General features: G+C 45.9%; 1 protein-coding gene and 2 long non-coding RNA genes across 22 annotated transcripts; 2 read left to right on the forward strand and 1 right to left on the reverse strand.

Annotated features, from left to right (window-relative positions):
• Window positions 1–22,425: 22,425 nt before the first annotated feature.
• LOC121824031 (uncharacterized) lies at window positions 22,426–39,810 on the reverse strand. The gene is made up of 4 exons (XR_006065767.2): window positions 39,183–39,810; window positions 37,082–37,217; window positions 26,007–26,151; window positions 22,426–25,198 (listed from the first exon to the last, which is right to left on the reverse strand). It is a non-coding gene; the product is annotated as an uncharacterized LOC121824031 (long non-coding RNA).
• Window positions 39,811–66,776: 26,966 nt separating this feature from the next.
• Nedd4l (NEDD4 like E3 ubiquitin protein ligase) lies at window positions 66,777–404,122 on the forward strand. Of its 19 annotated transcripts, XM_042263778.2 has the most exons (32): window positions 66,815–67,145; window positions 183,929–184,002; window positions 271,910–271,991; window positions 274,725–274,763; window positions 277,339–277,392; window positions 336,531–336,581; window positions 347,875–347,936; window positions 348,074–348,176; window positions 350,200–350,366; window positions 355,533–355,668; window positions 356,745–356,921; window positions 359,309–359,383; window positions 360,983–361,042; window positions 365,687–365,818; window positions 366,336–366,455; window positions 367,505–367,702; window positions 370,725–370,802; window positions 372,943–372,997; window positions 373,099–373,152; window positions 378,274–378,332; window positions 382,879–382,944; window positions 384,613–384,842; window positions 386,680–386,801; window positions 389,513–389,583; window positions 391,895–391,990; window positions 393,798–393,871; window positions 394,353–394,413; window positions 396,712–396,771; window positions 398,109–398,216; window positions 400,799–400,895; window positions 401,492–401,564; window positions 403,702–404,122. In XM_042263778.2, exons 1-32 carry the CDS (start codon window positions 67,098–67,100, stop codon window positions 403,802–403,804), a joined length of 2,985 nt encoding a protein of 994 aa, XP_042119712.1. In that variant the 5' UTR covers window positions 66,815–67,097; the 3' UTR covers window positions 403,805–404,122. The 19 variants fall into 19 exon arrangements, with proteins under 19 accessions (XP_076411484.1, XP_076411492.1, XP_076411482.1 ...); XM_076555367.1 differs by lacking the exon at window positions 373,099–373,152 and having other exon boundaries at window positions 66,814–67,145; XM_076555368.1 differs by lacking the exon at window positions 360,983–361,042.
• Window positions 404,123–433,424: 29,302 nt separating this feature from the next.
• Window positions 433,425–439,380, forward strand: LOC107402238 (uncharacterized). 2 transcript variants are annotated; one of them, XR_013046153.1, is made up of 2 exons: window positions 433,425–434,200; window positions 434,637–439,380. It is a non-coding gene; the product is annotated as an uncharacterized LOC107402238 (long non-coding RNA). The 2 variants fall into 2 exon arrangements; XR_001579316.3 differs by having other exon boundaries at window positions 439,012–439,380.
• Window positions 439,381–452,716: the final 13,336 nt, after the last annotated feature.

A 452,716-nucleotide genomic window follows, 5' to 3' on the forward strand; every position in this document is an offset into this window, starting at 1 on the left:
GCAGCCTTCCGTACCAGCTCAGTGATTAGCTCAAAGCTGCACAGAACAGTTGAGACTTTACTGCAGGCGTCATCATGCATCCCACCCCCACACTTGATATAAAAGGAAAAAAGAACCAGACATTTAAATAATCGCAAGTCTTAAAACCATAAACCAGAACAGACGGGTTTTATTTCAGACCTCTAGGGAAGACACAGTAGCGTCTTCCTTCGAATGTATGGAGCCAAGACTTTGCAGTGAGTTGCTGCCCTGGGGCCTGGTGTGGAAGCCAGCTTGTTCTTGAATCTGATATCTGTATTGTCATCCTTTCTTTTCTCCTCCTGTCGTGACTGTGGGGCCAACTTTCCTTGCCTGCTGCTAGATTCCACAACCGAGAAGCGTGACTGTCTTGATGTCCCTCCTGGGAAGCACTTGTTCTGTGTGTGATGTTCCCAGTACCCAGTGCTTGCTCATTCCCTGTTCCTGACTTCACCACAGCCTGGCCCTTTGCTCTAAGGTCAGTACCAGAGGCTTTCCTTCCTTAGGTCCATCCACATTTTTTAAAACAAGATTTTGACCCAAGAGACTAAAAGGCAACTATTCTGAAATATATCCAACTATAAAAGTGATGAGTTGATACGAAAACCAGAGTTCAAGGAAAGCAGAAAGATCTCACATTAAAGAGAAATGCTTGCTTTAAAGTTCCGCTCCTGGATGGGCATCGAAGGGGGACTTTTGGCCATTTTCTCTTTGTAAATCAGAGAAAAGTACCCTCCCCCAACACACACACACACCTCTAATACTTTCTATTTCTTGATTTGTCTCTTTAAACAGTTTCTATTGACTTTGGCCACAAAATTGAAAGAGTTGGTTTATCTCTCTCCTCTGAAGTTTTACTTATTATATTTTTAACTTGGGGTGATTCTATGAGCCAAATGTGAAACAAATGAAGACCCAGCCAGATGAGACAGGTGAAGACTCTTTTTAAAAATCATTTTTAAAAGATTTTTGTTTAAATGTGTATGAGTGTTTGCCTGTGTGTATGTATGTACCACATGCGTACTCAGTGCCTGCAGAGACCAGGACAGGGCATCGGATCTCCCTGACTGGGGTTACAGATGATTATGAGATACCATGGCAGTGCTGGAAACTGAACCTGGGTCCTCTGCAAGAGCTGCAAGTGTTCTTAACCCCTGAGACATCTCTTCTACCCTGCAGAGTCTCTGTCTTTGAAGCATGCTATGGCAAAGGAGTCCACAACCCACTGTCACTGCATTTTGGCTGAGACTCAAGGGTGGGCAGAGGAGTGAGAACTCTCTAGAGAGGAAACTGGAAAGGCTTCCTGCTTGGTCTGGCTGAAGGATAATAGTGGCACCCAGAGCTGCAAGTGGGCTAGCCAGAAGAGGGTCTCCTATGGGACTGGTTATGGTAGATAACTGGCCTCCTCTGGTTGGGGTTAAGTTGTAAGTGAGGACAAAAAAAAACTAAGAAAGGTACCAGATTGTAGCTGAGGTTTTTCTGGTCTCTCCTGGATCCCGCAGCAGCCGCTCAGACCCAAGTAAATACACAGAGGCTTATATTAATTAAAACTGCTCAGCCATTAGCTCAGGCTAACTACTGACTAGCTCTTACACTTAAACTCAGCCCATTTCTGTTCATCTGTATGCCGTCACATTTTCTGTGGCTTTGCCTGTGTGCCGTTACATGCTGCTCCCTGGACAGTGGTCTGGCATCTCCTGACTCAGTCTTCCTCTTCCCAGAATTCTCCTTGTCTGCTTATCCCGCCTATACTTCCTGTCCTGCTACTGGCCAATCAGCATTTTATTAAACCAGTGAACAAAAGCATTATCCCACAGCATTTCCCCTTTTCTGCTTAATTAAAAAGGAAAGTTTTAACTTTAACATAGTAAAATTATATATAACAATACAGTTATCAAGCAAGAATAACAGTTACAATATCTAGTCTATTTGTATTTGGCAAAATTAAAGAAAATATTCTATCTATCCTATATTTGTGAGTCTAAAGTTGTATATCTAATTTATCTTTTATCATAACCAAGGAAAATTTATAACTATCTAGTCTTTAACTACATCAAAGACCCCAGAAGGATATAATATTATCTAAGTAAACAGGAAATGCATTGTAAACAACTTCCAAAAATCTAGAATGACAGAGATAGCTGCCTGCCTGGACAATTACCCAAAATTCCTCTGTAATGTTGGGGCATCCATCTTCAGCCCACAGGCCTGGTCTTTCAATTGCTTCTCTCTGTGTCCTGTAGAAAGTCTGGCAGTTTCTTCTGCAAAGCAAGAACTTGAAGGACCATTTTGCCTTGCAAAGTTCAGTGGTCACCTTCCTATGGGTCCTGCATGTCCAGTTGATACAACATTTTGTCAAATAGTCCAGGAAAGAACAGTTTCTTGCCCAAATGGCTATTTTAGCCAAGAAGATAAACTCTATGTAGAATATTCTCAATGCCCATCCTCTCTGAAGTAAATCGGTCCTGCTAGGAGCAGATGTGTCTCACTGTCCAGAAAGTCCAAGTTTTTAAAACATTTTAAATACCATATTTTGTAGGTCGTTGAAGTGTTTGAAGATTACCCACCTAATTGAATTATATCTATGTATAACTAGAAAACTTAACATGAATGTAAGTTTGACTATCATAGAAGAGTAATTATTAATCTGTATTTCCTAATTATCCATTACAATTTAAATAAGCTGCACAAACATAATACCTTAAATGAGATTAGAAATATATATACAGTATAACAAAATTAACTTTAAATTTGTATCAATAAACTAAAATCCATCACATTGTAAAACATTTCAAGCAAGTTGTTGCTCTTTAAAAATAGGTTTATTAATAAGGGTAATTAATTACCCTTTTATCCTGTCATATCTATATCCTATATTTCTATATCACCAGATACTAACTAATTTGTGCTTTTTGAGGTGGACTGTTTCAGAGGTCATTGTTTAGCTTCCTGGATTTTTACTAGAGATACCAATTTAGCCTATCTACAACCTGACTTCCAGTGATGCTTCTGATTGTTAATCATAGAGGAGTAGGAGGGTTTTCACAGCAAGATGCTATAGTTTGTGGATTCAAGTTCTCTTCAGGTATATAGTATGGCCATTATCTTTGCATATTAGTTCTCTCATAACCTAATCACTTTTTGGGAGGTGTGTGTGCATGTACATGTGCATAGGTGTGGAGATCTAAGGACAAGTTGATCTTCAGCATTGATCTTCAGGTGCTGTCTACCTTTCTCTCCCTCCCTCCCTCCCTCCCTCCCTCCCTCCCTCCCTCCCTCCCTCCCTCCCTCCCTCCCTTTCTTCCTTCTTTCCTTATTTCTTCTCCTTTTTTTTTTCTTTTAAAGACACTGGCCTGGAGCTCACCAAGTTGGCTAGCTAAGCTCCAAGGATCTGCCCATCTCCACCTGTCCAGCACCAGAATTGCAAACAGGCATCACCATGAGTGTGTGTGTGTGTGTGTGTGTGTGTGTGTGTGTGTGTGTGTGTGTGTTTAAAGTGGGTTCTGGCACTTAAACTCAAGCCCTCTTTCTTGTGAGGCAGACTCTTTGCCTACTGAACTGTCTCTCCAAGCCCTGACTTATTTCTTCACATACTGGAATTAAACTCCTGTCCCTTCCCCTTCCCACTGTAAACAACGCCCCTCCCCATTCTGTGATACCCCTGCCACCGCTTCTCAGCCTCCCTTCCCTCCTACCCAGCTGCTTGTGGCTGCATGGTGACTTTTAGGACACAAAGGTTTATCTGTAACTACCCCTTTGCAGAAAGATCCTATAACTTGTCTCTAGGTCAGTTTTGAAAGGTCCATCCAATAAACAATATGTGTAGTGTTACCATTACACAAGATAAATAATGAACTTAAATAATATCAGTTTTATTCAGTATTTGAAAAATATAAATGAGATTCTGTTTACTGAGAAGGAGCAGGGAAGCCGTGGTTCCATGTCCTTATAAGTTTCCACCTCTAGAAATGTAATTTTTTTCCAGAACTGGAAACTGAACCCAGGCCTTCAGGCATGCCGGGTTAGCGCTCTACCACTGAACTATATTCTCTGATAGAAATGCAGTATTTTTTTTTTTTTTTTTTTCGAGACAGGGTTTCTCTGTGTAGCTTTGCGCCTTTCCTGGAGCTCACTTGGTAGCCCAGGCTGGCCTCGAACTCACAGAGATCCGCCTGGCTCTGCCTCCCGAGTGCTGGGATTAAAGGCGTGCGCCACCACCGCCCGGCAGAAATGCAGTATTTTAAGCAACCACATAAAATTGAGTCTTGGGGGGTGGAGGTGATGCAGGAGTTTTCCATGTAGCCCTGGCTGTCCAGAAATTCGCTCCGTAGACCAGGCTGGCCTCAAACTCAGAGATCTGCCTCTCTCTGCCTCCTGAGTAGTGGGATTAAAGGCCTGCACCACCACCCAGCAAAATTGTATCTTATTATGCATAGTGTTTTTTTCAAAATGATGTGTGCCAAGTTTTTGGTCTTTAGTGTCTGAAAAATATCATTTCTCCCATTTCCTGTCAGATTTTGACAGTCTAACCTGGATATTCAATTTTAACCTGAGCTTGGAAACTTGGAAAGTCTTTCTCTCCTCACATCTGCAACCCACTCTTGTGGGTCAAAGGATCTGTTACAAATCTGATTCTTGGATTTGATGTGTTTTGTTTTTTTTTAAATAAGCAATTTATTTGTTTTGTTTGTTAGGTCAGTTGGTTCATTTTGTTAAGACAGGGTTTTGCTCTATAGACCAGTCTGGCCTGGAACTTAGTAGAGCCCAGGCTGCCATGGAATTTCTGAGCCTCACATCCCAGCATCCCAAATGGGATCTAGAATTGCAGGCATGCACCACCATGCCTGGCTTAATAATGTTCTGTTTTTTTCCTCCTGGAAGCCCTTAGGGTTTAGCTCTATTTCCTTATTGCTCTAGGGTTACATAAGGATATACACTGTGGACCGAATATGTCTCCCAAGGCTCACATGTCAAAATCTTGTTCTTTAAGTGGCAGGATTTAGACATGGGGCCTTTGGGAAGCAATTAAGTGATGAGAGTGGAGCCCAGGTGATGGGACTAATTCTCTCATAGGAAGAAGCATGAGAAAGCGTATTTTTCTCTGCTCTCTGCTCTCTGGTGCTACAATAAGAAGACAATTATCTTTGATCAAAAGGAGGGGCCTTTGCCCAGAGTTCTACCATGCTGATGTCCTGATCTCACCTTCCACCCTCAGAACTACGAAAAGAAATGTTATTAGGACCATCTGACCTCATTTTACCCTAATTACCTCTGGAAAAGTCATATGCCCAAATCTGGTTGCATTCTGAGGCACTGTGTGTTGCAACGTCGATGTACAGATTTGAATGAGGCATAGTTTAGCACACAATATTATAACAAAAGTCCACAGAGAAGGAGCCTAACACTTCTGTAACTCAGAAGTACAGAAAGGATGTCACTGTGCTGAATTCCTTCTCTAGACTTCAGCAAAGGTTTCCTTTTCTCACAGCTTGTGAAGATCTCCTGGCATTCCTTAGGTATGGGGCATTCCTCCACATTTAGAATCCCCAGCAATGGGTCAAATTTGTCTCATTCTGCGTCTCTCTACCATTCCTACAATTGCTGTTGTTGTTGATCTGAGACGTGGTCTCACGATTCCTAGGCTACCTTAGAACTCTAGATTCTCCTGCCTCATCCCCCACAGTGCTGAGATTACAGGCCTGTGCTACCAGGCCTAGCCTAACGTTCCCATTCTGTGGTTAAATCTCCCTCTGCAGTGACACATGATTATATTTAAGACTTACTATCTTAATTGCTCTTCTGTTGCTGTGGGAAAAAATACAACAACAAAAGAACTTAAGGGGGAAGGGAGACCACTCTGGCTCATAGTTCAAAGGCGCAGTCCACCATGTTGAGGAAGGCAAAGCAGCAGGAGCTTGAAGCAGCTGGTCCCATCACATCCACAATCAGATGAGAGAGAAGAATGTATGCTCTGGGCTAAGACCTTGAGGACTGACCTTGAAGATGACCTTTGGTATGTGGCAGCCAGTGAGACCACATTTAAAGTACAGAGGCAACGGTTCCAATCGAATTAGTTAATTTTCTTGGGGTTGTAACAAAATGTCTGTTAAGAAGCACCTTATAGGTGAAAAAGATTACTGTGGCTTGCAGTTTGGTGGGACATAGTCCACCATGATGGGAAAGGCGGAGTTATAGGGGTGTGAGGCAGCAACTCACTTTGCATCCACGTCAGGAAACAGAGGGAAATGATGCTGGTGGCCCTTCAGTTTCTCCTTTTATTAAAGTTTGGGTTTTGGTTTTGTTTTTTTTTTCACATTTTACTTAATAGGATCAGGGGCTACACACCAGGGCATGTGGAGATCAGAGAACAAGTTGTGGGAGGTGGTTCTCTCGTTCCACCGTGTAGATCTTGGGAATCGAACTCAGACCTCCAGACTTGGCAGCAGGATCCTTTACCACGGAGAATCCTGTCACCCCTCCATGTTCCCCTTTGTCTTCAGGACAGGACACCAGCCCCACAAAGTGGTTCTACTGACATCCGAGGTGTGTCTTCCCTCCTCAGTTCAAGTTCTCTAGAAACACCTTCACACACAGCCAGAGGTACGCCTCTTAGATGACTAAATTACATTACGTTGACAGTCAAGATTAATCATCACTCAGTGATGCTGGCAATATTATGGCACCAAGTTTTTGCAAAAAGAAAAAGGTTTTCACTGAGGGACTGTGGGAGCCCGTTCTGGGGTTCCTCGTGGCTTTACCCAGCAGGTCCGAATAGAGGATGATCAGGACCATGGGCCTGAGTGCAGGTGTCTGAGATGGTCTGCACTTGGCTGTGCTGGGGGAGGAGGTCTTTTGCTCCACCCCTTGGCGTCTCTATAAAAACCCTGGACCAGAGACAGTCCGGGCCCATTGGAATAGGTTCCAGGCCCTCTCGAGGCTATCCTTTATTTTCTATCTGTTTATCTCCACAAGAATCTCCGCTATAAATCCTTCTATCTAATATTTCCTGCTGCTCGCACTCAAGAAAACTCTGGGAAGCTGTGGGGGTGGTGGGTAAACGCCCCACAAGGGACAATCACCAAAGAGGAAACAGAAATCTCAAATCTATCTCCTCAATCAGTTGTTATCAGGGAATATATAGGAAGGGACTCTCCACAGTGAGGGCTTTCTGTGATCAAGGCTTGTGGGGTGTGGGATGGGGTGTGAAGGCTCTCCCACCTGTGTTTGTCACTGGGAGGCACCTTCCTGGTTGTGTCTGTCAGGAGACAAATTCTGCAGTGCTCCTATTGTGATTCACCCAAACAGTGATAGACATGTTGCGTTCTCCATCAGCAGTTTCCTCTGGAGATGCACAGAGAACCCCAGCTTCAGGCTCCTGTGAGACACTGCTGCTTCCTTTACCACAGTCTGCTGGGCTGTGCTCCAATCATCTCACTGAGCATGCAGTGTCCAGCCTCCAGTTGCATCTCTGCAGCCTGGACAATCTCTGCTCTTAGAGGCATCTATGTCCCTGATGTGAGAGCATTTTTCTGGCAGTTCCCACCAACCCCAGCCCTTCCTGAGCAATGTAGCAGCACTGGGACCAGCCTTGATTGCTCCTTTGTGGAGGAAAAACTTCATACAGGTTTATTCCCTTGTTCTTCAGCTCATTCTATCCAAGGAGTAGGGCAGTTCTTTGGTTTTTGTTTTTTAAATCCCAATTCTTCTCTTTGATGCTGTGGAACAATCTTCTCACACTGTAAATATGTATTGCTCTCATTGTTTATAAAAAAAAGCTAATTGGCCAATAGTGAGGCAGGATTTTGGGGGCAGAGAGAATGCTGGGAAGAAGGAGGGTGGTCTGAGAGGTCACCAGGAGATACTGAGGGAACAAGACATGCTGGAGGACAGGTAAAACCATGAGCTACATGGCAATACATAGATTAATAGAAATGGGTTAATTTAAGTTTTAAGAGCTAGTCAGTAATAAACCTGAGCTATTGGGAGAGCATTTATAATTTATGTTAAATCTCTGTGTCAGTTATTTGGGTACTGGTGGGTGGGAAAGAAAAGTCCACCTATACTTTTATCCATTGGCATGGAAGTAGCTTCTGATTCAGAGATTCTCAACTTTCTCAATGCTGCAAACCTTTAATACAGTTTCTCATGTGTGGTGACCCTCAACCATAAAATTATTTTTGTTACTATTTCATAACTGTAATTTTGCTACTGTTATGAATCATAATGTAAATATCTGATATGCAGGATATCTGATATGCAACCTCTGTGGGGTCACCACTCACAGGTTGAGAACCAATAATCCATCATCTTACCTTGGAAGACCAGATTGCTCTTCTTTGTGATAAGCGAAGCACAACTGAAGGTGTTCAGAGTAGTGAAGTTATTCTGTGTGATGCTGTAATGGTGGATGGATGCACACTATAGTGTATTTGTCAAAACCCATGTGATGGCCACACACATCCCAAACAAACTGTGGACCTGAATCTGATGACAAGGATCATGAGTGGAATCAGGTGGAATCAGATACAGATCAGCTGTGCAGAGGTGGCTCAGAGGTACATGGGAACTTCTGTGACGTCTACTTTTTCTGTGAACCTAAAACTACTCTAAAACAGTTTGCTTAATAAAATTATATCTACACATATGATCACAGAAGTAAAGTCCTATATGGCTTTTGTGATGCCATATCTAATTGCAGTTTTGAATTTAAAGCTCATTATTCCCAAATATGTCTTTATAATCTTATCTCATGAGTAAGTGTCTGTAAAGAATTAATAATATATACAGTGTGGCCTATTTTCTAATTTTGTTCTAGTGATATATTCTATGTATTCTCCTGAAACTTCACTATTTAAAATTTTAAATTTACCCAAATTGATCCATAAGGCTCTAATTCATTTCCTTTAATAGTAACTATTTCATTATATAAAAAACAATCACAACGTGTGTGTGTGTGTGTGTGTGTGTGTGTGTGTGTGTGTGTGTATGCGCGCGTATACATGTGTATATCCATTTCCCTGCTAAGGAACCTAGATGGTTTCCTGTTTTTGAGTCCCAGCCAAGAATGTTTCAAAAGAGTGCCATGGTACATTTTCCCTCTACATTTTATTTATTTATTGCATGTGAGTTCCGCAGTACACTCATAGAAATCAGAAGACAACTTATAGAGTTGGTTCTCACCTTCCATCTTAAGAGTTCCTGGAATAGAACTGAGCACCTCGGGCTTAGCAGCGTGTGTCTATACCCACTGTGCCATCTCCCTATGGTACATTGCTCTTTGTGCTATTGAGTTCTGTTTTCTGTCACATAGATATCTGGATGTGAACACCCAGGGTGGTAGGAAGTGCACATCTTCAACATTAAAGGAGTTGAAAAATTCCCTTCCAGTGTCATTCTGACAGTTTGCAATACCAATATATGACACTCACTAGTGTGCTACTGAGTCACCAACACGATATTGGCAATCATTTTAATCTTCATCAGTCTGTTAAAAATAGTATGGCAAGCTATACTACACATCTATAATCCCAATACTGGAAGCTGGCGCCAAGAGGATGTTGAGTTTGAGAACAGCCTGAGCTACACAATGAGATCCTGTCTGGGGTGGGATATCTTTCTGTATGCTGTGAATATGTGTTATCTGATTGGTTGACAAATAAAGCTGCATTGGCCTATGGCAGGGCAGGATGGAGCCAGGTGGGAAGATCCAAGAGAGATAGGGAAAGGAGAAAGGAGAAGCAGAGAGGAGACACCAGTCTGCTGCCCAAGGAACAACATGCCAGCAGACCAGTAAGCCACAGAACATGTGGCAAAACATTATAAATAGAAATGGGTTAATTTAAGTTATAAGAGCTAGCTAGCATGCCATATGCCATGCAATTAGTAATTAATATAAGCCTCTGAGTAATTATTTTTATAAGTGGCTGTGGGACCTCGGGCTGGGTGGAATCGGAGAAACCTTCTGACTACACCTGCTCAAAAAAACAAAACAAAACAAAACAAAAAACCAACAGTCAAATGGTAGTTCCTTGAAGATATCACTATGAGGTTGGTTGTCTGACTGCTTGGTTATGCAGGACTCATTCTGTTGCCTAGTCTGGACTGATCCTGTCAATCCCACTACCTTTGCCTGATGAGGGCTGAGATTACAAGTGTGTGTCTCTATGTCCTGTGGTTCCTTTAAGGTTTTCATTATTTTTGGAGAATTTTGTACATGAGCATACTAGATTAAATCATATCTACCCATGTTCTCCCCTCAATTCCTCTCATCCCACCCTCCACATCTCACCCTTTCCTTTAATTAGTGTTACCCATATGTACATGAATATAGGACTGACCGCTTGCATGGACAACCTATCAGGACCTTCTCCCTGAAGAAAACCGACTCCCCTTCTCTCAGCAGCCACTGACTGTCTAGAGCTCTTTGGCTAGGGTGGGGCCTTGTAGAATTTGACCCCCATCCAGGTCAGTATGTCAGCTGTCACCTGGGCAGGTCTGTTGGGAGTTCCTGGATACAATATCCCAGTTGTGTCTAGAAGATACTGTTTCAAATCAATCCTCCTATTTTTCTGGCTCTACAGTCTTTCTGGCCCCTGTTCCACAATGTTCCTTGAACCTCCAGTATAGGAGTTTTGTTATATATGTCTCATTTGGGGATGGGCAAGGCCTGATCAATTGTTTTCCCCACTTTGACCAATTGTGGGTCTCTAGAATAGCCTTTGTCTGCTGCAAAAGGAAGCTTCTCTAATAAGGGGGTGAGAGCTAAATTTATCTAGAAACTATATAAATGCCAGTTCTTTGGAATTTTAACAAGCTTGTGTTAGTAGTGAGACTGAACATCTTTGCATAACTTATTGACTATCTATACATTTTCTTCTGTGAATTGCTTGTTCCTGTCCTTTGGCCATTGTTTTCCTATTGGGTTTTCTTCCTTTTGTTGTTTTGTTGAAGCTCTTTATATATTCTGGATATCAACCCTGTATTAGTATATCATTTCAATTATTTTTGTCCCACTTCAAGACTATTCTTCTAACTGTATTGTTTCACCAAGATTTTATTCATTTGTTTTCTTGTTGTTTTTACATTAAGATGTCACCATATAATCCAGGATAGTCTCAAAGTCACTACCCTTCTGCATTAGACTTCCAGTGTGCTAGGATCACAGGCACACAGCACCATGCCTATAGTCACAGAAGTTTTATCTTTTTTTATTTAATTGGGATTTTAACCATGTTTATCCTGTGTGCATGATTTTTCAAAGCTAAAGAAAGCCTTTCTTAATGTAATGTCTTTTAAAAATTCTTACTTTTACGCCGGTAAGCCACGAGCCACGTGGCAAGGTATAGATTTATAAAAATGGGTTAATTTAAGATAAAAAAAAAAACCAAAACAAAACAGTTAGCAAGAAGCCTGCCATGGCCATACAGTTTATAAGTAAAAAAAAAATTCTTACTTTTAAAGAATTTTTTCATTTAGATCCTATTTTCTTTAGAATTGGTTTTGTATACACTATATGTGTAGGGTTCCAATTTTATTATTTCCCATACATTTCTCCAATGTCATCAACCCCACTTTCTATTTAAAACTGCTTTCCTGATAGGCTTCACCTTACAGGAACAGGAAAAGACTTTCTGAATGGGACTCCAATACTGCAAGAACTAAGATCAACAACTGTGCCCAAGGGAACCTTGTGAAACTAGAAGACTTCTGTACAGCAAAGGACACCATCATTTGAATGAAAAGGCAGCCTACAGAATGGGGGTGGGGGAAAGCATTACCAGCAGTACATTGACAGAGAGTTAGTGTCTAAAATATACAAATAATTAAAAAAAAAACCTATACACCAAGAAAACAACAACCCAGCTAAAAATGGGGCATGGAACTAAACAGAATTCTTAAAAAAAGAAATGCAAGTGACTGAGAATATATATATTGGATATTTAAATATCCAATATCCTTAGACATCAGGGAGATGTAAATTAAAACTACTTTGAAATTTCATTTACCTCAGTCAAAATAGCTAAGATCCAAAACACAAATGCTGGCCTGACAGGGATGTGGGGAAAGGGAAAGACTTAGCCACTGCTGAGGGGAATGCAAACTGATACAACCACTATGGAAATCAGTGTGAAGGTGCCTCAACAATGCTAGGAATAGATCCACCATGTGATCCAGCTATATAGCCTCTGGATGTATACCCAAAGGATTCTATAGCCTACTCCAGAGACACTGGCTCATCCATGTCCATTGCTGTTCTATCCACAATTGTCAGGAAACAGTAGTGTATTTACACAATGGAATATTTTTCATCTGTAAAGAAAAGTGAAATTCTAAAATTTGCATATAAATGGATCTTTTGGGGTAAGGTAATCCAGGCCCAAAAAGACAAATATCACATGTTCTTTCTCATGGGGATGCTAGCTTTCAATCTTTAGATGTGTGTGTTTAGTTTACATTACACATAGGTGTTTCCCCGAGGCATGATCAATAGTCTTATGCAGCTGCAAGCTCTGCAAGCTGTAATAACCGGCCTGGCAAGACTGGTACAGTAGTGGCATGAACACTGTGGAGTAACCAACCACTTTTTGGTTGGATTTAACACCTGCTCCACAGGATGAAACCTGTCTTAGTTAGATTTCTATTGCTGTGACAAAACACCATGATCAAAAACAACCTGTAGAGGAAAGAGTTTATTTCCAGTTAAAACTCTCAAGTCACATTTCATCACCAAGGGAAGTCAGGGCAGAAAACTGGAAGCAGAAACTGAAGCAGAAAACATGGATGAACCCTGCTTAGTGCCTTGCTCCTCCTGGCTTGTTCAGTCTGCTTCCTTATACAACCCAAGACTATGCCTGGGGGTGGCACCACCCACCCACATAAATCATTAATCCGGAAAATGCCCCCACAGATCTGCCTACCAGCAATCTGATACAGAAATATTCTCAATTGAAGTTATCTTCTGAAGTAATTCTAGCTTGTATCAAGTTGATGGAAAGCACTAACCGGGAGAGAACCCATGCCTAGTATTTTTAGCTAGGCTAAGACATAACATGGCTGGGTATGTCATCGGCCCTACTGGAGAACCTACTGCTGTTATTCTGATAAATGGACATACTATTAAACTGCTCCCTAAGTACTTCTCTTTATTTTCATAGTTTAGTGAGTCTCCCAACCCTCAACATAGAAGCTTCTTTTTGTGGTTGATGGCAATTAATACAGAGACACACAACTCACAGTGTCTGAGATTACATGCATGAGACCTGAACAAGAGCAAACCATCTAAACTCACGGCATAAATAGTGGAGAGGCGCATGAGGTCCTACCTCTAGTTGAGAACCTATTGGCAACTGATGGCATCTGGTAGAGAGTTAGTTTTCTTCAGGGATGGAGACCCTGAGGGACTAGCCCCCTTCTAGTAGAATGCCCAACCCCCAGGAACATACTGGCAGCACCAAGTGGACTCAATGAGATTTTACATGGAACAAGTGAAGCTGGGAAGGAAAGGTGTGCGAAGGCTCTCTGCCAACCTGATACAAGCCTAGCTGTATCTAGGAAGAGGACATCTTAAATGGAGAAAATGCCTTCATAAGATTGGCCAGTAGGCAAGTCTGTGGGGTATTTTCTTAATGACTGATGTGAAAGGGCCCTCCCCACCCACTGAGCAGTGCCATTCCTGGGCAGGTAGTCTTGAACCATAAAAGAAGGCAGGCTGCAAGCCATAAGGGACACATCAGTAAGCAGCATTCCCTCACAGCTTCTGCCCTCATGTCTGCTTTGAGTTCCTGCCTCAAGTTCCTGCCCCGGCTTTGTTTGATGATGGACTGTGATATGGACCGGTCACCTGAAATAAACCTTTTCTTCCCCAAGTTGCTCTCAGTCATGGCGCTGTATCCTAGCAACAGAAACTCTAAGATGGGGGCGAGGGAGGAAGTTGAAGGCTCCTGCACCATTTTGTAAAAGTTTCCCAATGCTTTGATTACCACCTCCACCGTTGATCACATGGCCACGGTGAGCCTGATTCTGAGACTATGGCTCTAGTCCGTTTGCCTGCCTGTGTCTGCTGTCCCTCTCTTTATTGCTCTGCTATTTTAGTAAGTCTCGATTGTATGATAGGGCAAATGCCTCCCTCCAATTGGGTCTTCTAAATTTACCTTTAAAAAGAAACTTGATCTTACAAATAAAATTTATAATTAATCTGTAAAGTTCTAGAGAGAGGGGAAAAATCTCTGTTGCAATTAAAAATTTATTAATGGTGGAAATCTATCATTTGGTTAGTGGGAAAGTGACACCATGACAGTACCCCATTGTTGGCATCACTGTCTTGCTCTTAGTTTTTTTTTTTTAAATAATTTACTTAATTTTATTACATGTGCATTGGTGTGAGGGTGTCAGATGCCCTAGAACTGGAGTTATAGACAGTTCTGAGCTGCCATGTTGGTGCTGGAAATTGAACCCGGGTCCTCTGGAAGAACAGTTAGTGCTCTTAACCACTGAGCCATCTCTCCAGCCCCTTGCTCTTAGTTTTTGGAGTTTATTTCTACCAACATGTGTCCAGTCCACAATCCTTTATCTGAAACTCTTAGAGTAAGCCTGCTTCAGAATTCATAGACCTTCAGATTTAAAACCATGGTAGGCACCATGATGAAAATATGTAATACGTTACTGCGTCGTTGCCTGGTAGTCAGCGATATTTACAGCTTCTCTTATTTTGGTGGAACACGACCCCATGGTGTCCAATAGACACTCTGCAGTGATGATAGTGTTGGTTTTTTTTAAATTTGCATAATACAATGTGATTCTCATTAGCCACATGTGCTTTGGGGGTATCCAAAATGTGGGTTGGATGACTAAGGATTGAAATTTAAATGTTCATACAATTGTGTCCGAGATAGTGGTACATGCTTACCATCCCAGAACTTACACGGCTGCAAGTTCAAGCCCCGCCTGTTCTAGATAGTGAATTCTATGCCAAGCAGCGCTGCCTACACCCTACATAGCAAGACCTGTCCTCAAAACAAACAAACAAACAAACAAACAAGCCGGGCAATGGTGGCGCACGCCTTTAATCCCAGCACTCGGGAGGCAGAGGCAGGTGGATCTCTGTGAGTTCTATGCCAGCCTGGTTTGCAGAGCTAGTTCTAGGACAGTCAAGGCTACACAAAGAAACCCTGTCTTGAAAACAAAAGCAAAACAAAAAGCCAGTCACAACGGATAAACCAGTTACAGTGAGTGTGAATATAAATAACTGCTGTGGCAAAGTGGCTACAATACCATACAAAGCAGCACTAATAGTTTCCAGAGAAATGGTTCAAGGGCTGTGTATGCTCCTTCACCCCTTCCGCTTAGGAAAATCTTTATTTGTTCTCATGTTTAGTTGACGATTTGGCTAAGAACATAATTCTGAGTTTTAAAAAAAAAAATATTTTTTTTAACCTAAAAATTGTCTATTACTGGCGCACATCACCTTGACTTCCAGGGCTGCTTTCAAGAACTATGGTGACATCAGAATGCAGAGTCTTGTCACAATGATCAGCTTTTGTCCTTTTAACCCAGTGATTCTCAACCTTCCTAAGGCTGCAACCCTTGAATACAGTTCCTCATGTTGTGGTAATTCCCAGCCACAAAATTATTGTGTTGCTACTTCATAACTGTAATTTTGTTTCTGGTATGAATTGCAATGTAATATCTGATGGGTAGGATATCTGATATGCGACCCCTGTGAAAGGGGCATCAGAGTCCCCTAAAAGGGTCACAACCCACAGGTTGAGAACCACTGTTTTTACCCAAAGTGCTTTTCTATTCCCTGACTCTGTGCCTTTGTGCTGGGTTTGTTTTCATTCATTACCTTCTTTTAGACACTTAACGAGCCCTTTTGAGCAGGAAATTCATATCCCATAGTTCTGTGAAATTTCCTTGATTTATTTCATTCATGATTTCTTGGTTGCCTTTCTTCCTGTTTATCTGTCTCGCTGGGGATGAACCCCTGGCTTTCTGCATGCCAAGCAAGCATTTACCATTGAGTAATAGCTTCAACTCAATAATCTCCTCCCTTTGTTTTTTGTGGGTTTTTTTTTTTTAACCCCTGAGAACTTTTATTACTCAGACAATGGCATCTTGCACTTCTGGTTTTCCTGTATTTTTCTCCCCTTTACGTCTATTTCTTTTTAAGCCAGCTTTTCTGGGAATTTTTTCAGCTCTATTGCATTTTTTATTTATGATCTCATATTTTTAATTTCTAACAGGTGTTTCTCTTTTCATCACAGTTGGTTCTCGTTTATGGTGTGACTTCTTTATCTCTGAGAATATTTCGCTAGAAGTTTGTCCTTGGTTTTACTTTTTTTTTTTAGTTCCGTCGTTCCTGTTGCCTACAAATCACGCTTTCCTGTTTCTTTGCTCTCTTCTTTGTCTTGTTGAAGGCTTCTCTTGGCAGCCGATCACCCATGGCCGTCAATTCACATGTAAGATCCGGGGCATAAAATGTTCTTCAAAAGCTTTGGCCAGGTGCCTGGAGTCTGTCAACAATCCACCTTACCATGAAATGGCCTGGCTGAATCATTTAATGGGGAACCCTGATCTTACCTGTGTTCCAAGGTATTGCCTCTTTGCTTAGTGGCCTGGCTGCTGCCCCATGGCTGTCTCACAGAAGACAGGAACAAAGGGATTAGCATCTCATCCAGATGAGGTCACTCAGTGCCCCTCCTCTTCCAACTCCAGGGCTTGCACACTTAATGCAGAGACTAACATCAAGAAAACACCATGAATCTTCAGCTCAAGAGAAGGAATCATGGGGAAGATCTATAAACCTACTTTCAAACTGGATTCCAAGTGAGTCTCCCCTGGTTAGCAGCGCCTTTTTGTCTCCCAAGTTTCCAGCTACCTAGAGTCCTTAGCTTTGAGCCTTTGAGACCTTGGTCCCATGTTATTTATCAGACTAGGTCTCTATTCCCTCATTCCCCTTAGAATTCAGCCTTTATGGCTCTGCTAACTCATTTAACTATTTCTCGAATTCACTAAATATGCTTGCTACCTGCTCCTTTCCTCCGGTCCCTGTTCCTATGGGTTTACGTCTTAAAAATTCTTCTACTGTCTTTTTTTGTGAGATCTTTGAGAAGCAAAAAGAGTAGATGCACCAGGCAGTGGTAGCACATGCCTTTAATCCCAGCATTCGGGAGGCAGAGCCAGGCAGATCCCTGTGGGTTCAAGGCCAGACTGGGCTACAGAGTGAGTTCCAGGAAAGGTGCAAAGCTACACAGAGAAACTCTGTCTCAAAAAAAAAAGTGGGTGCAATTTTGGTGTTTTGAGACAGGGTTTCTCTGTGTAACAGCCCTGGAACATGATTTGTAGACCAAGGCTGGCCTTGAACTCACAAAGGTTCCTCATCCTTTTTTAATGTCAGATGGTAAAATAGCTTTCTGTCTTCTCTCCTCCTTCAAAAGTGGTTGATTCCAGTGTACATGGCCCTTAGTTGTCCAAACACTTATTAGACATTTGACGTGGCTTAGCCTGTTTCTGTCACTAACATGAGACCAGATGAGTGGGTGCTGAGTGAAAATGTGCAGAACAACACTGAAGCTCCAGGAGCAGCTACACTGAATTCTTTATTTTATAATGATAAATAATTTTATTGGCATAACAAAAATATTTATCATTTCACATATGCATTACAATGTTTCTATCTAAAACAAATTTACTATCCAAACTTGGGATATTATAATTTACACTTTAGAATGAATATCTAGCATTTTTTTTACTATGTATTCTTTTTTGTCTATACTAAAATTTTTATCTCTTCCTTTCTATATGTATAATGTTTTAACACATAGATAGTGATTTCTTATACCTGAATTTGTATCACATGGACACAAATCCCAAGAAGATGAAAATTACTAATAGTAGTTTTACATAAAGAAACAAATTCAGGAATATTAATGGATATTTTATATATATGTAAGTATATATTGTTACATATATTATATGCATATATATAACATATTCTCTCTATATGAGTTCAATACAGAGCCCATATAGTCTAGTTAATGGCAGCAGCATAATCCTATGTGGCTCATTCTTATCATCTATTAGTTGTCTTTCTTCACCTCCACTCTTCCCACTTATAATGCATGTGAGCTGAATTGTACCATGTATTAACCATTGCAGGTGACATAAAAGTGTTCTCTTTTCTTTTCTATAGAATTAAAAAACTACATACAATACAATATTTTGACCACATATCCCCCCTACCTCCCTACCCACGTATTATGTTCTCTCTATGTATTTAAAAACTACTAACCAAGCAGCTACACTGAATTCTAAAGGACCCGTGAGCTGACAGCCCAGGCCCCCAGCCTCTGGGGCAATCCCTTTCCTCTTAACCCTTCAGTGGCTATGATTGGCATGTTCTGGGCTTAGAACACGCAGATACATTTGACCCAATCCTTGTGAGTCCTCTGTTCTCAGCAAACATCAAAATGGAAAGGAATCAACTTTGAATTCTTGCTTTCTAAGAACATCTTTCAATATACAAACAAAACAAAAAACAAAAACAAACAAACAAACAAAAAACACCAGAAGCAAAATCCAATCAAGATAGACCCATTGAGTCGTCCTCACAGCTACCTGGTTCCGTTTTATTTCTAACATTGAGATGGAACCAGGGCATCCTTAGCCAAAGTAGCTCATATAGTACTAAAGAACTAGTATGTGTAATTAACAAACTATTAGTGATTTGCTTGTTTAAACAGCATATTCAGTGCAGCATAAAACAAACCCATCTGAAACTAGAGATAAGGTGGTAAATCTCAGGCCACGCTAAGAGAGGTATGACTTGTCTAAAGTTTATTTTTACATATGTATTAAGTGTCAGGTACTTTATTAAGTACTTTGAAAATACTGTATTGCCTCAGCCAATCTCTTATAACAGTGCTAGGAGAGGAGTATATGCCCCTCATTTTCACCTATGAAGCAATAGGCCCAGAAAGGTCCCACAGTTGGTGGTAGAAACCTCACCAAAGGCAGGCAGCTAGGAAGGCACCAACTCGTCTACGAATCACCCTATGCCAATGGTCTTCCCCTGGGGGCTATTTGTCCTCTCTCCTCCAGGGGACCTTTGGGAACACCTGCTGTGAGGTGGTCTGTATGTCAAATTACTCTGATTGGTCAATAAAAAAAACATTGATTGGCCAGTGGCTAGGCAGGAAGTATAGGCGGGACTAACAGAGAGTAGAAAAGAAAGAACAGGAAGGCAGAAGGAGTCACTGCTAGCCGCCACCATGACAAGCAGCATGTGAAGATGCCGGTAAGCCATGAGCCACGTGGCAAGGTATAGATTTATGGAAATGGATTAATTTAAGCTATAAGAACAGTTAGCAAGAAGCTTGCCACGGCCATACAGTTTGTAAGCAATATAAGTCTCTGTGTTTACTTGGTTGGGTCTGACCAGCTGTGGGACTGGCGGGTGACAAAGATTTGTCCTGACTGTGGGCCAGGCAGGAAAACTCTAGCTACAAACACCTGGAAGTAGTTTTTTTTGTCACAGCTTGGAAATGTATTTGGGAAGCCAGCTACTGATACAGTGGGCAGATCTAGTCAAAGATGCTGCAAAATATTCTACAACATCGACGATGGCTCTCCATGAAAAGAAATTTATAGCCCCAGGGTCATTGTCCTAAGGATGAGCAAGGACACTCTAGAACACAGTGACTGCTAGTCGCTGATGTTCCTGCTCAGTTTTTCAAGTCTTAAAGTAGTTATTGTTATATATCTCTCTTTCTTTAGTTATTGTTATACATCTCTCTTTGGCCAGTGTGATGTCTTTGGCAGTGACATGTATCACTTCTAGGCAAAGTCTAAAGCCTGTGCGTGCCACTGTATTTCCTGCTTTCTTCTTTGGTTCTTTTGGAAATCTCGGAAAGATAGAGTTGGACTCCTTCCACCTGGCTGTGTCCTCATTTGAGGATAAATCAGAACATGCCCTTTGAATGACCCTTGACTAGAACCCTAGCCAGAGCCACACATCCTCTCTGTGGCTTTAAGCTGATGAGCTCTGGAGTCACTTGTGCATCCTTAGCACAGACTCTCATGATTGATGAGGTGGCCTCCCATTTCCCTGACTCAGGAACTGGACACCGGGCTTCCACAGTTCCCCATCTGTCCCTTAGATGAACAATGTCCCGTCCCCATAGGATGATGCCGGTGCGGCAAAGCCGTGCACAAACTAAAAGTCTGATTTCGTTGCCCCACTAACCATTCCTAGATTCGTGTTGTTTCATGTCGTGGAAAATCTCCAGAAGAAGTTGCACAGTATTTGTTGCCATAACAACCAGGCAACTCAGCTTTTCCCAGTTAATATAAATACACTTTCTAGTCTCAGTATTCCTCAACCAGTTCTGGTGAGGTCAGAATCATTATCATCACAATACCTAGGATTACATGAACCTCAAATCCAAGGAAGTGTGAACAGCTTTTAGTCAGAGTGCTCAACTTTATTCCCAGGGCTTCTGAAAGCTTAAGAAGCCTAAGCCTGTGGCTTTACAGTTTGTAGATCTTATTTCATATGTCAAATTAATCTACCTAGTGATGAATTGGAATTTCACTTCAGTACACCTACTATGGATCAAAATGGGGTGCCTTTATGGCAATTTGCCAACATAGATTAATAAATAATCCATATAATTCTTATGGTTTCAACTCATGAAAAAAAAATCTGGATACTCAAAACATGATCTAGATTGAAGAACTGGAGCAGAGCAGATAAGCAAGAATTTTTGTAACCCAGTGGTTATATAAAGTCAGAGATGAAACCGATCATTGCTTCTCCGTGGAGAAACACCTCTTCCCAGAGCATCTCCATCCTTCAAATGCCAGGCTTCTTTCTCTGCACACTGTATAACTTTATCATGCTGTACGTATGTGCAAAACGCCCTCCTTCCTCTTTTCACTAACCCAAATACAACATATCCCTCTGTAATATCAAGTTCAAGGTTCTCTCCTATGAAAACGCTCAAGGAGATGTTTCCTCCTAAAACTAGAATTCCTAATCTGGGCTATTTGGTACTGGGAGGATGTATTCTTTAAGGGCAAATGTGTTACCATAGCAAAAGGATGCCACTATTCAGGAAACTCGGTGTTGATATCTTGAGGGAAACCCTGAATTATAGAGGTACATGACATGAAAGCATCCGTGATCTGATAGAACTACTGGAAGGGGAAATACATAAACACATGACAGTTTAACTTTTACCTATGCTCTGGGGATGGGTTTGTTAGTTATGGTAAATTAGAATGCAAGCTATAGGGTATGCAGGGAAGACTAGCAAATAGGCCCCAAATCCTGAGGCTGGAAGCAAAGAGCTGAGAGAGGGTGCCATACAAACTTCCAAAATAGGAACCCATAGTCCTACCTAGTTATGATGCCTATGAACCACAACATCAACCAGCAAAGTATGACAACCCCAAGGATACAATAATGACACAGATACCTTGGCAGTAACCAACAGCTCTTTAATTGGACTTAAGGCCTACTCAACAAGAGGGGAGACATTATTCCTGGTGCTGGAAACCTAGACAATCAACTGCCTGGGGCTGGTGAAGTCATGGATATTAGAGGAGAATTTACAACCTCTACTTTATTAAACCAGCACGATCCTGAGCTACTTTCTAATTATTTATAAACAGATGTAGTTCCCATGTTTCATCAAGAAAATTTCTCTTTGTGACAGATGGAAACCATTACAGAAAACTACACCTCATCAAAATGTAAAAAGAATGGCTGGCCATGCGCTACCAAGTCCAAACGGACACATCCACAGCACAAATCCAGGTCCTATGGTTCAAGAATCATCATAGGAAAAAGGGTAGAAAGTCTGTAAAAGCAAGAGGAACAGGAAGTTTACTGTAAGGCTGTGTCTCCTAAAAACATCAGAGAAACTACAACTATGATGTTTCATCAATATGGCCACCTAAACAAGACCTGAACAAGGACGATACAAACAGACATGCTGGCATGGAAGAGGAAATCTCGTGTGGCTCCACTCCCAGACAACTAAGGGATGCTGAGAGTGGGAGGAATAGTCTTCCCCAGAGAAAAGACCCCCAACTGGTTACCCAACACTAGTGGTCAATTCTGAGATCACATACATACAAGTAGCATTATATGGATTAAGCAGGTTGTATTTATATAATTAGGAATATATATGAAGATAGATAAATAGAGATAGATAAATAGATAGATAGATAGAGAAATAGATAGATAGATAGATAGATAGATAGATAGATAGATAGATAGATAGATAGATAGATAGATAGATAAGGATAGATAGATAGATGATAGATAGATAGATAGATAGATAGATAGATAGATAGATAGATAGATAGATAGAGATTAAACAACAATTAAAGAAAGGTGGGCCAGCCGGGTGGTGGTGGTGCACTCGGGAGGCAGAGCCAGGAGGATCTCTGTGAGTTCAAGGCCAGCCTGGTCTATAAAGTGAGTTCCAGGAAAGGCACAAAACTATATAGAGAAACCCTGTCTCAAAAAACCAAAAAAAGAAAAAAAAAGGGGGGGCATGAATTTGAAAGAGAACAAGAGGTAGGGTATATTGGGAGATACTTTAGGGATGAAAGGGAAGAGGAAAAATAATATAATTATGTGTGTACATTATATGTATTATATATACATTATATATAATACATTGTTTTATATATATAGTTCATTTTGTTTTTGTTTTTGTTTGTTTTGAGACAAGTTTCTCTATTATGTATCTCTGGCTGTCCTGGAACTTGGTGTATAGACCAGGTTGGCCTTGAATTCACAGAGATCCACCTGCCTCTGTCTTGCAAGTACTGGGATTAAAGGCACGTGCCACCATACCTGACAATATAATTGTGTTTTGATTTCAAAAAAATTAAAAGCTCTTATAAAAAAGAGCTGAGTGAGATCAGTGCCAAGAAGCTATATGCCACCATTAAAAGTCATCAAATGTCAAGGAAACACCCCAAGAAAGCAAGTCAAAATATGAGGAAGATTGCCTATATCTGATCTAATTATAGCTATAAAAATTACCTTCAAAATGTAATACTTTCGAGCCATAACTTTAATTGTTCTTAAAAATGTCTAATTTGGGCATGGCTGGCAGGCATGGTTGTTTGCAGTAGACATGACCTGGGGAATCCTACAGGCTGGGAATTGGAACCCTCAAAAGGTGCCTGGGATGGTTAACCTCAACTGTCAATTTGATGAGATCTAGACTTTCCTGGGTGTGCCTGTAGGGGATTATCTTATCATTTAGATTTGCCTGTTGGGGATTATCTTAACTGGGTTAATGGAGCTGGAAAGATCTGCTCACTGTGAGTGGCGGCATCCCCTGAGCAGAAATCTGGACCACAGAAAGAAAAGAGAAAGTGAGCAGAGCACAAGCTTCCATCCCTTTCCCCATCTTAATTATGGATGCCATGCTACCAGCTACCTCAAGCTTCTGTTGCTCGGACTCCTCTACCATGTGTTGTGGGGTAATGATTCTGTACACTGGTTTAATAAAACACTGACTGGCCAGTAGCCAGTCCAGGGAGCAGCATGTAATGGCACACAGGTAAAGCCACAGAAAACGTGGCGATACATAGATTAACAGAAATGGGCTGAGTTTAAGTGCAAGAGCTAGTCAGTAGGAAGCTTGAGCTAATGGCCTAGCAGTTTTAATTCATAGAAGCCTCTGTGTGTTCATTTGGGTCTGAGCAGCTGCAGGACCATGAGGCCATGGGAGCCAGGCAGGCACAGGAAAACTTTCTACTACAACTATGGTGGACTGTCACCTCAAATTGTGAGCTGAAATAAGCCCCTTCTCCCTTATGTTGCTTTTCTTGGAGTATTTTATCACAGGAAAGAAACATATGACAGCCCCTTTTACCTGTTGGAAGTGGTTGTGCGAAAGACTCAGATACCCAGGAGTTGACTGGGCCTTCCTGAACTGTTATCTTGTTATTGCCACATGACCTTGGGAGCATAGAGACTCCAAGGTGGCCGGATATGTTGGTTTCCTATTGCAACAAAGCAAATTTCTACAATCTTAGTTGCTTAAAGAGTGCATATCTAGGTCACAGTGTTCTTAGATCAGGCTTAAGACATGTGTGTTGATTCACTGGATCATCTAGTAAGATCTTCCAGGACTTCACCTAAAATGATAATTAGGCTAGAGACTGAACTGTTGGGGAATATTATTTTAAGGTTAATATTATTTTTGTTTATGTTACATTTGTTTAACTCTGTGAAGCTGTGTTACTGTGCCTATCTAAAACACCTGATGGTCTGATAAAGAACTAAACAGCTAATAGCAAGGCAGGAGAAAGGATAGGTGGGGCTGGCAGGCAGAAAGAATAAATAGAAGAAGAAATCTGAGAGGAGAAGGAACCAGAGAAGGAGGAGGAGGACTCCAGGGGCATCAAGGAGGAGCCAGCCATCCAGGAACACAACAAGCCATGGAGTAAGAGTAAGATTTACAGAAGTAAGAAAACAGGAAAAGCCCAGAGGCAAAAGGTAGACAGGATAAAGTTAAGGAAAGCTGACAAGAAACAAGCCAAGCTAAGGCTGGGTATTCATAATTAAGAATAAGCCTCTGTGTGTGATTTATTTGGGAGCTGGGTCTCAGGCCCCCCAAAAGAGCAAAAACAAACAACAACACTGAACTGGGCGTACCTTGCCCTGAGGTTTAGTAGAGCTTGTCCCTGGCGCTACAAGGTTCAACTTTTGGCTGGGTGTCTGCCGGCTCTCATTCTTAGCCCCTGACCATCTTCCGAGAAACGGAATAGAGACCCCCACTTCTTAGAAGAATGCATATGCATCACCTTAGGAGGAAAACATGTTGGAATGGGACTCTCCGCTCCTGTTTGAGTTCTGGTCATAATTAAGTATGTGCACATGCAGAATACATTATTTCCTTTCCCCCGGGGATGGATTTGTTTACTGAGATGTGGCACAAGGGAGCCAAGTGGAAGGGAAACCATGCAGTCTGGAGAAAACATTTTCAAAGATAAGTGTTGTCATCCAAGCTGATTTGAGAGAAGGAAATCTGTTGGTGCTCCAAGGGAGTTTGTTAGAAGAATGATATTCACTTTTGCAACATAGACAAAGGGCCTGCTATTGTTTCCTCCTGTAGCTCTGTGGGTTTCAGCTCCTGGACAAGAGTGTGAGCTTTAAGAAAATAGAAACATTGGGTTTTGTTGTTGTTGTTGTTGTTGTTTTAATCTTCTGTATTCTTTGAGTAGTGCTAGTCCTGGGGGAGAGACCCAGATCATTTGGACTGAAGACAGGAATTCTTCACTTCCCATGAGAACTCAGCGTGCAAACTACATCTTAGAAAAGTATTGATGGAAACAATGTTTATCCTCTCTACCACCTCCACAGCCCTTGGCATCAAGAAACAGTGTGAGCTGAGCACGGAGGCATCTTCCAATAATCGGAGCACTTGATAGGCTGAAGCAGGGCGATCTTGAATTCGAGACAAGCCTGAGTTACCTAAGTGAGTGCGAGCCAGCCTGAGCTACACAGGATGACCTTGTCTTGAAGAAGGAGGAAGAGAAGGAGAAAAAGAAGAGAGGGGGCATGAGAAAGAGTAACAGTAGCAGCAGAGGCACAACATGGTTTTATGAAGGCAGCTGGCTATCCAAGGACATTTCTTCCTCTTTGGAATCTATCGCCACATGACTGAAAGGCAAAGGAAAGATAAACATGCAGAGGCATTTGGCTGTGCTCACAGACACATGCGTAGGTCACAGGAAGGTCTTTGGAAGGTCTGGTCATGGAAAATGTCTCCAAGTGCCTTCCTCTTCCCACCTCCCTCCCCACCCCCCAGTGGAATGGAACTAGAGAGCAGGCTCAAAGGACAGTTCCGTCTCCTTGCTATATAGAAAGACTTCACGGGAGCTGCTTTGATTCTGTGCTCTCTTCTAAAATTGTGTAAACTCCAAGCTTACCCTGAGCAGAGAGCTCAGATACAAACCTTTCTGGCCACAGCATCTTTTCTTCTCATTTGTGACTTTTTTTTTTTTTTTTAATTCAAATTCAGTCTCTCCAGAACCATTACAAAATACCCTCCTGTGTTTAATCACGGGGTCTCCTCCTCCTTTGGCTTAGAAACATACCGTCTGTGATAAGGAAAGAAACCGAAATTTATTCAGGTGCAAGTGGAAATGACTGCCAATTGCTCAGGGCTCCATTCTCAAGCTTAAGAGTATCTAAGGGCCACCGTGCCGATCCCTGGCCCAACCCCAGGCCCTTGTGTGAGAATGTGTCCATAAAGGGGCTCGGGAGTCTGCATCCTTCAATGCTGAATTACCCAGTGGGAGGGAGGCTCCCCTGCTCCTGGGAGCCAGCAGCAAGTCTGATGGCGGCGGCTTCCCACATTCACATAGTGAATTTTCCCTTCCCTTCTCTACACGCCAAGCTTGCCTTCAAGAACAGAAATCAGAGGGCAGGCCTCACTGATGAGGAGTCTTCCCATTTTATCAGTTATGATGCTATTAATTATGTCTGTCCACAATTCCCAGTTGGCCATAGGCTCCCTTTGAGACTGGATTTTTTCCTCTTGAAACCAAACTAAACCTTACTTATCAGTTCCAATTTCCCAAACTCTGTTCCCTGTGGTGTCACTTCTGATTACATTCAATTCCCAAGTCAAATTAAAACTTAGCATTAGGGATTGAAATGAAACCTTAAAGAGGATCCCAAGTCCATTTATGTCTTTGCTCCAAGGCTTCCAGGCACCATTGTACTTTTGCTAATAGCGTCTTTTCCTGATTTATCTTGCATTCATGGTAATCTGGGCCCCAGAGCTTGAATTCGAGACAAGCCTGAGTTGCCTAAGTGAGTTCAAAGCCAACCTGGGCTACACCATACAACCTTGTCTTGAAGAAAGAGGAGGAAAAGGAGAAAGAGAATACAAGATCCCTGGAGAGATGGCTCAGAGTTTAAGGACACTGGCTATTCTTTCAGAAGACTGGGTTCAAGCCTGTATGGTGTCTTACAACCACCTGTAACTCCAATCCTAGGGGATCCAATGCCCTCTTCTGAACTTTGAGGTCACCAAGCATACATGTAGTGCACATTCATACATGCAGATAATACCTCCATATACATGAAATAAACAAATTGTTTTTAAAAAGGAATCCGGGGCCAACCATACCTCCCACAACTCCTCCAATCAATGTCTTCTGTGCCATCAGCTTGAACCCAGGGTCATAGCTCCTAAAAGGCCTTAGCAGCAGTGACCTCAGTGTGTGTGACTGCTGCTAATGTATCCTGTAGAGACACTCTCTCATTTATTCATGGTATTAGTCAAAGAGCCACAGAAGGAAGGCTGGCATACATGAGATATCTTTGTTCAAACAAGAATTCTTGTTGTTCCATGTATAAAGACATTGGGTGTAAGCCAGGCAGTGGTGGCACATGCCTTTAATCCCAGCACTCAGGAGGCAGAGGCAGGTGGATTTCTGTGATTTCGAGGCCAGCCTGGGCTACAGAGTGAGTTCTAGGAAAGGCACAAAGATACACAGAGAAACCCTGTCTCAAAAAACAAAAACAAACAAACAAAAAAAAAAAACAATAACCAAAAAAAAAAAAGACATAAGGCATGATTAGGTACCCACTCTCTTCACCTCGTGTGGAATCGGAGAATTGCTGAGAAAGAACAACTATGTTGAAGATTTTGTAGCTGCATTTCTCGGATATGAATCGTAGAGTATTGACCCCATCGTTCTGCAGGTAATGACACAGACTTAAGGGATGCTACTTGATGACTACTATGCATCCTGTCTGTTGTCTTCTAACCCATAACTTTTCAGATCTTAGTAACAAGCAAGCCATCAGAAACAATTATGTGTTATGTTTGTTGGCATGTTTATTAAACTCTTCCTGGTTGTACAAATGGGGTTGTACAAAGGGGGGGAAAGCTTTCAGTTTCTCTGTGTGTGTTCATGTGTATATGCAGATGTGAGTGCACATGTGGGGGCTGGGGATCCGAACTCAAGGACTCATGCTTGGGTGGCTGGTAGTTTACATTCTGCTCCACACACCAGTCCCCAGTTTCTGTTTCTCTGGTAAAAAGGCATGCTTATGGAGGCCACAGGACTTCCTCAGTTGCTCTTTGGCTTATTTTTTTTGAGGCAGAACTTTTCACTGAACCTGGAGCTCATGGGTTGGGCTAGTCTGACTAGCCAATAAATAAGCCCCAGAGATCTGCTTGTTTCTACCCCTGTGGCTCTGGGGTACAGATGCATACCACTGTACGTGACCTTCATGTATCCATACTACTGTACGTGATCTTCATGTATCCATACCACTGTATGGGACCTTCATGTATCCATACCACTGTATGTGACCTTCATGCATCCATACTACTGTACATGATCTTCATGTATCCATACCACTGTATGTGGCCTTCATATATCTACTCTGAAAAACACATCTCAACCTTGGCCTCAAATGTATTTAAAAGGATTTTTCACAACCTTCCCTGGTTATTGTGTATACAAATGAGGATAACATTGTGATTTTATCTGCAATGGTCCTCAATCTGGTACATATCTCAATGGACACAGGAAAGGTGTTTAAAGGGAAAATGGTCTATGTAGGAATCTCTTGAGTGTTGTTTCAAAATGCAAGAACTTCTAGTCATGATATAAATGTCACAACCAGTGAAAATTCATATGCAATGTGACAGAAAAGGGTGCTACCAATGAAGATGATATTGGGGTGGCAGGTACATAATTTCCTTGTTATGGTTGAAATATGAACTATCCCCCATGGGTTCATATGTTTGAACACTTGGGTCTAAACTGGTGCCACTTTTTAAAAGGCTGTAGAACCCTTGGGAGGTGGGGCCCCAGCAGGGAGTAGGTCACCATGCAGCAGGGCTGAAGGTTTTGTAGCCCCACCCCACTTCCTGTCCACTCTCTGTTTCCTAGCTGTGGAAGCAATGTGACCAGCTGCCTCTCACTCTGGTCCACAGTGCTTTCCTCGCCGTGATGGACCACCTTTGCAAACCATGAGCCAAAATAAACCATCCATTAAGTTGATTTTATTGTAACAATGAGAAAAATAATTAATATACTTCTCATTTTGTATGATCATGAACCCGCAGCATTGATTGGCATCACCAGGAGTTTCTTGGGAAAGCAGAGTCTCAGTTCCGCATTAGACCTACTGAATCAAACCTTCATTTCTACATGAGCACCCAAGAAAGCACCATGCAGGTACCAGGTGAGAAGCATTATACTATAACATTTCTCCATTCACAGAGCAACAGACAGTAGTAAGATTTACAGAGCAGGGCAGATGGAAAGCTTAGCCATGCCACCTTCTACCACTGTATAACCCACACACTTGCCTCAGGTATAAGCCCAGACTCTAGCTGAGCAGGCTGGTGTAATGAGCTGCTGGCAGGGAGTTTTTCTTTTTCAGTCCACACTGGGTAGGTTGTGTGATGAGTAGCATGCATGCCACACATTCGGTATGCTTAATGAATGCTATTAATAAAAGTGTGACTAACCAGCATTACTCCCATTGGTTTCCTCTCACTGGGAAGGAACTCCACATTGCATAATTCACCAAATTGGGTAGCTCAAGTCTGTTTCCTTCTGAGAAAAAAATCGTCAAGGCAGGCCTGGATCATGTGGCTTCACCAGGAATCCTGACTCGGGTTTTACAAACAAAATGGTTGCCCCTGAAAGGCAACATTTTATTTTTTTTCCACTTCCTCATAACATTGTTTGAGTTCCTCCCTGTCTGAAGCCTCTTTAATCTGTAGGCTTTGAGTTCCACCTTGAAAGTTTTGACTCTCATTATTGATTCCAAAGTAAATACTGACTAAGGTGGTGGCAAAGTCAACATATTCTTTGAGAGGCAATTAATCTTGCTGTTGAGTGAAACCAGATGCCAGAAGTATACACCACACAGTCGAAATTGTTGTACAAATGGGCTCGTAAGAATTCCTCTCTCCGGGGAGCAGCTCCCTCATCCCAACTGTTGTGAAGAGGAAGAGCATCTTTTTCTGACGAGGCCCAAGGAATATTTGACTATATAAATCAGTAACTAGTCTCAAAGCTATTATTGACCTCTGATCCACACATCGGACAGCAAGAAGAGATTGTGGCAGTTATATGGCTGATAAAACCCAAACCTGCTGGTTAATCATTTGCCAAAAGTGTTGCTGGTGACCCCTGATTTAAAAAAAAAAAAAAAGTGAGCCTAATGTGGCCATGTGTCCCTACACTGCTGTGAGCCTAATGTGGCCATGTGTCCCCACACTGTTGTCTGTCAGACAGCAGAGGAAACAGCTATCTGACCCAACATAGCCTGGAGAAAATTTTCCCTTGGCTAAAAGGGTTGACAGATGTTCCTTTCTCTGTCTCTCTCTTCTAACAAAAGGACTCTATGCAATAGAACTCATGCCAGGGAGGCATTCTAAGTGTAGCTGAGTCTTTAGAATGTCTTGGTGAGGTTGGTTTTTAATCCCAATCCAAAGAAAGGGCTACGGTGTTTTTCTTATTTCTTTGTCATCCTCAATGCCTACAATAGTGTTTTATATACTGCAGGTACTTCATAAATATTTTAAAGTGAATCAGTGTTTGCACTGTGCTTCATCTATACACTGCACAGTCTGGATTTAGTCATGTGGTTTGTTGAAAGCAGCTATTTCCTGTTCCATGCTACAGCTTCTAAACAATGTTTCGTCTTATTGTTTCTCTATCACTTGGTACAGGACCTAAGAACTGTAGGTTCAACTCTTCTTTTTGTTGTTTCCAAGAAAGTGAGGTAGCAGATAAGACGTTACAATAACACTTCCCAGGGGGAAAGTCACACTTGATGGGGTAAATCTGGCTAACAACCTGGGAGTTCAGGCCCTGCAGGGGATTTTGCTGAATCAACATGGTATGAAACTGCCTTCTAAACACTTTCTTCTGTACTCAGAGGCTAGAGCAGTTCTCGGTCTTTATCAGAACAGTATCTTTGTGCAGAGATTCACAACTGGTCAAAGTGCAGAGAACCAGTGTCTCTGGAACATTTAGTCATGATGGCACACCTATACTCTATCTCTTCCTTCCAAGGCTCAGGGAACATTGTGGAGGAGTAGGAGACAAGTCCAAGAGCCAAAGTTGGGATGGGGTGAAATCATGTCCTCTGTACATGACAGGATGGCTGCAGTCAGGAATTCACACCACTGTGCTTGCCTGCACAAGACCTGCACAAGATCAAGCCAATCGACATTCCAGTGTTGATAGAGGAGGGGCTTATGATCCCCCACCCAACTGAGAAGTTATTGGCGGTTAATGGTGGCAGTGAAAGAGTCAGTTCACTTTAGGCATGTGGCCCTCAGTAGATGACTCCTCATCTATTCATGCATGTACAGCACTAATTGGATTCAATGAGTTGTTTTGTTGGGTTTTTTGTTTTGTTTTTTAAAGAGAACATGAAGTTGAGAGGGAACATGGAGGGTATCTGAGAGAAGCCAGAGGAGAGGAGATGAATGTGTTCCTAATATATAGTATGCATGTATGAAATTCTCAAAGAACAAATACATATATTGGTTTTTTGAGACAGGGTTTCACTATGTATCCTTGGCTGTCCTGGAACTTGCTCTGTAGACCAGGCTTTCCTCTTGGAGATCCGCCTGCCTCTGCCTCCTGAGTGCTAGGATTAAAGGCGTGCGCCACCACTTCCCGGCCAAAATATATTCTTTTTAAAGAGTAAGATAGTCCTGCTTAGAAATATCTTACTGATGGATTTGATAATCTTTAAAGACATTCTTTAAATCTAAATACCAAAAGGCATCATTCAGCTGGAAGAGTAAGATTCAGAATTTTTCCATCCAAGGTAAACTGAGAGACCTTAGTCTCTCCCTTAAGCTTTCAGCTACATGGTAAAACAAGAATTGGACTCCAGCCTTCATGGTGGTTCGATGAAAGCCTTTATTAATATTTTCTGTGTTTGCTGAAGGAAAATGAGCAGCTGAGCGCACACTAAATAAGAAAACACCAGTGATGCACCGCGCATCTTTAATTAGTGCTAATGGTGCTATGTAATTAATTCAATTTGCCCATCCCTTCTTCAGCAGACACATTCCTTCCCTGCGGTTTCCGCGGGATGCTGAAAATGTGTCCCGATTTGCTACAAATATGTTGCTTTTGTTCCTGACAGTGGCTATGGCATGCAAACACAGACTGTCTTCTGAGCTCATAAGCTGGGATCACACACATATGATCTTTTTGGGGTTTTGTTTGTGTGTGTGTGTGTGTGTGTGTGTGTGTGTGTGTGTGTGTGTGTGTGTACATGCACATGGAGACCAAATATCAATTTTAGATTATCTCCACTGTGCCCCACCTTATTCGCTTAGTTGGTTTATTTATGTGTATGAATGTGTAGTGTGTGTGCGTGTGTGTATAATCTGTTTGCCTGTGTGTGTGTGTGTGTGTGTATACACGCACATGTGTGTGGGTGTGTAGAGGCCAGAGGCTGACATAAGGTGTTTCCCTCAATTGATCTCCATCTTATATATTGAGGCAGGGTCTCTCACTTGAACTACAAGGTCATGTTCATGTAGTCTGGCTACCCAGCTTGTTTGGGGATAGTCTATCTTTCTCTCCTATGTGCTGGGATTACACATGCTATGCTACACCCCATAGCATGATAGTATATGGCTGCTTTCTCAGCAAACACTTTTCCCACTGAGCCATCTCCCCAGCCCCTGCACTTTGTGCTTGTGAGTACTGGTGCCTGTGGAGGCCAGAAGAGGAGGCTGGATCCCCGGCAGCTATAGTAACAGGGGTTTATGAGTTGCCTAGTATTGGTGATGAGTCTCAAACTTCAGACCCCTGCAAGAGCAACAAGTGTTCTTAACCCCAATGGCGGGCTTACAGACATGTACCCCACACTCAACTTTTTACATGGGTGCTGGGGATCTGAACTCGGGTCCTTGCACTTGCCTGACAGGTACTTTGCAAACTGAGCCGTCTTCCCAGCCTCACATTTCCAGTCTTTTACAGGAGAGTTCCCAGAGCATTTGGATATTTGGAGTCACTTTTCCCCTCTTGCTGGCCTAGCTCAGCAGAATCAGCTCAAGCTCTATTCTCAAGATCTATGGCTCTACCAGTGTAACTCTGTCCCTGCAAGGCTGTCGAACTGCAGAGGTCAGGAACTGCTTTTTCTGCCTCTGCTCCCACCTTCTAACCAACAACAGAGTGACTTCGACTTCCAGCTTTATTTCCCTTCAGTGTAATTAGCCCTTCACAAAAACCCTTATTTTCTGCTACTGATTCCTGTTCTGTAAGTTGCAAATGATCTCAGCGCTACCCTCTGTCATATTTCAAGGTGAGCTATTAACCACCCGTCAACCCTCATACATTGTAACTCATGTGACATTGGATTGCCTTTTTGATCGGGGACTTCAGCTAACTCACAAAGATGTGAGCAGTGACTATCCTTTGGATATGATTGTCAGAGAAAATATCTCACATACTTCAGAATGCAAAGCAAGGCCAGTATTGTATTACATACACCACTACGGCGAAACGGAAGATGAAATCCTGGAAGGATGAGAAAGAAAATAACCACAAAGCAAGACAGAAGCAAAGCAAGACAGAAGCCAACCTCTGCATACGGCACAGAGTCCAGGCCCTGGACTAAAATTGGCTATAATCAATGCCACATGAAAGAGATACAGAGGGTATGTGTTTGGTTTCTCAGCAGTGTTCCCTTTTGATGGAAAATTGACCTTTGGAAGAAAAGATGACAGTCTGGTCTGATGCCACTGTTCTCCGGGAAAGCCATTTCTATTTTATAATCCAAGAGAAAAAAGTGAAAGTCATTATGACAGATAGGGCCAGAGTTGTCACCGTTTAGTCTCCTATAGGAACTTAAAAGAAGTTTCTGTCTGCCCAGGCAGCCTCTGCCTACAACACAGGCTACTTTGGGTTCTGTCACCCTCAGCTAAGTACTTTCAAGCAGCAAAAGCAGCCCATCATCTTATGGGACAGCCTTGCCCAGGCAGCCTCTGCCTACAACACAGGCTACTTTGGGTTCTGTCACCCTCAGCTAAGTACTTTCAAGCAGCAAAAGCAGCCCATCATCTTATGGGACAGCCTTGCCCGTGCCTCACTTAAGCTCCTTCCTGGTATGTTATAATTCTCAGCATAAAATCTACATTCATATTTTAGCCCGATTTTCTTCTTCTCCTTTCTGGAACTCTGATAAGGCACGTGTGAGACTTTGATGGGGATTTTTTTTTTTTTACTTTGTTTGGTAGAGTAGCACTAGGGAGTTGAACCCGGGGCTGCACTTAGACCACACACATTCTCCACAAATGAGGCACAACCCCAGCTCCTTTTTGTCTTTCTTGACATCCTTTTTATGTTTTCCTTCACTATCTGTCCTGCATTCTGTATAATTTCTCCAAATCTATATTCCACTTCACTAATTCTCTCACTGGCCATACATAATACAATGCTGAGCAAGTCCATTGAGTCCCATGTTATAATCAGAGTTCTTTTGTAAAGTATCATTTAAAAATATATCTTCTCTCTTGTGTTTGTTTCTTATTTCTCAAACTTATCTATTTGTTTGCTGATCTGACTTTGATATAGGAGGCTTCTTTTAAAAAAATAATTTTGGGATCATTTCAGTACTGAGGGCATGGTATGTCTTGTTTTTCCTTTGTTCTTGTTCACTTTGAAAGGCCTGCTCTCCTTGAATGCCCATGTGTTGAGTCATTCTTGAGAATTATGCATTTTCCTTAGGAAATAGTTGGAGGGAATTGTGTGAGATATGGGCTGCTAAGTCCCCAAAGCAGCATTACTGCTCTGGGACAAGTTGAAATAAGTTCCTGACTTGAGATTTTTTTCTGGACTGCTCAGGATTTATATTGTGAACTTCAGCTGCAGATTTATAAGTCGATTTATTTCCAGAATGGTGTCTCTCGTCCAGGAGTTTAGTGCCCCCTGATCTGTTCAGACCCAGAAAACTCCCTTTGGTGGGGTACATGAATTTCCGGTTCATCATTAGACATTAAGGGTGGAGCTCTGTGGGGTTTCAACTTCATAGATAGATGATTTACCTTAGATTTTCGTCTAATAGTACTCCATTATCATGTCAACTTTTAAATGGTTTCAAGATGTCTTTCAGCATGTGTGTGACCTGGGCTAACTGTGGTTGTTTGGGACAAGATGGCCGAGAGCCTCTGGTTGACCTCAGCGCTCACAGCAGCCGAAGTCTCATCTGTGAGGGGATCAAGGCCAGGTGACCTATCTCAACTGTACTCAGTCTGCTTCTCTGTAAAATGGGGAAGTAGTGGTACCAAGCTCGAAGGACACTTGGGAAACAGATCCAAAACAACAAGGGAAGGATGCAGATCAATGCCCAGACCACAGGAAGCCCTCTGGAGTCAGCCCTGCTTTCTTTTGTTAAGAGAAATCTTCGGGGGTAATCCCCAATGTGATTGTTAGTTTTAAATGTCAACTTGACATGCTATAGAACCACCTGAGAGGAGAGGATCTCCAGGAGAAACTGAACAGAAATGCTTGGCCCGCAGGCGTGCTTGGGAGGGGTTTCCTTAGCTGAGATAATTAAGATAGGAAGACTCTCCCTGAACATTGATGACATACTTTCCCCGGCTGAGTCCTGGCTTTAGGAAGGGTACAGAAAGCTAGCTGAGTATTGGCGTGTGTGTGTGTGTGTGTGTGTGTGTGTGTGTGTGTGTGTGTGTGTGTGTGTTCTCTCTGCTCCTTACTGTAGAGGTGACTGGCTGTTTCAAGTCCTTACCACCTTGACTTCCCTGCCACGATAGACCGTTACCTAGCTAGAACTGGGAGCCAAATGGGCTTTTCTCCCGCCGGTTTCTTTCCATCAGAGTATTTTATCACGGCAGCAGAATATAAGCTTGGAAATCAGGCCAGGTACAAAGATCTGTACTGTCTACTCCGTTTCCTTTTTCTGTGCTGTCTGTGTGTTAGCAGTGAAGACAAAATAAGAACAGACCTGTAAAGTTCTCAGTGTCATCCATGCAGGGGTGGCGCACGCCTTTAATCCCAGCACTTGGGAGGCAGAAGCAGGTGGATCTCTGTGAGTTCAAGGCCAGCCTAGTCTACAGTTCCAGAACAGCCAGAGCTACACAGAGAAACCCTAAAAGAAAAAAAAAAAAAAGAACCTGAGTGTGAGGGGAGCTGTGATCACCAGCTGCAGACACTGGGCCACTGTTTTGGGTCAGCCATGAACCATCCACTTTAAGAATGTGGTGGCAAAGGGATCTCTGGAAAGAGAAGAATGTGATGTTGTCCTTCTGTTTCAGAGAGTATGTGTGACAAGGTGTTTAGATGGAAACCAGGAACAGGCTTCGGTGTGCCTCCAATGTTTAGCACTTAACTACACAAATGTACACAGTTACAGAAAGAGCCCCATATCCCTCTGGGCTCTGCCTTTTGATTTACACTGAGAGGAATGACTTATAAACATTTGTAGCAAGTCACCAGAGCAAAGGGGGGAAAATGTGCCCTGCAGTATGGCAGGAAGGGAATTAATCTCTTAGGCTGAGACTCCATATAGTCAGGCATCTGGGAAATAAAATCCAAATGACTCTTGAGGGCAGGTGGAAAATAACCATGATGCAGGACTTGTCCTGAGTGTCAGACTTCTGTGAGATGTCTGACACTCAGGACACAGACCTAGGTTTTGGGTGCTTTTGTGGTTGTTACTGTCACTGATTTTGGTTTTTCAAGACAGGGTTTCTCTGTGTAGCCCTGGCTGACCTGGAACTAGCTCTATAGACCTGGCTGTTTCAGAACTCACAGAGATCCACCACCTGCCTCTGCCTCCCAAGTGCTGGGATTGAAGGCGTGCACCACCACTGCCCGACTCGGGTGTTTTTTTTTTTTTTTTTTTTTTGGTTTTTGAGACAGGGTTTCTCTGTGTAGCTTTGCGCCTTTCCTGGAACTCACTTGGTAGCCCAGGCTGGCCTCGAACTCACAGAGATCCGCCTGGCTCTGCCTCCCGAGTGCTGGGATTAAAGGTGTTTATTCGTGCTGAACTTACCATAATTTCCGATGTTGTCATCACTACCCTTTGCCATCTTACAGCAGGCTGCATGTCAGGTGCCTGGTGCAGGGATGCTATGGAAGTAAGTGTAGACCTCAAGCATATATTTCAGGCCAGTGTCTCTATCTCACATCTGAAATGCAGAAGAGAGATATCACAAAAATGAGTATCATTCCCCTCCATGGAGGCTGGTGTGTGTGGGGGGGGGGTTAGATAACTGGAAATAAATTACAATAAAACCAACTGAAAACATGTTTTGTTCCTAGTGGAATAATGCCTTCACACAGTGTCAGTCAGCTTGGGGCAGCAATCCTAACTGCCAGTATGCTGTCCGTCATAGCTGAAGGGAGAAGAGGCATGCAAGCCCTCATCTGCATAATTTTTTAAAGGTTGACTTAAATCTAGCAATTACCATAGTCTAACCAAGTGAGAACTAAGAGTCCTTAAAACTGATGGACAGGCATTCGCACTGAACTGTCCATAAGAACCATGTCGTGAAAGTTTTAAAAGTCTGATGGAATTGAATATTCTGATGTCATTATTTTTGTGTTTTATTTCTTTTTCGTTGGCCCAGATTGCTGTAACATGGTTTTGACAATCGAGAACTGGTGCACTGGTCTAGCCTTCTGCTATTATGGAATCACTCTCAACAGCATTTAGGGTAAGGAAAATGTGTTCCCAGTGGGCAGTGGAAGAGATGTAACTATCTCAGGGTCACAGATAGGTAAACCAAGGCCTAAGTCATTCAAGGGTTGATTTGAGGTTTCGCTCTATCGTGGCTCAAGGATCAAAATGCAGTAGATGAGTTTGGGGAGAGCACAGTCCCTCAGCTCCCCCACTCTTCTTCAATAAACAACCACATACTATCCATTCTCAGACCTGGGAAAGACAGCAAAGTGGAATGAGAAAATGAAAGCTTTTCACTCCTATCTGTGTCCCCTGAATTTCTTAGTCCATGTCCTCCCCGCTCAAGTGTGGTGTTTGAATGAGAATGGCCCCCATAGGATCATGTGCTTCAATACTTGGTCTCCAGTTGCTGGAAGTATTTGGGAAGGATTGGGAGGTGTGGCCTTGTTGGAGAAGTCACATCGCTGAGGGCTAGCTTTGAGGTTTCAAAAAGCCCATGCCATTCCCAGTTAACCTCAGGCTTGTGGATCAAGATGTGAGCTCTCAGTTGTTGTTGTTTGAATCTTAGGTGGTCTTTTAATAAAAAATAAAAAAAATAAAAAAATAAAAAAATAAAACAAAGCCAGATATCAGGGTGAAAGCTGAAAGATCAGAGAAGCAGAGCAGCCAGCCACTAGTTCTTACCTCTATGAAATCCTCAGCCTAAAGAGAGTGAGTTCCTATTTCCTCATGCCTTATATACCTTTCTCTGCCCTGCCATATTACTTCCTGGGATTAAAGGTGTGTGTACTTTTCCAAGCAAAGACGTGAGATCTCAAGTGCTGGGTTTAAAAGTGTGTGCCACCACTGCCTGGCTCTGTTTCTCTCCTATACTGGATCAATCTCATATAACCCAGTGTGACCTTGAACTCACAGAGATCCAAACGGATCTCTGACTCCTGAGTGATAGGATTAAAGGTGTGTGCCACCACTGTCTGACCTCTATATCTAATCTAGTTGCTGGCTCTGTCCTATAGTCCTCAGGCAAGTTTATTAGGGTATGAAATATATCACCACACTCAGTTACTGCTCCAGCACCATGCCTGCCTGCTGCCACGCTTCCCCACCTTGATGGTCATGACTCTAATCCCCTGTAATATAAGGATTACAAATAAACTCTTTTTTTCTGTAGGTTGCCTTGATCATGGTTTCCTATCACGGTAATAGAAAAGTAATCAAAGTCACAAGCATCTACTACATGATGAAAAATGGAATGGCCACATTCACATACCCTCGCCCCTGGCTTCCAGGCTCTGTGCCTTATGTGGAGAGAACACATCACTTTCTATACTGAATGGCTGAGCCAAGAATTTAAACAGGCTTTCGTTTTTCTCAGAGGATGTTTATCTTTCAAGCATGTTATGTTGATTTTTCTACTCTTTGTGGCAAAGTACCCAACAATAGCAACTTCAGGGAGGAATGTTTGACTCACGGTTTACGGGGAATAGTCTTTCGTGGTGGAGAAAGCATGGCCACCAGGGCTCCATCAGAGAGAGAGCTAGGCCAGGCTCTCAAGCCTCACCCCCTACGTCTGATAGCCAGGCCTCACATTCCCAACGATCCTCTCAAACAGTGCCAGAGTTTGGGATCAAGCACAAGAGCCGGGGAGGATATCTCACGCTCAAACTCTAACTAATGATTTTTAAATTCAAAAAATCCAGGAGCTACCCTGAAGAATAGAAATATTTGTCACTGAGGCAGAGGTCCAGATTCCCCTCATCCAGACTGCTCTCTACCTCTCTGTAACTCTCCTTTCCCTCTTTCCCTTCCTCGGCCCTTCTTCCATCTCCCTTTTTGGTGGTGTGTACAGGCTCATGCTACACAGCCCAGGGGTGTACAAATTTGAACTTTTGATTGTTCTGTCTCGGCCTTACTAGGGCTGAGATCACAAGTGTGAGTCAGTCCCCATGCCTGACCTGTCAGTTTAAAAGTTTAGAAAAAGTGAGTCCGTGAAGGGCTTCATCTTACGCGGGAAGTGTGGTTTCCTTCACATTAGCCTCACGCTCTACAAAGAGCTGTGATGAGGTGGGAGTTCTCAGATGTTTATGACTTAGGTGTCTCCCCACCTTTTCACATTTTATTCACCTCCTCTCTGCCCACTCATTCCCTCCCCCCCCTTTCTTATGCTCTGGTGCAGTCTGAGGCATTGCTTCAGCCCCAGGCTCCCACAACCCACCCTCTCACTTTGTCCTAGTTTATCTCAGTTTGAAGCCGGAATGGGTGAGGCTGGGCCTGGAATTTGGGCCTGGAAACAAGGTTTTTGGAACCTGAACTGTGGGAAAACTGAGGTGGGACAAATAGACAGAAAGCAGGAGAGAGGCTGGGTCTGTGGGGTGCTACAGAGTTCAGAATGTCGGGGTTTGTTGGATCATTCTGTTGTTGCCATGGAGTGCATGCCCTTGGCTAGGGAACCATGGGGTGTGTAAATAGTCTGAAGCCAACACAGCATCAATTGAGGAAGAGCCAGCCTGTCCTGGAACCCAAAAGATGATGGGAGACTTAGTTTATGTTGACAAATCCAGGCTTGGAAGGCTATTTCAACACTAAGATGTACTACCCAGGAATATGTGTCCTGGTGGCATGTGGCTGGCTTTGGTGCCTGGCACACAGGCTCTAGGGATTGTTGGAGAATGAGTGCATCCCTGAAGCTCTACCGACTAGACACAGAGATGGACATATTCATGGTGTGGACCATACAGAATTTGGCTTGCCTGGACCCTGTTCTTGGTTGAGCTAGCTCTTTAAATTCTATGGGTCTTTGTTTTCTCACTTGTACAATACTGTCTATTGCAAAGAGTGAATATGTTTGCTATTATTGTACACCAAAAATTGATTAAGTTCCCCATGTGTGGATTTTTATACTTGGTACTGAGACTAATAAAAGATACTTATGAAAGTTTTAACAAATGACAAAGTAAGCTTTCTTTGACTACATAATCTATTAACTGGACGTTCCCAACATGGAATATAAAGGTGATTAATATTAATTATGACCCTAGAAAAGTCTTTTCTGATTATCAATAAATTGAATATAAGCAATATATTAAATATGTTTCTAGTTATATTTCTAATGAATTTTCAGTTAGGAAAATTAATATACCAAATGTGTTATATGACACCTTCCTGCTTATCTGAATATTACTAAACAGGTCGAATTTGATCACCGTACTAAAGGATTTGTAATCGCAAATGTAGTCTCATGTTCCAAATCACTGGAAAATCTGCGTGGAAGACATGAAACCTGGGCCTAGTGGTGTAGGCCTATAATCCTGGAGACCTAGCAGGCAGAGTCGGGAGTTCAAGTCCAAGACCTGCTCCACTATAGAGTAAGTTCAAAGCTAGCTTGTATAGCTCAGTGAAATCCTCTCCAAAAAAATGTCATAAGAAAACCTGATATTTAGTAAACTAATTAAAAAAAATAAAATGTGAACAGGGTTGCCCTGTGTGGGTTGACAAGGCAGACCCAGAATCATCTGTTCCAGTCTTGTTTCTGTTGTGATGATTAATATCCCCAGAAAAGCAACCTAGGGGAAAATGAGGCTCTTTGGCTTATAAGTCTAGGTTGTAGTCCATCATTGAAAGAAATTAAGGCAAGAATCCAAGGCAGCTACTCATGTCACACCCAAGATCAGAGCAAATAAATGTGCACAAGCCAAGTACTCATCTGGCTTTCTTGTAGAAAGATACAAGAGTCCTGCAGAGTCCAGAACCCAAAACTAAGTGTTGCTAAAACTCCCTCCCAGGAAGAGACAGAAGCGAGGCCTACACCCCTCCTAAGGTCCCATCAACAAACCAAGGCACAATTCCATCCAAGTTGACCCTGGGGAACTAATGCATTGATTAGGCTTCCTTACAGGGCACAGGTGAGAGGTTACAAACAATAGTTTGTTAGGAGTAAGGTGCCTCTCCTCCTAACAAACTACACATGGAAAGCCTTTCCCCAGGAGGGATGATGGCTCTCCTCATTCTTCCCCAGATCCTCTGGCCCCTCCCTGTGACACACCCCCCCATGACCACATGCAGTTAAGGCAGGATTGCATCAACTGGTCGGGCAGGGAGGCCAGATACTCCAGTGAGGCCTCTCACCACTTTCTTCCACGAAGGAACATTAACAGTCAGCAAGCCCAGCTATGATGATCTTTGGTAAGCAGATCCAGCTGGATTCCTGGAGACGGCCGCAGTTTGGCTCTGAAGATAGTCCTGTACAGTGCCAGGGAGTGATGTCACCCACTTTCATGCTGAGTCTTCCCATATCAACTAAGACAGTTAGGACAATCACTCCACAGACATGCTCACAGGCTAATCTGATCTTTTAATTGAAGATGGAAACTCTTTTTGAAACGTATTGAAACTCTCTTCTCAGGTGATTCTAGACTGTGTCAGGTTGACAAAACCAACCACCACATCATAGGTCATTAAATGAAAATCCCAGGACCAGTGGTAGATTACCTCCATAGTGTTATTGGCCAGGAAGGCACCTGAGTTCCCCAAAACAAAATAGGCAATTACCACCAAGGTTGGCTGCCCATCAGAACTAGACAGTAAGTTCCTATTGCTGGAGGTTGCAGACACGAAGAAATCAAGCTGTAAGTAGGCCAACTGACTCTTCAATTGCCAAGAGGTGTTTTTCAGACTGCTGGGGAAGGGTTGTCATCAACGGTCTAATTTAGCTTCAGACATTGTGTGCAATAAACCAACTGACTGTTCAAGATGTGCCCACCGGTGCCAATAATGGCAGATTTGCTCAGGGGTGACTAACTACTTTTTATTGGTATTGGGACCTGCTCCAGGGGAAGAAATTCACATCTAGTACTGAAAACCTGTCCAGAATCCCATGGCCAGGAAGGTCATCTACCCTGAGGGGTGGGGGTAAGTTACAGTGGCTGCTTTACTAAATGGATATTATGTGCCCAGAAAATTGTCTTCTAAGTAGTTACGTGTATGCCCATGGGTTAGTGTCACTTTTAGCCTTTGTCAGAGAAGTTCCTTTTCTTTTCTTTTCTTTTCTTTTTTTTTCCCCAGTGGACAGTGGCTGCTGCAGAGACTCAGGACTATTCAAAGTGCTGAGGAGGATAAGAAAATTTTGAATGCTCAGCCATAAATGGAACATCTGTATTACTCCACCCAAGGCTTGGAGACATTGAGGAACAGAGGAGGAACGAAGTAAGGTCTGGAGGATAGGGTGGGACTTTGTGGAATACTGACTTCCAAGTATGACACTGCCATTGTATGCCTAAACTCACAAAGGCTGTTACCATCTACACAAAGTCTGCACAAAATTGAGCTCATTGAAGTCCTGTCATGGACGAGAAAGGGGTTCATGAAACTCTACCATTTGCTGAGCATCTAGAAACAGCTGATAACTGCTGAAGAGGAAAAGATGTTTTCCTCAGTATGGAAAGCTGCTGGTGAGGTTTCCATGTTCTTGTAGACAACCTTCACCTTGCTCCTATTCATTGGGTCACAAAGAAACAAAAAGACATAAAAGCTGAAGGATTAGTTGGGAAGGGAAAGGGGATGAGTGGGAGTTAATGGGGTTGAATATAATAAACCAATTATATACATGTATGAAAATGTCCTGCCACACCCATTTTGCATAAATAATATATGCTTAATAAAAGTTATTGGAATTTTTGTTGTTGTTTGTTTTGAGACACAATTTCTCAGTGTAGTCTTGGCTGTCCTGGAACTCACTCTGTAGACCAGACTGGCCTCAAACTCAGTGATCCACCCGCCTCTGCCTCCCAAGTGCAGGAATGAAAGGCGTGTGCCACCACCACCCAGCAATAAAACATTTTTTAAAGTAATATAGGACTAGAAATAGTCCAGTGGTGGAGCCCTTGCCTAGCTTGCGCAAGACCCTGAGATCAGTACCCATCACCATGGAGAGAGAGGGAGAGAGAGAAGGGAAAAAGGAAGAGGAAGAATCCCTGCAGACTCAGGCCTGGAATTCTGGTCATGCTCCCAGGACACCCTTTGTGTACTGTGTCTTACTGATTCACAGATTGCTTGTGTATATTTCTTAAAATATGAGTCAGGAGATTCTAAAAAAGATCAAAATGATTTATAAGTACTCGATTTTAGAAGAGCCAAATCTCATATATTTCATGAACAAAGGACATGAGTTAATTTGTTTGTTTACAAAACTGAGCACATTATAAAACTTTATATTTTTCATTTACCACTTCAAAACACACTTTATGGACATGAGCTGATTAATCTTTAAAACTACCCCTATACAGCATTATTATGATGATCTTTGTTCCTTATTGAGAAAATGGAAGATTGTGTGATTAAATTATATGTTTCATTGGGTTCTAAGGGTCTTGATACTAGTGCTCAACTTTAATCATTGTAACGTGGGCTAGAAAAAAATTATTAGATAACCTTTTATGGCCAATTATTCATTTCAGAACAGTCTGGTCATAAAAATAATTTTTTCTTCTCTTACTAAACCTCTGTTGTCATGGAAATCTTTCAGTTCCCCCTGTCCTCCAATTGGCTGCCTCAGAACAGCCATAAACAAGCAGATTAGCTGTGGCCCAGGGAAGTCTCCGATGGGATGGTGGGAGTAGGGTCGCTAAGGGACTCTATTACATGCTTGGCCAAAGTCCGTCTCTCAGGCTAAGGACCACAGCATGAAAGGACTGCTACCTAGGCTCTGGGACAATGGCTGCTTATCCCAACCTGCTTAACACTCTCCCTCATTCTAAGCCACACACAATAAATCCATTACAGTTTATTGTGTAGAAATCCTATTTTATCTTGATCAGCTAAAGAGCATGAAATTCTGTTTACCAGGAATGCCACAGTATCTCTCAGAATCTACTTTCCCCTAAAACTGCAGAAACAGTCGAGGTTTGCCGTTTGCTTTTTATTTAGTCCATGGGCTTTGTTAACTAAGATGGGCATGATTTCATTCAGGCTGGGGAACCTGCCTGATGTATTTATAAGATTTTATATTTACAAGGAAAAAAATACTGTACTTGAATCACATACTAGAAGAGCTATGCATCACAGTCCATAAATGTGTTGAAACATGTAGGTTCTAGATTATAAAACTGTAAAATTTTACTCAGACGTGGTGCATTAGTTATTTGTCTTGTTGCTGCAACAGCATGCTTGACAAGATCCCTGGCTGTGTTGTGGGGTCTCCACCAGAGAAGATGCTCAGACATGGGTTTAAGCCAATAGAAAGTCTCTATTAGCCAGCCTGTGACTACCCTGGATGTTCGGATCCTAGTATAACCTCAAACCTTTCTCAGAGTGAGCTTTTATGCACAAAAACCATATCCTGGGTTGACATACAAGAAGAGTTAGCCAGAAGAGGAACTACAGAAGCCAAAAGGCAAGGTTAGTACATTTGGAGACTTTCCCAGAAATATAGACTTTGATGGATTAAGTCTTTGTTTTAGTTTTGGCAGGTGGTGCTGTCTGCACGTTGAGTTTTAAGGCCCAAATGGTATTTCCATCATGGAGTCAGTTGTGCTAAGGTCTAGGGTCCCTATCACAGAAGAAAAAGAGGGATGGAGGGAATGGGGGAGGGAGGAAGGGAGGGAGGGAGGGAGGGAGGGAGGAAGGGAGGGATGGAGGGAGGGAGGAAAAGGGCTTATTTTGGCTCAGAGTTCCAAGGTACAGCCTATTGTGGTGGGGAATCAATAGTGGCAGGAGCTTGAGGTAGCTGGTCATGTTGCACCTGTAATCAAGAAGCAGACTTCTTTGTGCTTCTTTGCCTTCAGTGTGAGAGCCCAGACCAAAAATGGCACCACCTACAATTAGGGCAGTTTGTCTATCACAGTTAACCTAATCTAAATAATCGCTTACATGCCTGCCTAGAGACTTGTTTCCTTAGTGAGACTAAATCTCATCAAGTTGACAATCAAAATTAACCCTATACATGGTGACATACACCAGAAATCCCAACACTCAGGAAATGGGAGTAGGAAACTATAATTTTGAGGCCACATAATAATAACAACAACAACAACATTTCCAAAAGATATGTTTGCATGGAATTTCCAGTGTTTCTATGAGTCTAAAACATCTTGGTTTGGACATCACAAACTGGAGGCCTCTGCTTTCTACCTTCTCAGTAACTCATTTTTTATTTTCCTCCACAAGTATACCTCCCAACACTCAGATTTTCATGTCCTACATATTTCAGACACCAGCTTTATCCTGTCCAAAGAGCACCTGTGCTAGCTAATTCCTCCTGTGTTCCCTTTCTCAAAAATGACAATTACCATCTAGGCAAAGGTGGCACACACCTTTAATCCCAGCACTCAGGAGACAGAGGCAGGAGGATCTCTGAGTTCAAGGCCAACCTGGTCTACAGAGCCAGTTCCAGGATAGCCAGGGCAACACAGAGAAATGCTGTATTAGAAAGCAAGCAAACAGCCTGCTCAGCTGGACACCTACTAAACTGGAAGCTGTCTTTAATAATTCCCTTTTCCTCCCTCTAATATCAATGGCCCCCTACTCTTGTGAACCTGACTCCCAGATTCCTTTTCAAACATAACCCTGTTTTTCTACTTCTGCTTTCTCTATCTTAGCCCAAGTCTTTACCTGGAAAGTAAAGTCTTTATTCTAAGAACTTGGGTGGTTTTTTTTTTTTGGTGGGGGGGGGAGGCAAACTTAGAAATAGCTTCATAACCCAAGCCCCTGCTTGGCTTGAGCTACATGCACATAACCTTTCCCTAACAACTTCCTTAGGAACCTAGTATGCCACCCGAACTAAATAGCACACACACACACACACACACACACACTTCTCTAAACAAAAACAATCTGGTCACTCTGGCCTACAGCTCCCTAGAAAACTTTAGTAACCCCCACCCACTTTTTGTGGCCAAACACATCCTGGAACATAGCCAGGAACTAGGAGGAGTGGGTCTGTCCACCTTTGTTTTCTGTTGTGTTGATAAACACCAACCAAAACCAACGGGGGTGAGGGGAGGGGAATGGGGGAGGGCAGAATGGTTTATTCCACCTTATGACTCTGAGGTTAAAATCTAACACAGGGACGTCAGAGCAGGGACTGAAGGCAGGAACCTGGAGGCAGGAGCTCAAGCAGAAAGCATGAAGGCGTGGTGATGTATTGTGTCCCCCAATGTATTGTGCACCCTAATAAAGTTTATCTGAGGATCAGAGGAAAAAGCCAGCCACTATATTAAATATAGAAGTCAGGCAATGGTAGCACACGCCTTTAATCCTATCACTGGGGAGGCAGGGATCTGTCTGGATCTCTGTGAGTTCAAGGCCACACTGGGAATAGAGCCAGGCATGGTGGCACACACCTTGAATCCCAACACTAGTCAACCATAAAGGTCTGGAGGTCTGTACAGACAGACAGGAAGTGACAGAGCTGGGCAGAAAGAGGAAGTGATGTAGCTGGGCAGAGAGAGGAAGTGAAATGCAGACTAGAAAAGCATACAGGCATGGGTATACAGGAAGTAGGTCTCTTTGGCGGAGGATCTCCAAGTGGTAAGAACGTGGAGGGCTTCTTTCTGCTTTTCTGTTCTCTCAGCTTTTTATCCCAGTATCTGGCTCTGGGTTTTTTATTAATAAGACCATTTAGCACTTTGTCCTACATGAAGGAATGCTGATTACTGGCTTGCTCTCTGGCTCCTAGTTAGCTACATTTCTTACATAACCTTGGCCGACCTGCTAAAGATGGCACCACAACCCCCACAGTGAGCTGGGCCTTTCTACATCATCGGTAACCAAGAAAATGCTCCCATGGGCATGCCCACAGGCCACTCTGATAGACGGAGGCAATTCTTCAGTTGAAGTTCCCTCTTCCCAAGTATGGCAAGTTGATGACAACCAAGATTAGCCAAGTTGACAACCAATCCACCCCGCACTGGTTTTGGATGCATGTGCAGTAAGGCACACTGTCTTCTGCATGAATATGTAGGGGAAAGTCCTATTCATAGTCTTATGCCTATGCATGATTGGGCTTGAATAAGATTAAACTTAGATGCATCTTCAGAAAGGAAGTGTGTGGTGGACACAGGCTTACACAACTAAAGCCCATCAATAAAAACAGAATGTCACCCATATAATACACATGACAACCAGCTCTTCCTCCTTGGCCAACAAAAGCAAGCCTTGGGCAGTCATGAGATGCTCTTGAGCCGCATGTTTCTGAAAGGTCCACCGTTCCCTTGCACTTTCAGATTGCTCCTATATAAAGGCCCCGCTGCTTTACCGTTTGTGTGCCCTTTAGTTCTTGGAACACAAAGCCAAGAACCTGGAAACACCAACCTGACTGCACCCACTGGTAGTGGTCTCCCTGTCTCCACTGATTAACGCTGCTGCATTGATTAACTTTGCTTTTCTTGTTGTTCATCAAAATCTCTGACAGTGACAACAGAGGGGAGGGAGAGTTTGTTTTGGCTGCTGGGATCAGAGAGGATCTGTTCAGTACACACAGAGGTTAGGCCGCAAGAGCGGCTCTGTCCATGGTGGTAGTCAGGACTACACCCCAGAGTCTTCTCAGATGTGGGAAAGAACAGGTGTGTATTAGTCAGGATTCTTTCCAGTCACAGAACTTATGGAATAAACTCTCTCTCTCTCTCTCTCTCTCTCTCTCTCTCTCTCTCTCTCTCTCTCATATATATATATATATATATATATGAAAATTTATTAGAATGACTTACAGGCTGCAGTCCAACAATGGCTAGTTATGAATGGAAAGTCCAAGGATCTAGGAGCTGCTCAGCCCCACGAAGCTGAGTGTCTCAGTAGGTCTGCTGGGATCATGAAGAAGGAATGGATGGGCTAACAGTGATGATGACAAGCAAGAAAACACCCTTCCTTCTTCTGTTGTCCTTATATAGTATCCAACAGAAGGTGTGGTCCAGATTAAAGGAATGCCTTCCAGCCACAAGGTCTGGATAAAGGCATGTGATATCCAGCCTCAAGATCCAGATCAAAGGCATGTTGTCTTCCTGCCTCAAAATCCAGATCACAGTGTGCCCTCCATATCTGAATTATAGTTCATTCCAGATATAGTCAAGTTGACAACCAGGAATAGCCATCACAAGGTGATGATAATCTTCAAACGCCTGTCCCCAGTGACCCACTTCAACAGTCAGTCCTCACCTCCTGTGGTAGTCAGAGATTTCTAGAGGAACAGAACTGATGGAATGAATATGTATATATTAAGAAGGGATTTATAAGAGTTGCTTACACACTGTGGTCTGGCTAGTCCAACAATGGCTATCTCCTGATGGAAAGGCCAGGAATCTGGTAGTTGTTCAGTCCATGAGACTGTATCTCATCAGTCCCAATCTGGTGCTGGAGTCCCTGAGGATTCTCAGAGAGCTGCTGGTCTTCAGTCTATGTTGGGATCCCAAAGAAGTAGGTTCTAATACCAGCAGAGGAATGATTCAGCAATAGGGTAGATGAACTTCTCAATGAGAGCATGGGCAAGAAGGCAAGAAGCAAGAGTTTCCTCTTCTAGGTCCTTCTTCCATGCCACCGGAAGGTATGACCCAGATTTAAGGCAGATCTTTCCACCTCAAATAACCGAATCAAGAAAATCCCTCACATATGTGCCCAGCTGCTTGAGTTTTAATTAATCCAGATATAATCAAGTTGACAAGTAAGATTAGCCATCTCAAGTCCACCCCTTGTCAACTTGACCCACAACCATATTGCCTTGTATCACGCTTAATTTCCAAGTGAAAACAATAACTAGGTCAAAATTCTGCCTAACATGATTTAATTGTCCCATGTAAAACTGAAAATGCTTTATATATTTTAGACTAGGTGGCAATGTCCCTTTGGGATTACTTAGTCCTTTAGTGTCTCTTAACTTAAATGATATCATCTCAATCTATGTTACATTACAAGGTAGAGAAACACCAATGGGCGTGGTCTTTTCTGAAGATACGTTACCCCTTAAGAGCCTGTGGGGGAAGAGTCGTGCTCTCTCTTGGGCTGGTCAGAGCAGTGGCAGTGAGCGACTGTGAAGTGTAGCTTACAGTTTGGTTCCCGTCTCCCTTGGGCAGAAGGGTAGGACAGGAACAGCTGGATCAGTGGCAGCATCAACCTTGTTCTGCGTTGTGAGTGTATCTTACTGATTTTACCTGTTAAGAAACCTGACCTGATCCTGGACTTCCATATCTCGCTCTAGTTAGGTTCAATCCACAACACAGTGGCAGTCTACTTTCTATAGCCGTGACTAAATAAGTGAGAAAGTCAAGTTAAAAGAAGGAAAGGTTGCTTTTGGATCACAGTTTCAAAAGTTTCAGTTTTCTTTACAAGCTGTCTTTGCTGTTTGGGGACCTGAATCAAGGCAGAGCATCATAGTAGGAAGCGAAGAAAGGGAGAGGAAAGAACCCGAGTCTTAACATTTACTCCAACTGCCTAATGCCAATGTAAACAGACATTTCCCTCCCAAACAATTGACTTGGAGGCTTAATATTATTTATAAATGATTGGCTGATAGCTCAGGCTTGTTACTAGCTAACTCTTACGTTTAAATTAACCCATATATCTATTTATGCTTTGCCATGTGGCTCATGGATGTTACCTCATTTTTTTTTACATGCCTTGCTTACTCAGTGGGTAGCTGGCTTCTCTCCTGACTCTGCCCTCCTTCTTCCCATCATTCTCAATATGGCTTTCCTGCCTAACTTCCTGCCCAGCTATGGCCTGTCAGCTTTCTACTAATGAGAGTAATACGTATTCACAGTATAGAAAAGGATTGTTCCACAGCAAATGATCTAACTCCTCTTCACTAGGCTTCATTCTTCAAGGCTCCCCTGTGTGTCAATAGTGCCACGGCTGGGAGTCAGTCTTCAGGACTGGGAATGCAGAACCGGCAGGGGACAGAGGGAAAAGACATTAGGAGTCCCTGCCAGAGAGAAGCTGAAATGTGAGACTGTGAAATTTAAGCTAAGCAAAAGGGTGATCAAGTTAAGATCAAGAGGCCTCAGAATTGGAGTTGGGAGAAATTGGAAGGAATGGAGTAAGATGGTGTCCGCAGTGTAAGAGCGTAGGGGTCAGAGAGACAGTGTCAATGTTTCTGAATTTAGAGATACAGTCGATTAGAGGGTTGATAAATGTTAGGGTGGATGCAGAGAGGAGGAGGCCATCAGAAACAAATATGTAAAGCATAGTGTTACAAGCCTGTAATGCCAGCAGCACTCAGGAGCTTGGGGCAGAGTTCATGCCAGCCTGGGTTAGATAGAGAAACCCTGTCTCAAACAAATAAGGACACAAAGAAAGAAGGGGGTAGGGAGTGGGGGACAAGGAACTGAGAAGCCAGGAGTCAGAAGGAACACCCTGATATATGTGCATTATTGTATCCCAGGAGCCAGGTGAACGGAATAGGCGTGGATCTGATACTGGTGATCACTCAGTGTGTGTGTGGTGGGGGGGAAGATGTGTTTTAAGGTGTTTAAACCCTCACCATAAATGTAAAATTAAAGAAATGCCTTTTTAATGTGTTGCAGTACCCACACAGAGCCACTGCTATCAAACACAGCAGATTCCTGATTTGTTAGAAGACCCGAGTTTACACGACTAGGGGAAATTTCCATTGTCATAATAGTAGAGGTTTGTTTGTTCCATACTAATTAGAAGTGAGGCCTCTCCCAGCAGATGCAGGGGACCCTGTGGCGTAAGTGGCCACTTGCCAGCAGGGCTGCTGGGAATTGCCTATCGCAAGGCCACTTCCGCAGGCTCGGCTTCAGCTATAGGGAGCAGATTCCTGAGCTCTGGTCAAAGATGTGTGGTTTTAGGAGCAAGGGAAAGGTGGAGAAATTGGCTTCCGTAAAAGAAAAAGGTACCAGTCAGTAGCCAGCCGGGTGTACAAATCTGTGCTAAAGCACACAGGAAGTCTACAGAGAACCCCAGTTTCCTGAGCTATCCACAGCCTTTCCAAGCATAGGAATTTCATTTTTATTTACATACTTTGTCCTATTCTTGGATATGCTAAGACTGGGAAGGCGGCGGCGGCGGCGGCGGCGGCGGCGGCGGTGTGGTGGTAGTGGTGGTGGTGGTGGTGTGTGTACAAAGCTGGCTGAAAAAAATCTCTGTGCATCCCAAAGTGCTTCCAAGGTCATTAGCTCCTTCCAGTAAGCAACACCCACTCCTTCCACGCTGGTCTCCATTACAGCCACTCCAGGGAGCTCCAGTGAGGCCACACCAGGGAACTAGGGCAGGGCTACTTGGTAGGAAGCAGAATGCCAGCCATGCTGATGTTTTTATTCCGTCATGGTAGTCCAGATTTCACCTCCGATGGAGAGGCAGAGGTCACACAACAGAAATCAGGGAAGGGCAGAGTGCGTAGAAAGTGCTAACGAAAAGCACAGTCACTATAGGAACGACGGGAGGGATGGACATGCTCGTCTGCTTCACTATGAGACCATTTCACTGTCTGTCTTACAGCATCATGCCACTAAAAATTTAATGAAATGGGAAAACCAGAAGCCAATTATCATATCATTTCCCATATTAATTAAATTTAGAACACTGAACACCGATACAGATCCATCTTAGGAGCGCTAACAGATACTTATAACCACCACCGCACAGCGGGGGTGGGGTGGGGTGGGGTGCGGGTGCACATCTTGGATCTCACACACTTTTTTGAGAATTTTGAAGATGAAAAATTGTCTTTGCCCATGGTCTCCTTTGTGTAAGTCTGAGTGTCCAGGGGCTTCTTTTCCCTCATGTGCTTCATGTCACCTGGTCCTGGGGGTGGGGCTACTAACTCCTCTACAATGCCTTCACTCCGTATCTCCTGCATAGGGGTGGACCAGTGGCTCAGGCTGGGACTTCCATATGATAGATTAGTTTGCGAAGGACCAGTTAGTTCTTCCTAGCTCCCTTGAACTTTACTAAAGTCTAACTCACAGAAACTGGCTCTTTGTCAAGAGGACAGATGGCCTCAGGTTACTTACTCTGAAAGTCCCAAGCTTTGCAAGATACCAGGGAAAACACTGCCAAGAGGCAGAGTCCTGGTTGCATCATCTCCTGTACTTCTAGACCTCGGCAAGTCTTCTCATTGACATACGAATAGTGTCCTGGTGTAAACATGGTTCTGCACGTTGATTTGCTTGTTAAACTTAACATAGCCTTGAGATTCTTCCACATCAGTATAGAGAGAATCCCCTTCTGGTTTTTATAGCTTCATGGTGCTGCTCTGAATGGATGTACCAGTAATACATGGGGCTGGCAGCTTCGCTATTGATGGACATTTGGAATTGCTTCCTGTAGCTGGAGTTTTCTCCAGTCCTGCCTGGGCCACGGTCAGGACAAATCTCTCTCACCCACCAGTCCCGCAGCCGCTCAGACGCAACCAAGTAAACACACAGAGACTTATATTGCTTACAAACTGTATGGCCGTGGCTCTGGCTTCTAGCTATCTAGTTCTTACATCTTAAATTAACCCATTTCTATAAATCTATACCTTGCCACATGGCTTGTGGCTTACCAGTATCTTACATGTTGGTACTCATGGCGGCGGCTGGCAGCATCTCCTGACTCAGCCTTCCTGCTCCAGAATTCTCTTCTCTGCTTGTCCTGCCTATACTTCCTGCCTGGCTCCTGGCCAATTAGCATTTTATTTATACAGAATGATATCCACAGCAGCTTCCAATCTTTTTGATATTGACGTGCACGTCACTTCATATTTTGCAGTGCAGATAGTCTCAGAAGTGGATTTCTGGACTAAGTAAACAGCACAGTGATTTGCTAGACATAAGGTACTCTCCACAGGGGGCAGTGCGTGAAAGCCTTGGCTTCCTTTCTGTCTTCCAGCAGGTTCCCTAGTTGTCTTAGTCACTGTTCCATTGCTGTGGAGAGACACCATGACCAAGGCAAGCCTTGTAAAAGAAAGCGTTTAACTGGAGGCTTGCTTACAGTTTCAGAGGGTCAGTCCATGATCATCACGGCAGGGATGGTGCTAGAACAATAGCTGAGAGCTACATCCTGATCTGCAAGCAGAGAGAGAGAGAGAGAGGGAGGGAGGGAGAGGGGAGAGGGAGGGAGGGAGAGGAAGGGGGAGAGAGGGAGGAGGGAGGGAGAGAGAGAGGGAGGGAGGGGGGAGGGAGGGAGAGAGAGAGGAAAGGAGGGAGAGAGAGAGGGAGGGAGAGAGAGAGAGAGAGAGAGAGACTGGGCTTGGTGTGGGCTTTAGAAACTTCAAAGCCTACCCTCAACAACCCTGCTTCCTCCAACATAATCCTAATCCCATCAAAGAGTTCCACTCCCTGGTGACCAAGCATCCAAATATCTGAGCCTCTGGGGGCCATTTTCATTCAGCCACCACAGTAGCCAAGCCTTGGTTCATTTCCTCTCCTGTGTTTGAATCCTGCCCTCCCTGGGAAGGTGGAGAAACTGCCCATCGCCGCCGTCTGCTGTGTCACCCGCCTGCCCACCGCTATGGTAGAACGACCTTGACGGGACCCAGGACCACTCACAGGGATGCAAATGAGCAGAGATGCTGCTAAGGACACCTGGGGCTATGAGGGATCATCTGCGGTGGGATTCCATCTTAGCTTCACCACCCCAATGAAAGAAAAGCTCATAGAACCAGAAGACCCCACCACTACCACCACCACCTCAAAAGGAGCAAGAGTGTGCGGCAGGCAGCGAGCACACAGGGCCGCATTTGAGGCTGGAGATGGGAAAACTCATTGAGAAACCCAGGACCCTGGTCCTCCCACTATCAGCTGGAAGGTTGCGTTGGTTTGTCCCCATGGCTGCAAAGCCCCTGGTGATCACGAAGCACTTCAAATATGTGAGTCGACTCACTCTAGTATGGCGTGCCCCCTTCGCTCTCACCCCACCTGCACAGCAGAGAGCTATTTGGCTTTGTCAGTGGCATTTAGGAACTGTTAGTTGAGTCCTTTAATTACTTTCCTGTGGTCATTCTGCATTTAATAAAAATGACGCCAGGCGGAGGTGGTGGCGCACGCCTTTAATCCCAGCACTCAGGAGGCAGAGCCAGGTGAATCTCTGTGAGTTCGAGGCCAGCCTGGGCTACAGAGTGAGTTCCAGGAAAGGCGCAAAGCTGCAGAGAGAAACCCTGTCTCGAAAAACCAAAAAGAAAAAATAAATAAATAAATAAATAAATAAATAACATATGCAGAGAGCACCCTTTGAAGTATACTTCACAATTTATCAGTGGCATATTAAGAGTCCTAAAATGAAAAAGATGTATTTTTCATGTTACTAAAGGAATTATTATATTAAAAAAAAATAATCAATGAGCTTTATCAAAATGTTCCCTAAAGCAGCTGTCTTAGAATTGTTACGACAGAGTTGAAGGAATCATTTATTTCTTTCTATGGGAAATGAAAATGCAAATGCGGTAGAGGGAAAAAAAATCCAAGTAATTCTGATCTCCCCCAAACACTAGACTGAAATCACAGAGCGCTGGGTGGCATCAGAAAAGCCAAGACTGAAGTGTATCACCATGCTTCTTGTTGTTGGCCAAAAAATGACCCCCAAAGACACTCAGACTGGAACTCAAGAACCCCTGACAGTTCCATTACTTGGTGGGAGAGTTACAGGTGTCCTCAAGAATCTTGAATCAGAGAGTGGTGTGGTAGAATATTTTAAGGTGTGTTACTTTTATGTTGCATTTGTTTAATTCTCTGAAGCTGTGTTACTGTGCCTGTCTAAAACACCTGATGGTCTAATAAAGAACTGAATGGCCATTAGCAAGGCAGGAGAAAGGATAGGCAGGGCTGGCAGACAGAGAGAATAGATAGAGGGAGAAATCTGGGGAAAGAGAGCGAGCTAGGAGCCAGAGAAGGAGGAGGACTCCAGGAGCCAGTCACCCAGCTACACAGCCAGCCATGGAGTAAGAGTAAGGTTTACAGAAGTAAGGGAATGGGAAAAGCCAAGAGGCAAAACTAGACAGGATAACTTAAGTTAAGGGCTAGAAACTAAGTCAAGCTAAGGCCAGGCATTCATAAGTAAGAATAAGCCTCCATGTGTGATTTATTTGGGAGCTGAGTGGTGGGCCCCTCCACCCCCTAAAAAAGAGTAAAAATCAAACAAGAGAGTGGTGCCACAGATTTGCAGTCCCAGACCTCAGGAGGCTGATTCAGGAGGACTAAGTTCCCGGCCAGCCTGGGCTACCTAGCAAGACCCTGTTAGAAAGAAAGAATAGGGAGAAGGGAAAAAGGAAGGAAACCCGTATGTGATAGTGAGATGGAGAGTTACACCAGATTACCTAGATGGGTCCCAACGATAATAACAAGAGTCCTTACTGAGGGAGGCAAAGCAAGTCTGACTGTGAACAGGATGCTGTTGGTGAGACTGTACCTGACAGAGGGGAACTTGAAGATGCCACTGGCTTCCAAAATGGCAGGCAGGGCTGTGAGCCAAGGAATGCAGGAATTCACCTGCAGAAGCCAGAAAAAAAAATCAGAGCACAGACGCTGCCCTACAAACCACGGGGAGGCCACAGCATCTCGGTTTGGGCCCAGATCTTTTAAACACATTTTTAAGTCATTTATTATTATTTTGTATGGATGTGTGTGTGTGTGTGTGTGTGTGTGTGTGTGTGTGCGTGCTCGTGCATGTGCCACGGTGGGAGTGGGTGGTGTGTGACATTGAACATGAGCTACAGCATTCCTGTGGAGGTCAGAGGACAATTGTTGCTAAAATTCCTTCCCGGGGGGAGATATAAACATTTGTCCCCCCTCCTCCCAAGGTCTCAAGGGCACCTCACTCTAGGAAACCAATGAGTTTAGTGGGTTTCTTACAGAGCATTGGTAAGATGTTGTCTATAAGGGTATGGGTGCTTCTCCCCCAAAAGGCTGCAGCAAAAAGTCCTTACTCAGCAGGAAGAAGAACTTTTCCATATCCACATGGATGGTGTTCCCCATTTCTGCCCTATAGACTTCAGCCCCTCCCTGAGACCACCTGTATACATCAAGTAATGGAGAGAGATTAGATAACCCAAGTAAGAATCTCACGACCTTCCCCCACCACTCTGAGAGGGAATGTCAACAGTAAAGAAGCCTGGCTGGGCTGATCTGCTGCAAGCAGACACACGTGGACACCTTGGGTTGGTGGTTAGTTGGCTTATAGGGCAGTCCTGTAGGACGCCTACTTCAGGGTCCGTTCTTTCTCTTCACCCCAGGTCGCAGAAATGGAACTCAGGACAGCATGCCCACAAAACAAGTGTTTTTGCCCAATAAGCCATCTTGCTGGCTCTCTTTGTTTTGAGACACAGTTTCATGTAGCCCAGGTCAGCCAGGAAGTGGCTGAGGCAGAGAATGACCTTGAACTGATCCGCCTGCTTCATCCTCTGGAGTGCTGGGTTTCCAGACCTGTACCAGGACTCTGTTTTACCAGGTGTGTGTGTGTGGGGGGGGGGTGCAACCCAGGGCCTCTGGAATGCTAGGCCAGTACTCTACCCACTGAGTCCCATGCCAAGCCACTTTGGCTAGGTCCAGTGCTGTATTTTAAAAACGGTGCCTGGCAGCCCCGAAAGGTGGAGTCAAGGGCAGAAAGTCACTCACACCATGTGGCAGCACTCACGTGGAAAGTTTTATTAAGGGGGGAAGGGAGGGGAGAAGAAAGAGAAAATGGGCAGGGTCTGAGGAGAGGAGAAGAGGAAGAGGAAGAAGAGGAAGAGGGGGGAAGAGCAAAGGGAAGAAAGGAAGGGAGGAGATGCCCACTACCTTGTGGCAGGAGAGAGGAAGGAAGAGAGAGATCGAGGGGGCGACCTTGTCAGGACACTAGGTGGTTCCCAAGGGGTGGGTCTGAATGCTAACACTCCCGAGATGCTGGTTCTGAGTTCCTGCCCTCCAGAACTGTAAGTGAATATATTTCTGTTGTCTTAAGCCACCAAGATTGTGGTGGTAATTTGTTACCATGGCAGATGAAATGAATTAACAGACTTTCCGGTTTCTCAGAAATAAGAACCTGGTGTTTGATTTTTGTGTCAGTTGCTTTTCTCATTGCTATGACAAAACACCTGACCAAGCAATGTAGCCTAGGAAGGGTTTCTCTAGGCTTAGAGTTTATACCATCCACTATTGGTGAAATTATTAAGGCCACTCCACATAGTTAAAAGGGAGGTTTATCTTGTGAGGTAACTTACAAGTGAAGGGACAAGTAACAGGGTCTGGGAAAGGTGTTACGAAGTCCAGCGGTGTTCTCTGGAGAACTCTGTTTGGTCTACCTCCATCATCCAGGGTCCAGGAACCAAAAGAGCCGGCACATCCAGATCCCGAGTCTTCAGAGTCCTCTCTCGGCCCCGCCTTGTAGGCCTGATCGTTACCGAAGCCTCAATGGGGGTTAGAACTTCCAGATCAAAGCTGGAATGGCTACCCACTACATCTCCCCCTTTTGTCTACATAAGAAGGTTCTAACCTAATACAAGACTATATACAAAGGAATGGTTATCAAATATTGTCCAGGAATAATGAGGGCTAATGACCTAGATAAGATGGAACTAAAACCAATGCAAACAATATCAAGCAAGAAACACCTACTAAAATGCAGAGAAGTCGAGAGCATAGGTAAATGGCATGTTACATGTTCTTTAATATTGTAACTGCAATTGCTTGATAATTATTTTGTTATATGTAATTTTGCTATGTGAAAGTTAAAACCTTCCTTTTTGAAAAAAAGAAAAGAAGTGCTGTAGCTAGAGTTTTCCGCCTTGCCCACAGTCAGGACAAATCTTTGTCACCCGCCAGTTCCACAGCCGCTCAGACCCAACCAAGTAAACACAGAGACTTATATTGCTTACAAACTGTATGGCCGTGGCAGGCTTCTTGCTAACTGTGCTTATAGCTTAAATTAGTCCATTTCCATAAATCTATACCTTGCCACGTGGCTGGTGGCCCACCGGCATCTTCACATGCTGCTGGTCATGGCGGCATCTGGCAGTCAGTCCTTCTGCCTTCCTTGTCCTTTTATTTCTCCTCCCTGTTAGTCCCGCCTATCCTTCCTGCCTAGCCACAGCCGATCAGGTTTTATTTATTGATCAATCAGAACAACTTGACATACAGACCATCCCCCAGCACAGCCAAGTGCAGACCATCTCAGACACCTGCACTCAGGCCCATGGTCCTAATCATCCTCTATGCGGACCTGCTGGGTAACGCCACAGAGAACCCAAGAAGGGCTCCCACAGGACATACAGAACATCCCACAGCAAAGTGCTGTGGGATGTTCTGTATGTTAAATGTGTTGCTCTGATTGGTTAATAAATAAAACACTGATTGGCCAGTAGCCAGGCAGGAAGTATAGGCTGGACAAGCAGAGAAGAGAATTCTGGGAGGTGGAAGGCTGAGGCGGAGAGACACTGCCAGATGCTGCCAGACGCCGCCATGAGATGTTAAGATACTGGTAAGCCACGAGCCACGTGGCAACTTTTAGGTGAATAGAAATGGGTTAATTTAAGATAGAAGACCTAGATAACAAGAAGCCTGAGCCATGGCCATGCAGTTTGTAAGCAATATAAGTCTCTGTGTGTTTACTTGGTTGGGTCCGAGCGGCTGCGGGACTGGCGGGTGAGAGAGATTTGTCCTGACCGTGGGCCAGGCAGGACCAGGGAAACTCTAGCTACAATCCATCATGGCGGAGAAAGCATGGTGGTGAGAGCAGCTCTGACTGAGGCAGCAGGAGCCTGAGGCGGCTGGCCACATACTCAGTCAGGACGCAGAGAGGTGAATGCTGGTACCCATCTTGCTTCTCCTCTCCCCCTTCTTAGCCAGTCTAGGATGGCAGCCCAGGGCATGGTGCTGCCCACACTCAGGGTGGGTCTCCTAGGCGAAACCTCTCGGAAAACCCAGAGCTATGTCCCCTGGGCGACACCTAGGTCCTATCCTGTGGCCAATGGGTTTTCAGCATCACAGTCTCAAATCTGTTTTGAAGAAAATGCGCTTCAGCACTCGGGCTGGAGGAACAGTCTCCTCTGGGCTGTGATGCCCTGATGATGAAAGGCGGGAGCTCTGAAGAGGTGGTGCAAACTTGTACAGCTAACGTCTCTGTTTCGAGTTGGCCACACTGCCATGTCTTATGGCCAAGTTCATTATCACTAGGGCACTTAGGGAAATGGAAACTAACAGAGATACAGTCTGCCATGTCCCCACGCCCTGAAAACTGTAGCTAGACTCAAGGAAGCAGGGAGTAAATGCTGCCCATACCAGGTCAAGGGTGGGACTAATCCTTCAGCTAGTAGCTGAACCTGATTCTTTTGTATTCAACTGGGACTCTCAAAAGGGGTTAGGACAGTGTCCCAGGGCTATTGTTCCCTTGTTCTTAGCAGCAACAAACCTAAATCTGCTTTTGATTTCAGGGGATTGTCATTAAATGTGATGTTGGCCAAGTGAATTTGCAAAAATCAAATACAAGATGGAGTTACTGTGAGTAGGAGTCAGCAGACACACTGAACGTACCACCCAAACCTTTAGATATTAAAATTGGCAAGCTAAACAGTAGTTAAGAAGATGGGGATGGTGACACATCCCTTTCATCCAGCATTCAGGAGGCAGAGACAGAGGCAGAAGGGCTGATATAAGTTCAAAGCCAGGCTGGTATACACAGTGAGTTCTAAGCTAACCAGGGCTACATAGAGCAAGACCCGTCTCAACAAACATAACAATACATTAAAAATTAATTATGAAACATTTAATCAAGAGGCTGGGGTTATAACTCAATAGTAGAGAGCTTGTTTGGCATGGGTGGGGCCCTAGGGTTCAATTCCCAGCATTCTGAAAGAAGGTTAATAAAGTGAACTATGGAAAGAGAAAACCAGTGACTACCAAGAATGATGAAGCTAATTTCCTCCCTAAAATAAGCAAACAGAATGATGAGATTGTTTTGAAAAACAGTTACATACAGCTTATAATTGTTCAATCAAAACTCAGTTGCTGAGTCAAAGAGAAAATTAGATACAGTGAAATAATTATTTAATGAAGGGGAAGAGAGCTGAAGAATGCCTTTGAAACTTAGCACAGACAAGAAGCTAGAATGTGTGAGGGCGGTCAAGAGACAGAGACTAGGAAGAGAAGATGTAATCAGCTGGAGTCCCAGGAGCAGAGAGCAAGGAGAATGGGGGGGGGGGGGCCTAAATGAAGACACATTCTCCAGAAGTGAGGAAGACTTAAATCCAGGTAAGTGCAAGGGGTGTGAGGCCCAGAAAGGAAAAACAGTGTTGAGAAATAGTAAGTTTAGAGCACCAAGGTCCTGAGAACAGATATGGCACACTAATTAGACCGAGAGCTGTGCATTTCACTGTTACCAACGAGAGCTGGACTTCAGAGAAACAGCTCCAACCTGCTGATGTTGAGACGCGGTCCACAAGGGCTTTGAATCCTGCATACTCTCGTCATCTGTCAAGGACTAGGGTAGTTGTTTTCAGATGGACGAAGCTTGAGTTTACCCCCGTTGACTCTTTCCAAAGTAATTTAAAAGGAAAAAAACCTCTGGATAAAGAAAAAAAAAATGACCCTGAAGGAACATATAGAAAGCAATAAGGAACCCAAACGGGGTAAGCGAGGACAAGTATATTGGAAAAGCTGTAAACGTTGGATAATAACAATGTCCAATGTTGTAGTTAAAAACAGAGAGAGGGAGGGAGGGAGGGAGGGAGGGAGGGAGGGAGGGACAGTGGGAGTGTCTCTCAGTGGTAGGTCCTTTGCTCTGCTCTTGTGAAGCTCGAGGTTTAATATCCAACATCACAAATATAAATTCAGAATGAAAGTTTATATCAATACTGTACAAGAAGTTGGAAAAAAAATTAAAACAAAGCAAAACCCAACAACAGTGTTTTACCTGGGCATGGTGGCACATACTTTTAATCCCAGCACTCACAGGCAAAGGCAGGTGGATCTCTGGTTCCAAGTCAATCTGGTCTACAGCCTGAGTTCCAGGACAGCCAGAGTGACACAGAGAAACCCTGTCTTGAAAAGATTGAAACAAATAAATAAACTAAAAGCAAACAAGCAAATGAAAACAAAGCCCGCCGGGCAGCGGCGGCGGTGGTGGCGGCGCATGCCTTTAATCCCAGCACTCCGGAGGCAGAGCCAGGCGGATCTCTGTGAGTTCGAGGCCAGCCTGGGCTACCAAGTGAGCTCCAGGAAAGGCGCAAAGCTACGCAGGGAAACCCTGTCTCGAAAAACCAAAAAAAAAAAAAAAAAAAAAAAAAAAGAAAAAGAAAAGAAAGAAAGAAAGAAAGAAAGAAAGAAAGAAAGAAAGAAAACAAAGCCTAATGTTTTAAACATGTTTGTATTTCTCAGAAGGGGGGGAGGGGCGGGTTATAACTTTGATTACAGCCTTAGGCACACGTGTACAGTGTCAAGTGCCACCTTCGAAAGAATAGAAATGCCGACTCACCTGTCAACCAGAAGGGAAGAAATGCAGTGAGAAGACAATGAAAAGAACATTTCTTAATAGAAACTCAAAAAAAGGAAAAGAGTCCTCGGTAATGTGTGGGGCAGGTGTAGGGCTTTTAGAAAGAATGATTTTGAAACAGGAAATAACTCACACAGCCAGCCAGAAGGCAGGTGTTTTGTAGGGTTGAGCAAATAAGGAATCCTACATCTCAGTCTCAGTATTTTATTATTTTAGAGTGCCAGAATCAATAGCAGCACACAGGCCTTCAAAATGCGTTTCCTAAAGCCTTAGCTATTTTTATACAAAAGTAGTTATTTGCAAGTCATTCGCTGTTATCTACATCTGTAACTGTCAAAAACTTGAATGATAGCTATTTCTTCATCTGATCACAAGCACCTTAATTTTTCAAGATTTCTCAGTGCCTCAAGGAATGTTGCCAAGTTCCATTGTGACACCAGTTTTTCTAAGTATGTAGCCATTTTCAGCATATCTGCTTCAGGAAACATAACCATTAGTAAAAAGCAGTGTTAACTGATAACCTGGCATAAACTCGCGGTATTATATACTATTCTGCTTCAAGTTAATTCCCAGATGGGATTAAGAGCCACAGGATTCTGCTAGACAACTCAATAGCCCCACAAACTGGCGGCTCACCCTTAACATGTTCCCTGTTTGTGATGACCCTCTGTATTTGAAAGTTCTCACTCATCCTCGTTTTTTGATGGTCCCAATGAAGATATCTGCCGAACACCCCGAGTCCCAAATCTAAGCTGTCAAAGACAGTGCAACCGCCTCTAGAGGAGAAACCACGACTTCTGAATCGCTGTGAAACCAATGGGAAGAAATTGGTTGTTTCAGCTAAGAGCGCTGGGTAGTTTCTCATAGCTCTCCTTGTCTGTCCACCCCACCCATAACAACCCAAGATCCCTGGGCAGTGCTGATGGAGAGTCCCCATGAAAGGACAGATGTTCACATCCTATTTTACTCTACAAATGATCTGTGTATTTGTAATACATAGTTTCTTCTAACATGAAAAAGGAGAATAGCCGGGCGGTGGTGGCGCACGCCTTTAATCCCAGCACTCGGGAGGCAGAGCCAGGCGGATCTCTGTGAGTTCGAGGCCAGCCTGGGCTACCAAGTGAGCTCCAGGAAAGGCGCAAAGCTACACAGAGAAACCCTGTCTCGAAAAACCAAAAAAAAAAAAAAAAAAAAAAAAAAAAAAAAAGGAGAATAAAAATTATGGAAACGTGAAAGTGCAGAAATATAACTTCAGTCCAGAGGTTCCTAACCCTTTGTGTATTTTAGAGTCATGTGGAGAGCTTTAAAACCAACCCCACAGGGCCCCCAGGATTAGTTACATGCCTAGGGGTGGGTGGCTCAGAGCAGTCATCAAGGGTCCCCAGGTATTTCTCTGTGTAGCATTTTGGGAGCTGTTGGCTTAGGATACAGGTGGGTCTCAGGCTAACCTGCATGTGAGGATCACCTGAGCTGCTACCATAACCAATGATGCCTGCCCTCCTCCACTGACCTTGTGAGGACAACCTGCCCTTCCTCTACTTTTAAAGCTCCCCAGATGCTCCTACCCTGCATCCGGTGTACAGGACCACCTGGATGCTTCTACCCTGCATCCAGGGTACAAAACCACCCACTGCACTGGGAGAAAGCTGGTACACAGTTGCAAAGGACACTAATATAGTTTTAAGTGAGTTCTTTTATGGCTTGGTGCTCTGTATCTCCTGGTAGCAGAAAAAAAAAAAATCTCGGTTGCCTTTAATCCCAGCACTCAGGAGGCAGAGGCAGGTGGATCTCTTTGAGTTTGAGGCCAGTGGTCTATAGAGGGAGTTCCAGGACAGGCAAGGCTACACAGATAAAACCCTGTCTCAAAAACAAAACAAAACAAAAAACAAAAAAACAACAACAACAACAACAAAATCACAATCAAGGTAAAACAATATTTTTTTTATCATCCACAGTGTCAAAACTCATCAGTTCCTTGAAAGGCAGTGAATCTCCCTTCACAGATCTCAAGTAAATGTTTTGTTTAAACCTGCTCATCTGGGACATTGATGTTACAGATCATAATTTTGTAAACTGTCCATAATGAATGATGTGTGGTAAATTTCCTATGTATATTTTTTTTTTTTTTTTTTTTTTTTTTTTTGGTTTTTCGAGACAGGGTTTCTCCGTGTAGCTTTGCGCCTTTCCTGGAGCTCACTTGGTAGCCCAGGCTGGCCTCGAACTCACAGAGATCCGCCTGGCTCTGCCTCCCGAGTGCTGGGATTAAAGGCGTGCGCCACCAACGCCCGGCTCCTATGTATATTTTAATATAAACTTTTTATTAATTCTTTGAGAATGTAATACATGCATCGCATGTATTTTCACCACAGCCGTGCCCCCACTTCTAATATCCAGCCCTCAGTGAACGTCAAGGGCATGACCCCGGCTGCAGGTGGCATGGGCTGTTGTGTTGGAGGTGGGGAGGGAGCAGGATGATGAAGGATACACGATGAAGAAGTATGACACCCTTCTACAGTATCCAGATGACTCAGCCTGTTGTCTGACTTTTCCTGGGTAGAGATGAACAGATGCATATTCATCTCTCCGAGGACACGATGAAACAGTTCCTCTAACATAGCTCACCGAACCGATGGGTTTATCGGGATCACTTAAAGGGGCTTGGTGACTCAAAGTCAGCTGCATCACGGAGAAGCCCATCTATATGATATGGGTAGCTGCTCTTGACAGCGGCATCCCTGGAGCTCCCTGCCCAGCTTCCAGGCTGTGCCACTGGAGAGCCGGTCTTCCCCTCAGCAATTTACTTTTTATGTAACCGGCTCAGGGCTTAGAAGCCTTGCAATTGTCTGAGGGAGTCTGCCTGGCTCCCGAAGAGAATGTTTCTATTTGGAGAGAATGGTTGTTTAAGTGTGGGGGACCAGCCCCCACTTTTACGACCAGGGTGCTCTTGAGCAGGGAGAAGTGGGAAATATTTAGACAGAAAGAGATACCTAGATGAGGAGAGGAAAGACAGAAACACGGGATAGCTTTGGGAGGGCCTGGGTCAAAACCCACCAGCCCAGAACTTTATTCAAAAGGGCTTTTTATAACAATGATAAGGGAGGAGGCAAAAGACCTTCCCCTTGCTAGATACAGCCAAGTGCAGACCCTTCCAAACACCTGGTACCCAGGCCCGTGGTGTCCCAATTATCCTCTTATGCAGTCCTGCTAGGTAACACCACTAGGAAACCTCGGTGGGCTCCAACATTTAAGTCAGGCTTACCGCCAGGATCAGAAATGATTATTTTTCTTAAAATTTGTTATATTTATATGTGTGTGTCTGCGTGAGTTCAAGTAGAGGCGTGTGGGACCACCTCTCCTTTTGATTTGCAGGGTGCACGCCAGGTATTTGGTCATTAAGCTGGGACAGGCAAGGAGAGTCGGTTGATCTTGTGAGTTCTCTCTTCCTTCAGTGAAAATCCTAACCTCCCAGACAAAACCAGACACCCTGGTGATTTCTTTTTAAAGGCAAATAGCATGTTCTTCCTGTTTTCTTTTCTGATCCACCACTGCACTCAACATTTTAATATAAGAGACCAACGGCTTCCTATTTATTTATTTATTTATTTATTTATTTATTTATTTATTTATTTTGAGACAGTGTCTATAGCCCTGGTTGTCTTGAACTCACTCTGCAGACCAAGCTGGTCTCAAACTCAGAGATCCGCCTGCCTCTGCCTCCCCAGTGCTGGGATTAGAAGGCATGTGCCATCACGCCTGGCTCTTAGGAAAGGCTTCTTGAAAAAAGTAACAGTGACGAATTTCTCTTAACTTATTTAAAGTAGCCTCTTGTATTCCTGTACATCGAAAGATTAAATGAAGGGTTTGCTAGAGAAATTCCCTATCTGGAAATGTGGGAAGACTCCCACGGTGGCTAATAAGACGTCTCCATCGTTTGCATATGTAAAGGACAAACTTAAACTTGAATTTGGTATTTCACGTTGTGCCTCACAAAAAAAAAAAAAAAAAAAAAAAGCTTTTATCAAAGAACCAGGCAGCCGGGTTTCAAGTGGGTGGGTGTGTACTGAGCGCGGGCGCAGAGTTGGTTTTGTTCCCAGCAGAGTTGACATCGGCAATGGCGACTCGCGGCCACACCGGGGCAGCCTCTCTTAGGCTGGCCGCCCAGCCAGGCGAATCGCTTTGGGGAGCTGAAGCGGTTAGCCAAGTCTGGCCTGCCATAGCGGCCAAGAATTTAAAGGGGGTCTAGAAACATGCATCGTCGCCCTCTTTAAACGCTCCTGGGGACTCTGGGTTAAGAAGAAAAAAAGACAGATAAAGACGGAAGCAGTGGTTTTGTTGTTGTTTGCTCGGTGTCTTCATGGTCCACCCCCCCAAGGTCCAGTCCACTGGATCCCCAAGACAGAGGGAAGCGGGGCAAGGAGGAGGGTCAGCCCGGCAGGCCCAGCCCGCCAGGGCGCGCCCCAGCTCAGCACTCTGCAGCGGGTGACCCAGGAGGCGCGGGGGTGGGGTGGGCGTGGGGCGAAACACTACCACCCCCGCGGCCCGCCCCCCAGCCCGGCCTGTGATTGGCTTGGGGGGCGCGAGTGCCCGCCCCGGCGAGCGGGAGGGTCCCCGTGGGCGCCGGGCGGCGCAGGCGGGGCGGGGAGAGCGGGGCCGGGCGGAGCAGGCGAGGGGCGGGCGCGCGGGTCCCGGGGATCGCTGAGCGGGCTCGGGGAGGCCGGGAGAGCCAGCGGCGGGGGCGGGAGCCCGGCGGGCTCAGCGCTGAGCAGAGAGGGAGAGAGAGAGCGAGCGAGCGAGTGCTCGGTCAGCCGCCGTTCGGCGCGCTCTCGGAGCCGCCAGTCCGCGCGTCCCCGCAGCCTTCCGGGAGGAAGCGGCGCCGGGGCCGGGTGCAGCCTCACCTGCCGGCCCTTCCCCGCCGGGCGGCGCAGAAGGACAGAGGGTCGCGTCTCCGCGACGCATTTGAGCCGGTCGCAGCGTCTAGGACCCCGCGCGGGGCACCGGCTCCATGGCGACCGGGCTCGGGGAGCCCGTCTACGGACTTTCGGAAGAGGAGGTGAGTTCCTGCCCAGAGCGCTGTGGGGAGGGGACGAGGCCACTCCGCTGTGTGCTTCCTCTGCCAGCAGTGGGTCCCGGAATCCGGGTGACCCAGAGCGGTCCCGAGCGGTGGGTGACTTGGTCCTCTCTCCTCACCCGGGCGGTGCGCTCCTCTGCCCGGGGCTCTCGGGGTGGGCGGAGGCCGCGTGAGCCGCTGCCCCGCGGGTCCCTTTCCTCTGCAAACGGCGTCTCTTGGGGGGCTGTTGGGCAACTTTCCTGGTCATGCCCCTGCAGCCAGGAGTCCGTGACGTGTGTCACGTCTGGGTCGCTTCAGGGGTCTCTGCGTGGCGCAGGCGATCTGGGGATTGCTGAGGATGAGGAGCCTGGTTGGTGTCTCCTCCTGGGACTTCTCTTGCTAGTGGGCGCTCGGCAGCGGATGTGTGCAGATCCCGGAGAGAGTTGGGGACGCCCGGAGAGTTGTGTGCCGTCGCCCCTGGGTCTTGCAAAGTCTGGAGCTGGGATTGTGCGTTCCCGACTCGCCTGTTTTGGTGTGTGGAGGTGATCCGAGAAGGAGGCAGGTGTTGCAGGAAACTTAGGGAAAGCTTGCAGCCCTGCCGTTTGTTCCCCGTCCAGAGGATTCTTAGCCCGCACCTCCCGGGTGGGTGGAGAGAAGAAAGCTCCATTGATCTCTTTTATTAATAAAACGAAATGAAATAAGCCACACCCCCAAACGGTCGGTGTGACTGGAGAGAGGGCTTTGTTTTTAAAAAACCTCACTCGCTCATCGCGGTCCCCACTCCCCCTTTTGAAACGATCCTGCTAAATCACAGCTCAGCCCTTGCTCGACCAGCCCTTCTCGACTCTTATTGGTGTGTGGCTCTGCCAAAAAGGGGGGTGGGAGGCCTGTCGCGGGCGCGGAGTGACAGGCAGGCTGGATGGAGCAGGTAGGAGTGGTCCGCCATCTGGCGGGGTGCGCGCCCAGGTCTGGTTCCCCTTTGGAGAGGTGAATTTACAACCCATGAAGCATTACTCAGCAGGGAGGTATTTCCTATCCTGGTTGTGCATTTCATGAAAAGTGGATGCCTGGAAATTTGGGCTTTCTCGATTTCTCTTTCTTACCCTCGCTCCTTTCTTTCTGAGGCTCCCTCTTTCTCTGGTGATGGGGGTGGGGTTTAAAGAGAGTCTATTATCTGAGACAGATTCACGCTATGGTTTTGCTTTCAGCAGCTTCCCTACTGGCATGGTGTGTGTGTGTGTGTGTGTGTGTGTGTGTGTGTGTGTGTGTGTGTGTGTGTGTGTGTCTTTCACAGCTTTCCTACTGTGGCTTGTGTGTGTGTGTGTGTGTATTCCGCCCAAGTGTGGTAGGCAGGGCCTGTAGGGGTTGATTTTATTTTTTGATAGTGCTTGCTGAATTGCTTATTTTATCAAAGAATGATCACAATGCAAATAATGTGTGATGTGTTTTTGATTATTTACCATGGTTGTGTAAAATAAATTTGTGTGTGTGTGTGTGTGTGTGTGTGTGTGTGTGTGTGTGTGTATTACCTGGGGATGGGTGAGAGTAGACTTGTTTTGTTTACCCAGGGGATTCTCCTCCCAGCTCCTTGTCTGGAGCTGGAGGGCAGTCAGAGGGAGCTCTTGGAGGTGCTGAGATACAGACGTTCCTGAACAAAGGGCTCCCTGGATGAGGTATCAAGGGGGATGAAGACAGCTGCGTTTCATCTTAGGGTCTCTTAATTTTTAAAAATAACATGTTTATTTTTAAAAGCTCCCTGAAAGAAATAGTTTAAGGCTGTTTTGGAAAATGCATCTGGCATCTGCCTAAAGGAATCCCTCCTGTCAACTGCTGTGGGTGCAAAGCTTTGTTTACGCTGGCAGCCAGTGTCAGAATCCACCTCGGCTGCATCTTGCCACTTTTGTCTTGAGAATCAGTGCTTATCCTGACTGGTGTGGAGTGTGAAAGTGAAGAACACAGACACAGAACCGAGTCTGTGGGGGCTTGCCTGTGATTGTTTGCTCCTGCACATCTTTAGAGGGGCTGTATAGGGGATAACAAGAGGTGATGGAAACACTGTATATCTATGTATTACTGCCTTGCTGTGGATGGTCTTGTTTAGTTCCCCACACATCATATATGATCCAGAATAAGCCTCATCTGCCTGCCTTTTTTTTCATTTTTCTCTCACCAGTAGAAAATGATTGCCTTCATATTTCTAAAGTATTTGTTTGGTATGGGAGGTTCCTCTCCGTTCAGGGAGGGGGCCCTTCGAAGACAGACAGAACACCTTCATCTATAGTATTCATCACAAATTGTTACATTCATTGCCGTGTCTCCCGCATTACTCTGTAAGCAAACAAATGGGAGTAATGAACAGGCTCTGAAAGTGGAATGCCCCATAAAAGGAAGAACAGCACCAGAGGCTTGTCAAATTGTGTTAAATAGGGAGCGCTAGTGGGCTGCAAGTACCATGCGAGGATACTCGTGTAGCTGTAGAGAGGAGTCTACTTGTAGACCCCAGAAAAACAGGCACCGTACCCAGGGTTTTCTTGTAAGTAGACACATGTTCATGTTTGATGGGGGCAGAAAGCTTTGTGTATTTGGAATGAACTTAGTCATGTCCCATCTTAAAAAGCTGTGGTGAGCTCTGTACTGTTACTATTGGTCAAGCATGGTGCTAACCTAGATCATAGCAGGATGCCAGAGCCAAGACACTGCTGCTTGGGGCATCCGCCTCAGGTCTGGCTAGTGTACTGAATGAGAAGGACTAAGATGTAGGTTTTGCTTCTGTGGGGGTATGTGCTATGTATGCAGTGTGGCTGAATATCCTTGGGTGATTTTGAATTCACATCCACTCTTATTTACAGCATGTCAGTATCAGGAACCAAAATCGAAGTCGCCACCAGAGGAGTTCTGGTGTTGAAGGGATTAGCTAATGAACAACAGTTCATATTCATGGCTGAGGATCAGATTTGGTTTGGAATCAGAAAGGTTTGGACTAGTTTTTGCATCTGGCTTGGGTCCTTAAGGGCTTTTTCTTGTTTGAATTTATTTGTGGCCATCTGTGGCCTATTTTGGCATGGTTTACTCATGAATATGATTGTTATTCTTTTGAAATCTTTCATGACGCCCGAGAAAGGTACCACCCCCCCTTTTGGAGATTTTCCTGTTGGATGGCGTATTAAGATTTTGAACGACGGCCTTCTGAAAAGATTGGCTGTGGTATCCCAGTACATAGGAGGCAGAGGGAGGGATGGTGAGCTTGAGGCCAGCCTGGACTAAAAGCCAGACCCTTGTCACAAAGAGACGAACTATAAAACTAAAATCCACAACCCTAAATCAAACAAAATGATGGACTGTGTCACTTAATATATTTCTGGTGGCTAGAAAGAAGCAAATGGCATAAAAATGAAGGTCAGGCTGACGTCAATAAGATGGTTCCTGGACGGACCTTTTATTCCATACAAACAAGTGTATGGCGTGAGGACTAAGCCTTAAGCCTATGTCCCCTAACTGATGCTTCCTTAAGAACTCTTGAGGTATGCTGTCATTTCTGGCTGAGGAATGGAAGCTAAGCGAGCTTAAACGAACTGGTTGAAAACATTCAACCAGTAGTGAGTAGGCCTGTTGGCCCCAGAGCCCTGGTTCTTCAAGCGTGCTTACAGCTACCTTTTTCGTCAAAGCCTCTTGAAAGGTTTTCATAGCTAGGCTATTCATGGTGGTGGAAAATGAACTAAGCATTGTGGGCCGCAGACAAACACTCCTTGACCAAAATTGACGGCTGGCTCCCATGAGTGTGGTCTCCATACTGTGTTAAAGCTTGGGTTCATAAAAAAGGGTGAGAAATGTAGCTTCTCGGGGCCCCGTTCTCACCTGGCAACAGTTAGGAGCTTTGTATGCCTCTCCTGTGTGGTAGTGAGTGTGGCTCTCTCAGCCCGCGCTCTTCTCTGTGACCTTAGGGGTCTCTACTGATTGGTGCGTAGTTCTAAACTTGCTATTGAACACTTAAGGTTCACTTGGCTGTAGATAGCGTATTGGTTTTGTTTTAAGACCCTGACCAATGTAAGATGCATCCTTGTTAGATGTGCCACTGAGGAAGAAAAACAAATATTGCTGTTCAGTTGAGACCTACTGTCAATTTTGGTAAGTATCTTCATTGCATAGATGTTAAAATACAAAACAAGGGTGTTTCAGAACTGATGAGTTCTCTTAGAAGAAACCTGGTGATTTACTCTGAGTGGTCGGCTTCAGAGTCTCCAGAAGTGGGACTTTGGTTTCCATTGTGGCTGCCATGTTCCGGCGTGAATTCATAGCTTCGCCTGTGAAGCAGATGCTTCTCCATCCGAGCTTGCCCCTGTCGGGTTAGCATTTCCAAGATTTCTGTGTCTAGATCCGTACTTGTACCTGCATCCGAGCAAGGGCTAGAGCGGGAGGAACAGCCTTTGATGGGCATTGGAGGAGAAGTCTGCCAGAGCCTCCATGGTGCTGTATCGGCAAGCTCATTTCTCAAGTGACCGGACAAACCCTGTATGCACACCATCTTGGCAGTCGTGGAAGTCATTCAGGACAAGACTGCTTTCGGAAGTCACTCTGTGGATGATGTTTGTGCCCTAAGGTGCGGCGGCAGCTAGACTGTCTTTTGGGTCCTATCCTCCCTAGAGCTGTGTTAGGGTTGTTCTGATCCCTCAGATGCTGGGTACCCAGGGCCGGGCCACTGTGTGGATTGTCTGTGGTACAGTTGCTAACCATTAAGAAACTAAAATAGAGCCTAGGCTTTACGGTGCCACTTAAAAACTGCTGGGCCATGCTAGAGCTAGAAGCCAGGGCCTCATCCCTGTGATGTGGCAAGTCCACTCCCACTTGTGAGCCTCTCTGTAATCTAAGCCCTGTTCTCAGTGGGCAGACAGGATGGTGTCTTAAATTGCGTCTTTACCAAGGATGCTGTGTTCCCAGCTGTGGTGGCACACACCTGTCACGGCTGTGCTAAGGAGGCTGGGGCAGGAGGATGGTTAGCTGGAGGCTAGCCAGGCTAACATAATAAAACCCTGGCCCAAGAAAAGAGTAACTTTGGCTTTATACAACTTTGTTTTATTGTCAGGATGTTTGAATTATTTTATTACTGAAAAACAGCTATCTTAATGGAAGGAATATGATAAATTTGTTAGAAGGGATGAGAACAGTACCAAAATGGAAATTCTGAGATGATAGCAGTTTCTTTAGCTGCCTTGGAGAATACAGACAGCCCGTGGTACTAGGGCATCTCTGAGACAGTGGGCATACCTAATCCTGGCAAACATGTTTCTGAAAGTTGATTTCAGAAATTTGGGGCGCTTCCATGGCCTTACTGTGTGTTCAAAAGAAAAAGGAATGTGTTCAAGGAAGAAATCCCCGTTACTGTAGTAGACGTCATTGAGTTATAGGCTATAAATTGATGACGTGTTTTGCATGGGAATTACATGTTACCAAAACTGTTTAAAAGTTATGGATCATTTTAGAATGTAACATTATTGCAACAACACTTGATTTCCTGGTAAATGAGAGGAACCTGTGTTCATTACTCATTTTATCACCTTTCTGTCCTGTGTAGTGTTTCATATTTTTAAAAAAACAGGACTTAATGTCTGAGGTCCTGGGTTGGATCCACAGCCTTGGGGAATACCAAAACCAAAATAAAAAAAAATCAACTGGCTGTATGTGACAGAATGAAAGCGTGTTACTTTACCTTAAATTTGTTGTTGTTTTAGTTAAAAGATAAGCTAAACAGACTTTGTTGTTGTCCTTAATTTTGGGATTTTGATGAGTAGCCTTGCTGGGAGGGAAGAGAGACCAGCAGAGGAGGGGGGGGGACTCTCACAGTTTTCAATTTTGCTGGTGTTTGATTAGGTGAGCTTGTTATTCTGTTGTTGTTTTTAAAGAGACAAGGACATCTTGCACTACCTTCCCCGACTTTCTGCTTCTCGGGCTTTAGCTGTTGAGCCGCCGCCACACCTGGTTTTGAAATATTTGTTTTGTTTCTCTGTGTTGTTTTGGTTCCTGTCCTGGAACTCGCTCTGTAGACCAGGCTGGCCTTGAACTCACAGAGATCCGCCTGGCTCTGCCTCCTGAGAGCAGGGATTAAAGGCGTGGGCTACCACCGCCCTGCTTGAAATATTTGTTAATATTGCCTATAGCAAACTCTTGATCCTTCACATGAAGGAGGATGCACATACTGGACTAACTAATCCAGTGTTGGGATTACTGAAGGCTGTGGGCAGGGTAAACTGAACGTTCCTTCTGTTGTTACAATGTTTCTCTTGCAGGTGGCCATGCAAACAGATTCTCTTGCTTTCTGACTATAGGTGGCAATGTTTGTACTGTTTACCGGTTAATGTTACTTTGGGCTCCGCACTTGTTGGTAGACTATGGAAATGATGCATAATTTAGAGATTAAAAAACATAGAAACTATATTTAATAACCAATATTTTCTGTAAAAAAACAAACCAGTTATTTAATCCCCCCCCCCCCCCGCCCCCCAGTGCTGATTCTCAATAGATAGAGCAGCAGGAACCATCAATTTCCTGGGAGTTTTCCAGGCCGACTTTACCCAGGGTGTGTACAACTTCGGAGTGGCAGGCTTTTAGATCTGGGGAGAGAACTTCCCACAACATCCCAGCACACAGAGGTCCTTTCTGCCCCAGGCCTTCCTTATCTGTGTCCAGATTGCCGATGCTTCTGGTTGTGCTGTGTATGCCTGTCTGTGATTTCTTGTCACCGAGAAGGAACTAGGTACCACCACTCCAATCTTAGTTGATAAAAAGACTTTTTTATTTTTCATGAAACAGGACTCCAGGGTTTCTTGTATCCCCCAGGTCTACCTTCTGACTTACTGGGGAGCCTGGAACCCCCTTGAACTTCCGATCCTCCTGGATTATAGTACTACCATGCCTGGTTTATATAGTTCTAGGGCTCAGACCCAAGGCTTTGCGTGTGCTAGGTGAAGCACTCTACCAACGGAGCCGCATCACCGCCCAGCTAAAGAGATCCTCAGCCGGGCGGTGGTGGCGCACGCCTTTAATCCCAGCACCCGGGAGGCAGAGCCAGGTGGATCTCTGTGAGTTCGAGGCCAGCCTGGTCTACAGAGCGAGATCCAGGAAAGGCGCAAAGCTACACAGAGAAACTCTGTCTCGAAAAACCAAAAAAAAAAAAAAAAAAAAAAAAAAGAGATCCTTCATCGCAGCACAAGTCTGTCGCTCTGATCCCAGCTGAAGCTGGTGGATATACCTGTCTAGACTTCAATGCAGTTATACAGGTTTGCTCTGAATTCAAATGGTCCAGATGCTGACTATTGCTATATGCCCGTAAGTGAGAAAGGCCATTTGCCCGACGTGCATCTGAGTAACTAGTTTGAATTTGACACTTGAGTTGACTTTTTGTCCCTGACTGTAGAGCCGTGCATTGATTCGAAACTCACCCAGTCTAATGTCAAACCTCTCAGATTTCCCTGGCTCTCACCACATTCAGTGTTTGGTGACTTCTTGGCAGGCAGGCACCCTCAGAGACTTCAGATTCTCTTTATATCGTCTATTCTCCAAGAGAAAAGGGCCATTCAGGGATGAGTTTTCTTTTGTTTGAAAGAGGCTGTGATGTGCTGTCCATCTGGACTTGGACCATGAAAGGGCTCATTGGGACAGTGGTCCCACCAAGAAGGACATATACACTGTGGGAAGTGTCCTGCTGTGGGTATGAGTGGGCATCCAGCCCTGTGTCATTTGGTCAGGGCTCTAGGTACCGGAGGCTCTCAGCGGGCTGAAGTCAGGTGGTTCTGGCATGTTTCTGCTTCCTGTCTCCCAGGCAGAGGGCATGTGCCCTGTGTGGCGGGGATCTGGGCTGCAGTAACAAGACCCTGAGTTGTACCCCAGCTTTTTATTGTGTTTGTTGTGTGTATAAACAGCTTTTACCTTATAATTACATTTCCACTTCCGGTATGACTGAGGGCTGGTTTTGGGTCCTTAGGCTAGTTCTGGGTCGTATTCTGTGTGTGTGTATGTGTGTGTGTCTATGTATGTGTGTGTGTATGTAGCGCGCATGCTGAAGGGGGGTTGATACAGGGTCTTACTATATAGCTGAGGCTAGAATTGAACCCCAGGTCTTCCTGCCTCAGCTGTCTGAGTGCTGGGATTGCATGGATGCACCGCCATGCCTGGCTTACAGTGTGTTTTTACAAACACATTATAAAGTTACCCTATTGTAGGTAAAAGGTTGAGATTGTTTTATTAGTGATAACTGTAACTGGAAACAGGGACCAGCAGGTTCCTACTGGAGGAGGATACAGTGAGTTGGCCCAGTTGCACTTCGGTTACAAGTGAGAGTTTTAAAATAACGAAGTTAGGCAGATTTTTAAGCAGCTTTAAAATTTTAGATTAATTAATTAATTTATGTGTATGGGTGTTTTGCCTGTGGGTATGTATGTGCGTCACAAGCATGCCTGGTGTCTTCAGAGGCCAGAAGAGGGCATCCAATGGGATTGGAGTCACAGATGGTTGTGAGCTGCCCTGTGGGTATTGGGAACTGAACCCAGGTCCCTCGGAAGAACCACCTTTCCAACCCTTAGTTTTATATTTACATTTTGGCATGCATTTGAGACATCGTCACTGAGAAGTTCGGGGAGTCTGAATTGAGTTTTTACTGACCGCATTAGCTGTATTTTTGTATGAGTTTTTGGGTCTAGGACCTGAACCCAGGGCCTTTCTAGGTAAGTTCTCCCACTGAGTTCACACCTTCCCTTCCCCCTTGTCTTCTGTAAAAAGAATTTTCCTTTGGGCCACCAGCTCACAGAAAGTGACGCAGAGACTTCTTATGAATTATGAAAGCTCGGCCTATAGCTTAGGCTTGTCCCACCAGCTCTTATAACTTGGCCCATTTCTGTTCATCGACATGTTGCCACGTGACTCGTGGCTTTTACCCTCTCCTCCTGCATGTCTGTCCCCTCTGTGTCCAGCTGGTGAGTCCGCCTTCTTCCCATCATCCTCTTCCCTGCCTGGAAATCATGCCTTAGCTATTGGCTGTTCAGCTTTTTATTAAACCAGTCAGAGTGGCATATCTTCACAGTGTACAAAAAGATTATTCCACAGTAGTCTTTCTTATTTCTTTTTCCCCTTTCTCTTCCCTCCCTTCCCCTCCCCTCCTCTCCCCTCATTCTCCCTTACCCCTCCCCTCCCCTCCATCCCCCTCCTCTCCGGCTTCCCAGTGCTTGGTCTTGGCTTGCAAGGTAGGCGCTCTCCCAGTGAGATGTTTGTGTCCAGTTCCTAACCTAGTCTTCCTAATGCTAGAGCAATGGTTCTCAACCTGTAATGTAAATATCAGATATTCACATTACGATTCACAACAGCAGCAACAGTTATGAAGTAGCATGAAATAATCTTACGGTTGGGGGTCACCACCACATGAGGAACTGTATTCAAGGGTCGCAGCATCAGGAAGGCTGAGAACCACTGCCCTAGAGGATACATGAGTGCCATGCTCTTGGAGCTGACCTCTCCATGGAGATTTTTGGGCTCTAGGGAACCTTTCTGTGGATCCTTGAGAAGCTGGTCTTTGGTGTGCCTGCCTTGCAGTCATGTCTTAGCACCCAGGGAATATTAATGAAAGAGGACATTTTGAGCCCCGGGTGAGAGCTTTTCCTGGCTTCACTTCCAGAAGGAGGTTGAGAAGAGGGTGCAGTCGGGTGTGGGTAGGAGATAGTACTGAGTAATGTTTACTAGTATGGAGATGTTGGTAATAAGACACTTAGAAAAAGAGACTTATAAAACTGGCACAATAGAATTCTGTTGTAAAAAGAGTTTGCACATGGAAAAAAATGGCTAGGGATGTCCCGGCAGGTTAGTAGCTGGACATAGCGACCTTTCAGCAAAGGAATTAACAGATAATTTATACATTTACTTTCTTTGTTACCCCACTTGTATTTTGTTCCTATAACAAATTTTCTTTTTTCTTTATAAGTTTAAAAATAAGGGAGGACTGTGGGATGACTATCGTTCGTGAGAACGTATGTATTTTATGAATGACTAAAGAGAGGAACTTGAAGTCTGAACACAAAGGCAGTGATTGGGAAATGGAAATTTTGTTTACCTAGATTTGATCAGTACCTATAATGTACATGTAGCTGTAATCACATACTGTATTTGAATAATTGTGTCCATAAATGTATATGATTATACCACAGGTTAATCTCAAATTTAATGTTTAAGGAGATAGTGATCTTTACAACACTGTATACATTCATTATTATACTGTATATACCCCATAAATATGTATAATTAAAATTAATAAATACATAAAAGGAAAGTAGAAAGAGCCCACCCCCACCCCGTGCCTGTGCTTCAAGGTTCAGGTAAAAAAACGAGAGGACTTTGGTACAATATGGATATGATATTTGCTCAGTTGGATATGTGTTTGCCTTGTACTTTTTGCCCAGGGTACCAAGGTCATCCCACTGCCGGTCAGGTGCTCCCATCAGAGTGGGAGGTGAAAGGATAAATGATTGGCTGGTAAATTGGATATTTTTACTGATGTTGTTTTATCTACTATGACACTTGTTTTTTATGTTTCCATTCTTCTGTGCGTGACAGTTGCATGAAAACCATTTAATTCTAGGAGTGTTTTATGTTCTCCGGAAGTTTTTTTTGAGTGTTCTGTAAAGATTATGGACTGGTATCTGACTTGACTCGTTCTCTATTTTAGTTTTCTTGGGTTTGGAGTTACACCTCTTAATATAAATCTATTTGATTGCATTGGCTAGCTTTATTTTGTTTTATTTGGATCTTGCTGCCCAGGCTTGCCTTGGAACTCAAAGGCCAAAGCAATCCTCCTGCTTCAACCTCCTGAATAACTGGTGCTTACATGTACCACCACATCCCGCAAAGACTTTTCCACTGTTCTAATGATGTCTGTCTAGCAGGATTCTGCTGTATCAGTTCACATAAATATCTGAGTGGCCAGAAGCTCTCTATTTTGTCTTTCAGCTAATGCCCTTTAAGTGTTGGGTGTGACCTAGCGTATGTCCCTTCCCCAACAAAAGGGTGGAGCTGACAGAACTGGGCTATTCCTAATGGAAGACAAATCAGCCCCCTACCTCAGTTGCATAGTCTTCCAGTTCATGTGTGTTCAGTCTGTCGGTGGCCTCCACCCGCTCCCCTCATGGTTCCCCAGTCTCCCGTTTACAGACCACGGTTGGCGGTGTCATACAGTTTGGGGTTTTGAGTTGGCCAGTTCCCGTTTGTATGGGGCGACACTCGAGCAGGATCACAGATGGTTGGAGCTGTCGCGGGGACGGTCACTGCACTTTCATAATCACTGCTCCTCTGTCCTTGAGGGCGCATGCTCCCAGGTCAGGTCTGCCAACCCGGTGATGTCATTAAGGAGCTGCAGGAGCTCTCTGCTCTGCCCTGCCGTCTATAATCCCGCTCTCTTCAGAGGCCTTACGTGTCGGACGGTAGTAGCCAGAGCCAGGCTCTTTGTAAACTGCGTGGAGAGGAAAGAGAGTGGCATCCCGTGGCTTTCTCTTTAGATTAAGGACCTTTCATTCTCACAGTGGTGCAGGAAGTCTCGCCGTGTGTGCCCCTCCGGTCCATAGAGGCTTCGATCTGCTCATCCCTCAGCAAAAGGCGATGGGGAAGGACCAGGGTGCCTTTTATTGCCCTTCCCCGGAGCTTCGCCCAAGTCAGCTGTGCTGCGCTACGGTCCACCTCTTTGCTTATTCCCCATTCAGAATAACCCTAGCATGGGCCTGGGAAGATGGAACACGCACGCACGGACGCACGCACGGACGCACGCACGGACCCACGCATGCATGCACGGGCCTGGGAAGATGGAACACGCACGCACGCACTCACGCACGCACGCACGCACGCACGCACGCACTGTATGGGGGTGAAAGGGGAGAGAGAGCCAGAATGAGGGTGAGAATGAATACTTTGGCTTCATGAAAAGTATATGCTTTCTTTCTTGAAGGAAGACACCCCAGACATTTGCCTCAGGAGAACAAGATCTGTGGGTGATGATACCATCACCAATACCGTATTTCTCTCGTACCAGGCAGGAATTTTTTTTTTTTTTTTAGTCTTGGTAACTCACAACAATCTTATCTTTTATGACATACAACCTGTATCCATAAAGAAAGGGCAGCTGTACACACCCCAGTGAGGGCAGGAAGAAGAGAACACGTGGTGGGTTGACTGATGAAATAGGAGGAGCCAACAGTGCTGGCCATGGGCACCTGGGTGCCAGCTTCTGGTTCTGCTGAAGTATGCCCATTCTGCCATCCCTCTTGGTCATTGTCTCACAGCTGTTTTTGGGCAGGATAGACACTGGCAGAGTTACTTTCCTTGAGTCCCGCTCGGCATGAATTTGGGGTCTTGAGATTGATCATCTGAGTTCAAAAGCACCCAATGAGGTTAAGTCTCTGGCAAAATTGGATCTGTGAGAACTTCGGTTTGGGGCGAAGTTTGGTTTTAACAGCCCATTCTTGGGCCGTGACCCCGGCCAGAGATCTCAGTTCAGGGGAAGGCTCTGCCCCTGAGAATTTCTGGGTCTTGGCATCAGCTATTTCTGCCCTGTTCTTCCTCCGTGCTTTCTGCCTTGAGACAACTTTCAGATGACTTCACATGAAGAGACAAGGTTTGGATCCGGACTGCTGCGGGGCAGTAGGAGCCCACTCTGCTTCTCTGTTGCATTTTGTGAATGTCTCCTTCTCCGGACTCTGATGGGGGGTGGGGGTGGGGGGGTGGTCTCTTCTACCCTTTGCTACGCTCAGCTGTCCTGCTTTTTAAAGGGATTTTCAAATGGTAATAAGATACAACACAAACTTGACAGTGTTGACCATATGTAAGCAGGCATGATATTGAGTACATTCACAGGGTTGTGTGGCCGTCACCCCCATCTGTCCACACACCGCGTCAGGTTGCAGAACCGAGACCCTTCGGCTCATTCATTCATCAAGAACTCTCTGTTTCCAGGCAGCTTTATTTGTAGCATCTCTTCTTTTTGATACAAAAGTCTGTGAGCTTCTTGTTGTTAAATGGTGTGTGCATAACTGTGTGTATGTGTGTGTGGTGTGGGGTGTGTGTATGTGGTGTGAAGTGTGTGTTTGTGTGTTATATGTGTTGTAGCGTATGTGTGTGGTGTGTGTGTTTGTGTGGTGTGTGTATGTGTGTGGTGTGTGTGTGTTTGTATGGTGTGTGTGGTGTGTGTGTGTGTTTGTATGGTGTGTGTGGTTTGTGCATGTGGTGTGAGGTGTGTGTGTATGTGTGTATATGTGTGTGATGTGTGTGCGTGCGTGTGCATGTGGTGTGTATGTGTGTATATGTGTGTGATGTGCGTGCGTGCGTGTGCATGTGGTGTGTGTGTGCGTGCGTGCGTGCGTGCGTGCGTGTAGGTTAGAGGAGAGCTTACCAGAGTCATCTCTGCTTTTTCATCATGTCCGTCCTAGGGGTCAGGCTGTCACATTGTCAGGCTGAGCAGCAGATACCTTGACTGAGTCATTTCCCCAGCCTGTGTGTGTGTGGTGGTGATCTGGATCATAAGCAGCAGCAATCCAGGCTAAGTAGAAAGAGAAGCCAGATGTTGTATGAATACCTGAGATTCTCCAGACTTGGGACAGCAGGATCTCGAGTTGCAGTGCGGGTTAAGTAGCAAGACCCCCGTCTCAGAAAAGCAAAAGCCGAAACAAGCATATTAAAACAGATTAGACGGGGTTGAAGGAATCTGAGGAGCACGAAGTGCCTGTGCAGCTAAGGACAAAGGGGACCACACGGGGACTTTTGAGTCTGAGCGAGACAGGTGCCCAGCTTCGAACACCGATCACTGTACGGAATTTCTAAGTAAAAATAAATTGTCCTCGCAGCTGCAGTTATGGAAACCCAGCTGTCCTGGCTGTCCTTGCTCCCTGACTGCTGCCTAGACCCATTTCCTGGATGGACAAAGATGGTTGGAAATTTGAGAACAGCTCACTGTCTTAGAGTTTCTATTGCTGTGATGAACACCATAACTAAGATGCAAGTTGGGGAGGGAAGAGGGTATTCAGCTTGCTCTTCCATATCGCTGTTCATCACCGAAGGAAGTCAGGACAGGAACCCAAGCAGGGCAGGAACATGGAGGCAGGAGGCTGATATAGAGGCCATGGAGGGGAGCTGCTTACAGGCTTGCTTCCCTTGGCTTACTCAACCTACTTTATTATAGAACCCAGGACCACCAGCCCAGGGACGGAACCACCTGTAATGGGCTGGGCCCTCCCCTATCAATCACTAATTAAGAGAACGCCTTACAGCTGGATCTCATGGAGGCATCACCTTCATTGAGGGCCCCTCCTTTCAGATAACTTGAGTCTGTGTGTCAAGTTGACACAGGATTAGCTGGCACACCCACCGTCTGCTAAAATGTCCATGTGCTAAGTGCTGATGTAATTATGTGTTACGTGTTCTGTAGTAGAGACATGAACCCACCAGTTGTCTAACATGGCAAATATAGTTGATAACAATGCCATTTTTATTTTTTGTGTGTTTGTGGGCATGTTTATGTGCAGGTGCACCCATGTGCAGGTGCATAGGCACCTGTGTGCGTAAAATATGTATTGCATTCTTGAAAGTAGTGGAGTACATTTTAAGTGTTCTTACCACAAAAGAATATGTCAGGTAAACATGTATTGGTTAGCTCAATTTAGCGTAACTTATGCATATTTCAAATCATACACAATAAATGAGATTTTTTTTTTTTTGTCCATTAAAACAGAAAAATTTTAAAGGAGACAAAATATTTACAACAGGGCTTTGAGGTAGCAACTGATATTTGCAGTGGGGGGAAACCAAGGCACAGAGAGGTTTAATAATGAAGGTAGTAGGTGTCAGGGGCAGGACTTGAACCAGCATGGTCTAGTTCCAGGAGTGGAAGCTTTAGGCTGTTCTGTGTTGGGGAGTTCTTCAGGACTGAGAGGTGGTCTGGAGTCCAGGCTGTGAAGGGCCTTGGGAAGTCACTGAAGAACCTATTGTGGTCTGAGCTTTTCTAAAGTGCAGCCTGGGGCCTGGGGATGTTGCTGAGTGGTATAGCATTTGCTTAGCTCCAGTGTTGCTGGATAAACAAACCCATACAGAAGTAAAGCTTACCATGGAGCACTAGGAAGAGTGGATTTAAGTTGGATAGCTATAGAAGGTCACAGAGCTGTCCTGGCTGAATGTAGTGACAACCGTGGAAACAAGTGAGCAGATGAGGGCAGAGGATATCTGGAGATAGACCCCATTAGATGTGGTTACTGCTCATTAGGTAAGTGTTGTGGAGTCTTTGTTGAAGATGTGTCACATTTGTTCATGCTGTGGAATATTTGTTTAATAATGCAAAGATGTGTTGCATCCTTTTACATTGCATTTAACTCTGTGAAGCTGTGTTACTGTGCCTGGCTAAGACACCTGATTGATCTAATAAAGAGCTGAATGGCCAGTAGCGAGGCCAGAGAAAGGATAGGTGGGGCTGGCGGGCCAGAGAGAATGAATAATAGAAGGGGACAAAGAAAAGAGGAAGGATCGAGGAAAGGAGAAGGAGAGGAGCACACCAGGGTTCAGCCACCCAAGTCACCCAGCCACCCAGCCACCCCGTCACCCAGCCAGCCATGGAGTAAGGAGTAAAGAAAGATATATAAAATAGAGAAAGGTAAAAGCCCAGAGGTGAAAGATACATGTGTTAATGTAAGTTAAGAAAAGCAGGCTAGAAACAAGCCAAGCTACCGCCGGGCATTTGTAGGTAAGAATAAGTCTCCATGTATTTATTTGAGAGTTGGGGGGCGGGCCCCCAAAGAGGAAAAAAATCCCAGCCGCAGGTAAGAAAGAGGAGTCTAGAGTAGTTCCCCAAGTTTCTTAACTGCAGAGGACTGGGAGGGAGGAAGGGAAAGGTGTATGTTTATTAAGTATCTACTGCAGTGGTTCTCACCGGAGGGCCTAATTGCTTCCTTCCTTCTAGGCAGTGTCTGAGAGGCGTTGGTTATTGCCACAGCCTGGAAAGTGCTCCACATCTGGTAGGTGGAGACCAGGCTTGCTGCCTGCTCAATATTTTACATGAAATTCTCTGACAGCTTTCTGTCAGTGCTACCAGCTTTCCAGTGCTAACAGGGCAAAGAGCAAAGGCCAAGAAACGCCACTCTGTTGTGTTGCCACGTTTCGTGGTTAATCTAATTAATCCACAAATGGATCATACACTATTTTCCTTAGTTTGAAAACTGAGGCATCGAGAGGATGATAGATCCCTTGGCCAAAAATCCCTCTGTGCTTAGGAAGTGCCCAGAAGCAGACTTTGAACTTGGGTCTCTGTGAAAACCTAAACCAAATCTGATAGGGTGTGCCTCCTAGATCCCTCTCCCCAAATCCCTTCTCCGCTTCCCCTGTCACCATCACCAGCCAGCCAGGAGAGCCCCGTGACCTCCTGGGCTGGTCAGGCACGAATGTCCCCATCCTTCTCTCTGCCTCACAGCCATGGAAGGAAGGCTCAAGCTGGCTTGCGGAGTGCTTTTCAGTAGTTGCTGGTTTCATCCTGGAGGTGGCAGGAAGGAGGGTGGCTGGCTATTTATAGTCAGCCGGTGCAGTGGATCGAATTTTCCGATCCGTTAAGGATTTGCAGTGGTAGTCAAAGAAATATAATTTAGTTGTCAGCCGCCTTCTGCAGGCTTGAGATGAGAGCGTGTGCTGCCTTCATCATGAAGGTGAGAGGAAATGAAAAAAAAACACACGGTGGAAGCCCTAGTTCTCCCCCGTGGCTGTGAAGTATCGCCGGTATCCACACCGGCTGTGTCTTTGAGAAGGCGTGAGGTGAAAGCGAGATCCCCCAAAACCCTCTGGGTCAAGAGGTAGTGGAACTAGTAAACAGTTTGATTTGTGAGAGGCAAGGAGCCCTTGGAGTCAGTTTGAAGCCAGCATGGAGCTTGCAGTTGCCGCTCAGTCTTAATAATTATCATCCTGTTTCTGGGCAACACTTTGGATTTGGTCCTTTCTATATGCAAGTTGCCTTCTTTGGTGACTCATCATATTAGGGCTCTAGGGACAGAGATGTTATGGTTGAACTCTGGATCTCATTATCAGTATTTTCAGTTATGTATGCCTTTTAAATTTTGTTTTTAAAAAGTTTTTTTTTTTTTGTTTTTTGTTTATAGGTGTGTGCATGCACATGTGTGCAACATACATACCAACTTTGGGAGTCAGTTCCTTCTGAGATACCGTGACCTAGGATCAAACTTGGGTCATTAGCTTGGGTAGTGTATATGAACTCATGCAGGCGCGCGCGCACGCGCACGCACGCACACACACACACACACACACACACACAGAGAGAGAGAGAGAGAGAGAGAGAGAGAGAGAGAGAGAGAGAGAGAGAGAGAGAAATTTTTGGCTTATGTTTTCAATTTACAATGTGAGTTTTGGATATAACCTGCAAGCTGAAGATCTTCTTTGTTAATATATTAAGAGCATTATTGCCACTGTTTCTTGTGCTCCATGTGATCTTGACTTTCAAGGAAGTCACACAAGCCCCCCCAAGAGGGAGGGGGCGTTTAATTGGTAGTGGAGCCTCTTTGGGTGACAGACTATTATGCCACCCTGACTTCTCAGATTATGGATTGTTACCTGGCCCCAGGCGTTTATTCCCACTGAGATTGTCATTTAGATCTAAGACATCTGGCGCACTGTTGGTTGATCTTGCCCAAACCTAGCCTTTGCTCTTTTCTTTTGGTTTTTCGAGACAGGGTTTCTCTGTGTAGCCTGCCTGTCCTGGAACTCACTCTGTAGACCAGGCTGACCTCTAAACTGCCTCTGCCTCCCAAGTGATAGCAGTAAAGGTGTGCACCACCACCACCACCGCCGCCGCCGCTGCCGCCGCCTGGCTAGCTTTTGCTTTTAAAGGCAGTTTGTACCGAAAATTCCCTCGGTGAATGAGCAGACTTCATTGACTTGCTTATTTTCTCATTCCTTAGCAACCTTTCTCTCCCTTGCCACCACTATATGACCTTAATCGTGTCCCAAGAGGTAAATACTTTTGCTGTGTTTTTTCAAGGCAAACAGCAACTAGACACCAGCTTGTTGGTGTGTCCACGTGTTAGACACCACATTTTACAACACTTTACATTGCCATAGTCTTCTGTATAGCTTTGGCATTCTTGCCTTATGGCATTTCTCTTTCTTTCTTTCTTTCTTTCTTTCTTTCTTTCTTTCTTTCTTTCTTTCTTTCTTTCTCTCTCTCTCTCTCTCTCTCTCTCTCTCTCTCTCTCTCCCTCCCCCTCCCTCCCTCCCTCCCTCTTTCTTTTCTTTCTCTCTCTCTCCCCCCCCTCCCTCTTTCTTTTCTTTTTCTTCCTTCCTTCCTTCCTTCCTTCCTTCCTTCCTTCCTTCCTTCCTTCCTTCCTTCCTTCCTTTCTTTCTTTCTTTCTTTCTTTCTCTCTCTCTCTCCTCCCTCCCTCTTTCTTTTCTTTCTTTCTTTTCTTTCCCTCCCTCTCTCCCTCCCTCCCTCCCTCCCTCCCTCCCTCCCTTCTTTCATTCTTTCTTTAATGATTTTATGTGCATCGGTGTGAAGGTGTCAGATCCCTTGGAACTGAAGTACCAGACAGTTGTGAGCTGCCAGGCAGGCACTGGGAATTGAACTTGTGTCCTCTGGAAGAACAGCCAGTGCTCTCAGCCGCTGAGCCATCTCTCCAGCTCTTCCCCCTTCCTTCTGTTTTTTTCTTAGATAAGAATGTTGATAAAATAAGGAATGCCATTTATTTTTAAAGAGATAGGCTGCACATGGCTATCCAAATGAGCACTGCTCTTCAGGAAAGCTATTGGGGGACCTTGTATTTACTCTGAATGGGGTGACCATGGGCCAGTGCGTTTCTCTGTATTTCTTTCTTAGTCTGTATTGCTAGATCAGACCCACTTCTTTACAGTAGCACCTTATTAACGTGGTCTTCCCTGAGTTTGACACTAATTAGCTTTAAAGATGTTTCCAGAAACCATATTTATCCCCTGGGATGGCACACATGCCCACTACTCACAGCAGTGGCTGTAATGGGATCCAGGCCTCCATGGTGACAGCCCCAGCTGAGAAGACCCAAGAAGGTATTGGCTGATGACCTCCCGTTGAGGAGTGCATGTGGAGTTCAGAGGCTCCGAAGAGTTCTGGTGTTTAAACACAATTCAAGAGGAGAGAGCCTATGCCTGTGGATACTCCTGTCTTTGAAAATCTGCATCAGGAGAGAAACTTGTATCTCAGGCTGTAGAAAAAGGGAAGGAGCAGAAATTATTGGTGAATTTCTACACAGTTCTTGCTTCCTTATTTTTCTCTGTTGTCATTTTCTTAGATGTCATACCATTGACGCCCCCCCCTCTCTCTCTCTCTGTGTGTGTGTGTGTGTGTGTGTGTGTGTGTGTGTGTGTGTGTGTGTATCTGTCTGTCTGTCTTGGGGGTCAACCCTTTTCTGAAGCCTCCATCTTCACAGAAGTTAACTAGGTTACCAATGATTTCAGTGCAGTAGGAAATTAAGGACTAAAATTAATCACCAAATGCAGAACTTGTTTGGAGTGGAACTTATATTTGTAAACTTGGATCTTGTGCCCATCCAGTGGAATTCAGGTTTTTTTTCTAATGTGTTTTTAAAGTGTTTATGTACTTAAATAATTTAAGGCCCTGACTCTTCAAGTAAAGTTAAATGTGATTGAGTTTTGGCCAAGAAAGAGTAATGGCTATAGAACAAATGAGAAGTATAAGAAGTGTAGCTTCCCAGGATCAAATGGGTATAGGCAGTGACGTTGCTAGCTTGTTTTAGTTTTCTTTGTAAAAATTTGTTCTTTGGGGGCTGGAGAAGTTGGCTCAGCAGAGCAAGGGCTGTTCTTCCAGGGGACCCAGGTTCAATTCCCAGCACCCACATGGTAGCTCACAACCATCTATATCTCTAGTCCCAAGGAATCTAATGTTCTCTTCTGGTCTCCAAGGGTGCTAGGCACATACATGGTGCACAGACGTACACACAGGCAAACACCCATACACTTAGACTAATAATATAGTAATAATAATTTCAACATTTTTTTCTTGTAACAAATCTTTTGCTGTCCTGACAGTCAGCTCCCAAATAATGACATGGAGACTTCTTATTAATTAAGAAAGCTCGGCCTATAACTTAGGCTTTTTCCTAACTAGCTCTTATAACTTAAATTGACACATTTATGTAGATCTGCATTCTATCACATGGCGTTACCTCGTTACCTCTCTTTCATCTTGTACCTCCTGTTTTCCCTCTGCCTCCTGGTGTCTCCCTGCACGCCTAGATTCCTCCTCCTCCTCTCTCTTTCTCTCCCTAGAAATCCCACCTCTACTCTCCTGCCTAGCTATTGGCTATTCAGCTTTTTATTAGACCAATCACAGCAATGCATCTTCACAGTGTACAGATACCCCACAACATTTTCTTTTACAGTTTCACAAATCTCGTGTGTCCAAGCATCCTCCCTTACCCTCTTCAATTCCCTCCTCTTCAGTCATTTCTCCACCTACTCTTTCTTCCTGTGACTGACTGCATTGAACTAGGGCGTGGGTTGTTTGTGCTTTCAGTCAGTTAAGCGGTGGGTAGTCCCAATGTAAACCTGTGCTGTGACTTAGAAGGTTTGTCCCCCCACCCCAGTCTCCATGTAGAAGCTAAGTTCTGCCTATGTTGTTGATATTGGGAGGTAGAAGGGAATTTTTGAGGATCCGAGCCTTGTGAAATGTTCTAGATCAGTTAGCATTGTGTCCTTGAAAGGGATTAAAATATTTCTCACTGGACCCTGGTAAGTTCTAGAAAGGTAGATGTTGGGAAAACTTGAGCCTTATCCAGTGCAGACCTGGTTTCCTGTTTAGAATGTTAGCTCCTGTTGTTTTGGTGGACAATCGCCAATGCTTGTGCCGTGCTGTTAGTGTTTTTAGCCACCCAGACTGGCAGGTAAATAAAGCTCTTCTTTATACACTTCTCTTGTCTCAGGTGCTTCAGTACAGTGATGAAAAGCTGACTAGTACAAAGGTCTGGGTGAAAGGCCGAGTTTCCATATCTTCCTTAGGGATGTTGCAATCTAGTTTTGCAGATGTTCATATAAATCTGATGCCATTGGTGACTTAGACCTGGGGAAGTGAAAAAACTCAAAGATTCAGTCTCTTCCAGTGTTCTCTGTCAGTGCTCCATATCTGCTTCTTTTCATCAGCAGATTCACAGTGAATAATCTAATTAACGTTTTTATGGCTAAAACTTTTTTTTAAGATTTATTTTTAATTATTTGTATTTGTGTGTATATGTGTGTGGATATATGTACATATATATGAGTGCAGTTGCCCACACAGGCCAGAAGAGGGCACTGGATCCCCAAGGCAGTTGTGTGCAGCCCCCGTGTAGTTACAAATAACTGAACTCACATCCTTTAGAACAGTAAACATTCTCGCAGGGCGGTGGTGGTGCACGCCTTTAATCCCAGCACTCGGGAGGCAGAGCCTGGCGGATCTTTGTGAGTTCAAGGCCAGCCTGGTCTACAGAGCGAGATCCAGGAGAGGCACAAAGCTACACAGAGAAAACCTGTCTTGAAAAACAAAAACAAAACAAAACAAAAAGATTGAAAAGAGATAAAAAGTAAACATTCTCAGTGAACTACTGCGTCATCTCTCTAGACCCCAGTTAAAGCAATTTCTGAGGCAGAGTGCATTGCCGGGGGTGGGGTAGGGTGGGATGCAGGAGCACATGTCAGTTACCAGGTACACCTAGCACACCTGGCTGGGAACTGTGCATGCACACCTGATGCACGTCCAGTTGCCTTGGATTTGGGTCTGTTAGCTAAGAAATGGGCGTTTATAGCAGGAAGTGAAATGACTTGCTCCGTGGGACTCGGCCACACTTTCTCTTGTAGCTGTCCACGTATTGTCACCTCTTACGTGGGATCTGTGTGCACTGGAGCTCTTGTGTAGTGGGACTAGAGATGGGGATGCTTTAGGTATAGCACCATGTAGGCAGGAGGTGAGCCGTGCGGTCGGGGAAGCTGGCTCCGGCATGCAAGGATCTTCGATGACGGCTGTGGCGGTGGCGGAGGAATGCAGTCTGTGTCAGGGTAGGAAGTGAGGCACAACGGGACTGCAGTGATCTTTTGTGTATGCGTGCATGTGCTTGCTTGCATAAATGCATGTGTGTGTTCAACCATGTGATAGTACAGGTTGCAAATTGGGAGTAAAATGGTTGCTTTAGTAAAATAAATCCATGTGTCTATACCTCACACGAGATCTATGCATGTAAATTGCCTTCTCATTTTTTACCTTCTGACCTTTAGAATTTGAAGATCATTAAGAAGCCACCAAGTGTGATTTCTAGCAGCAGCAGGGGAAATAAAGCATACATTTTATTAGATTCTGTTTCACGAGTTAGAAGTGTAACAAGTCACTCAACAATGTAAGGCAAAGATAAATAGATGGAAAAAAGAAAGAAAAGCCTATTAATACAGAGTTTTCTGAACTGTGGATATGAAAGCTTCAAACAGTCTCAAGGATGGTTATTCAAGGAAGACACTGGGATCTTAGTAGAGATGATAGCGCCATGGTGTTTGTGCTCAGCCCTTATTCCACCCCCCCTCCCCGCCCATGATAGCTGTGAAAACCGTCAGTCCAGCAGCCCCTCAGTGGGCCGAATAGAACTGCAGTTTCTGGTCCCCTCTTCCACTGCATGCACACACGGGTGCACACACTCATGTCCACACACATGAGCATACACATGCACTCACAGGCCTACAGATGCACTGACACACACACACACACACACACACACACACACACACACACACACACAGAGAGAGAGAGAGAGAGAGAGAGAGAGAGAGAGAGAGAGAGAGAGAGAGGGCGAGCGAGCACAGCTTTGACCTGTCTGATAGCTTGCTTCATAGCCCCTTTCTGAAGAGAGGTCTTCATTTGGTCTGACTTAGCTTACCCTGTGCAGACATCTCTGTTGAGTAGTTGTTGAGAGCAACCAGTGACCATTTAAAAATCATAGATGTTTGAAATCATACTGCTATTTGAGGTCAATCAGTGACACCACCACCACCCCAAAGAGGGAAGGAAATGTCTGTTGAGACTCTGAAAAGCACCAGTACATTTCTGAGAACCTGAATGGTCCGTGGCCGCTGGGAAAGACCTCCGAGGGCCCTGAAGTTACCCATGGCTCACCTTGAAGCTCTATAGGGGCCGGAAGTAAAAACAAAGGTAGAGTTACAAACTGGGAGTGTATTAGAAGATTGTTTCTGTACCTCCTACCCACACCACACAAGAAAGGCTAGAAAGTTCTTAGTTCAAGGTATATAAGGAAAAATCTATGTCCATTTATTAGGGAACCACAAAACTAAGTAGAAACTGAAGATGCCACATGAGACAGAACACAGGGCTTTACAGGATTAATTCAGAAACTCACTAAACAACCACAGAACTAATGGGTTGGGCAGGAGGGGAATCTGATTCCCAGAATTGGTTATATTGTACTTAACATTTCAAGTTTTTGATAAAATCAGACACTATCTAAAGAGATGGGGAATATGGCCAATATGTGGGGGGGGGGGTTGGGGGGAGGGGAAAGACAGTTAAAAACTGTCCTTGAGGAAGCTCTGATGTTGGGCAGATTATACAAAACGAGAAACAGGTATGATAGATAGGTTCAAAGAAGTATAAGAAACTGTGTCTGAAGCATTAAATGTGGGCCATCAAGATAACTTAGAAGGTAAGGACACTTGCTGCCAAGCCTGATGACCTGACTTTGGTCCTTGGAACACATACTGGAGGAAGAGAACCAACTTGTGAAAGTTTTTTCCTCCAACCTCTGCATGCACAAAACAGAATTGTTCTAGCAGGGGTTACTATTCCTATGATGAAACCCCATGACCAAGAGCAGGTTGGCGAGGAAAGGGTTTATTTGGCTTACACTTTCACATCATAGTCCATCCATCATTGAAGGAAGTCAAGGGTAGGAACTCAAAACAGGGCAGGAACCTGGAGGCAGGAGCTGATTGCAGAGGCCATGGAGGGGTGCTGCTTACTGGCTTGCTCCTCATGGCTTGCTTAGCCTGCTTTCTTTCTTTCTTTTTTTTTTAAGCATTATTTTTTTAAAGATTTATCTATCTATCTATCTATATCTATCTATCTATCTATCTATCTATCTATCTATCTATCTATCTATCTATCTATCTATCTATTTATTATGTATACAGTGTTCTGCCTGCATGCCAGTTCTTCTGCCTGCATGCCAGAAGAGGGCACCAGATCTCATTACAGATGGTTGTGAGCCACCATGTGGTTGCAGGGAATTGAACTCAGGACCTCTGGAAAGAGCAGCCAGTGCTCTTAACCTCTGAGCCATCTCTCCAGCCCTTAGCCTGCTTTCTTATAGAACCCAGACTACTAGCTCAGGATGGCCCCACCCAGAATGGACTGAGCCCTCCCCCCCCATCAATCACTGGCAGATTAAGAACATGCCCTACAGCCTGATCTTATGGAAGTATTTTCTCAGTTGAGGTTCCTTCCTCACTAATGATTTTAGCTTGTGTCAAGTTGACATAAAACTGGCCAGCATGGGTGGGTATGCATGCGCCCACGCTCACATATGAACATATGTACGTGTGCACACACACTAAATAGAGTACAAATAGCTGGAAGATCGGAATGATGTGCCTACCAAATACAAGGTGTGAATAAAGAGGTGGCGATTATCCAAGCAGGCCCCCACAAGTCCTGGAGGCGAAAAGTGTCCTAACTGAGGGGAAGAATTTACTAAAGGGTTCAATAGCAGATCGAAACTGGCAAAGACCAGTCAAGGGTGGGTGGAAAATGCAATCAAGACTTGATAAACTGGAAAGTGGTAGCGCACGCCTTTAATCCCAACACTTAGGAAGTAGGGCAGGCGGATTTTTGAGTTCGAGACCAGGCTGGTTTATAAAGTGAATTCCAGAACTTCCAGGGATATACAGAGAAACCCTGTCTCAAAAAACCCAAAACCAAAGACATGATAAAGCATATGTGAATAACAAGAGACTGGCCCATAGGGGAAGTTGGATGGGTAGTCATTGTTAAGACGTAATAATATTTAATATGCATGTGTCCTAAATGATACAATTTGTTTGTTTGTTTGTTTGTTTGCTTGTTTGGTTTTTCGAGACAGGGTTTCTCTGTGTAGCTTTGGTGCCTGTCCTGGATCTCGCTTTGTAGGCCAGGCTGGCCTCGAACTCACAGAGATCCACCTGCCTCTGCCTCTCAAGTGCTAGGATTAAAGGTGTGCGCCACCACCGCCGCCGCCCGGCCTTACTGCTGCTTTTTTTGTGTGTGTGAGCTCAGGACTGAACTTTTCTATATTTTGTGAAGTTCCGGTTTAGATAGAGTTTAAGGACCAGAGAACATCCTAGAAACAGGAACTTTCTGTCCTTGAGAGCTAAAGGGAAGTGAAGGGCCAGAGAGTTCAAGAAATGAGCATTTTTTTTTTTTTTCTGTCATGGTTGGAGGTCATGTACTGGCTTTCTTCTGGTTTAGCAGCACAGAGTACTTGTTAGGTTGGCACACAGCACCATGGAAGAGAACCATTGCTGACATTTGAGAGCTGTGATTATACTATTTGATAAACACCACAAACTAGATTACTAGAGTACTTCAATGATTGCTCGCATGGGAGGTCAGTGGCAATGGCCCCGCCCCCTTTCCCAGCCAGCGTCTGATAGGCCCATTAATAAGTCACCTGAAGTTGGTGGCTGTTGAGGCCGAGCCAGAACATTTCACTGGTGTTAGTAATTCGAGTTGTGTGGACTGAGACGGAGGCAGAGTTGGTGGCTAAGGTCACAAGAAGAACAAACCTCTAACTCATAATGCATACACGGATGCTTTTCTTTCTAAAACTGGGTACAGCGAGGGTAAACATCAGCCGAGTGGCTGGGGAAGCTCTTCCTTAGGCTTTGGACCGATAGTGGAAAACCTAGACAGACCCGGGCAGTGTTCTAAGCTGTGCTTCATTTGAATGGAATATCTGTCATAAAATAAGAGGTGGCAGGGCCCCAGAAGTGGACCCAAGACAACCGCTTTCGGGGACGGGGGCAAAATTCGGCTCCATTTTCTTTGGTTACCTTGGTAAGAGTTGGACCCATGCTACGCCAGCACTTTCCACACCCTGCTTATCCTTGCAAGTACTCCAGGCCCTGCCATCCTTCCTCCCAGGTATTGTGCGTGAGTGGGGGTCGGTAATGTGGACGTGTACAGTGGGCAAGGAAGCTGTTCTTTGTGCCATCACGTTTTTTTTTTAATTAAAAAATTCTTTTATTCGTTCTTTCTGAATTCCGTATATGTTCTGATCACATTCACTCCTTCCCCCACAACTCTCCGGATATACCTGCGTAGTTGAATGGGTTCCTGTGTTCCGCCTGGCCCGTGGTCAGGACAACTTTCTCTCATCTTCAGTCCTGCCGCAGCTTATAAAATAATCATTCAGAGGCTTAATATTAATTACTAATTGCATGGCCTGTGGCAGGCTTCTTTCTAGCTAGTTCTTATAACTTAACCCATTTGTATTAATCTGTATGTCGCCATATGGCCATTGCTTACCCGGTATTTTCACATCTTGCTTCCCCTGGAGGCAGCTGGCGTCTCTCTACACAACGCCTTTCTCTTTCTTGTCTCTCTCCGATTTCCTGCCTGCCTCTAAGCTGCCTTGCCATAGGCCAAAGCAGCTTATTTTGTAACCAATGGGAACAACATGTATTCACAGCGTACAGAAAGACATCCCCCAGCATACCTCCCTTCCTTTTGTGTTCTTATTTCTTTGCTTGTTTGTTTATTGTAGTTTTTTAAAACAGGGTTCCTCTCTGTAGCCCTGGCTGTCCTGGATCTCACTTTGTAGATCAGGCTGGCCTTGAACTCATGTAGATGTGCCCGACTCTGCTTCCCAAGTGCTGGGACTAAAGACATGGGCGTTTTTGTTTATTGTTATTAAATTCATCAAGACCAATTTGTGCTGCCCAAATGGGTGTGTGGGCTTCCGCTGGAGTATGGCTGATTTACCAGAGGCTATACTTTTTGAGAAAACTGACCATCCCTCTACCAGCTAGCAGTTGCCAATAGCTCCATGCCTAGGGGTGAGATTCTATGCCCTCTTCATGCTGGGATTTGGTCTTGGGTTTGTACGGGTCTTACACATGCTGGCACAACCACACTGAGTTTGAGTGTGCAGCTGCCCTGCTGTGTTCAGAAGACTTCCTCGGAGTCATCCTCCACCTGTGGAGCTTACACTCCTTCTGCTCCCTCTTCCACAGTGATCCCCTAGCCTTGGGAGGAGGGAGCGTGGTATGGATGTTCCGTTGAGGGCTGAGCGTTTCATTGCCTCTTATTTTATGCATGTTGGCCAGTTGTGGATCTTTGCTAAACGCCATCCATTGCAAATAGAAGCTTCTCTGATGAGGGTTGAGAGATGCATTCATTTATAACGCGAAGTCCCCAGGCCTCGATTTAATGCCGTATCCACTTAGCAGAATCACAGTCGTAGGCTCTCCTTTGGGGCCTGTGACCTGCCTGTTGGGCTTGTGGTGCCAGATGTGGATTTCAGCTTGCAGAGCAGGACTTAAATCCAAGCAGAAAGTGGTTGGTTACTCCCATGATGTTTGTGCCACTACTGTACCAGTGGGTATACCCTGTTTCACAGCTGAGTGAGATTGGTGATTACTTTTTCCCTCTGATTGTGTAGATACCACCTTCCAGCACTGTGAACGCTAGCCAGCAGGAACGAAGCTTCCGGGTTAATACCAGCTTGATTTCTCCCTGTTATTTGGTTGAAGTATGTGGTGTCTTCTGCAGTAGGGTCAGGTTCTGCAGGGTAACCAGGAGCATTGGCAATAGTCTGTAATGTTGTGGGGGGCGTGTCTTTGGGACCTCACTGGCCAACAGCTCCAAAAGAGGTAACCCATTCCTGGCAGTGGGCATTTGATAATGTAACAGGGAAGGTTAAATTAGGGTGGGCGAGGTAGGGCAGGGTAGAGGAGGGAATATGGAGAGGAATAGATAATAACACTAAAGACCTTTCGGAAAAGTCATACGGTAGCCTACTGGTATAGAAGCTTTTACACACACACACACACACACACACACACACACACACACACACAGAGAGAGAGAGACAGAGAGACAGAGAGACAGAGACAGAGACAGAGAGAGAGAAGCTAAAATGGAGTTACCAGTAATGGGGCAACCACATAAGCTCTCTGACTGGTCTGAGCTCACTACACAGACTAGGATGGCTAGCCAGGGAGCCCGGGACCCACTTGTTTTTACTTCCGCAAGGCTAGGATTACAAGTGTGAGCCACTATGCCAAACTTAAGAAAAAAAGAACAAAAACAAAAACTGAGGGTTCTGGGAATTAAACTGTGATTTTTACTGACCTAGCTCTCCACTTTTTCCCAGTATTTTATTAGGAAGCAATGATCAGACCTACAGGAAAATGGAAGGAACCCATGGGAACATCTGGACGCACACCCCCAATGTGGTTTCTACAACCATGGACATTTTAGCGTACTTGTTTGACCCAGATCCCCTCTTTACCCTTGTGTGTGCATTTGGGAGTGCATGGTAGATGTTGGGTACCCAGGCGCTGAGTGTGGGTGACATGACAGTTCTGTGTGGAGCCCTTCGGGAATTCTTCTCATGATACTCTAGATGTCATCCAGGAGCCTGCTGAGTGGAACGATGGGACTTCATCGTTTTGGGGTCCCTGCCTCCAGGAGGTCTTTTATGTTACTTCAAGACCAACCCTCACACAGAATCCATTATTCAATTAGTGCCCTTGTCTGGACCAAGAGAGCAGCAGTCTTTGGGCTTTTTGAAATCTTTTGCCCAAAACATTGGTCTCACCCAGCTTGTACCAGTTTTCTAACCCAGAGATGCTTGATGACATTTGGCACATTTTAGTTATCACTGTGTGTGTGTGGGGGGGAATTTGGGGGAGCAGGAGAGCTACTGGCAGCTACTGAGTAGAGACCAGGAATACTGCTAAGCATCCCATAATATGCCACATAACAGCATCTCCTAAGAGAAAAAGGCATCTGAGCCAAAAGAAATGTGAGTTTGACCAAGGTTAAGAGATTGACAAACTTTTTTTGACTTAGAAAAAAATTTCCTGAGAGGGGGAAAAAAATCATGCCATGAAGTGGGCTTTTAAGAGCTCGGTGGACCCTTAAGTTCTCACCTCTCCACTGTTTACCTGGTTTCTGCTAGGTTCATGTTGATGCTCCAGGAAGTGCCTTATTTAAAATAAACTGCTTTTTAAAATGTTTCAAGGTCAGTGATGTCCAGCACCAAGTGAGTTAATGTGAAAAAATAGCATTGTTCATGCCCACTGGCTTCTTGCAGTGTGTCTTAGTGTTATGTAACTCGGGAAAACAGAAGACGGTGCTTGGCGATTGCAGCAATCGGTAAAGCCGGATCCACTGGATAGCTGTGCTCCAGAGTGTGCCCTGCGGGTGGACAGAGATGTGGTGTGTGGGAGGATGCCTGTATCTTGGTAGTTGTTCTGAGTAGAATACTGCAGAGAGCCTGTAGAAAGAGGGACGTTACTCTTCACACACGTTTACGTTGGCTGTGTGATGATTGGCTTTCCTAGCTCTTATCCAAGATGGTGTGTGTGAGTGTGTGTGTGTGTGTGTGTGTGTGTGTGTGTGTGTGTATAGGTACACCTGTAAGCATGCACCTGTGGAGGCCAGAGGTCAAATGAAGGAATGTGTCCCTCTTCAGGAGCTGTCCACTTGTGTTTGAGACAGTCTCTCATTGGGACCTGTGGCTTGTTGATCAGGAGAGGCTGGCTGGCCGGTGAGCCCCAGGGATCTTCCCGTCTCTGCCACCCGAGTATTGTGATTACGAGCATGCCGCCACACCTGGATTCTTTTTTTTTTTTTTTTTTTTTTTTTTTTTTGGTTTTTCGAGACAGGGTTTCTCTGTGTAGCTTTGTGCCTTTCCTGGAACTCATTCTGTAGACCAGGCTGGCCTCGAACTCGCAGAGATCCGCCTGCCTCTGCCTCCCGAGTGCTGGGATTAAAGGCGTGTGCCGCCACCGCCACCGCCGCCGCCGCCACCACCACCACCACCACCACCCCCCGGCCACACCTGGATTCTTACCTGGGGACCTCATGCCTACCTAGCAAGCAGTTTTCCAGCTGAGCTCTCTACCCATCCTTAGGGGATGCATTTGGATTAATGCTTGATTACTTAATCTATGTTTCCCTGGTATTTAAGGAAAGGATATTTAGATTGGCGTGGAGAATGTAAATCAGGGCTGGATGGGGCCCTTGTCCTGAGGGAGAATGAAGGAAGCCAGTGGGGGAAAAGGGTCATATTGGCTAAGTCATTTCTTGTTTAGTTGATTCAGGGAGCACACGGCGGGAAAGACTGGCTGCTGGCTTGGATTGAGGAGAAGCGGGCTTAATTGCCAGATGAGTGGCTTTGTCTCATGACTGTTATTAAGGCAAAGGGATCCCCCACTTGCATTGGGAAGATTAAGAGAATGGAAGGGGGTCACAGACATTTTCTGTGCAGTGCAAATGCTGAGTGCTTCTATTCCTCTGATGGAAAAAAAACATTTGGGGCTGGGTGTGGCAGTTACCTGAGGCCCTAGTGCCCGAGGTGTGGGTGCTGGGAATCTAACCTGGCTCAGCAGGCAAAGTAGATAGTGCTCCATCCGGCTCCTCCCATCAGAAGTTTAGATATTACCCAAATAGGAAGACTTAAAAAAAATAAAAGGGGGACCTGACTCCATCTGCTTCAAAGATGCTCCCACAGTTCCCCACACATTCCAGTCATCCTTCAGCCCTGAAGAGCATAAATGCCCCCCAATTTACATATGCCCCCAAGCAGCTTTCTATAGGACCCCAGGCAAGAAAGTGGGCAAGACTTAAGGGTTCAGAGGCAGACTGCCTGCATCCTATTGGTGTTGTTGGTTGGTCTTTGGTCTTTTGAGGGGCCCCTTACCAAGCTTTCAAATAAATCAGACACAGAGGCTTATTCTTAATTATAAATGCCCGGCCTTAGCTCGGCTTGTTTCTAGCCTGCTTTTCTTAACTTGAAATTAGCTCATTTATCTTTGGCCTCTGGGCTTTCCCTTTTCTCTTCCTGTATACCTTTCTTTGTTTCTTACTCTGTGTCTGGCTGTGTAGCTGGGTGGCTGACCCCTGGAGTCCTCCTTCTCTCTCCTTTCCTTTCTCCCAGTTTTTCCTTCTACTTCTCCTCTCTGCTTGCCAGCCCTGCCTATCCTTTCTCCTGCCTCACCACTGGCTGTTCAGCTCTTTATTAGACCCTCAGGTGTTCTAGACAGGCGCAGTAACACACCTTCACAGAGTTAAACAAATGCAACATAAACAAAAGTAAGACACCTTAAAATAATATGCCCTAACATATTGAGATATATCACTTCCCAGTCATGAGCTGAGCAGATCACGAACCTTTCCAAGCCTCAGTTTATTCATCTACACAGTTGGAACGAGAGTAGTACCCATCTCCTAGGGTGTTAACATTTTTGCAATCCTGAGGTCAGGACCTGAAACACAGTTAAGCACTCTGTGTTTGCTAAACGAGGCTGTCTGTGTGTATTCTTACGACAGCTATTACCACACTCGCCGCTACCTGCATCTTGGTTCCAGAAGTCCTTTCCCCTGAAAGCTCAACACCTAAAATGCATAATATTGATGAGACTCCATGGTCCAGGTACGGCATTCTTGGTAGATACGGAAGAAATGAAGGAAACCCCATTGAGAAAGCATTAGGGGGTAGTTAGCGCCAGGATATTGGGTAATCACACCTAGAGTTGAGGCAAGTTCCCATAGCAACTGCTTGCTCAGCACCAGCTGGAACAAGGTTGGCAAGTCGTTCCTCCAGGCAGGCAGGCAGGCAAAACACCCATATGCATAAAACAGAATTAAAAGAAATCTTTACAATTCTGAAGTAAGCGTCAGTGAGCAGGAAGAAGGGTGGACAGTGAGGCAGTGTGCGGAGGGATGGGACCCAGTGTTTCTCTCGAGTCCCTTTATGTGAGGAATTGCCCTGGACAGAGTCCCAGGCTCCGGCTCTGAAGTGTGCACAGCTGATCCACACGGACCGTCCCTTATTGATGAAGGTTGAAACTCTGGGTAAAGCTTTGTGCTCGACATCGTGGCCTCTGAGGCTTTGGGCCGGCTCTTCAGTATAGCTTGTGGCTTTGATATGGCCAGTACGACGGGAGTGTTTCTGATGGATCCCTCAGCCCTGAAGACAGTTTTGGTCTGGGGAGGTGGGGAGCTGCTTGTTCTTCAGCTTGGGTCCGTTCCTGGATAACTGGTGGACCCAAATTTATTTTGAGAAACACTCCTGACTGTAGAGAACAGGACAGAGTTCTGTATTCTTGCCCCTGCTGCTTCCCAGGACCCAGTCCCAATCCTCACTCTTTATAAAGAGCACACACCCAACTGTTCTCGGTGGGGAGTCGGGTTTTGTGTGCACCACTGACTCCTAAGGAGAAAGCCGAAGAAGACTATTTCTTAGCTAGATATAAGGCACAGTGAAAGTTGGAGCGGACAGGTCAACTAAAGTGTCTGCGCTATGACAGGAAGTGGTGATGCTGGTGTGGAGCTGGGACAGCTGTTCTCCTCTTCTATTCCCCAGAGCAACCTACCAGCTGTGAAGAATAAGGCCTCCTCGGGGAGCAGGAGAGGTCAAGTTGAGATTGGAGAATGGATGACCATTGTTGGAGAATTTAAGTAACCGGAATCTCATGCACATCACTCCAGAAATAAAGGCATCACTTGGGTCTTCAAAGTGACCGTGCGTTGATTATGATTACTTTTGTTGATTTTTTTTCCCCCCATGAATTAAAAACTCCGGTGCTTCAGCTGCTGTGTGGGTGAAACAGGTGTCTGTAGACTTGCTTTGGAAATGGAGTCGCATTTGGGGAAATGCATCCCAAATTTGAAACAACTGTGCTGCTTTGGAAGGAAACCCATGCAGGAGATTTGTGGTTGTTTGCACAAAAGGATATTTGAGCAGAAGGAAATCTGGATGCGGGAATTGGATTCAGTCATAACAAAATAAAACCGAAGCCTGCGTGGCCCTGCCCTGCCGCAGAGCGTCTGTGTATGTTTGCTGTGTGTCTTTCTCTTCCTCTGAACTCTTGTGGTGCAGTATGTCCCTGGTCAGTGCACTTAACTTAATTATCATAGAAAAAAAATTAAGAGTTGACTGACGAGATATGGGGGAGGGGAACCATGATCAGAATGTAGTGTATAAAAAAAAGGGTAGTTTCTTTTCCTTTATGTCGATTTATTTCTTTTTATTTTATGTGCATCTGTGTTTTGCCTGCATGTATGTCTGTATGAGGGCGTCAGGTCCCCTGTAACCGGAGTTAGACAGTTGTGAGCTGCCATGTGGGTGCTGGGAATTGGACCCAGGTCCTCTGGAAGAGCGGTACGTTCTCTTAACCACCGAGTCACCTCTACAACCCTGAAAAATGATACCTCAAAAAGAAAAAAAAGGTCGTTTGTATGCTGAACTGTCTGGTGTCGCCAGCTGCTTCTCCATAGCCTCGGTTTCCCTGTTTTGCAGGGAATTCAGGCTATCCCCCAAGCACACCCTCCTTCTAGTTGGTTGTAACGATCCAATCTAATAATTTCTTATGATAGTTGACAGGGCTGCTATTATTTTATTTTGGAGTGAAATAAGAACATTTCTGTTACTTTAGGAAGGAATAGAACAGAAAATAATTGGAACCCAGGATTAAAGATGTAACTTGAAATCTTTAATTCCAGTTCTGTTTTCTAGTAAATAGTCTTTGCCCTATTGGGATAATTCTCTTTATGCGTTTTATGCTGCCTTTAAAGTTACAAAATCTTATGTGTAAAAAAGTTTTTAATAAACAAATAGCGCAAGCGCTTCCGTTTCGTGGGGCACATTTTTACTCTGCCTTCCTTTGAAAAGGTCCCTTGCTGTCACTTTCTCATAATGACTCAAAGGGAGGTGTATTTTTGTTAGGAACTTGGATGCTCAGTCGAAATCATTCTTTGTTCATCTTTGTCTGTGTTTGGTGTGTGTGTGTGTGTGTGTGTGTGTGTGTGTGTGTGTATGCATGGGTGTGCATGGGTGTGCACATGTGCATGTGTAGCCCTTAGAGGACAACTGTGGGTCCTGTTAGAGACAGGCTCGGGTGTTCACCCCGGTGCACACCAGGCACCTCCCATCTCACTGCAGATGAACACTGAGATGCTCATAGGTACATGCTACAGCATCAACTTTCTGTGGATGCTGGGGATCCAAACAGGCTTGAACAGCAGGGGCTTTACTCACAAAGCCACCTCTCCAGCCCTACATAGGAATCTGAATAGATAAAGCCTTATAGAGGTACGATGTGTTGTTAATGGCATATGTAGATCTAGTTTGGCACTTTAATATAACAGAGGCTTGGTAACTGTTGACTGAATGAATGAAGAGAAAGCTAGTGATTGTAGAGAAAGATATAATTAGTGTGTGTGTGTGTGTGTGTGTGTGTGTGTGTGTGTGTGCGCGCATGCGTGTGTGCACACACCCTTGCATATATACAAAGTGGTGCAGTGGGTTATACTATTGATACAATACCTACGGCTCACTGTGTGATAATGTAGCATGAGGTGTTTATCTGACTGATCATGTCTTATGGCGTTTTGAGAGTCAGCACAGTCTACCCGAAGTGCTCAAGCCTAGAGATGGAACTGTGACTTTAAACTCAGGTGGAAAGAGCCCAGCCGTTCTTTTAACTTCTGAGTATGAACAGAACTTTGTAGGACTGTACCACGGATGTTCCTGAGCCCTGAAAGGAATGAAGGGAAGCATCCAGTCATGTAAGGATGTGTGGTATATGAACCCACTGACAGAGATAGAAGTAATGGACAGCTGATGGTTCCCAGAGAAGCAGAAGGAAGACCCATGGCTGTTTAGGACGGGTGGTGGTGGTGGTAACTGAATGCTGTCAACATTCCCCCAGGTTTTGAATCTTTTTCCAAAATTATGTGGTTGTACAGCCCCGTGAGTACCCAGCTCAGTATTGTAACTTTGTAGGATAGATTTGTCTGATGTCAATTACTCTGCAGAGAGACCGCTGAGAACTGTGTGAGCATTGGCGTTGTAGATGGAAGGTAAGGACAGGTCTTAGGGTTCACTGTGGCTGCCATAGCAAAATACCACACTGGAGGCTTGAACAGCAGGGATTTGTGTTCACATAGTTCTACTAGAAGTCCAAGATCAGCGTGGCACAGGGATTGGTTTCTTTCCAGGTCTGTCTCCTTGGCTTGTAGGTGGCTGCCTTCTCCCATGTCATCAAGCGGTCTCTTTGTAGACACAGATCCCTCATGTCTTTATGTGTTCACATACTGCCAGTCAGATTGGATGGGGACCCACCTCAATGGTCTCATTTTAACCTAACCTCTTTAAAAGTTCCAGTCTGCAAATACAGTCACATTTTTGGTAGCGGGGACTAGGATTTCAATGCCTGCAAACTTTCCTTGGGTTGGGGGGCGGGGCACCATTCCATTAGTCATCCCACTATTACAGTAGTCATCTGGCTACTTGGGGACCCGATGCAGGGAAAGCTGTATGGCCCCTGGTTTGGCAGCAGTGAGGCAGGGTGGAGGGTAGCATGCCAGGCAACAGTGAGGATGTGGTACTCGAGCCATTCTGGAGCGCAGGGGGTTGGAGGCGGGTGGGACATGGGACCGAGGGTGACATCATCAAAGCAGAAGAGGCCAAATCTATGCCTGGAAGTCTGGGGAAAAGACTGATGGAAGAGGCTGGAAAGGTGGGGTCAGATGCCCGAGATGAATGGGCAAACAGGAAGTAAGAGGGTTGGAGACTTGGCGAAGTAAGCGCAAGGCTTGGGACAGGAGTGTCGGAGAGGATGTCATCGTCCGAAGCCCTCTCAGTACCTTCGCAGAGAATGGGGACGTTTGGTGAAGGGACCCGGAGCCCCATTGCTCACAGTTTCTAAGTCTCACTGGTTCGGTTTCAGGTGCTGTATTAGTTTCCAAGCAGAGCGATGTCTGTGGTTCTCTTCTGGGCAGACTCTTTGAACCAGTCATTACGTCCCATGTTAAGAGAAGAGTATTTTAGACTAATTAACCACAGAGTCTCCGAAGAGATTGTTCTTTTTTTTTTTTTTTTTTCAGGACCCTGAACCAGAGGTTAGAGAGAGACAGATGTGCTTACTCATCATTTGTGTTGGCTCAGATTGTACAGATGTTACAGCTGGCTGGCTGCTGGGCCGATGGATGGCGAGTTTCCTGATAATTATTATTTTGTGGTTTACCTTATTTAGAATCATTAGACTATGGGCGTGGGTGTTACTTTTTGGTTCCAGAAGATTTTGCTCAGATATTGAACTTAGAGTTGTGCTTCCTGCATACGTCGTTTTGACTTGTAAGCATCTAAACCCCTCGGCCGGCCAGAGCTTGCCAGAGCTTCGTTGGGAAGCTCTGTAGAATGCCTGTCACTCAGACATTGGGAAGGAATGGCCTTGGAGTGGCCTCCTCACTAACTACTGTCTAGCTTTCTCAGATACAGTGGTGAGGATGGCAGGAAGGAGGTTTTCCTATTTGCTGCTGGTATCTTCCAGAAAGACTTTGGGAGACTTCCCAAGAACCTAGCCCCCTGGGTCACTGTGGAGAATGTGTGAGTGGGTGGGAAGGGAGGGGGCGACAGAAAGGCAGGAAGGAGACCCAGAGACCAGAACAAGAGAGGGATGTTTGCATGCTGTGTCTTCTGGTGGATATTTGTGGATCATTTGAATGAATGACTCATTTAAGAAGCTGAATTCTGTATGTGTGCACACGTGTGTGTTACGCACACATGCATGTTTGTGCATTTGCAGGTTCCCCGGGTGAGCCAGAGGACATCCTCAGGTGCCTTCTACTTTATTTTCCAGAGTCTCTCATTAGCCTGGAACTCATCAAGGAGGCTGGACTGGCTGCTTAGCAAGTCCCAGGGATCCTTCTGTCTCAAATTTCCCAGCACTGGGACTACAAACCTGCACTGACTTCTTAAAGTGACTTTTATTTTAAATACGATCCCTGGGGATTAGATCCTTCTATTCTGCCCTTTAACAGTTGAGCTCACCTTCCCAGCCCCAAAACTCTTGCCTTCTGAGAACTTGACAGAGGAGTTCTTGAGCCTGGAGTTTTAGTCCCTTCCCTTTTGGAACGCACTGATGACCACACGGCCAGTGTAGTTTAAGTGTAACCCAGGCTTTGAGTTGGCTTCCGGGACTTTTCTACTGAGGAAATCATTTTTTAATCCAAGGCCATTAGGGAAGGGATAATCTTGAAAGTTCATCACATGGTCTTTTAGGGAAAGTGTATAATTAGTATATTATGTAAGGCTGTGTAGCACACAGCTCCAATGTTTGGCACTTAAGGACCACTGGCTAGGCCACATCTGTCTCATTTTCAGTGGATCTTGGACCAGCTGCGTGGCATCCATCCCAGCCTGCTTCTGACTGGTAGAACGCCACCACTGCTTCTGGTCTCGGTGCCTTTCAGCCTGAGTGGATGAGGGTGGACAGTACAGCTCTTTCAGAAAACATTGTGGGTAGCTTATGAATCTTTCCGAGGGTCACTGCATTATAAACGCCGCATCCACTGCTTACCTCAGGATAAGTCACCTGTGCTTTGGCGTTTGGCTGGTGCTGCTGAGAGCGGTACCTTGACTTCTTAGGTGCTTTTTTTGTGTGCTTGAATGGTTCCCTGAAGCATTTTAAAATTTTAGATTAAAAATTTTAAGCTCTCGCCGGGCGGTGGTGGCACACGCCTTTAATCCCAGCACTTGGGAGGCAGAGCCATGCGGATCTCTGTGAGTTCGAGGCCAGCCTGGTCTCCAAAGCGAGTTCCAGGAAAGGCGCAAAGCTACACAGAGAAACCCTGTCTCGAAAAAAAAAAAAAAAAAACCAAAAAAAAAAAAAAATTAAGCTCTCGAGGACTTTCTTTATACATTCTCGCTCTCTCTCTCTCTTTTTTAAAACAGTGTTTCTCTGTGTAGCCCTAGCTGTCCTGGAACTCACTTTGTAGACCAGGCTGGTCTTGAACTCACAGAGATCCACCTACTCCTGACTATCCAGTGCGCCATATACCCCGGCTATTTGTGCATATTTTTGAGTGTAGTGTATTCTAGTCCATGTGAGTCCATGTGTTTATTGTATGGCGATAAGGTCAGGGTGATTAAAACTCTCACCTGTGGGGCTGGAGACACTCAGTGCTTAGGAAAACTTGCTGTTCTTTCAGAGGACCCGACCCAAGCTTGGTTCCCAGAATCTGTATCGGGTGGCTCCTTGGGAATCCCCTACACACAGCAGACACTCACACAGACACATACACACATGCATATAAATAAAATAAAGCTTCACAGAAAATCCCACTTTCACTACCTCAGAGCTTTGTGAAGTGTTTTGATTCCCATGTGGTGTAGTAATTGCATGTTTATGAGCATATGGTGCGGTATTTCACTGCGTGTACACAGGGTATATGGAACAAATCGTGGCCACTGTAACGTGGGCACAGTTAGGTCATGCGACCGTGACATACTAGCATGTTATAAAACTTGTGCTAGGGGCTCACCCGAAATCACAGCGCATAGAATGTCTGCTGTGGGGGCTGGAGAGATGGCTCTTCTTCCAGAGGTCCCGAGTTCGATTCCCAGCAACCACATGGTGGCTCACAACCATCCATAATGAGATCTGGTGCCCTCTTCTGGTGTTCAGGTACATGCAAGCAAGCAGAACACTGTGTATAGATAATAAGTAAATAAATCTTTAAAGAAAAAAAAAAAAGAATGTCTGCTATGACATTTGGTCTCTATATAAAGCTTCTTCTGGAGTAAGGTCTCCCAGGTTGACAGTTAATGTTTGTGTACTTATCATCTACTGTTTTTAAAGTATGCCACTAAAAGGACTAAGAACTTTGGTCATGGTTTATGTAAATGCACTGGGGGCATTCCTTTATTATTCAGTACCTGTGCTATAAATTGTTTATAGAGAAGTGCCCTGCCCACTTTCCTGTGTAAGTAAGAACCTGGTTTCCATGGTTGCCCTGGTTGTGAGGAAGTCGCATGAAACTCAGTGGTTCGAGTGTGGTAATTACGTTGGCCTGCCTGACTGGCATTTTTTATATCCTCTTTCACGCAGTATGTCTCTGGGAGACGTTCCAGTGTTGGTGGGGGACAAAGAGTTAAGTATACACAGATTCCACAGACGCTCGTCCAGCCTGGCTTGCCTGCCTCACACCATCGCAGGTGCCTGGGGTTCAGCGGCGGTGGACAGGCTGGTGAGGTCCTGTGTGTCCCTGTAGCTGCAGCCTAGGAAGTAGAGAATACTTGAGTCTTCTCTTGGGTATCTGGAAGTTGTGCTCTCAGAGAAAGCATAAGCCTCATGCACGCATGGCCTCCCTGTCCATTTAGGGTTGGCTTCTGATTCTGTTTGTTTATGGAGGAAATGGCTGGACCAAATACAGCTCCTGAGGCTTGGGGAGTGGTTGATGGGAGTGCCTGAGATGGGGAGATAAGAGGTCTGGAGTGACAGTGGACTCTGGGAGGCCCTAGATGCAAATGGCTTTCAGTAGTAGACCTCCTAAGGGGGATGGCGGATGCAGGGCCCATCAACAGCAACTCTGGGCTAGGTCTGCCCTGTCAAGATGCCACAGCCTGGGTGGCATAAGTGACAAATTTCTATTGGCTTACAGTGCTGGAGGGTGGAACCCCAATGTCAGGGTGTGGTCCTGCTTGCTTGCTTCTGCACGTCTCTCCTTCATTTGTTGATGGCCGGCCATCTTCTCCCTTTTGCTCATGGGAGCTTTCCATTGTGTGTCTGTATCCTTAAACTCCTCGTACAAGACCTACTGGGATCCGGCCCGCTCTGGGGATGTCATTGACAACTTGATGTTAATACAGTTTGAAAGTCCCTGTCTCCCTAGTGCAGCTACATTCTCAGGTAGGAGTTTAGGGATGGACAGAGTTCAATCTCTTGGGGATGATTGTGACATTTTGGGGTGTCTCTTTTCTTGGCCTGTAACCTTGGCCATGAAAACTGTATGCGGAGAGTTTAGAGGCCCAGTAGTAGAAGACAGTATTTATTGCGAAGTGTAAATTATTTTGAGAGTTGATGTGTAGGAGATAGAGATATAGACAGTAAGCAGTATAGACTCTCACTTTGTACGTGAGATAGATGGTGGGTTGCTGGAGTCGGGTACAGGTGTAATTTCCTAGCTGTGGGTGTCGAGATTGTGTGTAGAATGAAGGAAGCTGCCGAGGAACTCTGGAATTGAGAATATAGTGGGTCTGGGGGTACACCAGATGCCATGGGTACCCAAGGGGCATAGCAGAAGTCACAAGTGTCTGACAGACAGGGAAGGAGCATAGGCCAGGAATGTCTGTCTGGCGGCACTTAAGAAGGACCAACGTTATATGAGGAATGTGTAGATCTAATGGATGCGAGTGGGAATCTTGCTTTGAGGCGAAGACTAGAAAGGTCGTGACCTAGCTCGCGGCTGCTTCTTCAGGTCTACAGTGGGTAAGGTAGGTGGGAACACGCACAGTGTAACAGATACACCTCAGAATGAGGACAGTGCTCCTGTCCCGAGGGAGCTCTTGGCCAGTAAGGACATGCCAGTCAGTTCCCTACAGACCTTGATCTAGAATATTTAAAAGTACAGAAGCCACTATGGGCCAAATCCAGTTTCTGTGCCATTTAAGAACCACAGATTTGAAGGGGAAATAAAAAATTCTGACCCTCATTCTAAAAACCAAAGACCAGTCTCTTCCCTCTTAAATGCTATTTTACTCTTATGTGTTGCACAATTTGTTAGAAGGTCTTATCAATAAAAACAAACCCAGAGCCAGGTATTGGGGTGAATGCTGAAAGATCAGAGAAACAGAACAAGCCACAGCTTCCTCACCTTACCAACTTCTCAGATGATCTTGTTTCCTCAAACTGGAAGCCTCTGAATCCTCATCCGAATGAATCTCAGCTGAACTACTGCTAAAAACTAAAAGCTTAAAAAGGCTCTAGTGCCTGGTCCTCACGCCTTATATACCTTTCTGCTTCCTGCCATCACTTCCTGGGATTAAAGGTGTGTGTCACCATGCCTGGCTGTTTCCAGTGTGGCTTTGAACTCACAGAGATCCAGACGGATCTCTGCCTCCAGAATGCTAGGATTAAAGGTGTGTGTGCCACCATTTTCTGGCCTCTATGTCTATCTAGTGGCTGTTCTGTTCTCTGACCCCAGATAAGTTTATTAGGGTACACAATATATTAGGGAATATAATATCACTACACTTACATGCACAGTTTCCCCACTAAAGTAATAATATGAATGATATTTATGCCCCCTTCCCTAAAAAAAGACATTTCAGTGAAGTGGGCAGGGTCAGTCATCAGTTTTCAGTTGTGGGGTTTTGGGAGTGTGTGTTTTGCTAAACAAAAAATTAGAAATTTTTTTCCCCTGAACACCTAATATGGAGTATTTCAAGAAGTGTTAATCTTACGGGCACCTTGAATAAATGAAAGCTGCTTGGTAAAAATGGGAAAGGTAGTTAACTACTCATTCTTATTCAGCCTTCTAGTCTGTCAAAGCCAGTCGGTAAGCTCCTCCCCAGCGAGACTCTGACCCACAGGCTGCCTGGGATTACAGGCTTGAATCAGAAATCAACGAACTTGAGTTATTTCCCGTTCAGGGTCTGTGTGGGGCGCTGTGTGTGCATGTGCGTGCGTGCGTGCGTGCATGGTCAGTATTTCACTGGAAGCTTCGTCGAGTGAAGAGGCCTGTGATACACTTGGGATGCTGCTCTGTGGCCTGGGCTTATGTATGACCTGACAATGGTGCCTTCGTTTGTGGTGGAGGAAGAGAATTCCCAGCAGTTGTCCAAACACCGTGTTCCACACTAGAAGGGAGGTGTGTAAGGTTGTGCAAGAGGGATGGGAGAAGGTCTGGAATAGACTAAAGCTGGGGGGTGGGGGGATTACAGCCCCTTTCACCATCATTGGAACCATTTAAAAAGTGTTTCTGTGGAAGGAATACTAGATGTTAGAAAAGAGCACAGGAGACTGGGAGTGTAGCTTAGTGATAGAGTATGGACCTAAAATGCGTGAGGTCCTGGGTACTCTCTCTCTCTCTCTCTCTCTCTCTCTCTCTCTCTCTCTCTCTCTCTCTCTCCCTCTCTCCCTCTCTCTCTCCCTCTCTCTCTCCACACATAAGGTGAATGGACTGAGGTAGGTAGGTAGTTGAGGCAGGCCTGGTGTTTCTTGACGCCTGAGTCCCTTCCCCCCTCAAGGTATGCTGTGACCACAGACATGAGTCCTGTCCACTGTCTGCCCAGTGAAGGCCGGCTTCCTTGCTGTAGCTTACAAAGCCCTTCTCAGGGGCCTCAGCCCCCAGCTCTTCCTTTGTAACTTTTCCTCTCCGCCTCTGGTCACCCAGGCCCGGTGGACAGCCACTCGCTCCCATCTCCTCTGATCCCCTCTCCAGCTTCCCTTGCTCACCCCTGCCCGTGGACCCCTGCTGAGGTGGTGGCTCTCTTCCTCAGTGCTGAATGAGCGTGGTGGGCTCATGACCAGGCTACACGGGGACTCTGTGTGTGTGTGTGTGTGTGTGTGCGCGTGCGCGCGCGCGTGTGCGAGTGGCTGACGGCAGGTGTTTCAGACTTTCATGAGAAAAATTGTGGGTGTTACATGCAGGTTTTTATTGTGCTCAGAGTGCCTACAAAGAACACTTAAGCCAGGTGGTGGTGGTGGCGGCGGCGGCGGCGGCGGCAGCAGCAGCAGCACATGCCTTTAACCCCAGCACTTGGAAGGCAGAGCCAGGCTGATCTCTGTGAGTTCGAGGCCAGCCTGGTCTTCAGAGAGAGATCCAGGACAGGCACCAAAATAACACAGAGAAACCCTGTCTCGAAAAAACCAAAAAAAGAAAAAAGAAAAAAAAAAACAAACCACTTAAGATAGCGACAAAGATCGGAGCCCCAGCCATGGTCTGTAAGTCTGAAAATGGATACCCCGTGTCTTTGTGGTTTTGTCACATCAGCGTGTTCTTGTCTGTTCTTGACAGGTTAGCAGGCCCCGGATGTTTGTGGGATTTCAGAGGCTGCATTAGTCAGCAGACCCTGCTCTTCTTCCAGGTGCTGGTGGTGAGATGTGGTGAAGGCCCTGTTCTGCTCCTTAAGTCTTCCCTTCTGCTGTCCCCATGCCTCTCTGGACCCTCAGCTCCTGGGGGCGGGGGTGGGCGTGGCTGCCTTGAATTCTAACCCAGCCCCATACTACGTTTACGCCTTGTGTGGAATGTCCAGGTTGTAAGAACTACCAAATAGAAATCTTTCCTCTCCAGTGCTCTACAGCTGGTGTGATGACAAGGAATAAAATCTTATCTCCCTGACCTTGTAAGATTTCTATGCAAAAGTTTTAATCCTCCCCTCCTAGTGAAACCTAACCTTTGTTTACGTGGAGGTCCATGGCTGTGTTTTAGGAATTTGATGGCCTGGAGCAGTGACCCTTTTCCTGTTGGAACAGTGACCCCTTTCCTCTTCTTTCATTTCTTACGTACCATTTCTTTTCAGCCAGCATAAACCCATGACGTCTGTAAATGTAAATGTCATGTGTTTATCAATGTGGATAGCTCTTTGGGGATGATGTATTCAGCCCTTGGGCCACAGGGCCGCAGGTTGGACATGTCTAGAACATGGCTCACCTTCATGCATACACCCCAACCCTGCACATGGCTGGCTCATTCTTATGCACAGATCCCATCCCTGCACAGATCCCTCACCTTCATGCATACACCCTACCTCTGCACAGGCTGGCTCACCTTCAGGCAGATACCCCACCCCTGCACATGGCTGGCTCATTCATATGCACAGATGTCATCCCTGCACATGGCTGGCTCACCTTCAGGCAGACACTCTTACCAGACTCCTATCATTCAAACACCTTCAAGCTCTCCCTCCACTGCAGTTGGAATCTTGTTCCTTTTCCTCTCCTGCATTTCTGCCTTTGTGGGATCTAAGCCGTCCTTTCATGGCGAGGGAACTGGAAAGTGAACAGATATGGAAGGCAACTTCAGGCATTGGTGGGAAAGGGAAGGGGATGGATTGTCATGACCAAGGAGGGTAAGTAGAGAGGCGTGGAAATGTGGGTGGCATAAGAATGCCAAGACCCCAGGGCGCATGTAATCTAAGGGAGGGAGGGGCAGGGCACAGGGATCAGCCCATCTCTGGAGTTACGTGGAGGACCAGGAGCCTGCTGGGGTCCTCAGCATTTGTTGACACCAAGCTTGCACATCACCGCCAGTCCCTTGTGGTCATTTCTTCAGTTTCTCCTATTGCATACTGGGAACACTATGTCTGCATACCTTAAATTCGGTCAGGAAATTGCCTTGCATGATCATGAGTTGTAGACTGTCGGGTTTTCAGGATGCCAAGTGCTTCACATTTTGGAGCTCTTAGGATGAACTTGCTGCTTCTTCCTGCTGAGAACTCCTTCCGTCTGTTGTCATCCGTGTAGACACTGTATAGTCAGCAGCTTTGTGCCTGGAAATGGCGGATTAATAGCCTTCGCGTCGAGACTCACTTCTTCAGACAGGTTTGATGATTTAAGGCATTCTGTGATCTGTATCTAAAACAAATCTGCTGGCTGTGGATCCACCCTGTGAGTTTCATTTGAAAGGAGGAACCTCAGCACATTCTGCAAGGAGCTCCCTGCTTCCATCACCACAATGGCTTTTTCCTTTACAGTGGAAAAATACAATTGATCCTTCCCGCAGGCCCATAAATGCCCTTAAGTAAATCAGGAATGCAGCCATGTTGGGGCGTGTTCTTTTTAGCCTTGCAAAATCTTTATCAGTGTGGCAATTGGCTAAGGAGGAAGAGCAGGTGGCCGTAATAACTTGGGAGATACTCTCTTCTTTGCAGATTACACGTTGGCCATTTAAGGTTCTGGTCTTCCGAGCATTAAAGCTGGCGCTTCCCAACATTTCAGACCCCGCCAGGGCTTCTCAAGAGGCAAACCATTTGGAACTCTGCCTTCAGTTACAAAAAAAGGAAAAGTGAACGCATGAGGGCTGTTTTGTTCCCAAGAATTATGACAGAGCCCTCCAGCTCTGTGGCCTTTTATTCTGATGGGGAAGAAATGAGCCCATTGTCAATTACTGTGTAGAATAATATTTTAGTGCCAGCTCCTCGCAGAGTGCTGTTAAGAACAGGGAGGGAGCCACAGAGTGTCCTTCGGAACTGTTGCCCAGGCCACAGGGTGTGCATTTGCAGGCGGCTGCAGGGCCTGTTCCAAGTCGGGGAGCACTGTATTCCCCCAGGAATAAACAGAGAATCTAAAATAAACCCATGCTTAGGTGAACTAATAAAGCACCAGGTGAAAAGTTCTTTTGATTGGTGAAGGGCATAGGGAACAAAAGCCCTGTCTGTCTGTCTGTCCCCTCTGCTGCTGCTTGGAGAGCTCTGCCCTCCCCTTGTCAATCATCCAGAAGGTGATATCTTATCTAAGGGTTTATCCTAACAAAGGACCTTAACGTCTGAATAGATACCTCATACCAGGTATTCCAGTGGACTGGGGGGTTTTGCACACTGAGTGCCAGAGGGGATTTAATGGAAACATTGGCTTACCAGGGGCTCCCCTGAAGATCCTAGTGTAGAGGCCGGGCTGGGCTACATAGTGAGGCAGGAAGGAATGAAGGAATGAATGAAGGATTTAGCAGAAATAAAAAAAAAAAAAAGCTGTCGCAAGAGTGGCTACCCTCTTCCTTAGTTTTATCCAGAAAATTGTCAAAATAATGACAGCCAAGTGCTAAGGCACATGAGGGAGGCGAGTGCAGGGTTAAGATGAGGTTTGCTGAGAAATGACCGATCTGGTCTCCCAGATTGGGAAGGCCAACAGCTAAGGACTGCCATGGGGTCAGGGGTCCTCCCATCGGCCAGCAGAAGTGGGAAGGGGCGAAGCGGGGGCTGTGTGTAGACTCTGGGGCTCCTAACCTCATCAGAAGTCACTCTGATGGGTCCCTCTATGAAGACATTCAGACTCTGGTTTTTTGTTTGTTTGTTTTTGTTTTTGTTTTGTTTTGGTTTTTTTTGAGACAGGGTTTCTCTATGTAGCTTTGGTGCCTGTCCTGGATCTCACTCTGTAGACCAGGTTGGCCTCGAACTCACAGCCTCCACCTGTGCTGGGATTAAAGGCGTGTATCACCACTGCCCCGCTAGACTCTGTCTTAAGAGACAAGATAAGAGCCACTGCTCCCTTCTCCATGTTTTTTTTTTTCCTGTTCCCAGCAATCCCTTAATCTGTAGACTTTTGAACACGGGCTGCGATGAATGCAGAGGAATGAATGTTCTCAGGAGCACAGTATTCCAGGGGGCAACTGTCTGGGTTCAGATCTTCCGCCGTTTTCCAGTTAATATGGACACGCCGTGCCTCAGTTTCCTCTTCTGCATAAAAGGGATAGCACCTATTTTACACTGTTGTTGAGCTGTTCCTTGACCTCTGTGTCAGTCACTGTGGCCCTCAGCAGCATCTTGTCCTCATATCTCGCCCACCCCCACCCCCCTACATTCTTTCAGCTGTTTGCAGACCTTGCAAAAGCATGCTAGGTTTCCTGTGGAGGCACGGAGAGGTTGCAGGGTACTTACTGGTTTGCAGGGATATCAAATGGCCTGTACCTCTGAGGCTCAGGTTTTCAGCATGGTAAAGGGGTGCTGACACCACCCCTCACACATTTTGTCAGCAGACCCAAGCCATAGTATGAAGAAGTGCTCACAGCGTGGAGGGAGCATCAGGTGAGCGGTGTGGGAAGGACAGAAGCAGGGCGCTGTGTAGATGCCCTGGGCGTGCTGATCCTCTAGGCTCCATGTTGCCTACAGGAGGTTCGAACCCCCTGCCTGACAAGAGCTGGTAAAAGCCTTGCCATGTCGTACTTGACACGGTGAGTTTTATATACGTCCTTATGCAACAGTTGTGAGATATATCCCACTTTCTAGTTCCAAATTAAAATTTACCAATGATAGTCATGTGGCCTTGTTTTCAGATTTTGAATCTGTGATGGGCTGACTGTCTGGTATTTGTCCAGATTCTGAATGTTTGACTTTGTTTTGTAAATCGTGGGGCCTTACGCAGAGGTTTCTTGGAAGCCGTACCCGTCTGGTTTTGTGGGTCCTTTTATTTTCCTCATGGTATCCAGCCCATGAGTTTGCAGTGATAGATGCTGGACACTGTTTGTTAAGCGCACTGGTTTAGTGTTGAACCGTGAAAGCAAGCAGGCCGGGACTCCCTTGGACATAACTGACATTTGTTGGACATCTGCTGTGTTCTAGAAAGCAACTTTCTTCTTTTAGTGTTGTTCTGTGGGAGAGGGATACTCATGCTACCCAGTGACCATTGAGGACAGTCCCAGGCTAAAGGAAACTTCATTTATGTATTAAACAAGGCCATGGCCCCGAGCACCATCAGAGGGCGCAGTCCACATCATAATCAGGAGGCCTGCCTGCTTGGATGTTGGTTAAACAGGTTCAGCATGCTGGTCATATTTCAGAATGTGTTGGATAGCAGAGGTTTGAATTAGGGATTGTTAGTGGATAGCATGCATTCCAAATATTTCTAAATCCAGACAAGTCCAAAATCTGAAATAATTCTTGTTCCAGGCATTGTAGATAAGGGGCTCTTGGCCTATATCAGAAGGGATAGAGAGTTTATCTAGGGATGGAAGGTTGGTATTGAAATTTAGGAGGTGTTTGGCAGGAACACTTGAATGGCAATATTCTGAGTGGCATGCCCGGTAGGAACATTTAAACCAGCTTCAAGCAAGATGGGTGATTCCCCATTTCTTCTTTTTTTTTTTCTTTTCCTTTTAAGTTTTAGAAATTTACTGTAGATTCGTTGGAGAGAGAGAGAGTGAGCAAGAGAAGGAGAGAGAATGTTCAGACAGATAGTGTGCAGAGCCCCTGTATTGTAGGAGAGATCCCAAGAAATTGGCTGCTGCTGAACCTCAGTGCCTTAGGAGTTAATAAGGAGGTCAGGAGCTGGATGGTGGTGGGCACGCCTTTAATCCCAGCACTGTGAAGGTAGAGGCAGGTGGATCTCTGTGAGTCCAGCCTGATCTACAGAGTGAGTTCCAGGACAGCCAAGGTGACATAGAAAAACTGTCCAAAAACCAAAACCAAACAAAGAAGGGGGCAGAGCCCAGAAGAAAGGGAGAAACAGGAGATAGAGCAGGTCCTGTTTCCCGTGCCTGAGGAAGGTACAAGGGGAAAATCAGGTAAAGCTACAGCAGGAAAAACATAGCATTGGTCCAGGTACTCACCCTGTGTGGGACTCCTGACCTGACACATGAGGCATGATGGGAATATCGGGTGTCTTTGAGAATGATGGAGCCCTTCTCAGGGAGCTAGAGTCTTAGAAACTCAGGTCCTTGTCTTGTGAATGAATTCTAATGAATGAAATTCATGGACTGCAAAGGGTACATTTTGGAGAGAAGTTTATCAAAGGTTAAGACCGGGGAGGGAGCACACAGGACTCCAGTAAAGCAGGCTGTGTCCCAGGAAGTAGGTGCTTAAGACGTCCCATCTCTGTTGCTTGCTCGGTTTCTGCCTGCTTTCACAGTGTACTCGGAGGCAGAGTCTGGTAAAAGGGCAGGCCCAATAAAAATGAGAATGATTAACGCAGGACCAGGAAGGGAGGGATAGGAAATGGATGTCCTGAGACAGATGGTAGCTCTGCGTTTCCTGGCAGCCAGGACAGAAAGGGGCCAGGATGACGTGTGCTTTCCCTGCCTTCTGCTCCGCCGCACTGGAAATGGGTGCCGAGGAGGGGTCCACTGAGCAGGACACACCCTTGGGCCACCAGTCATGAAAACCTTTTAACCTCATGAGTGAATGAAATTATCTTCTAGCTCAGTAGTTCTCAACCTTCCTAATGCTGCCACCCTTTAATACAGTTCCTCATGGGGTGGTGACCCCCCCCCCAGCCATAACATTATTTTCATTGCTACTTCATAACTGTCATTTTGCTACTTTTATGAATTGGAATATAAATATCCGCAGGATTGTCCAACCTCAAGGGGGTTGCCACCCACAGGTTGAGAACCACCACTCTAGCTGAAGATGATGATGGTAGTGTTGGGCAGTGGTCTGTGAAGATTGTAGTATTGGCAGTGGCTTGGACGAAGTCAGAATGAAGACTGTGTGTGAAGACTGGGGGCACATGCTTGTGGGAGATAATCCCCAGCTGAGGGAGCTTCTCAAGGTGGTGAATGATTGCTTCTGTGCACAGACCTGCAAGGACAGTCTCCAGACCCGTGCGTGCCCTTGCCTCCCCACCCATGACGCCGAACTCACCTGTTATGAGCAGAATTGAAACATACTTAGTCAAGTACTTACTTAGCCTGTACAAAGCCCTGGGCTCAACCCCCAGCATCAAAATGGAATCCTGTTCTCTGAGGATACTTTTTTTCATGGAAGGCTTGATTCCCCCCCCCCCCCCCCCAACATCCCAACTCTTTCTTCTGGAAGAGAAAGCAAACCCAGAACAAACAACAGACCAAACAGAAAATCCCCAACTTTTTTGGGGAGTGATGGTGCTTGCTTCTCTGTGGAACTTGAGGAAGACGTCCCCTCTCTATGCATCTCACTGTTAGAGCAGTTAATGGAGTTGGAGGGCGAAAGAAACTCCTTACAGGGGCAGAAAGGAGATAGCTGATTCTAGAAGAAGTTGGTGCGGACCCGGCCTCACAGCAGGGAGGGCACATTTCTTGTAGATGAAATTTCAGTGTGTAACTTGACACAGCCAACCGAGGGAGGGAATGGAGCAAAGAGATGGGGCTCAGCGGACCCCAACATTCTCCGTGTCAGGGGGTGTCCCAAGTGTTGTTACCACCATTCATACACTCATCCTGACCAGCTGTGTGTCACTGTGGGTGATGTCGTCCTCAGGGCCTGGGAACGGCTGGCCTGAGAACAAGGCCCTGGCAAGCTGCTGCTTCTCAATGAGGGTTTTGTTCTACGGGTTTCATTTGCATTTTGGTGTGTGGAGTGCCTGGTTATGGAAAGAGCCGCTCTTTGTTTTGGGTAACGAGGGCTGAGGTTTCCAATCAGCGTTTCTGGCTTCGTTCTGTGTCAAGTGTCATTGGAGTAGCGAGGAACCGCTGCTCTTCCTCTGCCGCCGTTTGTTCCTGGGAGCGGATCAGGGCTCTGCACACCCCTCAGGGGACAGACTGCATGCAGAAGGACAGGCAGCAGGGGAGAAAGCAGGCCATGTTCACACATGGAAATGCCATCCCCGAGCTGTGTGCCTTCACAGTCGAGGTCAGATCGAGGCGCCTTCTCCAGCGCCCTCCTTGGGGGATGGAGTGGCTTGCCCTTGTTTCCACCATGAACCAAGACCAGGAAAGGGCCTTTCTTTCTTGTTCCTTTGTGCCAGGCTAGGTGCTCACGGAAAAGTGAGTCAATTATTCATGAGAAATGAGATTTGAAAGCAATTCATATGGAAGCAGATGGTTAGAAACCATTAATTGAGCTCCTCACCTTGATCAGGTTACCCGCAAGGTTGGAAGCAAGAGCCCAGCGTTGGTAACAGCGTTCCTTGGTGGGTGTCTGTGTATCCACTTAACTTCTGGCCTATTTTAATCTTCTGGTGACATCTTCACCCACATCAGAGACTCCATTCAGCTCACTAAGGGTCAGGAGAGTCTATTTTCTGGCCTGGTTGGCAACCTAACATTCTGTTTTCCTTTCTCTAATTTTTTTTTTTAAGCTCAGATGATTAATTTTGAAATAAGATTGGGAATCTAGTTTCGTTTCGTTTCCTTCCTTCCTTCCTTCCTTCCTTCCTTCCTTCCTTCCTTCCTTCCTTCCTTCCTTCCTTCCTTCCACCCTCCCTCCCTCCCTCCCTCCCTCCCTCCATTATTGAAAGCCCATCTTAACATGTTCCTGTTACGTGAGGGGCGGTACTTATGTTTTGGAGAACTATGGTTACAGTCTGATTTAGAACACCAGTGTGCACCTTATTTTAATTACAAGCACCTCTCTGGAAGTTACTTGGCTTTGTAACCCCCACGTGGAAGACATGCCCAGAACCAGTGAGCACACACAACTGAACTTTGAACTATCTGGCAAAAACTATGTGTGATTAATAGACCACACTTTTCTCCTGGCAAATTTTGGCTCCAATTTTAACATCAAAATGTCTCCCTTCCAAAAAGTTGAAATAAATAAAATTAGGATGAAAATATAATAGTGAACGTTTTATCTGGTGGCTGTTGCTGTTTTCCTGGTGCTCAGCCTTTGTGGGCGGGCCCAAAGTCATGTGATTTAGTTTTCAAGCCACAGTGAGGTTTGAAGGTGCTGCCTCTCTCATAGAGGGCGTGCGTGCGTGCGTGCGTCCTACAGTGGCCCTGGAGTCACAAACACTGAGCACCTGCGAGGATACTTCCATGGTAAACTGAAGGCGATGGACATGAGACTGCCCCTCACATGTGTCTTTGTTGTGATGGTGGCCGATGATTGGTTGAAGTGTTAGCTCGTCTCAAGTTAATTATTAAATACTTCACATACAATGTGTGTTATACACATGTCTCAAATATGGATGCTTCTCACTTGGCTCACTTCTAATACACACAAATCTCAAATATTTAAAAAAGTAAAGGTTCCCAGGTACAACACAATTCAAATTCCACTTACATCAGTATGTGTAGTGTCGTGTGTCAGAGTGTGAAACACACCGACTTTTCTAGCACTTCATAAGTCAGAGGCACTTGGATCTGTGACCAATCACAGCGCTTCTTACAAAGCCTCTCTGGGATTGATTACTGCACGTATTCCTGGTTCACATGCAGGAAATGAAATCCATCATTGTGTGGCCCTCTCCGTCTAGCAGAGATACATCACCATGACATTTACCAAAACGGCAGGAAGTGTAGCGGACTGGTGGCTTATCCCATCCAAGACAAAGTGGAGCTTGAGGCCACAAGGCTCACCACCTCAGCCAACCCAGCTGTCTTACTCACCCCCACCTGACTTACCCCCATCTTCCACATTGCCTGGTCCTTGTGTACAAGATGAGCTTTACCAGGTGCACTCACCGCGTCTGCACAGAGCTCCTTTTCCTCCTCCTCTGGCTTGGCATCTATGTATGAGTCCTAAGGGTCCACACCTGCTTTTGTAAGGCAATTCTTTTTAACTGGTACTATGGGCATCTCACAGTGTGCGGTGGACAGTGAAGGCAGATGTGTGCCTCTCCCCCAGCCCCCACCCCCAGGCAGAAACAGACAAAGCTCAGGAAAGAGTGCCGCCAGGGAGGTCAAACTCCTGTGGAGTTCCAGAAGAAAGAGCAACTGACCATGGGCGTGTTGGCAGTGTGGCCACTGGAGAGAGTGAAGCTGGGTGGTGGTGGTGGTGGTGAAAGTTGCCATGTCTATACAAACAAGGAGAATGGCTGAGAAGGAAAGAATAAGGTGTCCTAATGGTGAAATTATTAAGGCCACTCCACGTAGTTAAAAGGGAGGTTTATTTTGTGGGGTAACTCACAAGTGAAGGGATAGGTTACAGGGTCTGGGAAAAGTGTAGCACAGTCCAGCGGTGTTCTCTGGAGAACTCTGCTCGGTCTACCTCCAGCATCCAGGGCCTAGGTAGGAACCAAGAGAGCCTGCGCATCCGGATCTCAGGTCTTCAGGGTCCTCTCTCGGCTCCGCCTTGTAGGTGTGACAGTTACTGAAGCCTCAATGGGGGTTGGAACTTCCAGGTCAAAGCTGGAATGGCTACCCACTACAGTGTCCTAGAGACTGTGGTGAAGGAACGCACAGAGTCTGTTCCCAGCATAAAAAGTACAAGGGATGAGACAGATGCCTGTTGAAAGTCATGGCAGACAGTGCTGTTCACGGCAGTTAAAAGGTGTCTGACCTCAGTGTTGTCAGTGTGGGTCCATGAAGAGATCATAACACGGCAGGACGGATGAGCAAGTAGTTGTAGCATGGCATAACTGTGTAAGTGGAGTATTAGTATACTGTAGTATGAATGGGCCTTAAAAGGATGGTACAGCGCTAAGAAACCAGGGGCTGGATTGATGGACCATGCTTAAGTGAGCTTGAGGCACAATTCTGAGTACCAGAATTCAGCATCCATGTAATAAGCTGGGCATCCCACATAAGCCTATACAGCCAGTTCCAAGTGAGGGGCAGAGGGAGGGGGATCATTGAGGTTTCCCGGCTTCCAGCCTAGCTGAGAAAGTTGAAGCCCTCAGCTTCAGGGAGGAGACCTTGCCTCCAAAGATAGGCAGGGAGAAACAGAGGAGGAACAAGTGTGTGCACAGGAGCATGTACTTGCACACATATTTTTATATATACTCTGACAGACACCTACGCCACACACACATGCATAAGTCAGTCAGCCTGTAAAAAACAGGACGAAGGGTCTGGAGATATGGCTCAGTGTTTAGGAACAGTTGTCTCTCTTGCGGAGGACCCAGGTTCAGTTCCTAGAACGCACTGGTTGGCTCACAGTCACTTATAACTTGAGTTCTGAAGGCTCCACAGGCCCTGTAGGCATGGCACACATTTGACGCACATACTCAGGTGCAGACAAAACACTCACATAAAAGAAATCTAAGAAAATTAAAGAAACAAAAACCTCACGAAACCGCACACTGAAAGGTCACACACTTTAAGGTCATTTGTATGAAATATCTAGATTGGGTACATTCATAGAGACAGAACGAAGAGTAGAGGTTGCCGAAGGCCGAGGGAGCAAAGCATAGCAGTGTATGGATGGGCACAAGGTTTCCTGCCAAGGTGATAGACCATCGGAATGAGATATAGAGGCTGTAGCACATTGGGAAAGCGCTGATCCTTTAAATTGTTCATCTTTTTTTTTTTTTAGCATGTGCTTTTAAAAAATATTTATTTATTTATTATGTATACAGTGTTCTGCCTGCATGTATACCTGCAGGCCAGAAGAGGACACCAGATCTCATAGATGGTTGTGAGCCACCATGTGGTTGCTGGGAATTGAACTCAGGACCTCTGCAAGAGTAGCCAGTGCTCTTAACCTCTGAGCCATCCCTCCAGCCCCCTAAATTGTTCATCTTAAAAGTGTTAATAAGGTTGGTGATTTTTACTCCCCCTAAAGTAGGGATATTTTCGCAAAGGTATGAAAAAGGTGCACACTTCCAGCAAGGAAGATGTCACACACTTTAAAAATTGCACACACACAGAAATATACAGTACTTCATCGTTCTCAGTGTTTTTTAGAAATTAGATGTAATGATGTGCATGTGTGTGTGCCTGTTTGGGGTGTTGGGAGGTGGTGTGTGTACATGAAACCTGGGATCTGTTGGGGCTGGAATTACAGGTGACTGTGAGCCACCTGATAGGGGTGCTCGGAGCTGATCTCAGGCCCGCTGGGAGGCCAGCAAGGGTTCTTACCCTCTGAGCCATCTCCCTAGCCCTATTCTTAGTGTTTTAAGTGATTGAGGTACTATTTTCTTTTTTTAAATTTCTGTTCATTTATAATTGACTTTTTTTCTTAAGTTTTGGCCAATTTTTACAGGTCATAGAAAGATTTTGCAGTATTTTCCCATGTGATCAATAACACTGCCTCAGATGGTTTTCCCTTTCATTTTGATGACATTAGTACTAGACAAATGGGGGACTGCCCTATACATGTGACAGTTAATACAAAACCCAGATAGCACACACTACCTTTTGCTACTGAAGATTCTGAGAGACCTCTATTATAGAAGAGACGGTATTAGATTTGCCCTTAAAAAGCAGAGGAAGTTTTATTAATAATTACATTAGCGTGACCCCCATTGCTTCTGTGATAGAGGAGAGTAGATAGAGGATGCCAGCAGGCATCAGGGCTTGGCAAAGAACCTAGACTTTAGGGTACGCACAGCATCAGAGCGTCTCACCGGGACTGGCTGGCAGCCATATGTCAGGACATGACACTTGGATATGTCTTAGCTTCAGGAAATTTGTCTACAAGGAGGACTAGGGCTGGTACCCCGGAATTTGTTAATGAGTCATGATGGTGCTGTGTGTGTCCCATTGGGCCGTGATGATGCAGTGTGGCCGAAGAGGCTATGATGACACTTGTGTCCCAGTGGGGGCCAGGACGATATCCTGTGCCACGGGAGGCTTGGGTTTACTACCGATTCACTGGATACCGCTTTTTGTTTGCTTTTGATTCAGCATCTTGTTATGTAGCCCAAGTTCGTTTTGAACCCACTGTGTCTCCAGGCTAACCTCTGTGTGATGCTGTCTTCAGTGGGGTGCGTGCGTGCGTGCGTGCGTGCGTGCGCGCGCGCGCGTCAGCTTCTCCTGCTGTCCCAGGATTCAGGCTGTGTTTGTGTTGCAGCCGGCTTGCTCGTACCTACCCAGCAGGGCCTTCGCAGGCATTAGTCACTCTGGAGGCCGGTGCCTGGAAGCATACTGCTTAATAAATACTTGTTAATGAGCATCACATAATAGGAAATCAAGATCTTAATCTACATCTTTCACATTGCCAAGGGAACCAGGTAATCTTTGCTTAGGATCATTGGTAATGTGCTCTGGCCCAAGCTGCCTCTTTCCCCCACCCAGAGTCTTTTATTTATTTATTTATTTATTTATTTATTTATTTATTTATTTATTTATTTATTTATTTATTTAATTTATTTTCCCACTTCTCTTCCTTACTTATACTCTGAAAATGATTGAGAACCATAGGCAGCACCCCCCCCCAAGGCCGGATGCCATAGGTCAGTGTGGTACTGAGGCCCCACACTGCCCAGGATGGCGCCTACCCTCTGCTTGCATCTTAGATTTTTATTAAACTAAAAATCTAATAAATCCAGGGTTTCTTCATCAGGGTCGCTCGTGTGCTCTCAGGTGGTGCTTTTTGGATGAAAGAAACACGAAAGCCAAGTTAAAAGCCTGGGATGCAGATGGAAGGGTATCTTGTCAGGCATACAACTTTCCCTCCAGGAGCCAGCCTTCCAGGGTCTTTAGATCAAGGACTGGCCCTGAGTAAAGAAACCCTAGAAATCCCCACAGCCAGATGTCCACACTCACAGTCCATGCAGGGCTGTTTTGCCCTATAGGAAGAAACAAACTCCTTCCTGGCTGGCTGTGTATCTGGTGAGAGGAGGGGAGGGGTCTTCGTCTCGTCTGAGGCCTCATCCTGGCAGAAACACAACTTTACCGCTTGCTCTTGTTTCTGCTCCACTAACTCTCTCCAGGACTGTGAGGTCAAGACCCCTGCTAAGGGAGTGGTGTCACCCACAATGGGCTGGACCCTCCTACATACATCAGCCATCAAGGCAATCCCCACAGACATGCCCACAGGCCGACCGGATGTAGATAATTCCTCAGTTAAGGCCCTTGTCTCAGGTGATTCTAAGATGTGGCAAGTTGACGTTTAAAGCTGACCTTCATGGTATTTTAAGGTAATTTTGAAAGCACTGGTCTGTGGAAAGGCACCAAAAAAAGTAGAAGCTGCCACTCATGGGGACCTTATCGCCTGGGCTTTGTAGAGTATCTACTGCTTGCCTGGCACCATGAATGAGAAGAAAGCTAGATGCAACAGCCTGTGCTGTGGAGAGGGTGAGGGCCAAGCATGTCATCAGTATAGTCCGGGACTGGGCTGCCTGGAGGGTCTCCTGCTTCTCATACTTCTCTGTGACATTTGGGCAGCTTGCTTACCTCTCGGGAGTTCTCTTTCCTCGTCTATAAAATGCTCTAATGAAGGATTCATCCCAGAAGATTAAATAATTCACTGTATGCAATGTTCTGAGAGGAGTGGCTGGCGGAGAGCGTGAACGTTTAGAAACTCCTTACTGTAGAAATATGGCACAGTAAAATGCCTGGCCACAGTTAATCCTCAGAACGTTCCCGCAGAGTGGGTGGTCTCTGTGTGCAGTGAGAAACTTAACCCGTAGCCTAAAGTCATGATGGAAGGGTGAGTTGACGCGGGAGCCAGACTCGACTCCTGACCCCTAGCAGCCTGTGTTGCTTGACTGACAAAGTAAGAAGATGGTTAAGAAATACATTCTTTGCATGGACTACCAGAAAGGACCACAGATGGGGGTGGCTTAAACAACAGACTGTCTTTTCTGGAGACTGGTAGTCCAGGATCAAAGAAAGAGTGAGCAGGCTTGGCTTCCTCTGGCCTCTGTCTTGGGCTGGCAGATGGCTGGTCCCCTCCCCGCGCCTTGTCGAGGCCTTCGCTCTGTGCTTCCAAATTTCCTGTTCCTGTAAGGAAGTCCTATTGAATTAGGACCTGCTGTAGTCACCTCATTTGAACTGGATTCCCTCTTCATAGGTCTGTCTCCAAATGCGGTCACAGTCCGGGGTTCTGAGGTGAGGTAGGACTTCAGGGTATGGATGCTTCTGACTATTCAGCCATTGGCAGGAAAGGCTGACAGGGACTGACAGCTGGAATACCTGGCTGTAGAGGGTTAGAGAAAAGACGGATGGCATCTGGAAACACAGCTGGGGGAGTCAAGAGCTTGTTCCCAGAGATGTTTGGAAAATGACCTCCAGAGAAAGGACCAGGTCCTGAAAAAGGAGGAAAAGGCCATTTGTGTGGTGAGAAGAACACCTTCAGAATCCAGATGCCAGGATTGGCGTATAGATTGCCATATGGGAAGGTGCCGTGGTGCGGGAGGGGCCGGTGATCACATGGCACCAGCTGTCAGAAAGCAGAAAGAGATGAATATAAGTGGGTGCTCAGTTGGCTTCCTTCTTTTCTTGTTTTCTCTCCAGTCCAGGACCCCATCCCATGGGATGGGACCACCTAAATTTAAAGGGTCTTCTTGCCGCCTCAGTTAAACCTCCCTGGAAACATCCTCACAGACACATCCTCACAGACACACACAGAGGTGTTTCTCCTTGGTAATTCCACATCCAGTCAGGATTGTTGACAGCGTAGATTAATCATCGTGGGTGCTTGATGGTAGCCCCAGAAATCAGTATTTCATTTTGATGTGTATTTATATGATATTGAGTTTGCTGTGCAAATAAATACGCTGCTGTTGGGACTAGGGGTGTGGCCTGGTAGAACACTTGATTAGCAGCTTGGATGAGGCCCAAGTACCATGAAAAACAAGACAATAAAGCAGAACCTCTAATGGGCCATAATACAATTCTTACCCTGGTATTAAGTGTAGGGCACAGAATTTCAGTTTCATGTTAGAGCCTTGGAAATGGCTCCTTGCTCTAAAATTGTTTTAATTTTTTTGTTTATAAATCTCTCAATATGAAGCTCCTTGCTCCTTAATTGTTGCTTTAATTTCATAATGTTATTATTTTAATGAACACATTGTGGTGTGGTAGAGATTAAAGTCTGGGATTTAAGTCTTAGCTCTTGAAACTTAGTGACTACTCACAGAACTGTCTTCAGTCTTCTCCACAGTAAAAATGGATCATACACTTCTCACTTTACTGCACGTAGCAACGCATGGAACATTCTAGCACTGCATTTTACTCAGCATAATAACCTATTGATAGAGGCAGACAGTTAAAGGAGATTTTTTTTTATTCACATATTTTTTTTTAAAGTTTTTATGCTTTAGAGACAGTACCGAGGATCCCGTGTTTACCCAGAACTCACTGTGTAGCAGAAGGAGGTAATCCTGAGCTTCTGATTCTTGTGCTTTACCTCCAGAATGCTGGGATTAAAGATATGCATCATTACATTTAGTTAATACAGTGTTGGGAATCAAACCAGGGTTTCATCTGACCTACCTCCCTAGCCCAGTTACCAAATAATGCAATATGGACAAACCAGGGAACTTTCTAAAGCATTGTTTTTAGTAGAGCAAAGGAAGTAACTCAGAACATTGGTTCACCTGTCCTTACAGGTAGTTGATGGCCACACGGGTCTGGTTGCTGTGTGAAAGAACCCTGAATGGATGAAAACTCCTCTTCAGGGCTTTGCCCATGAAGACTAGAGTCTGGAATTTGGAGTCTAGGTTGTTCACAGATAAGGACATCTATCCACATCTGTCCACAGAATTGGTAGAAGAATGTCTCATCCCGTGGAGCCCAGGTGTGGTGATATGACCACCCACCCTTTAATTAAAAAATCAAGCAGGGTGTGTGAGTAGGTGATTGTGTATCATCCACATTGGTCTCAAACTCATGATCCTTGTGTTGCTGCCTCCTATGTGCTGAGAGGTATGTGCCATGTGACCATCTCAATGTGCGGTGAACCAAGAAGCCCCTAATGATTTAGAGTTCAGCAGGTCCCTGGAGTCCCAGAGCTCTGAATTTCTCTAGCAGAGGTTCCCAGTATGTTCTAGAGGGCAGCCCTACCAGTCCCTGAGGGAGGGACCTATGCTCCAGAAGGACCCTTTGTTGAAGGATTTGGTGGATGGTGTGGGGATCTGGGAGGTACCCTCATGTATAACCTTATCCATTCTAACTCACACTTGTATGTGAGGGGCTGAACCCTGCTTACCTACCTGTTTTTGAATTGCCAAACCACACCCATTTTGAGTTTCTTGTTTGTCAGTATATACTTGCCACATACGTATACATGCAAATAGAGACGTGTAGTCAGGACAAAAGACTCACAGTATCCGTTTGCTATAGAATCTTAAAATGCTTTGACTCTCAGCAATTGTGGTTTGAAAGAAGATGGCCCCCGAGGAGAGTGGCTGTTAGGAGGTGTGGCTTTATTGGAGTAGGTGTGTGCTTGTTGGAAGAAGTGTGTCGCTATGGGGATGGACTGGGAGGTCTCATATATGCTCAAGCTTCGCTCAGTGTGATATGCAGACCACTTCCTGTTGCCTGCAAGATGAAGGACTCTCGGCTGCTTCTCCAGCACCATGTCTGTCTGCACACCACCATGCCCCACCATGATGGTAACTGCTGTGGGATGTTCTGTATGGCAAATGTGTTGCTCTGATTGGTCAATAAATAAAACACTGATTGGCCAGTGGCTAGGCAGGAAGTATAGGCGGGACTAACAGAGAGGAGAAAAGAAAGAACAGGAAGGCAGAAGGAATCACTGCCAGCCGCCGCCAGGACAAGCAGCATGTGAAGATGCCGGTAAGCCACGAGTCACGTGGCAAGGTATAGATTTATGGAAATGGATTAATTTAAGCTAAAGAACAGTTAGCAAGAAGCCTGCCACGGCCATACAGTTTGTAAGCAATGTAAGTCTCTGTGTTTACTTGGTTGGGTCTGAGCGGCTGTGGGACTGGCAGGTGACAAAGATTTGTCCTGACTCTGGGCAAGGCAGGAAAACTCTAGCTACAGTAACAGACTGAACTTCTGAACTGTAAGCGAGCCCCCTCAATTAAATGTTTTCTCTGTAAGAGTTGCCGTGGTCATGGTGTCTCTTCACAGCAATAGAAACCCTAACTAAAACAGCAGTGCACATGTTTTTGTTTTTTTAAAGCTTATTGAGAAAAAAAAATCACATGTTTTACCCATTTAAGGTATATAGTTTATCAGGGCATGGCAGCTGTAACCTTAGCACTCTGGAGATTGAGTCAGGGAGATCTAATGTTGAAGGCCAGCTTGGGCTACATAAGAAAACAAAGATGTGAAAATAAAGAATACAGTTCAGTGGTTTTATCATGGTCACATTGGCCACCCTCATTTTAATTTTGGAATATTTTTATTATCCCAGGGAGGTGCTTAGTACCACATACCCATCACTTTCTGCCTCCACCGCCTTGTCTTTATGCAGTGTCTGAGCTACACTATGTGAGGCTCTAGATTAGCCTATTCTGGTCCTTGGCAACCTCAGTCAGCATAGTGTTCTTGGGGTTGGCCACACTGTTGAAGCAAGTATCAGTTCTCAAGGTCTTTTTTTTATTCATCAAACAACATTCCACAGTATGGGCCATCGTGTATTCTAAAAGTGTGTCATTTTTGGAAATGGAAACTATATGGACACTGTAGGGTATTGTTTAGATATTTATATGTTGATGTGTCCATTGGGCAGTTTCTACTTTTTTACTATTAAAAATAGTACTACAAGGTTGTCAATCAATAAATTCGTTAGCTTATTAACTAATAATTAGTTTGAGCCAGGTCTTGATACACAAGCTGGCTTCAAACTAAGCAGTCCTTCTGCTTCAGTCTCCTGAGTGCTGAAATTGTAAGTGTGTAGCCCCAAGCTGGCTCATGCCAGGCTTCTGTATATACAAGTTTGCATCTGGCTTGGCTTTGTGTCTAGAAGTAGACATGACCTCCTTCCTTGGTCATGCGGTAGCTCCACATCTAACCATCCAAGGAGCGACCAGCTGTCCTCCAAAGTGCCTGTGTCGTTTTCCATTGCCATTGGTGATATGTAAGGGCTCCTAGATTTTCTGTGTCATTGCTGTGTGTTCCGCGCGTCTGAATAGAGCCGTCCTGGGGTGTCACAGGCTGTTGTTCATCATTTCCAGCATAGCCGAGAGACTTTCTCTTTCTGTGTTTGCTTCCTTCCATTTGCAGCTGTTTTTAACTCTGCGGCTTCAGTGTTGGGATGTTGGACCGAGAGTTGTCTGCATCATGGAGTGTTCCACAGGGCAACATTTTCTATGACCAGGCGTGCTTCCCAGTTTAAAATGAGCTTTTTTTTTTTTTTTTTTAGTATTTGACTCTTTAGCTTAATCAGTTTGCAAAACTTCTATTTTAGAGTCAGGTTTAAATCAAGATGTGTATCGTGATTCTAGTACAAAATTATATATTGCTTGTGTGTGTGCGTGTGTGCGTGCGTGCGTGCGTGAGAGAGAGAGAGAGAGAGAGAGAGAGAGAGAGAACGAGCACCTGTGTGTGGGAATGTGGTGGAGTGGGGGCGGGGGGCATGTGTGCATGTAGGCCTATGTGAAGGCCAGAGACTGTCTTTTCCTTGTGTGCCGTTCACCTTGTCTTTTGAGGCAGGGTCTCTCTCACTGGCCTAGAGCTCACCCAAGTAAGTTGAGCTGACTGGCTATTACAACTCCAGTCCTCTTCTTTCCTTAAGGCAGAAAGGATTCATTTTTGGGTCACAGTCTGAGGGTGCTGGCCATCACAGAAAGAAGACTGAGCAGCAGAATTTGAGGGGGCTTGTCAGATAGCATCTGAAGCTAGGAAGCTGCAGAGAAGGAGAGGGACGGGGAGACGGCGAGAGAGGAAAAGGCAGGGATAGAGAGAGGTAAATCTCACTCTCCACTACTCTTAAGGATTTAGGTGACAGTTTCTATTTGTCTTTTAAAAAAAATCTACTTTAGCTCGCAGTTGGTTTAAAAAAATGCTTTTTCGGTGTCTATATTCGACTCTTCATATTGTTAAGCCATATGGTTTCTGCTGTCGGCAGAATGTCTCCCCACAAACTCAAATTGAAATCCTGCCCCACAGTGTGGTGATGCTAGAAGGTGGAGCCTTTGGGAAGTGATCAGCCCGTGGGCCCTCTGGTGGGACCCTTGTCTTGATGAAAGGCACACCCCCGAGAGGCCCATTTACCTCTCCGCCATCAGAGAGCAGGTGGAAGATGGGCCTGCCAGCCAGATGTCATCCCCCACCAGGCGCCGGGACACTGAGACTTGAGGAACCTTGATCTTCACTGCATGCAGCCACGAGAAGTGAAGTCTGTTTATGAACCACCGTAAAATGGGGGTTTGCTGTCGGAACCCCCATGTCTGAGATGGTTTCTAAAGATGAGAGCCGTGCTGACCTCTCTGGGTAGCCAGTCCAGCATCTTGCCTGCTTGGCTTTCTGCGGTGACAGAACAGATGGTCCCTGGCTTCCTGGAGTAGATGGGCTAGCTGGGGACAGATGGCAAGGGAACAGATGCAAATGTGGGTAGGACTTGGACAAGGGCTCTGAGGACAGGGGCTTTCCCCCGAGTGTGAATGTAATAAATATATAATGCCTATTGAAGTAGGTATTACGATCCTTGTAGATGACGGTCGTCCTGCAGGATTGTAATGGGGCCAATAAATGCCTGTTATTTGGTGACTTTTAGGCTGACTAATACAGGCACCCCTCCTGTGTTCTGGCAGTGGAGCGGTGAGTGACTACCACACTGTCAGAAAGTCACGATACAAGAGCACCATTATATACAACGCACAGGCTAGCTGCAGAGCGACTGGTGTTGCTTTATAAATTTAATGTGTTTATACCTGTTGCCATTATGTTAGCGGGCACACCTCTTTATAAATTTTGTGTGATAGGTATGTGTGGTGTGTGTATGGTACTTATATATCTCTCTGTATGGGGGTGTGGGGGTGTGCCTTGGGGCGTGTGGAGGCCAGAGGAGGAGGTTGGGTGTCTAACTCTATCCATTCTGTCCCTTATTCCTTTGAGTCAGGGTCTCTCAGTGAAGCTGGAACTAGGTTGGCATGCAGTATGCCCCAGTGATCTGTCCCCGCCCCTTCTGTTCATTGAGTGAACATTTCAGGTTCCTTCAATGTCATGCCTTGCTTTTTATGTGAGGCTGGGGATTCGAACTCAAGTTCTCACATGTACATACCAAGCAGTTTACCCCAAGGCAGGTCCTTCCAGAGGCATTCCCGAAGAAGGCCTTGTTATTCCAGGAAGTGATCGCTCTGTGTGGGCATTACCCAATAAGGTGCAAAGGACTTCCCCATGGGGCAGGGAGAAGGATTCCGAGTCAGGTTTTCCTTTCTCTGTGGAAGCAAGGATGGGTCAGGAAATAAATACCTAATGGTAGAGAGGTGCTTGGTATAGACAACAGTGGTGGAGAGGCTTTGTGGTGGCTAATCTTGCCTGTCAATCAAGGTGGAGGGACCCACCCTAAATCTGGGCCACACCTCCTGGTGGCAGCCTGCACAAAAGGATGTGGAAGAAGGAAGCATTTGCTTTTGCCCAATTGCCCTCACCCTCTCTGGCAAGTCCGTCTGTCCTGTCGCTGGGGCATTTCTTCTCTGAAAACTTACTTCATTACGTGGGATTCCAATGTAGGCTGAAGATAAGCTGAGGCATCCAGCATCATGAATTGAACAACTACTGGATTATTAGCCTTACTGTTGAGATAACTATTGTTGGGTTAGCTAGACCACTGGTCAAAAGCCACACTAATATAGCCCCTTTGAAAACACACACACACACACACACACACACACACACTCACACACACACTCACACTCACACTCACTCACACACTCTATCAATGTCGTTTTTTTGTTTTGTTTTGTTTTTAGAGAACCCTGACTAAGATCAGTTTGTAAGGCAAGGATGCCCAGGGAGACAGGGAAACTGAGGTCCAGCCTATGTTACTGGACTTTAGAGACTGGAAAGAGAGGAGGCCTAAGACAGGCGGGAACTGCAGGGCATTGGTGGGCAGGGTACTGTTTGTGATCCAAAGAGTGGTGAGATAGATAGCCATTGAGAGACTTCGATAGAGGGAGAGGTCATCTCATTTAAAAAATACATCACCGGTGTCCAAGTGACAGATGGCTTGGGATTGGAGATGTGTGAACAGAGGCCACGATAGAAGGCCCCAGAAGGGTGGACTGCAGCTGTGGCTGTACTTGGAGCCTTGCAATCAACCTTCTTTTCCACGACATTGTGGGCTTTCAGACATTCCCGCCTGCTTGTGTTGCTGGAAGAGTTCTTCCTTCATGGGAGGCTGGGGAGGTGGTTGCCTGACTGGGTGGTACCCTTGCAAGCCTGTGAGCCTGAAATCATTCCCTAGAATCCACGCGAGACACCACATAGGATGACACACAGCTGTAGTCACAGCCTTCCTACAGCAAGGTGGCTGGCCGAGGTGGGAGAATTGCCTGGTAGCACATGGGTCAGCTAAGTGGAAATACACTGTGGAGCCACAGGAGACCCTTCTTCAACGGCAGGGAAGGCAGAAACTCATTCCCCAAAGTGGTCCACGGGACGTGGCATGCACACACGTATAGAATAATTCAATGATAAAAGCATCGTTCAGTGAACACATCTTTTGCTAAAGGCCAGACAGAAACCTTTTTTTTTTTTCTCTTTTTCTTTTTGAGTTTTCAGAGCTGTGTCTTAGACAACTGACTGAGGGAACTTCTGCAGTGAAAATCCAGCAGCTGAACTAGAAAGTGTGTTCTCACGGGTTGTTCCTGCTCGGGTACATTTGGAAACTGCAGGATGGCCCTGGGTGAAGTCTGCTGTGTATTTTATGGCATTCACAGATTGTAGGGAAAGATGTTTTCTGCTCTTGAGATCGTTGGGACGTCTTTGAACGCCTGTTTCTTTTTCTCATTAGGATTATAAAATGCAGTATGTGTTTTTGTATAGCACTTGACATAGATTAGCAGAGATCATTCTGGTTCATGGAGAAAGGTTCCCTAGACATCATGCGGACTCACAGATGGGTTCCTCAGCCTCGGGACACATGTCTGCCGATGCAATAGCTTGAAAACAACACAGATTCATTATTTTGCAGGGGTTTTTTTCTTCTCTCTCTCTCTCTCTCTCTCTCTCTCTCTCTCTCTCTCTCTCTCTCTCTCTCTCTGTGTGTGTGTGTGTGTGTGTGTGTGTGTGTGTGTGTGTGTGTTCCCTAGGCTAAAATCAAGTGCTTTGGGGGCTGCATTCCTTTCCGGGGTTCCAGGAGAGAGCTCCCTGTCCTGCCCGGCTTCTGGAGGTGTGCCTGTTTTCCGGGGTCCCTTTCTCCAGTTCAGGGGCAGTGGTGTAGTCTCTGAGCACTGTCATGGCCACAGCCTTCTCCATCCCCTTTCCTCAAAAAAAAAAATTTTTTTTTGACTTTCAAGAACTATCATGATTACATCATGCTTACCTGGCTAACCAAGGATGATCTTCCAGGTTTAAGGCCAGCTGACCAACCACTTCAGTTTCTTCTGCAGGCTGAATCTCCCCTTGCCATGTAATCCAACCGAGGCACAGAGTCGGGCTGAGGATGTGGACGTCTCTTAGGGCCAGTGTTCTGTCTCCTGCAGTGGTAGACTGCATTTTAAGCTGTCTACATTACAAATTTATTTAGCTGATTGGTCTTGGTCTATCTGTCTCTAAGACTCTCTTCCTCTTTTTCTATTCTAGTCACACAATATGAACTTAAAAGTCACAGAATTCGATTTCCTTCTGGGAATGGAGGCCTCCATGGAATTCCTGCATGCTAATGATCGTTTTTTTTTTTTTTTTTTTTTTTTGGTTTTTGTTTTGTTTTGTTTTTTAAAGCAGTCTTAGGATAGGTGTTATCAAGTTGAGAATTCTCACGAAGGCTTGTTTAGGACGTCCAGGGGACTGAGTTGTGTAGATTCTCATTAGTGCAGGATAATAAAGCACTAAGGGGTACTCGGGAGTCCTCCCAAGATGAGCTTAAAAGCATGTCATGGGATGCTCATAAGAGATACTGGATTCTTACTTTTAGTAAGATGGAGGAAGAGACTTGGTCTGGGTTGAGAAGGAGGAACTGCGATTCTTTTACTGGGCCTTTGAAGAATGACTTGCACTTTCCTTGGTCTGTTTTATATCTGCTTCAGCAGTGAAACGTCCATCTTGTCTATGTTATACAGCAAAACGGGACAGTGGGAAATAAACCAAACTGAGCCCGTCGATGGGAACACTTCCATGAACAGTATGAATAGAGAGGATTTTTGACTTCCACTTTGGGGTAAGCTTGACATTAGAGACCTTGGAATAGCATTTTCTCCCCGCTATTAATAGATTAGAAAAATCAATGCAGGACATATATTTGGCAGACTCTAGGAAGCCTTACACATGTGAGCTCTAAGTTTGAGATGGAGATGGGTGCCCAAGAAGAAATGTAGGTGTAGGCTGATGCTTTTTAGGTAACTCAGTCATACCCGGTAGTGCCAACCTTTCACCCAAATTCTGTGCTTTCTTAAGCCAGGCACACCCCATAGCATGCCTTCTGGGGCTGTGGGCAATTTAGGTCTGCATCCTGGCTAAACAGTGACCAACTGATGATTTGTTCATGATGTCTGGTCCAGAAAGCTTCTCAGAATGGCTTTCTCATTTACATTTGAGTAAACAAACATAGGGACATAAACAGACTGTTGACAGGTTTCTGTGGGTCGCTGGATTGTTCATCAAATCATCTCTTTTTATGGAACTAGAGAATCGGACTTATTATCATAATGTGATCTTTAGAGCTCAGTGGCGTGGACCTTCCTGTGCTTAGGTTGAGCTGTGATTAGTCATCCCACATACAGATTCCTGAGCACTCCCCAGACCTGCTGCAGTGTGGGTCTCAGGACCCTGTACGTGGAAGGAGCTTCTGGAGAGACTCGTACAATACTGATTTGGCGTCAAGGTAGGTGTGCCCCAGCAGGCTCTATGGCAGAGGGGACCAAAAGACAGCAATCTTTGTCAGTGCCAAAGCTTGTAACCTGGAGAAATGTAGTGTAAGTGGAGTTTGCAATGTGGAACTAAGGGGATGTGCCCCGCCCTGGTGAGTGGTGGGACTGGGCTGGGCAGACTCAGAAATGTTTGCTCCTGATCAGATCTCCGTGTACAGGAGGATGAGGACCGAGACAAGGAAAGGGCTTGAACAGCCAGCTTCCACCTGCTGTCATGCAGGACTTTTTGGTTGATGGGATGAGGGAGAGGAGGAGCTGCTGGAGGAGATGCTGGCTGGAGCTGCTTTCACCTGGATGGGAATCCCAGGCTCTACCCAGGAGAAAGGCAAGGCTGAGTACATAGCAGAGGAATGAACTGAGGCTCTCAGGATGCAGAAGCTCTTAGTCCAAAGCAAAACCAGCACTTCCTTTCCTACACATCTTGTTTTTCTTCTAGATGGACTGTAGTTCACCCAGACACTAATTGTAAATCACTATGTGCATTACTGAGAATGTAGGAACATATCCAGCCTCGGTTGTTTCGAAGCAGTAAATATCCCTTCCTTACTTCTGTTCAGGATAATTTATGTTCAAGATAATATGCAATCAATTAAATTTTTTATTGGGTTCAAATTTGATTTGGGTCCGTGTTTTAGTTTGGAAGTCAGGCGCATTTCTGCTGATCATTTGTCTTTATTTACTGGGAAGCAATCAGCCATTGTTTTTTTTTTCCTTCTTATTAGGGAGCGATATAGTAAAAAAACAATGATCAGCTAATGAGACCAGGTCTGTGCATATGAATAATCAACCTCACTACTTCCTGGATGCCTTCGACTGTTTCCCTAGGGGTGGGGAACCTTTCCCTGTGACCTGAACAGGGGAGTTCCCTTGGTGCTGTCAGTAGAAGAAGGCTTGCTTTTTAACCTCAGGGGCTTGGCTGCCTCTGCTGCATAAGCCCTCCAACCCAACCCCTGGTACACATGTGTAGTGAGTGTAAGTGGCAACCCAGCAAGAATGTGTGTGCGTGTGTGCACGTGTGCGACACAAGGATGCACAGCCTCGTTGTCTTTGACTCTGACGTGACTTAAGGGGCTCACTTACCTTTTCATTCATGAAGCAGACCCAGAAGCACACACAGAATTATATAAAAAAAAAAATTCCAGTGAACCATTCCAGGAAACTTTGTGACTCAGTAGGCCCCAGGGAGAGAGGTCAGGTGGAAAGTAGTTGCTCTGCAAGCATGAGGAGCTTCCTGAGTTTGATCCTTAGCGGGCATGGACAGAGAGAAGCTGGGCATGGCCGCATGCACTTGTAATCCCAGTGCTATAGAGCTGGAGAGAGACAGACCCTGGAGGCTTGCTGGGCAGCCCGCCGAACCTAATCACTGAGCCCCTAGGTTCAGCGTGAGACCCAGTCTCAAAACAAGGTGGGCAGCTCCTGAGGAATGACACCTGAGGGTGACCTCTGGCCTTATGCATTTTTTTTTTTTATTGGTTTTTCGAGACAGGGTTTCTCTTTGAAACAGTCATGGCTGTCCTGGAACTTAACTCTGTAGCCCAGGCTAGCCTCGAACTCACCGAGATCCGCCTGCCTCTGCCTCCCGAGTGCTGGGATTAAAGGCGTGCACCACTACCACCCGGCTGTTAGGCATGCTTATGCACACATATGTGCTGTGGATATCTTTCTGTATACTGTGAATATGTGTTGCTCTGATTGGTTGATAAATAAAGCCGTTTGGCCTATGACAAGGCAGCTTAGAGGCAGGTGGGAAATCCAAACAGAGAGGAAGAGAAAGGAGAGGCAAGGCAGATGCTGCGAGCCTCCGCCAGAAGAAGCAAGATGTAAAGGTATTGGTAAGGCACAAGCCATGTGGCAAAGTATAGATTTGTGTATAGAAATGGGTTGATTTAAGATGTAAGATCTAGCTAGCACGAGGCCTGTCATAGACCATACAGTTTGTAAGTAATATAAGCCTCTGTGTGTTTGCATGGGTCTAAGTGACTGTGGACCTGGCGGGTCATAGGAAAAACTTTCAGTTACACATATGTGTGGGCACATGCGCACACATACCCAAAGCAAAACAAAAACCTTTGGGACCCAGCAGTTGGTAAGGCCCAGGTCTGTTGGTAAGCACACCAGATTAAGAATATACCCCCGTCTCTACATCCTTGGTTTCCTGTATACCAAGCCTCACTTCTCAAGGGTCTGGGTGTCTGGGACCAAATACAGATGAAAACGGAGTTAGTGAACTTGGGGCTTTAACAGAAAACCCCTATTTCCTGATGTTATAATTAGAAGTTCTGCTTCGTGAGCAGTTTCGTCAAAATAGCTCGTCTACACAAACAAATTTCTTTCTTTTCCTTTTTGTTTGGTTTTGTTTTTCATCAGCTGTTAAGAATTGCCTTACACCCCCACCATCCCCACCCCCATCTCCACCCCCGCCCACCTTTCCCAAGGACCAGAACCACAGGGAAAGCTGAGGGAAGGTGGGGATAATTTTGTCTCTTACATGTTAAGATAGGAACCCACTCTGTTCTAATGTCCCTCCCTGTCCTCAGTCTGCTCTCATGGCTCCCCGGAATCAGGTTCAGTTTGGGGTCACTCGCTACTGTATTCCTGTGGACTCCTTCATGAATTGTTGCCATGGTACCTTTGCACCCACACTGTGTTTCTGCAAAACTCAGTCCATAATCCCGTTTGCCTGGGTGGACCAGGTAGGTTCTGAACCGGCTCCTGGGTGGACCAGGTAGGTTCTGAACTGGCTCCTAGTGGCAGAAGGTTGCTAAGGGACATCACTGTGGACTGCCCGCTTTGGCTAAATGACTAGCCAGAATTTGTATTCCCATCTGCAGCCCGTTGGTAAGGTCCGGGCTTTCTACAGCTCACACCAGAGTTCCTAACTGTCTTGGCTGTGGCAGGTGGGCACAGATGTTGGTGGGGCCTAGGTTTGTCTAAGAAGCAGGTACATTTAAGAACGGCAGCTGGTCTTCTGGTTGTTACTGTTTCCATTAATGAGGGAGACCAGCCTCCCCCCCCCTCCCCAGGGTACTGTTGAGGAGGGAGAAGTGAGAAATATGTAGATAGAAATATAGAGGAGAGAGACAGATAGAAACATAGGATAGACTCGGGAGGGCCTGGGTCAAAACCCACCAGCCCCTTCTGTCCCTACTAAAGGGCTTTTAAAGGAATGCCAAGGGGTGGAGCAAAGACCTCCCCCCAGCACAGCCAAGTGCAGACCATCCCAAACACCTGGTGACCATGCACGTGGTCAAGCCATCCCCTAATGCAGCCCTGCTGTGTAAACCAGCTCAGCTCTCACGAGGAGGCTTTTGTGGGCTCCCACACTTGAACCTTACCTTCAGCAGAGTGTCACTTTGGAGGTAGCAAGCAGGACACTTGGAAGCCCCTTTGTCCATCTGTGAAGGCCTTCCCTCCACCTGTTGACTGTTGGGGGATGAAATCTTGCCCAAGGATGTTGTTCCTCCTCATCTCTCAATGGTCCCTGCTAGATTTCCATGGGAAGTGCCTCCATAGGCTGGGGTGTGGGAACATCTGGTCTCCAGGTGTGGAGGGTTGTGGAACCCTTGACTGAGGCATAGCTAGCTGAAGAGGGTCGATGGGGGTGGGGTCTCCGTTCAGGTTACTGTTGCTGTGATGAAACACACCATGACCAAAAGCTTAGAAAGGGTTTATTTGGCTTACACTTGCACATTGTAACTCATCACTGTAGGAACTCAAACAGGGCAGGAACCCGGAGGCAGGAGCTGATGCAGAGACCGTGGCGGGGTGCTGCTTACTGGCTTGTTCCACATGGCTTGCTCAACCTGCTTTCTTTTAGAACCCAGGACCACCAGCCCAGGGGTGGCACCACCCACCATGTGCTGGGCCCTCCCACATCAGTCATTAATTAAGAAAATGTCTTACAGCTGGATCTTACGGAGGTATTTTCTCAATTGAGGTTCCCTCCTTTCAGATAGCTAGCTTGTGCCAAGTTGCCATCAAAGCAGCCAGCACAGTGGCCTTTGCGGGCGATAACTGGGTTCTGGTGTAAGGTCTTTGCTTCCGGTCCCACTAAGACGTGAAGAACTCGGCTGTGTGCTCCCACTGCCATGAGCTCTTCTATTCCTTCACCGCCACAGTGGACTGTATCTTCACCTGAAGTTCTTCTCTCGGGTATATTGTCCCAGTGATGAGCAAATAATCTAATCTCTCTCTCTGTCTCTGTCTGTCTCTGTCTCTCTCTCTCTCTCTCTCACACACACACATACACATACACACACACACCTACACACATACACACACATACACACACAGACACACACACACACACACACACACACACACCACACCCCTCTCACCTTACAGGCCCGGGAACTATTCCCCCATGTCCTTCAAGCCAGCTGGACTGGATTCTGTCAAGACAGTTGTTGGGTCAAGCAGCCGAATAGAGAGGGCCTGGGGTTGTAAGGAGAAGCCTATGTGAAGGAGGAAAGCCAGACTTTCTCCTGGGCTCTTCCTAGGACTGTGTGGGGAGAAGATGGAGGAGGCAGACTCCAGTTGGCATCACCGCACTGCCGTTTCTACCTTCGTAACAAAAGATGGAAGTTACCTCAGGGAGGGTTCTGAGATGGAATGAGGTACTTCGTACAACACCCTGAGTGTGCTGCTCAGCCCAGAGGCCTTTGCCCCTTGAGAAGTATCCCTTCCTACTAGGAAATTCAGGAAATGTCCTTTCCTTCAGTGGATGTACCTCTCTCCCTTTTGAGCTTGTTGGGGGGGGGGCAGTCATCACCGCACTTGCCTGAACCAGTTTATAAACGGCATGTATGTAGCTGGGCGTGTAGACGAGGCAGATGGTTGGTGCATGTGAAGCTTTCTGTCAAGAGGTGAAGATGCCCACAGGTAGTTGTTAGTGCTCAGTTCATCAGGAAGAAGTCGGGCTGTTGGAGTCACAAGATCTCGCCCGTGACTCCTCCCCACTTTGGGAAGGAGTCTAGAGATCAGAGAGAGTAGGATGTGATTGGCAGGTAGAGCACTGATGACCAGAATTTACATACTACGGTGCTTAGCGGAGAAGGACAGAGCCAAGACTTCCAGGATCCGAGAGTCCTGAAGGCCAGTTGGGTTTAATTTCCTTCTTTGACGGAAGCGGAAGCCAATGAGTCCTTTTATCGCTGGGGAGAGCGCCTAACAGAGGGGGTGAGGTGAGCTGGAGTCCTGTTGCTGCCGGCTGGAGATTGGACGGTACCGAGTAGTATCTTCCATTCTGTTCTCTCTGAAGTTTTGCTCCTATATACTTTAATTTTCAAGGCATTTTAAAACGATGTCAGCACGTGAAAATTCTTCGGTGGCGTGACTGTTGCCTAACATGACATTAATGCCTCGGTGGCCTTTTCAACACCCCTCTTCCTTTCCTGGAGATAAACCATAGTCTAGGAATGAAGCCTTTGAGACTCTTCTCTCTGCATGCCCGTACACACGTCTTTCTCCATATTTTAACAATTTTTCGTGCCATCTGAAAAAGACGTGAACAAAGTTTTCGAGTAGCTTGAGAGAGTTTTCAGCTTGTTTTGTTCCTTCTCAGAGCGTGGCTTGTAGTGAACCAAGGCCTGGGAGTTGCTCAGGTTTGGGCCTGTTTCGCCCTCTAGTGGTAGCAGTCACCGGCTGAAAGCTGTCGTCCTTGCCTGGGTAGGAGGAGTCCATGGCACAGAAGAAGTAGTTACAGGCTCGCTGGTCAGTTGCTGGTCAGTTGCCCAAACACAGTCAAGGGAGCTCTTCAGTTGCTGTTGTCCTGGGAACCTCCCGTTTGTCCTGTGGTAGAGACTTCAGATGGGTGCAGCCTTCCCATTGAGGCCCATTTAGACTGGGGGCATCAGCCTGCACACTGTCGCCCACCGAACCAATGTCCCCCGCTCCGATGGGGGACATTCTTGTCGCCGCCCGCTCATTCCTTGTTTCCTTGGGGTCTCCGTCTATCCCCGGCACCCTTGTCACATCCTGGGTGTCCCCTCAAGTGTTCCGACACCTTCTGCTCTCTTGGAAGCTGAGCTGGCTGTTCCTGAAGACACCCTTTGGAGAGTTCCCTTCCTGTCATGTGTAGCTCACAGCTTATCTTTTCTCTTTTTTTCTCTCTGTTTTCTTCTTCTATATGAGAGCCTCGCCTCCCTTTGGTCCTTCTGTCACTAACTGTCCCCGCTCTTGGGCCTCCTGGCCGCTGTGCCTACCTCCCGCCCCCACCCTGCTATACACACGGCTCCCTCCCTCTTGTGTGTTGCTAGCTCCACTCCTCCTGGAAGCCTCTATGTGCGCTCACACGCCACTCTGTGACCCTTGACCTCTTGGGCTCCCAACAGTCCACGTCACATGGCAGCGAGCCTCTTTCGACCTCCTCGTTCTGGTGAGTTCTAGAACATAGACCTGAGGCCTCTCAGTCCGTGGTCTTGCGTTCCTCTCCTACTTGAAATCCCCACCTGAAAGTTGGGGTTTTTGCACACCCATGAGGAGCACAGCTTCGCACTCTGCCGGACTCAAAACAGGCAGCCAGCCTCTGGGACACCTCTCTGGGGCTCACTCAGACTTCAGGAGCCCCCCTCTTAGGAAGAAGCACAAACAACCCGAGGCCCCTTGGAGAGACTCCAGCCCTGGTGAGACTGGATTGCCCTAGTATTCCAGAAACCCCGGTGGCTCCGTAGATGAACTGTCATTGCCCTGGCAAGTATTGTCTTACACTTTTCGGTGATTTTTTATCAATTTGGAGAAAACATCTCATGCCTTGTACTTTTTTTTTTTTTTTTTTTTTTTTTTTTTTTTTTGCTTTTTGAGACAGGGTTTCTCTGTGTAGTTTTGGTGCCTGCCCTGGATCTCGCTCTGTAGACCAGGCTGGCCTCGAACTCACAGAGATCTGCCTGTCTCTGCCTCCCGGGTGCTGGGATTAAAGGCGCACGCCACCACCTCCTGGTTCATGCCTTGTACTTTTTCACTCCACTCCCCTTATTGACTGATGTCTTTGCTTTTTATGACACTGAGAAAGAGAAGCATGGCATTGGCAGGAGAGCCGCGTCTTTCTAATACTAAGGTCTGTCTTTCCCTGCGAACAGCTCAGGCTGGGCCCCTTCCTATCTCCAGTTCTCGCCTCCTGAGGTGACGTCTCAACGATGTCACGCCTGCCATTGGTCCCTCTCTGTTGCCTTGTCTGAGGGAAGTCCTTAGCTTTGCTTCTTCTTTTCCCCGGGAGCCTTCCAGATGGCATAGAACAGGCCTCACAACGCTTGCGTGCTCTAAGTTTAAAAGCTCCCCAGATTCCATGTTCTGGGGCTAGAGAGAGGGCCCAGCAATTAAGAGCCCTGGTTCTCGTAGAGAACCTAGGCCCGGTCCTAGCACCCTCATGGTGGCTCACAGTTGTCTACAACTCTAGTTTCCGGTGATCTGACACTCTTCTCCAGCCCCCATGGACACTGCATGCATGTGTGTGGTGCACAGATAAGCATGTAAGCAAAACACTCGGACGCATAAAATAAAAACAATTGAAAAAAATCTTTGCTTTTAAAAATCTTTGTTTTATTTGTATGTGTGTATATGCCTGAGTGTAGATATGTGCACCACATTGTGCAGAAGCCCCCCCAGAGGTCAGAAGAGGGCATCGGACCCCTTGGAGGAGTTACAGTTGCATGTGAGCCACTATTTGGATGTTGGGAACTGAACTCAAGTCTTTTGCAATACGTGCTCACTTTGTTTGGCTCTTCACTCCGTGGCAAGTGCTGACCATTGGGCAGTAGGTCCACCCACCCACACACCTACTTACTTTCTTCCTACCCCCACCCTCACCCGTCACTCTTTTTTTGTCTCTCTTACGGCATGCTGGTTCCCACTAAGTTGACTGGGGTGACCAGCTGTCACTTCTTAGATTGCCTCAACCATATGAGTTGCAACACCAGACCCATTTATTCATCCCAGCATTCCTTGTTATGGCTGGTGGTAAAGTTCTTCTCCCAGAAAGCTGAATAGATGGGAGAACCTTCTCTTTGAAGTTGTTTTGATGGTGATAGATGTGAGTTTCCCACTTCAGATGTCTACATTGTGGCCTCTGAGTCACTGATAGAGGCATGTAGCTGGAAGTTTCTCTGGTCCTGCCTGGCCCTGCGGTCGGGATGAATCTCCCTACCGGCATCCCACAGCCACTTGGTCCCAAGTAAACACACAGAGGCTTAAATTACTTACAAACTGTATGGCCTCTGGCTAAGAATTCTTGCTAGCAAGCTCTTTCATCTTAAATTAACCCATTTCTATTAATCTGTGTATTGCCACGTGGCTGTGGCTCTACTGGTCTGCCAGCATCATGTTGCTCCTTGGGTGGCAGGCTGGCATCTCCATCTCTCTTGGAATACGCGTCTGGCTGTAAGTTTTCTTGCATTGGCCAAAGCAGCTTTATTTTTTAGCCAATGGGAGCAACACATTCCCAGCATCCAGAAAGGCATCCCACAGCATAGGCACTGTGGAAGTCCAAAACCTTTGTTAGTTTATTTTTGAGACAGGGTCTTGATAATGTAGCTCAAGCTGGTGTCAAACTGAGACTGTTGCTGTCTCTCTCTTGAGTGTTAGGATCATGGGCGCATACCATGAGGCCTGGCTCACATGAGGTTTTGAGTTCCAAGGGAACAGGTTCTGTTACATAAACGACGAAACCCTCATTCCTAAACCCTCTTCCTCTCTCCGCTCTCATTGGCTACTTTTGTTTACATTTCGTCAAATTACTGAGGGTGAGGAGGGTGGGCATGGGCGGTTTGGGGGTGAGCCTGCCTTTCCCGGCTCTGGTGGGCAGAGGTGGCTCAAGGGGACTTGTTGTTACCACTCCTCTGTGCTGGGATGTGTCACCCTTCTTTGTGTGGCGCAGTGTGGCTGAGGACACATTGAAATGCCCAGAGCGTAGGATGGAGTCTGGACCGAAGTCTGGTCAGGGGCAGTAGAGGCTTTTGTTTCTCCTGGCTGAGCTTGGCCTCCGCTCTGGATGGCCGCGAGCTCTCTCACTGTACTGTTAATGATTTCCTACCTACAGTAACAGCTCTGCTGAGTGCATGAAATACAGTGCGGTTAGTTCCACGCTGTGGAGCGCCTGTCACGCATGCATAACAGGCTGTACTTGGGGAGAGGCTGAGTTGGTCGGGGGCAGGGGGTGGTGAGATTTGCTTGCAGCATTTGTTTTCAAAACAGAATTCCAGATGACGCATATGAGATTAAAAAAAAAATAAGTAGCCGTGTGCCTTATCTTATTCAGCATGTATGTGTGTTGTGGGTTCAGCCATGTGCACTAGTAGAGGAATTCTCAAGAAAGTGCCCAGTGGGTTGCTTAGGCTGGATTAAAAGGGAAGGCAGCCTGTGCGGATACAGTTCGCAGTCAGCAACAGAAAGAGAGAAATGTAGTTTCAGTGATAGTCACGTGCCTTGGACCTCCTTGTGTGACCGTCCTGAAAGTTGAGGTTAGCTGTGTCTGTCCTGGCTTGGGATCAGATAAAAGAACAGACACACACCGTGAATTCATCCTTCCTCCCGGCTGTCTGTCTGTCTACTACCACAGAGCAGTTACCTGTGCTTCAGGTTTCTGGCCCATCCACACTGGGGAGTCGGGTGCTACAGTATTTGAAATCCTTTGCTGGGGGGGGGGGGGTGGTAAACAAGTATTTAAGACTTGTTTTAGACTCTTTAATAAGCCCATTTGTAAAACAATTTATTGTTTTTTTTTTAATCTATATGCACATGTGCATCTGTGCCACATGTATACGGGTGCCTTTAGAGGCCAAGAGCGGGAGTTGAACCCCCTGGAGCTAGAGTTACAGGCTTCTTATGAGTTGCCTGACGTAGGTTGTGGGAGCCCAACTCTGGAAGAGTGTAACCACTGAGCCATCTCTCCAGCCCCCTTTAACAGTTCTTAAGGTTTGTATCCGAATAGCCCATATATGGCTCCCTCAGCCCGTGAGTTCAGGGTTGTCTGTTGGTGGCCAGAGTGTGAACAGCCGATGGTGGAGCACACACCTCCTACTGGTCACCAGCTTGCTTTCTTTGCACGTCTGTGCTCTGCTACTCACTCCCCCCCCCCCCCAGGAATTATAGTGGAAGGGATTTCAAAGGCTCCAAGGCTCCAGAAGGAGCTTCAAGAGATGGAAAGCACAGAGTCAGCATCGACAGAGCAGTTTCTAGGGCCTCTTCACCTGTGGTGAACTTGTAGAAGCCGAGATTGCGTGTCTACGTGGAATTCCAGGGTAATATGATAGGTGATTTGGCCAAGAGGCAATTACTATAATTGTGACTGAGTAACGCTGACTGACTTTCAGAAAGGCACCTTAGCCTTTTCTCCCATCCTGACCGCTCACTGTAGGTTGAGCATCTCTAACCCCAAACCAACAAAAGCTAAAATGCCGCATCAGCGTTCCACAAGCTGGGAGATGGGAACAGTCTGGAAACGTTTTTATGCACAGAATTATTAAAATTATCGTGTAAAATTACCTTGAGGTTTTGCACATAAAGTAACATGTTCCGTGAGTGAAATTTGTGTGTAGAATAGAGTCCCATCCTCAAGATGTTGATTGTGAATGTACAGATGATATTCCAAAAAGCACAAACAAAATGATGAAATCCGAGACACTCTGGATTCGTACCTTTTGGATGAGGGTTATTCAACCTATAGTATCATTTCCCTTGACTGTTGAGTTGTTTTAGCTGGAAGTGTGACAAAGCAGTGCAGTGTTTGCTTAGTATTCATAAACCCCTAGGGCTCTTTCCTAGCAACGTGTGTAGACACACACACACACACACACACACACACACAGGGTTTGTAGTGGTCCTTTTTGACAGCCTTTGGAGAGAGAATTTGGAAGGCACCACCAGTGGACCATCTTTGGGATGACTTCCGTGAGAGGTCTGCCATCGAGGAATGGCTCCAGGGGATGTTGTAGTTAAATGATTAAAATCACTTTTGCAGGGCTACATCCAACTCAGCGTGCAGTGCTAGGAAAGAATAAACATCGCTGAGTGTGGTCAGGTACATCTGTAATCCTAGCAGTTGGGAATCGGAGCAGCAGGAGGGTATCCAGTTGAGGACCCCCACCCCCACCCCCACGCGCCTATATAGCCAGGCCCTGTCTCAAACACACAGACAAAAACAGTTTTCCTGTTTGGTTGGAATGTAGCAGAAGGCACCTAAGTGCCTTAGCCTTTGAAGCTTCTCTTGTTAGGTGGGGTGTGATTATGTTGCTCTAGAGGATTTTAGCAGGTTGATTATCCTCTCACACACCCTGAGTTCCTTGTGCAGAAGGGGCCGTGATAGCAGTCTCAGGAACGGGAAGCCTGAGGAGTTATGGAGACCAGGGTTTTCTGCAGCTGTGAGTGCCATAACCTTTGCTGGGCCTGAGCTTAGAGGCCCTTGGGCCTAAGACAGGACGTGGACTCACTACGTCAGTATTGTTTCCTGTTTGTGTTTTTCTTTGCGTTATTGTTTACTTTTTGAAAGTGAACTGAGACTCTGTGTGTGTGTGTGTGTGTGTGTGTGTGTGTGTGTGTGTGTGTGAAATTTGAGCTCACAAAAGCTGCTGAAAGGTTTTGTTTATGGAAAAATGACAAGGCAGAGTTAGAAGGCAGTGAATGGGAACTCTTCAGTATCTGGAGCTGGAGGCTTGGGCGCCCTGTGTGTGGGGACCAGAATAAATGAGCAGCTCCCTCGGTGGGAAGAAAAAAAATGGTAATTCAAACCTAGGTGATTAGTACTGGCTTGAAAAACCCTCAGGTGAGCGAGGCCCCTGATTCGGAGTGGAGAAGTGTCTTTTCCCTAAGGATTTCAGTCAACCCTAAATGGCTCTAAGAGGTGCCTGGCATCCGGGATCACTTAGGTGAACACCTGGAAGGAGCAGGCATAACAGCTGGGAATAAGGTGGTTTTTGCTGGTCTCTTTGGGGGATAACGGGATGCTGATGGTTTTCCATGCTGCAGTGAATGTTCCTGTGGATTTCATTTGTGCAGCTCTGGAGGCTTTGCTCTTCGAAAGTTTCCCTGCACCTCCTTCCTTTTTGGTATCCCTGCAGTTCCCCGTGGCCCCGACTGAACGCTGTTGCCCCCGGGAAGTAGTTACCACCTCCCTTTTGTAGAGTTGGAACTCAGGGATGTCAAGACATGAATTCTTCCTGTCCTGAATTCAGTGGCTGACGCGAGTCTTGAGCCCAGATCTCCCTAGTTTAGATCCTAGAGGGCATTAATGATGGAGCTGGGATGGCGAACATGGCTATGTATTAGATAAGTGGTTAAGCTTCCCTATCTCTTTATTTTCATTACCATTTTAGAGCGTTTCATATAGCACAGGCTGGCCTCGGTTTACTTTGAATCCGAGGCTGACCTTGCACTCCTGATCCTTCCTCCACACCTGGCCTCAGTTTTCTTGTTCACACTCACAGCGCAGTGAGCATACTTTTGTCCTTTACATGAATTAGATTACCCTTCAGGTTGCTGTCGGTAGCCATGAGCAGCAGTGTCCAGAAGCTCTTGGGTAGAACTAGGCTTCATCTCACCCTGATGGTGCTTCCTGAGGTGGGTATGAAAGCATTTCCCAAATCCTACCCCCCCCCCAATTTGGGGGTGCAGGTGTCAGATACAGAGAAGCGGGCTTTAGCTCTTATGGTTTTCATTTGTCTGTGGTTATGACCCATCAGTCCAAGCAGTTCTGTTTCCTTCAGAAAACGGCAGAATTTGGTGCTAGGGAGGTGACTCAGTGTGTAAACTGTTGCACAAACTTGAGGATTGGTGTTTGCACCCTGGCACCCACATGAAATGCCTTCACACTCCTAGTTCTCCTATGGAGCAAAAGGGGTTGGAGAGAAGGATCCTCCACAGGCCCACCCGGCCCAGTGTACACAGCGAGGAACAAGAGGCCATGTCTCAAAACAAGATGGAAGGTGACGGCCAACACATGCGCCATGGCCTCTGTACCCACATATTCCGGAACAGGAGTACACACATGTCATATGCACACAGCACACACACACATCCTACACACATAGTTTCTTTTTAAAGGTCAGGATTTCTGTCTCTCCCTTTTTAAAGGTAGGGCAGGGGGTGTGCAGGTGGGGGCAGGGGCAGGGTTTCCTGTAGCCAACGCTGGCCTTAAACTCTCCATGGAGCTGAGAATAGCCTTCAACGGATGCGCTCGCCCCGCCCCTAGCCTCCCAAGGGTCATGATCACAGGCTGTCAGCACCAGGCCAAGGTATGGAGTGCTGAGGGTCACATTTGGGGCTCTCTGCATGCTGGGCAAGCACTCTCTCAGCTGAGCTACAGCCCTTGTCCAAGTCTCCCACTCTCCAGAATTGCCTGATGACGTATTTCTGAAGGTAGGTGGTCACTCCCTTACCTGTTTACTGAAGCAGTGTGTGATGGGAAGGACAGTGTGAAGTGAAGGGATGGGGAAGAGTGAGTGCTCACCAGGGGTGTAAAGAAAGCAGTGTTAGCTCTGTTGTGAGCTCTGTGGGGCCCAGGCCTTAGAGGTACTGTCTTCCAGCCGGGAGCATTCCCTCCAAGCTGCAGCTTGTCAAAAGCTTGTTTGCGCCTCTTGGGAGCCAACAGTGTTGTGCTGCCTCTGTGTCTCCCTGTGTCTGGGTTGCCCTCCTGACCATAAAATTGATGTCAGTACCAAGGCTGTCTGACCCATACCGAGAGATTTAAAAAAAAAAAAAAAAAAAAAAAAAAAAAACACCTTGTTTCTCTAGAAGCTGTGTTCGCATAGACTGTGAGATCTCGGGTTCTATTCTCAGGCATTTTGTAGAAACTGACCTCTGGCCCAGTTGGACACAGCCAACCTCTTTCTAGTAAATTCCTCACGGCTTCTTGGCTTTTCTTGTGGCATTAACACACTGGATTTTCTTCATTGGTATTCCTTGTGCGTGGGCTGGAATATCCTTCAGCCCTTGATTGGGGGGATTGTTTTGTTTATCTTTGAGTCACACATTTAGGGAGAATGAAGTCAGAGTCAGCATGGAAAGACTGGAGTGTGTCGTGTCACATGTGGGACGCTCCCTGGTTGTTTAAACAGTCACCGCCTGCTTTTCTCAAAGGAGCCGCAGGATTGTCTTTGTACCCCTGATGCCAGTGCAGCTGGTGCTGTTTGCCAGGAAGCTGCTTCCTGCTGTGACTATGTGTAGGTAGCTCCACAGCCAGACCCAGTGGTCTGTTCTCTCCACCTAAGGAATGGTCATCCTCCTGTGACTATGTGTAGGTAGCTCCACAGCCAGACCCAGTGGTCTGTTCTGTCTGCCTAAGGAATGTAAAGAGGATTTAAGGGTAAACTTCAGGGGCTGGAGAGTTAAGAGCATTGGCTTGCTCTTTCAGAGGTCCTAAGTTCAATCCCCGGCACCCACATAGTGGCTTACAACCATGTATAATAGGACCTGATGCCCTTTTCTGGCATACAGGTATACAGGGAGAGCATTCATATATAAAATGTAAATAGATCAAATTTTTAAAAATGTAAACTCAGTTTGAAACTCTCTGACTGGAGGTAAAAGCAAAAAAAAATAAGGAAGGCTAAGGGTGGTTCTTATTTATTATTGTGGATATTAATAACTCTCTCTGGGAAGAGTTCCTTGTCTTTAGTCAGCCTGCAAATCAACTACTTCAGGGGGATTCCTTCTACCCTAGCAGAGAAAGTGAATATCCAGGAAGGTCTCTGGGCATGTTCCGCCACTGGGTGGAGATGATGTCCTCTGCATTTAGCTGCTGATAAAGTATTTATTACAGACAGTCTGCTTGCTTGGGTCCCTGAGTGTGTCTGTTGGCTGAGAGCTCCGCTCCCAGAATTGGAGTTGATTTGGGAGGGGGGCATGGAGGCATAAAGAGGTTGCAATAAATGTTGTTTTTGAGAATTTAATTTGCTCTGCTCTGTAGGAGAATGAGAAGGCAGGAGCTTGATAACTGCCAGCTGCAGTGGGTATGTGTAACCGGGAGACCTGCAGCGCAGTTCTTTAAAGGAGTGAGTGAGGAGTTATGAGGAAGCCAGGTTGGAGGAAAATTTACCAGCTTCCAGCCAACAAAAAATGAAGGGGACCATGAAGAGAGGCAGTTCTACACTGTAGTCCTGTAGTTCTCCACCTCCCTAATGGTGCGACCCTTTGATACAGCTCCTCATGTTGTGATGACTCCTAACCATAAAATTATTTTCATTGCTTCTTTATAACTGTAATTTTGCTATTGTTACAAATCATCATGTAAACATCTGGGATTTCCGATGGCCTTAGGCAACCCCTAGAGGGTCACAACCCACAGATTGAGAGCCGTTGCTCTAGTCAGACCTAGGAATTCCAAGAAAGTAAAGCATTAAGATTTGGGGACCATGAAGAGAGGCAGTTCTCGACCTGGCACTGTCTAGAACTTCCCTTAGGGCACAGTTCTTTATTTCATTCACTCATGTAACTCAGAACTGGACATGCCGCTTCACAAATGGTTCAACCAGTATTATGCATTAATTAGCAAAAATTTAGAAATAGTTACTTTGATAAACATTTAAATAATTTCTCATTTACACCTGGAAGTTTTGGTATCTGCTGTTGTATGTTTATGTAGATAAATATAAAAGGATGTTAATAATATTTATATAATACACAGTATATAAATATAGATAATAAGATGGACAACATGAGAAAATCGTGTGTGTGTGTGTGTGTGTGTGTGTGTGTGTGAACTAAACCAAAGGCCTTGTGCATGCTAGACAAACGTTCTACCAGGAAACTATACCTTTCCCTATCCTAGACTGGAAACATGATTAATATGATTTAGGAAAATAGTTATTAGATTTCAAAAAACAGCAAACACTGTCTCAGTGGTTTCAATCCCCTTACAAGTCTGGAGGTGTATTCTGATTGTCCTGTGGGGAACAATGTGCTCATGTGATTGGTGGCCCATATGACATACAGCTTCTTCACTCATTCCTGTGCCATTAGGTATCACACACCATTTTATATGTCCTATCCATGTCAAAGGGCAGAGAAGGAGTTCTGTTTGTTACCAGCAGGACTTGCTGGGGACCGTGGGGGACAGGGCACCATGAGGAGGAAGCAGACAAGCTGGGCATCAGTGCAAAATGGGTTTAGTAGCTGGGAAGAGAGACGTGTCTTAGAGAGTGGGGAAGAAAAACTCGAAGTCCTTAAGTGTATCACTTAAAGGTCACCATTTCCATCACTTTAATGGCTCTTCCTGCTATTATCTCAATCTTCAAAACATGCATTTGTTGCCTGTTCTCATTGTCAGCAGATCAACTGTGTTACCCTCTCATCTCTCTCCCTACCACATCCATACAGTTCTCCCTACCACATCTGTACAGTCCTCCCTACCACATTCTGTACAGTCCTCCCTACTATATCCATACAGTCCTCCCTACTATATCCATACAGTCCTCCCTACCACATCGGTACAGTCCTCCCTACCACATCCATACAGTCCTCCCTACCACATTCTGTACAGTCCTCCCTACTATATCCATACAGTCCTCCCTGCCACATTCCGTACAGTTCTCCTACCACATTCTGTACAGTTCTCCTACCACATTTCGTACAGTCCTCCCTACCACATCCATACAGTTCTCCCTACCACATCCCGTACAGTCCTCCCTACCACATCCATACAGTCCTCCCAACATCCCATATAGTTCTTACGCAGTACCTGTAAGTTTGATTTTCTGTGTTTGTGGTGATTGGAAATGCCCACAGCACATGGCTAGGTAGCACGGATACCCCAGGAACTTCCCTTGCCCAACTTTGCCTCCTTCAGGATTCTGTTTATTTGCTCAGCGTTCCCCAGCTCATCCCTGGTGTTACATGTTCCTGCATTTGCGAAGTCCTTTGTGGCACCTTCCACCTTTGTCTAGACAGTGACCCCTGGCTGACTACACATGTTGTAGGCTTGTCTGCTTAGTTGGAGTTTCTGCTACTGTGACAAAACATCATGACCAAAGAAACTTGGGGAAGAGTTTATAAGTCCATCATCCAGGGAATTTACGGAAGGAGCCCAAGGCAGGAACTAAAGCAGAGGCTGTAGAGTAATGCTGCTTACTTGCTTGCTCCTCCTGGCTTGCTCAGTTTGTTTTCTTTACACCCCAGGACCACCTGCCTCTGTGTGGCACTACCTACAATGGGGTGGGCCCTTCCACATCTATCAGTTAAGAAAATGTCCTACAGACTTGCCTACAGGCCAATCCTATGGGGACATTTTCTTGATTAAGAGCCCTTCTTATCAGATGATGCTACCTTGTATCAGGTTGATAAGAAAACTAGCCAGTATGTCAGCCTCTGCCCTCAACCCTCTCTTGGCCTCTCACTTACATCAAGGTCTCTTCTTGATGGTTCTGTAGGGGGCAGGAAAGGGGTGATCCCTGTCTTGGCCATTATAGAGATTGTCATGGCCAACACTCTCACAACGGAAAGATCAGTAAGATGAAAACATGGCACACATATTTGACCATGACAGAGAAACCTTCAGACTGAAACCCCAAAGGCCTACCAAAGGTGAGTTGTCTGTCTTGTGGCTCAGGCTCAGTGAAACAGGGGTAGGTGTGTAGACCAACAGGACAGAAATGGTCTGAGACAATGGCAGCAGACCCAGTGTGTCCAGATTCTTCTTGTAACATTTCTTTCTCCTGAGGACAAGGGTAGGCCTCTCTGACAAGAGGGTTTTATTTCTTGTTGGCTATTTTTTTTCACAGAAAACAGGACAAACTGGAGCTATGATTTTAGGTGTCTGGTCTGGCTTTGGGACAGGGAAGGTTTTGGCTTCTGTGGCCTTCCTTTAGGGAGGAGTTCTTGGTGCTCTGTGGAGAATGAGGGCTGGGAGAAGGGGGGAGGGCAGAAAAACTTGCCTCCAAGGCTTTCACTTTACTATCATTTTTCTGAGCCCCAATAGCTCCTTCCTGTCAGTTTTTGGTTGTGCATTACTTATTCACTCTGCTCTAATCTATTTTTATTTCATTAAGTAAATAGGATTCACTGAAATGATGTTCTAACTAGGGTTTTGTGACTTGCATTTTGGCAAGCAGTCCTCTGGACTTCCAGAGTGATGCATGGCACTATTGGTACCATCTTATTCTTTTCAGGCAGGCACACAGGGGCAGACCTGATGCTTTGCTATAAGCCATCTTCATTCTCCAATCAATTACTAAATATCACAAGGACAGATGCCTTTATCTGAACCTCCTTGTCCAAGAGACAGTCTTAGTCAGTGGGCTGCCTTTGTTATATTGCAGAACACAATAGACTGAGTGGATTAGACCAAGGGAAGTTCAAGATCAAAATGCTGGAATCCCTGGGGTCTGATGTAGCTGCTTCCTAGGTTGTAGTTAATGGGAACACTTTATATCCTCATGTAACACAGAGAAGGTAAACTCTGCCATGTCTTCTTATAAGTCCACTAATCTCATTCATGAGGGCTTCACCTTTATGACCTGCTCACTTCTATGGGCAAACGTTACCTGTATGAGTCTTTCTCTGTCCCACCAGCTCCCAAATAATGACACGGAGACTTTTTTATTAATTATGAAAGCTCAGCTTTAGCTTAGGCTTGTTTCTAACTGGCTCTTGTAGCTTAAATGAACCTGTTTCTATTAATCTACATGCTGCCACATGGCTCGTGGCTTTTACCTCTCCTCTTGTAAGTCCCGCTTCCTCTCCATCTCCTCTGGTGTCTCTCCCACGCCTAGATTCATTTCTTCTTTTCTCTCTGCCAGAAGTCACCCATAACCTCTTCCTTCCCTGTCATTGGCCATCCAGCTCTTTACCAAAACAATCAGAAGGCACTTTGGCAAAGACACATCTTCACAGTGTACAAAAAGATTGTTCCACAATTACCTGGAGAGCTTAGGATTTCAGCCTAAGAATTTCAGTCTCTCACAGACAGGATAAGGGGACCATATGGTTGCTGACATGATGCCCCACATTCTACAAGGACCATGCTGGCTGACATCACAGGTGCCTCTGAACCTGTGATGAGGTACTGAGGTCTTGGATATCTTTTTCTGTTCCCAAAGCTCTGCCTCCATGTGACTTAATCCACCCAGAGAAGCTACAGTGTTCACATTCACCTCCGTTCACTTAATGCACTTGGCCATTTAATGGTACAGTTTAGACTTGGATGAAACCTGAGAGATTTTTATTTTAAAAGATAGTATTTTATTAGACATTGTCCCTATTCTAGAAGTGAACTGGGGAAAAGAGAATAATTAGGCCGCAGTAGGATTCCTTCTTATTTGTACCAAAGGAGGCATGTAAGCACATCTGTCAGGATCTTCAGTGTATGTGTATAGTTTGGGAGCATAGAATTAATGAACTGAAACTTTGATGACACAGAGAGAGAGAAACAGTGCTGATATATTCAGAACAATCATTTTATCAGTTTTGTAAATGTAATCAGAAAATAAATATTTAAAGTAACACACATCTATGAGAAATAAGCAAAAAGAAAAAACACAGAGAAGAGGGGGCTAGGGATGTAGCTCAGTAGGTAGAGCACTTGCCTTGGATGCATAAACAACAGCTGGAGTTGGATTCCCAGCATTGCACAAACCAGTGTGGTGGCACAGGCTCATATTTGGGAGGTGGAGGCAGGAAGGTCAGAAGTCATTCTCAGCTACATCATGAGTTCAAGGCCAGCCTGAATTACATGAGACCCCATCTCAAACAAACATACCATACAGAAAGAACAAGGCCCAGAGTGAGAAACCCTAGTTCTGGTGACTCTCAGAGGCTGACGAAGGACAAGGATGGTTTCTGTTGGCATTGTGGAATGGCCAATCCAACCAGTTTGGGTCCTAGTGGAGCCTCAGATTGATAGTTGAGACACCTGGGCCCGAGGAGTCTTGCTCTAGGACAGGTGTGCGTACTCATCTGCCTTCTTGTTCCTTTCCAAAACTGGAGTAGGGGTAAGTGGGGAAGGGTGGGACTCCTGAACCCACAGCTGAACTTCTAAGGCATGGGGTGTCAGTGATGTGGGTGGGAGTGAATCCAGGTGAGGTTGGTGAGTTGTGCGGGTTTGGCCTTAAGAGTTTCCTATAAAATTTATACTTACATTTATATTCTGCCTGCCTGGATGATACATGCTGGTGTACAGTGTTCATTGTACTGGACAAGGTTAAGAGCTGAGGCAGGGACCCAGTTAGAGGGATGTCTGGGTCCTCTCTTGGGGAGAGATTCGGGCAGCCTGGGTTAGGATTGGAGCATCTGCAGGTTGCTAGAGCAGTGATAAACCAGCACTCAGTCCCACAGAGCTCTGGACCAGCTCGGGTCAGAGTGTGTGGTTTTACAGCTGCTGTGGAGAAGCTTTGGGGGAGGGAGACATATGGAAGATTCTCTTGTAAAATCAAGGACTTCTCATGTCTTGCTACTTGATTAGCATCACAATTTCTGATCCTACTGTTCACTTGCAAAGAGCCATTAGAAGAGGAAATTCATAGTCTGTTGTGTCACAAAACTGGATTGGTGCTGTCTGCTGTGAAAATTCCAATCAGATGGCTTCTTTGTGTAGAAATCAATGGATCCATTTGTTTGTTCCTTTCCATTTTTAGTGGTGTATTCTCCATGGTTCTCTCTGAGGAGGAATGTCCTGGCATAATCTATCTTTTTTTTTGCCACAGAGTTGCACTGTTCAATGCATCCTTTGTGCTAGCCTGGGCTGCTCTCAGGTCTCTACTGGAGGAAAAACCGGTATAGTGGCCCTGGCTTTGAATTGTTGCTTGCTTTTCTGAGATTACCAGTGACTTTAAAGGAAATACTGAGAATGTTGTTTGGTCCAGTTGACCATCACTTTATCAATAATGTGGCTCTGATGGGAGTGATGGGTGGAGAGTGGCTTTGTGGCTTAATGGTGGGGGGCCCAATTTCCCTGTGGCAAGCCCACCAACTTTTGACCTTTAGGTGACCTCCTTGAGCCTCAGTTTCTACAAGTTTAAGAGAATAGATTCTCTGACAAGCTCTGGGTAGAGGAGTGTACCCGAGTAGAACCAACCTATTATAGCAATCAAGTTTGTCATGGACATGGCTTTGGTTTATGCTAGTTATCGTGAGGGGGATTGGCAGTGACCCTCCCTCCTTTTGCTGATTATATTGTCTGTCACCTTGCATGGGAAGGAGAAAGTGCCTTAAAAATGGGAGAAGCAATGTAAGTTGTCCAAGTTGGAGATCTGGAGATGTAGCTCAATCGTCAGAGTGCCTGCTTAGCATGCAAGCAGCCCTCTCCGCTTGACCCCCAGCACCACATAGAACTTGGCATTTATAATCCACACCTATACTTCTGGCATTTAAGAGGCGAGAGGATCACAGAATTCCAGTGTAATCATTGACTGCAAAGCAAGTTCAAGTCCGGCATGGGCTGCTTGAGACCTTGTTTCAAAAATAAGATAACAGTAAATTATCAGATAGGGGAACATAGAATCTCTTCATTAGTAATATCACAGAAGCCAGCGTGTTAGTTGGGATGGAATTTTTTCAAAAGGCATTTTGAGTTATAAAATCAAACAGTACCAAATTCTGCTAATATATTGGCATAGGCTAACAACAACATGAAATATTGAATCTTCCTTTTAAAGGCGGTTTGGTCTTTTGAAAAGAGTAAAGTGCTAAATCATACCAGGTGGTGATGATGGATGCTGAGGGGAGTGCTCTTTCTCCGAGTAGGAGAGCAGGAGCTGATTTTCTGATTGTATGTGCAAATAGCATAGTTAGTTAGAAGAAGTTCTAGAAGCCTAGCATAGTGGCACACACCTGTAATCTTAGTATCACAGGACCCTGTTTCAAGAAACAAACAAGCAAACATATCAAAACAATTTGACACTTAAAAGCTAGTATTGTGACTATTTTGTGTATAAATGAGGTATATACTAATGTCTGTGAATATGTATGTGGTATATGTATAGTATGTCTGCATACATATTTAGATGTGTATAAAATATTTACATATATACATATGTCTAATCTAGCTACATCTCTATATATGTCTAACTTATCTAAACCATCCATTAGTTTAAATATACTAATAATATAAATATTTGAAAAATTTCCATAACCTGTTCCCAGTTTACAGACTTATAGTGAAATGTGAGATAGCCTTAGGGGAGTATCTTTGTCATCTTTTTGAGGTGTTTGGGCAGCTGACATGGACAGAGATCCCTGTGACATTTCAGAGCCTGGCATGTGGACTCACAAGAACTCCAAACCCCAGAGAGTTGCTGAATGATAGAGCTTGAAACTCAAACTGTGCAAAAGAAGTTTCTGGAATATTTGCTTCCATTGTGCTTTATAGAAACAACTATCTTTTCTATACTTCTCATTTCTGGCTTAATGATGTCTATGCATTTAGGAAAGTATCTTTTTTTTCCCCTTTTAGTAGCCATTTTTTAAGGGACACTTAAACCTCAATGGGAAGACTCTGGGAGTGAGAACTTAATTTCTTATCTCCTTAAAAATTGCAGTTGTGCCAGGCTGTGGCAGAGCCTTTAATTCTAGCACTTGGGAGTCAGAGACAGGTGGATCTCTGTGAGTTCTGGGCCAGCCTGGTCTACAGAGTGATTTCCAGGACAGCTAGAGCTGTTAAACAGAGAAACCCTGTCTTGAAAAACCAAAAAAAAAAAAAGGGGGGGGGGGGGACTTTCCATTTTTGTTGAGTTTTTTTTTTTTTTTAAGTCAGGTTAAGTAGCTTGGCATTTCTTTTTTTTTTTTTAAGATCTTTTTTTGTTTGTTTGTTTGTTTTGTTTTTAGAGATGGGGTTTCTCTATGTAGCTTTGCACCTTTCCTGGAACTAACTTGGTAGCCCAGGCTGGCCTCGAACTCACAGCCATCCGCCTGCCTCTGCCTCCCAAGTGCTGGGATTAAAGGTGTGTGCTACCACCGCCCGGCTCAAAGCTTGGCATTTCTGTGGGACTCATAACAGTAGGAGTGCGCACGCATGCATGCGTGCATGCAACTCTTTTGCCTGCTCTTGAGACTCTCCTCCTGTTGGGTTGCCTTGTCCACCCTTGATATGAGCACTTTTGCCTTGTCTTGTCTTGTATCTTGTTTTGTCCTTTTCTACTGTTGTCTCTTGGAGGCCAGCCCTTTTCTGAAGAAGAAGCAGGAAGGGAGTGGATCTGGGTGAGAGAGGATGTAGACGAGGTGGCTAGGAGGAGTGCAGGGGGGACTGTAGTTGGGATGAGAGAAGAATCTATTTTCAATTAAAAAAGAGAATCATCTCAGACACGTATGTAGGTGCTATTGGCCTACAAATGACTTTGGATCAGCATGGATACTTTTCATATGGTTGGGGACAAGGCCGTGTGCACAGTGGATGTATTCCTGGCTGGTGGTCGGGAGACCTGGCTCTTTGTCCTGAGCTGGGGAATGCTGTGTGTGTGTAGATCCCTCTGAATCCTAGGCACCGCCCAGGCCCCTAGCATCATTTGTTGGTAACCAGGATATGGCTCCTAGCATCATTTGTTGGTAACCAGGATATTTCTATATTATACTCTATTAACTCATAGGGACACTAGGACTTCATGGTGGGCCTAGAGGGTCAGACAGCTGATAAATAACTGTATACTCCTTTTAAAAAATTAACTTTAAATTTGATGTTTTATGTGTATGAGTCTATAAGTATGTGGGTGCGCACCATGTGTGTGCAGTGCTGGGGGAGACCAGAAGAGGGACTCTTGGGACTGGAGTTATAGACAGTTGTGAGCATCCATGTGGGTGCTGGGAATTGAATCTGGGTCCTCTAGAAAAACAGCTCTTAACACTGTCCCCTATAACTAAATACTCTTGACCCCATGCCATAACGTTGGAGTCAGCCTCGTTAGAGGACTTGTGATATGTCAGCCATAATACCTCTGCCTTTACCAGAAATTTGTGTCCTGCAACTAAGTATATTTGCAAAAAGGCCCCGCTAGTTTACTTTTTAGTTTCCTCTATCTGCAGTAAGGACAGCAGGCTCTAGAGCAGACTTTTCAGAGATTGGTGTCCTTTTATCTTACAAACCCAGTGTAAATAACCAAGATGTCTTGCTTTAAATTAGCAAAATATGCTAACCATAGAGAGCATTCAGCAGGAGGTACATGTCCTTGGGAAGTTGGGTGGCCCATGTCTGCCTTGTGTTCGATATCATGGAGATGGTGAGTGTAGAGGATAGTAAATGAAGGCAGGTGGCAGGAGGCGGAATACTGTCTGCTAAGTATGGCCCTGTAAAGACTTGCATGAGTGTTCAGCCCTTTATTTCATTTATGTATTTTTTAACAAAATATCGATTGTATCAAACGCAATAAATTCCTTTGGTTTGGTTTTGGTGTTGACCTTTTGATATTGCAACATGATGTTGTGATCTAGTGTTCATGCTCAAGCCCTTGCAGTCACAGTCCAAGAACAATTGCAAAAGAACTTCAGAATGTTTTAAGCACTCCAAATCCTATGACTTTGGGTTGGGCTTCAGTTTTGGCTGTCCTTGACCTCATGTGGGCTACAGGGTGTGAGCTGGACACATCTGCTGTCACTGGGCAATTGACAGACAGGCCAGAAAAAGGATACTGCTGTCCGAGGAAGAAGAGAGGGACAGAAGCTAGCCATAGGATTTTGTAGGTCTGGTCTTACGAGGTCACTAATAAAGTTCTAGATTGTTCCAACATCTGAAAAAGAAAGCACTCAGTTGTCATTCCATGGAAATAGACGTTTTCCTTATGGTCTGGATATTATTGCATCATAGTTTTGATAGACCCTAGACCCAGGGTACTACCTTCTCCGGTGGGTGACCCATGAACCCAGAGTCCGGTCCAGTTGATGCAAAAAGCAAGAAGTTTATTGATGCACCTGTACATTCGGGCTCCTCTTGTTCTGAGAGCAAGAGTTGCGTCTACTGCAGCCACATGGGTACTTTTAAAGGAAAAAAGCCACAAGATTACAATTCCTATACAATTTCGTTTTGATTGATTTATGTCTAGAGGCTAATTTCACAAGATCATGGTCTGATCACAGGGTGGGTACAATCCCGTCTGCATGCACATTCTTCCTGAAACCTCAGGGGGGGTATCAGGGTGGGAGTGAAGGTTACACAAAAGTTACAGTGGTCTTTCCTGGAACACTTGCAATTATCCCAGTCACAGTTGAGCGCATCTCTTAACAGAAATCTCTTTACATTGTTACATTGTGGCAGGGGATAGTTGAATAATGGCTGAGTCAGTTTGCCCATGGAACTAGCTTTTTAGTTCCTCATTCTCCTGGGGCTTGGGGAGGCGGTGTAAGCCTGAAGGGTTAGGGTCTTTCAGTTTTTTATTTGATAGAACTATTAGACATACTAGACAGTTCAGCCAGTAGCTTGTTGTTGCTATAAGAGTATCTCAGATCCCACTTGTTTTTGTTTCTTTGGGCAAATCCAAACCAGAAAACATTCTTCCATCAATGCTACTTCATGGCAGTGATGAGCTACTTACTGATCATAGTGAGGATGAGCATCAGCACTCCACCCCCAGCCTTTTTTAATAGGCTAATTTATTCTTGAGGGAATTGTGTTAATCTCTTGGAAGCATCATGGAGTTCTGAGAGGAGGCGGGCTCCATTGAGAAACCAGCTCGGAAGGGAGTGGGGGAAAAGTGTTTCTTGAAGTTGTAGCCCCAGGCTCACAGACAAGGGAACGCGTGGATTTGGAATTGAGAAACCATGGGAAAATGCTGCTACTCCATGTCAGCTGTATTGGTTTCTTTTCTGTTGCTGTGATAAAATGCCATGGCTAAAAGTGACTTATGGAACAAAGAGTTTATTTTGACTTCTTGGACCAGAGGATTGAGTCCATAATGTCAGGGACCACATGGCTTCAGGCAGCCAGTCCAGGAAGCTGAGAATTTATACTTTGAACTGAAATCATGAAGCAGAGAGAACAAAGCAGAAGTGGGGCTGGGCTGTGAGCTCTTAAGACATAACCCCAGTGACATACTTCCTCCAGTAAGGCTGTGCCACCTCCCCAAATGGTGCCACCATCTGGGAACTGGGTGTTCAGATTTCTGAGCCTCTGGAAGCTATTTCTTATTTACTCTACTACATCACCTGGAAGTATAAAATCTGGAGGCAAATTCCACTATGAATTCTACATCTCGGGCATTGGTGTGTGCGTTCTGCATTGTTTTAATCATAGAGCAAGTTCTAGAGTTAGGTGCTAATCATCAGTTGTATTAGTCATTTAATGACTCAGACAACATTTTCCCTTTTTGGGGGGGAAAACCTTTGGAGTTTCAAGGATTAAATGTCAAAATGTCAAAGCACCCATCACTTAGTACTACATAACAGTACCCTGGTGGTTACTGGAGTGATGTTAGTTGCTGCGGCTGATTTTTCTAATACTCTTAGATGGATAGCTGAAAAAATGAGCCTTTCCCCTTGATGAATCGCCTTATAAATTTACCTCTTCTTATTTGTCTGATGCTCTATTGAGAGGTTTGGAGAAATGATCTCTGAATCTTTCAGGGCTCTGCGTAGATTTTGCCACACTGTCTGTCTGAAATGCCACGTCAACTTTCACCCCTCCAAACAGAGTCCCTCCCTGCCCCCACATAGCCACATAGCATGGCTTTGTACTTTTTACTGGATGTCAGTCAGGTGGTTTGGGAAAACATACTTTTGTTTTTTTCATTTATTGGCGAGCTTGCTGTTCCCCACAGACACCAATGGAAACGATTCCACTTTGGGATCAAGACTGAGGAACCAAACAGTCCAATCAGAGAATGGGCTAACGAACAGACAGTTCTGAAAAGATGAACTACAAATGGCTCATTAATATAGGGGGGAAAATGACGACCATCCTTAGCCATCAGGGCCATGTAGACTAAAACCACATTGAGATTCCATCCACCCCAGTCAGAATGGCGATCATCAGAAAATAGCAGCAGATGCTGGTGAAGTTGTCAGGAGAGAAACACCCCCCCCCCACACACACACACACTGCGGTGGGAGTGTAGGTCAGTCCAGCCATTATGGAAATCAGTAGAGCGACTCCTCAAAATTCTAAAACTAGAAATACCTAATATGACCCAGACGGACCATTTCTGGCTCTGTAAGCAAAGAACGCTAAATCAGCCCATCGCAGAGATGCTTGCACATCCATGTCGTCTGCAGCTCCAGTCCCCCAAACCGAGTCATGCAGCTGGCTACTGTCTGTCAGCAGGTGAGCGCATAGAGAAAATGTGGTATCTAGTCACAATGGAGTTCTTTTCAGCCCTAAAGAAAAGTGAAATCGAGATGGGGAGATGACCCAGTGGATAAAACCCGTTGTGCAAGCATGGGCGCCTGACTTCGGATCCGCGGAGCCATCTGAAGTCAGACATGTCAGCAAGCTTCTGTAATCCTGGTATCCCTACCGTGGGGTAGGAAGCAGGGACAGGGCAATCTCTGGAAGCCTAGCCTGTTGGATGCAGCTGCACACCAGAGACCCTGTCTCGAGGTGAAAGGCAAGGACTACCCCCAGAATTTGACCTGACCTCTACCCATGGTTATTTACATATACGGGGGTGGCAGGTGGGAGGGTGTAAAAGTTTTACAAAATAAAAAATAAAAAAAAAATTTTCATTACTTATCTTATTTAAAACAAGTAGTTCCTTTTAAAAAATAGATTCCATAATCTCCCTTTTTATCTTATCATATCCATATTCTCTTTTTTCTTTTCATAATACATTCAGTAGTCTACCTTTTGTCATTTGGGGGTGATGATGAGGTGGTGTCGGAGCTGGAGAGGCAGCAGATGGGATGCTGTAGTGAGCAGCGACGTCATGGTGGACTTTTTCTGTGTAGTCTCTGGTCCCACACACCAAGGGGTCTGATACTTTGTTCTTGGCATCTCGTTATTAATAATTCTTGACCAGGGCTTGCCGTTTTATTTTTCATGCGCCTGGAAGGTTCTGTATCTGTGTTTAAAGATTGGGAAGTATGATTGGGGGGAGGCTGGTTGAGAAGGGTGCATGGTGAACACACCAGGCAAGTGTAGACTCAGGTCCGTGTGAATAGCCTGATGACCAGGAGACTGGGTTAAGTAAAGGGAAAATTGGGGCTGGAGAGATGGTTCAGAGGTTAAGAGCACTGACTGCTCTTCCAGACGTCCTGAGTTCAATTCTCAGCAACCACATGGTGGCTCACAACCATCCGTAATGAGATCTGGTGCCCTCTTCTGGCCTGCAGTCATATATGCTGTGTACAAAATAAGTAAATAAATCTTAAAAAAAAAAAAAAAATGTAAAGGGAAAATTGTTTCACATGGATGTGTGGTGGCCAGCACTGTTACCTTAGTGCTTGAGAGGCTGAGGCAGGAAGATTAAGGGTTCAAGGCCAGGCCCTGTCTAAAAATAAAAAGTAAAATCAAAGAAAGGTTGCGGTGGCGTGTGTGCGCGGCCCTTAGCTATAAATGTGAGTTCCCTGGGGTGCCTTGCTGGTGGTTCAGGTAGAACTGTTCTCTGTCAGAGAGCTGTCCTGTGCCTAGGGGTGGTATATTCACCACCGCATCCTAGCTTTTGCCGAGCAGGTGCAGGTGGCACGTCACTCCCTCGTGGTAGTAAAAACCATCTTTACACAGTGCTATGCTTTCCTTTTGGGGCGTAAACCCACCCCTACCCCCAGTTGCAAAGCCTTGCTCTAAAAAGGCCCGAGCTTGCTCTCTTCGGTCTAGCCTCAGCCTCTTGCAGCCTTTGAGCTTAGGTGGTTCTCTTCATAAGCCTCTGCCTGGTGTCTCGTTGTCCTGATAGTGAACATGCCTGCTTTGAATGTGCGTGTTAGCAGTTTTCAATCATAGGGGAGTTTAATTTGACTGTGGTGATGAAGGCCATAAGCAATTGTTTTAATGTCTATTTGCTCCTGGTATACTGCAGGACGGACTCCTCCCGCCCTCTGCCCGGTTGTCTGGTTTTGTTCTCTCTTGAGGGTCAGAATGCCTAGGACCACCTCTGGTTGTGCCTTGTCCTTGGCACCCAATTTTATCCCTCCTCTGAGAGATCCCCACTGCTGGCATCTCTGACGTATGATCCAGCGACTGTGTGCTGGCCGTGCTCCCAAGAAGGAAGAAGGGGTGGAGTTGGCTGGTCAAACTGTGCTTGGCCAAGAGTGTTGGGCCCAGGAGTTCACCTCTGCCTCCCCCCTGCCCCCCTAATCACCCTTCTGAACAGTGTTGTGACTCGGAAGAATGTTCTGTCATATAGTGTTGTGTATCTTGTGTATTAGTTTGTTGACTGTTGTAGCACTGTTCCCTTTGTGCAACAAACCAAGACCACGTGCTAGGTGACTTGTCACACAGGTGAACTTCTCAAAGTTCTGCTACCAGGTTGCCTGCTGGGCCACCTCTCTTAAGGTCTTTCTTTTTAGACGGCACATGGCTACCTCCCCCTCCCACACACACACACCCTCACTTCATCCGTGTGTGTGTGTGTGTGTGTGTGTGTGTGTGTGTGTGTGTGTGTGTGACCTTGGTGTCTCTGTCCAAATTTCCTCTGAGAATGGCACCAGTCACACTGGCTTAGTGGCCTCTAGGTAACCTCGGCCACTTCCTTAATCGCTGTACTTAGGCCCTTTAAGTATCTCCCAAGTGCAGTCAGATTGTGAATACTGGGGGTTAGCATGTTGTCGGATGAATTTTGAGAAATACTTTAGAAAATACTACCTTAAAATGTACATGTGTGGGTATGCATGTGCCACATTGCTTGTAAGTCAGAGGACAGCATGTGGAAGTTGCTTCTCTCTGTCTACCATGCTGGCTCTGACAATTGAACACTGCTTGTCCAGCTTGATGGCAAGCGCCCTTGCCTGTCAAGCTATCTTACTTATTAAATGTGAGGTGACTAATTTAGCCCACAACTTAATTTTAAACTTTTTTTTTTATGAGAATACACCTATGCACAGAAGATCCTTGAATCTTCTTAGAAGACGATGAGCCCAATGGTCTGGTTTTCTAAGATTTAGCTGCTTGATTGCTTCTTGGAGTTGTTGGAACTGAAATGTCTCTTGGCAGAAGGATGGCCTCCCACTTGAGAGGAACTTGATGTGTTTGTCCTGATGGCAACCGTGTTGACCCTTTTTTCTTCCGAGAAAGAAGCTCACAGCCAGCTTGTGTTTGTACAGGCTGAGAGTGACAGAGGAGAAACTTTGCAGAGTGAAGACGAACTATTACAAGGGTTTAAGACAGAATGTACTGTCAACATTTACCAAAGGAGGAGGGATGTGGACCGCTGATGTTATCTTCCTGGGACTGTTCTGCCTCTGCTCTCGTTGCGGTTGGAAGAGGGCGTCTTGGCAAGGCACCTGAACTCTGGTGTCCAGTTAGAAGGCTCTTTAGGCACCTGGGATGTGACATGTACAAGTCATAAGGCAGGCGTGGTTCAGAGGAGGGAACCCAGTGTGCACTGCTCTTGGGAGTAGAATTAAAATTGCGGTTCTCTGACCTTGGCATCCACTAGGGGAATGCGGCCGGGCTGTAGGCAAGGCTCGGGTAGATGCTTCAGACCACACCGATGCCCTTGACTCTCCGGCCTCCTTCACCTTCCTTGTGTAGAATGTTTTCCTGAGAGGGACATCTTACCTCCAAGAGACGACTGATGCGGGGTAAGATTCTTCTCAGTGAGAGAGAATAGCTCTCCTTCTGCAGTATTAACAACTCTATAAGCCCACCCATAGTTATAATAATTTGATATTGCCTCAAGATGCTTTTAAAAACCTTTTTAGCTGTAAGTCTGTGTGACATGTTTGTGTGTGTGCATGTTTGTGCGTGTGTTACACGTATGCCATTCCATGCGTATGAAAGTCAGAGGACAACTTTAGATGTCCATCTTCACCTTATTGTTTATTTCAGACAGAGTCTCTGGTTCACTGCTCTTGCACCAGGCTAGCCAGCCTCTGAACTCCCAGGGATTCTTCTGTCCCCATCAGTGCACTACTGTCCCCAGCTACATGGTTTACGGGGATTCGAACTCAGGCCCTCATGGTTACAGAGCAAGCACTGTACTCCCTGAGCCGCTTCCTCAGCCCTTCTAAACAGTTTTGCAGTGCCAGGGATCACACCCGGCCATTCAGGCTTGCTCAGCAGGTGCTCTGCCATTCCACCCCAGAGCCACGTCCACAGCTCTGCCTCAAGGTCTTTGCACTGTTAATTCATCCCCAAGGCAGTGTACGTAGCTTGCGTCTTTCTCCAGGGATCCTGGGCAGACCTCAAGGCAGTGAGCTTTATTCGACAGGGGCAACTCTGAAAGGGCCTGGGTGGTGTTCTAAATGCAGATGTTGTTCGGGGAAGTAAATTAAGGAAACGGACGGACTGAAAATGTACGTTCACTGTGAAGGTTGTGAATGTCTTTCCTTACTGGTGGTGAGAGGGAAGTGGGAATCTTTGCACACTTATCAGGGTCTACGTGGTTTGGACCTGGTCAGGCTCCTTTGGAGTTTTCAGTGTTGAGGCTTGCTAGGATATGTTTGAAGGAGGTGTGTGTGTGTGTGTGTGTGTGTGTGTGTGTGTGTGTGTGTGTGTGTGTTTTCATTATGTCTCATTATTTGCCTGTTAAAACAATTTAATGAACTTATTAGTGGAATTAGCCAAACAACCTCTCTCTCTGTCCCTAGGGCTAGCACCTTTTAGTTCTAGAATCAATATCTCCATTCACCTGTTTTTTTTTACTCTGCTTGCCTGGACTACCCATGGTTCTGTTTTTGATAAAGAGTTCCTTTTGGGTTGAAACTGTTGTCGCTAGTGTTTAAGCAGAAAATGAAAAGCACTCATGACTCAGGCTGACAAGAAGCCTTGTTGGCCTCAGGCAGCTGCAGGCACTGTGCATTTCTTTCCTGGGGAGCAGGGAAGGGACCGGGAACAACTCTCCAAGAGGGCTGTGGTGGCCTCTGTGGTGCTCTGGGTGGACTGTGGTAGCTGTCTTGGGGTGAGCACACTGCTTGGCTAGCTTGGGTGGCTGAGGTTAGTCCAAAATCTAGCAGGAGACGTATCTAGCCATCCTTGGAGGACCTTGATCCCATGGACGGTGTTCTAAGTGTCTTCCATTTGCCGTGACCTTGTCTCACTCTCCTTTCTGCTCCAGGTGAGTGAAAAGAATCCTGATGCCCCAGTTAGAAAAGGACTTTGAACTTTGACTTTACGGGCAGTTCAGGCCACATCTCAATGAAGCAGAGAGATTGGAATCTAACTTATTTTTAATAGGGCCTCTAAGAGATTTCATAACTTGGCTGTTACTGCCTGAAACTAACAGCCTTGACTTTTGGGAATCCTTCCTATTTCAAACATGCATTCCACGGTGCTTGCTTCAAATGATTCTTAACTTTTGCCTGTTCATGGCTCTCCCTGGCCCCATGTTTGGAGCTGGGCCGAGGGTTATTAACCTTGGACGGTGCTGCTGTTGCTACTCAGCCCTCCACAGCTTTCTCCCTTGCTCTGCCCTGCCCTCTGTTTCCTGTCTCTTTAGTGTTCGTCTGTCTTCCCATCAGTGCTTAGCATCCTTTTCTGTTTCTCCATCATGCAGCATGGCCTGCTTCAGGAATGAGTGGTAGCCCTTCGGAAAAGCACATTTCTGTTGCAAAGATGATACTTAATAGTGTTTGTTAAACAGTCAAAGAGTGAGGGTCCCAAGTCAATAGGAGTATAAGGAATTCACCATAACTGGGCAATTCACAGGATGGTTCTGAAAGATGAAGCTGTGTTGCTAGGTAAGCCAGTAAGGAAACTCAGTGTAGTGTGTGTGATATGGATATGTGCTTGTGTGCAGGGTGCCTGTGTATGCATACGTGTGTGCATGCATGCATGTGTCTCCACGCAGATGTACTTGCCTGTGTGAGCACTGTGGAGGCCAGAGATTGACCTCCTCTATAGCTTTTGGCCTTAACTTTTGAAGGAGAGTCTCTTCACTTTTAACAGGAGCTCAGCATTCTGACAAGACTGCCTTGGTCCTCTATTCAGTTCCATTGATCAATGTGTCTATTTTTATGCCAATACCATGCTGATTTTTATTATTATAGCTCTGTCTGTAGTACAGTTTGAGGTCAGGAATGCTGATACTTCTAGCAGTTCTTTTATTACTTGGGATTGTTTTAGCTATGTGTGTTTCTGTATGAAGCTGAAGACTTTCAATTTCTGTGAAGAATTGTGTTGGAATTTTGATGAGGATTGCATTGAATCTGATTGTTTTTATAAAGATGGCCATTTTTGTATTATTAGTCTTAGTCATTCATGAGCAGGGAGATCTTTCTGTCTTCTGATATTTTCTTCAGTGCCTTAATGTTTTTATCATACAGTCTTTGCCTTGCTTGTAGAGTTCTTCCCTACCCACCAATTTTTTTTTTGAGGCTATTGTGTGAAAGGCACTGTTTTCCTGTTTTGTTTTGTTTTTTTCCCCTCAGTCCATCTGTCATATAGGAAGGCTACTGAGCTATAGAAGTTAGCTGGTGTCGTCTTTAGGGACTTTCATGCATAAAATTTTATCTCAAATATACTTTGACTTCTTTCCTATAGATAGATAGATATAGATATAGATATAGATATAGATATAGATATACCCTTGATCTCCTGCAGTAGTCTGCTCTAGCTAAGACTTCAAGTCCTATATGGAATAGGTATGGAGAAAGTAGGCATCCTTGTCTTATTCAGGATTTTACTAGAAATGCTTTTGAGTTTCTCTCTATTTAATTTGATGTTAGCTCTGTGTTTGCTGTAAATCTGCTTTATTATGTTTAGGTGTGTCCCTTGTATCCCTATTCTCTCCAGGACTTTTATCATGAAGGGATATTGTGTTTTGTCAATGGTCTTTTCTTTATCTAATGAGATGATCATGTGGTTTTTGTCTTTCAGTCTGTTTATGTGGTGGATTATGTTTATTGACTGACAGATGTTGAATCATCCCTGCATCTCTGGGATGAGGCCTCCTTGATCATGGTGAATGACCTTTTTGATGTATTGGATTTGGTGTCCAAGTATTTTATTGAGAATTTTTACATCTATGTTCATAAAGAATATTAGCATATAATATTCTTTTCTGTTGTTGTTTGGTCTTTGTGGTTTTGGTATTAGGGTGATAGTGGCTTTGTAAAAAAGAAGAAGAAGAACTGTTCTTCAGTTTCTGTTTTGCAGAATAATTTGAGTTTTGTAGTTAGTTCTTTTCAAGAATTCTGTGCTGAATGTGCCCAATCCATCTGTCTCTGGGCTTGCTTTTTGGGGGGAGAGGGAGTTTAAATCACTGCTTCTATTTCACTAGAGGCTAGGGGCTGTTTAAATTGTTTATTTTATCTTGATTTAACTTTGGTAGGTCATATATATCTAGAAATTGTCCATTTCTTTTGGGTATTCTAGTTTGCTGGAATACATATTTTTAAAGTATATCCTTATGATTCTCTGAATTTCCTTAGTGTCTGTTATAAATTTACCCTTTCATCTCTAGTTTTATTCATTTGGTCACGTGCATGTGTGCATTTTAATTTAGCTAAGTTTCATTGATTTTTTTAAAAAAATGTTTTTATGTGTTTTTATTTCATTGATTTCAGCCATGACTTTGAGTATTTCTTCCCATCTATTTTTTGGGGGAATTATTTATTTCTCCTTGTTTTTCTCGACCTTTCAAGTGTGCTGTGACTCATACACACACCTCTTTGGAGGCTGTGCCTTCACACACACAGTAATAGAGATCTTGTCTTGCAGTTTGTATAAAAGCTAAATAAACAGCTTGACTTAGTTTTCACTAGAAATTAAAAAGGAGCCGTAGAGAAGATCATGGTTAAGAGTGGGCACTGCTCTTGCAGAGGACCAAAGTCAAGAGACTCACTGCTTGTAACTCCAGCTCTAGGGGGATTCTATTTTGAGCAACACACACACACACACACACACACACACACACACACCCCAAACACTGCAAATTAGAACATAGAAAAAGAAAGAAAGGAAGAGAGAAAGAGAGAAAGAAAGAAAGAGAGAGAGAGGGAAGGAAGGAAGGAAGGAAGGAAGGAAGGAAGGAAGGAAGGAAGAAAAGGGGTTGGGGATTTAGCTCAGTGGTAGAGCGCTTGCCTAGCAAACGCAAGGCCCTGGGTTTGGTCTTCAGCTCTGAAAAAAAAAAATAGAGCATAGATAAACCCTTTAATATCAGGTGTTTTATAAGGAAACTGGCTAAGCTAATCCACTTCTGCTTTACCTTTTTAAAAGCATAATTTAAAACATAAGGCAAGTTTCAGATAAGTGAGGAGGTGTAGGGGTTTTTCCAAGCCAAAGTCACCCAGTTAATGTGTTATCTTGTGTCTCTATGAGTTTGTCTCTAACAAAGTGGCATGGCTACATGCGGAGCCCTCGGACATGTCTGGTCTAGTCTGATGGCAGACACTCACATTTGAAGGAGATGAGATTGTAGAAGCATGTGTCTTGAAATCATTGTGTCACAGGCTCACCTCCTCCCTAGGGCAACACTTGTGACGGTTGAATGTGCTGTTTCCGGCTAAGAAGCAAGTCCAGGTGTCATGCATCCACCCACCTGCAGGTTTCCAACCACAGGGCTGGAGAGAGGAGGAGAGGAATTAAGGATATGTTCAAAGTCTGGGTTGGCTTTGGGAGTCTCTGGTTGCTTTAGCGATCTAGAGCATCCTTGTAGTCTGGGTCTTTGGCTGGAACCTGCAGCTCTTTTGGTCCATAGCACTGGACACCGTGGCTTTTCCACGTTTCTGATAAGTCCACTCAATTCCCTCTACAGTGCTTCCTGAGGCCAGGATTGTCATCTGGCGTTTTTCACATGGTGATTCTGCTTTCCCACGTGGGTTTATAATTTATTGCAGGGCTGGAGCTGGCTGGACCACTGAACGTCTTTTACTTTCCCAGGCAGGCTTTCTTGTAACGTTTATATCCCAAAGTGATGAAGCATGAGCGTCGGTGTCCTTCCCAAGAGGACTTGTACATCTCGGCAGAGTGGGCTCCTCACCGTAAATCATTTTTGGAATAAGAAGAGCAATAAACAGAACTCCCAAATGCTGTAGGCAGTGGGCTTGTATTTCATTTCTATGTTCATCCTAATTGGAGAGAAACTGTGAGGAAGTGTAAGTTGGGAATGACGTGTTGTACCATGAAGAAAGTGAGAAGCGTTCGTTAGTCCTGTGCTTTCTCTTGGAGATGAAGTCCCAACCCTGAGCATCAAGTGCTCTGTGATTCTGCACTTCCTGCTGAGAGGAGGGTTTGGCTTCTCCTGTTTGGGTCTGAAAATGTCAACATTCAGGAATGAGGAGGAACCCTGGAGCCCTCTGGTTCATTCCCTGCCCCTGTGGGTGTCTCTGGTAGGATGTCAGCCTTACTCTCTGGCAAAGGCAAACCGGGGCTATCACCAGTTCCTGGAGGCTACCTGTCCCCAGTGTGACTCAGCATAAGGACCCAGAGGTTCCCTCCCTGCTGAGAAGCACATCTGCTCCTGCAGTGTTCTCTGGATCCAGCTTTCTCCCCACTCCTAACAGAAACGACTTTGCTTTTGCTACTGTCCTGATCCCTTTCTGCAGAAAGAATATGCTGTGTTGTTTTGTTTTATTGTTTTTTTATTTTTCTTCCCTAAAACAAGATTAATCATTCAAATACTAACCCCCCCATGACCCTTTTTAAAGGTTATTTATTTCAAGTATATGAGAGTTTTGCCTGCATGTATGAATGTGTACCACATGCATGTCTGGTCCCAGTGTCCGAAGAAGGAGTTGGATCCCCTGGAACTGGAGTCATGGATGGTTGTGAACTACAGTGGTGGATACTGGAAACTGAACTTGGGTGCTCTGTAAGAGCAACAAGTACTCTCAACTGCAGGGCCATCTTTCCAGCCTCTCTTACACTACTGTAAATATACCTTTTGTTAGTTTGGTCATTAACTGTCTTGACAACTGAACACATGTTTGAAGTTGTTAATTTGTTGATTTAAGTTTGAAGAGTCAAGAAGGCTTGTGGGGAGAAGTCTTCTCTTTCCTGCTACGCCTCTCCCCAGAATCTGCCAGTGTCACCAGATTCTTGTGCCTTACCAAGGTTGCTTTTTTGTTTTTTGTTTGTGTGTTTTTTTGTTTTTTTTTTTTTTTTTTCCGAGACAGGGTTTTTTTGTGTAGCGTTGTGCCTTTCCTGGAACTCGCTTTGTAGACCAGGCTGGTCTCGAACTCACAGAGATCCGCCTGCCTCTGCCTCCCGAGTGCTGGGATTAAAGGTGTGTGCCACCACCGACTGGCCTTTCCAAGTTTTTATTATGAACTTACAAGCAAATATTTGTGTGCATGGACTGCTTCCTCCTCTTCTTATATAAAGGCTGTCATCCCTCACACAGTGTTCTGGGGTTTTGGTTTTTGGTTTTCGTTTTAATGTGCCAGTCTATTTTGGACTGTAGGTCACACCTGTATGTACAGAACACTGTCATCTTTTCTTAGGTCGGCTTAGTTCTATTGTATACATTTCATCCTATTTAAAAAAAAAAAGGGCACACCAGTGGTATTTACTCTTAAACCATGGCACTTTTGTTTTGAACTTCATGCTGGTCCAGGCTTTTGAAATGAAAGTCCTTGGTCTGGACTTTGAATAGTTCAAATGGGTTACCCTGTCCTATTACTCAGTCCTGTAAACCTTGAGATAAAATAAAAACCCCAAGGTTCTCCAAACCCCCCTTTTGTTTCTTCTGTCCTGCCTTTTATCCTCAAGTGAGCAGTGAAGGGCACGCACACACCACCACAAACCCAGCCTAGGCTGCTTGGCCCATTACCCAGTCTGACGAGATCCTTCTGGATCCCGATGTCGTCATCGGAGACCTTAGCCAGTTTGTAGATCCGCTGCAGACTGGGTTAGCGTGTTGTCTGTGACCCCGTCTGTGCTTTCCTGTCTCAGAGCATCGTGCTGGGTGGATCCAATCACAGAAACTTAGGAATGGCCGCAGGACCTTGCTGGCGTTCCTCATGGGTGTCATTTGGATGGGAGCTGGCGAGCGGACACAGTGGCGCTCTTGTTAACTCTACTGTAACTTCATGGGGTCTTCTGGTCCAGAGAAGGAGTGAACCTGCTGGTGGATGTCCTTTCCCCGCTATGCTTGCAGTGTGTCCGGAAGCTGTTAACCCCTTCAGAACAGGAAGTAGTTCCCAGTGTTCCCTCCTGTAGCTAGAGTTTCCTGTCTGGCCCACGGTCAGGACAAATCTCTCTCACCTGCCAGTTCTGAAGCTGCTCAGACCCAACTGAGTAAACACACAGAGACTTACATTACTTATAAACTGTATGGCTGTTGCAGGCTTCTTGTTAATCTAGTTCCTATATCTTAAATTAACCCATTTCTATTAGTCTCTAAGTTGCCACATGGCTCGTGGCTTGCTGGTACCTTATATCTTCCTTGTCATGGCGGCGGCTAGCAGTGTCTCTCTGCCTCAGCCTTCCACTTCCCAGAATTCTCCTCTCTTCCTTGTCCCGCCTATATTTCCTGCCTGGCTATTGGCCAATCAGTGTTTTATTTATTAACCAATCAGAGCAACACATTTAACATACAGATCATCCCACAGCACCCTCCTCCTCCCTTTATGTCAGTTCTTGGGATCCAACTCAGGACTTTTGTCCATGTTAGGCAGGCACTTTGCCTGATGAATTATATCCCCAGCTCTCTGTTATCTCGAGAGAGGGAGAGGGAGAGGGGTAGGGAGGGAGGGAGGGAGGGGAATATGAATGAATGAATGAATGAATGAATGCATGCATGCATGTAGGCATGCACATGCTACGGTGCCCGTTTGGAGGTCAGAGGACAGCCTGTAGGATTCAGAGTTCTCCACGCACCACATGGATGCCTGGGATTGAACTCAGACTGCCAAGCTTGACAGCATCTGTATCTGCTGACCTATCCCTGCTGCCCACTCCTCCTCTTTTCAGTGCTCACTGTTGCTCACTCTCCTGCTTTCCTTTGCATCAGTACCATTTGGTCAACGTCCCTACAATCTTAGGTTCTCTGTTCTTGGCCAGAATCTGGGAGGACCCTCTTGTGGCGAGCCAGCTGAAGGGCACCTTGGGGCTCTCTGGGCATGAGAAGTTGAATGTGTCTCATTATTCCCATGAGCCGCTCTCTAGTCTCTGCTCCTGAGGGCTTCAGGAAGAGAGTTAGCTTAGAGAGCAGTGAAAAGAAAGGACGGGGAGAGTGATAGGAAGCTGTGGGGGTCATGGAAGAGGGACTTACTCACACACAGTTGTAGCCATGCTGGCCGCCCTAGGGCAGGCAGAAGGCGGGCAAGCAGAAAGCCGGTAGTCCCGCAGAAGCAGTGGTTGTCATCAGTTGGACCTGTGTACAGTCTACAGCATCATGACGTTTTGGTTTTTTTTTGTTTTTTTCTTCAGAGTTGGGTTGTACATTTGTCTCTGTCATCCACCGGAGATGATTGGGAAGCATTTCTCTGTGACGGTGGGTATGGTTTCAGAGCTTGTGAGAAAGCCCGGGCGACAGGTACCATCCCAGGGCCTTGGGTCCTGAAACTCAGTGTCCCCACTTCCCTTCTTTCTGATCACAGCGGATCAGCACTGAATGGTTTCCAGCTGTAGCTCAGGTGTGGCTGGGTCTTTAACAAGGGGACCGCAGGTACCCCAGAACTAGGAAGCAATTACATTCTGAGTGTGAACCCAGCAGCAAATGAGGGATTGGTAGGAATAAAGTCAAGAATTATCTTATGTGGCTAAAGAAGCAGAGAACATCTGTGAGGCCAGCAGAGGTGACTTGGGTACCATCTGTAGGTGGAGGGGAACCCTTGTCAGTCATGTTGCATGGCCCCAATAGGGCCTGATCATGGATGCGGGTGGCTGTCTGGAGTTTAAAAAGTAGATGCCTACAGTGGGTCCCATGCAGTGGGGAAGTGCAATACTTGGGAAGCAGCAGCAAGGAGCTGTGGAGATGGCCTGTCAGGAAGCTAAAGCCTCGCTCTGAGCCCACGCTCACCAGGCAGCCTGTGATGAACTGCAGTCTGCCCATAGATGGAGGATGCCTGCCATTGTGTCTTCACATCTGTGCAGAGGCTTGCTCCTCAGTGTGAGAGCCACCCTTGACACTGGGTCACGGTTCTTGGGCGGTCTTCTCACATTTGCCAACATGTAACCAGAGTCATGCTTCTTGTTGAATTTTATCTCCAAGGCCTGGGGGGGCATCTTCTTGCCCCCCTCCCCGAACCTGCCCCCTTCCCATTCCTTTTTATTTAGACTACACATTCCAACCAAAACCCAGACCTCAATTTTTGTGAGAGGTCACTTACATCTGCCATGAAAAAAAATGCATAATTTTAGATGGTGAGCTAAGAGGTTTGGCCTGTAACACAGTACTGTTGTTTACTGTGGTCATTTTTAGAACTGTAAACACAAGATGATTCTCAGTGATCTCAGAGGAACTTAATAATGTTTCCTGTCTTCTGATTAGAGGGACAAAAGAACCATTGACAAGTGGATCCTTGGAAAACCACTTACAGGGAGCTTAACCAACTCTCCAGTTAAAAAGAACTTTTAATTAACCGAAGAAAGCAGCCATTGGAGTTGGTATGCTTGCCTACTTCTTCATTTCATGGGCCTCTGCTCTTCTGTCATCTCCGAGTCACCGGGGACTTCTGACATGTGACGATGTGATGTTTCTAGCTGGGATCACTGTGGAACTCCACTCCCACCCAGAAGAACTTGCTTGCTCTTTGGGGTTTCATGTATTCGGACCACACACTTGTGTATTCCAGCCATGCTCCATATATTCCGACCAAGTACCATGATTGACAGGTCCCGGAGCTCTGAGCTATATCCGAAGCCCTCTTTTTGCTTTGTAATGTTGAAGCAAGGTCTCGCTAAGGGGCCCCAACTGGTCTTGAATTTGCAATCCTCCTGCCTCAGCTTCCTAAGTAGCAGGAATTATAGGTCTGTTTCACTGGGGTTAGCCAGAACTGTCTCTTATCTGTAGCAGGCTTTTTCTTTTAGGCCACCAACCAGCTCTCAAACCATGACACAGAGACTTACTACTAGTTTTGAATGCTCGGCCTACCTTAGACACATTTCCGGCTAGCTCTTTTAACTTACATTAACCTGTTTCTCTTTATCTGCCTTTTACCTCGGGGCTTATTGCCTTTCTTCCTTCCATCCATCTTACTGTCACTGCTCCTCCAGGTCAGGCTGCCTGGCGTCTCCTGGCTTCTTGCCCTGGGAGTGCCCCTCCTCCTCTCCTCCTCCTCTGGTTCTTCTTTTCTCTCGAGCCTGACTTTCTCCTTTTATTCTCTCTGCCTGCCAGCCCCGCCTATCATTTCTCTGCCTACCTATTGGCTGCTCAGCTCTTATTTAGATCAATCAGGTGCCGTAGGCAGGCAAGGTGAAACAAATGCAACACATCTTTACATAATTGACCGCACATCCTTACACCATTAAACAAATGCAGCATAAACAAATGTAACATACCATTACATAGTTAAAGTAATATTCTGCAGCATAAACAAATTTAACACATCTTTGCCTAGTTAAAATAATTTCCACAACACCCACCCATCCATCCACCCATCCATCCATCCACCCATCCATTCATCCATCCATCCATCCATCCATCATCTATCCATCCATCTTTTTGTGTGCATGAGTTCAGGCACACATGTGCCATGGTCCTGTATGTGATCATAGGAAAACCTTGAGTACTGGCTTTTGCCTTCTCCCTTGATTGAGATGATGCGGCCTGTTGTGTGCTCCTGTGGACACCACGAGGCAAGCTGGCCTTCAAGCATCTAGGGCTTGTCTTCTCTTTGCCTCACATCTCTCCAGAGTAGCACTGGGATGGCAGACATTCACTACCACAGCTGATTTTTGCTTGAGTCCTTGAGATTCTAACTCAGATTTTCATACTTGCATGGCAAGTATTTTACATTCTGAGCAATCTGCCAGCCTTAGAACTTTTACTCTGTCTAAGACACACACACACTTGGATGGTGGCTGATGGGGTGACCTGGAAGATTGGTCAAAATTGAGAGTAGCACTGCAGGAATTTGTTGGTTATAGCCACAGAGCCTTGCTGAAGCCGATGCTGTGGCTGTGGCCAGTGCACCCTCACAGCACACCTCAGCTGATTGTAGGAGGACAGAGCCATGCACCTTGTTCAGTGGTGTGTGCCTCCCCGGTGCTAGTGTCGTGCCTTAAATACAGTAGTTGAGTGTGACTTAGAGTGGAGAACTGAGGGGAAAAAGTTATAGAGAGCTGGCAGAATGTTCCTGAAATCTGCCAGGGAAGTGAAGAGCTGAAAAGGCTTAGAGGGTAGGAATTAGGGTAGGGGAGGCAAAAAGGGACAAGAGACAGGATACAGAAGAGTTGGCTGTGACAGAAGTGTATGTGATACGGGCAGGGGATATGTAGGATTCTTATTTAAAGTGAGGTAGGGAAGGGCTGTTACTTACTTGTACACACACATTAGCTACACACTGTTCAGAATATTCTGCACGGCACTGACGTAATTTCAATGGTTTCATCAGTGGTAACAAGTGCATCACAGAAGCAGGAAGTCGATGGTGGGGGAGGCCCTACATGAGTGTCATGGGGAAGTAGGTAGCCTGTAGGAAATCTCTGTACTTTCCATCCACCTTTGCTGTGACCCTGGAACTACTCTTAAAAACAAACAAACAAACAAAAAAACCAACCCAAGTCTTCCAGAAATACATAACACAAAATCTTGTCTGAGAATTGGGGCAGGTATGCAAAGATGAATGATAACCTCTCGGGTACTGGGTGTTAAACAGGCAACTCCCATGTGCTAGCTTACTCTTTCTAAAAAGGAACAAAAGCTGCATGACATGAATGCAGTCTGTGGTTGAGAATGGCGTTGGTGGTCTCTTTTCGTCCACATGTGGCCCCGTCGTATCACAGGTACCAACTAGAATTACAAATATATTCTAGGGTAGGGGCGACATACATAAATAATTCAGAGGATAATGACCAAGATCGTGAGATCCCTGACTTAGGACTTCCTTATCCATGTGGACAGCTGGTGTATGTGAAACCTGGGCTTACACTGGTTCCCCCATGAAGGAAGAACGTGATTTCCCAGCCCAGCCATCACACTCTTTCAGGGCTAGCAGCTGCTGTTGTAGATAACGCGAGTAGATAAGGAGTCCCCGTCTAAGGGAAAGGTCATCAGGGAACAGGCAGACCCCAGCACGGGGCATTTTGAGTAGAATTCAAAGGTGTGTTTTGTTTGCCAGGAGGAGAATTTGGATAGATGTAGTATTTCAGAGACTTTGAGGGTGGACATCATCTAGTGCCACCTCCACATGGTTTAAGAGAGTTCAAGACACTTGCCGTCAGACGAGCCGTCCAAATCCCACCTGCTTCTTAGGGGCCTTCTGCTTTGTGATGTGTGGCTTGGGCATGATAGTGTGCTCCGGGTCTCGATGAAAACACTAGAGAAGTCGGTGCTCAGGAAAGTCACACAGAGAATGTATCTGGAATCGCCTCTGTTGTATAACAGCAGGTCAGCACATTAATTACAGGAAGAGACTTGGAAAGTTGTGTTTGGCCTGGCCTCTTCTCTCCCTGGTTCTTTCTGCATTGTGCAGTGCGTCTTTGAATAATATTTTTTATTGTCAAAGCCAGGCCACCTTAGTTAAATATTTGATTCCACTAAAGTCATAAACAAGGACCAAAATACCGTGCATAGATTTTATGAAAGTAATAACATGCTTCAGAAAGTACAGTCCTTCAGCCCGGGGCCCACTGCGTGTGGTAAGTTAGTCACACACCTTTCCCCTGCTCAGTGATGATGGCTGCTTATCTGTATTTAACTTTGTCATTTTGAGGAAACAAAGATAAGAAATCTTTACTGTTTAAAAAGGATTTTTATAGAGTCACACTTTTTGCTTGGACTTTAGAGAGCGAGCAATCAGCTTTCTTATGACAGCTGCTTGTCAACAGTGCTGAAGAAAAGCCCTCTTCTCTCCCCATCTCCCAGCTGCTGGCTGCATAGTGCATAAGATTTCACATCTTCCTAATAATGCAGTTCTATAGCTTTGTGAGTTGGCAGAACAGAAAAAAAAAACAAAACAAACAATCAAACAAAACCTCTTGGGTTTATTCACCTTAGAAATGCAGCAATATGGATTTGGTTCCTTTACCTGTGACTTGTGTTTTCCAATTTCCTTTTATTGTGAGTGTATTCTGAGACTTCTGTAAGAAGTCGGAGTCTCCCCCTTTTCATTCTTTGTGGTGTTGGCCATGCAAGTGCTCTGTGGAGCTACAGCCTCAGGTAAATGTTTGTTTGTTTGTTTTTGTTTTTTTTTTTTAAATATTTTATGTTTCAAAAGGAAAAAAACGACACGTAAACTAGACGACGTTACCACTGACCAGAGGTCATCAGCATTATTTGGCATCTTTTATATTGGTTGCATAGATGTGTCGTTGACTTTTTAAAATATTAAATTTTGTGTGTGCACGAGCGCCGTGCGCCTGTCGGACGGGTGTGCAGAGGTCAGAGGACAGCTCTTGTTGGTTCTCTACTGCCATCTTGTGGGGTCAGGGTTCCTCAGCTCTGAGTCCCACCTTGTTGCTAAGCCGTCCCTTCAGCCTGGTCGTTGCCTTTAAAAAACAGTCAGATGCTGTATAGAAAGGCAGACTCATGGCTGCCTCAGCCTTTGCTTTTCAGTGGGACGCTGATCTGGGAGGGGCAGCAGGTCATGTTGGGGGCCTTCTCTTTCCTCTTTTCGTGAAGTTTCCCCTCCAGCTCACCTTGTATGCTCTTCTGCATTTAGCAGAGATGGGTATGCAAACAGACCGTGTCCTATGTAGGGATGGCTTATGAATCTCTGGCAGCAGCCCTCATCATTCCTGTCCACATTCAATTGGCCAGAACTTAATCATGTGATGTGTCCCCAACCACAAGGAAGGCTGGGAAATGTAGTCTAGCTGTGTGTTGAGAAAGAGGTAAACCGTTTATTGACAACTTGCATGGCTGCTAACTCATTTTTAATTAATTAATTATTTTTGTTGTTGTTGTTATTACTAGGCTTCTCTGTGTAATTGTCCTGGCTTTGTAAGGTCACTCTGCAGACCAGGCTGGTCTTGAACTCACAGAAATTCACCTACCTCTGCCTTCCAAGTGCTGGGATTAAAGACATGTGCTACCACCACCCTGCATTTTTTTTATTCTTTTTAAACCAGACACTTTATTTTGTTTAGTTGTTTTTTAATTCATTGTTGTTTGTTTTTTGAGACAGGGTCTCAATGTAGTTCTGACTGTCCCGAAACTTACTATGTAGACCAGGCTGGTCTTGAACTTACAGAGATCCAACTGTCTCCACCTCTGGAATGCTGGGTTCGAGACTTACGCCCCACACCAGGCTGGAGTCCGACACTTCACTTTGAACTTTGGTTCTTGTGACTTTGTGCTGGTGAGACCGTGTTTGTACCATCCCTGTTGGCCTGGAACCCATGACTGACTTCCCCCGGCCTCTGAGCGCTGGGATGACAGGGCCGCAGCAGCACGCCCCACCGAACATATTTGGGGTTGCTCAGTCTGGCCACTTCCCTGTCTCCTCTCAGCTGGAAGCTTCACCAGGCTCTCTGCCTCTGTCCCCGCTCCCTTTTCCCTGTCAGTCCTGTTTGTCATCCACTTGTTATTGCTTCCAGCCATATGATTGGTAGAATGCCCACCCTCTTCCAAGGATTCCCGTCTGGTCTCTGACCCCACCACACCCCAGTGCCTTTCCGGGCACGTTCTTAACTGGCCTGTCCCTGTGTGCCCGGGTTTGCCATCAACCCCTCCTGAAACTTCCTTCTCAACTCAACACTGCTTCCCAGGTCTCCGTTCAGGCGTCTTCTCTGCCTTTCTTGAGCACTGGCCATGCTCGGTCAGTTGCCTCACTGTGGACTGTCAATCTCCAGAGCCCTCAGAAATTGTGTCGCTTGTTGGCACTCTGTATGTCCAGTCTGTCCTTCTGCCTCTTTTCGACCCTGGAGTTCTCTGAGGTGGGAACTCCGTCTTGCTTACATCTTTGTCCCCCAGTACTGTATCTGGCACGTGGTGGGTATTCAGTAAGTGCTCCTTAGGTAGAGGAACATCACAGTATACTGTGCGTGTGAGTATGCATATTTTAAAAATAGGTTTAAATTTTTTTTTTTGAGAATTACATACAATATAATTAGGTCATATTCTTTCCTCTACTCCCAGTTTCTCCCAAATCCTCCACCACCTCCCTAACCACCCAACTACCAAAACTACACACACACACACACACACACATACACACACACACATATACACACACACGCCCCTCACACACGCATATGGAGTACTTTTTGTACTGGGCAGCTACTCCTGGGCATGGCGCCTGCCCTGGAGTGTGGCTGGTATCCTGCATTGGAGAAAACTGATTTTCCCTCTCCCAGTGAGCATCATCAGTTGCAAACAGCTTCTTGGATAAGGGTGGGACTTTGTGTCCACTTTCCCTTCTCCACACTGGGATTTTCATCTGGCCCTGTGTGTGCTGCCACAGTCTCTGTGAGTTAAGAGGTGCACAGTCCTTTGTGTCTGGAAGACACCGTTTCCTTGGAGTCCTCCATCACCGTGAGGGGAGGAGTCTAAATAAAGACATCCTGCTTAGGACTGAGTGCTCCCAAGTCTCTCACTCTCTGCACATTGTATAGTTGTAGGACTCTGTTTTACTTCCCATCTGTTGCAGGAAGTGTCTCTGATAAGGGTTGAGCGACCTATTGATCCCAAGTTCTGGTTGGAACTCTGGGTTCAAACTCCAAGCAATGCCCGATCAGTGCCAAGGTGGTAGGGTTGGCAGTAGGTGAGCAGGCCAAGGAAGGCGACTGACTCTGTCGGTCTTTTGAGTCAGGTTAGGGTCAAGGTCTGCATGGTCCTGGTCCCAGGGCCCAGTGGTTAGTGAATGGACTCTGGGATTCCCTCCTTCAAGGTCTGGTTGGAACTCTAGATTCAGACTTCAAGCAGTCTTGATTACATTTGTGTGTGTGTGTGTGTGTGTGTGTGTGTGTGTGTGTGTGCAGCTACATACATTGAGGCTCCTCATTCCCCTTTTGATCAGGCATGGACCCATTCATTTGGAAGGTACATGGTTAGCTCTCCCTTTTTATACACTGGGCACTAGCAGGTCACATACTCTCGGCAACAATTCTGCAGAGGTGTGGTACCAGATTTTGATCCATGTTTAAAAAAATAGTTCCCCGTGACATCCCTCAATGGGAGAAGGCTCTGGGAGGCACCATGTGACCTGGAGCAAAGGACAGCTTCGGGGAGAAGCAGAAAAGAGCCTCCACTTGTAGAACACCGTGTGCCAGAGGAAGAATTCTTGACCCCTGGTCTGTCAGTGTACAAGGGATAGATAGTTCAGGGTGATCCCAGCAGCACTCGGGGCACTTTGGTAACTGCGTGGGAGACTGTCGTACTAAGGTACCATGGTGTCCTCGTTATCCCTGATGAGTCTAGCCTTACGTCCCTGTCCTGATCAACCCTTATGGGCTGTCCAACACTGCTGTCGCTTGGCATGCTGGGGAAGGAACCCTCTTCTAGGAAAGTACCACCGAGCTGTTACCCCCAGCACAGACATGTTGAAAGTATCTTCCTTTACATGTTTGCATTCTTCTTTGTATTTGTGTGGAAGCAGTTTCATGTCAGGGAGAGAGAGGACATGTTTGTATTCTTCTCTGTATTTGTGTGGAAGCAGTTTCATGTCAGGGAGAGAAAGAGGATGAGTGTGTGTATGTGGGAGGCGGGTGGATTTGTAATGGGGATGGAAGACTCCTGAGGTGTAAGTCATCTCAAGCACATGCTGTAGTTGGCCTGTATGTATTGTGGATCTGTGGCTAATTAGCAAAGGCTCGGTACCAGATTTGATCCGCCTTTTGTTTTTCTGTGTTTCTACTTCATTATTATGAGGTCATGTAGGTCTTCTTCCTAGGTTTTAACTTACTTGGCAGATGAATTTTGGGTTGCTTTCCTCCTGCTACTCAGAACTCATGTTCCAAGGGCTCCTTTCCTAGTCATTACCTCCTTTTATTCTTCTTGGCTAACTATCTGCAGACCATTGTCTGTCACACCAACCTCCAGCTCTGTGCTGATTAGCTCTGAAGTCTCCGACTCAGACTCAGTCTTTGTCCTGTTGGCCATCTGTTTGGTTGACGAGGCATGTTGGACACAGTCCTCCATTTCAGTTCATGTTAATAGTGACACAAGTTCAGACTTCTGTGACTTGGCTCAGTCCTCCAATGCCACCTCATCCATCCTCAGATGTTCTTAGCCTTTGGCCCTTCACCTGCTGCCAGTGTTGGTGTCTATTACTCCAGTAGACCTAGGAGCCTACTTCTGTTTTTATCTGAAGACCAAGTGCAGTGACCAGTGCAGAGAAGATACTGAAGAAATACTGGAAAGAAATGGATGACTGGATGGATGGATGGATGGATGGATGGATGGATGGATGGATGGGAAATTGACTAACCAGTTTGAGGTTACCTTTCTTTCTTCCTCCCCCCCCCCCCCCCCCAGACAGGGTTTCTCTGTGTAGCTTTGTGCCTTTCCTGGGAACTCACTCTGTAGCCCAGGCTGGCCTTGAACTCACAGAGATCCGCCTGGCTCTTCTTCCTGAGTGCTGGGATTAAAAGCGTGCGCCACCACCGCCCGGCTGAGGTTACCTTTCAGAATGAGCCTTTTCTTTGTTTTCATCAGAACTAGGAAATTATCTTTGCTCGCTAATACTGCAAATTGAAAAGAACTCAAAAACATAAAAAGAAATATTCCACTACATAAAACTTGTTTGTGTTCTATCCCTGGCCACATTTGTAAATACATGCACTTGAAAGGAAGAATTATTTATAGTGATTTTGACACCTGGTTATTAGAAGATATATCCTCAGTGGCTCCCGTGGTTGTGTGCTTGGTACAGCTGGGCAATATTTCCTCAAATATCAGAAGTAATTGATACTAATGACCTGCCTGCTTAGAATTGAACCTGTGCTTCATTAATCAGAATGCTTCCGTTTCCATGATCTTCACATCTTTTTTCATGTTGTTTGTGTATCAAATGCCATTCCTCAAAATGCCATCTACCTTGGCTTTTTGTTTGTTTATTCTGTTATTTTCTTTAAAGACGAGGCCTGTAATTCAGCAAGTCAGCTGGGTTTGCTGTTCAGTGAGGTCCAGGGATCCACCTACCGCTGCCTTCCCAACACTGTGATTCTGAACTCATACCATGCCCAGTTCTTTTATATGGGTTCTGGGGATCGAACTCAGGTCCTCATGCTTGCAAGGCTAACTCTTTACTGACTGAGCCACCCTCCCAGACTTTCATTTGGATTTTTTCCATAGAGCCCTAACGAGCCTGCACCTCACTGTATAGACTGAGATGGTCTGAAACTTGTCCTGGCTGGAGTCAGCTTTGTAGAGCGCTACAGCGTTGCCTTCCGAACTTGACCGTGAGCAGGAGTTGCCCGAGCGTGAACTGAAGTGTATTTCAGTGTTGGGCTGAGGAGAAGTTACCCACTTGAAGCTTCTAGTTGAAAGAGTTGTCTCTTAAGGATCCGTTTTAACCTCATTATTCTCCCTCCCTTTTTCTAACAGGGAGAATCCCGTATTCTCAGAGTAAAAGTTGTTTCTGGAATTGACCTCGCCAAAAAGGACATATTTGGAGCCAGGTATGTCTGCTTTTTCGTTTTCTTTTTTTCTTTTTTCTTTTTTTTTCTGTGGGCTGCTGGAGAAGTTGGTGAACTTTCAGTGAGTGGTGTTGGGGATTGAACCTAGGGCCTTGTGCATGTTAGGCAAGTGCTCGACAATTAAAGGGACCCCCAGCCCCCTTTTACTTTCTCTTTTGAGACAGGAGCTCACCATGTGGCCTAGACTGGCTTTGAACTTGTGGTCCTATTCTCTTTGCCCCTTGAATGGTGGAATTAATAGGCCTGAGCCAGAAGGCCTGGTAGGTAAATCCTTTTCGAATTTAGGTGGGCATCTGGATCACCCACAAGGCTTCTGCAGAGGCACTTGGGAGTTGGGTTTAGTGCCTAATGGTGATGCAGAGAGCCAAGGGTAGTGTTTGCATGGGTATCTGTGATCTCTGACTGTATCACCACGATAATTAGCCAGCTCCCCCATGTAGGCTGACTGCTTAAGGATAGTAGATTCTAGTGACGTTTTCTTCCTCTCTTCTGTTTGGGAATATGGCTTTGCTTATCTTTAGCACATCTACTGGTTCTGGATCCATGGATTCTGTCAACCCCAGATCAGAAATATTTGGGGGAAAAAATGATGTTGGTATTGAACATGTACAGTGTTTTATCCCCAACTGATACCATTTTCTAAACAATACAGTCCAAAAGTGATTACATAGTGTTTAGGTTAAGTATTATGAGAGATGTAAAAGTGATTTAAAGTATATGGGGAAATAGGCATTGGTTATTTGCAAATACCACAGTGTCCAATTGTATATATGTGGCGTGAGCATCTGAGATTGGGGATCTGTAACCAGTTCTCCACTGATGCTGAGGGGTGGCCTTTCTAGGTTTTGTGCTTCTAATTCCTAACTAGGGGAACATCAAAGCATATACTATTTCTTGACCTGGGTTCCCTTGACACATGTCATGTGTGTGCAGGGATGGGGTGACGTGGGTGATGCTGGCGATGGCTGTTGTCTCACTGACGCCCTGGCTGGGTGGCAGCCTGAGCCTTCTGTGTGCTTTAACGATTGTGTTTTCAGTACTGCCATGTTCTCTGCCCTTTTTGGCCACTTAGGCTCTCTGTAGGGTGTGGCAGCGTATTATGGGCAGGGTACAGGATGATGGTGTAAAACAGCTTGAAAAGATTCGAGCCAGACTTTGGGGCACAGAGCTCTTGAGCTTTGGCCCAGTTGAGACCTAGAAGCAAGCCGAGCTTCGTCATTTATCGTTGAGGTCGTTTGACCACGTGCACAAGAAGTCCAGCTGCTCCCTGGTATCACCAGGTCAGCAGTTTTAGAAGAATGAGTAGGCAGCCTACTGTCCCTTGTCCAAGGCTCCTTTTATTGTGCGGTGGGGTGAACTCGAGAGGGCGAGGGGCTGCTGAGGATTCGTGTCGTCAGGTTCTTGTTGGCCCCCGATGCTTTCGCCCTGTGGCCATCTTAGGACGGTACCTCTGCCTCTTCCCATGTCACTCCCTGTCTTCCACATACACCCCAGAGAAACCATTTCCTGCCAGTGAATGTCACACCCCTGTTGTCCGACTGCCCACATGTCACCCATCACTGAATGCTGCCTATTCAAGATAGCGAGTTTACAGAATGAAACCTAGAGAAATTATCAAAACAATAAAACCGAAGCAAATATTGGAGGATTGCTTAAAGAACTTACTTCTGTGTACTTTGGACAGTAGAAAACAAGCTCTCTGGGTGTGTCCCGGCCAGTCCGAGTGTCTGAAAGTCTGTGTCCTCCCGGCACTGAGGGTAGGTGGCCTGTGCGAGAGGCGCACATTCCATCCAAAGGGATTTTCTCCTTTGACTGTGAACTCACACTGCAGGGTTGGCTGCCTGTCTATGCACCAGCAAAGAGGAACCTGTGCCGGAGCTGGGGACAGGAAAATCCCATGTTTCCCCTCTTCCCTTCTAGGGCAACCCCGTCACTAGTTCCAGGAATCCCTACTTCTAACCAACCTGAAATGACACCATTTCCAGGAATCCTGGAGTTCTCAAATTCCATCCCTATCAAAACACCACCTTATATCCTGCTCCGCTCTGTTCAGCTCCCATGACCTTTAAAAAACTTTTTTTAATTGTGTGTGCACGCTGGCATGCTATGCTGTGCATGCGGAAGCCAGAGGGCACCTTTGTGGAATGAGTCCTCTCTTTGCACCTTTTTATGTGAGTTTGGGGGACCAACACTCAGGCTGCCAGATTTGCAAGTGTCCTATCTGCTGGGCCCTTCTACCACCTGTCTTTCCTTTCTTAACCCCTTAGCTGCCATAGACATCATAGTGCCCTTTCAGCATCCATCCATGTGTTATCTGGAGGTTTTCTGCTATACTTTTCACTTGTCTCTATTATTATTGAATTATTCAGCACAGGCATCTGAACACCTGCCGAGTTTCTTCCTTCTCAGGAGAGCTCTGCTCTTAGAAGTTGGATTTAGAAAGTCCCCTTGCCTTTAAGTTGTTGTTTTTTGTTTTGTTTTTGTTTTGTCTGGTTTTAACCTAACTCCTTTGTAAAAAATGAAACCTGGCCTGGAGAGAAGATGCAGAGGCACAGGTTGAATTTCTAGAACGCACATGATACCTCACAGCCATCCATAACCTCAATTCCAGGGTATCCACCACCCTCTTCTGAACTCGTCAATCACCAGGCATCCAGTAGCGTGTACACACGTGCGCGTGCGCGCGCGCGCGCGCGCGCGCACACACACACACACACACACACACACACACACACACGCACACTCGCACGCAAAACACTCAAATACATAAGGTTGTGGGATTTTTTGTTGTTGGTGGTTTTTTTTTTCGAGATAGGGTTTCTCTGTGTAGCTTTGCGCCTTTCCTGGGACTGTAGCCCAGGCTGGCCTCGAACTCATAGAGATCCACCTGGCTCTGCCTCCCAAGTGCTGGGATTAAAGGCGTGTGCCACCACCGTCCAGCTCAAATACATAAAGTTGAAGGTTTTTTTTTTAAAGGTTTATTTATTATGTCTAGTGTTCTGCCTGAACATATATCTGCAGGCCAGAAGAGGGCGCCATATCTCATTATAAATGGTTGTGAGCCACCATGTGGTTGCTGGGAATTGAACTCAGGACTTCTGGAGGAGCAGCCAGTGCTCTTAACCTCTGAGCCATCTCTCCAGCCCCAAGAAGTAAGTCTTAAAAGATATTTTTGAAAAATGGAATTGTGATCCCATTTTGCAATTTGTCGGTAAGATCTGAAGTTAAAACTGTAAATGTAATTGGACTCAGAATCTTAGAGTAACCCAGGAAACTTCAGCCCTAAATTTTTCATATTTGTATTAAAATAGGGACTTTTCGTAGAGAATGGATAAAAAGGAAGATGCAAATTTGAAAGACAAATAGTGTCGCCTGATGGATCAGTGCCAGAAAGGGACCCAGAAATGGAGTGCCCCTCCATTCTAGACCAGTAAATGGGAACACTCCACCGCCTTCTCCTCTTCCCTCCCTTTTTCTGTTTGCTGAATATGAAGGACGCGGTGGTAGTTCAGTCTGGGGCAGGTTGGCATCTTGTTCTGGGCTCTTCCCCTTACTCTCAGAACAGCAGGGCCCTGGGTTGGAGACCCCAGTCTGTACTGGCTCCTGCAGTGCCTGAGGAATTCTTTTCAGAACCTCCGTGCCTGTGGAGGTCAGAGGACAGCTTGGTGGGAATCTGTTCTCTCCTCCATCATCTAGGTCCTGGGCATGGAACTACCATTAGCCCTGGTGGTAGGCACCCTCTGAGCTGTCTCCTGGCCCTGGAGTCAGAGTCTGTTAGGAGGATATTTTAACTAAGAGTTAAACCTGAGGATTAACAGAAAGAGAGGTGTTCAGGAATAGGGCTTGGGCACCTTGAAGTTACTAAGCCCAAAGAGTTTCTAAGGACTCGCCCCTACTTCTGTATTTTGGGATCACAGAGTGGCTCCTGGGATGCCTTGGATAGGAGAACAGCCTGATAAAATCATGAGTACCAGGGCTGTACAGAGAGGTAAAGATACGTCGTTTTCTGTGAGTCTCTGAAAACTGTGGTTTTCAGGTGGGTGGGGATCGTGGTCATATGTGATCCTTGGTCATGTGTGCTTAGGCCTTAAGCATGGGCCGTTGCTATTTTAGCATTCTCCTCTGAAGTAGCACTGTGTACAAGGAGTATTGTCATTATCTTCTGTAGATGGCCTCCCAAGCAAACGTTAATGTACTGAAATTGCTGACTCTTCAACCAGACTCTGGGGTGCAGTGGTCTTGTCCATTATGGGGTTCCCTTATCTCCCCCACACACTTTTAATTTACTTGTTTGTTGTTGTTGGTTTGCTCTGTTGTTGTTTAATAACTTGTCTCATCACTTTGTATTTCCCTGATGGCCTTCATCCCCCCCTCCCCCCGACCTTAACAAATCTTTGAAAACCCCCCATGTCATGGCATGTCCGGGAAACAGATAACTGTACCCTGCAGTGGAAGGCTGGCGTCCAGGGAGAACCCACAGTGATCGGTCAGCGGAAGCTCTGAGGTGTCATTCGGCATGGTCACAAGCACAAGGGCAAGTTTTGCAATGTATTTCCTGCCATCCACTGTGTCCTTCAGGGCCCTGGACCAGCAGGTGTCCTCTCCTCACCCCCAGCCTGTCTCCTCAGTGTTCCCTAACCCAGGTCTCACCGGTTCCCAGTCACCTAGGCAGAAGTCAGGGTAGGAGTTGGAAGGGAAACAGCGGAAGTTCCTTGGCCTGAGGCATGACAGGGTAACCGTGTGGGAGGCCAGGGAGACCGCATGTGATGTTTGGCCTGCATGGTAACTTGGGGTAACTTGTGGAGAAGTAGAATACTTCCTCCCTCTTTGTCTTTCTAATGCGGTAATGGCAGCTGCCCAAGGCTCTAAGACCTGGTGTTGGTAGAGCTGAGCTCTGGCGGCCTAGCATCCCCTCAGCGGGAGTTGACCAGTCCTCTCTTGAGAGGCCTGTGCCGAGAGGTCCTTCTCCTTTTTGGTGCCCTGGGACACAGTCCAGCACTTAGGATGCAGGATTGTTTTCCACCTCCACTGAAGCCAAGTCCAAGTTTGTTCAAAAGAGCCCTTGTTCGGAGCAGATCCGCTGTCTGAGCAGTGGTGCGGTCTGCCCATGGGAAGAATAGCCGCAATAGAGGTGGGGATTCCCTGCCGGCCTCACCTGGAGGGGCGGAAAAGGACAGTCACGTAGTTCTTCATCTAAAATTGGGACAGTTCTGTCTGAAATCAGTCCTGCATAGAATGGGATGTCGAGGCATAAGGTAAACGTAGAGTCTTTGTCACCCTGGGTCACAGGCATCCAGTCTTTATTCTCTCTACAATCACAGAAATGTTCTGTGATTTTTTTTTTCTCCTCTTCTCCAAACTCATTGTTTGTTTGAGACAGTCTTGCTACATTCAATTGGCACGTCTAGCCTGAAGCTCTTGACTGTCCTGCCTCTGCCTCCCAGGGCCTGGGCTTACGGGCACGTACTGCCGTGCCTGGCTCCAGAACAGTGCAGAGCAAAAGCTAGTCTAGCCCTTAAGAAAGTGAGAGGACATGGGAGAGGCCCAGGAAACACTGAAGCGCTGTTCTAGCCACTGCAGGGTCAGGGTGAAGCCCGGCTGCTTCTGAGAGTCCTTTTCCCAGCTGGGGTTGCAGCTCCATCTTGGCCTCATTTAACTTTGGCTGGTGTGTGTGTGTGTGTGTGTGTGTGTGTGTGTATGTGTGTGTGTGTGTGTGTGTTACGATTCCTTTGGCCAGCAAGCCGCAGGGATCCAGCTGTGTCCCCCTCCCCAGCACTGGGATTACAAGTACATCACACTTGGCTTTTTTGACATGGGTTCTGGGAATTGACCTCAGGACCTCATGCTTGGGTGGCAGTCACTGTACTGTCTTAAGTTTTCCCCCACAGCCCTTTACCTGGCAGCTTAGCCAGCTTCGCTTCTGATGGCTGGGCACGCACTTTATTTTTCACTTTCCAGGACTTGCTACAGCCCCTAGAGACCCTAAGAAATAATTAAAGTCTGTGAACTGGGCCTGCTCCATCTCTTCCTCTACTTCCTGAACCTGTCTACTGTGTATTCGGAAATGTTCCATATTCTGAATGTGCCCTGAAGTTGCTGCTTCTTGTACTGGCTGCTGCTTTTCCAACTTGCCTGGAATCTGTTTGCATCCTCTGTGGTAACTGCTCACTTGTTTCTTCCTCACTGGCCCCTTCCAACGGCAGCATGCCTGTAGAGGTCCTGTGATGTCTCCCAAGTGGGTAGAACAGCTGTTGTCCTTGGTCTACAGTGAGTTCCCGAGTCTCCAAGCTCTCACCTTGCAAAGCCGATGTCTTTAGAGGCTGCAGCCTTGTTTCATCCCTGTCACGGGCCCAGGAATCTTGCCTGGGACCCCGGGGTCAGTACGCTGACTTGAACTCCTGAAGTGCAGTGTGATTGGAGTGTCCAGTGGGCCAGGGCTGCCAGCCTGGAAAATGGGTGTTTTCCTCCTTCCAGAGGTTCTGGGGGCTCCTTACCCTCCTCCCTTGGGCATTCAGGGGAAGTTCCTGTTCTGGTTCTCACAGGGGCTCTCTTGGGACACAGCGGAGGAAGCTCGCCAGAAGTCACATGCCAGGTGAGCGGGGAGAGAGGAAGCTAAGGGGAGCAGGCTCAACGCTGGCAGACAAAGGAACCACGGGCGAACGGGGAAGCGAGGAGTATTTGGTACTGACATTTGTGAAAACTTAACTACTTTTATACCTCACAGAGGGATGGATCCAGTCATGTCTTCGTAGATCCCAGCAGTTTCTCTTGGGATGAACAAGGCCAAATTGGGGCTGGCAATGGAGGGTCAAGGCCTTTGTACCAACCCCTTCGCATTAGGCGTCAAGAAAGAGCCAAGGACGCGAGAGGTGGATGAGGGGATCTGTGGGTCACCTTGGCCATCGTCCCCGCTCAGATGGAGCAAGTGAGTCGGGCGTTGCTTGAGAATCAAGGCAGACATGGAAGCAACCTCAGGAACTTGGTCAGCAGTTACAGGCCACTCACTTTCCCCCGGGGAGTCCTTGTAGAAGATCCTTTCTGATGGGGCAGACACAGGTCCTGCTGTGTGACCACAGTGACGTGTGCCGTCAGGGTTAGGTGAGCCATGAGGTGGGAGGGCGGTGAGTCACAGTGTCTCATGCTCATTGTACAAACAGCCCGTGAGGACACCAGCCCCACACAGGTGACACAGCAGCCTGTGATTGTCCTCATGCTGGTAGTCAAAAGCCTTTCCTGTGGTACCTTCTAGGGGCTCTGGGAGGGGTCCTGTGTGTCTTTGGGACCACCCTGAGCTGAAAATGAAGCTTCGACTTGTAGCTGAAGTCAGTATCTGGACCTCAGTTTGAGTCTTGGCGTACAGTCAGCAGAGTTCAAGACTTTGGCATTGTGGCTATGAGTACCTTACACAGCATGAAGTAGTAATGTAGACAGGTTGATCCAGCTTGCAGCTGACCCCTTTGGGGCACTTAGACTTACAAGGGTGTTGGTTAGGTGTTGGCATTTGTGACCTGGGTCACCTTGGCCTACATGTTCTACAGATCCCTGTTGGGCTTCTTGACAAAGGGTACAGTCTGAAGAATGGAGGGGGGGGGGCGCTATCCTGTTAAGAGATTAATGTCTGTGCTAGAGGTTTGCTTATGTGTGACAAGACTCTATGCATTGACCATGCACCCATTAGCCAATGCCGCATAAGTGCCTGGGACTGAAAGTTTAAGCTGTTTACACACAGTATGCACGCTTGATTTTCTTCTTTGCAGATGAAGGAACCTAGACAGGTAGGAGTCAGTAAGTCACGATGGGTGGAATGCTACTCTTGAGGGGTGAAAGTTCAGGCATGGTCTGGGTCATCAGAGTGGGTGACCGGTAGACATCCTCCACACTGAGGTGTATGTTAGGATCCTGTACTTGGTTTCACACATTCAAACTACTACCCATTGTAATCCATGGGAGCTGACAGGGGCTTTTTGAAGTGGGACTGTTCGATTTAGAATAGATGTGCTTTGCTAGTATAATCTGGAAGTTCCCCTTTTAAACTTAGAACACCTGTTCTTTTTCAGCCAAGCTTGAAGCTCTAGACATGTGACCTTTTGTCACAGGTGTGAGCAAGAACCACATAAGGTGAAGTTTTTTTATATAACTCTACCAGCTTTTCCTCCTTGGGGTCCTCTTGATTTGAAGTTTCAGAAGAGGAATCGGAGACAATGCAGCTACTCTTTAAAGAGTAAAATGAAAACAGACTAGCTCTGAGGTTTTATGTTTTCTTACTGAGCTTTGAAAGATGTTGTGTCATAGGTCAGAGTGTGTGGTGAGCCCTTACAAGATTGGGTCACTGTCATATGTGCTGAACCCTTACAAGAGTGGGCCACTGTTATGTGTGATGAGCCCTTAGTACTGACTTGTACATGACGGGGTCATTGTCATGTGTGATGAGCCCTTAGTACTGACTTGTCCATGACTGGGTCACTGTCATGTGTGATGAGCCCTTAGTACTGACTTGTCCATGACTGGGTCACTGTCATGTGTGATGAGCCCTTAGTACTGACTTGTCCATGACTGGGTCACTGTCATGTGTGATGAGCCCTTAGTACTGACTTGTCCATGACTGGGTCACTGTCATGTGTGATGATCCCTTAGTACTGAGTTGTCTGTGACTGGGTCACTATCATGTGTGATGAGCCCTTAGTACTGACTTGCCCATGACAGGGTCACTGTCATGTGTGAGGAGCCCTTAGTACTGACTTGTACATGACAGGGTCACCATTGTTTATTCCCTTGGCATCTTTTAGTTTGAATTTTGAAACAAATGAGCTGAAGGTCTTTGGAAGTATAGTATGTAGAAAATGTCCTTCGTTTTCTGATTAAGAATCATGATACCTTAATGGCCACATGCCTATGTATAATAGGCCCATATCCCTATGTAATAAAGGCCCACATGCCTATGTAATAAAGGCCCACATCCCTATGTAATAAAGGCCCACATGCCTATGTAATAAAGGCCCACATGCCTATGGCACCAGCTCACTTTGGGCTCCTTTATCTAGATCTAAGTTAGTATTTTCTTTGGTTTGCTTCATCAGTTTCCCCCAAGAGTATTCAAAGGCAAATTGCAATTAACGCCATTCTGGTCCCTAACTGCTGAAGCCTATATCTCCCAAAATCAACAAATAATGCCTATAGAACCACAGAACTGTCTTTACAAAATTAAAAATAATTGCCTCCTGGACACCATCACCTTGTCCATTAACTAAACTCCCTGTCTCTAAAGTGCCTTTTTGAGCTGGGCTGTTAAAAGTGGATTGAGATGTTCATATTGCATCTAGTCCTCAGGGCTGTTGGACTCTGGTCGAGACTAGCTCCTCTCATCCTTTGAATGACTGGCAGGTAGGTGGTCTGATTTACCACATCAAATTATTTCCTGGTGATGCCATCGATTAATGAATTAATGTGTTTGTCTTTGTTTTCTGTTGCTGTGATAAAACACCATGACCACAAAGCAACCTGGGGAAGGAATGTGTTTCTCTAAAGGCAGATTACAGTCCGTTATGGAGGGAAGCCATGACAGGAACTCAAGGTAAGAGCTTGAGGCAGAAGTCATGGAGGAACACTGCTTACAGGCTTCCTTGTCCTGGCTTGCTCAGGGATCTTTCTTCAACAGCCTGGGCCCACTTGTCTAGGGATGGCACTGCCCACCGTGGGCTGGACTCTCTTTCATCAATTAGCAATTAAGAAAATACCCTGCAGAAAAAGCTATAGGCCAGTGTGATCTAGGAAATTCCTCAGTTGAGATTTCCCCTTCCTAGTGACCCTGGGAAGTTGACAGAGGAAGCAAACAGTGACATTGCCCCCTTTCTTCTGTGTTTCCTGTATGTTAGACATGAATTTAAACACTGGGGACAGGTGATACATCATAGTTATCTGGTCATGCCATGGGCAGTGGAGCTAAGATGATTCTTGGGTTTTTTTGTTTTTTTTTTTTTAAATGGGGACAGTTTGCTCCCACCAATGTCAAGTATTTTTTTTCTCTAAAATGACAACAAGTAATTAATCAGTGAGGTGATGTATTGGATGTATTTTGTAATATTTATGCAGATTTAGAATATTTATTTGTTTTGTCCCAAAAGATGGGTGATTTGTTTGGTTTGGTTTTTTTTTGTTTGCTTGTACCGGTTTGAAAATGTCACATAAGACAACCCACCTTCTTGGATTTTGGGTGTAAGTACCTTGACGTCCCCCTTGATCAGTCACAAACACCTGTTGGATAGCATTCAGGCTAGATTGGGGACTGATGATCCCCATGGACTAGAAGAAATGGATGGGTTGATTGTGTTGTTCTAACAAAGAGTTCTGAGCCAACTTTTGGAAGATTCTGGATTACAAACCCAGATTTCCAGGTTTCTCGGAGTTTGTGGTGGTCTGGACACTCCAGACTAGGGTCGGTGTGAGGGTCCATATCTGGAGGTCAGTTCTGGATTTCCCTCTAGGTGGAACTCACTGAGGCCTTTGGGTCCCCGGGATCTCATCCTTCTTGTTTTCCATTGGCTATCCTTGGCGGCAGAGCTGAGGCTGCATTTGGTGTTTTCTCCTGTACAAGTGTCTCTTGAGTAGCCAGAGCTGACTGACATCTCCAGAGCCTGTGTGTAGGGCCTGTAGACTCTTCCTGGCCTCCATTTCCCTCTGGGGGCCCATTGGAGCAGCCTTGCTGTCCAAGGCATTGCTCAGAAGCACAGCATCTGCAAAGCTAATGACCTTTGAACCAAAATATGGTTGTCTTTGAACCTCTGCATCAGGCAGATGATTTCTGCTCTGATTCATGTGGAATCCCAAGGAACCTGTTCTTGTTCTCCGCCCCCACCCCAGGAAAACACCAAAATGACCTGAAAGGACCTTCCCTCCCAGCTATAAATACCTTTCTTACCCTTTAACAACCCTGCAATTGTTCACATTTTTATGTTCGCTTCCTGGTCTTTATTGAATGAATGCAATGTCCTTTAAAAGTATGTAACTCACAGCTTTGCATACCACCCAGCCCCGCTTGTTCCTGGAAGGTGACGGAGTGTGGCAAGTTGGTCAACACCCAGGGCAGCCTGTCTCTAGGCTGTCAGAACCCTCCACCCCCACCCCCACCCCCCACCCCCACCCCCGGCTTGCTGTAGTCAATGCCATCAGCGTAGATCTTTCCCAAGATCTTGAATCATGGAGAGAAAGCTGTGGTATGTCTGGTGTACATTCTTACAAGGCAGGGGATGTCTGTCTGGACACTTAAAAAATACGTCTTTGTGAGTTGTGGGTTTTTTTTTTTTTTTTTTTTTTTTTTTGGCGTGGGGGATCATCCCTGAAGTTGTTTATTAGTAAAAGTCCTATCCTCAGAAGTGTGTCCCCTGCTTTCCCTGCCCGCCCCATCCATGAATATATTAAGATTAATAAAAGAGCAAAAATAACAGGAAGCATTCTTTCCTTGTTTCCAAACCGCAGTGATACTGTGGTCGCTGAGAATCTGATGTGTTTTCAGGAATAGGATAAGCTTGACGCATAGTAGGTGCTTGATAGATTTTGTTGGCGTGATTGAAGTGAAGAAGCAGCAAGTTAGACTTGATCCTAGAGAAGGTGAGTGCCCTGCTGCGTGGCGCTCTCTGGAGTGCTAGGTGCCCTCTCTCCAGCCAAGAGCGCCTCTTTTTCCTCATAGTTTCATTGAGTGCCTGGCCTCTGTGAGCGCATACATAAGACGCTCAAGTATATGGAACGGGAGAACTTGAGAGGCGACTCTGAAGCAAACATTTCTCAGTGTGTATGACAAGCAGTGGCATATTATTTTGCAGAGACAGACCTAACACCCACTCCTTCAGGAGCACTGGCTGAAGGGCTTCAACCCGAGCACTTCTGTGATGAGATGGGGAAAGGGAACCTATCCTGCTCCTCCATTCACACCCACCGAGGCAGATAGCGTGCACCCTCTGCCTGTGACTGATTTCCACCGCTCTGGCCGCTCTATACCATAACTAGAGTGCAGCCCAAGAGTCCTTGGGAGGGGTGTTCCCTGGAACTGCCATGCATTTGGACTATTGAAAGTTCGGTGTTCTGTAATACCTAAAATCAGACCTCTAAAAAGGCACAGTACAGAACCCATTTTGGAAACCTGTCATTGGAATTCCAAGATGTCTGTGTGAGTGGTGTTTGCATGTGTGTGGGCTCACGTGTGTGGGCTCACGTGTGTGGATGGGTGTATATGCACATGTGCCTGAGAGCCTGAAGTTGATGTTGGGTGCCTTCCTCTTTATTTATTGAAACAAGGTCTCTTTTTGAACTCAGAGCTCACTGGTTCCAGCTTGCCCCATCTCTGTCTTCCTATTGGGATTACAGCCAGTTCCCATGCCTGCCTGGCTTTTCCGTGGGTTCTGAGAATCTGAGCTTTCGTCCTCACGCTTGTGCCAGAAATACTTGACTCACTAAGTCATCTTCCTCAGCTCCCCTGAACAATTGTGTTTCTCAGATCTCATAGATAGGTAGATGGGTACATAGATGGGTACAGAGAGGCAGACAGATTATTTTAGACTTGGGAGCTTTAATCTACCGAGAAGCATTGTCATGTACTTAACGAAATTATTTTATGATAGAATTTGAAAGATAACCATTTTTAAGACTAAAAGCCTTACGTAAAAGAATAGGTTCTTAAGTGGAGAATAGAAACTTTCCTGAGGGCTATATGCAGTTATCTAAATCTGAAGCCACTGCACTGTGTGTGTGTGTGTGTGTGTGTGTGTGTGTGTGTGTGTGTATGCATGTACATGTCTGTTTCTTTTCTTCCAATAAAGGGCCAGATTGATAGCTGAGCTTTAGCGGGATGTACAGCCTCTTGACAGCAACATAAAGTATATTTGGACAATCTGTAAACTGTGGGAAAGTACAGACTCTCCCCTTGATGATTTGAATGAAATCTATGGATCAGAGGCACCCACATTTCTTTGATCCCCGAGATTGGCAACCCAAAGGCAGGTTTGTGAAGCCAGGATGGTTTGGATTTTGGCTGGACAAGGAGAGTCTAGGTTAGAAACAGACTGATCAGGACCCCAGCAGAGTCCTGTCACTTCAGACCCTTCCCAGCCTTGACATTCCTTCTCCTTGAGCTTAGGGCACGACCCCTCTGGGCCGAGGGTCTTTGTGTCTTTTTGGCCAGTTGTTACACAGAAAAGCAGTGGAGAACGTTAGAGAAACACTGTGATGTTTTAAGGCTGGCTTTGGACAAAAGAGGTTCTAATTTGATGATCTGCCTTGAGGAGGAGAGCTCATTTCTTTCTAGCTTGCTTCATGGGTGAGAGCAATGTGGGTATGAAAGTCGTTGAAAACCTTGCTTCAGAGACTTTTCATTTGGGTCTATTGTTTCTGGAGTCCCAACTAAATAAATGGACATGGTTGTGTGCCAGTGGCCTGCAGGCCGTAGTGTGTCGTACGGGCTATTGATTTTCTATACCAGATCGATTTAGAACCAGGAGTAGGGTGTCAATACTATTTGGTCATGGTTTCCAAATTAAACTCTTTAATGGAGCTTCTGCTGGTGAATGACAAAGAGTAATTTTGCTGGTGTTGACTTTTAGAGCATGAGGGAGTTGGATTCCTAGATATTACAGCAGCTTTTATTTATTTTTCTTTTCAGGGGCAGCAAGCTTAAATATAGTTTCTGAAACTTTTTATTGTACACTACAGAATTGAAGATGCTGGATAGTGGATACATTTGCAAAGTGTTTTTATCTTAGTGAAAATAATTATTCTCACTGCTTTGTGCATAAGACACATGAATAATAACTGAAGTTGAATTCATGTTCATACAAGCAGATGCAGGTATATAACTGTATATTAAAATTAAATTATTGCCTGATTTCCTTCCTAAATATTTTTGGAGACTTATGACCTTAGTGCAAATAATGTTTAATAAGGAATCTACAATCTGTAACTGCCCAGTAAATTATTAAAGGGCTGGCATTCTTCCTGGAGGACCTCAGCACAGTTGGTAAACATATGCCTTGACTCTAGTGCGTGTTCCTGAGTGGTTCAGAGAGGCCAGGGTGGTGAAGATGCCCCCAGGGCTCTTTTCATTTCCCTGCCTCCGTGTTCTAGGTGCGTTGTTGGGCTTCCCCTATTGTACAGTTATGATCTTACATCACGGTCATTACAATGCTTACAATTGGTCATTCATGGTAAGAAAGTACAGACGTGTAAAAGAAAGACTTCCAAATGTTAGTGGTTGGGTAAGAAATCAAAATGGGCCGGGCAGCGGTGGCCCACGCCTTTAATCCCAGCACTTGGGAGGCAAAGGCAGGCGGATCTTTGTGAGTTCGAGGCCAGCCTGGTCTACAGAGCGAGATCCAGGAAAGGCGCAAAGCTACACAGAGAAACCCTGTCTCGAAAAACCGGAAAAAAAAAAAAAAAAAAGAAAGAAGTCAAAATGGGCAAAATCATTTTTAACAACACTCCCTCAGAAAGCAGTATTATTCGTTGTGTCAAGATGCCCCCTCTTAGAGTAATTTGAAAGTTCCTTGAAAACAAAGACTTAGTTGTTTATGTCTACATGTGCATGCATACGCATGATGTGTCTATATGGAAGTCAGAGGACAACTCTGTGGAGTCAGTTCTCTCCCTCTTCTTTTGTGTGGGTCCCAGGGATTGAACTCGGGCTACTGGATATGTTGGGGAAGCACCTTTTACCCACAGAGCCACCCCACCAGCTCAGATGAAGTGATTTTGAATATAGTGTATCCTAACAATGTAGAAACTGCACATTTCTCTGTTTCTAGAGCAAGCTCCCCATAGTATAACTTCATGTTCTCTTGTTATTAAGTGTATAGAGAGACCATCCTGTTCTAAAAATGAGACTTCTACTACCTAAGATACATAGTTTGGATTGTCTTTACAGTTCCTTGGCCTGGAATGTCAAAATCTTTCATGCTCTTCTTTCTCTGAAGTCATCCATCCGTCCTCACACCCACTCTGGAAACAAGTGTCCTTAGTTCACTGGTCCCTCTTGTCTCCACATCTGGTCCTCAGTGTTTGGAGAGGGGGCTTTCTCTACTAGAGTTCATCTTCTTTTTTTGGGGGGTGGGTTTCGAGACAGGGTTTCTCTGCGTAGCTTTGCGCCTTTCCTGGAGCTCACTTGGTAGCCCAGGCTGGCCTCGAACTCACAGAGATTCGCCTGGCTCTGCCTCCCGAGTGCTGGGATTAAAGGCATGCGCCACCACCGCCCGGCTAGAGTTCATCTTAATTAGGGTTACTGTTGCCCGGAAGAGACACCATGAGCAAGGCCGCTCTTATAAACAAAAGCATTTAATGGAGGGCTTGCTTACAGTTCAGATGGTGAGTCCCTGAGCATCATGGTGGGAAGTGTGATGGCAGGCAGGCAGGCATACACGCGTGACGGGCACATGCACAGCAGACAGGCAGGCAGGCACCGCGCTGGAGCAGTAGTTCAAGAACTTATATCTGATCTACAAGGAGGAAGCAGAGAGAGGGAACCAACTGGGATTAGTTTTGGCTGTTGAAACTTCAAAGCCCCGGTGACACACCTCCGCCAACAAGACCACACCTCCCAATCCTTTCCAAAACAGTTGCACCAATTAGGAACCAACCATTCTGTTTTTCCCCCCCAACACAGGGTTTCTCTGTGCAGATTTGATGCCTGTCCTGGATCTCACTCTGTAGACCAGGCTGGCCTCGAACTTGCAGAGATGCACTTGGCTCTGCCTCCCAAGTGCTGGGATTTAAGGCGTGTGCCACCGCCACCCAAGGCGGAACCATTCTAATATATATATGAACCTATGCAGACTGTTCTCATTCAAACCACTACAAGGTCCATGCTTGCTTGCTACTTTCTGCCCTTCCACTGAGCATCGGCTGCATTCCGTCCTTGGCAAGTCTTTCAGTGATGGCTGTGGTGACATTGACGCAATGCTGCTCATGAGGCCCTCCGTTGTGTTCTTCACGCCTAGCCCTCAGCTTCTCTGAAGAGCTGTAGTCAGTCCTTTGTGTCCTCAGAAGCGCCACTGATTCTCTGTCATTGTGGCCGCGCATCTCCCTTAGCTTCCCCCCTCTGCGTGACCGACCTGTCTCCTTCCTGTTTCCTGTGGTCCAGATCCCAGGTCTCTGCACCCACCTTTCTATACAGACAGGCCTTGACATTGGTCCCTCCCCGGTGGTGGCACTGAGCAACCGAGGTGAGATCTTTCTTCCCTCTCCTGGCCTTCAGGTTCATCTGAGTAGGAGACATGTCTTCTCTGTTGGTTGCATGGAGCCAGGACACCAAGTCCATGAAAACAGTTACCCACTTAGTCTCTGTATTGGTTACTTTGTCTGACAGAGGTACTTGAGAGAAGACAGGCTTATCGCAGCTCACAGTTTCAGAGGACCCGTGGCAAGGACAGCCGGGGAGCACTCACAGCTGTAGGCGGGAACAGCGTGGGCTCCTTACATCTTAGCACTACACAGGAAGCAGACAACTCCAGCCAGACCAGAGAGGATATGCCGTCAGGTGCCAGCAGCAACCCATTCCTGCTGGCCAGGTCACTCTAAGGTTTTACAACCTCCCCAAACAGTGCCACCACATGGGAACTATATTAATGGGTATTAACATTGATGTCTGTGGGGGACATTTCAGACTCAAAATCATAGCCCCATGTATCCCCTGTTTGCATTTGGCAAACTAGAGCTCCTTAAGTGGCTTGTCTCTCTTTGCGCCTGCCTCTGGGCTGTGTTTCTTTTCTGTTTTGTGCTCTCCACGCTAACCTTGCACACCCATGTTGTTACTGTCTGAATTTTCTTGTTTCTTTTTTTGTCATTCTTTAGGTATCTTTCAAATATCCTCATGCTCTAAAATAAATACATTATAAATTTTAATAATATAGAATTTTCTGTAAGTGCACATGGCATTATTTTCAACTCCTCCTTGACTTTTTTAGCACGTGCGCGTTATTTTAAAGTGAAGCCCCATTATATTCTCCGTTCCACTCCCCTCAAGTTCTTAGAAGTGGGAACTGGGAAGCATCCCTGCATGAAGGCCTCTTGCGTGGCTGTTCTATCTGCACAGGTCTGCAGTGGGAACCTACAGCTCCCCCTGGTGGCCAGACTGCTAGGTGCATTTTCATTCTCTGTGGCTCACTTTCCTTCTTTCTGGTAACAGTAGATGTGTTGATTTTCAGAGTGACCCTCAGAGGACACCGCCACCACCACCACCAGCAGCAGCAGCAGTTTTCAATTCCTAGCTCTTACAAGTTTTGCTGGTTATTTCTCTGGTATTGCTTGAGTATTATTTTCGTGCTTTGATGAAATCCTGCTGGGGACAGACAGGGTGGGGGAGACTCAGGGAGTCTTGGTGGAGGAAGTCTTGGGTACTCTGCCTGAATGGCTCTGTTTCAGCCAAGGCCTTAAAACGGGGCAGCTGTGCCCAGAACACCCACTGGTTTGTGCTAACATCCTTCCCTTCCATTGAAAGCCTTAAACACTGACGGAGCAGCTGAGAGGAAGGTCCAGGAGACAGAGAGTGGGGAGGGACGTGAGAACACAGTGCCATGTGGGATGACGGGAGAGTAGATTTTGCAAACGCTAAGTTTCGTTTTCAGAGCTGGGGGTACCGTTATTACCCCCTTTCAGTGATCTCAGAATGGGTGTGTTTTTAATACTCCTGTTTTTAATCCGAAGATGGTTCATTCTAGTCGGATAATGGCTTCAGGACAGCCCCCAAGGATGCTGAGACTGTATAAATACAAACTTGGACTATTCATTTTCTCGCCTTTGAGAAATGAGTGAACGTATAAATAAATGAAAATACTAAAGTGATCTCAGTTAAGCTGAAAAAAAAAAAAAAATGCTTCCCTGACCCCTATGCTAGCACATGAGAAATGTGCTGGGAGTCACCTGGCCGCCAAGTGGAAGTCAAGGGTCCAGAGGGTGTGGCATGTCCTTATCAATCACTCTACGGCCATCCATCACTGTGGCCGGTGGCCTCAGTCTCCAGCCTGTCTTGGCCCCCTTCCTCCTGCTTGATTTATCCTCCAGATATTCATGTCTGAAGCTTTACCAGCAGAAGCAGCTAGATAGAGCATGGTCTCGAAAACCGCGACTGGGCGGTTGGCAATGTTGATGTCCTTCGTTCAGCTGTAAGTACTGCAGGCAGGCCTGAACTCGGGCGGACACAGTAGGGATGAGAGCTAACCTTGAGGAAAGCCAAAGGAAGAAGGACATCTGTCGTTTCCTGCCTTCAGGAAAGCGTTCCAGCTGTGCCGGCAGACTGCACATCCTGTCATTTTCTGTGTTCTTCCACACAGAGACCAGCAGACATGAGATGGGCGATCTTTTCAATGTTAAGCTCACCTATTATATACAATATTGAAAGTGATGCATGCCGGGGGAAATCTCAGTAAGAAATGCATGAGGCAGGAAATAAGAGACTTCCTTAGCCTTTTCCCTCCGACTCACAGAGGCCATCCCCTTGGGCATTTCTGTGGTTTGATGTTTTCCCTCTAAAATTCAAATATTGCTAATGTTACTGGATTTCGAGACCAGGGTAGTTAAAGGTGATTAGGCCTGGGAGTTCCCTGAGGGAGTGGAATTAGAGGCCTCATAAAAAGCTTCCCGGAGGGAGCTTTCTCTCCTTGTGTGGACAGAGCGCTTAACCCAGGAGGTTGCAGCCCTGTGCAAACCCAGGGTATTCTGGCTCCCACTTGGGTCTTGTAGCCTCCAAAACTGGGAAATAAGCATCTGTCTTTATGAGTTAACCAGCCTCCAGTGTTGTTTTAAGGAAGGATGAAATGGACCAAGACAAGGGTAGCCTCCAGAATCTTTCTCTGTATGTGTTTGATAGGAGAAGTGGATGGAGGATCACACTGCCTTGTCTGATTGACTTGTTTTTATGTTTGTCTGTTTTGATGAGGGTTTGGTTTGAGTCAGAGTCTTACTCCATAGCCGAGGCTGGCCTCGAACTAAACCATTCTGGAGGTTAGCCACCCTCGACCTGTCCCCCAGCAGTCTTCCTACCTCAGCCTCCCAAGTCCTGGGATTATAGGTGAAAGCTACCATGCTCTTACTGATTTTCACCGCAGGGCTCATGGCTGAGCTGTTTGCAGCTCACTGCACACATCTGTCTTAGCATTTTCCTGTGGCTGCACAGTGTTTGTGATTGGTCATCAGCCGCCATGCTGAAAGGCAGTTGTCACACTGAGACCCCAGGCAGGCAGTACTCAGCATCAGAGTGTTCGTGACCCTCACTGTTGCTGTAGTTGGAACCTTGCCTTTTGTGCCTTAAAAATAAAAAGAGATTTTTGAGCCCATATCATGCTCTGTGTGCTGTGGATAGGAATTAGACATTAGGCAAGGTCTGTGCCTGCTCAGAACTACCTTGAAAGACCATCTCCCCTCTTCCCCCTGGATCAGCTTTCTCCTGGCAACCTGGGTTGCCTAGAGGAACCTGTCTCTGCATAGGATAGATGTTGCAAGTAGAGGTTGCTTGGACAGTGCCAGCTGGCCTGAGTGCCAGTGGTTGCCTGGAGGGTGGCACTTTAATTGGTATTTCCAATACTCTTTTTTGTAGCTCGGAGTTAATAAGCGGTGTGTCATCCTTCATTGTACACCTGGCTAGGTGGGAACACTGTCTCCTGTACTCAGCACAGTTTCCCACTTGGGATGGAGCGCTCTGGGTGTCTTGCACGCCTGGTTAGACCTTCACTTTAGAGCACGGTCCTGTACCCCTGTGGAGGCCTCTACATTTTCCTCTTTCTTACATCTTCTCGGACCGCTTTTTCACACTTGATTTACTCTGGCTTTCGTTTGATTCACTATAGCTTTGCAAAAGGAAAAAACGTAAAAGTTTCAAAGAGAAACGCTAGTTGGAGTCATCTTAAGTTCTTTAACATCCATCTTCTATCTTCATAGTCTGTTTTTATTCATTTTAGCTCCTGTAGTCAAGTTATGGGGGAAAAAACAGTTATGAAAGAAACAACTGCCTGAATGAGGTGGGTTTGGAAGGCGAGTAGCCATTAAGAGTATTGGGCTCCAGTAAAAGACGATTTTCTACAGTTAGATGGTCAGCTTGTTGAGTATGCGCTCTGTAGACCAGGATGTGGAGGTGCAGTTAGTGGCCTTGCTGTCTCAGCTTAGGTATGTCAGAATGGCCAAAGCCTGCACAGTCAGATCCAGCCTGTCCGTTCTATTTTTCTGGCAGACACACAGGCATAGTTGTCCAGTGAGAAACAGACAAGAATGCCTGTCCCTTGGTTGATGGAGGAAAAGATTAAAGACTGAAATTTTCATTAAAAAGTAGCTGATCCTGGCCCTCTGGATAAGTGAGACAGTTGATTAGCTTGAACTGTTTGGGAGGCCCCCAGGCAGTGGGACCGGGACCTGTCCTTAGTGCATGAGCTGGCTGTTTAGAACCTGGGGCCTATGCAGGGACACTTTACTCAGCCTGGGTGAAGGGAGGAGGGGACTGGACCTGCCTGGACTGAATCTACCAGGCTGAGCTGAATCCCCAGGGGAGACCTTGCCCTGGAGGAGATGGGAATGGGGGATGGGCTGGGGGGAGCGGGGCTGGCGGCGGGGGGGGGGGGGGGCCCGGAATCCGTGGCTGATATGTAAAATTAAATTAAATTATTTAAAAATAAAGTAGCTGATCGTGTGTTCAGAAATCAACATCCCTGCCCATCTCCCCTGCTGGGTTTGTATTGAGGCAAGGTTTCTGCATCAGATTCCGTGATACTGGCTGACAGTTACAAGACAGAAGTTTGAGTATGTAGATGGAACTTGAACAGTAGAGTTGCACATTGGGTTAATGATGTTCAAATCTGACTCCACAGTAGAACCCGCAGAGAGCATCAGAAATATTTCACTGGGGTCTCATCCCAGAAACTGATGTAAACAGCTTGGAGCAGGACACAGGTAGTCAGGATCGGGAACCATGTGAGCTCAGCTCTGCTGTTGGGGAAACTGAGACTCAGAAAGGCCACTTGTTACCTCAAGGCTCTGTCTAAAGTTACAGAAGTGGTGGGACCAGACTTGCACCCAGACTCCGGCATGGCCCGAGTTTAGCATAACATGACTATTGCTCTCTCAAGTAATATATTACCTTGTTCTGTTCTTGACCTTTCCCATGATACAATGTTGGTGGGTAAGGCCTGCACCATTCCAGGGCCCTCCAGTGCCATTGGAAGAATGGATATTATGCAAATGTACATTTCTTCTATGTTACAGACTGTCTCTTTGCACAAGCAATCTGTATTCGTTAGTCTTGCAAGTAGACGATTCCAGGTCTTTCTACCGAAGTCCCTCAGGTGCCTTGCACTTCCTCAGTCTGCTGTGTTGGGATGGAAGTGCAGGGGTAACTTTTTGACTTCTATTCAGTCCTGCTCTCTTGAATCAGAAACTAAGCCTTGACCTTCTCCCGCAGTCCCCTTTGTCCAGTAGGAGGACTGGGAACAAAAGGTGCTTCTTTCACCTTCCCAGGGCTCCCTCTCTGGGTTTCTAGCCCTCCCAGACAACCCAGGAAGCCTTTATCCTCTTCTGATATACAGTGAGCAGCTGACACCTCCTGGGAATCTTTAAAATCGTTCCCCAAAGAAACCACTCTGCAGCAGATGCCTATTTTTAGACTTCATAAAGCTCACATCAGATTTTTGCTGCCTTTCTCTCTCCACGCTAAGCCTGCTGTTTGAAAGACAGCAGGTTTTTTTGTCTTTAAAGTTCAGCGCTGTCTGGCTAGCTCCCACCTTGAACTCTATAGCCCTGGAATGCTCCGGGGCCTTTTCTTTCCTCATTCTGACCGAACTCCAAACCACAGGTAATAACCTTTACACCATAGAAGTAGAAACAATACAAGAGGGGTAGAAAGTCTCTTCCAAACAGTGCCACAGTCAAGTGAGCTAGAGTCTATTTTGGCATGCCTTAAGACTTGATCTGTCCCAGATGCATTTAAACTAATTCACTAGACTCCTTTGAACTCTGGCCTCTCCAAGTGGTTGCCTGAGATCAGAACACATTTGATGGTTAGTAGCATAAGGAGCTAACAAGTTCAATAACAAACTGCATGAAATAGGATTGAGGTGTTGACTTAGAATCTTGACCATTTCCTGGTCAGTCTGGAGTTCTTCTTTCTTTGGTCAGCAGCTTGGTTCTTTCTTTTATGTGCTCCCCTAGGTTGTAACTAACCACAATCCTGTGACTTTAAAGGAAGCAATAAGCCCAAGAGTGAAAGACAGTGCTAGGGTATCCGTGTATCAGAAACACCATGAATGTATCCCCCGTACTGCCTAGTTTTAAGTCAACTTGACACAGGAGGGAACCCCAGGTAAGAAAATGTACCCATGAGATTGGACTGTAGGCAAGCCTGTAGAGCATTTTTTAAATTACTGATTCGAGGGCCCAGCCCACTGTGGGTGGGTCATCCCTGGGCTGGTGGTCCTGGGTTCTGGAACAAAGCAGGCTAAACAAGCCATGAGGAGCAATCCAGTAAACAGCACTCCTCCATGGCATCTGCGTGTCTCTAGGCTCTCACTCGGCTTGAGTTCCTGTCCTGACTCCCTTCAGTGATAGACGGTCGATGTAGATGAGTAAGTCAAATAAACCCTTCCCTCCCCGAGTTACTTTTGGTCATGGTGTTTCATCCCAGCCATAGTAGCTTGAATTAAGACATCTCCTTTGTGTCCATTTCCCACCTCTACTTACTTTAACCTTTATATCCTTCATATTGGGTTACATAACAACACATCAAATCTCTTATTGAATAAAATTTTAACAGTTTATATTAAACTTAAGTTGGTGAAATATTTTGTATAGAATCCTCTCAAATTCACTTCAATAAAACTAAGCTAATTGTTCTCGTGTGTGTGTGTGTGTGTGTGTGTGTGTGTGTGTGTGTGTGTGTGTGTGTGTGTGGTGAGGGGGAGATTCAGTCTGAGCATTCCTCCATAATCTTAAACATATGAAATGTTCCATAGGCCAAGTCTGAGTGCTGATACAATGCCACAGGCATAAAGTTACCCAGTGAATCATGTAACGGGCAGTAGTCAAAACACAGGCAAACTGAAGATTGTTGTATGAAATGTTCTGCAGGCTGTGTGTACAAGCCATGTGTAAAACATAAGTGGATTTCATGTTTAGAATTGGGTTCCCACCCTTAAGATTTCTGAATAAGTCTGGAGTCCACATCACTTCTCTACCCTACGTGTGGGGATAACTGATGCTCAGCCGGTATACTTGGCTCGAAAACCGTGGAAAGGGGACAGAGCAAAAGACTGACATTAGTGCAAGCTGGCCAGAACCAGGGCTGGAATATGAGCTTCAGAAGTCCACCCCTAGTGAGCCACTGTGCCATGTGAACCCCAACTCCCGATAAAACTATAGGACAGTATAAAGCTATTAAGATGGCATTGTAGGAATGTTCAGTTCAAGGAAACATAGATACTGTACACCTACCTTCAGAGGCTCAGGGATCCACTGCAGAAAAGAGGACAGAAAGAGTGTAAGAGGTAGAAATGGTGGATGACTACAGGAAGACATTATCTTTGAGGCATAGTAGGACAGCCACATGTATGAACTTACAATGGCTATGACACCATGTACCAAACATGTGCACAAGCCCAAGCCAGACCAAATCCCAGCATGGGGAGGGGAGTTGGATATGAAGTTCACTTCTTGGCTGAGATGTTGGCCACTGTTAGGTGCTGAAAAGGGAAGGTCACTGTTCTCTAGGCGTATAGCCGCTGACAAGTCGACTGTATTCTAGTAGAAGGCCACACATCCAAGAATATTTGGGTAGCACAAATTGGCCTTGATGGGGGATAAAGCAAAAGATACAAAGTTGGGTGGGAAAGGGGGCAGAGATCTGAGTTGGGGGACGGGGAGTGAATGGGATCAGTACACATTGTACAAAATTTTCAAACAACCAATAATGAATTTTTAAAATGGTGTGGTAAAGAACTGTTGAATGATTTGGAATCATTCTGTGGCACAGAGTAAGAAGTAAGATGCATATGAGTAAGAAAAATGTAATGTTGATCTGAGTATCAGTACACAAATACCAGAGAACTGTTACCTTAGAGAAGGGGCTTCTGGGTATTTAGCTTTCATATGCACACATACACACAGAGAGATTTACTTTGAAATATATGGAAGTGTGTATGTGTATGTGTGGGCATGTACACTTGAGTGAGGTGGTTGAGGCCACAAGAGGGTGTTGGCTCCTCTGGAGCTGAAGTTACAGGTATTTCTATAGGTTTCCTCATGTGGGTCTGTAAACCAAACCCAGGTCCTCTGCAAGAGCAGTACAAACTCTTCACCACAGAGCCATCTCTCCAGCCCCCTTTCATTCAAGTATTCATGTGTGTGTATGTATAACAGTTCCTATAGCGTTGATAGCACCATACTGGATCTACCCAAAGGGCCAAGGAACAAATGTACATTGCTTTTATTGGAATTAGAAAGGGTTAGTTTAGTTTTAGGAAATAAAGTTACCCACTTGAATGAGAACCTGTGTTCTACTCATAGGAGAGTTTTTGCACTTCCCTTTTGAAATCTCATACTCTGCCTTCAAGAACAATGTGGAACACAGAGCTCATCGACTCTGATAGACTTTCGAATGGACTGGTATTTAAAGCAGCCTGTGTGGATGAATAATATCTTTGCCCGTCTCCTGCATTTGGGCTTCCACAGAAGAGGTGGTAATGGCTTTGACACTGATCTTTGCTTCTACATCAGAAGCCTACTTTTTTTTCTTTTTCTTTTTCTTTTTTTTTTTAAATCACAGGGAACTAGGTAATGGAATGTGTTCAGAATTGTGTTGAAACTCTGAGCTCCAGGGCCTGGCCTCACTGACTGCTATTTCAGAATTCAGAAACTGTGTTTATTTGGATTTCGTGGCTAAATTCCCTGGATTAGTCTGTCTGAAAGCTGGCTCCAGTATAATTAGTAAATTACCGAGGACAACTTTAAGGCTGTTCTGTAGCAGCGTAAAACTTTATTTGTGAAATGTGCTCCTTACGATCCAGTCACAAAGCTAGAACTAGATGTATTCAGAATGTTCAGCTGAATTATAGCGTAGCTCATGGCAGTTGGTGAATACTTGAGAACGTTAAGCCCGGAATGGACAGAGTGAAGCAAGCTGTGACGAGGGTTCACTGGGAAACCCCCAACAGTAGAGTGGCTGGTAAACATACGGAAGGAGCCTGACAAGTGGTTACTGAAGGGGATAGTGTTTGATTTGAGTTGGCTTTTCAAGCCTGGGCTCCTCAGTCCTAATCCTAAAACTGGAGGAGTGATATCACCCTAACACAGGGGGATCCTGGAACCTAAATGCAGTGTTCAGGATCACAGATAATTTGGTGACCCAGGCACTGTTGGTTGCCTGTAATGTGAGCCATTAGTCACCAACAGGAGAGGAAAATGGAAGGGAGTTCGTTGTGGTCAGCTTGCTGGTTTGGGTAAGGGTAAGGTGTTAAATTGTCTTAAGTAGCTGGGCATTGGGGTACACGCCTTTAATTCCAGCACTCGTGTTGTGGAATATTACTTCATGTAAAGATACGTTGCATTTGTTAAATGGTTTAAAGATGTGTTGCTTTGCCTCCCTAAAGCACCTGATTGGTCTAATAAAAAGCTGAGCGGCCAATAGGTAGGCAATGGAAGGATAGGTAGGTCTGGTGGGCAGAGAGAAAAAGTAGGAGGAATCTAGACTCTTGAGAGGAGAAAAGACGAGAGAAGAGGGAGAAAGAGAGGAAGACGTGCAGGGTCAGCCAGCCATAGAGTAGGACATACAGACAGAAAGAAAGGTAAAAAGTCCCAAGGGAAAAGGGAGCTGAAGAGAAACAGATTAAATTAATTTATAAGAGCTAGTGGGACAAGCACAAGATAAGGCCGAGCATTCATAACTAATATTAAGTCTCCATGTCATGATTGGGGAGCTGGTTGGTGGCCCAAAAGAAAGCCTGTTACACACTCGGAAGGCAGAGGCAGTGAGTTCAAGGCCAGCCTAGTCTACATAGCAAGTTCCAGAACAGCCAGTGCTACACAGAGAGACCCTGTCTCCCTACCCCACCCCTACAAAAAGGGGGCTGGGGGATCATTAGGGTTAGTTCTCGGGCCTCCTAACTCCTAGCTTATCAGGTTAGTGATTCATGCTAACCCTTGGACAGGCTACTGCTCACTCCAGTCTGTTTGCTGGCCATTTGTCTGGATCCATGGTGCTTTTGCTTCCTAGCCAACCGAACATAAGCATCGTTGCTTTTTGTCCCATTAGTGGGTGGTGATGCAGCCCACCAGGACTTGCCTCTGTCTTCTGGCGGAGTTTAGTAGTGCCCCACCCCCACCCCAGTCCATGCTGACTGACACTTTGTGAGGAGCTGTGGCCGAGATGGAGAGCAGAGGTGTGGGGGCCTTCAGAGATTAACCAGTCTTACTGAGTTCCATTCCCACTGGCCCGTGAACATAGATCCTAGATACCCAAGTGTGTTTGCTGTTGTCTTTTAAGGAATTTTCTGTGTACGGACGCATAGGCGTGTCCAATATTTTGACATTAGAGCCCAGCGTTCTCATCTGTAAATACTCCAGAACCTCTTCAGAATTCATTCTAGAGAACCATGCCCTTGAGCTGTTCCCCACCCCAATCTTACAGTGTGTTAGGCCAGTTTGGGATTTTGTATGAGGCTGTGTCCATAGCTACCCAGGGCACCCAGCAGCGTCTTCTTTCTGTTGGCTTCACGTCCAGTTGTTTTGATGGGCGTTGTCAGGCTTCGGCCGAACACTGAAGCCTGTGCTGTGGCCTTGGCCTGAGCGGTAACCTTGGGGTTGGTTGCAAGCTGTTAAAGTCCTAGAGACCATGAAGAAAGCAAAGCTATGAGAATGTGTGCATAGGAGGGGGGTAGGTGTTGGCGTTTCTCATCCCTCCTCATTCTTTCTTTCAGTGGTACCTTGTTATGTAGCCCAGTCTGATGCTCTCAATCCACCTGCCTCAAGCTCCCGAGGCATTGATGCCTCATCCTCTTAAGTGCTAAGATGATAGGTGTGTACCACCACACCTGGCTGAACCGTGATTCTTTTTTTTTCTTCTTCATTTATCCTTTTTATTTTTTTTTACCTTTTATTTTTAGAAGTTTATATATGTGTCCTATATTTACATCAGTCTCCTGCCCCCTCCAGCTCCTCTTATGTCCTTTGTACCTCCTCTTAGATTCATGGCTTCGTTTTCTTTCATTATTGTTACACAAGCATGTACATACGTATACACAAATCGATATAATGATTGAAGGAACCGAGCTGGATCTGACCAGAAGCCTCCTCCCTGAGGATTCGATTTCATGATACTAGAAATGGCTATACAAGATGCCAAGGGAGAAAGTAACCAACAGTCCTACCCAGCTGTGACACCTACGAACCACAGCCGTAGCCAGAATGGCAGGATATCCCAAAGCGCGATCGTAGCACCTGTATCCTGACTAACCAACAGCTGCCTAATTGGATTTAAGGCCCACTCAGTAGGAACGGGGAATTCACCCCTGGTACTCTAAACCTAACCAGCTGGTGAGGGCACGGGACCCAGGGGAGCATCTACTCCGTCCGCTTTCCTGAACCAGTGTGATCTACATTGTAGATCTCTAATGTGCTAATAACTACATTAATACTCACCCTTCATAGGTGTTGCTCTCACCCTTCGTCAGAGAAGCATTTTCCTGCAGACATGGAGACCATGGTTGACATGGACTTCCCAATCAAAGCGACTTTACAAATGAGCTGTTTCTTAGGGCTGCTTTATATGTATACTCTGATTAGAAGTCGGAGCTACTGAAATTTACCTCTTGATTATTCTAGTATCAAATTAAGCCTGTTATAAATGAGATTTCCAGGGCTGCTGTGGCAGTAATACACAGTCAGTACACGGTGCTGATGTGGCTCCACAGCAGGACCTCTTGACACTGTGTGACGTCGTGACAGTTCCTGTCTGCCTCACTCAACACGTCCCTCTTCTGTGACGCTCCAGACGAGGGCTGCTCCGTGTAAAGATCACGCCCATACAGCTGCCGTTCTCCTGGTCCTTCTGGCAGCTGCGTGTGAAACCTCCGTTTACTGTGTTCTCCCCCGTTACTTTCTTATAAATTACGGTATCGTTTCAGAGACTTAGCTCAGGGGCATCTCTTAAACGTGAACTTTCTAAATTTCTCCACAGTCCTCACTTCGGGTAATTTCCCTTGGTAAGACTGGTATTCCTAGTTTATAGCTTGCTGAACGTAGCCTACCTAGTCCAGATGAAGGAAGGGACGCATTGCATTTCAGAAGAGAAGTGGTGAGGAACATGGCGTCACATGATCCCCAGTTGTACAGAACAACTTATAGGAACCCCTGAACCGCCCACACCAGTGGTTCTCAACCTGTGGGTCACGACCCCCTGCGGGAGGGGTTGCATATCAGACATTTATATTATAATTCATAACGGTAGCAAAATTACAGTTACGAAGTAGCAACAAAATAATTTTATGGTTAGGGTCAGCCCAACATGAGAAATTGTATTAAACGGTTGCAATATTAGGAAGGTTGAGAATCACTACCTTACATGCATTCACGCACGCACGCACGCACGCACGCACGCACGCACGCACGCACGCTCTTAGGGCCCAGTCCCGAGGCGTTCTTTGATATTTTCAGAATCTTGGCTGCTCTCTTCAGTGTAATGTCTGGTAATGTCTTTTTCCCTTCAGTAGTGTTTCTGTCCTCTGTGTGGGGGACATACTGGCTCTCGATTCTTTTCTCTGTGTGTGCGGAGAATTTTCGTTTTATAACCGCGCTCCCAGATGTTAGATGGGGAGGGGGGGAAAAGAATTTTCTTTGTAAGTATGCGTGGTGGTGGGGATGAAGGTTGGAAATAAAATCTGATGGGAAGGAATGAAAGTTGTCCTTGAGCAGCCAGGCTGGCTGTCGGGGGCGTATTTGTCTCGGAGCAGGAATCCCATGGCTGCCTCTCTAGAGCGGAGGGAGGGTGGAGCAGGGTTCACGACTGCAGTATGCAAGGGCCACCAGCAGATGGGGGTGGCAGTCTCTTGGCCCAGGTAGGACCAAGCATCCTCTTATCCTCATCATTGAAGAGTGGTACCTCTCAAAGGGAAGCCCAATGGAAAAGACCCTGGCTCTGCTGTCAGACCACCCTCTCTGCATTCTTGGCTTTAAATGGAGCGTGTCCCTGGCTTCGAAGTGGGGATTTACACCAAGCCTTGGGCAGAGCGCCCCGCCCCCCATCCTGGGCTGCTTCTTGGTGTCCCAGGCAGAACTGAGTCTGAGGGGTCGTGGGCTCTCTATTTGACCACTGGGTTCAAAACTTAATTTAAAAGTGGTGTTCCCAGCCTGTTGGAGACGTTGGCGAAAGGGGAAACATCTTGTGTTAATAAGTGTGCACCGGGGTATGGATGTGTTTAGTTAGCCGTGCTGGGGATGAAGCCAGGGCCTCGCACCTGCTAGGCACGAGCTCTGCCAGCCCACACTTAATGCCTCTTGAGTCAGTCTCCACACTGAGGGAAGGGGAAGGAAGGAGCCAGCCAGAGACAGTAGTTCAGTGCTGAAGGGTGAGAGGATGTAGAGGGGTTTAAACGCGCCTTGATGGCAGAATGTTGTTCTCAAGAACACAAGGATCTCACTGATTCTCACCACAGGGCAGGAAGGAGGTTCTCAGGGCTTCGTTTGCCAGGCAAGGATCAGAGTGGTTCAGAAATGTGCTCAGTGTCAGTTAAGCTAAAAAGGCAGCTAGTTTTAGCTGATAGGAATAAGGGCTCATTTCATCTTTCTGGGGATGATGAGAAATATCTGTAGGGGTCTTCTTGCTTCCTTATGTATTCTTCCTAATGTTGGTGTGGACTAGTCTAGGTGGCACTCTGGAGAGGTATTCCTGTTCCCTTACGTATTCTTCCTGACGTTACTGTGAGCACTTAGAAAACACCATGTAACGTCTCATTGTAAAAGGGGCATTCCACATGGCTCAGAGACTCTGAGCTCCCAGGTCACCTGGGGCAGACTGCCCACTTCTTAACACTTGACCATCAACCTTCAAGGTGCAGTTTGGCTGCAGGACAGCATCATAGGGCTTGAGTGATTCTCTGTGTCTCTGGAATCCAAGTTCCGCCTATAGTCATTGGCTGGGGCTGCTGCTTCTGAGATGAGCTGTTTCTGTTCCCCACATGCGAATTCGCTCCTGGTTTGAGACAGGCAGGCAGCAGCAGCAGCTTCCAGCCCAGACAGCTTTCAGCTTTTCAGTTAGCTCAGCCCGGCTTCCGAGTGCCCTGCCTGGTGGAAAGCTACGTGCTGAGCCCTACCTGGGCAGTAGCAGCAGAGCCCTCCCCTCCCTCCCAGCACCTTGCTCCGCCCGCTCCAGGCTGTTGATTGCCTGTAGGGAACTGGAGAGACCAGGATTCCTCTTCCACTCTTGCTGTTGTTAGGGGAAACAGACCAGCCATCTGCATCTAGACCAGCCTTGCTCTTCCTCTCCCTTTCAAAGGAGGTTTTCCTGCCTGGAATCTGGTAAGTGTGGGCAAAGGCTTTCTCCTTCTTGATCTGGGCAGAATGCTCTCGAGTGGTGGATCCATGAACTGTAACCTGTGCTAGAATTAAGAGGAGTCTTTGACCTTACTTCTCTCTCTCTCTCTCTCTCTCTCTCTCTCTCTCTCTCTCTCTCTCTCTCTCTCTCTCTTAAATGCTCATTGGATATTTTTAGCATGCCTTGATACCTGTATCAGAAAGTATACCATAAAAAAATTTATTCCTTATGTGCTTAACCTCTGTCATTTAGCCTGAAGCTTCTTTCCAGTGTACGGCACCGAAAGTGAGATTGTGCAGCTAAATCTCTGGTGCCCTCCCCATGAATAAAATGACTGCATTTATCACTGCTGCTTTTCCTGAAATGTCAAAAATAGACACGGGGAAAGGATCTGTCACCCGGAGTTCAGAAATATGGTACCAGATTCTAGGTTGACATGAGGACAGGGTCTTTCTTTTCATTTTGTATGTGTTGCAGTTTGAAGCGTAGCCAGGCGTGCCTCTTGACCCTGGAGGTTGACTTCTTAGGACCTTTGCAGGAAACACGAGGGACAAATCATATGGTTCCTAGCTCCAGCTTTCACAGAGGTTCGCAGATTTTATCCTTTTGCTCTTATATGGATATAGGCATCCTGTCAGGAAGTTTTGAAACCGGGAAGTGGGGTGCCTGATGACGCGATCCTTCCTCACGTCCTTGCTCATACTTCTCAGTCTTCAGAATAGAAACTGCTATCCCCTTTAAGAGAAAGTGCAATGGACGTTTTCTATTTTCCTTATTCTAAGTTAAAGAGGACTTATGTAAATGCCATGGGGGGGGATTTCCTGGAGTAGGCTGTCTTTCCATGAGGTCACTTGTAATAACAGGAACAGTATGGGATTCATATTCATCCTCTCTCTCTCTCTCTCTCTCTCTCTCTCTCTCTCTCTCTCTCTCTCTCTCTCTCTCTCACACACACACACACACACACACACACACACACACACACACACACAGAGTATTGTATGGCAAACCTAGAATTTGAAGAACAATGGGCTACTGTAATGCTGAATGGAAGACCAGGGCAAGGGTACATTTGGGGGATGCACCCATAAACAGTAAGGAGCTCTTAGGCACCATACACAGGCTGGCATGAGCCTGTGTGTTCTGTGTGGTTTCATGGGTGAGGAAGGAGCAGGAAGTTAACCTTGTGGAGGGAGCTTGAATTGGTCAGAAAACAAAACATTTGTCAGGGCTCTTCAAAACCGTGGACCTTTGTAATGTGTGAAATTGAACTTCTGACCCTGCTTGCTTCATGGTGGCTTTGGTTTTCCTTGCAAATTATGTGGTATCGGGTCTTTAGATGTGGGACAAACAGAACAGTCTGATAACTATGGAGATGTACCGTTCTTTTTGTGGGTAACATGAGATTGGAGAGCCGAAGCAACCACCAAAGAGGGCATTGGAAATTGAGATGTGGAAATTGGTGAGAAAAACCTAGCCCTCCTTAGGTGTCTATAATGACTGCCCTGTTGTAGACTGCTTTGCATGTGTGGTAAAGCTCGTCCTCCATAAGTGAGTGAGAAGAGCAGACAGACCCGGGCAGCCCCAGAAGAAAGCAGTGTCCCCTCTTCCCCCAGCCCAGGGTGACCTCATGCTTCTGCTCCCGCCTGGACACTGATGTGTTCTCTTCCTGCGGTGACTCAAACTGTGTGTTTGGTAACATTCTTTCAACTTGCGAACTCTCACTTCTTGCCAAGAGGCCCTGAGTACCTGGTTAATGATCTCCAGTGTAAATGACTCTAACCTGGTTGGGACAGCTCAAGTGCAATCGCCTGCCCTCCTCTGGGGACTTCTTCCCTGCCGGCCACCTGCCCACCTGCGGGAACTGGGCAGATCCAGTTTTCTGTGCTCTTTCCTGGGTGGAACAGATGAGGCGGAACGAGAGATGCTAGAGGAGAGAGAGGCTACCAACCACCCACCAGAGGACTCACAGGTAGCTGGGGGTTGGGGCTAAGGTCCACAGGCACCCGGGAGGTGGCAGGGTGGCGGCAGATGATGATGGTGTTGGAGGATGATATCTGCCATCTGCATGTGGTCACTGCCCAGGTCTTCTTCAGACACCTTGGCCGCCGTCTGCTCCTGCTCCTCTTTGATTGACACTCTCAGTAAATGGCAGAGCTGTCTAGATGGCCTTTGAACTTGTAGGGTGAGGAGAACACACAGCAGTGTTTGCTTCGGACAGGGGTGGTGATTCTGGATGTTCACAGTGATGCCTAAGATAAGGGGGAGAATAGCTTTTATAGTAACAAGAGACGAGACTTCTTCCCCTTTGTGATTTTTTGAAAGATATCCATGACAGGTAGGTTTTGTTTGTTTGCTTTTGTTTTGTCTTGTTTTAAATAAAAGACCCCAACCTGCAGTCTCAAGTTCCTCATGGGAACATATGTGTTCATCACAGTTCCCTGTCGAATGACGAAGTACTCGTCTAAACTTCTCTCTCACGTCGCAGAAGGGCAGATATGAAATCTGAGGACATTTACATAATGCCTTTATTTTATGCATCCTCCCAAAGGCACCTTTCCCTTTCCCCTGCCTTTAATTGTGTTTTGGAGAATGGGGCCAGCGTTAACTGTGGGTGGCAAAATGATCCTTGGGCAGCGTGGTCCTCTGAGGCAGAGTGTGGGTGGGTCGGTCATGAGCCATTTTGGCCTCTTTCCCGGGTCAAGTTCTGCCTCACACAGGCTGGATTGGCTGCCGGCTGAGACGCTGATGTTTATTCTAGAATCATGGGATGGGTAGGATTAAATGTGATTTTTAACTGAATTCTTTGTTACTGGGAAATTACAAAATGTATGTTATATGCTTTTTTTTTTTTTTAAAGTACCAGTTCAGCTGGGTAAAGGGGTACATGCCTAGCGTCACGGTACTTGTGGGGTAGAAGCAGGAATACTAGGAGTTCAAGGTCATCCTTGGCTAAAAAACAAGTTCAAGGCACTGGCTTTAATGAGACATTGTATCAAAATAAACAAAACCAAGAAAGCATCATAATTCATTACAACTGAGGGCAAAACATTGACTTTGGGTCTTTGCTCTTCAGTGACTGTTTTATAGAGGAGCACTGGCTTGTACATCCTCATGAAGGGTTTTTTAACTACTTTGATTGTGTGTGGGAGTGGGGTGCAGGCGTGCACATGCATTGATGTGTTACAGCGCCCATGTGGAGGCCAGAGGACAACCTCAGGTGTCAGCTGTCCCCTTCTCCCGGGTGTGAGTCGGTTGCTCGTGTTCATGGCTGTGTTCACCAGGCTAGCCGACCTGATAGTTTCTGGGGCTGCTTCTGTCCCCACCTCCCCTCTTGGAGGAGGGCTGAGATTCCAGCTGAGCGGTCCTCACCCAGCTCCTCCTCCGTTCTGTGGATCCACACTCCAGTCCTGTGCTCGCATGGCAAGTGCTCTATTCACTGACCCATTTTCCCAGCCGGGGTTTTAAAAATAGTCACTTCATTCACATCGGACTCCGCTATGTATACTCAGCATTGATTGCTTAAAGTGGGTTCTCGACTAGTGGCGGTTCTGTCCCCTTCCTGTGGTAGCCTCTGGAGACTTCCATTGCTTGTCACAGTTTGGGGAGGGGAGATGATGGTGGGAAGTGGGCGGGGCCCTGTGGGTTGGGAAGTGGGCGGGGCCCTGTGGGTTGGGGCTTCTTGCTGGTCTAATCACTACATGTGTGCAGGAGGCACCTGTCACATGTATCCAGCCCAGCCCAGGGTGTCTACAGTGTTGGGATTAAGAGCTTGGCTTTAAAGAGTATATCTGCTGGGTGGTCTGATCACAAGGGGTAAGACTGTGTGTGTGTGTGTGTGTGTGTGTGTGTGTGTGTGTGTGTGTGTGTGTGTTTCAGTTGGGCATAGTTAGCAAATGAAAAGAGCTGTCACTGATACAGCTCTGGGGTAATGAAGTATCTTTGACAAAGCCAGGGAGATGGCTTTGGGTAAAGCTCCATGCTGCCAAGCCTGATGACCAGAGTCCCACCCCACAACCTCCTGTGATAGAAGGAGAGAACTTACTTCCACCAGTAAGTAGTCCCTTGGCCTCCACATGCTTGTGGCAAACTCCCCCATCCCCATCCCAAAAAACCCAATCAACAGATACATGTAAAAAGTTTATTTTTTAAAAATGTATCTTTCAAGTTCAAATTATTGGTAGAGTGCCTTATTTTAACATAGCCTGATAGTTAATAGCTACTTGATACTTTTTATTTATGTTGGGGGGGGGGGCAGACATGGGTTGAAAATCAGGGCTTTGCAACTTCCGGCTGAGTACTGGATCACTGAGCTGGAGGCCCTGCCACCTCAGCTTCTGGATCAGCTGTTTGGAGCTGGGAGGGGCCTTCACAGAGAGAAGCAGCACATAGACTATCTAGCTGTGGGCCTCTGTGTCTCTGGATGGGCCTGGCCTCACCTCAGCATGATGGGGATAGGGGAGGCACACACTGTGGCCCTCACTGTGAGCCTGAGGCTGACATGAAAAGGAATTGTGCCCTTCTAGAAACGGATGCCCGAGATTTTTTTTTTTTTTTTTTGGTTTTTCGAGACAGGGTTTCTCTGTGTAGCTTTGCGCCTTTCCTGGAACTCACTTGGTAGCCCAGGCTGGCCTCGAACTCACAAAGATCCGCCTGCCTCTGCCTCCCGAGTGCTGGGATGAAAGGCGTGTGCCACCAACTCCCGGCAGATGCCCGAGATCTTAGCACTAATCAGTCTAACGCGCTCCCTTTGGAGGTGAAGGAACCAGCTTGGAAAGGTTAGCTTTCCCTTTCTAACGTGTTTTTCTCCTCCTTTCAGTTCTGAGGGCAACTTTACCTGTTAATTAATTCACTTCTCAGTTAATCGTGTGCTCATTTCTGACACCTTGTATTGTCATGCCACCTGCTCTTAGAAATCTTCAAGATTAATTTTTTTTTTTATGCATGTGCTTCTTGACTCCTTAATTAGATTAAACGGCTTTGGGGAGGGGATGGATAATGGTGGAAGTACTTCTGGGTGCCTGCCTGTACCCAGAGAAGCAGTTTGTGAATTTCAGACCCAAAGAACGGATTTGATGACCTGATCAAACTGGGCCTGACCGAGCAAGTGTGAGACTTAGATCTGCCACTGATAGATGTCCTTCCTGTGAGAACTGACTTGCTTCCACACTGGTAGCTTTGCATCTATTTGAGAAGGCCAGGGGTGCCCGTGACTGCCAATCAAGGCTGACTCTCTACCAGGCAGCGGTAGTGCATGCCTTTAATCCCAGCACTTGGGAGGCAGAGGGCTGGCAAATTTCTGAGTTCAAGGCCAGCCTATCTACAGGGCAGGTTCCAGAACAGCTAGGGCTACACAAAGAAACCCTGTCTGTCTCGTGTGTGTGTGTGTGTGTGTGTGTGTGTGTGTGTGTGTGTGTGTGAGAGAGAGAGAGAGAGAGAGAGAGAGAGAGAGAGAGAGAGAGATTTGACTCTCAACAGTGAGTCCATCCAGCATTTCCTCTTTCTTTTGACCTGAAACAGCACCCTTTTGTCATGTGGATGATGCAGAAGCACATCAGCTGCCTTCCAGTAGACCTGGCTATTCGCAAGTGTGGCTGGTGTTCTGTAATAAGCAGCCTCGAGCAGGTGTTATTCTGGCATTCTCGTGGGATTTCGGAACACTCCCTGTCATCCTGGAGACAAATAGTCCGCCCGCAGCTGTATTAAGCTCTGCCCCACTCTGTAGTGCCCACAGAAGAGGCAGCTTTCTGCCCATAAAATGCTGCGGGCCGCAGAAATATATCATAAGAACTCAGCTGGTTATGGCAAAGTCACTACCTGGAAGGATCAGGGAATTCCTCCAGAGGAAGCCAAATCCCAAGGAGTTTTTGGTGTTACTTGGCTTGTTATATATCAGCTGTATTTTGTTATGAAAATCATGTGTGCCTTCATAGTTTTTCCAATTGACTTTTCCCTAAGAAGAGCTAACAGTGTGGACTGATCACTCTCTGGACATACACATTCCAGGCATTTTGAGAACAGCCTCAGGAAAGGCCTTTTCTGGAATCAGATATCTCCCCTAGCCACTTTCAAGGGCTAGGGGAGACATCACCCAGGTGGTCACCCAATTTCCGAGGATTAACAGTGATAACAGCCCACAGGCGAGTCTCCTGACTTAAAGTAAATTCCACAAGGAGACACCGCCCAAGTCAGGTAGATCATTATTGATAGCATCCAGCCAGGTCCATCACCGGATGGAGGAAAGTACCTTATCAGAGATACCTCTGTACCTTCTAAGAACAGACTTAAGCATCCAGGCCACCTGTTTGAAAAGGCCTGGTGGATGTGCTAATTAAGCTTAACTTCCTCCTTTCCCAAACCTTACCTCCAGTTCCAGATCTCCCTTTAGTTATCACCAGAGGCATCTAGCTGTACACAGGTTGCCTAGAGACTGAGCACACTTTCCCCCACCCTGCAGAAAAACGACAGACAGCTTGAACAGATAGGAGCCACAGGAAAAAAGAAGACAGTTTTATTTTTTCCCATTGACCTAGCAACTTATAGATTTTTAACATCTTTTACCAAACACATTTAAGACGCACGTAAGACCCCTCTTCTTAGATATTACCCATATTTAGCCTTTAGTTAATTCATTAGTCACTTTCCCTTTGGGTCACAAATGGTAATTAACAACTAGTGCCCTTTTTTGTAATTCTTATCAACCCTCCATTTGATCCTGATAGCGGACAATCACTGCCTGAGGAAGTTCAGGCTGAGTGTCCTGGGTGGAGGGGAGGATTGTGATTTTGGGGAGATATATAACTGTAAATAAAGCAGAGGAGAGGGAGGAGAGAGGAAAATGGAAGAACGAGATGGGTAAGAACTGGAGAGGAACGAACTGAGATGGGGAAGAAGTAGATTGAAGGGCTACAGGAGAGTACGACAGGAACGAGATGGAAGATGAGGAAGAGCCAGATGAGGGAGAAGGAGACGGGAGAGGAGATGATATGGGAAGGAACAAGATGGATGAGAACCTAGAAGGGGCAGAACTATATGAAGGAATTAAGATAGAACATAGAGGGGACAGTAGATAAATATAGAGAGAATTCAGGCAAGAAAGGAGCTAGACATAAGAACAGAACTGAAGCTGTGTATAAAGGATGTCATGCCAGAGGAATTAAAGCGAATGGATCAAAGAACTCTGCGTGCGTAGACTGATTTACCGACCCTAAAGATTCTCTGCTGGTTGATAGAGCCTTCTGCGGACCCTGGGAGGGGACTATCGAGGGGCTGGACCCCCATAGTCCTCGTTACCTGGCGCCACGAACAGACTTAACTGTTTAGGTACTCAGGGGACTCAGCATTTCAAATACTTTGTTTGCCTACTCACCCTGCCATGATGGAGGCCAAAGCTGACATACAGAGCAGGAAATGTGAGTTCTGTTTATCCAGGACTCATTCTTTGAACAGAGTTCCTCATTTTATCCATACAGATTAACTTTCAGAACTGTCAGTTATAGCTTCTTCATGGTCCCCCAATCTAATAATTGTGTGTGTGTGTATGTGTGTATGTGTGTGTGTGTGTATGTATCTTACAATAATTTTATTCCACAGTTGATGCCAAACTATGAAACTCATGAGTCTATAGAATGGCAAATAACTCTACAGGATATACTGGCACCTTTTCTTATGTCTGTCCAACAATTACAAATTCTTTCCCTATGGAAGCTCACCATGAGGCTTACTTATGATTTATGGTTATGATATAAGAAATAATACACCATTTATTTTACTGCTTTTCAATTTTAGGAATGCCTAGAACTCATATATAGACAATAGCCTTACTTATACTTCAAGAACTCTTAAGAATTGGCGCTTAGATTTTTCATATGTCCCACTACAGGCGTTCCTTATTACTCCCAGGCCAAGCCACAAAGTTACACCTAAGCCTCTGTGATCTTCTCACTGGTATTTGAAAAAGTCCTGATGTTTTCATACTGCCAGGAGGAGGATATGCCTACATGTCTCCACAGGACATTGACCTGCCTTTATGAATCCTGGATCGCCTGGTCACACCATATACTAGGCCACTGCAGGACAAAGGCACTCTAAAGCTGCCAGACTGAATACAGACTGTTATTTACCTCTAGATTCTTAAATATTGAGTGTTAAACATAAATAAATTGATACAATTCCAGATCCTTTTGATGAACTGTTCATCAATGATATAAAACTCATAGAAATATGATTAGAAATAATAATTCTCTTCTACAAAATTTACCACTGTTATATTGCTAACATATCTAAGCTTTTGTCCATTAAGAAGGTTCTTACAAACTTCAGGAGATCAAAATTTGCCAACGCTCACAAACCAAGAAGGACTGGGAGGAATGCAACCTATCTACAGTTCTTATCTCCCGCTTACAAAATTTCTTTTTCTTCTCAGGGTGGGGGAGGAGCCTTGCCTCTCCCTGGCCTGGTATCCCCTTCTCTTATCTGCTAACCATACATTTAATATCCCATAGGTACACCTAAGAGAAAAAGTTTCCTCCTTAAAGCTCCTCATCTTTAAAACTCCTCAGCTACATGTTCTACCATTAATACATATATTTACTTCCAGCAGAAACTCTAACCATTTAAAGAGTTACAGGTTGTCATCCTCTGGACCATGGACATGCTGTCTAGCTGCAGGTCTACACCCCACCCTCCAGCTCACACCGATGTGCTGTCCAGGCCAGCCCTGCGTCACGCCCTCCAGCCCACGAGACAGAAAATTCTGCTACACTGCCTGTCTCACAGAGCCTGAAACAGCCTGCGCTTCCTGGGTTTCCACTGCATCCCAGGCCTCAAGACCCCCAGCTTCGCCCCCATATCCGCAGGAAGTAACCATGAGAGATTTCTACAGCCCCATTTGTCACGTACCCCTCTTTGTGAACTGAACTCTCCAGCCCAAGGGCTGGACTGCCCTTAAAAAATGCTCTATTGTTAATTGTATAAGTTCTGCCCATGATCCTGAAATGTATGTACTACCAGATATTCTCCTCATGTACTTATGACAATTGTTCTGTATGTAACTCTTGCCATTTATACCCTGACACAGGTTATTACTGTTTTCTCATAACTAGTGGTTTAACATTGCATCGATTACAAATTTAACTAGGTAAGCTTCAGCTGCAGCCTTAGTCCCACAGGTGCCCATGACTCAGGTAACTTGTTAACTATGCCTCCTTAAAATACAGGTTAGCCAAATTAATACCACTAACCAAAGAATAATAGATAGAGTTAATGTCCCAAACTAACCATTTCTTTTTGATAAGTCACAATCATAGTATTCAGACACTTTTGACCATATCATACAATACTTGCTAAGGATAGATTTTTATGTTATTCCTCTGCTCCCTTTTTGAGACAGAGCTATTCTAACTATATATAGCTATGCCAATTAGATGGTTAAACTAATCCTCAGCCTGCCATCTATATAGACTATTGATTATAAATATATATATATCATAGGTACAATATTGATTAAATATCAATGTTAATTATTACTTATCATTTTTCAGAAATCTCCAAACTTAAGTTTATCTACATATTCACTGTCCTACAAAAAAAATTTTTTTTTAACTAAATGAAAAAAGGGGAACTGCTGCGGGCCGCAGAAATATATCATAAGAACTCAGCTGGTTATGGCAAAGTCACTACCTGGAAGGATCAGGGAATTCCTCCAGAGGAAGCCAAATCCCAAGGAGTTTTTGGTGTTACTTGGCTTGTTATATATCAGCTGTATTCTGTTATGAAAATCATGTGTGCCTTCATAGTTTTCCCAATTGACTTTTCCCTAAGAAGAGCTAACAGTGTGGACTGATCACTCTCTGGACATACACATTCCAGGCATTTTGAGAACAGCCTCAGGAAAGGCCTTCTCTGGAATCAGATATCTCCCCTAGCCACTTTCAAGGGCTAGGGGAGACATCACCCAGGTGGTCACCCAATTTCCGAGGATTAACAGTGATAACAGCCCACAGGCGAGTCTCCTGACTTAAAGTAAATTCCACAAGGAGACACCGCCCAAGTCAGGTAGATCATTATTGATAGCATCCAGCCAGGTCCATCACCGGATGGAGGAAAGTACCTTATCAGAGATACCTCTGTACCTTCTAAGAACAGACTTAAGCATCCAGGCCACCTGTTTGAAAAGGCCTGGTGGATGTGCTAATTAAGCTTAACTTCCTCCTTTCCCAAACCTTACCTCCAGTTCCAGATCTCCCTTTAGCTATCACCAGAGGCATCTAGCTGTACACAGGTTGCCTAGAGACTGAGCACACTTTCCCCCACCCTGCAGAAAAACGGCAGACAGCTTGAACAGATAGGAGCCACAGGAAAAAAGAAGACAGTTTTATTTTCTCCCATTGACCTAGCAACTTATAGATTTTTAACATCTTTTACCAAACACATTTAAGACGCACGTAAGACCCCTCTTCTTAGATATTACCCATATTTAGCCTTTAGTTAATTCATTAGTCACTTCCCCTTTGGGTCACAAATGGTAATTAACAACTAGTGCCCTTCTTTGTAATTCTTATCAACCCTCCATTTGATCCTGATAGCGGACAATCACTGCCTGAGGAAGTTCAGGCTGAGTGTCCTGGGTGGAGGGGAGGATTGTGATTTTGGGGAGATATATAACTGTAAATAAAGCAGAGGAGAGGGAGGAGAGAGGAAAATGGAAGAACGAGATGGGTAAGAACTGGAGAGGAACGAACTGAGATGGGGAAGAAGTAGATTGAAGGGCTACAGGAGAGTACGACAGGAACGAGATGGAAGATGAGGAAGAGCCAGATGAGGGAGAAGGAGACGGGAGAGGAGATGATATGGGAAGGAACAAGATGGATGAGAACCTAGAAGGGGCAGAACTATATGAAGGAATTAAGATAGAACATAGAGGGGACAGTAGATAAATATAGAGAGAATTCAGGCAAGAAAGGAGCTAGACATAAGAACAGAACTGAAGCTGTGTATAAAGGATGTCATGCCAGAGGAATTAAAGCGAATGGATCAAAGAACTCTGCGTGCGTAGACTGATTTACCGACCCTAAAGATTCTCTGCTGGTTGATAGAGCCTTCTGCGGACCCTGGGAGGGGACTATCGAGGGGCTGGACCCCCATAGTCCTCGTTAATAAAACCTGGTACCTGCCCCACGTTTAGAAAAGTAGAGGGGGCTTGTTCTTCTACACGTGATGCACGTGAGACCCAGGGTATGTCAGGACAGTATTCAGCCTGTGTCTCCTGAGCCTGCTTGCACACATACCCCACTCCCACCCTCCCCCACCACAGCCAATGTACTCTTTCTGCTCTCTTCTCCTGCCTCACCCCTGCCTGCCTTGGCTAGATTCCAGTCTAGGGAAGTACTGTTCAAAGTGCAGTCCATGGACCAGTACCAGTACAGAGCCTGATAGACAGGCAGCTGCCAGGCCCTGCCCAAGGCTTGTGGAGTTGGACTATGCTAATGATGTGGATTCCAAGGGCCCTCCTGTACAAAGGTTGAGTTTGAGGGAGCCCTGATCGGATGGCACCTTCAGGAGGGCCACCAGCAGTGGTTAGTCACCAGGGACAGGGAAAATTCCTCTTCAGCATATGGATTCTCACTTCCCCCATCCATCCTCTACCTGGCTGGCTGTGTGCAACCCAGACTTCCCCTGGAGCCGCCTCAAGCTTGGCCTCTTTGCTGTCTTTTCTAGATAGTGCCGTCTGCCATTCCTGCTTCATGCATTCATGAAGTAAGGCTCGTCCTCTCGAGCCACCCTGGAAGTCCCCCCCTTCTCTTGTTTGACAAGTGTCCTGCCTTTCTTTACTGTATGCATTTCTCATAGAATCCATATCTGTGGTTCCAGATTCATAGCTTCAAGCGGATCAGAGGCTCGGTGGAAATCTGAAAATACGTCAGTGAAAAAAACTGCGTCTATACTGAACAAGTCTAGAACCTTGTCATCCTTTCCTCAGTAATACAGGAAGACTACTTTCCATTTCACTGATAGGGCATTGAGTCTAATAAGTTATCTAGATATGGTGTGAGCTCTATGGAGGATGTACACAGATTGTATATAAATATGGTGGCATAGTATAACATGCAGGCGTCGAGCATCTTCGTGTGCGAGTGTCCTGGAGCCCACACTCAATGGACACTGAAGGAACACTATAGCCTCATCATTACCTATATACACCCGTGAGCATTGTTAGTTTACAGCTTTGCTTTATGGCCGCCATGAGGTGCATGTCTGTGCATGAGTGAGTGCAAACATGTTAAAAACGGATGTTGTGGGGCTTCCATATATACTTACATAAAAACTTAATTGGAAGTCACTTCTTACGTCATGCACAAACAGACTTGGCAGCTGAAGTGATTCAAGTAATGAAATTGTTGTCATAATACGAATCATGTCTTGGTGGATTCAGTATTTCTAGTCTGTGAATTTCAGTTTCAGGAGCCCGGCCGGTTTTGGAAAGTGGCAATTATCTAAGTTGAGAAGTGGCGTGGTGAGGTACAGCACAGTGATTGCAAGGTTTTAGTGCACCAACGTCTAATGCTGATAAAAGTACACAAATAAGGGGAGGGTTGCCTTTGGTTTTCAAAAGACAACTTTTAATACTAAGAAACAGATGATCTTTTTTCCATATGCTATGCTGGCTGCACCCAAATTAGTAAATGCTAAAATAACTGTGGCTGATTAAAAACATCTCGCAAATTCCTTTTACTTTTTATGTAATTAAAGTAAGTTCTCCATTTAGTCCTCATCCCTGAGATAAACCCAGTCTTGCCAGACTGTCTGGGAAGATGAGTGAATCAGACCCTAAACATCTGAAAAATAACAACTATGTAACTCTGTGACTTAGTCAGGATACAAAGACATTCCTCAGCGCTAAGATTTCTGTCAATGTTGTCAGTCTGATGCCAGCGAAGCCCCTTGCAGTAGTCCAAAGACAGTTGCTCTGAGCGACACAGTGACCTAAGTGAAGTCCAGCTTTTGCAAAGCACCAACTGTAGCTGGCTTTGTGACTGGGTTTGTCACCATGCCTGCCTTCCACTGCACAGGCTCAAGGTGACTTGTTTATGTTTAGTGTTTGTTTGCTCAATGGCCTGACTTTGCTTATAAGCAGGTTGGTTATATACAATGCAGAAGGATAAAACTCGTTTCTTGATTTCACGATGCTCACATCCTAATGGGCACCTTGACATTTCCACAAGGAGAGGTTTCCCCAGATGTGCCAACCAAATCGGCACACAACAGACAACTGCCGTTCTTGTTGCTTTAACAGGTATTCGTGTCTGCTGGTGACAGGCTGTGACATGGGAGAATTGCATACATTTCTGAGCTTTCGTCAGTCATTTTGAAATTAGGTGTAGAGCTTCCGTAGCCTTCCTAGCCTTAAACACATGTTATATAAGACGTGTTTGTCTTCATTGAAGGGTGTGTGTGTGCCACGTGTAGAAAGTTGGGTGTCAGTAATATGCTATGGTAAGTTCTAAAGGAGAAGTCACCTCACGTAGTCTGTGAGGTAGAAAGGGAGCTTCCCAACTTTGAAATTAGATAGAGTGCAGTGAAGCATGGGAAGGGGTAAGAACAAAAGGCAGGAAAAAGAAGAGCCCTGCATCCTACCAGTGATGGTGTAGAATGTAAATCAGATGCAAATATCCAGTGGACTGTGAGCAGCTTAACAGACAAGGCTGTGCTGAGGGGTGGAGCCCCTGCTCAGCACTCAGGAGCATGCACTGCTCCTGAGGAGGAGGGAGTTGGGTCCCTGGACCCAGGTCCAGCAGCTCACGGCCACCTCTTGTAACTGGCTTCTGGAGATCCAGCATTTTCTTCTGTCTTTCGTGGTTATCCACACAGACACACATAAACAAAAAATAAGTGTGTGTGTGTGTGTGTGTGTGTGTGTGTGTGTGTTAAAGAAAATCAGTAGAGTGAGCGTTAAAATTATTAACTATTTTATCAGCAACTACAAGGTATTCTAAGATCTGCGATGGCAATATAGAATCAGCTATAGAATATAGCTAGAGTTTTCCTGCCTTGCCCACAGTCAGGACAAATCTCTCTCACACACCAGTCCCACAGCTGCTCAGACCCGACCAAGTAAACACAGAGACTTATATTGCTTACAAACTGTATGGCCGTGGCAGGCTTCTTGCTAACTGTTCTTTAGCTTAAATTAATCCATTTCCATAAATCTATACCTTGCCACGTGGCTTGTGGCTTACTGGTGTCTTCACATGTTGCTTGTGATGGTGGCAGCTGGCAGTTTCCTTCTGCCTTCCTGTTCTTTTCTCCTCTCTGTTAGTCCCGCCTATACTTCCTGCCTTGCCACTGGCCAATCAGTGTTTTGTTTATTGACCAATCAGAGTAATTTGACATACAGACCATCCCGCAGCAATAGAACTATACCTCCTTACTATGACAAGCTTCTGTTGTCCGCTGCTTATAGCATCAGTCTCTAATTTCTAATGAACTGATGTGGTTCTCTGATCATCAGCCAGCTTGTACTTGGACAGTTGTGGGTCAGTAGGATCCTGAACAGTCAAGCCTGGATAACACTGGGAGGGAGTCGTGATTACAATTGGCTAAGAGAGGAACAGAGAATAAGGAAAGGAAATAGGGTCACCTGGCAAAAATATTTGCCCTCTCTCAACATTATGGAAGCTATATTTAGAGGAAATGTTTATGGTAATAATATTGGAAAGTTTGTTTTGTAATCCTAGGGAGCTGGGGTTATTTCATCTAGAAGGACGTGGGACGGGAGGAGGGGAGAGAGAGAGACTGGAGTGTGTCCATTGGGAGAGAAAAATGAGATGATTAACTGGTGTAGGATAAGAATAGAAAGCATGTAGGAAGCAGAATCTTGAAACTTCAAGGCTATCCATTAGTCATTAGTTGAAGACTTCGCTTTAGGAGAATTGATAGAGACCCACCCACCTCCAAAAGGAGTTTCCAGCCTTCCCTTTAAATGCAGGTAGAATAGTCTAAATATATTCTGATTTAAGCATTTTTCCTTTGCTTCTTTTTTCTGACCCTTTTGCTCCTGGTAAGCTCAGCTGCCTGCTGTCTGCCTCAGGTGTGGTTCTTGTCTTCTTTGCACTGTGTCCATGCCCCAGGATCCTCCCGTCCTGGTCCCTCTACACCCTCTGTGTGAGGGATGAGTCTTCTTACCTCCGGGGAGTACCCTTTGGGATACCAGCTTCTGTGGGAAGGCCTCCTCAGTTCCTGTATGTCCTCCGTATGTTGGTGACACTCTCCTCTGTGAGGGGCACTACCGGATGCCCTAAGCATCCAATAAGAATGTGTCTTGGTTCAGCTGAATGAAGTCAGTTTGAAGATGACCCCAGGTTTCTCAGCTAGAAACAGCCAGTCTCATTTTCGGTTTGCAGAGCTGTGTTGCACTGGGGCTCCTCCCTCTTGGCCTCATAAACAAAGCCGTGGAGGACAGCCATGCTGCCTGAAGTGCCTAGAGATACAATCTTAGAGCTGAAAATAGGTGGGAGAAGTATTGCACACACACAAAATAAAGGGACACGGAAGAGGTGAGGGGACAGATATGTTCAGGACTGACAGTCCTGTTGAGATGGGAGGTGATGCGTATGCGGATATTTGAAACGGGCATGATGGCGTGTGACTCCTGGACCTCATTTGGCCAATCCTACAGCACAGACGTGCAAGCGGGAACCAGTGACATTCCTATACACAGGTGGCACATGATAGGCTGTATTGTGGTGGAAACATGGCGTTGTCCCTGGGCACTTCAGCCTCCTACCCATCCACAAGCTTCTCGACACCCCTGTCTCCTCAGTTGTCCTGTACCCTAAAAACACACTGTAGTTCTGCCATCCCCGGCTTCCTCTTTTGCTAAGCTTTAGCACGTCCGTGTGTGCTAAGGATGGCCATAGTCAGACTAGAGCCTGATGAGAAGCTACGTCAAAGGATCAGGTGAGAAATCTGTAGGGGATAGCGAGCATAAACAGGTGATCTTGGTACCCGAACACGGAGCTGATGGCCAGGGAACTCTGGAAAACAGATCATCCTAACAATCTTTTCACAGGCGGGCAGCAGCATGCCTGGAGGAGAAGGAACCAGCGCTTCATTAGGTGTCTCGATTACAGGTTTTGTGAAAAATGGGGAAGGGCATTTGCTCAGAGTTCAGGCAGGGCCTTGATCTGGAGTGTCAGAGCTACATTTTGCTCTCTGTAAGTGGCATCCAGTCTTTGTATATATACACGGGGTGAGAGCTGTTCCAGTCATTATATATATATATGGGAGTTGTTGCAGTCGGTCTGTCTATCTATCTATCTATCTATCCACACACATGGGGGTGGGAGCTGTTCCAGTCATTATATATATATATATATGGGAGTTGTTGCAGTCTGTCCGTCTGTCTGTCTGTCTATCTATCTATCTATCTATCTATCTATCTATCTATCTATCTATCTATCTATCTATCTATCTATCTACACACATGGGGGAGGAAGCTGTTCCAGTCTTTGTATATATACACGGGGGTGGGAGTTGATTTCGGTCTATTACTGTTGTCAGTGCGGTAGAAAGGCGTGAAGGTATCTGGCTTGTCAGTCTTAGGAAGAACCAGCCAGTGGATTCTGAGATGTCTGATGGCATAGAAGCCCTGAGCCCTGGTCTACACCTTCATGGCATTTCTGGACTTGGTGACAGCAGCACCATTGCCCTTCTGCAGTGACGTTCTGGGGACTCCATCACTCCGAAACTTGCCTCTGCACTCTCTCGTGTGCCCAGCCTCTGGCTGGCGAACGGGGTGCCCACAAGTGGCATACACAGGGTGTGGCGCAGTTGTTGGGGTTCACATGAGGTAGAGAGCTGTAACTCTTTTCCCCCTAAAGTGCACCCGGCCTGAAGGAAAGAGATTGGTTCTAGAGGTTCAGAAGACCCCGAGGAACACTAGGTGGGCACCCACCCCCACCCCCAAGACTTGCTGTTACCATAGTAACATTTTTATTAGGGAAACTTGCTGGGGAGAGTGTTCAAGAACAAAGGGAAAGAAGTACAGAAGATCCTAAATTTTCCTTGGAGTTCTGGCCCTCACAGGGACTGGCTAGCCACCCAGAGAGAGGTACCGCTTTAACCCTCGGGTAGATTATTAGCATGTCAGTTGTTGTCATGAGTCAGAACCTCAAAAATGTGTTCCGCTAAGGAGGTTGAGCCTCCCTCTCCATCTCTTGTAATGGAAGCTTGTGCCCGAACTCTTTCCAGATCATAAAATGATTCTGAGTTAGTAGAGCACAGATGAACGGGCTTCTGTTTGAATTTCCAAATGCCTCCAGCCAGGTTGGGACCTTTAACACCTCAAAAATTCCCATGGGGAGGATTAAGGGAATAGCAGCAGGGTGGCTTCTCACCATAGGTGGCCTTCTTAAGTAGGTCAGAGCCTCCCACACCACCCTGGTATGCATAGACCTTGGTCCCTTCAGCATCCATTTCTGTGACTTGCTAGGGGAAGCTGAGCTGAGATCTCTTCTCCTAATGTGTATTGGCTGACCCAGGAGCATGGTGACTTCAGAAGGATCCATTCCTCTCGCTCCCTGAGTTACCAGCATGTGCCATAAATGCCTCACCCCTAAGCTTACATGGTGACCCACAAGCAGGGTTTTGTCTGTTCAGAGTCCAGAGTGACTTAATTTAGGATCACAGGTACAAGTGATTTTTTTTTTTTGTAGACTAGAACTAAACGGTCTTATTAAATAAAAAACACAGAGCCAAAAGCTCAAGAGATCCGAGCACTAGCCAAGAGCCAAGACCACCTTATCTTATTACTCGCTGCCATCCTTCCCCTGAGAGAGAGACCTTCTTCCTGTGTCTTGAGTTTTATTGCTTTCCTGTTCTGCCTACTCATTGGCTCTAAGCCCAGCCACATGACTTCCTCGTCATTGCCTATCTATACAGACCTCCTGATCTCTATGGTTGATACTGGGGTTAAAGGCTCAAGGGTCACCATATTTGGCTGTGTCCTTGACCACACAGAGACTCTGCCTGCCATGTGATTGGATTAAGGATGTGGGCTACCACCACCTGATTTCTATTCCTGACTCAATAATGACCTCTGATCTCCAGGCAAACTATTTATTAATATACAAATAAAATCACATTTCAGCACAATTAAAATATTGCTTTTTTTTCCTTTTTTCTTTTTTTTTTTTTTTTTGGTAAATGATGGTGGGGATTGAACCCAGGGCACTACGGATGCTAGCCTAGCATTGTAACACTGTGCTATGTCCTCAGTCCTACAGGATGTAGTTTTAAGACCAGGCAGAGATACCTATGGACTGCAGGATTTATTTTGGTAGTAGTTTTTCTTTTGCCGTGTTTTTTGTTTTGTTTTGTTTGGTAGTTATTTACTTATTTATTTATGACAGGTCTCACTATTTAGCCCTGGCTGACCTGGAACTAGCTGTGTAGAACAGGCTGGCTTTGAACTCACAGTGCTCTGCCTGCTTCTGCCTCTCTATTGCTGAAGTCAAAGGTATGCACCACCAGCATTTGCTACTTTTTTTAGACTTGCCCATGAACACAACCACTGTTTCTGGACTGTAAAATGCAGGCTAACAGCTACAGGGTGTGGAAGGGAGATGGAGATTTTCCTTAGATTTGGCCTGTGTGCTTGCTAGTTTTCTGTCGGCTTGACACCAGCTAGAGTCATCAGAGAGGAGGGAGCCTCCGTTGAGAGAATGCCTCCATAAGACTGGGCTGCAGGTAAGCCTGGAGGGCATTTTCTTAGTGGTTGATGGGGGAGGGCCCAGTCCATTATGGGTGGTGCCATCCTGGGGCTGGTGGTCTTGGGGGTCTAAAAGAAAGCAGGCTGTCAGCAAGCAGCACCCCTCCATGGCCTCTGCATCAGCTCCTGCCTCCAGGTTCCTGCGCTGAGTGAGTTCCTGCCCTCACTGCTTTTGATGATGAACTGTTGTATGGAACTGTGAGCAAAAGAAACCCTTTCCTCCTCGATTGCTTTTCTCCCCCCATGACAGCAACAGTAACCCTAACTAAGCAGTAACCCTGTGTCAGGAACGGAGGCCACGCCTCTTCTTGTCCTCCCTGCCCTCCCATTGGCTTGCCTTTGCTCTGCTCTGAGAATGCAGCCTGTGAGTTCGTTCACAGCATGACTTAATTGCACTGTGGCTCTTCAAACTTTCATCTGATATAAAACCTTGTGTGATGTGTAGACCGGCAATTCCAGCCCTCAGGTGGTACAGACAGGCGGGTCAGAAGTTCAGGTTTCCTTAGCTACCTAAGGAGTTCTAGGGCACGCTGGGCTAGAGACTTAAAAATTTGGTTTCCATGTGTGGTAATTTTTCTTCTGGTTCTTTGAAAAAAGTTCTTACTATTATATAATATATCATCTAGGCCAGGGAAGTAACCTTTAGTATTAAAGGTTGGGGGTACAAAGTCACTTTAAGGCGTGAAGTTTGTATTGTAAGAGTTTGGAAAGTGAACCAAATGGAAAATTGACGAAACAAAACAGAGGACCCGGGTTCAATTCCCAGCACCCATATGGCAGCTTACAACTGTATGTTACTCTAGTTCCAGGGGATCCAACACCCTCACTTAGGCATACACGTAGGCAAAACACCCACACACATAAAAAAATAAAATAAATCATTAAAATAGGAACAACCCAAAACCCTGAAAGGTTGACTAAATCGGGCAGCTGGCTAGTCAAAAGGACAAATGGTAAACTCCCATCTTTCCAAGGATGGAAGACAGGAATCCATAGAAGGGCCAGCATGGTGACTAAGTGACTGAGCCCTGCTGATACCAGGCCCAGCGAGCTGTCAGTGGTTCTGCCTAAGACTGGCAACCCAAAGGCTTAAATACATACATTCTTTTTGCACTAGAAATAACAGTGTAAACAGTGCCCTTCCCACTGTTTTTACACACACACACACACACACACACACACACACACACACACACACACGCCTATCTGCGTTGATGAATTCTCCAAGGTGGAAAGTACAGCTCCCGGACCCTTGTCAGACAGGTAAAGCCGCGCATGGATTATGAGCAAGTACTGTTTATTTCCCACAAAATCCTTTAACACAGAGCGAGAAAGATGGGGGGCAGGAGGAGCCTGAGTTTCAGTGAATCTGAGCTCTATGTGAGATCCTTTCTCAGAAAACAAACAAACAAAACAAAGTTAGGCAATGGTAATGGGAAGAGAAGAGGAACGGGGTGCATGGTGGGTGGGTAGTAGAATTTACAGGAAAGTGTCATACACAACCCCAGCCAGCACACTTAACAACATAGGGCTGATTCATTAAGAAAATACCAATGACCAAAAGTGATCCAAGAACAAAGGTCAAGCTGGCCAGACCAGTTTCCACAGAAGGGACAGCTTGGGCAGCGGAGAATTGCCATGGAAAAAGGCAGGTAGGCCACATTGATATATACATACATTTTAAAGCTATTTCAGCTAACCTTTAAAGAACATAAAGTCTGGGTGTTGCTTATACCACTCGGAGACATAGTGAAGCACAGAAAGGCTCCCAGTTCACCTCGAGAATCAGAGTAATTTTCATCTAATATCTTGGTACTCCCAGCATGGGTGGGGTGGGGGGCTCATGAAGTCCCACCCCCCCAGCTGAGAAGCTGTTGGCAATTGGTGACTGCTGGGTGTGGGGACGGGGACGATGGATTTTCTTCAGGGGTGCAGTCCTTGAGAGATGACCCATTCTCCTCCAGTGGGTGGTTCTGCGTCAATGCACACATAGGCAGCGCTAGATGGATTTGGTAGGCTTAAAAAAAAAAAAAAGCACATGAACTTCCAAGAGTGGGGGAGAGGATAGGAACGGGGAGGGGATGGGCGGTGGATTTTATAAAAATGTATTCTATGCATATACGAAATTGTCAAACAGTGAATTGCCGACACGCTTTGAAGTTTGGCTTTGTTATTAAATGAGCCACCGTACTGGGAACAGCACCCCACTTCCTTTGCCAGAGCAGTGTGACGTGCTCCTAAGTGTTGGGCCATCACTGTAGCCCCAGTGCTACATTTAAGTGGTATAGACTATTATTATCTGTGCAAGAAGTTTACAATAGCTTATTAACCAATAGATTTGTGAGAATATTAAAGGGCTAATATATTGTAGTCAGTACCTCCCCCTACCCCCAGTGAAACTGTGTTGTGTAAGGCTGGGGACACATCTCATTGTCATCATGTGTCATGTGTCGTACAAATGTATCCAAAGAGACATGTGCTTGCCAGGAAGGTAGAGACTGGAGAGGTGGCTGATAAAGTTTAGTAGATATTTCTAATGCAATCAATCTGAAAAAGCTAAACAGGAAGGAGAGATGAACAGAAGATCACCAGCACGTGTGCGTGTGCGTGTGCGTGTGCGTGTGCGTGTGCGTGTGTGTGTGTGTGTGTGTGTGTGTGTTTCACAACAGCAGATACTCAATGAATGTCAAAACCCTCAAGCTGTTTCATTTCAAATTATGGATCAGCAAGGGGGTCCCCCTTTTCAATTGTTTAATATTCTATTAAAGGCTCACTGAAATGTTTGTGGGCCTGGGATTCCAGGAGCCTCTAAGGAAAGACAGGTTCTAAACCAATAAGAAAGGTTATCAAGGGGGCTAGATTTAAAACACAGACAAACATTTTAGGAAGATGTCTGTTCTTTCAGAGACAAATGCATGGAAATGCAAGGTAACTACTGATCTTAGAGTTTCTGTTGCTGTTAGAAAGCAGCATGACCAGAAACAACTTGGCGGGGAAAGAGTACTTTTCATCTTATAGTGCCATCACTGGGGGAAGTCAAGGCAGGAACCGAAGCAGAAGCCATAGAGGAATTGCTTGGCCTACTTTCTTATACCATCCAGGACCACCTGCCCAGTGTGACACCACCCCAGTGATCTGAGCTATCCCACGTCAATCATTATTCAAGAAAAGGCGCTTCAGACTTAACCCACTGGCAAATCTTAAGGAGGCATTTTCTCAGTGGAGGTTCCCTCTTCTCAGATGACCATAGCTTGTGTCAATTGACAAAAAAAAAAAAAAAAAAAAAAAAAAAAAAACTTAACAGGCTCAATTGACCATTTGTCATTTTGACACACAAATATATCGCTATTAAAATTCCTTTCTTGTTTGTCCCCAAGATCTCACATTAATCACAGTATAAAACATAGTATGACTTTTAAAGTTCTACAGTCTTAAGAAGATTCAAATACTTTAAAAGTTCAGTCTCCTTAAAATAGCCAAAAGCTCTTTGAAAATCCAAAGTCTCTCTCTCAGTTATAGGTTCCTACAAACCAAAATCAGTTACATACTTTTTATTCCAAGAAGGCAGAACCAGGACACAGTTACAATTTTAACAAAGCAAAGCAATATGAATTAAATCCTGTTTTAATTTGTATTGTGTCCTCCGTCTGGGATACACTCACCATCTTCTGGGCTACTCTTGCGCTCTTCCATTCACAGGGCACATAGTTGGTCTCATAGGCTCAGGCCCGATCCACTCCACAGCTGTTGCTGTCCTCAGTGGTCTTCCCATGGTCCAGGCATCTCCAAAATTCTGTTTTCTGTTACAACTGGGCTGCACCTTCACCAACATCCTCCCCTGGACAATCTTGAGGGTACTCTGACCATGTCACATGGTTCCAAGCCCTTCTTCTCTGCATGACCCCTTCAATCCTGGAGCTTCTACTGCATCTGAGGCTGCAGCCACACTAGTGTCCTCTCCTGGTCTCTCACAGTGCCAATCCTCAGCTGCTGCTCCCCATGACCCCTTCATGCCTTCAAGACCAGCACCACCTGAGAAACTCGCACACATTACCAAGTGCGTCGGCTGACACTGTGTACAACCTTGGCTCCCTCTAGACCATAGCTTCTGGTTGCTGACCCTGAGGAACCACTTCTCAGAGCATTTCACCTCAATGATGCTGGCCTCTTTTTAATCCTCACTAATTCCTCAGCCTCAGTAACCAGGTTTGATTGTCCCAGCAAAGCAAAGGTTTCACCTCAGTGCTTCTGTGCCCTTTTGAAATATAGCTGATTCTTCAGCCCCAGCTGACTAGAACCACAGATTCTTAAGTCAGAATATCAAATGGTCCCAGTTGAGTCTGGAGGGGACTCTCAAAAACTTCCCTTGGATGCTTCTCAAGCCGGGCCTCCATCATTTGCACTCAGCATTCTTTATCTTTCAAGCATCCCTACAGAACATCCCATTAAGTTCTGAGCACGCGATGATGGTTTTTTTTAGTCCTAAGTCCTAAATATGTCCACAGTCCTCCCCCAAAATGGTCACATCTTTCATGGCAATGGCCCACACTCTTGGTACAGTTTCTGTCTTCATTTTCTTTCTGTTGATGTGATAACACAACATGACAGATCAACCTGGGGAGCAAAGCGTTCATTGCGGTCTCCATTACGTGTAGTCCATTACAAAGGGCAGTCAGGACAGGACTCAAGGAAGAAACTTGGGAACAAGAACTAAAGTAGAAGCCGTGGAGGAGCACTGCCTTCTGGCTTGTTCAGCCTGCTTTCTTCTACCCAGGAACACTTGCCCAGGGGTGGCATCCCCCCCCCCCCAGTGACCTGGGCCCGCCTCCATCAGCCATCAACCAAGGAAATGCCCCTACACATTTGCCTAGAAGCAATGTGATAAGACATTTTCTAAATTGAGGTTCCGCCTTCTCAGATGACCCTAGCTTGTGTCAAGTTAACAAAAAAACTAACTAGCACACTAGTCCTACATCATCCTTAGTGAAAAATATGACATAAAATCTCAAGGAGTGAAAATAGGAAACACATGAATATATTTAATACAAATTCATAAGTAAATTCATTGCAGTTCTAATTAGAATTTCAGAGGTGTTTTTTTTTAAATTGAATAAAAACAATCCTGATGTTCATATGAAAAGATAAATGCATAATTCTGGGGAAGAGCCGAGATGAACGTGATGACGGGGTAGAAAGGCAAAGTGAACACAGATTTGGCTCACAGATGATCACAGTATGCCGAGAAAACCTTCGTGGTCAAAGCCATGTGGTATGGATTCAGGGGGTCTATGGAACTAAACAGGTAATGCGTGGCTCTCTCACTGAGTAAGGGAGAATTCATACACCCGGGTGCAGAGTGTTGAGAGACACATGTCATCTCACGGACAGAACAGGCACCGCCGTCTCTTCATCTGGAGTGGGGGTGGCAGCAGTGAGGCAGGCATGACGCTGTCAGGGTTCTTCTCAGAAACAAGCCCCAGAATCTTCTAGAACCTCTGAGTACACAGACAGTTCGGTTTTTAAGGCTTGAATGTAAGAAACTGATCGTAAAGTCTTGGTGGGAGGAAGGAGTCGAGCAAATTTTAATGCAGATAAGCTATAGACACTGGAGGCCTATCTTAGTGGAAAAACCTTCTGTGGTAAAAGAGACACGATTTAAGTAGAGCGAGAGAGTAGTTACGGCAGACAGTGGGAGACTGTCCCTAGAATTCCAGTAACTTGGATGGGGATGAGAACAGCACACACAGAGGAAAAAGCAATAAGAACTATATTAATAAACAGGAGCTGAGTGTGGTGGTACGCACCTGTAATCCCAGGCTGGAAGATTACAAGTTGGCTGAGTAACAAGACTGTCCCAAAATAAAATGTGTAAACCACGGAGAATAGATGTGGACAAGCAGCAAGCCTGTTAGAAAACACAGTAAGTACCTCTTGCTAGGAAGTGCAGAATAAAACGAGACATAACTGGAACCCCATCTGACTAGGGGAGGACAATACCGGTCAGCATGATGTCGGGGACACTGTCATGATACTGATTGTGTTAGTCACGGCAACCAAAAGCGTAGCAGTCATTTCTGATATCGTCACATGTATTTGTTTGTTTAGGGTGTGTGTGTGTGTGTGTGTGTGTGTGTGTGTGTGTGTGTGTGTGTGTGTGTGTGTGTCAGTGTCAGAGGACAGCTTGTCGGAGTTAATTCTCACCTTCTCCCACGTAGCTGGGTATCACACTCTGGTTGTCAGCCCTAGCGGGAAGCCCTTTTATCTGCAGAACTAACTATGTTGGTCCTGGTCGACAGTGTTAATGGAAGAAAGGCTTGGTTCTTCGTGATTTCCGATGCTTCAGTCTGTGGGTAGCTGGCACCGTTACCTGGGGCCTGGAGTAAGTCTGCACCATGTGAAGGAGGAGGCTGTTCACCTCATGGCGGAAGGAAGTAGCGTGATGGCGTACCTGTCTGGAGCCAGCTTCCTGCTCTTCCCCTTTGGTTCCGTCCAGGGCCCAGCCCACGGTGCCCCTCATTCAGGACAGGCCCTCGCCTTAGTCAGTACTCTAAAAACTCCTTCCCAGATGGAATTACAGCTCTGCTTGTGTAACCTCCCAGTGCAGTGGAGTTATGATCAAGTTTAACCATCACACCATCATCAACATGTGGCTCACCCTTGGCTCTGTTGCAAAGCAGACTGCAGTGTATATTACAATAAAATTCATTGACCTCTCACCTGCTTCCACCCAGATCTCTTTTAGAAATTAAAGTGCACACAGTCCTATATATAAATAGATCTATTTTGCTGTCTTAGTAGCAAAATACTGCCAATCTGAACAGCCATCATTTGAAAATGGCTGGCTCATGGAAAATTCGTGCTCTTTAATATCATGCAGTCATCCTTGGGAAGAATTAGAACTGTGTCTGATTGACTTTGATCTCAGGAGACTTCAAAGTGTGAGCATGGGGAAAAGCTGGAAATGGTTCTGGTCTGAGCTGCGGGGGTGGAGCAGAGGTTGATGTGGGTGACAAGGAACAAGACAGCAGGGATTGCCAAACCTCTCCTCCCTGCCAGATTACCAGCTGAGCTGCTACCCATCTGGCTTCCGTGTCAACCACATCCCATGTTTTCTCCGTGGAGGAAGCTGCAGAGAGCTGTGGTTTGAGGTTAGAAATCCTGGCTTCGTTCTCTTAGACCATGGATTCTTTTTTCTTATTCCAGCGTGCTCTTGAGTTGGTCTCCTGATACCCTCCTGGATTTTCTGAGCGTATTAATTAAATTTCTACCTTTGGTTTTTTTTCTTTTCTTTTCTTTTTTCTTTTCTTTTCTTTTCTTTTCTTTTCTTTTCTCTTTTCTTTTCTTTTCTCTTCTCTTCTCTTCTCTCTTCTCTTCTCTTCTCTTTTTTTCTTTTCTTTTCTTTTCTTTTCTTTTCTTTCTTTTCTTAGACTCCGTCTGTGTACTGCTTTCCAGCATTTGACATGGCTTGGGTGTTTTTCAAAACCCCATTAGTATACCTGGGACGTCATCCCACATCTGCCCTATCTTGAAAACCCCAATGGTATTCATTGATACATCTGTGGTTTCTGTAAAAAAAAGAAAAGAAAAGAAAAAAGAAAAGAAAAGAAAAGAAAAGAAAATGACTAGACTTGAATCTTGGATCAAATGGGCTTTGAACATTTCCTAGTGTTGGGCTAGGCCGATAACTCAGCTGATAAATTGCTTGCAACCATAGTTTAAGAGTGCCCCCAACCCATATAAAAATAAAAGCTGGGAGTGTTGACACGGCACTTGTAATCTCGAGTGAGACGGAGACAGGAGGATCCCTGGGACCCACGGACCATCTAGCCCAGGCCAGTGAAGAGACTCTGTGCCCCTCCCCCGAAAAAACAGGTGTATGGTATCTGGGGAAGAGTGGCCAAGGCAGCACATGTATACATGCATCATCCCCTCCCCACCCCCAGTTAAAGGAGAAAGCTTAAGGAATAGGCTATTTGGGCTCATGGTTTCGGATATTTTAGTCTCTTTTGCTAGAGAAAGCATAGTGAAGTTCAGGACAATGAGACTGTTCATATAGCACAGACCAAGAAGCAGAAAAGGCAGGATGGAGCGAGAGGAGCGGTTATAACTAACCTTAAAAGCCTGGCCTGGTGACATGCTCCCAAAGCAGCCAGGCTCCACAGACTCCCCACACAGTACCGCCCTCTGAGGAGCGTTCATTCAGACGTGATCCTGGGGAGACATTTCAGAGTGGACACTGAGAAGTTGTTGCCCACTGGGTCCAACTGGGTCCAGCTGATGATGAGAGAAGCATCTCGGCAGCGGGACAGGAGAACCCATCACCTTTCTGTCTTTAAGTAGTTGAGGTACCCAGTACTCTTAGTGTTTTCTCATTTCCTCTTTTATGATTGCTCACTTGTAGCCTTGTAGCCTTTTGTCCATTTTCCTCCAGGTTGTTAATTTTTCATTGATTTGTTAAGTTCTTTGTAAAAAGAAAGCAAGTGGATTTGACTACTTGTTTATGTGACCAATGCTCACACTTGATATATATATATATATATATATATATATATATATATATATATATATACATACACATATATACACATACATACACATATATGTATACATATATATGACACTTTTAAAGTGTTTTTCAATATATCCCTTCTGAGATGACTTGGAAAGTTAACAATTATTTATAGCACTCTTTGTTCTTATTAAAGATAAGAAGGGGTTTTCCCCTCTCACTGGAAAACTTACACAAGTTTCTAAGTCTAAAAACAAACAAGGAGAAAACCATCAACCACAGCCTCACTGCATACCGGGACAGCTTATTTCTGTTTGTTTTGGGGAGGGAGCGTGGGTTTTTCTGTGATGGCCCTCATAATGTTGTCATTCATTCCAACGTGTGATACATAGGACATTCTGTTTTCAGAGTGTTCAGTGTCTTATTTTGTCACGTCTGCTGGAAGTTTTCTAGTTTCTTTACAAAAGTGGAAAAAGATGTGAATATCTAAACTTGATTTTGTTTTTGTGTTTCATCCTTGGAAATGGGATTACTAAATAAAAGAATCTGGGGATTGAAATGCTTTGTTCCATATTTTATCCATTTCCTACTTATGTTCCTGTCAGCATAAAGAGTCATTGAGCTCACTTCAAATATCAGAGACTTAGGAGACACATTCAGAAAATGTCAGGTAGAGAGGAACTTGAAAGGTTTAAGCAATACCATAGCAGAATCTTTCTCTGTCTTGCCAGCCAGCTCCTAAATAATGACATGGAGACTTCTTATTTACGAAAGCTCGGCCTTAGCTTAGGCTTGTTTCTAACTAGCCCTTATAACTTAACCCATTTCTATTCATCTCCATGCTGCCACCTGGCTTTTGGCTCTTACCTCTCTCTCTGCGTGTCTTGCTTCCTCTGTGTCTACCTGGTGACTCAGCCTTTCTTCTTCCCAGAGCTCTGTCTATCTGGAAGTCCTACCTATATCTCCTGCCTAGCTATTGGCCGTTTAGCTTTTTATTAAACCAATTACAGCGACATATCTTTGCACAGTGTCATCAAATATCTCACAAGGCCAGTAGGGCTGGGGAAAGTGGTAGAAATGAGGTTTAGGGAGTGGGTAGGAGCCTTTAAGGAGTTTGCATTTTTATGATTTCCAGAAATGGGAGTGGTTTGCTGTGGTTTTGTGTCGCTGGTGAGAGTAGCCCCAGGCCAGTTAGGAGGCTGATACGATAGCCCCTCCCTTCCAGGGGTGGGTATGTCTTCGACACCAGGGTGGTGGCATCCAGTGTGGAAATGAGGACATAGGTGAGGGCTCAGTGGGGCACTAGAGTCCTTCCAGCTGAAGGGCTGGGGATGTGAGAAAAAAGACAAGGACAGAGTACGGCTGACAGCCCCTGAGGTGAGGTGGGCGGTGGAGAGATGGAGCACATTGAGATCTTCTGTGCCTGTTAGACCTTCAAGTCAAACGAACTGGGAGATGGGCCAGTGTTGAGTGACCATCTTGGAGTTCACAGTGTGTTTGGGGTTCTGTCTAGATAACTGCCCCGAAAACTCAAGATTAGGAATGCAGTCATTCCACAAACTAGGGACTGTCTGTAAGCTGCCAAACCACAGAGGTTTGGGGGAGCAGGGGGTATACAGATGTGGGGCCCATGTGCTTTGGGCAGAGGTGTGTGCAGCCTTGTGTACTGAATGGTATTTAAAATTCAGGGGCCCTTTCCTCCTCTTGGTAAAACCATGACCTTTTTTTCAGTACTTTGGTAAATGCATGAAGATGTGATTCTGTTAACGTGTGAAGGACCTTAACCACTCATACATCCTTTTTTGAGACATTGGAACCAAAAGCTAAACCAAGGCAGGGGAGTCTGCTGGAAGACCTTGTGAAAAAGTTCAAGACCTGGTGATAGGAATCATCAGGCTCTGCCCGTGTTACATAAAGGGTTTTGCCTGCACCGCGTCAACCTTGTTTTGCTCGGTTTTCTTCCTCCCCCACCAAGTGTCCCAGTTTCTCTTCTACTGTAGCTGATTTTGAGCAAGACACAGAGAAACTCGGGCTGTTCCATCGAGCATCTGGGTTCTCTGTATTTGGTTCCTCACCCCTTAAGAAGTGACAGTACACAGTCACATCGCCATTTTTAAATACATTTTATTAATCATAGCAGATGAGATGGAATGATAAAATACAAGCCGTCTATCTATAAATCCAAGCAGCCTGGGAGATAAAATTGCTCACCGCCTTGTCTTTCTGCAAAGCCCTTTGGCTATGTTTGTAATTAGAGATAATGGGAACAGTTTGTGAATTTGACATGAACAGCATTTTATGGTAAACATTCCACGATAGCTTATATATTTTTAATAATTTTCAGAGGCTGCCTATTATAGATAAATCATGGAGGCTCTTTAGGGGAAAATCCCTGAGGATTTCACTAGTTGGCAGATCCTTTTAAGATTAAAAACAAATAAAAACACAAAACCTGAACTATCTTTAGAACACTAAGAAACACAAATTTCATGTTCTTAAGATCTTGTTTTGACTGAAGTTGCTCTTAACTTTTCATATTCCTTTTGGCTTTGTTACCTAAACGTTAATTATCTTGAAGTATCCTTTTCCATGGCTCAAGAGACAGACGGCTCGGTATTTAAGAGTACTTGCTGCTCTTGCAGAGGACCTGGGTTCAGTTCCCAGCACTCACATCAGATGGCTTCGGATTGACTGAGCCTCCAGTTCTAGGGTATCCAGTCTCCTCTTCTGGCCCCCATGGACATGTACCTGGTATGCACACATGTGTACACACACACACACACACACACACACACACACACACACACACTGATCAGTCATAAATTTACATCTTAAATTTCATTGGAACATATTGATCTAATGTCACCCACTTATAAAACCTAGGTGTGTAAGGGGTGTGTGTGTGTGTGTGTGTGTGTGTGTGTGTATGTAACAGGTTTGCCTCTTCACGTAGATAGAAGGCACTGGGATGGGATCATTTCATGAAATGCCTAATGTCTGCCCTACAAGCAGGAGGCCCTCGATTCCATCCTTCAGAACCCACATTTAAAAAGATGATTTGATTAATAATGTTGATAAGACCTAGCTTATAAATTACCCAGTTGTCTAAGAATAATAAACAGTGTTGATTTGTTGTTTGATAATAACATCAGAAGTGCCCAGGAGTCATCCAAAGCTGTGCATTTCAGTGCAAATAATAGAGAATTGTGGAAACATCATAAATACTGTATGGGCATTCCTAGGATTGAACCCAGGGCCAAGTGCATGCTGGGCAAGTCCTATTCCTCCTCCTCCTCCTCCTCCTCCTCCTCCCCCTCCTCCTCTTCCTCCTCCACTTTTATATTTGAAATAGAATCTCAGTAAGTTTCCTAGGCTAGTTTTGGTTCCCTCTGTATCTCAGGCAGGGCTTTAATTTATGATCCTACCGCTTCAGCCTCCAGAATGGCTGGGAATAGCTCTCTGTGTTTTGCTGTTATACCACCAGGCAGCCTCAGTGTGGTTTTGGGATAATAATTTGAAATGTCATTTGGAAAAGAAACGTCTCTAAGAGTTAAGCAAGAATGAAGGCTTCTGGCAGGCCCTTCCCTGGTCCTTCTCAGGTGTCCTTCCTGTGGCCTCTCCTTGATCAGTGACAGCTCCGGGCTGTGCCAGGAAGGACAGTTTCTTTGCTCCAGGTGCTGATGGTATGTTGCCCATATTGTGAAACTGAGGATCATCAGTCTGAAGACATCAGCTCCTTCCTGTTTATCAAATCAGGAGCCTTTGCTTTTCTCAGCCTGGCACGTGCCTCTGGAGTGTCCAAGGGGGAAATGCTAAAAGCCTCATTACATTCCTTTGATTCCCCCCATTCAAGGCAATACGATTATTCCTTCTCCCGTGGCTCCTCAGAGTGGCATCCAAGGCCACCACCACTGTGCTCTGCACTGGGTCCTGTCCTTTAATGGCCTCCCAGAGACATTGAGCATTATCTGTAGATGTTCTTGGTTCTCACACCTATGAAGATCTGCTACCCAGTGGATGGTGGCAAGGATGCTGATAAACATCCTACAGGGCACATGATGCCCCTCACCCACAAAGCAAAGCTAGAATGATCCCATCTCAGTATCCACAGTAAAAGGCTAAGCTTAAACTGTTTTAGACAGACTCTCTGGCCTGGCTGTGTCCCCTTGGTTATCTGAGGTCTTGTCCCTGTCACCTCTCTCTGTAGTCTTGAGTAGGGGCACTATAAATTTGGGGAAACAAAACATGGGAGGTCAGGCTGCTGGGATGGTTCTAGGTTACTCTAGTTAGTAGGAATATCGTTCTTGGATTGATTCCACTCTTGGGTATGCCACTATTGTGGATGGGCCCTAATATCCTCCTGTAGTCAAAAAGAATTGAATGTAGACTTCTGGCCACTGCTAATTAAAAACATATATATTTTAACATTGCTTAATTTAGTGCTGCGATTGTTAATGACTGGTCAGTTGGATTGCAGGATCAACACAAGCTGGTTTCAGTGGGGCTCCAGAGAAGGACTCAGTTGACCTGGGAATCCTTTTTTGATGTGTTTGACTGAAGTGGAGGGGAGCATTTGATGAGGAAAGGTCTTGCTCCTCTCTAGAATGAAGTTCTTCCACTCAGCTTTCCAAACAGATCTCTTGCTGGACAAGAAGGGAGGGAGCATGGAGAAGTGGACGGCTGTGAATCAGAAGTCCACACGGATGGCATTTTTAAATTAATACATGGCATAAGTCATCCCTTACCTAGCATACTCATTGGCTAGGTTTGCCATAACAGAGTGCCACAGCTTGTGTGGCTTTGGCATCACACATATTTTCCTTCACAGTTCTGCAGGCCTCGAGGTCTTAAAGTCAAGGTGTTTGAAATCAGGGTTGGTTTGTTCTTTCTCTCCTTGGCTGTCAGTGGCCATCTCCTTCCGGTCTTCCATCTTCCTATTTGTGTCCTGATTTACCTTTTAATAAGGACACAGTCACATTGGGTTAGGACCCACCCTACTGACCTTATTTTTAACTTTATTGCCTCTCTCAAGGCCCTATCTATGGGTAGTCATATTCTGAGGCACTGGGTTTAATGAAGACTGTAGCATATGATTTTTGAGGACGACAGTTCAACCCACCACAGGTAGCATTTAATTGGAAGTATAGGTGCTTTTTATGATTTGTGTGTGCAGGCACAGATGCTCAGATGTGTCCACATTTGTGTGGAGGTCAGAGAACAACCTCCAGTGTTGTTCCTCCTATGCTGTCTACCTTGTTTTTTGAGACAGGGTCTCACTGACCTGGAAATCTCTAAGTGGGCTAGTCTGGCTAGCCAGTGAGCCCTAGTAATCTGTTTCCACTTCCCCGTGAAGGGATTACACATGCCACATGCCCAGACTGACTGACTGACTGACTGACTGACTGACTGACTGACTGACTTCCTTCCTTCCTTCCTTCCTTCCTTCCTTCCTTCCTTCCTTCCTTCCTCCCTCCCTCCCTCCCTCCCTCCCTCCCTCCCTCCCTCCCTCCCTCCCTCTCTCTCTCTCTCTCTCTCTCTCTTTCTTTCTTTTTCTTTTTGAAATGTGGGTTCTGAAGAATGGAACTGGATTGTTTATGTGAAGAGGCAATGTGTTACACACACACACACACACACACACACCCCTTACACATCTTGTTTAGGTGTGTTTGCTTGCAGGGATTTGTGATCCCTTCATGGCTTCCTCTTCAGCTCCCTTCTGTCTCCCAGGCTCCTTCCTGGCTGGCTTCCCTCAGTGGTGGACAGCAATCAGGAAGTGTAAGGAAAATAAACCCTTTCAACCATAAGTTGCTTTTGGTCACTGTTTTATCACAACAGATGGCCAGCCAGGGACAGGTGGTCAGGCTGCCCAAATACCAAGTGAGACATTGTACATAGAGAACAAGGCAGAGATCCTCAGCTTCCTTTACCTCTGGGCCCCTGGGGTGGAGGTGGGGGCTGAGAACTGGGGTGGTGGGTTTGTAGGAAGGGCTCCTCTTTCCTGCAAGACCCAGTCTCACCTACTGTTTCTCTCCCGCCTGGTGGTCATAGGATGGGTATTTCTGTAGCAACATGAAGCTCTCTGAGAGCGAGCCAGGAAGTTGGGCTTTCTAACCTGCTTGGTGTGGGGCCCAGCAAAGAGAACAGGACAGAGGCTGAGTGAGCCTTGAATAGAGTGAATAGAGTAGAAGGGCTGATCCCCCTGCCTGTCCAAAGAACCAGTGCTCTAAGCAAGCCAGACAGCCCAGAGAAACAGACAGTTGGTCACAAGACCACATGACCTCTGCTCACATCCCATTCTGGGTTCATCAATCCTTAGAGGACCGTCATTTGGACAAAGGACACTCTAAGAACAACTGCAGGTAACTTTACTGTAGGGCATTGGGTGAGAGGATTTCAGCTAATTGCAGGACTGGGTGGGGTTACTCTATGCTCAGCTAGGGATGGGGCGGAGCTTGTCTTAACTGCTGTTCCCACCAAGAAGCATTCTGGTCTAGCTGTCATTGACGTGAATCATCAGCACCGGCAGCAAGCGCCTGGCAGGCTTTCTCAGATGTGTTAAAACTTGCTGGTGTTCCCGGAGTGTCCACAGAGGTTGTGTGTAGACACTACTTTTGAAGCCAGGAAGGCAGAAGACCAGGCAGGAAGCCCCAGGGTTGCCCAGGTAGACTTCCAGCCACACCAGTCCAGCCCAGCACTTTCCAGCCTTCACATAATGCCTTGTTCGTCTTGATTCCTGAAGACAATCACAGGTAAGAACAAAGACACCACTGTAAGTTCGTTATGTGGGTGTGTGGCATCCACTGGCACCGAGTTCGATTTTGTCATAATGCTGTTTTCATGTCAGCGGCTTTACTCGACCTCATACCAGGAGTTTCCATTGTAATAAATGCTTCTGAGGGCTAGCGAGGGCCGGCCTGTTTCTTCCTTATGTGTAAACGGTTGCTAGACAAACCTGAAAGAGGCAGTGACCTGAACCCTGTGATATGATTTTGCTTCTCTTCTCTATCTTGACAGTTTAGAAAAATGTATAGTGTTCATCGCCCAAAGCAACACAGGAAGACCGCTTTTGATATCTTTTAAATCTAAATGAAAACGGTCACCCCTTAAATTCTGTGACCATTGTCTTCTGATAGAACTCATTGCTTTGGGCAGAACACTCGAAAAAACTTCCTGTGATGTGTTGAGTCCCTATTCCTGTGGTGTTTCATTGCAGAGGAGGGAGATCCCAGCTGTCCCGGGCTTCCAGTGAAATACCATCTTAGGTCACACAGTGGTTTGCTTAGGGAAGACCCGGGGATTTTATTCCAATCGTTACATGGCGGTCCTTAACTTCCCGTCGGGACTTGGCTTATGTAATTTATGCGAACTGAACTTACCAGTTTTTTTTTGTTTTTGAGAGAATCAGAACGAAAGCCCAGAACATGTTCAACTGAAACGTCCTTCGTGTCCTGCTGTCGTTTCTCATGTGTGTTACTCATGCGTGCAGATACTCTGTGTGATTGGCATGTGATATTTGTTTCTTTACCGGCTCGTCTGGTGATTCATAAACTGTTAGTTTAGTAGTGTGTCCGTAAGCCTGGAATAAATGAGTGTGTACCACGCCTTCTATTAATGAGCCTGGTTACTTTCCATGGGTATTCGGATAGGAATGAAAAATGTCTCAAAAATGTGACGTGTTAAAAGCTACCGTCAGATCTCAGTTGATCGTCATCCCTTTATTTCCCATTGGAAAGTACATTGGTGACATGCATTTGAAGTAGATTAGATTCTGGCAAGGGGGCAGCAGATAACGGAACTATATAAAAGAAGAGGGGATTTAAAAGACAAGGTGAGCTTCTTTTCCCATGTGAAGCTGAACACAGTGATGATGATGTCAGGAAATGAGGAAGAGCAAGGCTTGTTATTTAATTAGACAAGAAAAAAGAAGCAAGAGCTAGTGCCATGGCTTTCTTAGGCTTTTTCACGAAAATTGGCTTTTCTACTCAGAAAGCCTTTGTGGAATCAAGTATTGCAACTGAATGTGGCAGGGGTTCCATGAACTTCTGCCCCTGAGGAGTGTGAGCACCTCCATAGTCCAGAGGAGCTGTGTGCTGGGATTCCTGCCTCGTGGAAGGTAGCTTTCTTGGTTATGAGGTGCTGGTTGGGAATGGAGGACTGTGTTGATTTGCTACATTGCGTTCCAGGTGTTTTGTTTTGCTTTATTTTTCATTAGTCTAAACCTGCTAGGACTTTTTCAAAGTAGTTTTCAATCATAGCTATTTACAGAGCCTTTTCTGAGCCAGGGAGAAATGGAGCTGGCTACTTACTGGTAATGTAATTTTTGTAATTCTGCAGAGGGCTTACGTACAGGTAGGCCACTGAGGGTCCCAGGTACCTGAGGTCATTCACCTTGGAGTCACACAGCTCAGCATGTGTTCTCAGCTGTTTCAGAATCTATTTGGACTGGGTCCCTGGTAGCACAGAATTCTGCAGAGGGCTATTCAGAGTGCTCTCACCTCAGTAAATATTTGTGCTTCCCTTGTACCTGGCCTGATCTGCTTCTTAGGGGGCACAGATGGGCAGTGGGTAGTCAGGTCCCAGAAGCCATCCATTCTTCAGGCCAGTGGTTCTCAACCTTCCTAATGCTACGACCCTTTAATTCAGCTTCTCATGTTGTGGTGACCCCCTAATCATAATTTTTTTTTGCTATTTCATAACTGTAATTTTGCTACTGTTATGATTCATAATTTTAAGTATCTGATATGCAGGATATCTGCTATTGGACCCCCAAAGGGGTTGTGACCTACATGTTGATAAACACCACCTAGGCACAAATGATGATCCCATCAGCGGTCCTCAAATTTAAGGAGACCCTGTTTCCCACTTTTTTTTTTTTTTTTTTTTTTTGTTGTTGTTGTTGAAATCCCGGGATCCAGTCACCACTCCTCCCTGAAGTGGTCACCAGAAATGAATCCACCCAGCTAACCATGGAATATAATCAGGTAATCACAAACTGCTTTCTCACAGCTGAGACATAGGCCAGCCGCTTTGCTCACTGTGGCTATTAGAAGAAGGCTTAGAGTCCACGTGCTAATTGACATGCCCCTGGAAAACAAAGGATTGATTTTTTTTTCTTCTAGAAAATGGAAGACCATGTGGGCATTTCTGGAAAAGCCCATGACATGGCACCGCCCCTCAGGCAGTCAGTGGGATTTCAGACCAAGTGAAAACGCAGACTTGACAGATTCAAGTTTAATCGGTGGCGGCTTCCATAGAGCTACCTAAACAGTCTGCTGCTTCCTATGATGTAAGCCGTCTGACTCACCGGCTCTTACTCACAGGGCCCGCTGCAGGCAGAGAATCACATGCGATTATAAACAGCCTCTTCTGACCCTGGTCAGTGACTAGAAACCTTGTCACAGAATTGGGAGGCACGTGACTATGAATTCCTGGGCAGAGGCCTTTCAGAATCCCAGGGATGTGATCGTTGGGGGTCTGTGCCAATGTAAGGGGTTTGAAATGCTCAGCTCAGTTAGCGGGGAAACAAGCTTCAGACTCAAGGATATCTGGTTGGGTAAGAAATCAGACGTGACAGGCTTCCAGAGTATTAGTCTATTCTGTGTCCTTTATGTTCTTGCTGCTGAGGTTTTCAGTAGAATGAGATCTGAGGTCAGTGAGTAAATGATTTATCTGAAATAGGCTTATTCTGCCTCGTATTGTGTTTAAGTAACTAACTCATTTAAGCACTTGCCTTGCTCCCTGCTTAGAAATAAATTCTCTTCTCATTCTCCCAGCACTTCAGAATGAATGGTAGCTGTCTCTTTAGCTTCTGAGGAACCTATTTCTTACACTTACTTGTCAGCTTTCATTGAACTGATTTTCTTTTTCTTTTTCTTTTTTTTTTAATTGACTGATTTTTACTTGGTTTGTTTATTTTAGAGCGTATGGATTATCAGTTCTGTAGCATTGGGCAAAGTGAAGATATTTCTCAAAGACTTGATCCGTAAGCTTAATCAGGATGGTGAACGGAGGCTGCCTAATTTGTGGTCGCTGGTTACAATTAATTAGGATGCTTCTTGATTCTTCCTTGGTGGGAAACCCTGCAGGCCAAGAGGGAGTCTCTCTGATCCTGGAGAGCTCTGCTTCTACAAAAGAAACGAACTTAGCTGCTAAGAAGAGAACAAAAGCTGGTGGGGGATGAGTGTCCTCGGAGACACGCCTAGAAAAGGGTGGAAGTGGAGGAGCAGATTCACGACAAGGCCCTGTCACCTCTTGTTTGGAAATGAGAGTCCCCAGAGATGACGCATTCATTCCTCCTTAGGAAAACTTGATTCTGAGTGTGACAGTGTGACGTGGGGCTGGGAGATTCGCTGACAGAGCTCCATATAGCGATACCCAGTTATGGAAAGAAAGCTCAAAAGCCCCACAGTGAGATTGAGCAGAGAAGAGAGGGTGAGGCGGGGTGCAGCCTCTGCCTTCTCTGTAGCCTCCTATGCTTGCCTAATCTTGGGTCCTCCCTGAGTGACAGTGAAGTTGCTGTTGGGTTGTGTGTATACACATCTATATTTAGCTTTGCTTATTTACGTTAGGGGAGGGAAGAAGTGTGATGATCAGACAATAAAATAGAAAGCATTCCCTAAGACCCTAACTGAGAATGCAGGAGTTAGAGTCTCAGTGGTCTCCTGGCTCTGAGGTGAAGCACACTCCTTTACCTGACCAGTATGTACTGAGTCCTCTGGGGGCCACTTCTTCCACAGGTGCTGGAGAGGCCGGGAGCTCATTAGGGAGGAGGGCCTGGGCCAAGGACTTGCCTCTCTGCCTGCAGGGAACCTTCAGCCTGCTGGGCCTGATTAACGATAATAATCGAGTCCACAGATCATATACTTAGGATGGGGTTAGGAGCCATGAAGAAGTGCAGTCGAGGAAGGAAATGGCAATTACTTGAGTAGGTGTGTCTGCGGTTTCTTCTGCGCCTCCTGGTGTCCAGTCTGATTGGTTGTGATTAGAATGGAAGTTGTAGCTGACACTAGGTTCATGGTAAGAAGCCCGCTTTAACAAATTTCTGAAAGCATCATGTGGTGGTGGTATTGTGTTCCCCAAAATATTGTGCACCCTAATAAACTTATCTGGGGTCAGAGAACAGGACAGCCACAATATTAAACATAGAGGATAGGCAGTGGTAGCACACACCTTTAATCCTAGCATTCCAGAGGCAGAAATCCCTCTGGATCTCTGTGAGTTCAAGGCCACATTGGAAACAACCAGGCATGGTGACACATGCCTTTAATCCCAGAAAGTGAGCCTTTAATCCCAGGGTGTGATGACAAAAACCAGAAAGATATATAAGGCGTGAAGACCAGAAACTAGAAGCTTTTGGCTGGTTAAGCTTTCAGGCTTTTGAGCAGCAGTTCAGCTGAGAGTCATTCTGGATGAGGACTCAGAGGCATCCAGTCTGAGGAAACAGGATCAGCTGAGGAATTGGCAAGGTGAGGTGGCTGTGGCCTGTTCTGTCTCTCTGATCTTCCAGCGTTCACCCCAAATACCTGGCTCAGATTTGATTTTATTAATAAGACTCTGTAAAGATTGCTGCTATAGCATCAGTCCTAGGGAAGCTGTAAAATATTGAGCTGGGGTGGGGCAGGGTGGGGGGTGGGGGGGAGAGGGCTGTGAATGCTGTTGATCTTAGAGCAGAATGGAAAGATACTGGGAAAGCAAATTCCCTGTCGCTAGGGATACTCAAGAATCCCCTGTTTGAGATGGGACACTAGAACCTCTCACCGCATCTGTGGGAAAGTCTCAGGATAGAGTCATTTTTTTTTCTGCCCTGTCAAAGGGAGCAGTAGGTCACAGAAGTAAAGGACCAAAGTTATGTCTGGTTCCTTGATGGTCAGAGTGGATGAAGAACAAGGACATAACCAGGAGCCAAGAGCATAGGACCAACAGACCATTGGGCCAGAAGTTATCTAGGAAAGAGAAGCTGAGAGAGGGGATTGAAGCCCTTGAGCTGGAGAGGTTTAGGGGGAGGAAAGGCCTGTCTTCATCCAATAGATAACTGTTAGGACTCTTCATGCACACTGGGCAGTCCCAGAAAGTTCCCCTCTGGCCAGCACTCCCTTCACATTCGAGTCTTCTCTGCTCCGCTCCCTGGGAATGCTGCTTCTGTTGATCTGTCTTGGAACCCCGTGTACACAGTTTATTCCGAATTGTCTGCTGTCTCTAATTGCCCCTTCCTGCTAGGATGCAAACTCCACAAGGTGTAGGGCGTTTCCTCTGTCTTCTTCCTCGGGGTTCTAGACAACTGACGCTCGTTGTAGGTCCCCAGTGCTTAAGGAATGAAGGGAAGGGAGGAGAGAGCTGGGCTCCCAGAGGGCCTAGGAAAGGGGAGTCTGTGTGTGGCCTTCCTGTGAGTATCCACAAGGATTTGATGATCCTGAGATGAGCTTGCTAGGGCCTGTGGTTTCTTCTGAGTCGTCAACACCGCACTAAAGGTGAGCTGTCTGTGGGTCACCTTGCTCCACCTTCAGGCATGAGTGTACTGGAATTGCCTGGGTGGCTCTCGGTGCTTGTAGGTCAAAGGTAATTGCCAGCCTTTCCTATGTGCTTTTCTGAGGGTTGCAGTTTGACACCCCCGCCACTGTTACAGGAAGAAATCCGTCTGTCACAGTAACTTGGTGAAGCTCCGTAGCTATTCCCCGGCACAGCCAGTGATTGATTCGCCGTGGGGTTTCCTACCTAATTACCAATCTGGCTTACAGTGTTCAACGTGGTGCAGTTACATGTCCTGCTGTGGTTTTATTTACCCATAATCCCTTATTGATTACTCTCTGAGGGTGAATTATCCTTCTCTTTCTGTGCATTGGATTTGTTTGTTTCAGATATCAGAAAAACAACCAAGAACTCTCCAGTGAAGGTGTTCGTGTGACTGGCTATTCAGTTCTCCTGGTTTAGAAACATTGCATCCAGAATATGAAGCTGTAGGGCTCATAATACAACTAGGAGATTTCCCTCTCCGACATCCTTATCCCAGTTTCCTATGATGCCTAATGTGCCTTAGGGCACCATACCCTCTGAAGCAGTTCATTGTTATGGACTCACTGCGTAGTCACTGGGACATGATCTACACAGATGACCAAGACATGGGCCATGTTTGCAGAGAGCTCCCACAACAAGGAAGAAGAATAAACGGTTGCTCTGCTGATCTGTTCCTGCCCATGGACGTGGGCATGGGGCTAGGACATCTCAGAAACAATGGAGTTTGTCTTCCAAGACATATGCAGGCCAGGTAGTTAGGGTAGGGCATTTCTAGCAGAGAATGAAACACGATGTGCTGAGAACTATTAGGAAGGCTGCTCCATGTGGCTGAATTTAGAGCGAAACACATGAACAATGGTGTTCAAAGGCAGGCGGCGCCAGAGCTGAGCAGATGGGACAGCAGACAGTTCTAGAACTGGGCAGATTGTGAATGCCACAGGTTTGGATTTTGTGTTGTGGGTTACAAAGCCAGTGAAGGGAATGAGCCCCACGCGTTTAGCTTCGGAGATGTGTGTCAACAATAATCGGCCTTATTCACAAGCTGTAGAAGAGGTTGGGGTTTGAGACTTGTCTTAGTTGGGTTTCTGCTGTTGGGCTAGAACACCATGGCCGAAACCAAAAGGATTTTTCTCCTCTTACACCTTGTAGTTCATCGTGAAGGACGGTCAGTGCAGGGATGCAATGCAGGAGCTGATGCAGAGGTCATGGAGGATGCTTCCTGACTTGCTCCCCATGACTTGTTCCACCTGCTGTCTTACAGGACCACCTGCGGGGGGGGGGGGGTGTGGCGCCCACAGTAGTCTGGGCCCCTCCATATCAATCATTAATCAAGAAAATGTCCCACAGGCTTGCCCATGGACCAGTCTGTTGGGGGCATTTTCTCAGTTGAGGTTCTCTCTTCCCAAACGACTCTAACTTGTGCCAGGTTGACGAAAACTAATCAGCAAGACTTTTATCCTTAAGGTGTTTAATCAGTGGGATGGCTAAGAGAGTCCTTCTAGATGCCCTAAGTCTCTGCTGGAGCATGATTAGACTTGGCTCTCACTTGATGGTTAATGATCTTCGAGGAGGAGATACGCTTTGGGGGTCAAGTGAGCCCAGCCAAGGAGACCTACAGAGTGAAAAGAGGTGGGAGATGAAGTCTACGGAGACATGGACATAGAGCTTGAAGGTTCTTAAGTCTGAGTTCTCCCCCTCCCTTCTTTATTGACTGAGGTTGGGTATCTAGCCCAGGCTAGATGACCTTGAACTTCTGAGGCTCCTCCTTCTTCCTCCAGTGTGCAGGGATTACAGGCACGTGCCACCACACCCTGATTTATGGTCTCAGTTCTAGATAAGAGCCTGTATACTCTTACAGGCCTGCCTGCACTCTTCCACAAGACAGCTGTATTCAGATTATCTTTGGAGACTCCTCACACCAGTAAAATGGCCGGCTTCAGGCCATCTCACACCGGACCAGAGGCTGCAGTTGGAGCAGGTTCCTGAGTCATTTCTGGGCATATTCAAGTACTGGCAGATGCCATGCCTCTACTATGGAATATCTTTAGTGGTCACGTAAAAGAGGAGGGTTTTTATGGTCTCCATAGAGCTGTTCAACTTTCAGAATCTCCTCAAAATGACAAGACTGTGGGATATAGGGAATGTAAGCCTAAATAGGGATTAACTGGTGTTTTACTACAGTATATAATCTTCCCTTTACATATTCCGTTTCTTACATTATGTGGCTTATGGAGGATCAGGCGTGTGCCCACTCAGAAGAGACCCAGTTCAATGCCTTTGGATCGTTGATGGATGATTCAGTATAGCTGTCAGGTGCTGTCCTACTTGATGGAAAGCAGGGCCACATGGCCTGCAGCATTCCAGAATACTGTTTGCTCCCAAATGACACTGTGGGAAGCAAGAACATGTCTCTGGTGATGCTTGCTGCTCCCACATGTAACGCAAACTTGACAGAACTGTTGTCCATGTTTAGTAGTATCTCATTTCATGTCAGCTCAGCGGACATTGGAGGTTCGTTACTTTCCCAGCTGTTGGACTTTATTGAGAGTTCGTTTTGTGTGTGAGAGCATCTACATCTGGACTGAGGTTCATGCATCTTTCTTCTGAAAAGGGATGGAAAAGAGCATAGAAAGCAGCACTGAGAACGAACGTAGCCTGGGGACCGGTGCTCTTCACACGAGCCCCTTTTCAGCTTTTAAAATGACAACCAATCGTCTAATCCCAGTTTCTGGAATGAACTGTCATTTTGTTTTCTCCGTGATTGAGGCTTCAAACAGTGGTGTTTCCCTGGGGCCTTTCCTTTGCACTGTCTGGTCATGTCTGTAACCTGAGGTTCACTGGGAAACTTTCCAACAGTGCATGCATGCATGCATGCATGCATGCATGCTTGCTTGAGTGTATTTGGACTTACATGCTATGATACTCTTGACAACCCTGAGGCCTCACATAGTAGAAAAGTGTAGGCTATGAAGCAAGTTGAAGAGAGTGAGATTTGTGTGGAAAATCAATTCTGTACTTAGTTATACATAACAGATAAGAAATAAATGTGCTGAAAATTCCACATTTTAGCAACTTAGGCAAGTTGTAATTTTTCTCAATGTAAAACTCTGGGGAGAAGTTACCTTCTCATAATGTTTGGCAAGAAGTCAGCCTTCTACAAATTACATGTCGGGAACTCATTTTCTGCAGGGTTCCATGAAGTATTTAGAAGCCTAAGATACAAACAATGGTAATTAAGATTTGTAGCCTTGAAAAGGAACGCACATGCAGAAAGGCACTCGAGCCCTGAGAAGGAGGGGCCTCAACAGGTATGACTGTAGGAATGCAGAGAATGGAGATGCCTGCTATTATGGGGTGGTTTATTTGGAAGAGCTGCTGGCTGCATGGAGCACAGACAAAGGATATCTGTAGAGGTAAGGAGAGAAGGCCCAAAATACACCTAAACCAATGAACTTGGCTGAATGCGCAGAAAGCCTGGAGAATGTTACCCTGACACCATTGGAGAACAAGGCTTTTTGGCAAATGGACTAATAAGCTAAATGCTCCGCTTACAGTCTCTTAGAAAGTCTAAAGCACAGAGCAAAAGTAAAAGAAGAAGCCTATATTCTCTTTGTTAAATACAGCAGAGGTGTGGTGGTATTGTGTTCCCCAAAATATTGTGCACCCTAATAAACTTATCTGGGGTCAGAGACAGAACAGCCATTAGATACAGAGGCTAGAAAATGGTGGCACTCACACCTTTAATCCTAGCATTCCAGAGGCAGAAATCCCTCTGGATCTCTGTGAGTTCAAGGCCACTTTGGAAACAGCCAGGCTTGGTGATACATGCCTTTAATCCCAGAAAGTGAGCCTTTAATTCCAGGGAGTGATGGCAAAAACAGAAAGATACATAAGGCGTGGAGACCAGCAACTAGAAGCATTTGGCTGGTTAAGCTTTCAGACTTTCAAGCAGCAGCTCAGCTGAGACCCATTTGGATGAGGGCTCTGCTGAGGAACTGGCAAGGTGAAGTAGCTGTGGATTGTTCTGCTTCTCTGATCTTCCAGCATTCACCCCAATACCTGGCTCAGGTTTGATTTTATTGATAAGACTTTTTTAAGATTCATGCTAGATCTGACGCCCAACGTTCGTGGTATGAATTTATGAAAAAGCTGCTTGCCTGTGACCTTTGGGGCTCTTGGTCAGACCTGAGCTGCCCTCAGCCAGTTGTGGTGGCACACTGGTTGGATTTACTGAAGAAGGCAGAAGCAGGAGGATTCCGAGTTTGAGGCCAACCTAGGAGAAGCTTCAGCCGGGGCTGAGCCACAAACAGTGGTGGGACCATGGAGGCAGTGGCTGCTATTCTGAGTTGCTGGCTTCTTCTCACCGTGTTGGTGACTGCGGTGATGTTCAGCTATTGCAGGAGAGAACTATGTTTTGTTCCCTGTAAACTCTTGGATTTTTCTGTGATTTTATACTATGACTGAGCTCTTTCTTCTTGAGGGTTCCATGGGCAGGGAGAAGTAGATTTATCCATAAAACATGGTCATCTGTCTAGTAGAAAACTTGTAATGCTCAAGCACATATATTTATGAGAGAGAATCTGAATGAGACTACAGTACATATTAATGGCTATGTAGAGTCTACACTAGGTTCTGGAGAAGTCTTTCAACATCCTCTCCCACCTAATACAATAATTTAAGGGAAGATTTTAAAAAAAAATCTGAATGCCTCTCAGATTTCTATGAGATTTAACAAGGCCAAAACCAAGACCCTACTGTCCTTTAGATGAGTTGGGTACAGTGAGCAATTCCCAGTGGATGTCCAGCCTTGTAGATGTGGCAAGAGATGCTGGTGTTCATGCTGGTGCTGGTTAATTAAGACTTTTAGTGCAAATGAGTGCTGAGTTCATGTCTTCTGTGAGCTTCTTTCTTGATAGTATGTGGGCCCAGATTTAAATGTGAGCGCTCACCATATATTAACGATCTAAATGGGAAAATATGTACCCTGGATACCCATCTCTTTAGAGATGGGGGATTTCTTATGATCTAGCCCCCTTTTCTGTTGATTACAGTGCAGTCACTTTTTTCTCCCCCCACTTCTGTTTGGAGCTCACCACAGCGCTCAAAATAATGGAGTCCTGAAGTGGTGGTGTTTTGCTTGCCTGTTAACAGACTTGAAGATAAAACTGCTTAAAAAAAAAAAGACCTAACACATGTCTTTCTGAGAGGTGGGGGGCTGCTTTTGACCCTTTGAAATATTAGAATTTCAGGGGTGGTCTTGTGGTTTTGAGTTCATAGCAGGCTGAGTGTGATTGGCAGGTAGCTTTTAGAAGCACAATCAGTGTCCTACAACTTCATTCAGGTCCTCATTCCCTTATCCGAAGTTTCAAAGGCTGTTAAAGTTCCTAAGACCAAAGTCAGTGTGTCAGAAACTTTAGAGAGGGAAAACCTATGAACAGACGCGGAAGTGTTTCCGGCCTCCATGTATAGTACTCAGCTTACATTTTTGCGTATGTATGTAGCTGTACAGGTAATTAGCATTTGGCTCTGAGCCCTTTCACAGCCTCCATTAGAGATTTTCAGTGATAACTCTTGAGTTACCAAAATGAGCAAAAGGCCTTCTGTAAGCTGTTTGTCCCTGTCAGCTTCCTGTACAGGCTGGCTTTCATGAATGCTGCTCTGCTAACCCTGCTGTGGCAAGGCACCAGGGCTGGCTGCCTGCCCAAAGGTATTCACCGCCTGACGGTCCCGGAAGCCACCTGTCTGGAGGTATGAGCAGGGCCCTCTATGACTCCTTCCTGCTTTCTGGCTGCAGGTGACAGCAGCACTTTGTGTCCCTGGCCTATAGGTGCGGCCTCCCTGTCACCAGATCATCTTCCTGTGTCTCCCCTCTATGCTTGTCAGTTTCTCCTTTTCATAAGGACAAGGTCACATGGGTCACAAGTTTAAAAAAAAAGTGCTTTGGGACAGGGTGACTCTTTCTACCTTAATTAAAGGAGTTTTCCTCCCTGGTTAGTTAGTAAAGGCTGAATTCCTCCCAAGCAGTTCTGCCCTTTAGAACATGCCCTTTTCAGGGATTTGACACAGTTGAGTGTGGACTGTGCTTTGGCATTAAGTCCAGTATGCCCGCTCAGCATACTGTCCCTCTCAATGGGGAGGTTGAGGTTAGCTTGGGACCCTCTGTGCAAGATTGTAAGAGAATAACTCATTGGTGAATCTTTTTCCACACTTGATTTTAGCACAGTTTTTTTTTTTTTAATGTGTGTTTCATGCCACTTTATTAATCAGGAACGGACAGGGTTACTTTGGAAAAGCAATGTATAGTAAACTAACCAGCATGTACCATTGAGTGTTTAGTTTATAGTTTTACTCAGTGTGATTTGGTTTTGTCTAACCAGGAAGGAAGTGGATGAGCAGGTCTGCTAACTCCACATCCCACCAGACTCCCATAACAACAAACTGACTGATGGGCTCAGAGCTCAGTTTTCCTCCTCTTGTTTCCTTTAGGATGGAGTTCTTGGAGAATGCTTCCTGTCGCAAGGTGCTCCTAACTGTTCTGGCTTTCGACCGATAATTTGTTTTTGTTTTGTTTTTTTAACTGGGCGGGTCCTGACTTGCCTTTCCTAGACACACACTCCCCTCCCACCTCCACCTCACTGAGACACACACACAGTGTGATGGCTGGTCAATTATTATTACAGGTAGTTCTTGTAGGCTGCCCTTCTGGTGACCCTAGTAAAATGTGTATAACATCAGATGACCGGGGGAAAGCTACCCAGAGGCAGAGTCCTCGCTCTCCATTAGAGATGAGGCTGTCTCTATTTCCTTCTCAGTCTTCCATCCTCCACACAGTAGAATGAGCTCTTTGTACTGGAACCTGCAAGAGGGCAAAATGGAGTCATGATGGGTCCCAGAGTGTCAGAAGCACATACTATGAGGTGTTCTTAATTGGAAGATTTAAGATGAGGTCTAGAAATCTGTGGGTTAATAAACCCTCTGGGTCAGTGGTTTTCAACCTGTGGGTAACGACCCCTTTGGGGTTTGAATGATCCTTCCACGGGGTCGCCTACAACCATAATTTGCATTATGGGTAATAACAGTAGCAAAATTACAGTTAAATAGCAACAAATAATTCTATGGTTGGGGGTCACCACAACATGAGGAGCTGTATTAAAGGGGTCACAGCATGAGGAAGGTTGAGAACCACCGCTCTAAGTGATTCTTAGGGCTGTGCAGTGTGAGACTCCTTGCGTCAGGAATTCCTCATCAACCAGACTTCCTGGGTCACCTCGACTGCTGCTAGTTCATGTGGATCTATATTGCCACTTTGTGTCTTCTAAGTGTGTGTGCAATAGAGGACCTGTGTACATCCAGAACTGCTGTAAGCTCCTGTCTCCGGAGTAGAGATCAACTTTCTAGGGAAAGTTAGCGAAGCTTAGAAATAGAGGATTTGGAGAAAGAAGGTGAGGGGGAACAACAGATTCCTTCCATGGAAAAAAATCGAATCTCACTGACGCCTCAATTTTCTGTAGGATTCATATTCTTTGTGACACGAGATTACCGGTGTGACAATTCTGTGTGTGTGACATACAGGTTGCCTTCTGTTTCCTAGTTAATCAACACCAGCAAACTTCCTTATTTTAGAGTAAAAAAATACTGCTCGAATCAGAAATTGTCCTGGTTTTCAAAGAACTTCTTGGAGGTAGTAAGCTAGCCTTTAGAGATAACAGAAGTGGTTAGGACCCTAGCCTCGGCTTCCCTGGCATCCAGGGGACCTCAGGGGAAGAACATGGCTGTCCTCTGCTGACAGCTCATGTGATGTCACCTTCTCGCCGCAGGACAGTTTCTATGGCACTTACTGCGGACGGAGCATTAAGAGCAAGTTCCCCCACAGCACTTGAGGAGCGGGCACAGCAAGGGAGTTCTGTCTTGGCAGAGTCGTGTCTATTCTCAGAAACCCATTTCTTTTTTGGTGTCTCTGAGTGGATTACTTCTGCACCTCACTTCCATTAGGCAGTAGGTTCGCCTGAAGTCGCTAAAACCTCTCAGAACGTTCTCAACATTGTTTGCGAGGATACGACCATGCTCACCCACTCCACAGTTATGTATTTTTTTATTTATTTTTTTTATAAACTTACCCTTTCAAAGTCTTGTCTAATCAGTTTGGAAGTTTTCCATTCTCCCTCACAGGTGAACAGGCGTTAATTGCGCCCACCCTTAATTTTGTGTGGAAAATACTACTTTTGCTCTCTTTGACAGAGTCAGAGTTTTGGAACCCCTAAAGAGATAATAGAGGCAGTGCTGTGTGTTGACATGGTAATTAACCAGGAGCATGAGGCCCCCAGAGAGATGCTGACCGATGATGAAGCCTGCTGCACTGATGTCTTGAAGACACTAAGAAATGGGCCTTTCTACTCTTCCTGTTTGCGTACCTTTCTTAAAGGCCCTTTCAGACTTTTTGTCCTATTTTTGTTGGTTGTTTGTTTGGGGTGGTTGTTGCTCATTTGCCTGTTTTTTGAGACAGCATCACTCTATGTAGCCCTGGCTGTCCTGGAACTTGCTATGTAGACCAGGCTGGCCCTTGCCTTCCTAGTGCTGTTCACCACCATGCCCACTTAGACTTTACTTCTTGGTCTTAATGATATAAATATCTTATTCCTTTGATACATGCATGGTGTGTGTGTGTGTGTGTGTGTGTGTGTGTGTGTGTGTGTGTGTGTGTGTGCGTGCACGCGCAGGTTGAGGGGTGGTTTCTCCATAAGTTAGAGGAGGGCGTCAGATGCCCTGGAACCGGAGTTACAGGCAGTAGTGAGCCGTCTGACTTGAGTACTGAGAGCCAAACTCAGTCCTCTGGAAGAAGAGCAAATACCATTAGCCATTGAGCTATCTCTCCAGCCCTCTCCTCCACCCCGTCTGCCGCCATGCTCCCCCCCCCACACACACACACAGGGTTTTAACTTTAAGTTTTGTAGGTGCTGCCGTTTAGGCGAAGGCACCACATGCAGCTTGACCATACGTTGGTATTCCTGGGTAGTGGCAACTTAGAAGACAGTGCAGCAAGATAACACTCTTTATGTAGTTGGATGTGTTTCTACAGTAGAGTTGTGCTTCCTTCTGCAGTGGTGATAATAGAGCGTGTTTCAGTCTTGAAGCCAAGAACAAGTGACTGTCCACCTCTTTCCTGGTGTAATCATGTAATGGCCATATACAGTATTTTGTGAACGCATGTATATGGAGCACATTGTTAAGTGTGTGTTTATTTGCGTGGTTTATAATTGTCTCCAGCGTATTTTAAATCTTTTTCCGTGTGTTTTCTTTGTTTTAAAGATTGACTTATTTTTATTTTACATGCATGGGTATTTTGCCTCCGTCTGTCTGTGCACCTTGTGTGTGCAGTGCTCACAGAAGCCAGAAGAGGGCGTCAAATCCTCCGGAACTGGAGTTACAGATGGTTGTGAGCGTGCTGGAAAAGTGAACCCAAGTCTTCTACAAGAGCAGCAAATGCTTTTGACTGCCGAACCATCTGTCCAGCCCCTTAGGCCTGTTTTTAATCTTTGGCTTTCTTGGGTAGTACTGTGGGAGATGGCACCTCACACTCAGATATACACTGGGCAAAATGTGGGTTTGGGGAGGAGAATGAAGCTCAGCATCTGGCCTCACATTTCTTCTCTTCATCTATGAATTAGACATGCTAGAATCATGTTTTTTGAAATTGTGAGGATTAGTGATAATGTAGGCCTGTGCATACTTGTGTGTGTGTGTGTGTGCGCGCGCGCGCGTGCGCGCGCTCATGTGCATGCATTTAAAACTGCTGTTTATAACTTTATGTATGTGTGTGCTTGTATGTGCGTATCTCGCTCATTTGGCTTCTCCCAGGAAGGGGACAGTGTCTGCTTCTGTTTACCTCTGTCTCCCTTCCTCCACTGTGGTATCCACCACAGGCCCTTTGCATGTGCTGAGCACTCAGTGTCTCTTTGGAATAATTTCCAAAAACAGCTAAGCTTTTGTCTCTGCTGATGGCCTCATGATTAGCTGTCTCTCTCTAGCTCCATTCATGTGTTTTAAAAAAAAAAAAAAAATTCTTAACAACAACAACAAAAAGAAATTCTACACATAGGAGAAGTACCCGACCAAGTGAGCGTCTTCTGGTAGAGGCGGCTACGCAGTCCCATTTCGCTTGACAGGGGTGGAAAACAGTAGCTTGCAGGTGCAACTTTCTCGTTCAGCTGCTTTCCTGGACAGTGTTGACCTTGAAGAGGATGAGCGGATATTGGTCTTGATCGAGTTCCCCCCAATAAGCACTCCTAACACAGATATGCTCGTGACCTACCTCATATCCTGACAGCTGGAACGAGAGGGGTCTGTACATTTGATAGACTGCCGCATGTGCAGGGGCCTCTAGCTCTCAGGAGTTTTCATGACCCAGGTTCGGGACCCCCAAGCGACTTAATTTAGATGGCAAGATTGGTGATAGGGAAGGGGGGGTAGTCACAACCTGGGGTTTCAGGACAGTGACTAGGAAGGGTCTGGAATGCACTCAGTCACTACGTGCTCCAAACAACAAAATTGTACCCAGAGTTTTCTTTTGGCATTTTGAGGGTATTTTGAGGGCAGCCTCACAGTTTATGCCCAAGGCATGAAGTTTTAATATCCCTTTACGTCTGCTAAGATCAGTGTAGGAATGACTGCAATCTAACGCACTCTTCTCATAGTTGTCAAAATCGTGTGTAAGAGTCACGTACTGCCAGTGCTGGTGGCAAGAGGCAAATTTCAATACATACTTCACCTCTGTTTGCTCAGTCCCAAGGACTGGCATGTGGGCAGCATTCTTTCCAAGTCCCTCGTGGTGTGTGTTGAAGGAGGCTGTTCTCTGAGTTTGAAGGGAAGGTGAGGGCTGCCTGGGTTAGGGAGGACTCAGGTCACTGGAGCGTGCCCTATCTGAGCCATAGGTACAACTGCACGTGGCATTTTCATGACATTTTCTGCACTGGTAAAAGGGACAGACACTTTCTCACAACAGTCAATTTAGGAAAACAAAAACAACCAGAAAGAGAGAAAGAAATATAAACCACATGCCTAGTATCTGAAGTGAATGATTATTAACATTCTTGTTAGTTTTTTTTCCTCAATTATATTTTTTTTAAATTAGGCACGTTTTTAGATCATGCTTAATCCTTAATGTTATGTTTTCTCTCATTTTAAAGTATCTTTGAAACTATGGTTTTAATTGCTTATACTATTCTGGTTTCATGATTATAACAATTTATTTAATCACTTCCCTAACTGAGTTGAGTGTGCTTCTGATATTTTCTTATTCTATATGAAGCTATAATGAGCTTCTGGGGTACATATTTGCTGATATCTTGGTGCCCTTGGGATCGGTCACCAGGGGTAGCTTTGAATCCAAGGGTGTCAGCTCTTTGAATGCTCTTGGTACATCCGCCATGCTCTGCCTCAGGAAACTTGCAATAATTTGTCTTTCTGGTAGCAGAGCATTAAAATGTTTCTATCTAAAAACGTGTTAGCTTTCTTCAGGCTTACACGACTTGTTATAAAAATTGGTGCGTTTTGTTTATTGTCACGCTTTCTAGGTATTTTCCCTTGCTCTGAAGTGTTTTCGACGTGTGATTTCCTTATTGAGACTCTAAGTGTGTAACACTGATGGGAAACGCGGGGAAGGAGGAGAAAGGGGCTTTTCTGTGGCACCATCTGGGATGGCTAACTCATGGTGTGCCAGGCAGTAAAAGTAAACGTGACACGTGGCGCCGTGGAGCCTTCTGTAGTCACCAGCACTCTGTGCTTTGTTAGTAGGGGACAGGGTTGTGCCCTTCTTACAGGTGTCCACGGTGGCATCCAGAGCCTTCCTTTCCCAGGGAGGAATGATAACTTCCTTCAAGTTACGGATCATTTTCAAGGTCCTGATACTCAGACGTGATGGGAGAAACCCCTTCCTAGCTGGCAGACAAGGTGGTCACTTGGAACCCTGTCTTCCACTCTGGATGTAATTTGTCTTGAACATGTGGCCCATGAAACATGTCAGCCCCTGCCTGCCCTGCCCTGCCTCCTGGGAAATATGTGGTCCTTGGTAAGGATTATTTATTCTGATAAAAATGAGTAAATAGCAGGTGGGAAAGAATGCAGCTCGCTGTGAGTGAGTGGAGCTGTCGAGTAATACCCACCAGCGACGTGCCATGACTAAATGTCCTTGTTCAGAGTGTCCTGGAAGATTGGGCAACAGGGTAGACCCAGGCAGGACAAGATTCAGTTCTCCGTGAGGAGTGATCTCATAAACAGGGTCTTTGCCTCTGGTGAGGGGGAGCGAAGATGAGATCCCAGGAAAGATTCACATCTCTTAATTATTTAAATCCAGCCGAGGTCTGTGCAGACACGAAGGCTCTCTCCTCGATGCCATCAACACATTGGCACAAGAGCTGGTCTCTTAGTGCCGAGGCTTAGAATTCTCAGCGCCGGGCTCCGTGTTGAGCACGAGAGATGAAAAGCCCTTCTTCAGGGAGTCTGACAAAATCAGAATAGACTGTGAGTGAGTTCTTTGATGTGCCTTCTCGTGAGTGAGCAGAAGTCCTTTTTGGTGACATCTGGTGGTTCCTGGTGGCTCTGTTCTCCATCTCAGCATCCCTGTCGGCTCACCATTGGTTTTCTGTAGCTCCTTGTGTGTCTCATGCCTGTATGATAAAGTGATTTTACCCTCCTGGTTTTTGCCTCAGGTGTCTTCTCTTGTACACAGATGAAATCAGCAAATGGCTTTGAGCCACTCAGCTGTTCACTTCTTGACCCTGTTTATTACCTCTGCAAAATGAGGAAGCACCTAACATCCTTCTAGGTGGTACCTTTTGTTGTCTTCCCAACCTAGACATTGGGTTTTAGGGTTCAGTCTGAAATTTCAGGCGTCTTAAAATTGCACTAAATCATTGGGGTTCTCTGCTGACAGTCCTGGCTTTCCTTATTTGACACTTCCTAACAAACTTACCACAGCGGCATCCCTGTGGGACAGAGAGCAGAAAGTATCCCTGTAACTAGAACTCATGTATTCCAGGCTGACCTCGAACTTGCTATGTAGTCAAGGATGATCTTGAACTTCTGATTCTCTTGCCTCCATGCTCTTGAATGCTTGGTAAGATCACAGATGTGTGCTAGCCACACCCAGTTTAAGCAGTGTTGGGGATCATATGGAGGGCTTTGTGCACACTAGACAAGCATTCTACCGTCGGAGCTCGTCCCCACCTCCTTCCTTCCTTCTGACCTTTGAGACCTCTCTGTTGAGACTATTCTCACTCTAGGTGGCAAAAGCCTCCCCAGTACCTCCTGCCTTACACCTTGTCAAAGACCTGCTCACAGATGCGAATTAAGCAACCTCCCTGTGAAGGCGGTGATGCGGCTACACATGTTCGTTGGGCACTCACATTGGTCAAGCACTGTTCTCACCTCAGTCTTCCCAGTAGCTTCCTCATAAAGTACTGCTGTAATCCCTAGTGCAGACATGGTAGCGTTAGGGTACAGAGAAGTTCTGAGAGTTCCTCAGGATTATCCAGCAACAGTAGGGGGGGGGACCAAGGTTGAAGCCCCAGGACAGATGCCTGCCTCTTCACAGTGTGAATCCACGTTGTCTGCTGTCTGTGAGCTCTTCAGATTGCAGCCAAGCCAGGCCTTTGAAAAATCCAACCCCCCAGCTCAGACCCATCACCAGCCTTTGCCTTAGATCCTTCTGCCTGGAATCCCATCCCCCTTATCTTGGCCTGTACCCCTTCAGCTTCCTCTCTGGCACTGGTACCCAGTTGAATGCATGCATGGTTATCTCCTGGGACAGTCAGTCAGTGGAGACTCCCAGTTCTAAGGTGAAGCCAGGCTCCCAAATTCCAAGTGACCTTGTCTTATATGAGGTCAGAGACAAGAACCTGGGTTCTTGGCCAACTAACTTGGTCATAGTCATCCTTTTATTTCTCTTTGCTCCAAGCAGGTGGAGCAGAGACGGGGCCTTCTGTGTCTGAGGTTTATCTCCCCACGTGACATGGAATATGCACATAGTGACTAGGAGGTGGTTTGAATCCTGGTACCAATTTGTTGGCTCCTTAGAAGGGGCTAAAAAGGAGGGAGGGTATAGTTTGCCTTTTGTCAATGAAATAGAAAGCTTCCCCGGGGGAAGGAACATCTAGCCAGATCAACCCACTTTGTTTCAAAGGTTTGTAGAATATTACTCCTCTTCCAGTTCACAGGGGCCTGCAAGGCTCGAGCCGCTTACAGAGTTCTGTTGCCAGCCCTGAGCTGTGGTAAGATCAGACACCAGAACAATAACTAGGAACCAGGAATACCGGGTTGTTTTGAATACGATGGCTAGCCTGAGCATCTCACCCAGGTGCCTGTGGGTATGAATAACAAGGAAGCATGGAATACCTGTCAAGCTGTGGTTGGCACACCCAGTTCAAACTATGTGGTAGATCAGCGTCAACTCCGTCAACAATCAGCACATGTGGGAAATAGAAGCATCTAGTGAGCCCCGAATGTCTAAGAGAGCAAGGAAAAGAAGTACCATTTACAGCAGCCATTGTGTCGGGGCATATGTACTGTTGGGCACTGTACTGACTCTCAGTGGTGGTCTGTGGTTTCTCGATAACCCTGTGAGGTAGGAATTGTCATCCCACCTCATTCATGAGTAGCCCCAAGTTGAGTGTGCCTAAGCCCCAGCAGAAAGGGAAGGGAGACACCAGAGCGGTATAGACCAGTTACTGTTTTCCCTAGCCTTGGAATTGCACCACATTCACCTTTAGCCTGCTCCAGCCCCTTGGCCTTTGGCTCTTTTGAGGCTGAATTGTGCACCCGGAAGTTCCTTGGTCAATATTTCATAGGGTCTATTGTACCTTGAGCACTCCAGTCAGTATGTGCACAGGCATACTTTCCTCGTGACAGCTGGAAGACACTGTCCCATCATCAGGGACCTCACCCACAAAGCCAAACTGGGTGGGTCATGTAGAAGTTATTTAGGGGCTATGACCCGAGGTAAATAAATCACCAGGGGGAAGAATATGGATGTTCTATTAAGGTGAGGCTTAGCTACTTGCTCGTTGTAGTTAGTTACATAGTAGCCAGCAATTGTGATAGCAGCAGGACATAAAAATCTAAAAACACAGCAAGCAGAGTATGTGGTATTCTGTGTAATTCGGGGTTACGTGTGAAAGATTGCACTCTTCTATGCTACACCAGAAGCCTGTTCTCAAGACTGAAGTCAGGCATCAGGGGCTTTCAAAGCAGTAGATTGGTAGCTCGAAAAGAAAGGAAATCAAGTTCTACTACGGGAAAATGCTCTTTTTAAATACCACTTAGACCATTGGTTTTCCAAGCACGGTTCCTGCATCAAGTGCCTCTGCATCTTGGGAATTTTCTAGAAATGTAACTTCTGGAATCTCCCCTTAGGCTATCTGAGTTTGGTTTGGGCCATGGGGCCCAGCAATCTATATTTTAAAAATCCCTCTCCTCTCAGAGAGTCCGATAGGCTAAAGCTAACTAGCATTACTGACCAGAAAGCCAAATTTGACCCACGCCTCAGACCAGAGACCCCCCCAAGAGAAGGTGTTCTTGGGGCCCTGTGCATGTGGTAGGTGATGGCTCTTGGTGGCTGTTTTTCTGAAGCTGTGTCCTGCTAAGAAGTGGATTTATGTAGTTAAATGTTCCTTCCACAAGGCAAGCTTTCTATTTTATGAACAAAGATAAGGTTAATGAGTATCTTTTTCTGTATACTGATATCTTACAGACCTTTGATTTTGTGTGTGTTGGGAGTTGGGGGTGAGGGGTATATGTGTAGGTGGGTATACAGGTTTGTGGATGCAATTATCCCCTTTGGATGTGTATAGAGACCATTGTCTTCCTCAACTGGCTATTGGTTTTTATTATTAGTATTATAATATAATACTGTTAATAGTATTAATAATATGTATCATTATTATGAGGAAGATGATGACGATGACGATGATTTGGTTAAGCTGGCTGGCCAGTGAGCTGGGAAAGGCCGGTCTCTCCCATCCAGATGTGCCTCCATCCTCGACTTTTATTTGGGCGCTGGAGATCCGAATTCAGGTCCTCACGCTTGCAGAGCAAGGGCTTTATCCACCGAAGCGTCTCCCAGCCCCGTGTTTGGTGTGTTGGGTCTTGACTGCCGTCTTTTTGCTGCTAGTCTTTCAGGAAGGGTTCATGACACACACTTATTGAGGATACCAAATAGGAAGTAATGTACTCTTAGCATCCCAAAGTATTTTCTGTATCTTGGGGAACACTCTGGAAGTTGTGAAATTGTTGTTGGGATGACTCTCTCTGTTGTGTGTGTTTGCGGGGGCGGGGTGTCTTTCTAAGAGACAGGGTCTCTCCATTCTCAGGCCTCAGACTTCTTATAAATTCTAAGGTTTTGTTAGTATGCCGCTCTGGCCAGCTGAATAACATCTCTCTCAAATTGGCTTGAAACCAGCACAAGAGAGTGATAGAAATAAATTAGCAGATATAGAAAATTAAATAAGCAAACCGGGAAGGTGAATATATAAGAGAACATCTGAGAACGTCTATGTCTTCTGGGCCCTGGAGAGGAACAGATAAAAATACCTCCATACAGGTCATCTTTTTCTGTGTGTGTGTGTGTGTGTGTGTGTGTGTGTGTGTGTGTGTGTGTGTGTGTGTGTGTTGTGTGGGGGATGCATGTGGTGATCAAAAGATAACTTCGTCGAGTCATCTTTCTCCTTCCACCCTTCTGTGGGTACCAGGGATTGAACTCAGGTCCTTACACTCACCCATCAGGGACTTTACCTGCTGAGCCCTCTGACTGTCCCCACCCCAGTTTTTCAAGAATGAAAACTTGACTAGTTTTGAGCATTTGGGTTAGAAACACTAGAGAATGAGTAGATTGGCACTCTGAGTAGATTGTCTGCAGTAGGTACACTTTCCAATACATTCCTGCTGGGAGATTCCAGCTTCTCAGGGTAAAGACTGTGTAGGATATACAAGGACTTGTCGTCGTCGTCGTCGGGAAATTGAAATTTTAATTTAGATTTTTTTTCAAGTATCTATCTTTGGGTGACATTGAATTTTTAGGCATCCGTGTTTAGTTTTGAAGTGTTGGTTGATTTTATCTGTCATGGTTTAGGTGAATAATCATTGTTTTACCTCCACTAGGAGAAAAATATTTTACCTGCATGACAGAAATGAGAATATGAATTAGTTTTTTTTATTTGTGGAAACAAATAAAATAATCTCTCCGAAAATATTAATATTATTATTATATTAATCCTAATAATCTCTCTGAAAATCTGTCAAAAGTCTGAAAGCAATAACAGTAGCTTTAATTGTTTTGAGTTGATTATTGGGAAGATCACCTTTAAAGTTAAAACGCTGGTTTCTTTGTGGTTTTGTGTTATTTAATTTGGGCTCTTTGACAGGAACGTTTATCAAAACATGCTGCTTAGTGTATGGACGTAGACATGAGCTGGGGCGTTGCCCGGTGTTTGCATTCTCACTCCATTTTGCTGCCTTTGTTTGCTTGTTTGATCTTAATGAAAAAGTATCGTACCACTAAATCTGAGCTATTGCCTTGCAGTGACCCGTATGTGAAGCTGTCCTTGTATGTAGCGGATGAGAATAGAGAACTTGCTTTGGTTCAGACAAAGACAATTAAAAAGGTAGGTTCAAACTTTTACAAAATTCATATAAGTCATAATTTAACCCAATTACCTTTTATATTTTGGCTTTGTTGAAGTTCATGTTTTAAGAATAAGATAGCAATATTTTTATTTTAAGGGCCTCTTATTACATCTAAAAATTGCCCATAGTCCAAAACTTTTCCGTGTTTTACCTGAGTTATCTGTGTAAAGTTTTTTCCCCTTACAACACATACAGCCAGACAAGTAAATTATTCTGGCTACCTTAATGTTTTTCATAAAGAAATGTAAGCTGTAATTGAAAGTTCATTAAATGAAATGGATGGGGGACTTGGTAGGTGAAGGGGATTGGTTTGACTTGTAGGGTAACTGGTACCCGAGGAAGCACAATGCTTAGTGCCGTGAAAACACACGGGGTGTAATAGTAATAAAGTTATACATGTGTCCGTGTGTCTTTTCCTGTGTATGTGTGTGTTGTGATTGTTCATGTAGAGGGAGAAATAAACATATATGTGTGGAGGCCACAGGCGAAACTCAGGTGTCTTCCCCTGTTTTTTGAGACAGGGTCTGTCACTAAACCCAGAACTTGCTGGCTTGAGTAGACGTGCAGGCCAGCGAGCCCCAGGGTCCCCTGTCCCCTGCCTCTGGCGTGACACGTGCTGAGAACTACTCCATCCACTGTTTACATGGGTGCTGGGACTCAGCTCTTCATGCTCTTACAGCAAGTTTCTTACTGACTGAGCCATCTCAGCCCCGTAATAAAAATGTCTAAATTCACTCACCTCTATGTCTGTCTCTGTCTCTCTCCATACCCACACGCACACACTCACACACATACACACACACATATATACACACATATACACACACACATATACACACACATATATACATATATATACACACATATATACGCATACATACATACATACATACATACATACATACAAACAAAAGTTCTTGAGTGGGGGTTGGGGCTGTGTTAAAGTTGCGTGTTTTCTACCAAGAATGCTAATTTTTGTTTTAGAGTACACACACACACACACACACACACACACACACACACACAGAGTTTCTGAGTCTGTTACATAGTCTGATCACTTTTGCAGAATGTCTTCTGATTCCATGCTTGCTTCAAAAGGATTGCAGCCTTCCTGCTGCTATGGAGACGCTTCGGATCTATGGCACCATCAGGTCATTTTGTGTAGGAAACAGTAAGGCAGTGTCCTTCACCTGGCATTGAAACCAGCAGTGAAATCTGTTTGCAAACAGAAGCCAGTGTAGAGATTAGTGGGAGGCTGCCTCTGAGCACGGAGGCCATTGTTCCCAGTGTTCGGAACTGGCACTTGTTCCCAGTGAAGCTGGGGCACCTCGTCGGAACAGCAGTCAGGGGGCCTGGTCCCCTGCTGGACTAGAGCCCGAGGAGCACCCAGGCCGGTGACCAGGGCATTACCATGTCTTTTATTCGGAGTGGCAGCCCTGCTTCGCCCTCCCTTCGCCAGCTGGAGGGAGTGTCTCCGTTCTGGCAGCCAGCCTCCTGGTTAGTATGTACTGTGCGGTGTTGTGCTGTGCCGTGCCTTGCTGGTGGGGGAGCTCAGGCTTCCTCTACCTGTGTCCCTGCTCCTTTGCTCTGTGGTCTCCTTTTGTCCCTTCCCCGCCTGGCAGCCCCTTCCGCTTCATTCCATGTTCATTCTTCCAGTTTGGGAGGGGAGCGTTCACCACCCCCAATTCCATCTCAGTTCTATTCATGCCCCGAAGTGCAGTCATTTAGGGTGGGGGTCTCTGGGGTTGGGGCGTGGAGAAAGTGCAGTTTGTTGTTGTTGTCGTTGTTGTTAATCAGGGTCAATTGACCGTTGTCATGGTGTTGGCATGTGTGGTATACTGTGTTGTCACGGTGTTGTTTGCATGTGTGGTATTCTATGCTGGGATTTCCTCTTTCCCCTGTTAAAAGGTAAATGTGTTGATGACCTAACTTCATTTTCAGAATTTTTTTAGAGGTTGTTTTTACCTGATGTTTATGCCTGTGCAAATGTATGTGTGTGGTGTGTACTGTGTGTGTGTGGTGTGTGTGTATGTGTTCCTACACAGACAGTGCTTCATGTTAATTTAGAAGGATGTTTTGTGCGGGCCAGGCACCAAAATTATGTTGCTGCTTTCTAGCAGGATGTGTCTTTAAGGCGAATGGTTCATGAATGAAGAAGGTCAAAGGGTATCTTTTAAATGATTGCTTTGGGAGAAAGAAAAAATTCAGTTTCCTTTGCTTACAACACATGTGGGTCTGTCTGTCTGTCTGTTAAAATCTCCTCAATATTGTTCTTTATACTAATATTCTTTAAATGTCAATGTTGAGAGCTTTCAGCCTTTCCCACTTGAATACACACTTGTAGCAGGTAGACAGGAGTCAACCGAGTTTACTTCCTTCTTGACAGAGGAAATCGTTTTGAACATCATTCTCTCAAGGGAATTTTTGTTTTCGTGGCTCTTTGTCAGTAAGTCCCAGCATTTTTTCTTTGGGTAAGCTTGAGTAATTTATGGTTTCATAGTCATGAATCATGAGTTTCATAAATATAGTCCCTCCCCATCCATTTTAGGTTTATAGACTAGTCTCAAATAATTGACTTAATGTTGCTTTTATTACCATTTTGAAGATCACTCTTATGAGGAAAATGTTTGCACAAATGTGAAGCATTTGTATTATATTAGTAACTGTCGGTTCCAACACAGCTGAAGATCACAGAATAATCTCTCTTCCAGACGCTGAACCCGAAGTGGAACGAGGAATTTTATTTTAGAGTAAGTTTTTCTCATTTTGTAATAATTATTAATATTTACATTGATAGATCAAAACAGACTTGTGGAAGGAAAACGAGATAGCATTTCAAGTAAGAAATTTCTCTTAAGATAGGAAATGTTTGGGTTAGATAGACTCAGAATGTGTCCCAAATTTTGAAAAATCTGTAGAGGTTTCCTTTGGAGCTGTAGAGGAGAAATAAAGGTCGTCAAGATACCATGTTATTTTTTTTTTCAACTCAAAGTTTTCTTTAAAAATAAGACAGTAAGTCTTTGGGGTCTGGCTAATTTCAGTTGTGGGTTTGTTTGTTTTGCAACCTTTGAAAAATAAAATTTGAAGAAAAAGGCAGAAAGACAATGCAGTTCAAAACAGTATTTGAGTGATTTCTCTGTGATATGGATTATGAATTGCTCATCCAGAGTAGAGAGATAATTGAAAGGAAGCGTTAGAAAGTCCCAGTGATAAGGCCAGGGGTAGTTCAGTGGTCGAGCACTTGCCTAGCATTCTAGAGACTCTGAGTTGGATCTCCAGCACTACCTCCCCACAAAAGACAGAAAATTACCAGTTATGTTCTGGATAGAGGGGAGAGATTCCTAATTCAGAGATCTAATGTATACAATTACTTTCTATGCCACCGAGTAGAAGAATATTTCCACAGCCTCCTGCACCCCCACCCCCACCCCGCCCCCGTTTAGAAGAGCTGGATCCCGAAGGGGATTCTGCGAATTAACAGAGCCCAATGCTTGCTGGTGTTTGCTAGCAAATATTTGGAAGTATTAAGCCTCTCAGCCATTTAACTGGAAGAGAAAAAGGAGGCCTTTCCCTTTTAAAAAATGAACACTTGAGTTGTCTGAACACCTGTGATAAAGAAAAGGAAAATAACGGAAATAAGCCAGAGAAGGAAGACAATTCAGAAAAGAAAGGGAACCCTTTGTATCTAGTATTAGAGGAATTTGCAAAACTTGATTTATCTGATAATGAATTAGATTCAGATGAGGAGGAAAATTTAGAGAAAGCCACCGCTGAATATGAGGAAGAGAGATACGGGTGGCGGCGGCGGCGGCCTCCTCCTTATGATGTTTCAAAAAAAGGCCCACCTCCACACTGCTCCAGCTTAGGCCTTCTAATGCTGAGAACCACGCAGCCGGTAGACCCCCCGGATCACAGTCCTGGCTTCTTCCTTTCAGCCATAATAGAATTTCTGTGCTACAAACTTGGATGACTTACCCTGCATCTGTTTTCTGTTATGTTCAGAGCTGAAATGTGGCTCTGAGGTCTTAACACTTGGTAGATCCCATGTTCAGCCTCTACCAGTTATATATCAGGTAACTTTGAGGAGGACTGAAAAGCTGTTGGGGGCTGAGAATCTGGATCTTTTTTAACACTCAAATACAGAAAGCAGTTTTCTTGTAAGGCTACATTGTTTGCATTCCTTCCATTTGAAACACATCGTATGAATTTTATTATACGTAAGACTTTTTCAATGAATCGGACCTGTAGGCATATTTCTGTTTCTGTTTTAATCTTTTTGAAAAGATCTTTGTCTTATTCCCTGCACAGTTTCTTACTGAATGCCTATTATGTGCCTGTTCCTACTGTAGACTATTGATGCATTTCTGCTAGGTGTGCGACCCTTTGCCAAGTTGATGAACAGACAGCCACCCATCTGCTTGCTCTGTTCCAAAGCACTCTGCAGACACAGGGCCAGGAGCTCAAATCAAGCACATGAGCTCTCTGTGCTACAATCAAATATAGTTCCATTCCATGTTCCATGAGGAGCCCACGCCTAGCATTAGTCCCAACTCTCTTGCCTGTCCTCACTGCTCCTGGCCTTTGAGAACTTGAGGACATCAAACGTTCGCAATCTCCTGGGTCCTTTTTCCCCAAAGTAAGACAGAGAAGTCCTTTCAGTGTAGGCTGTTTTTCCCTGATTGACAGGCCAGAGTGTAAATAGCAAGGCCTGGTGCCACATCTGGCAGGATTGGTAGTTAGTCAGTGGCACCTGAGTCCACATGATGAAACACAGGTTAGTTGGGTGACTTTGGATAAAGAGAAAGAAGAGAAACTGACAGTACTTAGGGCTGTGACTTTGCAAGGCCTGTTGGCTCAGCATCCTGGCTTGTGTGCTCCTGGGCAAATTGCTTCACCCACTTGGTCTCAGTGAGTTCTGTGTGAAAGTGAAGTAGTAGTTACACCCTGTTGGCTTGTTGGAGGATTAAATGAGGCCATATAGTGTTAGCAGTTCAGGAAATAATGGTTGGAGGTGGGCACATGGTATAAAGCTGTTCGCATGTTCATCATTACCATCTTCAGGCCAGTTAGCATAAGACCTTGATCTACAGATATGAGGGTACCTTTTGGGGTTCCTTTAAGACTGTTAAGAAACAACAATAAAGGTATTGCCTTTTTCTGGTATGCCTGGATATTTGGGGTAGAATAATAGCAGATATGCAGGTCAGTCATTGTTAAACAGTAGAGTTCAATGTGCTAGAAATCATTCGTAATTTTTCCTGTCTCTTAGATCAAATTCAAAATGATACCTGTTGATTTTTGAAATATAGTTTCTGTCCCTTTTAGGTAAATCCATCCAATCACAGGCTCCTGTTTGAAGTATTTGACGAGAACAGATTGGTAAGTCCTTGGTTTTGAGTTTTGCTTTCTTTCTTAAAAACTGAATTCTTGGAGTTGCGCCTCTGAGAGCCTCTGGGTCGCTCACAGCAGTGCACATGCCCCCAGAGAAGACTGTTTTTGACTCACTGTTCAAGTTCTCGATTCTGGCAAATACTCATGTATTGCTAGGACAGAAAATGTATTTGGGTATCTGTATTTTATAGTTAATAGTAATAAAAGTCACCTAAGATAGCCTCATCCAAACACCTTATTATGCTTTGTTTGGGGAACACAAATGTGAGGTGCATCTGTAAGGATGCCATCAATCTTGTAACCAAGCCTCGTGGCCGTTTAAAAACGTCCCTCAGAATACCACAGCGAGTTCACCGAGAGCTCTATGGTGATTGTCTCTGGGGAATAAAAATCTAATTAGCTGTGTTAGAGGTAAAGCAGATCTCCTTAGCAGTTGAAACAGTGGTACCTTCTCAAGAAAAAAAGCCTTAGAAAGTAATTTCAAAAGACTAGCACAGGGCTGGAGGTGTGGCTCCGTGGCAGTCCTTGTCTGGCATGTGTGAGGCCCCTCTCCTCATTCTGGAAAATCAACCAATCCATACAGGCAATAAAACCCACCAAAAGCAAAAGAAGAAATCCCAAAGACATGCTTGAAGATAGCTGATGTAACATACATTTTATACATGCATTTTTAATATATGTGTAATTGACATCGAATATATAGTGTCTCTGTGGTGGTCAGAGGGCAGCTTTGTAGAACGGATTCTGTCCTTCCACTTTTATGTAAGTTCCAGGGACACAGGTGACTCTGTGGGCTGAGACATCTAGCTAGCACAGTGTTCTGTCTTCCTAAGAAACTAGAATGTTTACATCAAATCCCCATGAGCCAAGTGTCCCAGCTTTGAGAATCAACGTGATCAAGTTATATGTAGGTCTTGAAAGCACCCTCAAAGTGGGAATAAAATTCAGGACACTTGATCGATTATATTCCTGTTTACTGCCCTGCCTCAAAAGAATGTGTGTTCATGAACTCATCTTTCTACAGAATTCAATTGAAACTCCACAGATTGTAGAATAGCTTGAGGTTGACAGAAAGTCTCATCAAGAGGATTCTTGAGACAGAGTTATGTACTCCCTGGTTGTTAGGGATGAAACAACTCCAGTTCAGAGTCTGCATGTGATCAAATGCCAGTCAGGGAACACACAGGGTCCAACACCTGGTCATCTCAATGTCAGCCTGTGCTGGGAAATAGCCAGAACTTCTGCCCGTAATAAAGGATTGGGGGTTGGATGTAGTCTGATGTGCTTGGCTTCAGTCTCCCAAATGGAGCACTAGCAGGTTGTACCTCCCAGCCTAACATCTTTCCAGTTACAAATAGGGGATCACGGTGGCTTTGTTGAAATGGAATGTGTCTTTTGGGGAGTGATCACTAGGGGCACTGAGTGTGCTTCCTGTCTCTCATTCTGTCATCTAGCAAGAGCTAGTGACTGAACTAGTGACGGTCATGTCAATAACGCAGGCGGTAAGTCTGTGCAGAGACAGGGCCTCCACAGACTAATACCCAACTCTGCTATGTGAGGGAAACTGTTTGAAAATGAAACAGTGGTCAGACTTGAGGAGAAAGTACCTCTAAATGCTCTTCTACGAAGAGCAATTTACTGCTTACAAAGAATCGGATTTGCCGTGTACGTGATCTACAATAATGATTTCAGTTGAGTGACCTTGCTGTGAGTAAGGAAGATAGCTCCAAACCAGAAGGAGGCTTTGAACACGGAGTATTTTCAGCACTGTGAGCAGTCAGGTTTTATATGTTAGGCTTCGCCTTGCCCCAGGCCGTCTGACGTGTGGCTCCCATGCATAGAATGCCAATGGCGCTGGTGCTGGCTTGTTTTCTACGTTGGCTGTTAACCCAGCAAAGACAATACGTGACTGGAGTCTACTTGGAAGTTCTGGCATTGAGCAGACTATAGAATCTAGATCTCACAGAGGTTCTTTTTTGCCATTCAAAACTCTGTGCTTTTCCGAAACAAGTCCGTGTGTGTAAACACGGGGGGTTGATCCACCACACCCTCTGCTCCAGAGCAGTTAACAAAGACATGCTTTGTAGATTTTAAAATAAGTTTTTGTCACTCTTTGTAGCCTGGTATTTTCTTCTCTCTCTCTTTTTTTTTTTTTTTTTTTTAAGTCCCACCTAAATAAATCTCTTTGTTAAGGAACTGGTGTTTCTGGATCAGAAAAAAAAAAAAGTTTATTTAAAATACAGAGAGCATTTCCAGGTTCATTACGGATCTCTGATGACAGTTTTTTTGGGCATTCACTTTTTGTTCTCAGATTTTTTTTTTTTTTTCCTGGCTTGTTGCAGACAGACAGCACGATTCTAGGTTTATGGCCCAGCTGTGGTAATCCTCCTGCCGGCTTCTCCCTGGAAAACAGCTCCAGGCATTTGTTCTGTGTGGTATTGAAGTTAAATGACTACAAAGCCCACATACACACTACTCCTCTCTCTCTCTCTCTCTTTCTCTCTCTCTCTCTCTCTCTCTCTCTCTCTCTCTCTCTCTCTCTGTGTGTGTGTGTGTGTGTGTGTGTGTGTGTGTGTGTGTGTGTGTGTGTGATGAGAGAGATTGTTTCTCCAGCTGGGTTGCTTTTTTTCCCTGTTAACTGCTGTGTCTGGCAATCATATTGTATATGACCCACACATCCCCCTCTTTAAAGGAAGAATGTTTATAGTAAGTAGCAAGAGCTGGACCCGACTCACAGCTGGCTGTGCGGTGCTGTGCCCCCAGTGCCGGCGCTTGGCTATTTTGTTACTTGTAGATCATGGTCTAATTATTTCCCATTAAAGGGACACTAATTCCGTAGGGTGTGTAATCGTATTTATAGTACATTTTATTACTTTGCATTCCCTCATGGTAGTGTGGTGATATCATAACAGAAACATAACATTTGAAGCCTGAGAAGGTTCGCCCTGCAGCCAAGCTGCATTTCCCTTGTTCTTCGGTGTGGTGGGGAGGTGGAGGACATACCTTATGCCTGCTTGTGCCTGATGCAGAGTCCCTGGCATCAGCGAGAGAGAGAGAGAGAGAGAGAGAGAGAGAGAGAGAGAGAGAGAGAGAGAGAGAGAGAGAGAGAGAGAGAGAGAGAGAGAGAGAGAGACAGACCTGGTGCTCTTGGTAGCTGGGAAAGACTCCCATTGCCCTGGGAGCGGAGCGTGATGGGTCAGATTTACAGCGGCATGGCTGTGAGTGTGTTTGCTGCCTCAGTCAGCTGCCCCAGCTCCCTGCTGGGCCGCCCCTTTCTGACAGAACAGCGGCAGCTGGGAAGGTGCTGTTTCAGGCTCTGGCTGTTCAGAGGGGGGTGAACCAGCAAGAGAGGGGAAACTTCCCTAAGTCCAGAAGCTGGCATTGGAGGGGGAGCAGGCGGTCATGTGTCTCTGGCCATCCTACCCTCTGTCACAGAGTAGATGAGAGCTTTTTGCTCTTATCCAATCATGCCTGGAATGCTGCTTGCCACTTGGGCTATTTCTGCTATCTGTCGCTCTTGGTGCTGCAGTGCTAACGGTTTGGCAGATGGGACACTTTTTCTTGGAGTTGGTGTCTTTGGGTTTTGACTTCTGGCATCGCCGGCCGGTTTGTTGCTCGCCCTCTCCCTCCCGGCCCCCCTGGTCACCATGGCCCATCGGCTTCGGTTTCATTTTGGCTCTGGCCGCAGCAATACGGCCCCCGAGTCCGAGATCCTAGACCAGGAGAGAGAAGAGGACTTTTTCATGGCATTCCACACGCTGCCACGGAGAAGCAGCCCGCACCCCTTCGCCCAGAACACAGGGGGAGACAGCGGCCTGCAGGAGGGCGTGGGTGCTCTCAAGCGCAGCTCATCCATGTTCATACCGCAGCTCCTGGCCGGGGTAGACACCAGGCCCACCCGAAGCTCCTCGGTGCAGATCTCCCTGCAGCGCAAGGCCGCAGACGGTGCCACAGACAGCTGCGGGCCACCCGAGGGCCCTGACGACAGGCCCCCGAGTGCCCAGGCTGACCTCGGAGACCAGGCCGCGGCCACAAGGGTCTCCACGCAGATCAGCTCATCGGAGCCCTCTCCAGTGGACACTCCTGGAAGCTCCCCTCCAAGGGCGGCCTGGGACCCGGGGACCCTGATCAACGGCACTTGTGAGCACCGTGGTCAGTGTCTCCGCCTGGCTGAGGATACAGAGGAGGCCACCCCAGGCCTGCGCATCCAGCACAGGGCCTCCAGTGCCGACGTGCGCCAGGTGCGGCTGCTGCCCTTCGGCCCGGATGGCCAGGCAGAACCCAGACGCTGGTCCCTCCAGCATGTTCCAGACGCTTCTGGAAACTCCGGGAAGCGCTGTTTTGTCTTTCAGCTGCAACAGCCCCAGCAAGGTGCCCTGGGGCTGGGCGGTGACTTCAACTTTGGCTTCACGGGCACTAAGGGGGACAGGTTGGTGAGGTATCCACGCATTCGGCTGGAGAGGAGCACATCGTACCCCACCCAACCCCGAGCCGGCCGGGTGAGCCCCACCGAAGATCGAGGGACCCCAGAGGCATCGCCTCGGGCCAGTAGGATGGTCCCCGAGATCCGCAGGACAAATTCCGAGAGGTCCCCGCAGAGTCCAGGGTGCATGTTCAAGATCAGGCAGGATCAAAATGCAGGGCAGCAGCATTTCCGAATTCTTGTGACTCGGGGCCCTGAAGAAGCTCCCCAGAACCAAGAGGAGACTCCCAAGAGCCCTGGACACCCTGGAGCTGGTGCTCCGGTAAGTCCGCAGGTGCACGTGTTTGAGAGGCTCAGAAGGACCGAGCCAACCCAGAAAGTGCGGTTACTTTGCAGCCCGATCCTCTAACAAGGGAATATCCCTCCCTGTTAGAGTGAGTGGATCCCAGGGTTTTAGCAGTGGCCCATGAGTGGCTGGCTAGCCTTTCAGAAGATAATCTTTTCTGTAGGTCCTTGACGTCAAAAAATTCCGTCTGTTTTGGAATTCCCAGCTTAACACACACCCTTTTTAGTTTACCTTCCGAATGAAAGAATTTTAAAAGTATATTTCTTTTTAAAAAAATGTATTTCTTAAAATCAGTCTGATAAAAAAAACAAGTCAGTGCCTAAATGTGCTGATGTTGGGAGTGATTTGAAACCTTGTCAGGTAAAGCCGCAAGGCTGTTGGGAGGGATCGGCATTTGAGCCTCTTAATCAAGTACATACTTGCTTCTTCCTAATGACAACATTAGTCTTCATTTTAAAATTCATTGTTGTTGGTTTTCATGCCATTATGTAATTCTGATAAAAAAGTAGTGTCACTTTAGGGGCAGTAGAAGATGTGTTTTGTGGGTGCAGGCTGGCAGTGCGCCAAGTTAGAGAAAGCCGTGGTGGGGACCTGTTTCACAGCAGTGTAAAGTAGCACAGCCCTCTTGAGTGCCTGAGCCAAGGATGCTGCTGTGGGCTAGTGCCGGACCTCCAGCTGCGGACACAGACTCCTTAGAGGAGATCCTGGCTACACTGCCTGTGGTTTTTTTGCTCACTCCCCTTCGGTGAAGTGTGTATAGAGAGACAGCTGCTGACCACCGGCCCGTGATAGCACTTGTCTCAGTCAGGTTTCCTTGTGCTAGCTGTCAGTCATTGAGTATTCCTTGTGCTAGCTGCCAATCATTGAGTATTTTCTCAAAGAACAACCTCCTGGTTTTAAATGGTCCCTCTCCCAGAACTTCATGTGATTGTTAGGTTTAGGATAGGATGGCGAGATGCCTGTGGGCCTTTTTAGTTGGGGTTTCAGTGTGTCTTTTTTAAAGTAGGTGACTGAGTTGGTATCCTAAAAAACTGTGGCCCTTTATTGATTGGTGTTTGGAAGTGTTTCTGGTGATTCAAGCACACTTTATCATTCCTCCATTGATTTTTTTTTTTTCACCCCTGTAAAGTATAAACATGTGAAAGGCAAATGATTTTTTTTTCTCTCTGTTGGTCAAGTCTTGTACTTTTTCTTGGTCTGAACCGATACAGTTTCTTCTACTATGATACAAGTTTTAGTGAGTTTTAACTGTAGTTTGTTTAACCGACCCCCAAAGAATCACCGTTGAAACAGTTTCAGGCTTTATTAGCACAGTTGGTATGTTGAGCCAGGTACACCCACCAGTGAGGAGTGCCTTTCCTCAGGATACGGTGGCCATTGAAAACTGCAGTTGTTGTGGTGTTTGGGTGGTGAGGACAGATGCAGTTACATGCAGTCTAGAATTTCTAATAAAGTTTTAGAAGTAGTAATAATATATCCTACAGTTATGTGGATTTTAAGAAGGGCTCTTCTAACTTACAAGAACTATGTAGAACAGTGGTTCTCAACTGCGACCCTTTAATGCATTTCCTCATGTTGTGGTGACTCCCGGCCATGAGATTATTTTTGTTGCTGCTTCACAACTGTAATTTTGCTACTGTTATGAATTATTATGTAAACATCTGATAGGCAGGAATGACTCTATGAAAGGGTCCGTCAACCCCTGGAGGCTTGTGACCCACAGGTTAAGAACTGATGATGTAGAGGAAGAACATTCTGGAAGAAAAAGCTTGCCTTGGAGACAAAGTGCTTCCTAGAGAATGGTTTTTCATAAACATGTATTTTGGATATGTAAATAATTAGCACATGGTTGGCAAGCCAAAGCTTTTCTTTAGGCAAAAGCCTTTTTCCTTAAGAGCAAGGAAGCAGGACCTGGTCATGTAATGGAACTGTCTGCCCATTCACCATTTTGTGTGTGTGTGTCATAGGGATCAAGGGTGTTAGGCTTGGCCAGCAGCTGCCTGGCCTATTGAAGGAAAACATCTACTTGGGCACATCTATAGTCTGGCTGCCACTAGCCTCTGTCAGGGTTTCAGATATCTGCTGCTTTAGTCTAAGGACTTTTTAATCATTGGTTTAAATGCAAAATTAAGTACAATTGATTACTCAGTCTGATTGTGAATGATATAGAAAATCTTTTGATTTGAAATGCCTTTTGTACAGTGTGTGCCTGCCAAACATCTGGTGTGACCAAATCTAAAAATGTTAACTAGTCAGCCACCATCCATAGAGCAAACCTTTTCTTAAATCCATCAGCTGTAGTAAGGTAAATGCCTCCAGGGTTTTAGAATTCGTCCCCTCGATCTGAGGCATTCTTAGAAGTCTCTTAATGGATTAGTTACTGTCTCAGATTAGGATTTTAGTTTCTTGACTACATTCGAGTTCTCCTGAGAAGGTTGGGCCATCTTGACTCACATACAACCACCAGAACTGCCATGCTTTTCATTTTCCAACTTTCTAGTCTCGTTGATATTATTAAGTGTTCAAGGTCTTCCATGTATGTGGGAACACTGATAGAGGCTAGTGGCAGCCAGACTGTAGATGCGCCCACGTGGATGTTTTCCTTCAATATAAATAAGGCCCAGGCAGCTGCTGGCCAAGCCTACCAACCCTTGGTCCCTATGACACACACACAAAGTGGTGAATGGGCAGACAATTCCATTTATGAAACATCACCCTAGTTATTTAGAAGGGCAGAGGATTTCTTAATTTCTTGCTAACACAAGGGGTTATAAGTAAACAGAGGGAGCAGGGCCCAGGAGCGAAAGCAGGAGTTCTTACCGCTGCCCCCCACAGTCGTTGAAGAGAGAGGCTTACCTACCCACAGGCCCTCTGAACTTCACCGGATTCTTCAGTAGCATAGTGGTTTTGGGGAATACAGACGAACTTCACAAATGACAAAGGCATATGTAAAATAGCCTTTATCTGGAGAGAATTTCAGTTTGAGTGTCCCAGAGAAGAGGCTTTTACAGAAAGAAAAAAAAAAAAAAGTTAATATTAGGTTTTTTTTTTTAACTATAAAAAAACACTTGGTCAATCAAAATTTAGCCATCTATTTAAAAAAAAAAAAAAGCATTGTAATGGATAAGGGGAAAGTTGTATTCCTATCATTGACTTTTGTTTTGTTTTTAAACGGATTCTGTAAGTTTCTGTTTTTTTCCTCTCGGGTGTGTTGATCTCTCTCTGTGACGTCATAGGTGAGAATAACCCAGCGCTATCTATGTATGACTTGATCTCACCTCTTTTCAGCAGTGTCGTAAAAGTTGTGTAGGCGGCACATGGGGCCGACACTGGCTAGTGTCTGTCATCCAAGACAGCTGGCCCTTGGCGTGGCAGCTCATGGTTTTCCACTTCCCAGTTGAAGAATCTTACTCTCACTTTACTAGGAAAGTGTGGTGTGGGGCATAGCCGTCCTGCTGGGCTTTGTCACCTGGCCTGTGGATCACGGCTGATCCACTGTTCGAGATGAAGACACAAGATGGCATCGTGTGATGGCATTAACACTACTCGTATTCTGTAGTAATTTATGTGTCTATGATGAGAATGTACACGCACACACAGCGCGTACTAAGCTAAAGGCGGTTTTAATGTTCCTTGTGATTCAACCTTCTTGATGAAAAGTTGGGTGACCACTGTGGAGCTTTTACAGCACTGTCCTCCTGGAGGTGTCGGAGGCAGCTAGGGCCCTCAGTGAGCACTTGTCTGGGGCCTGGGGCCTGGGGTGCTTAGACCTCCCCCCCTCTTCAGCATGCTCCGTCATCAGTGAACACATCCAGTACTCCCCAAGCTCCTGTAGAGTATCATTTTTGGTGTTAGTCAAGAGTTAGTAAGGCTCTTTCTGCACAGGAGCTGGACTCGGGGCCCGGGTGGTACCTGTGAGCAGTCAGTTCATGATGAACAGGGAGGGCAGCGTGTGTTGATGGCGTATGCGGTCATCGGGTCTTTCCTAGCCACTTGTACCCCGAGTGGCCCTATAATAATCGAGTTCTTAGAATGCATTGAGTAAAGGACCTTTGATTCTATTTAATGGTGATTTTTGTTTTGTTTTGTTTTAATCTTGCAAACATTTTGGCTGCTGCGGATTTACTTCCTCTGGCCGTGACGTTTTGCTGTGATGGATTTCCAGTGGGGAAGGTCGCTCCCACTATGCAGAGGCTGAGGCATCTGTGTGAGACTTTAAAATGAAGGCTCTGCTGGAGATGTGCCTCCGTAGATCCTGCCTCACAGAGTGTGTGCTGGGATGGTGCAGCTGGATAAGCCTTGGGGCAGTTTCCAGGTCTCTAAAGTCTATCTCTCATCTCCTGATACATACTAATAAATTTTACTATCTCTTCATAGGCGTTCATAAGGCCAAAAGGCATTCATTCCTTAAGAATTATCTTAAAGTGTTAGATCCCCTGCATGGTCCTGTTTGGTTGGATATTTGTATGTGATCAACACTAATCTGAATATTCATACTCCTTGTGCAAATCAAAGCCACCAACTGGGTTCTGTTAATGAAAATAATCCATATTCTCTAAAGGGGCTTAACCAAAAATCTCAAGCCACACCTTTTTCTTTAAACCCCTGGTTGTGCCACTTGAGACAGTGACGATAATAAGGGGAGGTGAAACTCACAAGTGCTGCTGACATTGTTGGTTAAGGACACAGTGACAGGAACGACATTTCTTCCGTAAATGCCGGAAGACAGGCAGTCCCAACCTGGAGGTGGCCGATGATCATTCAGACATTTGTTAGCCTGTTACAGTCTTCAGATTTAATTCACACAAGAGGTGTAGAAGGGTACAACCTGCCTAGGAGAGACAACCATAGACAAGAAGCCACCCGCCATGCATGCCCCTCTCCAGGCATAAAAAGCAGGGGGCACTAAGAAGAGAAATGGTCAAGCGTTAGTGAGATTGCCGGAAGAGTTTTACAGATACTCCTTCCTCCGATCCGTTGTGTAATTATGCATGATGTTGTCGCGGAGTTTTCCTCCTAATTCACATTAGGATAGCGCCCCATCGACTTTCCTGAGCCAGCTGAGCTACAGAGGGGATATGCTTTAAGTGAGACAGGTGGCCCAGTCTGAGTGGGCCTCAAAGAAAGTCTCTGTGTCCTGGCCAGTTTGAGGCTGTGTGTGTCCTGAATCCCAGTGTCTCTTAGCAGCACCATGTTTGAACAGGAAGTTAATTTGGGGGATAGAGGGTGGAGCAGATTGAATTTCAAAAGGCCTGCTTCTTAGATGGGGATCATTCTAGAGCTGTAGCCCTTTCTGAGACTTTGGGGTCAAATGCTCCTAGTGCTCGGCCAAGGGAGCCCAAGAGATCAAGATATAATTAAGTTGGAAGGAGCCCTGATTTCATTGATTTGATAGTTGTTGTTAAACTTCAAAGCTGAGATACTTTGTATCGCCAAGGCTGGAAATGTACTAGGGAAAGAGTTTAGAGTGTCTGAGCCCAAGGCCCTGGGCTCCTCCTTAGCTAAATTGGGGGGAGGTGGAGGGGGTGAACGATGACTTTGTAATAAATAAAGTGCTTTGTATTGGTCCCTCAAGCACAGCTGTCCTTCATTTTTTTTTTCAAAACCGTTCAGTGTTTAAGTATTAGTAAAGAGGATGAAATTCTACCACGGAGTAAGAACGTAAACGTTCCTCCGCAAATCGGCATTTCAGAAATCCTAAAGTTTGCATGGCCAGTTTTTATAGGTGAGCAAGAGTCCTGTGGCTCTCGCATGTTTATCACTTGGAGGCATCTGTGTCAACTAGCTCTTCTTTTTAAGGGCTCTCTGTGCTGGGGTTAGTTAAGTAGAGAGGTACCTTGATTCAGCTAGGTCCTGAGAGGAGGATGGTGGTTCTTTTTATTCTAGAGATTTGAGAAGTGTAGTCCTTTAAAATATATCTAATGGCCCATGCATGTTGCATTTGCCCATTTCCTTGACTTTTTAAAGTTTCATGCCCCCTTTTCTTGATTTTTTTCCCGTGTTCCTTTAGAATGTAGGGCCATATACATATATGTATCACTTACAGAGGAAGGAAAAGGCTTTGGTCCAGATTTTTATAATTGAGTTGGGTGGATTCTTGAGATATATCAGAAATATTGGAATCATTTAAATATTTTAAAATTAATCCCCCCCAAATCCCTATTACAATCCGATAAAGACCTGTTACCCCAAGGTAGCCAATTATGAAAATACAATTGAGACATTTCCCTACGAATTTTGAGACTCTATTGCCGAAGAAGACCACTGGAATGCAGCTTACTACTGCCTCTTGGCTTAGATAGTTTAAGTTAAAGAGCTATTTTAAACATTATACTTAGAGTTCAGGGGGCACAGGGCCATACTGATCCCTGGTGAATGGCTCATTATCACTATAAGAGCGGGAGGTGCACATGAATGAGAGAGATGCTAAGGTGACGTGGGTGGTCCTTGCCCATAATGGCTTTGTACTCTCTCGGAGAGTTTCTGATGCAACACAGGGGAACTGAGGAAAAGTAGATGCCACATTGGCTCAGTAGATACTGACCTAGGGACTGGGATGCCACAGAGGTCTCTGACTCTCCAGAACCCAGGAGGAGGTGTGACTGATGGACAAGTGTTAGGTCACAGTTTCCACTTGAGATTAAAACATTCCACGCTGCAAGGAAGCTCCTTCTACAAAAAGGCAAACAACTCAAAATAGCTTCAAGAAGTCCCTGAAACTGGCTGGATTCACTAGGCCCCTCCCTCCCAGAGTAAGTGATAATGAGGGCTGAGATTCACTCTCAGACAAGCAAAACTACAAAGACGACTCAGACCAGACCATCTGCCTGGAAGAGGTGTAGACCAACCGAGTCAGAAAGACTCTTCGACTTATTGAACCACCTGTGGGCTGTGCAGTGTGCTCCAGGTCCCCAGCTTTTAGGAGCTGGCACCTGTGTTGGCGTGGGCTTTGGTGTCTGAGTCATTTCTGCTCCTATAAGTAGCCCCAGTTGGTTCACCCAAGTTGGACTTTGATGGTGTCCGTACTTTAGTCTGTCATGGGTTCCTTATCGGGGGTGAGCAGATGTATGTGTAGGGTCTCCCCAGGAAGTTTTGTCACACCACAGCAAGGCAGCTTGTAAAGAAAGGTACATACAAAGAAATCGGTATTTCATCATAGGGATGAGAATACATAGTTTGTTAATCTAGAAAATACCTGAGTCTGGGGTGAATGAGGGTGAGGGTTGGAGTCCTTCTTTGGTTGGGTACTAATTGGGAAATTTTGAAAGAAGATTGCCTTATATTTACATATATATTGCAGTATATATGCATATACATTATATATGAAGGTATTTTTAAGTCAATGATAGAAAAGCCGTAGTCACACCTTTCCCACTTGCTGTTGAGAACTGATGGGTTAGCCTGCCAGGAGAAGCCCAGACAGTGGTATAGATACAGTTCTGCATGTGGCATTGGTGTCCTGGTGATGGAGAAAAAAAGTCCTGGATGACTCGAAGTTCTCTAGTTCAGTGCCTTTGTTTTGGTGGAGTATTTTAGATGTCATGGGGGAGAGAGTGACTCATGTTGTTCTGACTTGTGCAGCCATGATATTTATTCAACCCTTTTCCAAAACTTTTTTTTGGGGGGACCAGTGAGACTTTTATCTGCTGGAACACATAGGTAGGACCCCCCAGGACCCGCCTCTAAGACCAATAAGAAAGCTTAGGGAAGTCAGAAACGTTGCTTTCAAGCCAGGTACCATCCCAGATTCTGGGACCACATCAGGGAGCAGACCCAACCAAACCTGTCATCTCCTCCTGTGTGCCGCAGGGACACAGGTAAGCAGAACTAGGTGTAAGGCTCGGCAGAGGAGAGGATGATGAAGGTCACGGAAAGGGAGCCAGGGCAGGGATTCCGTGGGGCAGCCCAGGAAGGCCACCTTGGGTGATGCAGAAGCACATCAAGTTGATAACTGGGAGGAGATGCCTCAGAGGGACGAGTGTGGGCAGAGGACTCGAATGCCGCGTACGTTTAAGGAATAAAGGGAATGGCAAGGAGGGGCTCATGGTCGTGCTAGGTGCACATGTTGGTGTACAAGGAGAGGCTCGAGGGTCATTCCTGTTGCTGTGCTAAAACCCTCTGACAGAAAGCAACTTAGAGAACGAAGGATGCATTTGGCCCCCAATTCCAGTTTACAGTCCATCCCTGCAGGGAAGTTACGGCCGCACAAACTTAAAACAGCTCATCATCTCACATCCGCAGGCCGGAGCGGAGAGAAACAAATGCGTGCATGCTTCGTACGTGGCTCACACCTTCTAGTCTTAGACAATCCCGGAACTAAAGGGAGGGCCGTGTCTTCCCATTATCAGTCAGGACAAAACTACATAGATGTGCCCACAGGTCAACGTCATCTAGACAGCTCCTCATTGAGACTCTTACCGAGTCTAGATTGTGCCGTTAACAATTAGAGGTAAACTTCCTAGATGGTGTACGGAGCCCATCGTGAAGTGGCATCATCATGAGGGGCACACAGATAACGGAGCATATGGAGACGGAAGGCCATAGGAGGACTCCAGTGGGGCGGAGATGGCCGCTGCACTAAGGGTGTTCAGGGCAATAGGAGCTGAGAGCCAGCGGGAGAGACAGACTGTTGTAAGCTCATGTCCCCTTCAAGGATGGAAGGTCCTGGTCCCTGGCTTGCATTGCTATCTCCAAGCCTTCCCCCACGCCCCACCCCCACCCAGTTATTCCCCCAAGTACCAGGGCCAGTCATCAGTTCTCTGAGGAGGTCATCTCACCTCAGTATTTAGCCTGCCATTTTCGTTTTGCAGTGCCTGGAAAAATGGTGAGCTTTTATGCTCCTCCAGGGAGTGTTATTTCAAGATGTTTTCTGCTGCCGTGTCATGCCGGGATGTGGGTGGATGTATTTTTGCAGCCTTGCACCGGGGAGTCAGCTTCTGATTTGCAGACGGCACTTATTATGGGGCATATTGTCCATTGATGAATAATGCGTGGGCAGCAAAGCAGATCTATAGCTTTTAAAATAGCTCCTTTATCCTGCGAGCTTCACCCCCCGGTGTGAGGCAGGCTCGTCAGACGCAGTTTTCTGGGATCCGGGTTGGGAATGTTTTCTTCAGGTTCTGGGTCATCAGTTCATCCTCTGCCTGTCGCACATTTCCTTGGTCAGCTGAGGACGCCAGGGTGGGCAGACAGACTTGTCTGAACCCCCTGGAGAGAAGGCTTAGGGGAGGAGGAAGTTGGAGCGGCTGCAGTGGAAATAGATGCTCCTTTGAGCTACTGGAAATATTCCTTGTAAATGTATATTTACAAAAAGGGGGGAAATAGACAACATGATTTCCACGGAAGTCCCATGGGTGTCATAAAGTAACCGAAGCCAGCTGATCCTCATTTCTGTGGCTGAAGAACCAGGCCTGTGTAGGGGTTCTGTGTGGGAGGAGAAGAGGTATCTTGGGGCAGGGAGGAGCTTCCCACTAGGTATAATGGGGCTTGAGAGCATTCCTTCCGTGGTCTTGGGCACCCTGGGCTGAGAGGGGTGGAGTGATTGGTACACAGCTCCCTCCCTCACCCACCCTGCATCCATCTGCAGGTCAAGGACCTCCTGTCACAGCAGCCTGGCTGGGTGTTGTTTTCCCTTTGCACAGAGTTCTTGTTTTGCCCCGGTGTGTTGCAATCTGCAGTCAGTGGCCAGGTGACATCTGTTGGAATGCTGATGTGTGTTGCCAAGCAAAACAGATGCAGGAGGATTTGCCAGAGTGGGGAAGGAGGGACAGAGTGGGAGGTAGGGCCTCTTGGGGGCAGACAGCAATAATGGCAGTATTTAAAGACTGGAGGTCTAAGGTTTAGTACCGTGTTGCTTTAAGGCCCCTAGGAAAACTTTGTAACGTCATGCCAGTGTTTCCAAGCAAATTGAGTGGCCCATTCTGCATCCAGAATGGTGTTTAAATGGTCCAACCCAGCAGACGTGATTGCATAGTAACATTTTGTTTTCTCTAAACCACTGGCCACCAGATTTTCTTTTTCTGATCTGTGTTTTTGTTACTTTTGATACCGAGTGGAATAAAACCGAGGCTGGCGTAGAATTTAATCCATAACTGAGGCTGGCCTTGACCTTCCAGGCTTCCTGCCTCTGCCTCTAAGGACTGAGGTTACAGAAGTATGCCACTGTGACTTGATTTTGTGTTAATTTATTGATATGCTTGCCAGTTTGCTGACTCAAACTCCCAGTGGGCTAGAATCTGCTCCAAACATTGTGGACTGGATTCACAGAATTGTATTGATTATGATTATCCAGTATGAAAAAATACACTTGTGGCCAGAAGTGGGTTTGTTGGCTGTGAAGGAGTAAAGGTACATTAGTCACTGGGGTACATTAGTTACTTTTCTTGTTGCTTTGAGAATACTGGACAAGAAGCAACTGAAGGGGAGGGTTTACTTTGATAGACATTTCAAGGGGATCCAGGCTGTCATGGCAGATGTGAGTGGAGGCCTCTGGTCACATTTCAACCATGGTCTGGAACCAGAAAGTGACCAGGAAGTGAGATGGGGTTATAAAACCTCAAAGCTGCCCCTGCCGACCCACTTTCTCCATCTAGCAAGTCTCTACCTCCTAAAGGTTCTCCAATCTTCCCAAACAGCACCACCAGAGTACCAGGTATTCAAACATGTGAGCCCAGGAGAGACTTTACATACTCCAGCCGCAACAGAGTGTTATCTCCTGGGGTTATACACAGACAATTCTGATGTATAGTCAGGGCTGAGATCAGCCAGGTAAGCTGGTGCGACTGCCAGCGTAGACCTGTTGGGTTAGTAACAACCGTGGATGTGACAACACCCTTCTGTTCCTACCTGGCCTTCATCACTCACAAGCGCCTGCGTGTTATGTGGCGCCTCTTGCTGGGCTCGGGGATGTGCTCCACAAAATGAATTCAGGATACAGTGGGCGACACCTCTGCCCTCAAGGCAACAGGGTGTTCTGTGGAATGTCTTTAACGTCTGTGTAATAGAGCTTATCGCCTGGAATAGCTCAGAGGTAAAAGAGGTCAGTTTCCAACTCTAAGAAGTAAGTGAGCGAGCGTGGGGCTCTAACTAGCCCGGGCCAGGCCGGTCTGTCCTGTTGGAGCCTGTGCACGGAGGAGGCCCTTTCTCCCGGTCGCTGCGTTATCTCACTGCTGTAAATATTAGCCGAGCACATTTTTGTGGCTTCTGAAACTCCCCTTCTTGAAAGAGAAGGCCCGTTGTTAGATTTTTGTAATTTCAGACTGCGCTGGGAAGTGGTTTCTTCTTGGTTGTTGGAAGCAGAATATTAAAAGTAGAAGAGAAGGTAGAGGTTCCTTGAGCCACTTTTTTTCTGAGCAAGGTATTATGGTTCCTTGTCCAAGGACAGATATACAGGTAGCACCAGAGTTTGGGTCTTGGTGGGCCTGATGCCCAAACCACCCTCTTTCTGGTGCTTGGGGTTTAATTGTGGCCAAATCTGGGCCATCTATAGTCTTTATTGAATGAACCATGCAGGGAGCGCTTGACTTTTCAGATTGCCCAATAGCTCACATGTTTACATTGCTCTCTTGGATGCCATTCTGAGTAGGCAGTCCCATGCATGCCCCAGGGTTTTTACTCAAGGTGACCTTTGTGACATATAATCTATATGTCCTGCTTATTCTAACATCACTGAGCATATCTGTTAGCAAAGCTGGAACTAGGGAGATGACTTGGTTGGTAAAGTGTCCTGCAAAAATAAGGATCTAAATTGATTTCTAAGACTCCCCCCCTTTTTAAAAAAAAAAAAAAAAAACCTGGACATGAGGAGAAAGGAGATCCCTTTGGTCCCCAGCCTGTGAGCCTAACCTACTAAGAAAGCTCCACGCCAGCAAGAGATTCTGTTTGAGAAAAAGATGAGTGCTACCTGTTGTATACCTGAGGTTGTCCTCTGGCCTCTGTACACATATACTCCGCTGCACACATGAACTGCATGTGTGCACACGCATACACACACACACACACACACACACACACACACACACACACACACACAGACAAATGCTGGTGGTGACAGGCACACACCTGCTGCTGTTTCATGTCCTCAGGCATCTGTGATGTCAGAGATGTTCGGAGCTCTTCCCTGAGTTCTCTGCTGAGCCTGGGACCCTTCTTGCAGCTCTTGGACCAGGGGCCTCGTGTGATTTGCTGCCTCTCACCCCGCTGAGGGTTTGCACGTTGTTCAAGTAAGACAGGCAGGCTCGGAGGGAAAATGCAGTGGTTCTGAGGAAAGTGCCTTTCTTCCTCTCACTCTTCTGGTTCCCTCTTGATTTCGTTGAGCATCTCTGCAATAAGAGATTTTTTTAGAAGGTTGGATGCACAGATTCAGTGGGATCATTTGATCCCATTTACCGTGAGCTGTAGTGGCTGGCCCTTATTAATGCTTAAGAACTATAAAAATGAATATTAGCTGTTTTTGTTACTACTCCCTCTGAAAGAGGAGACAGGAATTCCTTACAGATGTTTAAGGGTTGAATTTGCAGCACATCTACCTGCTGAGCTATTATCAGCAAACAGGTCTTAATTCATATTTCTTTGTGGCCATGTAGGAAATGTCATCCTTTCAGGATTAACGAATTTTGTACCATACTATAGTGGAGAAGCCTTGGGGGAAATCAATAAAAAGTATTTTTTAAAATTTTTTGTGGCTCACTTGATGACCAGCATCAGCAACTTTTTTTTTTTATGACTTCAGGTTAAAGGACTTTGGAGAGTCAGTGGTTCATTCACTTTTATAAAGGCCACAGTAAGAGCACTCTTGGGTAATGGCTACCTTTCCTCAGACTGTGTTTCTTAAAAATTGTTCTCTCTAGTCTTCATAAAACCCAAAGAGATGCGATTTTAAGTCACTTTTTTAGACACATGCTAGAAAACAAACAGTTTTAAAATGATTTTATTTGTTATCTTTGAGACAGCGGTCTCATGTACCCCAGGTTAGACCTCTTGTTTTCCTGCCTCCGCCTCTGAGAGCTGGGGTTATAAACATGCTTGACTGTGCCCATTGTATCCAGTGATGAGGATCAAACCCACAGCTTCATCATGCTGGGCAAGCATTCCACCAACTGAGCTCCATCCTCAACCCTAAATAAATTTAAGATAACTCATACTACGGAGCCTTTTCCAAGAAGGCTGAGGTCAGTGTAAATTGTGGAGATTATAATCTAAACCAAACAGGGTCAGAGGTTGTGACCAGCTTTATGGCTAGAGTTCCCACCTCCCACGCCAGCTGTGCCTCCGCCTCTTCTGAAGCACCAGCATAAAAGTGTGACCGATGAGGGAGACCCTCTTGACCAGGTTTGTCTGTTGATAGTGTGATTATATTAGAACGTATTTCTCTTCCCTCCGTGTGATTTGCCGACAATGCTCACTGGGCTTCTCCCCAATCTCGGAGTTTCAGGAGTCTATTAATAAAGCATGTGGAGAGAATTAGTTGCTAATTTTGGATGTGCTTGAAATGAGATTGTCAGCAAATTTGAACTGCAGACCCGGGACTGCAGCTTGCTGGATGTGTGCTGGACATCATCCTTGGAATAGAAGATAAATGCAGAATCTCTGAAAAATAGAAGAAAAAAAAAAGTCAAATACTTTTCCTATCTTAGACTCTATGCTTGTCGGTGTTACTTTAGAACGTTGATACTTTTTCTTTCCAGATTTATTTGTGCTAAGATTTGACAATTTTAGTTCTATTAAGCAGAGACTACAAGTCTCTACTGGACATGAATCCCTTCACTGAAGAGTAAAACCTAAGTAAATGTTTACTTCTAAACCCTTATGAATACAGAGTAACTGCATTGTTGCTGCCAAAAGGAAATTGATATTTAATTCTGCTCCCTCCTGTCCCAACAACATAAAGAAAGAATAAACCAAGGCCAGGGCAATTGGTGACACTTCTGTTGTGGCTACCTGTATACAGGAGTCAGCCCAGCTAAGTGGCACTTCTGAATCCCTCTGACATCCTATGCTCTGGGAAGTCCATGGAGGTACAGATAATTAAATAAGACGGAAGAGCCAGATGTGGGGTACTGTGCTTGTTTCAAGTAGCAATGAGACCTTGATAAGAGAAATAGCTACCTACGTGTTTTCACATATGTGCCCAGGAAAGTGAACAGGAAGTAGAGACAGGAAATCATGTGGAGGCTCCTTGAGGAAAGGCTGCCTGTGAGCTTCCGCCTGCTGAGAAGGCTTGTCCTGGGTCTTGTGTGACATGAAGAAGAGGTGACCTGCCTGCCCAGATGTCCTAAGCCAGGAAGAGCTGGGTGTCTGGGAGGCACTGAAAGGAGTCACCCAAACAGGTGGACAGGAGTCACAGGTGAACGGACAAATCGGTGGGCCCTCTGGGATCTCTTGTAGCAGAGTGTGTTCCCTTGTCTGAGGGAAGATAAGATACAGTGTTGAGAGAGATCCAAAACCTGGGTCCTCTGAGACCTGTGGAAATAAAAGCGGCTTGTTGCTTGGGGCTTCTTTTGTTTGCATTTCTCGTTCTAAGGACTTGAGCCCAGGCCCTCACACATTCTAGGCAAGTGCTTTACCACTGAGATATGCCTCTAGCCTGGAGCTAACTATTTCTTTTAAACCATTATAGATTCATTTGTATTTTACGTGTGTGTGTGTGTGTGTGTGTGTGTGTGTGTGTGTGTGTGTATGTATGTATGTATGTAAGTGCATATTATATCCCATGTGTGTTCAGGTGCCCAGAGAGGCCAGAAGAGGGCATCGAATCCTCTGGCATGACAGGTAGTTGTGAGCTGCCACAGCTGTGGGTGCCGGGAACTGAACTCGGGTCCTTGGGAAGAGCGGCAAGTGACTGCTCCATACCTCCCCAGACGCCAAAGTTGGCTGCTTCAAAAACAGGAAGCAGACACCTTCCCAGAGGAGTGACGGAGGCTGTGACTGTGGTTCTCATCCCTCCTCCTGGATTTTAAGCACTATCCCTTTCTCATAGGTTCTTTTACAAACGGCGGGAGACAACCTTTTGTTTCCTTTCAACAGTCAGTCTGTACAGCGCGGTTTGCCCTGCTGTGACATCTGTCAGGGGCTGTCCCGGCTCCTCTGCAGTCTTTCGGATTAAATGAAACTCCTTTAGTTTGTTTACGGTTGTGTATTCTTTGAATACCAACATCCGTGTGTGTGTGTGTGTGTGTGTGTGTGTGTGTGTGTGTGTGTGTGTGTGTCTGTCTGTCTGTCTGTCTGTCTGTCTGTCTGTCCCTGGCAGCTGTAGAACAGGTATTATGGCTACATAACAAGTTGAGCAGATGTACTATCTGGTCTATAAGCCCTGATTGTACCATTTTCTTTCTCTGGGCCAAAATGATAGGTTTCCCGGCCTGTCCTTGGGATAGCCAGAAGACCGTAATTACAGATTGCATCCATGTCACCTTTGAAATTCAAAATAGGACAGTAGGCTCGAGATGCAGCTCAGCTGATGTAAATGCTTGCCTAGTACCCATGAAGCCCTGGATCCCAACCAGATGTAGTGACGCAGGCCTGTAATCCTGGTATTTGAGAGGTCAGAACAGGAGAATGAGAAATTCAAAGTCATTCTTGGCTGTGTTAGAAGTTTGATCTTGAGAGAGCTTGGGATATACAGCGCGCTGTCTCCAGAGATGAAGATGGTTTAGAAGATCAGAGACATCACACTTTCCTTCACCCCCCCCCCCCCCAGTGGAGTCTGTTTCCCTTCTGGTTGAATACTGCAGTGCTGAGCTGAGTCTTTTTCTTGGCTTACCTGTACCTGTGGCCTCCTGCCTTTGCAAATGCTTGCTTTTGTGGAGCCAGTGACTGTGGAGGCAAGCTCACGTTAGCTACTTAGACAGTTCTAGAAGCTGCAGAAATGGCTCTGTAGTTAAGAGTGCTTGCAGCTCTTCCCGAGAAACTGAATTTAGTTCCCAGCAACCATGTCTGGCAACTCACAACTGCCTGAAACTCCAGCTGCAGGGAACCTGACACCACCTTCTGGCCTCTGTGGGCATCCATGTGGACGTAAATAAAAAGTACGTTTTTCTTCAATAGAGAAATCCCAGTCTTCCAGCCATCCCTACCTATGTGACAGCTAGGTAAAGGTGCCACCTTGGGTCGAAACGATCACGCTTGAGCCCCTTCTGTCTGTCGACGGGTGAGAGGTTCCAAAGGGGCTGCCATCGTTCTTGGCCTTTACTTTTAAAAGATAGTTTGTTGATGACGGGTCATCACGCATTCCACTGTGAGAGGTCTCTCCTCGTCTTTCTCAACGGAGCCCGCTGTAGGTGAGTGAGCCCGAGTGTGGGATGGGACGTGCTTGCACAGCTGTTTTCCCGGAAGCTGGAGGAGGGGAGCCACGGACACAGGATGGGCAGACGCCATAGCTCAGGGATACACTTGGCTGAGACAGCTGAGAAACAGCTGCAGTGGCCCGTGTCAACTGAGAGAGTGGGTGTTTGGTATCAGGAATAGACTTACCCAACCGAAGGAAGACAGATACTCCAGGCTTTATTCGCCATATTTTGAGATGCGATAGGAAGACACGTGTTCTTCGCCTCGGGCTGGGAGACCCGGAGCTCTGTCAGTGTGAACTTGTAGGCTGGTAGGGAAGGACGTCTTCCAACAAAGAATGGCTTAAAGAGAGATGGCAGTGTTCATTTTCAACCTTACATGCCTTTGTAGTATAGTGCTTGGTAACTTAGGGGCGTGTGTGTGCCTGTGCGCATGTGTGCATGCTGCAGGGCTGCACACATGTATTTTTATGCACATTTATGTAGAGGCCAGAGGTCACACTCAGGTGTGGTTCTTCAGATGTCACCTACCTTTTTATCTGAGATAGGGACTTCAATTCAACTAGACAAGCTGACTGGTTGGTCCGCAATCCCCAAGGATCTATCTGCCTGTGTCTTCTGCCTCGCTTCACCCGGCATGGGGATGATGAGCCCGTGGCACCATGCCCAGCTTTTTTCAAGGGTTCTGTGGCTAGAACTCAGATTGTCATGCTTGCACAGTGGCAAGCTCTTCCCTGACAGAGCCCTCTCCACAGTCCAGCCACACAGAAGATGCTATAAGTGGATCCATGAAGTATCTAGCTTAATTACATTTACTGTAAAGTCCAGACGTGCACACGGAGTCGTGACACCATCAAGGTCACAGCATACCTACATGTCCCCTTCCTGTGTCATCTGATAGTCCACCTCTGTGTCCCTCAACCTTCCTCACCAAAGATGGGGAAACCCAACAGACACAGAATTTCCTTTTTGAGCAATTTAGAAAGATACGAAGGTCCAGGCAGATATGTGCCATCCTCAGATAGCTGGGCAGGCAAAAACAAGGTGGCCTCTGAGTCAGCCTTCATAGTGCCACCTTCAAGTTGGGGTGCTGCCCACATCCAGCTTCCTGCCACAGCAGCCCCAACAGCCTGGGGCTATATCTACCTGTTTCCTGGCTGAGACTTCTGGTCAGTGACATCCTATGTGAGATGGCGGGAATGCGTGAGGGTGGGGAAACTCCCAGGCCAGGCTGCCCAGCAGAATTGCCTGCGGGCACTGAAGTCAACAGTGGCCAGGTGGCATTTCCGGAGCTGCTCTTCGGGACGCTTAGCCTGACCATCCCCTTTCAGTCTGCTGGGGTTAATGCCAGCAGGAAGACTGGGGAGTTTAGTCTTTGACCATTTTAGGGACTTCAGTCCTCTGACGTTCATTTATTTATTGTGTGTGCATTTGTACACACGCCATGACGTGTGTGGGGGTCAGAGATCAACTTTGTGGAATTTTACTCACTAAGCATCTCACCAGCCCTGGACACCTCTTACTGCTAATACTTAACATGACACAGTAGCAAGAGAAAAATTAATACTTAAGTGTTTACATTTTGTGTGCAGTTACAAATGGCCTGTTAGGCTATCATGAAGAAAATCCTGTTTTTGAGAGCCGTTTTCTGCCACTGACCTGTTCCCATGGGTTACTGTTTCTTGACTTTCCTGAATCTACTTCCTGTTTGTAAAATGGCAATACTTGCTGGCATTTCTTTTAAGGAACAGATGAGGTAGGTTTATGATCCACGAAGATGCTAATGTTTACAATGTGGTTAATTATAGAATTAGTGAAACACTTGCTAGAAAAAGTTAAATTGCCAGACCAGTGGCTCTCAACCTGGGGACCTTCACAGGGGTTACATATCGGCTACCCTGAATATCAGATGTTTACATTATAATTCATAACAACAGCAAAATGACAGTTACGAAGTAGCAGTGAAAATAATTTTATGTTTGGGGGGTCACCACCACATGAGGCATCCAACTAGGAAGGCTGAGAACCACTGTGCCAAAGAGACCTGAGGATTAACAGTGAAGGAAGACAATATGATGTCATGAACGGTCTTCAATTTGATGCCAGCACTTCGAGGCTGTGGGCAGCCTGTTGTTGGGAGGGATAGACACTTTTGGATGCTGATGTGATGGAGGGGAGGGGGGGACCCAAGCCCTTCAGTTGATGAAGCATTGTTGAGTAGGGACCATTTGTCCCTGGGCAGTATCTCAGTGCTGGGCTCTCAGCCGCCCATGCTTCTCTTGGCTTTGTGGAGCCTGGAGAGAAAGGAACACTGATGGTATGTATGTATGGCAGTATGGGAAGGCTCTGGGATGCAAAGGGAAGTCCCAGCAGCCGTGAGATCTCTGAGCAGTTGACCCAAGAAGCTTTCAGAAAAGACGGGGGAGAGCAATCTGGTAAAAACATAAGCAATGAATGAAAGAGAGAAGGGTCGTCCTAGGATGGTCCCTGAGGCCCCAAGGAAGTCCTGATCTGCTTGAATGGCCGACCTGTTGGGAAGTGGAGGGGGAGAAGAACATGCCGCTAGGTGTTCTTTTCTGAGGTGGAAGAGTGTGAACTTAACTGTCAGGCCAGACGTCTTGCCAATGTGGTAGTTCTTCACCTGTCTGGTGACAGTCTGTCTATCCCAGATCGCGGTAAGATGTTCATGGCCATGGGTTCAAGGCCAACCTTCTTGTTCTCTGTTTGTGTCTCAGTGGCTCAAATGGGACTGTGAAACCTATAGTTTGTAGCTTCAATCCCAGGGCTACGGCCAAGGCTCTTTAGACACATTTTTCCCCCCTGGTTTTATCTGTTAATGACTGTAAAGATATGTATTGTTTAATAAACAGGCATAATATAAAATAACACACATTCAGTGTTTTGTAGTTTAGGAACTGTATGTGTGGTTTACTCTTGCTAGCTGATGTTTATCTCCTTCTAGGTTGTTGTCATATCTTAACCAGGTGGAATAGCTAGGTTATGGCTAAAAAACCTGTAGTTTTTACACACAACCCAGATGATTCCACTATGTCAGGTCCATGATTCACCTTCAGAAACCTTCATGGAATAGATACTGAACAAATGCCCCAGTAAAAACTCACAATCTCAGAAATATTGTCTTCCTAGCTTAGCTGTTTTTACCTTCAATGTTAGTGAGAAATATGGAGGAATCCTTCTTTCCCGGTGATGTGTTTGCATACCTGTGTGTATGTGTGTTCGCATGAGTGCACCCAGAGGCCAGAGGTCATCAAGTGTCTTCATCGTTTTTTGTTTTTTGTGTTTTTCCTTTTTCTTTCTCGAGACAAGGTCTTTTACTACCTCTCATTCACTGACTGGCTGAACTGGCTTACCTGAGGGCTCCCGTGATCCCCTTGTTTCTACCTCCTAGCCCTGGTGGTATGGCATGCCTCTGCCCATGGCCTTTTACATGGGTGCCCATGCTTGACTAAGCCAGATCTCCCTCCCACCCCACATTCCTGGTTATTTTTAAGTAATGATCAAGATACCACCCAGTGTCTCATTATACTTCCTGTTGCCTTCTGATCAAGATGTAACCAGCACCATGTCTGCCTGCACGCTGCCATGCTCCCCGCCATGATGATAATGGACCAAACCTCTGGACTGTAAGCACGCCACCCCAATTAAGTGTTTATAAGAGTTGCTGTGATCATGGTGTCTTTCCACAGCAATAGAAACCCTAACTAAGACAGCTTATGGGACATACCGGAGAGATTTAGGAGTCATGAAGAAAGCAGGTTTCCAGCCTTGAGCATAGGACCTTGCAATGTTTCTAGAAGGCAGGAAGCTGCCATGTGTCTATACTAGGAAGTTTCAGCAAGAGGGAAAGCCTGGGGAACAGTTTGGTGAGGAACCAGGAGAAGGACTCTGACTGAGAACTTACCTTTGCAAACCAATTTAGGCATATTTTTTTCACACAGTCATAACTTCACCGATTCGTTAAGAAAAAAAAAAAGTGAGGAAAGAAACCACATTGTTTAGTCTCCTCACTGAGAAATGTTCACCCTGCCGTCTGGGTGGTAAGAGGCATTTACGAGGTGGAGGTGGGCCGTGATTTTGGTAAAACATTAGTCTAATGCGCTGGGGAGATGGCTCAGCTCTTCGGGCTCTCACTGGGCAAGCATGAAGCTCTGAGTTGGGATCTGCAGAACCCACAGAGATGCCAGGTAGGTATGGCAGCTCATTTGTAATTCCAGCCTCAGGAAGTAGGTGATTTCCAGAGCAAGACTAGCAAGTAGAAGAGTCCAGGTTGGTTCCTGATACCACCCTCAGGCCTGCACAGGCACAAACACATGCACATCCGGACGTGAGAAATGGCGGTGGAGGCATGTCCAACAGTAGTTAACTACTTTGCACTTAGGTACTATTCTCAGATAGACATGGTGAGAATCCCAGTCCAGCACATCTGCGTTAGTGTGCTGGGCCTCTCTGGAAAGCTATAGACAGTGCTTTGGGGGTCTGGAGATGTGGCTCAGTGGATACAGTGCTTCCCTGTATCATTTATGAAGCCTAGGTTGGATCCCAGGTGCCACATAAACCTGAACAGCTACAGTCCCAGCACTTGGAAGGTGGAGGCAGGAACTACACAGCAAGGTTTTGATCTTGTCTCAGAAGAAAAGGCCTTCTGTTACTATTCTTGTGTTGTTGGGTTTTTGTTGTTGTTGTTATTATTGTTATTTTTTGTTCTGAGCTCTCTCCACTCTGAGGCACAGTGTACATTGTGGTTTTTACATCAGCCTTCGCCGACTTGTAGCTTAATCAATATGCTCTATGTCTTTTCCCTGAGCCTGACTGACAGACCCCTGAGAGAAATTGAAATGACAGTCACCTGGGGAAAAGTTGGTGACCTCCAGACATGATGGTCTCTGACATGATCTTCAGTCAAATGCAGTTTGAGCCTTCCTGTTCTGTTCTTGGTTTTGTTTCTTGAAAGCAGCTTGTAGCCAATGTCTCTCACGTGGCAGCCCCTAGAGGTGTGGAACTCATCAGAAACTCTAGCATGAAGGGGCTGAGCCAACACTGGGGGCAGTCTGGCTTTATCATACTACTCCAATGTCATCTGATGGGACGCAAAGCTTTGTGGCAGGAACTGATCGCCAGTGCTGGGAGAGAATTGTAGGCATACTGCAAGGGCCCTGTTAGTGTCTTCATCACCTGGGACAGTGTCTGGTCTTTTAAAAACTATTTTTCTTGTCAGAGAAATCCTGTTTCAAAGAAACACATACACACACACACACACACACACACACACACACACACACACACACACAATATATATATATATATATATTTTTTTCCTTATATTTTCAGCAAGAATGGCTTGTCAAACATTTAATTTTCTTTAAAAAGCTTCTTATATAACTGAAGTTTACAAGCTATAATATTTCCTAGACTGTGTCTGGATAGTCTGTTTAATTATAAACCTGTTGCTATGGAGAGGAATGGCACAGACCTTCAGGAATCTTGTGGCTGAGTCTACAAGGTGACATGGGAAGGAGAGGAGGGTAGAACAGAAGAGCCGCCGCGCAGTTGGACACCGGTACAGATGCTCTGTGCCTTTCCTGTGTGGGTTCTTGTTCACATCCTTGGACTTTCTCTCCCAGTCATAACATCCCTCTCTCCCTCCCTTCTCAGCAGCCATGCTGATGGAGTTCAAAGTCAAGAGCTTTGTGTAATTCAAAGTTCTGAGTTTGGCTTCGAGCAGAGGATTTCTTATTGAAATTGAAGATTTACTGAATTCTAGAAAGGAAGTGCTAAGTGTTTACTCCCTAGGAGATATACTTGTTTTTCCAGAAAGAATGCCTCCTACCCCTGCTCAGAACCTTGACATTTTGTGCCATTGATGTCTCCAGTAAGTGGACCCGTTCTAAGAGGCTGTGCCCCACTGGTATGTTCTGAAGCCTACAGATGTATTCTTGTTAAACTTCGTGCCTAGTTGGGGTGTGTAGGAAATCTAAAATACCAAAGTTGTGGAATTCCACACCAGCTCTATTGCTGCCGCCTGGTGTGTCAGAACTTCGTACTTACTTAACACGTTTCTGGGACTTTTTCAAAGGCTGTCACATTTCATAGTTTGCATAACTGCCGTGAGAAGTTCCTTTTCTAGAGCTACTCAACTCTGGTCCTTACAGATGCATGGATTGTTCTGAAATCTGTGGCTCCCTCCAGTGTGTAAGATCTGGTGTTGGCCAAATGGACCACTTACTTGGCATTGCTCTTCACCATTTTCCGTGTTTTCCTCCTTGCTTGGTCTTCTGTTAATGGGAGGTAGTAATAGAAATGGACCGCTTCGTCGATGGAGAATTGTAAGCAAGCACAGTGATTGCCCCTTTGAAGCTTCAGTACAAAAGTATCCCTGGGTCATGATGCTGCAGAACTGACTTCATGGCTCACTTGGATATTTGAAGTAGCAAAATGAGAGTATCAAGAATCAGCAAGGGATTTCTTTGCAATTTGGAGTCCATTTTGATCGTTTCTTTGGCGAGCTAACATGAAAGTTGACTGGCAGAGAGGTCTGCTTCCAGGTGACTTTCAACTCAAAAATCTGGCCTTCCAGACTGATGATCTCATTCTTATTCTACCACCAACTTAGTCTGCAAGCTGTGACTTGTCACTTGTCAGTAGAGAAGGCAAAACGCATAGTTTAATCCAGGGATTCGAAAACCCATTTGCTTAGAGAAATGAGGAAGTTGGTGCTTTGTTTGCCTCCTGAGGTATTTATTTCCTCAGGTTGATAGCGTGCTCTTTGGAATTTGAGATGGAAAGCGTCCTCAGCACCAGGTATGTGAACGTATACTCATTACCACCATCCTCTTGGCTAGTGAACAATGCTGATTAACTCTTCCTGACATCACAAAGCCTGTGCTTCTGCCCAATTATCCTAAACATGTCTTAGAGGAGTAATAGGAAATTTACGACTTTCTGTCCTAGATGACTGGTTTCTCATTAAGCGTCCATCCCCAGGTAGCAGTGTGCATGCTCACAGGTGTAGCACGTGGAAGCTGTGATTGATCCAGGGCTTCAGCCGTTTGAGATGCTCACCCAGGAAAGATGATGCTTTCCTGAGTCTTTCTTTACTTTTATTCTGTTTGAAAGCTTTTGTGAACTGGATATCAATATAGTAAGGAAAGCAGAATATAAAAAGCGTAGTCCGTGGGAAAAGGACCATTTGGGACACAAAGAAAGGGGTATTCTGCATATATGTTGCCTCAGTGAAGAGAGTATTGCTCTCAAATCTGATCCCAGCCCTCAGTTTAATTAAGATAATTATGAGAAGGTATTGGTTGTAGTATTAAGGCAACTCCACATAGTTAAAAGGGAGGTTTATTCTGTGGGGTAACTTACAAGTGAAGGGATAGGTTACAGGGTCCAGGAAAGGTGTAGCGCAGTCCGGCGGTGTTCTCTGGAGAACTCTGCTCGGTCTACCTCCAGTGTCCAGGATCCAGGAACCAAGAGAGCTGGCACATCCAGATCTTGGGTCTTAAGGGCTCTGGTCTCCGCCCAGCCTTGTAGGCGTGACAGTTACGGAAGCCTCAGTGGGGGGTAGTACTTCCAGGTCAAAGCTGGAACAGGTGGAACAATCCCACTACAGGAAGGATGCAGCAAATTGCCTAATAAGTTACATCTGGTTCATGTATTGTTGTCTTAGTTACTGTTCTGTTGCTGTGAAGAGACAACCATGACCAAGGCAACCGAGGAAAGAAAGCATTTAGTTGGGAGCTTGCTTATAGTTTCAGCCGGGGTTAGTTCATGATCATCATGGCTGTGAACCAGGTGGCAGGCAGACATGGTGCTGGAGAAGTAGCTGAGAGCTTATATCTTATCCAAAAGTTGGAGGCAGAGAGAGAGAGAGAGACAGAGAGACACAGAGTAGGAATGATGTGGGGTTTTGAAACCCACCCCCAGGATGTTTGTCTGGGCTCTGTTTTGATTTTACTTTCTGTGGCTGTGATAAAAATAAGACTATGGCCTTTCTTTCGGGAAAGTCAAAGTGGCAGGCGCTGGGGCAGCAGTCACGTCACAGCCAGGTAAGAGCACAGAGCAGTGAATGAATGTGGACATCAGGGTCTGGACTCCATTCCTCTACTCTTGTTCAGTCTAGCATCCCCTACACAGGTCATGACGCCAGCCACAGGGGCTGACTCCGAAATGTATATAATCAAGATAATCCCCCACAGATGTGCTCATAGCCTCTCTAGACATCCCCTCCTTCAGACCTCTTTCCTGGATGAACCTAGAAATGAATTCCATTAACAATGGAAGCTAAGCATCATGGGCTCTCTGAAATAGTCAGCTGATTTGTATAGTAGCTTCAGGTCTTTCTTGCTGTCTTACATAACTGAACTTCAAGTTATATGAAATTTCTTTATGTTTATCTTAGTTTCATATTGACCCTTAGTAGTATGTCTGTCTTGCTTTGTGTTCCTTTTTGAGAATAGGCTTTTAATTGAGATAGAACAACTTCACTTTCCCTCTCCTCCCTTTCTAGCCCCTTCCAGCTACCCTCCCTCAAGCCCGTCCCATGACCCCCTCAAGTTGATAGCCTCTTTTTCTCTAATTATCATTATACATCATATGTGTGTACGCACTTAACGCCTGTAATAAATACAACTTGTTGAGTCTGGTTTTGTTGTTTGCACATACATGGTTTCAGGAGTGACCACTCTGCATTAGACAACCAGGAAGAGGGGCTCATCCATGAGAGAGGCTAATTCTCCCTCACACAGCATTGGTTCCCTGTAGTTCTTTGTCTAGAGGTGGGACCCTATGAATTTCCCCCATTCCATGTCAACACGTTCATTGATAGTACCATTGTTCCAGTCTTGTTTATGCCGCCATTTCTAGGAGAGACTTTCATAGCAGACTCTCAGAGCCATAAATGCAAGATGTATTTGCAAGATGTTGGAGCTAGGCTTTTCTTTTCCCCTTAAGATATGTACATACATACATGTTTTTTAAAGTTATGCACTTGGGCTGACAGACAGTGTTCCCCACAAGAAACATAGACTAACAAAAATCCCATTACCAGATACAAGAAACTCTCTTTGGTCAGGAATAATCCAAGTGACTCCTAAAACATATATTATCGTTGTAGCCCTCGCTTGCCTCTCGGCAAGTTTGAAGGTGAACTCTTATTGCTACCAATACTCACACTTAGACCCAGGACTCTATGATTCGACCTGGATCTGACCCAAAAGCCTCTTTGCTGTGCTCTCACACTTCTGTGGTTCCAGATAATACTGTGTAGGCTGCCAAGGGAGGGAAGCAGTTCAGCAGTCCTACCCAGCTGCTACACTTATGAACCATCACAGCATGGCAAGATATGTCCCTTGCATAAAGGTACAATAAGTGATTGTGTGTGTGTGTGTGTGTGTGTGTATATACACATACATACATATGTGTGTGTGTGTGTGTGTGTATACACATACATACATGTGTGTGTGTGTGTGTGTGTGTGTGTGTGTGTGTGTGTGTGTGTGTGTGTGTATTTGAATGTGCCTGCTTGAGTCTCTGTAAACCATGTGTGCAAAGTGTCCTTAGTTGTTCGAGTTGGGGTCTAATCCACTGGAACTGTAGAGGGGATTGTGAGCTGATATGAATGCTGGGAACCTCACCTGGTCTTCTATAGAGCAGTAATCACTCTTAACAGTCCTCTATTTTAAAACCTCTGTAGTGGTCACATTGTTTTAAGACATGGCAGTCATTTTTATGAACTTAAAACATCTTCAAGGGTGTGTGTATGTGTGTTGGGTTTGATTTGGGGGTTTGTTTTTTGTTTTGTTTTTCTAGACAAGATATCTCTGTGTAGCCCTGGCTGTCCTGGAATGTGCTTTATAGATCAGGCTGGCCTCAACTCAGAGATTCACCTGCTTCTGCTTCCCAAGTGCTAGGATTAAAGGTGTGTGTGTGCCACCAGCGCCTGGTAAAGACAAAACATTTTTATAAGTAATTTTTATTTATTTAGTCATTTAATTTTTATGTGTGTTGGCATGCATACATGTATGTGTGTGTGAGGGAATCAAATCTACTGGAGCTGGAGTTACAGACAGCTGTGAGCCTCCGTGTGGGTGCTGGGAATTGAACCTGGGTCTTTTGGAAGAGCAGCCAGTGCTCTTAACCACTGAGCTATCTCTCCAGTCCCCTGGGGATATATTTCTAACTTTCATATGCTGCTGCATGTTTTGAAAAAAAAGTTAGAACGTATGTTTGGAAAGATACTTTGATCATTTTCTGGGTAAGATGTGTGTGCTTTCTTGTCTTGTTTGTTTGTTTGTTTGTTTGTTTGTTTTGTTCCTTGCCCTTTTCAGTCATCCAGAACTAGGTGACTTACTACCTAGTGTTATGAATAATGATGACATAATAACTACCTGTTGACTGAATGAATGTATTAAATACGCCCTCAGGGACTTACAGAGAGAAAGGGGAAAAACAAAACCAAACGGGACTTTCCATGTTGCTTGGCGATTCTGGGAACAGTGGCCTTGTGTGTTTCAAGCTTTTCTGTGAATGTGCTTGGCCATGGAGGAGAAGGAAATGGCTCCTGTGACTTGGTGTTGTATTCAGGAAGGTTAGTCAGTGACCTTCCTCAGCATGATCGTGTTCTGTCATCTGGGTTGTCCGTCACGAGTGTCCGGAGAACGCACCGAAATGCCCAGTGCAGAATTCGTGCCCTTTCCTTTTGAGAGTTTTCTTCCTTAGAGATACTTTCCATCCCTTCAGTAAGGCCTTTCCCTGAGAAGGGCTCCAGTACTAGTCAGTGCAGACAGTAAGAAATCCATGCTCCAGATCATCTAGTAAAGTCTAGGAGGAATGGTCGGCTCTTGTTCCAGATGCTTCTAACTTGTCTCCAGAGGAAGCGCTACCGTAATCCTTCTGGAACACACATACTAACACCCGTTCCCCCTCAAACTCTAGCTCCTGTGAGGGTGCTTTCAATCATGTTGTTTTGGGGGAGATGAATGTTAAGCCTCGTGTAATATTTGATGCACTGTGTTTCAGTTTCCCTCCCTTTCAGCCATTTACCGTATAAATCTCAGATGGTGTGTTCAATCAGTGGAACACCCCATACAAAGGTGCAGGTCACCCATCATTGTAGCAACTTGAACATATTTTCTAAGTAGCTCCTCACAGTTCAGATATACAAAGTCTAGAGTTGTTTGTACACATCTCAGAAATGTTGGAGCTTTTTTGGTATAGATCTACATTCTTACTCAATGTTAAGGTCTATCAGTAGTCATTCTCTATGGTTATGTGTAGGTCTAGAGTGGCAAGGAATATGAATGCTATTAAAAGCTGACCAGCAACTCTGTTGTTCATGCTAACGTAAGGATAGAATGGACACCACAAATATTTACTATCTACCTGTGGAAGTGCAATTCTGCGTGAAGTTCATTTTTATTTTTTTACTTTTGCATGTATATGTGATGTGTGCAAGTGTGTGTGCCCATCTGCAGACACAGGTGTGTTTGCATGTGCGTACCAGTACCCAAGACTGACAAGGGAAAGTCTTTATTGATTGCTCTTTATATTACTCATTGAGGCAGGGTCCTTAAATTGTACCCAGAATTCCCTGATACAGGCCAGTCTTGCTGTCCAGCTTGCTCTAGGGATCATCCCCTGGTCTCTGCTAGAGTTACAAGAGGACTGCCATACCCAGCCAGCATTTACATGGACTCTGGGCATCCAAACCAGTCCTCCTGTTCATAGGGCAAACACCTCACCCACTGAACCATTTCCCTAGACCCTGGCTTTATATAGAGTTTAAGTGGGTATCACCCCATTTCTTCCGATACTAGTCTGGTCATTATCATACCAACGTAGCTACCAACTCAAGACAGTAATTTGACATCTGCAAAACTTCGCTGTCATTTTCTGAAAGGTGAATGTTGAGAAAAGTATTTTAAAATACTTTCTAGATCCCAGCATTCAGCAGACAGAGCAGGTAGATATCTGCTGGTTTGAGGTCAGTCTGATCTGCATTGTGAGTTCCAGGATAGCCAGGGTAAAGCCCTGTTTGATCATCGTAACAGTTTAACAATAACAACAATAATACTGTTGTTTCTACCTGGCCCTGCAGGTAGAAATTAAATTTAGGATCTTATCTAGTGCCTAGTAGAGGGTCTCCTGGAGGTAAAGAATATGTGAGACATGTTGTTGTCTTTCTCATGTGGTACTATAACTCCTTGGTTTGCCTTGAATGAACAGCTGCAAAGTGACATTGTCACAGAGGGATTTCAGAGTGCTGGTGACCTTTGAGAAACTAAGAGAAGGGTTGAAAAACACTCTAACTTTTTGGCTAGACCTATACATTGATGTTGTTCAAGTTTAATTTTGCCCTTATTTAATTCTTTCCTAAGGAGCTTAAAAAAGGTCTGTCTGTTCACCCAGGCAGCTCTTCACATGGTATGAAATTCCCATCTCATTTATAACCATTTGCCCGCTGTCAAAGAATTCAAACTGCATGCTTGACGTGTAGACAAATAGAGGACATAGTGTCACTCTGTGACTTAAACTGTGGAACAGAAGTGAATTTATGTAAAACAAATGCACAAGAAGAGAGTTAGGAATGACCCATTACACTTCTAACAGATGCTTTCTTCGTGGAGCGCGCATAGCAAGGAGTCACTCACTGTAAGTGCCCTCGAGTAGAACTCCAGACCGCAAGGTGACAGTGGCCCTCATGACCATGGGTTCCCTTCTGCAAGACGTTGCAGAAGACCATGGATGGAGGAGTTACATTCAGAAAGCCCCGCCTTTGCATAGAGGAACCCTGCCCCTGTTCTCACAGTTCTTGAGGATGTCAGGCAGCCTGACATCTTCAGTATTGAAATATTTTTGCACTGTGAGATCTTTAAGAGGTTTTGTGGTATTTCCACTTGCTTCCTCATGCATCATAGGTTTTGTCAAAAAGAAAACTCCGACCTTCGTGAACAACACAGTCATTGTGTTGGGTTTTGAATTCAGGTCAGAGCCATGCCTCTTACAAGTTGCGTGTTTGCGCATGACCATTTGTCTTGCCTGAAAGAAAGGGTGGGTCCTCTTAGAACTGTTCAAGAAGAAAAATAAGGAAGGGGCAGTAATAATAATCATGTGCGTAGTTCATGTTCCAGGTTCCTTTACAGCCGAGTGTATCTTCAATGCTACAAGGAAATAACCTTTAAAAGTCGAGCTTTGCTCATTCGTGCCTGACTAATTTGCCTAGCCAGTAGTTCTCTTTGAAGTCATGCTATTCCTCAACTAACTGTCAGAGGGAAATGCAGTATGAGGCTGTGAAGGAGGCTCACATTACTGATTTCAGTGATCACTGTACCAAGTGATATCTGTCAAGATGTCATGAGCCAGTAAGAACAGAAATAGAGCCACAAATCCATGAAGAAGAGGAAAAGAGCCCAGGTAGTACTTTTATTAATATTAGAATTTTCAATTGTTGGGTGTTTGTGGTTTTGCATGGACTAGAAATGCAAGTCCTGTGAGTGGTGCCCCCTAGTTTAAGAAAGCCCGCTGTCCAATGCCAACATGTAACAGGAATAATAAGCTGTGGAGACAACTGTCTGCTTCTGTAAGACTGACCAGGAAACAAGTGGGACTCTAAAATGAACTTCATACTGTTTTTCAGACAGAATGTTGTTGTGTACAAAGGAAAAAAAAAAGTGAACGGATTAACTACACACTGTAATGTGTTGACTACTGCCAGCTTCAATTTGCTATTTGCAAAATGAAAGGAAAAGAAAGTTCGATCAATACTATTTCTAAAACCCTTATGATGGACAGCAACCAGCTGTGTCGGAATAACAGGAGGTGCTTTTTTTAATACTTGGAAAATGTGTCTCATTGTTGTTACTTTAAAATTCTGTCTTTTTTTATTTTTTTTTAAACTTTAATACATTCATTTACTGGAGATTGGACACTGTTATTGTGTACCTGAGGCAGGAATCAGTTCTCCTTCCACAGTGTAGGATTCAGGGATCCAACTCACTTTTATCAGGCTTACCAACAAGTACCTTTACACGCTGGGCCAACTCCCCAGCCCCCAAATCCGTCCTTTTTAATTGAAGGGTAGGCCCTCAGTCAGAATTTTACTTGGTGACTCTCCCAGGCCGGTCCTGAACTCACTGTCCTCCAGCCTCAGCCTCCCAAGTACTGGAATGACAAGTCTGCACACCACCCCTGGCTCCAGTGTGTTGTTTTGTTCTTCCAGAATATGGCTGTAAGCCACAGTCTCGCACATGGCCTGTGGCTAGTGTGCCTCTTGAGGTGTAAGATGAGGCGCCACACATGCTCAGGGGCCCATTCCTCAGCTACGGTAGCCGCTGCCAGGGACAGCGAGGGAAGCAAGAAATACTTCAGTAATGAGGGGAAGGAAGCCTCCACTTGGCACCTCATCACCACCAAGTATTGACTTGAGTGTCCTCGAGTATTTTCTTCAGTGTCCTGGATGGTGTTCTGTAGAATCTCCGTAACGTACTAGAGTATGAAACACTGCATTCTTATTCACACTTTACACAACCACTGATGTTTTCAAAGTCCACTTCAAGTTAACTTAATTGCACTATTGCCTTTTTATAACACTGGCACTCGCTCTTTCCATAGTAAAATCAATTGACTTGGCTTTCAGGAGTTTCGTTCCTTATCCCTCAAGATCCCAGTATCAAATAAAAGTGACATATGTAGTCACAGTGTTAGTGTTTAGTCACATATACTGTTAAGATATCTACAACTACCAACCATCCAATGATCAGACATGCATTACATTCTTATCAACCTGTGGATTGCCATTAAACTTTGTATGTTCAGAGCCTTGCGTATTGGCACAACACAGGCATTAAATGAACACATGAAAGAATTGAATGTTATTCTAACCATGGAGCCTAAGGTTCAGTAATGAGGAAGTTTAGTAAGGAAGTAAAACACACACCTTTCTTTGGCTGATCTCATTAGCATAAAGTATTTATTGTAACAGCAGACCCACATTCATTGTTTGACGGAACAGTATAAAATAGATGGGTAACCATTGTTTGGCCTGACGTCACTAACGTGAAATAACAAAGAGGGTGCTTCTGACCCTCGGCACCGCACACTGCCCCCAGTGATGAAATCCTGCTTCTGGCCAACATGAAACTGTTCTAGCACCATGCCTTGGCAGTCACTCCAGTGTATAGAAACACCAGTAGTCATCCAGAGCTGGTTGAGCATCTCAAAATAGAGAATGGTCCCTTACCTTGCTGCCTTTGAAAATAGCATCCATACAGAGTGGCGTTTCAAAGAAGTGACAGCTTAGAGGTGAACGCCTACTGTGCTTTCTGCAGTTTAGAGAGAAAATATATTCTCTCCAGTGGGACTTGGAGCAAAGGGATGATAGGATGCAGATGCTGCTGAAGGTGGCCAATGTTTGTGCTGTGCTCTTTGCTCACAAAGGTGGCATTGCAGGTATTCTAAGGTATTTTATTTGTGTGTGAACGCATGTGTACATGTGTGTGCCCTCAGAGGTCAGAAAAGGGTGTCAGATTCCCCTGAAGCCAGAGTAACAGGCAGCTGTAAGCAGTCCAGCTTGGGTGATGGGGACTGAACTTGGGTCCTCTGGAAGAGCAGCCAGTGCTCTAAACCAGTGGGCCATTTCTCCAGCCCAGGCACTCAGTTTTTAAATCCTCTGACATCTAATGAGAAAGCCACAGTGAGAATCACTCACAGAGACAGCTGTGCGAGGATACCCTAACTCTAAGTGGCTTAATGTACGAGGTGTTCCTTACTAAAGAAATTCTAGCACAGGTCACAATGGTCATGTGATCACAACAGAGACCTAGGCTAGCCAAGGTCACCAAGAAACTTGAGCACAGCCTCAGATTTTGACCTGATACTTCTGTGGTACGTGTCTCAGGTATAGTGGCCACAGTGATGTGGCCTGTCTGATGGCAAGGAGGCTGAGAAGTGTGGAAGTTGGTGGTCAGAATGTGTATATTAAAGTCTTCCGGCATGAGATGCACCAAATCCAGCCGCACAGATGCACTTTCTAAATCTAACGCTCTCATCACATGGCTGCTGGCTGTTTCCTAGGCCCTACGCATGACTGGGGGTGGCTGATTGTCCCACCACATCATTGCTGCCATAGCCATTGCCTGTGCTGGCACTTTTGCCCAAGGACAGCACCAGTCGTCACATTTCCCCTTTAACAAAAGATTCATCTGATCTGTCAAATGAAGCACCATCGGATAAAACTTAGCAAAAGAGATTGACCACTGATAACTGTTGGCAAGTAATCATGAAATGAGAGGCTCCCCTACGGCTATGGTAAACATTTGCTAATAACTTGAGAGTGGTCAAGATTTAAAAAAAAAAAAAAAGTATTTGTTTTTCCCATCCCCTTCCTCCATCCTTCCAGTCACACCCCTTTGAACATTTTTGCTCAGTGAGGAAGAATCCAGCTTGCCAGGCAGAGTGCCACACACCTGTAGTCCCAGCACTCTGGAGGCTAAAACAGGAGAGAATAGCCTGGGCTACAGAATGAGATCCTGTCTCTAAAACAACAACAGCAAACGGAAAGATTGGAGAAGCATCACCAGTGTGTGAAGTGACAGGGCTACTAACTAGTTAGCTGTCTAAGTGATGTGGCCACTGACTAGTTAGCTGTAACCCTCAAGCAGGAACAGCAGTATGAAAGAACTGAACCCAAGGCATTTACAAGAGGCAACCCACTCGCACCCTTAAGGAATAGAGATTTGATCCTCAAGTTCACAAGTGTCCTTGGGCTTCAACATGAAAGCCACAAAAATAAACCCAGTATTCACTCCAGAGTCCAAGGGACTTGCCGTTACTCCTCAGATGAACCAACCCAAGCCCAGGTGGTGTTTCTTGAGTAGCCTGTTGTCAGCACTGCCCTGTGGCTCCCTATTTCCCTTCCCTTCGCTGTTCATGAGTCTGAAGACATCCCTCCTCTTAAGGTGGACCCATCCTTGGGTGGGTCCCAAGGCCTTTGATCCTTTGGTTTTCTCCAGCTGTCCTGGGCAGAACTCTGTGCTACCTTTTCCTGGGGTTGGGGGCAGGGGCTTTCCACCACTTTCTCACCCGGCCCCATACTTCAGTTCCCTTCTTGGGCACTTGGGCCACCCGCACCCAAGTCACACTTCCTCTACTCTGGCTCTGATGTATTTTTATTCCTCCCCTCACTCATGGCTCCTGTTATATAGATATTTCTGTATCTGTCCCTTCCACACCCTTTCCTCTAAGCTCCTGTGAGTCCAGGGGTTTTAAATGTTTTCTCCTCCCTTTATGGTCCAGTGATACTTTATGTATCATTAAATTCTTGAATGAGTTTATTACATACCACCTTTTTATATAAGTACATGGCATGTAAGTGCCCTATGGTTGATGTTCCTTGAATTCTTAAAGTGACTTACAGCGTCCTAGTAAACTGAGCATAGTGAGGGAGGTGCCATCTTTTGATCTAAAATGTGTTTTATATTAAAGACAGGAGGGTGAAGGCTAGAGAGGTGGGTCAGTCTGTCGAGTCCTTGCTAAGCAAGCATGGGGATCTGAGTTTGAGTCTCCAGCACCCCCTATCTGTAATCCCAGCGCTGGGGTGGAGAGCAACAGTGGTAGGGGCCACTGGCCAGCCATCTAGACAGTCAGGTTCAAGTGCAGTAAGAAATGCTCTCTCAGAAAGTATTAGGAAACGCAGAAGGACTGAATGCAGGTGACAGACCTCAGTTATGAAAGAGGATAGAGAACTAAATGCTTTTCTAGTTCTAATTCAGTCATGGATGTTTTTGTTTAGGCGGTGGATAGATGCTTAAGACTATTTTAGACAGTGAAAGAACAGCTGCTCTAACTGTGCAGAATCTCACTGACATGGGTAGATTTGGGGGTCTGGTTAATTTTGGTGTGTGGTGTTTATCTTATTTGCAAGTTATCTTAATAATAAAGTTTTTTAAAATAAAAAATGGAGAGTGGTAGAGGTAGGCATCTGGCGCGCGCGCGCACGCGCACACACACACACACACACACATACGTGCATGCACCTACAACACATGAATTGTCAACTGTAGTTTTTCCGCTCCTTTTTAAGACTATAACTTACTGAGAGCTCAAAGTGCCTTGGATATAGGATGTACCTAAAGTAATGTTTTCCTCTAAAATCATTCCCTGGGTTTGCACTGATGATATAAAATTGTTTAAGGACCAAGAATTGAGATGAACAGTTTAGAGAAACACGTAGCAATACAAGGAAAAATTGTATTGAACTTGGCGCTTACCATTGTACCTGGACTGGCTGGTCCGTGAACCCCAGGGACCTGTCAGCCTGTCTTCACACACACCACCAGCCCAGCTCTGGGTTACATGTGTGTGATGCTCCTTCTGTGTTTTGTAGGGCTACTGAGGATCCAAACCCAGGTCCTGGTGTTTTTGCAGCAAGCACTAGATCCACTGAGCCGATCTCTCCAGCCTCCTGAATCCTTGCGTTCTTGACTACCTGGTGGACCGCGCTGTTTAATACGATTATTTCATGAAGATAAAATTAGAAATGATTTCTCTTCCTGGCCGATTCAGCGCCAGTGTAATTAATGTACCATTCTAGGTGTTGTGGGAGTTTTTTTAATGTAAAAATTAAAAGTTTTTTAGATAATGATGAATTTCCCTTCTTAATAGTAAGATGTCGCCTTATGCAGGTTCAGTCATTATTCTTCCCTGTTGTTAAAAGCTGCAGTCATTTTTGCTACCTGAGCTGGTGACAATACCACTTTTGCTCCTAAGAATGCATCACCTGTGTGTTTGGTCACATATAAATAAAATTTTTAACAATGATTTATATAACCTAGTCTTTGCAAAATACTTTACCCATATGTTTGCGGTTTATTTTCTAAGATAATCTGGTTTGCTGAGAGGGGAGATTTTAATGTCATGAGATTTCTCATGCACCGTTTGTCTTCAGCATCACAAAACCCCATTTTGCTCTGCCCCTGACATCTGCACGTGGGGACTTTTCACGTGGGGACTTTTCACGTGTGCACAAGGGACTCGGAATGAATCGATATCTTGGAAATGTGCTCTGCGCTTTCTGCTTCCTTTGTTCCTAAAATAAACCGGAGTCCCCTTCCCACCACCTTCTGGCAATACATTACTACCTGATTTAGATAGCCAAGATAAATGAAAAAGGTTTTGGTAACCCCGAATGGGACTTTTTGATGCTGTTGGGTCTTATTTGGTGTTGGCTAATTTTATAACTACGTTTTCTTGTTGTTCTAGAGAAAGTCGCCTCTCAGGCAGGAAGGGAATGCTTCCACTCAAAGCCTCCAAATCCTCTTTTATTTTTCAACCAAGCAGCTGTTCATACAGCTTAGGCTTTCTGAGGAAGTGGCTGAATAAAAGTGGAGCGGTACTGAAATGAGCAGGCACCCAAGCTGTTCCAGCCGCGAGCAGCTGTGGGTATATGATTTCTGATCCCTGGGGACTTGTTTTTCTGGCCTAATCTCATCATGTCACATTTGGCTGACACTCGAGACCCTACTGAGTTTTGTTGTCATTTGGATTTTGGAATGTGTGTTTGTTTGGTTAGTTTTGGTTTTATTTTCTTTTTACATTTTGAGGTGATAGGTGCAAGTAATTGAAATGATTTTTTTTTTTGCATCTTATATTTGTGTTTAGATTTTTTTTTCTTTGCTGTGTCTGTCAGTGGTATGTGTGCGTGAGTTCTCAAAAATGTGTGGGTGTGCGTGTTTGAGCAGGTGTGGGTACATGTGTGGAGGCCCAAGGTTGTGTTGAGCGTCTTCCTCTATTTCTGCCCATGGTATTCACTGAGGCATGAGGTCTAGATTGGACACGTAGCTTGCCAATACAGCTAGTGTAGCTAGCCAGCTTGCTCTGGAAATCCCCTGTCCCTGCCTCCTAAGGAGAACTGCAGGCAGGCCACCACACTCACCTCGCATGTGCATGCATTTTGAGAATCCAAACTTCAAGTCACCGCCAGCTTGCTGCTTGTGCGACAAGTTCTTTAACCTTCCCTGCCCTTGTGTTCTGATTTTAATTAATGATCTCAAGTATGCAGACATAGGAAAGTAAAATAACTATTGTAACAAGAATCATCCCAAAATGGATTTGGATGACAAGTGTTTTTGGTTTTAATAGAAAGTTGGGAGACAGGAGTTTTATCAGAGTCAGAACGGAAGGTACAGAAATCTCACATAAACCTTCCATCTCCACACACATGCGTAGCCTCCCCTAGTATGGTACATGTGTGACAACTAATAACGCCACATTAACACAAGTCCATCGTTGTTAGGAGTGGTGTCAGTGTGCTGGGACAGTGTGAAATCAGTCATTGTGAAATTGTAGAGGAGTCTTCACTACCTCAGAAGTTCTCTGGGCTCCGCTGATTCTGTCCTCTCATGCCACAGCCCTTGACGACCCCTGAAGTCTCTACAGTCTCTACTTTCTTGACTTTTTTCAGGCTGTCATAGAATTGAAATCCTACAACCTTCTCAGATTCTGTTGCTGATGTGCATCTCATTTCTTCGGTCATTTCTTGGGCTGACTTCCTAATTCTATTCATCATAGATGTGCTAGTTACTTACTTTCTTACTGCTTTGACCGACTGACTGCCTAACAGAACTCACTTCAGAGAGGGAGAATTTATTTTGCCTGGCGTTTTCAGATGTGTCAGTCCATTGCCATCTGGTCTCGTGCTCCTGGGCAGAACATCCCTGTGTCGGGAATGTACAACAGCAGTTCTGTTCCTCTTGGATAGGAAGTGGTGTTCAGGAAGTTGCCAGGGCCACAGTATAAAGTCCCCGAAGATACATCCCTAGTGATCTACTTCCTCTACATCTGAGTACTTTTCACTACTTCCTAATAATGATTGGTAGGTATTCCCCAAGAGACTGATCCATTGATTAGTCAGATCCCTCTAGTCATCTGGAAATTCCAACACAGATGGTTGTTCTTTTTCTCTGGCCATACCTCAGTTCACGTAGCCACTCACCTACTGAAGGCCATCTTGACTGTGTACATATTTTCATAGTTGTGATAAAGTTGCTATGAACTTCAAACAAATAAATGAAATTTTAATAATCCAGTATTGACAGTATCTCACTGATTATGTAGCATCAGCCAGTACAGTTTAAAATGAGTTCATTATCTTATTGAAGTAGTAAATACTACTTGTGTTTCCAGCTTATCTACAAGTGCTGAAGAAAGACAGATTGTATTGTACAGTCACCCACATCTGTAACTGGATCCTTGGGACACATGAATTAAAAAAAAAGAAAAGGGAAGTGTTTTGAAGAAGGAATCTACTGATGAGACAAGATTTTTTTAAATGTTTGTGTATACATAAAATACATTTGAATTCACTTATGTCATGTATGTGCTTTATAACCTTCTGTACATGGCCTGAAGTGTTTTTAGTGTACTGTATGACCTGTCATGTAAGGCCAAGTGAGGAATTTTGAACCTGTGACATCATATTGGTGCCAAGAAAGTTGGGGATATTGAAGCATTTGGATTTATGTTTTCAGATTAGGGAGATCTACCTACAGTTGTTTTAATCAGATATTCCCATCACTGCCTTTGTTTTCTAGAAGGAAAATCCTTGTGTATGAACATGGCCTATGGGATTTAGGCATGACAGCAAGGTTTCCTGTTATGTGCTCTTGACTACAGTCACTAGTCAGCCATAAGACAGTTTGGGGGCAAACCTTTAGACAGTGTAATCACTCTTGGAGAATTTGTTTTTAACCTCAGAATCACGTACTTATTTGGGGTGGTCCAGTACTGGAGGTTTCCACGGGGCCTGAAAGCTGTGGCGAGGTGTGTTGGAAGGCTGGACGCGGTTACCCCAGCAGGCAGTACAGGCTGACAAGACTTTCCTGGCTGGTCTGCGGATGCAGTCTATCACCCTGTCATCTGGTTCTTTTCCTTCCAAGCTTGTGGGCCTGTCTTTAGTGTGTGCGCTTTCTAGGGCAGTATAATAAATGTCTACCAACATGACTTAAAATCAATGTTTGATTATTTTTCAAAGTTCTGGAGTCTTGTTCAAATCACTGTCACTGAACTGACGTCAAAGCTCCCCAGCTTCTAGTGGTCACCTGCATTCTCCCCGCTTACGATTGTGGTTATTTATGTTTCTGCCTGTGGCCATGTTGCCTGCTCTTCTGTCTGAGTGAGATCTCCACCTACCTCTCTTCTAACAGAGCACTTGCCTGGCCACACGATCCAGGAAAGCTTCCACATCACAAACAACACCCCTTTTTTAAATGAAAGGATGTGTACATTAATTTTGTTTACAGTGGAGAGGGTGTAGGTGTGGCGGTCAGAATACAGCTTGTAGGAGTTGGTTCTCTCCATCTGCCGTGTGGATCCCAGGGATCGAACTCAAGGATTCAGGAATGATGGCAAGTGCCTTAACGTGTTGAGCCATCTCATCGGCCCCAAAACAGCATCCTTAATTCAGTCCCACCTGCAAATACTTTCTTCCATGTTAGGTTAACATTTACAGTAGGGCCTAACATCTTAGGTCATTACCTAGCTTCCTCCTCCTCCTCCTCCTTTTTTTTTTTTTATTTATTTATTTTTTTTTAATAACTGTGCTGTGGTTTAACAGAAAAAAAAAAAAAAAAAAAGCCACTTGTGACCTGCAGGAGTTCATTGTTTCCCCAAGGTCCAGTGAGAAAATATACTTCATTCTGGTGCAATTACTAAGTACCCAGAGAGAGAGAGAGAGATGCATAAACTCTGTCTCTTGCAACAATAACAACGTGCATACATACACACAAGAAGACACAAACATAAGCAGTGGAAACACCCCTCGGAAAGAGGAAAGTTGTTATTACTCCTTTGTATATGTCAAGGGAACCTGAGTTTCTCTTGTCATGTGGAGCATTGAAACAGTCCAGGGAACTTACGTCTGGGAACCTTAGTCATGAGCATCAGGTTGAATCCTGGGTGTTTACTACATAATTGTACCCACTCACCGTAGGACAAGCCGAATACTGATACTTGAGCAAAGCAGACCTAACGGTGATACCTGCGTCTACGGTACTGGGAGTGGTTAAGTGAAACAATGCATTTTAAATGTTTACACTGTGGCATTGTAGATTGTCACTTACTTTTCTCCCCCCTTTATTCCCTTAAACAAAGCATGTTTGTGGATTGGATGTACTTAGCACACTGCCCTAAGTAAACAAGCATTGTTCTCTCTGGCCCCTTCCCCTGAGCACATGATGGCAAATTAAATATATCATGGGATACTATTTCAACGTTGGGTTGGATACAGCCCAACGTCCTAAATTCATTTTATATGACAGTGTCTCTCTGCGTCCTCATCCCCTCGGCATCTCAGATTGCAGAATAGCATATTTCTTCATGGAAAAATAAATAAATAAATAAATAAATAAATGGTTATGTTGCTGCCTGTAGCTGGTAGCATTTAGACGCTCCATAACATGACCGAGGGTTGCTTAGCCATCTCATTGATGACAGTTGCTTTCTAAGTGTTATTTTTAATCAAATCACCTTAGTATCTGCATGTAATGTACACACAGAGATATGTCTGTGTGTGCATGCTTGTGTGTGGATATGAGAGTGAGAGGGAAGGAGAGAGGGAGAGAGGGGAGGGAGGGGTTGGAAACACCTGTATTTGACTTTGGCATTTATAATCATAGCATTAACAATTCTATTTCATTAAAATTCTCACTGTGATTTCTTCATGTGCATGTGTGCATGAATATCTGTATGACGTACTTGAGAAGGTCAAAGGTCACTATCACATATTTTCTTCTGTGACTCTCCACCTTATTTTTTGAGACAGGGTCTCACTGAATAGGTTCTCCCTGGTTCTCACTACACTAGCTGACCACTCACACTGGCACTCAGGTGACAGATGCACGCTGCCATGCCCAGTATTTTGTGGGTGCTGGGATCAGTTACTCAGGCTTCTTCACACAGCAAATGCTTTACTGATTGAGCCCTTTCCCCAGCCCCTTACATTAATCTAAGAAGGAAAAAGAGGAGGCTGGAGAGATGGCTCAGTAGAGAAGAGCAGTAGATCATCTTCCAGAGGTCTCAGGTTCAATTCCCAGCACCCACAAGACAGCCTACACTTTCTGTAACTCCAGATCCAAGGGATCTCTTCTCTTTTCTGGCCTTCGTGGGTATCTGGCATGCATGTGGTGTATGGATATACAAGCAGGCAAAACACTCTTATACACAAAATAAAAATACATAAATAAATCATGAATGAAAGAGCAGTTGACTACCTACAAGTTTCTACAAGTGCCTACAGTTACCAATTAGCCTGGTAAACTAAGACACAAAGGGAAACCATGTGAAAAATGCCTACATCATTTTTTTTTCTTCAGTCATTAATTCTGCACACCCAGTTTCCCTTTCAACATCATGGGAATGACATGAATGAAAAGACCTTCCTACTTTACCAATCCTTCCTTGAAATCAAGTCTACTAAGGTTAATGCCTCAGACCATGCCCAGCCACCAAGCATTTGTTTTGCTTTCATAAATTTTGTTTATTACGTATGCATGTGTGTAACAGTATAGGTGTGTGTGTGTATGAGATGTGTGTAGAGGTCAGAGGGCAACTTCGGAAAGAAGTTCTCTCCCTCCACTGTGGGTTCTGGGGATTGAACTCGGGTCCTCGGGCTTGTGAGGCAAAGGCTTTTTGCCCTCTGAGCCACCTTGCCCTCCCCTTTGCCTCAATGCATGTGACTGTAATGATGACCCCAACCAGAGATATGACTGACTGCTAGGACACTGGGAGATGCACTGACTATTTTATAATCAAAAGCTTAACACAAACATTCCAGCTTAATTTCTTCATTTTTAAAAACTGTCATTTTTATAGTAAAATACAGTTTACATCTAAATAGGATTAAGAACAAATCTAAAATGAGGTGTTTTAAAAGCTACTGGAATTGAGAAGATGGGGTGACTTCAAAGGACATCTTCAGTTCCGTAATTATGAGCAGTGGCCTGAACTTGGCCCACACAGTACATCAAACCCTGTGCCTGAAGTCACCTCCTGAAATGGCTCCTTTGGGCCAGTCATTCATCCACAACTGTCGTTTTTATTTTCTTGAATGTATTTGTGCATCAGGTGGTAGTAGCCCCCTCCCATTCATGTATTTGCAAGTGTATGTGTACAGAGTATGTGTGTGCCAGGGCTTGCCTGTGTTGGGGCCACACCTAAGAGGGTATGCACGTGCATGTGGGCAGAGTTGATCTCCGGTTCCTTCCCTGATTGCTCTCTCTTTCTTGAGGAAAGGTCTCCTTTTTGAATCCAAAAGTCACCTCTCGGCTCGTCTGCTGAGTCAGCTTTCTCAGGGTCTGCCGTCTGCCGACCTGGAACTGGGATTACAGCATCCACGGGGATCCAGACTCACTCTGGTCCCCTCTTGCACAATAGGTGCTTTATCCACTGAGCCATCTCCCTAGCTCCACCACCACCCCCATATCATATTTTAAAGAAAAAAAAAAAACAGGCCATTTCTAAAATCCCAAGAGAGTGCCCCTACCTTAAATTTAGACCAAGTTCTGTAGTCTTTTATCTCCGTCCTTTAATTACATGGCCTTGCTTCATTTATTTACTTTTTAAAGGATAATTAACTTTCTAACATCTCATTCCATTTTTTTTTTAAATAAACCATGTCATTTGCCCCCACGGAATAGAATAGGGTTTCTCAAATTGAACATGCTGAACTCTTTGTAGTACAAGAGAAGATCTTTGATAGGAGACCAGACGAACTCACCCACAGGGTTGCTGAAAATAGCTGTGTGCTCTCCAGTTGGCCAGCCCTGGCAGGAACTCACTGCTCATCCTATTTCCCAACAGCCAATTTAAAACATTCACCACACAGCTTCATAGCATTCGGTGTGAGCGTGCATGAGCTTTCTGCACACAGATGTACAAAAGGTCTTTAGTCCCGTTTTCCAGATGAGAAACTCGGTCGAGCGAAGGCTCAGGGCTAATGATCTTCCAGCTCATTGATTCCTGAACTAGGACCAGCACCCCAAGCTCGGAGCATGTCCTAACTCCGTAAGAGACCTTTCCCTGTACCTGGTATTGGTGCCTGTGTGTACACCTAGACTTGGTACTTACGGTGGGCAATATGTCCTTTCTTTTTTCTCGCTTTGAGGCATCAGAACAAGATACTCAGTGCAACAGAGGTGAGTTTCAGGGCTAGCACTAAGGGGAGGCATCAGGCTACAAAGTTTAAGTAGGTCCTTCCTATCATTGTTGGACAGCCCTGTTGTAGGCTCTGGTGGCCTCACCCTGGTGGGCTTTTCCAAGCAGCTGGCTGCACAGATACTTACTGCAATCAGGGGTTCATATCTGGTGGTCAGTCATGATTCTTAGAAAAATATTCACAGGGGAGTAGTTGAGCTTTTCTTTCCAGGTTTTGAGGCATAACAAGGTTAGTGCTTAGCACACTCACTCTAACTGTCTTTGGTGGCTGGATCACAGGGACATCCTTCCCCCTTGGGACTTTTATTTAAAGCATACTCCTGTCCCCTGGCCCTTGTTCTTGGGCCTTCCTGGTTTTTGATGGAAACACCACTGTGTACTTCTGATTACAGCTTGACACAGACATGGCTCCTTGTTTCCGAAACTGCTTTTGCTTGGCATCTTAAACACCTAAAGGCAAACAGGGTGCTCATCCCTTGGTCTCGGCCTCTAGGGATGTCCTTGCAGCCATGTGGTGATCTGCCTCACCCAATGTTTTACTGATACATTATGTTGTGTTGGTGTTTAAGTATTCTTGGGGCTGGGGGGAAAATCATCTGGAAGATAAATATATGTCTTTCTTCAAATAACCAGGTCAGTCAGTCTGCCTCATGGCGCAAACTAAAAACAAATGACGGTGGAGTCCCAGGGTTCAAGTGTGAGCCCTGCCACCTTCAAGTGATGGAAACACCCGTTCTCCTTCCTTCTTCCCTGGTGCTCCAAGGGATCCCTATTACAGGAAGGCGAAAACCATGGTGACCACCAGGAGTTTCCTATGGAATTGCCCCAAAGTAGAAGGGACTCCTTCTGGAGTGGGAGGGAGATGGGATGGAATGATGCCCCCATCTGCTGAAGGGACCTTTAACAGTACCCGGAGACATATTTGATTGACCAAACAGAAGAGCTGATATGGCATCTAGTAGATCAAGGAGGAGACGCTTCCAAACGTCTACAAAACGTAGACAACCCCCCCACACACACACACACAGGAGACACCGGCCCAAGTGCTAATGGGTGCCAACTGTAGAAGCCACTGCTAGAATAGCATTTACTGGACCTGGTTGTCTGATTCCTGGCGACTCCTGTGCACAGCACCAGCCATTGTCACCCTCGCTTTGTGGGTGACCTTTGGTAGTAACTAGGAGATGTGTCTTTGCTCATGAAGTTGCTTCTGGGTAGACATGGGATTTTGATGTCTGAAATCTGCTCCTGTAGGAAGAAAGCTCCCCACCAGAGTGAAGAACAACGCGTAGGGTGGGCAGGCCACTCCAGAGAGGTGGCTAGAGACACATGCATTGACTTGATGACTGGCGCTCTCTCTTAAGGATCACATCCTCTGAGTCTATTTTTAAAGCAGGATTTGTCATTTTGGCTCCTTAGCCAAGCAGATATCCCTTGGCCACAACAAGCAAAATCCCTGGGCTTTGTCTGTGCACCTGTGGGTCTCATTACTATAAATAGCTCAGCCCTATTGGGCCAGCGGGCTAGGCCTCCAAACAGGCCCCCAGAATGACACCCCTCCCTTGGCTCCTCCACATTCCTGCCCCAGAGTTATTTTTAGCCCCATGTAGAAATGGATCCACCTAGGTCCAAGAATAGCATTGGCCGGAAGGGAATAGAGGGGAAATCGAGCCTTTGTACTGTTCAGATGATAGTTTACAATCGATTTGTGAACCTCTCTCGCTCTGCACTTCCCTCGGTACTTGCCGACTCTGGCCCCAAATAATTAAAAGTAAGCCGGGGAGCTTTTGAAACATGCTAGCCTCGTCGTCTGTCCCTCAGAAAGGTAGTGCCCAGGCTGAGGCATGTGCTGTAGGCTTAGACTATTACAGCCAGTCGATATGACGCTGCTCTAGAGGAACTGGAAGGTGGCCATGGGCCATGACCCGTAACGTGTCCCCAGTAGGTTATAGAGATCCCGAAGTGGTCTTTACTCGGTGACTAAAGTGGCATCTGCTACAATCCCAGACTTTCTCTAGATCAGTAGTTCTCAGCCTGTGGGTCTTGACCCCTTTGGGGGTTGAACAACCCCTTTTCACAGGAGTCACATATAAGATATCCTGCATATCAGATATTTGCATTACAGTTCATAACAGCAGTAAATTACAGTTATAAAGTAGCAACAAAAATAACTTTATGGTTGGGGGGGTCACCACAACATAAGGACTGTATTAAAGGGTCACAGCGTTAGGAAGGTTGAGAACCACTGTTCTTGATCCTTGGAAATCCTTAGTAGAGGTCATTTTCTCTCAAGACAGAGACCAAATGAACTAATTTTCCCCAAAGCTTTGAAAATTTTACTCTACAGTCCTTTCCACTAACACTGTATGTAGAAAGGGAAGTATCTCTTTCCCGTGTTTCTTTCCTGCCTCAGGAGAAAGAAGTTTCACGTTGTCGCTGAGGTTTGAAGGAAACTTTATAATTACCTCGTTAATAGACCTGACTTGATGATGGATTTTATGCTCTTAAACAATGTTTCTGCTTAGTGGACCTCAATAAAGAATTTGAAAACTCAGTTCTTACACGTTTTCAAGTTGACGTCTGTAATTTATCAGAAGTTGGATAATTTAGTCCAGTAGTTAGAAAAGCTGTAACTTCAGACATATTTCAGAAAGTACCCATGATGCCAGGTGATTTAGTCCCGTGGTTGCAGATACAGCTCATTTTGAGGAAAATATCCATCACAGACTGAATTAGTAAAGCCGTTCTTTATGGTTAACATAATCGGCCATATTAAGCTCGTTTTCTGGCAGAAGATTCCTGATTTCACCTTTTAAATCAAAGACACAGAAGAATCAAAATTGTTATTGTCCTGTGAAATTGTCACCTCAGTCAAATGAGGCGTGACTTCTTCATGTCCGCTTAGCTTCATTGCCCTCCCAGGAGCTGTATGCTCTCCACCTGCCCCTTCATTTCGGGTTAGAGTCAAAACAGACTGTGGTAAGAATCGGAGGGATAAGGGGGGGAGCCTTCCTTGGAAAGCCCATGAACCAAGACTCCAGAAAGCAAGCATAGTCCTCTGTGACTCAGTACAGTTACAGGGAAGCTGACATGTGGAAGGATCTAGACGGTTTGTTTGGAGCTGTCCTTAGCCAAGTGCCCTGGGAAACTCTGCTTTCGATGATAGGGTTAAGAAAAATAATTTTAAATGACCCAATTTGTTTTCTTTTTTGAACTTATATTTTACTCATCTCATACTTGTATGATAATGCCGATGAAGAGGAAAGGAAGTCCTGGGGAATCTGCTTGTGGCCAATCCTCTTTTGGAATGCGTAGCCCTGATGTTGTGACTTTGAGAGGCTGTGGAATGGGTACTGTGGCGTGATGAACTAGGGTCTCCTGGGGAGGGGGTTACCTGAAGGTGATGATATACCCTCAAGATGGTGAGCTGTTGATGCCCAGCTAGCTGGGTTTCTGTTCTGGCGGCTGTCTCCTCCTAAGGAAGGCCTCTTACCCGCCTCTGGACAGTGCTGGCCCATGTGAGTGAGCTACGTGTGAGCTTACATTCCTTGCAGTCTTGAGGCTCTCCCCAGAGCTCAGCTGGAGTTTCTCCCCTACAAACTGATGGAGTCCACTGGCCAGAGATGTGATTGCAGCCAAAACATGACCGGTGGAGAAAAGAGACTAGAAGGATCTACCTAGGATGCCAAGGCTCAAATTACAAAGCTTGTTTCATGGAGCTCTGAGGAAAAAATGAACTCATGTCCTTGCATAAACCTCTGTGATTCTAACTCAGCATCCTTAGTCATTAAATATCCAAGAGTGAATGAACACCCAGCACTTAGGTTACCCTGTAATACAGTTGCTGGGTTGCAGTTCTCCATATGTCCAAACTGTTGGCGAGCCAGAAATCAAGATGGACTGTCAGTTTCTTATGCTTTGACCTGTGAGGAAGAGCTTTTAGCCTCACGTCTGGTAATGAAGTCAAAATATTAACTACATTGAACCCATAATATACTTTATTCATACTGTTTCCTGACAGTGCATTATTTATTATGGGTGTCTGATGTTAATTACCTAAAGTTATTCTATTCTTTGGTTCTGAAGAAAACAAGACCCAGACTTCCTTTTACACATCCACTGTTAAAATTAGCTACAGAATGTATTATTTTCAAACTTCCAAGAGGAGAAACGAGACATGTACCTTAAGAAAATCATCTTAAATTCTTGGGAAATGAAGACAAATAGTACCTTAAAACTCTTAAGTACAGAATTAGACGGTTGTTATGTGAACCCAGCAACACATTGTCATTTAGCTCTGAAGGTTGCTGACAGATGAGTGGCTTTGTAACAGGTAGGATGTGTGTTAGCAGACTGTTCCTTGAAGGTTTTGTTTTTTGGGTTTTTTTTTTTTGTTGTTGTTGTTGTTGTTTTGTTTGTTTTTGGTGGGACAGTCAACAATCTAATCTTCCTTTGCAAGGAGGTACTGAAGGAAGGGTGCAAGGAAGATGTTGACAGCAGGGCCTCCTGCAAAGGTGACTAGCTTTATAGAAAGTGCCTTTGCCCAGAACCAAGTGCCACTAGATGACTATGAAGCAGATGATGCCGCCAGCTACCGTGAAGCTAGACTCAGAATATAGAAAGGGACAGTGGCCTCCTCCCTTTGAAAAGATGTACATTAGTAGATTATAGTTGGTGTTCCTTGGTCTTACCTGATAAAAGACTTATCTTCACAGACAGGAAGAGAAGGGTGGTAAGGACCTTCAAGTCCTGGTTTCCTGGGTAACCAGCTGGCTTACTGTGATTGGACTGCAGGCAACTGGGAAAGAGACGCTGCCATACCTGCTTCTCGAATGGTCTTCTTCCACCAATGTCTTCCTTAGTGTGTAGGCCAGAATGAAGTTGGGAGCATTGGTCTTAGAGGATTACTCATGGGTGGGGACCAGTCTCCAGACTTCATAGACTGCCTCAACCTGCTGACCAGAGAGCCCAGGTGGGTGTGTGCCAAGCCTTCCATTCCCAGGAGACTAGACCCTCCTGTTTCCTCAGCTGGATAACCTTGAACTTTCTCAGCTGCTCTCAGCCAGCCCAACTTCCTAGCATGCTGTTCTTGACAGTCATCTTTTGTCTAATGCCCTGCCCGCCTTCTCTCGTGTTAAGCCAGCCACATGAAGCCTTTGAGACTCTTCTGGTTAGTTTTGACTGTCAACTTGACACAGCCTAGAATCACCATGGAAGAGAGTCTTGGTGAGAAATTATCTAGATCACGTTGTCTTACGGGAGCGTCTTTGGGGGGTTGTCTTGCTAACTGATGTAGGAAAACCCATCCCACTCTGGGCAGTACTATTCCCTGGAGAACACTCCAGCAAACACTCAAAGCTTGTCTTCCCTAAAGTCATTCTGGCCTTGACTGTGGCTGAACAAGGTCTGCGGCAGCAGGCCATGCATCCTGTTACAGAGAATCGGGGTTGTATGAGTCTGAGCACAGATTGGCACTGGACATGTGGGTTGTCCAACTTGAGATGTTGAGAAGTGTGTCCCATGGCATCCCTCAGAGGGATGAGGAGATGTTTTGACCTGAGAAATATTGTTCACATGAGGAGTCTGGTCGCCCAGCATTTGCACGTACCCCTCCAGTTGACTTATATATCCAGCTCTGCTTATCAGTTGCTTAGGTTGTAAAGATCATTCCTATGTTCCCCTGTTGACCCTGTGCCCGAGATACACTTAATATTTGAGGGAAAAGTGAGTGAGTGCTCTCCAGTGACCTCCAGGCCCTCGGTGAAGAGAGTATCAGGAATATAATTTCCCTGGTGTCATAGCTGAGCACTCAGAGCAACTGGGACCCCATGTGAGCCCATGAAGACCCAACCTAGTGCATGGCCTAGTTATGTCCCTGAATGATATCTAGACTGTAACAGCAGGACTCTTGTCTGCCAGCACAGTTGTCCTTGCTCCATCTACCTCTCTGTGCCTTCTGTTTATGTTTTCAAGAAAAGCATCCCTTAAAATAGATGTTCTTCCCGATGGTGCTCGAGCTGGTGCGGTGTAACCATACCACCTCCCAGACTGCTTTCACTGGAGCCTTTTCGGGTCCTGGGAGTTTGCTGTGAGATTGTGTTGACATGGAGGCCTGGTTTGTTGTTACAAATAAGAACCACTGTCTCCAGGACACACCTTACTCCGTTTCAGTGAGTGACAGATTTCAACCCTACCGGCAGGAACTAAATAACACAGGAGCCAGCAGTGTGGGGGAACCATTTAAATCTCCCCTCTTGCTCCTACTCTCTTTTTCCGTGTGTGTGTGTGTGTGTGTGTGTGTGTGTGTGTGTGTGTGTGTTCGTGTTCTCTCGTACATATGAAGTGGATTTGAATAAGAGCACAAGAATTCAGGTAATTCACCGTGGCACATTTTCTTTGATTTTAGTGGAATGCCATATGACTGTTATCCCCCATTAAGTTAATATATTTTGAAACATTTCGCTTTAAAGCCAGAAGCCCCAGGTGGTGAAACGTGGGCTTATGGGATGTGGGCATAGTATGGCGGGGTCCCTTGTAACACGGAGAGAAGTGAGATCGTTCAGCATGGGCTGTAGTGGGGATGCACTGGGGGCTGGTGCAGGGTGACGTAGGTGGGGTATGATGGGGGCTCATGTGGTGTGGGATGTGGGCAGGGGTGACGGGGACCTTGTGCAGTGCAGGCTACTCTGGGTGGAGGCGCAGTAGGGTGAAGTGCAGGGGGTTTGCACAGTGTGCCCTCGGCAGAGGTGTAGCAGGGCGTATACGGTGTAGGCCGTCGCGTGGGCCCATAACCGGTTCGTGGGCTGGGGGTGCAGCTGCAGCAGGGCTCGTGCGATGTGGCCTGCAGTGGGGGGTACAGTGGAAGCTTGAGCAGCGAGGAGGTGGGCGGAGTATGACGGGCTGGTGGGATGTGGGTGGAGGTCAAGGGGCTTGTGCGGTGCATGCTGTGGGCATCCGTGCAGCAGAGGCTCAGGACTCGTAGGCAGAAGCCAAGTGGGGGCTTGCGTCGCACAGGCTATGGGTGGAGAGACCAAGCGACTCCTGGTGTCCTCCGAGCCATAGCATTCCCCTGCCTACATGGTACAGGCTGGTGTGCCTGACAAGTGGGAGGAGAGCACACGTCTTTCCTCTTGCCTGTGATGATGACAAAGCCGGCGTCAGGCCTCACTGAGGAATGAGACGGGGTCTAAAGAAGGAATGCATCGGGTGACCTTCAGGTGGCTCTCCAGATACTGAGCTGTGGAGGAGAGACTGTATTTGACATTCGATCCAAACCCTTCTGTGGAAGTTTCTCAAGCGGTCTGTTCTTTGCATAGCCACGTGCGTGCTTCCAAATGGCTGCGGGGTAAAAGAGCTCCCCACACTATCACTGGTGCAGCAGCCTGAGGGGCTGTGGTGAGTGGTTGGATGTGTGAGAGGAGGTCATTTTTTAACTCATGAGTTAAGAAACACTAATTACATAGCTTTGCTCCGTGTGGAATCGTTGCCCCCCAAGAATTTCTGACCCTTTTTCGTGCCTTGCCTTATGGGTGTAGCGCTCGCCCTTCCTGTGAAGAGGTTGTGATGTTTACCTCAGTGTGTAATATACAAAGATGCAGCCATATTCTGTCCTGATGTTTAAATTCTAAATCTCTAGTTTACGTTGTAAATTCTGTATATACTTGGATTTGTTGTAAGAAATTTAATTTTAGAAGTTACTACTTAGAGATGTCCAGGGTAAAACTTAAGACAATACCATTGGACAGTTTTCAGTTGAGTAGCTTTCAATTTTATATATTTATTTTTGGGGATATCATATAAAAAGAAACAACTTTTCACGGTTGATAATGTTGGGGTATGTGGAGTGTATGTGTGTCCTATGCCTGTGGAGGTCAGAAGTCAACATCGAACCTGCCTCTCTCTCCTTATGCTAGGCTTACAGGTCACCCCCCACACCAGCTTTTTTAGATGGGTTCTGGAGATCCAAACTCAGGTTCTTGCACTTGCAGTAGCAAGCACTTTATTTACCCACTGCTCCATTTCTTCAGCTCCAAAAACCTCATCTGAATCACAGCTCACTCCATGTGTTCACTTACGTGTGTAACACGGTACTTGTATTTGGTATGAGGCATTGTAATTTTCAATGAAGGCTGCAGTGTCTCAAAGCTAGAGACATGCATCATATGCCTGAGGTCTTGTATTTGATCCCAACACCAGAAGGTAAAATAAAAAAAAAAATCTTACTAATCACTTCCTGAATATGTAGCAACAATAATATATCACAGCCTTTGTCTGGAAAAGAAGGGGGTAATAGGGTAGGGTTGTGGGGGTGTTTGGCGAGTTTGGATTCCACTCTTCAAGTGCTGCTGTGATCCATAGACCAGGGGTCTGTGTGGACCTTGGAGTGGGCATGTTCCTTGAGAAACTGAATCTCCTGTATCTTGAAGACAGATAAGCCTTGTGTCCACTTCAGAGTTGCCATCTCTAACCGTGTGCTCATAGGGACACCAGGGCTGCAGTATGGTTTCACTGGAGCCATGGTTACAGTCCCCAGGCATCTGCCCCCGATGATATTCAAAACCCCTGGTGATGTACCTCCGTATAAATACAGTGCACCCTCCCTGGTGATGTACCTCCATATAAATACAGTGCACCCTTGCTCCCGTGCTTGTTTCAAAGGGCAAGGCGAAAGTGGTGCACACCCATGATCCTAGAGTGCAGGAGACCAGGGCAGGAGGATAGCCTGGGATATATAAAGGAGACCCTGGATCAAAAAGGCAAAGGAGACCAGGCTGTGCTGGCGCACGCCTTTAGAGGCAGGCAGATCTCCAAGTTTGAGGCCAGCCTGATCTTCACAGAGAAACCCTGTCTCAAAGGGAAAAAAAAAAATTAAAAAGACAAAGGAGGCAGGCAGTAAGCAGAGTGGATGATGGAATGAATGAAGAGAAAAGTGGTCCTGAATTGAGTTCACTGGTGTTTAAGGAGTGAACACTAAGATCTGTGTGTTTATTCACTTTTCCAATAATGCAGTTGAGATTGTGTTTCACCTTCCATGACCGGTTTTGGAGGCTTCAGTGTGCATCCTCACTGTTGTGTACATTAAACACATGCGTTGTCATTACATCAGAGGATTATTGAATGACTCGTCAGAAGAGAACATAAGTAATGTTGTTACTAACCTGAATACCTTCACTGGGGGGGGGGGGGATGAGTAATACTGGTTGAAAATGACACTTAGTACTTACAGATAGAAGAAATGCCAAATGTGCTGTGGGTTGTAGTTTGGTCTTTGTAGCTTTGTGTGGTCATTGTGTTTGTTGGAAATGTTTCTGTATTGCACATTTCCCAGCATGCCTCAGAGAATTCAGGAAACCGTGATTTGTGGGAAGGAATAAATTGGGAGGTGGCATGAAAAGTGATGTATACCGAGTGACCACTTTAACAGAGACCCCAAAAGGTTGCTCCAGACTGTGTTATCACGGGAGTCCCCACAACTGAGACGCAACATCCGAAGAGAAGCCCCGAGTTGTTGCGTACCTACCTGCCTTGCTCTCCACACCTTACTGAGATGCAGAGTGTAGGTTGGGGTAGACTCAAGAACCATTTCCCCCTGTAGGAACTTCATCCTCCGGCTGCTCATGCCGCACTCAGGTGTAAGTGCCTGCTTCTGCAGCTTGCTACAGGCCTAACCCACAGCCAGACACACAGCCTGCGCCGGATGCTCATCTTGGCGGCGTTTGTCGCCATCACTGTCAGCGCCGGCTGGGTTCTTGGCTTTCATCATTTGGCTAGAGCCGAGCTCCCTGTCAGTTTGAAACTAATGTCTCTCCAGAAAAACAACGAGAACACATATAGATGGTTCACTGGGTTTTGGCTAAACTATATTAACGTTCACAATTCATCGAGTTGCCTTTTAGCAATCCCTGCCCCTTGATGATCACGTGCTGCGTCCTTTGAATATCAGTAGTTGAGGTAGAGGGGAGGGGGACGAAGCCTTAATCTATGCACCATTTATGGCTGATCTTGAACAGATCTATTTCTTTTGTTGTTATTTTTTATTGTATGGTTAAGTGATATTTACAGAGGTAGTATATAGCATTAATAATGTCAACCAAGTAGAAGACGAATACACTAGCCCCATAATTCCTTACACTGGTGTGAGTCAGGGTGGTTGGAGATGGGACTGCAGGCTGTATGGGGACACTGCCATTATTTTCCAGGCCTTCTGCTGAGTGCTGCTTCAACATGCAGAGTGTGTGGGCACTTCCCTTCCAACCTTTTGCTGGACAAGGATCCCCCATGTTGGGCTGTAGCAGACACAGCTAAGGAAATGCAAGAACCAAAAATTCCAAAAGAGCATTCGTAGCAGGGGAGATGACTCCTTCAATAAAATGTTTGTCGTGTACACGTGAGGACCTGAGTTCAACGTGTGAAAATCTGGGCATGGTGGTATGTGCACTGGCTGAGCAGGCACAGGTGGATCCCTAGGACTCTTGTGGGCAGCTAGCCTAGCATTTATGGTGAGCTCCAGGGCAATGAGAGACCCTCTCTCAAAGAACAAGATGAACTCTGCCTGAGGAATGGTACCCAAGGTCAGCCTCTGGCCTCCCATTCGAATGTTGTCCATGTACATGCACCCAGATGCAGAAAACGCATGCACACACAAACATACAAACACTGAGGGCACTCTCGTTCTTCATACACACCTGGCCGGTGCTGAGTTTCTAGTACCCAACGTGCATCATTTGGAGGAGACAAGCTAGCTTTCCAGTTCATCACATTTTTAACCTATCTAGAAGGAAATGCCCAAGCCTGTAGTTAAATCATTTCCATAAACCTTGTTCATGCTTACCTGATGTTTCACTAAATGGGAGAAGAAAAAGGCATGTCTGTAAATTCGGAATATTTCTCAGTAAACCAATCGGGTGCAGATGAGGATCTCTAGGTCTCGTTGCTTTTTAACAGTGGTCGTGGAAAGAGTTTGAAGGTGCAGAGAATCGTCCAGCCCCTCGCGAGTGTGTGCAGGAGGGGCAGCTGTGCACCATGGGGGAGGTAGTTGCGATCTGATTTGTGCCCAAGGTCCTCTGGACACCAGAGGCCAAGCCTCACGTGCTGTAACCACAGGACGTACCTCAGCCCAGCTGCTCTAGATCCTGAGCTCTGACTCCCAGGGTGACTCCCAGAGTCCGAGAAGGGACTAATGAGTCCCAGAACCAGTGCCACACTGGTCCCGTTCAAGTCATGAAGAAGCAGGCTGTGTGGTAGATCAAGAGAGCAAGGAACACAGCTTTTCCAAACTTACAGCCTTCTTCCCTAGATGCGGATTCCCCAGTAGCATACTTACTGGATAGAAAAAAAAATTGTTTCTTCCCTTTTTATGACCTGTAGTTTATAAGATGTATTAGTAACTAAGCCACGCATACTTCTTCAGACTCTCCGCTCTTGGGAAGCTCTTGAGTTTATAGCAGGATAAGTACATGTTGAAATGTTCCCAACATTTCTGTCCTGCCTTCTTTTTAAGCTGGGTCCAACTCTGCCCCCAAACCCTAAATGGCCTTCTGTGCTTCTTCCCTGACTGGCCACATGCTCCCAGCCCTACGAGAGGATTCTTTTGCCCTTCTTTTTGGAGGTACGCACAGATTGTCAGTCACGTAAAGGCCAGATGTTGGACCGGCGCTTCCAGGTCTCCTGGTGACAGCTTGGCACCTCACTTGGCCCTCAGCCTTCACCCTCCCCCTTCACCGCATCCATCCCAGGTCCTGGACTCCCGTCTCTTCATGCAGTGAGACAGTTTTTCAGAAATTCTGTCCCTCCACTCGGGGAACAGAGAGCAACATTAACGCTTTGCTCTTCTTCTTCTTCTTCTTCACAGACACGAGACGACTTCTTGGGTCAGGTGGACGTGCCTCTTAGTCACCTCCCGGTAAGGACTGTTCCAGGCTCTTGCATGCTGGGGGTGGGGGTTTTAGAGATTGCCAGCTGGGGTGTCTGTAGAGTATGACAGACATGACTAAGGGGTTGAAATGGGGAGTGTGTGCCTGGCCATGGCTCTTTGCTAGAAGGTGTTCCTCTGGAGGGGTCACTTGGAGGTTGACTTAGCTGCACAAATCCCCATGTCTGAATCACATGAACGCTCTTGTCAACATCTCTGCCTCACTCCTCTTGCTCCTGGCTCTTCCACCTTTAGACGCTGCCCCTTAGGTTCTCTTCTCCTGTCTTAAGCTTCGTTTTTGTTTCCATGTGGCCGTTGGGCTGGCTTGCTGCTCGCTTCCCTTTGGATAAAATAACTGCATCCGCACAGGCTGCCGTTTCCCAGGTTTTATGTTTACGGTTTTCCATCTGCTTGGAGATGGAAAAGAACTGTTGTTTCTGAGTGTGCTGGTCCACTGGAAATCCCACCCTCACCTCAGAGTGTTCCAGGTTAACCCCTGCGGCTCTGCCTCTCTTCTTCCCTGCTCAGTGAGCGAACAGTGGGGGCTGTGGACTGGGCCTGCAGTTTGGGGGTGGGGGGGATCACCTGCACACTGCATCAGCGTAAATAGGATGGGGAGACAAGAGCTGGAGGCCTCGGTGGCCGAGTTTGGTGTCTCATATACCAGCCGCCATTTCTTGGATTGTACCACCCTCCTCCTGGCCACCTTTCCCCAGACGGCTCAGGGTGTCAGAAGTAGCAGCTACGAGAGGAGAGTCGAATATTTCTGCCTTACAAGGGCATTGTGTTTTTCAGTCCTTGTGCAAGCATGTAGCATAAATAGTCTATAAACTAAAATGACTGGAGGGATCCAGGGCGAACCTGCTGTGTGGAAACCGGGGCTGTTCCAATGGTGAATGCCAGGGAAGACTCCTCCTGGGGAAGCTTTGAAGATGTGTTGAGAAGGAATAAAGTGGCAATCGACTTACTCTTTTTTTTTTTCAAAGTTTTTTTTTAACATGGGTGGGGAGGGGGTATGAGTACATGCCCACAGAGGCCAAACCATGGAGGTGTCACATCCCTTGGAGTTGGAGCTGCAGGCCTTTGTGAACCACCCCATGTGGATGCTGAGATACGGACTTTAGGCCTCTGGTAGAGCAGGAAGCTTTCTGAACCACTGACCCATCCTCTCCAGCCCCAAACCTGGTGATTCTTTGCAGTTCTCACTGAGAGGCTCTGAGTGTCTCAGAAGCTGCAAGGAAAGGTGTCAGAGTCAGGGTCACTGTTGCCACAGTGACACATCGTGACCAGAGCAGCCTGGGGAGGAAAGGGTTTATTCAGCTTATGCCTTCATATCGCTGTTCCTCAGAGGAAGACAGGACAGTTAACTCAGGCAAGGCAGGAACCTGGGCCCACTTAGAAGCGCTGCTTCCTGGCTTGTACCTTATGGCTTGCGCAGCCTGCTTCCTTATAGAACCCAGGACCACCAGCCCAGGGATGGCACCACCCACAATGGGCTGGGCCTTCCCCCATCAATCCCTAATTAAGAAAATGCCCTCCAGGCTTGCCTGCAGCCGGGTCATATGAAGGCATTTTCTCAGTTGAGGCTCCCTCCTCGCAGATAACTCTAGCCTGTGTCAAGTTGACAGAAAAGTAGCCAGTACACAAGGCTCAGGCGTCCCGACTCGGGGTTTTCCCTGTCATGTTCTTTAAGTTAAATCTGGGAAGTCATGCTTCCAGTTTTGAAAACAGTGTTGATCAGTTAGCTACTTCTCATGGCTGTCCCTAGCCACTCGTTTCCCTAAAGTAAGAACCGCGTGTTCTTCAGGGGAAAGGATTGGACTCATAAGTGAGGGTCTGGAGAGGTGGCTTAGTGGTTTAGAGCACTTACTGGGCTCTAAATTGAACCCAGAATCCAGCACCCATGTCCAGTGGCTCACTGCCACCTATAAATCCAGCTCCAAAGGTCCTGACATCCTCTGGGCTTTTCAGGCACTCACACATGTAGCTACAGACACATTACACATACACTCAAGTTTGGTGGAGTTGGTTGGTCGGTTGGTCCGTTGGTTAGTTGTAACCTTAAAAAAAGAAAGAGAGAGAGGAAAGAAAGAAAAGAAAAGAAAAGAAGGAAGGAAGGAAGGAAGGAAGGAAGGAAGGAAGGAAGGAAGGAAGGAAGGAAGGAAGGAAGGAAGGAAGGAAGGAAGGAAGGAAAGAAAGAAAGAAAGAAAGAAAGAAAGAAAGAAAGAAAGAAAGAAAGAAAGAAAGAAAGAAAGAAAGAAAGAAAGAAAAGAAATACTAACTGTAGTGGCACAAGTCTTTCATCCCAGCACTTGGGAGGCAGAGGCAGGCCATCTCTGTGAGTTTGAGGCCAGCCAGGGCTCTGTGAGATCCCTATCTCAAAGGAAAAACAGAGCCATAAGTGAAAGTTTCACCAACTTTCTCCAGGGTGCCCTCGGTGTGTGTGATTTAGGGGTGGCTGGTTATAAAGGTAGCATAGCTTCCAGTGAGTAGAGGTGGAGTCTTTAGATGACAAGTCAGTACAGGGAATAATTGGACTTTGGAGTCTTGAGTGGTGATCAGACTAAGCTTTCAAAGAAGTTGGCACTACCAAGGCCCAACACTAGAATAGAAACCAGCTGATTAAGATCATTGTGTGATTGCAGTACATGATGTGAATATATGAAAAGAGTGTAATAAAAGTCAATATTTCATATAATTAATATATACTAAGAAAAATTTAATTTTAAGACCCCATAGGTAGGACATCCTTCTGGTTATGAAAATGTCCAGAGAGAATTCTATGTTATAGCACCATAAACCCCTAGACCAGTGGTTTTCAACCTTCCTACTCCTGTGACCCTTTAGTACATACAGTTCCTCATGTGGTGGTGACCCTCCCAACCATGACATTATTTTCATTGCTACTTCATAACTATAATTTTGCTACTGTTATGAATCTTAATGTAAATATTGGTGTTTTCCAGAGGTTATAGGGTGACCTGTGTGAGGCAGTCATTCTTCCCCCCAAAGGGTCACAACCCACAGGTTGAGAACCATGGCTGTAATGCAGATGGATTAGCAGTTTGAGCTAATTACCTTCCCAGAGATGGAGCACAGTTTCTACTGAAGGGGGAAGGAGGTGAAGATCCATCCATGTCATAGTAGAAGCCAAGTGGTGTATTCTGCATGTCCTTGGGCTTGGGACCCTGGATTTGGAGTCCTGTTGCTCGTGTGTTTGGCTGCATGTCATAGGACATTTGTGGGGAAATTGCACAGATGTTCATTCGGTGTGGTCGTGAACAGTGTGAGAATGTGTTCGATCTGTTTTGTGGAGTACATGATAGATGTTGTGTTGACAGCTACGTAACCATTGTTATGGTTAGATTGAGTGTGGCCTGCAGATGCAGTATTTGTCAGAAATGTCCCATCTTAGGTGAAAGAAACAAAGAAGATGAAAAATGTTTCAGTTGTCCTTTGAATTATTAACTTTGGAGAAGGTTGGGGCTGAGAGAGAGCTCAGTGGTTAAGAGTGTTTGCTGCTCTTGGGAAGGACCAGAAGTTGGGCTCCCAGCATCCACGGCAGATGTCTCACAACAGCCTACAACTCCGGTGGGAGAGTCTCAAACCCCTTCTGGCTTCTGTGGGTGCCCACCTGCGTGGTGCGCGCGCACACACACACACGCAAGTAATTATGAAAAAAAAATCTTTAAATAATGGAGAAGATCCAGTGGAAAGCTAGAATGTGGGGAACAGTGGCCCTGCTAGCCACTCCTCCTAGCCTTTTTAAAGGTTAAGGGACCTGATGAGTGTATCTGTGTGTGTGTGTGTGTGTGTGTGTGTGTGTGTGTGTGTGTGTCTGTCTGTCTGTCTGTCTGTCTGTCTGTCTGTCTGTCTTAAGGTTTCTGTTGCTGCAACCACACACCATGACCAAAGAGCAAGTTGGGGAGGAAAGGGTTTATTTGGCTCACACTTCAGCATTACTGTTCATCACTGAAGGAAGTCAGGACAGGAACTCAAACAGGGCAGGGTCCTGGAGGTAGAAGCTGTTGCAGAGGCCATGGAGAGATGCTGCTTTACCGGTTTGCTCACATGGCTTGCCCAGTCTGCTTTCTTATAGAACCCAGGGCTACCAGCCCAGGGATGGCACCACCCACCATGGGCTCCCCCTGTCCCCATTGACCACTAATTGAGAAGATGCCTTACAGCTGGATCTCAAGAAGGGATTTCCTCAGCTGAGGCTCCTTCCTCTCTGATGACTCTAGCTTGTGTCAAGTTGACACACAAAACCACCCAGGACAATACGGTTACTCATTGATAATATACTCCCATTAGCAGCTGGAGAATTCATTCCTTGAATAGTCACTGATAGATGGAATTCTGGTCTCTGTGGATGAGTCAGTGAAGCCAGTTCCTCCTCGTGGAGCTCTGTGCTGCCATCGCTGCAGCCACGTGTGGTCCTTAAGCATTTCAAATACAGCTGCTATGATGGAAGGGCCCATTTATAATTATTTGCCATTTTCATTAAGGTTTAAACGTAAGCCACGTTGGCAAGGGACGACTATTATCGGATGACCCCTCTGAAAACTAGACCAGAATTCCATGGCTTGGGTCAGAAATGTGGTTTTCATTCTCCTTTTCCATAAATCATACTTTCAGACACTGGGCCAGCCATGGGTTGGGGATCCTGAACTCCCCAGACATCCTTGTGAGTTTCGTTCCTTTCCTCCCGCTTCATATCGTTTCTCTGTAATTCTGCATGTAATTATACAAAGTATTTCATTTGGGTAATAGTAAAAGTCTCCAAAATTAAAATTATAGAAATAAACTTTTTTCCAAATCAAAATTAACAACTTAATCACCTATTCCTCCATGTTTATGTGTGTGTGTGTGTATTCACTTTTTAAAGTATTATTATTATCTATTTTTTGTTATGCCTGGTGCTGAGTTATCCAAGGACCTTTTCATAAATTTATGGCCTTTATATTCTTCTCTCCACCCTCGTGTGTGTGTGTGTGTGTGTGTGTGTGTGTGTGTGTGTGTGTGTGTATGTGTACACGCGCATATGCTTGAGTGCGTGCCATGGCACTTGAGTGGAGGTCAGAACATCACCTACAGGAGCCAGTCTTTCTACTCTGTGGATCCCAGGGATTGAACTCAGGCTTGGCAGTTCCTTCCACCCACTGGTCCATCTTGCAGGCCCTATAAAGACATTGTTATACCCGTATGTGATGTGATAGACTTGGTGCGTACCCCTCCCCATACCCTCTGTGCTTACTTTTTTTTTCCTGTGTTGACTCCCTTTCTTCCTCGTAGACGCCACACAGTGAGAAAAAACATGCAGTTTGTCTGAGGTTTAACTTAATAGACTCCAAACCAAATTAATCAGAAAACAATAAAGTGATTTCGCACTAAATAAGGGGGTATTCCTTATTATGGTATTTCAGACTAGGAGCAAGCTGCTATCTTGTTAATTTGGATAGTCTGTCTTTATTCTTTAAGGGAGCTCCTTTCTGATGCCCAGTCTATGAGAAAGTTCTTGTGGAAATCAGGAATTCGATGGCAGGAGGACAAGAGAAGTGACCTTAGTGTAGACGGCTATGAAATTGCTAGAAATAACTTGAATGTACTCCATATGTGTGTGAGAGAAATACTGTGGCCCTCCCAACTGAAGGCCTTTTTTCATTGTTGAACGCCTGTCACAGCTGTTACTAGCAGATACTTGGATTTGCAATATTAAACTGTGCCTTCAGAGCCTCAGGCTTGCTTTCCTGAGCTGTCTCCATTTGTCGCCATGAATTCTCTGACCCAGAGAGCCCCCCTCCCATCCCTATCCTACACACACCCACACACACACACACACACACACCACCAAACAAGCCAATCAAGAGGGTTGGGGTATCCCCTGTTGGTGGGTACACACTTCAGCTCTGTAAAACCTGTGTCTTTTGCCCTTTGCCAAGAGATGGGCACCTGGATTCATTAAGCAGCTTCTGGGCCTGGTTGGTGGCTGTTACATGTTAGTCCAAATTGGCACCCTGCCAGGGGAAAACTGAGGCGAGATGGTGGTGTGGCCGCTCTGCATGGTGAGTCGTCACTGCCTACTGTCCCAACCACGGAAAGGAGACCACCGGGAGAGGGGGGACCAGCATCAAGCCCTTCACCTCCTGTGGTCAGGGATTCCTCCCGGCTTCGTGCTCAAGGGCTTCCAGTTGAAACAGTCGTTTTAGAATCCCGATTCACTTCGAATCCTGGCTGTGTGCACACTTCTCCCAGTTTTACTTGTGTGGGGCCCGGGAATGGACAGGAACTGAGGTTCGAGTTGTGTGGGGCATCTGGGACATCTGCTTCCTTTTCTCTGAATGCTGACTGTTAATCTTCAGTATTTATTTTCTACTTCATTGCACTTTGAGGAAAGGACAAGGGAACCTTTATGTAGAACAGAGCTAAGGTAGCACAGTCATGCTCTAAGACATTGCCAACGGAAAGGCTTTAAGAGATGGCAGTCTGCCTGTGAGGGGGGGGTCGACTTCCATCTGAAGATGGGTGAGTTGTCTAGGGTCCTTTCCGGGCCCCCACTTTCCTACAAGAGGGAGGGTGCCCTCAGAGACAAGACCCGGTTGCCACCTCGCTCTGTGACAGAGCATCGGGGCAGTTCCAGTGTTCCCTGAGGGGAGGCTCAGTGTCCTTGGTGACACACTCGTTACCTAGGAGACGCTGGCAGCAGGACCCAGGCCTGCAGAGGAGATGAGAGGCTGTAAATGAGGACAGTCCTGTCACCAACCAGCTGCTCACCGGTGCTGCCCTTTCAGTGAGATTCCTGCTGTCTTCCCGGGGCCACCGGGAACAGCCTCAGCTATGGCTACACATAATTGCTGATTGTTTTAAAACTTAATGTTTGCGAGCCTGTTAATGCAACATCCAGTGCATCGTTGTTGAAAGTGTATTCTGCACCTTCTGATGAAGGATAAAAATAACTCCAAGGCGTGCTCTGACGACAGAATGAAGTTCCGACAGGCGTTTTCCTATTGCACCCTGGATCCTCCTCCTGCTTCCTCCTTGTTCTGTGCCTCCCTGTCACCCCCGCATCCCCTAATGCTCCCTGCTGCTGCCAGTTCCCGATTCTCTGCACCCTTGGGCATTCATTGCAGGAGGCAGAGAGAAGCTGTTGCAGACGTGGGTCTCCATCTCAGCCAAGGTTGTCTTTGGGCAGCCTGGGCTGACTGTTTTCCTAGAACAGAGCATGTCCAGGCTGGTGAGGTGGCCTCTAAGGTCGTCTCGCGGCGGCAGGAGAGTATCACTTTCTCAGCTGTGCCCAGTTCATGACCGTCCACTCCTGGGGGGCATTTTTTAGGTGAGGAAACTTGGGCCCAGAGAGGAAGTGATTTTTTCCAGTAAGTGACATTGCTGGACCTGGTACTGGTCCCCCAGTACCGAGGTGCGCCTGCACTGTGGCCAACAGTATGGGACACAGGAGGAGCCTGGGGCTTGGGAGTAGATGTTTCAGCCGGGTTTTGCACCTGGGCCCCCAGCAGCTTCTCCCTCCGTTTGTTCTTGTGTGTTGTGTGTTCTCCATCCTGGGACTCACCACTGCCTTCTCTCTGAGGAACATGGTCTTGTCTATAAGATGGACAGTTATGTTAGAACAGGGGTCTTCAACCTTTCTAATGCTGCGACCCTTCAATACAGCTCCTCGTGTTGTTGGGGTGACCCCTCCCCCCACCATAAAACTCTTTGCATTGCTGCTTCATAGCTGTAGTTTTGCTACAGTTATGAATCATGTTACAAATACCTGTGTTTTCCAATGGTCTTAGGCCACCCCTGTGAAAGGGTCACTTGACACCCCCCCAAAGGGGTTGCAGCCCACAGGTTAAGAACTACTCGGTTAGAGGATTATTCTTTTTTCCATCAAGTGTATTTTGCACCTGCCTTTCATTGCAAAGTGTTGCTTTGGCAACACCCCCATGATGTGAAAGGATAAGACTGGATGCTGGTGACAGTGGCCAAGTTTGTGCCTGGCACCTGCTGAGGACTGTATGTAAACCACCTTCCGCTGACTGATTTAGACCTCACAACAGTACAGGAAGACCTCATTACTGTCCCATTCTATAGTCAAGGACCCCAGGGCCCCAAGAGGTAAGGACCACCCAGCTCTGGACAGTAGTAAAAACAGGACACAGACCTGGGGTCTGCCTCTTGCTCTGTGAGGTGCTGGTCGGTTCTGTTCCTTGATGTGTGGACAGATGGATGTCCAGAGCCCTCTGCTGCTCCTGAGATCCTCACTAATGCCCACTGCCAGCCCTGCGGGCCATTAGTCTTTTTCCCTACCTTCTCGAATTTGTTCTTCCTTAAGAGTCTAGAATATTGTTGCTGTGGCAACCCCTCCCATATAGTTACAACCCTCGGGGCAGGTACCCTGGATGTCACATGCCTTTTCCTTGAGATTGACTCAAATTAATTGTTTATCAAATAAATGAAAAAAGGAAGACTTGTCAGCATTAGTATTCTTTTTCAATAGCTTTTAGTGTGTGTGTGTATGTGTGTGTGTGTGTGTGTGAGAGAGAGAGAGAGAGAGAGAGAGAGAGAGAGAGAGAGAGAGAGAGAGAGAGAGAGAGAGAGAGAGAAGTTTTGAGAGGTGGTTCTCCACATCCATCAAGTGGATTCCCAGGATCTAACTAAGATCTTCAGGCTTGACAGCAAGCACGTTTGCTTGTTAGACCATGTTACTGGCCCCAACGATAATATTCCTGATTACCAAGTTGTGCATTGTAAGTGATATGTACTGAAAATTTTCATATAGAAAATATCCCCCAAATGTCAGTAAGTTTGACATGTTACCTTCCTTAGAACAGTCGAAGAGAATATAATGATTGAGCTTCTTCAGTGGAAGTTAACTTTTAGGGCTCTCTTTTTACAGACCAAGCAAATTTATCAACTGCTTGCACACATACTTCCTTTCTTGACCCCAGCACTGAGTGGTGAGGACATTCAAGCTTTGGATAGCGATAAGGAATAGGCTGGCAGAGGGCTGGGACACGGGGTGAGGATATAGTGAGTTGAAGATGGACTCTCTGAAGGCAGGATGACATCAGTAGAGCCATCCAGAGTTGCCTGTCGGGCAAGACCAGATAGTGCATGGGCTCTGTGTCAGGGTTACAAATGATCTGTTCATGCGATGGCGAAGGCTTGCAGAAAGAACCGTTGTCAGGGAGACTATTCCCAGTGAGGTTAAGGTGTAAAGCCTGATCACGTGGCCCATAGGCTATAGGCAGAAATTTTCATTTCGTTGTGGTAAGAGCAGGGCGGATTGCTGAAGAGACGGCTCAGAAGGAAAAGTGCAAACAAAATCACCTGAGTTCAGCCCCTAGAACACACGTGAAAACAGCGTCTTCCAGACCCAAGAGGACTCACGGGGTGACAATATGCACAGGGTCCGCACAAGTTCACACCAGGGAAAAAAAAACAAATTCTCAGCACACAGAAGGGGAAGTGGACACTAAGTCTCACCCCTAACCAAGAAGCTGTTTGCAGTTGACCTGCTGGGAAAGAAAAAATCAGTTTCCTCCAATGGAGTGTCACGGGTCTATCAACCGCACTCCAGGGCAGGCCCCACGCTCAAGAGTAGTTGGCCAACGCAAACAGACTCCTTGGCTTTGGCGTGCTTTTTTTTGGTTTGGTTTGGTTTACTTTGGTATTTTGTGTGTTTGAGGGTTTTTTTTGTTTGTTGTTTGTTTGTTTGATTTGGGGGGTTAAGAGAGAACATGAATTTGGGTGGGAAGGAAGTGGAAAGAATGTAGAAGGAGTTTTGGGGGGCAGGAAAGAATATGATCAAAATACAGTGTATGAGAATAAAATTTAAAGCCAATAAAATATAAAAAGGCATTGTGGGATGTCTTACAATCCCAGCGCTGAGGAAGCAGAGACAGGAAGACTCCCTGGGTTTTCTCATCAGGCACCCTAGCCTAATCAGTGAATCCTAATCAGTGAGTATCAGGCTAGTGAGAGAGAGAAAAAAAAAGGTGAATGTCCTTTGGCCCGCACACAGAAACACGCAAATGTGTTAACACACACACATAGGTGGGGGGGGGAATAAGAGAGTAGGAAGCCATTAGAAAGGAAGGATATAAACAAATAATCTTTCTAATGTAAACACGTATTTATTCTCTCTCTTCTTTCTCAGCATAATACATCATTGTATTGTGATTTGCCCCTCTTCCTAGAAAACCAGATATTTTGGAATGCATTTAATTTGACAAGTCGAGTATTTCAGGTTTGACTACATATACCATTTAAAAATAATGGCACAAATTTTCCCACTGTCCTGCTTTTTTAGTCAACCAACTTTGCACAATAAAATGAATCCCGATTTCTTAGGGAATGAGCATCCATCTGTGCCCTTGGTAGTCTCTCTGCTGCTGTGATAAACAGCATGACCAAAAGCAACTTGGAGAGGGAAAGGTTTATCATGGAGGGAAGCCAGAGCAGGAACCTGTAGGCAGGAACTGAAGGCAGAGCCCATGGAGGAAGCTTCTAAACTTGCTTTTCTGTATAACCCAGGACCACCGGCCCAGGGGTAGCACTTCTCACAGTGGCCTGGGCCCTGCCATAGCAATCATTAATCAAAGGAATATTTTTGTCAGACATGGCTGAAAAGCTAATCCAATAGAGGTGATTCCTCAGTTGGGGCTTCCTCCTTCCTGGTGACTTTAGTTTGTGTCGAGTTGACAAACTGAGGACCACATCCCAGCTTGGCTCACCAATTCAGGAGATAAGCCGGGAGGTGGGTAGAGGCTCCCTGGATGCTTTGCACGGGAGATACCTTATCAGTCCTTTTAGGCTGATGACTTGATACTTTAATGTGACAAATGAAGTTGCATTCCGAGGGTAGGCCTTCTGTTCTGTTTAACTCTGTGTTTAGGCGTCTTGAATCATAGGATAATGGGGCACCAGTGACCGCTGGTTTTCCGAAGTTAATGGACTCTGGGAGATTGAGGCCGCACCCTGCAGTTAGAAATTACACTTGGCACAGTGGTGGCTATAATTTTGTCATTTGTCTCTGGCTGGGCTTGACCATTAGAGCCTGATGGAGAGAGTGACATCTAGTGGATCTTGAGTAGACGAGCCTCCGTGGGCCTTGCAGATGTTTAATTAATCATCTAAATACCTGTTGAGGGGCCAGCTCTTTTTTTTTTTTACCCTTGGCACGTCCTAAAAATATATCCTCCATATCCCTGATGAGTGTGTCAAAAATAGGAACTTTTTATGAGTATTGCTTCTTTGCTAATTTATTTTTTTCTTCCTCTAGACAGAAGATCCAACCATGGAGAGACCCTATACATTTAAGGACTTCCTCCTTCGACCAAGAAGGTGAGGCCTGTGGGTGGGGGTGGGGGGTGAGTGTTTGCAGTGCTGGTTTCACCGAGGGCCGTTTCAGCAAACACCTTAAAACAAGAAGGATGGAAACGAGCCAGGTCCTTTATAACTGGTTTTCTTCCTGTACGCAGTCATAAATCGCGAGTCAAGGGTTTTTTGCGGTTGAAAATGGCCTACATGCCGAAAAACGGGGGTCAGGATGAAGAGAACAGCGAGCAGAGAGACGACATGGAGGTAAGAGAGACAGCTGCGGGCCCTGGCCTCTTTCCTGGCTGCCCATCTCACTCGTATTACACTCTGTCATTGACAGGAGTGGATGTTTGTGAACTTCACTACCGATGCGTGTCCGGATACCCCCTGGGTTTGTCTTTGAAAGTCCTCCAGTAGGTGAGGTCACAGCCCTTACCCTAGGAAGGGCAGCTCTTTGCACAGTTGTAGTGGTGTCCTGTCTGGCTGCTGTTAGAATACCCAGCCAGGGCCACTTGAGGGAGAAAGGCTCACATTTCAAGTCAGTGAAGTTCATCGTGGCGGGGAGGCCGTGGGGGTAAGTGGGAATGTGAAGGACCTGGTCAGAGTGTATCACAGTCCGGAGACAGAAAATGGGGTTCAGCTGTAAATCCACAAGTCCCGTCCCCCCCGCCTCAGTTGACCCCCTTCCTTCAGCAAGACTCCACCTTCTAAAGGTTCCACAACTTTTCCAAGTGCTGTCACCTGCTGAGAACCAAGTGGCAAATGCATGAGCCTAAGGAGGACATTTCAGAACAGTGTAAGACATCTGCTCTAGACGTTCCCACTGCCAGGAAAAAAAAAAATCTCAGTATTAATCTGGACTTGCAATTCGTTTTAGCTTCCTTTTAGCACTTGAACTTGCTCCAGAGTAGATGGGGGTTGACTTAGAAACTCTCTCCCCATTTCTGGCTCATTTGGTCCACAGATGATCGTCTGTCTTGCACAGCCATCCTTGGGAACTACCATTTTACCATTCGCTATCCAGAAGAGCGTTCCGCTCTGTCCTCTTCCGGGCATAGTTGCCTCTTCACTTTCTGGTCACATGTCTGTGCTGTGGGTCTCATTGTACCATCTCGGCACGCGCTGTAGACGGCACTGTTCTGTTAGCTCAATTCTCACACTCTTCCGAAGGCTCCCATTGAACAAGGCCTCCCTGGCTGTTTGTACACCTGTTTGCAGCTGTCCCACATGTGTGGTACTTGAATGATACGCGGTGGGCGCGTCGATCAAACCCCCTCCCACCAAGAGGCCACATTTCCAGGCGGCGTTTTCCCATAGGCTTCCACAGCTACCACCCCCTGACAGGGACTAAAGTGGGCGGCGGGCCAGAGTGGACTTTGAGATTTCCCAAGCAAAGCAACAGCTTGCTGTGTGAAATCCAAGGAATTTTGTATCCTCTTCTCATCTTCCAACTGCAGTCACCAGTGAATCGGTTGATTTTCCGCTGGCTTGACCAGGGGATGTTAGGAAAGCGATGGTTAATGCCGAAGGTATGTGTCGCAACAGCGCGGCTCTGATCCTGGCCCCAGGCGGTCTGTTTGGGCAGTGCCTAAGCAACAGCAGCAGTTTCTAGACAACATCTGGCTCACAACTGTAACAGATAACTAGGCACACCAACCAACCCCGGGCCATCCTCACCGGGGACCGATAACCCTGTCCCTGCACCTGTAACCTGTGCCATGCTTTCTTTTCACGCGCACAACGCACACTTCGTGGTGGTGGTGTTGAAAGGGTGTCATCTCGGGCTTGTCCCAGGTCACTGGCTTTGCGCAGCCCTAATAACTACTGGCAATGTAAAATTCAATGACGTGACTCAGACACTAAACAGGGCAGGCGCCGTGGTGCGGCACGCTGGTGCACCTTCGGTCAAATCTGGTTTGATCCGTGGAACCCACCCTGCTAGAAGGAAAGGTCTGGGACGTGCAAGTTGTCCTCTGGCCCGTACACCTGTGCCGTGTATGTATGCACACATGAACTTACATATAAACATCCACACTCAAACGAATGTTTTAAAACACGAAAGTAAATGGAGTCTCCAAACCATGATTAACTGGCCATTGCTCAGATGAGTTTTGAGACCTTGAATTGGTTTTCTCCCTTGGAGGGCAACCCTATCTCCATGTGACGCAGGAAGCCATTACAAGGCCCGGAGTGCGGCCGAGTAAGGCAGAAGGGCGTCACACTGGGATTGTCTGCTCCTGTGATCTGGAGCCCAGACTCACGGCCTCCCACTAACTTTCCTCCACAGCACGGATGGGAAGTTGTCGACTCCAACGACTCAGCTTCCCAGCACCAGGAGGAGCTCCCTCCGCCTCCGCTGCCACCAGGATGGGAAGAGAAAGTGGACAATTTAGGCCGCACTTACTATGTCAATCACAACAACAGGAGTACGCAGTGGCACCGGCCCAGCTTGATGTGAGTACTACAGGATGTCAGGGATGCCCCGGCACCCCCCGCACGGCGGAGGGTGGCAATTCCAGAGCAAGTTGGGGAACTAGTGAGTGAGTGTGTGCATGTATACATGCATGCATGCATGAGTGTGTACAGGAAGAGGCTGATGGCCTGTGCCACGTTGCCTTTTGCTGTGTGAATGGAGTTATTCTTCTGTGCCTCTTTTAGGATTACTGAGATGTGCTCTTCCTAGATCCTGATTTGGGTCGAAAATCGTCTTGCTTCCCCCTTCTTCCAGCCTCCTCTCCTGACTGACCCAGGATGCAAAACAGGAGGCAGATTGGCTTTGCCATTTTCTTTAATGTTTTGCATTCTTATTCTTTGACATTATTTGATTTAGAAAGTCATAAAGGCTTCTTTTTTATATTTATTTTATTTACTTTTCAGAAAATTTATGTATGACTGCCTTAGTATATTTAGAAATGCAAAGAAGATTTGCAAAGTCAAAATTAGTAATTACTGTTTATCTCAGCACCCTACTAGCTTAGGGGGAGAGCAAGGCAGTTGGTGCCTGCTCCCTTAGTAGTTTTTGTTCCGATGATAGCAAATAAATAAATCCTAGTTAAACCTCAATTGCTGTTTTTACAGAAAGATTTTGAAGGAGCTTTTTGTTAAATCATAGCAGCAAAACCTCGATCTATTGATGCACAGTGAGAGGCAGAGCCAGAGTATCCACAATAGAAGCAGAAGTTGCCGTAGACATTGTGAGCTTGCCAGCAGCCGAAACAGCAGCGTTAATATTGCCAAGTAGATATTACAGGTGATTGATTATCAAGATGTGCTGAAGGCAAATGATTATACTTACTCATGAGATCATGTTCTCTTCAACCCAAACAGAAAGAGAATTCCCAGTGATGCTTTTCAGGCAGGTGATATTTAGAGATACTGAAAACTGTTCTTACAAATCCTGTATCAGTAAAAATTAGGAAGGTATTCTCCGTGTGAATGGGGGAGTGGCTAGAGAGGGCAGCTAAGTCAGCTGGCTGATATTTTATTCGGTTTAGGGGTAAAGCTTGCAGAGGGTCTGGGGCAGCGAATAGGTAGGCATCCCGGGTCTTCACTGTAGGTTAGTAGATACTCACCCACGGTCTTCTCTGTAGGGTAATAGATACTCATCCCCAGTCTTCACTGTAGGTTAGTAGTTACTCATTCCCGGTCTTCTCTGTAGGGTAATCGATACTCATCCCTGGTCTTCTCTGTATGGTAATAGATACTCATCCCTGGTCTTCTCTGTAGGGTAATAGATACTCATCCCCGGTCTTCTCTGTAGGTTAGTAGTTACTCATCCCTGGTCTTCTCTGTAGGTTAGTAGTTACTCATCCCCGGTCTTCTCTGCAGGGTATTGGGTCTACCAGCTGTTCTTGGCCACTTTGCATTACCCAGCATGGCCTTAGCTTATTGCTTAGACAAGATGCACGTCACGATGTTGGGCTCGTAAAAATAATTGTTTTTGTTGATACCGTAATTTTACTGCTGTTCGTCTTTCATTAATGATCACTGCACTTAGACATTTGATAGGCCATCTAAGTACTGTCTCTCTGTGGTAGAAATGACTTAGGACTCACCTCGGGCATGGTTTCCTACTGTTAGAAAAAAACAGCACCATCCATTTAAGCTAAACAGCACAAGGGAGAAGTCCACACAAAGGGGCTGGCTGGGTGGTGATCAGAGCGCCACGGTGTGACCCCTGCCGCACAGGACCAGGAAGAAATGTTAACGGCTGACACGTAGCTAGGATTGCCCACCTTCGTTAATCGGTACCGTGCAGATGGAAGTCTTTATTTGAGGGGAAAGATGGATACAAATGCTAATGAGGTGATTCCTGAGACAGCACGGGACGTGTGTTCAAAGCACATCACCTTTGAGACTCGGTGGTAGTTCCACAGGTGGGTACGTAATCAAGATGTGTCCGTTACGTAAGTGTGAAGCACATCTCAAAAACAAGAAAACGGTTGGATCGGCAGAAGTCAGTCTCCACAGCCCCCCCCCTCTGCCCCCTGTGCGGTTTATGGATTTGGAATTATCGTTCCTTAACATGTTTGACTTGGCCAAAGCCCTAGGACCTCCAGAAGAATTATCTTTTGCTTTTAGGTTAAAAAACTTTTTTTCATAGTTCAGTTTTTTAAAAGACTGTTCCAGCACTCTTCAAAAAAAAATTGCATTGTGAGAAAATATCTTAGTTAAGAAGTTGTACCTGTGGACATTGGGTAGTGATTGGTTCTAAGTAAATGAAGACTTAACTACCTCAGTGGGCAGACATGAAGAAACAGGCATGTAATCCCAGCACTGAGTTGAGACAGAAACTTCTGGGCTACATAACTAGACCCTAATTTCGGATTGTTGCCCAGTTTGGTACAGACTCGTGTCCCAAAGTTGGACCCCCTGAACTTGGCAGGATTCATTTTGCCCGATTTCCCCTTGCACTTAGGATGCTCTGTAGGCAATTCCGCATCCCTGTCTCTTTGACAGACATCCCACACTTAAAACATGCAGTGTGCCCCGGAGTCTCATCACAGCAGCTTTCTTCTTGCCTTCTCTTGTTGCCCGCTCCTGTGGATCCTGTCCCTTCCCCTAAAAGCAAACAGGAGCCAGGAGTATAGAGCAGGCTCCTCCCCACGAGAGAATGTCTGCCGCCGGGCCCTTCTCAAGGACCACCTCAGTAGCCTGTGTTCTCTGTGTCCGGTTGGGTGTCGTTTGTTTGTTTGTTTGTTTGTTTTCTGCCAGGCTCTCACTCTATAGCCCAGGCCTCCTTCACACTTTCATTCAGCCTCTCCAGTGCTAGGGTTTCAGGATGTGAGCAGGACGAAGAGGAACATCCGGGGACTGTAACTCCTCCCTCATAGGCCCTCATGCCCCACACCAGAGTAAGAGTGCAGCAAAATACAGTTGTAGATGAATGACTGGCCGAAAGGAGCCATTTCAGGAGATGACTTCAGGCATGTGGTTTGGTGTACTGTCTGGGCCAAGTTCAGGCCTCTGCTCCTAACGACGGAACAGAAGGTGTCCCTTGAAGTCACCCCACCTTCTCAGTTCTAGTTGGTAGCTTTTAAAACACCTCCTTTTAGATTTGTTCTTAATCCGATTGAGATGTAAACTATATTCTACTATAGAAATGACAGTTTTTAAAAATGAAGAAAGGCCATTTTGTAAGATAAGTAACTTCTTAAGCTAGAATGCTTGTGTTAAGCTTTTGATTATAAAATACTCAGTACATCTCCCAGTGTCCTAGCAGTCAGTCATATCTCTTTTGGGGTCATCATTACAGTCACATGCATTGAAGCAAAGGGGAGGGCAAAAAGCCTTTGCCTCACAAGCCCGAGGACCCGAGTTCAATCCCCAGAACCCACAGTGGAGGGAGAGAACTTCTTTCCAAAGTTACCCTCTGACCTCTACACACATCTCATACACACACACACACACACACACACACACACACACACACACACCCCCATACACCCATACTGTCACACACATGCATACATAATAGTAAGAAATAAAATTTATGAAAGCAAAACAAATGCTTGGCGGCTGGGCATGGTCTGAGGCATTAACCTTAGTAGACGCTGGACTTGATTTCAAGGAAGGGTTGGTAAAGTGGGAAGGTCTTGTCGTTCATGTCATTCCCATGATGTTCAAAGGGAAACTGGGTGTGCAGAATTAACGACTGAAGAAAAAAAAATGATGTAGGCATTTCTCACATGGTTTCCCTTTGTGTCTTAGTTTACCAGGCTAACTGGTAACTGTAGACGCTTGTAGAAACTTGTAGGTAGTCAACAGCTCTTTCATTCAGTTAAATTCGGAGGAAAGACACACACACACACACACACACACACACACACACACACACACACACACACTAGTAGACACTCATATACTTTATAGAGGAAGTGGGATGCAGTCAGGGCGACAGTCCATCCAGACACTGTGACCCTTGTTTTTATGGTTTGTAGAGCCTCCGGAATCCCTCCCGAGTAACTGGGTTGAATTTCAAGAAGGGCTTTCAGTCTTGACAAAACTCACATGTTGTGAAGAATTTTCCAGTGAGGGAAATAATCATAAAGTATTAACTGTGTCCATTCTAATCATCAAGAGAGGGCCAGGTCCAGTGGTACAAGCCTTTGATCCCAGCACTCAGGAGACAGAGGCAGGTGGATCTCTGTGAGTTCAAGGCCAGGCTGGTCTAACTAGTGAGTTCCAGGCCAGCCAGGGCTACATAGAGAGACCCTGCCTAATAAAAGAGAAAAGAAAGAAAAAAGAAACTTAAAAAAAATATATTAAAGCAGGTACTTGGTAGCTTCCTTTGACCTCTTACTCTGCTGAGATCATTTATAAGTGTACTCTAATCACTTTGCATTTTTGTTTTGTAATTTATTTCATGCCCGAGAATTGAACATTTTCAAAAATGATGACAGTAAATATATCATCACAAGTACAACCTGGCATTTTCTAACAGCCAGCAGTACCATTTTTAATCATTTTAAACATTACTTATGTATTCCCTAATAATAATAATTGCATCTATGATTCCAGTTTTCTGAAGATACCTCTATTTAGTGTATAAGTTTATTCCAGTTATATTTAATATAACAATATATTTTGTAATTGTAACAAATTTGTGTGTTATATATACAAATATAAAATTCCTTTAATTCATATTTTAGTGACCCTGAGCAGTGGTCTTCGTCTTCATTACCTACACAGTGCAGGCTAGCAGTTGTTTGTAGAGTATTTTCATTGTGTGGGGCATTGTACATCATCTAGAGATGATTTCAAGTATACGGGAAGTTGTACCTGCGTTCTGTACGAACGTTGTCATTCATTGCTAGGAACTGAACTTGGGCGATTTGGGAATCTGTGGGGCTAGGGAGGGCTCTGCCGTCAATTCCCCATGGATGCCGAGGGATGGCTGTATATGTCTGAAAGATGCTGTCACTCTTGTACAGTGCACTGAAGCCGCTTTGCTGGAGTTCGAGTGAACCAGCAGTGCGGTCTAGCGAGAAGATGGTTGCATGCTCCATGTTAGTGTCTGACAACATCTCAGTCGGTGTGTGGCCCACAGGGAGGGTCGGACTGTTGAGGGGCTAGCTCTGAGCACCCTTCTCCTCTCATCCCCCCTCACCCTCCTTTCAGGGACGTGTCCTCTGAGTCAGATAACAACATCAGGCAGATCAACCAGGAGGCCGCCCACCGGCGCTTCCGCTCTCGCAGGCACATCAGTGAAGATCTGGAGCCCGAGGCCTCGGAAGGCGGTGGAGAGGGTCCTGAGGTATGTTGTCCAGAGACGCTGTACAGCTAAGCCGCTCCGTCTTCCCACAAGCCCCAGCGGGAGATGGCGCCCTGTTTTTTGTGTCCTGTTTTCTCCTCTCGGTAGACTGTGTCCTGAATGGGAAGATTATGGCCTCATAACTAATTGGTTCCCATCTGAGTATTAGTTAACATAGAAAATGCTTGTGAAAGCCATGTTCGGCCAGGTCCAGTGACTTGTATGAAATATCAAGGAGGGAGCATTTTTTCTTGTGTGAAAGAAAGTCTTACATATTTTTTGCTTAGTGACTGGTTTTCCCCAGGACCTAACGAATCTCATGAAACAACACTCAGGTTGTCATTTTTGAGGAATCAAGTGAGTTCTCTCCCTTGTTTGGGTGTCACAGACAAGTTTCTAATGAACCACTTGACATCTTAGGAGAGATGACCCAAAACTGTACTAGTTTGAGTTAATAGGAATTACTGGGAGAGGAGATGAATTAAGTAAGCAACCAATCAAATTGTCTTACCTTGACGCTGATGACTCTGATCATTGGCTTGACCTTCTGTTGGGAAGTCATTCACAGAACGTGGCCGTGGCCAGTATTAAAACAGTTAGTGATTGATTCTACAGTGGATTGATTCACTTAACATTCTTCTGCAACATCTAAGCTCTTCATTAAGAACCTTCACAACAGTTAGAAGGGGGGGGGGCATGAAAATTGCTTGTAACTTCTTGAGGCATTTCTAATTCATTCCTTACAGAGGCTGGAAAAAAGCTGCTGCAGAGGTAGTGGGTATCCTTAAGGAGTGAGGTCATGGCCCCTGGGCCTGCCTCCTTCACACTTGGGCATAACCCTCAGTTGACTGCTTAAATCAGCAATTTGCTCTCTCAGCTAAGTTTACCCCGTGTGTTAATTGGGACAGTGGTCCCCTCTTCCTTGTGTTTATCCTGAAGGTTTAGTGCCTCATGCTGAGTTAGGCGATGATTACAGTTGTCCTGATGGTAATGAATGTTGTGTTGTAAAGTGTTATTGGGAGGAAGACAGGTAAATCCCCAGTTCCTAGCACTTACCCCACTGTCTGATTCCTCCAAAGCCTTGGGAGACCATTTCAGAGGAAATGAACATGGCAGGAGATTCCCTCAGCCTGGCTCTGCCCCCACCGCCTGCCTCGCCAGGGTCTCGGACCAGCCCCCAAGAGCTGTCGGAAGAGCTGAGCAGAAGGTTACAGATCACTCCGGACTCCAATGGGGAACAGTTCAGTTCTCTGATCGTAAGTCATGGTCTTGTTAGGAGAGCTGAGCAATGGTCAGTCCTTCGTTGTTACTTTAGGAGACTCGTGTGCAGATAATAGCCCAGGGCAACCTGGGGTTGAGACCTCTTTAAGGTCAAATGATCCTTTCACAGGGTTTGCCTAAAACCTCCTTCATTTCAGATATTTACACTATGGTTCACAACAGTAGCAAAAAGACAGTTATGAAGTAGCAACGAAAATGATTTTTTGGTTGAGGTTCACCACAACATGAGGATTTATATTACAGGGTCATGGTGTTAGGAAGGCTGAGAACCACTGGCCAAGCAGGTCTTCCGTACCCAGTCAGCCCAGGTTCTCCCAAGTATCCCTTTCCCTAGGAGACCTGGCAGGTAGAAAAAAAAATCTTTTTTTTTTTTTATTTAGAAAGAAGTGGCATATCACCAGCTCTTTTTCTTGTTTATAAAAAATTCAGAGAAACAAGATTCTGTGATTTTTTTGTTTTATTTATATGTTTACTTTGTAATTTCTGGCTTTAACCTTGGAGGATTTCTTCCCATCCACAAGGTTCATGGAAGTAGTGTCTTTGTCATGAGGGCAGTCTTCCTGTTGAGAATCTGAGCCCTAGAGCCTCCCAATCAGTCTTCTAAACTCACACCCTACACACCTTTATGTTCCATTTCACAAGTAAGTAGGGCCAGATGTTAAGTGGTGTCCCTGGCAAAGCCTGAGGAGGAGGTAGGGGCATACCCAAAAACCCAGTATATGAATTCCTGAGGAGACAGTATGAAACTGTGGCCCTGACATCAGGGTAACACTTGATCCGGGGTTCTCGGCCATCAGAGAAATACTTTCTACAGGTTTCAGGTCAGTGAAGAGGAATGAAATCAGTCACAAGGAACTTTGCATTTGACGGTGCCGAACTGCAGGGAAAGCCCATGGACCATTGTTGTGTGTGTACAGAATCACAAGCCACTGGGCCTACAGATGTGCTGGAGAAATGGTGATAGTCACTCTGTTGGAAAGGGCATGCTCATATGATAGTCGTCTTTATGAGCCTACTGAACGTAAATGATAGGAGGGCCGCATAAAACATAAAAGCCACTAAGTACAAAATTATTAGCCCTTCAGTTACGGTGTTCGCCTTTTAAAAGAAACTGTTGGCCTCTGCTGCGTGAGTTGCAGTGATTTCTTCTGAATGTGCTTTCACATTAAAATTCTGTGAATGCTTTTCAGAAGGAGAAATACCACTGAGATGAGAATTTAGTACTAAGTGGATAGAAAGGAGGTTGCATATATGAGGTATTTGAATTGGTAAAGCTGTTGCTATGGAAACAGCATGAGCCACAAAGCCATGTATTTAAAATGCATGAAAGAAAGAATTGCTGAAATTATAGCAGCTATATACCATTTATATAAACCATGTGGAAAAAATTCCTAGTTTTCTATGTTGCTGTAAATTAGCATCTGTCACAATTAGAGTAGGGAGCTCTTGTATTTAGTGCTTCCAGAAGCGTGGCATAGCCCCAAGATCCAAGGATGATAGCATATCCTTAGGGATCTTCCTCCAGTTCTGATGATCAAGGCCACTCTGTATCCAAGGGCAATGGGCTGGGCTTTTGGCTAAGGAAGGGGTCCTTTACACTGCCCAGTGTGGGTAGGCGCAGGCGGTCCCTGTTTCCACCCCAGAGCTTCAGTTAGCTTTAAGTTACCATTTGTTACTGTAAAATATTAAAAGTCACGCGTGCTACAAGCTGTACCATAAGGCACCTGTGGCTCCTGCCTGTGACGTTCTCGGATCTTTGTTCTGTGAGGCTTTGTTCAAACACGTGGAATTCAGATAAGTGGGAGGAACGTTACGTGTGACCCACAAGACGGTCTTTGGATTTGCCTCACTTCACTGCTCCACTGGTGGTCTGTACTGAAGTCCCACTTGGAAGCTAAATCTGAGCCCCCAACCCTTCCTAGGGAGCAGGGGGTGATGTCTAAGTGCGGATGGCCATGCAGTTCCTCTAGCTCACTGTGCACAGTGCCGGTAGCGGCTGAAGAGCCACATGTCGCTCTTCCCTCCCTCTTCTCTGTCCTGGGCACTTGAGAATCTGTCCAGAGCTGGCATCCAGGTAGTGTACAAGACTGCTGATCTCTCGTTACTCTCAAATGTGGTGGGGACCTGTCTCTTTTCCCTTCCCGTAGTCCCGGTCTCCTTCGATCTGTAAGTCTGGTCCGCTGGAAAACACTGAGGACTGAAACAGAGTTCTGCAAGGACTACTGTCCATTGCCCTGAAAGAGAGGGCGTTTGGTTACCTCCCGAGGTCAGAGGGCAGTGCATCATGCAAAAGTGAACTGCTTCTGCGGAGATTCCTGCTAACCATGTCTGTCTGTCTGTCTGTCTTTCCCTCCCCCTGCAGCAGAGAGAGCCCTCGTCGAGGCTTCGGTCCTGCAGCGTCACCGACACGGTTGCTGAGCAGGCTCACCTACCCCCGGTAATAAACACTCATTTCCAGTCCTCAGCTGGCTTTTCAGCTTTGATTTCAAATCTCCAGGGCTGCTGAGAAAGAGTTCTTCCTGTGGAGATCCATTCACCCTGTAAAGCCAGGACATTTGAAATTTTCTGAGTACATTGATTTTTCAACCCAGAGCCCTAACTGCCAACTGAGCTTCCAAAATGCTAAAAACTTGCTTTGGTTTTTCACTCCAAGGTATGCATTTCTGACAGGCTTAGATGACTGAAACTATGTGGTCCATTCAGCCACTATAGCTGTGGTCCCGGGGTCTGAACTTGGCAAACTCACTGGTCAGGAAGAACTCTTCCAGCAAGACAATCTAATTTTTTCCACTACCGAGAGCGCCTGGGCTAACTGCAAAGGCAACTCAGTCAATGAAAAATCAGCTCCCTCCTTCCTACAGCTGTGATAAGTCTGCACGCACACGGGCGTGGTAGAGGGGTTTTTGATTCCAATAGACTAAATATCAAATTGGAGGGCAGATGAGCATTGCCTCACCAAAAAAAAAAAAAAAAAAAAAAAAAAGAATCGACAAAAATGTGTTTCTTCTCTGGGAGGTAAAAATATTGTGTGGTTTTAAATGTTCAATTTGATGTTTGACCTTGACCTTTTATTTTGTTTGGATTTTGTGGGTTTGTGGGGGAGGTGGGAATTAAGACAGAGTCTTGATATATGACCCAGGCCAGCCTGGAGCTCTTCATTATGTACTCCAGGCTAGCCTCCAGCTTGCAGCAGTCTCCTGCTTTTGCTTCCTGAGTGCTGAGATTGCAGGCAAGAACCACCATGCCCTTTTTTTAAATTGCTACAAACCCTTTTTAATGACCTGAGTCATTGCATATGAACTTGAAGACAGGCAACAGATTAGAAATTTCTGAAACCATCTTCCTCACTGTATACATATTTACTGACTTCAGAGGACGTGTTCGCTTGGTTTTAATATTTTATAGTTACAAAATGAAGTGATGGTATGCCAGCCAGAATAACAAATCGGGCTGTAGAGTCCACTCGGAGAGCTGGGTAAAGACCAAGCTGAGTTGGATTCAGTACAGACCTCCCAAAGCAGAACCATAGACTGTGATGAACTGGCGGGGACCCTTCTCTCCCTAATGATTCTCTGATTTTCCTGTAAAAATTAATGGCGCTTGCTCTCCTCTTCGAAATCAGTGTCAATTTTATTTGCCACGGAGTTTCTTTGCCTGGAAACCGTGACTCCACCTTTTCTCCTTGTCCATGAGATGCTGTACACTGACTGACCACCAGTGGCCTCTCAAAGATTGGCAGATAAAAGAATCGAAGTTTTGGACTGTGGAGCACAAACTATCCCATTTGAAGTGGCTGTTAGTTGCCCCTCATGAAGATGCAGCCTGAGTTTCCTTGGGGTGATATGGTGGTACAGAGAAAGTATGTGCTACACTCTCTTTTTGCTGCTGGTCATTGGTGTGTGTTCAGCTTCATTTGGACAAGGTGGATATTAAGGCTCCAGATCTCACGTCACCTGCCGCAGCAGTGATTCCTGATTCACTAAGCAGGGGATGGTCCTCCAAATACCTGTTACTGATGTACATTATCATTTAACAGCCCAGCACCCCGACTAGGCGAGCGCGTTCGTCAACTGTCACGGGTGGTGAGGAATCCACGGTAATGGCACAGTTATGGAACCCTAATGGTGAAGGGCTGTCGGGTAGTTGATCATTTTGATAATGGTGTATATGTTCCCTCCCGTCCTCAAAATAAGATCAGTTTCTATGTGGTACAGAGACATGTGTCTTCCTTACCTTAAACTTCTCATGTTGGGTTCTTCAAAGGCACTGGGTAAAACAGAGTCATGGTTAGTCCTTTGTAACTTCTATTAGAGCACAGTCAAGCCTGGCTAAGTGTGCTGCATCCGAGCATTTCAAATACAGTTTCCTCAGTGTCTTTGTTCCAGTGAGCTTTCTCTTGCTATTCGCATGCTTGGTGAAGCTAGAGAAGCCGTAGGAGTCGTTCAGGGCTGATCGTGTGGGTCCAGGGGTGCCCATTCCCCACACATTTTTTTTTAAACAGGACCAGATTTTCTGTATCTCCATCATAACTGATAACCTCTCTCTGCCCCAGGGAGTTTGACTTAACAGGAATGGACAAGTGTTCTTACGATTTCCCGGGCAGAGAGCAATTAGGATATTTCAATGCAAATGTCTGCTGTTGTTGCTATCATTTCCATATTTTGATTAATAGTATGTATGCTTATCTGTGACTTCAATTTGACTAGTTGTTTTCGATGTGTCCCACTTGGGCTTTGCAGTCGGGCAAGCCTGTATCTGATGACTGGAGCTTCAATGATTGTTTGAAGAGTTCTCTGTATTGTTTGACCTTGGTTGCACATGTTGTGGCTACTTATGATTTGTGAAGAACTTGACACACACAATAGCTGATTTCCTGAAGTGGTACCCAAAGGAAACTCATATGGGCAACCAGTGCAGTGAGCACGGTGTAAGATTGCTAAGCCACAGTGGCTTACCTAACAATAGTCATATACTGGAGAGCCAGGCTCCACCTCCAGCAGACTCCAAAGAAGTCCACACGGCGTAGTTGATCTCCTACTACGTGCTGGTAATTTTCTCTGAGAGTAGTGGGGCTGCAAGGCAGACCATGCCGTGGGATGGTTTTGTTTCATTATACCCATAAGCATCCTCTTAAGGTGGCATTTGTTTTTACATTTAATTGGATTTGCAACCTGCTTATAGCTTTGGAGTGTTAGGACAGCTAATGATAGCCAATAGCAGAGCAAACTGAGTTGCTGTTGAGCCAGACTGTAGTAGAATGATAACCGACAGGACAAGAGCATCCATCGGCAAGAAGACCCATGTGGCTCTGGGACTGCACTTTTCTTGCCTCCATCTGTGAATTAAAACATGGGTTGGGTTTGGTCTCTTATTTTTAAAGACTTGGCAGTGGTCGTTCTAAAGGACCCTTCCACCCTGATGATATGCCATGCTCTCTCAGTACCTAGATAAGTTTGAAAGGCCCAAGTCCACTTCCCTTCCTCTCTGTTTTCTATGCTGTCTCCTAGCATGGATTTCCCCTTTGACCTCCTCTTTGATGCATATGCCAGGGAGAAACTTCCTAGAATGTCACCTCCCTCCTCCCTGTACTCTCCGAAGCATGCATGTGCTGCGGAGACACACACACACACACACACACACACACACACACACACACACACCGGCTGTGTTTTGTTTCACTTGGGGGGCAACCAGCATGATGTTGCATACATAATGCTCAGCAAACTAATTTTAACTTACGTTGATTTTTCTTGGCTATGTTAAGAATCGTTTACTATTCAGTGATGGAAATGCACCACAGTTTATACTCTTTTCCCATGCTGAAGGGCATTCCCACCTCCACTGTGTTGTAGTAATCGTCCCTCTATGGAAAACTTCTCCCTACACTGTGGAGAAGCACTGGTCCTCGTCCAAGGACTCATGGCCCTTTGATTTATGGCAAAAGCCTGGACACAAGTGTCACTTTCTTACAGGCTGCACCAGGGCTCTCCCTTTCAAATAGAGGGAAAGAGTCCTTTGGTCTTCGCTGAAGAGATTCTAAAAATATCCTGAGATAGCCCTGTGGCAGGGTCTGGGTGAGTCATGGAGAACCCATGGTGGTCGGTATCAAAGGATGGTCAACATTTCTCAGTTTTAAACATAATCTGGTTCTTCATTGTAGTTTGTGAAACTGTAGTGAATGCCAATATGGACTTCTAAAGCTCAGCAGTATATTTGGTCTGTGGGTGAAAACAGAAATGTTAAGTTCAGCTTATGTTTGGATTGCCTGACTTGTTTCTTGAGGTGGTCTGAAGCATCCTGTTATTTACATATAGTAGTCAATGTCTAATCTTTCAGCCCCAAGCCTGGGCCTCTTGCATAGAACTGTCTGGAGAAATGTCATTGCTGGTTATGTGTCCTGGATGGCTGTGTTTTAGTCACAAATGGAATCATCAGTACAAGTTGTTCTACATGCTCATTTAGAGAGGACACTATGAAGAAATATTTTAATAGGAGCAACTTGCAAAATGTGACTGCATTACCAGTTGCCCATTCAATTCCCAGTAGAAAGAAGAAGGATCATCTTAGACAAATACGGTGTTCTCTCTGCCATCCTCTTGGCTTTGTAAACTTGTCCTGTTAACTGTGGATCTGGGCATCGAGTCTGAGTGCAGGAAGTTCTTGCAGCTGATAGTTCAGTTCTGAGATTGGGAAACATCCCAGTCGTTCAGTTTGTCAGTGGCTTCGAGAGTATCTGTTCCAGGAACGCCGTCACTATTTGTTGGCTAAAGTCTTAATGTTTCTGGAAGTGAATTTTCTGAGGACATAGCAAACTGCCTCTCCCCAAAACATAATTCATCAAGAAAGGAGAAAAGTAATAGTGCCATTTAATAGACCATGTGGTTAAATCAGTTTTGGTCATAGAAGCCATAATTTGTCAAAGCGGTTTTTGCCAAAGTATTGACTATTTGCCTAGCTGATAGTACATCAGACTTTTGGCCAGTCTAGGTGAAAGTCCTGGGAAGGGAGGTAGAGCTTTGTTGCTGCTGTCCTCCATTTAGACTGTGGACCCCTTGGTCTGTCTCTCATGCTCATAGAGCCTTACATCCCTCAGTGGGTGGTTGTCTTGCTCCTGGATACAGGATGCTGTGGAGTGAGTTTTTCTTGGAATTCCCTTCTCCTTTAGGATTCGTCTGGGAAAATGTCAAGGAGATATTTGCTGCATCTCTTTGCAGGAAGGTTCCTTCCACATGCTCTCTCCTTGCCTGATAAACATGGTTTAGAAATAACCACTGACTCAGCTGCTTCTCGGTTCATTTTCAAATTCATTTTTCTGGAGTGTACTGTTGAGTGTGGGAAGCAGACAGAGGAGCCTCCTCTGCTGCAGACCTTAGTAACTTCAGTATCCATGGTCTTGCTTCCTCTGATGTAGGGTCCCAGGTCCACTGAGGACTCTGCGGCTGTGACCTTCACCAGAGCCATTCGAAGTAAGCAGGGAAGCTAGGGCAGGCCAGAAAAAAAGGCACAGTAAGGGAAGAGTCACATGGTCAGCCTGGGGCAGGCCAGAAAAAAAGGCACAGTAAGGGAAGAGTCACATGGTCAGCCTAGGGTCAAGAAAGCAGCACCTTTGGAGGTAGTTAAAGGGCTGGTGGGAGAAGACCCCAGTGGGGGAGGCAGCAGTCAGAGCAACAGGGCTTCTGTTCCTCCGCCTCCCAGAAGTCTTGGTGGCCCTGGTAGGTACCGTCTTCCCGAGCCTCTCCCCAAAAGCACTGCTTCCCCAGCACAGATGCATGACACAGCACCGTGTGTGCAAGCATGCCGAGGCTGGTGCTGGCCCTGGGCATCCCTTTGCTGTCAGGCACTCACCCATCCTCTATGTTCTGATACCCTTTCACCCAGGCTGTATTTCTCAGGCTGCTGCGTACACAAGCCGAAGTGCCAGTGATTCTTTATTATAAAAAAGAAGAAACTCATGCTGAGTGTGGTAGCACACGCCTTTAATCCCAGCACTGGGGAGGCAGAAGCAGGCTTTCTATGAGTTCAAGGCCAGCCTGGTTGGCATAGTGAGTTCTAGGCCTCAAGGCTACATAGTGAAACCCTGTCTCAAAAAAATAAGAAGAAAGATGGAATTTGCACTATCCAATTATAGTCTAAACTGGACATCACTGGTATAAACAAAAACTCTGGTGTGAGGCTCCGTAGACATGATAGGTTCCTTGAGATTATGTCCCCATACACACGTGCAAGTCAAAAGAGGAAAGGCTCTGTGTCACATCATTTTCCCCGGAAGTTTGTGTACCTGGGACCCGAGAAGAACTACGTACTGAGTATCTGTGGGTAGCCAGCAGGGTAGAAGTGTCTAGAGCATTCCTCTTGTGGGCATAGCATGTGGGCAGCTTGAAATTCTCTCTCGAGCTCTGTGGTTTAGCAATGAGCTAGATGGACCAGGTTAGGGTACATCCTCTTTCTCTATAGACACCTTAGTGATGATTGTATTTAAGACCTCAGGGTCTGAGAGCCGGTTTTGTAAGAATATGGATTGCTGCCATCTCACAGGAGAGTTGAAGCTCTTAGAGTCTGTCTCTGACTTCCAGAGACTCTTTTATTTGTGGGTTTTGTTTTGTTTTGTTTTTTTTCCTGTACAACCAGCATTAACTTATCTTGCCCAGAGAAGTCTAATTTCTAGGTGTATGTTACTTTATTAAACTGGTCAGAAAACAAATTCTAGTTGTTAAATAATAACGATTTCTTGCACAAACAGCCATCAGTGGCCTATGTACATACCACGCCGGGCCTCCCTTCAGGCTGGGAAGAAAGAAAGGATGCTAAGGGACGTACATACTATGTCAATCATAACAATCGAACCACAACGTGGACTCGACCAATAATGCAGGTATGCAGATCACCATCCAACCCAGGCTCAAGGGCCTCAGAAGCCAAGGTGTAATGACCAGCATCCTGACCTGATGATGATGTTCATGTCCTATCGTGAGGGGGCCTGTGTTTAGAAGGCATATTCTCACCATAAAGACATGGGTTACCCCTCAGTAGAATATTTGCCTAAGGAAGACTTTGGTCCTTGGATACTTTTATTAAAATGTGACATGATGAAAGATACTTTCAGAAAGCAAGCCTCTGACTGTAGCTAGCTCCCTTCCCCGCCCCCACATCCCTTCCCCCTCCCCCCCCCAAGGCTAGTTGTATACTGGCCAGTGATTCCTTTTCTCTTGAATGTGTTTCCCCATCTTCCCCACCCTCCCACCCCGTACTAGGCTTAATTATTTCCTCCATGTTTTAAATAGACCAGACCTCTTATTATGGCTGCTGTGTGTGGTGAGGGAGTTCACGCTCCCTGATCGCACACAGGGAGATCCTCAGACAAAGCTAACTTGTTTTTGCCTCCAAAATAGCTTGCAGAAGATGGTGCCTCCGGATCAGCCACAAACAGTAACAACCACCTAGTCGAGCCTCAGATCCGCCGGCCCCGTAGCCTCAGCTCGCCGACAGTAACTTTATCTGCCCCGCTGGAGGTGAGAAGGCCGCCTCGTGCCACCAGGGTCACCTCTGTGCCATGGCTTCTCTTCATTCTCTCCTCCCGCTGCCCTGGACTTCATTTCTCAGGCAGCTCCACACGGAGCCGTCGTCCCGGGGTGGCGGTGACGGCTGCTCTGTGAGACTGCCTGCCCCACATGGCCTCTGTGTCTTGCCCGGCTGACATTCCAGACTCCGTCATCTCATCTTCCTTCTCGTGTGGCTGGCCCCCGTGTGTGGTGGCTGCTGCTCTTCTCTGCCGAACTCGTACCATTCCCGTTGTGTGTGCTTCCTCTTGCCTGTCACCTCATCCGAGCTCGTAACTCTTCCAGACAGCGACGCTTCTGTTGAGTTGTACGACCTAGTTACGGCTTCTGTTCACATTTGCTTTGAATGTAGGGTCCTTCGTGGTGTGGGTACGTGTTTCTAACGTGCATTTTCCATCTATCTCTGAAGTCATTGCTGGACATCTGCTTGTACACTCTCCCTGATTGTGTTTTAGTGGCAGCCCTGAACCTCCCAAATGGCAGACACTCCGAAAAGCTCGGGAGTGAATGGATACCTTAAAGGGCCCCGAGGCAAGCTCCTCCTACACGGTGGGAGTGGATAAGAGCGCTTCTAGGCTGGTGCCAGTGCGGGGTCACAACTGTCACTCCGGGTGGCTGCCACCATCGATGGAGGCCCCCTTCTGGACTCTAAAACTCGTCACCATGCTTGTTAGACATTTGGGCTCTTTGAGAGCCGAGGCTCCTTCCTCTTGCTTGTTCTGAAATCTCCACCCATTAAAAAAAAAAAAATGGTATTTTGGGCAGGCGTGATTGGTTGACCAAGAATGACGACTGTTCATCCTTGATATTGTTGCATCTCTAACCAATAGAAAGGCGTAGATTTCGGTTGGTGTGAAAGTAGATGGGGAAATGGGGTCTGGGGGAGCCTCTCCCTCATCGGTCTCCGAGGAAGAGCTCTCTGCGGTACCAGCTGCGCATTGTGACGTGTCGGATTGGCACGGCGGTGAAGAAGAGTTCTAACCCTCGTTATTGTCCCTTAGGGTGCCAAGGACTCCCCCATACGCCGCGCTGTGAAAGATACCCTTTCCAACCCACAGTCCCCTCAGCCGTCACCCTACAACTCCCCCAAACCACAGCACAAAGTCACACAGAGCTTCCTGCCACCAGGCTGGGAGATGCGGATAGCTCCAAACGGCCGGCCCTTCTTCATTGACCATAACACAAAGACTACAACGTGGGTAAGGCTGCTGCTTTTCTCTGGCTCCGCTTTTTTTTTTTTTTTTTTTATTCCCATGAGCTCCGGGTAATTCCTTCCTTTTCTGACTCGGTACTCACAGTTCTTGTAGAGGCGTTCCCCCACCAACTCTGAGGCCAGGGTCCTAAAAGGCTGGTGGCCGCTCTGGAGGTACTGTACCAGCTTGGCAGTCCCGGAAAGGTCTGGTTTTAATAATTGGTTCCATTTGTGGGGGGCGAAGGTGGCCTTCACCTTGCTAGTCTTTTGACTTCATCCCGTGCTATTAGGAAGTGTATTAGGAATCAGGTAACATTTAAAGCTAATGTTTTCCGTCTCTCTCTTTGCCATACACACCCCTTACAAGAGGAGTTCTTTTCGTTCTAGTGGCCATTTCAGACCAGCATTTTGTATCTCTGTGCTGCATTTTTCTTTCTTCTTTTCACGGATTACAAGAGTGCCCATATGACCGGGTTCAAACCTGACTGTTCTTCCCAGTGAACGTGTTGACAAAACTGATTTCTCTGACCGTGTTGCTCCTTTGTGTGTTCTGAATTCACATGTATGAAAGAGCCCGGGCGTTGCTCTCTTGGGTTGGGAGAAATGAGATGAAGCCAAGGTGACTGATGTCTCTGTGACCCTCTCCGACTTTGTTTCTTCAGCCGAATCAGAGCTTGCTTTTTTTAAGTCAATGTTCCTCTCTCGCACAGTCCTAGCCCTGTAATTCAGCTCAGTGCGCCTCTCTTGGTTCCACTTAGTTTGGCTGCAGCAGGAACTTCATTTTTCTGCCTGTCCAATCTGATTGTGCAGAGCGAACTCCAGGGTTCTTCTTGCTCGGAAGTGACGGGACTTTTTCCCTGGATGGCTCCTCCGTCTTGGATCAGCTGCGCACGTGCACTCTCTCAATTCCCGTTTCTGGTTGTGGTGGATGTCCAGTCGATGGGACGGCGGTGTTAGGTTAAGGAAAAGGCTTCACCCAAGGTGACCCTGGCTATCGTTTACACTCAGTCTGTGGTGTAATGTTAATTCAATCCCTTGAGAATCGGTCTAGAGGGCAATGTGCTCCCTGATGTCCTGTGGATGGAGGTGCAGTATGTCCCCACAAGGGCATTCTTGGCCGATGGGGTAGGCCTCTGTCTTCCTCTGTGGGATGTTTAACGTCCTTGGCTTCCACCACGGAATGCTAATGGCTCTCATCACCCTCCTGATACACCAGTGATCAGAAACGCACCCGAATTTCCAAGCACCCCACAGTGAGAACCATTCTCAGGGCCCTTCCCTGATTTGCTAAAAAGGAATTTACTTACCTGCCAAGAGCCTTTACCATCGAGATCTGGTGACATTCATTTGGTAAACTGATAACTACTTCTGAGGCGTAGCGTGACATGGAAGTTTGTTTGACTCACCTTTGAGTCGGAAGATAGTGTTACGGGCTTGCGGGCTGAGAAGAAGACAGCAGCTCTTTGGCAAATAAAACCGTTGGAGATTGGTTTAGGGTCTTTTTTTAATTTCTTCTTTTTGTCATCGACACAGAACCCTGGCGGTCCTTCTGGTGTTCCCACTTTCTGTGGCACTAACTGGGGTCTCATACCCTTAGCCAGAAACCGGAGCTCCAGAGATAGGGGATAAATATCATAAAAGTCAGAGGATTAAGTGAATGGAGCCACCGTGGCTTGCCAACATAAGCTATGATTTTAGTAATGTGAACTGGCTTAGTAATCAAATCCCCTAACCTTTTCACAGCCTTTCACGCCCCAACCGTAGTGGTTAAGTGCAGCTGGGCAGGTTTCATTTTAAATAGCATTGGCCTCATTTATTGCCGGCACTGGTGCCAGATGAAGCCTGCTTTTAATTACCATTTGTCTCTTTTTTACCCGGATTCTTAACTACGGACTGATTGGCTCGCTTGCACATTTCATTTATTTTGCACATTTCATCGTTGCTGCTGCCATAGAAAATTCTTGGGCAACAACTGGAAATCCCTGGTTACCTCCCTTCCTCAGCAGGCAGGTGTGCTGGCACAGCTGGGCCATCTCACCCAGGCGGAGACACCCGTACGGCATTCTCATCCTGAAAAACAGATTCAGAATTGCATGTCTGTCTTGACACAGGGATGGGAGGAGGCAGGAGCAGAAAAAGACACTTGCTGCATTCAGGCCTGTTTGCAGTAGGCATGATGAGGCTCAGTGGCATGGGTAGCACGCTCTTGTCAGGTCTGAGTGTTGGAACAGAAGGAAGAACAATGGATGAGGCAAACTGGGAACAGTGAAAATACCACTTCTTCCCCCTTCACCCTGTGCCGTGAGTCCTTGAATCTCCCTGGAAGCATGAGAAGGCTCAGGCCAGTGTCCCCTTTCTATACACTGAGAGGGTAAAAGTCCATAGAAGCCTATCTACAGGGCACAGCCTTTGTACAGTTTCCTCATCTAAGGAAACTGAGACAAGGAATGGTGCAAGATTAGATGTCTATTTTTTGCAAACCATAAACCATGACCAAAGATGCCAGAATGTATATTTTTCTTTCATTGATTTTTTTTTCCTGGCCTCTTAGGAGCATATCCTTTAAAGAAAAATTCTTACCAAGTTTTATGAATGAAAGCCTAATTATGAGAACTCAATCAAGAGTCTCATTCAGGTTGCTTGCTATCACACATATGGTTTCATATGATGAAGCAGGCTGTCCCTAGAATAGCACATGGACTGTATAATCAGACAGATTCAGAAAGATTTGGGGGCGCCCCAGTCCTAAGGAATGCTGTTCTCAAAGAGTCAGTATCTAGAGACTGAACACTCACCTCATCTCCTTCTCTGGAGGACAGCCATGCATCCTCCATTCAGCTTGCTTTCCCCTCTGTACCTTCTCTGAGTCTTAGGGAAATAGTTAACCTTTCATTGAAATGTTTGTTCTCCTTTCCTGAGATGTGGTAGCCAAGCTTCCTCTACCACACAGAAATCTGGGATCCCTCCAGGTGCCCATGAGTGCACACAGAGTCCCCCTTAACAGTTGCCATGTACATCTTTTTCTGCAGGAAGATCCACGGTTGAAATTTCCAGTACATATGCGGTCAAAAGCATCCTTAAACCCCAATGACCTGGGCCCTCTTCCTGTGAGTATACTTCAGAGGCATGAAATGGTCTAGAAATGTCTGCTTACCTTCTCAGTGTTCACGGAGAGGCCTGTGGGTCTCCTCTAGGCTCTCTGGGCCCATTGGTTGGTACTCTCTAGAAGGGCTAGATGTTAGGGCCATTTGAAAGGCACGTTAATCGTGCATGCAGTACCAGTACTTGTGAAAGGAGGCTTTTAATTACTAGCCCTCAGTGGAAGTTAGTTTTTGATCTAGGACATGTGCAAGAGGTGTACACTGCAGGTGCCAATTTAAGCAGCATGCATTTATTTTGTAACCTAGCAACTAGTGAGCCCCAGCCATACTGCTAAGTCATGGGAACAAAACCCTTAAGAATCCTGGGGAAGGAAAAGGCACAAATAACCACGGGAAGTTTCTCTAAGTCATTTAACCTGTAGGGTTTTGTTTTTTGTTTTTTTTTTTTGTTTTTGTGTTTTAAGTGTTTTTCTGTTTGTTGTAGATTCTTTACAAACCTCGGGGGGGGGGGTTGATTTTTGTTTCATTTTATTTTGCAATTTTGTTCTCTTTGGGAGCCGTGGTATGATTTGGTCTGCATTGAGTTTGGGATGAAACCTTGACTGTCTGCCTTTTTCAACAGCCCACCTTTCCTAAAAGATGCTAGAGGTGTGGAGACAGGGTTGGGTTGGGTTTGGGGGGTTCTAGCGTTTTTTTTTTTTAGACAGCCCAGGCCAACCTGGAACTCAAAACCCCCTGCTCTCACTTCCCAGGTGCTAGGATAGCGAGCATGGACCACCTCGCCCAAGCGCTAACACTGTTTTGAAGTGGCAATGGTTTGCTATTTTCCAAGGATATAAGAGCCTTTCTGTTCCTGCTGTGTGATAGACTATGACAGAACTGGGGACAGAAAAGTGCCGGGTTGGTCTTCATCCATGAGATTTGCAGTTAACCCTCACCATCCAGATGTATTTGGTTCCTGGCTTCTGAGGGAAACAATCTAAAAAGGCAATTTTTTTTTTAAGTATAAGAAAATCTCTTGGGCTGGGGAGATGGCTCAGTGTATAAGCCGCACAAGCATGAGGACCCAAGTTTGAATTCCTGGAACCCACGTGAAAAGCTAGACTTAGCCACATGCACGCCTGTAGCCCCGGGCCTACAGAAGGCAGACTAAAGGAACACTGGAGCTTGCTGACTGCTAGGCTACTTCCAGGTTCAGGAAAAGATCTTCTCGAATGAGTAAGGATACCCAGTGTCTTCCTCCGACTTCCACATACATGGGCGTGTACACCTGCACACACGTGTGCACATCTTTGTTAGGTTAGAGAGCCCTCAAGGAAGGCAGCCGACAGCAACCTCAGACTTCCACACCCGTTCCCACACCTGTGCACACACACCTTCCTCTATGTACACCCAGATACAGAAGCAGAGGAAGGAGGGGAAGCCGGTCGGTTGCCCAGAACCTTTAGTTCCTCTGTGGTGAGAGTCCTCAGCCCTGGGTTACTCAGCCTCTTAATAAAGACTAAAGCTACTGTGTGCTACATTGTTATACGAGTCCCCCCTCCTCCGTCCCTGAAGTACACAGTAGGTATTTTAACTAAGTGAACTCTCCATACTGGACTCCTTTTAAAATATATCTTAGATGTATTATTTTTTAGGTGTCTTTTTGTTTTGCCTGAATGTGTGTATATACACCATGTGTATGCCTGACACCCCACAAAAGTCAGAAGAAGGCAGAGCAGATCCACTGGACCTGGAACCATGGATGGTTTTGAGACACTGTGTGGGTGCTGGGAAACAAACCCAGGTCCCCTTCGAGAGCATCAAGTGCTTTTAATGTCTGAGCCATCTCTCCAGTCCCCGTCCCCACCCCCACCCCCACCCCGCCCCACCACTGCACTGAATTCTTGAATGGTTTACTGGGGTTCCCATGGAGCACTATTTCTGGTCTTTCCTATGGTGAAAGCTTGTGAGACACTTGAGCTGGTGTGACTTGTTAGCTGTGCCCCGGGTTAGCGTTAGTTGACACATTCTCCGTAGGAAGATGTCCCTAGCGGAGAAGAGTAACAGAAGGGTCCTGGAGTTCCCGGTGTCACCGTGGATTTGGGAACCACTAACTGATGTCTCTGTTCTCTTCCCCCCACCCCCTCCTTTTCCTGGATGCCAGCCTGGTTGGGAAGAAAGGATCCACCTGGATGGCCGAACATTTTACATTGACCATAGTAAGTAGACCCCGCTGTGCCCGCAGGTGTGACAGGGTCCTGGCAGGGGAGGGTAGCACAGATGTGACGGTGAAGCTTTTGTCGTTTTACTCCCTGTCCAGGCAGCCAGGTGTTATGTGGAGAGAATGATACCAGAGACTCAGTGCCCTCATACGGTACTGTGCCTGCCTTCCAAGTTTGCTTCCGGGCAGCCCATTGACCTTTCACCCAACCTGATCTTGTGACCTATTAACTTTTTTTTTTTTTTAATTAAAAAATTTTTTTTTTTTTTTGTTGACAGTCCCTTGATATTTGCGCTTTTAATAAATACACTCTGGAAATAGAAAATAAGATTAGACGTACTGATTTAGTTTTACAAAAAACAAATCCACATGAGCCGTGTTTTCAGCTGCCTATGCTTTCAAAACACTGCCTGGGGAGATGCCCGCTCTGACCTTATTTTCTATCATGGCATGTTTCCTCTGCACCCAGCACACTAATGACATGTGTAGCTGTTTTCCTGACACCGTAGGATTTGCTAAAGAATCTTGCTTTAGCACCTAGGACTACATGTGTGGTTTCTCGTTGCATCTAAAAGTTAAACTAATCAGTGTTTGCTTTCAGCCAGGGAGTTGGTTTTGGAGGGCCGGGGTAGGTTTTTCTTTTTTGAGATAGTTCGTTCTTCATGGAATTATATTCATGTAGCCCTAAAACGTCTGAAGAAAGAAAGGGGGGGGGGCATTAAAGAAGGCTGACGCCTTCAAAGTTCAAATCTGTGTGCAGTCGGTAGTATTTTGTTCTGTGTTTTTATTTAGTTGGTAAGCAGGAAGTGAGCGCCAGGTCTCGGGTTTTGATAACCGAACAGAGTATTGATGAGCCTTCTGTTGAGAAGCCTATTCCCAAGCAATGCTCATATGCAGGCAGGTGGCCCTTTTGGAGGGAGGGGGATTTAGCTCCTCTGAGTGTTGCTAGGGGACCCAGTCATGAGAGTTAGTGGGTGTGAAGTCAGTAAGAAGGCCCAGCCAAAACTCAGAATATTTAGGGGGCTGGGCCACCCTTGAACTTAAATCACATTTTTTCAATATATATAAACTTTGATTTTTGTCTTTGATCAGAAAAAAATACTGAGTTATGTTCTTTCCAGCACCATACTATGAGCACACAGCTGTCAACATAAACACTTGAAATGTCTGCATGCATTACCTCCCCCCAGAATACTATTTGTTCTAAATTCTGAGACTTTTCTACAATTGGAGCTACATTGGCAAGCTGTATCTCTTAATGCCACTAAAAACAGTTCTCCATAATTTACCAATTGCCCTGTGGACAGCCATAAAGGGATACATGCCAGTGAAATCATTCTTGGGCCTTTCCCTCAAAATCTAATCTGTCAAGCAGAAAATCCCCGTGTTTTCAAAGGCTTTCTCAGGTCAGTGGGTATTCCCCAAAATGGCTTTAATCGCCTGATAGATAAGATTTAGGAATTCCCTTAGCTTCAGAGTGAAGTCTCTCTTTCCAAACAGTTAGCTGACAGAAATCCGCCATCTCCCTTTGCCCTCATCATGCCCATAGGGTGGGCATGAGGCTTCGCTCCAGGCATGATGGGTATTTCCTACATTGTCAGTGGTTGACTTGAGAGGCAGACTTCCAGAAGCACGGAATGCTTACGTTTGGACTTGGTGGCTATTTATTGATGAGCTCCCTCTGTGTGAAGTGTTAGAGAAATCTCTGGAATGAAATCTCTAGCACTCACGGTGGAAAATATTTTTCTTACAGACCAGATGTGCCCCCAGAAGTCGAGTCATTGGCAAGCTGTATCTCAAACACAAAGGTTAAAAGAGAAATTCCAGTAAATTCTCGTGTTCCTCCCCACTGCCCACAGTTACCAAACCTGTGAGCAGAAGCTCCAGTGGTGGCGTTTCTCATCCTCTACTTCCTTCTTGTCATTTGATTTGAGTTTAATGTCTCAAAGGTAAAAGGCATGTTTTGATTCAGAAGCTCTTTTTTAGAACACTGGCTAACTGTTGGCCAGTTACACCTATTGGCAGTCCTTCACTGCAAATTCCCAAATTCTGTGGCCCCAGGAAAATGGGTGTGGTTCTAAGTGCTCAGACTATGTGTGAAGGACGTTGTCATTAAGTCATTGTGGAGATACTGGTGGATTTTGCTAGATAACCATTTGGAAAGAGGGCCTTCACTCTGAAGGTAAGCAAACTCCTAAATCTTCTCCAACAGACGATTGAAGCTGTTTGGGGGCACACCCACTGAAGCCCCTGTTAAATGTTGGGGCATGGTTAGTAGCGGAGAGGAATTGTGGGATTGGATATCATATAATCCTGTCCTCAAGGGCCATGTCCAGTAGAGAGTACCAGGAGGTATCTTACATATTTTGTTGGAAGGCAAACCTGTTAATATGAGTGCTCAGCTTCATGGTGGCTGAAAATGGCTTTATGAGGTGTGTTCTCTTTCTCAGACAGATTTTGAGCAGGAATCACCCTAAAGAGCTCAGTGGAAATCAACTTTAGAACAGATAGGCCAGCAGCTCCCACACTGGGAGTGGGGACTGCCCCCATGGTCTCTGTCTCTCAAAGCCATAAAGCTTTGCTCATAATGTGTATGTGAATAGACATTTACAAGAGACTGGTCATACTATACCATCCCCAAGGGCAGGACTTTTCAGCCTGTGGGCCGCAGCCCCCATGGGGTCACATATCAGATACGTACATTACAATTCATAGCAGTAGCAAAATCACAGTTATGAAGTAGCAATGAAAATAATTTTATGGTTGGGGGTCACCGCAACGTAAGGAGCTGTGTTAAAGGGTCACAGTTGAGAATCCCCGCTCAAGGGCATGCAGTCCTGTTCTGCCTGGTTAGCATGTAAAGGAGGCCGGCATGGCACCCAGGTATCTGACAGGTATGAGGACTCAGTTTCACTCTGCAAACAGTCAGAGCTTTTGAAGGTCTCTTTCCTGGAGTCGAGTAACAGTAGTCAGATGTATTCTTGAGAATAAACTTTGGGCAGACCTGTGGAGGAAATCTTGAAGAGAGGCTGGTTAGGCCGTGGCACTGGGAGTCTGGAGCATAGACTGACTACTCCAGGAAACAGATGCAAGAAGGGACGTGATGGCAGCTTGGTGGTCACCAAGGACAGGCAAGGGCGTGGGCAGGTTGCAGACTCCGGTAGTGGATTGTGATACTGCTTTGTTAATCAGGCGTGTGTCTCTGTGACAGATACCTGGCACAGACAATTTCAAGGAGGAAGAATTTCTTTGGGCTGCCAGTTTCAGAGCTCCAGCTGTCCTTTGCTCCTGATTCTGAGCCATCCGCGGGGGTATAAAGCATGGCAGAGGCTGTTCATCATGGCAGACAGGGAGAGAGTGACCGAATGCCTAGGCCGATGGGCGTTCTCGTTTCTCCCCTTTCGATCCGTCCTAGCACCCAGCCTGTGGGACGGTGCTGCCCACGTTCAGGCAGCTCTGTCCTCCACCCCCTCCGTTAATCCTCTCTGGAAAAGCCCTCACAGACACACCCAGTGGTTGGCTCCACTAATCTCAATTCAGGCAAATCAGCCATCCAGATTAATCCCTCAGGCTGCTGACTGGAGGATTGGGTTACATGGGGGCACTCCGTGGTATCGGTGAGCACCTGCTCGGGAATCTCAGGGAATCCCAGTACAGGTGTCAGGGATGCAGTCTGGCGTTCAGTCTGGTCAGAAGACTTGGAAGTCCTCGCGTGTTGGCAGTGGTCGGATTATTTTCCGTTTTGATGACAAATACCCAGTCACCACCGATCTTACCCAAGCTGCTATATAAAGGCACAGTTCTATCCAGCTGTATCCAGCTGTAACCCGCTGTCCTCTGCGACCTGTATTTGATTGGGTTGGATTTTCCATCTCAGTAGCAGCTTTTACTGTCCAAAGTCGTCTCCTTTTAGACATTAGACAACCTGAAGCACCACCTGCACCCGTCAGTGTTCCCTGAAAGTTGAACTTCTCATTCATGTCCTTTTTCTACCAACCCCCCCCCCCAAAAGCATTGTAGATGTATAGTCTTAGGGTTTTGTTTCCTAATGTAGACCACTTTTATCCCTAGTATATATTCATTACACAGAATAATGAGCTGCATCATGACATTTGCATACATGTATTAGCATCTGCTTTCATCATAATCAGCCTAGAGCATTTCTGTTAGCAATGCCTCTGCTTTTCGTGAAGTTAATGCTATCAAGGTGTATACATTAGCTGAGGTGCCTGTTAAAGCTGAGTCCGTGCGTTGCCCTCACCTCACCCGCAGGCTAAGAATGAACAGGGTGAGTTTCCAGAGAAGTAATCCCCCCTTTTTCTCTTTTCAACTTAGAAGTACTTATTGTACCCCAACCTGCCCTCGCCATATCTTTTTCATCTGAGAACCCCAGAACTTTACCTGGTGCCCCCCACATAGGCCTCTCTGAAGCCTTTTAGTCATGCGCAGGTGAAACCCCACAGGACCCAGGCAGCTGCTCTAGGCCATCACCTGGGCAAGTGATGGTGTGGCTGGAGAAAAGCAGTTTTGGTCACACCCACTCACTTGGAAGAAAGGAAACTGCCTCCTGCCCAGCCAGGTTGCAAGGGAACCCTTTCTCTGGGATCTTGCTCAGCTGCATCTAATTCTTTTTTTTTTTCTTTTTTCTTTGTGTGTGTGTGTGTGTGTGCGCGCGCTAATAGTCATCTATTGTGTTAATTATTCTTCTGCTTGATGTAGCCAGATATCTGACAAGAAGCAATTTAGTTTTTTTGTTTGAAGCAATTTAGTTTTGCTTCAGTTGCGCGTGCGTGCGTGTGAGAGGTGCATGGGGTGGATTATTCGTTTGTTCGGTGTAGAGTCCCTGCTTGAAGGCCATTTTTCAACATCCTAGGCAGATTTTAAGAAGTATTTGAAATGAGAAAAAAAATGTGTATGTGTGTTAACTTCCTAGATTACTAAAAATTCTTATGCCTTTTGGAAATCAAGATCAAGTTATAAATCCTTGCAAGTTAAGGGGTTTATAAATGCAGATTTACCAAATTGCTCTTTGCCAAAAAAAAAATGCAAAGAAATGGTTTTACTTTTGTTGTGCCTTTTTTTTATTGTTTTTGACTAATCATACATATGTTTGCCATGTACAGCAGTGTTACCTTCTAATCCCAAATACTAAATCCTCCTCCCTGGGGTCAAGGCAAAGGGGCTGGATGGACTTTGGAGAAGGAAATTCTTTCTTAAACATTCTGTTGGCAAAAGGAGTTAGAATTAATGCCCTGATGTTTTTAATGTTTTCAGATAGCAAAATTACTCAGTGGGAAGATCCAAGACTACAGAACCCAGCCATCACTGGTCCGGTCAGTATTTTCATGTTCCTCCTCTTCATACGAGCATGTGGCTGTGTATAACACACCCTTCGTGTATTACTCATTACTGTGATGTCAAGAGACTGGTGACATTGAGTGGTTTAAGATTCATCCTGTCTCTTCAGTGAGTTTTCTAGATGGGGTACAGTTGCATGGGTTTGGAACATTTTCTTCCCGGTCCTTTGTAAAGGGATGGTCTAAATGTATAATCGGGGTTTTCTCCTGTTTTTAAACAGTAAAGCAGAGTTTAGTTGAGAGTATTTTGATACAGGCTTAAGCATGAGAGTTAGGAGAAGGAGAGGCACTCAGAAGAAAGGAAACAGATGTGGGTATGGGCTCCTTAAGAGGCCCTCAGCCAGGCAGTGGTGCTGCATGCCTTTAATCACAGCACTTGGGAGGCAAAGTCAGCCTGACCTACAGAGCTAGTTCCAGGACAGCCAGGACTCTAGAGAGAAACCTTGTCTCAGAAAAAAAGAAAGAGGGAAGAGAGGCATTCCTTTTTATAGGCTGCAAAACCAAGTCCTGTATTTATTTTTTATAGGATGTTGTCACTTGTTTTGGGACAGGGATAATAAATGCATGCTAACCAACTTGAGTCTATTCCACCTTTAAAACCCTGTTGAGAAGGGTTGCAGAGCTGTGGATCTTGCATCCTCAGCTCTGCGGACTCACTGACTTTGTCCTAGTACTGCTCATACGTGCTGGCTAGGAAATGTCAAGTTAGGGGTATGATCCCCTGAAATTTCGCAGCATGCTGTATTCATGGGCAGAGGGAAAATCCTAAGCCCTGTTTGTGGGGACACACTCATCGGCATGGTGCGGTTTGCCAGTGAGCTACAAGTACTGGAGATAAGTTGGGGAGAAAGATGCAGGATATTCACTGGGACCAACAGGAGATTGCCAGTTGGGGGTTCTTATTAAAATAATTCAAGAGCACTCCTGTACAAGTTTTGGCCCATCAGTATTTCTTCATCAACAGGGGAGGTGCTCGTGAGGTCCCTCCTTTCCCCAAGGAATTATTGGCAGTTAATGGTTGCTGGGGGTTGGAAGTGATATGATTTCTTCAGTGGATAATGCATTATCCTTGTTCTAGGAAATAATTTTCTCCATGCACATGTAAAAAGTCCCATTGGTCTATGATGTTTTGTTGTTGTTGTTGTTGGCTGTTGGGGGTGGGGCAGGGGTTGCTGTCCATGAGATGCCTACTAAGGGGATGGGGAAGAAGAGCAGATCTCACCAGGAAAGGGGGATAGAATTTATTGCTATGAAGAGATAAAGGTAAAGCTAAAATGGGATTAAATGGGGAGGGGGGGTGGGATGGTGGGGGAAAGGGGGAATTATGGGGAGGGACCACTAACACTAAAGAATCTTTGAAAAACCGTATGGAAGCCTACTGCTGTGGAAGCTTCCTGAAACACACACATATATGAGAAGGATTTAAATGGGGTCACCATATGGTAGGGGAGGCCAGGCTCCAAGTCACATTCTTTTACAGAGCTGAGGAAGTTACGTAGAGGCAAGGTAACGAGTCTGTCAAAGTTGGCGTGAGGAAGTTGGGGGAGGGTCCCGCGGATTTCAGTCACAGTTGATCTTGACGGACAGTACAGCTAAATGCTTTTCCTCCTCGGGCCTTGGTGCTCTCTGTTCCCCATCTGTTTTCTCCATCTTTCTGCCGAGAGGTTCCTCAGAGCGGCCTCCCCTAGGCTCCCACGAACTAACCCCCCCCCCAAAAAACTCCATCAGTTTTCCTCTTCTTAACACCCACCTCATCCGTTCACTTCCTGTTTCCCTTTTTTTATTAGCATTTATTCAGAGTACAGAATAGTAGTAGTCCTCATAATGACATTTTCATACATACATAGATTTCATACATTATATATATGAATATATATGATGCGCTTCAATCGCACCCACCCCCAACCCCTTACTGCTGATCTTTTCCTACATAATCCCCCTTCTATTTTCATGGATTTTTTTTAAATCTAGATTCTGTCTGTAAGGGAAAATGTGATATCTGTCCTTCTGAGTCTTACTTACGTCATTTTCCATGACTTCTGACTCCACATCTCATCCTTCTTTATGGCTGGATACAACTGGATTGTGTGTGTACCCCGCGCTTTCTTTATCATTTGTTTGTTGATGGATAGCTAGGCTGATTCCCTGCCTTGACTTTCTAATGAACGGCTTCCTTACTGCTGTGGCCCTTCACCAGCATCTCCAGGAAGGAACTAGGAAAGGACTTTGTTTTGTGTTCAGTCATTCTTTTTTTTTTTTTTTTTTTTTTTTATTAAGCACTTAAAGGGCTAGGCAGAGAGAACCTCAAGAGTATTCGCTGATGGGTGAACAAGCAACCAGAGAGGTCAGCACATAAGGGATGTGAAGAAAATGATGATGCTTCTGATGGAATATAATGCTAATGGAATGAAGGCCATGATGTCATCTTAGTTTATATCAGAACACTATGTCTTTGTTCGGTGCCAGTGGCCGCCTAGGTACTAGCAAATGTCAGAACTCGTACACGATTTCATTAGATACAACTCTGCCTGAAATGTATGGGGAAATGTGGTCAGCTCTCAGGCTCAGTGGAAACCCACAGGAAGACAGGCCTGCAGACAGACAGGCAGACAGACAGACAGACAGGCAGACCATAGGCCGTGTGAATGACCTATAGAACGTTCTTGAGCAGACACAGTATAAGAATAGATGTCTTCATTGCTCTTGTATTCAAAATAAATGACATGAACTCTTCTATAAAGAATAGGGGTCTTTTTTTTTTCTTTTTTTTTTTTTTTTTTGCTGGGGGGGGGGGTGGAGGGTCCCATGCCTTAAAACAGAAGGCAAAGGACAAAGGTTTTATTCTTCATTCTGTCTCCTCATGGTCAAGACCAAGAATAATAAAAGGTGCTTGAGTCCAGGGATTCTTTGCTGAGGGTTGGTGTATGTTATCAGCCCCCAACGATACCAGCATAGATCTCACCGCCTGAGTTAATAACTTTGCTAGAATGCGGTGAGTGGCTCTGACTGATGCAGTTGCTGATACATCATTGTTCATAAAGTTAGTCCACTTTGCCTCATAAAAACAAACACAGACCTGGAGGTAGTCAGCCTCCAGGCAGTGGTCTGACTAAAATACTTTATAATGTAGCATATGAAAGTGATTAGAATAGCCACATTCAAATACTACTTTGCCACAAGGCATCCTAGATCTTTCGATGTGTTGTTTGCTTTTGAAACAGGGTCTTGCTGTGGCCCGGGCTGGTCTCAAGTTCATGATCATTGTCCTAGCCTCTCAGGTGCCCCCTGTCTAGGCTATCAAAGCTTTGGATAGTTGTATCTGACTGAGACCTTGAGCCCACCCCACCCCCACCCCACAATGGAGTCATCTGTGCTTCACAGAGAGGACGGTCAAGTGTAAGGGAATTCTTGAACCAGGCCCTACTTTGATTTCGGTTACTGTGGTAAATGACCCAAAGCCCCCTGGGGAAGCTTACAGTTCAGGTCACACAGTCTGTCAAATGAGAACTTGGAGGCCGGCCTGCTTGATGCTCCAGGCGGAGAACTTGGAGGTAGGCCTACAGCATTACTTCCAACAGTGAGGGATGCTGTTGGCCGGCTCACACAGGCCGCTCGTGCTTAGCTGGTTTTCCTATACACCCCAAAATCACCTTCCCTGTGATTGGTGTTGCCTACAGTGGGCTAGAGCCTCTTACAAAAACTGACCATCAAGACAATCCCTAGGCAGACCTAGACAGATCTGATTTCAGGCTGTTACTCGAGTGGACAGTCAAAACCAACCAGAACACCAAGGAAATGGCAAACCTTGTAACGCCTCGATTTAAATCCTTTCCAAAATGGTATTGACTCCAAATTTCCACCCCTTGACCCAGATATCAGTCTGCTGTCCTTTCTGTTGATGGTATTTCTTTAAGTTTTTTGGGTTGGTTTTGTACTACTAGGGTTGGAGCCCAGGGCCTGGCACACTCTTTGCACACTCTTTGCCACTGAGTTATGCCCCCATCGATTGATGTTTTGAGACAGCATCTTGATATATAGTTCAGGGTGGTCTTGAACTCACCATCATCCCACGAGTAATGAATTACTAATAATGAGTACCATGTATGGCTTCTCGCAAGGACTTTTTAAATGATCATATATATCGTTTGGAGTTGTATGTTAAAGTGCCATAGCCAATGATGTTTAACTCCCTGAGAGACAAATGATATGATTATAAAAGATGCTCCGTATCTGTGTATCTCTGTGTGTCACCCTGACTCATACTCTGGCAAAATTCATATAGAATACATACTGGTCTGTGCGGTGTGGTCCTGAGATTCCTTGGCCATCAGTCTGGTTGTGCTGATTAGCCCTCATCATTTCTAGGACTCACCCCCTTCCCTGTGTAGAAATTATGCAGATTTTCTGTAGAAAATGAGTATTTAAGGTTTGCAATTCATGAAACTCTGCCAGCATTGGCTCACTGTACTTAGAATTTCAGACATATGTTTACATTATCTGTGTGTATGAATCTCTCTTGCAGGCTGTTCCTTACTCCAGAGAATTTAAGCAGAAATATGACTACTTTAGGAAGAAATTAAAGAAACCTGTGAGTAATCAACTCTTCGAAAAGCTCTGCATCTTACTGTGTTCCCGTCACCAAAGTTACCTCATTGAAATTAGCCTGTTTGTGACTTGTCTATGTATGCTTACCTTTTCCACTGACCTTTGGTCCACCCAGATCTTCCATCTGAATTTTCTTAACAGAAATGGTAAGGGAAGATGAATTCAGTATCACATATCACATCACCTGAAGGGCAGTTGCGTATGCGAGACATTAAAAAGACATATGGTTCTTATGGAAGAGAAAATAAGTTGAGACCAAAGTCAAATCTGGGAAAACCAGAGTTACATCTCTGTCTCTCTGTCTCTGTCTCTGTCTCTGTCTCTGTCTCTGTCTCTGTCTCTCTCTCTCTCTCTCTCTCTCTCTCTCTCTCTCTTCTTTTCTGAGACAGGGTTTCTCTGTGTAGCTTTGGAGCCTGTCCTGGAACTCATTCTGTAGACCAGGTTGGCCTCAAACTCACAGAGATCCACCTGCCTCTGCCTCCCGAGTGCTAGGATTAAAGGCATGTGCCACCACCGCCAGCTCCAGAATTACATCTCTTTATATTCAGGGGTGCAGTTTTACAAGAGACCCTGGGGATTTTCACACTCAGTCCTAAGTTGGTGCCATGTTTTATATTGGCATGTCTTCTCGCTGCCAACTTCCTGTCTTCTGTGCCCCTTACCTCTCTGGTATGGACCTTAGTTTTGCCCTCTTTTTTCTCAGAATCTTGATGCCCCTGGGTGTGAACCCCAGCATCCTCCTTTACCTGAGGCTGCCTCCCCATCTCTGCTCCCTCTAGTTGATGTCTAGTTCTGAGCTTCGTCCTGTGGTAACGAGGTGTACTGACAGCTTCTGCCCTCAAGTCACAGAATTTATTCTCTGTCCCATGGTTGTGACTCCGCCTCTTCATTCATAACTAAAGACTCTTTGCCCTTGACGCTCACATTGGGGCATACAGTAGTGTTTCTTTGTGAGTCATCCGTGTGTCCTCCAGTGGCAAAGAGCTCCATGCTGCTGGCCATCTAGGACGAGGCTACCCTGGACTTCATCCTTCCAGAAGGCTGTTTGCACACCTCACTTAAGGGCTGGGTATCATTTAGTCAACTTTGGGTTTAGGGATGCCTCTCCCAAACTTAGTAGGTTGGGTGTCCTACTTCTCAATGACAGCACAGTGAACTTGAGGCATCATGGCCTTCATTTCCCAGCTGCAGTCCCGACCACAGATTATTTCCAGCTTGCCTGGAGGTTATTACTTAAAGGTTTAATTACCTGGGATTAGGTCTTTCTTTTGACCGAACCAATATACAGCGATGTCTGTGGGTGAAGTGCCCATGTCCACATAGTGGTATGGATGAGTTTGTGGGCTCAGCAGCTGTTCTCCTGAAAATATGTGGCTGGCTCGGCCTGAGCAGCTGTGAATGGATGCTTCTGTGTGTCCCATCTTGACACAGTGAGGTTCTCCATCTGTGTGAGGACAAAACCATAAAGGAGAGACTCTCAGTGGAGTCAGTGGTCACTGCACATTTATCTGAAACTGTCATCATTTCTGCTTTTTTCTTATTTTTCCAGGGAGGGAGGAAGGGTGTGTATGTGTGCATATGTGCATGAGTGTGTGTGTGTGTGTGTTCACACTGTATGATCATGAGCCTCTCTTTTCATCTTTTCATCTAGGCTGATATTCCAAACAGGTTTGAAATGAAACTTCACCGAAACAACATATTTGAAGAGTCCTATCGGAGGATCATGTCTGTGAAAAGACCCGATGTCCTAAAGGCTAGACTCTGGATTGAGTTTGAATCAGAGAAAGGCCTGGACTATGGGGGCGTGGCCAGGGAGTGGTTCTTCTTACTGTCCAAAGAAATGTTCAACCCCTACTACGGCCTCTTTGAGTACTCTGCCACGTAAGTACATGGATGACGTTTACGGTGTATGCCCCTCCCCCGCTGCTGTTACAGCCGCCTTCTTAATGAATGTAAACCACAGTTAAAAGACAAGTAACTCCCCCATTTGAGATTCCAGTCCCTTCCAACCCCACCACTCTTACAAGTCTAAAAACAAGATCCAACGTGGTGAGGTGCCAACACCATGAACACCCGTGAGTGGCTCTTGTCCTGTCCCTTGGGCTCACAGAATAGAAACTGAAAATGTGTTAGGTGATACAGAGGGAGCAGGGCATCTCTTATTTGTAATGCTATTCTAATTGAAGGGAGGGCTTGTCAGTGTCAGACGTCCGAGAGCTGCATGAACACGGATTCTTTCCTAAGTCTCCCTACTTCAAAGGCAAGTTATGAGGATGTTGAAAACCCGTGCTTGGGATACAAAGGATATTACCCTGGTCCCACAATAGAAGAACCAGGCTGTGCCTTACATTAGGATTTCATCATTGCCTGGCAAGGGAACTGAGGCAGATTGAGTTGTTTTCTCAGCAAACATTTGGCTCCTGTTTTCTCCAGGCTGAGAATGCTCAAGAGCTTGAGGCTGATCCTGAACTCCCAATAGAACAGTTGATCTTGGCAACAGAGATGTTTATTTAGCATTGTTCCAATACGGGCTGCAATGGGTATGGCTTCTCCTACATCTTCCTTCTGGTACCTGTATCACGTTTGGAAGGCTATCTCAGGACAATCTTCAGTTGATCTAGCCAGAAATGCCCTTGGTTGGTAGTGGTTGGTAGTGAGACTTGTGAGAGAATCCACTGTAGAAAACTGGTAACACCATTGAGGTAGAAAGCCGGGTAGGAGCCGAGGACCTTCCCTCTCCCTGTGTCTCCGAGATCATGCCTGGAAAAATCAGTCTGCACTGCCCAGTTGGAAACTCCTCGTCCTCATGATTGAGAGTCCAAAGAGGGCTGTGGGGTATGTCCTGGTGTTTGCATTGTTGAGGCAGCCATGTTCTTCTCCCAGTGCTCTTGAGATCACTTAACCGAAAGTTGGACCTGTAGGGTGTACCCCCAAATCAAAAGCCTCTCAGAGGAATCAACCTTTTTTGATCACAGAAACCATCTACAGAGCTTGTGTCCTTGAGGATCTCTGCACACCCTCTTACACTGTGAGCGTTCTTATCTTCTCAGGATGTCTGCTTGGCGTGTGTGTGTGTGTGTGTGTGTGTGTGTGTGTGTGTGTGTGTGTGTGTATTAGTGCACATGTATACATGTGTTTATGAGGGCCAAAGGACAGCCTCAGGTATCCTCGCTTTGCTTTTAAAGACCGTCTCTCACTGGCCTGGAACTTGCCAAGTAGCTAGGCAGCCAGAAAGCCCCCCAGCCTCCTGAACCCTCAGATTACAAGCATGAGTCACCACACTCATCTTTTTTAAAATGTGTATTCTGGGGATCAAAGTGAAGCCTGCATGTCTGCAAGGCAAGTACTTCATGACTGAGCTATCAGCCTGGGCTCCTGAAATCTCTATAGATAAGAAGTAGGTAACTGTCAGCAGTTTATATATGTTACCTGCTTCAGGAACCCGTAACTGCCAGTCACAGAAAGGGGTCTGTGACCAGTGGGTTACATCCCCAGCTCATATCAGTTGCCACGGTCCCAAAGGTTTGCAAGTGCACTGTAAAATGGGGTGACAGTGTTGCAGCGCACTGTAAAATGGGGTGACAGTGTTGCAATGCACTGTAAAATGGGTTGGCGGTGTTGCAGTGCACTGTAAAATGGGGTGACGGGTGGCAAAGGAAAATTCAGCCTCTTGGATTTCTTTAAGTGTGATTGGACTTCTCTCTTTTCCTCCCCAAAGGGACAACTACACGCTTCAGATCAATCCCAACTCAGGCCTCTGTAATGAAGACCATTTGTCCTATTTCACGTTCATTGGAAGAGTGGCCGGCTTGGCGGTGTTTCATGGGAAACTCTTAGATGGTGAGTTCTTCCAGTCTTGTGCTAGTAAAAGACAGACAGACCTGTTTGCTGTCCTGCAGTCCAGAGTCTCCGTCTACCTGTAGATGATGAGTAAGAGCTTCCCTGGTTCTCTGGAGCTGTTTTTTTGTTTTTTTTTTTCTCACTAGAGGTTGAACCCAGGACCTTGCACGTTCACTCAGAGCCCCAGCCGACAGTGTGTGACTTCCCGGCTTTTCTCTAACAGTGCTCTTCTGGTGCCGTCTCATGCACTGAAGACGGAGCATCTATATATACTTACTCTTTGTAACTGTTAAGTCTGAAGCACAAGCCATTCCATGCTTTTTTTTTTTTTCTTCAGGACACCTTTCCTCTAGTGAGAGCTAGATTCGGTGACAGATGGAAAATTTAATTGAAAAGTTAAATAAATGATCTAATCCATCAGCAGCCTGCGATTGCTCCATTTGTCCCCAAATCAGTTTTTAATGATTTCAAAGTGATGTTATCACTCAGCTAAAGCCTTGGCCCTAGATTGTCCTCTGCAGTAAATGGAGCAAATTAGCTGTCCTTCTTGAGAGGAAATATACAGGAACTCCAGGGCGTGAGAAGTTAGGGCTGAACGCCCCGCCTGAATATACTGAAGCCTGTCATGCAGATCTCTTATGGACTTGGTGGTCTCAAAAGTAGTCCCCTTACATAAGAGAGCACTAGAGAAATCCTTAGTGAGCCAGAAAACCATGAGAAACTTCAGACTTGGGTGTAGAATGGCCGAGAACATTTCCGTGACAGTGGAGAGGCCTGTTGGCCAGGGCATTTGGCTAATTGCCTTTATGGAGTTTGAGCTGCTCCAGTAAATAATTGATGGACCGCCAAACTTTTCTTTTAACATATTTGTACTCCTAATGGCTGGCTAATTGTGATTCTCGGGTATCAACATCTGATTTTGTGGACAGTTTCTGACTTTATCTGTCCCCTGTATGCATAAGGTACGTGCTCCTGTGTGATGCACTGTTCAAGTGTGTGTACAGCTGATACTTGTTTCTGATTTTCTGCTCATGTGTGTCTACAGTAAGTGTTCCTTTCTGACTCTGTCCATGTGTGTATGTATGCAGTAAGCGCTCCTTTCTGACTCTGTCCATGAGTATGTATACAGTAAGCACTTTTATGACTCTGCCCCTGTGTGCATACAGCTTGTCTTTTTACCTCAGGTCCTCCTTTGCTTTATGTCAACGTGTTTACCCCTCTACCTTCTGAGAAAGTCAGCTTATTCATCTTCCACCAACCAAGAAGACACTGAATTCCTGTGGTGGGGGGGGGTATAGATAAGTGTAAAACGTGCTTCTGACCCCAGTGACCTCATATTTAAGGGAGAAAAAGAAAGACAAACAGCAGTGATGGCTGCCCTGCCTCACATTGGCAGGAGGAGACACAGATCCACTCTACCGTGGGGCTGAGCGTCCTGGAAGATCAGAAGCCAGGTGCATTTCGTCGGAACCTGAGCTGGCCAGCGCTCAGCCCTGCAGAGGGAAAAATGGCGAGAGCCAAGGGTGGATGGGGACCTAAGGTGACTGGGCTGGTTCCCTCAAAGGGGATCATGCATATGTCAGGAATCCACGGGTCTTCAGTTTCTCAGCACATGAATGCCCTGTTGGCAGAGCACACTAGGCCAGCTGCCCCTGTGGTCAGTGTCAGGTTTCTACTGCACTAGACATTAAAGCGTGTCGTCTATGGCCCTGGGGGACTACACTAAGCCAAAATGAAGCTGCTTATGCCGCAGAGCCCTGGGGCCCCACATCTAGAGGCAAAGGTGCAGACATCTACCTGGCCAGGGAGTCTTCTCTGCCGTGGCTTCCTGTGCCCTCGGCAGCCCTCGTGGACCATTGCACGGCCTGCACAGGGGACCTCTGTCAACAGCAGTGTCCAGGAACTGGCACTGAGATGCAGGCAGAGCTTGCCTGGTCTCGTTGACTCAGCCCTGCCCCGGGAGAAGTCTTCTTTGGGGCCCAGCCTCCCTGAAACACTGTACTCACATGACAGCCCTCTGCCGACACCTGTTCCTCTTCCAAGCCCTGGTGGCATCGCACGCTCCTGCTCGGACCGGGGCTTGTTTGTCTGTTGCCTCCCTGGAAGCCATTTTCATTGGCTGCTTAAACCATCTCCAAGTACAGACCTCCTCCATGCCACTCCACTGTCCCAGTTCATTTCTGTTGCCATGATAGAGTATCCTTACGGAAATCAGTGTGGAGGACGAGAGGTTAATTCGGCTTAGAGTTCCAAGTAATAGTCCCATCATTTTGGGAAAGTCAAGGCGGGAACTCAAGCAGCCGGTCCCATCGCATCCCTAGTGAAGAGCAAAGAGAGAATAAGCGCATCTTTCTCTCTCAGAGTGATCAGGACCCCTTCCTAGGGAATGATGCCCTGTGCACTGGGCTAGATCTTCCTGCAGCAATCAGCCGTTGAGACAGTCACTTAACAGATGTGCCCACAGACTAAACTGATCTAGGTAATTCTTCACAGAGCTTGCCTTCCTGGGTGATTCTAGATGATCTCAGGTTAACAGTTAAAATGAACCAGTGCCCCCACCTCACTTGCTCATGGATTACTCCAGAAGGTCCTTGGTCGTTCAGTCACGACCTCCCATTTATATGGAAAGCAGTTTATTCTTTGATTTCCTTCGCAGACCGCACAGCGGTGTCCAGGGCTTAACACTTAACCAAGCTTTTGCCGTATTTCAGGATTCTTCATCCGACCGTTCTACAAGATGATGTTGGGGAAGCAGATAACTCTGAACGACATGGAGTCTGTGGTGAGTAAAAGCAGTACATTCAGGTAGCCATCACAGGCCATTCGCACCTCACAGACAGGTGTCAGAAACCATATTTGCAGTCCCAGCAGTTGTTATAGGCACAGTCGCTCCACGTGAAGTACAGGGAGGAATTGCTTGCCGGAAAGCTAATTGATCTCGCTGATTTCTATAGTAAGCAAATTATGGTTGATTTCCGAAAGCCGTGGCACTTAGGTGGGAAAAGTCGCACTTCCTGCTGCTTAACCAGCTGAAACTAGATGAGCAAATTAAACCCAAGGGACATCTGAAACCTCGTTGTAGCCTCGTTTTCCACCTGAAATGTTAGACGATCCCACCTTCTCTTTGCTGCATTCATGGAACTACGTGGTGGAGGCGAGGCCAAAACAAGAGTCATCTAGATGTGATCGTATTGACACAGAGGGCTAAGTTACAGCTGCAGAATGGGAGAGTGGGACTTGAATAGTTAAGACGGACCCTCCAGAAAGTGGTGTCCACATGGCGTGGTGCTGACTGCTTACCTAGGCTGGCCATGCTCGGTTCTTAGGCCTTACCTGGGCTGACCATCCTTGGACAGGAAAGATTTTTTCAAAAACAAAATCTGCCCCTTTTTTTTGAGAGTACATTTATATGTCTTATTTTCTCTGTTTATGTATGTTCTGCCACCTATGTGCACACAAGTAGGGGTGTGTGTATGTGTGTGTGTGTGTGTGTGTGTGTGTGTGTGTTTATTTTTGTCCTCATGGAAGAATTACAGCTCTGCTTCCATGTGATCACTCGAGTTAGAAAGCTGTGCACATGGACTGTGTTTTGTGCAGAGTTGAGAATGAGTGATACCCGTGATAGGTGAATGCTGTACTCTAGACCTGTGACATGTGCAGACTGGCTGGCATCTGTAGTCTCAGTTCAGTCCCATGTTCTCTTCCAACTTCTGCTTTAGTAATTTATGCTTCTGTTGTGCTATCCTGAGCAGGCTGGGAGCACAGAAATTACCCCCCAACCCACAGTGGGGGAAGGAGGTTTTGGCAGGATATCACTATGTATGTAGTCCAGCTTGGCTTAGAACACACAATCGCCCTGCCTCTAAACCAAGTGTGTAACACTGTCCCACTCTACAAATTGCTATTAAACACCTGAGTCTGTGGTTCCTATTGGCCATTAGTATTTGGGGGCTTGGGGTATTTGTTTTGATTTAATTATGTATATTGGATGAGTGGCACTTGCCAATGAATGCTGGTGCCCATAGAGGCCAGAGGCCTCAGATTTTCTCTGGAGCTGGAGTTACAGGTAGTTGTGAGCTACCCAGTGGGTGCTGGGACTCAAACTCAGATCCTCCACAAGAGCAGTACACACTTAGCTGCCGAGCCACCTCTACAGCCCCAGCCATTGTGTCTTAACTGGGATGTACACGTTATTGTTTGGTCTCTTTTGAGCCTGTCCTCTTCTCAGCAAGAGACTGGGCACGAGCAGAGGGGACCTGATGGTCTCACCGCTCCTATTTCCTGAAACACCGGCCCTGCTTTTTGCTTAAATTAATGGGCAAAGAACACTGAGAAAATAGGAAAGGACAGAACACAGAGCGTGTGGTGTTTAGTTAGAGCTCTGACCTGCCTGTTCATTGATATTCTCACTATTAGAAGACAGGAGGACGTCACTGTGTTAAAATCAGTGGACCCGAGCAGGTTATGGTACAACCACAAACAGTGTAGGCAGGCTGTAATCCCAGGCCCTGGGGGCTGGGTCAGGAAGAGGAGTTGGAGACCACTGTGGGACTACCAAACAAGATGGGAGTGGGGCGGGGGGGGGGGGGGGGGGGGGGGAGGTACCTGAATAGTCTCACCACGCTAACTGCCCTCCCAGGAAGGTGGCGTTAGCCATAGAGAACAGGAGGACATCACAAATACCGTCACTGTCCAGAGGTCTTGTGTTTCAAATTAGTGGGGAGATGGGGCTGGGGAGATGGCTCAGTGGTTAAGGGTGTGTGCTGCTCTTGCAGAGGACCGGAGTTCAGCTGCTAGCGTGGCTCACAACTAACTGCCTGTAACTCCAGCTCCAGAGGATCTGACCCCCTCCCTCTCCTGGCCTCCAGGGGCACCTGAACACGTGTGCATGCTCACACAGACACAGAGTAAATCTTTAAAGGGAAGGAGAAGGGGTTTGGGTAGAGCAGACCCCCTGACACTGTGGTGAGCAGTGCCACCCTTGGGCACGTATGCATGGAATTAGGCGAGGGTGAGTTTAGCAGTGAGAGAGCCAGACAGGTTTGTGTTTTGAAAATGAATGCTCTCCTCTCCTCTCGGTGTCAATCCTGTAGGACAGTGAGTACTACAACTCTTTGAAATGGATCTTAGAAAATGACCCCACGGAACTTGACCTCATGTTCTGCATAGACGAAGAGAACTTTGGGCAGGTATGTGCGGCCATCTCCCGTGGTTCTTCAACTTGTATCCTTTGCTGTGGGCTGTAGCACAGCATGGCTAGAATGCTAGACAGCCACATCGGCGTTCAGCTTATTATTAGCGGGACTGTGTGTGACCTGGAAAAGCCTTCCACCCTGCTTCCTCAGTGCGCGGCTGCCTGTGTGTCTGAGCTGCTGTGGGCTGCCAGCCCTGTGACATACAGTGCAGTGGTGTTTGAAGATAGGAAGGTTGGCGGATGGAGGGATGCAAACAGTAGGAAAGTGAAAGTATGGGAATGTCCGGGAATTACATCCACATAATACAGCTTTAGCATCCTGGGAACTTGGATGTGCCCTCTGGCACACTCCTTCAGCTGAGGCGTGTGCCCAGTTCAAAGAAGTAGCAGTGGCATCAGCATTGTGGGTCCCATGTTGGAACGGGACCCTGGGAGAGCTCTAATCTTCATCCCTGGAGACTGATAGCTCCATGAAATGGGAAGCGGGGGGGGGGGGGGGGGGTGCCAAGGCACCCACTAACTGAGACGCTGCTGCTGAGATCTGGAGGCTCCAGGAGGGGGAAGTAAAATGCCCTCCTCAGGCTACTGTGTGTGCTCTCTCTGCCACCTGACAAAAAGGACCCAGTTGGCACGGTCACCCATCCTCCACCTTAATGGCCATGGCCTCATTATTTAACATGAATACTCTAGTCTCTTCCTTTCAAAAAACAGTTCTACCAGTGTAGTTGATTCTTAGTAAAAATAAAGCCAGTATAGTAAAAACACACAAAAATATGATGCACGTGATTCCACCAGCTCAAGAAAAGTCATGTGTCTTCCTGAATTACTCTGTGCAGGCACACAGACGCAAGTTTGCTTGGGTTCGTTTCCGGAAGTAGAATTAGATACACTACAGATGCCTTCCCGTGTCAGTAAATATCCTGTGCTGTTTTAATGGCTACAGTGAATGTCATCTTTCAGATGTACATTTTTGCCCTTTGGGTGGTTGTGTAGTGTCTTTTGATTTTACTTTATAAACTGACAATCTTGGTGTGTATATAGCACCAACTGTACAACCATGGAATATATATATTTTATACATCATTCATAGAACTCCTTAAAGAGAAACTGTGACCAAAAGAAGAAAACAGATAGAGACCCCAGGGACCCACATGGTGGGAAAGTTTTCCTCTGGCTTCCTATGAAAAGAAACACAGAATCTCAGCCTGGCTTCTTAATAAGCAAGTGTGTGTGTGTGTCTTTCCGTCTGTCCTTCCTTCCTTCCTCCCTCCCTTTCTACTTGATTTTTGTTGAAGATGATGTTTGATTAGTGGAGTTTTTTTTGTTTTGTTTTTTAAGCCCCTGTTTTGCCTCTTGGAAGAAATTCCATGAATCCTTCTTTATGCAGCGTGATTTCCAGTAACAAACAGAATGCTGGAATTCACATCTCTGGGCTCGATGGTTGGTTGGCATTTGGATCTCTGTGGGCTTAATGGATGTTCTCCTTGAACATCATTAATGTCTTGATAAATGACTAGCACATGAAAATGTTGCTCTTCATTGTTGCTAATGGATGAAGAATAATTAAACTCACAAACAGCCATAAAATAATTTGCCTTTAATGATAACGTCTTTCCATGCTTAGCATCTTGGAACAGTTAAAAAGATTCACTAGACACCCTCCTGTACACGGAGCCCATTGCTGGGAAAATGTTTTTGAACAAACTTTGCTTCTCTCCCTTTTATAGTAAGATGTTATTCAATAATAATATGTCAAATAACTTCATGTCTTTGATTGCTGTGTTTCTCCTCTATAATTGCAGACCTATCAGGTGGACCTGAAGCCCAATGGGTCAGAAATAATGGTAACGAATGAAAACAAAAGAGAATATATTGAGTACGTATGCACACATTTATTACATTTACTGTGTGTGTGTGCGCGCGCGCGTGTGTGGGGTGTGTGTGTGTGTTATGTGTTCATTTGTGTGGATGCAGGTGTGCATGCATGGGGGTGGTCAGATCTTCCTCAATCAGTGTTCATCATTTTTTTTTCTTTTCTTTTCTAAGAGGGTCTCTGAGTGAACCTCGAGTTCATTGATGCATACAGGGGCACACCACCGTGCCTGGCTTTTTTTTTTTTTAACATGGGTGTTGGGGACCATGTCAGGTTCTTCAGTCTGCACAACAAGCAGTTCAACAACTGAGCCATCTCCCCAGTCCCTGTCACTTTGACCTTGAAGAAATCACATGACTTACGTGGCTCTTGTCCTTACCCAGAACTGCTCGTGCATACTACAGGCCCAAGTATAAACAGAGCAGTGACTGTAGAGTGCCAGAGGTGTCTAAGCGTGTCCCCCCCCTTTTTTTTTTCCTCACAGCTTAGTCATCCAGTGGAGATTTGTGAACAGGGTCCAGAAGCAAATGAACGCCTTCTTGGAGGTAAGCTCCGCTAATGGAGTCAGGGTGGGGACAGCATGCGGAGGGCCAGCACGGGAAGCTCACCCTGTTGGCCATTTCCCAAGATGGGAATGTCCCATAATGCTCTGCCACCTTTTTTTGTTTAATTGTCCCCTTGCTTTGCCTTTCTCCGTTTTTAAATCTGATTTGACTGCATTGTTGCTTGCTTGCTTGAGACCAAGTCCGTATGGCACATGCTGGCCTGCAGCTGACGGCCATCTTGCCTCAGCCTCCTGGGTGCTAGGATGATACCACCCGGCTTCCACCTATATTTGTTTGTTTGTTTCGAATGGATTGATCTGTACTGTGCGCACACGTGTGAGGGTTAGAGGACAACTCTGAAGGAGTTGGATGTCTCTGTCCACCATGCGGGTCCCAGGGATGGACCTCGGGTCCTCAGGAACTCGGGATGGCCAGCAGCACGTTTACTGGCTGTGCTTCGGTTATGTTTAAACAGAACTTTTTTCATACCTGGTCTGGAACCTTGAAGTTCCAGCGGTACCCAGAGAGCTGCCTGCTACTGTGCTTCCAAAAATAGTGCCCTCTCGTTCGGGCCTTACCCAACCCAGGCACGCTGCCTTTCCCTTTGTGACACTAAGCTTCCAACAGAGTCTCCCATTGTTGGTTGTTTTTTGCTCTCTCGGGGCCTGCCACCCAGCTCCCAAATAAATCACACAGGGAGGCTCACTCTTCATTATGAGTGCCTGGCCTTAGCTTGGCTTGTTGCTAGCCAGCTTTACCTAATTTTATATTATCCTGTCCATGTCTGTCTTTTGCCTCTGGGCTTTTACCTTTCTCTATTTTTGTATACCTTTCTTTCTTACTCTGTGGCTTGCTGTGTAACTGAGCGACTGGCCCCTGAAGTCCTCCTCCTTCTCTGGCTGCTTCTCCTTTTCTCCGCCCAGATTTCTTTTTCTATTTATCCTCTCTGCCTGCCAGCCCCGCCTATCCTTTCTCCTGCCTAGCTATTGGCCGTTCAATTCTTTATTAAACCATTAAGTGTTTTAGACAAAGTAAACACAGCTTCACAGAGTTAAACAAATGCAACGTAAACAAAAATAACACACCTTAAAATATTCTACAACATTTCTTCCTTTTTGTCTAAATAAAAATAAAGGTTTTAACTTTAACATAGTAAAACTACATACAACAAAAACAATTATCAAGTAGGTATTACATTTACAATATTCTGACCATTTATCATATTCAAAGAAAATAATGCATTATCTCTCCTATCTTAGTGAATCCAAAGTTTTACACCTAACTTACTTTCTATCATAACTAAGGAAAACTGAAACTCTAATTATATAGTCTTTAACTTTATTAACTTTATTAAAGACCCAGAAAGAATCTGGGCAGTGGCACGCCTTTAGTCCCAGCACTCAAGAGGCAGAGCCAGGTGGATCTCTGAGTTCAAGGCCAGCCTAGGCTACAGAGTAGTGAGTTCCAGGAAAGGAACAAAGCTACACAGAGAAACCCTGTCTCGAAACCCGCCCCCCCCCCCAAAGACCCAGAAAGATGTAATATTCTTTAACAACAGAGACATTTGGCTACCTGGGCAGGCACCCAAAGTTCCTCTGCAGTGTTGGGGCATCCTTCTTCAGCCTACAGGCCTAGAGTATCTGGCAAAGTTTTCAGTGAAGCAGGAACTTCACAGAGTTAAACAGACACAACATAAAAGAATGCAACACATCTTTGCATCATTAAACAAATGTTCCACAGCCTAAACAAATGTTAACACATCTTAAAGTGATATTCTACAACAAGCCCCGCCCAGCCCTCAGGAACCACAGCATCTAGAATCTCTTCCTGCCTGGGTCACCCCCTAATTAATGACAGCCCAGGACAGAGCCTGGCTGCTGTTCCGTCCGTTCTCTGTGCGAGCTTCTGCTGCCTCCTCCACTCCTCCACCCATGGCTACAGCTATTTTTAAATGTGTCTCTTCCACATTTGTGGTCTGTGCATTTTAGGACACACTGACTCACAAAAGTGTCATAAATTGCTTTTGCAATCCACCTGCCTACAGTATCCCTAGTGTCACAGGGTTGCAAAAAGTGGGTAAGTGCTAGAAACTTCTAGACTGTACGCATTTTCGAGCTCCTGTCCATGACTTGCTGTTACTGGAATTGTGGTCACCGGGCGCTGTCACTGCCGCATGAGCCAGCGGTAAAGAGTGAGTCTCCTCTGGCTGACCACGAGCTTATTCAACCCTTGGAAATTGTTCTTTTTTGAAGGGGGAAAAAAAAAGATGTTTAAGATGTTTTTACCTTTTTCTTTCAGGGATTTACAGAACTTCTTCCAATCGATTTGATTAAAATCTTCGATGAAAATGAGCTGGAGGTTTGTGTTACCAATATATTTTATTTCCTTACTTTGCAACTGGCGTTTTTTTTTATTTTCTCACATGACATATTGAATGCTCTGTTACGAGGGCTGTCTTCTCATCGGGGGAAGCTAGCAATAGTAGTCAGAGCGATTTGTTGCCTGGGACAGGGCAGTTGTGAGCATTTCTAGTGAGATGCGCTCGGTGCATAAACCTCAGTGCTCAGGCAAAGAAGTCCGCGATGTCTGTGGAGGAGCCTGGTTCACTACAGCGCTCTAGGACAGTGGTCTGCTGGCACAGCCAGGCTAGCCCAGTCCCTTGGTTGCCTCCCAGTGCCCACCTTGGCATGCGGTTGAAGGAATTGGTCACACTATAGCCGTACACCTTCTCCAGAGTCTATAAAGGAGATGTGACCTTGAACTTGAAGTGGCTTGTGTTGAAAAAGGACCATCAGGAGGCCCCCAGGTGGTAGCAGAAAGTGCGCTTCTCAGCTTCAGTGTAGATGAGGGAGAGAGCAGCTTGAAGACCGAAAACATGTCTCACCTTGGGTTGTGTCGAGGCACAGAAGGAAGGAGGCCGCATCTGTCCACAGCTGTTCCCTCCAAGCCCATGTCCAACAAAGCATGCCTCAGAGAGTTTAAAGTGGGAGTTTCGAGATGAGTGTCATGGGAACTCTGTATTGCACGCACTGTAAGAGGCTGTGAGAAGTGAACCACCTCCCCAGATGACTCAGCCAGGCTGGTGCCGGGGAGGCCAAGGAATCAGCTTTCAGGCTTTGGGAATGGTTTTCTTCCTGCTGTATTTTGGTTCTCCCGTGAGAATATCATATTCATTGGAAACTCCTATGGAAAAGAGCAGACTTTAGGCTAAGTACTGATTCAGGGCACCAGTTCCTGCCTGGGTGCTGGAAAGATGAGGTCGGGTGTTGTCACCTGGATTGACTCATCTGGGGGAGATGAGTTCTTGCTGTCATGGGGACTAAGTCAGATATCTGAACAAGTAACAGCCAGGGTCCTGTGCATCTGCTAATGCAGTACAAGGAACTCTGCAGCACTGTGCCCAAAGCATGCAGGCTGGAAAGATGACCCATAGTCTCCAGTATAAAATGTCACGGTCTTGCATGCGGGTCAGTTAAGAAACCACCCCACCCCCCACACTCCTCTGCCAACTCTGCTGTGAGCATCAGGGGAAGTTCAGCCCGTGCATCTGCATTGTTGAACTGCATTGAGAGCATCTGCATGCTCTCCTGAACTGCTGGCTTACCTGCTTGTCCAGTGACAAACGCCAGCAGAGAAGAGAGAGTTCTCAACTTGCGTAGCCCACCTCGTTTACATCTGACCCATTTCCTTACCAGTTGCTGATGTGTGGACTTGGTGATGTCGACGTGAATGACTGGAGACAGCATTCTATTTACAAGAATGGCTACTGCCCCAATCATCCTGTCATCCAGTGGTTCTGGAAGGTAACCGCAGCTCTCTAGGCCCAACCTCTGCTTCAGGCTCTTCCTCCAAACCAGAGAAGTCCTAATCTCCCTGCCAGGCCTCTTGGGGGAAATCAGAGCAGGAGCATCTTTGGGAATAGGCATGCCTTCAGGCTGGTTCATGCATGTGTGAAACTCATTTTCTCAACTTTTTTGTTTGTTTGTTTTTTGGTTTTTTGGGGTGGGGGTGTTGGTTTTTCAAAACAGAATTTCTCTGTTTAGTCCTGGCTGTCCTGAAAATTGCTCTGTAGACCAGGCTGGCTGCAAACTCACAGAGATTGATCCGCCTACCTCTGCCTCCTGAGTGCTGGGATTAAAGGCATGCACTACCACCACCCAGCCTCAGCATTTTTTTTATTCCAATAACATTTTGATTTTTATATCTTTTTTTTTTTTTTTCCATCACAGGCAATTTATTTTGTACTATTCATTCACAGTTAATACAGAAAATACTTGGAAACATTTCCATATAATATTTGACACAGAAATCATCAAATAGAAATATACAATGTTGACAGGAGGCAGTACATTTATAATTTATAACCCCAAATGTATTTATAAATTAGAAATGGAAAGATCTACAAATGAAATTATGAAGGTTCACCAAAGTCATTTAATCTGTCAGTTTCTCATTCATTTTTATGTCTTAATAATATTCTATTGTATGAATAAGCCACATTTTATTTCTCTCCAGTATTTGATAGCTATTTGAGTTGTTTTAACTTTTTTACTATTAGCAACACACTGCTGTAAACCTTCATGTACATGTTTCATAGGTGCACATTTTCAGTAGTTTGAGGTTATATTCCTAAGGGTAGAATTGTTGAGTAACAGAGTAACAATGTTTTGCATTTTGACCAACCACCAGACTGTTTTGCCAAAGTGGCACACCATTTTACAATCTCACCAAATCCTTGTTTTTAAGGCTCTGATTTTTGTACAAAAGCATTCATTCTGTCAGACCAAACCAGGAAAAGTAAGCTATAGTTCAGAGCTGTTCTATTCCATTTACTATGCAAAGTCAATCTTGGCGTTTGCAACTCTCAGCCCTTTTGAGTATTCTTGCAGTGTTCACCTTTTCCTCCACCACTTTTTTTTTCTTCTTTTTTTCTGGTTTATTTCTATCTATTACAAATGTATAAAAAATCCTCCATCAACACTGCTGATAGCAGCAGAACCTTGAGAAATATACCTTTGGTTTGCCTCAGAAAAGGAACACATATTGTACTGTAAAGTTTATAAAATTGGTGCAAAACATTGTAATAATGTTACAATACCAGTTTTAAGAGTTCAGTGACTAATGGGGAGCTGATGGGATACATGCAGAACTGTGAAAGCGATCTCACTTAGCCAGCTGTACACGTAGACTGTAAATCTACATTCAGATCATTTCTGAACTAAGACTATCATCTCAGTTTATCTGTTGAGGTCAACCAGGAAACCCTAGAATATACCTTGATTTTTGCAAAAAAACAAAATAGGGGGAGAGGTTTCTTCAGCATTTCAGTCCACGAGTAACAGTATCCTAACAGGCAAAGTGTTCTCTCACTGTCAACATAGAATGAACTGCTGCTGGAGGTCAACTTGGGCTTTAATTTGCATTAGCACTTACATGCATAGTAGTCCAAGTTGTTGACCTCATGACTTTAAAAAGTAACTCTAAAAAAGGAAAAGGATTTTTATATCTTACAAAACTAGATGCAAATTAAATTTGATTTACTGTATTAAGGGCCAATCTTTGTGTTCTGTTAGGCTCAGGAATAGTTTGTCAAAGACTAAACATAAAAAAAAATATTAAAAGATTATTTATATACAAAAAAAAAAAAAGAAAAACAGCCCTGCATGGTAGCATACACCTCAACTCCCAGGTCTCACTCATAAGCCCAGCACTTGGAAGGCTGAGACAGCTTAAGGCTGACCTGGGACATGCAGCAAGTTCTGGGACAGCCTGAACTGCTTATCAGACAATCTTTTTTTAAAACAGGGTCTCACTGGCTAGCCTCAAAACAGATTCACCTGCCTCTGCCTCCAAAATGCTCAAAATAAAGGTGTATTCCTCTAAAACTGGCAGATGCTGACTTTTTTTTTAAAAAAATGAGAAGCAATCAACTAATGTGTTTTAGCTTCTGAATGTCTGTTTTTAATGTTTCAAGTACCAGTAAAAGTACAGAGAGAAGGAACCAGAATTGTCAAAGATCAGAACTTGGCTTTGATTTTGAATTGTTTTATAGAAGATCAAATCTTATTTATGGCCAGGAACGCCGGTTCAGTTCCTGCAGCAGTTGGGATCTGGGAGGAGGCGAGGAGCCTCAGAGATTGGTTCCGAGGCCCATCTTTGCCTGGGTTTCCTTCTGTTTGTAAAGTGTCCTTAGGGAACTCTCTGTGGCCACATCGACCCAGTGATGCTCCGGATAAGATTAGAGAGGCTGGGGTTGTAACAGCCATCTGAAAAGGGGAGGCAGTGCCAGTTTTCAGAGTCAATGGTGCAGGTGCCTCTGGGGCAGCGTAAATAAGAAGTTAGTTGGCTGCGTGGTGATGTCATGACCTTCTGCCTCCTCCGGCAGGCTGTGCTCCTGATGGACGCTGAGAAGCGGATCCGGCTCCTACAGTTTGTCACAGGCACCTCCCGAGTACCCATGAATGGATTTGCCGAACTTTATGGTGAGTGTGGCAAGCCCCAGACTCCTCTGTCCTCCTGTGAGGATCCAAGCAGGCAGCATCCTGCTTGCCACCTTGGCCCCTTTTTCCAGACCAGTTTAACTGTATTAGTTCCGTCGAGACCTGTGGAGACGCAGAACAGAGGCACGGATTGAGGTGGTGTTTGTATGGAGAGCCTGAAACTTGCTCCATTTTTTTTTTTTTCCTCCATAGTTCAGGTTTTCCGTTCAGCTTTTAAAACCAGATTGTCAGAATCATCCATATGGTTGAAACTGGTTCATGGAAGCCCCCCCCCCCCTCCCTGCAGACACCAGGATTCTTTCTGCTCTGGGCATCAGAGCTCACAGTGTGTTACTTTCCCCTGAAGTGGAGAGGCCGCGGCACCTGCACCTGGGCCGAGCCTGGTCCACTTCTGCGCTGCAGGGGAGCTAGCGAGGCCAACCCCTGAGTAGTGCAGACCTGGCGATTTCCCACAGGACTCACCTGGGCAGACCCTCTCCCCATATTCCTCCCTCCCCTTTAACTAAGTCCCACCACAGCTTTGTTCTCCTGCTTCAAGCCCAGCTGATGTGTCTGTTCTCTCTTTTTTTTCCCCCCAGGTTCCAATGGTCCTCAGCTGTTTACAATAGAGCAATGGGGTAGTCCTGAGAAACTGCCCAGAGCTCACACATGGTAAGTAACAACATCCCCGTGGGGCCTGAAGAAATAGCTCAGTGGTGAAGGGCACCTGTTGCTCTTTGCAGAGGACTTGAATTTGATTCCCAGTCCCCTACATGGTGGCTCACAACCGTCTGGAACTCCAGTTTCGGGAGATTTGATTTTCGTAGGCACTAGGTCCACATGTGGCGCACATGCGTGTAGGCAGAACACTTGGACACATCAAAATCAGTGAACCTAAGCCTGACGACCTAAGCTGGATCGCTGGGACCCATGTGGTGGAGAGAACCAGCTCCTGCAGATTGTCTTCTGTCCTCCACATGTGTGCTGTGGTACACACATACATGCACACACACACACACACACACACACACACAATAAATAGCGTTTCAAATAATTACGGACAAAATTCCCCATAGCAGCATCAACTTAAAAGGCCTATTCACACAGTCTGTAAGCAACCCATGGAGGGGATGACACCTTCGGAAGGTCTTCTCTGGCTGGAGAGGGGGGAAGAAGCCTCAGGAATTGGCTTAGAAGAGTCACATGACCCCCAGCCCAGAGACAGACAGGGCCGGGTGGGTTTTACAGCAGCATTCAGCAAGCTCCCTTTTGTCCAAACTCAGCTGGGGTCCCAGGTTTCCACACAGGCTCTTGCTAGGAAGTTGGGAAGCGTGGTCCTGTCTTTCTCAGCACAGCGAGGATCCAAAGCCTGTGCTGACCGTGCTGAGCTGACGTGAGCACCCCAAGTTTTCACCCAGACCACCCCTAAGAGCCTTTGTGCAAACTGGCTGTGGAGGAGCTGGCTGCTGCGGGTGCCCTTCCCTCTGCATGGAACAGTGTGGCCACTGCCTGTGTGGTCCTTGCTGACATGCACGCTGATTTCAGACTGAAATCGGCCATCCAGAGCAGGCACTGTCCACAGTTCTCAGCCTTTATCCTAGGGAGGATGTCTGCAGAGTTCAAACAGCTTCCTGACAGGGCTAACAGCCCTTTTTAAATGCTCTTGAACGGGGTAGAGAAGAGCAAATACTCAGTAAATGTTGGGCGAGTTGGCATTAGACGCCATCTTTTGAGCACATGCTCCCAGCCCCTTCTGTGTATATTCTGATCTGACCCGCCCCCCATCCTCCTGTGAACAGTTTTGTCCTTTTTACATTTGAGCAGACAGATTCAGAGAGGTGAAATGACTTGGCCAGTGTCCCACAGATGGTAGGGGCAGGGTTCGAATTTGGCCTGTAAACAAGTGGGCTTGATTCCTTGCCGAGGCCATCCATCTATATCCAAAGACCTCCTTCTCGAAGGGTGAGCCATACCTGCCCCACCCCGGCTGAAGCCTTCTGAGCTGGCAGGGCTTTTGTAAGGAATGCAGCTCATTCTCTGAATCTCGCCGGTGGTCAAACTGGATAGCAGAGGTGCCTCAGTGTTCTAGAGCTCAGGCAGCCTGGACTCCGCTCTAGAACCTGCAACATTCCTAGGAGTGGGGCCCATGGTTCCCAGGCTTCACCTCTGCATGTGTAGAACACATAACCTTAACCCACTTCACGCCTACAGAAGAGCACGTGGCTCAGGCACGATGGACCAGTGATAGTGTGAGATAGTCTGTCCATCCTTCATTCCTGAAGTGTGCATGCCTTATGCTCTGTGGGTTTTCTTTTCTTTTAAAAAAGGTTCTTTTTACTACAGTGTGTGTGTGTGTGTGTGTAGGGTGGGGCGTACATGCTACCAGTGTGGTCAGAAGACAACTGAGCACTCAGCTCTCGCCTTCTGCCTTTATGTGGCATATGAGCATTGAACTCAAGTCGCCCGGCTTGCCTGCAAGCACCTGTACTTGCTGAGCCATCTCGCCAGCCCCCATGTTTAGTCTCTCTGTGGATGCTGGTACCGGTCTTATCTTTGTGTCTCCCTCCCAGCAGCAGAGGCGTCAGGGACAGTTGAAAGACTGTTTTCTTTTCCCCGTTGATTGTATAACCTGTTTGGCATAGACACTTTCCTAACTAGAACTTGGCTTTGGGTAATAAAAGTGTGGCTTTTTTTTTTTTTAATAATTCCCTTGCTCACACAGCCAGTGCCCATTAGCCAAATCACGAAAGTGCCATTATGGCAAGGAGGAATGGCGGCCACTCACCACCACTCTCCATTCCTTTGGCAGCTTTAATCGCCTTGATTTACCTCCATACGAAACCTTTGAAGACTTGCGGGAGAAACTTCTCATGGCTGTGGAGAATGCTCAAGGCTTTGAAGGGGTGGATTAAGGCTTCCGGCGCCGGGGGGCGCTGCCCTTGTCCAGCAAGTTCTGCGTGCACTTTTTGCATTTGCCTGGCAGACTTTTGCGGAGCCGGTGGCAGAAGCAGTTGCCTGGCCTGGCTCTGGAGCCCAGCTTGTCCAGGCCCGTGCCCAAGTTCCGCCAGGGCACGCAGCCCCAGCTCAAGTACCCCCCCCCCCCCTGTCACCACCGATTCTCAACTGGTTGACGTGTACACTGATTACATTTCAGGAGGACTTGTTCTATTTATGTTGTGCCTCTGCAGGCAAAGCCCTTAATAAATATTTTGCATACTTTCTAATGACAATGAATGGAATTAATCACGCTCCAGGTATAGTATTACAACTCATGTTTACTTTTTAAAATGATTTAGACTGATTTTCAGATTTTATTTCATTACAATTAAAGATGTCTCATGTACTTGGAAAAGTGAGCATATTTTTTTTGTATTTGAATTTCATATCAAGCTTAATGTCAGTGACATTTTTATTTTTGAAGTACTTTGACACTGTCACTCTCTACTTTATTAGCATTGGAAAACTAATTTTCTCCAGAAGCCTTCTACACAGACCAATGCTTGGAAAGAATTTCAAATAGGACCTTAAGCATAACAATTTTTTTCCACGCTCAGAATGAAAATAAACTGGATATCACCCTTTTTTTTTGTACAAATTTAGATACCAGGTACAGACTGGAAGAATTGTAACATAGCATGATATCTTTGTGTTAACTTGAAAGGGATGACACCGCTGTCCCTTAGAAATGTCGCCGTGTGCCATCACACATTGAAGACAGGGTTGGACTGTCATTTCGCATCGGAGGCCCTTCATCTTTCCCGTGGCCGCACAGCCTCTCCTGACGCTGTTTTTCCGCTTTGGTGTTTCTAGAGACATTTCCAGTGGCATTGCTTGATTCAAAGCTGAGGAAGCCAGAGTCCGTGGTCTTCTGTCTCCTTTGGCTAAACAGCTAATAACCCATTCTTGCTGTAACTCCAGCGATCCCAAAGGCACTTTATGCAGGTCTTATCTGGTTGTTGGTTTTTTTTTTTTCCCCTCCTTACCCATGTGATTGTTTCTTTCTCCCTGCACACGTCCGTCTGGTGCAGTATCTTATCAATTGTGGGAATTAGGCTGCTCGCGACCCCAGTGGTGATGCTCAGCCTCCACACCGATCTTCTCCAGCCATTTGTAATTTCTACTCGACCACAAGGATTTACTTACTCTACATTTAGCCAAGTTGTGTGGCATAATGACCTATTTTGCATGCTTCGATACTGTGTACTGCCCCCCCCCCCAGGTCACGTCTATTGTGTGCTAGTTTAAAAGTGAGTTAGAAGACCCAGTGGGATCCACTGAGCTCGAGCTGCCTGGTTGGCAAGGGTGGACACATGTGGGTGTCTGCAGTTTGTAAGTCTCTGTTGCAGAATTCCGTTGTGTTCTGAGAAGATGCCTGAGGCAGTGTGGGAGTTGAGCATCCCTGCTGTCCCTGTGACTTGTATTGTCCTAGACCCCCCCCCCCCCATCCTGGAAGTTAGGGGACATGGGGTGTTTTGATCTCTTGCCAATTGTGAAATGACAGAAAGACTGTGGTCTCTGCTATGTAAGGAAGGACCTTTGGTATAAGAAATGGCTCGTGTTTACGCAGCTGTGGGTGCCATGAAGAAGCCATGGGCATCCTTGGTGGGTGAAGCCCCAGAGGGTCGAATCCCACCAGGCCGAGCTTTGGCTTCTTTCCATATGCTATCGAGTAATTACAAAAACAGTTAACACTCTATTCTATCCTTGCCTTCTGGTGAGATTTTTTTTCTCCCGTAGTTAACAGATATTGGGGGCTGGGGTGGGGGGTGTCTTTTTTTTTATAACCTGCCATGTCCAGAACCATCTCTCTGTTATAAATTGTGCCAAAGCCTGAGCTGAGCAGTGTATTTTGATTGAAGAAGAAACCAAAATCTGTTCTAATAACTGGGGTTCTGTAATTCTGTAGGCTCTAGATGGAACCACGTTATTCACTAAGTACAAAGTAGTCAAGTCCTTTAAAAAATGCAAAAAGGGTCAGCAAGATGGCTCAGTGAGTCAGGGTGCTTGTCCCCAAGCCTGACAGGAACCTGAGTTCAATCCCTGGGACCCACCTGATGGAAGGAGAGAACTGATGTCTGCAAGTTGCCCTTTGACCTGACCCAGACATGATTTTTTTAATTAAAAATATGAAGGGGAAAAAAAAGATTTAATTCTGATCCTTGCTAAGACAAGAGCAGGAAAGGCCTATTGAAATACACTCCTGAGAGTACTTGAAAGGCCAGTCATTGTGACCCCAGTTCATTGGTCTGTAATTCAGATTTTAACAATTGTTACTGAACTGGGGCATTGGCCTATTAGAAAGTAAAAATATGGTTCCCTGTTCATCCGGTTTGTGAAGTATCACTTCTTACCTGAAATGCCTGATGTCTTGTCCCCAGATCTCGATGCCCAGGCCTGGTCATCTTTGTACAATAATTGTAAATGGCAATGGAGAGTATGACGTCCCTGGGGGACAAGAGGCGGATCCTTCTTTGGGCCCCAATGCTGCAGCCAATAGTTGTGGATCATTCACCTTGAGGCTGCAGAGGGGGTCCCAGGATTCCGCTTCCCTGTGGAAGGACTTTGAGCATCAGGTGGCTGTCTTGTGTTTCTCTCCCAGCTCCCTTTAGTCCGTGGTAAAGCCTGGATTTGCCTGCTGACTCCAGAACAGGTGGTAGGCGTTGGTCTATCCTCGGTGTCTTCAGTGTGCTAGCCTTGTCTGTCTGTAACACCAGTCTCTACTTTTCTGTGGCCGGTCCTCTGGCAGATCACAAGAACCAGAGATGTGTACTTTATTCTTGTTTCCAGGGCCGATGGAGCTTAGTGGCAGAGTGTTTGCCTAGCATGTACTTAGCTGTAGATTTGGTCCCCATTGCTGGGGGCGGGGAGGGGTGTGAATAAGATAAAAGAATTCTGTTTCTGAGGACCTTAAGCAGGAGACAGCAGAGAATCCTGACATTCAGGGCAAAAATGATATAAAGCGACTTGACATGCATCTTTTCCCCCCATAAAGGCTCAGCGGCAGACTCATGGAAGTAGGTTGCAAAATAATGTAATCACTTGTGCATCTCAGATGACCTGTTGCTCTTGGTCTCACCAGATTCCAGTTTGTTCTGAGAGCCAGGCTCGAATACAGCAGCTTCTAATGTGTTCTCTATTTTCCTGAGTCTCGCATCTCACCTCTGAAATTTGGAAGTCTACAAAGAAAGCCTGGGTTCATCAGCTGCCCGGCTCATCCCCCCTGGATTAGCTATTTTCCTGTCTGCGGCTCTCTACTCATCTCAGTAACAAAAGGGAGATACTATCTGTTGTCATTCACTTCCTGGCCAGTAGGGGTGCTACAGTGCAGGGTCACTGCCTGCTTTTCTCCCTGTCTGGCTCCCAGAAGACCACATGCTACCTCTGTTTCATTCATGCATTGGGGTATATCCTAAGTCATGTCAAAACTGCCAATTTCAGGACTAGGATATGTTTAAAAAAAAAAAAAACCTCCACTTTGTACCTTAGATTTTAAAACTGGGTAGAAATGTGATATACATTGGACCACTTTTTTAATTTCTATAAGCCTTAATGAACAGTGTATATACATCTGTGTATGCACTCCATCCCAGAGTGTTTTCAGTGTGTCAGAGAACAAGCTGTAGCGTTAGGACATGAGCCTGTCTAGGGTTCTCTAGGAAAAGGGGTAGCTTTCTGTTTGGTAGGAAATTTTCCGAGAAAACTTCTCATTCGGCATCTGTCTTTTATTTGAGATGTTAACGCTCCAAGTACGTGTCTGAAGCAACATGTCTCTTCACTGGTTTTGTATTTGTAAGGAGCGGCAGTAGAAATCTAAGGGCATCTGTTGGAGCATGACCTCTGATGGCCTGCGTTCCCTCCACTGTGTCTCGGGGTATTGACAGCCTTTGCTGTGACCATGGCCTGTGTTGACAGATGTGTGTTCTTGTGTAAGCCAGTCTACACCTCATACTCAGACTGATTTTTGCGTACCTTGTCACAGTGTTCTTCGTGTTGACTCTGTGACCGTGTTCTTCCTTTGGCTACCCCAGATGTAACATATATACATATATATGTATGTATGCTGTCCAAATATATTTGTATATATTTGTATAGCATTTTTACACCTTAGGAGTAATCTGGATTCAAAAGGGAATGAGAACTTAGTCCTGTCTACGGTTTTCTCAGAGTCATGTCCTGAGAATTCTGGCTCTCAGCGCCTGAGAACCCTAGAAAGGTATTAGCTTGCTGTCATTTCTTAATTCGGGATCTGTTATCAAATGAAAACATTTTTTAAAAAGTGACTTTGAAGGTAAAAAGTTTCAAGCATTCCAAATGAGTTCTCAATGTTTCTTAACTTTTTATTCTAACCCTACCCCTAACAAAGCTGAGTGCTATTTGATACAATGGTCAAAACCAAACTACCTTGACGTTTTTCTAAGAAGGCTTAACGGCTGATACTCGCTTTCCCAGTCAGGGAAGCTCGAACCTAGCTTGAATCTGGTACACATGCCAAGTTTCACAGTCAAATCCTTTTCTTTCTTCTTGAGAGATCTAAAGAGATACTGTAGCTTGTTTTCCTGACAGCAAATGGGAAAAAAAAAATGTGACAAAGTGAAGTTGTTGTAAAACGGTGATGCAACTTGTCAAATATTTAATAAAGAATTATGAAAGCTGGAACATTTCCTACATAAGTATTATGGGTTGTCTGATTTAATGCTTCTTCAAGAATCTACCATTTTAATTGTGTCAAAAGGTTTGAATGACTGCAGATTTAAGGTGTGAGCATCTCCTTACTCTCCGGTAAGAACCCCACCTTAGGGATGAACTCTGCCCTGAACACATGAGGTAAACATAAGAGGTTCATTTGCCCTCATCCATGTGCTAGGTTTTGTCTTTTATTAAGCGTAAGAATTGCCAACTTTATACAACACTCGTGATCCTATTCCTCCATCTCTGCAAAGGTGACTGACGTCATGCCTACTTCCGTGGATGCCCTGGGCTTCGGGAGAGTGGGTGACATTAGCAACCAAGCCATGGTGGTTCTCAGAAAGGTGTTCTGGGTATCCAGACCTGTGTCAGTTTCCCATCAAAATTCAGTCTCTCTGTCACTCGGGTGGAGGAAGCCTTGTCCTTTCTCATGGTACTGCCCTCTCAGTGTCCTGACCCCCGCCCCTCCGAGACTGCTGGCCTGTGACATCCAAGCAGGACTCGGAGTCGTCAGCTAGCTTGCTGTAGTTTCATAAGCTTGCTGGGACGACGTTGTCACCGGCACCCAGAATTCCTGTCACCTCACCCAGGCTTGGGAGGAGACACAAGAACAGGTGGGAAAAACCACTGTAAAAGCTGAGAAAGAATTGCATCTACTGTGTAGTGGCTAGGCTGATTCACCCTTAACCTGCCGCCAGATCCAAGTGATGCTGACGTTTCCAGACTTCGATGACCCCTGACGCTAGCTAGCGGTGAGCACAGGTGTGTTCCCAGGGTTGACCCAGGAGCCACCTCAAACAATCGCCACCTCTCGTCCCTCCCTCTGGTACTCGCCTTCCAGAGGGTGGAGGCGGTGGGTTGTGTTCCGACGTCTGACCTGGGTAGGAGGAGGTCACGCCTGAGTTGAGACCTGGTGCTGATTCCACAGGTAACTTCCAGAGCCAGTTGCACACTAAGGGCCTGGGGAGATGGAGACGACTGATTTCCTGCTGCCTTCTGCTTGGGCCCAGCGCTGGGAGGAGGGGTCGCTGCTTCAAGCCGACGACGCCTTCAGTCGTAGCACCTCTGTAATGGCTGCCCAGATGCCACCCTTTCTCCAGCTTGTGCCCGGTGCTGCTGATGGACCACCCTCCTTTTCTCCCTCAAAGCCCAAGCTGGCTCAGGCTGCCTTCCCACCGGCTGCAAATCCCAAAGCAGGAAGAGTGCTCTGGGGATAAGGTGGGTGGAGAATGCCCAGACCCTGCTGGAGACCACCGACCCACCCACCGCCAGCCACCTCAGGTGCGCTGGCCTCAGCCCTTGGAGATGGGTCACAGACAGTGCGGCCTCCTGTTGGAGCCGTCGAGTGGGCAGTGTGGTACAGGAGTTGGTGGAATGTTCTAGGCCATTCCGTAGGCTCTAGGTTCTGAGGCTGGTAGAAACTCTTTGTTCTCTCTGAAGAAAGGGCTCACCTTTCAGATTAGGTCACCTGGGATGTCTGGTGACAGAGTACTAGTTGCGCCAAGCTAAGCACTCAAGGGCAGGAAGAGAAGCCTGTGTGGTATGAGGGGACCTGGGTGGCTGCCTAGAACACTGGGGACACTCCAACAGGCTTTTCAACCAAATCCAAGATAAAAGACACATTTAGGCAATTTATGTGTGTTTATATGCACGCACTGATTATGGGTGGGTGTGGAGGTCAGAAGATGCCTACCCTCTTTTTTTCTTCCTTTTTTTTGTTTTTTTTTAAGACTGGCCTAGAACTCACCAAGCAGGCTGGAGCAGCTGGCCGTCCATCCCGAGACCAGCCTGCTTCTGCGTTTGTTTTCATAGCTTCTGGCCATGGAACCCATGTCCTCCTCCCTGCAAGGCAGATACCTTACCAGCTGAGCCGTTTCTCCAGCCCTGACTTGGACAGTATTCCAGAACACTCTCTGCATGCCTCCTCCAAGCCAGTTCCCACCCCCACATCTCCAAGTCTTTCGGAAATTTCCATTGCATACTAGCATTATCCACATACCTAGAATTTCATGCAGAACCATGTAATTTATTCCAATCATTTTTTTTTTCTAGTTAGTATACCTGTGATTCCTTAACCTAGTAAAACTTAGGAAGCCAGGACTAAGGATGAGGTTCAGTTGGCAGAGTGCTTGCCTGGTAGGCACAAGGTCCAAGGTTTGGTCCCCATAACTATGAAACAGGATGACATTGCATGCCCGTAATCCCAGGGAGAACCAAAAGTTCAAGGTCATTCTCCGCTACATGTCAAATTCAACACAAGTGTAGGCTCCACAAGAACCTGTTTTCAAAATAAAATTGTTTGGATTAGAAGTCCACATAGTAGTATCATAAACGGAGGTTAACAGTCAATTTAATATACAAATAGTAGCCGCAATTCACATGGAGTGGGTCAGTCACCACCTTCAGAATGAATATACAGTCGTCACCTTGTAGGTTTAGGAGCTTTACAATGATCTTGGCCTTCAGGTTAAAATCTTGAGTCACCTTGCAGTGGGAGCTCCCAGGCCTCATAGAGGGTAGTGTGGCTTGTTCTCCAGATTTCTGCATCATAATTCACTTTTTACCCTCCCTGGAAGATGCTCGGGTAAGAAGAGATGAGTTCACTGGGGCAGATGAACACTAGCAAGCAATCCCCAAGTCCAAGTGGCTTGGCAAAGGGTTGTTTCCCACAATCCTTTGCAGGTTTGAGCAGGCACTCCATTCCACAGTCATTCAGGAACTCGGGCACTCTCCCTCCATAGTCTCACAGTCCTCTGGGACAGGGTACCATACAGCCTGCGAGCAAAGGCGGGGTGACCAAGTCTGGGGAAGACTGTGCAGGGTGAGAGCAAACCTCTGCCCAGATCCCCCGGCCAGCGGCAAGACCAAGGCTGTATCTTTGCAGAGGAGTCTGGAGACAACCTTGCAGAGACAGTTTCTCCTGCAAACAGTGGCCTTTGCAGCCATTTGCGAAGCCTCTGGAGTCTTTATTTTACTCCCTTAAGAGATCCTGTCGCATCTCATAGATCTCCATATCAGCCCAATGGTAACGTGAGCACCGACTTACATACAAGGAAATGAACTTGCCGAGTGGAACTGGAAATCCCAGTAACTGGGGAAGAGGCCACCACTCAACTACCAACTCTACTACCCGGCTTCCAGCTCCTCCACCAAACGTCCCATGGAAAGAGCCAAGAAACTCATGTATGCTAAGATGGAAGTGACCGATTAACTAGACACAGAAGGAGTTTGATTTTAACAACTACTAAAGATGATACTTAAGTAAAACATAATTTAAAAAAAAAAAATCAGTTACACCTTTTAGTTACCAGGAAACGAAGTAGAAAAGGGTTTTGAGGGCAAGGGGTCTATTTCAGCCACCAATCCATTGTAAATATGAAATGTCTACACAACGTGAAAAGACACTGTCCCAGAGTAGTCCTCCCTTCCATCACCCTGGCCTCCAGCGTGAAGCCAGGGCCTCCCAGGGATCATGTAAACACCCCTTTGTACGACAGAGCAATGAGTCAAGGGGACTAGAGATGGGAAGGGGGAATTTCCACTCGAGGGATCGCTTGGTGGGGGCACCCCGGCGGTGTCTGTAGAGAAGCGTCTCTGCTTGATAACTCATTTTCGCTACTGACTTGTATTTAATAAGTACTTCAGAAAGCCTGAGCTGGGGATCCGCCTGTCACTGAGCTCTCCTCTCAGGTCGAAGGCCTCTGCCCTGGGCTCTTCCTCCTCCAGCCCCCCCTGTGGGGCTGCAGTCACTCGCTGGCCCTCTGCCCCTTTCTACAAACTCTCTTTACTTAGACATTCCTTGCTGGTTCATCAGTGAGGTTGGGAAAGGAGGGTGTACATGACATCTCCATAGATTGAGTGTTTGAACAGCCAGGCCTTTGAACCCCGGGCTCCAGTTAAAAAGTAACACACTCGAATGCTAGATCAAGAGGAGACAAATATTAGCTTTGGAGGTGGAGAGCCTCATCGTTGAGAAATAGCTGGAGCTGGCAACAGGAAGAGAGCAATGGTCACACTCGAGTGGGGGTCCAGGAACCCCCGGATCCCTGTGACCTTAGACCAGACACCCTGTTCATTTCTTTGTTTTAAGTATTTCTTTTCAGAGGTAGGAGGGGGCTTGCCACATTGGGTACATAGAGGTCAGAGGACAACTCGTGTAGGTGGTGTTTCTGTCCTTGTACCATGTGGGTTCTGACCAGCAGGTCGGACAGCAAATGCCTTCACCAGCTGGGCCATCTCACAGCCCAGACACTCGATTCTACAAGTTGAACCTTGAAGCGGCCAGTCCTTAAGTCCCGGTGACCCTCTTTTTTAACCCCTCACTCTCAAAAGGTCCCTACAAACATCTGTAAATGAACATGTGCCCGCCAAAGTTGGTCTTGGTGGGCTTGCTATCTCCCCACGGCTCCTCCTCCCCCCTCCCTTCTCTTCCTTTACACCTCCGTGTGCACAATCACATCTCCCCTAGCCCCAACACCTCTTCTGCCCTCCATTTCCGAAACCCAAGTAGGTACTCTCAAAGGATGTCCCCAAGTCACCCAAACTCAACATGTCCCTGACTTCACACCATTTTCAAACTGCTCCTCCTTGACCTGTCCTTAGGAGTCTTGCCCTTGTGTCCTCCGGGCATCCACACCAGCAGGCTCCATCGATGGCCTTCCATGCATCTTCGCTCCCCAGATAGGAAGAACACAAAGTATGGTTCCTTATCCATGCCTTCCTCATTCACTCAACAGACATGGGAAGGTCCTAGCGCCTCCCATGATTGTGGGCACCAGGGATGCTGGCAATGGAGCAAGGCAAGATGACACTTGGTATCATGAAGCCTGTATCTGAGTGGAGGCGAACAAGCCTGTGAATACATACGATGTATGTGATGTTATTAATGAAGCCATGGCAGAAAGGGCCCACAGGTAGTGTAAGTGGCCTGGTTTTAGACACTATGACAAAACAGGATGGAGACCTCAAATCAGTGAAAGAGCCCCCCGTGGGACCCCTGGAGAAGAGCCCAGGGGGCTGAGGAACACCCAAGGCAAAAGCTCTAAGTAGAAGCAGATAAAACATGAGTCATGTCAGCCGTCCACCGGGAGAGCCCAAGTAGGAAGAGGATCCAGAAGTTTGAGTTGGGGAAGGCCAGGTCTCACAGGACATTCATGTCACAAACACGTAAATGGTATTTATGGTTCTTAAATTTTCATTTTTGGGGTTGGGGATTTAGCTCAGTGGTAGAGGGCTTGCCTAGCAAGCACACGGCCCTGGGTCCGGTCCTCAGCTCCAGAAAAATTAAAAAAAAACAAAAACAAATTTTCATTTTTAATGTTTTTGGGGAGTCTTGCTGCATAGAGTCTTGCTGCATAGCTTGCTCAAACTCACAAGCCTCCTGCTTCAGTCTCTCAACTCCTGGATTGATGTCGGGCAGATATAATAACCACACACAACTGCGTAGATAGCATTTAAAACTGCTACCAGGCCGAAGGAGCGGCCCAAGGACTCTAAAGGAGACAAGACCAGAGAGGAGAGGTGGCCAGAGTGGTGGCGGGGAAACCAAAAAATAGTGGGTGGGTCTGGGGGCTGAGGAATGCACAGTCATTCATTACTGGCAAAGAGGGGAATCTGAGTTCTCTTGGCCCGCCAGGGAGGTGAGAGCTAAGGTGACCACAGGAAGTGGCCACAGGATGGCCCGGTGACCTTCCCGGGAAAGGCTCGGGCAGGATGCTGAGTGTAAACACCTGATGAAAGAAGGGCCCAACCAGAGGGGGGAAGGCACTGGGTCAGCAGCGGGGACTTGCGTGACCAGCAGGGACGGCCAGCACACCCGCGCTCCTGTCCCCACTGCACTTCGGTCTCACAGGCTTCTGCGCATCCCACCCAAGTGTGGCAGCCACCGACTGACGGTGTCTCACTTCCTCTCTCCTGACCCCCAGCCCAGTCTGCACACAGTGCCCGGTCCAGCCCAGCGCTGCCGTCCATCAGCCCCCGCAGAGGCTTGCCGGCATCCACCAGGGAAAACCGGAAGCCCTTCTCCATCGCGTGATGCCATCCCCACGCAGGCCTTGCCATGGTTTCTTCCTGCTTTATGCTAACTCTGCAAGCTCCCTAAGGAATGGACTTCCCACATACCCAAACCCAGCCCCTGTCACGGCTCAAATGCCACTTCATCCCGAGTCCTTCCTGATGACCCACTCACTGAAGGGCCACACTTCTAGCTTTTGTCCCTTCCTTCCCATAGTCTCACTGTTTCATTGCTACCCATCACTATCAGAAGTCTGGGGGCCGGTCCCTGCTCCCCCACCTAGCTGCTCAGTCAAGCTGTTTCCGTGCATTGGACGGCAGGAGGTGGAGGAAGACACTGACGGCGGTAACGGGTGGGACAGTCTGGATTTCCGTTTTAAGGAGTCTGTCTTACCTTCGCCCAGGTTCATCCACTCGTGAATAAACAATCAAGCCTGGCCAAGCTGCCAAAGACCTCCACCACTCGACCCTGTCCATCCCCTGGGGTCTCTGGACAGAAAGTAAGAGAAGAAAAAAATGACTGCCAGCAAAGGACACCAACCAGCTGGCATGCCACCGGGTCTGAGCCTTTGAGTGCTTAATCAACAAACACCCCAGTGTTTGCTGGAAAATAACGAGAAGCTGAGCTGCCGCTTGCGGGCCTCTGTTTCTCTTTCCACTTTCCAGTGCTCCAGCACCAGCAACCATTTCAGGCTTTAGAAATGACAGTTTCCCAGGAAGCCACTGCCTCCAGGGTTTGGTTAGGGACCTGGTTAAGCCTGTTCTCCTTGAGATATGACGAGAAGCTCTACCTGAGAAGGGCAGGGACATCGCAGGAATTCCCAATGGGCATCTGAGAAGCCACCTGCAGGGAGAGCACCCAGTTTACATGGAGACTTAAAAGTTGCTTAAAAGAAGGACGAGTAGGTCAAAGCCCATGATTTTGACTTGGTCTTGCCCAGACTTTTCAAATGAAGACGTTTGCACCTAAATTTCCCATTTCCCCCTTCTCCCTTTGAAAATTAGAAGCCTTGGCACCGGTCCACTGGCTCTGAATAATGCCTGCCCCCTTTCAGTGAGCCAGGAAGGCTCTGGTTTGCTACGTTCCCCTCACCCTTGCTGTCCTAACTGGCCCACTTCACACATTATCCACCGGACCGTGTGAGCATTAACATTCGCAACCTCTGCACCTGGCTGTTGGCAATGTGGACCAAGGTGAAGTTTGGACCCGACTTATCTAACTGACCGTCCTGTTTCTCTTTACTTAGGACGGGACTGTTCTGTCTTGTGATCACAACATCCCCCCAAGGCCTGGGACCTCATGGCTCATGTAGGGTGAGACTCAGCCTCTTAGAACTGTCTCCCAGTCTCCCCACCCCGCTTCTAGTGCTCCGCTGGGCTAGGAGATGCTAAGATTTCCTCCACAGCTCCCCTCTTTTGTTATCGCACTAATAGAGTTTGACCTCAAGGAAGGAGGACCTATGAGAATCTCAGGAGTGAGTCTTCAGTGTCTCTGATCTTGCACAGTTCTTGACTAAAGATATCTTAGACACACACACACACACACACACACACACACACACACACACACGCTTCCTTTTTGTCAAAAAAAAAAAAAAAATCCTGCTGAAATGGCCTGTGTAGAAACATCATCTTCTCAGATCCTACTCCAATTCAGGGACATCCTATCCAATCGGCAGGTCTGATTCCAAGGAGAAACTAAAGCTCTGTGTGAAGTTAGTTTTATTAATCCCACTGCAGGTACCCCAAAGGGATGGAGGGTAAACGGAGGCGAAGCAGGGCAGGTAGTTTCCCCTGGAAAAGATTGTTCATTCCTTCCAGACATCAGAATTGATTATTAAGCCCAAGCACTGTACAAAAACCCCTGGTCTGAGCATTTTTGTTTAATGGCAAGGCAGAATAGAGAGCCAACAAGCAGTGAAATGTGCCACGGAGGCCCATCCAAAATTCTTGGATCCAGGTGGGTGGTGGAATGCAGAAGTTTTTTTTCTTTATTTTGGGGTTTTTTTTTTTTTTTGCATTTATGGAAAGTGATATGTTGCATATATCACATGTTCTGCAGCACCTGCATTGGTCTGGGGCAGCACCCCGTTGGCTAATCACTCCTGTTTCTACAGCTAACCCACGACTGTTGCACTAAGGAATACATGAGGACATAAAGAGCGATACATCAGTGGAAAGCCACCTTTTTGCCATCAAATGAGGCTCGGGCCCAGTGTCAGAGTGTTTCACACATACAGAACATGAATTTTGGCAAAAAAAAAAAAAAAAAAAAAAGGGCTTAGCCCCGCTGAGCAAAGGGCCAGGCAAGGCAAAGGTCTCTTGGAGGAAGCATGTTTGAACTGAACCCTGAATCATCAACTGGACAAGAAACAGAATTCCCCAGGCTTCCCAAGGGACAGCTGCTACACATCCTGATGGAGACGGGGTCTACGACCTGAGGGAGGGGGACTCGGCAAGGCAGTGGCCATTCCTGTCAGAGGCACAGGACTAGTGCCCAAGGCCTTTCAGGGAAGGAAACTTATGTGCTGTGGGTAAACAGAGTCCCCAAGATACTTGTAACATGCCCAAGTAAGAGAAACGCTGATTTACTCGGCTCATCCTATGTGCCAGGCATTTTTTTCCCAATTGTTTAAAAATATCAACATGTAACTGTCCTTACAGCCCTTACCAGGTAAGCAATTAATGTTCCTGTTTTCAGATAGGAAAATCAAAGAACAGGGAAAAATTGAAAAACAAAGCAAAGCAGACAAACAAAAGAACTTATCCACAGTCACCAAGTTTAAACAAGATAAAACAGAGGCCCGAGTTCAGAGCATAGCTTTTAGCCTGAATGCTACCATTGTCTTGATTCAGGCTTGCCACCAAAGTGAGAGCTTCACTGCAAACCAGGGCCTTGGCCCCTCTGCTACCCTCTGGGCCCCAAAGGCGCAGGCCACACAGAAGGGCACCGGAACCCTCTGATGAGCGGATTCCGGAGGGGGCGGGGGAGTGTGGTCTCTTGCCCCTGGAGCAGAGAGATTGCTGGTGTGCGATAAGCCTATTAGCCTTGGGGTTTGGAACGCATGTCACTCTGTCTTCTATCTGTGCTGTCAATACCTGTCAGGGTGTTTCTGTTTGAGGAGATAGGCAGGGAGTACTGGAGTCTGCGACCCGAGGGTCAGGCCTGGCAAACACTGTGTCCTCCTCTTGTGTCAATTCCAAAAGGCAGGGTTTGGAAATAAAGTCAACAGAAAGCTTGTCTTTATCTCTACTGAAACAGTGTTCTGTGGTGTTTGGAGAGAATTGGGCAATGATGGATGGAGTTGGATCAGAGAAAATGTCAATTCGGGGATTTTAGATTCCCAGATATTGTTGCTTCTCATGTTTCTATCAATTTGCCTACATCTGACTTTAAAGAGAGAACGGAAAAGAAAGAAAGGAAGGCAGGGGGGAACCCTCCAGATTTATGTCTATCCTCTCACCTAATTCAGAGAATGACTCTGAGAGAATGGTCTAGAACATGCCACTTTCTCTCTTCCCACCAAATGTGCCACCCAGGAGCATAAACCACCACCAGGTAACTGCTTTTGGTGGCTCCAGGGTTCTTTTCAAGGACAGCTGCTCTGTATCATAAGCCAACAGGGAAAGGACTGGAATCATGCCTGTGGTGAGGGAGATGGCCACGTGCCAGGGGAGGCATGGCAACCATCAGCTTGGAGAAGCTTTGAATCAGAGAGGGGACATTAGCAGTCCTTTGTGCTTTACTCTTGAGGGAACTACATAACACAGAGAAGGGAGATGTCTGGTCCAAGTGACCAGGTAGCATGTTTGGGTCTAATCTGAGCTCAGTCACAGAAGCCCAGGTCTCAAAGCCAAAGCTGGCTGGATTATTTTTACTGATACATGACTTCTTAGCACTTATCTTCAAATTTCTCTCTCTCTCTCTCTCTCTCTCTCTCTCTCTCTCTCTCTCTCTCTCTCTCCTCTCTCTGTGTGTGTGTGTGTATGTGCACTACAGATACACATTTAGGTGAGTGCATGCCTGTGTACACAGGTGTGCATGCATATATATGTGCACATGAGTGTGGAATCCAGAGATCAACTTGGAGGGTCTTCCATCCTTGGGAGCTCACCACATTTTTTGGGGTGGGGGACAGGATCTCTTACTAAAACTAGAGCCCATCACTTCTACTTGCCTTGCTGGCCATTGACCACCAGGTCTCTGCCAGGTTCCACCCCAGCTCCCAATACTGGGATTACAGACACGTGCCACTGAGCCCAGCTTTTCCGCGGATGCTGGAGATCCAAACTGGGGTCTTCAAGTTCATGTAGCAAGCACTTACTAAGACATCACCCAGCCCTCTAGTTCTTCTAAATCACCCGTTCAACATTTTATTCATTAATTCTGGAGTCTTGTGAGCCAACCTGGAGTAAACTGGGAGAGGAAGGGCTGCCCTTTCTTTGAGAGCCCTCCTGGAGTCTTCTTCTGCCCAGTCCCTTCAAAAACCTCAGCTGCAGAGGGAAAGAGGCATCTGCACACTGTCACATCTATCACCTGCCTTCACATGTCACTGGGACAATCCCCAGCCCCCACCACCACCTCCCACAATAAAAGCTACCAGAGTCTGAAACCCCTGGAATAAGAATGACTTTGGGGCAAGGAGAATGGCTTATGAGTGAAGACACTTGCTGCCCCGTGACGCTGGCCTGACAACCTGAGTCTGATCCCTGAAACCCACGTGAGGATGGAAGAGGAGAAACAAGTACAATGTTGTCCTCTGACCTCCACACATGCCACCCATAATAACAAGTTAATATTGAAAACTTAGAAAAAGAGCGACCTCTCCCTAAACTATAGGAGCAGATGGGTTAGAAGTGCTCTCGATTTTGGAGCAGGCCAAGACATGAGCAGCAGGGCAGCAGAGTTCCATGGGAAGTGTTTTTCCCTTAAGAGGACTCTCCCTCTGTGGAGTATGAAGACTTAATTGATCTGGAAGCTGGGATGTGCCACCTGGAAAGCGAGGGCCCAGGGCAGCTTCCTGCTGAATCCGAGACAGACCTCCTGAGGGTCAATGCATGGAATAAACCAAAAAGGTTGTGATCCTCTGAGAAGTCCCTGCTTCCCCTTAAAACGCAATCTGTCATTTCAAATGACTCACGTACTGTCAAGGAAGACTAAAAATATTTGAGCCTGACATTTGCATCCATTAAACAGTCATTTTTGTCATCGCACAGAGCCAGAAACTGGGTTTTTAGGAGGTTCCGGGGAACTGGCTGCCTCTGCTGTGGGATATTTGTGGTTTAGCGGTGAACTCAAGTGTGGGAGAAGTGTGGGTGGGTGGGCCCACGGCCTCGGAATCACAGCAAGCCATCAGGTCCGTGATCAGCGGCAGCAGGAAGAGCCAGCTTTGAGGGCTGGTGGTGCCGGTGGGCTGGTGGAGTGTTTACCTAGCTCACAGGAAGCCTTGGGTTCCTCCCCAGCACCAAATAAAACTTGATGGGCTAGCAAGGGCCTGCAATCCCAGCATTTGCACGCAGGACCTAGAGGCAGGAAGATCTTAAGTTCAAGGTCATCCTTAGTTACTTGGAAAGGTCAAAGCAAGCCTAGGCTACATGAGACTTTGTCTCAAAAAGCAACAGATTCAGTTGTTCGAACAGCAGAGTGACGAATGCCCAGTGGCCAGTCCCTGCCAGTCTGACCCTAGAAAAGCAATGGGTACCAAACAGCCCAGCAGAATGACTCTAGAGCTAATCTTGCTCAGCCGCTGACTTGTGGCGTTTACTTGTTTACCTGTGGCAGAACTAGCATTAATCAGGTTTTCTTGTGTCTCTTCAGGTAGCGTTACTCAGAATAATTCACCAACTAGGAGTCTCTTGTTCAGTGAGTCAAAATCATAATGTTTCGTTTCTCGGTCCAAAAGGTCATGGGTTAGGCCTTGGCTAATTCTCTACTACAATGAGGAAAGTCACAGCTCTGTGTATCCTTTACTTTTGCTGGGTCTTCCAGGGGGTTCAGGAAAAGCTGAGGTGGGCCTGTGTGTCCCACTGAGGCACCGAGGAACTTGACTAGCCAGCTACTCTCACCCTCCTGGCACCCAGTGCATAACCGTCTTCTCAGGTCACGTGAGCTGCCGGAGGCCATCTCTGAGCTGTCTTGGAGCTCTCCACCCACTTCCACGGTGTGGGTGCCTCCCTTCTGCGGTTCATTGAGTATCAGGCTTTGAAAACCAGTTGTCTTCCTTCCCATGAAGCTCTGTGAAGGATTCTGGGGTGCCTTTCCCTTCACTTACATGGCAAGAAAATAGTCCACTACCACCCCACCCCCACCCCCGGGGAACACTGTGTTCCCCACAAGCTGACTCTTGTCCTTCTTTCCATCCAGGTTCTCCTCACAGAATGCCCTCAGTTGAGAAGACCTCATATTTGCCTGGGGTGGGCTGATGCCTTAGGGATGTTTCTTGTGAAGTCCTCTGAGGTATGGCTGGAGATGGCCAGAGCTTTCTGTAGACCATGGGAATGTTGAGCAGCTTTGACTCTTGGTGGAAATTCTAAAACAGTGGTGAGACATTTTCCACATCGCTTTAGATTACAGAGAGACCACAAGGTGCAGACTCTGTGGTAGTTCATTTCTACCGCCAAATGGATTGGATTGAGAAAGGCCTGGGACATTAGGCGGACTTCTAGGTGGATCTGAGTTTCCAGAGAGGACTAGCTGAGGGACAAGACCTGCCTTGGATGGAAGGGCATTGACAGACTAAAAGGTGAAGAGACCAGCTAGTGCACACATTCTCCCTCTGCTTCCTGGCTACTAGGTTCTACTGCCCGGATGTTCTCCCTCACTTCAGGCCCAAAGCTATGACCCCATCTCATCCTGAACTGCAACTCTGAAACTGTTAGCCTTTCCTCCTTTTCCACTGTTCTTTCCAGGTATTTGTGACAGTGACAGGAAGTTGAGGAACAGCCCCAACTCTGATCCACCCCCTCACAGGCAGAAGCACCCCTCATGGCGGTGCTGTTCACAATGTCACTGTTCCCATCTTTCAGTCATAAGGATTAAGCTCATTGAGGCAGAGTGCTCCACCTGAGCCCCAGAATGCAATAGCAAGGCTATTTATTAGCATGTACACCGTGTATTTAATATCAGAGTCCTCTTGGAGAAACCTTACTCACCCATGGCTGATGTAGTGTCTACCTGACTCCAGTAAACATCATACTACCCAACTGTGCCTGGGCCAAAGTTGTCTCAGTTTCTAAGACTCTTTTGCCCAAGATCGATCAATGGAGGCTACCTGCTGTCCTTCATTGACTATGTCCTTCCACGGATGTGGAATGTTGGCCTTTCCTTCATTCTTCCAGAACCCAGGTCTTAAAGAGGCAGTTCAACATTCCCCATAGGGAATACTAAGCTTGCTGTTACTCAAGGAGCTCTTCTACATGGGCACTATTGGCAAGAATGGCTGACGTTTGTGGCGCCACAGAAATGACGTAAGGGCTTCAGAGGGAAGGTCAGACTTCACATTTCACATGAGTGGTCAGTGAGATGCTGGGCGGATCCATGAAATAGCGGTGGTGCTCCGTGTCCCCATCCCTCCAGGAGAGCAGATTTAGAACTTACCAAGAGAGCTGAGGCATGTGTGAAAGTCAGAAGATGATTAGGGGAGCTGCCTAGCCCAGACCAGCTGCCCACACACAAGCTAGGATAGACATTCACCCAGCAAGTGACACAGTTCCCGTGTCGGGGCTGAGAGTGGGGTCCACTTCCGCATTACGTACTTTAAACATCCTTATTATAGCGCTGGCGGTAGAAGAGACTGGGAAAGAATCAGACAGCGAATCTGATGCTTCCTAGCACCCTGCTTTTTGAGTTGTTACTGTTCAAGATGAAACTATGAAAGGGAGTGAAGAGAGAGGCCTCCTCACTCCCAAACCCCAAGTCACCTGTCTCCTCATGACAACTCCACAGGTACTTCTCAGATGCCCTGCCAGACAGCAGGGACCCTGACTATTCTCCTCCCTGTTTCTACAGGAGGAGGAGGAGGAGGAGGAGGAGGAGGAGGAGGAGGAGGAGGAGGAGGAGAAGAAGAAGAAGGGTTTGCAAGCTGCTGAGTTCTGTGCTCTGCTTTTCACACTTCGAAAACCTTGAGTTTGCTCTGCATTTTAAAAAGAATAATAGGTCTTCGAGAAAGTCAATTGGTTTGTTTAAAACCATATTCACTAGCATGTGTAATATTTCGGTGACTTTAGAATAGCTCATTCTGTTCAACTGTTTCCAGTACTTTCTTATATAAATTCTGCCATTTTGTTCACATTTGTAGGATGAATTCCTAGAAATGGAACTATGTGCCAAAAGATACGGACACTGGCAATTTTAATATATGCTGCCAAATTGCATGGCGATTCATATGAACATTACTACACACACACACACACACACACACACACACACACACACACACACACACCGGCCAGCCAGCAGTGTATGGGGTACCAGGACTCTTGCCAACATTTTTTTAAGGTAATAAGTTTTGAAAATGGGAAAAAGCTGAAAGGTTCCCAAATGTAGAGTGGTTGCTTAGAGGTACCGGGAGTTGCCTGGAATAAACCCGGCAGCACCAAGGAAAACTCTAAGACATTGCCCCCACCCGTCTTTGACTCTTAACCCTGTCAGGGCAGAGCATCAGCCAAGACCAATGACCTCTAATCACATCAGAGTTGGTACTGTGACATCCCTAGATCTCACGCAGGGAGCTAAGAATCCTAATGTGTGGTTGGATCCCATATGCCCAAAAGCAATTAACTGGTCAACACTTGCTGTAACCAGTGGCCTTCCTGTGGTCTAGTACAAAGGACATCAGGGCCAGTCTTAATTAGTTCTCTTCCACTGGCAAGGCAATGTCTATACCAACCATATCAAAAAATCTTAAAACGGTTCCATCCTTCTCAGCCCCTTTCTCTCGCCCTCCCCTGAGAATATGGTCAGAATAAACCGAGTTCTCCAATAATAACCTTCACCGCCATGGCCAAAGTAAAGGCAGCTCTTTTTTAGGTTTCTGGTCCAAGGCTGGCTGCTAACCTTGCTCAGTTTTCTAGCCAAAGTTCACTGTGCTGCTCTGGAGGTTGGACGGCATCGTGACGTCATACCTGTCCCATGCTGCTCTGAAGGACAGGCAGATATGACTAAGTGAAATGACAGAAATAGCTGTCAGCAACTGTGAGGTCCCTGGGCATCTTCATCTCTGAAGAATCCTTCTTGTCTGTGTGGCCAGGGACGGGCAGCTTCTCAACTGCGCTCCCAGGGCAGCGTGGCAAGGGAACTGAGACTCGGGACAGCGAAGTACATAGACTAACCAGAGCTGCTAAATCAGAGTCCCCAATATCACAGTCCCAATGACAAGGCGGCCACGTTAACCAGTTATCTGCTTGACCAATGAGAAAGGGCAGGCTAAGGTAGACACACTCTCCATGGAGGACCAGCGTCAGTGCAGGGCTGGGAGCTTTAGCCGGAAGTTGGGTGGATTTCACAGACGTTAACTGGCCTCTGCCTTACAACGAATTGCTAAAAACATCCTCATTTGCTTTCAAGTTTGCTTTGAGCATCGGTTTTAAGAGCAGCCCTGCTGATGAGCCTGGGTGCCACAGGGTTAGGGGAGGGCTAGAAGAGTGCCCTCATCTCTGGACCAGATGACACTTGGCCGCTGCCCCATGAACCGGTCTTTCCTGCTTGCTACAGCAGCACACTTGGCACTCGGGTCCCGGACGTGGTGACGGTTCACAGCAAAGCACACTTCGGTCAGCCTAGTCAGCAAGACTGCTCTTTGCTTGACCTCCGTTTCTTAAAAGGTGACGGATAGGCTAGGAAAGTAGAGGCATGATCACTGAGTGGGGTCTGCCTTCTCCATTCCGTCTTTTCTCCATCCCCTTTCTTCCCCTCCTTTTCAGCAGAGAACTCACAAAACCCAACGTCTCATCTCTGCCCAGGCCTGTGCGGCGCAGCCTGCATCTGGGTGGTGACAGCCTTCCTGCCTTTCCTTACTACACGGACAGTGCCAGTGGTCATTGTTATATGAGGGTTGGCTCCTATATTTATAGAACATCCATAGGAAGAGCGTTTCTACTTGGGATAATTGATAATTGACTTGTTGAGTTCTTCTTAGTTCAGGGGGTTGTTTGTAGCACCTTCTAAAGTACAGAGGCTCCTAAAGTGGATAGAGAAAAGAGCATCTTACATTCCTATCAGATTCTTTCCAAGGAGTACATTTATGCTAATGGTGGCGTTTCAGATGCTCGTGAAAGGCATCTATTGAAGCAAAGGAAGTGACGATCTTTTAAAGTAACTAAAGAGGTAACAATTATTCCTCAACAAAGATGGTCTTTGTTATTTTGTGGGGTAGGTAGCCAACTTACTCCATAATAAGTTTGGCAAATAATGAATTCAGGCAATGGGACCCCCGCCAAAGGTATTTTTAAGTGTTGATAGAGATATTCCTTGACATGGAAATATGCTGAATGGGAAAAACAGAATAAAAATAAGAAGTGCTAAAATTCATCAAACTTTCGTGAAACAACTGCATTTTACCTGGAAAGGTGTGTTTATGATCTCTGAAGGCAGGATACCTTTGGGATTTGACAGAATTCTTAATTGCCATTGGTGTGTGTGTGTGTGTGTGTGTGTGTGTGTGTGTGCAGACATGACATAACCATGACGTGTGAGCATTCAGTCATTGCTGTTCACGATGTGACCTCAACTGTGTTATCTGCATTTTGGTACAGCACTTTTTTTTTTTTACATTAACTATTTAAAAGCGCTCCAAAAAGTATACCAGCCTCAGCATTGAAATGAAAGACTCTGTACAGAAAAATATGAGAGCAAGGTAGAAGATACTGGGCTAAGTTTTAGTGATACGAATTTTCCTCTTGGAACAAACAACCCGTTGTTTTGTATTTTCTTGGGAAGCAATCATCAAATGCCTTACAGAGCACAAGAAGGGAAACGCAGGTAGTTTGAAGAGATGCTGGCGTTCGTTGCTGTGATTGCCTATCACAGGCCAGCAGGGTAACCTAAGCTGCTGGGTTACTCCCTGGGCCAGTGAAGTAGGGTCAGGGAAGGTGGGGACAGAGCTAGAGAGGAGAAGCCAGCCTGGCTCTGAGGGCCATGGCTACGTGTCCTCTGTGCTGACTTCTGATACTGTCCCATTCGGCAAAAGTGAAAAGTGGGGTGAGGTGGTGAAAGCCCCGTGTCCCCGGTCTCTTGTGCAAGGCACAGCAGCTCTGAGTGACGGGTGGAGGGAGAGTGGGAACAGAGAACGGTGTCCAGGGGCGGGTGTGACATCCCTGCTTAATTGGCGTGTAAGCTGTTATCTGGAATAGCCTTGCCAACCACGAGACTGTGGTAGATGGAAATGTCCCAGATGTGCGCCCCGCCCTGGTCCTAAATCTCTGGCCCAAGAGCCCTTCTTTCCCAGCAGTGAAGAAGGAAACTTTGAACAACAGGAGTCCAAAATCACGGCTGCCTGGCCAGACAAGGCAAGCCAAAGGACCAGGCTGAGGGCTCTGTGAGAAAACATTCCAGACCCTTGCCCACCAAATGAACACCTCTCCTGTCAATGCTGTAAGGCCTGTCCGATAAAAAAAAAAAAAAGATACTGAGTGCTTACCCTATGCTGGGTACTGCAGTAGAGTTTGCATGCATACATGCATGCATGCATGCTTGCGTGTGTGCAGGCGACTTAGTACTTGTCATAGTCTTAGAAGGTAAGTATTATTACCTGAAGTTTACAAAATTTAGGTGTAATAATAAAAAATAATAAAGAATTTAGGTTCCAACCTCCCCAGCAAGGAAGAGACAGAAAATTAAAGCCCAGTTCCCAAATCTTTCTGAAGAAGGACCCTGATGACCACCCACACTTTTCCAATTCTACTATTTGTTTGCTTGTTTGTTTGTTTTTCCTGCTCCTTGTGACACCCTTCTCTGTCCCCTCCTCTCTCTATACCATGTAGGCCACCAGAAAGCTGCTAAATGTTCTTCCCATGATCCTCTGAATAACTCTTATGATTCCCTACACTTCCTACACCCACTGCCATTATCTGTTTCTATCCATTGCTGTTTCTCAAACCTGCCTTATTTCCCATAATCCCCTGAACACCTTACATCTCCTGTGTTTCCCCCAATCCCTCAAGCTTCTTACAACCTCTTATGCTCAGAAGGAGCAGATCATGTCCTCTAGTATGGCCTTGTGTCTACTGGGCCCCGGTGGCTGACTGGTTTCAATCTTGCTACCCAGCATGGCCACCAAGACACACTTGTACCTGTGCTAGAGAACCAGAGGGCCTGGCATAAGCTCAGAATTGGTTGTAACTGTTTTCTGTGTCAGGCTGCCCTGCTCTGACCTGAGCCTGGCTCTCCGTTCTCTGAGGTGCTTGTGTGCCTACTTCTCCACACAAGAGTGAGCAAGCAAATCCTCTCTCCTCACTCTGTCCCTTGTCTAAGATCAGCGTCCACAGCGTCTAAATCTTTAGCTCCTTGCACACCCTTTTGGATTGAAATTGGGTCTGAACCACACTAATCACCCAGCCTGACAATGAACTCCAGGGCACACAAGGGAGCCAGGCGGGATGAGAGGAGAGAAATGAGCACAGTATTCCCCCAAGAGTGCAGTGAAGCAGTTAAACCACTGATAAAAAGGATTGGCTTGGTATCCAGATCCATAAATTCTGGAGGAATCTGACTCCGTAAAACAGAAAATAAAAATCTCTGACTTTCTTTCTTTTCTTTTAATGTGAAACAGTAAAACAGCTGCTGCCAAGACAGAAAGCAAAGATGTCCACTTGATGGTTAAAAGTCCTACCGGACAGTTTTAACTCTGGGTGAATCTTAGGTTGCTTCTGTCAGGACACCCAGCAGAGGAAACAGGGTGGAGATGGTTGTTGGAAGGGGCCAGTGGATAGCCCCCAGAGGGACCTGGAGTCTGAGGAGAATGTGCCAGGCAATGTGGGAAAAGTAATGGGGTGGAGGGCAAGATGAGGAGAAGTAAGGGATCTATATCGAAGTATAGAGGAGCTCGTCCCCAGTGACTTACTAAGAACCACAGACCCCAGTGCATTGCAGTAACACCGAGAATTTATATCAGGACTTCTCATGTCAACACAAGACCTAACAAGAGACAGAGACCATTATCACAGTGACCAAATAGTTGTAACTTCATGCCACGTCCCCATTTCAAGGGCACAGTGCAGAAACACAGCTTGTTTTGTCTCTTTGTTAACTGTTTCATATGCCTGGCCTTCAAGGAAATCATAACAGAAACCAGCAACCTGGAGTACATTTGACATCACTGAGTGTTTAATGTTTAACCATCTAGGTCACCTTGGGATTATACCTGGAAGTCTCATAATGCTCTTCTTGGGGGCATGTTAGGGACAGAGATAATTCTGTAAACTAGCCCAAGCCCCAGGAGGTGCTACCTGAGGTGAAATATGAACAAATGAACGAACACATCAAATATATCATTTCTTCACGTGGCATTTCACTAATGATTTTGTTTGAGGGAGGGATCTGGAGGTGATGCGGTGGGTTGGGATGAGTAGTCAGGACCTTCTAGTCACAAAGACAGGAGAAGGCTGGGATTGACCTCTGTCTCCTGAGGGTCTGTAGTTCAGGTCTCCCTCCATGAATACCTCCCTTCTCTCTAGCAGCCATAACTCCCTTGTCTTGCTTAGGGAATGAGTTGTAGGGCTCCCCCTAGCCTCCTGGGGAGGTCTTTCCACGGGGTCTTCTAGAATCTAGCAGAGGTCTGTTCTGGCCTCAGGATGACAGGACAGACTTGCACAGCACGACAACATATCTGCGGAAAGAACATGGACTGCTCAGCATCAGGTGACTAGAGAGTTTGGCAACAGGACTGGGTTTTAAGTTAGTCCTGGAAAAGCAGAGTCATGAACGATGGGTGTAGGGTTCACATGTGTCAGGGTTGGACTGGGGGGGGGCGGGGGGACAGGAGGCAATAAAAATTGCCTTCAGAAAAATGCACTTTAGATCCCACTGACAGGTCCCAGGGGCACCTTTAAGCTGCTAAAATTAAAAAACAAAACAAAGCAACAACAAAAAAAAAACAATCAAATCATTGTAAGAATTTAATATCAACCTTTGCAGTATTACTTTGTTCTAGACGCTCCTAAACTTGTACACATTAATACATGGGTAGGCATGACCTTAGGAAATATGCACTACCTCTGATTTTAGAATCTCTACCACTGCTTCTTAGAAAACTGAGAGCAGTAGCTGATCTTTGGTGGTGGTGGTGGGTACTAGAAACGACATCTGATAGGATGCTGGAAAGTATTCAATCAATGTCATTTGAAAAGAGGCAGAAAGAAAAACTGAATGAACTCATGAATCCTGATTAGGTGTTAGTTGGTTTTTTGTTTTTGTTTTTTATTTATTCATTTGTTTTGTTTTGTTTTTGCTTTTTCGAGACAGGGTTTCACTATGTAGCTAAAATTAAATTCACTATGTAGATCAGGCTGGCTTCGAACTCCTAGAGATCTGCCTGCCTCTGTCTCCCAAGTGCTGTACCATCACACCTGGTTTAGATGCTAGAGGACCCAGGTTCAATTCCCAGCACCCACATGGCAGCTCACAACTGTCTGAACTGTCTGTAACTCTAGTTCCAGGAGATTCAACACCCTCACACAGATGTATATGCAGGCAAAACACCAATGCACAAAAAAAATTAAAAAAAAAATTAAAAATAAAAAAATACATATTTGAGGACAATTGGGAAGTTTGAAAATGAGTTAAATATGACATTAGAGAATTATTAACTAGCTCTGATAATGGAACCCAGGACAGGTGGAGTGCTCTTCTGCTTTGGGGATGTATGTCAAAGTGTTTAGTCATAATGTCTATGCTTTATTTTTTGCTGCCTCCTAAGAGCGGGTACTGCTCACTCAAGTGATGACCCCCCTACCTTTGGCTCCCATAGTCAGGCCTTGACCCAGCCTCCTCTCCCAGGCTGCACCAGCGATTTGGGCCTGTTTCCTTTAACAGCAGGAGAGCTGTTAGAGGAATGTGACCATATGTCACCACAGTGATAAAACCAGGGCTTGCTATCAACACTCAGTTTTACCCAGGTCCTGGATTGTGACATCAGTTAGAAAGGTATGTCGGTGTGGCAACCCACCTCCCCCTCAGCTCTGCTTTGTGTAGCCCTCTCCCTGAGTGTGGTCAGTTAGACACATTCTGACTCTCTCTTCACTAGTGGTGTGACCTCCGGAATGTCTCTACATCCGCCTTAGTTTTTCTCTGCTCATAAAGACCAGTCCATCTTCTGGGTCACCCGAGGAGTCACGGGAAATAAAAAGCCAGGGTAATCAGCTGTGCTACCCAGAGAGGCAAAGGTCAAAGGCAGAACTCCAAATGGTGAAGAGTCTTGAACGACTCCCAGGCTTTCCCGAATGTCAGGGTCCCTCCAGGCAAAAGCTGGGCGTTCTTCATCGAAACCGGTTACATTTGCTTTGCTTCCTTTTCTATTCATTTCACAAAGTTCTAGATCGTGGCAGGAAGAGGAGAAAACCTGAGCAGTCGGTCATCGGTGGGGTGGAGCCTGCTCGCAACTGTAGCCAATGCAAGGTTACAGGGTTTGGCTCTTTCCTGTTCCTGCCAGCACAGACCTCAGGAGTTTAGACATCCGGGCTGAACTGCAGCCCTGAAGGATTGGGAGCTACCATCTCTCAAGGGCACTCACCTTGTTCGTTTCTTAGAAAAATAAAAGCCAGTGTTCTTTCTGTTTCATCTAAATGTTTTAACTTTTTTTTTTTTTTGGTTTTTCGAGACAGGGTTTCTCTGTGTAGCTTTGCGCCTTTCCTGGAGCTCACTTGGTAGCCCAGGCTGGCCTCGAACTCACAGAGATCCGCCTGGCTCTGCCTCCCGAGTGCTGGGATTAAAGGCGTGCGCCACCACCGCCCGGCCATGTTTTAACTTTTTTGAGAATTTCATACACGAATACTGTATTTACACCATTTCTACCCCATCTCCACTCACTCCATTTCTAATTCGTGACATATGTTCCAAGCCCCCCCACTCCATCTAATTCTTTTATTTTATATGTGTGTGTGTGTGTGTGTGTGTGTGTGTGTGTGTGTGTGTGTGTGTGTAAATACAGCCTGCTGAATCCACTCAGTGTTAGTGTTCACACGTGTATTGATGTAGGGCTGACTATTTAGGACTGGATGACTTACCAGGGAGCTCATCCCTGAAGTATACTGATTCTCCATTATTTGCCTGTGGTCTTCATCTAAGAGCAGAGCCTTGTGAGATGTCCCCATCCACATTGCCATGTCATCTGGTAGTTTGGGCAGCCGTATTTCTGAGATCTCACGCCTGCAGCTGCCCACAGACACAGCAGGCATCTTGGTCCTCTGGTTCTAACCCCCTCCCCGGCCCCTCTTCCTCCACATTACCTGAGCCTTAGGTATATAGGGCTTGTGCTGTAGATATTCCGGTTGGGGCTGAGCACCCCACCATCAGCTGTTCTCTGCCTGACCAGCTGTGGCTTCCATAATGGTCTCAGTCTACCGCAGAAAGAAGCTTCTCGGAGGAGGAATGGGGCCCTACGCCTATCTGTGGGTGTGAGGGTAAGTCTTTATAATGTCGTTAGGAATTTGGTTTGAGAAAGTGACAGTGCTCGCCTATCTTCTAGGATCCAAGACCTCACCAGACACAGGCAGTGAGCTAGGTTTTCAGTACCAGGCATGACTTACTTCCTATTGCATGGGCCTGAAGTCCAGTTAAAGAGATATTGGTTGTACCTAACATACGAGTGCCACTGCTGCGCCCTTGGGGATGGATATCTTGCCATATTGGGCATTGTACTGGTTCATAGGCTTTACCGCTGCATGGAACTATTGATTGCCTTTCTCCACTGAAGCAAGCCAGACCTAGAGGGACGGACACCGCATGCTTTCTCTTATTTGTGACTCTTAGCTCCACATGGTTAGATGTATGTAACCTGGAGTAACCACGGAAACCAGGAAAGGAAAAAAACAAACCAAAAACCCTCCACGATGGAGGGAGGAGAAGGAACTCCAGGCAAGAGGGTAGTAGGACTCAGGTGCTATGAAGGGGGAAAACGGAAAATGGGAGAGGGGGGTTAACTTGGAATTGGGTGGGGAGGGCAATACAGAGGAAGTGGGAGGATGAGTAACACTAAGTATGTTCGAAAGCTGTAAAGACACATTTTATATAAAATACATATAGAATATAAATAAATGTATGTTCTGCACATATATTTGAGTCAAGTTACATCACTTGAGGTGATGATGCCTTTCCCCTCATCCCCATCCGGCCACTGCCAAGAGCCATAGACTAACAAAAACTTCAGTGCCAGGCATGGGAACATCCCTTCCAGGTGTTGGTCAGGGGAGTCTAAGAGACACCCCCAAATAATACAGGTTATTGCTATTGTCCTTGGTGGCTTCCCAGAGCTTGAAAGTGAAACCCCATTGCTGAAGACACCATACACTTCAGACAACAGACTTGGAGGAGCCCAGCCAGACTGCAAGCCTCCTTGCTGAGTAAGGACTAGCTCTCATTAACATGAGTCAGTTTTCAAGGCTGCTTAAAAAGGTTTGGAAAAGGCAAATCCTATCTCTGGTGTTTTTTTTGTTTTGTTTTGTTTTTGTTTTTTTGTTTTTGTTTTTCAAGACAGGGTTTTTCTGTGTAGCTTTGTGCCTTTCCTGGAACTCACTTGGTAGCCCAGGCTGGCCTCAAACTCACAGAGATCCGCCTGCCTCTGCCTCCCGAGTGCTGGAATTAAAGGCGTGCGCCACCACCGCCCGGTTTCTCTTCAGACTGTATAAATCTTTCGCCTTTTACTATCTCTGGTGTTTAAGAAAATCATCCACAAGTTGAACTTGCTTCATCATGCTTTTATAGACAAAAAAAAAAAAGTTTTGCTGTGGGTATTTATTTAGTTATCTTTTCTTTGAGGTTGAACATTGCCCCCAGGCAGCACTCTGCACACGCTGGGCAAGCAGTCTACATGTCTGTACTACATGTCCCACCCCACATCTCGGCTGTCTGACTGAAAGGACATCAACTCTCAAGGACAGAAAGAAGCTGCTGGAAGTGACCTGGTAAAGGGAGGGATGCCCTGCCCTTGGAAAGAAAGTCCATATGCCGAATTGTGAAGAGGTCATTTCACTTGAAAAGGAGAACTCCCACAGTACTTATGTAAAAAAATATGGTTGCTGTGAGTAGGAGAAGTAATAAAAGAGCCAGGCACAAGACACCACCAGTGGCCCACAGGGCTACTCCAGCAATGGGACTCTTAGAAATCACCTCATCACCATATGTGCCATATCTGCTGCAGGAAACTGGTTCCCAGAAGGCCCTTAGGGTAATTTTTTCCTCAGGGTAGACTTCGAGCTTTTACCTTATGGATGTGTTTTCCAGTCCCTCTGAAGACACGGGAAGACCCAGTCTTTCCAAGGGGCAAGGATGCAGGATTACCTCAGATAGTCAAACAACACCAGGGGAGAGAACTGAGCCTCCCAAGGGAAGGAGGGGGCAGCAGCCAGGCCCACAAACTGCCACAGTTCTTTGGTCCTGGAGACCAGTTAACTGTAACACAGCTGGCCTTGCACTTTTACCTAAGAGAAGAAATATGACCACTAAAAGAGTGAGGGGAAGGGTGATAGGACCCACAAGTCGAGGCTATGGATCACCTGCTTTCTCAAGAAAGGCCTGACCTCACCTTAGATGACTAGAGATAGTATAAGAATAGGTTTCTTTTAATGCTTAAGAGAGCAGCCTGTCCAAATAACCCAAAGCGAGAGAGAAATGACTAGGGACAACTCAGTGTGTTTAGGAACATGCAGCCTGGGTGGCTGTCACTGCTCATGTCTGTCCTGACTCCCAAGGGATCATCAGCTCTGCTTGCCTGGTCTCCCCTTGGCTTCCCAGAGCTTAGCTGTCAGGGAAGGGCTTCATAGACAGTCGTGTAAACAAGTGACTAGATGCCAGTTCATCGGAAATGACCAAGACCATGAGGATCAGCTCCCCGGGATCAGTCAAGACTCCTGAGTAGGATGAGCTAGGAGGTGTAACCTCATGGGTTCATCTGGCCAGGTGGCTTCTCCAGTTCGAGAAGCCTGAGGTGATGGCGCTGGGTGTCACTCCCCTCCAGGGTGAGGAAAACACTGGAGTTAAGTTTCGATCACCGTCCTGAGAGGAAAATGTTCACCAGGTTCAGCTGCCTGCTTCAGCCTTTGGCCTGCATGTCCCCCTGCAGATGGTGTACACCACGTAGCCGAGGGGGCATAGGGAAACTGGACCTTCAGTTCTGCTTAGTGTTTGGCCAAAGGTGACTCTGACTTAGTGGACTAAGGTCATGCCCTCCCTTCCCCCACAATCGATAATTTAATGTGACTTATCAGAAAGAGAAGGAATTGTTTACTTTTAAACCCTGGATCCCATAAAGGGACAGCACAGAGGCCTAAAAGCCACAGACGCTCGGGACTCTCACCCACAGCTGCCCTTGAACCCCCAGCAGAAATAGGGAACATGGGAGGAACCATCCTGCCAGCCAGACAAGGGGCCCTGGGCTGAAAGAAGGCAAATGCTGACTGAGGTAAGTACCTTCTCCCAGGGCCCTGCCGGCCCACTGTGGGAATAAGGCTGTTCTTCAGGGGTACTGAGTGAGGTGCAGGTCAGGAGCTGACTAAAGGGCTCCCTCCACACAGCTCCTGAACAATATCAGGTATAAGACATATAATACTCAAATTTGTCTGCGATGATTATTCACTCTCTTCAGAAGGCCTGGGCAAAACTGGACACTTCCTGGAAGCTTCTTTATACTCCTTAGACAAGGGGAAGGTGAGGCTAGAGAGACACGGAGGACCAAAGGCAGGCTTGTATTTCTACCCTAGGAGTGGCTAGAATAAGCCAGCTCCCATTTTAAAATGGCCTGGTTATGAAAAACACCAAGGGCTTGGGTGAAGATTCTACCGGTGTAATTAAAATGGGGTTGGTTTGACCCAGAATCCTGTTCTTTGCTTGTGTTTCAGACTGAGCGCACAGGCCATACTCGCCATGCTCTGTTCTTAAATGTCTAAGATGCATGCATCACAATTGCTCCTTTTGCACGTGTGTGCCCAATTTGTACCCCCCCCCACCTCAAAGATGCTAGAAATAGCTGGCCACCTGCACAGAGATGAAACTGGTGAGACTAGGAACCCCAACCAAGCCGCGGCTCTTCATGAAAAGTCCACCAAGACCCTAAATGCTGAGAAGTTGCCCAACTGATTCTCTCTTCACCTCCGGTTGGTGATTAGATGCTGATTTCGCTCATGTGTGAATAAGGAACTTTCCAGATTTTTCTTTCTAGATGGGTTTCCTTGAAAAGAAAAGCTGCTTTGTTCTCTGTTGACAAGAACATTCTATTTTAGAAGTTCCATGCACTTTCAAAGATGACAAGACTCGGGAAGTATGAACTGACTGTCTTTGTCTTTGTCTAGACTATAATGGCCTAAAACAGTCAAATGGGTCCATTTAACTCGTCTATTCTACCTGACAGTAAGTGTGGATTTGCAATACAAAAGTATCTCTACTTTTTGCTTTTTAAGAAATCCTTGTGTGGTATTGATGGGTTATTTTTGCAGCAAAGCGATTCTGCCTAGTCCCCAAAGCAGTCCCTTTTTGGTCCTACGAAGCTATCTGCAGGATGCTCTTCGCCCCTTTGAACAGGCTGAGAACTTACTGTGTCATGATCTCCTGGTACTTGTAAATCCAAGACGTCTTCCTGGGAGCTGTGGCACATACTGATGCCTTTGGTGCAGGTTAGACTCTTTGAAGGCCCCTCCTCTTTAGTGAACTTTCATTCCCACTTAGGAAAAGCAATGCCTCGGCGTTAAACAGAGCAAACCGAGGCTAACTTGTTTTTCATGCACACGGATTCAACGGGAAAATTCCATTTGGAATTCCTCACAGCCCCTGGAAATATCTAGAAATTCCATCCTCTTGGGGAAAGGGAGGAGCTGGCACTGAAATTGAGTTTTAAGAGTCAGGCACTTAGGAACACCCCCTCACTCGGCCTCCCTAGGGGAGGTCTAGGGAAATAAGACATTCTCGTTGGGATGGTGCAAGGTTCCTGGGGCCCCAGCAGAGGCATGATCCCACAAGGCCTTTCTGAGCCGTGGGAAACGCTGCTGGCATTCAGACATGTCACCCTGATTAAAATCCAGCACCTTTGTCTTCAACATAGTTTGTTTTTTTTTGGGGGGGGGGGGCGGATCAAAGACAATAACAGGTGTTGCGATTTCCCAACCAGCTTGCACACTTCCTGTTGGATATTAGCTAGCACTGATGAGGTCTCAAGTGTTCAATCCAAACCTTTAGAGCGGGAGCCCTTTTAAAGCTGAAGGATGAGACTAGACCATGTGACTAGAAGTTGACCCTAGACTTATCCACTTTGGCTTTCTTATGAGTGATACATTAATTAGTAAATGACATTTGGATGAGCAGGAAAATACTCTGTTGGCCTTTTCAGATTGCCTGCAGAGGGGATGACAAGATTTAATCACTGGGTCAAAGAAAGCAAAGAAAAAAAAAAAGTGAATGTTTCACCAATGTCTAAACATTGTTCACAGGGTCCTAATAAGTAAGAATTTATTTCTTGATGTAAGATCATAAAATCATTATGTTGTATAAAAAGATATTTCAGTAATAATTTGCTAAAAAAATATTGACCCAAAGTCCCTTTCTCTGCAAAACTATGTTTCACAGTGACAAATAAGTGTATTTGAGTTAGATAGGTCCCAGCCTCCCAATTTGAGAAAAGTATTTGTAAGAAGGAATTAATTAGGTTATCCAGAAGGGGGAAGGGGGACTTCGAAAATTTAAAATTCTCATTCTTTTTCTCATTTCAAAAGTCCTGTAAAAAATTGTGGAAATTCAGGCATGGAAATAAAGGGAAGAGTAAGACAGTAATCCCCTTTCTACCTAGTAGAGAGCCGCTGTAGCGTGAATGCGACACAATCTTCACAGAAAGAGTCCAAGCTGTATGCATTGTTTTAAAAACCACTTCTTTGTTTGAAGCCAAATCTTAATTTGTTTCCAAGTCAACAACCATCTTTCTACAATTCAGTGACTGGGAAGAGAAGACAATGTACTGTGGTGAGCAGATTGCCGGTTTCCTGTGGCTGGGCATTTAAATGGCATGCAATTCTTTATCTTAAATAATGTCATTATGAACGACCTTATATGTAAGAAACTGTATTTGTTTAGTTAGTTGGTTAGTTATTTTACCTTTTCCTTGAGATGCGTGCTTGGTCCACAGAGGGGAGGGATTAGGGGAAGTTTGGGTGTGACACACTGGTTCTCTCCTCTTCTTTCATGATCACGCTTCCTCCTGCCTTCTGTCTTTTGCAGATTAGCACAGACAGGTCCTCAGACCCTGCTGTAGAGCCCAGAGAAATGGACTAGGCCAGACTGGCCAAGTATGGAGTTTTCCTAGCGCTCCCCAACAGGAGCTGTGTCACTCGTGAATGCTTCACCTCTACTGGCCGCTCTCACCAAATGTGCAGAAGTGGCTTCTGAAGCCTCACTCTAGAGTCAGAGCATCCCCAGGGCGGTGAACACGAAATGGGAACTTCTGGTCTAGGTCCTTCAGGCAAAGAGACATCAGTTTAACCTATCTCTTGTTGGAAGGAACTGTAGAGAAAGGACAGAAGGACAGGTCACCACATGTGTCCCCTATCACTGCACAGTCAGTGCAGAGGGTTTAGGGCAGGGCTGGGCATCAGCAGGACCTTCCTGGTTTCATTTATTCCCTTTGCATCATACAAAGCTTCCCCTGAGGAATGCTTGTCTTAGGGCTGAGCGGCACACTTTTCCTGCTGCCTGTCAGGGCCACAGAGGAACAAAAGAAAGCCAGTTTTATAGTGGAAAATGAGCCAATCAGCAGGATAGAAAAGGAAAGGGAAGATGAAGGAGGAGCCAATGGTTGTGGAATATTAGCTTAAGATATGTGACATTCGTTTATGCTGTGGAATATTTGTTCAATGATGCAAAGATGTGTTGCATTCTTTTATGTTGCGTTTGTTTAACTTTGTGAAGCTGTATTACTGTGCCTGTCTAAAACACCTGATGGTCTAATAAAGAGCTGAATGGCCAATAGCAAGGCAGAAAAAAGGATAGGCAGGGCTGGCAGGCAGAGAGAATAAATAATAAGAGTGAAGGGTGAAGATCGAGAAAAGGAAGAGGACACCAGGGGCCAGCTACCCAGCTACACAACCAGCCCAGAGTAAGAAGGAAAGAAAGGTATGTAAAGTAGAGAAAGGTAGAAGCCCAGAGGCAAAAGATAGATGGAGTAATTTAAGAACCAACTGGCTAAAAATAAGCCAGGCTAAGGCATTCATAGACTTCTAAGAATAAGTCTCCATGTATTTACTTGGGAGCTGGGTGGCAGGCCCCTGAAGTGCAAAGAGTTAAAAAAAAAAAAAAAACAACAAAAAAAAAACAACTAGCAATAGCTAATACCCATAGGATGGTGTGGGGGTGCTGTCCCTGCAGGATCTGGCTTAAAGGGATGATTTCATGGTTTGCATGGGAATGAGGGACTGAAGAATGCCAGAGGATTCATTTTCACTAGTTAGATACAGCTGGATTTATAGCTAAAGCCAATTTCTAGTTAAATGGTAATGACTCAGCTCTTCTGGAGGTGGGAAACTGGCTCCCAGTCTTCTCCTTTTCCAGCATTTGGGGAAAATAAAGGCTTAGGGAAAACTTGTATTAACTCTCATTCTCTACTATGAGCAGAGGTTGGAAACCATATTTAACCGGAAACACAAGTAGATCCAGAATATGCACTTACAGGGCAACCTTTCTGCTGGCAAGTGAATATTAACTAATTTCTTCTTGTCCTGTCTTTCTTAGTTAGATTTCTTATCTTCTACCTGCTACTCTACTAGAGAATGACTGTGCTGAATATGATTTAAAGTTTGAGCAAGGTAGGGTGTCCCTGTGTCCAAAAGATTCCACAGAGAGGAGGCCATAGCCTAGTGCCACAGCTCCAAAAACAAAATCACAAGCTCAGAGTGGTAGTGTATGCCTTTAATGCCAACACTCAGAAGGTAGACATAGGTGATCTCTGTGAGTCTGAGGCCAGGCGGGTCTAGATGGTGAGTTCAAGGCCAGCCAGGGCTATGCAGTAAGACCATGTCTCAAAAGAAAAGAAAATCATCATAATTTTCTTGAACTGAAGAACTGATCACATTTGCTAATGATAGGTTGGAAACCATGATGAGCCAAGAGTTGATGGAATCGATTAATCCAAGGGAGTCATTTCCATGTATAATTTGCTTTGTGTAAAGTATCTATTTCCTCCAGGAATTCAGGCTTCCTAGAAACAGGTGTTAAACAAATTTTCATCTATTTCTATAGGAGTTTGTTCCTCTTGGCAAGAGGCCTTCACGAATCCTCCTTCAAGAAGCCGGGGCTCTTTGCTGTGACAGCGTAGAGCCGGGGAGGAGGAGTCGCTGACAGTGAGGACGCAGAGATGTGACGGTGACATCACCACCTGTGAGCCGACAGATTTCCCTTAGCAGAAGCTGTGGAGTGTGACAATGGTGTTTGTGTGCAAACCATCAAACGCCATTATCACACTAAATAGCTACTGCTAGGCCGCTCATCATCGGCTCCGCAAGTGTCCTGGCATCTGTTCTCGCTGAGCAAGAAGTTTTGTCTTCTACTAGCCCTCTCTCTCCACGGTGTGTAATTTCTGAATAAAATCTGATATTCTTGCGCTCATAACCGTACATCTGCCTGAAGGCTACCCCTCACCTGCTGATATGAAATCAGTGATTCCGATGGTGGTGTAAGGGAAAAGGTCAGTTAAAACCAGCCTTTCCTACGGCAACCTCCCAACACAGATCAATCCTGAAACCCCATTTCTACCCAGCACTAGACACGTTATTCATTTTGATGTGAGCACCAGCTAGGTCTTCTCTGATCCCTAGTCACTGCTGACACTGTCTACCTGGAGACAGCCTCCCTCGGATCCAGCAGGTGGAGGGCCCAGTCTCCAAAGCCCCCTTCCAGGTGCCCCTTGAATATTCCAAGTCGCTGTCCCTGCGCTTCTGACCCACCAGGTATAGACGGGTGTTCCCACAGCTGTGTTCTCAGGTCCAGTTAGCATGCCTGAGTGCTTTCTAAGAACCCAGAAAACATGCTGGCCAGCTCATTCCAAAGGATAGCTTAAAGGCAAAGCGGAGATCCACTCCAGGAATCCACATACGTTCAGCTACCCAGAAGCTCTCCAAAACTGTCCTTCAGAGATTTATGGGCACTCCTTTGCATAGGCTTCACTCAGCAGACATGGAAATGTGTCGGGGATCCGGTAAGCCTCATGGCCGATGGTGAGACAATGTGTGCAGAAGGTGAAGAATGAAACTTGAGTCAGTAGGATCTTTACAAGCACCAGGTCAAAAACTTCCAGAGTCCGACCTCATGGTTGATTTGTCTTATGCATGTAAGCACAGGAAAACACTGGGGAAAGGTCAGCACGTGGCAAATAACACAACAAAGCTTTAGGCATAGCTACTAGAAACTCCCTGCCAAAGTGGCAAAGCACCTGGGACCTCTGCAATAGGAATTGCGTTCTCTTGGCTGATAAACAGAGCTCAGGGCTAGGGCCTAAAGGATCAGTGACAAGCGTAAGGATAGACTCCTGGTGGGGCGTGCGAAGTACACAGGATCTCTTTTGTAAGGATGTGCTCTATTGACTGAGACACAAAGCTCAGGATTAGGGCCTAAACAATACTCAGGATATTGTGGGGGATTCAGGTGGAGGCTGGCTCCTAATAGACTAGCAAAGGATCACCAGGTGGTTTGACCCCACCCCCCCACCCCCCCACCCCCCCACCCCCCACCCCCCGGCATTCCAGGGAACCAAGCATCACTCATTTCCTCCCACTGAAGAAAACAGGCCTGTGTGATTGTCAGGCTTGACTTCTCCAACGCTTACTCTGAGCTGTGCTTCCTACAGAAATGTGATGGGATAAAAGGAAAGGAACCATCTAGGTCCAATGATTGGGTGGGAGGTCAGCAATGCTCTCTATTCAGATGTCTCTTTACAGTCTTAGGGAAGGAACCCTCAGAAATGAGGAGGAATGATTATCAGACATGGCAGATTGGAATTATGAGCCAGGACCCATGGATGAAAATATATGTATTTACACACACACACACACACACACACACACACACACACACACACACACACACACGCACACACACTGAAATCATAATGGTGGTGGATTTCTTTACTTTCCCCAAGTTATTAAAAATATTTGAGTCTCCCAGAGCGCCCAGCACAAGGCTGGATACCTAGTTGTCATCCCATTGAGTTGATGTTAGGAAAACGTTAGGTGCAAAACTAAAACTAGGTGTCTTAGTTAGGTTACTATTGCTGTGATAAACACCATGGCCAGAAGCAACTGAGGGAGGACAGGGTTTGTTTGGCTTATATGTGCTGATCACAGTTCATCATTGAGGGAAACCATGGCAGGAACTCAAGCAGGGCAGGAATCTGGAGGCCGGAACTGGGACAGAGTCCACGGAGGAGTGCTACTTACTGACTTGCCCTTCCTGGCTGGCTCATCCTGCTTTCTTATACACTCCAGGACCACCTGCCCAGGGATGTCAACCCCCCCCCAGCTCCCACTGTCAGAGAGCTAGACCCTCCGCATCAATTATCGATCCGGAAAATGACCCACAGTTTTGCCTACAGGCCGATCGGATGGGGGCTTTTTCAGTTGGGGTTCTCACTTCTCAGATGACTCTAGCTTGTGTCAAGTTTAAAAAATAGAAAAACTACCTAGCACGTGGGGTTATGAAAACCACAAGCTGATGGACAATAAATTAGGGCATGGGGGTCCTCTTCTTTCCATCACTGAAAAACAAAAACTTGTACGTTGCTTAACGTCCTTCAGGCATTCTCTGATTTTTACGATTTTAACCAATTATCAAGTTGATTACTGGATTTGTATGCCAGATCCTTCTTATGTTTCACAAATTAGCATCAGAAACCCACATATAAACTGTGTGTGAGCTGCCATAGCAAATGTGGATATTTTCAAGCCTTCCCATTTCTGGGACAGTGGTGCAGCTGGGTGGTCTGGTTTGGAATGCATCCTCTGAGAAGCTTCTAATGTAAAAATCAAAAGCTCTGTCAAGGGCTAAAAGTTCTCTTCTGTGACTTGCCTGCATGAAGTATACTTTTAGTCAAATCGACAGGGTTGGATCAACCATCAGAAACAAATTCATTCATCAGCCAGCCATTGCTTATCAAATACGTATGGAGTGGCTTCCCTGTGCCTTGTACTCTCCTAGGCCCTGGAGGTACTTTTAAATGAAAAATGTCTGACATTATCTCTAGGGATGAACACTCATTGGATTGCATTCTATTGGGGGCACAGTTCTCATGGCCCCAATTATGCTTACTGAGGAGCCCAGTGAGAAAACTTTGTCACTGGATTCTAAGTTCCCTGCTAGAAAGCACCACGGGAGAACATCCCTAGGATGTACTGAAAACGCTTAAGGTTATGAGTAGCTTTGTGCAAAGAGAGAAAACAAAAACAAAAACAAACCAACCAAAAACAGAGGTATATTCCTATCTGCCCTGTGTGTTTTCCCCATCCATTGCTTTTCTCCTGGCATGGCCACCTGCCAAGAGGAGAGCAAATACCCACTGAAGGAATTAATCTACTGCCATATCTTTAGGTGTGTCTTTCTGGGGATAGCATCACTTGAGCAAGTATTGACAGAGGCCTTTCTCATAATAGGAATTGTCCCACACACAATGCTTTGTTGGCCTGTGTGGCCCAGGGCCAAGATGATGCAGGTTTTGGTCCCCTCCCATAGACAACAAATGGAGAATGATGCTTCTGGAGTCATCTGGCCGTGCAGCCACAGCACAGTGTGGATCTTTTAAATCTGCAGTCCTGTTCTTTCCCTGTAGTCTTCCTTGGTTTTGTTCTTCCACAAAACCCTGTAGTGCTTCGTGGCTGGGTCCACGTTGAAACTGGGTTAAACACGCTCCTGGTTAATTAGCATCCTCGGTCCTCCGAGCATCTTCCTGCGATGGACACTGAAGGGAAGCCTGTGCAAGGGATGGGTGTGCAGCAGTCCCCATGACGGTCCACGGTGCAGAGAGAGCCAAATACTCTTACTGAACACTTGAATTGAAAAATGGAGGGAAAGGAACCTCTATGTGGCAGTTAAGGGGGGGTCATAAACTGCCCAGGCAGCCATCTTAGTGACCTCCTCAACTGAGGTATGCAGCACTGAAGACTTTTCTGGCTGGAAACTGTTCCCAGCTTTGAGGGCAGTGTCCACACTGTTCCATCGTGCTGAGACTTTAATTAGATGGCATTAACCTGGGAACATAAAGAAGGGCTTTCTGTGTTCTCTTCTACTACTGTGACTCATTAAATGGCTTGTTATGATTACTGCCTAGACTCATTCTTCCTTCAAGGTAAAAAGGCCTGTTCTTTCTGTAGGTTTCCAAGGAACACATATAGAAAGCAAACACCCACGGGCCCACTTTATGTGGCCATGTGTGTCTATGCATATATTCGTGCCTGCGTGCGTGCGTGCGTGCGTGTGTGTGTGTGTGTGTGTGTGTGTGTGTGTGTGTGTGTTTTCCTTGGTTACTTTCCACCTTGTTTTTATTTTATTTTTGAAAAAATGTATTTATTGTGTACCAAGTGCTCTGTCTGCTTGTTTGCCCTCAGGCCAGAAGAGGGCATCAGATCTCACTGTACAAGGTTGTGAGCTGCCATGTGGTTGCTGGGAATTGAACTCAGGACCTCTGAGAGAGCAATCAGTGCTCTTAACCTCTGAGCCATCTCTCCAGCCCTCCATCTTGTTTTTATGAGACAGGTTGTCTCACTGAAGCTGAAACTCACCCATTTGGCTAGACTAGATGGCCAACAAGCTCCAGATTCCCAGGTACGGGATTGTAGGCATGCACTACTGTGCCCAGCTTTTTTTGTGTAGGTTCTGGGGAATCAAACTCAGGTCCTCATTCTTGTACGGCAAAGTCCTTTACCCAGGGAGCCGTCTTCCCAGGCCTTAGGTCTCCCGCTTTAAAGATACTGTTTCACAGCTTAGATGCAAGATTGTAAAACATCAGTAGCGAACTTCTGCCCTCCGGGGTCCTCCCATTGTGCTGTAAACCTCTATTTAAGACCTCCTCCCTCCTTCAATAAATGGCATTTGGCATTCAAAATGAAAAAAAAAAATATATATATATATATACATATATATATATATACATATATATATGTATGTATATATATATATTTGAATGAATACTGCGAATGTAATCTATGAATACCACAAATGTGATTAATATCATGAGTGTAATTAATAAATATCATAAATTTAAAAAATAAAAATTAAAAAAAGATACTGTTTCTACAGTCCCGCTGCTTTAGATCTCTGATGATAGCATCCTGGCCCAGATCTGCTTTCACCTCCTTCCCTGCCCTAAAGAAGATATGGCCAGCCGTTTCCAGGCAACCGTTCCTGGGGATGCATACTGAATGACTCCAAGTGATGTTTGCAAAAAAGAAAGGGTCCACGTGGACGTGTTACTTAAAATCCCTCTCAACCTGGAGAGGCAACTGAGAAGTCGGGCAGCCACACTAACGTGTTTTCTTCTCAGGAAACAGGCCATTCGAGCCTTGAGTCTTGACTTTGTGGCTCACACTAGTGAGGTCCCGAGTCCATCCATCTCAGCACAGTGTGTTCCTTAAACACAACAATCACCACTCAGGGCCTCGCCTACTTTCGTCCGGCTCCAGGGGAGTCACCACATACCAAGGGCTCATGTGTGTGTTCTTCTGAACTCTGCAGAAATCTGTAAAATGTTACAGTTGCATGCTTCCTAGAGGAGATAAGGCAAGGCTCTAACTAGAAACCAGCTCACTCTTAATTCTGACAAGGAAATTGAAGCCCAGGGATTCTAGAATTTGCTAGTTGGTTTAAGAACACCCTCACTCCCTAGCCTTATCACTCATTCAGGGAGCAACATGGCTTGTGTAGTTACTGTGTACCAGGCATTGTACTGGGCTCTGGAGATACAAAGAATAAGATCAAATCCTTTCCCCAAACTTTTCCCATCCAGTAATTGGACAGATTCCTAAACACATCCGTTCCTCCCTGTGGTGGATGCCAACCCGGAGTCATAGACAGAGAGCCAAGAGCTGTGAATTACGCCCTTCATTTTTCCCCAGAGAAAGGGATCTCAAGTCTTTGATGTTATGATCTTTCTTTGTTAGTGCCGGGAAAGCTTCCTCCTTGCTCATGTTAAACATTTAGAAGCCATCAGGCCATAGTTTGGGGCTCCAATGTCACATCATCCGAACTGCTGCTTTTATTTTGTGATTGGGCAGCTTAATGAGCAGCTGGGACCCTGCTGAAGGGTTGGGGGATGATGCTGTCTGTTTTTCAGTGATACGCGGAGAATTTTAATTTCCCAGAGGAGCTGGGAAGGATGTACGCTGCCTGGGTTGACAATGCACTTGCAGGGCTGGCTCACCAGGTTCTTTCCTTCGTGGCTGCTCTTCCAAGTGACCAAAAAGCCTACCACTAAGTCCCCAGTGGAACACTTCACCGCCCCTTATCAGATGACCCATCCTCCAGACAGCTACTAGAGCAAGCCCATCGTAGGCACCATCGGCAGACGGGCGGGGAACACCAGCTTTCTTCTCTTGGGTATCCAACTCCGTTCTGTGCTATGTGCTTGAAAAGGGAAGGGGCCAGACACTCACAAGCTCACAGAAATGTAGCTGGCCGCTGGTGACTCTATTTAATAGAGAAAGAAGCATTTCTCCGTAGAAAGATCGTCGTGGCACGAACTTATTGCGTCCTTGGGGTATTGCACCAGGGGTACAGATGAGCAAGCAAAACCCAACATCGACCCCCTCACTCATTTATTCAACTGCCACTCCACCACGTGATCCTTCTCACGGTCAGGCAGCATGTGAGTCGATGGTCAGTGATAATTTGACGGTGAGATGATCTCCCAGAGTCTGCTTGCGGTCCCTCTGGTGAAGACACAGACAAAACAGTAAGATCTTGGAAGTGGGTGTGACGCCATCAGGCTTAAGGAAAGGGACAGCATCTGTGGCTAGTGAGAAAGCAAGAATAAGGGCTGGGATGTAGTTGTCGCTAGGGTACTAGACTAGAGTGCACAGAGCCTGGACCGGTCCCCAGCACCACTGTGCACCAATAAGAGCTGGGGATGCAGCTGTTGCTAGAGTGCTTGACTGTAGTGCCCAAAGCCTGGATCAGCTCCCAGCATTGTGTGTGTGCCTGTAATCCCAGGACTAGAGTGTAGAGATGGGGGTATTTCAAACTCAAGGTCAACTTTGACTTCATATGGAGTTCAAGACCCTCCTGGGTTACATGAGACATATAGAGGGTAGGTAAGACAGGACTAGGGTGTTCCAGCCTTTCTGTTGCTCTAGCAACCATCCAGCGACCATAGCAAGGAAAGTCCCAAAGTTTCCACTTTGATAGAGGCTAAATGACTTTCAAGTTTCCAAAGCATTCTCCAGGATTCACCCAGAAGACCATTGAAGTATAACTCTGGGATTGTGTGTGTTTCTCTCTCTCTCTCTCTCTCTCTCTCTTTCTCTCTCTCTCTCTCTCTCTCTCTCTCTCTCTCTCTCTCTCTCTCTGTGTGTGTGTGTGTGTGTGTGTATGTGTGTGTGTTGGGGGGTGGAGGGAAGTTGGGGAATTTCACTCTCTCAAAATGCAGCCATACACCCACAAAAAGAGTTCTTATAATTCAAGAAACACTTGGTACTAGTATGCAAATGATTAAGGACGAGGTGTGTGTGTGTGTGTGTGTGTCTGTTGCCAGTAGTTGGGAGCCTGGGTCTAGTGTTTCAAAAGTAGCAAGCAAACTTTATTTGAAGCAAAGCAGTAGAAAAAAAAAGAAAGAAAGAGTGTAGAAGGTCACATGAGTGAAGAAACTTATAGCTCCAGGTTACTATCTGTGATCTCCTTCCATAAAGCCTAATGGGAGCCAGGCGGTGGTGGTGCACACCTTTAGTCCCAGCACTCAGGAGGCAGAGCCAGGTGGATCTCTGTGAGTTCAAGGCCAGCCTAGTCTACAGGACAGGCACCAAAACTACACAGAGAAGCCCTGTCTCAAAAAACAAACAAACAAACAAAAAAGCCTAATGGGAGAAGGAACCAGTTATTAAGGAATGCAGTTTGGGTAGTTCTCTATTTTGATGGACAGATTAGATTATATAAAAATTTCTTTACAGGACTGGGAAGAGGGAAGAAGGGAATCTGTGATCAGTATGTAAAATGAATTAAAAAAATTCTTAATAAAATTTTTTCTTTACATGTCCCTTTTCCATAACGCATCAGATTTCAATCATATGCACACCTAATTATGCATATGTAAAAGATGGTAAATAGGGCATTCTCTCTAACGGTTCACTTTAAGGAAATGTTATATATGCACCCCAAACCAGTTCAGACTGGATCAGCCTTTCTGGTCTTCTACTCAGACACAAGGAGAGACCTATTGAATACAATCTAAGTTTTTCAGTGCGTGGTATGGGAGCAGTTCATTAAAGTTGGGGACTCTCTAGCAGGTTAATAGGTTCGTGTTTAGAGAGGTATGTGAGTGTGGGTATCGCATGTGCAGGCTAGAGTCTCAAGGGGTCAAGTGCATAATTAGGAAATGACCTGCACATAGCCCAAACCAAGTAGGATCCCAACCTGCAAAACTATTCCCTATACTTGCTTGCTCTGTGGTAGCACACACGGAGACTTGATTTCTCAAGGTAGGTGTGTGGCTCCGTGGTAGAGCACATGCCTAGCTAGCGTATTTGACATCCCGAGCTTGTTTCTCAGTATGACAACAGAAAGAATTTTAATTTCTGTAAGAGGCTGGGTAAAAAAAATGCCTTCAAGATCTAATCCAACTGGTGCTTTTTCTTCCTGTTTTGTTTTAAACCAGAAAAAGTCAGTATTCTGAACCGGGCTGAGGGCCTACAGTAGCCATGCAAACTTGAGCCCCGGGGCGAGACTTTTCTTAGGATGCTGGCCTCTAGTGGTAGAATGGGGTCCCTACACATCACAGCAGCTGTGGCTGGATGGGATTTCAGGCTTGCCAGGAAAAAGATTACATTTGAGCATCCCCTTGGCAGCAGAATCGGGCCTAATTTTGATAAAGTGCATTTTCAAAGGCCTGGGAGAAAGAGGAAGAAGAATGAGGGGGATTGTTCCATGGAGTGCCTGTTGACCCATTAAATGCAGCAGGCAAGCGCTAATCCTGTTCTACCTGCACAACAAGGTTCTTGCTTTTCATTTTTCTGGCACGTTGCGACCAGGCAAGAGCTAATTAAATGCCTTCCCTTCTCTTGGGGCTGCCAATGTCTGCTGTAGCCCATCTTGCCCTGCTTTTCTGCTTGGCTTCACACTGAGTCGGATACAAAAAGTGGATTCTTTCCTGCTTCCTTGGACGTGCCAGCTACTGTACTTCTAACTGGATATTTCTGGCTGCCGAGATTTTTCTAGTGTCTTCTGTGTCTCTGCGAGAGCTCAGGGCATCTCAGGCTGGGCCACTGGCCAGAAATGAGAGTGACTGATACTCCTGGTTGTTGTCAGGCACAGAAAGGGCAACTTGGTGTCTGTCCCCAAAGACTTAATTCTAAATCACCGCCCAGAGATGTGGGTGGGGTGTTATGAAACCTTGTTTGTGAGGAGAAAGTCTTTTTCTTTGGTGACAACCCCAAGGCATTTGTTCTTAGAGCAATATTTCTCCAGCAACTGCTATAGGCAAAGCAATGAGTTTGGGCAAGTGTTTTGTGAGGGGTCATGCGGCAAACTCTTGAACAGTTGGTGTCCTGCTCCCAACAATGGGAATACTAAGTCAAACCAAACCACCCTTGGGGCCCAGATCTGGGCTGGGCAGGGAGTGGGCCCAGAAGAGGTGGCAGGGGACAAGGGACAGACAACACATGCTAATAGCTATGCTTTCTCCCAGCTGCACCAGCCGCACCTGAGAGCAGAAGAGAGGTTAAGGGCCAGCAGCAGATGTTCCCCACCCCCCACCCCCAGGGTCTGGATACAGACCCAGGCTGGGAACCTCCGTGGTTCCACTGACGCTCTCATTAGTGTCTAATGAAGGGCTCAATCAGCCAGTTTATTCTGCCTTGGAATAAAGTACAGTGAGTGTGTCCTTAGATGGCTCCAAATTAGAATCCCCTGGGAACTTCCAGAAACCTCTATGCTTCGGATATGCCCTAGACCAGCCACAAGAGCCATGGCGGGGACATAGTGAAGGATACATGCCGTTTTGATGTGCCAGGACTGAGCTCGGTGCAGGAAGGGTGGTGTTGGCCCTTTGCTTTGACCTGTTCAGGGAACTTTACTTACAAACCAGAGAATTTTACCCAAAGTATGTTAAGAAACCAGTGATTTGGATAGAATGGGGCTTTAATTTTTTTTCTATAATAAAAAGTCTAGAGAGAGAAGACCTATGACTTGCATCGCGAGGCAGAGAAAGCAAACAGGAAACAGAGCACACAAGGCCACACTTTCTCCTCCCGTGTCTCCAGCCTTCCTAGTTCATTCCGGCTGCTGTGACAGAGGAACATGGACCTGGTGGTTTTATCGACCACAGACACTTATTTTTCACAGCTTTGGTAGTTGGTCCCAAGATCAAGGCACCAGAAAGTTCAAGGTCTGGTGAGGGCCCACTTTCTGGTTCATAGACAGGGTCTTCTCGGTGTAGATGTCCGCTGTGGCAGAGATGGGGTCTCTCCAGGGCTGCTTTTGTGAGGAAGCTGATCCCACGCTTCAGGGCTCTACCCTCCAGACACAATGATTTCTCCAAGTCCGCTTCCTAATAAACCACCGTAAGAGTTAGGATCTCAACGCAGAACCTTGGGAGACAAACATATTTTTTTTTCTGTCGAGCCAGGGTTTCTCTGTGTAGCTTTGAGCCTTTCCTGGATCTCACTCTGTAGCCCAGGCTGGCCTCGAACTCACAGAGATCCGCCTGGCTCTGCCTCCCGAGTGCTGGGATTAAAGGCGTGCGCCACCGCCGCCTGGCGAGACAAGCATTCTTTGTACCGTGCTAGACTCTGGCTCCCCAGAACTTGCCTCTCTAGCCCTGGTGTCTTGCTGGTTTCCTGTTGTCTTTGTTTTACCCAGAGACGTCTCACATGGTAAAGGTGCCACCCGTGACGAGATGTCCTGTTATCTACTCTTTCCTCCTGCCTAGGCGAACACTCCATTCTCCGAAGGACCTAGGTCAACCATGGCCAGGGCTAGGTTCAGTTTTTCTAGAACCGAGCCCAGTTCCCCAACCAATCAGTCATGACCAAATCTTGAACCCTCCAGAATTCTGCTCCCCCTTTCTCCTGCGACACGCTCCCTGTGGCCAGGTAAAGCTGCTTATTGTTGCCCAAGGATGTTTTGATTTTTGCTGCCCAAGACCGGCTTTGAGATTGTGAGAGGTTTCCTGCCTTTGTTCCCCGTGCTGATCCATTATCTTCTTTGAAGTTCTGCTCAAAATACATCTCTTTCAGAAAGACAGGTGATCAAAGAGGGGCAGGAAGCTGGAAGGGCTACTGATCAAAGCTCACTTCCCTAAAAGCAGCAAAGACCGTGACGCCCACGGCCCTGCCACCATGCCACGGACATTTTCAGGGATCGGGACTTTCTTGGTGCTTCAGGTGAGTTTGGGGTACATGGGGCAAAATAATGAAAAGCTCATAGAGCCAACAGGGTTGGGGGCCCCTGGGGCTAATGTGGAGTACTCTACAGTTTGGGGCTAATGAAACAGTGTGAAATGACTTAAAAACGGAACCTTGAGAAAATCACCACAGAAATCCATTCTATGACATTTCTTCTTTTCTTAAATGTCAACGCTAGCGAAAATGTAGTTCATTTACAGTGGCAAGTCACCGAGGGGATCTTTATCATACCGTTTCCTCCCAGTGAATAGTAAGATGATTGATGAAACTTACTGCTGCCTTATGAATGAGATCCAGATGTTGTAGTTTTGTAGTTCTTCCCCAGGCTAAAAAGGGTTAAAAACCTAGTGATTATAGTAATGGATTTGTGATTACGGAATGCCATCCTAAGTCACTTCTTTCCATATGTCAATTAATAGTCACATCCCTGCAAGATAGCTGTGGTTATATCCATTCATTATATGGGATTCAGAAACATTCAGGTTCTTTAAATTTACACAGTGTTAAAATTGAGCCCGGACCCTTGCTGGCTTGGAGCTGAGGTAGTGTTCTGTATGGCTGCCTTAGGGCTTTACGAAAGATCTCAGTCTAATGAGCCCACGTGCAGAATGATAATGAGCCCATGTGCAGAATGACGGGGGGGGTTAGGGGCTTTCATCCTCTCAGAGGGACCTGAAAAAGGAGGCTGTACCTCTACCTCAGGGAGCACCAGCATCCACAAGACAGATATTCATGCAGAGTCAGTGTCCACGAAAGGGTCCTCCACTGGAGACATCTCCTGGTATTTGGATGCGTCTTGAATAAACCAGGACGGGGGAAACCTTGGAGGAGAGAGGCAATTTTTTAAAAATAATGAAGTCTGTATGATGTCTCGTGCTGATAAAGGCACTTAATGCACAGAGTGGGATTGAGGAGCCAGGGTTTAAAATGGGTTTTAAATAGGATGACCGGAGAAGACACTTCCAGACAGAGGGGAACAGAAGGTGCAAAGGACCCGAGGCAGGAGTGTTCAGAGCAGTGTTACTGCAGCCAATGAAAGAAGCCCTGAGGTCAGGTGCGAAAGGTATTTGGGATATACTGGGAGATTTCACCGGCCTTTGTGACGAACTTGGCACCTCCTCTGAGGGAGATGAAAAGCTGTTAAAAGACAGGTACATCTTGTCACTGGTTTCCTCCGGGTCAGCTGCGGAGAATGGTACAATTGTATTGGCAGTTGGGTCTTGAGAACAGTTGTGTTGTTGTGTTTCCACTAGGATGCTGACGTCACACTGCGGGGGTTGGGGCTGAGAGAAGACAGTGTGGTCATCACCCTGGCCCCTGGGATTTGGGGACAGCTGTGCCACAGACGGCAAGGCATACCATCTCAGCTCTTGAGGAAAGAGTTCCTCAACACTCCAGAAAAGGGCTTAGGATACACCAAAACGATGATCTCTCTTTAAAGATGCTCAGAACTAGCCAGGCAGTGGTGGCGCATGCCTTTAATCCCAGCATGGGAGGCAGAACCAGGCGAATCTCTGTGAGTTCGAGACCAGCCTGTGCTGCAGCCTGAGTTCCAGGAAAGGCTCTAAAGCTACACAGAGAAACTCTGCCTTTAAAAAAAAAATGCCCAGAACTAAAGGTGCAAGTACGCTCTGTGGGAACCAGGAAACATTCCTATGAACCAGATGCCCACCACCACCAGGCTAGCTGGCCACAAGGCGGCACTGGGGAGCCTTGAAGTGCCATCTTTATTTCCTCCCAGCTGGGCCTCTGGCCTGAACAAGGTGCCCAGAAGTGATATGGAAGTGCAAGACTGGTCACCTTTGTGTGTGGAATGCCTGGGTTACAGTCCTAGCCCCCAGGACCCCAGAATGTGGCATTATTTAAAGAGTCCTTTACCAAGTTAAAAATGAGGTCTTTGGGTGGACCTTAATCCAACACGGCTGGTGTCGATATATGCCAAGGGGAAGTTTGGACACAGAGAACAGCTGCGTACGCTGGGGTCATGCTGCCATCAGCCAGGGGTCTTCTGGAAGCAAGAAAGAGGTCTGCGGCAGAGGCTTCCTTTGCACCTTCAGACACAGACAGCCCTGTGTTACCGGAATCGATGCTGTGGCCCATTGTCAGGCGTGGGTTCAAGGACATACATTCAGCTGGTCCAGACGGATCATAGAGTTTTCCCCAAACTTAAGAAAGAGAGGCCCCGAAGAGGAGGCGGGCCGAAAGGATGCGCAGGCCCGTTTGAGCGGAAAGCAAAGGGTGTTGGAAGTGTTTCGGCCATGGTGATTGTCTCGGGCTCTTATCTTTATATTTGTCCCCGAGTTTTATATTATAATAAACGGTTAAAGAAACCGCGGCAGCCCTGCCAACCT

The sequence above is a fragment of the Peromyscus maniculatus genome, chromosome 19 (genome assembly GCF_049852395.1).
Source record: "Peromyscus maniculatus bairdii isolate BWxNUB_F1_BW_parent chromosome 19, HU_Pman_BW_mat_3.1, whole genome shotgun sequence".
In the NCBI taxonomy this organism is placed as follows: domain Eukaryota; kingdom Metazoa; phylum Chordata; class Mammalia; order Rodentia; family Cricetidae; genus Peromyscus; species Peromyscus maniculatus.

Excerpts from the sequence above, each read along its gene's own strand:
- Nedd4l (XM_042263771.2), top strand. The coding sequence starts at position 281,052 with ATGGCCCATCGGCTTCGGTTTCATTTTGGCTCTGGCCGCAGCAATACG. Across the intron at positions 348,177-350,199 it reads AGCAGAGAGACGACATGGAG|CACGGATGGGAAGTTGTCGA; the intron begins GTAAGAGAGACA and ends TTTCCTCCACAG. Across the intron at positions 378,333-382,878 it reads ACCCAGCCATCACTGGTCCG|GCTGTTCCTTACTCCAGAGA; the intron begins GTCAGTATTTTC and ends TCTCTCTTGCAG.